The 576716-nt window shown below is 34.9% G+C and overlaps 13 protein-coding genes across 27 annotated transcripts; 6 read left to right on the forward strand and 7 right to left on the reverse strand.

Moving 5' to 3' along the window:
- Nucleotides 1-358: 358 nt before the first annotated feature.
- On the reverse strand, nucleotides 359-71969 carry LOC128999326 (nuclear factor of activated T-cells 5-like). 4 transcript variants are annotated; one of them, XM_054425757.1, is made up of 13 exons: nucleotides 71731-71969; nucleotides 42083-42184; nucleotides 32127-32254; nucleotides 26573-26694; nucleotides 25901-26096; nucleotides 24257-24447; nucleotides 23767-23948; nucleotides 23265-23449; nucleotides 22042-22192; nucleotides 15557-15604; nucleotides 7094-7195; nucleotides 2550-5456; nucleotides 359-1673 (listed from the first exon to the last, which is right to left on the reverse strand). In XM_054425757.1, exons 1-13 carry the CDS (start codon nucleotides 71801-71803, stop codon nucleotides 1669-1671), a joined length of 4392 nt encoding a protein of 1463 aa, XP_054281732.1. In that variant the 5' UTR covers nucleotides 71804-71969; the 3' UTR covers nucleotides 359-1668. The 4 variants fall into 4 exon arrangements, with proteins under 4 accessions (XP_054281732.1, XP_054281733.1, XP_054281734.1 ...); XM_054425758.1 differs by having other exon boundaries at nucleotides 7094-7191; nucleotides 15553-15604; XM_054425759.1 differs by lacking the exon at nucleotides 71731-71969 and adding an exon at nucleotides 61015-61113.
- A 2960-nt stretch (nucleotides 71970-74929) lies between these two features.
- Nucleotides 74930-87668, reverse strand: LOC129000042 (signal transducing adapter molecule 1-like). The gene is made up of 11 exons (XM_054426894.1): nucleotides 87457-87668; nucleotides 84856-85016; nucleotides 83381-83638; nucleotides 81469-81541; nucleotides 80243-80446; nucleotides 79494-79610; nucleotides 78673-78769; nucleotides 78214-78287; nucleotides 77178-77359; nucleotides 76117-76331; nucleotides 74930-75151 (listed from the first exon to the last, which is right to left on the reverse strand). Exons 1-11 carry the CDS (start codon nucleotides 87497-87499, stop codon nucleotides 75061-75063), a joined length of 1515 nt encoding a protein of 504 aa, XP_054282869.1. The 5' UTR covers nucleotides 87500-87668; the 3' UTR covers nucleotides 74930-75060.
- A 5252-nt stretch (nucleotides 87669-92920) lies between these two features.
- LOC129000044 (mediator of RNA polymerase II transcription subunit 15-like) lies at nucleotides 92921-108703 on the reverse strand. The gene is made up of 15 exons (XM_054426897.1): nucleotides 108466-108703; nucleotides 106712-106799; nucleotides 105670-105721; nucleotides 104300-104395; nucleotides 103957-104022; nucleotides 101924-101982; nucleotides 99918-100121; nucleotides 99213-99325; nucleotides 98476-98567; nucleotides 97709-97873; nucleotides 96353-96480; nucleotides 95606-95748; nucleotides 95161-95263; nucleotides 93627-93815; nucleotides 92921-93127 (listed from the first exon to the last, which is right to left on the reverse strand). The coding sequence occupies exons 1-15, from the start codon at nucleotides 108525-108527 to the stop codon at nucleotides 92981-92983; spliced, it is 1707 nt and encodes a 568-aa protein (XP_054282872.1). The 5' UTR covers nucleotides 108528-108703; the 3' UTR covers nucleotides 92921-92980.
- Nucleotides 108704-109526: 823 nt separating this feature from the next.
- Nucleotides 109527-117823, forward strand: LOC128999788 (proteasome subunit beta type-7-like). The gene is made up of 6 exons (XM_054426466.1): nucleotides 109527-109698; nucleotides 111250-111429; nucleotides 111598-111745; nucleotides 112282-112449; nucleotides 114568-114719; nucleotides 117619-117823. Exons 1-6 carry the CDS (start codon nucleotides 109637-109639, stop codon nucleotides 117737-117739), a joined length of 831 nt encoding a protein of 276 aa, XP_054282441.1. The 5' UTR covers nucleotides 109527-109636; the 3' UTR covers nucleotides 117740-117823.
- Nucleotides 117824-118512: 689 nt separating this feature from the next.
- On the reverse strand, nucleotides 118513-149608 carry LOC128999481 (solute carrier family 66 member 2-like). Of its 7 annotated transcripts, none has more exons than XM_054426029.1 (8): nucleotides 149117-149608; nucleotides 147985-148246; nucleotides 146117-146253; nucleotides 141321-141371; nucleotides 136407-136623; nucleotides 134552-134692; nucleotides 129779-129849; nucleotides 122708-122821 (listed from the first exon to the last, which is right to left on the reverse strand). In XM_054426029.1, the coding sequence occupies exons 2-7, from the start codon at nucleotides 148188-148190 to the stop codon at nucleotides 129783-129785; spliced, it is 819 nt and encodes a 272-aa protein (XP_054282004.1). In that variant the 5' UTR covers nucleotides 148191-148246; nucleotides 149117-149608; the 3' UTR covers nucleotides 122708-122821; nucleotides 129779-129782. The 7 variants fall into 7 exon arrangements, with proteins under 7 accessions (XP_054282003.1, XP_054282002.1, XP_054282008.1 ...); XM_054426031.1 differs by having other exon boundaries at nucleotides 122767-122821; nucleotides 129772-129849; XM_054426030.1 differs by lacking the exon at nucleotides 122708-122821 and adding an exon at nucleotides 122832-124749.
- A 1405-nt stretch (nucleotides 149609-151013) lies between these two features.
- LOC128999378 (UDP-glycosyltransferase UGT5-like) lies at nucleotides 151014-174885 on the forward strand. Of its 2 annotated transcripts, XM_054425852.1 has the most exons (7): nucleotides 151014-151061; nucleotides 153932-154176; nucleotides 154968-155560; nucleotides 158608-158827; nucleotides 163121-163340; nucleotides 163818-166028; nucleotides 167548-167786. In XM_054425852.1, the coding sequence occupies exons 2-6, from the start codon at nucleotides 153939-153941 to the stop codon at nucleotides 164128-164130; spliced, it is 1584 nt and encodes a 527-aa protein (XP_054281827.1). In that variant the 5' UTR covers nucleotides 151014-151061; nucleotides 153932-153938; the 3' UTR covers nucleotides 164131-166028; nucleotides 167548-167786. The 2 variants fall into 2 exon arrangements, with proteins under 2 accessions (XP_054281827.1, XP_054281828.1); XM_054425853.1 differs by lacking the exons at nucleotides 151014-151061; nucleotides 153932-154176; nucleotides 154968-155560; nucleotides 158608-158827; nucleotides 163121-163340 and adding exons at nucleotides 170508-171100; nucleotides 171986-172205; nucleotides 172949-173168; nucleotides 173623-174885 and having other exon boundaries at nucleotides 164145-166028; nucleotides 167548-167792.
- A 5753-nt stretch (nucleotides 174886-180638) lies between these two features.
- Nucleotides 180639-188378, forward strand: LOC128999379 (UDP-glycosyltransferase UGT5-like). Its single transcript, XM_054425854.1, has 5 exons — nucleotides 180639-180878; nucleotides 181212-181804; nucleotides 182698-182917; nucleotides 184820-185039; nucleotides 186577-188378. The coding sequence occupies exons 1-5, from the start codon at nucleotides 180641-180643 to the stop codon at nucleotides 186887-186889; spliced, it is 1584 nt and encodes a 527-aa protein (XP_054281829.1). The 5' UTR covers nucleotides 180639-180640; the 3' UTR covers nucleotides 186890-188378.
- A 2721-nt stretch (nucleotides 188379-191099) lies between these two features.
- LOC128999655 (UDP-glycosyltransferase UGT5-like) lies at nucleotides 191100-207761 on the reverse strand. Of its 2 annotated transcripts, none has more exons than XM_054426271.1 (6): nucleotides 207508-207761; nucleotides 198978-199225; nucleotides 196259-196851; nucleotides 194192-194411; nucleotides 192847-193066; nucleotides 191100-192347 (listed from the first exon to the last, which is right to left on the reverse strand). In XM_054426271.1, the coding sequence occupies exons 2-6, from the start codon at nucleotides 199213-199215 to the stop codon at nucleotides 192035-192037; spliced, it is 1584 nt and encodes a 527-aa protein (XP_054282246.1). In that variant the 5' UTR covers nucleotides 199216-199225; nucleotides 207508-207761; the 3' UTR covers nucleotides 191100-192034. The 2 variants fall into 2 exon arrangements, with proteins under 2 accessions (XP_054282246.1, XP_054282245.1); XM_054426270.1 differs by having other exon boundaries at nucleotides 198978-199222; nucleotides 207508-207758.
- Nucleotides 207762-208304: 543 nt separating this feature from the next.
- Nucleotides 208305-218248, reverse strand: LOC128999654 (UDP-glycosyltransferase UGT5-like). The gene is made up of 6 exons (XM_054426269.1): nucleotides 218175-218248; nucleotides 212391-212635; nucleotides 211024-211616; nucleotides 209981-210200; nucleotides 209304-209523; nucleotides 208305-208819 (listed from the first exon to the last, which is right to left on the reverse strand). The coding sequence occupies exons 2-6, from the start codon at nucleotides 212626-212628 to the stop codon at nucleotides 208507-208509; spliced, it is 1584 nt and encodes a 527-aa protein (XP_054282244.1). The 5' UTR covers nucleotides 212629-212635; nucleotides 218175-218248; the 3' UTR covers nucleotides 208305-208506.
- Nucleotides 218249-222091: 3843 nt separating this feature from the next.
- On the reverse strand, nucleotides 222092-390707 carry LOC129001661 (ryanodine receptor). Of its 2 annotated transcripts, XM_054429037.1 has the most exons (110): nucleotides 390540-390707; nucleotides 344491-344595; nucleotides 342821-342919; nucleotides 340936-340950; nucleotides 337894-337971; nucleotides 334945-335020; nucleotides 333901-334013; nucleotides 330529-330634; nucleotides 329653-329746; nucleotides 328512-328694; nucleotides 327822-327993; nucleotides 327232-327401; nucleotides 326834-326958; nucleotides 325407-325607; nucleotides 324632-324801; nucleotides 323864-324054; nucleotides 322798-322938; nucleotides 322439-322536; nucleotides 321982-322177; nucleotides 320908-321118; nucleotides 317277-317485; nucleotides 316780-316927; nucleotides 316418-316510; nucleotides 315284-315357; nucleotides 314677-314756; nucleotides 314069-314156; nucleotides 313663-313783; nucleotides 308544-308643; nucleotides 306286-306484; nucleotides 305339-305563; nucleotides 304290-304423; nucleotides 303540-303710; nucleotides 302468-302582; nucleotides 301161-301305; nucleotides 299655-299789; nucleotides 297318-297478; nucleotides 296683-296857; nucleotides 292410-292556; nucleotides 291809-292020; nucleotides 291045-291242; nucleotides 290795-290932; nucleotides 290249-290401; nucleotides 289561-289676; nucleotides 287970-288133; nucleotides 287298-287396; nucleotides 286532-286681; nucleotides 286021-286147; nucleotides 285531-285621; nucleotides 284883-285065; nucleotides 282733-282907; nucleotides 282040-282254; nucleotides 281556-281710; nucleotides 280693-280817; nucleotides 279799-279999; nucleotides 278734-278859; nucleotides 277114-277266; nucleotides 276428-276648; nucleotides 275695-275785; nucleotides 275075-275215; nucleotides 274405-274583; nucleotides 273660-273828; nucleotides 272709-272885; nucleotides 270285-270438; nucleotides 267447-267570; nucleotides 266867-267071; nucleotides 264920-265038; nucleotides 264662-264772; nucleotides 264192-264294; nucleotides 263749-263884; nucleotides 263158-263239; nucleotides 262390-262553; nucleotides 261331-261520; nucleotides 259960-260075; nucleotides 259279-259436; nucleotides 258775-258941; nucleotides 257299-257443; nucleotides 256616-256774; nucleotides 255876-256040; nucleotides 254653-254703; nucleotides 253767-253879; nucleotides 251167-251260; nucleotides 250438-250607; nucleotides 249799-249877; nucleotides 246138-246317; nucleotides 245873-245949; nucleotides 244233-244387; nucleotides 242810-242898; nucleotides 240551-240720; nucleotides 239456-239601; nucleotides 237637-237707; nucleotides 237230-237295; nucleotides 236703-236782; nucleotides 236275-236436; nucleotides 235772-235928; nucleotides 235075-235277; nucleotides 234575-234778; nucleotides 234050-234217; nucleotides 233032-233181; nucleotides 232658-232784; nucleotides 230799-230918; nucleotides 229883-230024; nucleotides 229429-229565; nucleotides 228842-228972; nucleotides 227869-228024; nucleotides 227057-227117; nucleotides 226335-226481; nucleotides 225120-225251; nucleotides 224137-224293; nucleotides 223278-223443; nucleotides 222098-222361 (listed from the first exon to the last, which is right to left on the reverse strand). In XM_054429037.1, the coding sequence occupies exons 1-110, from the start codon at nucleotides 390591-390593 to the stop codon at nucleotides 222208-222210; spliced, it is 15390 nt and encodes a 5129-aa protein (XP_054285012.1). In that variant the 5' UTR covers nucleotides 390594-390707; the 3' UTR covers nucleotides 222098-222207. The 2 variants fall into 2 exon arrangements, with proteins under 2 accessions (XP_054285011.1, XP_054285012.1); XM_054429036.1 differs by lacking the exons at nucleotides 308544-308643; nucleotides 323864-324054; nucleotides 324632-324801; ... (12 more) ...; nucleotides 344491-344595; nucleotides 390540-390707 and adding exons at nucleotides 311136-311235; nucleotides 323502-323632 and having other exon boundaries at nucleotides 222092-222361.
- Nucleotides 390708-408928: 18221 nt separating this feature from the next.
- On the forward strand, nucleotides 408929-438174 carry LOC129000027 (cuticle protein 8-like). Its single transcript, XM_054426875.1, has 4 exons — nucleotides 408929-408965; nucleotides 417468-417602; nucleotides 437238-437483; nucleotides 437771-438174. The coding sequence occupies exons 1-4, from the start codon at nucleotides 408951-408953 to the stop codon at nucleotides 438050-438052; spliced, it is 678 nt and encodes a 225-aa protein (XP_054282850.1). The 5' UTR covers nucleotides 408929-408950; the 3' UTR covers nucleotides 438053-438174.
- A 16322-nt stretch (nucleotides 438175-454496) lies between these two features.
- On the forward strand, nucleotides 454497-460669 carry LOC129000887 (uncharacterized). 3 transcript variants are annotated; one of them, XM_054427959.1, is made up of 5 exons: nucleotides 454497-454521; nucleotides 457054-457281; nucleotides 459046-459177; nucleotides 459600-460062; nucleotides 460126-460669. In XM_054427959.1, the coding sequence occupies exons 1-5, from the start codon at nucleotides 454516-454518 to the stop codon at nucleotides 460314-460316; spliced, it is 1020 nt and encodes a 339-aa protein (XP_054283934.1). In that variant the 5' UTR covers nucleotides 454497-454515; the 3' UTR covers nucleotides 460317-460669. The 3 variants fall into 3 exon arrangements, with proteins under 3 accessions (XP_054283934.1, XP_054283935.1, XP_054283933.1); XM_054427960.1 differs by having other exon boundaries at nucleotides 459600-460059; nucleotides 460123-460669; XM_054427958.1 differs by having other exon boundaries at nucleotides 459600-460669.
- Nucleotides 460670-549182: 88513 nt separating this feature from the next.
- LOC129001481 (uncharacterized) lies at nucleotides 549183-570148 on the forward strand. The gene is made up of 4 exons (XM_054428784.1): nucleotides 549183-549229; nucleotides 561254-561577; nucleotides 568667-568783; nucleotides 569417-570148. The coding sequence occupies exons 1-4, from the start codon at nucleotides 549218-549220 to the stop codon at nucleotides 569723-569725; spliced, it is 762 nt and encodes a 253-aa protein (XP_054284759.1). The 5' UTR covers nucleotides 549183-549217; the 3' UTR covers nucleotides 569726-570148.
- The last annotated feature ends 6568 nt before the right edge of the window (nucleotides 570149-576716 follow it).

Genomic DNA, 576716 nt, shown 5'->3' on the forward strand with positions numbered 1-576716 from the left:
AACGTGAAGTATAACAAATTGAGATATGCCGGTGATTATAACAACTTTGAATTTCCTGTTCACGTATACAAAAATTACTATAATTCACGTGTTTTTCTGCGGTCATACAAATATAGGCACAATTCTTAGTTTTCCTGGTTGACTGGACACCGGTGGCCACAAAAATTTTGCTTGATAACATTTCCTTTTGCCTTTATCAGGCTGTATCTGACCAGCAATGTTTGTTAAGCTAAAAAACCCCTAATGTAATAACATACTGATTCCCATACTTCAATTATTATGTTTTTATGTAGGTATTATAACATTTTATTGCTTTTTCCATGAGGGGACAAAGATAAAGGTAGAAGGCATACGCACATAAAATAAACACATTTATTACACATGTGCTACCACAACAAAGAAAGCATTATTGTCTTTAAACAATGCTTCATTAATCAAAATTATAAAACAAAACAACACTTAGATTAGCTTCCATTAACATAAATATTTTTCCTTTAATAACAACATTAGATAAACTATGAAGGCAATATGTACAAAATTAAGCTTATTTTCAGTCTACTTAAAAATAATAATAAAGTGCTCTAAAACGTTCTAGAAAAAAATACTTTCATTGTAATGAAACTTAACAAAACTCATGTATGATTGATTATCAATTATTTTCTGAAACTACAAATAAAACTTAGCTTAAAAAGAGTATGGAGATCTGTAATTGTACTATTAAAACAGGATATAGTGAACTTAAAATAGTGTTCAAAACTGAATTTTTTACTTTTAAAAACCAAAACAAAAGGGAAATTGAACAAAAAAAATTCAAAACCTACAAAGTTAACAGCATTACTATTCAAACGACAAATATTTTGGACCAAGATGACAATAAGACAACAAATTTAAGCACAGATTCAAAACTCAGCATACGTATACATCAGTCAATAGGTAATGTTAATAAGAAAATATAACTTTTAACACTTTATGGAACACTTTAATTTGATTTTCATTTAGCACTTGACGATTTGAGCACTGGCACTTTGAGGCACCCAGGGAAAAGCCTAACCACGATCACAGACTAGAATGTAAATGTTGATACAGATAACAGTGCAACATTAGAAGAGGAACACAGGTTTCAGATCAAACGTAGAACTCTTCAACAGTTCCACTTGAACCAGTCAAGTAGTAAGCAATTTACTTACACAAACGTATTCAGTTACAAATCTAAGCCAAGACTGAAAGTTTCATTCATTGTCTTATCAGGTCCACAATTTCTTAAAAATATATAAAAAATGTCAAATGTAACAATAGACAAAACGGATAAAAATATTTCAAAGTATACCGTGTACACTGACACTAGCTGGTGAAAGACAAAAATACGTTAAGCTTACGTTTAAACAACAAACAGGCTTGATCGATTAAATATGGCAGCGATTCGGTACCTGTATCTAGATAATGTTGATATAATACAATAGATATACAAGATTTAGATTTGATCTAAACCTACACTAGACTATCCTTACGACTAATTTGTAATGTACAAGCACCAACTACGTTGTGCACAGTCCTCACGGAGGCTAATTATCGTTCACACAATGTAAACATAGCACCAGTCTTGTGCAGTCTTGAATACTGGGCATCACGATGCACTGACAGCATCAAGCATTACGATGATCACCAGCATCACACTGCAAAACAACACATCAATTAGCAACACCATGTCAGATTACCACGAAAAACATTTTTAGTAAAAGGGGGAGACCGAATTTGAAGACTACATCCCACATTCACCCTTTGCAATGTAGGGTCACGATTTTCCAACTTAACTGCCAACAATAGTATATTTCATCACTAGGGCGTAAAAGTGACTCTTTTCGACCCAAGCACAAGTTCCACTTCCCATTGGTCGGAAAATAAGTGAGGATTGAAAAGACACTTTTTGCCAGTGATGAACTACACAACAAATCATTCATAATGCACAATTTTATTCATAAACTTAGTTACAAAACAAAAATACTTTTCATGTAAAGATTACCTCTCAAAAAGACTTTGAACATGTTTTCAATCCTGCTAATGCAAACAAGCACCTGTTTAGTATGTGATTCAATCATTTTGTTTATTACGATTGTGTTAGTGTATATACTATCAATATGTCAAAGTATGGATAAAATTGCAACAACAAGCAAATGAAAACAAAAACTGATGAAATCAATTGATACATGCAATTGTCTACAACTATAATTTAGAACTGAGTTAACAACAGCTGATGTTTACTCCCTAGGGACTAAAAGCACTTTTTACTCCCTATGGGGAAAAAGAGCTTTAGACCCGTAACGAATATATTAAAAACAGCTGTTTTGCAGCAGTATGAAGAAAAAGCTTTATAAGAGCAAACTAGAAAAGAAGAGAAAGAAGGATTTTTTCAACACACCTGCTAGGGTGTACAGTTACGCCCATTAGAAATAGCCATCTCATTGTTCTTAATCACCAATCGCATTTTAATATCTTAAAAAAGGCTATTTAATTTTGTTAAAAGGAATAGCAGTTACAGAGAGTTTAGTTACCTGTGTCAAAGCAGCTCGGGTTGATGTAGCTGATCAAGTCATGTTCAGACATCTGAGTGAGCTCCTGAGGAAAAGGCATCCCTTCCTCACACTTCTTGACTGGCTGTCCTGTTGTTTGTGGCTGATTGGCGACCTGTCCAGAAGGCATCATGAACATTCGAGAATCTTTCCTTTCTCCTTCCTTGTTTGCATTGACCATCTGATCACGCTGTTCATACTGTGTCATGGATGACATCTGCACCGGCAAACTCTGAGTGACTCCGTCAAATCTGCTCAAAGCGGTCGTCTGTATCGAGATGTTTTGGGAATCCTGCACCTGCATATTCCCCGAGGCCAACATAAGACTAGGCGGATTGTTCATCGGAAGCTCTGGGGTTAACATGGATTGGGTCGAGGTCAAAATCATGTTTTGAGCCCCTGCATCTATTATTTGAGATGTCGTCATGTTGACTGGGGACAAAGCCATTGTCGGTGTACTACTCATGGACATTCCGGGAGATGTGAGAGCTGAGGTTGGACTGTGATGAGAACTTTGTGGTGACAAAATGTTGGGGCTTCCAGAAGAGCCAGCATTTGAGACAGTGTTCATCAAAGGCACTGAATTCCTTAGGTCAATAATTTGGGAGTCATTTATGGATAGACCATTCCCAGACAACGATTCAACATGATTTGGACTTGAAGTTGTCACGCTCGATGAAATATGGTTGATGGAAGACTGGATTATTGGGTTGGACGATTCAGTGGACTGGATTGGGTTTGTGAGATTTTCCAAAGGAGTTGAGGACTGAGAAATGGCTGCTGAACCTACCAAGTTAGCGTTGAGCTGTTGGTTATAAGAGGTCTGCATATCGGAAAATACTTGAGACTGAGATACTGCAACATGATGCTGAGGAGAAGTCTGCAGAGAGTTGCTGAGAGACATGGATTGAGCAGTCATTGAGTTTAGATGCTGTTGGGGACTGACCTGTCCAAAATTTGTTTGAATGTTAGTCATGTTCTGAGCCTGGTTCATGGATTCAAGAGAGGCTTCTACAGAAGAGTTAACTCTGTTTGAAGTGTTGGAACTTGAGTCCAAATCAGTTGCACTTGACTCCAAGAGCTGTGATGAAAGATGTTGTTGCATTGAAGCTTGAAAATCAGATAGTACTTGAGCCTGATTTGCAGCGGCTTGCATTTGAGAAACAGTTACTGAATTGTTCATTGTTATGCTTCCACCAGTCATCTCAAGGTTATTTTGAACTGTGTTGACTCCTTGAGATGATAGATGTTCCAAGGAGGCTTGAATGTTGGAAAGCGACCCAACTGTGTTCGGGGAGGTGTGCGGGGATGACTGTAATGAACCGGAAAAATTGTTGATTCCAAGGTTGCTTGCCTGCATTGGCTCAGAATGAAGTATTCGACATGGTGCAGCTTGATTGGTCATTTGTTCCAAAGAGGCTTGAAGATTAGACATCACCTGAGCTTGATTTGGTGAATTACAGGTTGAGGACTGCATTAGATTTACCTGATTGTTCAAGTCACAGTGAGTCATCTGAGTGGTGTTCATGGTTTGGGATGACAACTGTTGTTCAAGAGAAGATTGGATGTTTGTTAGCTGTTGAGCCTGGGTGGTAGAAGCCTGTGAGGATTCCTGAATCAAGTTATTGAACTCTGTGTGGTTCATCTGAGATGAGCTGACTGTTATATGTGGCGATATCTGATGTTCCAAAGGTGTTTGAAATCCAGCCAAGGATTGGTTTGAGCAGCTCATAATGCTGTTCATTTCAGCAGCACTAATTTGGGATGTACTTAAACTTTGGGGTGACAAATGTTGGTCTGTCGGTGATTGCATCTTAGAATATTGTTGGAGCTGATTTGGAGAAACTTGTGTTGGAGAGTGCATCAAATTAGACATGTTTGACTGAATTCCATTTTGGTTGTTTATGTGTTGTTCAAGGTTATTTTGCATGTTCGATAAAGTTTGGATCGGACTGCTCGAGACTTGGCCAGAAGAACCCATTAGGGAACAAAGTGCGGTTCCATTCATGTTTGAAATCTCTTGTTGGGGACTCATTCGAGAGGCTGTTTGACTTTCTGAAGTGACATGACTGTCCTGCATATTGTTCATGTCATTAGTTCCATTCATAACCATTTCACTGACAACACTCATTCTAGAGGTTTCGTCAATTACAGAGCTTGCGATTGGAGATGTTGGTGTTGGGCTGATATGACTGTCTGCAGCAGAATTGACAAAGGCATCAAGTCTTTCTGTGGCTGAGGGAGTCCGTTTGACTGGGGACATTATAATATTCAAACCACTCATGTTTGGTGCAGACATTTCTTTGTGAGACTCGACTTCTTGACTGATGAGAGAATCTGGAGATTTCTTAGAGATTAACGCTGAATTTACAATGACACTCATACCATTCGGCAACGACTGGCTCATGGATGAACTTGCAGATGCTGAATTGGCTTCAAACGCCATTGCAGCATTTTGGTTGGTTAGAACTTGATCAGCAGTGGTCAGTAGGTTTGAGGATTCACCAGAAAACATCGGTTCTTTTAAAAGTGCCGGTGGTGGAATCATTATCTTGGGCACTTCACTGATAACGCTGTTGCTTTCCAGTTTAGACAGGTAATTTCCAACATGAATGGATGGCAGTGCGCCGTTGCTCACATATCGGTTGAAAGTTTCCATAGAGGATGTCTGAGTGTTAGGATGCTCTGAGACATCAGATAAGGGCTTCACCTCGACCACAGCTTCAGGGACTTCTCGTTTCAAATCTTCAGGAGCTAGTGGCTCCGGAACAATCATCTGCACTGAAGATCTCCTCATGTTGATGGGCAACAAGCCAGGGGGTGGAGGGGGCATCATCACTTCTGCAGTCTTGTTCCACATCATCATGGAGTGCACCTTTTCTTCTTTCCCTAAAAAAAATGGAAATGTTAAATACTGCTGGACCAGGAGTCTCATTGGTGGAGTCATTGCGAACTGTGCTATCAGTTCATTGTGGATGTAGCCTCCGGACTGCCAAATAATATTAAAAAGGTTTAAATACCTGCTATTAAGCAATCCATTTAATTGCAGTTGCAACTAGTTTCGACTCCTATGTGGAGTCATCATCAGGCGGTACAAGGACTTCTTCTTTCTTCATATGAAGAGCGTCATATTTAACAAGTAAAAATAAATAAACATTTACACAGGACAAAAAACACATTACGGACACGAAACATTTTCTGATCAGTTACGACAACAGACGACGCTAACCCTACGGAGTTTAAGTCCAGACTAACTAGTTGCAACTGCAATTAAATGGATTGCTTAATAGCAAGTATTTAAACCTTTTTAATGTGCTATCAGTGTTCCATTGTGTGAGCTTTTTACATTATACCTTTTATAGATTATAGTGTTTTTTGATTGGTTATTATTTGCATGTTGTATCATGACTTGACTGCTTACAGTGCATATTTTTTTGACTGCTACCCTCTGTAGTGTATTCCAACTTAGGTTGGGCGTTTGTGTATTGTTAGTTGTAATGTGTTAGTTAAGTTTTTTTCACCTGAGGACGGGGTCAGATTCTAGATCCCGAAACGTTGTGTATTGTTTTTTTTACATTCGTGATAAAAATGTCCACAATAAACATTTGAACAACAAGGTTTTTAAGTTTAAAAAGGTATATGGCCTCAGCTGTTCATCGGGAATTTTGTGCAATGCCATTTATTGATAAAAGACATAGTATTACACAAATAGGTTTATCAGTCGGAAGAATGGTGCAAAACAAACACCATGGTATGCTCAATGCTGAGCTGGGATGTCATGACTTGCCTAACCTCACGTTGCCTAGATGACTAAAGACCTTCTGGGAAAGTTCATTTGGGACATATATACTCTACAGTGGGGAGCGAGCTGGTGTAGTGGTTAGAGCGCGGGACTTCGGTCCCTGAGGTCCCGGGTTCAAATCCTTTCAAATCACCAATGGATTTTATCTAAGTGATAATGCTGCAACCCCTAGGTCTAGCCTGAAGTAATGTATAAAAACAATCCCGGGCTCGTGCTTAGCGTCCTTAGGAAAAAAAACTCTTTAGTACAGATTTAGTTCCCTATGACTACCATCTCTTCTTGCATGTGAAAAAGTAGCTGGAGTGTCAGCGGTTCTGAACAGAAAGATGCAGTCATCGACTGTCTCAAAGCACAGGCGGAAAAATTAACACCGAATCATCTAGCTTTTAAAAAGATACCATAAGTGCTTTAAGGTGTATGGTTATTAAGTTGAATTAAGTGAAGATTATTTTTTAAGATGTATATAATAATTCTTTACTTATAATTCTTTAATTATATAAGTCTTTACATAGTTGTTTTAAAAAAAAAAGAAAAAAAAACTAACCAGAGGTTACTTCACAAATGGCACTCAAAGATTGAGGATACTTTCAGAATGGTTCTCAAAATTTACGTTTCACTATTACAGCAATATTGTCAACTTATTATGCGGCTGTAATGATATTGTGACCATGGCTATTATATCAACACTACCATTACCAAATGAGTGTATTACTGTGTGGTTTACCTGTATAGTTATGGCCAGTCATGAAAGGTGCGGCAGACTCGGCAGCCATGATAAGGGGGGCAGCAACAGGGAGTGGGGAGGGGAACAATCCAGTTCTGCTACCTAAACAAAACATAACAATGACCACAGTGCAAAACGGTGTTACCAACCTTATACATTACCTGATAAGTTGGCTAAAACAAAACAGCATTTCATCCAGTCTCCTTGTTGAGTGCACACACAACAAACCCTCTCTTAACCTACACAAGATCAACTCTCTTTGCTCAGGCAAAAATAGAGATCGGCTTATCAACACTGAATTTCAAAACTGGTTGGTTCAACTATCATTTTCCAGGAATATGAGACTTTGTTCCCATCCTTATGGCTGTATTAAAATAAACATGTCCGTGAGAAGTTCCTTTTTTGAAGACTTTACAAAAACTTCAAGAATGGTTAAAACCAAGGTTTTCTATCTCTTCTCTATCCAAAAAGGTAGCCATTAGCCAATTTTACCAAACATTGATTATTGATTTTTCCTTTTTATCTTTTTAATGTGTAGACTTCAATAAATTTAACAAGCTACCATTTTGGATAGAGAAGCGATAGCGAACTTTGGTTTTCACCATTCTTTAAGTTTCTGTAAACACTTCAAAATGAGGAAGGGTGTTTACATTAAAAAATTTTGAGTTGCCCCCAAAATACCCCATTTAGGGGGGACACTCAATATTTTTAAAATAATAAAATAAAACTTCCTGCTAATATTGCACTACCACTAAAAGAATATCTCTCTATATTTTTGTTTAGAAAAATATTAGACAGAGGGGGTCCCCTTGTATGTAGGTGAGTTTATCATTCAATTTATATTGATAGTATTCATACACTTATTTCGTCAGTATTTTACATGTTAATATGATTGCTTGTTTTAACCAATCTTTTAGATTATCTGACTTCAGCTCGATCTTGTTTTGGTAGGTTAAGAGAGGGGGAGGGGGGTACTGTACATAAGAAAAAACAAGGCACAGTTCAGTAACTTTGATCATTCAAATTGCACAAGAAGTTAAGCATAAGTTTATCTGTGATGAATCTAAATGTACTAAAGTTTGAATTTTTAAAGGTAAATGAGAAAATAAATGGTAATTTCTAGTTTCTTATAAATCATATTCAGAAAGGTTTTGAAACACGGCAAATTTTTACTTATTTAAAACATGGTTTTAATGAAGAAAGAGACTAGTATAGAGGAACGTAGCCTTCAGAGCTCGTTGGGAGGAATCCATACGCTTCAAAGATCTGGAAGACAGTCTCTTTAGACATAAAACCACATTTTATTTGGAAAATATCACCAACACTAAGTTGTAAATGATTTAGGTAGATTTCACTGTGAAAAGGAGCTTGTATATTACCTGGTAATTTTATAGTCAAACAACCGTTTACCAAGACCAAATACCAAGATCTTTCCCCTCTATTTTACTGAATTTCGTTCTGTTTCAAAACCTTTGGAATGAATATTGTTTCTGATAATAATCTACCCATCACCACATTTAAAATATTTTAAAAACTTAGCCACTTCTAGTTATCTCGACAAATTTTAAGCTGAAGGCAAAGCACATGTCAGTTTAGAGCATCGAATATAGACACAGTATCTACAGTCAATGGTCCAAACCTTAAAGGGTGAATGATGATTTACAATTGTAAATTGAATAGAAAATATTTAAGTGGATAATTCAGTGAAAACTGGCTAGGAGGAGATACATAGATGTATCAGGCACATGAAAATTAATGAATGCAAACACACTTTTGAGTTTTGGTTAAACTAATTAACTAATAGTTATTAACTAACAGTTAGCTAAACACTATTGAAATTCATCATTCAACCCTAAACCAAGAGATAGTATCTCGCTAAAAATTACACACTACGTCAAACATCTAATCTCTAGTCTACTACATGCAACTAACACAAAATAACACTATATTAAAGGAAATACACTAGATACATACTTGGGAATAACGAATAGAAATTCTATCGAATAGCACTATTCATTAGTTTTTTTGGCTAACTTCTATTTTATTCGTTTGTTTTTAAATTAACTAACTAATAACTTCTATCAGTTACTTTTTACGGGACTAACTAATAACTTCTAACTAGTTAGAATTTTCAACTAACTTTCCCAATTATGCGGAAGCATCTCAAATACTGGTTATTTATTTCACGTGATCAGTGAGGGTTGCGTGCGGCCGTGAGAGGTCAGTGCCCTTGTAGACAAACAACGCGGGGGGTGGGGAAAGAGAAAGTCAAAGTCCAGTTGCTTTGGAATGCAGTGGGCCTGTGGAAGGGTAGTGACGGCCATTATCAATACCCCAAGCACTGATGGGTGGGAAGGGGAAATGTTTGTTTGGTGATTGAAGTGTCAAAACATTGTCTTTAGTTGATGTTCATTATCTGACAAGTTTTAGGTCATTTGTTTATGTTGTAGTAATGTAAAATGTGACAATTTTTGATTAAAACACAAGTACCAGGGGACCGATCTTGCTCGAGGTGTTTGATTTGTTCAAGAGGTAAAAAATAGAGCTTATAAGCCTACAAATATTTTCAGTCTTACTACGATTAATTAAGTAGTAAAGTCAATTCGTTTTTGTTAGACATCCACTTATCCTCAATTTAGTCTACAAAACTTTTTAATTTGGACGATCAATCTATAAAATGTCCACAATAAGCTTCAATCAATATAAAACTCATGATACATAACATCTGTTATCTGACGACCGTTATTGCATTAAGTCACTGGGATCGTGGAATGTTGCAACTATAATTACGGGATGGTGTAATAACGCATCAATTCGTGCGGTGCATCGTCGAAAAATACAAATCTCCTTAGCCTTTCCTTTAGATTTTTAGTTCAATGTCAGTGTATTAGCGAATTTCCCATATAGGGAATAAGCTATTACCGTAGTACTCATGGTAAGACCTGGACGCGGGACCGATTTTTTTTTTCGTTTTGAGGTCCCTAGAGGCCAAAAACACCATCCGTTCAAATTCATATATATATATATATTTATATATATATTTATATATATATTTATATATATATATATATGTGTGTCCGTTAGCACGATAACTCGAGCAAAAATGATCCGATTTTGATGAAATTTGGTACAAACGTGTAAACCTACGTTTATTCGAACGAGTTCGCGATCCAGCATGATCGGACCATGGGAACGGGGGTTTACGGGGGGTTTTATGGGGTAAAAATAGGTTTTTCCCATTTTTGACCAAAAAAACATAAAATTTAACAATTTATTTCCAAACCATTTTGTAGAGCTTAAAAAAACAAATAATTTAGTATATTGAAGCGTTATTATGCGCCTAATGGTTACGGAGAAAATTCAAAAAAATTGTAAATTTAAAATTTCCATGTTATTCTTATGGAGAATAAGTAAACTGTTGAAGTTTGCTTGTTTATGAACATATTTTGATCAAATTTGGAAAACGTTTTTATTTCTTACTAACTATTAACATTTTACAAAAAAACAGTTTTACCCTCCCTGATGCAGCAAACCTAAGTACTTGTTAAACTAATTCTATTTAAATCGGGAATAAATGTGAAATAAAAGTAGACATTTCAGTGTAAATCAAATCAGTCAAATGGAAATTCGCTTAGTCTGCAGGTTTGCTGCGGCGGGGGTATATTGTTTTGCAGTAAAACACTTAATGTTTTTGAACAGTCGTAATTATCCCTCTGGTTAGTAAGACATCATACAATGCAAATGTATTATACAGGGTGGCGCAGATGGATCGGGTGGTTTTAAAATATTTGTCAAACTGCCAATTTTAAAGGTATTGGATTGAAATAAAGTGTAAAACGTGTAGTTACAATGGAAGTTTATTGAAAAAAAATTAGTTAAGTTTTTAAAAATTATATCCATCAAATGCCTTCCTTCTCGAGCGACGCATTCTTGGAGTCGGACCTAGAGGTTCCGCATTGCTCGCTCAAGCACATCACCAGGAATTGATGTGATTTCGTTGTGAATTGCAGCCTTCAACTCCTGAAGCAAGGGTCTACATGAACAAACCCCGGACCATTCAGGAGTTGAAGGCTGCAATTTACAACGAAATCACATCAATTCCTGGTGATGTGCTTGAGCGAGAAATGCGGAACCTCGAAGACCGACTCCAAGAATGCGTCGCTCGAGAAGGAAGGCATTTAATTGATATAATTTTTAAAAATTAACTTAACTAATTTTTTGTCAATAAACTTCCATTGTAACTACACGTTTTACACTTTATTTCAATCCAATACCTTTAAAATTGACAGTTTGACAAGTATTTTAAAACCACCCAATCCATCTGCGCCACCCTGTACAAGCAATTTTCAATAGCATTGAAATTGGAGGAAATCGTAGGAGCCATTTTTAAAATCATATCTTGCGCAATCTTTACTCATATTATAGTATATATTAGTAACCAAGATGAGACATTAAAAAATACTTTAAAACAACTGCCCAACAAACAACTAATTTCTACTAAAACTAACTTTATTTTCTATCAGTTAGTTTTTCAACTAACTAATAACTTCTATCAGTTACTTTTTAAACTAACTAACTTATAACTTCTATCAGTTACTTTTTACGGGACTAACTTATAACTTCTAACTAGTTAGAATTTTTGACTAACTTTCCCAACTATGACTAGATACTAGTCAAATTATTTAGAGCCACTATCAATATGGATTTCCCATATTTCAACATGCTCTTTTGGTGTGTGTTTAATACAAGTTACAAACCTATATCTTAACATGACACTTATTTCCTCCTACAGTAGACGCTCGCTGTTTTAGCAAATTCAGGACTTTTTTGGTGCCGGATTATTGAAAATGCTGGATTATTGAACGTGCGACAAGCGAAAAGCTAATAGTTTTAGAGCATAAAATGGAAATCCATTATTCCATGTCTTATTGTACTTTCTATAGCTGAAAGGAAATTGTTGGCCGGCAGGCCATTATTCTGTGTCTTATTGTACTTTCTTTAACTTAATTAGTGGTATAAAATGCTAAAAAAATTTAATAAAATGCTCTTGCTTTTAACTGAGTGCTACCAATGTCTGTTATTTGCTCCCGACATTGGCTATCACATACACTAATATGTTAAATTAAAACAGTATTCAAAAAGTTTTTTTAGACTGATACCGGATCATTAAAAGTGTCGGATCATCGGATGCCGGATTAGCGGGCTTTTACTGTAATTTCTCTTTCATACATGTACATGGTTTTAAATTGATTTCAAGCAAATTTCAGGATAAACAAAAAGGTCAAACTTTAGGTCTACTAACCATTTCAAAAAATGACCATTCAAAGGCTTTGAGTTTTGGAGCTGAGATGATTGAATTATTGGGGCAAATATAATTATGCCCAAAACAATAGCAATTGATCACAATGAGGTGAGTCTGAAGTTTAAGCAATGAATACACAAACTATAAAGAAGAACAGGTCCTATGGACAATATTCTAACAGTATTTTCAAATTTGGCGCGCGAAATATCTGTAGTTCTGCACTGAACCACCACTCAGCGCTGTAGTCAAGTTTAGCACGCGGTGAAGTGCGAGAGAGAGCGACATACACTGTTTTCGTCCCCTGTGGGCCAGGCCACGAGAGAAAGAGAGAGGGGGCGAAAACAGTGTATGTCGCTCTCTCTCGCACTTCACCGCGTGCTAAACTTGACTACAGCGCTGAGTGGTGGTTCAGTGCAGAACTACAGATATTTTGGGTGCCAAATTTGAAAATACTGTTAGAATATTGTCCATAGGACCTGTTCTTCTTTATAGTTTGTGTATTCATTGGTTTAAGGAAGAACACTGCTATTGAAAAAGTTGCTGATCTGTGATTCAAAATAACAACATCGCTACAGTAGATGAATGTGAACATTTGAATCACTAATTTGTTCAATTTCTCTAAAGCAACAAAAACTACTTTGAGAACACACATAAATAGCCAGTAAACATGGGCTAATCTTTATTAAAACTTGAGTTGATATAGTTGATATAAAGAGTTAACGAATATAAATTTCTATAATTTTTCTATAATTTTTCTACAGTTAGTGATTGCAGATTTTAACTAGATAACCCTCATCTCTATTATAAAACTCTTTAAAGCTTTTTTGACCCATTGACTAACTGAAAATCTTATATTTTAAAAGGTAAAGAAATAATTTTAATTAGTAGTTTAATAACAGATTTAAAAATCTCGTCACCATTTCTATATCTCCTCCTGGTGAGCAAAGGACTTCTATAAGCACCAGTCGCTTTCAGGAACTTTGCTGCAAGAAAAACAGGATAGGAAAATATTAAGAGGTTCCACACACGAGGGTCCCGTTGTTACTTGGCAAGTACAGTTCTTTGACAAAAAAATAGAAGAATCGTCAAAAACATAATTATTCTACAATTGTTTGTAATTGTTGCTGGATATTAAGAATAATTGAGGAATAAAAGACCAAACAGCAACCTATTTGGCATGTCTTCAACCTTCGTGTGTGGAATTACAAGAAGCGAATAAAACTAGAAGATATGAGCACAAAGCAAAATTCAATCCAGCCTGTGTAGTTTCTGGCAAGATGGGCTGAGCAGATATACTACTACACTTACATTTTTTGTCTCGTCTATGAAACAATTGATAAAATACACTAAATTAAATAAATGTAATGATACCTCTATTGCATTAATAAACCTGAACTGTCCACGTATATTATTCTTCGATCAAGCACAGAGAAGTCAGAAACGGAGGATACATTCAACAGCACACTTGGTGGTGTCTAGCACCAGTCGCTGGTGTCTAGGCAAATTCCTTCTGCTCTCCTTTACCCCCTCGCCATCATGTACCACAGCGCTCACGCGGTAAGAAGACCCTGTGTGGTACAACTGCTGTACAAATATGCTATGAGGCTATCGCCATTCGGGCTCTTGCTTGCTTGAAACTAGTACATTTCCGCCCCAACATACCAGAGCTATGGGCGCACGGTTGTCCCATAAGCTTGTATCCTCTGTATCTTACTTCTCTGTGGATCGAGTAAATCTTAGCAAATCTTAGTTTACCTGGTTTCATTGTGTCTACTTTAGGTCTTTTAATAAATAAAAATGCACGGAGTAAATTTTCCAGGAATACTTCTAGACTGTTAAAAATATTCTTTAAAGATTACAGAAAGGTTTTACAAAAATACCAAGTAAATTAAGGTTTACTAAAAAATATCTACTTTCTTTCTTCTTTTCTCATCAGATTCCTTAAGTAGATATAGTAAACACAAAAATGGTTTGTTTTAAAGAGACCTAAACCAAGAATAGTAGGCCTGATAAATCTATATTTTTCTCAAAAGCCCTTGATCGAGATTTTGATGCCTTTAAGAAAACATTTATTCATTATTGTGCCTTGGGTTTGGAAACTGGTGTCATAATTACTGTCCATATTATTTTTTATGAGAATTTAGGGATAATATGTAAGAATTACAGTTCATTCTCACAAACTCTGTATAATGCAGACTGGAGGTATGCTGAGTTTGAGAAACGCTAAGTCATCGGGAATAAGGGCCAAGAATTTGTAACTTTTTTTATTTCTCACTTGAAGATACAGTGTTTATATTACCATAACATTAAAGTATTTTAATTCAGCTTGCAGAAAGCAAAATGACTCTTAGTTGTGACTGTCAGATTAGACTGAAGTCTAGCGCTTCATTTGTCGAGTATGCCTGACTCAGGTGTCCTGGTCTTAATCATAATGTTCACATGTTTCACTACATCCAACAGGGGCGGTGTAACTATTGAAACAAAAAGGTGTTTTAGTTCACCATTAAAGTTGTCAGTAACACCTGTGTAAATGTGAAAAATGCATCATCGCGGTTTCAACAAAACATCCATACACAGGTTGTCGACTGTCGAGTTTGCGAGAATTTACTGTATAATGTTTTCTTTTACTTTTCCCATAAAGGCGAGTCATTGCACAGAAGATAAAATAGTAATGCTTGCAGATGATAAGATTTGGATTGGTAATGTTAAGGCTATGTTTGTTAACAAAAAACATTAAAAGCCTCTTTTTATCTTGGGTTAGGTTTGGTAAGGGAAGTGTGTTGGCAAAACCCTGGCTCACCTCAAATGGAAAAGTAGGAGCTGTAAAATAAAAATCTTACCAACTTTTATAGACCATAATTACCAAGCTCTACTGAGTCTTTTCTACCTTACCTACACATACACTTACTAATAACTAGCCTACACTATAGCATATATTTTACTGTCAGCCCACCACGAGCCCTCAAAGAATTGTTTATTACGTAGTAAAACACAACTACAATAAAAACATCAAAAAGGATTTTGCTAAACTGCATCATAAAGCTAAAATTAAATTCTACTCTGTGCTCTATACAAAAAATACTCTTAGTGGAAAATACCTACGCATGCAACAATGTCAAGTGAAGGAAAACTACAAAAGAAATGAAAATCTCGTTACATACCTTGAGCGGAAACAGAACTGTCGAGAATGTTTCCTTCCTGGGTCAAAACTGCAGCAAAACAAACTGGATTAGTATAAAATGTAGATCAAGCATTCATAAAGTTTGAAGACTGGAGGTCCTGAAAGAAAAAGGAAGAGAAGCCACCAAGCCAGTAAACAATTCAAAAAGTACAAAACAGTTTTTGCGTTTACTTTTTTCAAATAATTTTACAGTGGAAAATTTATTTTACTCTGGATTTAAAATATCTCACTAAGATAAAATTACAAAATCAAGAAATTAACAGTAAATACTGGCTGTAGTGGCACGACCGCAAAAGGTAAAGCCACATTTTCACACACAACATACAACCAAGTCTCACGCTGTGTGAAGAAACTGATCTGTTGGAGGGGACGCAATCATGCGGGTCACAACACATCACACCAACACAGGGATGGGATGGCAAGTAAACAGGAGAAATATTACTTAGAAACATTATACTTTGATTTGGTACCATAGATTACAAAAAGGTGGCAAAGAATGGTAGGGTTATCTATAAATTACCTAACCTAGGTGACACATTTAATTCCCTCATTACTGTTCTACTGTAGTTAGTTCTCACCCCTATGCAATGTCTTGTCATAGAAAACGGTAATGATATGAGCGAATATCAGTTTTCCGCCAATTAGGAATCACACTCTGTAATAAGTTTTCTGTGATCCAAGGGCTCAACTACTAACAGAGTCTAAAGTTTTTGTAAATTGTGTTTTATAAATAAATTATAATGATCCTGACAATGAAAAGTTACTTTGATGGCAATTTAGGATTTCAGGTAAAATTTAATGATTTTCAGCAATAAGTGTGATAAAGTCATTAGTCTTTAGTAATAATTACAAACAACAGAGACAATAGATTTTATGATTACAACTTTTTGAGGTTTTATCAATAACAAAACTACTATTTTATTTGGGACTGTTTATGCACAATATGTGAATTAGGTATACACTCATTCATGGAGGAAAATATGAGTGGAAAAGAAGGACAGCAGGTCTAAATAAAATTAATTCTTCATCTTCAGAAACCAATCACACTAATTCTTAGGTAGGTGTAAATATTATATTGGGGGGATAAAATAATTAAGAATAAACCATAAAATATGTAAGTTAAAACCAATTGAATGATTTGATTGGATTAAAATTGAAATTTAACACCAAAAGTAGGTCTTTATGAACTTTAAATACGGTATTACTGATTACTGTACTGTTCAAACTCCCTTTATATACATCCCACAAATAAAAATATTTTCAATTAAATATCTATACAACGTAAGCGTAATAATTGTAACTTTGTTAAAAACAATTCATAAACAAAATGGATGAGATATCAACACAAATTTCCCCCAAAATGAAGAGAATTTCAAAACTCAAGACTTACGATGATATTATTTATTCTTCGTTGTTTTGCCAAATGATTGAATCATTAATGGTTTACCTGTCCCATTCATCTTCAATCCTTTAACTCATAAGGTTACTATGATTTCCACAAATTTAAGTTATAACCACACCCAGCTGAAAGTATTCACATAGAAATCAATTCATAGGTCATTATGTTACTTTTTTAAAAGCTCAACATGTAAACATACTAGGTTTTATACTTGATTACGGAAGACACAGATAGACTAGTATTTCACCAGCCAGAGCACTAGAAATGCAAATAAATGTTTTGTGAGTAAAAATGTGTCTCGTGTCTTATGTGTAACTTTCACAAGGTTAAAATAGACTAATTTGTATTGAAATATTCTCGGTTGAATGAGATGTGTTGAAGCTATGGTAACCACATGAGATAATGGGATTCAAGACAAACGATACATGTTAACCACTCAAAACTCGCATAGAATACCCCTTCATTACAATGAATATCATTACAAACCTTGATAACAAGTCTTATGTCATCATCCCCATGTGAGACTTGTTATCAAGGTTCTGTGTAATTGCTAACCAATGAAAATCAAACTTGACTGCAAAATAGTTTCCTGCCAATCAGGTAGGTGGACAGTCAGTTTCCAAACACCCTTTCACTCACACACTTGCACACACGCACACTGCCATTGCCCCCTGCGGTCTAAAAGGGTATGATTATCCGCTCGCCTTCACGCTGTAAAGTAAAATATTACTTCAGTCCTCTTCTTCTGCTACTGCTCCCCTGCAACAGAATCGTACAAAATTTTTCTCTCAAATTTCTTTAAATATAAAAAATTATCAAGAAAAAATTTTACGGCTTTAAAGTGAACTTTCATACTCAGTTAGAATGAATGAGACTTACTTGGTCAATTATATTTTAGTGTCATACAGAACAATACCAGAGCAAACACAAAATGCTGTCGTTTATGAAAATTTATTCGTGTTCACACGCATCATTTGACTGTCAAAACTAAACAAAGTTACTTTTAAAAAAAATGTAACATAAAGTTTAACAACAAATCATTTTTTTATAGTTTTTCAAAACCAAAGCATTTTTTATACCACTCACATTCCAAAAAATACCAAATTGTGTGAATCAAAATGGAGTTTTTGTTTTAACACCACAGCTTGTATTGATTGAGTTTAATTCATTTCCGATTGGATGAGTTTCTATCATGAATGAATGTATGACACAGATTCATACTTACTTGGTACCGTGAAGCGGTAGTTTTGGACGCTGCTATTACTAACTATGAATGTTAACGCACACTGTCATACATTGCCATAACAATCTCACTCACCGCTTTTTTCATCAACTGCGCTAAAAATAACACGCTATATAATACGTCCCACTGTCAAATTGCATGAACAAGAAGTTTTTAATCACCAATCAGAAGGAAAATTAATATCCTTGACAAATAATTCTTGTTTCCAAATCGAAATCGGAGAAAAAATTTTGTTTTTATTATAAAAAGATTAAGCTACTGTAATTCATTGGTACTCATTTTATAAAATTTGTAAACTTTAAAGAAATTACAAATTGGTAACTAGCACTTTAATGAACCAGAGAGAATAATATTAACTACTTATTTATACTATATCTAAACTACAGTAAAACGGTTAACCTAAAAAAAGGATGTTTGGATCAAAATATAATTTAAATAATTGAACAAAAATCAGGAACATATTTTAATATAAAACATTCTCACATTATTTTATTATCTTCTAAATAACAGGTATTAGACATGAAAAATAATTAATATAAAAAGGAAACTAAAGGTTTTGATGACTTAGGAGATAATAAATCATTTAAATTATCTATAGGGGTTTGTTAATTTTCAGCATGTCTAGAAAGTACCTAGTAAGGTGAGAAAATCAAATGTACTCAATAAAAATTGACACTTTGTGTATTTAAAGTAAACTAGGACGTATATTTGTTGAAGTAAACCTAAATTGTAACTTACAAACTATAGTTAAACCAATTCAACCACTTAAGGATACTAGAAGATTGACTTTTAACCAAACTTTCACTTAGTGCACAAGTAAGTAAGTTAAACTTGTAGCCGGTGTTGATACTGTTAAGGCCTACAGACAGTGTGCCATGAGTGATATGAACTCTACTGTTTAGTCACCGAGAGATGACAACCTTGAAGGGGTTTTGCGACGTTTCCCCCTCCACGTCCACGCTGGCTGCCGCACCGATCACCTGTCTACCTGAAATTCTGCTGCTGAAAACAACGGTGCAAGCAAACACAAATCACCAATACGAAAACAACACAAGGTAACAGGAGATGTTTATTTATGGATTCAACCCCATTAAAGCTGCAAAAAATGTTAAATTTGAAATCTCTTCCTGTTACCAGAAATATTTTAAATAATGCCACATCCGCCTTAGATTAAAAATTTCCCCCCAAAATAATTTTGTTGATTCATAATGAAAATGTGGCATTGTAGCAGATGGCAAATAACACACCAAACATAATCACTCGACCGCTTTCATTCTCAGTCATCAATTCACGCTACTCAATCATACCAGTGTCAATCTGCCATTGAAATTAAAACAACCCTCATACAAATGTGTTGTTAAAACCGAGGAAAATTTGTATGAAAGTTGCTACTTAGATTAACATGAAATTGTGTCACAGTAAAATCAATATCAGTATTGTTGATTTTTTACATTGAGTTTTATTATTATACTTAAAAATTTAAACTGACTGAATTTGTTAAAATATTCTTTGCCATTAGTTACACTTACAGTGACACAATATCATAGAATGTCTTAAGCTAAATATCATGCAACTCTCAAGCCGCCATTCATTCGACCTTTCTCTCTGTACATGTATCGGCGAATCACGGCTTTCATTGGACAAAAGGTAACGCGATTCTCTTACCCAGCCACCGATCATGCTTGTCAAGCCGTGATTGGCCGATGTCTGAGTCAGAGCTCTCCTTCCGCTAAGCTGACTTTGCCAACTAATTATTCAACTTCACTAGTTCAAAGCTGATCCATCCAATAAAACTGAGATGAAATTATCTTACAGTGTAGGTGGAAACAGTGAAGACCAGAAAGTTGATTTTAATTCACATAAACAAACCAATAGTTGAGTTAAATCAGTTATTGTTTATTATTAGAAAAGTCACTTAGTACGGCAAACCCTCATCAAACTGTACCGTATAGATTTGGTTAATGTCAATAACTACGTGGAATGCACCACTGTTAACTACGTAGTTTTTTGCAAAATTTACAGTTCTTCAGTAGAATGGTGTGTCAAGTACTGGTACTGTTGTGTCAAGCCAGTAAAAATCTTTTCATTAAAGGTGTATCCAAAGGCACAGAATAGGGGCTGTCTCTCTTTTTATAAAATGTATATATAATTCTTATTTTCAACAATACAGAAGGTTATGATCCCCAATTAGCCCTGAATGATGAGGGTTTACTGAAAAAACATATACAGCAATAAATCTTCTGACAAAGTAAATTTATAATCAATTCTGCTAGTGTTCACCATTTCACACTTTTAAATTTTTTTCTTAAACATAAACACAAAATTATCATCTAAGATGCACTAGTACTTTATAGATTTTAGTGATTTTTTTTTATAAAACTTATAAAATACATTTAACATTTTTGTTTAGGTGAAACAAAAAAGTTAATATGAGAAAACAAGTTTCTGAGGAGGACAGCATAAAATAAACAAATTAGCAAACAAACTAGTGCATTTCAGATACTAAAGTAAAGTAAGGCTATAATGCTAGCAAATTAATTCACAATTTTGTATCTTATTACTTACATAATTCTCAAATTTCTACCAGTGATTGTCAAAACATTCAATTTTTTTATAAAAATAACGGTCCAGGTGTCAACATTTTACAAATTTAAACATAACTACTAAACGAACACCCATTGAATTTTTGAAACTATTTATATTAAATATCAGCAACCAGAAACAAAAGCAGATGCACCACTGTTTCATATGTGCACATAAAACTAGAGAAAGTGTGCTATTAAGAAAAATCTTTAAAATGCCACTATCTCTAGTTAAAATTAATTTAATTTTTTATGTCCCAAGCTATTTTGCCACAGAATTCACCTTTAGATCTCAAATTTTATAAATATGGCTGGACCTTTTTAAGGGTTATGACAATCACTGTTAAATACTTTTCAAATTATTTCAATTCTCAAATTCTTTAGTTATGTTGCAAAATTATTCAATGCTGTTTGCAATTTTGTTTCAATTTGATTTTCTGATCAAAAGATCATATTGAGAAAGTAACTAGCCAAATCATCCAGTTAGGTGTCTCTAATATAAAGACAGTAAAACCAAATTTAAACTGTACAGAGAACTCAAAATATCAAACAAACCATAACAAATGAATTTGTGATTATATAAATAAATCACCAGTTAGCAATAATACACATCATATATCACATTTAATTTGAGAATGATTTAATTTTTTATCTGACAATATCTATACAAATGAATCACAATTCCAATGTTTACATTGTACTTAACAAAATCATGTCTTATTTAACTGAGTTCAAATTTAAAATAATTTCTTGGTTGAAAACCAATAATTCAGAATTGTATTTTTTTTCAAAACGTTTTCTTGACACCAATTATAATTGTTAGTAAAATTAATCACTTTATAATTTACTCACACCTTACTCTAAATGAGATGGATAAAAATGTATCACCTGAGCTTATCTATTTAATTTTTTAATCAAAATCTGAATTTTATTATTTTTGAACCACAATAATCAGTTGGCAAAGGTGGGTTTTAATAAAGAATATCAAAATTACTGTAAAACGAAAAGGTAAATTTACTTATTACATATTGTTTTATCAACATTTTAAATAATTTGTCCAAAGATTTAAAAAGAAATAAAGTCACCAATAAAATCCTTTTAAATAAATTGTTAGAATGTATTTAAATCAATTACTATTCCAATACTTGTACAAATTGTAACGAGTGTGACAGGTAGGATATTAGAGGAAGGAGAGCCCTGAGTGGTGTGTGGTTGTTGGTGCGCCTGAAGGCTTCATGTACCTGTACTTGCGCCTGGCCGCATGTCCTCTGGAAGATACAGGAAGGGGTGCGCCTCACTAGCTTTGCCACTAGACTCTACCACAAGCTTCACTGTCACTGGTTCTGAGATGTCCACTGTGTGATATGGCGGCACCACACACACCAGGTGGGACTAAAGGCAAACAATTCACAACTCTTAAAAAACTGCCAACTGTGTCTTGGAAGTTGATCATTTTAAAGGGAAATTATATCCATTTTACATTTTAAGGTATGATACAATAGGTTTTCTAACAGGAGCTGAGTTTTCTGTGGAACTCAAATTTGTTTAGATCACACACAACTTTTTTTGTTGTTGTAGAACATGTGCATCTCTTTGTGTTTTAACTATGAGCCAATCAAAATATTTCAAATTTTAAACAGACCTTATGATGTTTTGCTAACTATTACAATTGTTTTTTGTCAAGAAAGTCATCCTAAAGCTCCCTTTTTGATTTAAATTTATTAACTAAGTGGTTTAAATTACCTTATTACTGTTGAAACAATCCTTTGTAGTTGGTTAGGACTACAGCTGTTTCCTGCTTTGGATGGAACAAATCATCAGGTCAAAAGAATGTCAAGTATTGTACATTGAATATTCCTCATAGTTGAGTTTGTCAAAAGTTTGATAATAAATAAGTAACAAAACACATAACACACAGAAACACGAAACATTTAGCACTTGTGTCGACCAGACGGTAACAGCACACATGATACGGCGCCGGATGAGGGTGATTCGTCTGTTAGACCAGTGCTAAATGTCTCGCGTTTCCCTGTGTTATGTGTTTTGTTACTTATTTATTATTTAACTTTTGACGAGCTCTACGAGGAATATTCAATGAGTATGTGACATTCTTTTGACCCTGACGATGTGTTCCATCCGAAGCATGAAACAGCTGTAGTCCTAACCAACTACAAAGGATTTTTTCGACAGTAACAAGGTAATTTAACCACTATACAGCTAATTCGGACGACCCAGAGGCCATTCCACTATTAAATTTATTAATGTTAATAAAATGCCAATGGAGAGTTGAAGATATCAATTTGTGGATGAAACTTGTCGCAAAAGTTATAGCAGACTACTGGAGGGTTCAACATTTAATATATTGATATTCCAGAAAGAGGAAATGCATTATAGATTTTTTACTTTATTGCAACTCCATGTGTTTTAGACCATGTGCATATTAATTTCTTGTCTCCCATCTTACCTGTTGTAGAAACTCCTTATCCGGTTGTACTGCCTGGACCCACCCAGGACTGCCAGATTCTTCCTGGAAAACCACCCGAGTGTCCTTCAGGAAGTTCTTGCCCAGGATGAACAATTCCTGACCTCCACGGGCGCCACACGACGACAGCGACTTTTTACAGATCTCTGGCACTCCGGGCGGTTGAGCTACAACATACCAAAAAGATATTCACTAGCTGTCCTAAACCAATCTGATTTAAAATGTACCGTTTGGTTGGGTTTTCTGATAAGTAATTTAAATGAAATTTTCAAAAAAAGTTACACTTAAAAATGCACACAATCTGCCCTCTTAAGTTTCACCAATAACCTTTATACATACCAAAGTAGACCTTCTATCTATTTGGAAGAGCTGTAGCCAATATTTTGTTCAAGCCAGAGTGCATGATTCGCCATAGTTCCACTGATACACCTTACACTTTTTTATATCCTATTACCTAAGTATCAACAAACTGGTATCTACTCACTGCAGACTATAGGCTGGGAGGTGACCTGTAGTGTCTCCGATGTTCCATCAGGGTGTGTAATGGTTGTCCGGAACACCATCCGACACCTCGTGGACTTCTTCTTGCTGCGTCCAGATCCTTCCTCAGGGAACCTGTGTTCCACGTCCACATTGCGCTCCTTCAGGATACCCACACAGTCACACCTTGGAGGCAGAAACATGGATTGCAAAATTGTGTCTAAAAAATTAGCAATTTTCCGTTTTTTACGAGTGGACTGTCCAAACCATGGTTTTGTTATTAGGTTCATGAAGAGCTTTTCAACTAAGTATTGAAGAATACTGGAGTTTTTCTCGATAATCTTCTTTCGATAATGGGTACTTTTGAGTTTAGTAAGTTACATGTTTACTTAAAATAATCCACATTGAACCAGTAGAGCTGGATAAATAGGAAAGAAATGTCTAGTCGAGGTTTATAAAAAATAAAGTACCAACATGAAAAGTGGATTACTCACGTGACAACCATATCTTTGGAAGGCTCAATGTCCACTTCTATGACAATAGTTCCGTCAATCTTCTTCTCCACACAAGGAGTGGAGTTTTTCCCTGAGACTCTACACGCCTGGTAGAACATGTGGGGAGCCACTTTACCCTGGTCTGTGCCTATAAACACCTGGAGAGTGGACGGTCGGTCGTAGCCTACCAACTGGAAAACATCATAATGTGTTGCCAATTAAAATATGTAAGGTCCGTAGGTATAGAAATGTGCAAGTCACATAGTTTATTTCATCACAAGGGCGTATAGTGACTCTATTTGACCCAACAGAACAAAAATACTTTTTATGTAAATATAATCACTCAAAAATACTTCAAATTTTCTAATATAAACAAGCAGTTTTTAAGTAAATTATTTTTCCTACAGTCACCCAACAAAGTTGGCTTCCTTGTACTGTTTATAGTACAGAAAGCTGCTAATTGCTGCATATTTATACTTTGTCGTACGGTTCATCCTTTGTCGGTTTATACTTTGGCGCACATCAGGATTCCAACGAAAAAACACAAAACAGTGCACGTAATCCGTGTACGCTTGGAAATAGGTTGGCAACACTTAAAGATAATAATACTATGAGCAGCTGATTGACTATTATAACTACGATTTAACCTGTCATTTCGTGTGTATAGTTTATGTTCTCTTCTCGGTATTTCTGAACTTTCTGGACTTTTCTTTTAAACGTTTTTAAAACATTCCTACGATCTTAATAAACAAGAAAATACCTTAAAGCACATTTTTAGGACGGGAACCACTGCAAATTACAAAAATATACGGAACTATTTTCTCAAGTCGAAGGAAAAAATAGCCTAGTGATACGGACTGGGGACTACTCTCTCTAGGGCACCTATTTGTGTTGCCAGCTGAACTAAAAACGTGTTGTGTAGTTTTTGAAAGACTAATTATTTATATGCTTTATAGTGACTGTAGGAAAAATATAATGTGTAACATGAGTGTAAAAGGCCATTGCTGCACTCGAGATCATTCCGCACGAGCTGCAGGCGAGTGCGTAAACGTTGCTCTCGTGTGCAGCAAAGTGCCACTTTGCTCACTAGTTACACAAATAACTATCACGGACAATTGTGTGGGTGTATCGATATGCTAACCTATTGACAAGAAACAATAAGCTGCAAATGATATAAAAAAATCAATACGTACTTTCGATGCGTGCGATTACTTACAATCAAAGTAACTGAGTTTTACTCTCAAGCGAGAAAAAGAGACCCACAATAGACAATAGACAATAGACAATTTTCTTTATTTGTGATTTCTTTAAGAAATACAATGGCGTCAGAAAGATTCAGAATGTTTAACATTTGGTTAAACAAATGGTTAAAAACGGCTGTTTTTGAGGCACTATGACGAAAAAGGCATTTGGGTCCTTAGTGATGAACTGTTTTTGTACTCTTTGAGCTAATTACTGAGAAAACTATCATGCTTGTAATTGTTCACCGTAAATAATTTTCTATCTAGTTTTGCTGATAAATGCAAAAAGCTATAACCATTACTAGGTGAAACCCACCAAGAAGTTCCACTGTATAGGACCATATCTTACATGCTACTCTCACACCCAGATTCCAAACATCGTAGGCTTGTACTTTGAACCTACCTTAACCACCGGGAAACCGTTGCCAGTGCGGTCCTTGACAGCGCCACGGCTGCCCTCAGTCTGGTACCTGGCGCGGTGCTGCTGCTCCGGCTGACATATGATCAGCAGCTGCACCATCCCATTGTGAGAGGTACTCAGCAGCTGAGAGCTGAGTGTGAGAGGAGCAGCAGGACGACCCAGTCTGCGCACTGGCACACTGGACATAGACAGTAGACATCATGATCATGGAGAACAAAACTAGCGTTGGTTATTATTCATATTGTATCAAGTATCTCAAGTAATGTTTGGTTAAACGTAACTCAACCTAAAAGGCTCTAGCAATCAGAATCATCCCTGGAGACGAAATTTGCTATAAAACTGCAACGAGCCAAAAACATAGAGTAAAAATAGCAAAATAAGTGACAGATAACAGAGATTGACGAGAGAATCCATCAATAGCCGGACTTCTTTATTTAAGATATGCTATCTTACCAGCCTTAACAAAACTTTGACTATAGTAAAGATATGTTATTTAAAGATGAACGGTTTGAAGAGTGGTTAATTAAGATTACACTGTGAAGATTTCTTATAAAACTTTTATAACTTTTTCAGTTTTGTTCAAAGTACATAGGAAAATATGTAGCAAAATGTCTATTATACATATTTTTCAAGTGTAAAAGGTGTTCAACTGACCAGATGGTCTGCTGCCGCACCGCCTCCTGGAAGGTGAAGTTGTCGTTGGCGTCATCTGATTCCAGCTTGATCTCCAGCCTTCGTCTTTTCACTTCTGGCGGCTCTTCTCCCGGCCAGCTTGTCTGTAACAGAAACAACAACAATGACAACAAATCATCTTTGAGGGGAAGGTTCAGGTAGATCAGTGTGTGTAGAAGAATTTGCACATATTTAACATTACAGTTAACTCTTGTGTCTTGACACTTGTAGAGAAGGAAGAGTGTCGGAGACAGCAATGCCACCTAGGTATGTATTTTGAATTTTGTTCTGAATTTGAGTGAAAGATGAGGTTACAATGGAGTGAGATCTGTTTATTAACAGACCAACGATCAAATAAAAATTGACTTCTTTTCAAAACATCAAAAAGCTACTGGCTTCTCTTCAGGTTATAGCCGAACCAAATTTAAACATTTAAGCTAAGACAAATCATCTCATTAAGCCTTGTTATAATCTCCTCATCTATTGAGCATTCAAATTAATCAGTTTAAACATTATTTTGCAAAACTGAATATTTTTGTTGTATAATTTGTCAAATAGGTGTGAATGTTGTTCAATTTTCTAAATGTGCTTGGCATAACTGTGTTACATAAAGGTCAGGCTCATAATTCCAATTCACCAATAACTTAATGCCCATTTCATTATTATTCTACACAATAATCACTACAAAATAGCTGGAGTTGATATAGCCCTATGATCAATGCAATTAATAGTAGGACAACTTGTTATAAGGCACAACTACTAAATTTCAACATTTCGGTTATGTTTTTTTTTTCTGCTAAAGTTGTGTTGGCTTACTTAACCTCCATTTAATTGATATGACATCTCAACATTATTTGACTCATATGTCCCGTTCTAGGTCATTGCCGACAAGTATTTTCACATTTTTCTCTAATTACTACTTATCTGTTGTTGAAAAATGTTGTTAGGGGCATTACATCATCATGTAAAACTGAGCAATCATGTAAAATGAGGAATCTTAAAAGTAAACCGACCAGTAAAACCAACCATCTTATCTTTGGTGCAGGAAACTACTTTGTCACCCACTTGTCTCTTTCGGACTTTTTAGTTTAGTCCTAACTCAATTTTCCTACAGTATGAGGAACAAAAATAGCTTTGAAATGAGTATTCAAAAAAACGTTACTAACCACAATAACTGTTTAAATTATCTGTTAGTTTTAAATCCAACTACTTCCATGAAAATTAAAAAAAACATTTATTTAGGGATTTAAAAATTGTGCAAGCTAAATATTAAAGCAGCTAAGAGTTTGATTAGTATCAGTTTGATTACAGTGTAAATTTATTTATCTGTCACCCAATACACTTTCATTACGATAAGTAGACAAAATTTGTATACAATCATAAATTTTATTATTATTATTGTAAAATGTTTTTGGATCATACAAAATCACACCTTCTCCTATTGAGTGTGGCCTTTATTTATAAAATTATCTACGAGTATTATAACTGACTTATAGATGTATACTCGATGTGTACGCACAGTTATCTGTGGTTGCATCAGTAAACCTGTATTTATTTACAGTTTGATAATTGTCAATGTTGTTACAATTGAATGCCTTAGTATCACAATACTTTCACAATGGCAACAGAAATATTCATGTGTTAAATTTGTTTCAGCAAATAAATATATAAAATATTGCAGCAATAGTAAATTTTTTCGGAAAATGTTGTACTGTGGAGAATTAAACGTTTTTACTTTCTACTAAGTATTTTTGATTTACATTTGGTAGGCCTTAGTTCTTGAAATGTTTGATGCAATATATGTATATCAGTCAGTATGACAAAGTCAAGCGTTTGTTCTTAAATACTTATTTACACCAACACCGTTATCTACATTTTCCCATAAGTTATGGGTTTACGTCATCGTCCTTGTATTTTCAAGAAACTAAGGCCAACAAATAGTAAGTATATATACTTTTAAGTTCCTGAAGCTCCACTACTATTCTTAATATGTAACTGCAAATATTTGTTGAACGTTTTACAAGTAAACCACCCAAGCCTACAATACTGGAATGAGGAAGCCCAGAAAGATATGTTTCCAAAAGTTAAATGCAAGCATAACTAAGAGTAACAAGCAAACTGGTACTGCGATCTTTGTTGACAATAATCAGGTACTTCAATTAGCAACAATTACAAAAACCTTACCTCTCCATTACTACGTGACAGTATGAGTAATATATCAGCAAATTCACTCCCAACAGTTCTCCACCGAGTTATCACTTTTCAAACACTACTTCCACGTTACAATTCACTTTCCAAAAACAAACTCGCCTAATCACAACAACTGATCCACTCGGAAGGTTAAGGTCGGCAACATTGACTTGTGAGCCGTCCGCCATTCACTAACAGCTGTAGTGCTATTTCCAACTACTACATGTTTGGCCTAGGTTAGTTCAGGCGACCTTGAATACAAGACCCACTTCCTCGCATGCAGTGAGCAACTGCATAGAACATATGTTCATGTTCATGTTCCACATATGACAATGGATGAGTGTTCCAAGGTCGTCACATAACATGAAATGTGGAAACTAGAAACCTGTTGAGTATTACATGAAGAATTGGTTTTGTTGTTGCTGCTTGGGTAGTAATTTGACATATTTTATCCATTTTAAGAATTGTTTAAAGAATCTATTCAAAAACAAAACCGACTTTCAAATAAACAAATTGTTTATCCTTCACTGCATTGTTAAGATTTGTAAATAAAAATTTGAAAACATAAGTTTTTAATTCCAGTTTCCAAACATTAAAAAAACACACTGTATACTGTAAATAAAATAAGTGAGGATTCTACAAATTATTGTAACTAACATAATATACAAACACCCCCACCACAGAAACAAAAATATTTGCACAAACAAGTAATACTTATTCTTCTTAAAAAAATATTAGTTTTATCGAGTATGGTAATTAGTTTTGCTGATAGGGAAAAGGTAAAAAGTTTTTGGCCAAATGGTAATAGTATAGCAAAAAATAAATAAATTTTGCCAAATTTGCTCAACATACATCGGTTAACAAGCAAACTACAACAATTTTCTTTTTGTCATAAGAATAACATAGGAATTTTAAATGTACAGTTTTTGGAATTTTCACCATAACCTTTAATTGTACAACAACCTTTCAATATACAAATTTATTTGAGTTTTTTAGCTCTACACGATGGTCATAATTAAAATTTGGCATTTCTATGTTTCAGGGGTGGCAAATTAGAAAAAAAACATTTTTAACATTTCAAAACCCTAAAAACCCAAAACCATATGACCTTGATAGATCACAAAACTCATTTAAGTTTATCCCGCCCTTTACCATCAAGACAATCAATTCAGACCAAAATTACTCGAGTTATCATATTATCGGACACATATCTACATATAAATTTTAACAAATACTGTTTTTGGCCTCTTGGGACATCGAAATGAAAAGGAAATCGGTCCTGGGTCTAGGTCTTACCGTGCCACCTACAGTTATAGCTATTTCCCTGTAGGGAAATTCGATAAAACGTATGTATAATAATTTTAATTGGCCCTGCTTTAATTGGAGTTTAGTATAATACAACCTGATAGTAGGAATAACTATGACTCACTGTAGACCATTATAAAAACTTAAGTTCATTAGATACGTGATAACCCAGTCAACTGCTGTTGCATTTCATTTTAACACAAGCTCATCTAAGTTCTACTAGCTTAGTTATAACCGATTACTTGTTTTTAGAAAAAGCAATTGATAACTAAACTGTATTACAAATAAGAGGTCATTAACATGGAAACAGTAGGGCCTACTAAGTGTACAAAATTTTGTTTAAGTTAAGTCGGGTGAGTTGTTAGCCCGGTGGTGAGTGGACGGATTCAATTCCCAGTAAATCGGTTGGACTGCTTTCCTTTAAAAGTGTTAACACCAAAACTAAATTTGACTCAATTAAAAATTCCCCTGGCGTGAGAAAAAAGACACAATTCAAGCCACAAGTTATTACTGTATGTATAAAGTATTTAGACTATCTCATCTCGAAGGTGTTTTTACTGAGATAGCATTTGATAAATAAAATTGCTTTTCAGATGCTGACTCCATTTTTTTATTGGTTTTTTGGGAATATTTTATGCTAAACAATCAACAGAAGTGATTAAATTGTCACATTTTTTAAATCTGCTCTTTAACCTCGACACATATCTAAAACAATATTCAAACCATTGTAACATCAATCAAATCACTTATATTGACAGGTATCAAAAATGGATGACTAAGCAAATAGACACATTGATCTCATTACTGAAAAGATATTTCAAATGAAGTAATTAATATGAACCACGATTGACTTATCAGCTAAGAACCTCTTCCGTGTTTGTAGTGAGTTATGCCACTAAACACAATTCTCATAGAGTTTAAATTTTAAATTAATAGATTTAATTATAATTTATGTGGTACAACTTGATCTTTGAGATTTAGAGATCCCTGTCCCACAATGATTATTCTCTTAAGTATCCTTACCCCGTTGCGAGGCAAGGGTAGATCAATTAGAACTATTTAAAAATTATAATTTTACTGAAAAAATTGTGTTCAAACAAAAACAAGCTAAAAATACGTCGGTTATAAGAATGAACCAATGAAAAATAAAAAATCTATGAAACTCAAAGGGTTAAGGCTTTGACCCAAAAACACCCTCTGAGTTCCAAATCTTTAAAAAATTAAATAAAATTATACAAAATTGCAGTGGCAGCAAATTGTAATCTCCACTAGATGATATTTTTTTATGAAATGACAACAAATCTGTTAGTTCCCAATAAAGGGATTACACAATCATAGCTCCAAAGCTTCATTCTATTCTGGTGATGGACTGATGTGGAATGATGGAGCGTAAATCAGCTGTAACCCACTTGGCTGGATTTCTTGTTTTCATTCGTGAGTGAACAAACTCTTTGATATTTTTACAAAACAGTAAATTACGAAACAACACAGACCTGACAAGAGTTTTGAAATTCCAACCTTTATGTGTATATTGTTTTATAGAATTGTTAAACAGTTCACCTACGACCGTTTTCTTAAGTAGCCATTTCAGTCCAGTTCTTAGAATTGAAAAGTTTCACACAACAGCATTCTGTATTTTCATTAAAGCATAGTTTAAACAACACGGGTAACGAACGGACCAATGAGGTTCAAGGATTGAGAGAGAAAAAGTAAAATTGTAATGATTCAAACTTAAAAATAATCAGCTGTTCAGGCCAATTTAATTGTAGAGTGGTGCAATTAGTGTTTGGTACAATGTTTTGTTGCATCACTGTCAGTGGCAATGAGAGGTCATAAACGAAAACATAACCGCAAAATTTAACCGCGAGTGTTGGTCTCGACAATACCATGGTCGTCACTCACAGAAGCGGCAACACCCGCAAATAAATGTTGCAATCTCGGTTATAATGTGATCGTCATTCGCAATCGTGGCAACGTAAGTAAATGTTGCTGTCTGGGTAATAACTTAAAATAAGGTGTTGGTAGTGAACTACAGGCTCACCTCTATCCCTGAATGGGAGACCAGTGAAGATTGGTGGGGGTAGTCTAGGTGGTGGTCGAATCCAAGACCAGAGTCGTTAGAATTCTCACAAGGATCCACAGGAATCCGCTCTCGCTTCACGGGGGCAGCTGCGAACAATATTAAAAATTTTATGAAGAAACTAGTACTGTATTTCAAAGATTATTTATCTTTGAAATATTCCAAGTAAACTAACAAAACAATTATTTTGAAGGTCGATGACCAGGGTTTTATCCTGAAAATAGGCAATAACTTTTTGATTGTTGAAAACTGGACCCAGCTGTCCTTGATCATTGAGATGTAAATTAATGATCTAGGCTAAATAAACAGCTGGTCCTATTCTACCCAGATCATCCACTCCATACCTTGCTCTATAGGACAGCCGGGTACCTTGCTATCATTTTCTGCTTAAATTGCTGTCTAGGTTAAGTTGTAAAAGTGATACTATATTTTCCCATGGAGCGAGCAAGAATAACGTAATTTCTTTGTAAGCAAATATACTGATCTGCAAGTTATTATACACTTAAGACCTTCTTATGGTATCATTTTTACATCACTGTCTCAACACAGTTCATCTATGGGTGCTGGGAATCTTAAAATTGTTGTCCTTTATTATTCATTAGACATTTTACTGATTTCTCAAACACATTCTCGTTTATAGAAAAGTCACTAATTATATAATCCTAAAAAAACAGAACAAACGCTCTACCTGTAACCCTCCATAGAACTACCATGCTTCCTTACAAAACAGGCTAATTAATGTCACTAGACATCAATATTTTTTAATAGAAATTGAGGGAAATATTTCATCTTTTCTTAAACTGCAGTGAAATATTTACATAAAATTGAAATATTTATTCTCATCATCTAAGTCATAACCAGGTATTGCCAAAATACTGACCCTTAACTTACACTAAACAATAAATTACAAAAACCGGTTAATTTCATAACTATTGAAATTAACTAGGCATTCTCCTCAACAGATATAACCCTTGAACACTCAAATTTCAAGCAGCAAAAGATATCGAGAAGATTTAATGGGATTGACCGAGAAACAACTTAAAACTAAAGAGACCGGCCTTCCCAATATCATGGCCTAGTTGCCAGTCAATGCTCCTGTGCCACCGCCACCAGCTGTTCTGCTCTATTACTACGCCAAGGACACCAAACCAACACATAGTGACAATTACCACTTCATTAGACGACTACTGAACGTCCCAGAGTGTTAGCAACTCAACATACCACTTCATGTAACACCAGATTGTGGATGGAGAAACAAAATCTATATTCTATGGCAAGAAAACTGAGTAAACATGGAATATTTAAAAGCCTCGTAAATCTCAAGTTAATATCTACGCCTGCTGAATTACTTCGAGGATGAATAACAAACCACTATCGCTTAACGGAGGAAGTGGTCAAAATCACTCTAATTTTTTAGATATGCCAGGGATCGAACCTGTGGTCACATTAAGGTCTCACCAGACATTAACCATAAGGCTAGATTGGAAGGATGTCCATCACAAAAAACACAAATTTTACACTACCTATGTTAAAAAATTAGGTAAGGTCCAATGACAACTTTCTGGAAGACCTTTCTGAGTTTAATTTGGTCAGTGATCAGGGAAGTTAAATATTCTTAATTTTTCTGTATAATGTAAGGTTTTGCATCTTGAGTCATTGACTCTTTCTCAATCAGACAAATCTTCTTATTCCAACAGAGATTTTCAAAAACTAGGTACTTGTGTTGTAAGTTGCATCAGGTTTAATCTATTTCGTTTCGTGGATTCTCTAGGTAGGTTTCATAAATGTAAAATCTGAGAACCTGTATTAATACAAATTTCATAACCTGATACTGAGTAGAATGTTAATAATTGTTAGAAATTAATAAAATTATTCAATACATTATTAACAAAAAACTAATTTCAGTAGCTGAAAATCTAAAACCATTAATTTCACGCAACACGGTTACTATGCAGGAATATGTTACTTTTGTTGAAATTTAACTCACTACCACCCACAAACACTTAGTTTTTCAGTTCCTTGAAACAGGATTGACCTCAGTGGCAACCTTATAACACTTGGGCCTATTTTGGTTTTTATAGCTGGTTGCTTCACCTCACTAGGTTTAGTTCTGTTTCGATATCAAATAGCTAAAGCAGATCTAACACGAACAGTCTTGGAAACTAGTAAACCTTGACACACAGATTTTACGCTTTTATCCAAAATGTTTGTCAATCTGTTGATGTATCTAGAAATACATCATGTAAACCTGTGCTGTTCATTTATCTGATATAAAATCTTTTTGTTTTACAGTATACATTTTCTTCATTTTATTAACCACTGATAAATTGAATAGCTTAGTTTATATTATAGCCTAAAAAATATATCTAATTTTAGTTTCAAATAATAGTGAACACTTGGAAAGTTTACTAACCACTGAATGCTATTTGCGAATAGCAAAACCTAGATGGATGTGCTATTAGAGAATTAAAAAAAAAATTAATTTACATTCACTAACACAATCATTAACTGCCAAATTTATAAAATACCCTTTGTCAGTCAGTTGTGACTAGTTCTCAAGACTATTTTCCAATTTTATGTTTAAATTTATAGAATATTTATTTATTCAAATTATGGCCAAAAACTTTAAAACTGTTTACAGTTTGCTCATTATAAGTTTAACCATCTAAAGACTAAACTATTGTGTACAAATAGGATACAACAGTTAATTGTCTTGAGGCCTGTTCAGTGAGTTGATGAGTTGTTTTTAAGTAGCATGTAGAGAAAGTTAGAAAGAACATTACAGTTTATAGTAACTCAAGTACAGTACAAGGTGTTTGTCCTGTAGCTTTCACCTTGTTGTTGCTGGCTGACCTTATCATATCTGATACAAGATACATAAAGGCTCATCTGATTAATATAGCACATCCGGTTCAAACAGAAAATAATACAGCTCATACAGTTAAAACAAAAAATAATTTGAATGATTTGAATGGAACTAATCTGGTGTAAAAAGGGAGATTATTTGAAACAAGTCATCATGTTCAAAAGGAATGTGACTACAGCTTATTCAGTGCAAAAGAAAAATCATTTGAATTCAGCTCATGTGGTTGGAAAAAGAATATTTATTTGTGTAACTAGTGTGCGAAGTGGCACTTTGCTGCACATACAAGAAATGTTTACGCACGAGCCCCAGGCGAGTGTGGAAAGTTTCGTGTGTGCAGCAAAGGCACTTTGCACTCACGTTACACATTATATTTTTCGTACAATTACTAATATAATTTAAAAATAAGTGGTCTTTCAAACACCAAGAAATCAAGCATTGAAAAAAATCTGAAAAACTACACCAGCTGATTGTAGTCGTAGTATCTTTAAGTGTTGCCAACTTATTGTCAACCGTACACGTAGTACGTGCTTAATAAAAGCACACTTTTTTGTGTTGTTTGGTTGGAATACTGGTGTGAAAAAAAATTAGTGGCGCAAAATAAAGTAAATACAGCAATTAGCTACTTTGTATGCTATAATCAGTACAAGAAAGTCCGCTTTGTCAAGTAATTGTAGGAAAAATATTTTTAATAAATTTCATCTGGTTCAAAATGAAAAAAGTAGAAGTTAGATAGAGAACAATGTGATGAAAATTAGATTATTATGATGAAAATAAGCACTTATTATAAGTAAATGATTTAATCTAATTTAATCTATAGCTTGCTTACTACTAAAGGTAATTAAATTAAACCTACTTGATTTATGATTTATTTATGTTAATCAAGTAAACAAACACCAACCCAGCTGACTAAATATAACAGCAGTCTCATTGCTGAATTGTACACACTGTAGATTGACCTCAAGGTCAAGTTAGTGATAACAGACTCATGATTTATCTTGCTGATATCTTATCACCAACTGCAAATGCACCAACTGGCTAGTCATCATTGCAGAGGCTTGGTTGGCAAACTGTAACTGTCTCACACACTTATAGTGCAAAAACCAACCATTTCAACTCTAAGGATTGTTTAGAGCTTAATTTTGCTTATTTCAATGTTTTCTTATCTTATAAACACAATTTCTTTCAACCAGTTTTCAGTAGACATACACATACAGGTTTAGCAAAAAGTGGCATAATGCACAATTTTTGTGTGAAACTTAATAGGAATTAAATTGTTTTTTAAAGAAGTTAAATGCAACAAAAATGGTAATATGATTTATATACTTGTGGATATAAAACTCTAGCAAATTGCAATTACTATGGTCAATGCAAACATGACGCTGCCTACATAAGCCGATGCAGTGGATGGTGAGAAGGTGTTGGTGTTACTCAACATAGTGTTCAAGTAGATTGCTAATCTCTAATTATGATTAGATAACCAGAATACACAATGCAGCAGAAGTTAAAGAGTAATTATCCTGCTTAGATGCATTCTGTTTTTTGTTGTTGGAAACCTAATCAATATTTGTTCTTTACACATATATGCTTTGCAATAATATTTACATGTTTGCTTTGGGTTGTTGTATAAGAAAGTTCTAAACATAGACCTTACTTGCCTTAGAGAAGTAAACTATACTTCAACATGGTTGTAGCATTATTTCGAACAATTTAAGAAGGGTTTTATTAGATCACAAGATTATTTTAAAATATGACATAATCTTTTGGCACTGACTTTGGGACCCTAGGGATTGGGTACCCAATCCATATGAACCACCTATAACCAATTGTTCATGATATTGGAATAATAGTTCAAGAATAGCTCATAGCATCAAAATCCTATTGTCTCTCTTAGTTATTGACACTTTGTTAAATAATGTGGCATTAGACATGCTATACTTTACAGTTTTCCTTTGAGTCTAACATGTTTGAATTATGAAACTTTGAATTAGTTTCTTCCAAACCACAGAAAAATATTTATCACTTATAGAATTACACACAAACTAAACATACCTACCAAAAGTGACAAAACACGCTATTGGCTGCCACCAGATACAAATCTTAAGATGGTTTCATCTATCTTTGAACTAAATAAACAATTTGGTGGTGGTGATTATACTTCCAACCATATAACCTCCAGCACTCACCACCTAGGCTCCAGTGTGAGTGGGAATGATATCAAATAAAACAGAATTTTTATATATCAGTAGAATACTTTACACTAGGGATGAGCATCGATACCCAATGTTTTTGAAAAACCAATGTTTTTCTATCGATATTCAATGTTTTTACATTGATTTTTTTGCCCAAGTATTGATATATTGATGTTTTCCATAGCTAAAATATATTTTTCCTACAGTTACCTAACAATGTACATGTTCTCTCACTGATTTGAGAAAGCAAAGTGGCCAATTCGCTCATCAGTGAGACAATGTTAACATTGTCTCACTCTAATTACTTTGTCTCACTCCAGATTTGCAACGTGAAGGCACGAAATAGTGAGCGCGTAACATGCAGGCAACGTCGTATGCTCGCGAAATACGTTGGCAGCACTGGCTGTAAATCAGCTGGTCAGCTGTTGTACTGTTGTATTTGTCACTTCACATTAAATGTTATATTAAAAGTTCACTTCTGTGTAAAAATAGGTTAGGTTTCTTCACCAATTTATTTGTTTTATGGTAACTGTAGGAAAAGTATAATGTGCAACTCGAGTTCAAAGTACAATTGCCTCACTCGAGAAACCATTCCTCGATAAGGATTTCTCTCGAGTGAGTCAATTGCTCACTTTTCTCACTAGTTGCACAAATAACTATAGTTTTGATGAAAATTTAAATTGAATTTTTGTATTTATTCTAATAAAAGGTTGATGAAATATTGAATCCAAAAATATCGTGAACTGGACTAGACTTGAATAATAGTGTAGAATAAGTGAGATAATTATCTACATTTTTTGTGAGGTGCTTGTTCTAAATGCTTCAAAAAAATCAATTTATATTTCTAATGAATTTCAGTGGCAGCCGGAAGCACTCCTGTTCTCCAGCATAATACCGATATTTGGTCTTGCAAATATGAAAGAGGAACTGCCAACGTATAGCTAGCAGCATAGACTAACCAATGCAAGGGAGTGTGTTTAATCAATGCTAGTAGAGTATGCCAAAAGGTAATAACTGAGTCAGTGAAAGTACAGGGAGCAGAAAAAAACTGAAAGAAAAACATCGAATAACATTGACGTTTTAGCGCCAAATACATCAATGTTTTCGCAACTATGTTATCGGCACATCAATGGTTGACATCGATGGTTAACCTATCGATGTTCATCCTTACATTGCACCAGAGTAGGTGATATTTTATTTGTTCTATTTGTTTCTTAATTACTTCACTAAGACATAAACACATTTGCAGAAGATGGATGCAGTGTTAGTATAAAATGGAGTGGATGATCTCAAAGATCAGTTGTTTCTCCAAACATGCATTAAAAGCTGAAAGATATCTAGGACAACTGGGCCAATTTTCTGCATTCACTTGATTCAAGTACCACAGCTACGACATTACAGTAATGGTACTTTAAATTTACTTAATTAACCATTAATTCAGACTAAATCAGATCCTTAAAACACATCTAAGTCATTTCTAACATTAAAATAAATGAGTTGCAGCTTTTTGACAGAATCCAATTCTGTTAATCTTGTAGATATACAACATCACATCATTTTGATTATACGAATCATGCAGATATTACAGCCAAAAGGGCTACAACAAATGTTAAGTTATGCTATCTAGTATATTTTCAACCCAAGGATGTTGGGGTTAAAAACAAAAGTTGGCTAGAGTTTTTACCCATCTCAAAAATGAATATCATATATATATATTTTGTTTTTGTCCTAGGCCCGAGTCTGGGATTGTTTTTCACATTTACTTCAGGCTAGACCTAGGGGTTGCAGCACTATCACTTAGATAAAACCCATTGGGGGTTTGAACCCGGACCAAAGTCCCTCAACCACTAGACAAGCTCGGCCCCCAACTATGATATGAGTTTGGTTGTTGTTTAAAGCTTACTAGAGATAGGCTTAGTCTCATGTTATTGAAATATCTTAAAACCATCTCGGGCTTTCATCACGTGTTTATTAATGATAAGATCTTTTCACCACACTATGATGTTTTTGGCTGTATTACATACGTTAATTGGTGGCTGAAAGTTACGTTATGCTGGCCATGCCAGCTGTCATCATAATTTGGGGACCGAGCAGGTTTTTACATCCCGGGGCCGCAAAATCAGCTGTCCGCTTGCATATTAATTACACAAACAGTATCCATAGCATTGAAATAGAATTGTTTTATTTTCACCGTTGCCTAGCCACTGTTTATTATTATTTTTGCTGATTCCTGAAATTACTTCTTCACATAACCTTAAAGTTGCGTTGACTATCAGTTTTCATTATTATTATTGTGAATAGTAGTAGTGTGGTGAAAAATAGTGTTCGTACCATGGACCGGAAATGGTTTTCGGCCCTAGGTACGAGATATACTATTGTAGAACTTCTTTACCACCAAACTTTTTATATCATACTGTAAAAAGCATAGTTTAAAAGTATGAATGAAATGGAAATAGGTATAGTTACAAAGTAAAATAAATCAAAAAGAGTGGTTAGCTGTTTCCAGCTGTTTACCTAACAATCAATGTCGCCAGGTTGATCCTAAAAAAGTTAGAAGCTATTTAAAATACTGTAGATGCAAACTGGATCAGCTGTCAACTGTACATTGTGGTTTTTTTGGTTTTTTTCATAGATGGTTTAAAAAGATTGAAAGTATTATTGGATGTAAATTTATATCCATCAAAACTGTGTGTGTAACCCAAACAGAAGAATTATGACTTATGGATCAAGCTTGTTGGTTTTATTTCCTATCTTCCAACAAGACAATGTTTTGTATTTGTTTGAATAGACTTTGGTCTGAAAACAACCTATCATCCAAACAAATAAATTTCCTTTTATTTGTAGCATTTATCTTAACACTGCTTCCCTTTTGTTTGCATGGTTTAATATTACAAATAGGCCAAAAGGTCACTTTAATGTTAATTAGTGAGAAATCGTGAAGCTACATGGAGTAAGCTTGTGGTGTTAAATGAATACCTTGACTGCTATTCTACACTTTGTTTTTGTACCATTTCCTAAGTAGTAAAGCACTGAAAAGAGACCAAGGACAAAGTCCTGGGTAAACATACAAGGAAGGTTCAATGAGCTGAGTGAAATGTTTGACAGCTGGACATCAATGCATGCTTAACTGACTCATAGACTACTGTACTGTTAATCCCATCATAAATTCAAGTTACAAAATACTGAACTATCAACGAATAACAGTGCAATTAAAGTCAATTAGTCAAAAGGTCATTAGGATTCCCAGTAAATTAGACAAGTTATCATCAAATTAGTAATTACAAATCCATACCAGATAGGTTTCTCAAAAAGCTATATCGTATGAGTAAATCGCTAATACAGTAGGTGTAATTCTATCATCAGAGGAATATAATTTTACGCTGTAGACACCTAAAATTTTAATAGTGGTAAGAGCGCGGGACTTCGGTTCCAGAGGTCCCGGGTTAAAATCCCACCAAATCACCAATGGATTTTATCTAAGTGATAATGCCGCAACCCCTTGGTCTAGTCTGAAGTACTGTAATGTGAAAAACAATCCTGAGCTCGTGCCTAGCGTAAAAAAATACTAATAATATTTTTGAAATAAATAATTTCTGCCCTCTATCACATAGTAAAAGTTTGTTTGAGTTACACTCTTTTACTATTTATAAATAGGTGGGCTACTTTATAGTTGAAATAATTGAACTTAAGTAAGATTTTTTGTGATTTTCAAACTATGGCGATAGTGAAGTTTATCTTATTCCAAAAATTATTCAAAACCGTAAAATGTTGCCTGAATTTTATTGTAGTTAAGTGTATGTATTCAATCCATGGATAGTCAACCTTTGTGTAACTTTAGCCTTTCGCCAACTTTATATTGCACCTTTGTCATTCAACCACTGCAAGGATGTTAGAAATGGTAAAAATCACAAAACCACCTCTTCTACCTGCTGAGAAGGAACTGTTATTTACATTACGGATTGACCAAGACGATTTGAAGATAAATTTAAGTCGGCAGCATCTGTAGACTTTCAAAACATTGGGTTTTCCTATGAAGATGTATGAACCCATGAATAAATCTAGCATTTGTTTTCCACACGCGCCGACAGGTAATGTATTCAGAAGTCAACAGTGGCCAGTGTCAAATTATTAACTGCCTCAAGGCCCAGGAGTTAATTGCCACGGCTTCTTAATTGACAACTTCTGGATAAGAAAACTAGAAAATGTTTAAGTGATCAAATCGCCTTTTTTAATGCTTACATTGGGCATATTATAAGTTTGAGTTTAAAACAAGTAGGCAGTCAATGTTAAAGAATGTTATTTTTGGTGAAGAATATTAAAATTATGTATCGGAATTTAATCAACAAAAAAGTAGTTTTTTTAATTACCTAAGTAGGTTTGGACATTTTTTTCTTTAAACTTTCATTTTTTAATAATTTAAACTAATTTTTCCCAGATTTAAACTCAAGTAAAGAAGTTTTATGGAATGTGTGTTGCTAGTCTAGTGATTGGCGTTCCGGACTTCGGTGAGGGAGAGACGGGTTCAATTTCCGCCACATCCACAAAACATTTACTCAATTTTTCACAGCTGAAGAGGACCTGGTCCTACAACAGCCCCAGTTCGGGGGGTTTTGGCCCTCTGAACTGAAATATCACGATATTTAAGTTTTATGGAATAGTATTGTCCTTAGAATTAAAAGTGATTTATTTTACATTTAGTTAAACCTCGTAGGTTAATATTCTACTATAAAATTATCAATTTATAATAAGCAGCTACATGACAAAGCAATTGCTCCCCTGCACTATCTGGGTAGCAAGTTGATATGGAGCCCTCCTAACAATCAGTTCTAGTAGTCGTGTATTATTACTTTGTGTGAACTCACCAGCTGTCCTGTGTAAAGCTCCCGGCCTCTTGTTGGCAACTTTGACCACTCTACGATGAATCTTGCCAGGCATGAGTGCAGAGCCTAGTCTGACCATTCCACCTGCAGCAACAAGAAATATCTCAGGAACATTATATGACACAAGGTGCATTTATTGTAATGTTACTTGAGCTGATCTTGTGGCTTTGGTCTCTGAGGTCCCGTATTCAAATACCACCAGTCACCAATGTTTTGACCATATGATAATGTTGACCTACATTAATTCTATTCTGAATTAATTAAATGTAACCCTTTTATAATTTTCAAAATTGAGGGTTGTGTTTTTCAATATTTTTTATGCCCATGGTGCACGTTTATTGTAAGAAAACTGCACGTCACTGAAATAATTATTCTTATATTAAAATTTTCCAGAACTTTTAAATGTACTAAAACTTTAAACATTGTAAGATTGTAATATGTAAAATATGTAACAATGACAATCGATTTTGATTATTCACACATCAAGCTCAATCGAATAAAAGAAAAGTGTGGTCTTGATAACAAAATAGTTCTCACTCATGTTTGAGTTGACACCAAGGACTATTGATTTTAAACCCCATATTCAAGGTGTACCTAGTTGTAGAATAAAAGAATAGAAGGAATAGTAGAATAGAATAGAAGCGTAGCTGAATTGAGATTTAACGTATTGATGTAAAGTACTAATTTCTGTCAAATATGACAACTTTTTAACAAGTCCAAATTAAACAGAACAACTCATTGAAAACTGTAACATATGTTATGGCACAATAACTATCATAGTGTAAAAATTAATAGATCAGAGTTAAACAGAATTTCTGATCATTCAAATAACTGTGTAAAAAATTTTCCTACATTCTACTTCATTACCCTTAAGTGAATGTTTAATCCTCATCTCATAATAGTATGTAGTACAAGTCCACCAAATGAGGCGCTTGTTTTACCAACTATTTGGTAGAGGGAGTAAAAATATGTAAACCGTCAAGTGTTTTATGATAATACAAACTGTAACATGCCATGACAGAGTCACCGAGGCGACATAAACTGTTATGACACGGTCAACATTGGTTGGCCTCGACAAAACAAATGCTTCGCAGAGTTTATCATTCACCTACAGTAACTGATGTGAAGTATGTTTTTAATTATCAACTTAATCTCTCAGAATTTTTGCTATTTACTATATTAACTCTGGATTTTGTAAAACTATTAAGATTTGTTTGACGCCGTCGATTAGTTAATGATGTCGACACACCAGTGTGTGTAATTGACTGCAAGAATAGTAATACATAAGTAGTAAATTCAGCTGTGGTGTTGGTTTTTGCAATATTTAGTTTAGTCTTTAGCCATAATCATTGACTAGAGTTGGTCCAGTTTCAAATCCAAAAACAGGTTAGAAACATAGCCCATAGCACAAAGATTTAGAATTTTTGCACCATAAGGCTCTGATTTACTAAATACAGCCTAGAAAATATTCTATGTGCATAGGCAAATCAACCAAAATAAGGTTGTCAAACAATATTTCAGGTATAAGAAAGGCCTGGACTTCAGAGGTTCTTTTAAAAAGATATGGTCAAGACAGCATTGGAGTTAGCCAGCTTGAAGTAAATCTTGATTGCCGCTCTGTTGTAGCCTCTTTTAGGATCTCAATAGTTCTATCCAAACCAATAAACCGGGCTGCCTTGTAAATGTATAGATACCATAACTGAATACTCGTAGTTTTATTGCTCGTCTACGAATCATAATGTTGTCGGTTTGATTTTTAGACAAGTCAGTAGCTTTATGATGGTTCAAAAATGTCCAGTACTAGAAACACCTTTACACATTTTTTAATTATATTACTAGAAACACCTAGGTTTTTCTAGTACTGGACATTTTTGAACCATCATAAAGCTACTGACTTGTCTAAAATCAAACCGACAACATTATGATTCGTAGACGAGCAATAAAACTACGAGTATCCAGTTATGGTATCTATATATTTACAAGGCAGCCCAGTTTATTGGTTTGGATAGAACTTTAGTATTTAATCTTTAGTCTTTAGTTGGACTAGACACCTAGGCCTATCTCAAGACTACACAATGTAGTATTCACTTTTGTGGGTGTGCTGTGTGTTACCTACTGTCTCATTGGACCGATTTAACCATCATGGCTATTTGAGTGGTCTAATTTAGGTAATGTTTACATTATTCATGTTGCAAAAAGGATAGTTCTCATAAAAAAGTAAATCTTAATATTCAATCTAGATTTTAAATTCAGATAAACATATAACCTATTTTGTTTATCTGTTTATTAAATTAAAATTGATGCTGACAAATTAAATTAAATTTAGCCGACTGATGGCTTGTGGCCCTGACGATATTGTGTGGGCGAGAGATCTGCTACACAACAAACAGTGGCATCAAGGTATAAATAACAATGACAGCTCAATCAATATCCCATGTCACCAGTCCACCGTCAGAGTGCACTAGGAAAAGAACAGCACACACATATAAAACTGTTGGTTAACTGTCTTTAAATTATTGTTATAAAAATTGTTCAAATTGCATACAGTAGGCAGTTTGTAATTTGTGTGGACAATTGCATTGAGATAACTCTTTAATCAGAATTATTTAGTCAAACTAGTGATATTTTTGAACAAGTTCTGTCTCAAGAACTGTCAGAAACTTTAGGAATAAAGACTACAAGTTTCATCATAGGACTATTAAATAATAATCTCGAGAAGGCTTAACTTATCTTAGCTGTCTGATCATTTTGCTTCTGACTCTCAATAATTGTAATAAGTATATTATCTGAGAAATGTAGGTTGTCTCTTGTATCAGCTAATGACAGTAGTATAGGCCTAGTAGCTTAGTAGATTTCTTGGTAGCTCAATCGTCTTAAAGGATTTCCAATGACCAAAAACTTCAGAAATACCTTAGGGAATCATATTAAAGAAGATTATTTTTATTGACTGTAAGTGTTTTTTACATCCCAGTCCCACTGGCACATCCTATGATGCTAGGTTCTGGCAAGGAAAAGGTTTACAAACTCGTAGTACAGGCTAGGCCTAGTATTACCACATTTAATCAGGTATGCTCACGGTATCACATGGATAAAATCAATTCGTGATTGGCGGGATGTGAACCGGGAACCTTGGGGACTGAAGTTTTACACTCTACCGAAAGTCCAGCTAACTTCCCCCACCTGTCATTGGCTGGTCAAAATATAAGTTACTAGGTTACAATAGAATGAAGAGAAGATACACTTAAAACAAGGCCGGATGTGTTTCAGACTAAATGTAAACACAAATATAATATAGATAAAAGATAACCGGCCTATGGTAACAAACAATGCCTTAAGCATAACTCGGCTTACTGGTACAATGCTGGTAACAGCCGATTGTACTTTGTATAGAGTTGTCGAGTTGTCACAGCCGGATGTTTTGTTGATCGCCGTCATCGCGGTAGTTAATACTTTAAATGGCGACCGTACAAAGTACCATTAAGCCAAGTATGAATGGAGAAGAGTGTAGGATGAGTGGCGCGATCTTGTAGTCTTGTTAGTGACTGAGGCTGACATTCCTTAGGCACAGCTGTTAATTAATAGCCCATGCAGCTAATGGTAACTAAGGGACCTACAGTTTATAGTGGTATCCGAACCAAATTTTTTACTTGGTATATACGAATTAGTCTTATTTTCAGGATAGTACTGCGGATAGTCGTAGTACTCACTAGTGCGGACGTTAATCCACACCAGGGAGTATCGCATTCACAGTGAATGCCTATAAATATCCACAATTCGTGACCTCCTAGTTGCTGGATAATAGTAGACGCGTCCGAGGTACTGTGTGTCTAGTCTCTACTGCTACTAAAAGTAACATATTGTACTTTGTATAGAGTTGTCACAGCCGGATGTTTTGTTGGTCGCCGTCATCACGGTCATTAGTCTTGTCCTAGGTCCTGTGTATACGTTTTGCTTTGTCCTTTAGCTGCGTGTGATCATCCACGTGAGACACTTTCCTCCTTTCACATTCCGCTGTCTCGTGATCGACGAGGTTCTAGCCACGCAAATCACTGCAAATTACTACAAACCATCCTCAAACGATCAGAATATACCTAGAAAATAATTTAAACACAACCAGCTTCATCAATTACCGTCGACAGTGTCAATAGTAAGGCTTCAGTACGTATTTATATCGAAGTCCGTCTCCTGAAATGAGTGCAGGCAAACAAACCCAATTTAATACATAATTTCTTAGTCTACATTCTTTGATTTAAAAGTTTTAAAGTATAACATTTTGGTTATTTCTGCCCTTTATTTCATAATATCACCGACCCTGTAATCCATGTTACCGTTTGTCAAAACTAGGCCATCGGCGATAGTACCGACCCACTCCACACACGCTTTGTATGCGAAACACAATCCATCTTGGGAGTAAAAACAATTCAACCCTCGCCAACATCAAGATTATACTGTCTTTTTTTGTTTTAGAAGCCTACCTTCTAGCCTGTGAAATTTTGACCTACTGATCACAGTTTTGGGACGGTTACCGAACATATCAAACAACTAGCGATAAATCATAAAATAATAATTAAAATAGTTTCTGGCTAAACAATACACCACCCAAAGTGTTGGGTTGCGGCTGCCGAGAGTGTAAGTATTTTCGGCCCCAACGTCACTGGACGTCCAGCCAGTTCCGCCAGTCGTCACCCAAATGTTGGCACTCCGCCTCCCTCATCTGGCCAACGATCGGAACGGTAAACAATACGTTAAAATCATGCCAGTGCATTCACTCAACACGCCAACACGGGTATTTCACTGAGCATCGTCTATTGAACAATGAATTAAGATTTGCCATTAGAAGTCTCCCAACCCAGGAGGAAACGCACCGTTTGAAGTCTGTAAGGATGATTTGTTTAGTATCGTTTCGTGGTTGAACCCCTTCAGAAATTTCGCGTTCAGTAGAATGTACTTTCGTTATTTATTTGTAATCAAATCTAAAATGAACTATGTAAACAAGATCTCCTATTTACAAACACTAAATCCAACGCGCTTTCGCATTGAAGTCCAGTTTGAGCTTTGCTCATAGTATGAAGACAGAGCTTTGCACCAGAAAATGACATCAAAGTGCATCCATTGAGCAAGTAATTCATGGTCGACACTCTTCGCTACTACTTAATCACGAGTCCCTATTTCAACCTTTGGTAAATATATCTACCCACCTCAGTTGTTTTAATCTTGGAAAGATTCTAAGGAAAACCTATTTAAGATATTGGTGTGGTATAACAACTTTTTGACAAGTAAAACTCGACTACAACTAAATATTGACAAGTATGTTTGCCAACGCTGTCAAAGACTTGTACCACAACAGTAATAAGTAGGCCTACAGGCCTCTAAAGCAATCGTTAAATACCTTTCTAACTTAAAGTGTTGTCTGTTAAAACTCCTTAGTTATTTTAACCCTTATATTCTTTTGTTGATCTATTACATTCCACCAAAGGTCAGATGTTTTATAGAATGTAGGTTTAGTTCTTTCTTAGGAGGCCCCTTGCGGACCACCAAGTTCCTTCTGCTGGAAAAGATTCGTCCCAGCCATCAGCATGTCAACGACCTCTGCTACCTATCAGGCGTTACGTCCAATAATTAATTGATTTGATATCCGACAACATTAAATGTCCGATCTCTTCTAAAAGGGCTTTTCTGAAAGACGTTTGTTAAGTAAACCTTAAACAAGGTTAAAGATGCTAAAATTATAAGGTGTCGTTATGTAATCAACAATTCGAATTGGTTCTGATGTTTGAAATTATTGCATAATTGATATAATTCAATTGAGGCACAGAATTTAATCTAAAAACACTTTAATTGATTAACATTATGACAAAAATCATAATTGAAGGTAGGTACAAAAACAACATTTTTTCCACGCCAGCTATTCATATTATTTTGCAACAGATATTTTGCGTCAAGTACATTCTGTTTGAAACACAACTAAACTATTGTTCGGACCCAATATATATGGCAAGAAAATTTAGTAAAAATCGCATGACAGCACGAAAACAATGGGAAGAGTCAATAAGCGCAGATGATAACCCTAGTTATCAACTAATCTTTGACTCTTGTAAAGAAGTTTTACCGTGAAACAAATTTTAAAAAGGTTAACCTCAGCTACAACCAATTCGGGGCGAAAGCACAAACAAACAGATTGGTCATTTAGATAATTTACATCCGGATCACAGTTTGATGGATCTTCATTTAATATCTGGGATGCCATTGTGTATTGTATAGCAGCGTCGTTGACAACCACACCAACATACAACCACAAAACCACACAACCACACCAACACACAACCACGAGGTCCTCATTCATTTCCCAATCATAGACCGGTTCGATTCCGGTCACGGGCCCACCTTTCTAATTTGATAGTTTTGAATAAATTCACAGGTTGATGTATGCTATTAAAACCTGTCGACAAAAACAAGATCCTCTTGAGTTATAATGAAAACCACGTCGTTCACGAATCATGTTTAAGATTTACTTTGAATAAAATGTATCGTTCCTTATTCAAAATATCGCTAAATTTTCTTTCACCGTACCATTCATGCACCGTACATCTATTGAGAATCTTTCACTCTCATTATATTATCTCAAGTGACCTAACGAAATACATGTATACTGACCATTCTGAATCGTTCAAGAGAATAAAACAGCGAAGAGGGCCTTAAAATACGAGGGATTGTGTTTTCATCCCTATTATCAAGAAGGCTAAAAAGTAATTAGCTGTAATGACGACGTAATGGTGTTTACCCCAGGCACTTTCCAACTGCTGACTGGCAAAACATACCTTTCATTTTGCACGCATTATAATAGTCACCAAGATCGCACGTACACCACGCTGAATTAAAAGTACATCTGTAACCAGAGTTGTCAGTTACTGTTAGTGATGTATAGAAAAACAAGGCAATACGACTCATTCTCTTCATCTTTCTCCACAACTCTTGCCTACTATAACAGCGCCCCTCTCCGTATTACAACCTACTACTAGGTATCAGCACAGAAAACGTACTACTATAACCCAGAATGCCAACCGCATGGTAAAAAGCATTAAGCGGTTTGAGAGAGCTTTGCCTGTCAATCCGTAGGCAGCGCCACCAGCGTTGCTATGCTATTGCATGGCAACGCTGGTGGCGCTGCCTACGGATTGACAGGCAAAGCTCTCTCAAACCGCTTTAATGCTTTTTACCATGCGGTTGGCATTCTGGGTATAGTAGTACGTTTTCTGTGGTATCAGACAAACTTTCTAAAAAATCCTGTATATTTGACAGGATCGTTGCACCACGGATGGCAGGCCTGGAAACTAGGCATAAAACTAATTGACCACATATCAGTGAACAATGCTGGCTAAGGGGGCGAAGACGAACCGACCACTATAAACGTACACAAATTGTACTTGCAACCGCTAAAATGTGTTGTCATCGATTACGACGAAATGTGATTCAATTGGTTTTTAACCAACAATTACTGGTTGATTAAAAGCTAATTGAACGATCGTATAGAGTTTTTCATTTTAAATCTAGGACTGTAAAACATTTTTAACGAGATTTTATAGTCTTTTAAACTGTAAAATACACAAAGTACTAAACAATTTCGACTCATTAATTTCTTCTCAACTCAATCCAAGACTTGATACAGAGTAATAAAAACTATACAAGCTCCGACCAAACTAGACACAAATGCTGCAATCATAAATTAGACCCAGTGGTTGCTACGTATACGGCCAGCAAATTAATTACAGGAGGTAGGCCTAATTAGTCGTAGCTTAGCAACTGACTGTAGGAGAGAGGGGGGGGGGTTGTAACACACTACATTGTACAACAAAAAATTACACTGACACTACAGAACAAAATACTACGATATGACTAACAACATACAGTACTGTGTATCCAGTGCGTTATACCACTCCTATTGTGCTCGCGCTATCAACAGATGATTCTCCCTAACTCAAGTTTGAGGTTGAAACTGAGTTGGTAACTAGATTGTTTGGGCAAAAAAATGAGCCGTTTCTTGATCAAAATATTAAAAAATAACTTTTCTGCAAACACAAATAGAAGATACACCCCCATACTATAGTATATTTCATAACAAGAGTAGGAAGTGAGTCATTACATATTTTAGAACATGTTTAAAGTGCGAGATTTATCAAGCACTTTAAATATGGTCGATAATATGTATAGACCCACTTTCAATCCTGTTCTAACGTTACTTTTCGATACACTTTAATTTTTTTTTTTTATTAATTAAAACTTACATTGGATATTTCTTATTACAAATAAGGAACATTACAAAACTCATAGGTTTTTTTAGGTTAGTTGTAAATTTTAACAGTTGACTAAACATTAACAAATCTTTGTTTGTTTACATCGGCAAAACCCAAAAAGGGTAGTAAACACTACTTTCGCATAGTAAACATTCTTTTTTGTAGTAAACAATGTAGGCCTAATGATAAATTTTCGCAGCTGATAAACATATAACGAAAACGTGTCATTTCACAGTAGTGTTGAGAAATAGTATATTTTCATCACTAGGGCCTAAATTGACTTTTTTACGAGAGGTCAAGTTACTATCGAGGCGAAGCCGAGGTCCGAAAATGAGCGAGGGTTAAAAAGTCACTTTTTGCCCGTGTGATGAACTATATTTTTCGTCATATTGCATCATTAATTAACAAAAACAAAGCTAGAGAACGAAATAATTTTATGTAAAGATAACCTCTCGAAACGACTTCCAGCTTGTTTTCAATTCTGCTAATGCAAATACCAGCTGTTAGTGATTCAATTATTTCGTCTATTACGATTGTGTTGTTATACCATCGAATTGCCGAGCAATCGACAACAATAAGCTAAAACCTCACCTAATAAATCAATCGATAAACAATTTCGATCGATACGATTGCCACAATCGAAATTTACAACTGTTTACAACAGCTGATTTTTACTCCCTAGAGACTAAAAAGAATGTTAACTCCTTGAAGTAAAAATGCTACCTTAGACCCACAACGCATGCATTAAAAACTGCTGTTTTTCCTGCAGTATGACGAAAAGATAAATTACATCATGATACAGTATAACAAGATGCATTATACCACGATTTATTGTCTAACGATATAGTACGTCACGGCTAAATAAAATCATGTTATTTCAACAATTAATTTGAGTTTGAGTTTACAGTATTTTATTAAAATTTTCATATTTAACATTTAACACACATTACAAATTATTCATCACAACCTCTACAACTGTTCGATTCAATTCTAATAAGAATCCAGCACTGTTTTGAAGATTCGTCATAATACGTGTAAATATATTTTCTTAGTTTAATACTACTTAACCACTAAAAATAGTTAAAAATTAAGATCGTTATGAAAAAATCTGAGTTTATCCTTTAAATGTTGTCAAACTTGAATAGTTCAAGACGGACGAGCGTAGTTTAGACTCGTAAACAATCGACAAACTCGACATAACTTGTATTTTATTGGTTTCCCACTCGTCACTCGTCGTCCAGGTCTGGCTAATCTTTTGTAAATAACCCTAATGTGGTCTAACAACTCAAAATTGCCTAATCAAACGTGACTGATAAATAATTGCAATGACGTAGTTGTATAATGGCTTTTGGATTTCACACGAAGTTTTATCTTGTGTTTAATGTGTGTTTTTGTGTAGTGCACCAACTGAATTGAGGAAATTCATGTTTAAAGTGACTACATGCGTTATAGGTGTAGGTGTTATTTGATTAGTTTCTTACGATGTGTTTCTACTTCGAAAATGAATTAACATAATTTTTATTGATAAACTATTAAGCATTTTTACTAGATTCCACTTGTTGATTACCAATTCAATTACATAATGCGTGTTGGACGGCAGCCAAGGCTATGTAAAGTATTTGTAAACAATGGTGAACTTTCTAGGGTAAAGAACATCGTTAAATGACAATAATAAACTTTCAAAGATATTTTTTTATTTACGCCACCTTAATCTGTAGCGACATATCACGTGTTGATTGACATATTGCTATTGTAGCGTGATCAATGTCCCGTAACTGTTCTACTGATAATCCCAAAGTAGCTGCAAGGGATGAAATCACAGCCTTGCTTACCCCACATTCCGCTTGGCTAGGTTTAGGCCTACTATGAGACTAAGTTTAGAATCGTTCTATTTATAACAACATACTGTGTTGACCTAGGTTATGGACAAACAAACACAACTCAGTTCAAATAACGGTCCCATTGACAAATACCTTTCCTGAAACAATGTCAATGTAAATACCTCCAAAATACAATTATTATTGGCGGTATAAAACCCGAAATGATCTTTAAACCCCTTTAAAATGTGCACTACTAATTAATTTATCCCTACAATCATAATCTCCCTAGAAACTTCAGGAACTTAGTAAATGTCAAGTTATGGCCTTACCCCTGCAGGCGCCCATGTAAAATGGAATAAATAATACAACATAATATTTCCAATTAAATAAAAAGGTTAAAATACCTGATTTTCGCCTAGTGGTCCAAGATGTCCAACTTGATTATACGCCTCCATATCCTGTCTGTGCACTCGACGCAAAAAAGAAAATGTTAAATAACGGACGACTAGTGTATGTGTTTTTGTGTTGTGTACTTTCTACGCACCTCTTCAGGCAAAACAAGTTATTTGTTCATACTGGGATTATGGCGTTGGTGCCTAGATGCGCATTATCCAGTACACAAGGTGACAATCGGGTGTTATAACCTTTTTCTCAATTAGTTGGTCTTGAAACACCACTAAGTAAAATTTACCCTCGACAGAAACGGGAGAAACATATATTCGCAGCACACTCAGACGTAGCCGGATTCCACAAACACTTTTCAAAGTCTGCTATATTACACTGTACACCACTACCTTGACAGTAATCCCTGTTGGATATCACTTTCTACAGTACTGCATGTGTTGCACGTGAGAGGGTGAGGGTCTACAGTGCGTCACGTACTCTCTACCCCAGAGGGCTGTTTTTGTAAACATGCTAACTGTCTCTACTGATACATTGTATATTACACTGTACACCACTACCTTGACAGTTATCCCTGTTGGATATCACTTTCTACAGTACTGCATGTGTTGCACGTGAGAGGGTGAGGGTCTACAGTGCGTCACGTACTCTCTACCCCAGAGGGCTGTTTTTGTAAACATGCTAAACTGTCTCTACTGATACGTTGGTCTCCGAAGCGCCACAAACGGTATAAACAAGTTCGGAATCGTGTTCAGAACCATGGAATCCTTGTTGACGAAGCAGTTAACCTATGTTTAGCCTTCAAATGGTGTTAATCAGTTGAAATTCAGTGTTTTGATCTTCGAATGGTAAAAACTGTAAATCTCCAGGAAGCTTTTAATTTGTACTTAATGTCTGCGTTCAGAGCTTTGATTTGTCATAATAGAGATTTGATTGTTGTAATAGAGAAACTGTACTAAACTCATTTACTGTACTACTAATTTATATAGGTTTGTGTCATGTTAAAAAAGAGCAATGATTTCCCAAAACAAAATTTACATGTGGTCATAATTTTTACTGGTGGCATTTTAAAAACTGTCCAATGAGTCCAAACTTGGCCCACGAACAATCGTATAGCTCGTTTTTTGTAAGTAGGGTACATATTCTTGAGATTTCAATACAAAAAATTGACATAATTTGAAAATTGCATGCAATCCTAAATCTAACATGAGTGACAGCCACGTCCCTAACTCATTAAGTCAGTTGGGTGAAATTTTGGACAATTCGAAACAAAATTAAAAATATTACTTGTCCACATTTCTGTGTGGATTAACAACAGTATAAAACTTGAAAGTTTTTTAAAGTCACCAATCGCGTTATTAACTCTGGCCCCACATACCAAGGCCTGATTAGTACCAAGTGACAGCGGACTAGATCTCACCTAGGAATTTAAATACTAGCTCGGCCGCTATCCCAAAACCTGACTAGTTCTACTCCATGTATCAAACAGATTTCATCACAGGAGCTAGACCGGTCCAAAATGACCTTGCCGGCCCCGTTGGTCGACGAAGCTCGTGCTCGGCGGAGAAAACTATCATTGAATAAAATACTAGATAACAAGAAACTATGAAAACCTCTACTTCAAAAAGATAAAACATCAATCCAAGAAAGAATAAATGTGTTTATTTGAGTTATAAAACTATTACTTACTACCTAAAAAGGAATCACTGCCTTGTAAGTAGAGAAAACTATCATTGAATAAAATACTAGATAACAAGAAACTATGAAAACCCCTACTTCAAAAAGATAAAACATCAATCCAAGGAAGAATAAATGTGTTTATTTGAGTTATAAAACTATTACTGACTCCTCATATAACTGGCGTAACTTTGAAATTCACACAATATTGAATTTCATTTCATTTCATTTCATTTTTTTTTTTTTATTCATTTCATTGGATGGATTACAAACAGAAAGATTCATTTTTCTCGATGTGGAACATTACTTGACTTGCAATAGAAATAGTAACTTATCCTGGAACTGTGTTATTGTACAAGAAAATCCATTGTTTGCTACTTCTTGAATAGCATCGAATGTGTACGCTAACACAGGAATAGAATGAAAGACGTTAGGTACCTGTACAAAAATATATCACGAGAAATGATCATCCTCGCTACTCGCCTTATTTATATAATATCAGTTACAACTTGACGTACGATTATACGAGTCGGTTCTTACAGGATGTTTTGGAACTTGCGGATTTTCTTAACGACCATTTAAGATGTAGATTGACCTTGAAATCGACTAATGTATTGATAGCTTACGTCACGCCCAGTCAGGACTGATACTTTTGTTCCACTAGAACCCACAAACCAGTGACTTTGGATTGTATGTTTATACTATCCTTTAGTAACATTTTGAGCATTTTCAATCTGCGTTTCCCGTTGGGTTTCAAGTTGAAGTGCACTTGCATGTCGATCATGTTACTCTCAAATTTAGGATCAATTTTACTACTCTTCTACTGTTTTTTAGTCTTCCTTTGGTCATAATATGTGTAACTAACTAAGCAAGTAATGCTTACTATTGTTTTATTTTATTGAAAAGTACTGAATTACAATTTTGCTAGACATCATCAGAAACAGATAGTAAACAGCAAGACGACATTTACATACCAGTGGAAACTGGCTTTGAAATTCTCCAGCTGATCAATAGGATGATCAATGTAGGCCTTTAGGGCGTTTTTTTACGCAACCCCATTTTCTAGTGCGCCTGAGTGATATCGTATATACTTATGATTCTTTCAACGACCAAAACAGGCCTAAAAATTGAATACATAGGTCTTTACCGGTCTTAACACCAGATTAAAACCATTTCTAAAACGCTAAATTGTGAAGAAAACAAAATGATTTTGTGTTGAATTAGCAAAGGATGGTGCAGTATGACGAGAAATATAGTTCTTCACACGGGTCAAAAGTGTATTTTCGATCAACGCAGATTTTTCATAATCGGTTATTGAACTTGAGCTCGTGGTCATTGTGATTAAACATACACCATTAAAAGTTACGGACTTTAAAAGATAAATGTGTGTAAGTGGATTATTTACACCCTTATGCTACAGATTAACAAACAAAAGCAACATTGTGTCACCAAAGAATGTTTCAAATTACCAAACAAGTCGGATTACGCTGTAGCCTACACTTTGACCTTGAAATCTATGACTCATGAGATAGCTAACAAATCTCATGCAATCCTACCAACATTAGAATTGCCATACCCGTAACGTTACCTCTAGGATCCCAATCCCTACTGTGTTTAAAAATAACCTAAATGGTCAACAAAAATAGAAAACTAGACTGTTCTAATGATATTTTCTAGTTGTTATTTCCCTTTCTGGTTCAAAAATAAAAGTAACCTTGAGGTTGGAATGGTCATTACAGGTTACTTACATTACTTACAGATATTACACACTCGTACGAGTACTTAGCTATAGTTTGAACTCCAATTTAAGAGACGTAACAGTATACTATTTATAGATCTCTAAAAACATTTCTCGAACTAAATAAGATGCAATTTATTCATATTTCATGATCACTCCCGTTTGTAATGCATACTTATTTGAGAGGTAATCTTATTGATATATGTTCTTGTCTATCTCGATCAGAACTTGTCAACAAGACAACGATGGGCACATGCAGATGTCTCCAGTTAAGCTTAATCAATCAAAGGTTACCCATCAATATATCTGAGTAGCACAATTTGCTTATCTAGTATCACACAGGATCTATAATAAGAAGATCTCTGAGTGGTAGAACATTATGGCTATGGTAGATGTGTTACACTATAGCTACTGTAAATCAAAAGAACTAAAATTTCTCAAACCGTGTCCTCTCACACTGCAAAACGGACATAAAAAAAATGGCTGTAAAAGCAAGAGTATAAACTGCTATACACATATTATACTTATACACCAACCCCGTACGAAGGACGGGTACTCTGCTAGTATCTATCAATCTATATATTAATAGGTAAGCTTGTTTCTTTAAACCCTTTTTTCTCAGCTCCTTTGCATCGCAGAGAAAACCTACGCGTACTGCTAGAAAGATATTTTCTTGTATATGAACAGAATCTATTTAAAAATTAAAATAGGCTCAAAAATAAGCACCAAAACGGACTTAAAATTTTAAAAAATCAACATGAGCCTTATGGGTTGCCATGCTGGTGACGAAATAACAACGAAATATAAACAGAAAAACAAAACAAATGGAAGAATTTTCATCACATGTTTTATTTACAGTGAAAATAAAATATAAAAGTTTGCACAATTTGTAGAGTTTTCGACCACGAGGCGACCACTAGTTCATATTTAAAATGAACTAAAGAATTTTGCCAGCTATATCAAGTACACAAATTGTTCTATGATATTCAATGGCATTAAAAAGTTATAGGGTTTACCAACAGAATGCAGCACTATTATCTTTTAGCGAATTTCCCACATAGGGAATAAGCTATTACCGTAGTACTCATGGTAAGACCTGGACGCGGGACCGATTTTTTTTCGTTTTGAAGTCCCTAGAGGCCAAAAACACCATCCGTTCAAATTCATATATATATATATATATATATGTACGTTAGCACGATAACTCGAGCAAAAATGATCCGATTTTGATGAAATTTGGTACAAACGTGTAAACCTACGTTTATTCGAACGAGTTCGCGATCCAGCATGATCGGGCCATGGGAACGGGGGTTTACGGGGGGTTTTATGGGGTAAAAATAGAGTTTTCCCACTTTTGACCAAAAAAACATAAAATTTAGCAATTTCTTTCCAAACCATTTTGTAGAGCTTAAAAAAACAAATAATTTATTATATTGAAGAGTTATTATGCGCCTAATGGTTACGGAGAAAATTCAAAAAAATTGTAAATTTAAAATCCCCATGATATTCTTATGGAGAATAAGTAAACTGTTGTAGTTTGCTTGTTTATGAACATATTTTGATCAAATTTGGAAAACGTTTTTATTTCTTACTAACTATTAACATTTTACAAAAAAAAAACCAGTTTTACCCTCCCTGATGCAGCAAACCTAAGTACTTGTTAAACTAATTCTATTTAAATCGGGAATAAATGTTATATTTTTAAGTAGACATTTCAGTGTAAATCAAATCAGTCAAATGGAAATTCGCTGAGTCTGCAGGTTTGCTGCAGCGGGGGTATTTGGCATTTATGACAAAAGCAAATTCGAACCAAGCAGCAACAAAAAGCTGTGATACACAATGGAAACTGTCAAAGTAGGATTGTTTAAAGTTATGTTTATGTCTTTTATTTATATATAATTTGGGATATTGTGCGAATATTTGGTAATTTACTTTTTTACATTGTTTAGGCGCAGAGTAGAACATTATATGTGTTATACGATAGCATACCATAAATTAAAAGAACCAAATTTTCTCAAACCGTGTCCTCTCCCACTGCAAACGCAAAGCACGAGTGTAAACTGCAATAAGCATTTTAAACTTAAACGCCGACCCCGTACGAAGGACGGGTACTCTGCTAATAAATAAATAATTGAATATTTCGGAGAAAGTAAGTTGGTTAGGAAAAATATCATTTGGCCTGAGTGCCATGCAAGTCGTACATACAGTGAGGTAAAGATTCAATTTTATGTTTTCTTTCACTTGCATTAATCCTTAGCTTAAACCAACCATTATATCATAAACACTTTAACATTATAGTAAACTAATCAAACTCTATCAACTGTTTTGTTCCGAACTACTAAACATGTATTTGCCTCAGGCTCACAGTTTTAGCATTAAACTTATTTTAATTCATTCATTCAATTGTATGCATTTTATAATGTACAAAATGGAGATTTAATTGTAAATAAATGAATATCAAAAGACACGTTGACGTAATGCATTCCCCCCGCATCGCAAAACAATGAGCTACATTGGTTCGGGGAAATCTCTATGAGCAACTCATGCTATACCTACATTATTTTCTCTAATTATATCACTTCCTAGCTTGGCTTGTACAAACCAGTATTATGTCTGATGAACCTATAAAACTAGTCTTGAATGCCAAAATGTGATTTTTATGTCTCCATCCTGTACTTGTAATATTTCAGAGACATACTTTAGCATGTATTTATTTATGTATTGGCATTTAACATTGGATTACTAATTATATGTTACAGACTTTAATCAATTGATTTACTATCCATTTTCATTTAATTTTATTATACATATGATTGGTGAAAAAATATTGATTTTACGGTAAGTAAGTACTCTTAAGAGTTGAGTACGATTCATTCTATACGAAATCTCCATGAGTAACTTCATATTTCGCGTAGTTACATTGTTTATAATACCACGCAAATACACATGTTGATTATTGATACTGTTAGCTTGGTTTTCCTTTTTTACCACTATGTTAACGTTAGTTACTTAAAACTGATATCTTAAGCACGTATTTATTTATACTACAGGTCGTTCAGTGGTTGAAAACTCGACCAAAAATATGTAGACTTTTCTATATTCACTCCACGCTGTATGTGATTGGTATTTATTCAATTTGTTTTGATTTTCTGTTTAAATTTTGTTATTTCGTCACCAGCATGCCAACCCATAAGGTCCATTTCAATTTTGTATTTTAAATTTGTTGTGTTTATTCTTTTAGCCTACTTTAATTTATTAAGGGATTCTGCTAATCTACAGGAAAATGTCTTTCTAACTGTATGCGTAGATTTTCCCTGCGATGCACACGAGGTGACAAAAAAGGTTTTCAAGAAACATGCTTGCCTATTAATAGATTTATCTTTTGTAATAAATGCGCGATTTGATAGTGCAGTCACACATAAATACCTATATTTAAAACAGTGGCATCCATTGCGAAATAATGAGATTCAATCCCGTGAGATCTCTAAGTAACCTTATAGCAATGTGAAACACCTAGACCTGGTGGAATGGTAGGAGGAGGGGGGGGGCAAATTGGGAGAGAAACGAGTCAACTCTTTCACCAGTTTTTTTCTCGCCGCCTCTGACGCACTCGGGAAGCCCGGGTAATTAACTCGTCGGCTTCTGGTTCAGGCTGCAGGTTGTGTCGTGATATCAGCAGTCAGCACTCGACACGCAGCGATCACGTGAAACTGCGTGTGTACGCAACTGGCAACTTAGATAAGGAATTGAAAAACAAAACAACAACGATAATCTACGAGTGGCGACGCAGACGAGTGGCTTCGAGAGGGGTCACCAGGACACGGATATCTGGAACAGCTGATCCACGTGTAGACTACTATAGCACAGTTGTGTATGGATATTGGCCATACACACACATGCATAGTCGATGACTGTAGGTGAAAAACTGACAATAAACACAAACTATAGATTTGGAAGAGTTTACAGGGATGAAAAAATACGAGAAGATGAGTCACCACGTCTGATCCATGTGGAGCGCGCTTTGAGGTTGTATGTTAAAAAGCTGCGAGTGCCGTTATTGAATACCAAATTGCATTATAATTCATGTATATGAGAGAAGATGGGTCAACGGGACACAAATAACGGAAATAATGTCGCCACATAGCCTATGGTAAGCCTATGGTGACATGTGTGTATGAAATACTGCGTGTTGCTGTATTATTGAGCACAAAAATGTACGGTATGTGAAATTACGGATCACCAGGACACTACTATCAGGAACAGCTGATTCACGTGAAGGGAAGTTCGAGGTTGTATGTTAAAAACTGCGTGTCGTAATTTTTTAACACACAATTGTACATAAGAAAAGATTAAAAGACGAGTCGCCGAAACAAGAATGTACGGAATAACTGAACAACGTGTACTTGGAGGTCACGCTACAAACAATGTGCATGTCGTTATTCTTAAGCACAAAATTACGTAAAGATAAGAAATAAAGCTGAAAATGAATACGACTGATCTGTTCCAAACAGGTGTTGATCCAAGGCGGGTAAGGATTAGAGTATGCATGTAAAAAGCTATGTTTGCCACTAATTTAATACGTCCATGAGTAAAAAAAGTACCGATTGCTTTAATTTGGAGATCAAACTGAGTTTTTAATGACATTAAACATCATTAAACCAATATAAAAAATAACGAGTTTAGATATAACGCTGAAAGGGAAACAAAGCAAGCGATCCTTCATGATTCCAAATTACATAACCATCGACGGTGCAATCTACAATGGACACATTTTCAGATGCTGCGGGGATTTGTTTCTGTTCTTTCAAATATCAATATCAAGGACCTGTGTGACCATTAAACCCCTTCAAAAAGTCAGTAGTCCAATATTTTTCCAAAACATTTCACATTACCATGTGACAATGTGTAAAAACCTAAGAATTAGAATAGTAATCAGATTTTAATTCCGTAAATTACAACTATGATCTATCCAAACATCAACATTACCTGTTCACCATCCATAACGCTATTTACACACTTGATACTACACTAAACACCGGGTTATCACTGATAGGAACTAAGGAACGAAGTCGCGTTGAACGCTCGGTACACCGGAATCGCAACAACTGGACTGAAGGTCTCCTACCGAAGGAACGATCTGCGTCAGTCGTGAGTCATGCTCAGGATTTGCCCGACCAGACACCACAATTGCTTCTGGAATTGTTGGAAATTTACAAAACACATCAAATCTTGGATGATAAAAGAAGGAGATGTAACTTGACTAAACTGGCGACAGATTTCACGACTAGTAATTATTTTACTATTTTACTGGCGATGTACAACTACAGTAGTTAGTAAAGAACTTTGCTATTTCACAATATTATTTTCGTTGTAACTCGTTTTTCATTAGACCGTCAATGAACTCATGACATATACCATCAGAACTCATTGAGAAAGTTAATTCAATGGTTACGTGTTCAGCACAAGCTTGGTAAAAAATGTGTTTACCTTATCAGATTCACGCATGTTACTGTCGCTGTAGAAATTGTCTATGTCAATTCTTTCTTATTTTCAAAAAGATAGTAGGCCTACGATATACCAGTTCCCTTCGTGTTCTTTTTGCTACAACACACAAGCAACATTTGCAAATGCAATCCATGTTTAGTGCATCCGCTTAGTAAAGAAGGTTGATACAACTTAGAATGGTTTAAATACCTTCGGTAATCCAGTACCAACACGGAACACGGGTATGAATTAATACACATGTACCGATCGGTATTTACGAAACAAAAACGAATACGTGAGTTCACCGGCCGCAACGGGCGACTCTCCACATGCTCCAATGCGAAATGGTCAGTCCAATGGATGTCTACAGTGCGTTCAAACAGCCGTGGCACCTGAGGGATCAGGAAACTCCAAGGGTTTCCATGGGGTCTCCTAATCCGTCAGGTGTCACGGTCTATAGTCTATAGTGTCGTGGTCTAAATAGTTAGCTTAAACTAAATAAACTACATCGAATGGACTGAACATTTCGCACTGGAGACCGATGATAGCACAACAAAGTTCTGAAACCGTGGTCGCAGAAAATCGACATAAACTGGATAACTGAATGTATAGAAAATCACTATTTGTTCCTAGCCAGTTCAGGCATATTTCCACATCTCATGATGTCAAAAATATGAAAAATCACTTAAATGTAAATTTAAATTTCGCAGTAACAAAATTAGAATAAATCTAAATGCTTCACGACATAGCTCAGTAGCTTACTCTCAACTCAATGAGCAAAAACAGTTAAGTTTTTGTTTGAGTGCAAACATGACTCACACACTACAATAGAGGCCAAACAAACACACAACCACGTCACGTGATAACACTAGTATATACTGTAGTTGGTGTTGGTGTTGGTGCGATGTTGCCAATCCTCTGAGGAATGTAAGGCCAAGTATAAACGCTGGCTGTGTACTGTATATCAGAGTACTCTCTGATAGCGTGCGATAACTCCAACTAGTGACCCCTCGTCTGTAGACACTCTGACTTTACATAAAGTCAAAAACTAGTAGCCTCGAAAAAGTTCGACGAAAGAAAATAAAAGATGAAAAGTCAGTTGCGATGCTAATCTAGAGGGTTCTCGTAATTTTTCAGTTGGTAGCACGAAAAAGCGTACAGCGAAATATCCGTACAAGGGGAAACAGTGGTATTGGACGAGGGTAAGTGGTAAATAGTATAAACGAAAAATGCGTAAAAATCACCACCCCAGCCATCCACCCTTAAACTATTTGGAAATAAAATAGCTTAATGCATCCTAACTAGCGAAATAAGAATCACATATTCCCCCAAAAACGCAAATACCAAACCATTTGTAGGCTCTTGCCTACATGCAAAAAATTTATTAGCATAGACTAAGTTAGACCAAATTAATCAAATATGGTCAATTGCAAATACAGAGTATTGTCATAGACAAAAAGGTATAATTAAAATAACTTAAAAAATTAATCTAAAATAAACAACTGTGTACCCCAGCCTAATTCCGAAGTGAAAGATGAGTATTGTAACGTTGTGCCCGCATGTTTGAGACAACGTCCTTGGTTAGGCCAACCGACACAACAACAAGAATCATGTTGTTGAATCATACATGTGTGTGTAGGTGTGTTAGTGTGCGTGTGTTGACGCAGGATTCTGTGAACGCGCTCGCGGCGACGTCTGCGCTGAGGAGTTGGGCCGGGCCCCATAATGCAATTTGGCTGCGCGGTTTTTATCATCCAGCCTCCAGTGAAGTCGTCCTTGTGTTGTGTACAGGCGTAAAACTTTACAAAATAACTAGGCTATATAGCCTATGCCATACATATGTATAGCATAGCAAAATTCTCTCCCGATTATGTCGAACCCAAATATTGCATATTTGTAAACTAGTTTTGTTTCTAGTTTCAACGAAAGTGAAATATTATTCAATGCGCATGTACGCAATAAATATAGTAAAACCGATATATAAATGTAGATCAGATCTTAAACAAAACGTACACGGCTTCCATTGTTTTAAGGTTCAAATTTAATTTTGGCGTTAATTAACATACAAAAAACAATCTTTTTAATAAAAAAAACAACGATTTAATTAAAACCCCACTTGAAAATAGCCGAATCACACCTCATCAGGTCGTTATTGTGGTACTTATGTAATGGCTTTCTGTTCACACAATCTTTGTATGCGTGTTATCGTTTGGCTTTGGAGTTCAACAGCTTTGCTTCGTCATGAACCTTAACTTATTTGGACCTAAACGATCTGGGAAGTACTACAGTATTAGGCTTATAACCATTGATACAAGCTCCTTGTCACATTACTAATAAATTCTAGTCGCTCTCTTCGTGCTTCGCAACAGGGCGAGTTTTTAATATTACATCTTGATGTTGGTTTTTATTCAACCAAATAAATAAACAGATTGCAAATAAACAAAAGAGAAATTTGTCCTAATAAGCAGTACAATACGTGCCACTATGATCAATGGTGGGTCGTGTCACTTTACAGTCGATGCAAAACCAGACCATTCTCTTCTTCATCCTTGCCCTGTTGCGAATCACGGGCAAACAGCACCTAGTAAGTTAAATCATAGTAAAAAACAAAAGTAAAAGCTGATGCATATTCAGTAATTAAAAAACAACCCTCGAATTAAGGTTAGCACCCTTAGGAGAGGGTTTATGGAAAATGAATATATTCCCTACGAATGTCTAATCAAACTTGTTTATTCAAGTATGCGGTTCATCGGCATTTATGAATGGCACGGTTTCCGCAAAAGTTCGTGTCCCTTGTGAACGTTAACATTTATATCCTTAATCTTGGTACGAATAAAATTAAATAATTATGTAGTAGGGCCTACGTGTTCAGGATGAACTGGTGTGCATATTTAAAGTACCATTTAATGCATTCCATGTTCTCTCGAAATTAATAAAGATGCATTTGTTGAGGTTGTGTGTACGGCATTATAGAGTTAGAACACAGTTACACACCCGCCATTGTTATACTCAGTTAAACCAAGTTCTTTACATTATTTTAATCAGTCAGACATAATTCAAAGTCTAAAGCTAAAAGTAAACAAAATAAAAGAATGTAGCCTACAGAAGTGGAAATGTAAACATGTTGTTTCGGACCAGTTTGTTCAATAGTTGTGTGCTACACGAAACAGACGAACGTACACAGATGCCATTTCTGTTATGTGGTAAAATTATGTACACAAAATAACAGTGTCCATCTGTTGTTCGATATGCTTTCAATAATGGTCTTGGCTAAGGAAAATGCAGATCTAACAATAAAAACCTATACGGATTGGCTCGCTCTATTCTACACTCATTTTACAATTTGTTCTGATTCTGTGTGGAATTGTTATAGGCCCCTAGTGTAGGAGGAATCTGAGTCAGAGGTGGGAAAGCGGTCCAACCCCATGTTTTGGGGGTGCGCCGGGAATCGACCCTGCCTCTCTCGCATTACTATTCTAAGGTGACGTTGCTGTTGTAAAAGCAATGGCAATAATATGATGACAGAGAACTCAAGTGCTGCTGTAGACCTGATAACGTTTATCGTAGACGTTAATGCAAGTTAACAGGTTGCAAGTTGCAAGTTGCAGCGTTGCAACGGTTGCAGGAAGTGTTATGTTTACAGGGCTACAACCGGTCTTGGTCAGTCCCAAGTCGGCAATCGGCATTCCACCGTACACTCAGACTCACACTGTAGCCGCTCACTACTCGCGATCCACACTCACAACAACAAACCAGTGACAACTGCCAAAACAGGCCTCAAAGAGAGAGATCTATGGTACAAATTGCGGGAACGTCTCGCAATGCATCAGTCAGTGCTACCGCTACCCCCCGTTGCATTGGGGAGCGAGCTGGCGTAGTGGTTAGAGCGCGGGACTTCAGTCCGGGTTCGATCCCCGCCAAGTCACCAATGGATCTTATCTAATTGATAATGCCGCAACCCCTAGGTCTAGCCTGAAGTAATGTGAAAAACAATACCAGGCTCGTGCCTAGCGTCCTAGGACAAAAAACTAGTTGCATCTCTAGCTCTAGCTCAGAGATCCACGGGGACATACAAACACGTAACAGACGATTAGTTCATTTTACTTAGTTAAACAGGGTTATGACGGAAATGACAAGAAACGAATTGTAACCAAAACACGAACCCTGCCGTGCACCGGACGGAACTAAGCACTAAAATTGTGTTCAGTTGATTCACAAGGATGAAACATGTACTAAGTGAGTAGGCCTATGCGTTATGTATTATACAACAGTGGGTTATTGGCACTCGAAAAGATCACCTATTTACAAACAATATATTCAAGAACGAAACAGACGCTCCAATGGGATGCTGAACATTTCATTTGTCAATAAACGCGCTAAAACAAACCCTGATCTCAACGATTCTAAACTCATTTCTCGCAGTTCTCTAAACAAAAGCTACGGGACATCAACGATCTTAACACGTGTTACTGGTGGAATTTACATAAATAGAAGCAGAGCAAGACACTTGCATAAATCAGGAAGTCACGCCGGAGTACATTTCATCACTAGAATTATTCAAACGACACTTTCGACAGCGTAGTTAAAACATGGTCGTTTAGAGTCTGAAAAGTCAAGATAATAACGAGTTTGATTGAAAGAAATTAAGTCGATATAGCGGCAGCCAGTCACTCGCAGTTACACGTGACTTGCCTAGTCTCTACTGCTACTCTACTGAGGAGTTGATCTAACATAGTTAGTGTCTCACTTGCTCAGTTATTAGCGAATTTCCCATAGGGAATAAGCTATTACCGTAGTACTCATGGTAAGACCCGGACGCGGGACCGATTTTTGTTCGTGTTGAGGTCCCTAGAGGCCAAAAACACCACCCGTTCAAATTCATATTTAAATATATGTCCGTTAGCACGATAACTCGAGCAAAAATGATCTGATTTTGATGAAATTTGGTACAAACTAAACCTACGTTTATTCTAACGAGTTCGCGATCCAGCATGATCGGACCATGGGAACTGGGGTTTACGGGGGGTTTTATGGGGTAAAAATAGGTTTTTCCCATTTTTGACCCAAAAAACATAAAATTTAGCAATTTCTTTCCAAACCATTTTGTAGAGCTTAAAAAAACAAATAATTTAGTATATTGACGCGTTATTATGCGCCTAATAGTTACGAAGAAAATTCCAAAATATTTTTAATTTAAAATTCCCAACTGTTGTAGTTTGCTTGTTTATGAACATATTTTGATCAAATTTGGAAAATGTTTTATTTCTTACTAACTATTAACATTTTACAAAAAAAAAAAAACAGTTTTACCCTCCCTGATGCAGCAAACCTAAGTACTTGTTAAACTAATTCTATTTAAATCGGGAATAATGTTATATTTTTAAGTAGACATTTCAGTGTAAATCCAATCAGTCAAATGGGTATTCGCTTAGTCTGCAGGTTTGCTGCGGCGGGAGTATTTTTAAGGTTTATTGTATTCCAGCTTGCGGTCCTTTCCGAAGAAATTCTGTTGAAAGATCCAATGTTTTATAAAACCCCCATTAGTGTCATAGTCTCCTTATTGGCTTTACATAACTAAGGGAGTACCGTACTGTATGTTTTAGCATTGACTATAGTATAAACAGACTCTTGTACAGTCAATGGTTTTATGGATGGCACACCTGTAGGCTTGTGCTGGAAGTAAATTTTAGATTTGAGAATACTGTAGTAAGGGACCGCTGGAGGAAACTGAGTGTGTTAAACCTATGACACCACCGATGAATTCAAAAATTTAGTCTTGCAAAAGGATGAAATATGTCAAAAACCCAATTGAATCTTCTATTTAAAGAAATATTGGCTTATCTTTTCCAAGTAGAGTTGGCTCTTCTACCAGACCGATTTTCATAATTTTTGTCTTAAATTAAAGTTATGCACACATAGATTTGCCAAGTATTGACATACATTTATCTGCCGTATATTTACAGTTATGCACAAAAGCAACTGGTACTTACGTATTAAACGGAGGCCACATTTTGTCAGCGCGCTGCGGCGGTTATGTTAGGTTGGGTTATCATAATAGAAAGTATAACTCGTCTGGTATCGTTCGATTCATAACGAAGCGAGGAAAGTCCTACACACATAATATTTACGATAACCCAACCTAACATAACCGCCGCAGCGCGCTGTCAAAATGTGGCCTCCGTTTAATACGTAAGTACCAAGCAACTTCATCCATATACATTATCATGGGAGTTAAATTTGGTTTTTCTTTTCCAAGTTCGTTCTGCTCTTCTACCCGACCAATTTTCATAATCTTGGTCTTAAACTAAAGGTAAAGATTTTTAATTTGATGTGATGTGCACATGTAATACCCTTCCTAGATAAATAATACCATAGAATTCCATAGTAATGATTATCTATCTATATATTAATAGGCAAGCATGTTTCTTTAAAACCTTTTTTCTAAGCTCGTGTGCATAGCAAGGAAAGTCTATGCATACTGTTAAAAAGATATTTACCTGTAGATGTACAGAATCCCTTTATACATTAAAATAGGCTCAAAAATAAGCACAAAAAACAAATTTTAAATTTTAAAAAGTTAACATGGGTCTTATAGGTTGCTATGTTGGTGACAAAATAACAAAATATAAACAGAAAATCAAAACAAATGTAAGAAATTACAATCACACGTTTTATTTACAGTGTGGGGTGAAAATAGAGAAGCCTGTACATTGGATATTTTTTGGTCGAGTATCGACCACTGGACGACCACTAGTATAAAATTATTGAGACAAGAGGACCCTGTGCTGCTCCTTAGCATTGAAATCTGTTTTTTGACTAAGTAATATTTACCGAACTTATTCAAAGGATCAATATTTCAAATGAAAGCCTTTATTTCTTTTCTAGGAGTATTTTAAGACCAAGACATAGGAAAATAACTAAAATAAAAATGGAGTTATGTATCATTGATTGCAGAAGTCCTGAAATAATTATAATTATTGGTGATTCGTAATTCAGCAGCAAGCTATGTGCGATTTTAATAATCTACAGCTCAAACGAAAGCAGGTATTTCACTTAAGTTTCTTAGACCAAAACATATAGGATAATGTAATTAGAACTGGCGAGAACTGGCGAAATACATATTTAATTGAAGTAGGCCTAAATATTTTGTATTTTGGTACATTTAAATTAATGATGATGCATGATTAATGAAATGCATGTATTTTCACTAAGGCCAGAGCAAATGCTATAATATTGTATTATTAAATATTTTTTCCATCTTGTTTTGTAGTAAGAATGTAAAAATGGAGTTTGTCCGTTGGTATGCAAAATAAAATGGCAAACCTGTGTGTGCATGTAGGCCTATTAGCAGAATACAATACCACAAAACTCAACTCAAACGGACAACTGAGTAAAAAATTGGAGCTTACTTCAAAATTGCAATTTTAAGAAATATAATTTGGTATCTTTGAACAGCTGTAATTTTTGACTAGCCTAAATAGTCTGTTTAATTTCAGGTTTTTGTGTATTGTATTCCGCCAAAAAACAGTTTTTACTTGACCAAATGATTTTCTTTTAACTTCTAGCGGGCGTCCCAAGATTACAAATTGAACAAATCTTTAAACAGCTGACATTATTTGCTCGGTTGTTCATTGAGTCTGGGTTTGCAGCAAGTTGTGTTTTACTAACAATGACCTTCAATTAGGTGCATATCAATCTATGCTACTTGCGTTAATATAATTGTCTTCTGACTCCAAGCAAGCCGTCCCCTTGAGCAGGTAGTGTATATTCACTGAATAATGTTTTAAAATGTATTTTATGTCCAGTGACTTTTTCTAAGAATTCTAGCTTCATTTATTTTAGGCAGAGGATACGTGTCCAGCAGTTACTGTCATTTCTAACCTAACTAACCAAACCTGCTGATAATGAGAAAATCTAATGAAGGTTAAATTTTGCTCGTAAAATAAAGTTATACAGTAAATGCCTCAAATTATAATAGAAGAAATAGCATTTTAAGCAAAATCTTCGACAAAAAGTTAAGTGTCACCGATGAAATTCGATCTTAATTCCTCTTGTACACTACTGTAGCCGAGTACTCTCTCCACTACACCATGAACACGGATAGCTGCATAACGTATCGTTGTGGTAATGGTGTTCCGGGCCCCCACAACCTGGTGACGTCACTGCCGGACGCCTAATGTATGTTCAGTTGAAACCAGACACGTACAGTACCCTCTGCACTGCACTTTTAAAAAAATACAGTATTTAGCTTTCCCACGACTTTTAAAGTGTTAAAAAGTTCAAAAGTGTCCATTTTTAACTTATTGAAACTCTGTAACCACCAGTATTCACTTAAACAAGACTATGAAGAGAAACTATTAGGGTGAGGTGGGGTAAGTGCACTACGTAAAATCGAAAGTTTAACTTTGACCAGGTCTGAGCACATAATTTGTAATGGTAGAAAATTCATATTTTTACCATGCATTTTCAAGAATGTTCTCTATTAGTCTTGAAATTTTCATAAAAATAAAACCCTTAGGTATAATTTTTTGTTTTTTTTTTTATTTTTTCTACCCAGTGAATGCACTTGCCCCAAATAGTGGGGCAAGTGCATTTTCTGTCTCTAGGCCTATATACCATGGTAAGTGTATTAGGAAAACAGTGGGGTTAGAGCATATAGAACTTTTTGAGAGCTTTCTAACACTTTTTACAGAACTGAATTATCTCTTACAGTTTTTGAGATACGAACTTTTTTCAAAGGCAAGAAATCTTGTTTTTAAAAATGCATAAGAACGTAATTTTGATTTCACTTACCAAATTGGGTTAATTCATCTCCTGGTAGTGGGAATAAATGGGTTTGATAAAAATGGGTAGGTATCCTTAAGTGTCCTTATAACTTTCCAAACATGAAAACTGTTTTTTTACGTTAATAATAAAGTTATAAAAAACACTCACTCACTCTAAAAGTCACTTATTTTTCATATTTACACATGTGTGTTGCACATGGTGTGTGCACTTGCCCCACACAACAAAAATAGGGGGCAAGTGCACAACGCCCATTAACTTTTAAACTATAAGAGATGTAAACTAAATCCAAACATGACTGAAAAGTAGGCTACACTGAAAACTGTACAAAATAAACCAATAATAATAATAATACAATTTTTTACTTTTTTGTTAGGCTATGTTTAAAAAAAAAACCTATACGATCTTTCCCTCGGAGGAAAAATTACATGATCTTTGAAAAGTTTATTCCACATTTTTAAATTATTCCATGGAAATATAGCTTTATAATGTACATGAAGTATGATAAAAAAGGAAGCTTTTACTGCAAATCCTGGTACTGTACTGTAGGGCAAAACGTAAGCGATTGAGATACCTCGTATGCTCTTGCCCCATTTAGGCTCTTACCCAACCTCACCCTAACTTAAGTTTTTTGTCTGAAATTTGTCACAGATAAGTTTTGTATTAACTTAGGTAACTTAACTTAAGTTACCGTAGCGCATTTTGTGCTTAACAACATGGTTTAAGTTACAAAATGTTTAATAACCCGAAGTAACTTAAAACTTAAATCAATATTTTTAACTATTGGCTAAGTACCTACCAATTATAAAATAAAACTGTTATAAGTAGAATTATTGTTGAAAAATGTTTGGTTTTAGAGTATAATATTAACAAACGTTAAAAATAAAAACTTAACCTAACCTAACAAAACTTGCTGATTATAAAAAAAATCAAATGAACATTTACTTAATCAAATTGTTATTAGGGTCGCCCAGTTAAGAAACTGTACCCAGATCTAAGTTAGCTCCAATACATAACTTAGGCCTAAAAACAAAGTTTTATACCAAGCCCAAACCTTTTCAAGCATTTGTTTACAAAGGAATCTAGGCTATGTTTTGGTCATTTTTAAATATGCACAAACTAGGCCTAGGTCTAATAAAGAACACCCCTAACCCAAGGACAAACTATTCCCTGTGGGATTGATTTATTTTGTTAGGTTAAGTTGACCAGATTTGAACAAAATGTTCAAGCTTACTTCTAAAATAGGCCAATTAGGCCTAGGCTACTGATATTTTAGTCCAAACCGAAAAAATTGCCAGACATGCTTCAGTGACCTGGTCTAGGTACCCTCTTCCATGAAGGATCGTCAATGATACAAAATTGTTATATAACAAAGTATATATTGCCTAAAGTAAATAAAAGTTGGCCTTAGGTTAAAAACAAACAAAATCTTACCGGCTGTTCTTTGGGGCTTCCCAATACCCGTCGTCTTTATTCTCTTCTGAGCTTGAGAATACTTTAACAACATATTGGAGTCTAAAGTTCACTTTAACTGTTTTTAAATTAAACTTAAAACTACTACCACTGTATTGTCCCGATAGCACATCTAATACTTTAACGAACCACTGGCATAACAAATGCTCAGCCATTACCTCAATAAACTAAAAGATTAAAAGCCTACTGCTAGAAAAGCAAAAGACAAACCCCCACTTTTTATCAGCTGAGTGAGTAGTGGGTCAGTGTAAACACCTAAGCAGCGTTCCCATTGGTTGCTACCAAATACGTCATTTAAAGTTATCCCGTGAAGCCCACAGGTGTCGCTAACAGTATCATAACGAGAACGACATATACTGTTTTTTTATTTGGGAGATGTAGAATAGATTACAATAATCAATGGTTTTGAGAACCAACAAATCATAAAAAGCTCAGAAACCAGATATAATACCGTACATCCTAATCATACAATAAACTCAATAAGTTAAACATAAAGTTTTAAAAGTTATTATTTTACATTTGCAAGTTACATGAAGGATGGGCTTAGACAACATGCTATGCAGCTTTACATATTTCAATTCAAAGATTTATTCAATGGAGTACAACCAATTATATGTATGTATATATTTATAACTCAATAACGAATTTATTTAAACACAGTTATTCAAGTCCGCCTTCAACTTCTACATATCCAAGTCAAAATCTTGAGATCAACAAAGCATTCTTATAGCTAAAAAAAAACTCTACTATGAAGACGGAAAAGGAAGTACGATATTACAACTGCATATAGTATTTATGAATAAAGTACGTTGAATAAAGTATCATTTTTTTAAATTTCACGATATAAAAAAACAGGAATTTTACTTGAGCCAGTGGTTTTAGCATTTCAGTTTCAGTACCGTAAGGGAAATGTTCTATTATTGTAATCAAAAAGCTGAAAGGGCACGGTCTTTCCATAAGCGTGTATCCTCTCTACTTTACTTCTCTGTAGCCCGAGAAAGTTACGTTTCTACATAGTGTTTAAAAGTATTTTAGCCATGTTGTATTTTTTTAGTGACAGCTTAACAACCCTTGAGTTGCGATCTTCCTTCATTACTACTTGGGCGTTTCCCGTGTTCCCGACGACGCGGAACACACGTTTTAATAAAGCGCGACAAGTGTTTCCAGGATTATGTGTCCGAAGAGTGGGAGCTGGTTTTTAAGTGGGTGATTGAGTTGGACCATGAGTTGGACACGACGGACACTACAAGATAGCCACCTGTGTGCATAACTACAATAACTACATTTTCCTGCCTCTCCCTAAAAAAAATCAAAAATGTCTTGAGAACACAATGAACACCTAGATAGTGTGTGACACCAGTCATATAGGAGATTCTTTATGTTTCCGTTTTATAGGCTGAATTTTTTTTGTGTTTCGCTTTGAAACCCTTGGCACTCATTACTCAATTTCATTTTATCCGTTCTGGCTATGTCTATAACTACTAAGCAATGGTATTTATTATTTCTACATCAGCTGTCTTTGCCAATGCCAGACTCCTATTCTATCTATCAGTTTGCCAGCCACCACAACATCTTTATTTCTTCAACTGAGAACTTTTCTGGTTTTAACACTGCTCGCTAAGAATCGCCATCAAGCAGATATCAAAACAAACAACATTTTTGAATAAAGATAATATATGGTTCATCGCCAGAGATAAAGGTTTAAGGGAAAGGTTCCTCCAGAACACTAGGTCTTATTAAGGGTCGACAAGTGAAAGACTCGGTATCTTACACTTCCGTTTATCCAGTGTTCTACTTATCCTAACACGTAGGTTTCTATGTGCAATTTTATATGCAGTCTGATCCTGGGTCCGTAGTCCTTTACCAGGCAGTGTCTCCGGGCTCTTGTTCAGGTTTTGGCAGGAGGTTGGATCAGTCCTTTGCTTACTTCCTTACTGGCCCGGTGGTCTACGACACTCCTACAAGATATCCGTGTAGGTCCGCGATCTAGGTCTAGATCCTTGGTACCTTCACCCCGGAATCCTCAGTCCCCTAGCTGCTGCTTTCCAATGGAAAAGGTTCTGGGGTCACTTGTTTAGAAGTTAGCACTCTCTAGGCAGTCTCCTCGGTCTGCAGTCTGACTCAAACTCCGGCAATACTCATAGTATACCTATATATACGCTTTTAAGGTGGTGGGGGGCTACAAAGTCCTCCCCTCCACCTATACCCCAGGTGACTACGAACCTGCGTGCTCAACACGCCCATGCGGGGTCGGCCCAACTCACTTCCTGGTGCCATACACACCCTGGTTTTATACCCGCCGAATGGTACCCAAGTGGTGGGGGTGAGTACCTTACCTCGGCTATCGAGCATCTTTCCCCTCCTTTGGAATCATTCTTGTGTCTCCGATTACTTTTGTAGCTTTAACCTCAAAACTATCTTGAGGGTCAAAAACACTTCTTTACAGGAGTCTCAAATACTCCATTGTTTTCATACTGGACATCTGAGCTGTAAGCACATTTTTTTATTGCTGAATCGTCAATTGTTGATAAAATTAAATTAAGCCTTAAAGAAGGGCTTTCCCTGGAAAAAGGAGGAATTTTAAAATTTAAATGCAAAATAATTAGTTTGAATGCTTTCCCTTTTTTACATTTACACATGGTTTTTTACATTTGCTTATGATTAAATTTCTTTATAATTTTGAAATATCCACCAAAATGTTGGGTAAGCCCGTGCCTACCTGGTCTGCCCCCTGGAGCCGCAACTGCAATAAACTGATAAATATTCTAAAAGTATTGTAAAAGATAAAGTTATGAACTGGATGGAAATCTGACAAGATGCACATAACTTACAGTATATATTTGTTGCAAATCTCTTCATATGCACCGTTTTTGACAAAAGCTTATACTTAAGGGAAAAAGCAGGTTACAATACACCAAACAAAATTTAATACATAATTTATTTATATTATATTAAGTTTTACTAAACTATACCTTTAAAATAACAGTATACAAAATCACAATCGCTTTTATAATAAAACAATGATCAATTTCATAATGGTTGCTGTACAATTCTACAAACAGTGAACAAAAGCAAAGCACAGACCTGTCCCGTCTAACATGTCAATTCAAAATGCACCGATGATAACATAAATATACAGGAAAAATTTATGTTTGGAGAAATAAGGTAACAATATTTTTTTACTGATCCAGAATAATACAAAACATTTTTGGTTCTACATTGAAATGTTGATATGAAATGCTAGGCTGTACATGAGTGCTGCTGTAGTAATATTTACACTTGGTTTAGGATTCATAATGGTTGGCTGTTGGGTGGTGGGGGGAATGGACCACCGGGTGGGGGACCCATGACGGGGCCACTACCTGGAAACGGGGCTCCATAGCTATAACAAACAAAGTGCTCACATTGTAAATTTGAATTTTTTAGCACTTACACTAATAAAATTATGTTTTTATTTTCCCTACTAAACACACCAAGAAACCATAAGAAAAATTATAAAATAATACAAATTAATAAACTTATTAACTTGAAAAGGATATCTACAAATTTAGTCACTGAGATGCCATTAATGTGTATATCCCTTAGACACAAACTCTTGACGTGATACTACTGTAATTGATCACAGCAAACATGTCTTGAGTGAAACTATTTTAATACTTATATGACTATATTACAACTTGCACACAAAGCATTTTGTGCCCCTGTACGCTTATTAAAACATTTGTAGCGTTTTTAAGGAAAGCCAAATGGCTAGTTAAGCTAAACTGTTTTGAAACGGGATGTTTTGGATATAGGCATCTTCAGAGAGTAGATTACAGAGAAATGAAGTAAAAATCCAAAACTGGAGAAGTCTTTAGTGTTGCTAACTGTGGCCTTCACAATAACGTTCTAGATACTGATTTTATAATACAAATAGAATAGATATATAACATTGTAAGTTTACTCTGTATCAACTTACGCTTCTACTGAACATTTTCCAGGTTCTGGCTGATTGACAAGGTTTGGGGAGATTATCTAAAATTGAGATTAGGAATCCGTAAAGTACTAGTAGGCTAATTCTTACCTTCTCAGTAGGGAACAGTTTCACTACACTATTTTTTAGGGATGGACTTTATGGTGAAGCCGTGGTGGTGAAACAAAATTCAAAATCTTAGTTAATATTTCTCAGCTTGCACTCAATGTTAACTTTTGTGATCTTTTATTAGTTTATCTATTAACCTTTGCGCCCTATTTTTCTCATGTAAGCTAGTTAAACTATATCCTTTTTAAAATAATTCCTTATTCAACATTTATAAGCTTTTCAATAGTCTGAAGTGCAATATCCCTCATGTAATCAATCCAACCTACCAATTTGGATACGGCATTGACTGTGGGGGCAGAGATGGAGGTCCTTGTAATTCCTCCGGACGAGATCCTGGGGGGCCTTGTAAAGAGTAAGGCCCCGAAGGCGGGGGACCTGGGGGCCCCATCGGGGGCATGTGGTGTAGGGGCCCCATGACATACTCGGGTCCAGGGGGCATCGAATAGACTGGCCCTGGAGGACCACTCATACGACCGTACATCTGTTGTGTCAACATAGGTTAGTTAGTGAGGTTTGGATGACGCATTCTGAACATTTTACCACAGCATAAAATTATTCTTAATTTAGTCACGGACCCAAGGGTTAGGCCTGTGATCCGAGCCCAAGCTACTGTTCACTCTGATTGGTTACTGCTTTTCACTTAAAAACAAAACTCTAAAAGCTGATTAGTTGAACGGTTTAGTAAAAGAACTGAAACCAGATTGGTTCAGACTGCTTATATTTAGCCCACAGTAATTCCACCATGGGTAGTTAAACTTTGTTACAGATAGGAGGTTACATAAAGCAATTTTATCGAATAGCATGAAATATTTTCTAATTTTGCAATATAAATAATCATAAACTTTGGTTATTGAGTTAGTTGAGTAATTTTGTTCTGACTTACTAACTACATTCATCTACCCGTATCATCAACAATTAAAGCCCTCCAAAAAAGATTTGGACATATTAATACATAAAAAAAACACAATGCAGTTGTTATAACTTGGACTACCCCAGAAATCAAAAATTTTATTTCTACCTACACCAGAAGAGCTACCGACTACAATCTTTCGGTCTACTATAGAATTTGGAAAAAAACGTCCTACGTTGGACAAAAAATCATATGTATACAAAATACATAAAGATTTACACACTGACAAAAAACCTGAAGCAACAACTTCGGACCTAGCTGGTAGTACAACACGTTTACTAGATGAAAGAGTTGTTTGACCCATAATAATAAATTTTACCCCTGAAAAGAACTACCAATATTTTTTGTGACACTATCGTATTTCTTTGAAATCGCAAATAAAGAGAATTATCAATCTAATACTAATGTCTGACTCACCGGGTGTTGAGGGAATGGTTGGACAGGTTTGGGAGTGAACTGCGACTGTGGCTCCCTCATCAACATGTGGTACAGATTGAGGGCCTCCACCAGTCCGGAACTGACTTGTGTGAGTTGCGCATGCTTACGGTCCACTCGCTCCAACTCAGAGTCTATCAGGGGACCCATAGCGTTCACTTGCTCTGCGGAACAAAAGAAAATTTACTTGACCTGTAGTGATATAAAATATGCTATAGCTTACAATTAGAATTTTTGTGAGGTTAGCAGACTCATCTGAATGGGAAAGAGTCCAAACTGGCACAATAGACACAACACTTTACACTATATAGTAGGCCTATATACACAAAACATTAGAATAACACTGTCACTGACAGAATTTTCAACTAAGGAGAGAGAATTTTTACCAAATTCTCTTTCTCCATTAAACTCTCATAATCTTTCTCTTCCTCAGTTGAAAATGCTGCCAGTGACAGTGAAATATTCTATTGTTTTGTGTATAGAGAGCAAAGTGCTGTGTCTATTGTGCCAGTTGTGACTCTTTCCCATGCCTGTTATCCTCACAACCTGGGCCCCTGTGCTCTATGTAACATTCTTAACCCATAGGTTACAATACGTTTTTTTAGTATTTTACAGTAATTAGCACTTGACATTAGCACTCTCTGTTGGTCGCCCAGTTTATATTTATTTACGGTATCATAAAACTTGCCACAGCTTAAACGTGGAACCCATCTAGAACCAAACTCTGCCTGTGCGTCTACTGGGCTGCTATAGTATTGAGTAATGACCTAAATTTGTTTACCATTCCATCCTCTAATAGAAGATCGATTTGTTTACGAAGGTTTATTTATTATTTTTTCCCAGTTTATATTCGTATTTCAGCCTTTAATGCATACTCCCGGCAGGATTCTGTGTGCACGATAAGTGTGGATTCCGTCTTACACAAGGCTGCCTTGGTGGTCATAGTGATTTGTTATTTACTTTGCTTTATCAAAACAATACTAAGTCCATAATATTAATAAACTTGGATTTTACTAACCTTCTAACTGAAGCAACTCTTCTGGATCGTTTTCCAAATCAGTCGGATCAGCTTCATGCAGCATATGTAGCAGCCTACAACAGAAACAAGTACAATACAAGGGATGTACGGTGGTAAAAGCACAACCTTACAGTAAAAAAACAACATTTTGTTTCACCTCAGAGTAGTATCTGAACTAAAAGTCAATGATGAGCCTGCTACTTTAGACAAAATTCTATTTAAAAGAAGGGAATTCTATTTTAAAATAGTTCTTGCAAAAATTAATTCAACTACTTTTGAAAAACATGGTTAATATTTACCTGCTAATAAAATAAAATTGTTGGTTTTGAGTGTGTACAAAAACATTTAAAAATTGCTTTCAAAAACATTTTGTAATTCATTCAAGGGTGTAGCGGCATCGCTAAATTGTTTAAATGACAATGATCAGAATATTGTAATGAACCTATAGTTGCAACTCACTTGTCAATTTTATCCTCTTCAATCTCAACCTGTTCAACGGGTTTGAGGGTTTTCACCTGGACGACCTCACTGAACTGAACACCTTTCTTGGGTTCCTCTGTAAAGATATAAATAATACTATCCAGTGTAAACTCACCAACATATTACACTTTACAATTATGAAAGTTAACTAACATCAAGGGAAATGTCAGATCCAGAAAAGTATATTATGTTGTGAACGAAGCAATTCTCGATGCTGGAAATTTAGTTCTCAATAAAAATACCCCACCCCTTACTAGCTAATACAACCAAAGAAAAAATATCTAAAATTCTTTTGATTTACTTGTAAAAGCCTATAGAGAGACTCACCTACAATAAAATGATAGGCAGCTTGGGTGGAAGTTGACAGGAAGGGTGTAATACCAAGGCAAACATGTGGTTCCGATTCCACTAAACTGTAGGTCCCTTAGTTGCCATTAGCTGTATGGTCTATTAATTAACAACTGTGTCTAAGGAATATGTCGGCCTTATTCACTAACAAGAACAAGACTACAAGATTGCGCCACTCATTCTACACTCATATTTGGGTTAAAATACGCACATAGTGGCGTCCCCATCCTCAATAATCTATAAATTCTTTGAGAAACATAAAATTAGTCATTTCACTACTTTGTGCTTATCCTTGCTATGTATTTGGCCATTAACATTTTTTTACAAAATAATTAAAATGTTTGTGTTGAAAATGAAAAAATATGCACTATTCAATCACTGACTAGTCTAAGGGGTTAAAAGTGCTTTGCCTATAAAAAGACACATGAACCACTTAAACAGAACTAGCTTACTGAATTTTTCAGGCTCCACAGTCAGATCCGAAGTTACAAAGTTAGCAGGAAACAGTCCTTCCCCTCTCTGATTGTAGCCCTTCCACCAATTGGGGTCGGAGTCATCGAGTAGATGGACTGTAAAACAACAAATTATGATGCAAATATTTGAGAAATAGAACAAAATTATTACTGAAATCTTAATATGCAAGGAAGGTTATTGATGGATTGTGAGAACCTAATGCTGTAAATGAGTTTAAAATGGAATTTCTGTTTGAGGATTGTTATCATTTATTTAGTATTTGATCAGTTATCCATCCATGTTATATTACAGGATATTATACAAAAGCAGTAATAAAGAATAATCTATAATATTTAAAGAAGAAATTTTATCTGTGTTTGCTCTAAGAGAGTATGAATAGACACTAAGTACTAAACTGACAAGGTTAACATTTAACGTCTATGAACTTTGCCTACATTTAGGCCTAATCATGACAAAACTATAAATTTTATCAACTGGATTCCTGCATGCCATAATAGACTTCCTTACCTCCCTCTAAAGTCTAAATTTTTGTCAAACAAAATGGTACTGACTAGTTTTGTTGCAAGCCCAAAATTGTCCAAGCTTGCGAACTTCAACAAATTAAAATAAATAATTACATTAAATACAAACGAAATTAGCATTATCATGACCAAACAATCTCGATGGCAGCAGTAGACTGTTGGTCTCACTACTTTGTCACGAACAGTCAACATCAGATATAACTTACTGATTTCACCGGCAAGGAATGTGAGTTCGTTGTCTTCAACAGCTTCAAAATCGTAAAGCGCCCGGACTTTACGTGGCTCGGCAGTTGTGGTAGACCCAAGGGTAGTTGACGGGTAAAGACTTCCCCCACCACCACTACCCCCTCCTGATGCACTGCTTCCTTGGTATTTAGGTGACTGGCTCTCCTTCAAGCTGAGTTCTATCGCTAAAATCAGACAGATTTCTATTGTGAAAGTTACGTAGAAAGAGACAAACAATTAGGGGTCTGCGGTGCACCGAAAAAGTCGGTAAGGTATGGTTCTGGCCTAATTACCGCCATCAGTTCGGTACAGCATTTTGCTCGGTAAAATTGCGATCGGTACAGCATATAATAATTAATTAGTTTCAATTCACTATCAATGTCAAAAAGTAGTTTTTCTCAAGTCAAGCAGTAAAACTAAAGGGACAAGCTAGATTGCAGATTGATTTACTTAGTTGTCAAAGGACGTGAGCAGACTGCAAGCAGGCGAAGAGTTGTTTTAATAGGTTATATAAGGAATATTATAATATGAATACATTTACAGAATTATAATTAATTGTGTATGTTGTTTTCCTTGTTCCTTTCTTGTTAGTTATTTAATCTTATATGTAAATTAAAATATCAAACAAAAAATGACAACTGATAAATACAATAAGAAACAAGAAGACATGATCAATTTGCAGGTTTCACAATACACAATACAAAAATATCTTTCATTCAACTTCAGAATCATAAAATTTCTTAAGTGCTTGACTAAGAAACTTTGGGCATAAACCCTTCATAGTTTAATAAAAGATTAAGTTACTTTGACGTATAAAGAAAATATCAATCTAATAGAGATGCAACTGAATGTTTTACTATGTTAATGTCCAACTCTGTTGTATGTTGAGGCTTATGTAGCTTAGTGTTATAATGCTCTTTTGTCATTGTGTTGTATTGAATAAATAAATTGAATTACTCCTTACTCCCCACTGTGAGGATGAAAAAAAACACCCTTTCTTATATAATAAGCTTACACAAATTTTAAAATTCTATTTTCTATTCTATTTGTCGCATATAGCCTACTTATGAAAATACATAGGCCAAAAAGTTCATCAAATGTTTTCATTGAACATATTACACAATAGCCTAGGCCTATATATTATGGGTAAACATGCCAAGCCAACACAGAAAATGATTAAAACTGGTAAACTGTGAAACATATCTACCTTTGGCTATGTCATCGACTTCTTGTTGACTAGACACTGCATTTGGATCCTTCGGAAGTGAACTGCGGGCAGCCTGTGCACAAGAGTGGGATTCAACATGAGAATTAAAAATTATGGACACAAAAAGTGGTTGAAATAAGCTGTGCTGTCTATGGTTGTTTTACTAATTAATTGTAAAAAATACATTTTTAGGCTACAACAAATCTATTAAACAAATAATATAACCAAATATTTTCATGAGCTATCAAATTAAGGGAAAAATTATTAATAACAAAAATAATAGTTTCATAAATGAACTTTTTGGGAGGGATGGCGTCTCGAGAGACCTCATGGGCTGGCCGTCCTATTTCCAAATAGGCCTATCTATTTCAAAAATGTTAATTAATTTACAAAAAGGTAACATTTTTAACTGAGGATGGGAGGAAAAAGATTGGAACAGTAGTAATTCTGATCTAGAACATACGGTATCTGTTTTTCAAATAAAGTTATTGACATCACAAAACTTAGTTTTATAGCATGTTCTCTCGTTCTCTGAAGAATAAGACTTTCTAGCTAGTTTTATTTGAATACTAGCTGTACCCGCGGGCTTTGCCCCGCTTAACTTCATAAGTATTCGCATGGCTCAATCACGTCCTGGTTGAAGTTCGTTCGCTACGCTCACTCACCTTCAGCACAGAAAACGTACTACTATAACCCAGAATCCCAACCGCATGGTAAAAAGCTAAACCGCTTAATGCTTTTTACCATGCGGTTGGCATTCTGGGTTATAGTAGTACGTTTTCTGTGCCTTCAGGATGGAAAACGTTCGCTGCGCTCACCTGTTTTCAGGTTAGCTCGTTCGCTACGCTTACTCGCCTCCAGGTTGATGTTCGTTCGCTACGCTCACTCACCTTTTGGTTGCAAATTAGCTGTTGTCATAAATTTAAAAAAGTCATCCCTTTTATTGTTTATAATACTTTGATAAAGGTTTTTTATGTTTTAATACTTTACATTGGAGAATTTAAACGTGTGCACAGGTGTGCTGCGATTGGGGTTTAATACATTTGGACTTATTAAAATGTAAAATAGTTTTCTGTGCTGCACTCTGTAGAAACACTGTGGCACTATTTCAAATCATGACTAATGCTAATACAGAATGTTGTAATTACTCAAACCTACAAAACATGAATAAAGTTATTGAACATCTGAAGGTTATTGAACAGGTGAAAGTAAACATCTGCTTTTAGATTATATTTATTTGTAAACATTGTAGATCAAAAAGTCTGACATTGGCCCACTTAAAACCCTCTAGGGCAGAGCCCTTTTGACGGATCTGCACCAAACTTCACTCGAACCATCCTTGGAAGATGCTTAACAATGCCTGAAAGTTTCATTACAATCTGTCTAGCGGTTTCGGAGTCCATAACGTATATACACACACACATACATACATACATACATAGTTCCTCTTTTATAGATATAGATATAGATATAGGATTCAAATCTTTTTAATCAAGTATAGGTAATTAACACCACAATATTGTTAGGTACAATTTTGCCCATTAAAGTTAGCCTAACTGGCTATTGTCAAAATAATGATTTGTCTTGTTTAACTCTACTTTTCCTGTGTTGGACAAAGACATTGCCAACTCATAGTCATGTGATTAGATAGTCTCGCTACACACTGATATAAAGTTGAGCTTTACTGCAATAGTTTGAATTCCCAAGTGTGTTAATTATTACACTGTTTTCCACTCCCACAATTACAATTCACACCTCTCTAAATATTTATTAATCTATATTCTCGTAAAGCATTAAAAGTTAACCATTTTGTAAAATTTAGGGCGAATAGATTACTGTAATCTCTATTTCCACCGAGGCTGATACATTTCTGGGTTGGTTTACAAAAGGGTCTAGAGTAGCATCTCAGTACCTTAGGGGACGGATCTGAAGAAGACGAGAAGTCATGTCCTTCCTGCTTGAGCTTGTTGTATAAATGAGGTATGAGGCTCAGTTGAGCGTCCGTCTTGAACTCTCCCTCCGCCCACTTCTTGAGCAACTGGCGAAGTTTATCAGCCACCTCCTTAGTCTGACTCTTGGTCAGCAGCTTGCGAAGCTCGGTCTCAAAATCTCTTGACGACACCTCCAAGTGAAAAACCTTGCCACAATTGTTCACACAAGCATCCAGCAGCTGCAAAACAAACTCATCTGTAAATTAATATACCCAAGGAGCAGCAAACCTGCTGACTAAGCTCAGGAACACTCCTTCAGATGCATTCCCCCAATAGACCACACGGGCTTAACACTAGTATCTTGTGAGAGTCCAAAAAACCAAGACAAGATAGGGCAATAAGCCATCATCAAACTAACAGGACAAGACGTCAGGAAATAACCGGAAAATTTTGTTGCAATCAGAAATAGTCATAGTTTTGATGTCATCCTGAAAGAAATTTATAGTTTTGCTGCTGCGGTATCAAGGGATCAATGTCAGATTCATTACTGTATTATCTATCGCCATAATCAAGGCAGCATTTTAAACTTGTGTAAGAAGCCGGGTAAAAAACCAACCCCAAGGGAAAACTTATAGTCTATTTTAAATTTTTTTCAAACACAGGATGGACCAAAACCTGAGGTTCACTAGTTCAAATCTCACACATAGGCCTATCTCGTTATATAAATAATTTTTAAGCTCTTGTCAATACATACCTTTTGATGAAATCAGAATTAGTTTAGTTTAAAAATGGCTGCTCTTTATCTTTAAAGATTTGGGACTATTTTGAATGGCTACCCAGTATTTTTCTTGAAAATGCAGATTTCTCTACTCTGATTTTCCTCATGAACTAAGTTCTAAACTAGGCTAATATGCATATTACTACAGTATCACAAAAAAACAAACACAAAGAAAATCATTTTTAGAAGTAGTTACCGGTACATCGTTAAAACTCAACAATTTCAAATATACACAAAGAAAATCATTTTTAGAAGTAGTTACCGGTACATCGTTAAAACTCAACAATTTCAAATATAGTAGACTGGCAATTATGTCAAAGGTATTACAATTCCAAGCAACTTTAAAATTTAAACTTAACCGTATCTTTACAGTAAGTAGACCCAATCATATAATTTAAGCCCAATGAGTAGTATTGTATACATATTTCTATATCTGCTTATACAGATTGGCTCTTTCATATGAATAGTCATTCATGAAAGTTAGAAAACCCTTTACTGATAAGATATCAGTGTTGTTTGTGTGACTCATGTAGCCTACAGAGGTGGTTGAAAAGTCTTGTTTTAGAAAAAGACTGAATACTGAATAGATTCCTCAGGATAAAAAATGGATTGGAATTAATTATTCATGTAAAAAACTTAAAATAAAAAGAGAAATTTAACTCCATAATCATAACTTACCGTAATTGCTTGCATTACTATGTGTGGATCTGGGTTATTTAATCTTTTGACAATCGACCGAAGACAATCTTTAGCATTTTGTGACGAATTGCCAATCTTATCACAAATTTCCATTATAACACTCCATTCTTCTGTAGTATTTTTCTCGTCTGTAGCCTTCTCTGAAAAGTAAAACACTCAAATTTAATTTGAACTGATTTCTTCATCTCTTTCAAACCTATAGGTAGGCCTATAGATAAGTAGAATTTGATCATGCTAGAGATATCCTATTTTTGTGTGTCACTTTTGACTTACTTTGAGATGAAACTTTTGATTATCTTGTGATGCAACTAGCCTAACTTTTGTTGTTGAAATCTCTCCAAAAACAATGGTGTAGGTAATTTACTAATTGCGGTGTGCCGCCGCAGTCCCGAGCCCGTTCAGCCATGCACACGGTGATAGTTTTATTAAATGTTTTCGTCTTCGTCAGCGTCGTGTTTTTGTGTTTTATGTTTACGTGGTCAGACTATGTTCTTCAATGTAGAAGATTTGACCAAAAGATTTGCTGCACTAACAATGCAACTAAGTATGGAATAACCTAGTGCAACAGCGGAGCAGAAGGAAGATGACCTAAAGGTTGAAACGTGCGTCCTCCATAAATATTACTGGATTGATTGACGTAAGTTGTAATTATTAATTGAAACATCAATCCGTTTGCTACAAATCAATCATTTACGAATTAGTTATTTGAAAACTGAAACTGTTCTTTATTGAATGGTGAAATGAATATTTTTTGGTATATGAGTAAATTTGTTTGCCTTATTTATCCACACAGGGGTATGAAATGGGTTATTTATTCATCCATTCTCTGGTGAATTATCTATTCATGCTCAGCACAACAGTAACTTTAATGCATTGGGCAGATAACTTAGGTATTATTGATTACTTATGTACCGGTAGGTAGTTTAAATTATGACGACTTTATTAATTTGTACAAACAGCCTTGATACCTTTTAGGCAAAAAAATATTATGAGTAACAAATATTTAACTTATCTTACCGAGTGGTCATAATTTAGACACATCCAAAGATTAATAAGATACGGTAACTTAACCAAGCAACTTAGAAAAATGGGAATTGTCTCCTTAATTAAATAGGCCTAGCGAATAACAAACCTTAAGAAAACCTGAATTATTTAAGTTATTTAAAATAGGTAATTTTAAACAAATAAAAAATAAATAAATATAGGCTATTAAATAAATTACAAAATTGGCAACAGGGATGTAATTTTCTTACAGTACGTGTAAGTTCTTTAATATGCAAAAAATATGTTTATCTGTTTAAATTCATGCATGGGTAAATCCACCGAAACATGGCACTGGGTAGGAACGCCAAATGCCACAATACCAAAACCATCTATCTGATCAGGCGCGCGAACTGGTGGTTTACCCATTCATTCCATAATTGGGTAACTTATTTTTGTCTCCGGAAGCAGCACAGATGCTCCCCAACCCACTACACTAAAAACCATCGGATGAATTATCCATCTGAAGACTATTGGATGAAAGAAAACTATCGGATGAAAGCAAAACCATCAGATGGTTGAAATCAGTTGTTTATCCCATCACTAGTTTATAAGGGAACGCAATAAGTTATACCTAAGGAGAATACTTTGATTAAACTTATGCCTTTATTAAAAAATGTTCTCTAAAGAAAATACAGTGATGCCACACAATCTCAAAAATAACCCTTAAGTTAGGCTATATTAATAACTACACAGAGGATACGCGTCCGGTAACTGGTCGTGGATTAGGCGCCCGGCAGTTACTGTCATAACATAACCTAACAACCAAACTTGCTGATGATGAAAAAATCAAATGAAGGTTAAATTCTGTTCATAACATAAAATTATAAGGGCCAAAAATTCTAACAAAAGATGTACAGTTAAGAATAAATTGCATTCAAAGCAAAATCTTTGACAAAAAATTTAAGTTGCCGTTGGGATTCGTGCCAGGGACATCTTGAACATCAGCTGAGAACCCTGTCCACTACACCACGAACACCGATGGCAGTAGGCCTACATTGTATCGTTGTGGTAGTGGTGTTTCGGGCCCCCACAACCTGGTGACATCACAGCTGGGCGCCTAATCCACGTCCAGTTACCGGACGCGTTCCTCTATGTAATAACTAAGATAGCTTAGTTTGAAAAAAAATAACTTGAAAAGGTCCTAAGTAGGCCTAACCTATTCGATTTGCAGAATAGGCTACTCCTACGAAATTATTTATGACAAGTTAAAAGCATATGCATATGCAAAATAAAATTTTCCCTGGAGGTAATTCTTTGAAGTTTAAAGAAAGGTGAGATTTCACGATGTCTTAAAAATGTCCAGGTGACTAACTTACTTAAACAAACTATGACATTGCATAATCACAAGACAGCTAAACTTAACAACCCCTGTAAGTTGCCTAGGCTAGGTTGAGAAGAGTATGAAAAAAAAATGCAGCTGGTTTATTAACAAAGTAACTTTAAAGCAGCAACAATATTCCTGTAAAATATATATTACATTAAAATGACCATCAGTAGGCTAAGTTCATAGAAAGAAAAAACTGTTTTATCACTTACCTACGTCTGCATCGAAGGGCGATGTTGTTGAAAACAAACCCATGTTTGAGTGCACAATATTGGTTGATATTTTATGTACACATTTAATTTTTCAGAAGAAACAAACTGTTTCACAGCATTAACCATAAATTTTATGTTGACAAAATCTACAATGAAGCCATTTACACTAAAAAATTAGCACAGAGATTCAGAGATTGACAATGACAACCAGGACCATATAACCAGTTGAAGGAAAGCTATTCTTTCTCTCTCTTTCTTAAATGCAGCTGTCAAATTAGATTTAGCCGTCGCCTACGTAATTGTATATCCGCATTCGTTTCTAGTAAGCCACAGTAATACAGCACTATAACAAAAATAGTAGTTTATATTTACTCTAACTTATAATTCAGTTTTTTTTAGATTATGTTACCATTGAATTCCAAGTATGTGTCCCAAAATAAAATTGTAAAGCTTTTCTGTTGATGTATTTATAAATTATGCCACGGCCGCGGCCTGGTAGAATTGGCAACGTCGAAAGTGGTGTTGTTTAGTGACATACGTCCCATAAGATAACATGGCAGACAGGTGACATCAGCTCATTAATTCGCACTTTATTGATTTAAATTTATGAACATAAATCTATTAAAATATTGAACATAAAACATACAGAATTGAAAACCGAAACAATATGAATTAAAAATCTATATCTGCACATTTTAAGCGGAGTCAATGTGGCGTCGTCCTGTAATCCAGGTACTAGGGGTACTAGGAGGTCACGAATTGTGGATATTTATAGGGATGCACTGTGGATGCGATGCTCCCTGCTGTGGATTAACGTCCGCACTAGTGAGTACTACGACTATCCGCAGTACTATCCTGATAATTAGACCAATTCGTAAATTACAAGGAAAAATGTGGTTCGGATTCCACTATAAACTACTGTAGGTCCCTTAGTTGCCATTAGCTGTATGGGCTATTAATTAACAGCTGTTTCTAAGGAACATGTCGGCCTTAGTCACTAACAAGACTACAAGATCGCGCCACTCATCCTACACTCATATTTGGGTTAAAATACGCACATAGTGGCGTCCCCATCTTAAATAATTGATAATTGGTAATTGTCATAGTCCAGTAACCAATCTTTCGTAAATACAGAAATACCATTAATTAGCTGCTTCCAAACAAAACAGCTGTTACAACACCACTTGTCACTTCGAAGGCCGCGGCCTGGAATTGTGACAGGTAGCCGAATGAAACAACGAAAATGCACTACGAATAATAATTTATTTACTTAATTTATGATAAAAACAATAGTGAAGTGTTTAGCTTCCGACTTGCTGTATAATCCCATAAATTTAGTGTACAACACAAATAAGTTATTGGGGGACATAGCCTCCCGAGGAGGCTATGGGGAAAGGCGACGCGACGCGGAATTTACATGACCGATTGAATTGGATTTAGAATTTAGACTAACTGAACTGAGTGCGCTCTGCCCGTAGCCCAGAGTTGGGCGTGGAGGGGAACCAGCCAATCGCGTTGCGGCTATGCCGCGTGACGTCAGTGCAAGCCCCAGACAGTGCTGCTGCCTAACGATTCATCAGGGCATTAGGCAAACTATAGCTGCGCATTAACTGATTTCATCGAGTGACTTGCTGAGCTGTATCAGCAAATTCCAGCCATGCGCGTTACACTTTCCGAGAACGTTGGCCCGACCCAGCGCTGAGCCACGCTGACGGAATATTCCATGGTGAGGCAACTGGTTGACGCAAAAAGCTGGGAGGTTAACAGTCCAATATTACATACCCTCTTTTTATATTTGAAATAAAGCAAAGCTTCTGTGACGGTAAAGACAGGGTTTCCTGAGGGTGTAACAAAAACCTCCCCAACTGATATGTAATGGGTCTGGGAATTTTTGGGGCCGTCACATCCCCCTCCTCCTCAGACCTTGCTGACCCCAGCAAGAGGTACAGCAGGAAGCAGTGAGCGAGCCTTGCACCTGAGGACTCTCAAATCTCCATAATATGATTCTCAGCCACAGAAATTCGGCCAGCGAAGCCCAACGCCACGCCAGGGCCAATTTAAACGCCTCGTAAAATGTAACTTGATGAATTTAAATTTTCCAAACAAAAAAAACCCATTAAAAGAAAATCATATAATTGAACCCTCTAACGTCATCGCCTTTCCCTGTTAATGCCATAAATTTAACTAATTACATCCATAACTCTGGATTCCAAAAACACTAACATTCAACCTACAATCCTTACATTATATATAAAGTTATTCAATTTAAACAGCAAGTCGAAGCAAAAGAACAAAAAAACAATAAACCACAACAAACTACAATAGATAAAATCCTTCATAACTGGACCTAAAACTAACAGTAATAAACCATTTTAGTAACGATACATTAATTTTAAATTTCAAGAATAAAAATCAAACAAACAGATTCAAAGCTATCCTCATCAAGTAAAATTTAAACGATCATTGCTACTGCATTAATACAGTAATAAATCAATAGCTTAAACATCATGTATATTTTATAATGTATTTTATAATGTAGAATTTGACGTTTTCCAATGACTTGATATTGTAAGTTTTACAGGAAATAAATCGATCTTATGTCTTATGTCTTATGTTAGATGTGCGTAAAAGGTCAGGTGAGTTTATAAATTAACTAACTGGCTTAAATATTTTTAATTTGTTTTAAAAAATATTTAATTGGAAAGCTTACCAAGGCTAAAGTTTGTCTTAAATAGTTAAATAATTGTTGTGTAATCAAAGGGTGAAATAATTGAAGTTGCTGGCTTAAGTAGGATAGGCCTAACGTTGTTCCTGTGATTACTGTCTGAGCTTAAGTTAACAGTTGACTAGGCTAACTTTTTTTTGATGGTTTAATCTAGTAGCATATTCCTATAAAGTTTAGGCCGTGCCTTGGTGAAGTTTAACTTATTGGGGGAAGGCGGAATAATTAGATTTAATTGGAAAAATTAATTGGAGATAAACTAAGTTAAGTTTTGGTAACTCGTATAAAGTTAGGCTATGAATATTTCAATTAAGTGTTCAGAGAAGCTGAGGCAATAATTTTGACTTAAGGAATTGTTTTCTATTATAATGACCGACCGTGAACTTAAATTATTTTGATTAATGCCTACCGGTACAGCTAAAATTATAATAAATTAATGTTGGAATATAGCCTTAGCCTAAGGTAAGAGTAAGTTAAAGGAAAGTAGGGAACATTTTAACTAATTATCGTGGAATATGTAATTTTGAAGCTTACTTAAGAACTTTTGAAGTGTATGGTTACTCGTAAAACTAAATTTATTTTAGCTGCGTTCCAATGATGGCCGTCATGTAGGCCTATGCCTACTGTGGCAGGACATATTCAGAGCTCTATGTGGTTAGCTTGTTCATTTTAATCTGTTTAAGGTAACATTTGTTATTCGGGACAGCTCATTGGGTCGTTCAGTAAACGCCAGTGACTGTTAAATGTCCTTTGGAAGTGGTCAATAAATAGAAATATTATGAAACAGAATATAATTACTGTTGTCTTTGAATGATTAGCAGTGTAGTCCATGGGAATTATTGATTTAAAAAATTATTAGTTTAAATGATGTCAGCATTACTGGCCTACTGACGGGCTTGAAGGTTGGGAAATGCCTTGTCACAGAATTAAAGCACAGAAAACATACTATGGTCCGGACACCCCTAAGGTGCTTTTTATACCATTATAGCATGGAATGGATAAAACATTATAGGTATAATTAAAGCCATTGGATTTTTTGGTCTAAGCGGTCCAAACCTTTTTGGAACACTTCAATGTGGTTGTGACCGCCAAAAAAATCGACATAAACCTGAAAGGGCACCATTGTTAACTGTATAACTACCAGTATAGTCAGTATATATTGCATGTTTATTAATTGTCTGTATTATATTGCGTGTTTTTATTGCCTGTTATTGCTTTCCGTATGTATAGATTGTATTTATAGCCTGTTATTCATTGCCTTTTATTGATTGTTTTTTTTGTCTGCATTACCGGTTATTATTGTCTGTTAGTTTTCCTTGAATAGCATGCTTACTTAAAGTTTTTTCAAGTTTAATTTTGTTGTATTAGGTATTTAAGTGCATCAGGAATGTAAATGCATTGTAAAAGCTTATGCTTAACTACTATTGTATAAATGGTGTTACGTGTATAAATAAATAAACCAAGATTTATGTAGATTTTTTCTCTTTGATACGTTTACGATGTGCGTATTTTAACCCAAATATAATTGAAGGGTGAATGGCGCAAGCTTGTAGTCTAAGTGACTTAAGCCATCAATTAAAATACTGATTTTGGTAATTTGAGACTCCAGTGAGGAAAGCTATTTGTTATATTCTATACAGTACGAATACAGTGGGTAATATTTTTGACTTCTATAAATTAAAATTATGATTTTTTTCTTATTTAAGACTCCAGTGAACAAAGCTGTTTGTTCCCCCCTTCACAAATTAAAGGAATGTAAAATCTCTTTAGGTACTTTCTCACTTGAGATATGATTTCAGATCCTGAAACGTGTAACCTTATTTTTACAGAAAATATCCAAAGTTCCTCAAATAACTTATGCATTGTATACCTCCAAATTAAAAATACCCCCGCCGCAGCAAACCTGCAGACTAAGCGAATTTCCATTTGATTTACACTGAAATGTCTACTTAAAAATATAACTTTTATTCCCGATTTAAATAGAATTAGTTTAACAAGTACTTAGGTTTGCTGCATCAGGGAGGTAAAACTGTTTTTTTTTATGTTAATAGTTAGTAAGAAATAAAAACATTTTTCAAATTTGATCAAAATATGTTCATAAACAAGCAAACTACAACAGTTTACTTATTCTCCATAAGAATAACATGAGAATTTTAAATTTACAATTTTTTGGAATTTTCTCCGTAACCATTAGGCGCATAATAACGCTTCAATATACTAAATTATTTGTTTTTTTAAGCTCTACAAAATGGTTTGGAAATAAATTGCTAAATTTTATGTTTTTTGGGTCAAAAATGCGAAAAACCTATTTTACCCCATAAAACCCCCGTTCCCATGGTCCAATCATGCTGGATTGCGAACTCGTTCGAATAAACGTAGGTTTACACGTTTGTACCGAATTTCATCAAAATCGGATCATTTTTGCTCGAGTTATCGTGCTAACGGACACATATATATATATATATATATAAATGTATAAATATATAAATATATATATATATATATATATATATATGAATTTGAACGGATGGTGTTTTTGGTCTCTAGGGACCTCGAAACGAAAAAAAAAATCGGTCCTGCGTCCAGGTCTTATCATGAGTACGAGTACTACGGTAATAGCTTATTCCCTATATGGGAAATTCGCTAAAAAAATATAAAACATAAGACACAAAGACTTACCACCGAAATTAACTTCAAAGAGCTTTCTAACTGATGAAGGTGTGCAAGGATGAAAATATACTGTTAAGTTGTTAAAATAATACTTTAATGATATAAACATTGTGTAATGTGTGAAGGCGCAGTTCACAACCCCATGAGTAATGCAGGTGCAGCAGGGGTGGGAGACTGTGTAGGCGCACAAGCCTGTCTTACACTCATCTCCCAGGTGTCTAGTAGTTGAGACACGGAGAAGCGGCCGGGTAACTTGCGAACCCTGGACTCCAGAGCGGCCTGCAACAGTTCATCTGGTTATTTTCCTTGTTGAAAATGAGGTTTACATCTATGAATGTCTAAGATCTGTCAGCAGCTTTTTAATTGTTAGAAACTGCATTCCAATAGCATTTGAATAAAGGCATTTATTTATCTAAGTACGTGATGATCCCAGATTTGTATGCATTTCAGTTTAATTTAGATATTGATGTATTCTAATGACATACAATGACTTTGTACACACTACTTGATGTATATGCTTATGTTCTGAATTTTTAAAGGCAATAAATATAAAGCCCAATCGAGACTGACCTGTGGTAGAGTGGCGTTGGGAGACAACAACTCTAATGGCATTGGAATAATGCTAGACAAGAAATTACAAAACTTATACCTCCAAATTAAAAAAAAAAATTATAAAACATTAGACACAAAGAAATATTTAGCATAGTAGCATTTAGTATTTAAATATTTAAAGCAAAATTAGAAGAATCTTATAACATAATTTGTTTAACAACGATACCTGCACAGCTGAGAGGAACTTGGTGGCGCTGTACTCGTGGGGTGCGAGGTGACAGAGGGGGGGCGAGTGGGGGTAATCCTCAGGTACAGAGAGACTCACAGGAGGCACACAGGGGAGGTGACGGTCGTCTAGCACACACAACAGCTGTACACAGCGAGAACCTGTCTGTTGTGTCGGGTCTAGACTGACCTGTGGATCAATGTACTTTAGGTAAAAACTAGTTATGGGCCGATTCCAGAATTGGTCGATTCCTATTGCTATTGATTAAGGTTACATAGATTAGTTTTTCAGGGTGGACACAAAACCCTTGGAAAAATTTCATCCATTTCTCCTAGTTTTCCCTGCAACAAAGGTGTAAACCCGAATTAGTATTACTGGTCGCAAAGTACCCCTTTTTACTAGGGGTATGCGAGTACCCAATATTTTTGGGTCATGGCGGGCCAACAGTTTACCCGATGGGTCAGTTTAGGCCAAAACTCATTATTGGGCAAAGCTCAGGGCAAGTCGAGCCAAACTGAAGTATTTTTCTGTGATCTTGGTAAGCGTTTGTGAAGATGCACAATCCAAAATGTTGCAATGGTAGAGGTTGCACACGGTTTTTGGCTTGATCCAAGGAGATGATGATGTCACTATTACAGCAGAAAATGTTTTGCCCTTATCACAGATGAAGTTCACGATTTTGCCATGACGACAGAAGATGTTCTCAATTTTTTCGTGACCATGTAAGGTGTTTACAATTTTGCCAAAATTGTGGAATATGTTCAAAATTTGGCCGTAAGCTTGAAAGTTGTTAGCGATTTTGATGTGAACGCAAATGATGTTCTTGATTTTGCAGTGATTTCACAACTTAACCAAGACTGTGGAAAATGTTCTGGATTTTATCAGGACTGGGTTTCTGATTAAACACACGACAGTGTTTGGATTTTGCCGTATCTGCAGATAATGTTTAAGATGTTATAACATTCGGTTTTTTTCATGCGTTTTGTGAGTGCTTATATAAGCAAATACAGTATGTTTCTATGTCTTAAACCCTTCACCATTTGTCTTAAATTCAAAATACATCAAACAAAATGGCACTAAAATCATGTTTTAGTGGACCAGTTATATTTCAAAATTCACGCATGGTCCGCGATTTTTCATGGGACACAACAAATTCACACAATTCTCGATTCCTCAGAAACCTTAGTCTTTTTGTCTTTGATTAAAATGTGGGGAGATTTAAGGAAAATTATTGACAACTAAATTAAGACTGTAAGTTGTGACAGCCTAGACAAATTTATAAACTTGTTGTACAATAGTTTATCTAAAAAAACTAAAATGAGGGCAGTCAATAGCTTCCTATAAGCATACAATTAGGCTTATCGAGTAGAATTGTATAAACAGTGCCAACCGATACTCCAATAAAAATTATTGGATAATACTTTCAGTGATATCCATCTACTTAGCCTATCTCAAGAAATCTTAAATCAATTTGGCCAGGTTTTACAAAAAGTTTATAGTAAACGCTTTTGTGTTGTAGAAACAACAACTTTACCTTGAACCTTTGATCAAGCCGTGCAATTTCTCCTTGCAAAACTTCAGGTATATCATCAACTGGCTCTTCCAACTTCTTTTTCTTCAGTGGAGGAGGAAGCATCCTAGAAATATTAAACGGTTACATACATGCTTAGCAACTGTTTTTTATGCTTTGACTTGGAAGTTGTGGTTATATCTGTACAAGCAAACATTGCTCATATAAGAGTGTAGGATAGTGAAAATTAAACAAATGTAGTTGTAGATTGTTTATTCTCAATTGTGAAAAGCATTGAGGGGCAAAAGCAATTTTTATGGGGAAATTAAGCCTGCCAGAAGGGCCAGAGGACATTGAAATGTTTAAAATACTTTGCATTGTAATTTACACTGTTTATAATGGAAATAATGTTAGGCAAAGTTGTAAACTATTAAGGAATATGTTTTTGTATGCAAAAATATTTACTAACTTGATATCGGAGCCAAACAACGCCTCCAGGCAGGGTCCAAAGGTGCGTTGAAGTGTGTGATTCAACACTGGACTCTGTAGATGGGTCTGTAATGCTTCCAACAGAGGGTGTTGTTCTCTCAGCGTGGGACCCGATCCATCACCCTGGAGCAAGTCAGTAGGAGTAGCTAGATTAGGCCCAACTCTATGGATTATTCAATGATTTAATGCCATCAGTTACTATGTTTTCCCCAATCTTATAAACATACAAATACGAATAGTTTTCAAACACGTTTTAGAAACAAGCTAGTTTTTTATAGGATAGCCTAAAAATTGCAATTATTGTTTGATTGAGGTGCAAGTAAAAAATAATCCATCCTTCAACTTCAACCTGAGCCGTCCATTGTTTAGTTTAGGTGGACCTATACACCAAACTTGGTCACTCGCTAGTCTAGATTCAAATGCTCAATTCACTGATGTCTCCTGGTCGGGGAAACAACACCTTAGCTCAGCCAATAGTCTACTGCACTAACAGCCCTGGTCAATGCACAAGCGCAATGGCTCCCACAACACACAAGAAGCAGTTTTTGTTGACCGCTCGCATAAATAATTGGAAATGAAAATTTTGTTGGGATTCTCACGACGATGGCCGTAATATCAACTTTCAGGCCCAAAGATCAAATTCAACACTGAATTATTGCAAAGCGAATTCAACGTATTAACTTATTTACTACACATAAATTGATATCTGCATTCCAAGAACACTAACCCTTTTCAGATCCAGCTTTTCCAAAACAACTTCACATTTTAGAAGAGTTTCCAGAGGCACTCTTTTCCCTGGCGTTGACAGAATTTCTAACAGTTTCTTCATTTTACTAACTTTCTCCATCTGACCATCTGTAAAAAATTACAATTTAAAACAATATGTCAATACCATCAAGTTGCACTCGCTATCATTGATCTATATCTATTGAGCTATCTTGAGAGCAGTAAACCACAATATGGTGGCTCTGTAGCTCTCGGTTATTCTACAAATATGGCAAACTGCAACTAGGGTGAAACGCCAGCTAAAGTTGTCCATAATATGATTTGGTTTTACCCAAAAGCCCACTTTACTGAATCTATATAGGATGACAAGTAAGCCTTAGGACTTATAACTTTAAAACAAAAAGAGATATCAGAAACAAATTTGGCACGTCATTACTGGTAATAGTAAGCTACTTTTCTGTGTACATGGTGATCAGATGTCACGTATAGGGGACGGCGACGGCCCACAGGGAGTAAGTTGAAAAACTTAAAGGTAAGCATTGTTGATATGTGTGTCAAATTAAAGGTCTTGTTGAACTAAAAACAATGCCACAAACCAGACCTCAAATAGACAACCGAGTCAAAAATGGCAGCTGTTCAAAGATTTCTTTAATCTGCCATTTTGAATCTTTAACGGCTGCCAATTTTTACTAAGTTGTTCTTTTGAGCTCACATTTAAGGCATTGGACTCTACAAACAAAGACCTTTAATTTGATATGCATATCGCCCTATGCTTACGTTTATGATTTTCTTGTGTCTTGTGGCAGGCGCCTCCTGAAGAGGTAGCATATAATACCATTGCAAATTCAATGAACCTTTGTCAAGCTGTCATTTTTGGCTCGATTGTCCATTTGAGGTCCAGTTTGCTGCATTGTTTTTAGTTTAACAGGACCTTATATTTTATGTACATATCAACCTATGCTTACCTTAAAAATTGTCAACTTACTTCCTGTAGGCCGTCCTCTATAAGTGACATCCCATCACCTTGTACGCAAAAGGTAGCTTACTACTACCAGTAATGTTATGCCAAATTTGGTTGTGATATCTCTTTTTGTTTTAAAAGTTATAAAGTCGTCCTAAGACTTAATTGTCACCCTGTATGTACCAAAACAAACAGTTTTAAAACTGCTTATAACCTTACAATTTGCACTGAAGAAGTTATGATTTTATTTCTATTGTGATAAAATTATATAGGCTACTTCATAATTATTTATGACCTGGAGTGACTCTTTTAATCACAAGCTAAACAATTAACAGCAACTTTATGATTTGAATTGAATTTCTAGTCCGACCCATAGTCTAAGCTAGAAGTACCAACCCTCATTTCCCACACGGGCGATGACACGTCGTAGAGGCTCTATGTATTTGCTCAGTTGGCGCACCTTGGCTTGGTAGGCCTGTTCCTCTGTCTGACTGTGAGGACTAGGGGTCGGGACCGGCTGTCCCGGGGTGTTAAGTGAACTGCTTGGGGATGGAGCCATTCCTGCAGACAACACTAGCAATTAGTGATCACTTTACGTCAGATTAGATTGGACACATGGTGAAGATGAGTAAGAAACAAGATCAACTGTATCTTCGGCTAGGACCATTTATTTAGAGCCTAATGATAAAGGACAAATTCAGAGCGGGTTAGATTTTTCCTTAGACCCTGGGTGTTTGCAGTCTGCTTTTCATACTGTCGTTAGGTAATATTTTATGTAAAGGTCTTTGATTTTATTCTAATTTATTATGAAGGTAAATTTTGCCAACTATAAATTTAAAGTTTGAAGGATTATTTGTATATTATACACTTACAGAAATATGTTTACTCCTTAACACCTACAATCGGTTTCTTCAGTGGGTCTCTCCAGTTATTCAAGAAACAACTGTGTATAGAGCAGAAGGTTAAGACAGCTGGATTCTTAAACCCTCAAAAAGCAATTGATATTTTAAAGGATCAATTCAGTAAACTTATGATTACTAGTCTAAAACTATATTCACTTAGCTACCTACCCAGTTGAGTTAATTGTTAAATGTCAATTTTTTTGTCGTAAGTGTTTCTTTCTTCAATCTACAGTCAAATGTCTTACCGAGTACAGAACTTACCAACAGAGCGTAGAGAACTTCCCATTCCTCCCGATGTCATTCCCGGATTCCCTGGAGAAGGGACCAAAGCAGGAGAGGCGACCATTTGATTTCTAGGAAAAGTACAATTAATTTAGTAAAACATTAGTTAGATCATTGGTTAAAAATTATTAACACCAAAATTACTTCTGTAATAAAAAAAACCAACAACAACATACATTTATAAAAAAACTCCTTTCTCTACCAGTTATGTAGGAGGCCTTTAGTAATCTGTCAAAACAGTTGAGCAAAAAATATACATTTCAGTTTGATTGAATAGTTTATACAAAAGTGTTTGTATGAACTATCTAATAAAATATAAATGTTAGTATCCAAACTAGGGGTTGGAATGTTCCATAAAAAAACAGTGTAAAAATGCCAAAGGATGATATATGCACACATTATGTTAGAATTTTAAGAAAATATCTTTTCATGTTTTTTTTTTTTTAAGTTTGGTTTTCATCAGTTCATCAGTTGAAGACCTTATCCAACCACTTCAAGTCTGATATCAATAAGGATTGATAACGTTATCAATTTTGTTTTGATACTAAAACATTAACATTGATGTTTTGTTAAATAGCATTGGTAATGACAAATAGCACATGGGCCCAGGTGATCACTGTAACCACTCGGCTACCCAGACAACCAAAAACACTCAGACTTGAGGTAAAACCCAAAGATTAATTAACAATAATTAACGAGGTAGGTTTAAAACTTACGAGGTAGGCATTCCAGCAGGTGACTGGGTAGGAGGGGTGGGGCTCTGCTGCAGAAACTGATTTGGAGCGACGTTGCGAGGTCCGCCGTAGTTCTGGCCAATCATCTCAGCTCCCTAACAGACATGTGGTAAATTCAAAAAGTCTCATAATACAGAATAAAATTGAATATCTATGCTGAAATATACAAGTTGAATTTTACTGACAAATCTTAGTACAGGTAACTAAAATGTTAATTTTAACTGATAAAACTAAAATATGTTTCAAGTTTTTTTATTCACCTAATATTCCTTAAAGATGATTAATTAAGTCAGGAAAAACTATAAACTCTTTACATTGGTGTCATCGGTGTCGATAATAAAAATTGGCAATTAACTGTGATTCAGTTGCATATGGGTAAGCCTTAAAACACACATATTCTACCTCAAATCACATCCTAGAATCAAATTGCTTAAGTTAAACAGTTGAACCTTTAGTTGGGACTGCGAAGGAGAGTATTTGGGAATGGTGCATAGTATAGGGAATGGTTAAAAATGTTACAACGGAGGTGAAGGGGTGATAATAATCGTTACCAAAATTTTAGGCATCATCTTTTATACAAAAACGGTGTAATCCAGAATAGTGTTGGTAGCCTAGACCAACGCTGCCTGCATGCATACATAACTAAAAAGCAGTAATTGCTGTTATAATCCCCTAGAATATATTTACCTTTCTCTGTTGCATATGAGAGATCTGGCCAGATATAGGACTACCCATTTGTCCAGCCATGGGTCCCATTGGTCCCATCTGACCCCCCATAGGACCCATGGGACCCCCCATAGGACCTCCCATGGACATTTGCGACTGCATTGGTCCACCCATTGGTCCTCCCATTGATCCCATTTGATTGCCCATTTGGCCGATAACATTGCCCTGAAATAACCAAAACATGTTTTACAATATGCAACACAAAAAGACTTAGTGAAATGTAACTTATAGAAATATAATATGCATTTGGGCATAACTAATAGGTTTTATTTATATCTAATATTAAATAATCGTAAGATTATAGAAGAACTCAACTTAACAGTAATCAAGAATACCCCCGCCGCAGCAAACCTGCAGACTTAGCGAATTTCCATTTGCCTGATTGGATTTAAACTAAAATGTCTCCTTAAAAATATCACATTTATTCCCTATTTAAACAGAATTAGTTTAATGAGTACTTAGGTTTGCTGCAACAGGGAGGGTAAAAAAGTTTTTTTATGTAAAATATTAAAAGGTACTGCGGTTTAGTAAGAAATTAATGTATTTTCCAAATTTGATCAAAATATGTCCATAAACAAGCAAACTACAGCAGTTTACTTATTCTCCATAAGAATAACATGGGAATTTTAAAATTACAATTTTTTTGAATTTTCTCCGTAACAATTAGGCGCATAATAACGCTTCAATATACTAAATTATTTGTTTTTTTAAGCTCTACAAAATGGTTTGAAAAGAAATTGTGAAATTTTGTGTTTTTAGGGTCAAAAATGGGAAAAACCTATTTTTACCCCATAAAACCCCCCATAAACCCCCGTTCCCATAGTCCGATCATGCTGGTTCGCGAACTCATTCAAGTTTATCCCGCCTTACACCTTCAAACCAAATTTTATCAAAATCGGACAAAAATTACTCAAGTTGTCGTGCGGATGGACACATATATATATATATATATATCTCTATATATAGATATATAAAAATTTGAACGAATGGTGTTTTTGGCCTCTGGGGACATCAAAATGAAAAAGTAAATCGGTCCCGGGCTTAGGTCTTACCATGAGACCTACGGTAATAGCTACTTCCCTATAGGGAAATTCGCTAAAAAGGAATAATGAAATAAAACTCTTTCTTCTTTATAGTACCTTTAATAAATCATAGATTTACTGACCTGAATTTTAATTCCAATTCAATGGTTAAGGTGTTGTCAGGTTTAGAATAAACAAAAACATACATCGGTTGAGCTACTAAGAAAATGTTGCCTATTAAGTGATGTTTAATGCCATATTTTATGTGAAACATTTTACTACTGATATAGCCCTAACTAAACATTACATCTCCATGTTTTAGCTGTACTCAGTTTTAGAATCTTGGTTGAATTGAGTGTGCTAATGGAAATTACTGTAGGCCAACTTTTAAACAAGTCAAGCTGATAAAACTTTGTCCATTTGACGAATTTTAAATGGGCACAATTTTAAAATGGTCCAAGTTGAATGATTTTTTTCACAAATAGTTCTCTTCTACCTAAATATACATACCAAGTTTCATAACACTCGGTTAAAAAAGGGTAGGCAAAAAAGATTTGGTTAAAAATTAAAAAAAATGGCAGACAAGTGGTGAACAAAGTGTTATTGGAAATGCAGGACACTCTCGATTATCCGAGCACCCAGGTTATGCGAGGTCTTTTTAGGCCTACAATAAACGGGCCAGCGTACAAATAAATTGTCGGAATAAATTTCAAATCATTCTAGCGGTTTTAAAAATAATATGCAACTGAACGTTTTTTAAGCAAATAAATGAAGATTTTGAAGCTATAAGCCCAATGATAAAGGCCAGTTTTCTCAGGATAAAACAATCAGTGATTAGTAAACAAGCTTAACATTAACTTAAGTTATCTAGTGAGACAGGGTTTTACCCCCAGAACCACGATACTCTAAAAACCATAACTGACACAGAACATTTAATGTGATTACCTGAACAGGTGACTGCATTCTTTGTTGGTTGTTGGGTCGCTGATTGAGAGTCTGAAGCACTGTAAGGTTAGAACGTTGGTGTTAGAAACTCAAGAGTCAAGATAAATAACTATAGATCATTAGATTGTTAGGTTGGTCAAACAATATTCTGCACTTATTCACACCATTCAGTATTCAGCCTATGTGATTATTCATTGACAAAATGTGTATGTTACCTTTGATGTTTTCTAATAAATCCGTTGTAGTAAAATTCAACACTGTTCTGCGGGAAATAGGAGACATTTACTCAGTGATAGTAATGTTTTTTTTACTTTTTGTTTGTCGGTCAATTTATCAATTAAATTAGGGCTGTATCTATTTGAAACGGCAATATTTTTTTATTACGGCTATATCTCATAATCACCGGCTTTTAGGGGTAGGTACTGTGAGCATTCTACAAATAAAACTTTTGTACTCTGCTATCTTGTGTTGGGTGTCAGTTTGTGAACTTTCTACCTCCTTCAGACAAGAGTAGTTCTCATATGGATCTGACGAAGGTGTTCATGCCAAGATGCGCATAATCCAGAGGGATAAATTTGTACTCTAAGGCGACAACAGGTAAATTCAACATTTTTATTTACTAATTAAAAAGTATACAACCGATTATACACTTAGTGATACTTTAAGTGAGTCTAAGAATTGTAATTCATTAAAGATTGGGTGGTAGTTTGTAGAAATATCAGATCATAGGCAAATAAAAAAAAACTTACCAACCATTACTGCACAATAATAATTATTACATTAAATTACCAAAATGTTGCTATAAGAAAAATAATAATGTAATTGTAAAACAATTAACGTTTCCTTACAACATGCATTAAAAATTGTTAGAAAATATGACTACAAAAAGAAATATCCTCACAAAATTACATTACACCGCAATATTTGAATTAGAATTAGACATTCCTGTACAAATGGGCAGGGTAAAAAAATCAACAGTTTTAAAATGCAATATTTTTATTTCACACTGTAAAAACTAACACATTGGTCTAACAACTTTACTGGCTGGAAATATGAGAGTGGAGGCCTCACAGAAGCAAGAATAAGCAAATGTTGGGTAGAAAATCACAAACATTGTTTACTCTGCTGAATCCTCAATCTTCAGATGCGTAAGAAAGTTTTGAACTGAAAATTGAAGTTTCTATTTCACCAAAACAGTCAAGTTCTCAGAATAGATTACATGTTTACGGTAACAACCCACAAGGAAAGGAGGTGTGTTTCAAGACTAAAACAAGTGAAAGGTGGATATCAATTATATGACTGCTTTGTTACTGACTTATAGATCAAAAGAGATTGATACCAATTTTTTTGTGGAAGATATTGAACTATCATCGGTGTTAGAAATCGCAATGAACCAGCTAATGCATATTATTAGGTGAAAATGAATGGGAGATGATTGTAGAATGAAATGAGATAAATATGTGTAGATTTGTTACTGATTAAGACAGAATAGCATGTCCAAACAGATAGAAAACTATATTAGGTAGTAGAAGATATATAAAATTTCATTGTTATTACTCTGAAACAGCAAAGGTGTATTTCAAACTGAATATGAATTAAAAGAGTGAAGTTCTAGATAAGATGTAGGTTGAAATGAGATGATCTGTGTAAATCATCATCCAAGAAGTAGGCCTATGGAGGCTTGATGTGACCTTGATTTCTCCACAACAGAAAGTAAAACCATTACCTATTAGCTATTGCCATTGTAGAATTCCATCATTCATAAGCTTAGTAGGTCACGATCTAATCACAGAATAACGTCTTTTAAGAAATGATGAATCAAGTACTCTACAATACTTCCTAGCCTGCAGGAGTCTGCCTTCTCAACAACTCAGTTGAGACTCTCGCAGTGTATGGTAGACTTTACATTTATTTGTAAAATGAATCCATGTTTCCCAAATACATCGTGGGTAAGCTAAATGAATTTCAGTCCAAACATGCATGGTGAATTAGAAAACAAACAAGTACAAATGTTAAAGTAACTTTACACTTACGATTGGTGGCAGTGACAGGAGCCGGTCCTTGTGGCGGAACTAATCCCATCATTTGATTGCCAGATCCTGAAACAAAGATTTCATTAGATTTGTACAAAACAGACACACCTTGGTGAAGATGACTGCAGGACGAGTGTTGAAGGAATGGGACAATAGTATTGTTGTTGACTAAAATCAGCTGTTCCTTTAGCAAGGACCATTGTACAATGTACAATTATTTGTTACAGACTTACTTTGTAATACGTTCACACAACATCGTACCAGCTATCACACATTAGGTTGGTTCTCAACTCTCAACCAAATATATTCCTCAATGTGCTAACAAGAGACAAACTTGCCGTACCTTGTCTAGCTAATGTCTGAAGAGCATCAATCGGGTTCTGCATGTTCTGACCTGCTCCTCCAGCGGGTCCACCTAGAGCTGGATTCTTCTTTGAATCTAAAAAAAATTACCTCAGGTTACTTAGATCCAAGTTTTTCATATTACTTTCATAAGAAGTTTCAATAAATAGCCTACTACTCATACCTAGAAATTGTTTAACATTGCAGAAATTGTTCAAGGGATGAAACTTAGTTTGATGTGCCAGATAAGAGAGATAAATACTGCAATGCACTATCCACAATAAAAAATTTATTAAAAGTAGAGTAACTATAATTATGACAATAACACAGTATGTGAGAGGCTAGTTAAACTACAGTAGACTCCCTCTCATCCGAACTCCTCGGGACCAAGGCCAGTCCAGATAACCGTGTTTCCGCTAAAAACCTACATCCCCTATAACTCGTTATTTAGGATAGTCTATACATGATACAGGGTGAAAAAAGTGGTTTTTTTTGTAACCAACACACCCATTAATCTAAAAATGTTATAATATCTAATAATATTCGTTTGATAAGACTGGTTAACAAGTTACCTTATGAAACCTGTGCCTATTTCCCCCCCAATTACATGTTTAGATTAATGGATGAAAATAACAACAAAATGTATATAATACATAAGAATCATAACTGCTGCTTACATAATCAAAACCAACTTCGATATCATAATTTTAACAGATTACAGATAGGTCTAGGCTACAAAAAATTTGGTAAAAAAAAGAAAAATACTATTCTTATAGGAGGCCTATTTTACCTGACTTTACCCGAGCAGAGCTGCTGGGTTTCCAGGTAGTTACAAGTTAAAATACAAAACTATATTTTAATAATGACAGACACAAGTAGGGGTTTTTTGTGAATCATTAAACTCTTTGTTTATGCTCTGTGTATGAGGATATGGCTAGCAAAAAGAAAAAAAAAGCAGCATTAGGGGGTCCCAAAAATATACTGATTTTTGAGTGTATAGCAAATGGTCTGGTTGCGAGAGTGTCTCCAAGCGGAAGCTGAATTAAACAACCAAAATAAAAAGAGAAGAAGAAGGGGAGTTCTGTTCCCTAGGAATCATCTTATTGCAGGCCTACACCCCTTAAAATTATTTAGTAATATTTACAAAAAAATATAGACTAAAAAAAGAAAATCACTAGGCTATAGAATAATAATTTAATAAATAGACGATTGACCACATCCATTGATTTTTTTACCTCTGTAGATATTTATTTATTATATTATTACTATTGTATTATATACTATATAGGCTACTATTATATTTATTAGTTACTTACCTAAAAGAAAATAACTTAAAGTTATAGATAAAGAAACAATTCAAGACATACTTACTCATTTCTCGGACGTGTAAAATAAGCCGGGCAACGAATCCCAAATATTCCTCCTACAAATAAAAATAAAAATTACATTTTCATCAGTTTATTTTAATAAAAGGTAAGAAAGTTGATTGATATCGTCTATTATTAATGTACTCATTAGGTACTCATAAAGAGTATAAGATATGAAAACGAATTATCTTAATGAATGTACATAATCCAGTTTGATCAAATTATTATAGCAAATAAAAGAGATTTTTGCTTTTGCTTGAAAAAAAAAACCCAGAACTTACTTATTATATCATTCTATAACACCTTTTTATACAATAAGTATTGAATGATATACCACACAATAGTATTCCTCAAAAAAAGCTCTTTCATGTTGAACCAATTACTTTTACGGAGTTGAAAGTTTTGAAAATAATTTAATCCAACTTATCTTGTAGCCTAATATATTTAGTAACATTGTAATATTAGCCTATATTACGTTACTAGTCCTGAAAATAGGTGTTTACAGGACGAGTGTAATCGTTCCTGTGCGAGACAAAGTGACGTACAATATTTTACGCCATAAAGGTAACTTAACAATACAAATCTGTACAAATCCTTATAATTTACCACTGACTATTTTTTAATTTTTTTCCTAGAAGTCTAGGCACGAGCCTGGGATTGTTTTTCACATTACTTCAGGCTAGACCTAGGGATTGCGACAGTATCACTTAGATAAAATCCATTGTTGATTTGGCGGGATTTGAACCCGGGTCCTCAGGCACCGAAGTCTCACGCTCTAACCACTAGACCAGCTCGCTCCCCCAAAATGACCACTGACTATAGGACCAACAATCATTACTCATAATCTAGGTTATGTTTTTGTTAATAACAACTCATCAGCTGGTTGGTGTCCTGTAAAAACTCATTACAGTAAGTTTGTGTTTTAATGAAACCCCATTTGATTAAGCTGGCGGCAAACAGCTGTTTTCTGGACTAAATCCTTACGCAGGAAGTTTGTTAAAACGGTGTAGTGTGGCGTAAAAATTATTAATATAGGTTCTACTTACTTTAGTTTTGGCCTTCTGAAACACGTGGTTTTCCATTTCCATGCTGTTTTTAGTAGTTGGCATTCCCGAGCTTCGTATTGCTTCCTCGCTAAAATAAATACAAATCAAATACTTTTCAGAATTGAATTTAGGTTTTGTCCTTTAGACTAAAATAATAATAGCCTACATGGACATTGTGGTCTAGGGCTACACAGTAGTAGCAAACATGTAAGCATGGTTTTCAAACAGAGCACTTTTAGGCTACGTACACATGGGAGCGTTGCAACGCGCGTTGTAACACGCTTCAGATAAGCCTTTGCGTACACATGACAGCGTTGCAACGCGTGTTTAAGCAATTGTCTCATGGCCCATCCCGGCATAGCCATAAAAGTCGAAAAGGTAGTTTTTGTTTGGGATTTGTACCATATATATACAGAACGATAACAAAATAAAAATACCCCCATTGCAGCTTAATTTAATATTTCAATTATAAAATATTATGAATTTTTGGACTTTTAGAACGTCAAAATGAAAAAGCAAAGCGGTCCCAGGTAACCGTGCCGGGGAAAATCCCCTAAGAACACTTGTGACATCCAATTTTACAAGAACGTTTAGTTTGTATGTTTGTTTTACTTTGTAACCTATTCAAGGATATGAACTAGGGCCTAAGCTTTTTACTAAAACATGCTAACTGCTTCATTTAACGAAAGTTAAAGTCTGTCTAGCACCTTGTGAGAGCATTGTTAGGGATTGGATTTCAACAGAAGAGATAATCGTAATTACCATAAGGTATCTATATATATAAAAGGCAAAGCCCTCACTGACTGACTGACTCATTCACTCACTCATCACTAACTTAATTCTCCCACTTCCCATTTACCTAGGAGGCTGAAATTTGGTACACTGATTCTTTAGGCATTAAATAGGAAAACTAAGTGGTTTTTATTCTGATCGGACTCTCGGGCTCCGCCCCAGTGGCTCTGGAGTTTCCCATGTTTAACCTTATGAGTACTTATATTTAAATGGAATTAATGAATCTTAACAGCCGTTTCAATTAAACAAGTTGGTTCTGTTCTTGTTAACCAAAAGGTGAGTGAGCGTAGCGAACGAACTTCAATCCGGAGGCGAGTTAGCGTAGCGAACGAGCTAACCTGAAGGCAAGTGAGCGCAGCGAATGAGCTCCAACCTAAAGGTGAGTGAGCGTTGCGAACAAACTTCAATCAGGACGTGTGAGCGCAGCGAACGAGCTCCAGCCTAAAGGTGAGTGAGCGTAGCGAACGAACTTCAATCAGGACGTGATTGAGCCATGCGAACAAGCTCACTTATGAAGTTAAACGGGGCAAAGCCCGCGGGTATAGCTAGTTGTATATAAAAGTACTCAGTAAACATACATAAAACCTAAGCTTCCTCTACTCTCACATGTGTATGGTCCCATTGGAACCTTCGTAACTCGAAGCGCCCTGCTAGTGCGTGTTGCACGATGAACCTCTGAGGCGCGCATTGCAACGCGCGTTGGCCAAAGCACTGGCGCTGCATGTGTACGCACTCATTTGATTGCTGTGTTTCTAGGACGCGCGTTGCAACGCGCGACACGTGACACGTAACGCGTGTTGGGTCTTAAGCTTAGGCATGCCAATATATGGTCTTAATAATCATCGTAACCTTACTGACAAAAAGAGCCGTTAAATATTAAGATCTTTAGTATGCTTAGTTAATTTGGTTATTTCATATAGGCTAAGAACGAAAATTATGAATGAAAGAGTAAGTTGACTTACATTTTAGCAACAACACTTTGTCTAAAGTTTGGCGTCCGCCAAGAAGTTTCTTCTGCCGACATGGTTGATGATTGTTCTTCAACAAATTAGCCTATATGAACGAAGTTAAAACGATGTGATGTGAAATCAAATAATAAGTACAAAGGAATAATTTATGTGGAAAACATTATCAGTATTGTGAGTGACAGTCGCTTATGTCGTTGGTCGCTGCTGACGCTGACGACAAGGACGAGATGGAGATGACAGACGAGACGACAGGACAGGATGACACTACTCACTACTCACACTCACTCAGTCACTAGTCACACTAGAAACACCAGTCTACTCCACGGGTCTGACTTAGGGGAGGTACAAATGAGGCATTTAGTTCAAAATTCCTCCGTGAACAGCGCTGTAGTAGAGAGCACTTTGGCAATAAAGGTTTACTAATCGCAAAAATAGTTCTGTTCATAAAATAAAATTATAAATGCCTCAAATTCAATTTTACTATTTTTAATTATAAAATTAAACTATCATAACCTAACCGAACTAACCAAACTGGCTGATAAAGAAATAATATAACAAAAGTTTAGTAATCGGAAAAATAATTCTGTTTATTAAATAAAACTAGAAATTGCTCAATTAAAATTTGATAATGACTTAATAATAAAATTAAACTGTAATAACCAAACCAAACCAACCAAACTTGCTGATAATAAAAACAATCTTGGACAAAAAGTTAATGCTACTAGCGGGATTCGAACCCGGGACCTACAGTATACCAGCCCGGCACGCTAACCATTGGACCACCGAGGCCGATGGTTACCGAACGTTTTGTTACGGTAATGGCGTTCCCTCAGCTAATAAGAAGCCCTCAGCTGTCATCGTAGCCTCTTCTATACCTCCCCTGAGTAAATACCCTACTCCACTCCACCATTGGTTCAGACAGTGGTTCAGACGGAATTATTCAGATTCAGAGATCAGAGGACTTGGACTGAGTTGAGTTGGACTTAAGTGGGCTTTATACCGGTTAGTCAAATAAATAGTCAGTCTTGTTGTCTTTGTCTTGTTTGTTTGTTCTTGTTCTCTTCTCTATCAGAATCAGAGTGTGAGAGTAGTTAGTTGAATCATTAGAAACTAATAAAATAATTTAGTTTTCTTACCTTAGTATTTGGGATAGCTGTGAATAAACATGTCTTCAGTACTTCTTCCAAATGATCAAACTCCTGGATTCTCCTTTGACAACTGCAGAAGGTAGGCCTACCTACCAACAATCATTACCTACAACCAAATTAAGGTTATGTTATTGTGCTTAGTCATTTAGATTCTGTGTAGCGTAATAGGGGCAACTAACAGCAAAACACTAGTAAAGAATAGGCCCTAATTCCCCATTTAATCAATTTGACCAGTTCATGAGCTTAAAATCGTATAATAGTTTATTTGTTGCAGAGGATACGCGTCCGGTTGGATTAGGGTCTGGCAGTTACTGTCATAACCAACCAACCAAACTTGCTGATAATGAAAAAATCGAATGAAGGTTAAATTCTGTTCATAAAATTATAAATGCCAAAAAATCTAACAAAAGATGTACAGTTCAAGAAGAAATGGCATTCAAAGCCAAATCTTTGACAAAAAGTTAAAGTTGTGTACCGATTGGATTTGAACCAGGAAACTCTTGCATATCAGCCGAGCACTCAATCCACTACACCACGAACACCGATGGCTGTACATTGTATCGTTGTGGTAGCCTAATGGCGTTCTGGGCCCCCACAACCCGGTGACGTCACTGCTGGACGCCTAATCCATGTCTGGTTACCGGACGCATATCCTCTGTGTTGTTTTATAGTCATGGGCCCAGTAGTAAACCATGTGGGATCCCAGAAGATGGAAAGAATCAATCTTGATGGGCCAATTTTAACAATTATCTTAAAATGCGACTTTATTTAGGCCTATTTATTTATTTGTTTACGGTTAACTTACACCAATTTTACAGGGTTGATATGCTGATATGGGTACAATATTGAAGGATTGAGATTAGATTAACGAAAAGTGATAAACAAATGCAAGTGAAACGTGAAAGGAACATAATAACTTTAGCCTAATTAAATTTGCTTCCCACTTCTGCCTTTTCTCATGCTTTTTTACTTTTTTTTGTTATTTTGCAGAATTTATTGAAAGGCAGATGGGATTAACATCACATGCTAATAGAAAAGACTTGTTTGAATAGCAAGCATAACTTAACAATAGATAGAAATTTGGTACAGTAACAATAACAATTGATAATTGCAGATAACTTAGTTGGGCAAACAAGACAATAACTTAAGTTAGAGGGTCAACTTGTACTTTTAGTACTTTTGTTGTACTGTTAGTAAACTTAGGCTATTATTAGCCTAATTGATACTTTAAACATCTATCCTAATACAACTCAGAACTTATGGTTGAAATTAAAGATATAAGCAACCATTTTGTTAGAGAAAGGATGTTTATAATTGCCTGTGACATCCTGTAACTTAGAGTTTATTTTTCCCATAGCCGAGCGTAGGAGCGGAAATGCCGAGATTCCTAGAAAGCGGCGATTAAACCGAACTGCTCTCAAAATAAGGCCGGTTAAAACAAACTGTAAAATTTTACGAGCAAGGGCGGACAATCCAATTATCAGTAAATGTGAGGTTGGTTGAGAGGTCTAGGCCTACTGTACTTTGATTTGATTCAGTTATAACTTATTTTGTTTGTTTACCTATTGATTTATTTACTGGTAAGTTAGTTGTTTTAAATAAGAAGTATGTAATCATGGTTTTTTTTCAGAAATGCAACATTGATGGAAAAAGGTTTTCCGGCCCCTAAAGCCATCAAAACGGGAACTACAATAGCTGGAATAGTGTACAAGGATGGTGTCATTCTTGGTGCAGACACCAGGGCTACTGAGGGAAACATCGTGGCTGACAAGAACTGTAGCAAAATCCACTACCTCGCCAAGAACATTTAGTAAGTAGACAAGTAGACCCTACCAATAAAATCAAGAATTGTAGCTAGTGTTTTTATCTGAAAACAAGCAAGTTCTGGTGTAGTGTACTGTATAGTAGTTATGAGATCGATGGTTACTTTGGAGTAAGTACCACACCAAATCGTAATTTGCTGTTTATATTGTAACAGCTGTTGTGGTGCCGGAACTGCTGCAGACACAGAACAGACAACAAGCCTGATTGCTTCTCAGCTGGAATTGCATCGTCTGCACAGCGGACGACAGGTTAGAGTGTGTACTGCCGAGACGCTGCTGAAGCAGATGTTGTTCCGTTATCAGGTCAGTTAATAGTGTTATTGGCTTGAATTCTTTTGAGATTTAATTTGTCTTTACTTGATAGTGTTGAAACAGGTTTTGTATGGTATTTTTAAAGAATATAAAGTAATCTGCATGATGGTAAATTTATGTTATTTAAGGAATTATTGCCCAGCCATTTTCCGTCACGATGAAAAAAAATTTTTCACGACTTTTGTGGTGTAGAATCTGACCCCATCCTCGGGTGAGAAAGTACCTAAAACTGTACAATATTAGAACACAAACCCTGCCATACATTAACACCACCAGAGCATAGAGTACAATAGTCAAAACCAGAACAAAAAATTGTCAGTCACGCTTGAGCCACTATGTTGTGCAGATGTGTCATAGAATCTTTCTTTAGGTATGGTCCAATTTTGTGGGCCCAAGCTTCCAGTACGAAATCTATATACAGATATAAAAAGTATGCCAAGGCCATTTTAAAATATATGGTTAACAGAATTGTACATATTAGAATTGTTAATGTTAGCATGGCTAATGTAGCTTGTGTGTTTGTTAAGGGTCACATCGGCGCTGCCCTGATTGTGGGAGGGATGGATATAGACGGGCCTCACGTCTACTGCATCTACCCTCACGGTTCTTCTGAGTCACTTCCTTACACAACCATGGGCTCCGGCTCTAGAGCTGCTATGGCTGTGTTTGAAGCTCGTTGGAAACCAAACATGACTGTGAGTTTGAGCATTTTTCTATTTGGTTGTGTTATTTCCTTTTCTAGGTTTAACCTTTGATGGCTGGACATTCACTGAGAAGGCGAACACATCCGTACGTGGGTTTACAATTGGCTACCTTGTGGCGGCAGACGGAATTGTTCCTTAATTTCTGAATATCCCTTATATGTCCAGGGAAAGTTTATCACATAGGAGATGCTGTGCTTGCGAAACAAATAACCATCATTACCGTAGCTGAAAAAATGCCTGAGATAGGCATAACTAGCCTATGAAATATCCAGATATACAGGGTGATTGATATAAGTGTGCCAGCCGTTTTATTCGAAAACTATAAGAGATATCAAAAAAAGTTAAATGGTAAGTGCCTTGGATTTTTTATTTAAAAAATTATAGTCAAGTCAAAAAAATTATTTTAGCCGCCATTTTTCCAATATGGCCGCCAACTTTGATTTTTCTTATGAAACACCCTGTATTTTATGATGTATTCTGGTAGAAAAAGTAATTTTAAGACAATTTTATTCTTGTGATTTTTTTCATAAACCTAACCGTTTCAAAGATAATAATGGTTTAAGTTGTGAAATTTTGAATGGTTTTCGAACAAAACAGCTGGCATGCTTGCTTAGGCCTTTATCGAAACTCTTTCTCATGCAGAAATTTCAAAACTTTAACCATTATTATCTTTGAAACGGTTAGGTTTATGAGAAAATCACAAGAATAAAATCGTCGAATTACTTTTTCTACCAGAATACATCATAAAATACAGGGTGTTCCGTAAGAAAAATCAAAGTTGGCGGCCATATTGGAAAAATGGCGGCTAAAATATTTTTTACATACATGATATATGATACATGATACATGATCTCTCCGTCCGTAGTCCTTTGCCTTAAGGAATTGGACAGGTCAGGGTTAATACAAAGAATAACCAGCTTAATACTAATTTTTGTCACGGTCTAGGTAACTGTCTATGTCCTCTAAACTTAACTCTACTAGATATTTTTTTAATTCTGATTTGAATTTTGTTAAGCTCTGAATTTCAAGTAATTTTTTCGGTAGGGCCTGGTACAATTTCATTCCCATGTAATCTGGTTTGTGTTCAAATGTTGTGAGTTTATGTTGGACTGCATGTGTGCCCTTTGTTCGTGTGTTGTAAGTGTGATTTGTAAAAGTTGGTTTAATGTTCTGTGATTTTATATAGCAAACTGATTCATAGATATAAAGTGAAGGGACTGTGAGAAAGCCAAGTTCTTTATAAACATTTTTGCAGCTGGTCCGAGGCGGCATGCCCAAGATTGCTCTTACTGCCATATTCTGCCAAACAAAGATCTGGTCAATATTCTTCTTAACAGCTCCCCATAGAATGATTGAATACAAAATGTGCTGTTCTATTAGGCCAAAATACACAAGTTTAGAGAGAGCCAGGTTTCCGAAGGTTCTTATTCTTCGAAGTACAAAGACCCCTCGAGCCATAGACCCCTCCAGTTTTTTTATTTGTGCATCCCAGCTCAAACTACAACTATTTTTGACTTGACTACAATTTTTTAAATAAAAAATCCAAGGCACTTACCATTTAACTTTTTTTGATATCTCTTATAGTTTTCAAATAAATCGGCTGGCACACTTATATCAATCACCCTGTATATATAGCCCAAAGTACCTATGAACTTTTGAGAAAACTACAAGTCACACCCCCATAAACCATATAGGCCTACTTAAAATGTTCGTCATGACGTTAAATCTTGTGCAAAACTATCCATTATTTCATAAATTGCCCTTTATGGTCGTAATTTACTTTCTAAAGGAACTTTCCATATACCTAATGTTAAAAATATCTCAGCTGTACTTATTTGTATGTTATTCTTTCAATTTATTACCTTATCAGGTGTGATTATTTGTTTGTATTACCACTGTATTCTGTTTTATTTATTTCAGCTTAACTTAACCAATAGTCAATAACTTAACCAACTTAATCAATAGTTGTATTAATACTTTATGAAGTCAAACGGGGTGAAGCCCGTGGGTAACAGCTAGTTACCAATAATTCACAAGAAGTGCTACTGTCATAGATTTAAATGAAATCTCAATAGTTTGTTGGTGGCTCAACTAGCTTCTCTGTTGTAGGAAGAGGAAGGCAAACTGCTGATGAGAGATGCTATTGCTGGAGGTATCTTCAATGACTTGGGTTCTGGCAGCAACGTAGACGTCTGTGTTATCAGGAAGGACTCAGTCGATTACTTACGTCCGTACGAGCTAACTGTCTCCAAGGGACAAAGGTGAGTTGTCAAATAATCACTTACAACACCCTTTGAATCTGTCACAGGTAGTCTGCAGTAAATGCTTTCTGTGCAATCGCTACTTTTAACTAATTTGCGTATAGCGGGGAACGGGGGAATATTATCGCGGGATGGGGCACCTGGAGACAGGGGACTGCTCTGAGCATACAGTCTGATCATAATACATCCCACACCACACCACCGTCCAGACTGTACAATGCACTCAGCACTTGGCACGTTAGCAATACTTCAAGGTCCCAAATTATTATTATTATAATGGATTATTCCCTAATTATTTTTTCTGTAATGCGTATATGCGAAACTGTATACCTATATCAGTACCTAGCCCATACATCAGGAACTATGTGTACCCAAAACCCTGTATAGTGAGTGAGCAGGAATATCACATTGCTTTTTTCCCATTTTCCCTTAGAATACAAGTTTTAGTTTAAGAATACCTGGTTTTGAGTGAGTAGTGCTGCTCTGGATTAGTTGGTACCTCAAACAGTTTTGATGCCTCGTCGTCTTCTAGGAGTCTTTAATATCCCCAGCTGAAAGGGTTGCTAAAACGCTATTTTAAAGGTTAAAATATCTTCTAAAACTACATTGTAAAAAATATTTTTGGAAATGTAGCGTTTCAACATTTGAAGTTTCAGCCTATATACCACCAGGTCTGTACAAAACTTCGTGTTTAACTGCCTCATTAAATCCAAACCCTTTTTATACTAATTTAGGCTATGCGGATTCAGTGGCCATTGTAGCAACCAAAACACCATACAGTAGAACTCCAATTATCCGAACTCCAATTAACCGAATCTCCAATTATCCGAATCGCTTATTTCAACAATTTTAAAAACGTAAAGCTACAGTAATAAGTTTTGCAAAATATCAAAGAATTGTTATTAAACACATTTAGCCAATTTTGGACTTTGATGGAACACTATTCACTTAATAACATGTATAGAACACTTGTACTATGAGCATTGTAAACTGTAAAAATTATTAGGCCTATTAATTAAAAGTTCACTTAGTACCGAAAATGAGGATTTTTTTTAAAAATTCCCGGAATTCCGGTAAAACTCCGATTATCCAAATTTTTGATTATCCGAATGGGGTCTGGTCCCTATTGATTCGGATAATCGGAGTTCTACTGTATTAAAATAACAAACTAGCCTAAATAACAAAAAAAGTTTCCAAGTTGATGACTGGGAAACTTTTTTTATACTCAAGTAAATAAAATAAAAATACAACATAGTTAAATGAGCATCTCACAGAGTGAGCTAAATTGAATTTCTTAGCCTTTTTATTCTACCTTTATGACACAACATATCATATAGTTTACAATCTTTTTTATTTTGAGTTAGGCTTGGTTAAAAAGTTGGTATAATTCAACAGAAATTAGTAATTTACTCCAGCGCAATATGTCGGTGGCCCGATTCAACAAAGTTAATTTACATTCTAAGATGTACAACTTTAACAAGGGAATACAATGTTTCTATCAGATATGCCTAGTCAAAGACAATTAGTGATGTAAAATACCCAGGTATTTAAAACTCGGGGTAAATACCCTGGGTATTTACCCGGGTAAATACCCAAAATCCATAAATACCCGGGTATTTTGGGTATTTATGAAATCAATTGAAATTCGTTTATATTTACCCCTAGATATGTTATTATCATTACATGATAAATTAGGATAGTCTATAACACCTTTTACAGTAACTTGAAGCTTTGCTCGTTTAATGATTTAGCACTTTTTTTTTTAATACACAAAGTTTCTAAATAAGCATGGGGTTTTGTTTCCTAAATTGAGTAACATCAGTTAAATTTAACTTATGAAAAAATAGTATATTAAAAAAGGCTGTGGCTATTTCAATTTTTATCATTTTATAAATTTATAACCAATTAAATAACATAAACAAAATTATTTTAATCTATAAACAAATATCCAGGAATGGTTGGGTATTTATGATGCAAAATTTTTATTGTACCTATAAATGGTTTGGAAGGCTAGACAGACCTTAGTCCCGATTGACATAGGCAGAAAGGCAGAATACTAAAAGTAATTCAACTTTTCTGTGTTACCGCTTAGTTGGAAACAATAATATATTTGGATAAACCTACTAAAAAATGTATCTCCTGTTTTTTGGTCTAACTTAACATAATTTTGAAAGATTTATTGTGCTATAGATTCAAATGTTTTGTATCACAAGTTTATGAAATTAGTTTTTTTTTATACCATTGATACCAACAAAAGATCTAGAACAAAAATATTATTAAATCCTGGCATCCTACAGATAGAATTTTAAAATTATTTTCTTAAGTTGTTTACACATAGACCACTACTAGGTTAAATTTTCCGTTCTTTCTAAATAATAATAATTACTTTGCAAATTATTTTTTTTCACTTTGAATCAAATAAATTCATCTATGAAGTCCTATCTATCATAGAAATTAAAAAATCATAAGTAGTCAGGACCAGTGCAACCATGCGACCAGGGTATTTATGCCGATTATGCTTCATGCTCAGACCTGGATATTTATGGCGATTATACCCAGAAGTAAAATGCCAGTAGTGACCATATGAAATTTTGTTTAACACATTTTATCATCATTTTACTATCCTTACAAGGTAATAATTGCAAAAAAAAACATCTAAATCTTCTCTAACTTTAATAAAAATTATAAATACCCAGTTTTTGGGTATTTACCCGGGCCTGGGGTAAATACCCAGGTAAAAACCCAATTTATATTTACCTACCCACTGGGTATTTACCCGGCCCACATCACTAAAGACAATACATCATGTACTAAGTGTTAGTTTGTTGTGTAATAATTCAGTAAAAACCACTGGAGGTGGTTATCAATATTATCAATGATCAAAGTGTGTTATTTACAGACAAGGGACATACACTTACGCGCGAGGAACCACTGCAGTCTTGTCCACAAAAATCATTCCTCTGCAGATTGTGGATCAAAGTGTTCAGAGAATTGAACCCGAGTCTATGGAAGTTGCTTGAAGAATTATTGTATTGCCTTTAAATCACATCTTGCTAATGGTTTCATATTTAATTGGTAAATAAAAATTAACCTTTTCCCATGTACTTTTCAATTGCAATCATTGTCCTTTGTCATCCTTTTAACAGGCCTATTAGGCACATTAATGTTCAATTATTAAACTGGATATATTGTTGTTTCAAATTAAAAATAAGCCCATTCTTCTCATACATAACAAACTGGTAGGAAACAACACTTGATTATTTTGCCTGCTTTCTAAATAAAAATATATTCTCACAGATATATTTCAAATTTTCCTTAAACATTCATTAGTACAATAATAGTACAATGTTTCGGCTTAGTATGACATTAGGGAAATATGCTCAGTATTAACATTACAGTATATTCTCTATATAAAAGGGGGAGGCTCACAAACTCCAATAGCCTAAATTTTAAGTCCCAAAGTACAGTCCGGGCCAGAAGTTGCTGCAGGGTTTGCCACGGTCAGATTGCAGGCACCGCACGTTCTTGCGTTGTTAGCCATGTGCTATGAATCAACATTGTGCCTGCGTTAATGTATTGTAAAGAATGTAGTATTGATAAGACATAAGACATTTATTGATCTTTAGGCAAAATTACATGCAATCGATCTTGTCATGGATGCTTGGAATGCACAAGACAGTCATAAGTACAATAGTAAAACATGCTGACTAAAGCAAACATAAAAATAAGTGTTCATTCTACTCTTCAGAACCAATATTGATTAAGGTAAAACAGGTCCAAATAAACATTACGATTGCTGATTTTATTTTTTATTTAGGTACTTAAAAATAAGCTGATGGCAATATAACAGTGTAGGAAACCCCATGTTTTATCACATGTGCAGAATAAACGCAGTCAACAAATCGGCACATCTGTAGCCCTAAAATTGAGTTAATAAACTTCTTAGTTCTTAACTATTTTATAAAAACAACAAACTAGATGAAACACTGGAAAGGACTCCCAGATAAGTTGTAAATACAATCTTTAAAAGTTTAGGAAAGTATAGTAAATATGCTGAAGAGAAATTGTTAATTTCTTGTTAAATAAAGGTATGCATTGTTGTGAGTAGCTCCACGGTACAAATACAATATTATTGTATGTAAAGGCATGATAACAATATTGGTGTTAAGTGGTCAAGTGGTCAATGCCATTGTAGCTTACAAAACGTTTCACACTAGTACTATTTATTTCTCATAATTTTGCGAAATTAAAATATAGTTTAAAACAAACAAAAGAAAACAAGACTAGGTATATAGGTTTTGCATCTAGCTAATATCAAAGATGGCGGCAACTAGATTAATGGTATTCATTGCTTTTTCTAGAGTTTCATTTAGTTGGTTTGTTTATCTAAAGTAGGAAGGATATGTATTATATTATAAAAATATGTAAATATTGTGTATCTTTGCAAATAACATGTATAAAGTGGAAAAACATTGGTGGTTGTATTATGCCCAAAATCAAGAATAAAACGTTTAAATTGGCGAATAATACAGTTTAGGCAACTTCAAATCTTAGGTTCTCAATTGCGTAAGTGTAATTTCATTTTATCTAAATGAAATAAGCAATAATTAAAAAGGGGTTGAATTTTTCATGCGTATATAGGATGTATATTTGCAGCAATAGGGTTGCTCAGTTGGTTTGAATTTTGTTTAAAATCACAAACAATTCTTCAATTGCAATTCATGCGGAAATGTTGTAAGACGTTAAAATTAATTATAACACAATTTTCTTAGAAGGAAAAATTTACCATCAAGATAAAGTTGTACAATTAACAAATTAACTATGATATAAAATTGTATTTTACCAAGGAATAAATAATCATCAAAACTAAAATTTATCTCACAGCCTAAAAATTATGTTTACAAAACCCTAAAAAGTTAGATTTGTCATGTTTTTTGTCATACTGCACCAATTTTTGAGATAACTGATTCAGGGCTCATGTTTATAGGTCATCTTACACAGTTGTATAAAGAAATATCATGTATATACCGAGACATTTTTTTGCTACACCGTTGGAATTTTTGACGTTTTTTGTAAGGGAATGGTCTTGTTCCTATCTATTTCAGCGTTTTGTTGGATATGATATGTAATTGATGGACCAATAACAAATGACATCTGGATCCAGAAACGATCTTGCTTGAAATCAAACTGGCGACTTCCAGATTGTAACGGCAATAATATACAAGGGGTTGCATTTTTTTTATGTATATAGGATGTATATTTGCAGTGATAGGGTTGCTAAGTAAGCAATAGCAATCCAGCAAATGACAATTAATAATATAAAAATATTAACTACTGTACTTTCCATTTAAAAATACCCCCGCCGCAGCAAACCTGCAGACAAAGCCTGATTGCCTGAATTTCCATTTGCCTGATTGGATTTACACTAAAATGTCTCCTTTAAAATATCCCATTCATTCCTTATTTAAACATAATTACTTTAACGAGAACTAAGGTTTGTCACAACAGGGAGGGTGAAAGTATTTTTTTTGTTTTTGTAAAATGTGAATAGTTTATAAAGAAATAAATGTATTTTCCAAATTTGATCAAAATATGTTCATAAACAAGGCAAACTACAACAGTTTACTTATTCTCCATAAGAATAACATGGGAATTTTAAATTAAATTTTTTTGGGGAATTTTCTCCATAACCATTAGGCACATAACGCTTCAATATACTAAATTAATTGTTTTCTTAAGCTCTACATAATGTTTTGGAAAGAAATTGCTTATCTTTATGTTTTATGGGTCAAAAATGGGGAAAACCAGTTTTTACCCCATAAACCCCTGTTCCCATAGTCCGAACATGCTAGTACGCAAACTCATTTGAATAAATGTTGGTTTACACGTTTATACCAAATTTCATCAAAATCATTTTTGCTCAAGCTATTGTGCAAACGAACGGACACACACATTGAACGGATGGTGTTTTTGGCCTCTAGGGACCTCAAAACGTAAAATTAAATCGGTTCCGGGTCCAGGAATAACCACAAGTAGACTACTACGGTAATAGCTTATTCCCTATATGGGAAATTTGCTAACAAAGTTTTCGAGCAAGAATAAGGGACAGCTGATATATTCCCTCAACCCCAGCTTATTCAAACAACAATACACTTTAATGCTTTTATACCCTATGTATAAACAAATTACTTAATTATGCGATGCATTTACTGAAAACAGCCGTTGAAGGCGCAGTATGACAAAATTACATTTTAAACGGAACAAATTTATTTGTACAATTAATGTTATCATCATAAAAACGATCCATTTAGTCAAACGCATATCAGTTTTAAGTTCTCGTTTACTCAAGGATACGATGTGATATTGTTTAAAAAGCTACCTCAAGAACTTCACTATAATATGGAATAAAATCAACTAATAACAGTAAAAATTTAAAATTAAAATTATTTTCAGTTACTAAAACAAACAAATATAAAATACTGAGTGTTTAATCTAGCTTGCTAAATCAGACATTCATATGTATAAGACAATATACTTTACCCCAAAATCTCCCATACAGGTAAAATGAATGTATTATTATAGTTTTACAAGTAAAATAAGTGTGCAATCACGTTAGTTTGACAGTCTTGTATGTGCAGAGATGATGGACGGCAAGTGACACTTCCAATAGATACATTTCATTGAAACATTTTCCAGATTCAATACTTGGCTAACTGGGCTGATAGTCTAAAGGTGTTTATATCAGGAGTAAGTGTAAAAAATAACAAAATACTAAAATAGCAATGCTTAAATCAATCCAAAATTATAACTTGAGAACCAAATTAGAGGTTTATAGTAGGCCCATCTTTTTATTATATACTTTTACAAAGTAATATCTTTGAGGGGCTATAAATATGTTCGGTAGTAGATATTAAAAAATTATATGCTAATTTAGGCCCACTTGTATCATAAGAATATATCATAGTTAGAAAAAATGTGAAGTTGATATTTAGGTAAATATTAAACCTGGCAATCACCACATTAGTGAAGCCCAGGGCATACTCTTGCCTTAAAATGATGTTTCATAAACACTAGTTCTAAGCCCTAATGCTCAATTCAGATATACAATTATTGTGTTTGTTTTTTTTCAAGTTATTATGCAAAGTTGTTAAAATTTGTATACTCTTTTTTTATATCAGCCATTCAAACTAAAGTTTACAGTGTAGGAAATGTAATGAAGCAATATATGGAAGTAATTTGAGTTAAGCTAAATATCTTATAACAAAATATAATTTATAATATCTATATGCAATTTACATATGTACAAAGCTAATAGATAATATTGAGTGCCCAAATCAGTGTTAGTAAATTTGAGTAACTATGTATGCATCAGAAGCTTCAAGGAGGGTGTTATGACATTGAAGTTACAAATACAAGAACAAAAACACAAATTGCCTATTTTTCCAAAATACATTTTTAAAATAATCGTATACAAAAGCAAACATTTGATAAGATTTAATCAACAACTCAGGTTAAAATATGCCCATAAATAGCTTCAAGCTATTGTTTTCAGTCTTAGGTAACTAGGTTAGTGATATATACAAATAAATACACATTGATCAAAATATACAGCAGTAATAAAATCATTCAGAAAATATTCAAACATCTTTGAGAAAATATCAGTCTCAGGAATTTTAAGTACTGGGTCAATTCCTGAGCTTAAACCAATCTAGTAACATAACTGCATGTAAACTTACAAGCATATTGGTCAAAACTTAACATACAAACATCAATAAATTGGAAAACAGTATTTTTAAAGAAGAAACACATTTCAACGCGGGACAAATACAACATCAGTTTCAACTGCCGAAACTAAACATTGTTTCTCAACTTGCCATCAAACATAACAATACTTGCAACGACATACATATAAACTTTGATAACAGTAGATATATAATTTCTTCCCTATACTAATACCTTAATACTAGTTTGTGCTAAGAAATTAGTGCATCAACAGTAGTTTTTGACCTAGGAGTTAGATTTTGACATTTTTATTCTTCAGCTTACGCAATCTGTGAACTGCTTTGTCCACTAACAAAGGAAGGATGAAGAAGGATTCTCGACTGAAATAAAATCAGATTATAGATCAATTTTAGTAACAAAATGATACAATTTTCAATTTAAAAGATAAAAAAATAAGATTCAATAAATTAAGTTAAAATATTCTAGGTGTATTAAAGTATTAAAGCATGAATCATAAAACTTAAGCCATGCAGTAACAGGCAAATATATGTATATAAATATAATTCTGTAGTAAAATTTAAGTTATATAAGCACCATTGATCAAGTATGGCTTACACTGACTCTATTGTACTTTATTTTCTCCAACAAGTTATTTCTTGCCCTTACAAACATATTGAAATATTCTCACAATTGACAAAAAAATAGTCATAAGTGGAATTGTTAGTGAATTCTTAAGTTACTAAGCTCTACAAAAAGTGTTACTTAGACAGGCACTACCAAACGGTAAAAAATTAAAATACAAAATATGAAACTCTAAAAGCGTAAACGCTCAGATCTATGTAATATTATCACTTAGATCATGAAATAGGATAGACATTTTACAAGGAAAGATGAGGAAGATACTTAAAGCTACTAAGTGTTATTGCAAAGCCATTGGGCTCTAAAATAATTGGCAATCGGTGATATATTTTAACAGTGTAGAATATAAGGCCAGAATGCCTATTTTGTGTAATACTAATAATTGGAACCAAGGTTTTACTGAACAACAAATGGAGCAGTGCTTCAATGAGATCTAGTAAAATGTATTGATTGTTTTAGACTCCATGTTTTGCTTCATCTTGATCAAGCCATATACACAAGTTCACTTGTTAAAACACCTGCTCACATGGTGGAGGCGACAGCAGAGTTAGTAGTTTACACATGGCAGATTTCATTCAGACTAGGATGACATTCTATGAAACTGTATTTAGATAATTAAATAAAGTACAGCATTTATCTCACAGTAAAATTAGTCAAATAGATGGTGATATTTAATTTTATACCCGTAGAGTACTTACAATTAATTGGCAAATTGTGATTACCTATATCAAGCATTTTTGAGATTAAAGCGTTAGACATTTCATCCCAAATAAATTACGCAAACATAAAAAGCAAGAACACTGAGAGACATTTAACACATACAAACAAAAGTTAACACAAATACTATGGAAAAGTTTAGTTGAAAACACAAGTGCAGTTAGGATTTAAACAAAGAAAATATAACATAGTTAAGCTTAACTCTAACAGCTGCATGTATTCTTCTAACGGTTGTTTTCAATTGAGAATTTCTTATCTCAATTTTAAAAATTCTATAACTCTCAAGGCAGATTTCAATAATCAGTAATTTCAGTTAACAAATAAACAACAAAACTTATTTGGAGGAACTGAGGATCTATCAATTTTAAATTACTCTAATTACAAATTAATTTTAAATTATAAACCTTAAAATTTTTTAATATTTATTTGAAGGATAAAGAAGTATACAGTATATGAACTTTTATAAACATTTGTAACTGATATTTTTATTGCCATGTTATGTAGTAATTTTAGAAGTATCACCTACAAACAAACTAACCCCACTGTCTTGTCCAAACACAGATTTATAAGGAGTCTCAAGATTCTTTTGATTTTATTGCATCACAAAATTAACTGTCTACAAATAGGATTACATAAATGAAAAAATCTACAAAAGCAGATAACAAAATATAACTATATTTTATAAGCACATAAATAAGTACTGAATAAAACCTTGATTCGTACAACTTCTAAGGCACAACAACAGTGGTAACTCGACTACCGTGTTACTAAAGCGACATTTATACGTCGCACTTCGGCAATTAAGGATTCAAAGACTAATATAAAAATAGACGAGTCGCAAGATTAGTTTGCTGGTCAGGAGTAGCAGGTACGTGGTGAGAGAGGGTGATTCAGCCGTCGTCAGCACATCAGAATACTTCGACTGAAAAACTCTAACTGCCGGAATAAATACCTACAATCAGAACAACGCCTCGTGTTAATCTACGCCAACTTAAGCATTATCTGTTATCTATAGGATTGATTGTCAAAACCAGAAATTCAAAATCTCTAAATCAAAACTTAAAAATTATATTGTGAAACTCCTATTTATTTACTTGTCTGGTTATAGTTTTGGAATTGAACTACACTTTCTCTCTAGACAAGCCTCTTCCTACAGATTCTCATGATAAAGTTGTACCAAGTTAAAAATGTACGTTTGAATTGAGCTGCGAAAAAAGTGTACTGATTGAAATTACTGATTTCCGTTTTTTAGTTTGTTTCTATGTAAAGTCTTGATTGACGGATACTATAAATATTTAATATAAAACAAATAATAATGTCATATTTAAAATGCTCCTAGTGAGCATAACCAAGCCATGACAAAGGGTTAGACATTAACAGCTTGTTTAGATGAACCGCTGTAATTTCTTTTAAAACACAAAAAAAAAAAAATGGTAGAACATTTGTCTATTAAATTGCCAATTAAAATTTAGTTTTTGGTTGGAGTTTTGGTTTTGCCACAGCCCTAAATTAAAAAATTGTAACTGCAATTTCCAAATATATATACAATAGAGTTTCGATTACTAAACCTAAATCGCCAACGACAAGATCGATCAACTGAGATGTTTAAATGAAAAGTAAAACAGTTACCTAAATACTATGAAACATTGAATTTGACGTGAGTAAATCAATATTATAAACTTTGTTTTGTTTTAAGAAACTTTACAATTAAAATATTAACATCGTGAAAACTGCAAAACTGCTCCAATAAAATATGAGAGTTGTTAATGACTAATTTCATATATATGTATGTCCATTGATTAATATTTTCTATTTCTGCTGTATGGTTTATTTGTGAAAATTAATTATCACATGTTTTTAAAGACTACTGATATGTTGAACTGAAATTGACTACTGTATTTTCATTTGACTAGAACATTTGACAATTTAATAGATGCGTAAGGATGAAGAGTTGTACAATACTAGGAGTCGTACGAAAGTTCAGGGGTTTGAAACCTAGTAGCCAGTCTCGTTGTAAAGTACAGTACAAGCAGGGTCAGATAACTAATAGTCTAATAATCCAGAATCTAATGTATATCATTTTCTGTTACTATTTAGCCACTTCTCAGTTTATTATTCCTAACAGTGTGGGCTAAAATTTTCTGTTTTCTTATATTTCAAAACAAAATTCAAAAGCACTAAACATCTAATTTGTAGTTTGTCTATGGAATTAATAAAAAATCTTTGTGCCAATTTAATAAAAAACATAAAATATGATGTTAGAAGGTACTTTTTTTCCTTAATCTTATCTTTTGGATACATGACCAAAATTGTTAACCTCTGGTTTATTAAAGTCCGTTGACATTTTGCTGTTAGTCAAAACACACAACTAGCCTACATAAAGTAGGCTACACTTGCACGATTGGGCTAGGTCATGTTACCACTATATAGAAACAAGTCAGCAAACTTAGAACGGTTTTGATTATAATTTTGACAGTTTTGTGTCTGAAGCTACACTAACAACTCCTAAAAACAATAAAAAATATGTCTAAATCTTTTTGTGAACATACTAAAGATGGTTTTTGAATCTCAGAAGTCGCCTAGAGTTTGAAAATAATATATGAATAAACAAACTAAAATGATTTTAATAGGTCCCTTCTTTTAAAAGCTGTAGAATAGAATTATTGACCATATACAATGACAAAACTTAGAAACTATTTATAGCAAATGCCAGTGTAAATGTTTGAAGGTAATCAATTCCATTTCAACTTAAACCAAATATTTTGCATTTATTCTAACGGCATGCTTTTAACTGATTGTGGCACCCAAATATAGAATATCTCTGTAATTTTTTATATAATCCCAACCTAAAGCAAATTTGAATTCCTGTTACCATGAAAATTTCTATTTAAACCACCATGCAAATGAAATAAATAAGATATTGACATGCCCACTCCCATTTTTACCATAAAACACTAAGATCATGATATAATATTTTAAATAAGCAATGCATAAATTCAATTTCATATGGAAGAAGATGTCTTGATTATAATAAACACACTCTTCAAAATTCTTAAGAACCACTTTTTATGAACATTTTTTTCTAAATAAATAAATCTTTTCTTAAACATAAATTAAGAGTCTTCATCACCCCTCTAAAAAAGGGCAAAACATGTATTTTTATTTAACTACTTCCGATACTATTTGTCGAGGCTGAATTTGGAAATACAGTACATGTTTTCTAGTAGTCAAAGCAAAAGCATATACAGGGTGTCCCGGAACTCTCTACCAATATTTTAGGTCATTGATCCTGGGTAAGAAACGTACCTAAATATCATATTTAAATTGTCCGGAAGTCCTTAGTTACTCACACAGCCGCCATTTTGGTTTTTTCAGTTATTATTTTTTTTCTAAAGAATGGTTAAACATACGAAATGGAAACTTGGCACAAACATTTATGCCAACTAGACAAAGCTACAAAAAAATTTTGAAGATTTTTCAAATTCATAAAACAAAATGGCGGCCATTTAAAATTTTCTTTCTTAAATAACTCAAAAGCCATTGATTTTACAAAAATGTTAAAAGGCCGCCATTTTGTTTTATGAATTTGAAAAGCCTTGACAATTTTTTGGTAGCTTTGTCTAGTTGTCATACATGTTTGTGCAAAGTTTCCATTTCGTATGTTTAACCATTCTTTAGAAAAAAATTAATAACCGAAAAAAACAAAATGGCGGCTGTGTGAGTAACTAAGGACTTCCGGACAGTTTAAATATGATATTTAGTTATGTTTCTTACCCAGGAGCAATGCCCTAAAATATTGGTAGAGAGTTCCGGGACACCCTGTATAAAAAAACTAGGGTAGCTCAAATATACATATTTTTTATCATAAGTATTATTTTTGAGGGCCGAAAATTGAAATTTTTACTAACAATTTGGAAATAATTTTAATTAACTTAAGATAATGTTGCAGTTTACTCTTTTATTGCATGATAAAAAATAGAACAAAAGGATTTGGTTAATAACGTCGACCTAAACAACCAAATACACAATCGTGTGTTTGCGATGTTTTCAGAGTGGTGCGCCACCCTGTGCTACCAACGTGTCATCACAAACCCCCCCCCATAGACCACACCCCCAAAACATAACTACCCTCGGGAGGAATGAAGTACTTTGTGTTTTTATACTGCCCTGTTCCACTTTTGCTTTTAAAATAATAAGCGCACGCAGACCCGAGACAAATGCAATGTTAGAGAAAGCCGCAAAAAGGAGTATTTCTTATACTGTTAAACTGTGTTTTAGAAAAATACCTATTTTCGTAAAGTGTATAAATCTGTGTTAACGTTAACATATTTTTTTAGTAACGTCCTAAAACATCTGTATGAAGATGAAGCAAAAGGAGAGTAGTCCAGCAAACTAGTCTTACACAATTCCAGACTTACGAATTAGACAAATTTTGAATTAGAATGTCAATGCTCATTTTGGTATACTCGAAGTCAACTACAAAGTGAAATACAAACAAGATTAATCATTAAAATACAAACTCGTTAAAATTCAAGTTACAACTGTTGTTTTGCTTTTAAAAAACTATTGGCTTCAAATGACAGCCTTGTATTAGTCTAGATAGCTGAAATTCATAGTGAAAGAGAGTAAGAAGAAGACAAATTAAGTACAAATGTAACAATAAACCAACAGCAACACACTACTTACAAATCCATTACTCAAATAGGTTTGTTAGTAAAGATTCTGAAACCACATTAAGTTTTAACAGCATGCAACCCACTTGGAGATTAAACAATGAGAAGGAAGAAAACGAAAAACAATAAGAGAAATATTCATATTTTGCTTGATTCAATTTGAAATAATCATTTATATAATCAACAGATATCAATTATTTCACTGTAGCCTAAACATATTCAGTTTCAGCAAAGAAGCAATTAAAACGGAAAACCACACAGTAACAGTACATTCTGATTAATAGCATTTAAATTAAAACTGAAGATTATTAGACAGTTTAGAAACTGCATGGATTCCAGAATTTATTTTGATTCGCCTTTTTTTTTTGGATTTTCATTCTAATTTAAGTTATTCAGTTTTCACTTCTCAAGTTCATGCTACTTTCAAATTAAGTATGTTGAAGTTTTATAAAGATTAGGAATATTAAAAGACTAAATCAATTAAAAATGAAACAAAAATAAAAGTTCAAAAATCTATTAAGTCCAACTATATTATTATATGATCCTAAATTGAATTGGCCCTTGAAATCCATCATGATATTTCTCTTGATTTAAAAGCTGGTTTACCTACTTCTAATATCTGTATTATGATGGGTTGTTATATTTGAACACCTTCATGTCCCTAAGAATCACATGTTAATGGGTTAAGTGGGGCACCCGAAGGTCTTTTTATGAGAAGACAGGAAAAGTATAGTGTAAAATACTAGAGGAATGTATACTGTCTGACTATAATAATGTGTAGCTTTTTGATGGTTTGAAACTGGACCCAGCTGTTCCTTAACATTGGGCATTCAATAAATGGTCCTGACTAATGAAACAGTTGGTCTTAGTCAGTAACAAAGTTACACAAGACATCACACACCATTCTTCACTCATATTTGGGCTAAAATACGCACCTAGATGGCGTCCCCACATATAGGCACAGTGACCCCTGAGGCGTTTGTTTCATGACTTTGAGTTGAAAGTTCAGAATTTTTTCTACTTTTTACAGGACAATCATTCTATTCTCTACTATAAGAGCTCATGTATCAATTTAGCCAGTTAGAGGGGTTCTACTATAGTAGTTTTTCAGTTACATAAAGTTAGAAACTCGTTCAACTTGACACAGGTTGCTAGCTTAGCACAAAAATATGACAGTTGAACACAATGTTTTGACATTTAGAGAACCATACACAATTGACGAGCGTAAATAACAAACGTGGTTGACAACACAGCTGCGTGACGTTAGTCTTTGTAAAGCGACACAAAAGAGAAAAACTTACGGCCTACCATGTTAGTTAATGTGAGTGTACCAAATGTTCTCCACCACAACCGTGGTTTTCTCCACACCTCCATTGTACCTAAACACAATCAAATCTCATCCTCGAAAATTCTCCGAATTCCTTAAATTCGACTGAACCGAGTGCTGAGTGGTTCAGGCTAACATCTCAGGACTCTAAAATATGCATCTTTTGACAAAAAACATATTTTAGATGCACCCGTTCTTACTTACTATTAATGTAGGCTTCATTAAAAAGTTATAATTTTTTTATTGTGGAAAGCAAAAGAATTTTATATGTTTCTTTAAAAAAATATGTGTCATTGTTAAAAATCAATTTTAGTTGGGGATTGAATTAAAACAGGGAAATGCTCAAAATATACTTTTATTTTAAGATCGAGATATGTATAAACAATCTATACCTACATTGGTTCATTTTCAATAAGGTTTAGCGATAAATATTTTCAAATAATTATTCCTATAACTACATACACTTAATTTAATTGCAATATGCACTATAATTAAAGTGAGATATGCAAAACCTCAGAAAGATGTCTTTTAAAATATATTTTTTTGCGTATTTTGAATGTGTTTTTTTGGGTGTGTATTTATAAATGACGTAATGAAATGGGTTACTTTACATTGGTGGTTTAAATGGCTTAAAAGCCTGTGCATTTAATGCTACCTAAATCTATGAGATAACGATACGACAAAGATTATCCAGTGGTTTCAACTTCATACTACTATTAAAAAAGTGTCTATAAGCAATAATACTGTTTCCAAACAAATTTACGAAATTACCACAAACAATTAATAACCTCACCGATTTGTTGAAACAAGTTACGTTAATCAGTCATCTATAGAGGACCAATAATATGTATAGCTTTTGAGGTTTATAATAACTAATATTTATAATAACTAATAAAAGACTACAACCGAGTAAATGTTTGTTCAACCAAGTTGTTTGTTGTTCAAAGTGGGACAAGATTATTTTGACAAAAAAAGTTCTACGAATGCTTGATGGAGCTCCTACCTTTGACTTATACAACTAACATTTTGAGGAACAATATTTGTTGGCAATAAAAGTTTAATTTTATATAAAGTTGTCATGCTGAGTTCAACTCCCTTCATTGAAGAAGATTTCAAGTTTTCTGTGTCTACTACCAACTGATTGACCTTTAGAATTAGCTTAACTAGAGCAAATTTAAAAAACTTCATTTTTAATAGTCAACGTAATGAATTGTTCCTCCAATTTAGAAATTAAAACACCCACAAAAAAAAGATTGAAACCACTGGAATATACTGGATATCACAATACCTAGGGTAAAATACTATTCACATGGTATGCCAGTTAAATATTAATGTTGGTATAATACTACGTGACTAGACCCCTTCTCTGGTGTTTATATTTTGTATTTCAGGGACATTTGTTTTCAATTCTAACAAGAGTAACGCAAAACAAATGGACGGATGTATAGTCATGTATTTACACATTACAACTAACAAAACACACCAGATATGTTGTTAAAACAAACTGTTTCTTCTTAACAACATAATAATGGATTTTGCTTATAAGAGTGTTAAGAAATATCAGTAAATGATTAATATTTTCCTTGACGGATAAAACAATAATAAAAATGGGAAAAATGAGTTGTCTAACAGACATGACTTTTAAAACATAAAAATAGACTAGTAGACTAGTAAAATATTCGACTATTTCAGTTTGTTTAGTAAAAGATTCAGTAGCAGTAAACTATTTAATTTTTTATCAATATAGAAAAATAGATTAAGTTTGCAGTACTTAGAAAACATTTTTTCTTCATTAATACCAGTGGCTTAAGTATTATATATTACCTACTAAAAAATTATAAAACTACAACTACTTATTCCCAAAATTATAAATTTATAATACTTCATTCTAAAATCCAACCGTTGCTTAAAAATGTTGCTGATTGAAATTATAAAACAGGTATTTACGGTAATTTTCCTTAGAAATTTTATAAGAGTTTGAGATCAATAATCACAAAAACCAGGTTATAAAAGTAACAAAGAAAGAAAACTACGGTCTGACTAGATAAAAAAAGTAGGCCTACTGGGAAAAGAGAAAGCAGAAGACAAGGAAAATAAAACATCTTCCCATTAAGATGACTTAAGTGGTCAATGAAATGAAAACAAAAATATTTCTAAAACAGTTGTTTTGGGCAAAACATAAAAATTTGTTAGAGGAGGCATGATTGTCTTTTCCTCATTCCTTCCTATAAATGCTGTTTAAAACATTTTACATTTTACACAATTCTAGTTTATTTAGATGAACAAAAAAAAAACAATGAATTTTGCAAAAGTAAAATATTAATTTTTCAGGGCAGTAGAAACAATGTGGGACGTATGAACTCACAATTATAACTGTCCAAACTTGTTTAAATTCAGCTAAGTTGAAAGTTAACCCACAAGGAAACTCATTCTCATTCTCTCGTATAATTCAAATAAATTACTGATGTTTATTCTGACAGTTCAAAAGAAGTGTAATTTATTAATTGGTAAAAGTATTGTGCAATTAACTGCTTCTTCTGAAAATTTACCATTTGAGGCGTTTTTACATAGTATTAAAAAAATAATGATTTTCGGCTATTAAATGTTAAGTCATATTAGTAGTTGCATTGAGAAACTATATAAAAACTTGATATTTTAGAAAAGTCAAAGTTTTATCAAATCATCTTTTAAAATGTTTATATTTAAAGTTCAATAAATCTTCAAACTATAATCTAGCTGATTTTGTTGACCTACTTTGGAATTTAAAAAAAGTTTTTTTACAACTGTTAAAAAAAAAGAAAATGGCAACAGAAACAAGAGATACATTCAAAACCAGTCACAATAACTTGTATCCAGTTGTCGAGTAGGATGTTAAAAGTCTGCCCAACACCCTGTGTACACCACAAAGTCTTTGTAGCTAACCAAATTCGTAGATCACTCTTTTCTGTAATTGTTTGCAAGTCCTTCAGCTCCAATATTTCTTCTCGTTTAAGTTACGCTCGGTAATTCATTAAACCGTTGTGCTCGGTGCATTATTAATGTGAAATCATGGTTCTCAGAGCAAAAAAAAAATGGCTATTTAACTGTACAGTTCCATTACAAATCTGATAATGTAATGAGCGAGTGGCAATCCATAAATCAAAATGTCGTGTATCGGTAAGTAACTAATGATACCTTCGTGTATAAACTCATTGTTTTATCAAGCAGAGTTGTAAGGATATGTCACTAACTAGTCAATAAGAGGTGTTGGACATTGGTATGGATTGAATAAGCATACCGGACATGTTTGGCAGAGTTTGCAAGCCTCGGTCAAGGGTAGACAAACGCAAAATGGCTTTTTGACTGTCTATAGTAGAAATGTGCTAGTAACAGCTATTTTCAGACAATGCTGCGTAATGTGGCATTTTAGATGATGATGACATTGCAAAAGTCCCAATTGTGTCCAACCAAGAGTCAGCTGTACTCAGATTACAGATTGTAGGCCTATAGTACCGTAGCCTAATATTTATAAAAAAAAGAGCCTGAAATCAACAATTTCTGCCTATACAAATTCCAAGTTTGTATACCACAACTCAACCCTGTAGCCTAACCCTTTATCCTAATAATTCCTCATCATGTTATCTACATTAAAAACGTTAATTAAATTTATTGGAGCTGAGGCACCTGAACCATGTATGTTTTACCTTTGCCTATTGATACAAGTAGACATCCGATTCTCACGTTAAACATGTAGCCTATTTAAAAATAAAAAAACAGTTGAATTGACCTACCCAAGGGGTATACTATGTCAATTACTGATTCATGTTAAATAAAACCACTACTAAACTCAGCCAAACTGAAAGTACTTATTGTAAAATTTGGCAATCTCCTATTTCAAATCAACTATTATAGAGGCAAAAATTTAGGGAGGAAACAGGAATTATTTTAGGAAAGAGATTAGCTATTTTAACTAAGAAAATTAAGAATCCAGGGGCTAATAGATACACAGTGTAAAGTCACAAAACATGACATTGATATTTATTTATATTATAAGACTTCTACAAAGTGTAATTTGCATAGAAACTTGAGAACAAATTATTGAAGAAGACTTCTCTTGTAGAACTCTCCGTACCAGTCCTACATTAAGTCAGGACTACACGAGCGAATTAAACGCCGCCGATAGTGCGCCAAAAAATGTTTAGGACTACATGAAGCCGACAATCAGCAGCGGATTGAACGCGAGAGCATTGACTACACGAGCGTATAGAACGCCACCAACTGTCCTCGCCCAATGTAACTACCCAACATTATCTAGTCGTTTAGAAACAGAGCAGTTTCAAGAAATGTTTAATACCTATAAAAATGTACCCAGAAAATTTTGTTCAGCAAAACAAATACAAATATATGTTTGTGACTTTTTACTGTGCATCTTTTGCTCCTGTAGGCCTACTAAAATTTTCTCAGGTAAGCCTAAACTCTAATTCTTTTAAAAAAATTCTTAATTTGTGACTTCCTTTAAAATATAGGTGATAGCATACATTTGATGTAGCACTGTGAATAGCGCATTCTACTATTGGCTACACATGGGATGTCTACTTGTATCCAAGAGTCAATGGTTTTGCCTGGATACCCTTTAGCAATAAGTCTCACAAGTGCTTTCAAAGGTATAGACGCTCACAGAGACAGCGAGGGAAGAGTTAGTGTCCGAGTTAGTCTCACTATCTGCCTCGGGTCAGTCAGCTCTACTAATGTGCAAACTAATGTTATTGCGGTACCAGTAGACTTGTCCTAGGATGAAGATGTCGATGACGATCTGCAGCGAGCCGCAGAGCCAGAACTGCGCAGGAGCGTCACGCAGAATGAAGTATGTTGTCTTGAAACAGTCTCCAAACAGCCACATGACCACCATTAGGACGCTGAAACAACCACGCGCTGGTCAATTAAACTCACAACTATTTGATGTTGGAAATTATAAGATTGTTTGTGATATTATAACTTGTAGTTTCTTTTACCCACAAATATAAACTGGTGGTTGTAGTGCTTGCCCAATAAAAGGATGCCAGTTCAATCCTAGGAAAAGAAATATTTTGATGTTCAAAATTGGACCGAACTCTCCTTGAGCATTGGAATATAAATATACGATTCTGGTCAATGGATCGTAGTCAGGTCTTGATCAGTAACAAAAGTACACAAGGCATCACACTCCATTCTATTTGAATTTTTTACTCATATTTAGGTTGGATTACACCCAGTTGTGACCCTATGTCAATAAAAAGCAAAAACAATCCAGCGAAACATGATTCAAACTTTAACAGCCTAAGATCGACCACTTAATTTGTCCAGACCTAGATCTGACCGATGGATTTGAGGTGCAAACAACAGTTTCTTCTCTTGAACACCATAAGAGTAACACAATCAAACTTCCACTTACAACTATACAAATGACTGTACGGCATGTGCTACAGCCTGGGGGTAAAGTTTATAACTACTATACTATGTTTGAGCTTTTGGTTGAGCAGTCTAGGTGTAATGGCTTGTAGGCAACAGGTCTGTGGTAGAGCTTGATGGGATGAGTGACTAATCAGGCATTTAGCTAATTTCAACCCATCCCAACTGTGTATCCCACCAAAAACCTGCTTTAAATATTGTTTGAAGATGATAGGAAAAACTATAAAAATACTTCAATTAAATTAGAAAAATTCAAAATATATGATGAAGTAAATTAAAAAATTACTTCAATCAATTCAATCCAGGGGGTTTAAAGGGATAATACAATTTAAAAATACCCCCGCCGCAGCAAACCTGCCGTCTAAGCGAATTTCCATTTGGCTGAATTGATTTTCAATCGATCTATTTAAATAACATTAGGTTTAACGAGTACCTAGGTTTGCTGCCACAAGGAAACTAAAAAAGTGTGTGTTTTAAGTAAAATAATTATTGCTTAGTAGAAAATGAATATATTTGCCAAGTTTGATAAAAAGATATCCATAAACAAGCAAACTACAACATTTTACAATATTCTCCATAAGAATAACATGGGAATTTTAAATTTACAATTTTTTTAGTTTTCTCCGTAACCAATAACCGTACAAAAACACTTTGATATACTGAATTGTTTGTTTTTTTAAGCTCTTTAAGAAGGTTTAGGTAAAAATTGGGAAATTTTGTGTTTTGAGGGTCAAAAGTGAGAAAAACCTATTTTTACCCCATAAAACCCTGTTCCCATGGTCCGATCATGCTGGATCGCGAACTCATTCAAGTTTATCCCGCCTTACACCTTCAAACCAAATTTCATCAAAATCGGATAAAAATTACTCAAGTTATCGTGTTCACGGACACATATATATATTTATAAATCTATATATATATATATATATATATATATACATATATAAAAATTTGAACGAATGGTGTTTTTGGCCTCTGGGGACATCAAAATGAAAAAGTAAATCGGTCCCGGGCCTAAGTCTTACCATGAGACCTACGGTAATAGCTACTTCCCTATAGGGAAATTCGCTAAAATTAAATATTGATTCAAGGTAGGATTGTATTATATTTTTAAGTGTTTTATCTAGTTTTGCTAGAGTAACGTGTTTTATTTTTGAAAATAAAGTGACTTGATTGAGTTACCTCATGCCTTCAGTGGACTTGTTGCGGAAGTTCTGCACCAATTGCGGCACAGCGAGCATGGCCTCCGTGAACAGAGCGGCAAAACCGAGCGCCTCGATGTAAAACTTTGAATCCCGTAAGACGAATGTTGTCAGTGAAAACATGAGTGTTACACTGAGTACACACTCCACGTACGACCAGAAATCTGTCCACTGCCAGAAATACCTCCATTCAAAATCTGTTAAAAAAGGCGAGAGATTAGTGTAAGAGGAAAAATGAAAATAAACACAGTTACAAAGAGATAGTAACTGTAGCTTCCACAGTCACTAACACTAGAAACTTGGTCTTTAGGGTTCAATCTTCTCACAGAGCAAGACTTATAACTAAAATCTATAATTCAGCGTGTAAAGATTGAATCGAAAGGCATTATTGCCTGAGAATTAAGGAGACAAAGGATAAGCAGGCTTAACTTTAGAAATGTGGGCATCCCACTTCACTAAAGTAACACAGAAGAAAACAAAACAAAAACACTGAATATTTTGAGGTCACTGGCCCCTTTCTCAACATTCTGGAATGGAAGTATCTAAAGTGACTCTCATGTTGTGTCTAATGTATGTGATGATCTAATGTTGAGAAAGGGGCCAGTGACCTCGAAATATTTAGTGTTTTTTTTTCTTCTGTATTACTGTAGTGAAGTGGGATGCCTACATTTCTAAAGATAAGCCTGCCTATCCTATCCTTTGTCTCAGTGTTTAGCGCTAATGTTCTATATTATTGTACAGAGTTATTCTTAATGATGGACCCATTCTTAATGCTTTATAATTTTCATACTATTAAACTTACCGCTATAAAATACACATCAAACGAAAAAGCAACTAAAAGAGTTTATGCCTTCCAAAGACACATCATTTAACAATATCGATCCAACAGAACTGTACAATTGCACACAAGTTAAAAAGTAATCTCCAACTTTTTTACCACTAGAAATTTGGAGGTTACTTGACGTTTTTGCAAAAAACTTTTAAATGGTGAGGAAATCTACCAAAGTGGAAGGTAATATTCCGACAGATAATAAAATTTCCTACAATCTACTATTACGCATATCTTGAAAATAGGCCTACTCAATAAATGTAGCCTAAATTTGGCTTAAAATAAAAAAGTGCGAAATTTAATGTTTGCTATGTTTATTGTCTACAATTGAAGACGGGGATTTTCAATTTTTTTTTTTCATTTTGAGGCAATTTTTGGTACCTTTCTTGAGTATTTTCAAAAAATGCATAACAGTAGATTGTAGGAAATTTTATTCTCTTTCGGAATAATACCTTCCACTTTGGTTGATTTCCTCACCATTTAAAAGTTATTTTCAAAAATGTTATTTGCAAAAACGTCAAGTAACCTCCAAATTTCTAGTGGTAAAAAAGTTGGAGATTACTTTTTAACTTGTGTGCAATTGTACAGTTCTGTTGGATCGATATTGTTAAATGATGTGTCTTTGGAAGGCATAAACTCTTTGAGTTGCTTTTTCGTTTGATGTGTATTTTATAGCAGTAAGTGTAATAGTATAAAAATTATAAAGCATTAAAAATGGGTCCATCATTTAGAATAACCCTGTACAGTGTAGGAGCGCAACGCAAGACACATTTTCCAGTTAACTGCTTCGAAGATGGCTATATGTAACGAGACCGAAGCTTTTATTTATAAGTTTTGTTGTGTGACAAGGTTGGACCCTGAAGATTAAGTCTGTAAGTGTTAGCATAAAAGGGATTATTGGAAAATAAACTGTGCTTAAAACTCTGAATCCTGAATCAGTTTGCAAAATCACAAAATAATAATAATAATGTACAATGTATTTGGTTACAAAATGTTATGATTTTGCTTACTGTAATATTCTTTGATCTGGAATGGGTCTGGCCCAAATCAATTTGAACAATCAGAACTCCAATGTATGATAAAAAAAATTGTTCGTCTAATTTAAAGGCTATTGAAACTGTTGAGGAATTTCACAGATGTTTATCAACTGAGTAAACAGACGGTAGTTTTGATGTTATGACGTAATCTGAAACTAATTTTTGTATCTGAGATGAGGTTTTTTATCTTTTGTAAAGGTGAATTGTGACAAGACCTTTAAGGAATGACAACCTCGCTAGACTACACCTCCTCAATGGGCACTACTTTTTAACAAAAAATAACTACAATTTTTTCTACTCTTAACCCCCCCCCCTTTTCAAATTCCACACAAAAAATTGAGTAACTTTTTTTTACCATACATTACAGAGGCTATATTGAACAGTTTGGAGTGACAAGTTAGCTTTCACTGTGGATGATGAATTTAAGCAGTTTTTTTATTTTTTTTTTATTGTATCTTACTCATGGTAGCTGCTAATTTAGACATTCTTTGTGTAGTTTAGTTTGCCAAAGAGCGCACACGTGACAATGGTGTGACCTAGTCTGATAAGACTCAAGGTTAATGATAACAGGTGGAAGCAAAAATGAATTTATCAGTTATCACTTTTCTTGCTGAATTTAAAAGTACACAAGGACAATTTCATTGGAACTGCTAAATTTGGTTCTTTTTTCTTTCCACTTAAAATATGTGTTTGTGAAGAGTTAATATACTGCAGTGCACTTGGAACATATTATAAAACAGAAACACCCAAATAATGCAGCTGATTACATGAGTTATGGGATAAGGTTCAACGAGATATCAATACCTGAATGAAGTACTGAAAAATCAACCCAAAAGTTTTAAGTTAGCTCATATTAGGTCTACTTGAGCGCTTATTTCAAGTGAGTCACAAATAATCTTGTCCTCATTCTAATGTCTTGTTGGCTAAGGACAATTACCGATAAAAGCTCAACCAATCTGATAATTTCTTCTAATTGTTAAACTGAAGTGTAACTCGCAAAAATTTAAGAAAAATTATACCTTCAATTTACTTCAAACATTGTACATATATGAAGACAAATAGGACATATCTGCACACAAAGCATCAGCTTTCTACTGTTTATTGATTCAAAATGACAGTCATTTTAAATTTGTATCTAAAAACCAGTAATTTTACAATAATAGGCTATATTATTTTGTATACAGGGTGAGTTTTAATTGTCCCCCCCCCCCTTTATCTAGCACTATTTTGAGATTATGGTCTTAGTTTGTAAATGCATAATGTTAAAATGGGCTAAAAATAAAGTTTTAAAAAGCCCTCACAACTTTAGAATGAATCAAGATTTTTAAAAACGGTTTGTGGCATTGTAATCAGGGTAAAAATTTAGTTCGAAATGATGGGTCACAACCCCACCTTTACATTTGAAAAAAAAATTGTGCATCCAATATGGCGGATCCAAGATGGCGGCCGGAAATGACTACCTTGTCAAAATGAAGTACTTACTACCCAACAATGTTTGGAAGTGGTCTGGGATTGATATTTGAAAAAATGTAGAAAAAAGTTGGGGGGGGGGACAATTAAAACTCACCCTGTATATTTTTTCCAAAAAATCTTTGACGAATTCAACGGTGCCCAGATTGTTAATAAAAAGTGATAATCAACTAAGATATTTCAGTTATTGTGCAACCGTGCATCACTCAGATCTAGTGCCTCACGCAACAATGGGAACAAATTATATTATCAAAAAAGGGCTAAGAGTCACCACCAAATTTTTAATTAGTATATACATAAATTTAGCATTTCGGCCTCAAAGGGTTAATGTGCACAGTATTACAAAAATAATAATAACAATATGAAATGTCTTCATACTCTCACTAATAAAAAAATGTAGTATGTAAATTACAAACAGTTTTTCTTCTACTATTTAAGCTACAATAATAAAATGAGAACTACAATAAATTTATAAGTGTATAACTAACAGAATCAAATAAAAGCAAAGATTGCCAAAAGTGTATGTGAGTGAACAGGTGTAATTTATTTAGTAGCAATTCTCTTAAACAATTTCCATAATTGCCATGCAACGTTTACAATGGCGTGAGTTTTCTACAGTAACGACTATGAAATTATGCACGATGACGAGTAAGGCTCAAAGACTTGACATACCAAGGTCTAGTGCTAAAATTACACGTACGGCATAAGCTATTGTTCTTATTACTCTATTCTAGTGACTGAAAATTGACAAAACTAACTCAGCGATTGTTTAGAACAGTGTTGATTCTTGCATCTATTGCATATACTGTACATGTGTACTGTGTACATTCGATATAAACATTATAAATCTGTAAAAAGTTGAGGAGCAGAAAAATAAATAAATTCAATAATGTTCCTAAAAATAGCTACAGAAGTGGCAGATAAAAAAATTATGATAGTAGGACAAAATGGTTTTTCTACTAGCAGGACGGACATTTTCAAACATAAAGTAATAGGAATGTTTTTTTATGAGTAAATATACTTTTAAGGGATTGTAACCTTTATTGACAAATACCAGGGATAAGACATTGTTACAATCCAAACCAAGTTTATTTATATTTAATTTATAAATGTGACAGGTGTGTTTTAATGTTATTAGTTTGGTTAGTTCATTAAGGCTTGTCAGTAACATCAACCTCACAAAATGACACACCAGAACCACAAAAATCAAGTGCTTCTAATAAAACCATATCGAGCTAATAACAATTTTGTAAGAATACCATTTCCTGACTTGTTACACACACAATCTTTACTTTAAGTTTAACAATTTAAATCAAACCCTACAGTTTAATATTTTTACATTTGTGGTGGTTAATGACAATTACTCATTTAAAATTACTAACCGTTACCATTAAGTTTGTTAAATCAATAGCCTATTCAGCCAAAAGGGACACCAAAGATTAATCCCAATTAGATTCAGTGATCTCTATTTGTGATGAATATCTACAATGCTTTCTAGTGACTAGCAACCGCAACCATTTACCATTTACGTTACAACCCGATAATTACTCTCACATACCCATTAATGACCTACGAACTGCCGGTCTCACCACTTGAACGCTTGGGGCACCTGTTGTAAATGTTCGTTAGAAATAAATACAATGATAAAAAGTCAATAAATATTACTATTTCACAGTTAAGATAAGAGTCCAGATGTTTAATTTTACCTTCTACATAATCAAAATAATTATATGTATAATTAATCTAATGAGTAAAAAATCATTTCTTTTTTATAAAATCTCCTTAAATGTCAAATGATAATAACACTATATCTGTACCCTTATGTTTTATTCTATTCTTGTACCTTATTTGTCATAAGGTAATGTTTTGCAAAAAATAAGCAACATGTTCTAAATTTTATAAAGGCTATTTAACTAGTAACTACCTGTAAAACCAAATAACATGAACTGTTTAGTAAATCATAAGCACAATTATTGTTTTATATAAAAAAAAGATAAATGATTATATAAGAAATTGTTTTTAAATGAGTATCCAGGTTTTTTTTATGTAGCAAAAGGAAGTGGCCAACAATTATTTCATTAACAAAACCAACATCTTTTCTAGACATTGACTGTTTAGAAAAGTTTACAGTATAAGTGTAAATAAATTGAGTAGTTAGAAGACTTATTCTTATAATATGTGAAGGCGATTTCTACAAAACACTATTCCTCCGTTAATATTGGACGGATTTTTACAAACGATGTGTCAAAATTAAGTAGTTTTTTGTAGAAACCCCCCTTCACCAATTCCTGTAATAAAAGTCCTCGGGCTTTGCCCCACAGGCCATAAAAATCTCAATTTATTTCTTATGAAGAAAAGATTTTGTTTACTTAAACAGACGAATAATTTGTATTAATTACAGCTCTTCATAGTAAACATATGATGCACACAAGAGCGTTTGTTTTCAGAGTGAGGTCATTTTCAGTTTCGATAACTGGAGTGGAGTGACATTATCTTTGAGTCGGCTCTTTTAAGTCATCGGAAATTATGACTGTTATTCGTTTTAAAATAACGCAGCTGTAATACATAGCAATTGCTCGAATTTGAGCAACAGGTGCACTAGTCCTTATACAATATTTGAAGGCGATTTCTACGAAACACTACTCCTCCGTTAATAATGAACAGATTTTTACAAACAACTTGTCAAAATTAAGTAATTTTTGTGTAGACCATTCACCAATTCCTGTAATAAAAGTCCTCGCTGTGTAAGTGTAACTTTGTCCCACAGGCCACCGAATTCCCAATAATAGATTTCTTATGAAGACGCCTAGACAATAGACAATTAATCTTTATTTACACAAGAAATTTACTAACCCAGCGGTTATGCTTTCTTCTGCTATTTGAAATTTGTTTACATGAATATTTGTTTCTTGGTGCCATATGGTCAATGAATTAGACTTTTGCATATATTTTAAATGCAATACATTATATAAGTATTGGTAATACATTAAGAAATCTGCATTTAAATAATCAATAAGTAGGATTGAGCTTTGCCTATATGTTTCCTGGTAAGTGTGTAGTAACTGCTTCTTATAGTAGATTTTAAAAACCGAATTATTCACTTCTGTATTCTCACCCCGTAGCGAACCACGGGCAGAGAATAAAATCCATGTTACTGTGTAAAAAATGAATGCTTGGAAGAGGAAGTAGTTCAATCTAATGTTACATAATTAGTTATCTAGTGATGACACAAAACTTGAAAGACTCTTATCAGTAAGCAAACGAGATTAACAAATTGAACTAACAAAAAGATAATTACCCAACAGAAAAACAGAACTTCTTTCTTTTAATGTTTCCAAACGATTAAATTCATATTGTAATGTAAGCCTACTCAAACTATTTTAATATCGGGGGTGTCATGGTGCCGGATTGCACCGGAACGCCATTCCAGCGCTGGTTTTGCACAAAAGAAAAAAGTTTAATAAAAGCTGTCATAACAAAATTAATTGTGAATAAAGTAGTATCTGTCCGTACTTACAAAACAATAATGTACAAAAAAATAAAACTAATTTTAGGTGTGTAATAAAAATGTTACCGTAGGCCTAAGAATGAATATACAACATGACCGCCATAATCTGGCAAAGTACGCCACTTTGACATGGTCACCATTCGTTGTTTAAAGACATAGCATATATAGCAGATAGCACATGAGCACTTCAAATAATGGAATGGTTAACCAGCTAAGGACCAAACCCAAACAATATGAAGAAGAAAGAATCTGTTTCATTTATTTAGAATGCCGTTTCATGAACTATAATATAAAATAAGGCCTTCTTATTTACGAAAATACTTGTAAAAAGTGGTTTTTATTTGTTTAACAACATTATCAAGTGTTTGACATATTTATATTTGGATAATATCAAATCCTTGCCTAAAATACACTATAATGCAAACAATATTTGTTGGTAAAAATAATATTCTGGTGAGTATGTCTGAATTATTTCTGTAGTATTTCAAGATATTAAATATGTAAGTTTCGACACGTTAGCAGACAGCATAAAATAACCTCAGAAAGTTTGTCAAAAATTAAAAACGCTAATTTGGGCAATTTCACATCTCAATTAACATAAACAAGTCTGCTCGTGTAGTTTGGGGCTGGGGGCCCTATACTATTCTGGGCCAGGTGCACAGTTCACTGCAAAAACTGCTATAACACCACTGTTTGTGTTATTTTAAAACTTGTAGGTCTACACTATATGTTATAGTGAAGTAATTGGTAGGCTAATTAATTAGCCTATGTTTCAATTTATTAGAGTAAACCAAAGACAAATTCAAAGAACTATAAATTTAAACCCATAGGCCTATGTGTCATATATTTAAATAAACAGTGTTTGCCTACGGAAAATATATTCAATCAGTGTATAGGCTTATGGGCAGTATATTTTTGACACCCATCCAACACTGGACATAAATACTTCTCACTTCAACTGAACACAAATTTATAAAAAAAACTTGTAACGTACTAAAAAAACGAGCCATTTTACATAGGACTAAAATTTCATAACCCCCAAATAACATCTTTTATTAAGTAAATAGCAGTAGAAATAAACTAAAAAATATGGAAAGATTTAAGATTCATGGAAGAGTACTTTTCTACCTCGCTGACAATTTAATTTTGTATCATTACAGTCAATCCTACTTTGGTGCCATTCAGTACAAAAAATATATAAAAAATACCGTACCACAAGAACTAAAAAATGTCATTTGATTTCTGTAGTGTGGAGCTGGTATTATCAATGGTAAACATATATCCATGAGAATTTAATTCATCCCCCACCCGCAGACAACCTGCAGACTAAGCAAATTTCCATTTGCCTGTCAAGATTTCACTAAAATATTTTGTTAAATTAGTCTTGTTATTGTTATCGAAGTAGACTTCTTATCGAGGTTTGCAATAACATTTGATTAGGGGGTAAAATACAAGGTCATGGGTATTGAAAAATTACACTTGTTATCAAGATCACTTGCTAATGAGGGTGGCTCTGCTTTGTTTTAATACTTCTATAGAATCATTTATCCACTAAAACTACAATACAATTAATGGTGTGCAAGAAACAACAAAAATATATTTTATTATTTTCTTGATTAAAAAAAAAACACTTTATTCAAGAATTTCTCCAAAGGTCAAATACCTGATCAATAGAGTGATAAGATCAGAATTGGGCCTGTGGGTAATCACATGCTATAAAATGAATGAAAGGCCGACCTCATTGAACAACAATCAACCACTCAAGCAGTGACCCCTAGCCTCGTACAATTATCACACTATTACACCATGAGTCACAACTTGTCACAATTAGACGAGAAATGGCATCACAGTGATTAATAATTAATCATGATGAGGTCTCAGAGAAGAGACAAAACTTTTGTTTCTAATTAAGAGGTTTCTTGTAAGATTTTACTTTAACATTCTTTGGAACTTATTTAATTGTCAAGCTAATCATGTTTAAACAATATAAATAGCATATTTATTAATTCTCTGTAGGTAAATATTACACAAAAACTCACTTTCAAAATACTGTATTACAAATTAATTTTGATAAATAACGTTTAAATACTACTTTGAACAAATTGGCTCTGCCTAAGTGTCTGGTGTTAGAGGGTAAGTGTGGAAAAAATACAAAAATGGTTTAGAGAAACTTAGGTTCTATCAGCACAAAGCTCGATGTAGTTTTCTAATACAAGTAAGACTACTTCATCTGAATGTAAGGTTATAATAGGTGATAGTTTATACGTTTATATTTTTTACCTATAACATAAGTCCCTAAAAAGCTCAATAATGTAAAACAAATTATTCCAATATTTACCCAAACTCAGAAATATATTATCTATGTGTCTGAATATACATCTGAGTAAGCTTTGGTACTTGTATAGGTCATCATGTGCGTGACAGGCCTTTCTCTTGTTTTATATGTTTTTCGTGTTTCGTGTGTGTGTAAAGTTTGACGACGCCAAATCTGGTGGATATATACATCTGAGGATGGCATTATAATGCAAAAACGGCTGTAATAAACGGAAACTTCAGGGCTGTGACGAAGTAATTGTAATTATGTTATAGTCATCAATTCAGCTCAGGGGCCAAATCATCTCTATTGATTAATCAATAAATTCATTAGGATTTCCACCTGCTAAGAGGTGCTGTCAATGATGATATTTATAACTTGTCAAAAAACTATCTTAAAACCAAAGATGTTTTAAACTCAATAAACTAAAAACAGAACTAGATATGCCAATTGATTGAGGAAATCCCACACATTTTGACTTCTGAATTTAACTTAACAGTTTAGTAAAACTTAGTAATCAAATTATAAATACCTGTAAAAAGTCTGTCAGGACCCCGGATAATCTGGCTCTTGTTTTTCACCGAAACACAAACATGAATCATAAAAAACATGGCAACTGTCATGATCATGCTTTGAATCAGAAGAGGAGTCTCAAACTTCTTACCGCACCTGGAAATGCAAAGTGTTGTCACATACATTTTGTGGGCCAACTATCAATATTTTGGAGTTTTCAAGAGGTTTGATGTATCACGAGAAAAGGAAACAATTTGAATTACAAAGAATTCATTTTTGAAATTTACAGTTTTTGGGAGTTTTCTCCCGTAACTATCTAGCCTATCTATATATTAATATGCAAGCATAGACAATAGACAAATTCTTTATTGAGATATTCCTAGAGAACATTCATGTGCCATCATTTGCAATTACAATTAGCATTTTTTTTATATAGTAGCTTATTGTTTAGGAATTCATCCTCTGAGTAGAACGGAATGTTTCTTTAATACCATTTTCTCAGCTCGTGTGCATCACCGGGAAACTCTACACATACTGTTATAAAGATATTTGCCTGTAGATGTGCAGAATAGGTACCTTAAATTAAAATAGGCTCAAATATAAAAAAAATTCATTTAAAATAAAAATAAAATATTAACAGGGGCATTATGGGTTGCCATGCTGGTTACGAAATAACAGACGCAATACAAAAAGAAAATCAAAACAAATGGAAGAAATTCCAATCACATGTTTGTTTACAGCGTGGGATGAAAATAAACTTAAGAGTGTAACTTAAAATAAGTGTAAGGGCCACATGGCCCTAACTTTGCCTGGTAAAATAAAGAATTTATCATTTATTTATCAAAATAGAGAATTCTGTAGGTACATTATTTTTGGTAGTTTTCAACCACTGGGCCTCTAAATAAGTTAGATGTAAAACTTATACAAATTTATATGCAAACTAAATTATTCTTAGCATTTCAATCTCAACAAAATGGTTTGATTTTTTATATTTTTGGGGCCAAAAATTGATAAAACCCTTTTTTTACCCATAAAACCCGTCCTTACGGTGTAATCATGTTGATTCGCAAACTCATTCAATAAAACTAAGGTTTAGGGGCCTACAAGTTTATACAGAAGATTTTTAATTACAATATTTATATGTATATGTTAGGCTATATGAATTTGAATTGATAAATTTTTTGGCCTCTGGAGACATCAGAACGAACAAGTAAATCGGTGACAGGTCTGCCTTACCATTAATGCTACGGTAATATCTTTGGTAATATATGCATTTTATGGTTTGCACCCAGATTTTTAAATTTTTTCCATTCTAGCCTAGTCAAAATTCAATGCTGATTCTGAAAATGAAATTATTTATTGCAGAAAAAGGACGATTAGTAATTAGATGGATAAAAGGGTACCTAACCTAGGTACCCTTAATGTGAAGTGGTACACCTCTAACCTAATCTCGTTGTACATTTTTGTGATTAGGCTATCTCTTGGTAGCTTATTTGACGTCAGGTAAAAAATATTACATATTCGTGATTTGCTAGTTATTCCGGTTACATACAGATGTACCTACAGACATCCCACTTATTTGATAAAAAAATATTGTATTTTTTTCAGGAGTTTTTGTTTTTAGCCTACTACAGAAAAAGGAAAGAACGTCTTTTCGGAATCAGTGTGGAATTTCAAATAGGCCTAGAATGAAACAAAATTTCAAAAACCGGGCGCAGACCCTAAAATGCATATTAACCATATCTTCTTAACTACGGTACAGAGGAAATTCATTACATTTGCCAATGCAGAGTCAACATCTTAGAAAACTTTGTAAAGACTAAAATGTCTTAAGCATAAACATTCAACCAAACTCTATAATGCGCTGAAGTGCTGAGAGCAACTCACCAAAACAATATCCTTAAAATATTAGAAATTAGAAGAACAAGGCACACGTAAAGAGAAAAGCCTTCTGCATCTCCTTTCCGTTTGATTTCTCGATATTGAGGGATGAATGGAACAACGCCACCGAATATCATCACCGTTGCGGAAGCCCATGCTATCACATGGGAGAGGTTGAACTCTTTCAAACTGGTTGTAATGTAGTCTTCCATTATGAATCTCTGTGTGCAGGCAAGAATCTAGAATACTGGGATCTTCGATTTCCATGCTGAAACAGTTCAAATATAAGTTCGACAACTGCACGACTGAAAAAAAAATTATTATTCTGAATGGAGGGCATATCTTCAAATTTGGGAATTCAAGTTCAGTTCTAAAAATTTGAAATCCCATGTTATCCTACCAAGTTAGGCTGTACTTTAGTTTACGTCCTGCACTCATTCAAACTAAAAATATCGATATATCGATTATTTCATTCGGTTAGATAGGTAATAAGGTTAACCTGATTATATCGAATGAAGTAATCGATATCAACGATATATTCATTCGAATGAGTGTGGGACGTAAACTAAAGTGCAGCCCCAAGTTTACTTAAGCTACTCCACAATTTCGGGGTTTTTAATATCAAAGTATAATAACTTACCTACTTTAGTTTTCACCATATAGGTAGGGGTCTCAATCACGGTCGATTTTTGACACCCGTACCTAGAAATCTCGGGATTGGCGTCTTTAAATAAAGTGCTTTATGGTCTCGGCCTGCTTCTGATAGATAAGATGTGTAATATAGGACTTAGGCCAGACAATTGAGGGTAGGCCTAACTTGCTGAGCGTAGATTGTAGGCTGCATAAGTTATTTGACACTAAACTTACCTATATAAAAAAATATTAACATCTAACTTAAGTCGGCTAGACTAGGCCTATTTGTCTTTAGGCTCATGGGTACAATATTGAATGGTTAGTATAACTTATAGGTATCTGGTACCTTAAGTATTCAAAATATTACAACTCCCTTTATGAATTCCATCTTGATTGAGAACCAAGATTAGGCTTTATGCTGGCAAGTAGGGGCTACAGTAGATTAATTAGTTGGCATACAAATTAAAATCTAAAAAGCTAAGTTAAATTAGTAAAAGATACATACCTCCTGATTTAGACCATTATATTGGTTTCACATGTAAAGCCTTCGCTGATATCCATCCAACCAAAAACTAGATTAGTTCCATAAAATTGTTTAAAGAAATAAGAACTTTAGATAGATTTACTAACAACAATACCAAACAGCATTCTTGACAATGCGAACTAGGCCTATTCAATAGAATCAGATCAGACTCTTGCAAATGCAACAATAACTTACATGAAACTAGGCCTAAACAAAGGGAATAGGCCAACACGATGACATTTTCATTCAATCAAACGTCACAATTCACAATAGTTGAATAATTATTGACAATATTTGTATACGTGAGCTGTTGGGAAGAACTTTTTGTTTGGTTCTCATCCAATTCTATTCGACACCAAAGGAGTAACAAACTAACCAATTAGTTTGTACTTTCTCAAGACTTGCACTCTTGCACTGTTACACTTGACTTAGTTTTTAGTTCGCTTTCAGTTGTTCAGTTCGTCAAAAGCAACACTACACTGGTCAGCAAGCACGAAAGAAACAGCTTGACGCTTGACTGACAGTGACAGTGACAGACAGGTTGACATTTCCTTTTCATTCCATTCGACGAATCATCTGATCTGGATCTGATTCAGGACTGGACTGGACTAGGACCATAGGACTAGTGGATGGATGAACGGGGATGAATTGGGTTTGAAGTGGGTTGAAAGCGTTGAGAGTCGAAAGGAAATAAAAGCATTGATTAATTTTTATTTTAGCACTCGGCTAAACACAACAGAATGAAATTTGTTTGGATTTAAATTAAAACTTTGAACCTGTATTGCATTGAACCTGTAAATGTTTTTAAATTTAATGAATACTAACCCCTTCTCAAAAACTTAAAACAAATTAATGGGTTTGAAAAAAAAGTAGACACCTCGATGTCCATTTTCAGAGGCCTCCATTAATTTAATGTTAAGCTAAATCATCCGGAGTGCTATGTCAATAGAATTCAACAGATATAGTTTCATAGTCCAAATGTCCACGTTGAGATGATGGTTTCGCTTCACACGCATCACACAATAATTACGAAGATTTTTCTGCTGGCTGGGGAGCAGTATACCTTTTTTTATTATTTCTACACGCATGCACGCCACATGAAACACCTTTGTGACACATCCGGCAACCTAAAGAGGGATCTTTTTTGCCAGCTGCTGGAAACGCACATCTTCCACATGTCGACATTTTTGTAATTACAGAAGAACCAAAGCCGAATTCAACAATACTACTATTTATCTAGCGGAGGACGGAGGGCAAACTTCCGCTCGCAACAGCAGCCAGACAACTGAATAAGAATAATAAGAACTGTAACTGTATATAAAGGGCTTTATTTCTATACTTGAATTTAAATTTAAAAAAATAACATGGACCTTTGTGGGTTTATTGGTCGCTTATGACATTTTTTGCAAGATAACAATATAGATAACTTTAGAGATCCAATTTACAAGAAACAGATAAAGCATTGACTTTGGATACTGTGAGGAGACATCTCATTTATCTCATGGTGGAACCTTCCACAATGATTTATCTGAACTAGATTTTGCATTGAATTATGAGAGTGCGGCCAGTATGCCTCCCATATATTACGTTAACCAAATTTAGGATTGCCTTTGGAAAAGTATTGGATTAATATGTTAGTTCCTCTTAATATTTCAAGCAAACGACTGCATTGTACACCTAGTAAACGTTTGAATGACAGTATGTAAGCAATGGCGTTGCTTTCGCACAAAGGAAGTGTTTATAAAGGACCACGCGTTGCCTACACCACGTAGCGGGCAGCGGCAGCGGGGGTAGCGGCCGCCCTCAGTTGTGACGTAGCACCTGAAGGGGGGGGGCAGCACGGACTTGGACGCTTGGACTTGGAGATATCAGTGTTGACCACTGACCGGTTGACCGTGAACGTGAGAGATAGCAGGCTTTCGGGCTGGTATGTTTATATTGAGTTTTAAGTTAACTTAAAGTAATTAAAAATGAATTGCTTCAGTGGAAAATTAATATTTTCATGAGCATTTTTGCAAACTATGTGATTATTATACGTTAAATTTAATTTTTTAAGGTAAAAATAGGGTTTGTATGATAACAAAACACTGTTTGGCCTCATGCATCGCTTCTCGTAAATCTTTAGGATTCTTAGAAAGCCTCGGTATTCTTGGAAATCGGTATTTAATTGAATTCATACGTACTTCTCATGTCTCTCTGATGCACATCAATCGGTGTTTCTGATACGCCTACTGGAGTGTCACGCTAGTACACCACTAGGTTTACACAATAGTGAATTAATGTTCATTGTTCAAGTCAAGCATACCACTGTTAATGGCGTAGTTTTAGATGTTGGCAGATTTTATTGCACAGAACAAATTTGTAGTTTTCGTCTGCTTACACCTACCTTTAAATGTATGATTTATTGATTTGAAAAAATTGAAAAGAACCGTACAAAGGTCATTGAACACAAAATGCTTTGTTGGAGCTGTTCGCTACGCTAACTTGCCTCCAGGTTGAAATTCGTTCGCTACGCTCACTCACCTTTTGTTTGCAAAGCTGTTGTCATAAATTTAAAAAAATAATAGTGCTGCACCCTGTTGGTAAACCTATTAACTTTTTTGTTTAGTTGAACCAGCTGTTAAGATTCTTTAATTCCATTTTAATGTTTTCCATAAGGTTAACATGGGAAACTCCAGAGCAACTGGGGCGGAGCCCTTTTGACGGATCTGCACCAAACTTCACACAAACCATCCTTGAATAACGCTTAATAATGCCTGAAAGTTTCATTACAATCTGTCAACAGTTTAGGAGTCCATAAAGGACAAACAAAGAAACAAACATACATTGGATTTTATATATATAGATAGATAAGTGTGTGTGTCAATTATTAGGCTACAATAACTCAAGTAAAATAATTCAGTTTTGATGGAATTTAGTACAAACGCCTAAAGTTTATTTACGAGTTTGCAAATTAGAACGACAAAATTCGACAAGGAAAAGAGTAGGGATCCCTTTTATCTCACTTCGCCCTTTATCTTAAGTACTTTGCAGAAAACCATTTAATGCATAAATTACTTAAATTTATTTTATTTTTATATTGGGGTTATTCAAACAACGCACTAACTCTGTAATCTGCCAGGTAACATATGTCACCATGACTTCCCAGACAGCACACTTTCTCCTCAGGACATCCCACGGATATTGCGACAGGATATGCAAGATATCCCATAGTGGTCCTATGGTCAACTTGGGATATCACAGGATATCCACAGGAATGCGTAATGTCCCCGCCCGGGGATGTCCTACGGATAAGCTCACACGCATATCCGTGGGACATCCGAGGTCATCCCAGGGTAGTCCTCAGGACATTCTCAGGACATATGGGACTACTATGGGATGTCCCTGGGATAAAGTGTGGTCTGGGCCTGAACATAAAAAACACAAAATAATATAGATTTAGTATGAAAAGCTTAATTATAAGTTTAGTAAATTGATTAAATAGTTAATAAACACCAATTTTAAAGAAAAAAAAACGAGAAAAAAGTTTTTGGCCCAGACGGGTTTCGAACCTGTTACCTTCGCCTTGTGAGCCTCTTACCTTACCTCCTGACCTATCTGCGCTTGATGATTATGGGTGTTTTCAAGTGGTTAAAGAGTAGCCGACAGTTGCAATGGTCGCAATACTTAAAATATTTTTGATACTACAGTATAGGTATTTATTTTTATAAATAAATTCTTTTCTCTTCTCTATACTGTATATGATTCTGTTAATCTGTTTAGGCCTCAAGTAGTTGAATTGTTTTTCTGGTAGTTGGAGAGGATACTGGTATTTGAATATAGATTATTTAATCACCATTAGATTAGCACTGTAATAATTGATTGTTATATGATTAAAATTAGTTTTTTGTTGTTTTATTAATTTAAAGTTAGAATTAAATTCACATTTCACACAACTATGATAGAACTCTAGTTTTCCTGAACTCAGTGGTAGTAATATGTCAGTAAAAAAGTAAAGTCAACCCTTGCTAGCCATAGTATTAACAAGACATATTTTCAATCTGGGAAACCTTAAACTTTTAAAATAAATTATAAAACCTCAACATCTTAATGCGTGGGAATCTTATTTTTAGAAAAAAAAAAACAGACCAAAATTATTTGTTAAATAATGAAGACGGCCCAATTATAAATTCGGAATTACTGAAAATAATTACATTAAGAACAACACTGTAACATATCCAAAATTCAAAAGATTAATTTTTCTAATATTATTTTTTATTTTTCCAATATCCTTTAAATCATCTGTTTTAACTTTGTTTAAAATTAATTTATTAAGTAAATATTTACTTTCTGTACTAGTGTAAACACAGCCTGAAGATGGAAACCAAGTTTCTGAAAGCACTAGTGAAAAAAAACAAATTATTATATATTGGCCTTGTTGAACATTTAAATTTAGATATACTGTACATTTCATCAGTGGTAGTATTTTTTTCTTCAGTTTGTTACCGGGACATTACAGGATATCCAGTGGATTTTTTACATGTCCCGGGATGTCATGGGACATTCTGGGATATCCTATGGCATTCGTACATATCCCGGGACTTTACAGGATATCCTGAGGTTAACTTACAAATCCCGGGACATTACGGTATATTGTAGGATATCCTGTGGATTTCGTACTCGTCCCGGGATTTTGCGGGATATCCTGAGGATAGCGCACATATCCCGAGACATTCTCAGGACATATGGGACTACTATGGGATGTCCCTGGGATAAAGTGTGCTGTCTGGGTTAGTCTTTAGTCACATATGTCTGTAGATCTACCATGAACATCATCTTAATGCTGCTCCTGATGTCTTACGGAAGTCCTGCCATGTCAGCCAGGATCCTTGCTGTCCTGCCAATCCCTGCCAAGAGTCATCACATCCTGTTTAACGCCGTGCTGAGGACACTGGCGCAGGCAGGACATCAGGTCGTCAGCTACAGCGGTCTACCAGCCGACCAGGAGGTGGCAAACCTAACTGTCATTCACATGGACAACATGCAACCAGTTGATAAATCAAGTGGGTATTTCAAATAACAAAACCATCAGTAACAATATTTGGTTTGTAATGTTAACTTAATTTGAAGAATACTTATTTGAACCCCCCTTGAAAATATTCTTGCTATATCTAAACGCCTTCGCCACATCACGTTGACGAGATATCAGATAAAGAAGGTAAAAAGGAAACAAGTCTATGAGACAACCATCACTTTCAGCTCTAGTATGTTGAGTCAGAAATATACTTGTGCAATGAAGAGCCTAAGCTGCAAGCACTGTGTGGAAATTCCTATTGCACAGGATATAGGGTCTTCCAGCTCCACCATAAGTGTTGTAGCAGGGCTACAAGAGGGCGAATGGGGTGGTGTTAGACTTTTCTCTGGACACCAGCGACTATTTCAAACACCCCTTACTTAGGAGTACAATTAAGAGTTTCTTCTGTACCTTCCTTTTCTCTGTGACGAGACAAATGCAATAGATTCACCTTAAATAGATATTAGCAACCAATATGAAAAAGATGGTTTGACTTCTGGTTATAACCTAAGAGGAGTTTATAAAATTTAGAAATCCACATAAATAACAGAGAAAAGATTAGTTTACATCCGTGCACTGCTCATATGTTAGACTACCTACCAACTTGAAACACACAATTTCAACAGGATAAACATTTAACCATAATCTCTTCTTTCACACTATCCAAAATCTAAAATCTATTCATATCAATTTGAAACGTCTATTTAGGTTAATAGCTACTGTTAATATTATTTTCTGCTGTATGTTTTGTTGTCATAAATCTACCCTGTTATGTTGCAGTGACCAAAGAAATGCTGGAGATGATGTTAAACATGAGTCCAGTGGGATCCACCCCAATTTTTTGGAAGAATTGGTTTTTGATAATGAAAAATATAAAAAATAACAAAGACTTTCAGCAGCTTCTTAAATCAAATGAAAAGTTTGATTTGATATTTTTGGAGGCGTTTTTTGCTCAAGAATCACTTTTTGCCCTTGGTCACAAGTTCAAAGCTCCCATAATCAATCTTCAACCATTTGGAGCTATCAGTCTTATAAACCGAGCTAGCGGGAATTCTCTCAACCTTGCGTACATTCCTGATTTCTCGTTTCCGTTCTCAAATCACATGTCCTTCTATGAAAGGACACTCAGTGCTTACTCCATTTTGAGTACGCTGTTCAAATACTACTACTATTTGATTCCCTCGCAAGATCAGTATATGAGGGAGTTGTTTAACGACTCTTCGCTACCTCCACTGTCAGAATTGATGCAGAACTGGTTGGCCTCGACTTTTTCAAATGAGCATCCTCACGTTCACTATGTGCAGCCGTACACCCCCAACATCATTCCGATCGGTGGAATACATCTGGCCAAGGAGCAGAACCCACTTCCTGAGGCGAGTATTCAGAGCTCACTGCTGATGTTGTAGGAATATGTGGTGTAACGGTGTATTTGTCATGCAATTCACCGGGACGATGCAATAATTAAATTACAACTACAATCTGTTTTAACCCGAGAAAAATATGTTGAAATACTTTGAACTGTTCAAATGTTTACTAACTTAGCAAATAACTAATTGATCAGAACAGATGGACACGTCTAGCCATACGTGGATCTCAGCTCAAACTGAAGCATTGTCTCGCTCTAGTAGGGGAGGGGGCTAATCTCTGAAGGATCGTCTCGCTCTAGTAGGGGTTAGGGTATTATCTCTGAAGCATTGTCTCGCTCTAGTAGGGGAGGGGGCTTATCTCTGAAGCATTGTCTCACTCTAGTAGAGGAGGGGGCTTATCTCTGAAGCATTGTCTCGCTCTAGTAGGGGAGGGGGCTAATCTCTGAAGGATCGTCTCGCTCTAGTAGGGGTTAGGGTATTATCTCTGAAGGATCGTCTCGCTCTAGTAGGGGAGGGGGCTTATCTCTGAAGCATTGTCTCGCTCTAGTAGAGGAGGGGGCTTATCTCTGAAGCATCGTCTCGCTCTAGTAGGGGAGGGGGCTTATCTCTGAAGCATCATCTTGCTCTAGTAGGGGTTAGGGTATTATCTCTGAAGCATCGTCTCGCTCTAGTAGGGGAGGGTGTTATCACTGAAGCATCGTCTCGCTCTAGTAGGGGAGGGGCTTATCTCTGAAGCATCATCTCGCTCTAGTAGGGGTTAGGGTATTATCTCTGAAGCATTGTCTCGCTCTAGTAGGGGAGGGTATTATCACTGAAGCATCGTCTTGCTCTAGTAGGGGAGGGAACTTATCTCTGAAGCATCATCTCGCTCTAGTAGGGGTTAGGGTATTATCTCTGAAGTATCGTCTCACTCTAGTAGGGGAGGGGGCTTATCTATGAAGTATTGTCTCGCTGTAGTAGGGGAGGGGGCTTATCTCTGAAGCATCGTCTCGCTCTAGTAGGGGTTAGGGTATTACCTCTGAAGCATCGTCTCACTCTAGTAGGGGAGGGGGCTTATCTCTGAAGTATCGTCTCGCTCTAGTAGGGGAGGGTATTATCTCTGAAGCATCATCTCACTCTAGTAGGGGAGGGGGCTTATCTCTGAAGTATCGTCTCACTCTAGTAGGGGAGGGGTTTATCTCTGAAGCATCGTCTCACTCTAGTAGGGGAGGGGGCTAATCTCTGAAGGATCGTCTCGCTCTAGTAGGGGTTAGGGGCTTATCTCTGAAGCATCGTCTCACTCTAGTAGGGGAGGGGGCTTATCTCTGAAGCATCGTCTCACTCTAGTAGGGGAGGGGGATTATCTCTGAAGCATCGTCTCACTCTAGTAGGGGAGGGGGCTTATCTCTGAAGTATCGTCTCACTCTAGTAGGGGAGGGTATTATCTCTGAAGTATCGTCTCACTCTAGTAGGGGAGGGTATTATCTCTGAAGTATCGTCTCACTCTAGTAGGGGAGGGGGCTTATCTCTGAAGCATCGTCTCACTCTAGTAGGGGAGGGGGCTTATCTCTGAAGCATCGTCTCGCTCTAGTAGAGGTTAGGGTATTACCTCTGAAGCATCGTCTCACTCTAGTAGGGGAGGGGGCTTATCTCTGAAGTATCGTCTCACTCTAGTAGGGGAGGGTATTATCTCTGAAGTATCGTCTCACTCTAGTAGGGGAGGGTATTATCTCTGAAGTATCGTCTCGCTCTAGTAGGGGAGGGTATTATCTCTGAAGCATCGTCTCACTCTAGTAGGGGAGGGGGCTTATCTCTGAAGCATCGTCTCACTCTAGTAGGGGAGGGGTTTATCTCTGAAGCATCGTCTCACTCTAGTAGGGGAGGGGGCTTATCTCTGAAGTATCGTCTCACTCTAGTAGGGTAGGGGTTTATCTCTGAAGCATCGTCTCACTCTAGTAGGGGAGGGGGCTTATCTCTGAAGTATCGTCTCACTCTAGTAGGGGAGGGGGCTTATCTCTGAAGCATCGTCTCACTCTAGTAGGGGAGGGGGCTTATCTCTGAAGTATCGTCTCACTCTAGTAGGGGAGGGGTTTATCTCTGAAGCATTGTCTCACTCTAGTAGGGGAGGGGTTTATCTCTGAAGCATCGTCTCACTCTAGTAGGGGAGGGGGCTTATCTCTGAAGTATCGTCTCACTCTAGTAGGGGAGGGGGCTTATCTCTGAAGCATCCTCTTGCTCTAGTAGGGGAGGGGGCTTATCTCTGAACCCAAGTTCCAAAGTTCACTAAATGTCCTTTCAACTCTAACATTGTCCAAATATTAACTTAAATAATCTCTTCTTATTTATAACAGATACACTATTACAATGAAATTATTCAAGTATACAGTAGAAGTTTCTCGTCAGATAAATCCAGTGCAGTTTAATTTTTATTTTGATGATAACAGCTTCGTATGAAATAACTTTGGCTAATCTTAATCACAATATGTCCATAAACTACAATTATAAAGAGTTATTTATTCTCCATAAGAGTAACATGGGAATTTTAAATTTACAGATTTGAATTTTCTTTCTAACCATAAGACGCACAACAGCATTTCAACATACTAAAATACGAGTATGTGTTTTTCTAGCCATTCTTAATGTAAAAAAAAAAAATTTAAGGGGTAACAAATTGGAATCCAATTTTACTCCATAAAACCCACTGTTAAACATTCCCATACTATTCGATCAAGCTGGTTTGCAAGCTCATTAGAATAAAAGTAACGTTACATGTTTGTAACAAAATTCCTAAAAATTGGATGATTTTTACTCAAGTATAATTGTGCTTACAGCCTCATACCAAGAGAACTAGGGCAATAGCTTTGAATTTCTTATATGGAAAATTAGGGTTAGCGGTTAGGAGTAACTTTGATATAGGAAGATAACTCTGTATTGCTCAGAAATATAAAACCATTCCCTTACATACAATAATTAACAATGTTTTTTTAAATAAGAAATGGAAGGTTTACCACCTAACTTTGTAGATACAAGAGTGAACAATTATTGTGTTGATGATTCCTAATAATATTTTCTAGGAAATGAAAAGGTTCCTGGATAAGGCATCTGAAGGCGTTGTATACTTCAGCGTTGGATCAAAAGTCCCGGACCACCTGCTTGATGAAGAATACTTCAACAACTTTCTTACAGCGTTTAGTCGTCTGCCACAAAAAGTATTGTGGAAAACAAAACGCAACCTTCAAAATCTGCCAAAAAATATAATGACATCGGAGTGGGTGCCCCAACAAGATGTTCTGGGTTAGTTTATAATTAATAGGATTTTAACATAATGCAACTTGGAGTTTCTAGTTTTATCCACGAAAAGGCTACAGAATCTTGGACTTTGAGAGGTGACCTCTTCTTATTGAAAAAAATGCTGCTGACCTTTTTATGTGTAACCCCAATCCATCTTAAGAGCACGCTAAATGCAACTGAAGAATCATCCAATCCTCATTTGAATGTTAATCCCTATCAAACACAGATTGTTGCAGCCAAAGACATGTGTTATCAGTATTTATGTCTGAGCTACAACGAAAGTGAGATGTTGACCAGTTGTTAGCAGCCACCTCCATAAGACCAAATAAAGCAATCTACCTTCTATAGTTTAGACATAGGTTATCTATTCTTCAATCAATAATCTACTACTCGTATTATATTTTCTTATAGTCACTCGTGTGGAGTCAGTGAGGTCTGTTAAGGATATCCTTGAACCTTATATATAATACGTGAAGGTGATTTTTACGAAACACTACTCCTCCAATGGACGGATTTTTACAAACGATGTGTCAAAATTAAGTATTTTTTGTGTAGACACCCCCTTTCACCAATTACTGTGATAAAAGTCTTTGGTGTTTTGCCCCACAGGTCATCAAAATTCCAATGTATTTCTTGTGAAGAAAATATTTTGTTTACTTAAACCATTCTTAAGCAGACGAATAATTTGGATTAATTACAGCTGTTCATAGTAAACACACATGATACTCACAAGAGCATTCGTTTTCAGAGTGAGTCGTTTTCAGTTTTGATAACTCAAGTGGAGTGAGCGTTCATTCTCAAAGTGAAATCGTTTCCAGTTTCAATAACTGGAGTGGGAATGATTGATAAAATTATCTTCGAGTTAACTCTTTTAAATGATCGGAAATTGTGACCGTTATTTTGTTTTGAAATATAACGCCTGTATAATACTTTGAAATTCGAGCAGCAGGCACACTAGTTTTGTTCTATTGAGTGGATCTGCAAATGTAATAATTATGACTAGTGTACATGTTGCTCGAAATCGAGCAATTTCAAATAAGTACATGAGTTGAGGAGTTACAAATAAACAAATGACTTGTTTAAACTAATAACAGTCATAATTCCCGATGATTTTAAAAGAGTCAAATAAAAGATTATTAACTGATAAAAATACTCACAATTTACATAACAGACCTATTCCAGTTTAAAGGGTTAATGTTTAACTATCAAACTGTCCATGGACGGGAAAAGGTAAGCTTACAATTTAAGTCAAAGTAAAAAGGCTGTCGGCTTTTATAATGTACCGTAGGCCTACCTAAGTTATTTAGCCAATTTGTAGGTGAGGGTGTAGGCTACTTTAAACTCTACAGAACAGAGTTAGGCAAAAACTGGCAGAACTCTGAAATGAAGTTATTTATCATAGACATACTCATATGCCAAATCCTTAAAATAAAAATTCAATAATTAATAACTTATATCATTAAACACAAACCAACATCCAAAACTATAGTACACATTTTTAATACAACATAGATAATTTACACATTGACTGTTTACAATTAACAACATGTGTTCTTCTTCAGGAATTTGACAGTTCTGGTTGTTCACATTTAAATGTAATATTTAATTTCTGACAACAGCTGGAGTTTCAAAACAATGTTTGTTTCCCATGTTAATCTTATGGAGAAACACGGAACTTTAAAGGGCCCCAGGGACTCAACTCTCTGATTATTTACCTAAAAAGAATGTTTCCTGCACAACTTCACGTTACGCTCTTTCCAATGACACCAAAAACATGTCAATCGGTTCAGTAGTTTCGGAGGAGTAATTGTCACAAAAATCCTGCTTGCGTATTAAATAAGTATGTATTATAATGTTATATTCACATATTATCATATGTTAAATGTATCATATGTTAGTTGGAGGTAAACAATATCAGTCATGTTTATGTTTCAGTCTTGAGTGGAATGGTAAATAAACTTCTGAGCTTTAAATGTTAAAGCTTCTAATTTTATTTATATTTTCTAACTAAAACATGGTGTCAGGTGTATTTTGAAACCTAGAAGAAATAATGGAAGTATCTGGATTGTTTAGGTTGCCTGAACCTATGAGTTTTGAAGGAAATGTGAGTGAAAATTGGAAAAGATTTCGTCAGAAGTTTGAACTGTACTTAATAGCAACTGGTCATGGTAAGAAACTTAAAGATGAAGTTAAGATTGCGCAGCTGCTTAATCTGTTAGGCGATGATGGCCTAGATGTTTATAATACTTTTAAATTTGAAGATAATGATAAAGATAGTTTTGATTGCGTACTTGATAAGTTTGAATCTTACTGTTGTCCTCTGAAAAATATCATATTTGAGCGGTTTAAATTCTATAGAATGAAGCAGGAAGAAGGTCAAGACTTCAGTAAGTTTGTTATGCAGTTAAAAATAGCAGCTAAATCATGCGAGTTTCTTGAACCTGACAATATGATTAGAGATAGAATTGTCTTAGGTATAAGAGATAAAAGTACTCAAGAGCGTCTATTAAGAGATACAAAACTTGACTTGAAAAAAGCTATTGATTTCTGTATGATTGTAGAGAGTAGCAAGGATCAATGTAGGACTATTGTAGAGCACAATGAAACCAAGCTTACGGGGACTGAGTCGGATCCATACAGTGTATGTGTTGTTAATAATGTGCCATATCAAGAACTTTCGCGGAGTGCTGCAAAAGAAAAACAGAATGATCTATGTAGCTTTTGCGGCTACAAACATGTACGGGGTAAATGTCCTGCATATGGCAAAACATGCTCGAAATGTGATGGTAAAAATCATTTTGCAAAGGTTTGTAGGAGCAAAACTATAAAATCTCATGCTGTTACAAACGAGGAACAACACGATGAAGACTCTTGTGTGAGCGATGTTAGTTTAGGCTCGGTAAGCTTAAACATTAGTGGAGTGAAAGGTCAAATAAGTGAAAAATCGTGGACGGAAAACTTGACTGTTGGTGGTACACAAGTTAAATTTAAACTAGATACAGGTGCAGAGATCAGTGTTTTACCTGCTAGTTATGTACGGAAAATGAATATTACACACGTAAAAAGTAGTTCTTATGTACTCTCAGCCTGGGGAGATGAAAAATTCAAAATCAAACCTCTAGGTCTTGTAATATTACAATGTAAAACAATTACAGGTGTAACTGCGGATGTGAATTTTGCTGTAGTGAATGTTGTTTGTGTGTGTTGTGCTGTATGTGAACATGAACTGCCGATTTTAGGACTGAAAGATTGTGTCAATTTAGGACTCATTAAGAGAGTGTCATCGATATGTTTGAATTTTAAGGATAAGGACGATGTTTTAACCGGCTACAAGCCAGCTTTTGAAGGATTGGGACAGTTTCCAAGCACTCATCATATTCAGCTTAAGGAGGGTGCTATCCCACAACGCAGGTGTAAAACAACGATCCCGGTCACTGAGGAACTGCTGAAACCAATGCTGAATGATGGAGTACAAGACAGATTAGATACAAGACAACACCTGCAGAAAAAATATTATGATCGGTCAGCCAAAGACTTAAGGGTGGTAAGAAATAACGAAAGAGTTGTCTTCAGAAATGAAGGAAGGTGGGAGCAGGGAAAGATTGTTAATCAAGGACCAACTCCAAGAAGTTACTGGTTAGAAGGTGACAACGGGGCTACATTAAGAAGAAATCGCCGCCATCTGAAACCATCACTCACTCAACAAAACAATTCCCAGTCAGTTCCAAGGCAAGACGAGCCAGTACAACTAAGACCTCGTAGAGAAATCAAGCTACCATCAAGATTTCAGAATACAATATAATGGTCTCAAAAGAAGGGAGAAGTTTGGTTGGTTATTGTTTTTAGTTAATTCTTTCAAATTTGTTTGCTGTTTTTTAAAGGGGAAAGATGTATTATAATGTTATATTCACATATTATCATATGTTAAATGTATCATATGTTAGTTGGAGGTAAACAATATCAGTCATGTTTATGTTTCAGTCTTGAGTGGAATGGTAAATAAACTTCTGAGCTTTAAATGTTAAAGCTTCTAATTTTATTTATATTTTCTAACTAAAACAAAGTATAGATAAGAACACGCTTAATTATAAAATTGGATTGAAATAAAATGTCAATTACCAATCAATATACATGATCTGTTTTATTGATGCAGTGAGTTTACAGACTATAAATGTCTAAGGTTTGGATTGATTAGGAGCTCTTTTTACCTCTTTGATTATGCATGAAAAGTTCATTTGTGATGGTGAACTTTTGGCGTTGAACAACTTTTTTTGTTGAAAGATCATTTGTCTGCAGCTCATCCTAACATGAAAGTGTTCATGACTCACGGAGGGATATTAAGTCAACATGAAGTGATAAGAGCTGGAGTTCCAGTAATCTGCACTCCTTATTTCGCAGATCAACACATGAATGCCAAGTTCTACGAGGAGAAAGGAATTGGGGTCGTTCTACCTTTCAAATCCTTATCAGAAGAAACAATCTTGTCAGCACTAAAAAACGTTCTTCATGATCCCAAGTAAGTGTTTTTTCTCTAAATAATTTTTTTTCTGTAAATGGTACCAGTAGGGGAAATATGTATTTAACACAGGATCCACTATAGGCTCATATGGGGCTAATTTTGGATATGGGTAAGAGCCTACCCCTACTCCACCATCCCGTCAAACCCCACAACTCCAATGGGCATGGCCAGGGGTTTGGGCTTCAAAGAGAGTGGTGGGGGGAGACATGATGAGGAATGGAGGTACTTCTCATACCCAACCCTAAAGTCAGCCTTCTAAGACCCCACATTGGCTCCTGTGACAGGACATGCCAATTGTTTCTATTATCCTATACCAGCAATGTTTTGTTTCTATTTAGTAATACCAGTAATGTTTGTGAAATTAATCTTGAAATTCAATACAGTAGAAGGATTTTGCTGTAACTTTAAAATGAGGGGTATTTTCATAATATTTTATTTGCTGGTAATTTAAGTGATGCTACTGTGTGTATCCAGGTACAAGGACAACATGTTGAAGATGTCAATGATCTACCAGGACCGCCCTGTCAGTCCCAAAGACACACTCCTATACTGGGTAGACTATGTCATGCGCCATGCTGGGGCTAAGCATCTTACACCAGCTGCAGCTGCAATGCCCTTCTATCAAGTTTATCTACTGGATGTAATTGGACTTGTTTCTATAGTACTTGTCACAACCTTAACATGCATTTATGTTATCATCAAACGGATTTTAGGAGTGTTTACCAATAATGGACAGTTGAGTAGTCAAAGCAGATTGAAAGGTGAAAGAAGTAAGAAACTGAACTAAAAGTTACACTTTTACAATCCAAGTAGATTGTTTCCTTTTGGTCTTCAGAAGATGATTGTGTTGTTGTTAAACTGGAAATGAGTTGCATCAAACCATATCAAGCTACATTGCATTGCAACATCAGTTTGTTTAAATTCAGTTGAATACAGCTTAGTTGAACAATAGATTGATTAGTCGTAGTTGATGTGAACCACCGACAGATTGTACTGATCTAAATTACCGGTATTAATTTCTGTATGAATACAGGAATGTTAATGTTTTTTCCAATTCAAACTTAATTGATGGAACGACTTATTTGGAGCTATAGCAACTGTTATGATCCTTAAACTAAGTCAGGGACAAACAACCAGGTAGGATATAGAATTTTTGACACTAGCGCATTCTCTGACTGTCTCACACAACTAAGTTCTTTTTAGTAAAAATGTTTCGACAGCTGGTCCATATAGATGGAATGTCTAGTTCTACTTCAGAATCCAAGTTTGGAATAATTCATGCCAAATATTCAACTGAATTTTTATTAAATTTTGTCACAAAGATTTGTTAAAAATGTTTGTATTAAAAAAGGTTAGCAAGACAATTTTACAAACAGGACTTTATTTGCTTGCATTTGCAGCTGCCTCCTGTTTCATTTTAATGCAAATTTTCATTTGAAGTTGTGCATTTTTGTGGAGGCTTTTAACCTAAAATTAGGTACCCATGCACAATTTAGGCTTTTTATTAGATGTAAATGTTTAATTGCAGACAAAACTTATAATGGATTACCGTTTTATTTTTTTTAAGACTATGTTGATTTTAGACGGTTATTAGATCTACAACTAAGAGCGATTTACCTATTTCATTCAGGTTAAAACTATTATTTTAGCCTATGAATTGCTTTGTATATCATTGCTACTGTAAGGGCTTACCTTTGTAATCCTATTGTTGATCCGATATTAATTTTTTACCCAAAGATTCATCTTCCGTCTTGAGTCTAGGTGACCAAACTTCTATAGTATAATCCACTCGATGGGTTTCGTAGTAAATTTAATAACAAAAAACACAGTTGACACGAAAATGGCACAAAAACTTGCGATAAAAACCATGGTTTTTTAAATGTGGGGTAACCTCACTTTAGTTTGGGAACACGTTGCCGTCAAAAATAACGAAAAAAATAACAAGCAATAGGAATTTCTGACAAAAGGCGGTTTTGCGTTAAGTTTGTATGTATGGTCTTTATAATTGTGTAACCTATTACAACCTAAAATGAGTGTAACCTATTGGAAAAATTAAGGTTCAAAACTTTAAGTAACTTTATGTTATTTTCCATAAAAACCCATAAGCAACCGAAGATCAGAAAAAAAAACACAGTTTTGGTTATAATTAGTATTTTATGGTCCTTATAATTCCAAACAAAATAGTTCAACCCTCCATTGCTGTAAAAATTACGGGTCAAAAGTTATTCCGACTTTTGTGATTTTCCCTATAAAATATCATAGTTATACTCCCACGCTTACCCATAATGCTAATGGGAGGAAGTCTATGTCAGGTTGCTTATACTGTTTGACATACCTTGAGAATTTAATCAAGCTTTTTGAAATGTCTTGACATCTTTGAGAATGAAAAATATTATTATGTGCGGTAATAAAATATACGTATTTAGGCTACTTGTCTTATCTTTAGAGATAACTTACAAATGTTTTGCACTTGAAATATAGATTGTATGAAGTAGTTTGATTGTAGTTTTGATGTTGGACCTAACAATATTTTGAGACGTACCTAATGGAAATGTTACACCTTTAAATTTTTTTTTTAAATTTAACCCCTTTACTACCACGTTATAGCAAAAGGCCCACTTGACAGTGTTACATGAAGTGCTATTAATGTAGTTCCTGTGTCGGTCTAGTTTGGATATTTTACTGGTGAGTTGCTTCTAAATTACTTGTTATTTTTAGCAATAATATTGGACTACTTTGTATTTATTATATTTCTTTTTATACTTTTAAAACTGGTTTTACCCATCACAAGTGATTTAAAGGAGCGGTTGTGTTTTTTGAGTCATGCAATCCATCCTAAAACTGAATTTCCAGACAGGGAAAAATCTTAAAAGATCACAAAATTCATTAAAAATATGAATTTCGCTTTTTCAAGTGGCGGCTAGCTTCAAAATTTCTTACTCAACTCTCTGTGTATTTTATGATCTTTTTAGAATTTAGATTTAAGGAATAACTCATTCCTTGCGTTTCATCTCCAAATTTGCTGGATTGAGATCTACAGGGTGTAGAATGTACACAGCAACTCAATTTTTCCAGATTTAGCTTAGAAGAAAAAAAATTGAAAACGGCTGCCATTTATAAAAACAGAATTCATATTTTTTTATTTAATAAGAAAATAGTTTGCAATGCTCTCTGAGATACTGGTACAGTTAAGTTGATCCTATTTTATAGTGGCGTATCCAGAGACCAACTTCCCTGTAGGAAATTTGCTGAAAGGTTTTGACAAAATAGGTCCAAGGACATTTACTGATTAGTTTATAGTTCACACACTAAACAAACTTACTAAACCCATACAAGGTTATTGTTTTTGACAATTCTCTATAATCATAAACCACAAATTATAGAAATCACTTTTAAAAGTGGGTCAAAACAGATGTAAATAACTTATGTAAAAAACGAGTAGGCTAATTAATGGGGGTTTTATAATGATGACAGAAATAACTTGCATGATTGCTAACCAAAATTACCTATTTAAAAAAACAATTTCTACTTTGATAATTTATACGTGGGAAGAGCCCAGGTTTTGGTGCCGGAGGTCCCGGGTTCAAATTCTGCCGATCACCAATGGATTTTATCCATTTGATAATGCCACAACCCACTAGGACTAGCCTGAGGTAATGTGTAAAACAGTTCCGGGACAGAACTAGTGTCCTAGGATGTGAAAGTGGGACATAAAACAACAACAAAAAACCTGGTTATAACACATTTTTACAAGTTACTTTCCAACTACATTTTTTTAACATTTATGGTATATAATCATCAGCAAACTAAAACAGACACACTCAATTAACCCATTCAATATTATTTTTTCCAAGCAATACCTAACTGATAAAGTTTTTAATATTATTTCATAAAAGTTTGCCCTAAGGTAAAAGGAATTTTTAATTGTGCATAAAAAAAAGTCTCAAAACTAACAATTATTGTTTTGTAGTTAGGTAGTTTATCTCACGTCATAATTTGTTTGTAAACTTTGACGTAAAAACCCTTATTTACATAGTGGGGATCCCTTTTATCTTCCCTGTACTACTGTGCTGAAACCACTTATAACATTTCTCAAATTGATTTTATTTTAATGGATTATTCAAATAACACTAACACTGTAATCTGCCAGGTAACATATGTTACCATGACTTAGTCCTTGATAGTCACATAATTATGTCTGTAGATCTACCATGAACATCGTGTTACTGCTGCTCCTGATGTCTTACGGAGGTCCTGCCATGTCAGCCAGGATCCTTGCTGTCCTGCCAATCCCTGCCAAGAGTCATCACATCCTGTTTAACGCTGTGTTGAGGACACTGGCCCAGGCAGGACATCAGGTCGTCAGCTACAGTGGTCTACCAGCCGACCAGGAGGTGGCAAACTTAACTGTCATTCACATGGACAACATCCAACCAGTAGATAAATCAAGTGCGTATTTAAAATAGCAGAAATATCAGTTAATATTTGGTATGTATATATATTTATATATGTGTCCGTTAGCAACTCTAGTAAAAATGATCAGATTTTGATAAAATTTGGTACAAACATGTAAGCTCACGTTTATTTGAACGAGTTCAACCAGCATGATCGGACTATGGGAACAGGGGTTTTATGGGGTGAAAATTGGTTTTACTCATTTTGACCCTAAAACATAAAATTTAGCAAACTTCTTTGCAAACCATTTTGTAGAGCTTAAAAAAAAAATTATTTAGTACTAGCTGTAACCCGCGGGCTTTGCCCCGTTTAACTTCTTAATTTTCAAGATTATCTCGTTCGCATGGATCAATCACGTCCTGGTTGAAGTTTGTTCGCTACGCTCACTCACCTTTAGGTTGGAGCTCGTTCGCTACGCTCACTCACCTTTAGTTTGGAGCTCGTTCGCTGCGCTCACTTGCCTTCAGGTTAGCTCGTTCGCTACACTAACTCGCCTCCAGGTTGAAGTTCGTTCGCTACGCTCACTCACCTTTTGGTTGCAAATTAGCTGTTGTCATAAATGTAAAAGAAATAATAGTGCTGCACCCTGTTGGTAATCCTTGTAACTTTAATGCTATTGAACATCATAGAACAGAACCAACTTGTTTAATTGAAACAGCTGTTAAGATTCAATAATTCCATTTCTCATAAGGTTAACATGGGAAACTCCAGAGCCACTGGGGCGGAGCCCGAAAGGATTTTTGAAATAAGAATATGCCTATATGTTAATCGGGAATGTGAGCTATCATCATGCCAAATTTCAGCCCAATCCGACCAGTATTTTTCGCGTTCACTTGTCACAAACATACATCCAAACTATCTCATTTATAATATTAGTAGGATATTGAATCGTTATTATGCGCCTAATGAATAGGAAGAAAATAAAAAAAAATTTTTATTTAAAATCATTATGTTATTTTTATGGTGAAAATTGTAAACTGTTGTAGTTTGCTTGTTTATGTGCATATTTTGATAAAATTTGGAAAATGCGCTAATTTCATACTAAACTATTAAAATAAAAAAACACCTTTTTATAACACATTTTCCTTGTTGCAGCAAACGTAAGTACTCGTTAAACTAATGCTATTTAAATAGGGAATAAATCTATATCTATAAAAGAGGAACTATGTATGTATGTATGTGTGTGTGTATGTGTGTATATACGTTATGGACTCCGAAACCGCTAGACAGATTGTAATGAAAATTTCAGGCATTGTTAAGCATCTTTCAAGGATGGTTCGAGTGAAGTTTGATGCAGATCCGTCAAAAGGGCTCTGCCCTAGAGGGTTTTAAGTGGGCCATTGTCAGACTTTTTGATCCACAATGTTTACAAATTAATATAATTTAGAAGCAGATGTTTACTTTCACCAACTGTTTTGTAGGTTTGAATAATCACAACATTCTGTATTAGCATTAGTCATGATTTGAAATAGTGCCACAGTGTTTCTACAGAGTGCAGCACAGAAAACTATTTTACTTTTTAATAAGTCCAATTGTATTAAACCCCAATCGCAGCACACCTGTGCACTCAACAACGTTTAAATTCTCCAATGTTAAATATTAAAACATAAAAATCTTTATCAAAGTATTATGAACAACAAAAGAGATGATTTTTTTTAAATTTATGACAACAGTTAATTTGCAACCAAATGGTGAGTGAGCGTAGCGAACGAACATCAACCTGGAGGTGAGTAAGCGTAGCGAACAAGCTAACCTGAAAACAAGTGAGCGCAGCGAACGATTTCCAACCTGAAGGTGAGTGAGCGTAGCGAACGAACTTCAACCAGGACGTGATTGAGCCATGCGAATACTTATGAAGTTAAGCGGGGCAAAGCCCGCGGGTACAGCTAGTATGATATATTTTAGTGTAAATCCAATCAGGCAAATGAAAATTCGCTAAGTCTGCAGGTTTGCTGCGGTGGGGGTATTTTGTTATGCCTTTTCTTTTGTTGTAACTATATTTTCATAATATATCATCAGACAATAGTTATTTGTGCAACTAGTGAGAAAAGTGAGCAATTGACTCACTCGAGAGAAATCCTTACTCACGAGCCGTAGGCGAGTGAGGAATGGTTTCTCGAGTGAGGCAATTGTACTTTGAACTCGAGTTGCACATTATACTTTTCCTACAGTTACCATAAAACAAATAAATTGGTGAAGAAACATAACCTATTTTTACACAGAAGTGAACTTTTAATATAACATTTAATGTGAAGTGACAAATACAACAGTACAACAGCTGACCAGCTGATTTACAGCCAGTGCTGCCAACGTATTTCACGCGCATACGACGTTGCCTGCATGTTACGCGCTCACTATTTCGTGCCTTCTCGTTGCAAATCTGGTGTCTCACTGATGAGCGAATTGGCCACTTTGCTTTCTCAAATCAGTGAGAGAACATGTACATTGTTAGGTAACTGTAGGAAAATTCCTTTGTGAAGAGAAGTTCATAAAATGTATCATAAATCTATGTAAAAAACAGGGAAACAATTGGTAGACATCAGTGCACTCAAAGATAATGAAAAACAGATTTCAACAGGTTCCAAATTCAACAAATCTAATTTCAATATTCAAAAATTGTTGATATATTCTTATCAATTTAAATAGCTACTGTTATTATCATTTAATGCTGTCTGTTTTGTTGTCTTAATCTACCCTTTTACGTTGCAGTGACCAAAGAAATGCTGGAGATGTAGTTAAACATGAGTCCAGTTGGATCTACCTCAACTTTTGCCATCAAATGGAATTTGTTTACAAAAAATATGAAAAATAACAAGGATTTTCAGCAGCTTCTTAAATCCAATGAAAAGTTTGATTTGATATTTTTGGAGGCGTTTTATGCTCAAGAATCACTTTTTGCCCTTGGTCACAAGTTCAAAGCTCCCATAATCAATCTTCAACCATTCGGAGCTTTCAGTCTTGTAAACAGAGCTAGTGGGAATTCTCTCAACCTTGCTTACATTCCTGATTTCGCTTTTCCATTCTCAAATCACATGACCTTCTATGAGAGGACACTCAATGCTTACTCAATTTTGAGTACGCTTTTCAAATATTACTTCTATATGTTTCCCTCGCAAGATCAGTATATGAGGGAGTTGTTTAACGACTCTTCGCTACCTCCCTTGTCAGAATTGATGCAGACCTGGTTGGCCTTGACTTTTTCAAACGAGCATCCTCATGTTCACTATGCGCAGCCGTACACCCCCAACATCATTCCGATCGGTGGAATACATCTGGCCAAGGAGCAGAACCCACTTCCTGAGGTAAGTATGCAGAATTCATTGCTGAGGTTGTATGAATATATAATTAATTATGGTTATTTTAATTAAATCATTCTACTGTGAACTAGAGGTTTCTTGTCAAATCAACCAAATGTAACTGATTTTCTTTTACATCCGGGTTTTCCTTAAATCCTTAAAACCCATTATATATTATGGGTTAAAAGGTTTATCCATCCATAACTTACTATTTCTTTAAGTTCCTAAAAAAGTTCTTTAATCCCAAATCATGTTTCATACTTATCTCATCTGTAATAGTAACTACCTACAATATATAATCTAATATTTATGGTATAGACTCGACTGGATCACTGATTTTTACAATAAAAGGTTAAAATTACCTGTTTCCGTCAAGTGATCCTAGATTGTAGTTGGTTGACTACAGTTGTTTTGTGTTAACAAACAAATTTTCAGGTCAAATGTTGCATTGATTTATTTCATTGGTCGTTAAGAGGTTAAAAGTTCAAAAATAACACTTACACGTAGACGAAACATTAAACATTAATTGGCCAAAACACAAATACATCAAAACGAGACAAGATCTACCTTCTACTGGTGCCGCATGTGTCCAAATGTCTTGTTTTTTTATGTATTTGTATTTGGGCCAATTAATTTTTAATGTTTCGTCTACGTGTAAGTGTTATTTATAAACTTTTAACCTCTTGACGACCTTGACTTGAGTCAATGTGTTAAGGGCTATATAAATGTATATGAATTTCAATGGATGCCGTTTTTGGCCCATGGAGGTATTAAAATGAAAAAAAGTAAATTGGTCCTGGGCCTAGGTGTTCTTATGTTCTATATGGTTTAACTTTTAACGTTGTAGGTTCATGAGTGAAAAATTATTGTGATCTTAATAATATTTTCTAGGAAATGAAAAGGTTCCTGGATAAGGCATCTGAAGGAGTTGTATACTTCAGCGTTGGGTCAATAGTCCCGGACCATCTGCTTGATGAAGAATACTTCAACAACTTTCTTGCAGCATTCAGTTGTTTGCCACAAAAAGTATTGTGGAAAACAAAACGCAACCTTCAAAATCTGCCAAAAAATATAATGACATCGGAGTGGGTGCCCCAACAAGATGTTCTGGGTAAGTTTATAATTAATAGGATTTTAACATAATGCAACTTGGAGTTTCTAGTTTTATCCACGAAAAGGCTACAACATTTTGGACTTTAAGAGATGACCTTGTGTTATTGAATTGGCAAAAATGCTGCTGACGTTTTTGATGTTTAACCCCAATTCATCTTAAGAGCAAACCAAATGCAACTGAAGAACATACAATTTTCTTCAATCTTTTTGAATGGCCTGTCATACAATTTTCATTTGAATGTTAAGTAATACCAAATAGAGATTGTTGCAGCCAAAGACAAAACAGTAACTTACTTACAGAACTATTACTCAGTATTACCGTCTGAGCTACAATCAATGAAAGTGAGATGTTGACTTGTTAAGCAGCCACCTCCTTTAAGACCAAATATTGCAATCTGCCATCAAGTCAATGCATAGTTTTTTTTATTCTTCAATCAATTAGGCTATTATCTACTACTTGTATGTTTTTTAAGTCCATAGTGTAGGGTCAGTGAGGTCGTGGGATATGGATATTTTGTTATATGGAGTGGATCTGCAAATGCAATCATTACAAGTACATTTCATGATCATATAAGTTCAATTAATATCAATTGTCAATTACCAATATACATGATCTGTTTAGTGGATGCGATGACTTACATACAATAAATGTTTTGTACAAGAAAAGAATTGAATTGATGTAATTTGAAAGAGCTCTTTTACACTTTACAAATTGTACTTGGAAAGTTCATTTGTCTGCAGCTCATCCTAACGTGAAAGTGTTCATGACTCACGGAGGGATGTTTAGTCAACATGAGGTGATCAGAGCTGGAGTCCCAGTAATCTGCACTCCTTACTTCGGCGATCAACCCATGAATGCCAAGTTCTACGAGGAGAAAGGAATTGGAGTCATTCTGCCTTTCAAATCCTTATCAGAAGAAACAATCTTGTCAGCACTAAAAAAAGTGCTTAATGATAAAAAGTAAGTGTTTGGTTTTACTTAAGGTTTTTTCTATAAATTTTATCAGTAGAGGAAATATGTATTGCACTTAAGGGGGTAAAGTTTGGAAGGACAGGAGCATGCCCTTACCCTCTCCACCACTACGCTGATCCCCACAACTCCACTGGGCGAGGCCAGAGGGCACGGCTTCAAGCAGAGTGGTGGTGGGAGCCAGGAGAGCCCAGATTGACTCCTGTGCCAGGACATAGCAATTTTTTCTATAACCCAATTCTACATCCATTTTTTCTATACAGTAACATCCTATTCTATAATCCAATATCAAAAATGTTTGTGAAATTAATCTTGAAGTTATTTACTTGAAGTTAATCTTGAGAAGGATTTTTTGTGAGTTTGAAATTAGGGTTTTTAAAATGTATTAATTATTGCTTTAATCATCAACAATGGTCATTCGAGTGATGCTACTGTGTATATCCAGGTACAAGGACAACATGTTGAAGATGTCTATGATCTACCAGGACCGCCCTGTCAGTCCCACAGACACACTCCTATACTGGGTAGACTATGTCATGTGCCATGCTGGGGCTAAGCATCTTACACCAGCTGCAGCTGCAATGCCCTTCTATCAAGTTTATCTACTGGATGTAATTGGACTTGTTTCTATAGTACTTGTCACAACCTTAACATGCATTTATGTTATCATCAAACGGATTTTAGGAGTGTTTACCAATAATGGACAGTTGAGTAGTCAAAGCAGATTGAAAGGTGAAAGAAGTAAGAAACTGAACTAAAAGTCACACTTTTACAGTCCAAGTAGACCGTTGCCTTTTGGTCTTCGGAAGATGATTGTTGTTGAACTGGAGATGAGTTGCATCAAATCCATATTCAGGTCAAGCTACATTGCAACTTCAGTTTGTTTAAATTTAGTTGAATACAACTTAGTTGAACAGTAGATTGTCTTTATAACGGATTGCTGCAACTTATTCAAACTTATTACTGTCAGTTCAACATAATGTTCTTTTCCCAAATGTAAATATTCAACCAAATGTTCATTACATTTTCGTAATGAGGATTAGATAAAAATGTGTATATTAAAAAGTTAGCAATACAAGAGTCAACAAAGTGGACTCTATTTGCTTGCATTTGCAGTTGTTTTCAATTTTTTTAAAGTCCCCCAGGGGACGAAATATAGTGTGTTTATTGTCTCTTCTATATTTTCTATGGCATACCTGTACTTCTTCGAGGTAAGCTAACTGATGTCCTCTTTATTCTACAATTCAAAATCCTGGCCTAGAGCCTTTCCTTGAACTAACCTGACCAATAAGTTATTTTCTGGTACCATTGAAAAAAATGTTTCAAAGTTTAGAATTTCCCAAAATCATGGCTCAAGATTAAATCTAGACTATTTAGAGGTCCGCTTTAATTCATTATACCGTTTTTATAAATAACTCCATCTACTTCAAAAGATCAATTATTTTCCTATTATACTTCTGGAATGTTCAGTTGTTTTTATGTAAAAAGACAAATAAATGTCTCTTAGTAGTTTTAAATCTTCCTATTTAACCATTAACAATGTATCCTATCATTTATATGATGTGCTGTGCTGACATGTAATTCAATAAATAAACATCATTATGGGAAAGATACATGTAATCTTTAGGGATTGTAGAGTTTTAAAATTGAGATAGTTATGACTGTTAATGTTAGGATAACACCAACAAATAAAGACTTGTTTATTTAATCTGCTTCTTGAGATTTTATTTACTGTTTGGATAAAGTTGCTTCAAAAATATTTAGATCTACGATAAATGTTTTGAATCTACATTAATATTTACAAAAATCTATTGTAAAACAATATTGTACAATTTTGTAATCTACTGTTACAAAAAATATTGTATGTTCTGTCTTTACTTTGCCATTACTTATTTTGACATGTATAAATGGAAGTAGTAGTATCTGTTAAACATCTAAACTCAAATACAGAGAATGTTTGCGTATTTTTATGTTATTTTTATGTTGAACACGCATTTTAGAGTTCAAATGTCTTATTTTCTGCAAATAACAAAATAGACATTATAAGTTTAGAATAGTAAAAAAGAGTTTGTCATATGTTAGCAATATTTTATATCCCTATATTTTAACAGAACATCAACTAAAAAGGTGTGTTTTATAATAGTGAGTGCATGGGCTGCGTCGGCTTCTGCAAGTCGGGAGTGGGGGAGCATAACCGAAAACAGCGCCCACAGTGCCACTGAGAGCACAATCCAGTAGTTCTTTACATCTAACTAAGCGACTATGGTATTAGAAAAGTATAAAGCATGGTTATTTGCATTAGTTTTCCATGTGCTCACTATAGAAGTGTTGTGGAATAGTCAGTGTAAATGTTGACAACAGGAATGACGTGGATTACAAGCCATAGATAAGTGACAAGATATAACCCACTTGACAGAGTTACATATGAAGTGCTATTGATTCAGTTTGTTTTATATTCTACTGGTGAGTTGCTTCTAAATTACTTGTTTTTTTTTTAGCACAGGACTACCTTGTGTTTATATTTCTTTTTATACTTTTAAAATTGGTTTTACCCATGAATACTTGAACAGAACTGGTATGGATCATAAACAAACAAATGAGTTTCCAGCAACGTCATTTGTTTATGTTTATGATCCATACCGGTTTTGTTCAAGAATTAGTGGTTTTACCAATCACAAGTGATTTAAAGGAGTGATGGATGCATGGATGTTTTTTGATTCATGCAATCCATCTTATAACTATACTCATTATTAATTGACCTGTAGGTTTTAATTAACTCTGAAGTCAACCCTTGTGGAAATATCGGTGAACTCATAACTCATAACTCATAACTCATTTATTGAACCAAAATAACAGATACAAAATTTGCATTGGTCATGTCAAATAATAGAACTAAAATTAAAATAAACAATAGACAATGTTGCTTCAATAAAACAATATCAATTACTTCTTACAACAACAAAAAAACTAACTAACTAAACCCATCAGCGACACAATCTCGAACACTGTAGTAACCCTTGGCCAAGAGTATTTTTTTGATTTGCTTTTTAAAGCTGTTCAAGTCCGACTCTAGCTGAAGGGAGGGAGGGAGGAGATTAAAAAGTTTAATGCCATTGTAATGAAAGTGTCTCTTGAAAAATGTAGTTGAATGAGATGGTAATTTAAGATGAGAATTGTTACGTAGTGAATAGGAATGTGTAAGTGAAGATTGGTATTGGTGTAAGTTTTTTTTAATGAGAATCAAAGTTTCCAAAATGTATATTGAGGGAAATGTTAAAATTTGTGATGAAATAAAGTATTGCCTGCAAGATGTTCTTCTTTTCAAACCAAAGACTGCCCTAACTGCCCTCTTCTGGAGTCGGAAAAGGAAAGACGTTTTCCCACACTCACACCCCCACACCGGCACTGCGTATATCAGGTGCGGGAAAATCACTCCATAATATGCTGTAATTAGAACATCACATTTTGCAAACTTAGAAAGTTGGCGGAGAAGAAAGATTCCCGAAGAAATCCTTCTACACATAGTGTCAATATGGGAATGAAAGCGCAGGTTTCTATCGAGCACCAATCCCAAGAACTTAACCTGATCAGTTGCCTCGAGCACAACATCATTCAAAAGGAAATTGTTTTTGTTTTTCCCAGCTGAACTTATAGAAAAATTTACAAATTTAGTTTCTCTGGCATTTAGACTCAATGAGTTGCCCTCGAACCACTGATCTTCGAACCACTGATGAAGATCTTCACTGATATCAGTTGACATCAGCTGATTTTTATAAGGGAATATAGTAAACAAAGAACAACTGGTAGACAACTAAGAAATTCATAAATGAAATAAGACATAAATAGTACAATATTACCACATTCTCCCCACCCTTAAATGAGACTTAATCTTTAAGATAGTATTTTGTGTTTATGTTGTAAATTAAATGGGTTTCGGAAGGTATAGCTTGAGTCTTCGTGAGAACCGTTTGTATGTTCAACCAGTTCATCTGTGTCATTACATGTCCCACTAATAGTATATTTCATAACAAGAGTAGAAAGTGAGTCATAACGTATTTGAGACCATGTTTGAAGTGCAAGATTTATCGAGCAATTTAAATTGTCGAGAATATGTATTGACCCACTTTCACTCGTGTTTTGAATGTTACTTTTTGCTACACTACAAAGAATAATTATTTTACTCATCAAATTTGTTAGTTTTGCCTTCAATTTAAAGTTAATATTTACTTTAATTGTTGAAAATTGAAACAGTTGATAAAACAATAACAAATATTTGAAATAGTTGACAGTGGAAAATTTTCGGTTGTAACCAATGTTACTTTTGTTGAAAATGCCTGCCTTTTCTATTTATTATTGTAATAGTCATACAGATGATATGAATGTTGTTCTTACCATCAGCTGTCCGTTTATGTTTGTCCAAATTTGTTCATTATAAAGATTAATGAGAAATACTTTTGCTTATTTTTATAGTTTAAATTTGTTTTTCGTCATAAACAGCTGTCTATTGTTTACTACTGAAAGTCAGTAGTAAACAATAGACAGCTGTTGAAAATATGATGTTTGCAGGTTGTAAACACAAGGAAAACAGCTCAACTCAGTAATGTAGTGAAAAATAATTTTTCCTACAGTCACCCGACAAAGTTGGCTTCCTTGTACTGTTTATAGTACAGAACTAGCTGCTAATTGCTGCATATTTATACTTTGCCGTACGGTTTATACTTTGCCGTACGGTTTATACTTTGCCGCACATCAGGATTCCAACGAAACAACACAAAACAGCGTGGTTCTATTATGCACGTAATCCGTGTACGCTTGGAAATAGGTTGGCAACACTTAAAGATAATAATACTATGAGCAGCTGATTGACTATTATAACTACGATTTAACCTGTCATTTCGTGTTTATAGTTTCGGTATTTCTGAACTTTCTGGACTTTTCTTTTAAACGTTTTTAAAACATTCCTACAATCTTAATAAACAAGAAAATACATTTAAAGCGTTTTTTTAGGCGCGGAAACTACTTCAAATTACAAAAACATACGGAACTATATTATATTCTTAAAACGCGGAGCACATTTCTTGCCGAGGAAAAATAGCGGAGTGATACGGACCGCGCGTACTACTTTCTCTGGGGCACCTATTTGTGTTGCCAGCTAACCTAAAAACGTGTTGTATAGTGTTTGAAAGACTAATTATTTATATACTTTATAGTGACTGTAGGAAAAATATAATGTGTAACACGAGTGAAAAAGGCCTTTGCTGCACTCGAGATCATTCCGCACTCGCCTGCGGCTCGTGCGTAAACATTGCTCTCGTGTGCAGCAAAGTGCCACTTTCACCACTAGTTACACAAATAACTATTTCCATAGCTCTTGATGACACTAAAACTCCGGTTCTTGAATGGTTAATTTCCCCTCTCTTGGATTATTGTGAATTATGATTAGTCTATCAGGGTTTGTTAGTCTATTTCTGAGGATGATGGTACAGGTCTCTTATAGACACTGTCTTTTCCTGTCTATTTGGAAGTTTTACATGAACATAACCTGGATTTACTTGGATAAGTTTGAGATCTTCTACAAGTGAGTCATACTTGCTGTACCGGTTGTGCTTTCGCAACAGCACTGGGTTGAAACAGACAGCTCGGAACTGAAACTCCATAATAAGATCTCATGTGGTGAAACATCAGTTCATGTATTGGTTGATGTACAAAATAAAGATCTTATTGAGTGGAGAAATTTATCAGGAAGATCTGTATCCTATACGAGTGAAAATTTAAAAACGTACGTTTTCAGGAAAAGCACTTTTAACATTTTTTGTTCTGTTTTTTGAAACTTTTTTTATTTTTTTTTTATTTCATTGACATTTGAAGTTTCATAAAATGTCCATGGTAACGCAATATCTTTGGTGATTTTTTATTAATAGAGCATCTTTGATGGAAAAACACGAAATTTTGTCACGACCATCACGGACATAAAACTTAATATTAAAAATAGGCTAGTTAATATTATTTTTATAACTATGTTTTGCTATAAATTAATTTACTTTTATTGCCATTATACAATAAACAGCTCACTAAGCTTTTGGTATATTTGGTCTTTCTAGAAAAAAATAAAAAAAAAATTGGAAAAAGCCAATAACATTTTTTAAGTTTGTATTTCTCCGAAAAAAATTACCTGAGACCCGAAAAATTGTTATGTTTTTATAGAGGTGTGCTTCTTTTGTGAATTAAAACATTGAAATATGACGATATTTTAATTTTTGAAATTTTTATGATAGAAATCATAAACGTGATGGTCAGGGACAAGCGGTATGGTCGTGAATTGTCTGGAATAATCTAAATCTTTCTAAACAATCCTTCAATTATACTGTTAGTTATGATAAAAATATGTGTTTCAATTGGACTAAACTGTTCAATTTACAATGATACTTGAGTTATTGTCACGACCAAACACAGTATAAATCCATAAGGCTGGATTGGTCGTGAAAAAGCCCGCGGTCAACACTACTTTGGTCGTGACATTACGAGTTATTTGGCTCTGTTCTGGCGGTAGCCCTGCACCTCATGTTCGAGGATACAAAGTGGACTTCTAGGTTAATGTAGTAATTAAAATATCATATCAACAAAAATTAACACCACGTCTACTTCCATCAAATGACTACGTACGGTCATGAACACCAAAATTACAAAAAACACAAACTTTACCTTTATTAATCTTGTAACTACATCTTTCAACACAAAACGAGCGGCACAACAAACTTGACGTACACCCCGAACTAGTCTCTAAAACGAACTGACGATAATTTTTCCCAAATGGTCGTGACGCCAAATCGATGGACAGATTTATTTTGTCATGGTATTTAGTTTGCAATGACAATAAAATTATAATATGCTCCTTTTTTGTAATTTTAATAACTATTGATGACATAAAAATATGTATATTTATATATTTCGGCATAATTAATTAGTCTAAAAACAGCGTGAAAGTTGGAAAATGTACCCTAGGGACACGTCATGGTCGTGAATTTTGAGACTTTAAAAATACAAAAAAAGTAGTTAGAACCTATTTAAAACCAAATTAATTTTTTTACAATTTGTTTTTCATATACCATATGTTTCAACATGTTTATCTATACCATCCGTTTTGAAATGATTCTTTTCCTTTATTTTTTATCAAGATTATTGTTTTATATATGTTTTACATCAAGCTGATTTGTAAAACAGATAACTTCTCAAGTGTTTGTGTTTGGGTACCGGTACTCTAATTTTGATTGCTTCTCCTTGAGTTTCACTACAGCTTATGTTTGTTAATCTATTTGTGCTACAATTAGAACATAGCTTTTGAGTGCAATATATGTCAACTAAACATTTCCCTGTTATTTACATAGATTTATAGATTTTATTAACTTCTCCTAATTGGTTATTATAACCATGTCTGCAGATCTTACTTGATACTTGGATCTACCATGAACATTGTGTTACTGCTGCTCCTGATGTCTTACGGAGGTCCTGCCATGTCAGCCAGGATCCTTGCTGTCCTGCCAATCCCTGCCAAGAGTCATCACATCCTGTTTAACGCCGTGCTGAGGACACTGGCACAGGCAGGACATCAGGTCGTCAGCTACAGTGGTCTACCAGCCGACCAGGAGGTGGCAAACTTAACTGTTATTCACATGGACAAACTCCTACCAGCTGATAAAACAAGTGCGTATTTTAAATAACGGAATTCAGTAACAACGGGCCTATTTTGGTGCGTAATGTGAACTTAATTCAAATAATAGGTACTTTTTGAATACCATTGAAAAAATTCTTGCTTTATACCTTAGCCACATCACAATGACTAGGATGAGACCATAGAGGAGAAATTTAAAGAGGAAACAATTGCTTGTCCTCTGGTTTTAACCAAAGATAAGTTCATAAAATTTAGAGATTTTACAAATCTACTTACATTGTTCAAAGTCTCTAATATTATTCTTCTCAATTTGAAACTTCTAATTAATAGCTACTGTTAATATCATGTATTATTCTACATTGCAGTGACCAAAGAAACGCTGGAGATGATGTTAAACACGAGTCCAGTGGGATCTACCTCACTTTTGTGGTCAAGATCTAGCGCGTTCATGAAGAATCTAAAAGATAACAAAGACTTTCAGCAGCTTCTTAAATCAAATGAAAAGTTTGATTTGATATTTTTGGAGGCATTATTTGCTCAAGAATCACTTTTTGCCCTCGGTCACAAGTTCAAAGCTCCCATAATCAATCTTCAACCATTCGGAGCTTTCAGTCTTGTAAACAGAGCTAGTGGGAATTCTCTCAACCTTGCTTACATCCCAGATGTCGCTTTTCCATCCTCAAATCACATGTCCTTCTATGAAAGGACACTCAATGCTTACTCAATTTTGAGTACGCTGTTCAAATACTACTTCTATTTTATTCCCTCGCAAGATCAGTATATGAGGGAGTTGTTTAACGACTCTTCGCTACCTCCCTTGTCAGAATTGATGCAGAACTGGTTGGCCTTGACTTTTTCAAATGCACATCCTCATGTTCACTATGCGCAGCCGTACACCCCTAATATCATTCCGATCGGTGGAATACATCTGGCCAAGGAGCAGAACCCACTTCCTGAGGCAAGTATTCAGAGCTCACTGCTGATGTAGGAATATGTGGTGTAATGGTATATTGCCCTGTATGGTTATTTCAATAAATTTATTCTAGTGTGAAATAGATCTTGTCAAATTAATCCATTGTAATTGGTTTTCTAAAATAACCAGATATTCCTTAAATATTCGGATACATTATTTTATGGGTTGCTAAAAGGTATATATCCATTTGTAACATACTATTTGTTTAAATGGCTAAAAAGTACTGTACATCCCAAATTAAGTAATCTGTAAAAGTAACTACTACCTACAGTACTCATAAGTTTCCATTCAGCTGTATCAGGCTATGAGGTCAGTGTGTAGTTGACTGGTGTTGTTGGTTGGACCAGTGTGGTCTCACAGCTGGTCCAAATGTCAAAGTGTGGGACTTCTGTCTAAGAGGATGGGTTCAAATCTCACCAATCAATCACAAGACTTTCAGACATGTGAAAAGGCAATGGCATATTTGTGTGAAGCCCACGTAGATGGCACACACATATGAGTATCTTTGTTGTAAGAGAACTTTTAATGTACTGGTCAGAAGTGTAAAATCCCTCTACCATAGCCTCCTATAATACATAGTGAGCGTTGGTGTTTGGCATCGTTGCATCGGCCGGCCTATAGCCATGGTAGTAACTGGGAATAACAAATGAGTAAAAATAAAAATTTTCCAGAAACTCCATTATGAATTAATACAACAGCTGTTTATGTAGGTCTGAAATGCGGCATTGCCACTTTTGTCTCGCTGCAGCCTTGTATTAGAGAAGGCAATGCTTGAACCATGCGATAATTAACAATGATTATTTAACTAACAAAATGTAAGGTACTAACTAACTTATTACATTAGTGAAACATTATAGAGTTCCAAAAATATTTTCTAGGCAATGAAAAGATTCCTGGATAAGGCATCTGAAGGAGTTGTATACTTCAGCGTTGGGTCTGTAGTCCCAGACCACCTGCTTGATGAAGAATACTTCAACAACTTTCTTGCAGCGTTCAGCCGTCTGCCACAAAATGTTTTGTGGAAAACCAATCGCAACCTTCAAAATCTGCCAAAAAATGTAATGACATTGGAGTGGGTGCCCCAACAAGATGTTCTGGGTAAGTTTCAAATAACTGTGATCTGAACATTCTGAACAGTATTCGGCTTCTAGTTTGAAACACAAGGCTTTTGAGTTTTGGTCTTCATGAGGAGACTGTGTCATTGAACTGGTAAATACTGGTCGATGTTTTTTAAATGTGACTTCAATTCATTAATAAACAAATGCAACTGAAGAATCGTACAACTTTCAGTTGAATGTTAATTCCAAAGATGGCTGGTTGCAGTTAATGATAAACGTATTACTCCGTTGTCTGTGCTTCAACATGTGACAAACGTCAGCCAGTATTTTTTTTAGTTTAGCAATAATTTCCTTAAGGCCAAGTTTGGCAATCCTTAAGCCAACCTTCTAGTTAACCCATTGATTATCTATTCTTTGATCAAGATTACTACCTACTACCGATACCTACTCATGTGTTTTTTATAGTCAATAGTGTAGGATAATTGTGGCCGAGATACATATATATTTTTTCCAAAGGAGTGAATCCGCACGTATAATTATGATAAGTACCAGTACATGTTTCATCATAAAACTCAATTAACCTATTGGGGAAGTAATTAATGCGCTGCCTGCAGCACCTTCTGTCGGCAATTAATTTTACCAGATTTGTAGACTTTTACTCTAATTGTTATAGAAAGAAAACCAAAGGTAATAAATTAATAATTGTTTTGCCATTTTGTTCACAGTAAAATTGTCTATAAATATTGGTAATTTCTTAATTTAAGTGTAAAATAAAATAAAAATTAATTATGAAGATTACCTATAGCCTAAAATAAAAATGTTGAAAACAATTTTTAATAGTAAACTTGATTTGCAAATTCCAAGGTGAATCCAGACACCAAATGACACTACTATTTTAAAGTTCAATTGATTCCCTACTCAGAAAAATCACAAGTTGTTTACTTTTAGGGAATTTCCCATATAGGGAATAAGCTATTACCGTAGGTCTCATGGTAAGACCTGGACCCGGGACCGATTTACTTTTTCGTTTTGATGTCTCTAGAGGCCAAAAACACCATCCGTTCAAATTCATATTTATATATATATATGTGTGTGTGTCCGTTAGCACGATAACAAAATTGATTGTGTCCGAGCAAAATTGATCTGATTTTGATGAAATTTGCTACAAACGTGTAAACCCTGTAAACGTGTAAAAAACTCAAATGGTTTGAATCCTATATTCAAAATAGATACCAGTTTGTTGAAGTGGATGACATCATAGAGCATAATAATATAAATTACATTGAAAAAGTTCAATCTCAGCACCGGACACTGAGATATGGAGTGCCCCAGGGATCGATCCTGAGCCCTCTACCATTTCTTTGTTATATTAGAGGCTTGCCTGGGACTATTCTTGGGAGTGGCGGATCCATTTGTCTGTATGCTGATGACTCTAACATCCTCCTTATTGGAAATTCTAATTCTGAAATCAAAACATCCTCTTCAAAAAATCTTCCAGTAACTCATGAATTTTTAAATGAAAAATCTCATAAATTCAAATAAATCAAACTTTATATATTTTTCCACAAAACAATTTAAAAAAAATTTGAAGCAGACATTTTTATTAAAAAAGGACAAAATCCAACACAAACAAATTTTTACAAATTTTTATAAGTAGAACAAACTTAATTTCTTGGATTAATAATCGATGAAAATCTTACTTGGAATCATGTTAAACATGTTGTAAGAAAATTGTGTTCTGTTCTATATTGAAACCAATGTTAAAAATTATTCTTAAAGATTCAATGATTATAACCGTACCAATACTATGGTATTACATTTAGTACATGTAAAGACAATAAATAAAAGTCCAAGGTTTGTACGAGAAAATTATTGCATGGATCAAATTTGGAAGAGCTCTTTTACCTCATCAATTGTACATGAAGAGTTCATTTGTCTGCAGCTCATCCTAACGTGAAAGTGTTCATGACTCACGGAGGGATGTTTAGTCAACATGAAGTGATTAGAGCTGGAGTCCCAGTAATCTGCACTCCTTACTTCGGCGATCAACCCATGAATGCCAAGTTCTACGAGGAGAAAGGAATTGGAGTCGTTCTGCCTTTCAAATCCTTATCAGAAGAAACAATCTTATCAGCACTAACAACAGTTCTTAATGATAAAAAGTAAGTGTTTTGAATTTTTCCTCTTAATATTTTTTTCTGTCAACTGTAGCCTACTACAGGGTGGGGCAGAGTGGACTCCCTGATTTGATCGGTTAACTGTATAAAAACCATACAAGATTATTACAAAAGCTTTTTATTTCTGAAATCTAAATACAATGCCATTTATTTTTCATTAAGTTTTAAAAATGATATCGTCCAGGTGAATACCTTGACGAGCAATGCACATATTCAGCCGTTCAATGAAGTTTTCAAAAACTCTACGCAGCATATCTGGCATTATTCCAGTGATAACATCAACAATTGCTTCCTTAAGGGCTTCCAAGGTCCTTGGTCGAACTTTGTAAACCTCAGTTGCAGATTCGGTCACCCGTACACTTGTAATCCATTTCCTTAAGATTTTAGCATCGGGAACACTATCATGACAATTCAAACCAAACCTTCTACGAAATGCACGCTGGGTCGCCACCACAATATCCTTATTTTTAAAGAACGTTTTGACTACAAAACCACGATGCTCGCCAGTTTATGGCATGGTGACTACTAACAATGGCGTCTTTCCCCCCACCACATGAAACCTCTCCCACTCCGCTAACTCGCGCGCACGCTCTTCAGTGACTGATTGAAACTAGGGAGTCCTCTCTGCCCCACCCTGTATAAGTAAGGAAAATATGTATTTCCGAGCACAGGACTCACTATGCATGGTCGTCCATACAACATTTCCATAGGGGGACCAAGGAGTCTGGGAGGTACGGAATAACCCTCATTAAAGAAGAATCTGGAATTGTTAAAATTTGAGTACATTTGCGACTATCCGAGCCCTGATAATCCAAGCCCCGGTTATCCAAACCCTTTTCTTATCCAACCAACGTCAACATCCTCCTGAGATTAACCTGAGATCAACCCCTCGGGACCCCCCTTGCCCATATTTATGGACGCCCATGTCACTATGGCCTCGGTGCTAACATTGGGAATGAGCAGGAGCCTACCCCCACTCCGTCCTCCACAACCCCACCAGGCAAGGCCAGGTTGGCGGGTCTTCAAGAAGAGTAGGGGGGGTCCAGGGTGGAGGAGAAGGGTTAGGCTCCTGCTCATTCCAACAGTTTCTACAAAATTTATCTAAAACTTCAACGGAACGATTTTGCTGTCAGTTTTTATCAGTTTTCACATAGGGAATATGCTGTCTGTCTCACACTAAATCCTAGCCATGGGACTGGTTTGCTTTATTTGTGATTTGAGCAGAGGCCAAAAACAACCAGTCAAATTTATTTATAAATTTGCATATGTATCCTTTAGCACGATAACTCAAGTATGATCCAATTTTGATGAAATTTACTAACGATGTGCAAACCTAGGTGTATACAAACAAGTTTACAAACCAGCTTGATCAAACTATGGGAATTAATGGGTTTTTAAGGAGGGGTTCCCCAATTTTTACTCTCAATTTTTCTGAGCCATTATTTAGAGGTTAAAAACAAATTATTAATATGTTTTAATCATCAACAATGGTCATTCAAGTGATGCTACTGTGTATATCCAGGTACAAGGACAACATGTTGAAGATGTCTATGATCTACCAGGATCGCCCTGTCAGTCCCACAGACACACTCCTATACTGGGTAGACTATGTCATGCGCCATGCTGGGGCTAAGCATCTTACACCAGCTGCAGCTGCAATGCCCTTCTATCAAGTTTATCTACTGGATGTAATTGGACTTGTTTCTATAGTACTTGTCACAACCTTAACATGCATTTATGTTATCATCAAACGGATTTTAGGAGTGTTTACTAATAATGGACAGTTGAGTAGTCAAAGCAGATTGAAAGGTGAAAGAAGTAAGAAACTGGACTAAGTTACACTTTTACAGTCCAAGTAGCGACCGTTGCCTTTTGGTCTTCAGAAGATGATTGTGTCGTTGTTGAAATGGAGATGAGTTGCATCAAATCCATATTCAGGTCAAGCTACATTGCAACCTTAGTTTGGTTGAATTCAGTTGATTACAACTTAGTTGAACAGTAGATTGTCTTCATAATGGACTGCTACAACTCATACAAAGCATGAGCCAGTATTACTGCCAGTCCAACAAAGTGTTCTTCTCCCAAATAAGGCCAATATTTGACTAAATATTTAATTAAACTTTGTCACAAGGAATGGTTAAAAAATGTGAATAAGTTATTCAAAAGTTAGCAATACAAGTTAACAAACGGAAGGGCTTCTAATGCATTCGCCTTGGGTTTCAATTTTAGTCCAAATTATTTTGAAACTATGCATTATTTTTATCCAGGCTTTTAAACTTTAATTTAAGATTCTATTTTAATTGCAACTTTATACTGGTTAGTCTTATTTTTATTTCCCTTAATAGGCTAGCATACATCAAATTTTATCATAAAAACAATTTTTTACTAAAAATTACAATAAAAAAAGTAATACTTCTACACCATTGTTGGTAAAAAAAAACTTTATTTGATGAGATTATGTCAAATGAATAATGTTTAAGAGGCTGTTTGGATTTTTATATGATTTTTAGCAAAGGGAAAAATATATTACTACCAAAAAGGTATCATGGTAAAACCTAGACCTGGGACCGAAATTATATTTTGTTTTTTGTGTCCCCCAGAGGCCAAAAACACCATTAGTTTAATATAGCCTACAGGGTTGAAGTACAAGAAGACTCTTGTAGTATTAGCATAGATAAAATGAAGATACAGATAGATAAAGTGAGATAGATAAAGATAGATAAGATAAAAGTGTAAAAGGTGTAAAAGTGTAAAAAGTGTAAAAGGTAGATAAAAGTGTCTACTCCTTTTTTCTATGGTATTAGTTACTCCCTCCCACACACAGAAGTTTTAATTTTCTTTTTGGTGTGGATATTTCTTCACAAGATAAAGCAAACTGTTTTTTATTAGTTAACTAGCAATAATTTTTGATTACATTTTAAGTTATAAATAATTTGTTTCATAAATCGTTGTAATTTTATTGTATTACTTGTGAAGAAATAAAGATTTATTATTATTATTATTTATTATATTAAAGATGCCACTCAAGCTGGCGAAAAGCATAGTATGACACAAACTGTACCTACTCAAGAACTACACAGGCAACAACAACTATGGTAATCCTTTCCAATCCGAAGTTAGACTCTTAGGTACAGAGCATACATATTTTTAGGGATTTCCACTGGGGGACAGTAGACTTACCGGGGGTTGTGCAAAAAGGGGGTCCGAGGGTTCCCTCTTGTTGTGATATTTAATGTTTAAAGCCTGTTTCTTAATCATATGTTTAATTTTGTATGTTAGTGTTTTCAAGTTTTTGTAAACAACAACATTATGTCTGATTTTTATAATGAACTAGCTGTAACCCGCGGGCTTTGCCCCGTTTAACTTCTTAATTTTCAAGATTATCTCGTTCGCATGGCTCAATCACGTCCTGGTTGAAGTTTGTTCGCTACGCTCACTCACCTTTAGGTTGGAGCTCGTTCGCTGCGCTCACTTGCCTCCAGGTTAGCTCGTTCGCTACGCTAACTCGCCTCCAGGTTGAAGTTCGTTCGCTACGCTCACTCACCTTTTGGTTGCAAAGTAGCTGTTGTCATAAATGTAAAAGAAATAATAGTGCTGCACCCTGTTGGTAATCCATTGAACATCATAGAACAGAAAACAGAACCAACTTGTTTAATTGAAACAGCTGTTAAGATTCAATAATTCCATTTCTCATAAGGTTAACATGTGAAACGCCAGAGCCACTGGGGCGGAGCCCGAAAGGATTTTTGAAATAAGAATATGCCTATATGTTAATCGGGAAGGTGAGCTATCATCATGCCAAATTTCAGCCCAATCCGACCAGTATTTTTCGCGTTCACTTGTCACAAACATACATCCATACATACATCCAAACTTTCTCATTTATAATATTAGTAGGATAAAAGCCATATTTTGGTTACTCTTGTCTTTATTTACAACAGACATTTTTGGATAAATTTAAGTGAAATCACATATTGCTACGTAGCTTTTAATGAATTTTTTGATTAAATTGCTTGTAAATATAGTTAAATAGTCCATATAATCTCACTTAATTATGTACTCTAGAGCGTTGTAACAAGTCAAGGCTCCCATCACAACCTCTTGGGCCACAATCATAGCTCATTACTTTAAAATATTTACATACCGTATTTTTTTTTAATTCCGATACATTTAAAATGTGAATCATTAAAAAAAATATGCTGGCACCACCAATAGTTACTGGGCGACACAAGTGCCCTGCTGATTTTATGCCCTGCTTAGGTAGGATTGCCTCAAGACTCAAACTTGGACCTTTGCTGTTGTTCATTTCATTTCATTTTGTTCATTGATCATGTAAAATACCTTATAGTTGTGAGTTTTTATTATCAATTTAAAAATTAATATCATGTTTTTTTGGCCCTATGTTATTTCTCTATAAATAACATAAAAAAAGGTAACTTACCTCTTTTGTCCAGTTCTATTCAAATTTGATATTTTTTCATGTCTAATTTAATTATAAGTATTGACAGCTTATATCATTTTACAATAATAATGAAAATGTCAATTACAATACTGTATCACGGTCAATGATTCAACAATAGCCCTTCACTCGTACTTTTACTAGTTTTACAGGCTCTGAGCTTGATATCAGTGAAGATCTTCACGACTATTTCCACAAGGGTTGACTTCAGAGTTAATTAAAACCTACCTTTAGGTCAATTAATAATGAGTATAGTTATAAGATGGATTGCATGAATCAAAAAACATTCATGCATTCATCACTCCTTTAAATCACTTATGATTGGTAAAACCATGAATACTTGAACAGAACCGGAAATCATAAACATAAAAATATGACGTTGCTGGCCCAAATCCTATACTAATAGAATCAACATAATGGTTTAGACAGTTCCAACACTTTAGCAATGTTAAATATAATGTTTACTTTCGGGCCAGAAACCATTTGTTTATGATCCATACCAGTTCTGTTTATAAGTATTTGTGGGTGAAACCAACTTCAAAAGTATAAAAAGAAATATGAATACCTACAAGGTAGTCCTATGCTAAAAAACAAGTAGGTACATGATTTAGAAGCAACTCACAGTAGAATAGAAAACGCACTATAAATCAATTTAGCACTTAATATGCAACTCTGTCAAGTGGGTTATATCTGGTCACTTACCGTATCTATAGCTTGTAATCCACGTCATTCCTGTTGTAAACATTGACACTGACTATATTCCACAACACTTCTATGGTGAGCTCATGGAAAACTAATGCAAATTACCATAGTTGCTTAGTTACTTGAGCTATGTAATCAACTACTACTTGATTGGTTTTGTTCACAGAGCATAGAATAAATATAGAGGCGACACTTGCCGTCTGGAGTGAAGCAGGCTTCTCGCACCAAGATGGCGGCCGGCCCGGTCTGCATTTACATTTAAACCATTATATTGTTACCATTTAAACCACCTATCAATATTTACTTTTAAAACTCTCACCTCAGAACTTTGAAAGGCTGCAGGGCAGAGTCCTAGGTCAATATCGAGGGGGGGATAGTTCTATATGTATCCTCGGAGCGGTAGCTTCATCAAATTCATAAAGTAGCATCGAATAACACAGTGGTAATGACACCGTGTTTTCCAATTTCCGAGCCCTACTCTCTTACCAAGATGGCGGAAATCGGCTTCACTACTGGTATGACTGTAGGTATAGGAGCGGGGACTCTATATTTATTCTATGTTCTGTGGTTTTATTACTATCAACATTAAATTATGAATTAGTTGTCGTTGGGGTGTGGAAGGGCGTATTGCGTGTATGTGTGAGTGAATTATAATATTTTTACCATGTTTTAAAAAGGTTTCTACCAATTTTGTAATAATGTCTATAAAATTGTTTTATTCTACAGTTTAAAGTTTATAGGTAAAAACTATAGTGGTTATTCAAACAGTAGTAGTTTAAATACAATAGATGTTTAGAAAATATTAATTTAGATTAAAAACATTTATCCTAGATCTGAATATTTATGAAGAAACTAAAACAGTAAATAAAATCTCAAGAAGCAGATTAAATAAACAAGTCTTTATTTGTTGATGTTATCGTAACATTAACAGTCTTAACTATCTCCATTTTAAAACTCTACAATCCCTAAAGATTACAATATGTAACTTTCTCATGATGATGTTTATTTATTGAATTACATGTCAGCACAGCACATCATATAAATGATAGGATACATTGTTCACCTAATGGTAATGGTAATGGTTAAATATAAGACTTAAAACTAATAAGAGACATTGGTCTTTTTACAAACACAACTGAACATTCCAGAAGTATAATAGGAAAATAATTTATCTATTTGGGGTGAATGGACTCCAGCAGCCCTTTAAATAGTCTAAATTTAGTTTTGAGCCTGTTTTTGGTAAAGTCTAAACTTTGAAACATTTTCTAGGGTACCTACCATGAACTATTGGTCAGTTTTGTTAAGGAAGGGCTCTAGGCCAGGATTTTTAATTGTAGAATAAGTAGGATATCAGCTAGCTTACGGTACCTCAACGAAGTACAGGTATGCCATAGAAAATATAGAAGAGGCAATAAACACACTATATTTCGTCCCCGGGGGACTTAAAAAATTGAAAACAACTGCAAATGCAAGCAAATAGAGTCCACTTTGTGGACTCTTGTATTGCTAACTTTTTAATATACACATTTTTATCTAGTCCTCATTACAAAAATGTAATGCAAATTTGGTTGAATTTGGGAAAAGAAAATTATGTTGAACTGGCAGTAATACTGGCTGACATTTGAATAAGCTGCAGCAATCCATTTTTAAGACAATCTACTGTTCAACTAAGTTGTATTCAACTGAATTCAACCAAACTGATGTTGCAATGTAGCTTGACCTGTATAATGGATTTGATGCAACTCATCTCCAATTCAACAACACAATCATCTTCTGAAGACCAAAAGGCAACGGTCTACTTGGACTGTAAAAGTGTAACTTAGTTCAGTTTCTTACTTCTTTCACCTTTCAATCTGCTTTGACTACTCAACTGTCCATTATTGGTAAACACTCCTAAAATCCGTTTGATGATAACATAAATGCATGTTAAGGTTGTGACAAGTACTATAGAAACAAGTCCAATTACATCCAGTAGATAAACTTGATAGAAGGGCATTGCAGCTGCAGCTGGTGTAAGATGCTTAGCCCCAGCATGGCGCATGACATAGTCTACCCAGTACAGGAGTGTGTCTTTGGGACTGAGAGGGCGGTCCTGGTAGATCATAGACATCTTCAACATGTTGTCCTTGTACCTGGATACACACAGTAGCATCACTTAAATTACCATTGTTGATGATTAAAGCAAATTAATACATTTTAAAAACCCTCATTTTGAACTCAAAACAAAATCCTTCTCAAGATTAACTTCAAGCAAATAACTTCAAGATTAATTTTGCAATCATTGCTTGTATTGGATTATAGAATAGGATGTTAGTAGAAAAATTGCTATAGACATACCAGAAACAAAAGAACCCTGGGCCATTTCAAGACGCGCAGGTTTGAAGGGTACGCTACACCTACCGGCGCAAACCACGTAATCTTTTCGTTTCTGCGCAGGTTGTTTTGTTCTTGGGATGTCTATATTTCCTGGCACAGGGGTCAATCTGGGCTCTCCTGGCTCCCACCACCACTCTGGCCTCGCCCAGTGGAGTTGTGGGGATCAGGGGAGTGGTGGAGAGGGGGCAGGCTCCTGTCCTTCCTCATTAGCCCCATAAGTGCCCAATACATATTTCCCCTAAACAAAATACTTACTTGGGATCATCAAGAACTTTTTTTAGTGCTGACAAGATTGTTTCTTCTGATAAGGATTTGAAAGGCAGAACGACTCCAATTCCTTTCTCCTCGTAGAACTTGGCATTCATGGGTTGATCGCCGAAGTAAGGAGTGCAGATTACTGGGACTCCAGCTCTGATCACCTCATGTTGACTAAACATCCCTCCGTGAGTCATGAACACTTTCACGTTAGGATGAGCTGCAGACAAATGAACTCTTCATGTACAATTGATGAGGTAAAAGAGCTCTTTCAAACTACATCAATTCTATATTTTTCTTGTATTATCCTTAGCCATTTATTGTCTGTAAGGTAACTTAATTGCATCCACTAAACGGATCACGTATATTGGTACCACCACCGGCTAAATACTATAATTATTGGCCAATTGGTAGCTAAAAATAATAAAAAACACAGTCAAGAACAACTAACTTTAATACATACTAAAAAAAAAAAAAAACACACAAATAACTTGAACTTGAACTTTGAAATAACTTGAATCTGTTAATTTCACATCATAATTTAACTTGTCAAATATTTCATTAATTAGAGGCTGGGAAAAAGGTAACAACGCAATGAGATGTTCACGATTTTGCTGTGGTCGCTAGCGTTGAAGATGATGTCCCCGTGATTGTCACGGGATATGATTATGATTTCACCGCAGTCGCGAGTGTGGATGATGTCCCTTTGTTCCAGCCCGCGGGGTATGTTCATGATTTTGTTGCCATCACGGATACCTATGATGGCTTTGAGTTGATTTATGAGAGATATCCACAATTTCATCAACGATCACAGGTGTCGATGATGATGTCCCCTTGATGCATTGGAGATATTAACGATTACTTCTGCGATCGCAAGGAATTTCCACTACAGGGGGAGGGGCCGCTCAAGTAATTTGGCCTAGGGCCGCAAGTACCCTAAATGCGGCACTGATGGCCCTTCGTTGGCAATTGGTGGTGTGACCCAACGGAGGCAAGTTGGCCAATACACATCGTTGGCCAACCATGGGAGACAGTTGTAGGGCCAACCAATCCGCAACAATTTTTGTTGATAGGTACCGAGTAATACTTCTGTAAGTACTGTTTTGTCTTTGGCTGCAACAAATCTGTCTTTGGTATTAATTATCATTCAAATGAGGGTTTAATGATTCTTCAGTTGCATTTAGCGTGCTCTTAAGATGGATTAGGGTTACGCATCAGAAAAGTCAGCAGCATTTTTACAAATTCAATAACAAAGAGGTCATTTCTTAAAATCCAAGATTTTGTAGCCTTTTTTTTTAAGTAGCCAAGTTGCAATTTGTTGAAATCCTATTTATTAGAAACTTACCCAGAACATCTTGTTGGGGCACCCACTCCGATGTCATTATATTTTTTGGCAGATTTTTAAGGTTGCGTTTGGTTTTCCACAACACTTTTTGTGGCAGACGACTGAAAGCTGCAAGAAAGTTGTTGAAGTATTCTTCATCAAGCAGGTGGTCCGGGACTATTGACCCAACGCTGAAGTATACAACTCCTTCAGATGCCTTATCCAGGAACCTTTTCATTTCCTAGAAAATATATTTAGGAACACAATTTTTCACTCATGTAGTAGGCTACCGACAAATTTAGGTGGTAAACCTTCAATTTCTTTGTTCAAAAGACCATTATTAATTACGGTATGGGTTTAAATGGAGGGTTTTATATTTCTGACAAATACATGAGTTTTTCAATTATGACTCCTAACCCTTTTAGGATATTTGCCATATAAGAATACATAGGCCCAGGATCAATTTACTTTTTCATTTTAATGCCCACAGTGGCCAAAAACAGCATCCATTGAAATTCATATTCATGTATAAGCCTGTTAGGCACAATGACTCAAGTAAAAATCATCCAACTCTCATGAAATTTGGTAAAATATGTAAACCTACCATTGTTCAAACGTGCTTGCAAACCAGCTTGATTGGACAAAAGTAATGGGGATAAAAATTGGTTTATTGGTTTATCCCATTTTTGACTCCCAAAACATGAAATTTTTCCATTTTTTCAAACCATTTTAAAGCTTAATAAAACAAATAAAATAAATAAATTTAAGTGTTGTTGTACGTCAAATGGTTATAAAGAAACATTTAAAAAACTTGAAATTCAAAATTCCCATGTTATTCTTATGGAGAATAAATAACTCCGCAGTTTGCTTCTTTATGGATGAATTACATATTTTGATCATAGTCAGCCAAAATATTTTTTGTTATAGGCTTTATCACATTGTCTTTATTATGTGATAGTTGGGATTTGATCTAATAATCCTCTTAGACAGAAGTACCATACTTTGGGACATTTGGACCAGCTGTGATACCTTAGGCCTACTGGTCCAACCACAAACACCAGTCAACTACATACTGTGCTCAGAGCCTGATACAGCTAAATGTAGTAAACTTATGATTACAGTAGGTAGTTACTTTTACAGATACGTGTGACACATGATTTGGGATTATAGAACTTTTTAGGAACTAAAAAAATAGTAAGTTATAAATGGATAAACCTTTTAGCAACCCATAATGTAATTGGATGTACAATAAGGTAGAAGGTACAATTGGTTTTTTAAATAAGGGCCGTTTTGTTGTATATAATTACAAAGTCGGTTGTACGACACAATGAGGCTACTCGCCACTTAATATTTGTATAAAGAATTAGGTACGCAATTTGCAGCTCTGTAGCTGGCTTGTATTCATCGCTGTGTGTTTTAAAAAATTTTTGGATTATCGAACCTCACTAAGGCTATGTCCCTAATGCAATGAGTGAGGGTAAAGTGTGGAGGGTTATAGAGTCGGAAAGTGAAAATGGCCGTGAAAACCTTTTACTTTCTGGTCTTCTGTGAGATGTCTAACCCACCAGAAACACAATTCGCTTCTGAAATTAACATTTTCACGGTAATTTTTTAACTCCCAAGTCTGTTACTGTACTTTCCCAGCTATCATTGCATTAGGGTCAAAAACTTAAGTCATCTGACGACGAATTTCAGCATCGGATATTGTTCTTGTGGTCAAAAACGTATCACTGACTCACACTCGGTCGGAGATTCGATAATCCAAACATTTTTTTAATATAGCAAAGCACGTGTAAGCTAGCGTACACATTAGCTACAGAGCTCTAAATACCTCATTCCGTTCACGAATGATGCCAGTAAGTGGCAAGGAGCCTCATTGCAGAGTACAAGGGAACTACGGATTCATACGTCAAAACAACCCTTACACAAAAACCGCTCTCGTATAAGAAAAATTTAATCAGATTTATTTTTCATGAAGCCTCTAGATTTCACACTTGAATAATTTTACTGAAATGACCAAAATTACAGGGCGGTGCACCATTATGCATAACATTCCTACAACCTCTACAGTAAGTTGTGAATACTTGCCTCAGGAAGTGGGTTCTGCTCCTTGGCCAGATGTATTCCACCGATCGGAATGATGTTGGGGGTGTAAGGCTGCACATAGTGAACATAAGGATGTGCATTTGAAAAAGTCAAGGCCAACCAGTTCTGCATCAATTCTGACAAGGGAGGTAGCGAATAGTCGTTAAACAACTCCCTCATATACTGATCTTGCGAGGGAATAAAATAGAAGTAGTATTTGAACAGCGTACTCAAAATTGAGTAAGCATTAAGTGTTCTCTCGTAGAAGGACATGTGATTTGAGGATGGAAAAGCGAAATCAGGAATGTAAGCAAGGTTGAGAGAATTCCCACTAGCTCTGTTTACAAGACTGAAAGCTCCGAATGGTTGAAGATTAATTATGGGAGCTTTGAACTTGTGACCGAGGGCAAAAAGTGATTCTTGAGAAAAAAACGCCTCCAAAATTATCAAATCAAACTTTTCATTGGATTTAAGAAGCTGTTGAAAATGATTTTTATTTTTCATATTTTCGATAAATGAGCGAGATTTCATCCACAAAAGTGAGGTAGATCCCACTGGACTCAAGTTTAACATCATCTCCAGCATTTCTTTGGTCACTGCAATGTAACAAGGTAGATTAATACATGAAAACACACAGCATGACATGAACAAGAATGACTGTATACAGCATGTATATATATGAAGTAATTTTATATTGTAGACAAAATTTTGCAGACTTACCTCTATTAGGTGAATGCCACTCCTACAATACAAGAAATAGGGGTACTATTGCAGCACCTGCCCATAGACTAAGTCTATATGAAAAGAAAACTACCTATGCTGGAGGTAAATTCTATAACAAACTTCCTGATCACATTAAGAAAGAAAATATTTTTTTTTTCAAATTTATTAAACATTTGAAGTACCACTTGTTGTCACTACCTCTATACTCTTTAGAAGAATATATGTTAAACTAGCTGTACCCGCGGGCTTCGCCCCGTTTAGCTTCATAAGTATTCGCATAGCTCATTCACGTCCTGGTTGAAGTTCGTTCGCTACGCTCACCTTTAGGTTGGAGCTCGTTCGCTGCGCTCACTTGCCTTCAGGTTAGCTCGTTCGCTACGCTAACTCGCCTCCAGGTTGAAGTTCGTTCGCTACGCTCACTCACCTTTTGGTTGGAAATTAGCTGTTGTCATAAATTAAAAAAAAAAATTAATAGTGCTGCACCCTGTTGGTAATCCTTGTAACTTTTATGCTATATTGAACATCATAGAACAGAACCAACTTGTTTAATTGAAACAGCTGTTAAGATTCATTAATTCCTTTTAAATTTGAAAAATCATAAGATTAATATGGGGAACTACAGAGCCACTGGGGCGGAGCCCGAAAGGGTTTTTGAGATAAGAATATGCTTTTATGTTAATCGAGAATGTGAGCTATCATCATGCCAAATTTCAGCCCAATCCGTCCAGTAGTTTATGCGTGATTGAGCAACACACACACAAACACACACACAAACACACACACAAACATACACACAAACTCACAAACTTTCAGATTTATAATATTAGTAAGATTAGTGTTTTTTTTAAATTTCTATTAGACTTGATTTCTTTATGTTAAGTTTTAGATATAGTTTTTGATGCCATTCCATGTACTGTATGTACAATATGAAATAAAGACTATTTGATTTGATTTGATGAAGGTTAATAATTAGAAGTTACAAATTGAAAAGAATAATACCAAATATTTTAAACAATGGGAGTGATTTGTAAATTTTTAGTCTGTTTTAAGGTTTGTTTCATAACGCCAACTTTTGAGTGTCCACTTATATCTGTTATTTATGTAGATTTATAAATTTTATGAATTCATCTTAGGTCATAACCAGAAGGCAAGCAATTGTTTTCAAATAGTTTTGCTATATTTAGTTACAATTGTTATTAAATACCAGTGACTTTTGTATAGTCAAGTATGACCCCATGTAAATCAACCAACTTAAGCCACTTAAAAATAGAAAATTTGAATATATCTTTCAATACATTTATTCCACATATAGTAAATTACGTACATAAGTATAGTATAGTTTATAGGCATCATGTAAGCTGTATATGTCTGCACACATAAGAGAAATTACGAGAGTTCAACAAAGAAGACAAAAGATTTGACAATTAAGAAATCTAAGCCTAGACACTATAGTGATTGGTAAAACTACGAGGATTGTCAAGGGTTAAAGGTAATTTTAACCCTTATTTAGTCTCAATTTTCAATCTAGGAGGCAAATAATATCAATAAAAGAGTTGATTGAGGGAATGAGCCATTTCCAACACTTGATGATTATTTATATGACATGAAACATAGTACAGCATATAGTTTCAAATTCTACATAATTCAGAACTAACACCAGAAAGATCTGTATGGGGCTCAATTCAGCGATGCTAATTTTCATTTTGGAAGCAATGGAATGTCTGTAGTTGTAGAAAATCCTGAACAAAGGAAACTATAAATGTCCAAATTAGCCCAGCCGTATCTTTTATGTTTGTCTCATCTAGTCATTGTGATATGGCGAAGGTGTTAAGTACATACTTGGCTTAAAATACCTACTTTGTATGGTCGCCATTTCTATAAAAAGTATTAAAGTACAGCAAGAATATTTTCAAGGGTACCTATTCAAAAAGTATTCAAATTAAGCTCAGAATACAAACCAAATATTGTAACTGATATTTTTGTTCTTTGAAATACGCACTTGATTTATCAACTGGTTGGATATTGTCCATGTGAATGACAGTTAGGTTTGCCACCTCCTGGTCGGCTGGTAGACCGCTGTAGCAGACGACCTGATGTCCTGCCTGTGCCAGTGTCCTCAGCACGGAGTTAAACAGAATGTGATGACTCTTGGCAGGGATTGGCAAGACAGCAAGGATCCTGGCTGACATGGCAGGACCTCCGTAAGACATCAGGAGCAGCAATAACACGATGTTCATGGTAGATCTACTGACGTGATCAATGTAAGTCAAGTGACATATTTGAATTACTAGTGTACCGGTTGCTCAAAATCGAGCTATTGCTAAGTTATTTGATAACGTAGTGCATTCAAAATAAATAACTCTCACAATAATTTTAAAATAATCCTTAAGATTTGACTTAAATACTAAGTATCTTATGTTACTCTCTCTGTTAGTAAAATCTCTAAAGCTCTTTCTAAACAATATTTATAGGTGTATATTTTTTTATATTGTATATTTTTTGTAACTTTTTGGGAGTTGGCGTTTTGTTTATTGGTGTTTTACAAAAATCTTTTTCCTACAGTCACCTGACAAAGCCGGCTTCCTTGCACATATTATAGTACAGAAAGCCTTACTCTTGGAGCAAAAGCCCCCCACACACTACCAGACCAGACCGTCTGGCTGCAACCAGACTGTCTTGGACGGCTCTACACACTCCCAGACCAGACGGTCTAACATTCGTAATCGAGAGACCGTGGTGAGAACTCCAACAAATGGATGAAGACTGTCACGATGGTCGGCCGTCTGCGTCTGACAGACAGCGCTACACACTCACAGACCAGACAAAAATAGTGGTGGGGGAACCTCAGACCGTCTGTGGTCTGAGGGTTCAACCATCAGACACGCAGACCGTCTGGTCCGAGAAAATCGGTCTGCAGATAGCCCCACACACGATAAGACAAGTGCCAGACTCCAGACCAGACGGTCTGGTCTGTAGGTCTGGTCTGGTAGTGTGTGGGGGGCTAAAGTTTTGACTTTGACGCACACCAGTATTCCAACCAAACAACACAAAATAGCGTACTTTTATTATGCACATAATTCTGTACACTTGAAAATAAGTTGGCAACTGTTGAAGCAATATAAAAATATATAAAAATATAATACACTAACTCAATTATTATTCTATGTTTAACTAAAGACTGTTTCATATGTTTATAAAAGTTGTTGTTATGTTGGCATAGCAACTTCCTAGTTGGAGAAAACAATTTATGTGCTTATGAGTTGTACAAGTTTGTAAGTGTTCTGTTTTAAAGTTATAAAATAAAGTATTGTTTATTTGAAGAGTCAAGTATTATAATTTAAATAAGGTCCACAGATTTAACCTCAACAGGTTATGGGCCCAGACACTGATTGGTAAGCAATATTTTAATTTAAATTGATGAAAATGTCAGGTCATGTACTGTAGGACTAACAGCCTACTAAGTATATTGAAATGAAGGTTTGTGGTTGTGAAATATAGAGAAATGCATGTTGCATGTTTGATTTCTTGCTAAACCAACGTTTATGCTTGATTAAATGTCAGTAATGGAGGCTACTCCTAATTGTGTTAAATTGTCCAACGACAATTGGAACATTTGGAAGTTTCAAACCACAGTAACCTTGAAAGCAAAAGGCTTGTACAATGTAGTAGTAAATGATGAGAAAATGCCTGAAGAAGGTGATGATAAGTATGATAAACTCCTTGCTGAGTATAATAGTAAAGATTGTAGAGCCCAAGACATAATAGTTTCTAGACTTGGTGAAAATGCCATATCCCATGTGTTAATGTGTAAAAACTCTTCTGAAATCTGGTCTAAACTTTTAACAGTATATGAAAGGAAAAGTGAGTTGAGTCTGCACCTTCTTCAACAGAAGTTTTTTAGTTTAAAATTTAATAGTAATGAAACTGTATCTCAGTACTTATCGAGAGTTGAAGAGATTGTCAATCAGATTAAACAGTTAGGTGAAGTTATTTCAGAAAATATGGTAATAACGAAAGTAATTATGTCCCTTCCTACGAATTATGCACATTTTGTAAGCGCTTGGGAATCTGTCCCAACTGAGAGTAAAACTTTAAGTAACTTAACTGCTAGACTACTTGTAGAGGAAGAACGAATTGAATCCAAAACTAGTGACTTGGATAATGAAGCTAGTTCTGCATTTGCTGCAGGTAGTTTGAAGAGTGGGCAATTTTTAAATAAAAGTAGGTCTACACCTAAATGTTTTGAATGTGGTAAGATAGGTCATGTTAAATCTCAGTGTTTTAAATTGAAGTCTGCAGGAAGAGATATGTCAGAAATAAAATGTCATTTTTGTAACAAGACTGGACATATTAAGAAAAACTGCTATAGGTTCAAGGCTGAGCAAAATCAAAGGAGCAAAAGTGGTAAAAGTGATTCATCTAGAAAATCTGAAGCTTTTACAGTATTAGGCTTAAGTTCAACAGATTTTACTGATTTAGATTACAACACTTTTGAAGATTGGTTTCTTGATACAGGAGCATCAGAACACCTATGTTGTAATAAGGAATTGTTTGAAACTTTTAAATTACTCAAAGAAGACCGTTTTGTAATTTTTGGTGATGGAAAAATGTCCAAAGCTGAAGGTATTGGTGATATTAAGTTGAAGTCAGTAATAAGTAATGAAGATAAAATTTCTGTAACTCTAAAAGATGTGTTATATGTACCGGAAATGAAAGTTAATCTCTTCTCTGTGAGCTCAACACTAGATAAGGGATATTTTATGAGCACAAATAAAAATGAAGCTAAAATCATGAACAAAGACAATGAAGTTTCTGCTGTGGCTAAACGTTATGGAAAACTGTATAAGATGCAATTTTCATTTGACAATAAGTCTGTACCTGCTTATGTACAATTAAGTGAAGATAACAGTCTAAAGTTATGGCATGAAAAAATGGCTCATCAAAATTGTCGTCAAGTAAAAGAAATACTGGAGGCAAGTAACGTTAAGGTTATAAATAAACCTAATGAAGAATTCTTTTGTGAACCGTGTGTCCTTGCTAAACAGAAACGCTCAAGTTTTAAGACTAGTCCAAACAAGTCAACAGAAATTGGACAGATAATTCATGCAGATCTTTGCGGACCAATGGAAGAAAATTCTATTGGTGGTTCCAAGTATTTTTTGTTGCTAAAAGATGATTTTTCACACTATCGATTTGTTTACTTTCTAAAGACAAAAGATGAGGTATTTGGCAAATTAAAAGAGTTAATTCGTCATGTTGAAAATCAAATAGGAAAAACATTCAAAGTGCTACGAACGGATTGTGGAACTGAGTTTGTAAATAGAGAAGTTGAAGATATGTTGTCAAGTTTAGGTATCAAGCATGAGAAGTCAGCTCCCTATTGTCCTGAACAAAATGGTTCTATTGAAAGAGAAATGCAAACCATAGTTAATTCTGCTAGGGCTATGATGTCAGCAAAAGGACTAAATAAGAAGTTTTGGGCAGAGGCAATCAACACAGCTGTATACGTCCTAAACCGAGTTGGGAAGAGTAGTGTAAAGGACAGTACACCATATCAGTTGTGGATGGGCAGAGACTTTGACATCAAATCACTGAAGGTTTTTGGATGTGATGCATATATTCATGTGCCAAAACAAAAACGTAAGAAATGGGATCAAAAATCTAAGAAAGGTTTGTTTGTTGGATACTGTGAAACTACTAAAGGCTACCGTATATACATTCCTGAAGAAAACAAGGTTGAAATCAGCTGCAATGTTATATTCCATGAGCCTGTTGAAAATACAATGAAGACTAAAACTGACGCTGTATCGTCCCTGAAAGAAACAGAAGATACAGATTATCGACTTGATGTATTACATAATGATGAAGTAGACCAAAGTGAAAATGAATGTGAAGAAGACCTAGGTCCTGTAGAAGACAATCAAGAGCTTGAAGAAAATGTAAATATAGAAGAAAATACAACTAATATGAAACTAAGAAACCGAAACCAACTAAGAAGACCTGTAAAATTAGATAACTATGAAGTTAATTTTATGACTTCCGTAGAAGGAGATGAACCTGATTCATATGAAAGTGCAATGAATCGTGAAGATGCAGATAAATGGAAAGAAGCAATTAAGCAAGAGATTAATAATCTAAAAGAGCACAATACGTGGACTGAAGTTGAAGATCCTGGAAATATTTCAACCATAGATGCTAAATGGGTGTTTAAGTTAAAGAAAAATGATGATGGTCAACCAGTACAATATAAAGCAAGACTTGTTGCTCGTGGATTTCAACAACAAGGATCTTTCGATACAACTGAAACCTATGCTCCAGTCGCTAAGATGACAACATTGCGAGTATTAATGGCTGTAGCTAATCAACAGAGTTTACCAGTACACCAAATGGATGTGACAGGTGCATTTTTACACGGTGACATGACAGAAGATGTATATTTATCTGTACCTCCTGGAATTGAACATATTGAAAGTAAAACTACTGTTTTAAAACTAAACAAGACAATCTACGGTTTGAAGAAATCTCCCAAAAATTGGAATGAAAAGTTCACTGAAATAATGACAAAAGAAGGTTTCTCAAGGTCTAATAGTGACTATTGTCTGTACACAAGACTGACTTATGAAAATAAACTGTATGTATTACTGTATGTGGATGATCTAATAATAGTGGGATCCTGTGAAAATGAAATTTTGAAATTCAAATCAAAACTGAGTCATTATTTCAAAATGAAGGATATGGGTCAAGTTTCAACTTACCTGGGAATAAAGATTGATCATGATTTGACAACCGGAGTAACAACGTTGAATCAAACAGCTTATTTAAAACAAGTGCTACAAAAATTTGGTATGCAGGATTGCAAACCAGTCTCTACTCCAATGGATCCTAATCTTAAAATAAATTTGAACAATTCAGTGTGTGACAAAGAACTAGAACACAAGTGCCGTAAACTAATAGGTTGTTTGATGTTTGCAATGATTGGGACAAGACCTGATCTTTGCTATCCGATTTCGTTTCTAAGTCGCTTCCAAAGTAATGCAAGCGAAGAATTGTGGACTGCTTTAAAACGAGTTTTACGATATGTCAAAGGTACAATTGACAAGAGTTTAACCTTCTATAAGAATAAAAGTGGAAACATTATATTGGAAGGTTTTGCGGATGCTGATTGGGCAGGCGATTTAACTGATCGTAAATCTACATCTGGCTATTTGTTTCTACTATCTGACTGTGTTGTATCCTGGACATCAAAGAAGCAAGTTTCAGTGGCGTTATCCTCAACCGAAGCAGAATATATTGCACTTAGTTTGGCAATAACAGAATCCCAATGTCTCAAACATCTGCTAGAAGATCTAAATGTATCAACCAGTGAAGCTGTGACCATCCATGAAGATAATCAATCAGCAATAGCTGTTGCAGGAAGTCTAGAAAACAAAAGACTTAAACACATTGATGTCAAATATCATTTTTTAAGGGAAGTTGTCAAAAAGGGAAGTGTTGTTTTAAAGTACATTAATTCTGAAAACCAATTGGCGGATATATTAACAAAAGCTCTGTGTAAACCAAAGTTCCAGACATTCAGAAATAAGATGAGTGTTGTTTAAAACTGTTTGTAAGAAGACAATATATTTTTATATTGAGGGAGGGTGTTGAAGCAATATAAAAATATATAAAAATATAATACACTAACTCAATTATTATTCTATGTTTAACTAAAGACTGTTTCATATGTTTATAAAAGTTGTTGTTATGTTGGCATAGCAACTTCCTAGTTGGAGAAAACAATTTATGTGCTTATGAGTTGTACAAGTTTGTAAGTGTTCTGTTTTAAAGTTATAAAATAAAGTATTGTTTATTTGAAGAGTCAAGTATTATAATTTAAATAAGGTCCACAGATTTAACCTCAACAGCAACACTTAAAGATATTACAACTATGATCAGCTGGTGCAACGTTTCCCATTTTGTTCAATGTTTGGATTTAACCTAACCTAATAACGAGTTGTGTTTGAAAGACTAATTAGTTATATGATTTATAGTAACTGAAGGAAAAATATAATGTGTAACACAAGTGCAAACTGCCTTTGCTGCACTCCAGAAACTTTCCACACTCGACTATGGCTTGTGCGCAAACATTTCTCTAGTGTGCAGCAAAGTATTAGCCTACTAGCTATACAAATAACTATTTACGTATACAGTAAATAGAAAACCAGTGAGTTTAGGACTTATGCTTATAGAACATTTTTTATAGTTTTAATCCATTTCCTAAAATGTGTCAGGGTTCCCATGAAACACCCTGTATACAGGGTGACAGCTGAACTGTGCCACCATTAAAATTAACTAAACTATCTAAACTAACTAAAAAATCTTGTCCATGAAACAAAGCTAAAAGCATCAAATTGGTTTAATGCGAATGGTTTTTTGCTTAATGAAGAAAAAACCCAAAACATGATTTTTACACTAAAACAAATCCCCACTATGAGTGATCTAAATAATAGCACAGCTGTAAAATTTTTGGGCCTTCAAATTGATAATCAACTCACATGGAATGCTCACATAGATTATTTATCTTCAAGATTGTCTCGTGTGGTGCATCTTTTAGATCGTCTTGTAAATCAGGTTCCTAAGAAATATGTAAGGACAGCCTATTTTGCGTACTTCCAGTCAATCATGAGATACGGATTGGTGCTTTGGGGTGGTAGTGGTAGAATAAAAGAAATTTTGATTCTCCAAAAAAGGGCTTTAAGAGCTATGACTGGGATGCACCCTGATCATTGCAAACCTCTTTTTATAGATCTGCAAATTCAAACTGCAGTTAATTTGTTCATTTATGATCTGATTGTTTATATATTAAAAAACCCTGAATATCTTCAATTTAATAATCACAGTCACAACACTCGTTTTAAAAATACTGCGCTGTTAGAATCCCATCGTCTTAGTAAAACTAGTAATTGCCACATAATTTTATCAATTAAAGTATATAATTCAGTAAAAAATAATCTAAATTTTCATTCAATTAACAAATTTAAGGCTATGTTTTATAATTATCTACTTCAGAACCCTTTTTATAGTCTGGATGATTATTTTAAACTGGGAGAAATTGTCCTTTAGTTTGGTTTTAATTTCAGTTAAGAATGTGAATGGAGTTGAATGTTAATTGTAATATTCAATAGTATGTTTATTTTAAGACTTGGTTTGAAAACTGCAAATAGACTTTGTCAATGATATGTAAATGTATCCTTATGGCAAATAAAGATTGATTGATTGATTGATTAATATCTTAGAAACCATTGAGAACTATAACTATTATCTTATGACATAAAAAATATGAATTACACTTGTTTTATTGGACACCATGTTTATTCTTATAATTTCTTTCTAGTGCTTCAGTGTGTTACAATCTGGAAAAAGTGACTTGCTGTGAACATTCTACACATCTAGTAGAAACGAGCAAGCTCCTAAACGAGCAAGCTTGGAGTGGAAATGCAAGGAGTAAGTTAGTCTTAAAATTGCATCTTAATTCTAAAAAAGTTCATAAATACAGGGAGTTGAGAAAGAAATTTCAAAGCTAGCCGCCACTTAAAAGTGGAATCCATATTTTTAATGAATTTTATGATCTTTTAGATTCTTCCCTGTCTGGGCATTCAGTTCTAGGATGGATTGCATGACACTCAAAAAACCCAATGACTCTTTTAAATCACTTGGGATGGGGAAAAACCACCTTTAAAAGTATAAATACCCCTGCAAACCTGCAGACTAAGCGAATTTCCATTTGACTGATTGGATTTACACTGAAATGTCTACTTAAAAATATAACATTTATTCTTGATTTAAATAGAATTAGTTTAACAAGTACTTAGGTTTGCTGCATCAGGGAGGGTAAAACTGTTTTTTTTTTTTTTGTAAAATGTGAATAGTTAGTAAGAAATAAAAACAATTTCCAAATTTGATCAAAATATGTTCACAAACAAGCAAACTACAACAGTTTACTTATTCTCCATAAGAATAACATGGAAATTTTAAATTTACAATTTTTTGTAATTTTCTCCGTAACCATTAGGCGCATAATAACACTTCAATATACTAAATTATTTTTTTTTAAGCTCTACAAAATGGTTTGGAAAGAAATTGCTAAATTTTATGTTTTTTGGGTCAAAAATGGGAAAAACCTTTTTTTACCCCATAAAACCCCCCATAAACCCCCGTTCCCATGGTCTGATCATGCTGTTTTGCAAACTCGTTCGAATAAACGTATGTTTACACGTTTGTACCAAATTTCATCAAAATCGGATCATTTTTGCTCGAGTTATCGTGCTGACGGACACATATATATATATATATATATATAAATTTGAACGGATGGTGTTTTTGGCCTCTAGGGACCTCAAAACGAAAAAAAAATCGGTCCCGCGTCCAGGTCTTACCATGAGTACTACGGTAATAGCTTATTCCCTATATGGGAAATTCTCTAAAAGAAATATAAATACAAAGTAGTCCTATGATTACTAAATATAACAAGTAATTTAGAAGCAACTCACCAGTAAAATATCCAAACTAGACGGCCACACAGGAACTACATTAATAGCACTTCATATGTAACTCTGTCAAGTGGGTTATATCATGCCACTTATCTATAGCTCAACAAAATCATCAAGTCATTCCTGTTGTCAACATTTTCACTGACTATACTCCACAGTTAGCACATAGAAAACTAATGCAAATAACCTTAGTCGCTTAGTTATTTGAGTGGTTTTGAACTACTATTGGGTACTATTTGCAGTATTGGGTATATGTGAGTGAATGATAATAATTATCATGTTTTAAAAAGATTTCTACCAATTTTATAATGTCTGTAATTTTTTCTACAGTTTAAAGTCTATAGGTAAAAACTAGTGATTATTCAAACTGTAGTAGTTATAACAATAGTTTTTTCTGTAAATATGTTAATATAAATTCAAAACATTTATCGTAGATCTGAAAATTTATGAAATAACTTTATCCAAACAGTAAATAAAATCTCAAGAAGCAGATAAAATAAATAGTCTTTATTTTTTTATTTTATCCTAACAGCCATCTTTCTTAATTTTAAAACTCTACGATCCCTAAAGATGGCATATGTATCTTTCCCAATGATGTTTATTTATTGAATTACATAATACTTGATAATTATTTATCAGCACAGCACATCATATAAATGAAAGGATACATTATTATGTATACATAATACATAGTTAAATCTGACTTAAAACTAATAAGAGAAAATAATACATTTGTCTTTTTACATTAAGAACAACTGATCATAAAAAAAAACAAGTATAAGGAAAAGATTTATCTATTTAGAGTAAGTGGATTTATTTATAGCTATAATTCCAGCAGCCCTCTAAACAGTCTAGATTTGATTGAGATTGAAACTGAAGTTTCAATGTAGCTTGAACATAATATGGATTTGATGCAACTCATCTCCAGTTCAACAACGACACAATCATCTTCCGAAGACCAAAAGGAAACAATCTACTTGGACTGTAAAAGTGTAACTTTTAGTTCAGTTTCTTACTTCTTTCACCTTTCAATCTGCTTTGACTACTCAACTGTCCATTATTAGTAAACACTCCTAAAATCCGTTTAATGATAACATAAATACATGTTAAGGTTGTGACAAGTACTATAGAAACAAGTCCAATTACATCCAGTAGATAAACTTGATAGAAGGGCATTGCAGCTGCAGCTGGTGTAAGATGCTTAGCCCCAGCATGGCGCATGACATAGTCTACCCAGTATAGGACTGTGTCTGTGGGACTGACAGGGCGGTCCTGGTAGATCATAGACATCTTCAACATGTTGTCCTTGTACCTGGATACACAGTAAGCAAATTAATAAATTATAAAAACCCTCATTTTAAACTCTCAGCAAAATCCTTCTGTTGAATTCCAAGATTAATTTCACAAACATTGCTGGAATTATTAAGAATAGTTTTACAAACAAATTGGCATGTCCTGGCACAGGAGCCCATGTGGGCTCTTAGAGGGCTGACCTTAGGGTCGGGTATGAGCGGTACCTCCATTCCTCTTTTATTCATTCATTCATATCAACGGATACACCATTTACAAAATGGTACTCTTCATGACTCCCCCCCCCCCACTCTCTTTGAAGCCCAAACCCCTGGCCACGCCCATTGGTGTTGTGAGGATTGAGGGGATGGTGGAGTGGAGGAAGGCTCCTACCCATACCCAAAGTTAGCCCCATGAGAGCCCATAGTGGGTCCCTGTGTTGAATACATATTTCCCCTAGTGGTACCATTTACAGAAAAAAAAAATTTAGAGAAAAAAACACTTACTTGGGATCATCAAGAACTTTTTTTAGTGCTGACAAGATTGTTTCTTCTGATAAGGATTTGAAAGGCAGAATGACTCCAATTCCTTTCTCCTCGTAGAACTTGGCATTCATGGGTTGATCGCCGAGGAAAGGAGTGCAGATTACTGGGACTCCAGCTCGAATTACCTCATGTTGACTTAATATCCCTCCGTGAGTCATGAACACTTTCATGTTAGGATGAGCTGTACACAAATGAACTTTCAACAAAAAAAGGTGTTTAACGGCAAAAGTTCACCATCACAAATGAACTTTTCATGTATAATCAAAGAGGTAAAAGAACTATAATTAACCCAATAACTTTCTTGTACAAACCTTAGACATTTATTGTCTGTAAACGTAAACTCATTGCATTCACTAAACGGATCATATATATTGGTTTGTAATTGACAATTTATTTTAATTGAATTTTACAATGAAGAGTGTTCTTTTCATAGTTACATTCGCAGATCCACTCCATACAACAAAATGTCCTAATCCGTCTTATGGCTGCATGCTTAACTGGCCAACATCTTACATGATGCAATTTTACCAATTCAAAACGTGGTCATCTCTTCAAGTCCAAGGTTGAATGGCCTTTTCGTGGTTAAACTAGAAACTCCAAATTGCATTATGTTGGAATCCTATTAATTATAAACTAACCCAGAACATCTTGTTGGGGCACCCACTCTGATGTCATTATATTTTTTGGCAGATTTTGAAGGTTGCGTTTTGTTTTCCACAATACTTTTTGTGGCAGACGACTGAACGCTGCAAGAAAGTTTTTGAAGTATTCTTCATCAAGCAGGTGGTCTGGGACTTTTGACCCAACGCTGAAGTATACAACTCCTTCAGATGCCTTATCCAGGAACCTTTTCATTTCCTAGAAAATATTATAAGGAATTAACCCAAAAAATTTTCACTCTTGTATCTACAAAGTTAGGTGATAAACCTTCCATTTCTTAGTTGAAAAGACCATTATTAATTATTGTATGTAAGGGTAGGGTTTTATATTTCTGAGCAATACAGAGTAAGTTCCACAGTCTACATCAAAGTTACTCCTAACTTTCATTTCCCATATAAGAAATTTAAAGCTATGGTAGGTCTCATGGTATGTGTCTGTAAGCACAATTCTTTAATTCTTTATTGTAAAAAACATCCAATTTTTAGGAAATTTGTTACAAACATGTAACCTTACTTTTATTCTAAAGAGCTCGCAAACCAGCTTGATCAAACTCTGGGAATAAGGTTTAACAGTGGGTTTTATGGGGTGAAATAAATTAAACACTTTTTTCAAACCAGTTACAAGGGTCTTGTTTACTTAGTACTTTACATTTATATTCACTTAGTATGTTGAAATGCTGTTGTCCGTCTAATGGTTACATAAAAAATTCAAACCTGTCAATTTAAAATTCCCACCTTATTCATAGGAATAATGAATAAAATAAACTCTTGTAGTTTGCTTCTTTATGGACATATTGTGAAAGTATTTATTTCATACTAATAAGCTGTTATCATCTGAATAAAAATTTTACTGCACTGGATTAATTTGACCAGAAAACTATTGTATTTCATTCTTGAATAATTTCATTGTAATAACCCGTATCGTAATTATAATTTGATTTTATCGTCCCGGTGTATTGCATGACAATACAGCATTACCAATGATATTGCTACAACCTCAGCAGTAAGTTCTGAATACTCACCTCAGGAAGTGGGTTCTGCTCCTTGGCCAGATGTATTCCACCGATCGGAATGATGTTGGGGGTGTACGGCTGCACATAGTGAACATGAGGATGCTCATTTGAAAAAGTCAAGGCCAGCCAGTTCTGCATCAATTCTGACAGTGGAGGTAGCGAAGAGTCGTTAAACAACTCCCTCGTAAACTGATCTTGCGAGGGAAACAAATAGTAGTAGTATTGAAACAGCGTACTCAAAATTGAGTAAGCATTGAGTGTCCTCTCATAGAAGGACATGTGATTTGAGAATGGAAAAGGCCAATCAGGAATGTACGCAAGGTTGAGAGAATTCCCACTAGCTCTGTTTACAAGACTGAAAGCTCCGAATGGTTGAAGATTGATTATGGGAGCTTTGAACTTGTGACCAAGGGCAAAAAGTGATTCTTGGGCATAAAACGCTTCCAAAAATATCAAATCAAACTTTTCATCTGATTTAAGAAGCTGCTGAAAATCTTTGTTATTTTTAATATTTTTCATAATCAAAAACCATTTCTTCCAAAAAAATGGGGTACATCCTACTGGATTCGTGTTTAACCATGTCTCCAGCGTTTCTTTGGTCACTGCAACAAAACAGGGTAGATTAAGACAATAAAACATACTGCATAAAATGACATTAACAAGTAGCTAGAGGTTTCAAATTGATAAGAATATATTGAAAATTTTGAATAAAGTGAAAGTAGTTTGGTCAAGTTTTAATCCTGTTGAAATGTGTGTTTCAAGTTGGTAGTCTAACATATGAGTGCACGGATGTAAACTAATCTTTTCTCTGTTATTTATGTGGATTTCTAAATTTTATAAACTTCTCTTAGGTTATAACCAGAAGTCAAACAATCTTTTTCATATTGGTTGCTAATATCTATGTAAGGTGAATCTATTGTATTTGTCTCGTCACAGAGAAAAGGAAGGTACAGAAGAAACACTTAATTGTACTCCTAAGTAAGGGGTGTCTGAAATAGTCGCTGGTGTCCAGGGAAAAGTCTAACACCACCTCATTCGCCCTCTTGTAGCCCTGCTACAACACTTATGGTGGAGGAAGAACCTATATCCTGTGCAATAGGAATTTCTGCACAGAATTCTTGCAGCTTAGGCTCTTCATTGCACAAGTATATTTCTGACACAACATACTAGAGCTGAAAGTGATGGTTGTCTCATAGACTTGTTTCCTTTTTACCTTCCTTCTCTGATGTCTTGTCTAGCCAACGTGATGTGGCAAAGGCGTTAGATATAGCAAGAATATTTTAAATGGGGGATCGATAAGTATTCTTCGAATTAAGTTTACATTACATACCAAATATTGTTACTGATGGTTTTGTTACCGTATTTGAAATACGCACTTGATTTATCAACTGGTTGCATGTTGTCCATGTGAATGACAGTTAGGTTATCCACCTCCTGGTCGGCTGGTAGACCACTGTATTTGACGACCTGATGTCCTGCCTGCGCCAGTGTCCTCAGCACGGCGTTAAACAGGATGTGATGACTCCTGACAGGGATTGGCAGGACAGCAAGGATCCTGGCTGACATGGCAGGACCTCCGTAAGACATCAGGAGCAGCATTAAGATGATGTTCATGGTAGATCTACAGACATATGTGACTAAAGACTAAGTCATGGTGACATGTGTGACATGGCAGAGTAAGAATAAGAAGAATAAGAACAGTTTATTGCCATTGACCACGTACAAAATGAATAGGCATTGTCAAGTTACATTAGAATAGAAACAAGTATAAATATATAATACATAAAGCTAAGAGTCATTAAGTTCTAAAGAGTTCTAAAGTATAAATAAAAAATAAAACTAGTTTGAATTAGCCGTTCAATCAACTTCTATTTCGTTTTCTAGATTCTTTAATTCTATAAAACTGATTTGCCAAGAGCCAATTAAACATTTTTGATTTGAAAGTGGAAAGAGAAAGGCTGGCTGCCTTGAGAAGCTCAGGCAGCTTGTTTTAAAATATTTTACACAATTTAATTTTAAGGAATTACTTGTGTCTATGATGTTATATGTCCAGCTGTTTTTCCTTCTTGTAAAGTGTGAATCAGAGCATATTTTAAGGGATTTACACTGGACGACAGTGGCGCCGGACTTACTGGGGAGTCCGGGGGTATGGAATATCCCCATGAAAATGGGGGGTCTGGGGAAATTTGTACATAAATTAAAGTGAAAATCTCACATTTCTACGTATCTTTTAATGAATTTTTCGATTATGTTTGCTTTTAAATACTTCTTATAATCTCTTAATTAAGTATTCTAGAACGTTGTAACAGGCCAAGAATCCCTTCACAACCTCTTGGGCCAAAATTATAGCTCAATACTCTAAAATATTTACAAAATGTTTTTTTTTAATACTTTGTAAATGCCAATAGATTTAAAATGAGAATCAATAGGCCTAAACAAAATATGCCGGCACCACCCATAGCCACTGGGCGACAAAATCTCAGCATTGGGCGACACTTGTGTCACCCAGTTAACATGCTATTTTATGCCCTGGTGTGAATGGTAGTCCTGCCTGGTGGAAAACTCATTTAAATTAGCTTTCGTGTATGTAAGAACAGTGTAGATGTATAAATTGACGATTGTGCAGATGTGGTCTGATAAAAAGAGTACAGTGTTAATGTTGTTTGAATAATCACAATTTAAAAATAAAAACAAATTTAAGTAATGCATTAAATGGTTTTCAGCGCAGTACAGTAAATATAAAAGGGATCCCTACTGTTCTCTTTGTCCGATCACGTCATTCTGGTTTGCGATCTCGTTTGAATAAATGTAGGCTTAAACATTTGTACAAAATTTCATCAAAAAGGAATGCATTTTACTTGGGTTATTGTAATAACTGATACACATACTTATCTATATATGAAAGTCAAAATACCACTCATACTGACTCACTGTATCTCAAAAACTACTAACCAAAAATTCCCATGTTATTCTTAAGGAGAATTTTGTAAAATAGTTTCCTTGTTTATGGATATATTTTTTATCAAACTTGGCAAATTTATTTTTTTTATACTAATCTATTAATATTTTACTAAAAACACACTTAACTCCCTTGTAGCAGTAAACCTAGGTACTCGATTAACCTAAATCTATGAGTGAAAATTTAAAAACGTACGTTTTCATGTCCCTGGCCTTTTACTTCGTAGATACTGGAGTTATAGTTTATTATTATGTGTTTTAATATTTTTTGGGACGGGGGCAACATGTTACACACATTTATTTGGTTTTAAATAGGATCTAGGTATTTTTTTCGTATTTTTAAAGTCTCGAAATTCACGACCATGACGTGTCCCTAGGGTACATTTTCCAACTTTCACGCTGTTTTTAGACTAATAATTCATGCCGAAATATATAAAGCCACATGTTTATGTCATCAATGGTTATTAAACTTACAAAAAAGGAGCATATTATAATTTTATTGTCATTGCAGACTGACTACCATGACAAAATAAGTCTGTCCCTCGATTTGGCGTCACGACCATTTGGGAAAAATTTTCAACTTTGGAGCACGACAGTGGCAAGCCTGGCGTCGATGGAGTCAGTTGGTTTTATAGACTAGTTCGGGGTGTACGTCAGGATTGTAGTGCCGGTCGTTTTGAGTTGAAAGGAGGAATTACAAGATTAATAAAGGAAAGATTGTGTTTTTTGTAATTTTGGTGTGTCCATGACCGTACGTAGTCATTCGATGAAGTAGACATGGTGTTAATTTTTGTTTATAAGACATTTCAATTGCTAGATTAACCTAGAAGTCCACTTTGTATCCTCGAACATGAGGTGCAGGGCTACCGCCAGAACAGAGCCAAATAACACGTAATTTCACGACCAAAGTTTCACGACCATCGCGGTTTTTTTCACGACCAATCCAGCCTTATGGATTATAGTGTGTTTGGTCGTGACAATAACTTTAATATAATTGTAAATTGAACAGTTAAGTTCAATTGAAACACATAGTTTTATTATAACTAACAGTCTAATTGAAGGATTGTTTAGAAAGATTTTGATTATTCCAGAGAATTCACGACCGTACCGCTTGTCCCTGACCATCACGTTTATGATTTCTATCATAAAAATTTCAAAAATTAAAATATCGTCATATTTCAATGTTTTATACACAAAAGAAGCACACCTCTATACAAACATAACGATTTTTTGGGTCTCAGGTAAGTTTTTTCGGAGTTATACAAACTTAAAAAGATTTATTGGCTTTTTTCTATTTTTTTTAGTTTTTTTAATTTTTTTCTAGAAAGACCAAATATACCAAAAGCTCAGTGACCTTTTTATTGTATAATGGTCATAAAAGTAAATTAGTTTATAGCAAAACATAGTTATAAAAATAATATTAACTATTTTTAATATTCATTTAAACGTCCGTTATGGTCGTGACAGGATTTTGTGTTTTTTTACGAAAGATGCTCTTTAAAAAGAAAACTACCAAAGATATTGCGTTACCATGGACATTTTATGAAACTTCAAATGTTAATGAAATAAAAAAAATAATAAAATTTTTGAAAAAAGGGGAAAAAAATTTGCAAAGTGCTTTTCCTGAAAACGTACGTTTTTAAATTTTCACTCCTATACCTATCATTAAAAGGCTTTTTTGATTTTTGTGCAGCAAATAAACCCTTAAATATTTATTTTTACTGTATAGGCATATTGGGTATCAACTTAAAACTCTTATCCTTTAGATGTGCCTTTTGCGATGATATCCCGTAAAAGCTCCAGGCTTTTAAATTTTATAGTTTGTACTGAATTCTGTTGGCAATCATCTGAACTTTGCAAGTTTACATTTGTTTACATCAAAACAGATGGCCATGATACAACTTTGTTTACATCCATACGGAAATGGGGTTATCAGTTGTATTTGGTGATGTTTCGGTGAATTCAATAAACTATTGTACCGTAATGTTATTTGTGTAAAATGTAAAGAGGAAAATACCTTATATTAGATTTTGCGTCTTCATTGTATGTTTCATTAGTATTTGTAATTTTTTCAATATCGCGTGCTTTTTCAGCCAGACCAAGCGACATGTCAATTGACCTTGACCTTGGCTACTTGCCCAACAGTGTGTCTCGCTTCCAAAATGTCTCGTAATTCTTGTATTCGGGAAGTAAAATATGGGGAGGGGATCAATCCTAGGCCCTCTTATATTCATCTTTTATTTGAGAAATTTCCTGCAACTCAGTGATTTTATGCAAACTTTGTCTATATGCTGATGATGGAATTTTAAAAATAGCCGCAGAACCGTAAGCTGAACTTGAAGTCAAGGCCAATTCTGATATATTATTACTTAACAGTTTTTTTATTCGAAAAATTTGCGTTTGAACACAGATAACACTAATTTTATGTATTTCCAACCAGGAAAAAACAAACTGCAAAATCTGCCAAAAATTGTAGTTATGGATTAGGCCTACCTACAACCATAGACTAGCCAACACAAGTAGACTTCTCATCCCATTGTAAATTTTGAAGCACGTTTTTCGTGTCTAGTTCATGTACGTGACATATGGGTGGTAGTGTCGACGAAACTTTGTTTCTATTATTTTAGGGTTAGTTTCATGATTTGTGCTTTACTGTTTGGTTATATAACTAGGGGACAGGTTATTGTTTATGATTAGATCGTATTATTTGGTTAAACGAGGTTTTAAATGGCTGTAATAACGGGAAACAAATTGTAAACAAAACACGACCTCTACAGAAAACCGTACAGAACTAACAATAAAATTGTCTTCAGCTGTTCCATAAGGATGAGAAATCTACTAAGGGAGTATGTTTTATCTATGCTACAACAAAATTCAATTTTGATGCTCTGTTGTCTAACAACACAATTCAAAATAAAGACCAAATCAAATTCTTAGGATTACAAATTGATGGACATTTGATGTGGAATCATCATATTGATCAGTTACTTTCTAAAATTTCATCTGGTCATAGCGCTAACAAGATTAAAGCCCATATGTGAAAATGAACCTTTAAAAATTATATATTTTTCACACATACATTCAATCATATAATTTGGAGTTACACTTTATGGTGTAGCAAAAAAAGAAAAAATTAAAATCAATTCTAAAAAATCTAAAGAAAGCTATTGGAATTTTATGCAATTGAAAACACAGAACTTCATTTCAGTCAAGGAACATTTTAAAACTGAGAATATTATGACTGTTTATGGAATGTATGTCTATAAAACAGTTAAAAGACAAATTTAATGAATTACAACTTATTGGAGACTATCACAATTACTTTACTAGAAATCGAGGCTCATGCATACTCTGCAACTTTAAGACACCTAAATATGCCGGTTCCAAATTTTATAATAAACTTCCTAAAGAAATCAAATTAGAAAAAACGTCCAAAAATAAATTTAAACCAAAATTGAAAAGGTTTTTTATCTATGTAATATTATGTATGTATGTAAGCTATGTACTCCTTTGAAGATTTTTAGTTCTATAAGTTATTAATTGTTTTATTTCATTAAAATTGAAGCTTTTGGTTTAAAATAATTTTATCTATTATTTTAATTTTGATATTTTCATGTATAAACTTTCATATTGCACTGCTTGTTTTACTTTATTGAAGCTGAAAAGCTATTAATATTGATAGTATGTTGTTACGCCATGCATGATAATGATGAGTATTTTAGTTAAGTTAGTTTTATTAAATTACTCTTGACGCCATTCCTGTATTTATGTATTGTACCTACTTAAATTATTAAAGTTATATGAAATGAAAATGCCTATAGAACCTTTATTTTTTATTATTTCTATATACATATAGAGAAAAGCCCTATAGTCCGATTTGTACAATTTCAGATTTATACTTTCCCATAATTGGTTACTATGACTGTGCTAAATTTCATGACGATCACTTCAGTTGTTCAGGAGGAGTATGGGGAAAACAAAAGCAGGAAAGTAGTATATTTAAGAGCTTCGCTTGCTCTGTTCAACAAGTCCAAAAAATAAAAATTTTCAAACTCAGTAAAATAGATCCATTGACCATTGGTGGATACTATCATTCCATGACCATTGATCAATAGTCAAAGATAGGAAGAGGAATAGAACAGAATACAATAGAATGGAAAGCACTTTAGAATATGAAAGAGCTAACTCTAGTATCCACTTACCAGGAGAAGCGAAGAACTATGACTGAAGGAAGATGCTCGATGCTCTTATCCGGAGGATCCGGCTCATACAGTTCTTATTCTTCTTATTCAGTTCTTATCTGGCTGCCGATGCGAGCTGACATTTGCCCTCTGACCTCCGCTAGATAGTAGTCCATCATCCGTATACCCCCTCCGTCAAGTTAGTTAAAGCGTATATTTCTGACTTTCGAGGTTTCATTCATATTTTGGTGTTGAATTCGGCTTTGGTTCTTTTTTCTTATTACAAAAATGTCGACATGTGGAAGATGTGCTTTGGTGGCAGCTGGTAAAAAAGAACTTTTTTTTTGATTGCCGAAAGTGTCACAAGGTGTTTCCATGTGGTGTGCATGAGTGTAGAAACAATCAAAAACGGTAAACTGCTCACCAGCCAGCAGAAATCATAATAAATAATTGTGTGACGCGTGTGTAGGGAAACTAATTATGTCAACGTGGACATTTGGACTATGAGTATGAGACTATTAATCACATCAATCCGGAGCGTAGAGAAGAACCTCAGCAGTCAGCGGCCAGATCGGACACGTCAACTTGAACATTGAGGATGTGAAAGGGCAGTTAGCATGTTAAAAGCACAACCACATCAATGCAAAACGACTCTAAATACTCCGGTGTCTGAAAATGAAGCCATGAAATGGAATATTAATAAAATAATATTCTGGAAGAAAATACTAATTTTAAATACTCCTGCCGCAGCAAACCTGCAGACTAAGCGAATTTTTAACTTGTCTGATTACATTTTTACTAAAATATTTCCGTAAAAAAGACATACCCATTCCCAATTTAAATAACACTAGTGGAACCCCGTCAAAATCGACGGTTAATCTTGAGGTTTTATGTAAATTCAGCTAACTACGATGGATAGAGTGAAGTCATTAAAATCTTAGTTAAACGAAGGGAGGATAAGCATTAATAAGTATGACGATTGTGTTCCCTAAAAAACGTGATTGATGAATTCGTTTAACACAATATTTCCTACCTTTTTATCGGCTTTAGGTTGCCCTAAGGGTTTTTTACGAGTCTTATAATTGTTTGTTCATGAGTTTGTTTCATACCAAAGCCACTTTTACTATATGGGAGAATGAGTTCATATAATTAGTCTATTATGTTACGGAAAGAGTCAATTTTATTACTAACCACTAATTCCATCTGCTTTAGGAAAATCATTCAGATTGTATCCTGATTTATAAGTAATCTTCATCTTTGGTCATACAAATACAGAATTCTATCAGCATATTAAATCAGTTTTTTGTTTGATAAAAATATCTGGTTCTCTAGAAAGCAGTAAGATTCTTACTTCGATCTCAGCAATTTTAATTCCTTCTCTTGCCACATCGACCCATGTATTTAATCATCCTGTTCTTACTTGATAATTCATTAACTTGTGGGGTAGTTTTGCCTTGGCCATATAAATCACATAAAGCTGTGCATGTATTTCGTGGATTGGAATTAACCATAATTGTAGGAAATTTTATCACAAATCTTGAACATTTGCGGAACCAAATCCTAAATCCATAACCTAGTCCAGCCTTGGTAACAAATTATGCAAATGCGATGAGATGTGATGACACTGTTGTGTTTCCGAATGTTTTCTATGTAGTGAGGTTTAGATGCGTTGTTCGACCTAGCTACATGTGTACATCAAAGTAAAAACTGTGTACAAATTTTTTTAATACCTGAATTGACATTAGTTCACCTACTTACCAAAACCATAGATGAAACATACTCCGTAGTTAGTCTATTCCAAAACTTGAACACAGCTCTCATCCTCAACGTACTCGTCTATGACACAATTTTCAACCCGATTACCAAAAACTTTTATACCAATAAATGAATCTCAGGTGTTCTTTCTTGAATTTAAAAATAAATGATGATTGAAAGTAGGAAAAAAAGGCAAGTGCCAACCTTGTATATAAGCTAACCCGATAAGGAATAGTTATATGTTCCTTTGAAATTGATATGTCACACTTATTTCATAATTTAAAATTTTCTAAGAACAATAAAGCATAGATTTTTGAACAAAACATTTCAAACGTATCATAAATTCATCATTTTGTTGAAACTATAAAAAAACTTGCCATGCAGTGGAGACTCCATTTAAAATCATAAATAATAATGTAAACATTTAATTTTGACAGTTTCATTTGAATACAATTTTAATATTAACAGCTGGTTCATTAAAAGTAGTGTAAAATTATCCATATGGTTGAAATGTAAACAACATTGCAGAGTGAACTTTAAAGGCCTCTGGGGCAGAGCCCCAAGGAAATTTACCTCGTTTATCTTTTGAGGGCTCACCTACTGACCAATACCTTTCTTTAGACACCCCTACCATGTTTCTACGCCCAGCCGTTCTCTCAAATTAGCTGTGACAAAACCCTCGTTTTCCTCCATAAGAATAACATGGGATGGGAATTTAAAGGCCACTGGGGCAGAGCCCCGAGGGAATTCTCCATGTTTCTCTTTTGATGGCTCATCTACAGACCGGGACCTTTCTTTAGACACCTCTACCTAGTTTCTACGCCCAGCCGTTCTCTCAAAATAGCTGTCACAAAGAAAAACAGTTTCAAATTAATATATAGATTAGATTTAAAGAGTGCTTGGAATTGCTCCTACAGTGAAGGTAAAACGTGTTTTTGACCATACGTCAATAGTATAGGATGAAATAAATAAATTTCCCAAATTTTATTAATATATATCCATAAACAAGTAAACTACAACAGTTTTCATTTTCTCTATAAGAATAACATGGGAATTTCAAATTACAATTTTTTGGAACCATAGCTGTATGAGGAGCTAAATTTATGATTGATTTTACTTTTTTAGTAATACATATCGTTTCTTTACCATTTAAAAATACTATTCATAAGGCACAACCATATTTCTAAAGCTTATAATAACAGCTCATGTTAGTGTTGCTAATGATTTATTGCGAGTGAAAATGGAAGGATTTGTGATTCAATTTTTAAAAGATTGACCTAAAAATGTTTCATTTAAGTTTAATACATAGCGGTTTTGAACATTTATAGATTGAAATATAAAATGTAAAAAATAAAAAAGATATTTAAATAAGGGGGATGAAGGTATATCATGTAAAATGTTATTCGGAAATTTGGTAAGTTTTTCTTATATCAGCCTACACAAGATTTAAACTTAATCAAAACCATATTGACAGGTTTTACTGCTTGGCAGATTTAAAAGCTACAAACGTTTCTATAAAGTCCAATTGTTGAATTTTGATTCCGAAAGCGATGGCGGACGTGTAACGATTTCATACAACAGATGTGAAGATCAAAATGGTTCTATTTCGCGTCCTCTTCCCGTCGCAAAGCACAGGTACAACTATAAAATATAAACTATAAAATATGAGATGAACTATTATAACATCAATTATTAGCATTGGATCAGCTTTAAAAAACGACAATACTATATTTGTAGCGGTGCCAAACTATATTTCACTAGAAAAATGTACAAAAACCTAGGTAAATTGAAATATAAACAACAAACAATAATCATAACATGTGTTAACAAGTTAAATACAATTAATAAACCAGCTGTAACTACCAACACCTTTTTCTACATTTATTCATTTATTTTCTCTGTTCACATGTTATTTCCCAAGTTGTCTGACATTATATAATACTAGGAAACCCGTGCGGCTCAATGAGCCTCATAGTAAGAACAACAACGTTGAGTAATTCATCCAAGCATCTTGTCTCTATCATCATGTCACATCCACAATCAATGATTCGACAATCGCCCTTCACTCGTACTTTCATTAGTTTGACAGGCTCTGAGCTTGAAAATGAGCAGCACAAAAGGTCACATGGGGCTTGACACGCCCAAGGACTGATTCAAATCAGTCGGTAATAAAACTCAGCACATAAAGTTTTAGAAAACAGTTTAATATAAATTCGTTCAATTTACAAATAGAAGGTAGGCTTTTTACAAGGGCTCAGCGAGAGTAGGACCGACAGAGGGTGAAGAGAAGAAGAAATGCTTAGCCGCCACCCAGCTCGTCCTCATACTGTTTGCGGAAGCAGTCTCCGACCGGGAAGAAGTCCCAGCAACGTTGTTGATACATGTTCCATACATAAGTCTCTTGACCAGTGTATTCAGTGTCTGGCTTATTGATCAAGTGCATAAGGAAGAACCTGTCACAAACAAAACATTATTGTTATTCTATGTAATGATGCATTGTAAAACATTTGTAATAATTCTTTGATCAGATATGTATTCAACAGTTTGATCAGTAACTGTATCAAGTTTACAATGGTTTTTTAAACAGTACAACTCCAATTAATTCAAACGCCAATCTTGATCAGCAATTACTCGGAACACCTCAAAGAGAAAAAAATATATAAAATTGACCGGAAAAAATTAAGTTTATTGCAGTGTTTTGTAATCTGTTACACATTTTAATGTGTGCCAATTGCATCTATCATGCAGAGAGTCTGTAGTGTGGTATCTATCGATAGGTTTTGAGTCAACTGACTAATCACTGTCTTGCCTGTCAGTGATTGCCCTTAAAAGATATTAGTTTGTTTTTACTGCTGTGTTCAATGTGCTTGCATGGTCTGTATACAATGAAATTTGATTATAAACTAATTTTTAAAATATTTAAAGACCTTTGTCTTAAAACCCCTATTATCCAGTTGGGGTCTGAATGGTCTGATCCTGATAGTTGGGTTACTACTGCACAGGTTTTGGTTCAACTTATTTACTTGAATGCCCACAACAAAGCGGTCGTGGGGATTAAGCAAATCCAAAATAAACCATGTTGAATGTTGGGAACCTGCAAACCTGGTCTGTGAAAAACATACATCAGCGTTTGTGCAAACTAAAAATACAAACAGCTAGATGTTCACTTTTGCCCACACCACATTGTGGGTATCTCTGACGAACTTTGGGACTTTAGCATTTATTCTGGGCAATTCACTTTGACCAATGTCCAAATAAAATGCCCACTACGGTATGTGAGTATTTCACTCCGTCAATATCGCGAAGTGGGTAAAAATTTCAAACACTGTCCTAATTTGGAGTTTGAGTGTAACATATAAACCAACTCACATGTAGTTAGCCAGATTGTGCTCCTGTTGCACGTGAGTGTCAAACCCGTGAGGAACTTTGTCAAAGTAGTCCTTCCCGATGCCACAGATGAAACAGTTGGACTCCATGTCTTCCTTGACACTCTCAAGCTGGTCTCTCAACTCTCCAAAGGCGTCAATGATCAAACCTGAAACAGAACCAATCACAGGGTTAGTGCTATGGGAAACAAATATAAAACCTGTCATTTAGCGTTGTTTAATAACTGACTGTAAAGGGTGAGGGGGGTAGGAGGGAGGAGGATTAGTCCGGGGTGTGGCATGCACAAGCATCTAGCCTGCAAAATTTTAGGATTCGTAGGGTAACTCTAAACCCTATGATGTGTGTTGATTGACAATTTTAACTAATCGTTGATGAACAGTTTAATATCCAACTGCAATTTTAATTATATTCAATTGGGTGAATGAATTCATGATCTGAGAATAGGCACTTTGATGTTTTATGGGTTAAACGCTTAATTTTCATAATGTAATATTCAAACCATTGGACTGTCAGAATTGTACATAGGTTATTGTACAAAGTCTTCAGGTCAAAATGTCAACTATTTACAAATCCGTCATGGTGGAAAATTTTGAAGTAAGAGTTTTGAAATAGCTTACATTCATAACTTAGGATTCGCCCAATTTGCTGCAGCATGAAACGGATTACACATTACATAGATAAAGTGTATAACAAAAAATTGTTCCGACCGTTAATTTAGGAAACAGAAACCTTTAATTGTTAAAAGTTTGATGAAAATATGATAAATTAACCAATATACATATTGGTGGCAGTAACTAACTTCTTAGCTATTGAGCTATTTTTTACATAAATATCAACATACCCTGAATGATAGCTAGCAGAATGACAATGACAAAGAAGAAGAAGGTGATGTCGAACATGATGCGGTAAACTTCATAGTCGTCTCCGTCTGGAGGTTCGATCTCGTCACCAATACCACCTCCAGCTCTCACACCCTTGTACAAGTGGAACACAAAACACTGAAACAGAAACAATTCCAGATAATCCTAAATTCATAACACAACATTATAGTAAAACCCCGTTCATCTGATGTACAACAGTCCGAGTCACATTCAATAGTTGACGGGCGCATTTGGCAAGTTATCAGGCAATAAGCTCTAATCGGGTGAGTTGAGCAAGCTCGTAAAAATTTTCTTTTGAATATCAAAGTAGAATTTCACCTTTCCCATTAGAAGAGGAAATTTTAACAAAGTACTCAGTGCTTTGGCATTTTTGGTAATCAAGCAAAACTGATATCTACTGTGAGATACAGTAAACACTTTAATCCAAACTGATTGGGTTGTAAATTGACTGATTGATGAAAGTCCTGGTGGTATGACGAAAGACTGGTCATTTGGTGGTTGTTCCATTATCTTGTATATATTAAAACACATAAAAAAACATAGGAATACATAATTTAAAAATAAAACAATAATCGTCAAGCCCTAAAACAATTGGTGTTTTAGATTTTAAATGTCTGTTTTGCATTTAAACTTTATTTAGTAGTTGAATAATATATTAATTTAATATTAATATTATAGCCAGTGCCATTACACTCACACAACTTTTACACAATTGGCTACATTGGCGGAACTGGTGTCAAATGGCTGTCCAGATCAAGCAAAGTCTGTGTTATGGGGGTGACTAAGTGTCAATGAATCATCAAACATATTTTATACTACTGTATGCATAAACAGAAAACATAAGAACAAAATTACACAGGCTTCAACACGGAGGCATACGTTTGCAATAGAATTTACCAGGCCAGCAGGTACCAAGTAACAAGTAAGGGATCTTTAAACTCACCGTTAACATATCATGACATTTTTTATCCACTGATTCGTCTTCTTCTTGGATGTAGAATTTGCGGAAGAAGTTGAAGGCAATGACGGTGTATATGTATACAATGATGGTAAGTAGCATTACTGTCAACACCAACTAAAACAAACAGCTCAGTAAGGAATCACTCAGTTTTTAGCACAGATAAAAATAATTCTTTTTGATACTCAATTTTATCGGTATTTCTGCTATAATTGAAATAAATTAATGGAAATATAGCAAAACTCTTATTGACAGGACTTGGAAATTGAGGATTTGTGGTAATTTGGCAAAGTTAAAGTCCAGATCACGGAAAGTCTTCAGTATATTTTTTATGACACAAATGAACAAAACTAAACATTGACAGTGAACAAAATGCTGTTCTAACAGTAGATTTTAAATAATTATCTTGTAGAAATTGCCAAGATAAGTAATTTAGTTATATTCTGTTTCAACCTTTTTTTCATCAAATTTAAATAAAAATGTTTGTATAAAAATGAGACTTAAAACGTTAAAATAGTAATGGTTTTAAAAAAAAAAAATCTTTCGCTAAAACATACTGCGCAACTACAAAAGTCAAATCTATTGATCGTAAATAAAGTTTGCAGAATGCTTTGTAATATTTCTTTGTATATTGCTTTGTGTGACGCTTGCGTCACAGCGGCGACGCATCAGACGGTAAAGATCAGCTGACTGCTGGAGAACGGGGGAGGGGGTAGGAAGCGCAGAGACAGAGGACAGTCGTGTTCCGTAGTCAAGAGGGTGTAGGCGCCATGGTCAAGGCTGAACTCCATCGCCGAATGGATAAGTCTTCCTTAGTTTATTAAGCAATTTTATAATATGTTCTAATTTTTCAGGAAGGGGGGATTAAGGGGTTAGGGAACTATTAATTATTTCAGCTTAGTATGTAAATTATACTTTAGAGCACACTCGTACCCTTTAGGTAGGAGTGGAAGTTTTCAGTGTTCTTTTCCTTATTAATTAATAATTAGATGCATTAGAAATATTAGATCATCAAAATGGCTGTGATATGGATGTGGTTTGGCTCAGTAATTAATTTAAGATCTTTATTATTCAACTCAGAATATCGCTTGCAACACTGGATTGATTATATTGAGCCTTAACGATCCAATGAGTCCAGTACCGTTACTATAAACTATAGTAACACACTTCATTTGTATAATCTTCTTTTGGTTTTCTCACCTGTTTTCCGTTGTGAGTTACAGACTGCAAGATCGTACGCAGAGTTTTGAAACCAACGGCAACATCAAGCAAATGGGCAGCAAAGAAGAAGTTATTGAAGTTCCCGAAGACAGAGAACACAAAATACCACAAGCTGTAGAGGAAGGCCTGAAAATATTCAATAAGATAATTTAGAATCTGAGGCACAAACTCACGTATACACCAGAGTGCTGAGAGGGAATGTTACTGTGTTGTAAAGCTACAGTATGTGTAGCTGACTGCGAAACTGGGAATAATTATACTTAAATTTTGATTACTGGGAAAAGTCAGTGAATCGTAGAATTGTACACTCAAAGGTCAAGAATGATCAGGGCTGGATTTAGAATTTTAGTGTCCCTAGGCCCAATAATCTTTTCGCCCCTGAAGTTAGTTATGTTAAAGTTACTTTCCTAAAAGTTGTTAATATAAAAAAAACTATATCAGGATCAGGCATAATTTCTTGAACACCACTCCGCGACGCAATTTTATCATTGTGCAAGTTTTTCAAAGAGTTTAATTGCTTCTGGCCTTACTTTACCACACAAGTGCGGTAAAGTAAGTAAACAATGCGGTTAAGAGAATTTTTCAATTCTAAGAATTAAATTTAAATGGCTAGTTTAAAAAACGGTCGTAGGTAAAACCTTTCTCATACACAGTTGGTTTTCTTTGGTATAAAATAACAGCAAGCCAAATTATTTACTTACATTATCTGTGATGGTAACTCCTGCTTTCCATACTTGGTATCTCCAGTCTATGTTGAGGATACTGAAACAAGAGGAAATCATTATCGTTTAAGTGTGTCAACTTATAAAACAACATTTATGGGCTAGCATACTTGTCTTTACAAAAGCATGATTTGTAAAAATCTTCAATACTTCAGATAAATATTAACTCTCATACAAACTCCTGAAATACAAATTAACTGATGTAAACATAAAGGATGAGTGTACAATGATGTCAAGTTTATTTAAGTTTGTTACGTACTTAGAACAGCTGTTTCTTAAGCCGCAATCATTATTAATAGCAATAGCCCAATGATAAATTCCAGTCTCAAAACATTGAAAAGTTATTGATTGACTTTAATCGAACCTGCAACTATCTGATTACCAGGCGAGCACTGTAAACAGTCTGTCAAGACACCACAACTTTACACTTTACACACAAATTATAAGATAACCCAGTCACTAGCAGGGAGGTTTGAGTTGGAAAGAGAGAGTCTTCAGGAACAATAGTGTTCAGGAAGTCCAACTGAAATCGACAAACATTTCTTTTCAATTCAAACCTTACAGAAAAATATTTTAACTTTTGTCTATAGTGTATTGTGATTGTGTGTATTGTGTATTTGTCTAGAGTGTAATGTCATGTGTTTATTGTGCCGGAATTCTCTTTCCTCCATCCTTGTTGGCCTCATTAGCCTTTAACCCAAAGGCCTTAAACCTTAAAGCATTATTATCAATCTTTGCAAGTGAATGGCCATTTTTAACCACTTTTACCTCATAAGCCACGAGTTACTCACAAGCTAATAAGGCCAGTGCTCTCTTCAGTTTCCATGCTGAATGATGTCTTCTCCATTCCAAGCAAGTTACTGATTGAGTCAAAGTCATAAGATTCACTGTACTTTTGCCGCACCTTCTTCTTAACAAATTTGTCCCAGTAGTTGACCGGAAATGATCTGCATTAAGAAAAAATGTACAGTTTATTATGAATCAATCAGGTACAATAATAGTTTTAGCCTATAGTATGAATGCGAGGCAAGGTAAGATTTGTAAAATAATTTGTAACTTGAACACATTTTTTCTCAGAAAAACCAATTAGGTTATCAAAAATTCTTAAAAGGAAAGGACTAAATTCTTAATTCTACCCTTGGCTTTTTTACATTAGTGTAGACTTCCCATTGCAAATAACTGCTGCAAAATCGTAAATTTTAAATTGCAGATTTTTGGCAAAACTTTCTACGATGGTGAAAATAACAGTCGACCGTGAATGGATCACACAGGCCAACTGTTGGCCCGAATCAAACCAAAAATATCAGGGACTTGCAGAACCGTACTTTTGACTCATCATAAAAAAAAGAAAATATCAGCACAGTAAAAAATCAACTAAAATACAATAACATAAAGTTAGAGTGGTACATGTCCACAAAACCACAGGTTTACAGAGGTTTCTGGTCACAATAAGACTTGGAGTAACAAAAAGGTATGAAAAGTTAAAAAATTGTGGTATTTTAAATCTATAGTAGGATGCAAAATAGGTACATAAACATACATGGTACCTAAATGAAATAAGGCTTCAAAAGCTCAACGCAAATCTTCCGATCACTGTACAACTATGGTGGCCGAAGGGATTGTCTTGTTACGGTGTACTTTGTACAGTCACATCACATGGAAACAGTACACAATATCATGGTACTTGATCGTCCACATAAGTCGAATGATTGGATGATTGAGGGTCAGATTTAGACTATTGTACTTAGAAAATATTGAACTTACTTGGCAGATATGACCAGTTTGTCCCAATGAGCCTTGATATCATCATCTTCTGGTTGTTCCACGACGTACAAGCCATCAAATTCCAGCCGTCTTGCAATCTCCTTCTCACGTTTGAAAATAGCCAGCGGAACCTGACAGGAACAGCGACACAAGTTGTAGAGAGAAAATATAAATACAACAACCTTCTAGAACAAATTGGTACTCAAAATAAACTATCTTCACTTCTGTCTCATTGTCTGGCAAATGTTAAGTGAATGGTTTTTGTCTGTTTATTTACATTTTAGTCTTTATTTGTGACGACTGTTCACTAACACCATAGACGAGGAGGATTTTTAAACATGGTATCCTGCTTGAAAATGAACTTTTGGATAGGAAACCGTGGTCGCTTAACTCAAAACAGTATCTTGACATTACTACAGGTATTTTCAAACTTTTACTTGTTAAAACATGATGTGGAAGGCTCAGAACGTTTGGAATTATTTTGTCTCTTCTGATTCACAAATTAAAAAGCCGTCTTCTGTTGCAAAATTTTATGAGTGAAAACTGCCAATGTGATTTATAGTGAAAAGAGACATTAAAATGATCACCTTGAGATGGTAGTAAGCAATCAACATGGCCAGAGACACCAAAGAGTGAAGGCATGCCATCAACCTCATCACATGTGCCATGTAGTAGAAGTCTTCATCTACATGCACAAGTTCTATGGGGTCTTCTTCATCACCTCCTGGAAACCACAAACAAGTCAAGACTGATGAAAAGTCAGAGAGCATGTTTAAGAGCCCAACGTAAATATTTTATAATAGCTTTTATTTGGTAACAGCTTATACCCTATATGGGAAATTCGCTAAAATCAGCTATTTCAAAACATATTTTACAGGATTCAGCAGTTTTTCCATAAATTGGGCAAAAAAGAGTCTGTTGGAGTAAAAGAAATTAACAGTACATTTTTCCCTTTAGAAATTGATTTTGTTTGGCAAAACAGTTTTTCTGATATAAAAGTTATTCAAATTTCTTAGTGATTATCATTGTGTTACATTGTACCTTCTTCACCACTGCCTAAGCCATCCCCGCCGTCGTCCTCAGCACCAGCTCCACTGCCACTACCTTGGATCAGCTCTTCCATCAACTCCTCTACAGACCCTGGCTCTGCGGCTCCGTCATCATCCTCTCCCAACGTCGTTACCTACACAAGCACAACACCACCCAGGATTTGAGAGGAGATCTTAGTAAAAATCCAATACAGCACACCATGACATTGATATTTAATAAGTAATTGCTTTTTACTAAGTATTGCTTTAAATGCTCAGTGATCACAGACTTTTGTCACGGTTTTTAATAGTTTATGACAGGGGAGCGAGCTGGTCTAGTGGTAGAACAGGGGACTTCGGCCCCTGAGGTCCCACGTTCAAATCCCGCCAATCGATTTTATCTTAAGTGATAATGCCACAATCCCTAGGTATAGCTTGAAGTAATGTGAAAAAAAATCTGACAAATTTAAGTTTATGATAAGAATAAAAAGAACAGGTTAAATCTACCAATTGCAATTGTTAAGGTGAAAAAAACTCTATCTTATTCTAATTTGAATTTGCTAAATATGAAGTTGCTATGAATTCCTAAAAACTAAACTGTGTTGTAAAGCCTGGAACCAACTGGATAAAAAATATTCAGTTTATGAGCACCTCTGGCTTTTCTAGTACCTATACAAATTGAAAATTTCCTTACAATTCTACAAGAAAATGTAGTTAAATTTTCAATTTTCTAACTTGAAAATGTGTGACATTGGCTTGCTGTACTTTTGTTTGATGTGTGCTAATTTGGTTATTGTGATTTTATTTGCTGTGGAGTTAGCATGTAAATATTCTGTAATAATGACAATTCCCATTGTATGCATATTCTTAAAGGCCGAAAAGGAGTTAGAATTTAAATTACACACATTCTCTACATTTACAATTTTTACCTTGTAGAAGAGCAAGATGAAGTTGATACAGAAGGCCAAAACCAAGGCGACATACTTGAGATTGTAGAAGTTCCTAGCAAGGTAACTCACAATACGCTGAGTGTAGCTGTTGAAATCAATCTGGAAAATACATCCAAACTATAGTACCATGTTTGTGAAACTACCACTTATTATAAGCTTTAATATCTTTTGATACACATAAAATATCAAAGTGTCTAAAATAAGAGTGAAAAAGAGTGTTATTTTACAACAGCACATCTAGTGAGTGGCAGGCTGATTCATCTACATACTAGGGATGGACGGGATTGAATTTTCAGTTCGGGACGGGACGGGACGGGATTTTTATTTCCTTCCCGATTTTCGGGACGGGACGGGACGGGATTTTTTTTCTGTGCATAAAAAGAAAGTACTGTATTGCAGTTACCAAAAAAGACATACGAAATCAATTTTTACCATTTGTGGCACTGATCTATAAAATCAAAAAATGGGTAACAATTTACAGGTACCTATAGAAACTTGTGACTCCCGGTCACGGGGTGATCGCCTGTATGACTCACGGTCACGGCGCAATCGTCGTCATGACTCGCGGTCACAGCGCGATCGTCGGTATGACTCGCAGTCACGGCGCGATCGTCGGAATGACTCCGCGGTCACGGGGTTATCGTCGGTATGACTCGCGGTCACGGCGCGATCGTCGGTATGACTCGCGGTCACGGCGCGATCGCCGGTATGACTCCGCGGTCACGGGGTTATCGTCGGTATGACTCGCGATCACGGCATGATCGTCGGTATGACTCGCGATCACGGCTCGATCGTCAGCATGACTCCGCGGTCACGGCGCGATCGTCGGTAGGACTCTACGGTCACGTCGTGATCGTCGGTAGGACTCCACGGTCACGTCGTGATCGTCGGTATGATTCGCCATCACGGCATGATTGTCAGTATGACTCCGCGGTAACGGCGCGATCGTCGGTAGGACTCCGCGGTCACGGCGCGATCGTCGGTATGACTCGCGGTCACGGCGCGATCGTCGGTATGACTCGCGGTCACGGCGCGATCGTCGGTATGACTCGCGGTCACGGCGCGATCGTCGGTATGACTCGCGGTCACGGCGCGATCGTCGGTATGACTCGCGGTCATGGCGTGATCGTTGGTATGACTCGTGGTCACAGCGCGATCGTCGGTAGGACTTCGCGGTCACGGCGCGATCGTCGGTTGGACTCCACGCAAGACTCCACGGTCACGGCGCGATCGTCGGTAGGACTCCGCGGTCACGGCGCGATCGTCGGTATGACTCGCGGTCATGGCGTGATCGTCGGTATGACTCGTGGTCACAGCGCGATCGTCGGTAGGACTTCGCGGTCACGGCGCGATCGTCGTTATGACTCCGCGGTCACGGCGTGACTGTCGGTATGACTCCGCGGTCACAGCCCGATCGTCGTTATGACTCGCGGTCACGGTGCGATCGTCGGTCCAATAATCGCGGCCACGGCACGATCGTCGTTATGACTCCGCGGTCACGGCGTAATCGTCGAAATGACTTCGTCTCCTGCGTTCGCGGACCTATCGCTCGCAATAACGGCGTTATCGGCACTCGCGAAGCGGAAAAATCGCCGACGATCGGACCAAATCCCGTCCCGAAAAATTCCCGAGTCAATTGTAATCCCGTCCCGATAATCGGGAATATTTTTTTCCCGAAAAATTCCCGAAATTTCGGGACCCGTCCATCCCTACTACATACGTACACTTTAAAATCTGCTACAGCTGGTTCTAGTGGGTCTATTTTAAGTATATAAAATTGAATGATAGTGTTAAAAGAGTGTGTTTATATAATTTCAAGCTCGTGGGAGTTCTGGTACCTGAGATATGGCTGAAGGCTCGGTGGACACTTCTTGCTTGGTCTCGGCCTCCACTGCAGCCATGACAGCTTGTTGTTGTGCAGCGACCTCGGCCACAGCTGCGGCTTCTCTACGCGCAGCTTCTCCTCTGCACAAAGTACAACCACATACAGGCAATGGTCAGGACACCAGATAAGCTTCCTACCACCAGGGATGAATGGGATTGTTGACGAGGAACAAATCTCTATACTGTATGATTTTAATCTAAGTGGAAAATTGTTTACAGCTCCTAATAGATGGGATGTCTACAACAGACAAGTCAATAACTAATACTTTGTTAGATCTCAATAGAAAGTTATAATATAAGTTATTGTTATAAACTCAAAGCAACTCACCCAAGCAGGTCAGCCAGTGTGATGTGCGGAGTTCCTTCGCCACCTTCTCCTTCAGCCTTGTGCTCTTCCCCTCCTTCACCTTCAGGCAGTGGTTCTCCTCCCTCTCCTTCACCACCAGGTGATGGTGGGGAGCCTTCGTGAGCTCTAGTCCTGTTTAACATGAAAAACTAATCAAAAAGATACAATACAACAGTATGACACCCTGTTGGACTGCTCAAATAAAATGTAAGATTTACTTTGGAATCAATTTATTTACTATCTTCAGAGTAACAATTGAACTAAATGTAATGAATGTTTTATTGATTTTCTTCAAGATGCCTCATGACTTTTGGCCAAAGTTAACCATTGACCAATTTACCTAATTCCTAGTCTTGCGTCAATGACACTTGCAAACAATAGTTGCTCATTTTTGTAAAAAAAGTTGTATGGATTTTATTTGACATGGCGCTTGAATGAAATTGAAACTACTTGGTCAGATGATCTTATAATATTCAAACAAATTATATTTGTGTACGATGAATTTTCTAAATAACTCTAATACGTGACCTTGGAGCATACTTCTAGCCTAAGTTATAGTCAAGTGTTCCTTAAAAGTGAATTGCAGAATTTACTGGCAAAAAAATCAAATGAGTTAATTATTATTCTTAGAATAAATCAATAAATTAATTGATGTTTCAGAGTCTCAAATCTTAAAACCACAAGAACTTTGGAAAAGTTTCAGTTTTGAGATTCCATTGGCGAGTTCAAACTTAAAAGCGTGATTTAAATCTAAGTATTGATTCAATGATGTATTGATCTCATATTCCGTTTTATGTAGGTCTGAATATTTTTTTTTTATAACGTTTTTGGTTTAAATTGTACAGCCATGTCATTATTTATAACTATATATTTTTATTAACTTACGTACAGTTAGTCAAGTTTAGTTCATGGTTAAATGACAAGTAATTTTTCTAGTGTCTTATCTATTTTCTTTGACTCATTTAGTTAAACATACAAAACAATACTTAATGTTACTCACTGTCCTGTGTCGTCCTTGCCTCCATCGCCTTGAGCGTTGCCTTCGTCCGAGGGAGGTAACGCTGGTAACACTCGCAAAGGTCCGATCCTCCCCTCTTCTACCACCTCCACTACGGGCTCCTCAACCACTGGTCCTCTCATCAGAGACATGATCAGACCACCGATGTATCTGTCAAATCGCAAAATAATGTGATTCTTTTGTTAGTTATACTTAATAAAAACTACTGACTTAAATAACTACTGACTATGAATAATAGCATTTACGTAAAATTAGTAAAATTTAGTGAGAATTGGCAAGTTAGATTAGTTAAATAATTTAAAATAAACATGTTCTATCCATGATTACCTACATACGACTAAGTGTTGTGCAAAATATTGTCTTCTGAGGAGGAGCCCAGTTGGGAAACACTTAAATACCTCAAACTAACCTAGCCTGCACTTTTAAAGGGGTGGTCTTCATACAGCAGTAAAGTAGTGTTATACATAGGAAATTATTATGATTACAAAACTTTAAAAAAATACTTACTTGAGTACAACAGAAACACTGTAACCAGCGTAGTAGAACATGTAGAAAAAGATTTTGAAAAACCCGAGCAAGAGTTCTACTGGTGTCATTTGCTGCATTTCCCCGATCTTGGCCTTTATGTTGGAGGGAGAGAACATACCCAGCAAAAAGTATAGTCCGTCCTTCACAGCTGTCAAACTCCTTCTGATTGGGTCCTTAGCGTTCCTGAAACCAAAATATTTGCATGAAAAAATTTCAGATAAATATTAGAGGACCACTAAAACGGTAAGTTTTTCCCTGTATGTGTCGGATTACTGAGAGTTTGATGTATACATATGATTTTAAACCCTGATAGATAAAAAGTTCTGAAAATAACACTTTATTATTTGAAGGAATATATTTGAAAATATAGTTGTAGATTTTAAGGTTACATTAAAAATAATGTAAAAAAAAACTGTAGATTTCTATGAACCAAGATAGATAGGTTTTACTGTATGCTGGTGTATGAGTGGCCTACTCACTTCTCATCTTCATCTTCAGCCATGTAGGCATACGCTGCCTTCCTCGCCTTGCCACCACCACCGCCTCCGTCATCCACTGCCATCAGTCCACTGGCGTGCTGCATCTCAAAGATGGCGTCCTCGCAGAAGTTAACGAACGCCTCCAGCTTCTCCTTGTCTCCACCCTCTGTTACGATAGAGTAAAAGAACGCCCTCTTTGACTCCTGGGAACAGAGACACGAGGTGAAAGGACTACAGCTCGGTGGGGAATATCTTATACTATAAATAGCACAAATACTAAGTAAAATTGATGTAAAAACCGTCAACATCGATGGTATTTTTAAAGTCTTATTGTCATCAAACAGCATCAAGATTACATCAATTTGATTTCAACCTGTAATGAAAAAATTCATTCAATATTTGAGAAACATTTGAAAAATAACAACACATGTCATAAATCAATAATTTTACGTGGTGTAAAACAAACAATATGTTGAGTAAAATAAATAATAATGTTAACTTTAAGTAAAATGTACATGAAATTGATATGACAAATGAAAGAAAATGCACAAAAGTATGAATGTTTTAATTTTTACCAACATTACTGATAACCCGTTACTTGGTTCTCAAACTTAACACCCTTCCAGCTCACTTCCTCAGAGTTTGTGGGACTCTACTTTACTCTGTACGATCATGTGTGAATTTATATCCACTCTACCTTAATTTGAGGCTTCTCCCATTGTTCAATGTTGGATTCCTTAATCTCAAAGTAGACTCGTTCAATGCGCTTACTGCCACCCATGATCTCAATCCTGCCCAGGAATGGTTCAAAGTAGTTCAAAACACTTCCTGCTGTCTCCAAAAACCTTGCCAGCCTGCACAAGAGATTCACATCATAATCTGTTACACTATAAGGAATATTCACATACAATTTTACAACTACATCTACTTTCACAACAATGATTTTGATTTTAAAATTTACAGAAAATAATGAAATAAATAAAAGTAAACACAATATTACAAGCCTTATCGTTGTTATGTTGCGGAATCGTGTGTAAAATTGCTAAATGCCCATTTTTATTTGAGCCTTCATATCAAAGAGGGTGGAGGGGGTGCAACTACCTCTCGGGCTCATATAGCACGTCGCATGCAAACCGCAAACCTGCTCAGATATATGAATTAAAGCTATTAAAGAGTATGTGTACAATGATAATTAATTACCTAGGTTCATTTGGCATGTGCTCGGAAAGATTTGTCAAGAGCACAGCCAAGTTGAAGCCAATTTCTTTTGAGGGCTCGTGGAATCGATCCGTGAATGTAACATAATCGATCTTGCCGTCGTGGTTTGTTTCACAACAAGATAACATGAACTCAATCTCTTCTCTGGAAAACAAAACTTATAAATAATAAGAATATAAAAAATATAAATCAGTTAAATGGTTCAATGATGACTAATTAGAAATCGTAATATATAACTAATAAATGAATGAATATTTATTGTTTTCTTTACATAATATTACAGAATAAGATGAATACAATAAAAAAGGGACCAATAATATATCCAAAAAGAACTTTTTCCACACATATTTTTAAAATATGTTAGAAACAACAAAGAATATTTTAGTAAACATTAAAATAGCCGTACTTACGGAGTATAGCTTTTTTGCTGTTCCATCTTTTCTTTGAAGTCCTTGGGGAAAACCCATCCTTCGTTGTTCACATCAATTTCCTGTAATTTAATTAGTATCGTAATAAGTCATAAACAAAAAGGATGTTAGAGCTGATCAAAAACAACATTCCGTCACAGTCTTTTATTGACATTATCTGTGAAACCTTTCCAACATATCTTTATTTAAAGAAATACATAACATGCTTTTTATAAAAATTTCCAATGCATGATGACTTTTTGACAGCTTTTCTCCAATCAATGGTTAGGTTCTACATAGCTTAGTGTCTTGTTTAACTTAAAACATAACTAGCATACATTATTTTTGTGAGTTGTTGTGTCTCTCTAAGTTCATAGGATTCAAGAATAAATAAGACGAATTACACTAGTTTGAGTTAAATAAATTTGTCCATAATATGAACAGTACAATAGACTAATATAGTGATTGTGCATTCGTTGGTTTGGTTATATCTATATCTCTAAGTAAGTTTATGTTGAAAAATAACTTACAAGGAAACTGGGTGAACTGGTCAGGTCTTTCAGCTTCAAGAACATGTCAAAATACTTCAGGATCAACTGCAAAAAAAACATTGATGATATTAGCTCTAGATTATTTATTAAATTTAAGTTTAAATGGCTCAATCTGTCAAGACCCAAGATGACAACGTAGATTTAGTCAAACAAAGCAATTGACACATCTATTAAAAATAAAACACTAAACTAGAATCTTACAAGCTGATTATAAGGCTAAAACCAAGAATAAATAATCTGAACAGTCACAAACAATCCAAGAAGTTCATTTTGCTTTGAAAAATGTACATTTATTTGGTTTATTGACTTAGTCAACTGACATAGTTCTGTAGAGAGACCTTCTAGCATCAAAATCTATTTTAAAAACTATTTTTTGTAATAATCACCTCAACATTAGACGCAGATTCTACGAGCGTGTCCACCATCTGTTTTCCAATAGTACCGTTCACGACATTACCTACACAACAAAACAAAAATGTTTAATAGCAATGAACAACAAACCAACAATGAACAATTATTAATTGTAAGGCTACAAAATGGCTGTCAAGTAAAAAATATAAGCAGTAGAGTAGCATTTTAGATTCAAATTAGTATTACCATTTGTTATATATGACTCATGCTGTACAGTCTAACCTTGATATAACGAACCTCAATACAACGAATTCCTTGATATAGCGAATTTTTTTAAATCCCCTAGAACTCTCCATAAGACACAATGTATATTTTACCTCTACATAACGAACAAACAATAACAACGACCTTGATTTAACGAATTTTTCGTGATTTCGGCTGAAATAAGACACCTCAATATAGCGAATTTATCATTGTCAGATCCTCTACATTGCGAATTTAACCTCTGCATAACAAATTGTCTACGTCTTTCCCTCGATATAACAAATCCCCCACCCCATTATTGTTTTTGAAAAATCTGTTTCTTTATCAAATGAAATGGAAAGGTGACGTCATCGCTTGCGCTAACATTCGTCTGCTCTGTTTTACGTGGTTTTACACATCTCTGTCTGCTTTCGCTGCGCGCGCTATGTTGCAACTGAGAACTGAACTGATTTCATTCACTGAGGACTGATGACGACGTAATGTTTAGTAAGCTGTGAAACTATGGTGAATTGTACAATTTTTGGATGAAGAGAAACCTAAGAAAGAATATAAAAACAAAACCAAAGAGAAAGAATAGCAACATCGTTATTTTAACATTCCTTTTTCGAGTGTTTTTATTATCTTTATGTTGGCTATGATTATACACTTTTATAATGTCTTATCTAATAATTTACTGTATTGTTTTCAATACGATTTGTTTCAACTAGCAACACCAATGCTATAGTTAATGATTATTATTGACATTCCTCTGTTGTGATAAATCAGTACTGTACATACTGTAAGTAGCCTACTGGCCTATCACGAGCCGTAGCTTACAAAACTTTCTACTACTGTTTTGTTTTGTTCTTTACATGGTTTATGACTACGCAATACAGTGTTTGGCTAGGTTTTAGGAGGGTTAAAACAAGCTGTGATTTTAAACTTACATCTTTTAACCCGTACAAAGGTCAATGCCATTGTCATGATTGCGCAATATTCAAGATCCCTCCCCTTTATTATGCCGGATAATTTAGGTTCTACTGTACAATGTCAACACTGTACTGCAAAGTATTGTAGCCTATGCTACTTTAATTGTGTTTTCCTGATGTCTAACCCTATATTGACCGACGCCGGTTCTGAACCTCGACTTAGCGAAATTCCTGCAAACATAACCTCTATATAACGAACCTCGTTTTAACGAAACCCTTGATATAACGAATATTCAGTTCGGTCCCTTCAGATTCGTTATACTGAGGTTGGACTGTATAATGTTTGTTATCTTTCTACAAGTCATTTGAGGTATTATATTAAAATAACTGATAATAGTGGTAATAAAATAACCTCTTTCATGTCAGCCACCAGCCACTAGCTAAACAATCACTATTACTTAAGTAGTTTTTTGGAATATAAAGGCAATGGTGACAATGCTTTTGGGTTGTATTTAGATTTTTAAAAATCAGAAAGATTTTGAAACTAGAGAAACCATAACAAAATACAAAATAATGAACTTATTTGCCATTGTGTTTTGAATGATTTGTAAGGTTAGAAACATCTTTACTCTTCATCGTTGTTACATGTAGAAACATGTTATGTATGAGAAAGCACTGTTACCTTCAAGCATGGACAGCATCATTGTGATCATGTCCTTCTGAAGGTTGAGGAGCTCCTTCAGCAGATCCACCTGGCTGGAATGTCTGGACAGTTTGTCCTGCATGTGAGAGAACAGGAAGAGAAAACCTCCAACAGCGTCCCACAACCTCAACAATACAACAAACAGTCAATTAGTCAACAGAAGCAGCACCTATACATGTGTATCACTAAAGCTTTAAGTGATTTAGCTCAAGCTAACCCTAACCACACCATTAAAATAAGGTTTTACCACTTTTTTCAACGTGAAATTTTAACAAAACTAAGCAGGGTGGGAAATTTTTTAAGTACAAACAGTAAAATTATTTAATTATCTTTTACCTACTAACTTTCGCACAGACAAAACTTCTTAAACCACCAAACAAAATGTTAGTCATCTTTTTCATGTCACATTTTTAGTTTTTCTCCATAAACACTATCAATGATATATTCTGTAAACCAAACAGAAAAACTTTTGTATCCTATTGCTATGAAGGATTTATCCCCAAGCAAAGTACCAAATTCAAAATTTTATCTCGATTGTAAGGGTGTCACAATGCAGTACATTTATAAAGTCTGAACTACTAATTTCTGCAGAGTCTGAGGAATTGCATCCAGCGTTTGTCGTACAAAGATGGTGATTTGGCCACAATATGTGTATTGATTGTTAGGATGGTATGTCTCTTCTAGTGTTATATTCTGTGTTCGCTGGTTAATCCCTACTGATTTAATCTTAAATCTATGTTTCAACCAGGGCCGCGTTAAGGGTCAATGGAGCCCTTGGCAAACTCAAAAGCAGCGCCCCCCTTTTTTTAGTGCGGGCGGTAGATGGACGTGCATTGCCTGCCAGGCACCTTCCAACCACCGGCGCCCCTGGGCATATGCCCAGTCTGCCTGTTTATAAAAGCGGGCCTGATTCCAACAGATTGCTACTAAAATAAATCAGGTTTTTCTGGGGAAGTTTTGAAATCATAATTCTCCGGTACAACACATTCACGCATGATTCCTGGTAATCCCGAAATTCCTATCCTGTGGTCACCCTGCAGGAATAACTCTTTAAATAACATTTGGTAAGTGTACCTGGAATGTGCCAGTGCTTGCTGGTTCTGTGTGCAAGGACCTTGAATGACTTCAGACAACGTGTTGAACACCTGACTGGCCACACCAATGGCCTTGAAGAAGTTGGCTTTACCAGCAGGATCTATCAACTCCTTGCTGGAGTAGTGCCAGTAGAAGTCCATTATAGACTCCTGCAACCAGAATAATCTGCTGTCAAAATGGAAGTATACTGTTTCGGTTAAGATGAGGGAAAATTCTTTAAATTGATACTGGTTTCTATTAACTCTGAGTTCTGAGATCTCCGCAAGAGTAACACAATCAAACTTACTTTGAGTAAATTGTCAATAGTTATTTTGTCTTCGACTAAATAGAGTTTATTTATACTGTATAAAAGCACAAAAATGTTATTCAGTTTTTTAAATTATTATGGTTGTCATGAACAATGAACAACTAAAGAATTTAATTTTTGTAATCAAATTGGATTTTTGTTTTATTGTAAAGAGGTTAAAAGTAGCATAGTAGTTTGGCTGCAGATTTGTCGGGACTTCCATGATGTTTGTGATAATGGACTGGAGAGATAAGGAGGACACAAACACTGACTGATGGAAGTGATAAGAGTTTGGACTTGATTTCCCTTTAGTTTAATGAGCTGCAGACAAGCCATGTCAGGCTTTTGCAGCATGGTGTATAATGATCTGTAAAAATGTGTGTTCAATTTGTTTCAAATAAATAAATACTTACTTACTATCCATGTAAGTGTAACTAGACAAAAACAGCTGAAAGCTATACATAAACTGCAACCTAGGAGTCTAGTTTAGAAATATTAGGCTTGGTCTATTAGCTCATCAGTGTTGTTTGGTAGACCAATAGGTCTGTCTATGGCCGAGCAGTCTAAGGCACCCTGTCATGGTCAGGTATAACCCCCAACAGGCAAGAGCATGTGTTAAAGAGTCTCAGAGGCGTAAGCAAACCTCCTAGAAGACACATATTTCTAAGTTAAAATCGATGTTCCATTCTCTACGCGCAACGTTTACCGTTCCAGCGTGTAACTTGAAATTGGAGTGTTTATCCATAGAATTTTTCATCAACCCACAATTTCTCTAATAACCTCCAACAAGACTCATGTATCCATGGTAAAATATAAGTTCCATTCTCTCCGTGTAACATCTGCAACCCTCCAGAAGTGTCATGCCCATGGTAGAATCAATGTTGTCTCTCTTTAACAAGCCATTGAAGAATTTCCGTATCATAGTACATTTTGGTAAGTATGTTGCATCCGAGTAAACTGTATTATTCAGGTCTGGTGTGCATGAGGGCTTGGGGCAAGTGGCCCACCTAAAATTAACTCTCGGGTCAGGGTTGAAACTTTTGGTTAAGGAAAATCGGGAAGGGTGGCCTCTCTCAGGATAAACACGGATAAAAGGGTCCAAACTCTGGACTGTCCCGACAAAATAAAGATGGGTGGAAACCCTGGTTCCAGTAGGAAGCAAAGGAATGGGTCAATTCTTTGAGTTGCATCTCAAATCAGACATTATACTGCTTCTTAAGAGTCCTTGGAGGCTAGCGGCCATCTTGGATTTGCCCCCCATAAGAGCAATGTTAATTTTGTTAATTTCAAACATCAGCCGCTGACAGTTATTTACCATCTCAAAATATTTGTTCATACTCCAGAGTGATTGTAATTGAAATATATAGTATACTGTGAGATTAGAAATTTTCTTTGTAGTTCTTTAATTGTTTTACGAGTAAGAATGTCTAGGCTCGAAGGACTCTTAATATCTAGATTTAAGTGTGTCAACCGAAGATTTGTTTTCAAATAATTTGGTTTCACATATTCTTAATGACAAAGGTAGATTTTGATAAAACTAGTCAACATAAAATAACTGGATAATCCATTAAGTTTAAAGGATTAAAGGTTTGATTTCCAACAGTTGAGTGAGTTTTAGTGGAGATACCACTACAATCAGCATTACTAATGTTGTCTAAGCATAGCCTTGGTAAAATGTTTGGTGAATGGAAAATTACGGTATAGTATGGAGTTTAATCTTCCAACTGGGGAGCAATTAATTTTTACCTCATTTGAAATAATTCATTAGTCTGGAAATAATACAGCCCTAGTAAAATATTGATTGTTATTTTGTAGGTTTTTTCCATATTGCAATTGGAAGAAAACTAACGTAATAGGTACTTATTGACATTAAAAGTAGTAATCACCAATCAGTAATGGTAAAAGGTAAACAAAATTTATATAACATATAGCCTACTAAACACGATTTTTACCTGTAGTCTCAGCAAATAATCTACTGTGCAGATGACCACATTTACAGTTGTCGTGTTACCAGCCTGGGTTCTTAAATAATTCTGCCACTCTGAAAAAATAAACTATGTTTACATCCCCAAAGCAGAAGTACGGGCGATATTGTTGCAGAAAGACGGCAAGGGCTGCAGAAAACCCAGCCTCCTCAAAAAAATAAAGCACTGTTGTGAAAAATTACTTATTTTTACTGGCAAAGTTAGGGCCACACAGTCCTTCCTTACACTTACACCGTAAGTTGAGTTTCTAAAGAATACTACATAATAAGTTAATAAAGTTATCTGAGATTAAAAGATAGGGCATTTGCCAGGAATTGTTAAGGAAATTGACGGGAAAGCCGGCTTACCTGTCAATTTCTTTGATAAAGTTAGTAAAATTGTTTTTTTTTCAGAAAATATTTCTGTAGAAAGTCTACAACTTTCTGCAGAAAAGTTCTCCGTTCTGCAAACAGTAACGCTACAATACGTCATGCATTACATGAACAAAAGCTGCGACATCAATATTCAGTGCATCGAGCGTGAGTAAGAACGCATAAAATAACCAAATTACCAAAGCGATTCAATGTAATAACAGTAGGCCTATTTGAACGGATAAGAGCCTTTGAAAAATTATTTATTTCCAAATATTCATTAAAACTATGACAAACACGGTTAATTGACTTACAACTTGGACCGTGTAAGCCCGCAGAAAATGTTTGGATATTTCCAAGTCCGTTGCAGAAAGTTTAAAAGCGTCTTTGGGTGTTTACATCAAACTAAAGTGACTCTTTTGGTTACTCAGTCAAGAACTTGCATGCGGTTGCAATGTTTACCTAGTTAGTTGTTGGAAATAGTGATAATCAGAAGGTTTTCTGTTTGATCCTAGAAAAAGCAATAAACTTCCTAATGGATCTAGCTGTTTTTAATGGGCATTTAAAATTTAACAAACTGAATAACTAGCTTTAGCTGATCTAAGTCAATAACAAAGCTATCATCTCATTCATTTAACACTCATCTTCGCCTTTAGACACACTCTAGTGTTGTCGGCGTCAAATAGACTCATATTATGTAGGCTACCACCTTTCTTTGACTTGGTCTATTGTCTGTCGTGGTTAATGAAAAACAAATTATGTTTTATTTAGTGTTGATGATGCCAGTGAAATGTTTAAAGATAGAATCATAAATGCTTTAAAGTGAAATGGTTCCAAACCACTCAAGTTTTTGATTGAATACGCCAGGAATCATACCATCCCTCTAACATTAAAGTCTGAGATGCTAACCACTAGGCTGGAAATACACCTAACTTAAGTAATACTTAATTTAGTTTAAGCATTAAATCAATTATTTATAAGTTGTTTGAGGAATTGAAGGATTTGATTGGTAAATAAAGTAATATTTGCTAAGCGCTCACCCAAGTTGTGGCCTTCACAAGTGAGTTGTATGAAGCGGAAGAGAGTGCAGGTAAACTCAGCATCGTGCATGTTCTTCTCTCCAGCCGCTCCCTCCGATCCTACACCCAGACCTTCAGCCTTGGTGTTGCGCTCAAACGCATCCAGATCCAACACACTACAGCAAAACAGTCAGATCAGACCAACATTGGTGTTGCGCTCAAACGCATCCAGATCCAACACACTACAGCAAAACAGTCTGATCAGACCAACATTGGTGTTGTGCTCAAACGCATCCAGATCCAACACACTACAGCAAAACAGTCAGATCAGACCAACATTGGTGTTGCGCTCAAACGCATCCAGATCCAACACACTACAGCAAAACAGTCTGATCAGACCAACATTGGTGTTGCGCTCAAACGCATCCAGATCCAACACACTACAGCAAAACAGTCAGATCAGACCAACATTGTTGTTGTGCTCAAACGCATCCAGATCCAACACACTACAGCAAAACAGTCAGATCAGACCAACATTGGTGTTGCGCTCAAACGCATCCAGATCCAACACACTACAGGCAAAACAGTCCGATCAGACCAACATTGATGTTGCGCTCAAATGCATCCAGATCCAACACACTACAGACACAACAGTCCGATCAGACCAACATTGTTGTTGTGCTCAAACGCATCCAGATCCAACACACTACGGGCAAAACAGTCAGATCAGACCAACATTGGTGTTGCGCTCAAATGCATCCAGATCCAACACACTACAGGCAAAACAGTCCGATCAGACCAACATTGGTGTTGCGCTCAAATGCATCCAGATCCAACACACTACAGACACAACAGTCCGATCAGACCAACATTGGTGTTGCGCTCAAACGCATCCAGATCCAACACACTACGGGCAAAACAGTCAGATCAGACCAACATTGGTGTTGCGCTCAAACGCATCCAGATCCAACACACTACGGGCAAAACAGTCAGATCAGACCAACATTGGTGTTGCGCTCAAACGCATCCAGATCCAACACACTACAGGCAAAACAGTCCGATCAGACCAAAATTGGTGTTGCGCTCAAACGCATCCAGATCCAACACACTACAGGCAAAACAGTCCAATCAGATCAACATTGGTGTTGCGCTCAAACGCATCCCGATCCAACACACTACAGGCAAAACAGTCCGATCAGACCAACATTGGTGTCGCGCTCAAACGCATCCAGATCCAACACACTACAGGCAAAACAGTCCGATCAGACCAACATTGATGTTGCGCTCAAACGCATCCAGATCCAACACACTACAGGCAAAACAGTCTGATCAGACCAACATTGGTATTGCGCTCAAACACATCCAGATCCAACACACTACGGGCAAAACAGTCCGATCAGTATTGCGCTCAAACACATCCAGACGATTGTAGTTGAAACACTGGTTGTAAACAAATCTCAATGTACTAACCATTATTATTTTAACAATATCAGTACATAAATTGACCAGGAACTAATTGTTTACAAAATCTGGCATTTCATTGAAGTACTACTTCAACAAAAAATATTTTTAAGTATCGTAGCAAACTAAATTTTCAAAAAGTGTATACAAGTATAACAGTTGATAAGCACCTGAAAACAAATCAAATTTATCTTACGAACCTGCATGAGTTCATGAGGCCAGCAATTGAGGTGAAGAAGCCAACGTCTTTCTTTTCTTTGAGATGATTCAACATACCCTGTAAAATGGGAATATAATGAGTTGAGTGAAACAGTTCTGTAAATGTGTCTCCTTTACATACAAAAGTACAGTGTTAGCAGAGATTAAATACTTATCTATTAAAACTATTGTAATTGTCAAAGTTAGAAGTATTTGGCATTATGATCTGGGAAGATAATACAGCCATTATTATAAGTTACCACTTACCATCTGAATGTCAATGTTGCCTCCGCGTAGGATTGATATTCCCAGCTGCAGAGTCTTCATAACCATCTCGCTGGGGACTCCCTTGCATGCGGAGATGTGCAATAGTACCATCTCCGCCACTCCACGGTTGGCTAGCCTGGCTTGGTGGAACAGCAACTTCTGCTTTTCCATCTCTTGCTCCTGTACATTGCAAATAGTCAATAGTCAATTTTTTTCACTTAAACATTTAATCAAATTAGTCTGGGTAGAGTTCAGAAAATTTAAGTTCACCGATTTTTTTTCTCATAGAAAGATGTGTTCAATGAGAGTGTGAGCCAGGTTGAGAGAAAAGAACTAAACTTTGTTAACGACTCTCTAAAATGAGTACCTCTCTTGTTCACAAAGCACAAAATGGTACAACCTCCCATTGCTGTAAAAATTACAGTTCAAAAGCAATTTTACTTTTTCAATTTTCTACATAAAATATCATAGTTAGCCTACTTCCACCGCTAACCCATCTTAAAGATTGTTGACAAGCTAATGGAAGAAACTATGTATCAGACATTCGCCAATTGGTTCTGATGATAATTGGAGTGTCCAATCAAAATCGATCACCACTTACCATTTTTTATGTATATTTACCGTCCTGTGAGAAACAGTAAAAGCGTAAATATATGTTTTAAATGTTATAAGACGTTTCTTTTATTTAAATAGGGGAAAAAATATTAATTTGTTATGGAAATATTAATATTTTAACAAATCCAATCAGAAAAATGGAAATTTTCTTAGTCTGCAGGTTTGCTATGGCAGGGGTATTTACAAATTTGATTACTCACCATCAATATTTCCATAGCCGTCCTCTTCCGTTTAAGTGAGACATGTTCACAAAATATACCATCAGGAATTTTAGTTGGAAAGTATATAAAAACATCAATCATCTTATAAGGTGCACATACATCGGTTTATCTTTATGTTTGTTTGGCAACAGTTGACAAATAATAATTTCCAATCAAAATGAAAACTTACGATGAACATTAACGATGTATTTCTACCCACGAACCAGTAAAAGTGAAAAAAAACTTTCACCTTAGATGTTATCAGGGGTGCCCAGAGGGGGGGACTGTGGCGCGTTTGCGCCACAGGAATTTTTGGGGGGGGACTTTTTTTGGGGGCTTTTGGGGGGGACATTTTTTTGCTAGCTATCATAATGAATGTATAATTTTGTATAAGCAGCCTGAAAAGTGTTTCTAAGTAGTTCACTATCAACACCAACAACAGTTTGCCATTCGTAATTAATATTGCTTCTAAGAATGGTGAAAACAAAAAAAAAACACACCTTGTCAGGTAATCCTTAATATTCTAGTGTCGAATTTTACTTGATACATATGTTTTGGTGGTTCTTAAACTCCATTATCGTCAGGCTTACATAAAGATCCACTTCTGGAGGTGTCGTAAGAATACGTTACAAACATTTAATACAAAACACGAAACGATTACAGATATGCCTATCAATTCACGCGTGTACATTGCCGTCGGCAGGACTGGAAGTAAACTGAATCAGATTCAGGTTATGACGGAGACGGACTGACGTGGTCTCTAGATTGTCGTCTGCGTTTTCAACAGCTGATATTGCACTATTGTAATGACTGAGAAGAGTGTTGAAAATATAATGGAATTCATAGTTAATCAAGTGTTTTCACTCAAAAATTGTGTGCTGTCCCTAGTTTTATGTATTTATAAATTTCAAACTCTTCAAAAGTATTTAATAAATTTCCTTTCGCGCAGTACTGTAGAATTTCGAGACCATCATTTATATCCAGCATATAAATTGAATAATTTATCAATAATTTTGAATGGAAAACTCAATTATGAATTCCATTATATTTTCAACACTCATCTCCTTCGTTACTACAATTAGTCCAATATCAGCTTTTGATAACGCAGACGACAATCCAGAGACCACGTCTTTCCGTCATAACCTGATTCAGTTTACTTCCAGTCCTGCCCGCGGCAATATACACGCGTGAATTGATAGGCCTATCTGTTATCGTTTCTTGTTTCGTGTTTACTGTTTGTAACATATTCTGACGACACCTCCAGAAGTGGATCCTTTTGTAAGCCTCCGATGGTGGAGTTAAAGAACCGCCAGAACATATGTAGCAAGTAAAATTCGACTCTACCTTACAGATATTATTAATGATTGTCTGACAAGTTGCGTTTCTACCATTATTAGTCGTAAGAGGCAATCCTGGGGCTATCAAAATGAATTTATTATAAGATTACTTCATCACAAAAACCTTTTATGCTGGTGGCAATTAAGGAATTCTGGGTATTTTGTCCGGCGATTTTTGTAGAAGGAAGCCTAAGAGTGGCGAGCAACAAAAGTCTGTCCTATTTCGTGACTCTGCCTATAATTTGAAATAAGATAGCCTACTTTTTGCCAAAGTATTATTAATGCACTTACAGCTGTTTGATTTCTTAAGCCCCGTAAAATTAACGCCACCTAATTTATTGTACAGTTACAGTACTGTGTTGGAGTAGAGTAATTCGCCGAGTATATTGTTGTACGTTTTGAAGACATTTTCTATTGCAATACTGAGTAACTGTTGGCTGATAATACAGATTCTGAATTTAAAATTGAAAAACTTCTAATTCGTCCATTAGTTAGATATAATGACATATTGATGACGTTTACTATTAAACATTTAATTTTGATTATCAGAAAGTTTGTTTTTCTTTACCTCAACTTTTACTAAATACTTTATATGCTCGTTTTATGAGGTAAAGGGGAAATTTACAGATAAATTGGCGGGGGGGAGGGTAGGTTTAAATATACGGCAGTATAAATGGGGGGGCTACTCCTTTGGCTTGGGGGGGGGGGATTGCGCCTCTGGGTTTGGGGGGGATGGGCACCTCTGGATGTTATTACTAACTAAACATTTAAGCTATATTACAAAACTACATTACCCTCTGCTGAGCTTGTACAGTGAACACTTATTAATCTGAACTCGATTATACGGACTTTACTTTATCGGGACAGCCAGTTAAAAGCAGTTAATAAAAATTCCTACAGCTAAGTCATGAGTGCATCACTGTATACTTGGCCGTTTTTTCATGTAGCATGCTGTTAAGTATCGGGCAGTTGTAGTGACAACTGTAGCTACATGGTAAACGCCAGACACTTTCATATATAACTTGTAGTGATGTGATAACATTGTCATGGCCGAATTCCTTGTATCACACCAAAGAGTTTTCGGTTCTGTAATATTTTGGTTGTTTTTTAGCTCTGAACAGTAATCAGTACATGGTTATTGTGACTGACTAGGCTATTTGGCTAGTGCTCTGGTCATCATGCAGGACTTACATCATCTGAAATTGATGTACGAAAATAGAAGTAGACCCAAATGGCAAGGGCAATGCAAAATTACTGAGTTCTATAATTTGCCTCCAGAGTTGCTTACAGGGTCGTATCGTAAATAACTACATCAAAGAGTTCTGTGAATTTACATATAAACTGTTTAGGAACTTATTAAGAAATCCGGACAAGTTTTTGGGTGCCGAGTTTGCAGAACCTTGTTGTACTCAGACCTGGTTGTATTTGAATCTGAATGAATTGAAACTAAAATTAGTCTGAATTAGTGGGGGTTTACTGCACCACAACAATCATGTATATGACACTTACATGGATGGAGGCTCCACCTTCCTCTCCTTCTCCACCCTCTTCTTCGTCTCCGCCTTCTTCTTCCTCTTCACCACAAGACCTTTGAATCAGAATTGTAAAGATGTTAGTAAAATTCAAAAAGATAGTGGTAAGAGAACATTACTTCAGGCTAGGCCTAGAGGTTCACTGGTATAATGGTGATAATACCATGATAATATCATGATGTTATTGTTTGTTTAAACTGATAAACAAAAACACTGTAAAATATCATAGTTTATAATAATTGCAGCAAAAAAACCATTTATAACAATTATGCGAGTTTGTAAATTCACATTTTTTAAAAATAAATATGTAAATTAATTAATTAATAAAGGCATTTGCGATTGGCAGTATTAGAACCTGGGATGTTGGATACTGAAGTACTGTGGTCTAGCACTAGTGCGGCTTTCTCCCAAAGTAAGGGAATAGAAAAAAAAATCCAACTTTTCATAAATGTAAACTATATAATTAAAAAAAAATTATAAATTTTCAGTGAAATTTAAATCAATCTTCAAATCATATCCAATCGATCAAGGGGAATTAAATGTTGAGATGACTGTGGTTGGGCATCCCCTTTGCTACTCTAATTGACACAATCCATAAATTATTATTTCATCTTACTTGGCCACGATGTGTGCGTAACTCATGTACAGAGGGTCCTCCTGTAGCGCTCCGCTGCGCTCTGTCATGGCTCCTCGGCAGAATGTTGTCACCAGCTGAGTCAGAGGATCAGGCTTGCCTTCGTCTTCCTCCTTGTCTCCCTTCTTCAGCTCCGAGTCTTCAAACGATTGCTGAAAAAAACACATCAATAAACATTTGTCTACTTTTTCCCAATAAACAAAATCACCAAAGAGGAATTGAAAGGAAGATTGATTATAATATAATTGTTTTTAAGGTTTCAAATAGGAATTTTCATACAAGCAACATGAAGATGACACTCTTGGCTTCCTTGTATGCAACTCATTCCTCCACTTTAGTTCCATTATTGACCTCAATTACGATTACAAAATAACACAATTTATTTGATTTAAACATTTAAACTTGAGTAAGTAACTGAGTATTTGCCCTTTCTTGAACACTAAGATGACTTGAGGTAACTTATGTGTTTGATGTAAAGCTACAAGTTTTAGTTAAAAACTTTTGATTTAGTTCAAGTTTACAAAGGAAATCTCATATAGACTATTTCATACAGCAATATTTTTTTTTATCAAACACAGATTTATAATAAAACGATTATGAAACTTAACTTGTTTGTCTGAATTTGAAATTATAAAAATATTTCGAGCTAAAGTAAACAATCTCCACCACTAAACTTCAATAAATAAATAATGTAAACTTAATGAAACTCACAGTTAAATCTTCTATCATTACTTCTTGTCCTATATTTTCCTCTTGCAGCCAAAGTTCAAAGTAGGTCTTCGCAAAGATGTTTATTGCACGATGCCTGGAATGATAAAAAGATCTTGTCAATTTTCTGACAACAAATCCTCCTAAGTCATATGTTCATAGCCAAACTCATACAATCTCTTAAAATAGGGTTTGAATGCAAAGGATCCGTCAATTAAATTTATGAAATTGAAAACAAAATAGTTTGATACAAAAGTTGAAGTGGTGTTCCCATCTCATACTAATGATATACTTTTTTAAACTTCATTTTTGGTGGAGTTTAAGTTTCGAGACGTTATTACAACTTTTTCATCTATCGGTAAAAAAAATAGTTTTCATAAATTTTTGGAACGTGGATTCAAATCCTGTCCTCAGGTGACAAAGTACCTAAAACATATCAAGATTAGTGCCCAAAACGCAACCAAATAACAATATTAACACCACATAGAGAGCTGTACACTACTCTTTGTGTGGGTTTCCAGGTTTAGATGAGTGTGTCTACTAATGTTATTGTTTTAGGCAGTTTCTCACTTAGGTACATGATCCGATCATAGATCATGAAACATTGAAACCTATGTTTCTTATTATTTTTTATGAAAAATATTCACAATAATCTTTTAACTAACATGAACTTACCATTACCAAAAATGAACCTTTTATATTTGGCCTATAAGACCTATGGTAGTAATAAATAAAAGTTATATGGTGATAAATTCTCAGATCTTTTCGAACAAATGTAGATTTTAGATTTGAAGAAACACATGAGGTGAGGTTAGACACATGACTACTGTAGTCGTAACATTCACCTGGGCAGAGTATAGAGAGGTTGGGTCCGTAAACACGCGACGGCAGCTCTCTTACGAGCGGCAGACAACACTTTCCTCCAGCCTGAGGGATGTGGTGGTGGCTTGTAGGCATGCTGTTAGCACACAACACACACTAGTGGTTAGTTAGTCACTCACTACAAGCCACTTCATTGTTAAAAGGTGTTAAAGCAACAACAGTAAACTATATCTCCAACTAAGAAATTTGAATACAATGTTTTGTCTAATATCATTATGTTAGCAGCAACTTTACACGTTTTGTTTCAACTATGGCACTTTCAGGTGGTAATACAATTTATATATCCAAAAAGAGGTGGTCGTCAGTTACTTTGAAAACACAACACAAAACATTGGACACACTGTGATAAATGTTGGAAACACAGTTTGACAGCTGATGATATACTCTGTGATATCTTTTCCCACTCCCACTAACCGGACTTAGATCTGTCTGTCAGTAACAGCAAAGTGCTCAGGACACAAATATTGATTTCTAATATAATTTTACATCTAAAGTTTTGAAGTAGAGTAGGACATTTTGGACTTTGGAAACTCAAGCATTTTTCCACAAATAAGTGTAAATTTTTACAGTTTAAAAACTGTTTCTGTTTTATTGTTCTGTATAACTCAACTGCTCTAGATCAGCTGGGTATCTTACACAAATCATCTTGTTAGGTAATGTAGGTAGGATTGTTTAGGTACGTTCTACAGGCAAAAGACACACAATAAACACAATACAAACTCTAAAACAATTTCAACCAAAGAGCAGCTATTGCAAAAGATAGCTTTGAGAACAACTACTGAGAAATATTTTATAAAAGAGAGGGTTAAAATTATAGCATAGGTTCATTTTGTCATCCATTACCTCTAATACTAGTTTTGTAGCATTATTCCTCCATTTTCAAACCTTATAAATGTGTAAAAAGTACATATCTTCATAAGAAACATGTAAATCAATAAATAAATAAATATAGGATGGAGAGGACACAGCTAACTCACCTGATGAAAGGTTGCAGATGAGTCAAAGAACACATAAAATCACACACATAATATACTTAATATTTCGCCTCTTTCAGAGGCTTCTTCAGAAGTAGGCCTAGATGGTAGTTACAAAACAACAGTTTAAATAGGATGACACAGTTTGAATTCAAAATGTCTGACAGGTTGTCCAACTGACACTGCACAAAGCACTAAGCTAGTGCTTTGTGCAGTGTCATTTTGAATTCAAACTGTGTCATCCTATTTAAACTGTTGTTTTGTAACTACCATCTAGGCCTACTTCTGAAGAAGCCTCTGAAAGAGGCGAAATATTAAGTATATTATGTGTGTGATTTTATGTGTTCTTTGACTCATCTGCAACCTTTCATCAGGTGAGTTAGCTGTGTCCTCTCCATCCTATATTTATTTATTTAATCCAAGCTTAATGCTTTTTCCTAAAAACATAACATGTAAATCAATAAGTAATTCAATACTAAATCCTTTAATTGCCCTTGCCTTAAAATACGCAGCTGGTGTCGCAAAATATTATTCTAATTTAATGTGACAATTGTTACGATATTATGATATTTGCAAATGGATAATACCCCAAAACTAGTCTTCTAGACAGTGGAGAGACAACAACAAATAAAAACACATAGGTAGCCTATATTATAGTTATTGTATCAACCCTGGAAAAATAAAACTTTAAAATAGCTAATGTAAACACAAATGGTAAGCAAACAAGAAAATAAACTATGTCCAGACCTGGGCAAAGCGTGAAGAGAAAGCTGTCTGAAACAAGCAATGACTGCACGTTTTCTCTGCGTAGAAACAACGGAGCGGTAACAGGTCTTGCTTTGGAGTTGGGGGTGGTCGATCTAATACAACAGTGCAACGTGCGACTAGAATAACTCATAAACTGAACCGTAAACAACTGATAGTAAAGGTATTGTATCTGTACAGCATGCTTGAGGGCTTCAGCCAAAAATTAAAATATAACCTGATGAGTTTTTATTGAATTGAAATGTTAAAGGGAAATTTTGATATACTTATAGTCAACAGAACTAAACAAAGTTAAAAAAATATAAATAAATTTGTGTAAAGCCGTCTCTTGTGTTTTGGTGTATTAGACTCTTACTCTTATTACAATATGTAGCCTATGTACATTAAACATAAAAAGTCAAATGTAACAAGTATAAAAATAAATTATATAAAACCTATTCCCATAACATTTATTGATGTTTACTTGTGAAAAATAATGCCAATTAAAACTTTCAATCTGTTGTACCGAATCATAAGATCTGTACATTTGAGATTATAAAGTACTAATTCTTTAACAAAGTGTAAACATAGATAAATATAATTTAAATATTTTAAACCAATAAAAAAAAATTAACCTACAAACAAAATAAAACTGATAAACTACTTTAATACATTCAACAGAGAATAGTAGGCCTACTACTATAGTAGTTGGAAAAATACAAACAAAAACTAAGGTTATAAAAGTTAAAAAGATTTTAAGTCTAGCTTGAAATGAATAAAATTACCCAAGCCATTTAGGTTTTAGAGAATAAATTACTTAAATTGGTTAAGAACCACTAGTGCACTTAGAAGTAAATTGTACAATAAATTTACTGAGTAAGAATCTTACCATGTGAAGCCCGAATAAGACTTTTGCCATAGCTACAATTCTATCCACCACCTGAAAAACATAAATATATTAGTTACTATTTTATAAAATTTATTTAAACTAAAACATATTAAAATATTTGACTCAAGAAAACCAATAATTTATCACATCTTTTGCATGAGAATGTGTGGGAAAATAAATGACACTCAATAATCCAAAACTTGTTAGTCCGAAACTCTCGATAATCCTAGACTGCGCTGAATGAAACACCGGGCAATGTAGGTAGAGTGCAGTTATTTGATTTGTGTTGTGATACGAGTCTTGAATCTTTCCGGTCACTGTTTACAGTCCAGTTTCAACCTTGCCAAACCAATTGCCTGTCCACATAGACCTCGGGCCTGTGTTTCGAGTTTATGTAAGGGGTGAACTAACTGGTGCAGTACAAGGATAAATTGGACTGATAAAATTTAGTGACAGGAATTAGGACAGAAATCCCTGACATTGCTGCCGACCCACACAAACCTACCTTTGTCCAATGGTTCTGCTAGAACAGGTACTTGACTATTTATCTGTTAACTAATGAGTTTGAATGTTGCAAGTATGTCATCCTCTGAAGTCTGTTTTGATATTTTGTTTACAAGTTGGTTACGTTTGAGTGCACAACAGGTTACACATGGTACATTAAAAAATCGTGCCATTTGCCGTATTTGGGTACACAAATAATGTTTTAGAATTACTTTGTTGACTATGACGGTCATAGCTTTTTGTGCACACAAAATGATACTAAATTTTATTGTTTGAGTAGCGGTAGTGTTGTACATTTTGGGAACATAGATAAATATAAGAAATAAGAGTTTACGTAAAAATGTAAAAACATTACCTTAGCTCCCACAAGATATAAAGATCACTCAAAACAGTTTCTTGTCATGATCCATGGGAATTGTGCCTTTGAGCTTGAAAATAAGAAGTTTTCATCACCAACGCATAGCTGATAAAATTTATATGACTAAAGTGAAGGTGATAAAATCAAAATGTCAATGTTTATGACAATAAGGTGTTAAAGTAACTATCCATTTGACACAAGGGACTCAAAACAGTGATGTCCTTTACATGAAGGTTTTCAAATTACTTTCAAATAGACAAACAAGTCAAAGATATAAGATCTAAAACAATACTTTCCAATACTATGGTATAGGGAGAGAAAGTAAGATGAATGTGAATAAAGACATAACCAATTTACTAACCTCGTCTAACTGCTGAGGCTTGGCACCGTTGACCACATTGTCCTTCTTGCTGCCCAACTTAGAGTACAGGTAATGCTGCCAGGACATCTCGTCCCCAGGATCTATCTTGTCTGGCAGAGTCAACTGAGTCTTGGCAAACTCCACAATGTCGTATTCTGGCATTTTCTGTAACATTAAAATGACAAGATGATATAACTTCACCAGGAGTGTCTCTTTTTGTTATGAGCTTAAGTTTAACTGCCTACTAGTACTGTCGACCCATGCAGTACACTACATATTTCTTCAGCACAAAATTCAAATTCTGTGTATTTACCTATATTAGCTAGCAATCAAAATTGCTTTAATATTGCTCTATTGTTGGACAGCTAATACTGAGTTGACTGAGGTTTCAACAGTTTCAACTACAGCAGAACTACAACTATTTGGATCAGTTGGGACTGGGAAACTGAATCGTTAAGATTTTAATTTAAAAGATTTTTAATACGGATAGTAGTGGCAATAGGCAGATGACGTATTGCTCCAGATTGATACAACATAGTAGACTCGCTGCATGATTGTCACAATTGGCCCATATTAAAGATTGACTTATTGCAAACTGCAATAAACCTTATTTTACTGGAAAATTTAATTTAATTGTTTTTCCTCGATGTATTCTGGATGGTTGGATCTGGACGGTTGGTGTTCTGCTGTATTTGGCTTGTTTTGACAGATTGCTATCCTGCAGATCTTGAAAGTCCCACCTTAAGGTATCTGTCCTTGCAATGCTGCACCAGCTCCTGTTCTCTGCCAGCGAACAGGTTCAGTCCAACGGGCAACAGCCTCTTCAGACAAGCCACCATCAGACTGGCCTGCAACTCTTTGTCCTTGTCTCTCTTCTTGTCTCTGTGCTTCTTCTTCTTCTGCAAACACAAACATGCAAATGGTAATTTGTACATGGATAATACTTCACTTCCAAGTTGTAGAGTTTAAACATAGATAAAACATACTCCCTTCGTAGATTTGTCATCCTTATGGAACAGCTGAAGCCAATTTTATTGTTAGTTCTGTAAGTCCAACTGTAGAGGTCATGTTTTGTTTACAATTTGTTTCTTGTTATTTAAGTAATTTAAAACCTCATTTAACCAAATAAAACTATATAATCATGAACAATAACTGGTCCCGTAGTTATATGACCAAATAGTTAAGCACAAATCATGAAAATAACACTAAAATAATAGAAACAAAATTTCGTCTACCCCAGCAATCAGTGTGGACGTACATGAACTAGACACGAAAAACAAGCTTTAAAACCATTGTTTGACTTATAAAACACAAAAAAAGTCCTGAAATACTTTAAAAATTTTGAAAGTGTAATTGTCGTTTTCAGACGGTTTAGTGTGGTAGGACCAGTAGTTAAATGAAATAGTTTAGTAAACAAACTAACCTTGCTGCCCCCACCGCCGGCCGGGGCTCCCTCACTGACAACAGCGCTACGCCGAGTGGCTGTGGGCATGATCAGAACCATGTTGTCTATTTCATTGGCCGATATGAAGTTCTGCTCTTCACGTAGGAAGTATTGTGATTTCGACCTGTAAAAGCCGAAATGAGGGACAGTGATACTGGTATGTATAATGATTCAATGATAGCTCTAGGAAAGATGTTTGTTGATCAAAAAGCATCCATGCTGCACTCAAACTTTATTTTGTTACCATAAAAATAAAATATTTACTGAATGGTTAAAATGTGGGGGATTATCAGTAATCCAACATGGTTGCTGCAGCTAGTTTTGATTTACATTCACTAAACCATCTTTAGGAGTCAACAGAATGAAATATATTGCACAATAAGTCATATTGTCAGTATTGTCACATGCAGACTTAAACATGAACACTTATTAGACATGACCAGAATTGAGGTTGAAACATCGAAAACACCAAGCAGACCTTTGGGTCTAAACTGAAGAAAGTTCCACGAATGTAAACTTAAACTAACCATATTGAACTATCAACATTACACAATTTAATCAACTTCATAGTTTACAGTAAATCTCAATTATCACTCAATTCCTTTTTTTGGAAAAAAATATTCAAGTTTCAAAAAAGAATTGTTCGCATTATGAAATTTTCGCGGCCACAAGTCTCATGCAAGCCAATCTTTAAACAGTTAGGATTATTGAGGCTTCCCTCTCTCTATATATATTCATGCTTACTGTTCATTCAGAAGAATTTTGATCTTCTTTGTGGACAGCAGCATTTACATGCATACAACACAAGGTGCAAAGACAATTTTCAATACCGAATACATAACTTAAAAATCTATGAAAAGGGCCCTAGTTACATGGGTATGAAGTTCTTTAATAATCCACCAACAAAAAATTAAAAGCCAAATCCGTTTAAAGAGTTTTAAGAATACTCTAAAAAGTTATCTTTTAAACCAAGTATTTTACTCTGTAAGTGACTTTTTACAAAATTAAGCAGCATTGTTATATGTAATTGTTGTTTTAGAGTCAGACAAAAATGTTCTGTAACTTAATTGTATTTTTAGGTTTATATTGAATTGACAATGTCACCAGTTTAATAGCTTTGCTATGTATAAATGTTTTTATGCGACAATAAAGTGAATTTGGAATTTGGAATTTTTTTAAAGTAAAATGTTTTTATGAGGTCTTTGCAAAGTGCGTCTTGAATGCAATAAGGTTTGTTTTTGTTGAACATTGGTTCACCCAGAATAGTAGTCTGTCTCGAAGATGGTTGATGCTATTCATCTGAAACATCGGCCACTATAATTTGTCAATTTAACAATGGGTTCAAATCCCGAGGAGCAAGATTTGACAGTCCAATTTCATCCATGGAAGCTTATTATCAAAAGTCTTTCTTGGCGCACTAGTTACACAAATATTTGTCAACAATAGTCGCTTTACCAGATGTTGAATATCTCCGCCACATGGTTGTACAGGTCCTCAGCCTCCGGGATGTTGTTCCTGAGCCAATGGTTTCTCTGGAGGTCCACATACTTTATCAGCAGAGGGTAGAAGGAGTAGATGTCTCGGACCAGCAGATGCCAGTCTTCTTGAATCTGAGACTCCACCTACCAAACATACACGGGGACGTAATTAAATGAATAGCAAAAAATGTAATGGGAATACTAAACGTCTCACTGACGATTCTGCTGTTTGTCGCTATTCCACAGCTTCAAGGCCGGGAGGTAAATGTTTAGAATACAATGGATTTCACCTTCCCGAGTGAGTCACATTATATGATCCTTTTTGCCTGACTCAGACGTGTCAGTCAGCTGCTTGCAACACCAAATATGTGCATATTTTAAACTGAATATGGATGTATAGGATAGAACAAGACAAACTCTGAAGCTTTGTTACTGACTAGGAACAGTTAGTTGTTTAGCTAGGATCTGTTATGCCATTGACCTGTGACGTGTCATCGGTAGAAGACTTTAGGAAGCCTCTCAGTGACTCCTCCTTGTGGAACAGAGTGTCTGTTCTCTTCTTCACTCTCTCAGCCAATGGCAGGAACGGATCTTTCAGCAGCTCTTCTGACGAGTTGATGATGATCTGTTGAGTGTAAGCTGAAAGAGTATGGAAATTTCAATGAGCAAGCAAAAAAGTGTTATTCAAAAAATTGCTCCTCCAACTTTTGGCACTTAAGGCCTGTAGATAATAACAATAATATGTTTTCTCAATGGTCTTTATCTGTATCTAGGTAAGACTTTTTTGTGAGGAAAATGAAGTGACTTAAATATAAATTTTGAGTCTAGAGATCATTTAAAACAAACTACGCTGATAATTAAAAAAAACATTCCCTACTCAACCAATTTTTCACCCAAATTAAACTCCCAGATTTAAAAATGTTTGTTTCACTTGTTTACCTTAACAGGTAGTAGGCCTATCAAGAGTTAAAAGAACATATTCTGCATGAAACCGGGGTACAAATAAGTTCTGAAGAGGAATTCTAAACAAAGAGGCAAAATTTGCAAAAAACCTTATAGCCTACTTTCATACTGTAAAAATGTATAATCTTATGCTGTAAAAATTAAGACAAAATCATTTAGGCCGATCAAAAATGCTTCAAATACAGCAGAAATCACTTACCAGCAATTCGAGTCATCCAAGGAGCGTTCTCATTGCCAATGTTCTTTTTAATCATCTTCAGGACATTTTTCAGAAGCTGGTTCATATGTTCACTGGTAACCATTGTGACATAGTTTCTGAAAATAAAAAATATACAAATCAAATAAAATTTTTACACATGAATGTTAGTTTTTTAAATAAAATTTCCTTGATTTAACTAAGCCTATTCATACAATTTGTTTTCATTTTATGAACATAAAAGTCTGATTTCCAGGTTTTGATAGACACACACAGTGGGGATGATTAAAAGTACGAAACTACCTAATCAGAGACTCAAAAATAATAAACTCAAACCATTCCATCCGCCGTTTATTTATGTGGGCCTCCTCAAACAGATAGATGAACTAGGTACTCTTATTTCTGACCAAGTTTCTACTGTTAATCTACATTGCTATCTCCTGGCTGGGAGATAATTCCTTAGACAATTTGGCCATTGATTAGACCTAGTATCCTGCTCCTCTAGTGAAGCAGTTCTAAGCTTGTCTCAGGCTGCAACACGACATGTCAATTATTGTTTAGTTAATCTTTGACTGTATAGAGCATAGTAGTAGACATATGATTCCCACGTAAGTTGTAGTCAGTTTGATAACTAAGATAAACAGTAAACACTAATAATAGTTCTGTTGCTGCAGTCAATTAGGTAGGCCTACTGATTTCTGTCATATACAGCAAGACAAGCTGCTTTTTAACCAAACCAAACAGAAAGGATAAGTAAGCAAACTGACTACCCTATTCATACGTCAATGATAGGCCTTCTCTGATAGATACATTAAGTGAAAATTTAGTTAGGTTAATAAACTATCAGTAATGAAATGTATAACTAAATTTAAATGTTCAACAAGGCCAATACATAATAATTTGTTTTATTCACAAGCACTTTCGGAACCTAGGTTGCCATCGTCAGACTGTGTTTAAACTGGTACAAAAAGTAAATATTTACTTAATAATAAATTAATTTTAAATAAAGTAAAAACGGATAATGTAAAGGATATTGGAAAAATATATAAAAAATAATATTAGAAAAAATAATCTTTTGAATATTGGATATATTACAGTGTTGTTCTTGATGTCGTATTCACTTTAAGTAATTCCGAGTTAATCATTGGGCCGTCTTCAATTTTTAACAAATAATTTTGGTTTGTTTTTTCTATAAAATAAGATTCCTACGCATTAAGATGTTGATGTTTTATAATTTGTTTCAAAAGTTTAAGGTTTCCCAAATTGATTTTTTTGTTTGATTAGTAGTTTCTGTTTAAATTTGCTTACATACATGGTTTGTAGCTTAAGGTTTTGTCAAATTATTTTTAATGACCATTCATCAGCTGTTCATACCCGGCAGTGAGACTGACGTTGTCCGGTCCCTGGTTCCACCACACTGGCAGGTAGGAGCACAGCATGGGCATGATGACGTCGATGATGTGAGGAGCGTCTGCGTAAGTCTTCTCTGACTCCACAAACTGGTCTACTTCCTGCAGGATGCTGTCCAGGGTGGGCATCATGCTCTCCATGCGGGTCAGGATATCTGAATAGGACCACATTTTAGTTCAATTTCTTGGCTTGTAATCGTAAACAATGGCTTTAGGTTTGAAAGAGATAGAGTTTAGCTGTACTAGTTGATCAAATTATTATTTCATGTCCAAAGAAACTTATAACAAAGTCTACCAAACATTGATTCTTGCTTCTAAAAGAGTTGAATTCTAGTTTATTAAAAAAACACACTTATAAACTCATAATGAGAATGACTTATGATGTTGATATGTTGAACTACGGTAAGCTAAGCAACACAAGATGCACAATAAGCTTCGGTTGACGTGCTTGGACCATGAGTCCCTCTTACAATCAAGCAACACAAGTAGACTCCTCATCCCATTGTAAATTTTGAAGCTTGTTTTTCGTGTCTAGTTCATGTACGTCCACGTTGATTGCTGGGGTAGACAAAATTTTGTTTCTATTATTTTAGGGTTATTTTCATGATTTGCGCTTTACTATTTGGTTATACGACTAAGAGACCAGTTAGTTATTGTCTATGATTATATTTTTTTATTCAGTTAAATGAGGTTTAAATGACTGAAATAACAAGAATCAAATTGTAAACAAAACACAACCTCTACAGTTGGACGTACAGAACTAACAATAAAATTAGCTTCAGCTGTTCCATGAGGATGACAAAGGTGGTCCCCAACGTTGCTGTGATAGGAATTTAATGCTCACAGATTTGCTTGCAATCACAAGAGATGATCATAACATCCTGCAACTCTAATTCAGTTTGAAAAATCCATTAAAATTTTAATAATTGATTCCAAATAAACTATAAAGTACAAAGCAGATTCTCTATTGCAATTTGAATTAATATATGCGACTGTCTGCACTTTGATTCAAGATTAGACTCACCTTGGGCTTCTAGTGAGTGATCAGCAATGCGGTTGACCAGAGAGAACTGGTTATGCTTGTTGAGGTGAGGCTCCAAGTAAGCTACAGGGAATGTAGACGAGTAAGCGCCTAGACATGTGCCTAGCTGTGGCCTGTGTCGCTCTATCTCTGTCTTCAGATACTTCCTACAACATGACAGTTGACATTGAATTGTATACTAATGTAGCCATCTGTTACATCATCTGATCATTATTTTATGGCAAGTCTTTGTGTTTTGATTTCCAGTTCTATTTACAGTATTTAAACGTTTTATTATAGTCATAGTTATTATAGGTCACAAAATTTAGGCAGTTTGAGAGGAAGTTTCCCAACCACTTTTTCTGCTTAATATATGTAGCAGCTGATAGACGTTTTGACAAATCTCAGCTGTTGAGCTATGTTTTAATGGTAGGATCAAGACTTGGAGGGGATAGATTTCTTCCCCTAAAACCACCTAAATTTGTGTGCTATGAAGTACAGTTGTGATACCTTGAAGGAGAGATATGAACCCTAATTAAGTATTTACATTGTTATGAACGCAGCAACAGCAAAAATTATATAGACTAGAAATTGACAGTTTGAAATTTAAAAGAACGTAACGTAGTTGTTTCTATTTGTGCCACTTGCAGAATGTGCTAAAAGATTGAGTAGCCTAACAAATTGTCACTTAAATTGGTTATCCTTTCTTTCTAGATAAAAGTAATAAAAGCTACATTTAATAACAGTTCAAAACATGAGGTATACATTCACCTGTCATGAGTAAGAGTTGAGTCAATCCCCAAAGTGTACAGGCTTCCCAGCATCTTATAAGATGCTACTTGAATCTCATCCACTGAAAATAGAAACATACATTTTATTCACACTTTTTATTTATTTTTTACAATACAAATACTGCCAAATGCTATGAAAAAGATGATTGGTAACTGGTAAAAGTGAAAATGCCTATAGCAGTTTAAAAGAACGGTTAACAAAATCAAGGACAAACATTAATATTGACTAAAAATAGTAAGTTTACTAAATCCTCGTAGGTTTACACATTTTGTGCATTTTCACATCTGGCCAAATAATGAAAATGGTTTAAATACTTATAAATGCATTTTGTGCAGTCTAGACATAAATTCCCTCTCTGGCCCTGTCATAAAACTCTAGACATGCAAGTTGTGTCAATCCTGTCATTGTAACACCTGATGACTACAAGGTGAGATGAAACTATTTGTCACAGCAACTAACGGATTACCAATAAAACAGATATTTAAAGCCCTTATAGTATATCTTGGTAATCCGGAGCCAGCCCATCTTAAAAAGAGGTTATTACATGCAGCAAAACTTTTCAAAGCTCACATAATAGATCACTGCCATATTCACAGCCAGCGAGATGGTCAAACATTGCTGTCAGGACAGGCAGGACAACATCGTTGATGTAGAAGAGAGATGTGGACGTCTTCAGGTGAGCTCCTCGTAGATGGCTCTGGCGGCCCTGAAAACATAAGTGATTTTGTGATTAATCATTACTCATAAAGTCTTGAGACTGACTTTATTCAGGATCAAACCGGCAACCTTTTAATTTGCAGGTGAGCCTATGATTACTCAAATATCCTGCTATGTGTATACATATTCTCATAGTACTTAAAACTAAAATTGAACTGAATCCTGTTGATGTGCGTTCATAAGGATTTTACTTATACAGGGTGTTGAAATGGCCGAGCTAAAACAAACACAACAAAGCTGCAACAATAATGTTGTTTACGTAACATTTGCCTGTTTGTTTTCAAGTGAATACTTACATCTCTCAAGTTCAAGATAGTGCCATTCAAATCCTCAGCGGTGTTGTTGAAGAATGTAAGCATAGAAGTTCTGATGAACTCTGGACAGTTCTTGACCAGTGATCTAGAATTACATATCACTTCAGTATCTCAAAAGAAAAACACAGAGATTTAGTTGAAAATAACTCGTTTGAGACAAACTTAACATGTCCTTGCCCTTTATTGCATATAACACCTAAATATAAAATCAGATTTAAAACAAAAAAAATCATCAAATAACTTAAGGTAATAAATGAAGAAAAAAATACACAAACATTGGTTACAAGCAGAAGACTTACAATCAGAATTCATGTCCAACATTTAGCAGGAAAACATTTTAAAGATGTCACAGATTTTAGTATAAAAAATCATATACGTTAAATACCTTATTTGACAGTTATTCAGAAGCCCCTAGCTGATAATAATAACTTAAGAATATTTCCTACACTTACTTTGCATCAATAGCCTTGACCAGAACTTGTAGGCAACGGACAGTGATACGAACATCTGCTCCAAATGCTGCCAATCGTGAGCGTAACAGGTTAGCAAGTTTGCAGAACAAACTGTAAAAGATTAGATTTGAATACTTTATAGTTTTAGAATATATTAATTTTCAATAAAACTAAAGCTGTTAAATTCTGTAAAACGAACATATTACCAAAATCAGATTGAATTAATTAAAAATAACTAGGGCCTATTTAAGAACATACCTGGCAACCATTTCTTTTTCCTTGAGAGATGCTGCTCCTACATTGTTGGAAGCTGTTGCTACTGCAATGAAGTAGTTTCTGTGAGTGCTGAAGTATTTCTCTACAAGGGGAAGCACAACCTAGAATAGTAAGTTATATAGGTCAAAAACAAATCTCTCGAAACAATCTTAATGTCATATGACGTTATTGTATTAGAATATACAAACGCAAAAGAAAAACGGGCTCTGCTCTACTAGATGTAAAGCATTTATACAATGTTATAGTAATGTCATATTATGAGTTTGGGATAAAAAAACACGTAAAATTTAGAATGAATATATAATAATTATTAAATCCCTTAAATATTAAATCATTACTTTTACTTTTCAAAACTGATCTGTTAGTACTTTTTTCCATCCTTTATTTTTAAAACAATCTTTTTTAAATATTTATAACCTAATTAGGTCTGGAACTATAACTTTGGAGTTAATATTCAAAGTAGTTGTGAAATGTCATTTATTATAATTCCACTATTAAATAGTTTTAAAGTCCATGCTCCTAGAGAGGTGCAGTTCTCCAATCTTTTATGGTCAATAGTCATCATCATCATCACCACCATCACCATCACAATCATCATAACCATCATCACCATCACCACCACCCCCACCATCATCATCATCATCATCATCATCATCTCACCACCATCACCATCATCAACACCATCACAATCGTTATCATCATCATTACCACCATCATCATCATCACCACCACCATCATCATCATCATCACCACCACCACCATCATCATCATCTTTATTTCATAAAATGTACAGATTGGTAGGGCCTACATGAAATAGTGTCAACAGAGTGTTCTTAACTAAATTTCCAACTCATCGAATGCAAATTAAAGTATCAGAAAACAAACATAGAACAATCAATGGAGATAATGTTTTTGTCTTAAAGCGATTTTCAAATAAAAAAATTCTTGGATGAAGTAAAAGGCTGATTCAATCAAAAATCGTTTAATGATTTTTAAAACTTATTTGGATTCTTTTCTGATTTTAAAGTTTCTGGAAGGTGGTGTAAAAATTTGTTTTCTAAGTTGGGGTTTATTAAATCCTAAATCAGTCAATCCTTTATTTTCATGTAGCATAAAATTCAGCAAAGCTGATGTAACAGGTGAAATTGTCATGTGTAGTACTAACAACAACACACACACTTTACAAAACAACTTAACAATACAACACTTAAAACTTAACTTGACTTAAACTAAATATTCTTGGTGACCGATCTGAACTTGTTTAACAACCCTCCAGCTTAAGAGTCTTGTTCACCCCTGCGAAAACAATAAAAACATGTCTTGGTCGTCCCTCCCGATAGAATGTGTAAAGATATATGTTAAAACTTTTTCCCTTACAGATTAATGTTGGTTCTAGGGCATTCATACATGATATATCCAAGAAAATCTATAGTGTAAGTACAACAAATCTTAAAGTAATGCAAATTGAGTCACTTTAAACACTGATAAAACTAATTATTTTTCATTTTCAATTTTTTGAGGTATAAGAGCTCTAATAAAACTATTCTACTACATTGATACCAAATTTCAAGAAAATCGGTTGAAAAACGGCATCCGAAACGGGAGACGAAATTAACATGTTTTATCGGAGGCTACTGCGCTACTAGCCTTTTACAAAACTTGGCTCAGGTGGCAGATGAATCACCGACGTGTCGATTTAGTAGGTAGTCTTGTGTTTACGATGTTTTCAGAATGGCACACATAATGACCCTGTGCTACCCGCCCGTCCTCAACACTTTTCCCCCCAAGGCCTTATCCCCAAATCGCAACTACACCGGGGGTGATGAAGACTCTTAACACATTTCCAGCATAAATAAAAACTTACTTGTTAGACAGCTCTTGTTACTCAGCCACAAAGTTGTAACATTGTACCACAACTGCCCCACTTACTTTGGAGAAGAACTTGATGTCCCTAGTACAAGTCTTGAAGCTCGACCTCCTGCTGAACGTCGTGGAAGGCTTGAGAAGCTTCATGTTGATGGAAGCTCTGTCCATGTATTGTATCAGCTTCTCCAGTAGACTGTAGGCAAACCTCAACTCACCAGTAGACTGCTGGGCCATCTGCTCTTGCTCACTGGGACCTCCACGGCTGGGCCTGAAAAATGTTAACGATTAAACTCTCAGATTATGTAAATTTGTTATTAGGAGTAGGAAAATATTATATTTACAGGTATAAGAAAAGTCTTTGGGAAATGGACCCATGGAGTCAATGGTGATTGAAGTTGTAGGTAGATGTGGTAAAGAAATGAGGGAAGAGAGGAGTAAGATAGAGGAGTAAGGGGTAGAGTAAGAGAAACAGCAAGGGATGGACACAGATGAAAATGTCTACTTAATGGTTACACCCAGAACTTTTTTTCCTTTTGTGCCAACAAGTTTAGATTTAAAAGTAATGTAAGACCAAATCAATATCTGATTTGATGGATTTGAAAAAAAAAAAAAACATAACACTAATGTACACATTTCTACTCACTTGTGGAGTTTATAGCCTTGATACTGAAGATATTTGAGGAACTCTTGGGACCTCTCACGATCCTTCTTCTTTTCCTTGTCGGTCAACAGGTCGTAAGGAACTAACTGTGGATGGATCCCTCCACCTAACAAAGCATGCATAGGTTTGAGAAATATTAACTGCAATAGATAAATGTTACAAGCAAAAATCTGTCACTTAATTCTTGCAAAACAAAAATTGAAAATATTTTGAACAGGTTTCGTAGGAAATTTTGATTGTAAAGATTGTATAATCACTCTAAACTCTAGTATGGTCTGACTAAATCGACAATAGCAATACAAAGTCAAGAAATAACGGCTAGTTTAGCTTAGAAAAAGTCCAGGTAGACAATCCACGAATTGTGGATATTTATAGGCATGCACTGTGAATGCGATACTCCCCAGTGTGGATTAACGTCCGCACGGGTGAGTACTACGACTATCCGCAGTACTATCCTGATAATTAGACCAATTCGTAATTACCAAGGCAAAAATGTAGTTCGGATTCCACTATAAACTGTACGTCCCTTAGTTGACATTAGCTGTATGGGCTATTAATTAACAGCTGTGACTAAGGAATGTCGACCTTAGTCACTAACAAGACTACAAGATCGCGCCACTCATCCTACACTCATCTCCATTCATACTTGGCTTAAAATACCTACTTTGTATCTAGTCACCATTTCATAGAACAGTATCTATAATATTAAAACGAAACAGTGTTTTTTTTATTTCACGATTCTGAATCAACCACTCGACGGATTTTCATGATTTTTGTGTTGAAAGAAAGATAATTTTGAGAACTAGGGAATTGGAAGCCATAATTTTAGTTTAGGGTCCCAGTTTTTTAGAAATTAAGTTTTAATTTTAAAAAAGTCTAGCAGCCGACGCTAAGATTCTAAACTAGCTTTTTGCATAAAATAATTTGCTTAACATAACAGCTGTAAAGGTTCAGCTTTTGTGTCACAAATTCAGCGTTTGGATAAAAATGTAAAGACATACTTAGGGTTGACGTATTTATACTATGTGTAATGCTAATCATTGATACGTTCAATTCTTCTGTAAGAGGATGACAGATTAATTTAATATACATAGTAAAATACTAGGATGTTCAAGTTATTTTTTAAAGCAATCTTTGTAATCTTCGATTTGTTTTAGAGCAATATAATTTGTTTTAACTAACAGCTGGTTAGTTATAAAAATGCCCTATAGAACTACGAGGTTAATTACTCTGATTTTGTCATTGATTATAGGAAATAAGTAAGATTAGTAGACCACCGAGATAAGTAACACCATCGATGTGTACAAGTCGAGGCTCTGTACACGAGTTAAATAAAAAAGATATGCAAATTATTTTACTGCTCAACTTTTTTGGAAAGGGTAGGAAAATCACAAATTTTACATGTTTTAATTCATCTTGGCAGCTTTTTGTTTACAATCAATGTTTTTGAATGCTTGAACTTTGTTTGGATTAGGCCCGGAAATATTGATGTCATAAAGATGGAGATCAAGAATCCTCAGGAATACGATTTTAAATTACCACCACAACCTCAGACGGGTGTTATCCAAAGATATACAGATGAATGACATAGATTGAACACAACGTCATCATTGACCTAGGATACTGCAATTAGACTGACTAACCATCCTTTTATGAAATCTAAAAAAGTTGTTTGGCGTGTGTTTAGTTGTGGTTACGTTTGGAGGCGCTGAATATTTTATAGTTTAAATAAATGAATATGGGGAATTACGATGTACATTGATTCAATGAGGGTGGTTTAGTTATCAAGGATATTGGAACTGATAACGGAATGGATAATAAATATAGACAATTAATTACGTCACTAGCTTTACTAGCGTTTTTACTTTATTCCTTCAACATGTGACCAGTTCTTTAGTTCAAATGAATATTATTTTAGACTCAGCTGTTTACAAAACAAACTAATATTGTTGTTGTATTTACTTTTCTTTGTTTACACTTATTTATTTAGCAATTAATGCTGTGAAATTGACATAAAGATGTGTGTGAACGATTCATTTAATTATGTCAGGACACCAACATTATAATTATGTGTACTGTGAATTTTATTGGATGTTTTCGTTTTATTTTAGGGAGTTTCAATTCAGACCTACTGGAAATTGTGTATAGTATATGAGTAATTGTATTGTAGTGATATTGATTAAGGAAGAGGTAGGTATGCGATGGAAGGTGATATCATTGACTAGGCCTATACACTTCTCAATTGATAATTACTTTTTCTACTGTAGGCTGCAATAAAATTTGTCTTTATACGTGTAAACTAGCTGTTCTGAATTATAGGCCTACACCGTTTTAACTGACTACTCCCGTACGTAGGACGGGCTAACACCTCGTATCTAGTCACCATTTCATAGAACAGTATAATAGTTAATACCAAAGATAAAAATAACACAACATAATTTATCCCCCCAGGAAGTATCTTTTGTTTGTACTTGGTCTACCTTGACTTATAAGATTTCCTAGCTGCTATTAATTTATCCTAAAAATCACACACCTGTCTTAGAGCCTTCCCTTCTATCATTTCTGTAACCATATACCAATGCTGAGTTTGCAAGCTACAACTCAATGGATTTTCCCAGAAGAAGGATTGCTACAATGTATTTGACATCTTTTTCAGTATTTTTACCCTTTGAACGACTTGGTCTTCTCTCGAAGGCCAAGTTTCAGTAGCCTACTTTGATCGTGGAAACCTAACTTTTTGATTTTCCTTTGTATTTTTTTAAACAACCTGTTTTCCACATGTTTTACACATTCATTTCTTTTCTCAACATAGTATCATACCACAAGTGATGAGTTCCTCCTTCTTCTTCTTGGCCCAGATGTCATGTGAGTTCTCAGCCAATCTCTCGGCCATGTTCTGCATTTCTCTGCTCAGAGTCAGGTTTGCCATGTCTATGGGGTTGGGATGGTAGTTGAACGGAGAAGCGTCAGCTCCCTGGACACACAACGTTTGGTTTCATAACTGTATGGCCGAGCAAATATTCTATAATTTAGGATGAAAAAATTCATAATATGTGAAGAGCAATCATTGCCTACATAAGACAACTTTTTATTTGGCTCTCTTACACAATAGTGGATAGCCAAATATAAACCCATAAGATGCTGAGTGGGGGGGTTTAGCAATTTGCACAGGAAGATTAAGAAAAAAACAGTAATAAGTAATGGGTCTAGCTAGCAAACTGGATATTCAGATGAATGCTAAACGCTTTAAATATATAGAGAAATATATTAAAAATATTGCTCAGTAAAAACCTGTAACCACAAATTTTAATTACCGTAAATTATTGACCAATCAGTAGTCTTAAAAAAAATTAAAAATATTCAATAATGAAAGTTACCAATAAAAAACTTCATAGTATGTATAAAACTACAGATCAATGGCAGGAAATAATCTAAATAGTAAAGAATGTATGCATAGAGATCCTTAGGATTATACTTTGTTATCATGATGCAGAAGAGTCCATTAACTAACTAACTTTGCGATCATACTTAAATAAGCAAAAATTCTGAAGTAAAAATATAGACACTCTATTAAGCAATAAATTTTGAGAAAATAAGTTATTGGTATAAATAACTATTTTCTATGACTAAGACTGATTAACAACCAACACCTAAATAACTGTTTCATTTTGTCAGCACTTGATTAATACTACTTCTAGCTAGAAAAACATATTAACTACATGTTTTAAAATTATTATGTATATTTTAACAATGTATATTTTCAGATTATCAAGACAGATGTCTAAGAAAAATTACAAATTACAATCATTAACTTTTAGATATCAGGGTAGAGATCCCATCACTCTGTACTACGATTGTTTATGTATGGTAATATGAACAATGCACAGATTACAATAATTCAATTTAGCTTAGTTAAAATTGGTGTACACAACAACAATATGGCAGCAGAACTGTCTGTCAGGATCAATTCAACTGATTTAATTGTTTACTTTCAAACTGGTTACAACTTGAACAAGGAAATATAATGGCTATAGTTGTATTTGCAGTCAAAGATAAATTGGAAGATATATTTACAAAAGAATGGCATTTTAGTGAAATGTAGTCCAATACACACAGTGATAATGTACATATTAATATTCATAAACAGAACTAAGAACTCTTAATCAAGGAGTTATTATTGCAACTGAACAGTATATAAAGCCATACGTACACATTTCAAAATGTGAAAAATGGGAAGAATGTTTCTGGGTTCTTAGCCCAGACTATTATAAAAAATTTAAAGGCATACATAGACACACATGACTTCACTTTATTTCTTATATCTACAATTAATGGTAGCATTGTAGGAGTTAGCTTTACAAGTGTTTACAGTTAAATGTTATAGCTATAGGTATATTTAGTGTATTAACATTATCATACAAATATTTTTTAATGACAGAATAAGAAGACGGTAAATTGGATTAGTAATTTTTTTATTATTTACATTGATATTTCAATTTTGATTAAGTTTTACTTAAGATAACAGATCAATTCCACTTTTAAGGATTTCAAGGTTAACATAAAAACAAATTTTCACAATTTAATTTTAATGATTGAATTCAGACTTATGTTTCAAAATCACCTAAATGCAAGTTTTCATAAACCACAGAGAATTTGTTACTCTCTAAATTAAATCAACTTAACCTAATTTGGTAGTATACAATAAATTCAAAGATGAAGAATTATTTTATTGCATAATTTATTATCATCTATCTGGTATTTATAACTACATAAAGAAACAATTACTTACTTTTTATAATTTTAGAATCATTGATAAGACATTATAAGAGAAATGTAGAGTTGTTATTTTAATTTTTGTAAAATTATGAAATCTTTATTTTCAGTAACTAAAAGTTTCATCTTATTTTTTTACCTGAAATGTATTATAGTATATTCTATTAATTTATATAGTCTTTAATCATTTTACAAATAAATTATGCTAATGATTAAAAAAAATGCAATTGAAACTTATCTGATTTTATGTTTTGAAATAAAATTATATAGGTAGACCTAGCTATAACAAATACAAAATATCCAATTTATTCAGCACTTATGAATCTACTACTAAATTACTCGATCCTTACATTATCGATACCTGTAGTTGTTAATGTCGACCAACACATGCCCTGTCCAATGTGGCACGGTGGCCGACGCGTCAAATCATGCCGCATACCGAGCAACCCTCGGCCTATTTGAATTACTTACTAGCAAAGCCAATGACGTAAAACCCGCAGCTAAACTTACAACGTTAGGCTTGGATGGACGGCGAATGGAACCGCGGTTGTTGGAAGGCACGTCGATCTCGGAGTGTTCGACGGTCCAGCCGATAGCCAGTAGCGCCTTGAGAGACTCTCGAACTGGTTCTTTGTATCTCTCCTTCTCCTATAACATGAAAGAATAAAAGAATATATGGATGTGTTGCTAGCCAATGGATGTGTTGTTAGCGTCAGTGTGGGAGGGGCAAGCTCAATTCCCGGCACATCCAAAAAGCTTTAATGCGTTTAGACCACTTTCCCTTAAAAGAAAAGCATTTAGTCTAACTTTGAATTACTAAATTAAAATGCCACTGGTGTAAAAAAATGTATACCTTATTGTCTTCAACCTATTACCTCTGGATTGTAAAGTCATGGCTGAGGAAAAACTGAATCGTAAACTGTTTTGGGAAAGAATAGTAGTTGATTAAGGGGTTTTCGTTGAAAAGGAATTTTTTTTCCTCATTTAGCCAAGCGCAGGGCTACAAGGGTAAACTGTACTGATACAGGTACCAGAACATGAATGCATAATATGCTGCCATAGTCTTCTAGTCCCTACTGCTACCAACTGAGCCTGAGTCGTCAAGTTGCCTAGCTTACATGAGAAATTTAATCAAAAATTAAGTTAAGTTAAAATATTGTTGTAAAGACAAATAAGAAGAAAAACAATTGTATTTGTAATAGATAAGTTACCAACGTGATCTTATTACTCCATAAAAACAAATATTTTGAGCCTTCATTATTTATTTTTTGAGTGTCATTTTGTTTGTGTCAGAGGGAAATGAAATCAGTATATTGTAGGCCTAAGCCTTTTTGAAAAAGAGTTCTGATTTTTAGACAGTCCAAACATATATATGTTTGTGGAGTGGAGTGGGACTTATCACATGTGAGGTGGAAAACTCACATAGTCATTCAGCATGTGGTAAGGCTTGAGACGAGGATGTGTCCTCTGAGAATCGGACCAAGAGTCTCCGTAGTTCCAGCCATTCTCAAATTTCCTGCTCGCCCAGGCATCGTGGTAATGCTCCGAAAACTTCTGAACAATCTGGTTTAGATCGTTGTTTAACACCACACTGAAACATAACAGATGTTATACTACAAATAACTTGTACTCAATGTTTTTTCCTTGGGACTGAGATAAAATCAAACCTTCTGGTTGTCCAATATAAAATTTAGGACAATCTTTATAACTAATTAGTTATTAAGATTTCTTGATTTCTCATATTTTTTTTATTTTTCGTAATTTGTTGTAGACTTTTTTTATGAAGCAAAAAAGAGTTTTTTATTATTTTTTTTGCTGGTTTTGAATCTTGATTTTTGAATTATTTTAGGTTTATTGAGGAAGGGGATTAAATAGAAAAAATATAAAATAATTTTCTTTCCTTCTTTTGGTCGATTAAGTTTTTGCTTTAGAATAATTATGAAACAAACCTCCACCCTTAACTTTAATCAAGAGAGATTCTAATATACTACTCAACATAAGTTAAATTTTTGAAACGTTTTCACCCATACCAGGGTACGCCTATTCCTACCAGGATGCTTAGTTTAAGGCAAAGTATATCAGCCAGTTCCTTAGCCAGGACCATTTATTTAAAAGCCCAGTGAGCAAGTACGCTGAGTTTGATGATTATTAGGCAAGCTAGACTTACACAGTAGTATCAATGGGCTCTGGGTTGTAAGGTCCGTCAGTAGACTCCGCGGCAGTAGTCTTGGCCCCACCGTAATACTCCTCGTCATAGTTCTTAGACAACGAGTAGTCGGGCGGCAGAGCACAACCAATGGCAGTCAGGCAGGGCAGAGCTTTGCCGAACAACTCGGGGTCATAGTCCTGTAAAAAGCAACATCGGGAGGTCAATTTTGTCTAAGTTTTTTACAATATTTTTTTGTTTTGTCACTATTATGACATAATCACTTTGGTTTATTTATGAATAGGGCTGATCTAGGTTATCTCCACTAGTAACATATTGCACATTTACTCTTTCCTTTTAAAACCAATATAACTGTTAATGTCTGAAATAGAGGTTTCACAGGGAAACTAATTGAATTTTCTTTATGTGTCAGTGATCTTGAATTATACAAATGAACTATCATAAGCATTATTAGATCCTGAGTTAAATATGCAGCATTTTGAAACATTTTGTCACAATTCTTTGGGAATTAAAACAAAGAAAATCAACTGAACATTGTTTTACCCAACCATAACTATAAAACTAAGCAAGTAAATATAAGGTTTCCTAATTTAAGTTTTGGGTTTGGTTTTAAAATTGAAAATTGTCTTTACCATCTCTAATTTGTTACAATTTGTATGATAATACTTACCATTTTAGACAAAGAGTCAAAGATGTTGCTGAAGAGCATCATAGTGAGCCGCTTCTCCTCGTCACTGGAAGCTCCGTAGAGACCTTGGCCTCCCGTAGAGCCGTAGTACTTGGCACACCGGTCATAGTGGAGGGTCAGCAACTAGGAGTACAGTGGGATTTGGATTATTCAACCGACAAATAACTCGGACCATCAAAAAATTCAAATCAGACATATTTACTAATAAAGGCCTCGAACTGAAGTAGATTCTACTACCATTCTACAACTTCCTTCTGAATAAGCTTCCTTGTAAGGTCAAAATATCAAATTAATTGATTTTGTATTGTGGGCTTGTTGTGTGTTTCAATATAAAACATAGACGGAAGACCCAAATCTGGAAAACATGGCAAAACACCCAAACAGCTTTTCTTCCAACTAATCACCTGATTGACAGAAGTGTAACAAGATGAATTGCTACAGAGGTGTAGTTTAGTTTACTGTGTTACCAAGCTAAATGGGTAATTTCCAGCTAAGTATCCAAGGATTCCAATAGGGACATGTATGGAGGTTTCTGTTTAAAATTACGTATAATATTGCTAGTCATCAAAGTTTTACATAAATTAGGTAACAGTTTTAATTACCCTGAGAGCGACGGTTGTGTATTCTGACAACTTGGACACATCTACAGTCAGCTTCCTCAACAGCTTCAACAACATGCTAGGCTGCATTTGGCTGAAAAAGACAGTTTCCTATCATAAATATCATTTAACTCTTCTAATATTTTTTTAGAAGTTTTTTTTTTTTTTTAAAAGAGGTTGGCGGCCTCTTTTAACCTTGCATTTGCCCGTCCACATAGACTAAGCGCCCGTGCGTGGATCGTTTACAGCAAAGCAAGGAGTGAGCCGGTACAGTACAAAGGTGAACTGTACTGATAAAATGTTATCGGCAGTGACCAGGATCCGAACCGCTACCGACTGAGCCACCGACTCACTAAAGTAACCAATAAGTAGCCAATAAGGGTTCAGAAACACAACAACTTAACATTATACGCAAAAGATAGATTGCTTCAATGTGACTGACAGAATTTCTAATTAAGAAAGGTTTGAGTTGGCTTCTGTATGTTATATTTGGCCTACCAACACTTTTTTAAGGTAAGCTAACTGCTATCTTCCTTTTTATACAATTCAATATTCAAACTATTTGTTATCCAATTCGACCGTGAATATCTAAACCAATGAAATTGAATACCGTGACTTGGTATCTAGTCCATCTAACATTGTCAAGATTGATTTAGGTCAGATATTGAATACTCTACTTTAAAAATAATAACTAACAATTGTCTAGATATCAAACTATACAGAAAGGTTGGCGTACCTAGTCAGTGCCACCAGAAAGTCAGACACCGCCTCTCGCTGACCCTTGGTAAGCATGCGGTTCTTGGACAGCCTGTACACGGTGTGTAGAGTGGCGTCCAACAGGTTGGCGTAGTTGTCTGCCTCGTTGTAGAACTTGGAGTGAGAGATGAGCAAAGGCAGTACAGAGTTTCCGATGTATCTGTTCATGGACAAGGCCATGTCTGACTCTAGCCCGTCATTCTGTAACATCGGTTGAAGCAGTTACCTAGGACGCTATGCTCTAGCCAACACTTCAGCAAGGTCCAGAGGTTTGCGGAATCATCTCTTAGTACTCTTAGTAATGCTTTTAAAGATTGAGGCGCTTTGAACTCAAGACCTAGAGAACCAAAGACCCAGGCTCTGTTAGACCAGCTCATTTTGTGCATTAGTTACTACAACCTTCTAGTGGTGAAGATAAAATCTAATCAAATAATTACAAATTTAAAAAATGAATGCTCAAAAATCAAGTCTTGAATCTTGAATCCAGGGTATTGACGATGAATTCTAATCTTTTCACTAAATTCAAAATTTGGCTTTAATATATCACTACTTAATAGTAAAACTAGGTGGACCTCTCTGATACTCCCTCCCAAGGAATTATCTATGTTTCAGCCATACCATTGCTAAATATTGGGAAAAGTAAAGATATTTCAGAGGAATACTTACTCGGTCAAGCATGGTAGCAGCACGGAGATCTGGCAAGAAAGCTTCCTCTAGAATTTTGAAGAACAATTCTTGAGTTTCGATGCCATAAACCCGTTCCAAAAACAGCACGATGCTTTGCTTATGACCAGGCACCAGGCCTGAAGGCATGTCACTCTGCAAATATGATAATGTTATAAGACTGAACATTTTTAGGGATTTAAAAAAGAATTGAACTGAAACTGTTATTTATTAACACACATATTCAAACTTAACTAACACAACAAAAGTAAAAGGTAACAGCCAGTTGACGTTTCAGTAGACTCTCGCTCATCCGGATCTTCCTTGTCCGGACTCCCGCTAGTCCGAATCGGCAATCGTGATTTTTTTTTTGCAGCACAGTACAGTAGAAGTCTGATTATTCGAACGGGCTGAGACTACCACGGATGGTAAAAAACTCGGATAACACGGTGGTAAAAATTATAGGTTATAATTAGACAAAAATTGTATTGAAACTGGAGAATATGGTTTATTATTACAGTACATAATAAGTGATTTATGATTAAATAAAAAGATATTTCTCTACCAACTCATACCAACAATTGATTTATTACCGGTGGAACTGAATTTGTCTGGCTATCAATACTGTGGACGTGGAACAAAATTGAAAAAAAAAACCGGCTATATCCAGTACTGGATTTGCCTCGGTCAACCCAGCAATTCAGATCGGAACTCAGATAGTCACATTTTGCGTCTTCAGGCGTTCTTTACAAAATCTGTAGCAATAATCATACAGTACAGTCGCTGATTGTAATTTATTACAATGAGTTTTAACTTGTTTTAGACTCTCCTGATTGTATTAACCCGTGTTTTGACAAAACCGCTTGCTGTAACGGCAAAATTGACGAATATTTGCTCGAATTTTGATACTCTGGATATTTTGTAAACCGCACCGGACGTCCACCACATTAGTCCAGACGAGGGAGAGTTTACTGTAATAGGTACCTAAAAATTCTAAAGAATACAAGAGGGACAATCTATGTCTATCTTAAATTAATTATTCTATCTTGATCTTTGTATAAATTTTGTATGATGAAATAAAGTTAATCCAGTATTCTATTTAACATTGAAATGATCAAGCAGGGCCATAACAGCTTTGGCAGGCCCGAGGCCCTGGTAAAGATATTATGCCGGCCCCCCCTCCCCTTCAATTATTTTTTTGCCGGGCCACGGTAAAATTGTCCGGAAAAACCAGTCTCAGTACGGCCCTGTGATCGAGAGTAGTCTGAGAGCCTCAGTATATAAATTGAAGAAAAATGAATTTATTTTGTTTTAGAACTTAATAAAATAAAACAGTATCCAAGCATGACCCATAGTTTTGTTATGACATTGTGTCAGCTTACAACCCCCTTACAGCCCCTTGGCAAAGTAAAGGCCAAAACTAAAATATAAAGTATAAAGGTTATATATAGTATATATAGTATAAAGGTTTTGAAAAAAATATTAGTATGATTTTCCATTGGGGTGGGCCAAGCCGAGAATTAGGATAATAATTTAGAAGTTTAATTTATTTAACCACCTAATATAATAACAGTATTGCATGAAAATAATTAACATCTCCTGTAATCAATATTTACTAGATACCTTTGGTCTCTCTTCCCCGGCTGCAGGATTCTGCAGAGTGAACCTGAGGCTCAAAACTCCTTGCAGATCTTCCAAAGGCACCAGAGATCTCAGAATGGCACGTGCTCTGAGAGACTCATTCTTACCCTGGGAAAAAACATATTTTGTAAAATAAAGTTAAAACAAAAAGCACAAACATATTTTTGAAGAGGTTAACAGTCTGTCTACAAGAGCACTTAAATTTTGTAATCGTGACGTATTAAGCAATGCAAGGGCTGAACTTTACTTTACGTCCTACACTCATTCCAATGAAAATATCGATCGATATATTGATTATTTGATAAGTTATATCGTTTGGTTGGTTAGGTAAGGTTAACCTAGCCTAACCAACCAAACGATATATCAAATGAAACAATCGAATAATCATTATTTTCATTCGAATGAGTGTAGGACGTAAAGTAAAGTGCAGCCAACATAATTTTAAGTGGCGGCACCAGGATGCAAACCCACGACTACCTTAGATTCAAAGCTCGTCTCTTCATGGTTTTTCTTTTGTTATTTTCCACCTACAGTAGAACCTCTTTAATCCGAACCCCCCTGTAATCCGAACATCCACTAATCCGAACCCCTCATTGCTGTACTCTCTATATACAGTACTGCAGTTCTTTATTGTATACTGTATTTAATTTACAGTACTGTTTATTCACCATGTTTACTACTGTATTAAATAAACACTGTATTTTACTTTATAAAACATTTTTTCACTTTCCCAAAATAATGTTGATCAATTTTAGCCATGTTTTAGCTATTGTTATGTAAAAACAACAATATGTTCTGTAATCCGAACTATTCAATAGTCCGAACTACCCCTGGTCCCAATTAGTTCGGATTAAAGAGGTTCTGCTGTATTGCCGATTTTATATATGGTACAAATCTTGTTATGCTTTAAGTACTGTCTTACTTAAGGAGGAGATCAGAATCCGGAACCGACATCAAAATGTTATATTTTAACTTTATTAATTGTAATGTAAAATGTCTTACTATAATTGAATACATTTCATAACCTATGAGAGTTGTTAGTATCACCTGAGCAATGACGGAGGAATCGGGAGCGCACCGGCCCAGCAAGTCGACCAGAGTACAGTAGAAAGCCAGAATGGCAGCTCCTGTGTCTATGTAGTCTTCATCATCATCAGACTCAGGCAGTGGGTGTTCAAACTGCAGCGGCATTGCTGAACCTTCCGCCTCGTCCTTCAACTTGCGTCGGTCAGCGATACGCTCAGACATCTACCATCAACATGAGTTTCAGTTTAGTAACTGTGATCAGTATGATCTGCACAATAAGCTTTGGTTGACGCTGAGTCTATGATCTGTACACCTTTTATTTTATTGTTTAAGACGTATGTAGGGGCCTATATTAAATCGTAACAGTTTAAAAAAATCAAAAAAAAATTTTTTTTAATTTGATTTATTTTCAGTGCTTAGGGATGTTTGTTGTTACCAATTAGTAATCCTAAGTCATGATAGCATTTTGCCTTAATAAACCTAAAAGTAGGACACGAACAATATTTTAACGTAATGAGTAGTAATGAGAGTTCATATGCCATATATTCCAAATAGCAGTGAGCAAATGGCAGTCTCAGTGACACTAGTAAAGTAATCATAAAAACATCAGAACCTGCAAAAGGCTCATTAACTTTTACTTTTTCCCATATTTATTTTGCTTTATTTTCTCCTACACATCATATTCTTCTATAGAAGTACAGTAGCAGATAGCACGACATGAAGAGAAAGAACGTGAACAAGTGGTAAAAAAAGAGGTTTCAAAAAGGTCAAAAACCAAATAAACAGAGGAAGTGGAAGGAAATAAAAAGGTTTGGGTTTTAAAAAAATTATAAATTTAGACTAAATGTATGCTTAGTGAAATTGAGCAGGTTTCAAATGCAATGGGGTACCATGTAGTTGGAATATTAATATTACCTTGTTGGCATCCATGATAGCCCTGAGTAAGCCTTCACCCTCTCCCCGTAGAGCTGGTCCTAGACACTCGGGTCGTCGGATCAACAGACGAATCACAAGGTTGGCGTTTTCCTCTACACTCTCACCTACCACAGAAATAAACATAGCAATTAAATAACATCATCTTAACACCAAATCAGTTGGTTAGACTCCTGTTATAAATACAATTTGTAATCTGTTGTAAATGGTGTCTGACGTACTGTGACTCCAGCGGTCTTGTTAGCATTTATGTATTTTTTTAATTGCAAAGCCTGGTTTTTAAAATAAATTATGTAGAATGTTTGGTAATTTTGTTAAATTCATGGGGATTTTATACAGTCCCAAAATACTTAATTTGATAGTCTTTAATATTTCATTAGAGGGGAGCAAGATGGTCTAATGTTAGAGAGTGGGACTTTGTGCCCTGAAGTCATGGGTTCAAATCCTATCATTTATGAATTTTATCTAAATGATAAAGCCACAACCTCAAGGACTAGTCTGAAGTGATGTAAAGAACAATCCCGGACTGGATCCTAATAAAAAATATGTTTCTTTAATAAACAACGGCCACATTTAATTAAATTTAAATGCATTTGCAAAAATCAATCTTGATAATCCGACACCCTCCTAGCCTGTTGGGTTATCAAAGGAACAACTGCATGTTCTACAGCTCAGAATTTTTCCTTAAATGGCGGCTCACTCCACAATCTAACTCCATACTCAAGATAAAAATGAAACAAAGGCTTAGAAAAATAAGCAGTTTTACAATTTAAAGGGTTAAATTTGACTTAAACACAATTGATCCACCGTCAAAAATTTAATGGACAAAAATCTTGCATGTTTACCGTTAACCCAGACGCAGAAGCGCAGGAAGTCCAAGTATCTCTCTCCTTCTACCGGGTCCCAACCCAAGTCTGGGTAGCCCTTCTCCACCAACTCCGTGTTAGACTGGAGTCCACAACGAGACAGGTAGATGGCGATCTTCTCCAAGTAATGCTCCCTGAAATACACCATCGTAAACTTTCTCTGCCGTAGTTTTTGTAAGGATAGCTTTAAAAAAATACAGGTTACAAAGTTAATAGTTAGAATAAGTTAACCTTTAAATTTGGCACAAACATAAAGTTGGCATATTTGACATAAACCACACATACTGTTGGTGGCTCGATTAAACTATAATAGTTTTATTCTTAGACTTTAACGTGGGAATGGGATGTCTAGTCAAAGCCATGAAATTATACTGCGACTTAAAAGGGAGACCTGAAGTATTAAATTAGTAAAGTAATTCTGGAGGAGACTTAAAACTTGAAAGTAGGAAGACATATGCATTACCTGAGAGCCAGAGCGAGTTCCGTGTTTTCCATGACAGACGAGTAAGCCACATCCAGAGGAGTACTGCCCCTCAGTGATGGTCTGGCTAACAGGATGTTACTGTTCTCCAACAGGAAGGCCAGGTGGTCAAACATTGCCTTCTGGTTCTGACGAGATGTGCGGCAGAAGTAGCAGAGGAAACGACAACACGCCACTACCATCTCGTGAGAGGTATCCTACACGAACAACACATAAATTCTTGTTTGGTAATATTGTGACAGAGGAATTCCTTCAAGCAACTCTAAAAGTGGAAGATTTGAAAAAAATCTAATATCAAAACTATTTAAAATCTGGAAAAGTTTTGGCTTTAAGGTTTTATTGGCAAGCTTTAATAATTAAAACTTAAAAGTTTCAATATTTTTCCTATGGTTATCGTTGTTTGTGTAAAAATCTCAATAGTGTATCTTGTAAAAATGTGAAGATTTTATGGATTTTCTCTTTTGTTTTCTATATTGTTTTTCTCTCTAAATCATTCAAGTTAAAGGATGTTTAGCTGATGTAGTCAAGTTTATTCTTTTTACCTCGAGGAGAATAAAAAAACTGATGTAGCCCCATTGCATGTATTGAAAACAGTCGTATTTGCTGTTGTATGACAGAAAAATTCTTTTTAACTTGCCCACACTATCAAATGTCAGAGTAATTTCTGCACAGTACCTTCTCCTTGACAGGTGCCTCCCCTTCCTGTCCAGTCCCAGCTTGGGGAGTATCTGACTGAGCCTGAGCTCTGCGACCCAAGGTATTCATCATCACTGCCATCACGTTCTCATGGACACGCAACACTCTAATCAGGTCAGGGTGCTGGAAGAATGTGTGGTTGTTCACTAGTTTCCTGTAAAATGACCAATTGAATTTAACTCATTGGTACATATTGTGACGCTTAATGCCACTATTTTATATAGTGCCACACAACAAAATCGCTGGCCTTTCTGATCAGCTTGCTTTTTTTCTGAGAATCGAGATTTCCTCCGTCTTGTCTCTCGCCGCCTGTCGTTGGATTAGCTGCCAATCTCCATTTTCTCATCCCACCATGCCCTTGTTAAATCAGGATAAGTCCTTAAATATTAAGTAGTGTAAAGATTAAGATGACAGGCTAGATTAACAATTTAAGGGGAGCCGGCAGGCTTTTGCCCCATTCGCAGAAATGTAAATTTCAATAATTATGATTACCTCGCTTAACGAGGTAATCATTCCTAGACATGCAATAGTCACCACGTTGAAAATTTAAGTATTAAATCATTCAGGAATCGCCTTAGGAATCCAAATTTGTTCAATAAGGAGTTAGGGAACGCAATAGACCTATTTTATCATCATCTAAATGTTTACAATATTTAGCAGTTTAGTTTGGAAGGTTAGCTATAGTTCTGTTTTCTAGTTAAATTATAAGTAATCAAAGCTGGCTTGGCCTGCTTCTGGTCTCGGTAAAGATTTCCGCCCTCTGGTTCCCCAACCACGTTTCCTATTAAATTGTCATTTTAATATGGTAGTAGAGGATAGCACGTTCTTAATTGCAACATGCTAGGGTCCTCCAGGCCCTAGCACCACAGACAGGCAATTTCCTACATATTTCACTCAATTACAATTAATACATCACATCACCACAGAATGCATCACCTAGTTCCCGCCCCAGTTGCCACCAAAAGGCTACATATGGTAGCAGAGCGTGGTTACGAGCCACGGACCTCTGGGTTAAAGGCCCAGCACGCTTCCAAAAGGCTACAATATGCAGTTGCGTGGCTAGTCTTATGGTCAGATAGATCTACTACCTAACAAATACCAATAACATAGCTAATAACTTTCAGGTAATATGACAATCCTGTGTCAAGAAGGTTAGGAGCCCATATTCAATGGCAAACAAAGATTTCTATTCTATTCTATTCTTTCTATTCTATTCCATTCTATTCTATTAGATCACGAATTTGAGCTTGTTGAAAAAGCTATGTTATCATGCCTTGCGTTGGGTAAAATAATAAACATCGACAATATCAAACAGCCTTTACCAGACATCTTGCACAAAATGATATAGATTATGCTCCTTGTCAGTTGTTGCTCTCTTCAACAATCAGGCCATTTGCAGTAAATAGATTAGCATATTTTAAATAACAACTAAACTTTATTGAATCAATTTGTGGGATCAGAATATTCTCCAAGTATAAAAGAATGAAATATATTTCTGTTTAAAGTAAAGTAAAAACAGCAAATGATTTGTTAAGACTAATAAAGTACTTTATGTAATAATAACAAGTATCATTTTAATTAAAGAATTTTCCGCAATAACCTAGAAAGTAAAATTACAATCACAGTTGGCCGCTAACCGTTGACAAGCTAGACTAGCCATCTGTAGAGCGAAAACAATACTAGGGGCATTACCAGCTTGCTTCGCTTTTTGTAAGTCATCGTCATTATGATGTTTTGATGTAGATATAATTGTGCCAAGTTATAACTCAGGTCAAACTCAAACAAAAATAATTTCATGCATTTTAATATAGAAAGATCAACTTTATTGTTTTTTTTTCTATTGTAGTGTGTTGGTTTAGCATAATTTTGATATTACTGTATTGAAAATCATATTTCATATTAAAGTTTTTCAAGAAGATTGAAGATGTGTTGAGCATGTTTTATTCTTCTTTAATAACACTTCTCATACCGATGTTTGCATGGAAATTCTATTTGATAGTTTTTCATTTGTTATGAATTGTTAAAGCATATATTTTACAAATATTTGACTTCCTAATGTAGTAGTACTGTAGCCCTAAGCGACCCCCTTGTTATCCGAGATGCTAGGTCCGGATCAGGAGTGTACTCACCACAGTCGTTCCCTCATCAGTCCCTGCTCTTCCTCACTCATCTGTACGGGCAGCAGAGCTCGTATCTGACTGAGACCGACCCACATGAGCGCTGCGTCCGCACGAGTCTTGGTGTTGATTACGTAAGTCTTCTCCAACGCACGCACTAGCTCACCCACACAATCGTACTGTCTCACCAACAAACTGTGTACAACCAAGAGACAGTTGGTTAACTGTAACTGTCTTAGGATTCTCACTTCTAGGGTAAGATTAAAAATTATTTGAGAAAGCGACAAATTTTGGGAAAAGTTAATCAACAGTCCATAGTAAAAAAGTGTTTAATCTAAATTGGACACGTTGCAGGTATGCTATAAAACTTTAGACTGATGTATTATAATACTGTCACAAACAGATTTTCAGCGTTACTGACTTTTGCTTCCAAGATATTAGTCGTATGACTTATAGCTAACAAATTAAGAAACAAATTTCATAATTTGAAGATAACAGATCATTGAATTTAAAAATTCTCTCTAAAAAAAAATAAAATAAAAAAATAAAAAAAAAATAAAAAAAAAATAAAATAAAATAAAATAAATAGCTAAGTGAACAAATTTTTAGGTATCTTTACCATTGACCCTACAATATACACAAATGGTTTTTAACACTGACCTAAACATCTCTCTCACAAGCTTTGAAGTCTCAATTTGAGATTCTTCAGCCCACTTCACAATTGTTGAAATCAGAATCTTCCTGAATACCTCTGTAGAACAAAAATAACTGATTAGTGGTTAGTAATGAGTAATGAGTATTATATGTAGAAAGATAAAATGTTAATAGTGGAAAATATCTTTAATAACTAAAGTAGCTTAAAATACTGCAGGGAATCTACAGAAATTGAAAAGAATAAAATAGTCGTTATACTCGTAAGTGAGATCTTTAAAAATTGGAACGTATATTACAATTTTTAGTAATCCATTTGGACTCTTCCATCCATGCTGACTTGATCCCATGAATATTGTACAGCAATGTTAAATAGTTATAGCTAAAATAGTAATTGCTCATGTTATGGTAAACTCATTTAGAATAGTACTAAAATTTTTACATTTATGATGTTTTCAATAACTCAAAGGCATCAAAATTAGCAAAAAAAAAAAATTACCTTCTGGAGTCTTTTTCTCTGGTTCTTCCTCTTCTTTGGGAGGCTGCTCGAGTTCCTTGACAGCATTTATAAAGTTATACAAACGTGTCAGAGGCCCAGGCTTAGCAGTATCGTCAGCTGAAGTTTCCTGCAAAATATGAGGTTACTAGTGTTACAAAAAATTTGCTTTCTTTTACGACCAAAAACAGCTATATGAGAAAACATAATCAATTAGTTTCAATACAGTACAATTGGATGATAATCAGAAAGTCATTATTTCCCATTATGTAGGTATCTTTATGTATGGTATATGGTATATCTTTAGGAATAATGATACATTTAAATTTTCAAAATCATCCCGTGAAAAGATTTATCTACTTTGTTTTCATTCATTGTGTATCCCGATTTATTTTGTTTGTTGCGAGACTGGTGTAGTAATTTCAGAATCAGAATCAATCAGTTTTGGATAAGGCTAACATTGTTAAGTACTTCTGTTCAACGACCAAACAACAACAACATAACAGCTGAATACCTCAGCAGGTGGTTCTTGCAGAGCCACCAGAGACACATGTTTCATAAGTCTCTCGTGGAATCCATTGAGACTCTCTCTCAGCTCATTGCCACAAGGGCAGTTCTCAGTGTCGTCCTCCTCCAGGTTCTTGAACCCGAGGATCGCGTTCATCTGTTAACAAGAACAAGTACTGTACTGTAAAACGTAATATGCCAAAAAACTACCTTTCTATGGGATAAATTCCATAAACACAATCGAGCCCCAAATGTCTCATAGGATACCGCATGGACAAAAGGGAGGGCGCTGAACTTTCCCTTGGATAAATAAATGAATGAATGGGATCATAAGTCCAATAATTAGGATTTCATTGACTATAGAATGTTGTCCTGACAAATAAGTGCTATATTAAATGCTACTTCCTACCTAATTTTGTAGAATTTTCTGGTGTAACTAATACAAATTTGATGGAGGGAGACCAAACCCAAATCTCGTTAAGTAAAACTCTAAAGACCAAATTTTTAATTTCCCACAAAAAAAAAAAAAAAACACACAACACCACAGAGCTTAACCTAAAGACACCCAGTGTCACCAGTGTTCAGCCAGCCCTCCAATGGTGGCCTCAACCTGCTACTTTGTGCAGAGCCTGCTGACCACAAATCAACAACTCAGCTGCATATCCTACCCTTCATTAGAGTGCCCTTTATGTTTATGAGTTGTTTATGTAATTAAGGTCATTATGAATAACTAACGGTAATTTTAGAGAAAATATATGTTTAAATTTGTATACCTGCTCTCTTGGAGGACATCGGAATTCCCTTGTCTTCTTAGCAGCAATGGCTGATGGTAGGTCTGACTGCTTGATGTCAACATATCTTCTCAACTGATCCTGTATCAAGAATAGGCCTTGTTGGTAATCCAGATTCTGATAAATACAATTAAAAACTATGGGAAAATGTGTTAATAATACTGCTAGCTAGATAATTGGTGGAGCAAGAATGATTGTTAATAAGATCATGCTAAAAAAAAAGAATCTTCCACTTTTTTAAACAAATCCAAAGAGTTAAATTTTTTAGTTTTCAACACAAAAATTTAGCTTGTTTCCTGTAAATTGGTAGATTTCACGCGACTCAAAATAGAAGATGTTTTAAAAATAGTATGACCACAAAACAATTATTGTATAGAGCTTTATTCAATTTCAGATTTTTTTCAAAGATTTGGTATGACAGAACAGTGATATTAGTATGCCATGGCTATTTTTATCAATTGTATCCTACAGTTTTTTTCCTGGAAAATGCACTTCAAGTAAAATTGTACAGAAAAATTGATTAAGAAGCTCCTTCATGTGATAACAAGTATTTGTATTACTACATGAGACATGAATTATATTGTCAATATTGTCATGTTACAAATTTATTGTGAAACCTCAGTCGTTGTATTATGATATTCTGTGATGACTCACCGCTTGTAGGTCTCCTACAAAGTCGTAGCTGAAGGCAATGATAGACTCCACCCTGTGTCTGAGCTGAGTGTCACACAGATGGTGCAGCAAGTAGCACATCTGCAGCTTGGCTCCCTCGGCCATCTTCATGTAGAACAGACCCTTGCGATGCTCGTCCTTGCCCTCTGTCAAACAATACAGACATGTCACTAAATATCTCTCTGAAGGCAATGATAGACTCCACCCTGTGTCTGAGCTGAGTGTCACACAGATGGTGCAGCAAGTAGCACATCTGCAGCTTGGCTCCCTCGGCCATCTTCATGTAGAACAGACCCTTGCGGTGCTCGTCCTTACCCTCTGTCAAACGATACAGACATGTCACTAAATATCTCTCTGAAGGCAATGATGGACTCCACCCTGTGTCCGAGCTGAGTGTCACACAGATGGTGCAGCAAGTAACACATCTGCAGCTTGGCTCCCTCGGCCATCTTCATGTAGAACAGACCCTTGCGATGCTCGTCCTTACCCTCTGTCAAACAATACAGCCATGTCACTAAATATCTCTCTGAAGGCAATGATAGACTCCACCCTGTGTCTGAGCTGAGTGTCACACAGATGGTGCAGCAAGTAACACATCTGCAGCTTGGCTCCCTCGGCCATCTTCATGTAGAACAGACCCTTGGGATGCTCGTCCTTACCCTCTGCCGAACGATACAGACATGTCACTAAATATCTCTCTGAAGGCAATGATAGACTCCACCCTGTGTCTGAGCTGAGTGTCACACAGATGGTGCAGCAAGTAACACATCTGCAGCTTGGCTCCCTCGGCCATCTTCATGTAGAACAGACCCTTGCGATGCTCGTCCTTACCCTCTGTCAAACAATACAGACATGTCACTAAATATCTCTCTGAAGGCAATGATGGACTCCACCCTGTGTCTGAGCTGAGTGTCACACAGATGGTGCAGCAAGTAACACATCTGCAGCTTGGCTCCCGCGGCCATCTTCATGTAGAACAGACCCTTGCGATGCTCGTCCTTACCCTCTGTCAAACAATACAGACATGTCACTAAATATCTCTCTGAAGGCAATGATAGACTCCACCCTGTGTCTGAGCTGAGTGTCACACAGATGGTGCAGCAAGTAACACATCTGCAGCTTGGCTCCCTCGGCCATCTTCATGTAGAACAGACCCTTGCGGTGCTCGTCCTTACCCTCTGTCAAACGATACAGCCGTGTCAATATCTCATTGAAGGTAAAATCATGCATTGCGAACAAAATCCTCTGACGTCAATTGTGTTTGAAAGACCTGTTTTAGAACTAATGGACTCTTCATTTAAGTTACTACTAGGATAAGAAGTTTATTTGTTTGTTACAAATTCGAAGCATCCTTCTGAATTCACATTTCCATACCAATCCCCAGTGATAGCAAAAACTAAAAAAAATCCAACTTTGAACTTTGTTGTCATACTTCCACCACCACAAGCAAGGAAATTACCACCTTCCTCTAACACTTTAATTCGTGCTCGTGAGCCTGTTCTGTATTACTATTTGTCGTTATTTTATTTTCACACAACAAGACTTTATAAGAATATCTTCAAAATATATTTACCTTTTTCAAAAGTAGGATCCCAAGTTTCAGGGTCAAACATGATCAACAGTTTGATGACGTCATCGTCTGTCAGAATACCAACCAAGAGAAGTCTGTCCACAAGTTTGAGAAGAGGCCTGAAAAGTGTAAAAAAAAATTGAAGTGAATGCAATCCAGACATTTTGTCTTTGATCTACGGACTATAAGAGGCAAATGGAAGTAGTTCAAGGTCAACTTTCTCACTCTAGAACCAAGACAAGAAGGAATTAACAAAATCATACACATTTAACTTTAACCTTTAATAAATGATCACAAACTTATACCAATGGCCGCTTTTCTCTTAATATAAGCTCAACAGATTTCTTCCTCCCAGCATAGATTTTTTTACTTTGAAATTTGCACACTACCTATCGCCATTCAACACAATCAAAACAAAAACAATCAACACAAAATGTAAAAACCAGTATTTTGGCTGGTGTCCTGACTTCCTTGCAAGCAATTTGTTTGTTGAGTATTCTAACAGGCAGGGACAACCCGTTTGAAATTTATCCAAACTAAAAACTGCAGAAAGTCTAGCTGGCTACAAAACTGATTAAGACATCCCATCATAATAAGTTATATTTTAAATCAAAGGGTTTGCTCATATTTGAAAGAGAACCGTCAGAGGCTCAACTCATCTCACAACTTAACATCACTATTGTATACTTACAAGAAGAGGTTCTCGTTGGAGCCTCCAACAGGGTCTCTGTTGTGGACCTGGTTGATCTGTACAGCCTGGTCCAACGCGGCCATTACAAAGTCTCTCACCACACCTAGGGGGAAGTGGGGACTGTAGAGGCTACGAATGTTGTCAACCGACTCTCTGCAACAACCAGACACTGTTCACATACTAGGATGCTAGGCTATTACAAACTACTTCAAGATAGGTCTAGAGGTTGCGCCATTATCACATTCACAGGCATTACCCATTGGCGATTCAAGCCCTGTTCTCTACCATAAAAGACCATCTCGTTCCCCACAGTCACAAAGGTAACATATCTACATAGGACTTTTACAAACCACAGTCATATTATACAATGAGCTGGCCTTTCAGTCTGGCTTTGAAAATATGGGATGCGATAGAAGAAATCAGTGATTTAAAATTAGCGTACTCTGTCAGTGGCTTACTTTAACTTGATAATTTTGTTATAAAAAACTGGCTATAACTTTGAGGATGGAATTTTCAGCTCTATTTATAGTCAAAGATAATACTAACGCAATGTCTGTCATCTTCATTTGAGGCTGGACGGACTCTGTTTTCAAAGATCTCAAACTGTGACCCATCTCTGGATCTGAATAAAGCTCCTTGATCTCTGGTCCAATTGGTATAATGTACTCATTCTTACAAGTCTCCCTGAAATAAGAAAGTTCATTTAGAATTTAAAAAAATTCAAAAGAGACTAGAGCTAGATTAAACTCTTATCCAGCTTTATCTTATAAATCTTTACCGCCAGTTCCAAACTCACATGGTAGTTGCGTGTGACTCCAGATGCAGTGAGATTAGAAGGTCGTAGAAGCCCCGTCTGAGTGGTCCGGACATGTACTCTGATTGGATGGCGTACAACAGCTGTTTCTGGTCTACATGGTGACAGAGAGCATGGGCCGCACGGTAGTTGCTCTGGTAGCAAAGGGCGGAGTAAAGCGTCAGTGTGTGTGCGTGGAACCTACCAACAAAAAGGTTAACAAGATTCATTGAGGGTTATTTCTATCTCAATGTTTATCAGTTCCCTCATTTCTTTTAATGACTTTTTGTTATGAAGAATTTTTTGCATATATGTGCAATTTATCTTTTGAAAATTAAAAAATTAGATTTCAGGAACCACGATTTGATTGTAAAGAGTATGTTATGAAAGTAAGTGCATTCACAAAACTCAATTTAACATTGTTTTGACCAACAGGAACATAATAATACTCGATTTAAAGTGGAATTTTAAAAGAATCCACCCGTTCCACCATCATTTAAACAACAGTCCACCTTTTATTTGGGATGAGCCCCAACCAAGTTTTGTCACAGGGATGACCTTCTTGTGAGTTGTACTCCAGTTATCCCCAAAAAAGGACTAGAACCCTCAATCTCCAATACAGTACATCTTAGAGCAATTCTTAAGGCGCACAGGCAGATACCAAACAATTTTACCTAGTTCCCAAAAATAAATGTTGTCAAAACAAAAGATAACATAACAATAATTTAAACAAAAGATTAATAAACAAATTTTAGAGTGACACTTACGACAGTAGCTTCTCCATCTCGATCAACTCCAGGATGTCAATGCATCTGTCCTCCTCGGGAACATGCAAGGCCAGCATTGATACAGGATCCTCACACAACATGGACCAGCCACGGATGTCTGACAACTTGAGAGCATGCACCTGCAGGGAGACATTGGGCACTCTAGCCCACTGGTGTGGCTTGAGACACTGCACCTTCAGTCTAGGTGGGAACTGTAGACAGAGGTAACTTAGTACACTGTTACTTACAACTACTAGCGTGGTTTGTTTAGAAATGAAGAATTAGAAAAATAATTTCCAATTACATCGCAAATCTCTAAATAATAAAATTGAAAAGGTTATTTTATTACTCAATCACTTCACTAAGGCAGAGGTGGCTTTGTGCACATATTTCAAGCTGAATTCAGGGTGAGAGTAGAATGAAAAGTGATTATCTGTTTGGATATGTAACTAACTAAGATCAAAATATACTGATTAACATACACTGATAACTTAGCACAGTCAGTTAACTAAAAGTTAAAATATTATCATGAATCTTTGTTGCCCTTTACTCCGGTTTACAGTATAAAAGTTGTAAAGTGTACTGAATCGGAATCACTCACCTGCGGAATGACGTGCCTGTCAGAGTTCTGCAGGACTGCAGCAGACAATGGCAGAGTTGTGGATGTCCTGCCGAGCTCTATCTGCAGGATCTCCTTACTGGTGGCCTCAACAAACACCGCAGGGAACAGCTTGGAGTCTGGCTCCAGCTGAAAAAATCACAGTCAATTGGATTGGCTGGGAGATAAAGATGGCTTTAGCTAGGAATCGAATCCTAGAAAGTTGAGTCCCAAATATTTAGATTAGATTAAATTTATATGACACTAAAATACAAAGGTAAATATTTTGAGGTGGAGGATGAGTGTCTAATGAATGATGACAGTTTTTTTACAAACTACGATGCTGGTTCTTTAGTTAGTTAAAAATCCTTCCTGTTTATTTAAAAAGCCAAGTAAGGACAGGTAGGTCCAGTTTCATTCCATTAAAAAGTTCCTCATTTTCTTAGGACCAGACCTTTAGATAACCAAGCGAGCACTATCCAGTTTTGAATGCAAATTCAGATTTTGCAAAACAGGCTGAAATATAGTTTTTTGTTAAAATTGATTTCAATACTATCTACGTTGTTTTGTGTAGTATGTAGTACAAATTGATACAACTTGAATAAATTTTCTAAACTGTATACACCAGAATCCAAGCAACATCATGATCACCTTCTGCAATATCTAACACAACCATGAGTAGTATTTGTGATTAATTGAGACTGCTTATTTGCACAATATTCCACTAATACCGTCCCAAAATAATCCCTACCTGTTTAAACCACGCCAGAAAAAACAGAATTATAAATTTTTGAAGCGTCCACACCAAAGTGGAAGAGGACAAGCTTTGATTGTGAAGATACTAAGATGGAAGAGGATAATTAGCTTCTGTGAGTCTGGAGCTGCCAAATTTATGTTATTGTTGATGATAATGATAATGGTTATGTTGTTGTTGTTGATGATGATGATGAATATTACCATTGACTATAAATCCTTAAAAGACAATGCATCTAGTACTAAAAAGCGTACCCAGCAAAATATCCTAGCGGAGATTAGCAGAACTAGTTCAGTACCTCTATGCGGTGGCGTTCCTAGCGGCAATGGCTGGAAACTCGTGTTGTAAGTGCTGCGCGCGCACGCGTGCATCCCCGCTCCGCTGCCGACACTCCAGCCAGGTCGCGGTCCTCTTTGATCTCCCTACCGTCCGACTCACCGGCGCCGCCGCATGGTCACAGAATATATGGCATGGTTCGCCTCCATAGGCCCTGCGCGGTGATCGATCCCTTCACAATATTCTCTAGGCAAACGCGTGGTCGTTTTTATATATCATATTAATTATATATAAATTAATGTATTTATTATATGCATTATTATTATCACGTACACAGATTTATGCTATATTCGAACCTTCGTAAAAATAGATCCAGCTGTCATTACTGCTATAAATATGGCCGTTACAAATGCTGGTAGATTGGTCATGTACAGCAACAAAAAGCTGTAATAAACATTGAGAACTGTCAAAGTAGGATTGTTTTGAGTTATGTTTATGTTTTAATAAGAAATATGTGATTTTGTGCATGTAGAAATTTGTGTAGAAATGTATGGGGTAGAAATTGGTTTTTCCCATTTTGACTAAAAAAACATATGATTTAGCAATTTGTTTCCAAACCATTTTGTAGAGCTTAAAAACCCAAATAATTTTGTCTATTGAAGTGTTATTATTCATCTAATGGTTACGGAGAAATAGTTATTTGTGCAACTAGTGAGCAAAGGGAGCAATTGACTCACTCGAGGAAATACTTAGGCCTAATGAGGAATGGTTTCCCGAGTGAGGCAATTTCACTTTGCACTCGAGTTGTAGGCCTACATTACATTTTTCCTACAGTTACCATAAAACAAATACATTGGTAAAGAAACGTGACATATTTTAACACAGAAGTGAACTTTTAATATGACATTTAAAAACATAAACTTGGAAGATAAAACCACAACATTATACAACAGATTATACAACAATACAACAGCTGTTTATGAACATTAATTAAATTGATAAAATACATACACTTACATTTCTTACTTAACTGCAGTATTTAAACTTTACAATAAAAAAAAACTTTTTTACCCTCCCTGTTGCAGCAGACCTAAGTTATCGTTAAACTAATTATATTTGAATAGGTAATAAATATGTTATATTTGTAAGGTGACATTTTAGTGTAAATCCAATCAGTCAATTGGAAATTCGTTTAGTCTGCAGGTTTGCTGCTTTGGGGGTGTTTCTATGGTTTAAACGCAAAGAACTAGTAACTGCAATACGCATTTGATACGTATACGCCTATCCCGTACGAAGGACCTTTGCAATACCTCTATATATTTTAATATCTTTATATATTTTAACAGTGCAGTGACTAAAAAGGTGCGTTTTATAATATATATCGTTTGGGCGTTGACTGTATATAGTTGACAAGTTAACGGTATGGGCAACGTCGGCTTCTGCCAACAGTGGGGCCAGTGGGGGTTGGGTTGGGGGAAGCTAGACCAAGGACACTTCGCCCGCCCCGCAGTGCCACTGACTGTGAGCGCAATCCAGTACTCCAGTAGTTCTTTAGTTCTTTGTTCTTTACATCACTTCGGTTTGTTTGCTGAGTTGAGACTGTCGAAAGTTAGTTGATTGTTGCTTTGTTCGTTTATGGTTAGCTGCAGAAGTGAGTGGCGCCAGGTGAAATTTTCTTTGTAAGAGACAGTGCATTGTATTTTTGAAATAATAATAATAATAATTTTGAAAAATAAATACATTTGATTTTTAGCAGCAAACGTCTTGATTATGTCAGAAAATGGAACATTTGCCGCTCTTACATATTTAGCACAAATTGTGAACTACTTTATGATTAACACTCGACGAGTTATTTTGAATAAATAGTCATACCAGACGACAACCAATTGTTGTGTTCTGTAAGGGCTGATTTGTTTTATGGTTACTAACAGCCAACAAGAGCACCATTGTTAATAAAAATTTAAACCCGAATAAAGTGTGCAGTAGTGAGGTTGAGGAAGTGTTTTAACTACTTTTAACCAGTGTGAAAAGTAACTTTAAATTACAGGCCTACCTTAGGGCTATGCCTCATAGATCTATACTGTAAAGCAATTCCTTTCATCGTTTGATATAAAATATGGACTAACACGATCGGGTGATATTTAATTGCGAAGCATTCGTTTTGGCTTTGAAACTGTCAGATATTGTTTTTGAGAAGGTTTATAGGTATTCCTAAACAGTTATAGTTTTGCCATCATATCTGGAAAAATGCACACTAAATATGCAAACCAAACTCCTGTTCTGAATATAAGGGGTCTTTTATAGTATTCGTGGGTTTTAACTTACTACTAGATTCCCGTACGTAGAACGGGCAAACAGCTAGTGTTGACCTGAAAAAGTTAAGATGATTGACAACTGATTGATGATTGATAGATGATTAATAAACTCTGAAATGTTAAAAGCCTATTGGACGAAGGGCTTTCACGGGTTATCATCTAAACCCACAAAAGGCACATCTAAATAATTGGAGCTTTAAAATTGATACCCAAAATGCCTAGGAAAATAAATATTTAGGGGTCAATGTGCTGAATACAAACATCCAACAAATTCTTTTAATAATATAAATTGCAATGGTATAATATATTTGGGAATTTACCGCTAAGCTAAAATCCATTCTGTAAAAAATAATTTTAACTATATTTCAATTTTTTTATATCCCTGGATGCAGATTGAAAATTAAAGTAGTTCTGGGTAAATGGGTAGTAGGGGTATGGTGTTGGTATATGTGTGTGTAAGTGTGAAAAAATGTGTGTGTAGGTATGACAAATTTAATTAAACCATAGGAATTGTGTAGGTAACAATGCTCGGTTGCGGTCATAATATAATCGCATCGTTGGGGTACGATGCAGTATCAGTGGAACTGGAAGTACGGTGAGAGGACAGAGAGTGAAGGGACTGTGTGGTGTACGTGTAGGTACGTGCGCGTGTGCGCTGTAGCGATTAGCGAACCGGCAGCACGGCGTACTCTGTCTAGTGTCTGTACTGCGAGTGCGCCGAGTGCGGGCCGGGCCGCCGGGCGCCGGGCGCCGGGCGGGAGTGCGCTGCCAGCACTCTCTGGCAGAGAAGGAATAAAACAATTGACGCACGCGCTGTCTTTCGGAGGTGCAGACCAACTAACTGAACCCACGGACCTGGCTCAGCTCCGGCCATTACAATGGGCCCGTATGTATGCGTTGTCTTTTAAGGATTTATAGTCAATGATATTACCTTGTACTTGTGGCTTGTCTCTTTCCCCTCACAGGTGAAGGTGATGAAGCCAGTGGCCGCATCTACGAAGCAGCCGACAAACATTCCCTGTGACGCACCCTTGCCTGTCGCATCTTGCGTCACCTCGTTGTACAACTCATCAGCCCTCACCATGTAGCAACTCTGTCGGTTCACACTGTTGACAGATCATAATTAGTTACATTATCATTATGATTCTTTAGTTTGAGACAATAATGACCTATGTGTATTGCTGAAAATGAATGCAGGATGTGAGTAGAATGGAGTAAAATGATCTGTGTAAGACTAATGATTGGAAACCAATTAGAAAGTAACACTGTGCACAGCTTTAAGCTATTAAGGTTGAGGGGACACAATGTAGCAAATGTTAACCCGTAAAAAGTGAAAGGTGGGTGTAAAAAAATAGTGATATACCTTTAGTTGATTACTGACTAAGAAGAGTGGTTTCCTTAGCTAGGACCATTTATACAATAAAATTGAGCAGGGTTTAGTTTCAAACCAATGCAGCCCCTCCTCCTTCAAGGTACATAATTCCTATACATTTTCCTGCAAATCTCATTGTCATTTATATTCCATGTGTCTAATACCCTAACCTTGTTACAACTCAAGATTCTCACCTATCCACAACTCTGCCGTAGTCGTCCATGATGTGTACCGTAGACTTGCGTACCCTGCTCTGGTTAAAGTCCTTGCTATGAAGGTGATACTGCGTAGTGACCCAGCCTACATACACGTGTGTCGGGTCCTGACCAGGGAATATGCGCACTCCGTAGAAATACTGGCCAAAAACAATCATTCATTATTAAATAAGTAAATAAAAAAACATTAATATGAAATACCCTCGGTACAGCAAAACCTGCAGACTAAGCGAATATCCACTTTCCTGATTGGATTATCACTAAGGTATTTTCCTTAACGTGCTAGATTTTCTCCCTATTTGAATAGCATTAGGTTGAATGAGTAATTAGGTTTGCTGATAACCAGGAAGGTAAAAAAAGTGTGTTTTTTAGTGAAATTTTAATAGCTGATTGTGAAATTAACACATTTGTCTAATTTGATCAAAACATATTCATAATCAAGCAAAATACAAAATTTTAAATTTGATGGGAATTTGAAATATATCAGGGTTGCCACCATAGTGGGATGACAAAATTCATGCAGAATTCATGGTTTTCATTGGCAGTTTGAAAAAATTCATAGTCAATGCGCTCACACAGGTTGTGGAAAAAAAACCAATCTATTTTATGTAGCGCACTGTTCAGCAAAATCGTCTGAGAGTGGTGGGGTTAGGCTAGTTGAAAAGCCTACACCATAGATGAAGTGATGCCATTATCTGTGGTCATGCAGTGGTCACCTGAGCGTCGTGCGTTTGTTATCACAGTCAAATTTAAAAAGTTACTATTCAGTCATTGCAACTCAGCGGCAGTTCGGTGCATTTTTTAAATTGGGGCGACGTTGATTCCGTCAAGTAGCACAATCATGTGGTGGACAACCAACTTTAGAACAATGGCATCTGCGTTTAAAAAGAAGCTGACAAGCCGTCCAAAGTCAGATCGGATGTCAGACAACTAACATTCGATAGAATACGTGCTGATGTGGTAAACAGTCCTCGTATGCCCGCTTGAAAACAAACATCTACTTTAAACATGTCTGACCGCTCGGTTACACTAATTTTGAGGTTCGATCTTAATTCTTATCCCTACAGATTAATGTCTATTAATCTGTTCAATTTTGTTGATTAACCATACAGACAATCTCACCGGAACCTCTTCATGTCGACCTAATTCAAAGAATGCATGGAAATGCCGCCGAGTTGAAATGACTGAATAATTACTTTTTAAAACGGCTCGATAACAAACACGTGTTGCTCAGGTGACCACTGCTTTATGAATACATATAATGGCAACGTATAGCTTTCTAACGAGCCTACCCCCACCACCCTCAGACGACCTGTCGACGAACAATGTGCTGCGAAAAATAGATTTCTTTTGTCGCATTCTGTATAATTTTAACACAGTTGAGTTTTGCTGATTTTATTGTTTTATTATGTGGCCAGTTTCAATTCCGTGTATGGTCTAAAACTTCTGTTTTTGTGGTTTAAGTCCCCATACCCCTTTAAACATACACGGGGGTAGCCCACCTAATGATTTTTTCAAACCATATACAGTCCTCGGGAAGGGTCAGCTGACATCAGCATCTAACCTACAAGAATTTGAATGAACTAAGCAATTGTTTCTGAACGTGGAAAATTCCCAGATGGTATTCTCTCTTGGTGTTCGTTTTTCTGAACTGTTTTTAAATATGAAATATTTTATATTTGGCAAATTTTATGGTACTGGTAGAATAATTTTTCCTGATTTTGAAAATTCATGGTCCAATAGAGGAATTCATGCATAATCCATGCCTTTTTTAATAGTCACAAGAATTCATGCATAATTCAAGCTTTTCAAGGTTTTCATGGCTGGTGGCAACCCTGTATATATATTTATATATTTTAATCTTCTCCATAACCTTTAAGCATACAAAAACACATCAATGAACTTCATTATCTTAAGCTCTAAAAAATGGTCTGGAGACAAATGTTTAAATGTTATGTTTTGAGGGGCGGGAATTTGAAAAACCTCAATTACCGTACTCCGTACACCATAAAGCCCTGTTTTCATGGTCCAATCATGCTGGTTCGGGAGCTCATGTAGGTTTACAGTTTACATGCTTGTACCGATTTCATCAAAATAACGGACACATGTATAAACAAAAACATTTTCCTTCTCTCCCTCCCAACAAAATAAAAACTATATTATATTCAAAGTACTTGTCACAGCAAATGAATCTATGTAGATTGCCAGTAGGATAAGAGTGCCATAATAAGATGAAGAATGCTTTGTAAATTTTGCCAAATACCTTTATTTAATGGCTTGGTATCAGTAAACCACTCAACAATAATATTACTTTACCTCATTTATCAGCTTGAGACACTCGGCATCGTAAATCTCGTTGCCCACAGTTTCCACACCTGCAGGTGGCGCCACAGACATGGTCTTGGGAGCGTTCCTGTCTGGGATCTGGGGAGGCACTATCTTCAGATCAGACTGCAAATGTGAATAAATATACAATCAATCGACAATCACTACACTGTTGTAATTTGTGTTAAAGGTAAGAAAATATGTTATGAATATGTGTATGAATAAAAAAGTTTGGAAAATAAATAATTTACAAAAAATGTATTTCACTGTCCAAAATAAAATTAGTTGTTTAATAGATAAACATTTGAATTGTCTCTAAAAAATATGCTAGGTATAAAAAGTAAATGCATTATGTTTACCTTTTATTAGTTACTAGAGATATCTCAGAAGACTTTAAACCGGTGCATCTGCTAGTTAAAAATCAAACAAATAAAAAACTAACACGTGGATAAAAAAACAAAATCCCAATACCTGGACACATGCATGAAAAATCATTTAGAGAAAGTCAAATACCACTAACAAACAGTTCATAACAATTACAATGATGTTACAATATTATTTCTAGTACACAGATCATACTAAAATTCACCATTGTATTCCAAACTGTCACTGAAATTCTTCTTAAACACGCAACATTCTGGACTGACATTAACACCACGAACAACGCTCTACAGATCCCAATAAATAACACGACAGTTCTGAGTTACCTTAAGCCTCAATTGAGAATTAAGACAGGAGCTTGCGATGAAATATCATGGCAGACTTCTAGCATAAAACCTATGCTTTGACACTTAAAGTTAGTATGGCTTGGCTAACAAAGAAGTGCTGGATGGAAAAATCACCAAACAATAATGATAATTAGTTATGTAGTCATTAGTCAATTACTCAGAAAACTCACAACAACTCATTCTCTAGTCTTTTCTATTAACTTAGAGGAATCTGTGGTAGTTTAAACGAAATTTCAAGGAATGAATGAGACTGTAAATATTGTATATATAATTTCCACCCCCAATGGTATAGTAAACTCCCTTCATTTCAGATATATTTAGTTTGGACTTCAGATGGTTCAAATAACTAAATCCTATAGTTTAGAACAATTGAACATATAGTAATTAACTCGCCTTTGGCTCGCTGGGGGCTCAGCCCCAAGGCCCCCTGCCCCCCCCCCCACCCCCACCAAAAACATCACCACTCTTTCATTTGTTTATCTCAGCAAAAGCCGTGATCGCGGCCAAATCCAAAAGATCTCGTGGACGTTTTTCATCGCCCGCCCCCACCCACGGTCCTAGGCATTCATCATCGTTTTCCGTGGTCGTGGCAACATCTTGTACATCATCCGCGGTCTTGGAAAATGGCACCTTGGTCTGACCAAGAGGGAGTCAACAGTACTTCAATTGAAAGGGACTAGAACCTTTACAGAAAAAGCCTTAACATATAGAACATCTTCACAGAATATGAGACAACAATAGATTAGTGACAGCAGGCGAATGCACTTACTGAAGACACTTTTATCTGTGGATTATTTCTCACAGAGAGGTTGGTGGGTCGGGTGAGTCCGGGTGATCTGTCCCTGGGTGGTTCGGGTGTTCGACCCTTCTTTAGTCTCTCATCGGCACTGGCGTCTCGCTTGCGAGAGAAGAACCTATTTAAGAAAATGTTTTTAGATTTTTTAGACAGATGTCCACTTTGACTGAATTTGTTGACTTTATGGGTTGAATTACTGCTATTCTGATGATTGTTTTGGTTTTGGTAAAATCTAAGATCTCGAATATTGAATTCGAATTCTAGAACATTTAAGTCTAGAAGCTTGAATCTAAGTAAAGTTTGTATAAAATAAATACAGAATATAAGTGACATTCGATTCTCAAAAATAATTACTTTGAGTGTATCCTAAAACCTATAATTATTTGGCGAAGAAACAAAGTGTAGTGATTAGAGGTGTAAGAGGCTGAGATTTTTTTAGCCAATTTTTTCGAACTGAGCATTTACTATATAATGAAATTGACGTAACGCTCTATAGTAAATTACTCAGTCAAACATCTTTTGAAATTATAGGCTAATTAGGTCCTGTTCTGGGTTTCTCTGATCAAATTTTAAATTTCAATCTCTTGTTGAGGTTACTTGGTTTTGGCTCGACACCTCACTAATCTGTCTTTAAAGAGTGCATGCTATTGATTGAATTTTCTGTTATCTTCAGCAGACAAATTATTTCAAGAACTGGTTTGTGTAGATAATAGTTGTAAATGGACATCTGGTTATTTTACTCTTATGTGTGTTTTACTGTTTATGTTTGTATGTTATCAGCCTTTGGAGATTAAAGGGTTAAATTAAATATAGACTGACAAAGGAAGGATCCCCGATGTGCCGCTAGAGCGTGCTCAGTGTTTGTCGATTCACAGTCTGCAAATGACATGCTAACAACGTACCAGACCCACTTTTCAAAATGAGTTAAGTGTAAAATTCTGAAATCCCATAATTTAATGGAAAAGCCCATTTTTTCTAAAATCGCCAGAAATTTTTAAAACACGGAAAAATAATGGAACAAACTCCTACCCCCCTGGATACTGGGGAATTCTCCAGAAGTTGGCAACCCTGGCTCCGACAACCAACCTGTCATGGCATCGCTCGCCAGCGATTGACGCTGCAGCGGTGTGTGCCAAGACTACACGGCACTCCTAGCGGTGGGGTAAAGACCAGAATATATGCTAACAGTCTATATTTAATTATCTTGTCTATGATACAGCTTAATAGTTGTTTTCAATGATAAATATGATATAAATACTTATTGTAATCCTCCAACAAACCTGAATGGTGACCGGCCTCGCTTTTTCTTGTCGTCTTTATCCTGACCGTTCAACAGTTGACCTTCAGCGTTGTAGCGGTTCAGATCCAGCTCACTTGTGGATCTATTCATTTTTCCTGCAAGAAAAAAAAATAGTTTTCTATTCAGTAGGGATGGACGAGATTGGATTTTTAGTTTGAGACGAGATTTTTTATTTCTCATAAAATTTCGAGACGAGATCGAGACGGGATTTCCCTTCTCATACACAACGGGAAATGCACGTTCAAAATTTTTACCTGATTTTGTAACATTGTTAGATGACTGTTTAAATACAAAAATAATTATAATAGGCAAGAATATTTACAATCTTTTATTAAAAAACATCAGCATAACATTTTTTTATTAATCACGCCTAACTTATTAAAAATGCCTACGATTAGGAAACATAGTGATATCAGTTAGGATAGAGTTCAACTTATCCTAAAATAAAATAAATCATAAAATGAAGCAATATTAATTTTTATAAAATATTTACTTGTTTTGACTTTTTATAGTAATAAAACATTCCTCACACTGCTTACACTTAACAAAACTTCTCTAATGTTATTAAAGTAATATTTACATTAAAAGAATTAATTAAATAAGAACGCCTTCGCAAAGGAAACGCAACTACAACACGCTCCTGTATTGCGGGTATTGCATTGACTTTCTGCAGGCGTTTTTAATTTTTTTTTAATTTTTTTTTTATTCTCGTCTCGATTAAAATCTCGGTCAAAAAGAAATCTCGTCTCGTGTAACGAGATTTAAAATTTCCCGAAAATTTCCCGAAATTTCGAGACTTGACCATCCCTACTATTCAGTTATAAAGGTATGTTAACTGCCCACATTACACAAACAGCATTGAAGCAATCACCGATCCCTCATAAATACATTTCCTGTAGCTTAGTTAGCTTAGAAAAACAAGAATAAAATAATATTGTAAAACTTAACCAGAACCCCTTTTCTCAAGAAAGTATCATTAGCCTTTCCCCAAATGATTAAGGAAGTAAGGACTCTTGTGAGTTATGAGAATACAGTTATGAGTTACATCTTACCATGCTCAAGAGTGCCGTTCATCGGAGGCATGTCCTCATTGCGAGACAAGGATCCCTTTCTCGGAGGTCTGTTTGGTTGTTTCTCTCGCTTGCGTCTTGTCGAGGGAGTCGCATCCCTCATCATCATCTCATCTGCTTCTACTGCGTCTTCAGAGTAGTCTCTGTGCAAGCCTGGGTAAACAGGACAAAAGAGGGTCAACAGAATCTATGGAGGATCAATAAATTCTCTTGGAAGATCAACATACGATCAAGGGGTAATATATAATCTTAGATGATAAACAATAATGATGGAGGAGTAGCTGATAAGATAGATGAGCTATATATGATAGAGAAGAATTAATAGTTAATCCTAGAAGATATGACCATACAGGATCACTGCAGTATGTCTGCAGTTATAGAAATTACCTCCTCCTATTACATTGTTCTATAAGGTAGGCTTCTAGGTATCATTCAAAAATTGTGAATTGAAAATCGTCCAAGAATATGAGACTAGTGAGAAAAAACTAGATTTTTCTTGAAATAAATTATGACTTTGAGTTCATAATTTAAATTAAAGTACTATAACGTTTTGATTGAAATTACGATAAACAAATTAAATGAAATTGATTTAAATGTCTTGATACCTCAGTTGAAGTAAGATATGACAACTTTACCATTGCGTCACCTTTACTGATGTAAATTTGGACTAAACTCTAAGTAAAATGGCTATTAGAGTTTTATTTGAGTTAGTGGTAAGTGGTGGTATTTTACCTTTGATATCACTCATGGAGAAGCCAGACTTGATGATCTGATCAATGTGAGCTGGGGTGGACTGATCAGCCTCCACCAACAGTCTGTGCTGTCTTATCTTGATCTCCTGCCATCTCCGTACCTTCTCACTCTCCCTGTAGAAAAACCACAGAGCTGACATTTTTTTTAGAAAAATTAGTTTCATGGGCATTTAGGTTGACTTGCTGATTCCCGACTTCTGAGGTAATTCACAAGACTGCATTGATAAATTTTTGCACGATAAGGACATTATTTAATTATTTTTTAAGGTTCAATACTTTACAAAATATAAAAAAAAAACTGTGCATAGAATGTCTTACCTCTTGGGAAATACAAAAGGAATCCAAATCATAAAATAGCTTACAAGTTCAATAAAAAACAAATATAGCTTTTGTGAAGAGATTTCTCCAATACAGTGATAGTATCCTCGTCTGAGAGACCTATATTTTACTTAACAGTTGGACCAACAGTTTAATATGAGTTATGAACCAAAGTGTCATGTCTAGAATCGTGGTCTTCTGGTAACGACCGTGTCAAATTCAACGAATCCCTACTCTCACTCCCTGGCGACCTCAATATAAAGCACCATCTTCAGAGCATCTTGACTCTGTACGGATGACAAATCAAGTCGTCATCTCACAAGTCAACAAATCACTTTATTAGCCATCTGTGTGGAGTCAAGTCACCCTGAAGATGGTGCTCTATATTGAGGCCGTCGGAGAGTGAGATTAGTGATTTGTTGAATTTGACACGGTCGTTACCAGAAGACCATGATTCTAGAATAAGTGACTGTGGAAGCCTATACAGGAATGTCAAGACATTATTGCTATTGCTGATTGCCAAGGTTAGAACACAAAACTCTAGGGCAGTAGTACCATACGTAAACCTTTAGGTTACTAAATAAGTATGGGAAATATAATACTTCAACAATAACTAATAATCATTAAACTAACTTTACACATAAAAATATTTTCTAACCAGAACACAACAGCACAAAGTGTAACAAGTTAGATTCCTCAAACCAGACTCACTCAATGAAAGACGAATGGCAGATGACCGGCAGACAGAGCCGTAGGAACTCCCAGTTGGCTTTCTCCATTGTCTCGAAGGTGTTATGGCTGATCTTGAGACAAGGGGGAGTATCCGAGCCGGCTGGGATCCGAGTGACATCTATCCGAGTATCCACGTAGTCATCCGTGTTCTCGAATATAGGCTGGTCCTTGGTATACCAGTAAGTGACAGGACGGTTCATGTTGCTGGAAACAAACATATATTTTTATTTAAGAGGTTGGCAGATATAACCTTTTGATTCACCCGACTATCTAGATTTTAATACCTAAACCAAATTTATCAAGAAAGGGGTGAGCTGGTACAGTACAAGATGAACTATAGCGGTGATTTTAAATCCGTACACGCTTCTTATACAACCAATTGATTACAATTGAAGTTTACAAAAGCATAATTTACTTCTTAAGCAATATAAAAGATTTTTACTTCCTAGGGAGAAAATGAGCTACTTTAGACCCGCAATGCATGTATTGAAAATAGCTGTTTTTGCTGCAGTATGACGAAAAAGATATTAAATTAACTTAACTCAAACTTAATCAACTTAACTTAATCAAATTAAATTAACTCTTCAACACAGCTGACTGAAGTACTGTATACTCAAGAGAATTTGATAAAGTTAGCTTTAAGTTACACAGATAAGTTTTACTTGTAATGTTAGGTGCATATCTTTTTTTAATATGGTAGCTTTAACGTACCACCTTATTCTTTTGCATCTTCTCCCCATTGTAAAGCATCGTTATAGCGACAATTTAGTAGTTTTTGATTACAATGTTTACTTAATAATTTTTTTTCATGTAGATTGTAGATAATATTTAGCCAACCATTTTTACCAACAATGGCAATAATATATAAAAATACGGTAGGGCCTATGTTATGAGAACAAAATGTGAAAAAATTGTTTTCAACTTACACACAAAATGGTTCATAACCTTCTTGGAGACCACACGTGGTAAAGTATTTGAGTGTGTTGACATCTTGGCCAAAAGTCAATTTGGCCTTTTGTCCCACTCCAAGGGTAAAAGCAGGAACGAACCCATCGCCCTGAACATCCGCAAAGGTAGTCTCGCCTCCGAGAGCATCCATAAGAAGTTCACCATTCAGTGAAAAGCCTGTGAGTAGTTAGAAAACAAATCAACATTATTAGTACGGTCGAAATGTTTTAACATAGAAGTAGAATTTATTTCAATGTTAGGCAGTTGCGGGAATTCCCGTCATCAACACTCAACATGGCCTAAGCAAACACAATGCATGTTTAATATTTAAATAAATAGAAATATTAATGTTAAAATATAATAACCTACAATCACAATTTGATTTTCATGTATTCAAGAATACTGTGGATTAGAAGAAGCAATGTTCAAATGTTATCGTATACCTTCCAAATCAGCCATGTGATTACTTTTCACACAGAAGGATTACACCATTTTACATGATTGTAAAAAAAAAATTGCCAAACTTATAATTTAGGCACATAATAAACATTACTGAATTTTAAAGAATTTGTAAGTAAAACAAAATTAGCAAAGTATATTATTCAAAATAGGACTCAACTCTTAAAATGTGTGTGAATGGATAAAAAAAATTAAATTGTTACTGCTCAGTACAACTTTGAATTCTTCAGCTGGAAAATAATCCAACTAATCTACTAGAAAACATCTTTAAAATGTTTAGTATTATTATGAAGGTCCTTGCTTAAAAAAAATGGAAAGAATAGAGACTGACTATTGAAGAATATTATAACAAATTCAAATAAAAAATAAAAAGCTTGTCAAGAAGTCTAATTAAAAGGCAAAAAACCACACTGGAAGATATTCACAAATATGTACTGTACATTAATATTAGGACAGTGATAGTAAGGCTAAGAATTAAGAAATACAAAAGTCATACATTTCAGTCATACATATGAGCTTACTTATGTAGAAATATTGCCTTCAGCAAGCTTTTCAGCCTGTTGTGAAAACTGAATGATTTGGGGCCGTAAATATATAGTTAATATTAAAATTGACTCTACATATTCCGTAGGTACATAGGTACCTTAAAATTGTCTTCAGCTGATTTTTAAGAACAACAAATCTTTAATGAAGTATGCTTAAAAGATGGTTGGACCATAGAAAGTGTAATCATGTGTGAAAAAAATGTATACGTTTTAATAAAACTGTATAAAATTTCATATTTTGGGACATAACAACTAAATACAACCTCTAGTAAGCGTTGTTATTGTGAAAAATACTAGTTTAATGGTGCAAGATGGCTTAAAATCAATAACATTTTAAGAGCTAATTTAGGACCCAAAAAGCAAGCAAACAAATATTAGTAAAGTTCAACATACTGTACTTGCATTAAATTATCCAGATCATGAGGAGCATGTTGTTAGGCCTCTACCAATATAATTTGCTGGGAATTCTCTTAGAGCTAATACAAATTAAATAATATTACAGTATAAAAATTATACCCCTATTAATTACAAGTACTAATTTATAAAAAGTTTGATTATCAATAAAACTAATTTTAATTCCATAATATCTTGAGTTTAAGAAAAAACAGATTTCAGATTATAATGTAGCCTTGTTAATCTTTACTGATATGAAAATCTCTAAAAAAAAAATCACACAGTATTTTTATGTATACTTGAAACAATGGCATATGTATTATCATTCCCAAAATTTAATCTTCCGTTTAATCCAGCAAATTAAATGCCTGCATTGTACATAAATTTAATTGAATACCTCACTGAAGTTCACAGAGTGAAGTTCTTGGACGTAAAAAATATTGTTTATCATTATTACATTGTTGCAACTTTGTTTCTGAAATTTATTTCCCGGTTTCACCCATGCTATCAAGATCAACCTTTAAATTGACATTTTAAATCAACAGCGTTGACCTGTTTTGAGGAAAACTTGAAGCTAAGAAATAGTCTGTAATCAAATTAAATTCTCCTGCAACTTGCGAGGCTATATGTTGAGTTTTTTATAAGTTTCAGTTTCAACTAAATTTTTCAAAATGTAGAAAATGAGCGTATAGCATGATTCCGTCCGGACTACATATGCATACCCTTTTTTGCAACACCTCATTTACCCTCTTCACCATTTCAAACAGACGTCAAAATGGTTTATTCCGGAAACAAAGCAGCAACATGTCAGACCCAAAGTGTTATTGTTAGTGACTCACTGATAGTATGATCCATCATGTCTAGGAACACCCCCACCACATCTCCTACAATCCACTGGCGGCCAAACGACTCAGCTGTTCCGAGATAACACTTCTCTTCCTTGTAAACCAAAGAACCACTGACAAACCATCACAAACACATGCACCTTTGGAAACTGGAGAGCTAAAAGGACGGAGGGTAAAATTGTACACCACCTGGACATTCCAAAGTGTTCTGTAAATGTATGTCTGTGGTCTAAGGAATGTATCAATGTACCCCTATTAAAGTCTATCGCCAGTTGACAAAATTGAATGAAAAAAAAGTATGAACATGGTAGATGGGGGAGTTTGGTTCACGGTTCACGGTTACAATGGTTCATCGGTTTCATTTGAGGCGATGGCAGCTGGCTGATCACGGATTGAATGAACGAAAGATTGCCAAAATGATAGAGGACAGTGGCGTAAATAACACCCCTGTACACTCTGCAGTGCGGGGGGCGCTAGCTAAGGTCACGCTCACCGCAATCGCGGAAAAAGATGATGTTGTTTCCGTGACCGCGGGAGATGATGATGTCTTCAAGATCGTGGAAGATGTACAAGATTTTGTCAGGATCGCGAAAAATAGTTTTCATGACCGCAGGAGATAATGATGATGTCCAAACAATCCCTGAATGTGTTTAAGATTTTGCGGCGAGCATGGAAAACGATGACCATGTTTCCATGACCGGGAGAGAGGAAAAATAAAGGACCGCAAGAGAGTTGGATTTTGGCTTTTTTAACAACGATTTTTATTACTATGGGATTTTAATGTTTTTTTATTTCTGTAAGAGATTTGGGTAATCGGTGATTCGGATAATTGGAGTTCTACTGTACTGAACTTTTACTCTTAAACCTGATTCACTTATTACACTTATATTTTAAAGGGTCTGATTGGTTCTGTTTTGTTAGCCTACAGACAAGTTTTCAAGCTCAAACTTATTAAAACATATTTGAGGAATGCAATGACAAACTCAGGCTGAGCTCTCTAGCCCTACTAAGCATTGAAAGAGAATGGGATCGTGCTCTGGACTTAGGCAAGGTAGCAACTAACTTTTTCCAACAGAAGAAAAGAAGATTATTTAAATTACCATAACTCGTTTTATAACACTGAATTTTATATTACTGAAAAAAATCAAAATCCTGAAATATGTAGTTTTTTAGACTATTACAATGAGATAAACTATAAAGAACAGATGTGGTGATTTTGTGGTGGGGGGGGGGGGGGGGGGGGTTGCCACTCAATGTACTTACACCACTCAAATTCAAATTCTAAATAATCTTTATTTGTTAGTAGTATACAATACATACATAAATAGTGTCAAATATACAGGTATTGAAAAATGAAAAACAAATGTATCTTAGAATTGACATTACCTCCTACAACTCATCGAAAGAATATATAGCTTTGCTGATGAGGTACTGCTTTAATTTAATTTTTAATTTTTTGGTTGACACCTCATCTGTTATGCTTTTTGGAATTTTGTTATCAAAGTGTAGAATTTTGTAGAATTTTGTTATCACTCGTAGTGGACTTACATAAAACTACTAAGGATAAATGGTATGGTACTTGATACATACTGCAGTAAACAAACTGGTCGGCAAGCAAAGTTTTCTCAATTTCATTCATTATCTCGAAGGGAACATATCTATGTGTAAGGTCATCTGCGCACCTTCTAAGTCCTAAGCCTTTTGCCCCTTTTATTTTACAAGTATACACTTTTTCCATACACATCTGTCAACTGGTAACAGATTTTAAAATGGGTTGTCTCCCTTCCCACAGAAAAAAAAACACAGGAAGCTAAACAAAGTGGTTTACACATTCATTGACATTCTTAAAATTAGAAACACACAAGGAAACTTGTTTGAAGACGGTTGATATCCAGGCAGATGTACAGTATCAGAATATCTAAGTGATCTAGGAATGATATTGAGGATAGGTAAATGAATTAAAGCGAATTTACCAACTATTTAACATATTTATGATTATTCTTATAATTTAGTTCTACTTTACAATATAATAAACAACCTACACAACAACCTTTAGTTGTACAATATAATAAACTACCTATAGCAACATCACTGAGGAAAATAAAGTTTCATATTTACAAAATGAGTAAACAATAGAAAACCAGTAAATATTACTACTATAACCAATACTTCTTATCTCGGGGACTAAATTTTATTTACAGGTATTTGTGTACAGGTCTACAAAACCTTTTTACTGTACAACTGTTGTAGGCCTATGCTATTTACTGTACAACTGTATGACTAACTATATCACAAAAGGAAAACTAATGTTTTATATACAGTGGTTGCCATCTACTGTTGTCTGTGTTTGATGTCCTTTTGTGTGCCAACATTTCATATTTTGAATTATTTTAAATGTGTGATAAAATTTACAAAAACTTAAATTTATTTAAAAAAAGTTGTAGAAATGTTCACTGTCTAAAAATTTGTGTCTTGTGAATTTACCACACCACAGTCGGATCCGCAATGCATTCAGTCACAATGCATCAAAAACAAAACACAAAAAACCAGGGGCACAACAACGTGGCATGCTGGTACTGTACTCACTGATTGTTTTATCAAACAAGTCTAGAAAACAGCCGACAATATCCCCTACTTTGTATCTCGTACCGAATGACTCGTGACCTCCGAAATGGATTTTCAAAGCCTAACCAACAAGTCATCACATCCACTACTATCTTGTTAAAACAATCACATTGTACCATATTTCCTATAGTACATATTGGAAAAAATGAAAATGAAATAAAAATACATTATATTGAATGAAAATTGAAGTGGCTGGTTAAGGAGTTATTTTTGGAAAGGAATAGACTTCAAATATAGCTTACCCAGGTTACAGTCAAGGGGCTGATCACAATTCAGTAATAAGAGGGCAAACGATAGGACAAAATATCCATGTTGTGTTGTATGAATTTTTACTGTGGGTCTTTTAGCCCCAATACTCTAACTTTCTCAAGTAAGCTAGCTGAGCACTATCCCTTACAAAACCCATTGTAGGATGTTAGTAGCTGGAAATGTAGTGTTTAGTAGTATATAAAAGACAATTTTTAATAATAAGTAAGAGTTTTGGATATACACATTTACGCTTAAATCTACCATATATAATAGGTTACGTACCTTGGTCCGTCTTCAGTCTTATTTTAGTCAATGGATGACTAGTTTCGGGTACGAAGACCCATTGTCAAATCCTTTTTGAGATGATGTTTTGAAAAAGGATTTGACAATGGGTCTTTGTACCCGAAACTAGTCATCCATTGACTAAATAAGACTGAAGACGGACCAAGGTACGTAACCTATTATATATTCGAATATCAGTCTTGGTGGCAAAGATGTTTAAATCTACCACCTAAAATTTGTTTGACTTTTTGACTACCTACGGTTACATAAATTTATATTTTGGAAATTTTGAGAATGAATTTTTATAAAGAGTGTGGGTAGTTTCAATTTCTTCAAACCTAAAAATGGAGGAAAGTTGTCCTCTTATGGAGGCTGGCATGAAAATTGCACTTAATGGAGGGGAGTCTCCAATACCATTATTTGAAAATATGTTTTTATAAACTAATGAGCTTTTCGAATGAGAGTTTTTTTTATTATTGGCAAAACTGACACCAACAAAATGATTTATCTGTAAAAGTTAAAAGTAAAAAATAAAATTATTATACAACATGAAAACTAGCAATTGATTTGGTACAGCTGTAGTTTTTTAAAGTTTTTAACCCTTTTTTTATTATATACAGAAAAAATAATCATATTACCGATGACAGGATTGTTATTTAAAATTAATTTTCCTTTTAAACACATTTTAATTAAATTTATTGATCTTAGATTGGATAGTTTTGTATATTTACATGGCTAAATTAGTCAATAGTCAGTCCATCTTTGTAATTAGATAAGTATGACGTCAACTTTACAAGTAATCTGTCTGGTCTATTGTTGAAATAAATCTTTGAATCTTTAAACTTATAGATAATAAATAATCAAAAATAAAATTGAATTTCCTTATTCACAACTGTAAAGTTTTTTTTCAATGAATCACATCACACCTAATATATATGGCCTAAAACAGTATAAACATATCCAATTTCGATTTATGTATTAAATTAATACAAATTAGGATGAAAAAAAGTCACCAAATGGTTACAAAATCACATAATGGTTATGAAACTAGTTTGTCCAAAAGGTTAAAAAGTGTAAAAATAAATTTAAATATGTATCAAAATTTACTAAAAATGTTAAGTAACAAATAAAAAAATTAAAACTTTAAAATAATACGTATAATGATAGGCACAACACTTAAACAATTGGGGAGGTTTGTACAATTAAATATAGAATATCACACCTATGTTTGTATCACTTAAACAACAAATTACCAACGTATAATCAATGACAGTTTCACCATGGGTAGCATACAGAGACAGACGCAACAATTTTGACAAGGCAGTAAAATTACACAATAAATAAAATTTCAAACTGACATTTAAACAGATATTTTACTGATACGTTAAAAAAATGATGAAATACTAAGAACTAAAGGAATGTTGCATTCTTCTGGTGGATATAGATTATCAACATGCACATTTGACTTTATTTACAAAACAAGATGTAGGCAGCTATTTAACGTTGAATTAGCTCGTTCGCACGGACCTCAAAAGATTGTGCCTTGAACAAATAAAGCAAAGCGAGGAGGGGTGAGCTGTTACAGTGCAAGAATGGACTGCACTGGTGGCAACGGGAAGTGAACCCAAGTGGACCCTGCTGAGCCACCAGCTCACAAAAAAACTACTTATTTTACACTGGAAAGAATCAACGCTAATAACGCTAATGATATGTTCATTATAGGGATTATTTCAAGATTGTTGTACTACTTGTTGAATTTTAAATTTCGTAGTATGTTTGATTTTGTGATTTGTTTGGAATATGCAATACTCGACAATATATTTCTCATAAATTTGAAAAAAAAATTAGATGAAAAACCAAAATTTCTTTAAAATTCCACCTGATGTGAATACAGCTCTAAGCCTATAATAATAAACATATTTTTAACAATTAGGTGAAAAGATTTTGAAATACTTACATTGAAGCCGTCAAAAGCCCATGAGTACTCATCACTACCTATCTGATTGCCGGGAGGACAGTCGGCCCTGGCCCAGCCTACTTTCATTGGGCCTGCTGTAAGAATCTCAAACTCAAAGTACCTGCAAACAGTTAACAAGTGACACACTATACAATAATAGTGATCAAACAAAGATCAAGAGTGCCTTCAGCAAATCCAGCATCCAACATGTTGCAATAGCAGTTTTTATGTGTGCATCATCAATCATATACTTTTACCTGGTATTCAATAACACCTTGTATGTAACTTATATTAAGTTAAAAACTAAACAAAAACAATTAGCCTACACTACCAAGCTATCAAACAAATCTAGCCAAACCTAATGCAAGATTGATTAGCTTATAAATTGCTATAGAAGATCACATACCACTTTCCGTTGGTAACTGCGTAGTTTTTCTCCACTCGATACGTTCGAAAACTCTGCTGACGTAATCTCTGCCCTTCAGCCAACATGGCTGAAAAATATTTATGATATTGTTAAAGTTGTTTTTATTGAATCATAAACTAAACACAGTTATAAATAAATCAGAATAAAAATAACTTGCAAAAAAACCTGCAGTCCAAGCAAATGTCCATTTGCCCCAACTGATTTTTATATTTTATATTTTTATAACAAAACTATTTTTGGTCGCAAATTAAAAATTCTATTCTGTCCATCCCTAAAAAAAAAAAAAAACGTCATGAGATGCCATGGATTAGTACCCACATACCAAATTTGGTCAAATTCAAACCACTCATGTAGTCTGTAGCTTTGTACACATATCCACACACACACTGTGGTAGAGCTTAGTGCAAGAGGTCCTCGTGGACAGACTCAGGTTAAAGTTGATTCTTTGTGACTTTCACCTCAAATCAGGCATTTAGTTTGTTGAACCAATTTGGATGTTTACGTCCATCAAATGAAAGAAGAACACAGTTAAAATAGGCATAACTAAGCCACTGAATGATGGATAAAGTTGAAATGACCTAGGTTACCTTCATGTTGTTCTCCTGTAGGAGGATCCAGGTTGTATCCATAGACTAGGAGTGTCCTCACCGTCTCACTGGCCGTGTCCCTACCATCACAGTTGCATGGTTAATCATACTTCAACCAAATCAAAATAATGTACAATCAAACTCAAACTGTTGACTGTTCACATTTTTTGGGTAGGTGTTTGTCATTTATCTCCATATATTTCATATTTCTAATATAGATATGTAGGAATAATACATTCTAAAATTAACATGTCGTAAACATGTCTATGTTATTATAAAGAGAGGTTTCCTACTAATAATTTAGGTTCTTAAATTAACAATTAACCTGAACTGAACAAGTTACAACTAATTTATAAAGGTTATGATAATTAACTTGGTTCAAGAATAATTGTTAGAACACACTGTCATATTGACTTACATTATTGTTATAAGTAAGTGAAGTTAAATCATTCAGAATGGTTGCCGTTACAAGGGTTACGCAAATGCTTTAACTGTTTGTTTGTGAGAAAGATGTATTAGACAAAATGGGTATAATTTTGAAACTTATAGACAAGTCTGCATAATGTGGGATATGACATTTTTGGAAAACAATTTATCAGCATCTTACCTGTTGGCTTTTTTAATCGCTTCATCTACTTTGCTATAAGGCACCAAATGGGGACTTCTCAGCATATCTGGGTCCTACAACAAAATAAAACAAAGTTTAAAAAATAAACATCAGTTTCAAACCTTCTGTACCTATACAACAAAATAACAGTTTATGAAAGAATTATTTTGTTGACAGGAAGGCAGCTAGGAATGGCCAATTCCAAGAGATTTGAATGTCAAATTTTGATTCTGAATATCTAGAAAACATTTTGTAAAATAAAATGTAAAATCAATTATTACTCCTGTTTGACCTTATTTTGAAAAAAATCCTAATCCAAATTTAACCTTATGTTTGTAAAAGATGGAGAGTTTTTGTATCTTTGTCAGTTTTTAGCAGAAGTGTTTATGTTAGAATCATTAGGCTCTAAAGAGTAATGTTTAGTCAGAAAATATCCCAATGATCAGTGGGATGTCTATTTGCAGTATCTAAAGTCAATGGTGCATAGGCTTTAATTGGTTTTTCATTTTGTTTTTGTAGTATATTATGCTCAACATTATTAATCCGATAGTTCTTTCCTTTTGTTCTGTATCTGGAATGTGCTTGTACACATTACTTGTAAAAGACGTAATGTTACAACTTTTTTGTTACCTTTTTTTTTGGCAAAAACTGTCATGGCGACCAAAAAACCTTTAAGTCCCATGTTAAATATCTAAAAGTTTAAATTCACGCAGGTAAAAGCCCTGTAGTCCAATTTGTACCATTTAAGGTTTAAACCTTTCCATGGTTGGTTACTATGAATAGTGCTAAATTTCGTACAGATTGCTTCAGCCTTTCAGGAGGAGTATTTGGAAAACATAAGCAGGGTAAGAACTTTTCTTGCTCTGCTAAAAAAATTGCAATTTTGTTAAAATTTACAGATTTTTAGGTCCTTAACATCTTTATTCATCCTCCATTTAATTTACAACACAGATTGAATGAACACACAAGTTACAAGTTGTAATGTGGTGCAAGCAAAGAGATGTTGCTGGATATGAGATGACATATAATCTGTTCCAGCTTCTAGATATAGGCTAAATAACACAATTTTAAGACAAAATAACTAGTTATTGTCATTGTGTATCCAAGCAAAACTATAATCATAGCTTAAATTACCTCATTAAGGCCATATGTCCAGTTTTGCTGAATCCTTTCTTTTGCCCAAAGATTGTGAGTATTCTCTGCTAGCTGGTCTACTAGCTCCTCCATCTGGACAAAAACACTTCATCATTATCATTTAACACATTTGCAAGGTATTAATTAATTAACAGTTACATCAAAACTCAACTGAGCAACATTAACAAGAATAAGAATTATTCGAGAAGTAAGTCTTCATTTACTTAAAAAGTCTTTTCAGAATGTCGACACAGTTTTCCGAAAAGAGTCACTTTGGGCTTAGTGATGCAATATCGTAGTAATCTATAAACATCACATGGCTGGTTGGCTAAACTACACCCGTAGCAATGACTAGGCAATACCTTAGGGCTCAGGTTAATCGCGGACAGGTCTAGTGGGGCTGGTTTGTAGCCGTTGCTCTGCAAGAAGGGTTCATTGGGCAGTCTGATGTTCTTGATCCTGGAAGGTGGTTTGTCCATGGATATGTGGTATCCAAGAGCAAGAATGGTCCTAAAACATAGAAACTTATTATCACGGTGTACTCTGATACCCAATGTGTGTAAAATGTACAGGGGCTAGATGTGAGCTTAGAATTTGCACATAACAGTTGATAGTAAAATAAAATTAGATAACAGAAAAAATCTCAACTAAGTTTTAAATCGAATCTGAAAATTTGAACAAAAAAAGCTTTACAAAGATAGGCAAACAAAATTTCCTGATCCACAAAATTTATATCCCAGGTAAAAATTAAGATATTTACAAGTAACACAAATTGGAGAGAAAATAAAATGTAATGGTTTTTCAAGAACATCAGGGACCCCAACTGAAATATTATTTGATTTAGGCTAATTTGACTAACTTCAATGTCTGCACAGCCAGCTGAGTGTCGTATCGTTTCTCCGCAGGTGGCAGACGCTCAAACTGTATCAGACAAGGGTGTATATGGCGTATGTCGTCCCTGCGCTCCCCGTACATCCAGCCGGCTTCTATCTTGTTCATTGCCCACATCTCATGAATGTTCTCTGCCAGCCGGTCTCGAATGTTCTCTATGTACACTGGTAGATTGATCTGCAATCAGGGTTAGTACAGTTTAGAAGACAAAAGAAGTAACATGTGGAAGAGCAACAATTTCAACCATTTCCAGGGGCAAGTAAAATTTATTATGAGTATTTTTACCTTTTTTGGTAGCCTAAGGTGTCCAAAATCCTTATCTCCTGCGAGACGCGTTTCGCATTAATTACAATGCATCTTCAGTCGCTGTCATTGTCAGGTTTCAACATTGCCCACAGAAGTGGTTGTCACGATTTACAAAACATATAACACAGTTCACGAAACACATATTTATATACAGTTTTACAACCATGGTCACACACGTACTGTACATCAAGCGAGCGGGAGACGACACGCGATACCGCACAAGGTTGTAGGCCTACTGGTCATTCCTCCCTTATCTTGTCTTAATCAGCTGTTGTGTTATCCGTGGTAACCTCTTCCCCCTCTAGTCTACTGTACAGACGATAGGTAACTTTATCAGAAAAGTCTTCTTTAACATTTAACAAGCTATGTTTACCCATTGAAGTGACCTTTTTGAAAATAAAATACTCCTCCCATATTTTCGACCTTTGAGCGTTATCACAGGCTTTTAGCACATTTAGCGATTTATCAAAACTTATATTGTGGGAAGGATGTTCTTTCAGGTGTTGGGCAACTTTGGACGTGGGATTTTTTTGGTTTCGGGCGTTATGCTCCTTAAAACGTTGTTTGAAAGATCTATTAGTTTGTCCAATATATTCTTTATCTTTTAGGCTACCAAAAAAGGTAAAAATACTCATAAGAAATAGGTGTCTAGGCTAATACAGGGTGTCTAGTTTATTTCCATTATAAAATTCAAGACTAATTCCAGACTTTTCAAGACTAATTCCAGATTTTTCAAGACTAGTTTTTTCAACAATTAGTGGGCGTTGATACCAAAATGTATCGATTCTCGATTCTTGATACTGATACCAATTTTTATAGCTTAACCAAATTTTCTGAATAATACTACACCAACCCCTGTCTTTGTCATAAAGTAGTATTATGATAATGTGGTGTTTTCAAGTAAAGAAATAATGCAGCAATAAAAAATTCTAACTAGCAAATTTGTTTTTTTTTTCATGAAATCTTCCATGTATCGTACGTTTAGACATCATCATTGACTGCAGCGGTTACAAAAACGTGATCGTCGTCGTCCGCGATCACGGCAAAATCATGAACATTTCCCGCGACCTTGTAGACATCAATGACATCATCGTCGTCTCCCGCTGTCTCAGAAACGTCATCGTCATCGTCCGCGATCGCGGCAAAATCATGAACATTTCCCGCGGCCGTGTAGACATCATCGTCGTCTCCCGCGGTCATGGAAACGTCATCGTCGTCTCCCGCGGTCACGGAAACGTCATCGTCATCTCCCGCGGTCACGGAAACGTCATCGTCGTCGTCCGCGATCGCGACAAACTCATGAACATTTCCCGCGGCCGAGCATATATCATAGTCGTCTCCCGCGGTCACGGAATCGTCATCGTCGTCTCCCGCGGTCACGGAAACGTCATCGTTATCTCCCGCGGTCACGGAAATGTCATCGTCATCTCCCGCGATCGCTACAAAATCATGAACATTTCCCGCGGCCGAGCAGATATCATCGTCGTCTACCGCGGTCACGGAATCGTCTTCGTCGTCTCCCGCGGTCACGGAAACGTCATCGTCGTCTCCCGCGGTCACGGAAACGTCATCGTTATCTCCCGCGGTCACGGAAACGTCATTGTCATCTCCCGCGGTCACGGAAACGTCATCGTCGTCGTCCGCGATCGCGACAAACTCATGAACATTTCCCGCGGCCGAGCAGATATCATCGTCGTCTCCAGCGGTCACGGAAACGTCATCGTCGTCTCCCGCGGTCACAGAAACGTCATCGTTATCTCCCCCGGTCACGGAAACGTCATTGTCATCTCCCGCGGTCACGGAAACGTCATCGTCGTCGTCCGCGATCGCGACAAACTCATGAACATTTCTCGCGGCCGTGTAGACATCATCGTCGTCTCCCGCGGTCACGGAAACGTCATCGTTATCTCCCGCGGTCACAGAAACGTCATCGTCGTCGTCCGCGATCGTGACAAAATCATAAACATTTCCCGCGGCTGTTTAGACATCACCGTCATCTCCAGCGGTCACGGAAATGTTATCGTCATCGTCCGCGATCACGGCAAAATCATGAACATTTCCCGCGGCCGAGCAGATATCATCGTCGTCTTCCGCGGTCACGGAAACGTCATCGTTGTCGTCCGCGATCGCGGCAAAATCATGAACATTTCCCGAGGCCGTGTAGACATTATCGTCGTCTCCCGCGGTCACGGAAACGTCATCGTCGTCGTCCGCGATCGTGACAAAATCATGAACATTTCCCGCGGCCGAGCAGAAATCATCGTCGTCTCCAGCGGTCACGGAAACGTCATCGTCGTCTCCCGCGGTCACGGAAACATCATCGTCATCTCCCGCGGTCACGGAAACGTCATCGTCATCTCCCGCGGTCACGGAAACGTCATCGTCGTCGTCAACTATTGCGGCAAAATCGTGAACATTTCCCGAGGCCGTGTAGACATCATCATTGGCTTTTGCAGTCACGTAAACGCAAGACGACGATCGCGGCAAAATCACGAAAATTCCCGACTTTGAAATCAAATTTAAGACTAAATCCCGACTTTCAAGACCATTTTGAAATTCAAGACTAATTCCCGACTTTCCCGATTTTCCCGACTACTAGACACCCTGCTAATATCTACAAATAAAATTTATTGTTAGACCCTTCAAAAATGATACAGGATAACTCTTAAGTGTCCAAACTGTAACCATCCACATCACTAATTATTTGGATAAAAAACAAATAAACGACCAGTAAGTTAGGTTTAATGCAGTTCGATATAATTGTTCGGAGTCAAATGACGGGATGTGAGTAATTTTATGCCTAGTGTTACTATCCACCAGTAAAAAACTATTGTCTTGAGTTATCACGATCAGGGCCGTCCCTAGGGTTGGCGGCGCCCGGACAAACGTGGTCGTGGCGCCCCCTCCCCCACAGCAGTAATTAAGCATATTAATACAACATTTAATACATTAAATGCATTTGCATGGTTGCATTCGCATATTTTAATACTATGTTAATTGTTAATACAAATAGTCGCTGCGCGGCGCCCCCTCAGCCACAGCGCCCCCTCAGCCACGGCACCCGGGGCAGCTTGCCCAGCTTCCCCCCCCCCCTTCGGACGGCCCTGGTCATGATACAGTTAAGGTCTGGTCACATTGATCCTGATAGTTACTAGTTCTAATGTAAGCACACATCATCAATCACAGAGTTCATTTGCAAAAAAAATAATCAACACTAATGACAATTGACAGTAAAAAAATAATTTTTGTTTATATTTTAAAATACTTTTTGGAGTTAAAATATTTTAACTGACCATGGAAGTGTCGACAGGTGTAGGCACAAAAGCCGTGTCATCTTCTACATGCCAAGGGCCGGCCAGCACCACCTTGCTGAGGTTGCCGAAGTAGAAGCAAGGGTCGATGGAGAGTACTTGCTGAGGCAGCAAACACTCAACCAGAGGTGAGAACTCATCAGGAGGGACGTACTTGAGTCTGCCATGGTCACCTCCCAGGAGGAAGCGGCAGCTGAGGCAAATAAACAACATGAATTAAGCTACATGAATGAATGAACATGAATGAAGCTTTGACATGAATTATTGAAAATAGTTTCTTAAAAAAAATTACAGTAAACGCTTGCAAACCTGTCAAATTTAGGACTTCAGCAGTCTGGATTACCGAGCACATTTTTTGCCTTTACTGAAGTAGACATCCCCTCTGTAAGGTCAGGCTTATGCTGTAGCCGTTTGTTTATTAAAAACTAACAGAGCCAAATGAACCACTCCCACAGTGTGCTAAATTGAATTTTTTTTATAATAATAATAATGTATTTTCTTTATTGCTTTAGGATAGTGTTACAATAGCAAACACCAGTCAAATATAAAAGATACAAAATAAAACATACAATAAGCACTAAGAAATTTAGCTTTGGTTAACTAAGATAGCAGATGTGACATCTACAAGAATCAATGACTTCTGTAACTTCCTAGTAAAATCAATACCATCAATGACTTCAGTGATTCCCTAAAAGAAACCATAACTCTTTAGTGACCTGTGTAACTCAAAAGTAATATCAGTTTGACTTGGTTAAAAGTTGGTGTGTTTGACAGTGTCTGTTTTAATAAGTTTTTGGGGACGTTGTTTTAACCGGAAAAACCACTATCCGGACTAGCCTCGGTCCTGAGGAGTCCGGATAAGAGGGAGTCTACTGTAACACCATCTAGTGAGCACAGGGCATCACTTTACATCCAGTGTGCTTTGAGGTCGTATTACATATGACTGCTGCTAGTTGGATTGACAGTCCAACAGGCAAAATAGTGAAACCTTATGTTTGGAAATATGGCCTAATCAGACAACAGAACAGTTAAGTTAATATTACGGATTTAACCTACCTGAGTTTGGAAGAGCAACTGATACAAGGAAAGAACATCCCATCCAGATTAAAATCCCGGAAGCAACCTTTGATGGGGACTCCGTTGAACGTAAAAGTTACTATAGGAACTGTCAAATCTAACGCCACTCCGATCACATCAGACTTCTTTATGAACGGCTCCACTGCGTTTGGAACAACCATCGTCTTACGTCCACCTGAAAACCACCGGTAATGTGTTAATCCCAAAGTGTTGGAGATTAAGCTACGATTTGAGGTGCACCCTCGTAATGACCTAAGTTGTTTTGTAAACCAACTCAGTAACCTTGATTAACCGTCACTCTCTGTTATCTGCCACCTAACTACAATACTTACCCATGTCTAAGAGCAAATTTAATAATTTAATGTATAAAACGGTTTGAAACACTGTCACTGCTGACAAATTAACAATCATCACAAATTTAAATAAATATGCTCACCTGACCACAAATTCGCTCCATCAAAACCAAAGGAATACAGATCGTCTCCAACTCCATTTCCACCCCACTTTTCACCACCTCCCGGATACGGAATGTACCTAAAATAATGTCAATAAAAAACTAGTTAGTTATTTCTTACTCGGAGGAGGCAAAAAGAGGAAATTAAACCAACAAAAAGATGACCTATATTTTGAATATCTCACACAAATAGATCATTTTTATTACAAAAGCAAATTTAGTCTTTTGAATTTAAAAAAAATATTGACATCATAAAACAGCTAAAATTAAAGATCAGTCAGTTCCAGTAATAAAGTTAATTTCACAATCTAACTTACAAACTGTAAAAGCAAATAACTTACCCGGCAGTATTAGCCCAGCCTATGCGCAAGTGAGGCATCATGTGTGTGGTTTGTTCTATGTGGTCCAAGGTCACTTCAAAATACCACTTCTGGTACATCGCCGACCCTTCCACCCGGCCTACGAAGATGTTCGGTCTCACACTAAAACATACAGATCAAATAATCTTTGACATGAATATTAAATTGATAAATAAATATAGTTTTGATTAAATACAGTGTGTGAAAAACTACAGCACTTTCCATTTTTGCAGTTAACTTTTAACTATGAAAATCTCACTTTATTTTACACTAACCACCACCACCTTCAACTCCAGGCCGTGGCGTTTGAAGTGGCAACACTGTCAGTAGTGCTGTTAAACAATGAATGAAACACAATTAAATGAGAGAGCGCCACCTGTCTGCCATGTGAGCATATGGCCCATATGGGACATCTGGCGCTAAACAACACTAGTTGCGACATTGCCAATTCTACCAAGCCGCGGCCTGGAGTTAAAGGTGGCCGTACACTAGCATGTTATTCATATTCAGCTTAAAATTCCTTGGTGTCTTAAAGTAATGATAATAGCTCAGTGTGTTAGTGTCTTTGAGACAGTTTTGAGATCAACCGCATGCACTGTCTAATCACTTCAGTCACCCCAGTGCCTTGTCCATGAATCATATACTGTAATGTTACTTCACTGTACATAGGCAGTAGAGATGTTTACCTGGCTACATGGTCCACTAGCTGAGTCTGCAGCAGGAGGTTCTTGCCTGGCAACAGGAAGTCACAGATGTTGTTCTGAGAGCTCCTCACTGCCACTCCGTTACCAACACACAGTGAGCACAACACATCTAGTACCTTGGGGTCCCTACCATGCTTCTCTAGCAGTGAGATAATCAGTTTACCTGGCTACATGGTCCACTAGCTGAGTCTGCAGCAGGAGGTTCTTGCCTGGCAACAGGAAGTCACAGATGTTGTTCTGAGAGCTCCTCACTGCCACTCCGTTACCAACACACAGTGAGCACAACACATCTAGTACCTTGGGGTCTCTACCATGCTTCTCTAGCAGTGAGATAATCAGTTTACCTGGCTACATGGTCCACTAGCTGAGTCTGCAGCAGGAGGTTCTTGCCTGGCAACAGGAAGTCACAGATGTTGTTCTGAGAGCTTCTCACTGCCACTCCGTTACCAACACACAGTGAGCACAACACATCTAGTACCTTGGGGTCCCTACCATGCTTCTCTAGCAGGGAGATGATCACCTTGATATGCTCATCCTACGGCAGATAAATACATTCACTAGTTTCTTTACATGGTGTTCACACTGTGTAGAGAGCGCAGAATATAATAATGTGTTTGTTTGAATATAATGTAGAAAACAGTTACACACGTGTTCACTTTTATGGTCCCTTAGTGGTTTTACTCTCTTGCGTTTGCGAACTTGCGTTCAACAAGCTTTGTTAGCTGGATGAGATTGACTACTTAAATGAAGTAAATGAGTGTAAATATAAAATTTCTTCCAAGTAGCTTCAGTACTTTTTGTCTCCACCCGGGACAAACAAACACACTGAGAAACGTATAAAAACAAAATATTCTTTACAATAAAGTTGGGTGCAACATATGCATGGGTAAGTTTGTACGGATTTTAAAGGTGTACTTTCAAAAGGTCACTAGTATTAAATAAACAATAACTGTTGTTTGAAACTTACAGCTTAACAGAAATTGTCCATACAATGACAATTGTAAACAGTATGATCTTCTCAAAGACAGTTTTTATAGAACATTAACCTCCATTATGTTATGTACAGTGGATGTAGTTTCTCAGACTAACAGTTGGGTTTCTCTTGAACTCACCCTCATCATATTCAAGGCCTCAGGAGAGTCTATGAGGACACAGTGAAGTACGTCCAGCATACCAGTACCTTCACTGGACGCTTGGGACCCGAGACGACTGAACAACCAGTTCAATCTGTTGGAATTGGCAAACTGAGCACAGTTGGTGTGGTTACCCTTGATAATAGCAGCTGGAAAAATAACATTTAAATTAGTTCACTGTGGTTACATTCGAGGGTCATATCGTTTAAGTAACTTTTACCACCAAGAGTATTCAAACACATTTCTTTTGGGAAAACGATTAAGTTAGCTCATCCAACAGGTTTCAAAAGGTAAGGATACAAAACTCTTGTAAAAAAAGTAAAGTCAAACCTAGTACAAACAGAGGGTAGGCGAGCACATTGCAGAAGCCTACACGAGATGGTGCCTAATGCGAGACAAAGCCAACAAGACTTTTTTTTCTTAATTTGTTGTTTTGAGAATGTAATTTATGTATGTAATTTACTATTGCTGTTGAACATACCGACTTTTTAACCAGGCCAAACTGCAAGGACAACATATACAACATAAAGCATTTTTCCATTTTTGTCAAGAGCAATCGAGAGGCTGGTCCAACATTAGTATACAGTTCTCTGTGAGGTTTTTATTTTTGGTATTTTTGAACTCTAGGCAAACCCAGGCAGCGTACTAATCTTAGCATTTTTGTAGGTAGCTCACTTTTGGGATCAGATTTCAGATCCTGAAACGCCAAGAATACTTGTTTCTGACTAACCATTTGATTTGAGGTACAACTCACCCAGCAGCTGGTAGAGGTAGCCAGAGATGACTTCCCAGCTCTGTCCAGACTCATCTCCTGCCAGTGCTACCAAGAAGCCTTGTGAGGTGATCACGTTGATCTTGTCAATGGCCTCCAGGATAAGGTTCAGAATACCCTCCTCTTGGAACAGGTCCTGTCGGTTGCGCAGAGCACGCAGTCGGTTCTGCTTCTCTTCGTGTTCTGTAAGTATAGAGAAAAGTTTGCAAAAATGTCTGTAACTAGCAATATGTAACAGAAATATTAACTAGCTGTCTATTAAACCGAAGAGTTGTGACCCCAGATAACAATGGTAGGAAATAATCGCCAAGGTAGAAAATCACTGCAAAGTGCTAGATTATGATGGAGTGATCGATTTGCTCAAAGAGCTGACAGTTTTAAATGTAATCCCGAATAAGAAACAATTTCAAGGCCAATAATCTAATGACAGTTTTTAGTTTAGTTAAATTTTACAAAAACTCCAGATCCAAGCCACAGTACGTCTGTCTCAATGTAGGCCTATCTTGAAGATATAAAATTTCCATAATGAATAACAAAATTGTTAAAGGCTTGCTTCACAAAGAAGATAGCAGTAAGTTTAAACGTGTTATTTTCATAGTTGGTTGTATGGTAAAGTAACATATTGAATGAATGAATGAATGAATGAATGAATGAATGAATGAATGAAACAATGCTTTATTTACATGATCTAAGTACAAGTTTTACAATATTTCCATAGTATAACCAGTTCATGATTCACACAGCAGACTCGCATTTTTCCAACTTGGTCTTATAAGACCGTCAGCCGGGTTGGCAAACACATTGTAAATGCAAAATGCAAAAATGCTTATATACATTCAATATACATGATTTTTTTTTGTTTTTTTTTTTTTAATTCTATACATTTATACATATATTTGTAACTTATAAATTTCTTAAAACAAGAGAGTGCTCAGAGCTTGAAAAAGGTTAATAATTAAATTCTTGAATAATTTCCCACCTGTACCGCCAAGCTTGCTGTAGGAATCGGGCAAGCCGCACCCAATCAGCACCGTTCAACAAGGATAAGAATGTATCCCGGGACAAAACCTCTAAACCGAACCAAAAAATTCTAAAATGACGCAGTATCGGGCACTTGGCAACGAAGTGGTAAACATCCTCTACCTCCCCCAAATTGCATAACGAACAGTTATGATTTTGATTTTGTATCCATGGTTTATAATTTAAATATAATAATTCACCTCTACACTTGAAAATCCATTTAATTGTATTAAAATCTAACTTTGAAAAAATGTAACCATTATCTTTCAAATCCAAACTAAGTGATTTATAAATAGCATGATATAAATCACTTAGTTTATTAATTAAAGTAACATATTTTACCAACCATTTACTGTGTTTTTTGATACTGTACTGGCAAAGTTACATACCCATATCATCAGCAGGCTGGGCGAAATAGTTGATCAAATCTTCCAAACACATAACCATTTCATTGAGATTCACAGTTGCGCAGAATAGTGAATGTCTTCTGTTCATTTGGAGAGTTTCGAGGCCTCTAGAATTGTAAACAAACAGCAATTATAGTTAGTTATAGACATAAATAAGTTTACAAATGCAATACTAGAACTGAGCATAAGTAATTAAAACCTCACTTTTTGGTGGGGGAATAGCAAGATTAATCAATTTTCATTGGTAAAAGTACATATCGTTCTATATAACATACTGACTGATGTTAATGAACAAACAGTTTTAAAACCTGAGGTGAACGTACTAATTAATTAGCTACTTATGACTGTTTGTATGAACACACTGGCACTTTGGAAATTACCTAATAAACTTTGTAAAGAGAGAAGAACATTTCCTAATAACTCTAGCAGTTCTGGACTCTTCTTCTTGACTGCGGCTAAAGTCCAAACCGTCGTCCATTTTCCCTTCCTCATGTAGTACTGCCTGTTTCTCTTCCACCTTACCAACTCCTTTCTTTTTTGTTTCATATGACTGAAAAAAGAGGAACTTTGTTATAAATCATTCAAAATTTGATCGAAAACCTTATAAGATTAAATATTCTGAACATTTAGGACTTTTTTTACTCTTTGAGCATTTGTGCATGCATTAGTATAGTTTACACCAGCTAAGAGGTTGTTACTAGACACACTAAAAGGTGTATTAATATCAAAATGTGTAAAGAATGAGTGTTTAATGATTTCAAAGATAGCTTTGTTACTGACTAAGATCAGCTGGTATATATCCACGATTTATCAAAAGCCTAATGATCAAAGACACCTGTGTAAATGTTTAGAACCATCAACAAGCTACCAAACTTTCTCAGGATTGAGCGGGACACTTTTTGACTGCAAGGTGAAAGACACCCCCTGGTGTGTCGGTATCTAATCTAATTTATACGTCCACCCAACATACCTTGTACGTAAGCCAAAGACCAGTCTCAGAATGCTGCACCAACACTGTACTGTCACCATACTTGATGATGGGGGCTCCTATCACCTCCAGGTCCTTGTCTTCTAGCACCACCTTCTGGTCGTCCTTCTCCTGACGCAGGCAGAACGTAGACAGCGCCGTCGTCGCCTCATCTCTGAACACACACAACGTCATGACTTTGGTAACTGTGAGTAGACTTTTTAGTGTAAATTATTGACCTGATTTGAGTTTTTTCATGTTGTCTTAATGTCTCTTATTTCAGGGTAAATTTTGAAAAGACCTTTACTCCTCGGAATCAACCTACCCAAATTAAATAACCAGCACAACTCGCAAAAAGTGATTTTAAACAAATTATGGACGTTATTTTTTGCAATTTAAAGAAATTACATAACTCGTGCTTTCATCATTCTATACATTGTCTATTGAACTGTATTGTTCTTGATGACAGTAAAATGTAGTGACTCTAGAAGTGTGTATGTCAACTTGAGCAGTTTAATTTTTTTTTTTTTTTTTTAACAATACTTTTACTTGTCTTCTCAATAATATTGACATATTATGTCTTTGAACACTTTTCGATAAATCTACACTTATATCATGAAAATTTCACACAAGTTTGGAGATCCAATCAAGAATTATTTTACCACCTTCCACTGTTGTGTATTTAACACCTACCGTGTTACTAGTGTCAGTTCGTTGCTCTCGTTGACGCCCAAGTATCGGCCCGTGGTCAGATGTCGTATCCTCATGGGATGGTACCAGTTGATGAAGCCACCGGCCCACTTGGTCCTAGCCAGCTCCAGCCTCCACAGTGAGCGAGCTTGGCTCATCACACTGCCTCCCTCGTACACCACGATGCTGTGACGGAGAAACAAAAATAAGCAAAATTGTATGTGTTAAACACACACTACCCTGAATAGTTGTTGGGTTTTTAATAAATTGTTTTGACTAACGAAACATCAAATAAGCACCTCGGTAGCACAGCTGTTTCAAGTGTAAAAATAATAACGTTCATGAAAGACTGGAATGATTATTCTTATTTGAGGTATTGAGATATTTGAGCCTAGGTGTGTGTTCATTGGTTCCATAGCAAGTGAGCAGCTAGCAGCTGGTCTTACTCAGTAACAAAGCTTTCTGATATATAACTCTATCTATAGTCTATGTACTCATTTTACATTCATATTTGACTTATACCACTCCATGTGGTGTATCAATCTATATATATAAAAGGCAAAGCCCTCACTGACTCACTGACTCACTCATCACTAATTCTCCCACTTGCCATTTACCTAGGAAGCTGAAATTTGGTACACTGATTCTTTAGGCATTAAATAGGAAAACTAAGCTATTTTTATTCTGATCGGACTCTCGGGCTCCGCCCCAGTGGCTCTGGAGTTTCCCATGTTAACCTTATGAGTACTCATATTTAAATGGAATTAATGAATCTTAACAGCTGTTTCAATTAAACAAGTTGGTTCTGTTCTATGATGTGCAATTAGCATTTAAGTTACAAGGTTACCAACAGGGTGCAGCGCACTATTATTTTTTTAAATTTATGACTACAGACATCTAATTTGCAACCAAAAGGTGAGTGAGCGTAGCGAACGAACTTCAACCTGGAGGCGAGTTAGCGTAGCAAACGAGCTAACCTGAAGACAAGTGAGAGTAGCGAACGAGCTCCAACCTAAAGGTGAGTGAGCGTAGCGAACGAACTTCAACCAGGACGTGATTGAGCCATGCGAATGAGCTCACTTATGAAGTAAAACGGGGCAAAGCCCGCGGGTACAGCTAGTATTTTATAAATTACAAATCTTACTTTTGTCCAGCTGCCTCATTCCACGTAGAAGGTATTGTTAAACACTCGTCTCCTCCATGGAAGAATCTCAGGACGTCTCCACCAAACACATAACCTAAAACAAGCAGTCAGTAAAGCTTTCAATGAGTTTGAGGCCAAGCAAACATTGCAATGAAGGAACAAGATCTTCAAAAAATAACATATTACGAAAGAAAATTATGGTTGGGAGACTTGTAAAAAAAATCCATCCTAAATGGTGTTTACCTAATCCGTCCATTAATAAAGCAGTATGATGAAAACTGAAAACAGTCAGCTATTTGGTAAAGTATGTGAACCAAACAATGTGTTTTGACTGTTTTGAGTTTCGATAAATAGCAAATGGTTACCAAATTAGACTGCAGAACTAGACCTGAAAAGATTGGGAGCAGCTACCCTCTTGAGAGTGAAATGAACAATTTTAAACACTTATTTACAATTGAACTGGCAAAACTACTGGCTGCCATTGAAGAAAATTTGTTTCAGAAATTAATATTTGGTACAGTATGAGTTACAATCAAACTCATTAGAACAACTCAGTAGGAAGTGTAGTTTGCTCTGATGGTGGATTCCTGCAATGAAAACCTCGGCCAGTAGTTTTGGCAGTTCAACAACGACATAATCTTTTGAAGACCTAAACTAACCTATCTAGTTAACAATGTATTTGACACATCGTTGAACTTGGCTCAATACTAACAGAGGAGGGTTGTAAAAAATCTAGTTCACACCATGAATGTGACAGTAGGTACCAACACCAGCTGGTACTCATTAGTACTCGTCTTATGGCAATATATATCATCGCTTAAGTTGTTCACAACCATTACATCTAAAGTATTAAATCTAATCAATGAAATAACTCACCTACATACTTCATCCTGCTAATTCCAGTTCCGTAAGGCTGGACTGACCAGTGAGTTACATGGAAAGAAGCATTTACCACTGATAAGTCATTTTCCTTGGTTGTGTGCTGAAAAACAAATGCATCATTTCAGTTACTCAATAATAGCATTACCTCTCAATAATTGCCAACTCCAAATAATGTAATTGCGATAAACTTTTAATACTTTTCAATGAAATGGCGACCATACAAAGTAGGTATTTTAAGCCAAGTATGAATGGAGATGAGTGTAGGATGAGTGGCGAGATCTTGTTGACTTGTTTTGTTAGTGACTAAGGCCGACTTATTTCTTAGACACAGCTGTTAATTTAATAGCCCATACAGGTAATGGCAACTAAGGGACCTACAGTTTATAGTGGAATCTGAACCACATTTTTGCCTTGGTATATACGAATTGTTCTAACTTTCAGGATAGTATTGCGGATAGTCACCGTAGTACCCACTCGTGCGGACGTTAATCCACACCAGGGAGTATAGCATCCACAGTGCATGCCAATAAATATCCACAACTCGTAACCTCCTGGGGCCCATTTCATAATAAAGTACAAACTAATATTATTAGTAAATCAGCTGATCGCCCAATGCAAATCTAATGGAAATTACAAGTTACAAGTTGTAACTTGTAACTTGTAGTTTATTATGAAATGGGCCCCTGGTAGCAAGATTACAGGACGACGCCAGCCGTACCAGTTATAAGATATAAGATGAGTATAAATATGTATAACAACACAGAAAATAGTTGAGGAGAGAAATGTAAGAAAAGTGCATCTGTTAAAATTAAGTTTTCCCTCTTAGTTTTGATACTTATGTGATGTGTGACTAAAAAAGTTTTCATAATTTAAGCATTGGAGAAAACAGCTATTCATATGATTTATCCCTTCTTACCTAATGCTCAGAAATTTGGAGGGTAAAACATCATTTAAATTGTTGCATGTGTCTCAATACCTACTCCAATCCCAAAACCTTAGTTTCCACAATTCTTACAATATTGAAGTCCACTAAAATCTAGCAATATGTAGCTTAAACGTTTGGTTACAAATCATAAACACTTTTTCATCTATTAGTTGTTGTTTTTTTCTCCTACAAACACATTAAAGTAATTTGTGTAAGAGGACATGGGTTAATGTGACGATTACACATTTTACACTACACCTACCTATACAAAAATTACAAAATTGAAAAAAAGATACCAATTATTTATTATCTAGCGTGTTTGCTAAGTAAGGTTCAATTTAATGACACCTTTTGTAGATTACCTGTGAAATTTTTTAATGGCCATATTATTTAGCTTAGTATAATGAAATGTGCAAAGATCAGTGATTCAGTTTTGTTCAGTAAAACCATAGACAAAAAGAATTAAATATAGACTGTCAGCCATGCAGTGGTTACCATAGATTCTAGCGCACACAGCTGGGAGCGCCGTGTAGTTACGTAGCCCGTAGGCCGTAACTACATGGCGCCCACAGCGGTGTGCGCCAAAACCTATGGTAACCGCAGCACAGCTGACGGTCTATATTTCTTTTTGTCTATGGTAAAACACATTCCTTGGCAGAAATTCGTTGACAGATATTAACTTTTAAAGTTATATCTGGGGAACTAACAGGTGCACCACTACAACTTCAGAATCTAAAACTGGATGAAATTTTTAGACAAAGTATAGCCTAGATGATTATGGAATTGATCATGAAATAAATTGGGAATGAGAATAAAGATGGTAAAACTTGGATATAAGAACTGTTATAGCTTAATCTTTGTTGTATACTTCTCTAATTACCTGAGCATTCCTTTCAAATAATCCTTGTAGTAATAGTAGGCTATCATATAATTATGATATATGTTAGTGGTTAGAACTTGAAAGTAAATGTTGATGCTATGACTATGACTATGAACTGCTTTTTTTAGTTCATAATAAAAATACAATATTTAGAAATGGATGTTTTAAAGCTTCTCTAACTTTACAAACAATTCTAAAAAAAACTAAACAAACTAATTTTAAAACCACATTTACTCTAAACTGGTATGGTAGTTCTGTATTAATAATTAAGTTTAATTGGACCAAATTTTACATTTAGTTATTTATTTATATTTTTTTTCCTTTTGTAAGGAAGTGTTTTGCACCATGAAGGTACAAGTGTAAACTTATTATAGTAGAATAAGTCTTCAATATTAATGAAAATGAATAGACCTATAGCGATGTTTAATCTGTATGAATTAATTTCACCACTATATGAACGAATATTTGATAAGGTTTATTTACAAACGAAAACGAATGATGAAGTGTGTTGTATCATAACATAGTCAAAACAAAATGTTTAACAAAACAAAACTAGCAACAGCTGTTACATAATAAATATTAAATAAGTATAGACCAAAGGCATCACAGATGTGGCTAAGTTGACGCCACAGACCTCTTTGTATCAATTGCCAATGATCCACTACCAGTACTACCATAGGCTACAATATTTAGTTACAAACACTCTAATTTTAAATCTAAAATTCTATTTTCACAAGTTGTGTGAAATTACAAAAATCCTCACCTCTACCTCAAGTTGGCTTTTGGCTTTACCAATCACCTAAAAATTATTCATGTTAAAATTTAAACATTGAAAATTCTCAACTAATATTATTGTTTTATCTAAGTTACCTGTATTATTTAATTCACCTTCTAGAATATGTTAGCATTTTGTGTTCTATAAAAAAAATCATAGATGTATGGTACTAAAACATCCAAAATTAATATTTATAAAAGAGATTACACATGATATTTGATGGGTCTCACTGAAAAAGAATATTTAGGCCTAATTAATTTTATAAATAACTATTTCAAGTCTTTAAAAAAATGTTAAAGCGTACAGGAAACTTCTTATAATTTATTATTAATTTTTTTAAGTGTTACTTACCACAAGATTTAGATTTTATTTTTATAGGCTACTGAGCGATTTTCCTGAGCATATAATTTTTGTGATGATTAGTAGGGTTTGTACGCACAATCCTTTTTTTAATATTTCACTGTTTATAGCCTACTAGGCCTAATCAAAACTAATGTGATAATCATAATGTTCTTAACCGAACATTAAACCTTGTAAGATAGCATCGGTGTTACATGGAGTAGAGCAAAAGAAATAAGAATAATGTATGAAGGAATGTACGAAAGAATAATGTAAGGCCTATGTTATGTCTCAAGGTTCCCTTTTACGGTTAAAAAGGTGTTTCCTAAAGTCAGGCTCTTCCGTTCCACCAAATGCCGAGTTTTAAAGTTTTTACTGAGTAGGCCTACTGAAATTAAGTAGCCTAAATAAGATCATCATGCTAGACAGAAGCTGGTATTTTCTTACTAGATATCTCTCAGTTGCCACGGAGACCAAGATAAGTTCATCACCAGTTCGGACCTTCTCACCCTCGGACCTCTGTTTGGACGCAGGATGTACAGTCCACCAGCAAGCTTCACCTGAACATATCATTGTAATTTATGAACCTCTGAAGATACCGGAGTTACTTATAGGCCTAGCGAGGTAATGTAAAAGTACACTTAAGTTACAGTAGCTGCAAGAACACTGATAACGTTAAACAGGATATTTTATATTACCCTTTTCTAGCCAAGGTTTTGCAATATGTTTTTCCTATTCTATGCTCTAAGGTGCTGAGAAATTACTATTTTTTAAATTTTTATAAGTAATACACTCTTGGCTTGAGAGGATTCACAACATAACTTACTAAAAGAGAAAACAATAACCTAAGTCGGAGACTTGATATTTTAGTCATCCAAGGAGACTTCTTGGAAGGCCAATATAACACTTCAGTCAAATAAGTTAAAACGTTTTGTCTTAGTAAGACGGATTTAGATTAGTTTAGATTAGATACAATTTTAGTTAAGTTATATTAACTTGCGTTTAGATAAGTACAATATTTTACTCAAGTATTAACATGATAGAACCTATTCAGCAAAGATCACAAAAACCTAACTTGCTTCCATGAATCTGCATAAGTGACAGTAATTTTAGGCTAGTTAATGTGATGATAGTTATGCTAGCAGTAGGTACACTATCGCTGAACATATAGGCGAGCACGATAGTGTACCCGATCTGCTAGTGTAGGCGCTCAGGATAGTTCGCCTCGCCATGATTCGTGTTCGCCTGTGCTCCATGCTTTGTCAGTTTTTGGGACAAGTCAAAGGAGACGAGCAAAGTCAAGTGCCAGAAGTTAAAATATGTCAAATCACCAGCAAGCATGTTCAGCGAAAAAGGGCGAGTGCATACTGGGTGAGCTCGTGGTTCACGTTCGGCAGCATTCATCGTTGCAACTCGAGTCAAAAATTCGGCAAGACCTTCGGCTGAACATTTGCTGATAGTGTAGGCTACTGCTAGCATTAAAAACCTTACCTTGAGAATGTTCTTGTAGACCAACATCAAAGGACAACTTATCATTGGATGAACTTGTGGACAGACAAGCCAAGTACTGGAATCATACAAAAAAATTGATTAGCCAATTATCAATGACACAACAATCTCCAGGCAGTGTCAAGTTGCTACAATCATTACTAATGAATTGAAAACGTATTCTAAGTTTATCCAGGCTCGTAGTAAGTTAAGCAAGTGATGCACCCTGGACATAAATTAAAACACCAATAACTTAAGTTAACTTATCTCAGACCTCTACAATTCCTAACCACGAATCATACTTCTACGAGCCTACATAATAAGGCTATGTATACTTAGTTAACACTTACTGGTAAATATGCATATCAACCTAAGTTAGTTAATTATATCATAATAGTTCATAAGTTACATACAAGTGACCAGCTTTTAGTACAAGGCAGGATTACTAGGGTTAATTGTGTAGTTACACAATTAATTAACTCAAGTTAGTGTGTAAAATTACACTTTGCTGCTGCTTTTGTTGTACTGGTTGTACCGTTGTACTATGAATCGTGAATCGTTGTATTCAAAACGTAGCGGTAACCGTAACGTAAACATAAACATAAACAAACAAACAGAAACAAGAAAGAACGAGAAATAAGTGGAAAACTAAAAACAGCTGATCTTCAAACTTCAAATAATCAGCCAGTGTTGCCAATGTTTTCCTTATTTCAAACTTATATTTCAGCTAGGCTTAACTAGTTGTCATGTAGCTTACACACATAAATTTCTTTTGTACAGCAAAACGAATTTAAGAAATAGTTATTGAAATAGTTTCAAATAACAAGAGTGTATTAAACGCGTTAAAAGCAAATAAATATTACAAATTACACGTTATAGGCTACCTATTATTAATACACTTCCATCATAATCTTTATCTATAGATAATTTTGATATCCTTTCTATGTCGATGGTGACATTGACAGACAATACAGTATCGTGGGTACTGTAGAGACACGGCCGCATTTAACTACAGGCCGCGGCCTTCGAAGTGGCACCATCGAAAGTAGGGTTGTAACAGCTGTTTTGTTTGGAGGTGGCTAATGGTAATTTGTGTATTTTTTAATAATACAAAAGTTTGTTTACTGGGCTATGAAAATATTGGCTCCTATTTAATATACAAAAATAAATATACCCCCGCCGCAGCAAACCTGCAGACTAAGCGAATTTCCATTTGACTGACTGGATTTACACTGAAATGTCTACTTAAAAATATAACATTTATTCCCTATTTAAATAGAATTAGTTTAACAAGTAGGCCTACTTAGGTTTGCTGCATCAGGGAGGGTAAAACTGTAATTTTTTGTAAAATGTTAATAGTTAGTAAGAAATAAAAACATTTTCCAAATTTGATCAAAATATGTTTATAAACAAGCAAACTACAACAGTTTACTTATTCTCCATAAGAATAACATGGGAATTTTAAATTTACAATTTTTTGGAATTTTCTCCGTAACCATTAGGCGCATAATAACGCTTCAATATACTAAATTATTTGTTTTTTTAAGCTCTACAAAATGGTTTGGAAAGAAATTGCTAAATTTGATGTTTTTTGGGTCAAAAATGGGAAAAACCTATTTTTACCCCATAAAACCCCCCGTAAACCCCCGTTCCCATGGTCCGATCATGCTGGATCGCGAACTCGTTCGAATAAACGTAGGTTTACACGTTTGTACCAAATTTCATCAAAATCGGATCATTTTTGCTCGAGTTATCGCGCTAACGGACACATTTAAATATATATAAATATATATATATATATATATATATATATATATATATATATGAATTTGAACGGATGGTGTTTTTGGCCTCCAGGGACCTCAAAACGAAAAAAAAAAATCGGTCCCGCGTCCAGGTCTTACCATGAGTACTACGGTAATAGCTTATTCCCTATATGGGAAATTCGCTAATAGACTTTCAATTTAAACATTATTTTGGTTACAAATCGTATATATTACAAATGAACATTGTAATACGATTGTATTACAAATTGTAATTCCTATATATTTAATATTCAATCTTTTAATAAATTTATGTTCATGAATTTAATTTTAAATGAATAATACGCGAATTAATGAGCTGGTGTCACCTGTCTGCCATGTTATCTTATGAGACGTCTAGCGCTAGACAACTGGCCTGGAGTTAAAAGGCGGCCGTGGTACTGTAGAGACTGTTAAAATATATATGAAACTGGCCTCTCTGCTCATGGCGGTAGGGCAAGATATCTTTGAGTTATGCACGTCGTAAATATCATTCGAATTTTATTTAACTGAGCGAATGTATTAATTAATGAAACATTTAAGATTAAGACATTAACTTCAGAGAAATATATAGCACAAACAATTATAAAATGGTTTTATATATCATATTAGATAATTTGAAGACAGCTTCGAGTAACACCCGTATCAGGTAGCCCTACATTGGTTTTATAAGACCTCCACTTTACTTAAGTTTATTTGCAGTTGCACCAACCTTATACTTTTTTGCAGATCTCCATTTTGCTGCGTCCTTTGATAAAATGACATAGACACAAATCAAGGTTGTAATTTCCAAAAATATAATATTCACTAACAAAGCGAATTGGTGGTCATCAAATGTATATTGTTCCCATGTTATTAACTTTGAATGGTACTGTACAGCTATAAAGGACTTTTGAAAACGAGATCCTAAAAACAAATATAAGGTGGGCATTTAACCGTTCTGGTTGTTTATTTCTTCATAATTAAGTTAGTAAAACAATATTTAGGCATATCAGGTTAAAATTAAAATGTATCCAGTTACCTAATACATTCACCATCTGTAACGTACAGTCTTACCTATATTGTGAAATTTAACAGTGATATCACTCAAAATCCAAGATAAAAGTAAACAATAATTTCATTTGAATTAAAATTATACTTGTTTTCTTACCATATCACTGTTTTGATGCCTCAGAAGAATAGCGTTGCCATAAAGCAGAGTTCTATGTCCAGAACCTGTTCCTTTACCCTGTAAAATATCTGATATTACCTCAACAGTAGTAAAACATTTTCTATGAATTTAAGGGTTAACGCAGGCGGAGGTGTCATAGTTTGACACATTTTACCAATTGTAACAGTCATTAAATTGATTTGAACCAACCAACCAATTATTTTTTCTTTTTGCACCAAATGAACTAAACAAACACATTTGCTATTTTTGATTTCCAAAATTTTAAGCTCAGTTTTCGTATACAATTAAATCCTACCTGAGTATTTTTTAGAGCACAAAGATACCGACTAATAACGAAAAAATTACAAATATTTTATTTGGGAGTAATAAGTGTCAATTAACCCTTAGAAAATCTTTAGGGCCTACATGGGTTTTATTCTTTTGTTAGGAGCTATGGGAGGGACGCACATAAAAAATAGCCTAGTTTATTGTTAACTACACTAGCTTTAACTAATCTATAATCAGAACCACTTAGAGAAAAAAACACATTTCAAAAATTCAACGGGACACATTTTAGTGTTTATTCTGGTGGCCACACAGATCTAGTGCCTGTTTTTCAAGGTTTACCTTTCAAAATGTTTAGGTTCTTATAAAAGGGAAGTATTTTTTGTAAAGAGGAAGAAATAACAAATAAAATAAATATAATATGTTAAAGTTAGACAAACGTTAACATCAATATCTGTCAGTTTCATATTAACAAAGAACCACATGTCACAAATATGTTTTCAAACAATAAGCATACACACGGATTATACAAGTCATAAACAGTAGCATAAGAAATAATGCAAAACAAACAAGACTTATAGGCAAAGATAGAACAGAAAGTACAAGGGCTTAAATTGCTGGAAATATCACGTAAATGTTTTGAAACAGAATGCAGGTTATTGGCTTACCCCTGCTCCCTGAAAATAAAAATTCACCTTAATAAAACATTTCACCAATCGTATAGAATATAGGGAGGTAATGATTGGATGATGCAGCAAAGCATGGATTTGTGTCTAGAAGTGTGGTGTGCAATAGTTTTGGGAGGGTTGGTAACAGAGTAAGATTGAATAAATGGAAATAGGGAAATAAGTGTTACCTTAACCGCTTTATGATCTGAAGAAGCTTTGGTACCCGAATACGGGGTCTGCATAAAACATACACATGTAATTCTGTATCAGCTAATACTACAATTGATTGATACTACAACAGCTAATACAAATTGAGAGTTTACTTAAAGTTTATTTTCACGATACACAAAACAGTTAGGGGCATATTTAGACATGTCAGTCAAATCGTAGCTATTCCAGAGATACCCGCATCGTTGAACTTGTGAAAGTAGCCGAATGAATTAACTAATTAACTTGCCTTGAAGATGAATAATTGATACAACACATTTGGAATGGCCAGTATATTCTCAGTTTAGAGACTTGTCCTGATGTCATGAACAACTTCAACAGCTGTGGCTATACTACACCATGAAAACATGTGCAAATGTTAATGGCCACCTATGAACTCCATCCGCCGTTTTCGTACATTGTGTTCAACCTACAACTTAAGCGATGTACTTCAATAGTGGGACCACAGAAATCTAACCAGAGAAATCTCGGCAGGATTAGCAGGAACGTAAACTTGATTCCCCTAAATGGGTCGAATACTTTGACAAGATTAACTGTTCGATAAGGGTGGTCTCAAAATTTCAATTATCTCGAACAGTTGCTACTTTTGAGCTCAATAAAAACCTTCATTTTAAAGACAGTTCCTCTGCAAACAAATTTGGATAACTCATTAGAATGATTGGGTTTTCAATTAATTGTTCAAAATCCCTTTTCCCTTTTTACTATCAACTAGTTGAGCGAAGCTCTTATACTACTCTTCTGTTTTTTCCACATTTTACAAAGACATAGTAACCAACTATGGAAAGGTATAAATCGGAAATGGTACAAATCGGACTAAAGGGATTTTCTCTACGTGGATTTAATTTTTTAGAAATTTAACACGGGCCTTATGGGTTTATTGGTCGCCATGACATTATTTGCAAGATAAAAATACAAAGGTAAGCGAAAGAGTCGTAACATGTTAGTCAACAAATAATCTAAACCAGCAGAACAAAATGGAAGAACAATAGGATTTATATAGTTGAGTTAATTTACTACAAAATGAGAAATCAATAAAGGTTGCCGGAATTAGGCGAATGCACCATTGACTTTAGATACTCCAAATATCCATTCCGTTTATGTGAACCAAAGATACCATTGACTTTGGATGCTGCAACCATCATTCGATGTATAATAGCTCCCGAGTTATTAAACATCGATGACTGCAACTAGACATTCCATTCATGTTAACCAAATATACCATTGGTTTGGATACTGTAAGTAGATTTCTCATTTATGTGAACCAGAGATGTATCACTGACTTTAGATAGATTACTTTAGATAGACTTTAAGTATAGATCTCGATAAACAGATGAAGCATTGACTTTGGGTACTGAAAGTAGACATCCAATTTATGTGAACCAGATGTCCAATTGACTTTGGATACTGTAATGACACATCTCATTTTAGTGAACTAGATTTAGCATTGAGTCAATACAATAGGGCCTATATTCCATTTACGTTAACCAGACGTAGCATTGACTTTGTAAAAGTATTGGATTAATATGCTAGCTCCGCTCAATATATTGCAAGCAGAAAACTACATTGTACACCTAGTGTCTAAAAAAACATTCCGAATTATCGTTAAAGTAAAAAAATGTTATAAACTGTAAACACATGTTCATTAATCACACCATTCTATTGCTCTTTCCTGGTGAGTATATTATTGATAATTTATTGACAATGTTAACATTAACTGTTTTAAGTGACACAAATAACATGGGTTAAGTCACCAGACATTGCGCAAGCGATGTTGATGTAAAAGCAGAAGCATAATGATAGCAAAGTTAAGTTTACGTAAAGATGACATCTGATAATGATAACCATCGCTGAATCTACTTACTAAAGAGTCCCCTCCCTGAAAAAGAAAATTACATCAACAAAAATCTTGAGTTTTGAATTAAAATTTGTTTGTTTGATACGATCCTAATGAAGAGAAGTCAAAAATCCGGATGATCTGGAAAATCTGAATAGTTATAGATATTTGCTTATCACATGAAGTATTACTCTACGGTTAAATAAGTTATCCTCCAGACGGCATTAGTCTTCCAATCGGAAAATAGATAATTTTATGATTATTGTAATCCCTAAAATTGCAAATTAGCATCTAGGCTAGCAGCGAATTGTAGCCATTTCCACCAATATATCTGTATACTCCGCGTAAGACAGTCACATTAAAAACTACAAAAAGGGACATTAGTGTGCTTTTGCACACAAACATAAGAAAACAACATAGACAAGGGATTTGTTGTGACGGAAAAACAACAGTTAAACAACAACAATAGGTAATTTACCTAGAACTTTTCATAAGCTGAAAGGTATTTATGTGATGTGTGTGCACAGAAATGTGACATATGCTTACCCATAGTTAGGAAAACCGTACAAAAAAAACTGTAAGTTATAAAGAAATAAATTTTTATAAAAAAATCTTAAGATTTTAGCTAGTTTAAATTTATTTACAATGATAAGATCTGCTGTTGATTACACAAATCAACCTTTAATAATTCATGTGAAGAAAGAAATACTGGCTAACGTAGTCCCATTATATTATTAGAGACATAGAGATAGGTTGAAGATGACACTGGTGATATTCATATTAGTTAATATTCTGCATAAATGAATACTAAGATTGAAGTAAGATTATTAGACTAGGTTTAAATCAAGTTTGAAATGAGTTTAGAAAGGGTTGTAAACTATTGAGTAAAACAAGAAAAAATTCTTAGATGAGGCAAAGAAAGTTTTTAGAATCATAAAACATATAAAATGATAAAATGAGATTATTGACATAGTGGTTACAAAAATATACATGAGGTTTCTCAAAACCCAAAACTACACGCCATGCCTTTCAAAAACCACTTTGTATAAAAATTCAACACATATCTCTATTATTTGATTAGGTATTAGATATTATTGAATTATTTACAAATATTGAACAATTTATTGTAGAATAAATTTGTATTTACACAAAAAAATCAATTCTGAGTATCAAATGGCTTGGTAAGTTCATTACTGTACTATTCCTATCACCATTAAATTTACTCACTCTTTCAGACAACTGTATATTGTATAATTTAATATACACGGATGAATTAAACTCCTTACCCTTAACCAAATCCGATCGTGGTAAATTCATTGTTGAACAAAGAACCCCCCCCCCTTTCCCCCCCAAAAATACAGATGTCTTTAGAAAGGCATGCTAGGTCTGAAAAAACACAATTAAGTTGAAAAGCAATAACCATCGTCACAAGTGTTATTTATCACAGAAATATTCTTTTTACGTTATTTATAATCACCAATTGCTCAGTTATTTGGAGGTACACTAACAGTAGAACCTTAAGTTTCAATTTTTATCAAACTGATTATTTTATTGAAAAACACTTATTCAAAGATTAAAATTTTAATATTGCTTAACCTAAAAATAAATTTCAAACTACAATAAATTACAATTACTTGCATCAAATTACAGTGGACGTCAATAATATGTTTCAAGTAGCCATATAACCACTTCATAACCAATACAAATTTTGTTTAATTAGTTGCATTGAGACTATTTGGACTGCAAGTAAGAACGAATACCTAGCCATCTTTACTAGAGAATTAATATATACAAAATTATCAAGAATCACCAAAGAATCCTTAGAACAGTTAAGAGAAGTCATAAAAACATACACTCTTAGATGTAAAAGTTTACAATTTTTTAGTACAGAGTGTTGTAAAGTAATATTTACCTCTTCAGATCCTGCTGCAGTAACCAACTCTTGTAGAGCCCTCACTGACAAAGCCTGTTCTATCACGAACACACATGTCGACAAATCTGGGGGAATGTTCTGAAAATGTTAAAATTGTTATCAAAACACAATTTTATCCTCATATTGTATCATGACCTATACACTATTATGTGTTCAACATACTGCTGGAAGTAAAAATGACTTTCAATACATGAGTTAGGGCCTAAAGTAGTTATTTTTATCTCTAGGTCAAAAGAGAATCAGCTGGAGGTGAGAACAGCTTTTCTTTTACTGAAAAATTCATCCGCTGGTTTTGCCAGAGGAAATGGACTCGGTTCAAAACAAATTATTATTATATCATTATTATAATCTTTTGCGTTGATCATTAAATGACACTTTAGGTATATTTCGTTAAAATAAAAACTTTTTATCAACACTAAGACGTATAAAAATGTAAACTTGTAAACTATTTCAGAAATTTGTGAATGCATTCATTTTCAGAAGAATAATACCTAGTGCATCAAGGTAACTATCATAGCTGTTCGTAATGCAAAACTATATGGACAAAATTTTGGGAGATAATTTTTTAAGGTAAAAAATGTAAAATTTGGTTTTTAAGTTTACAATCTTAATAATATGATGAAACCCAAAGTTCATTACATGGACCACAATGTCTTTTCGACACTCGAAAATTTCCCTACGCTAAAGCTTTTGACGAAAAGAGTAACTTTATACTCTAGTAGTGAAATATAATATTGTTTGAATATGTTGTTAATTTATTTTATTTTTAAATATTTTTCATTCACGAACATTCAAAACGTAAGGAGATTTTACACTTGGTTATACAAAGAGTGTTAAAATTAAATTAGGGGGAAAAATGGTTAACAAAACTTGGTCCATGTTTGAAATAGAAGAAAGGTAATACTTTAGAAAAATTATAATTTTTGTACTTATTAAAGTAAAGTAAACTCCGACATTATTTTTAATAATACTCATCATACTACTGAAATTTTAAGTAATATGGTTAAAAATTGTTTTAATAGATACAGTTGGCAGAAATACCATGAATATAAGTCTTTTGAAAAATGTGTTTTTTATTTTATTATTTTAGTTGATTTGATAATATAAAATGCTGTAGGCAATTAAATTAACCTATCATTTTCCATTATAGTAGTTGATAATATTAATTAAATTTTTCATTATCCTGTAAATCACATATGGACTCATAGCACGTAAATAAAAGTTGATTTGATATACAAAATCTATATAAATGAAAGAAGCAGTAAAAGTACAGAAAATTGAACTAGAGTACAAAGTTGGATAGCCTATATATAGTTGGTCACATAACCAAAACAAATAAATACATAAACGTAATATTTTCAGTTTTTTTCTCTAAAAAGCTTGTTTTCTTTTGCCAAATCAATTTAATTACATATACACACAGACGCAGTCATTGGGTATATCTGCTGATTATTTCCCAAAACAAAATCAGAACTATTATTGAAATAAAAATTAACTACTACCGTAGTATGTTGAAGCAGGTTTCAGCATGTTTTCGGGATAAGTTATTGTTTGTTCTTTTTATGAAATATGTAATTCATTACCATTTACATTTCCATACATATGTAACCAACGGAGTAATATATTTAGGTTGGTACACCTGATGTTACCTTATCGGCGATGTTCTCAAGGAAGCAGTGACGATTACCAAACCCCTCAGCCGCAAGGCACACTCTCTCCCCAGTCGCGGTGCACGAGAGACAGACCATGTCTTCCTGTGAACAGAAACACATTCGTATAAAACTAATATAATTATATGCTAAGTTAAATAGAAGGCTATAGGAATCATTACGGTTTCTGAAACATGTAACTGAACACTGAACAGCGTTGTTGATGGTGGAAGAGTCTAGAAAGAACCAAACTATGGTGGATCGTCTTATTCCTGAAGGAACTTACTGCAGACGAGTAGTAAACTAACTAACTTCCTTCTCCTGCAGTCTCTAAACCGCAGTAAGCTCCTACTCTCCTTATGTATTTTTGATCCCAAAGCACTTGTCAGTTTGAAATAAAGAAAATGGGTAACCATGCAATTGTTTTTCCATTGCTAAGGAAAAACTAAAGTATGATGCAATAAACTGGTGAACAATGCATCGTTCAATGATTGGTAGATGAATTATCAACATAAATAACAATGCCAAAAGGCAACCATCAGGGACTACTAACGTGTAGATGAGGATTACACTGGGACATTGAAGTAGCATTGGTGCTGTTGTTGAACAATGCATCGTTCAATGGTTGGTAGATGAATTATCAACATAAATAAGATTTTTTTTATATACATAAAGAATCTAAAATTTAAACTATGTTATTATTCCTTAATCCATAAACAAATACTGTACATGCAAATTAAAAATTATTATAAATCTTATATGTGACTGATTTAGTTGTTCATCTAATGTATATTAAATGTTTTTGGTTATACATTTAGTGTTACAGTAAGTCTAGGAAACAGATAATTACTACACGACGGAGTCACTGGGAAGTTTATTTTGCTTAATTAACCAAAGTTTCCACCCAAGTTTGTCGCACGAACGTAGACAACTTGCATACCCAAGCAGAAAGCTTCCGAAGAATACTACGAAGTTAATTAAAAAAAATATCAGTTCCCACATTGTTATTTTGTAAATTAAATATTATCATTATATATAAATAAATGGAAACAAATAAATATGGAGAAATAATATTTTTGGTCGTAAGACAAGACGCTAGGCACGAGCCCGGACATTACTTTAAGCTAGACCTAGGGACCGCGGCATTATCACATGAATAAAATCCATTGGTTCTTTGGCGGGATTTGAACCCGGGACCTATAATCACTAGACCAGCTTGCTCCCCCATGGAGGAATAGTACGGAAGAGTAATTCACAGAATCAATGGTGATAAAGTAATAATTTGTCGTGATATTTTTTATCTTTTACTAAATAGTTTTATTTCAGATTTAGTTTATACGTGTTTTGCCTATCTGTTGTTGAGGATGGTGTTGCTTTGTTTGTGATGAAACAGCCAACTCATTCCCTCACTACGTGTACTCAGTGTTTGACGCAATGCAGTTTAGTCCCAAGAGCCTAGACCAAAAGGACCCGTATAACCTGGTCACTTACCACAGAATCAGAGTGGTATTGACTTTGAATACAATTCTCACCAACTATCAAATCTGACCTTCATGTTGGTGACGTTAGAGTGCTGGTGTTGATCAAATGTTTTTGTTTTGTCAATGTTAGGCTGTTGATTTGTGCTTTGCTCTTTGGCTGTAACACCACATGGACTTTCAACTGTGACATAAATTAAAACATCAATAATTTGTTTAAAGACAAAAGAAAACTTGTAAAAAACTGTAGGTATCTGCATGGGAAAATGGTATGAAAAAAGAAGAAAAAACTTAATCAAATGTTGAACGTTTAAAATAAGACAGTCGATAGATAGCGACCTTAAGTAGAACTGAGATATCTAGTAAGCCAACTTTGTAACTTTGCAATTAGAAACTTAAGGCTTATCTCTGAGTGTAACTTCCTTTGTAAGTTCCGCTCACTGTTACCGAAGGCCAAAAATAGTACGTGTTTTTTCGTAATAGTGGATGTTTTGGGTATGGTCCATACTTTATAATAAACTTAAGTTTTTCTTAAGTTTTCTGTTATTAATAAGAAAAGTACGTATGTATTCCATCGATCTCTTTTACGATAATGTAAAATAGCTAACATAATTTAGCTGTGTTATATTTTTATTTTAAGTCTTCCTTGTCAGGTCTAAGGATTGTTGTTTAAGTAAAACTATTTTCTAAGACGAAATTTTATTCATGCATACATATCGCAGAGATGTCGAAGACGTATTTCGTTTGTTATATTCAGAAACTACAAAATAGGAATATATAAATAAATATTAACAAATAGCAAAAAGTTACATAACTGAAAATAGCTCTAGTTTAAATATTTATTATGTGATAATTATAACAAGTTCAGACAAATAAAAATAGAAATAGTTAATATAATTTGTATAGCTACTTTTTCAAGTTTCTTACAAACACAACCTATCAGTGTGTTAAACCTGAACATATTTGAAATGAAACTGACAATTATCGACTTTGGGGATGATTAACGAGTCGTTAGGGATGGGAACAGCTGGCAGGGTGGTTGTGATAAACAATGATTTATGACATCAACGATTTTATATTTTAGTATCCGACCTTGATAATAGATAGAGTATTGGATTAATGCAAATCATAATCATTCGCTTATCTCAATCGTTATAAGTTTCATTGGGTTAACTCATAAAATCATCATTAAGCTACGAAATTGTTGTGTTTTACACACACTGTTATTCAGTAAGCACTGTGTGTATGTAATAAGGTAAACATTAATTCTAGATTATTAATTAATTGAGTGCGGTGATCTTTTTAGCTATGTTGTCGACTGTCCACCTATTCTTTGGTCAGGACCCTTTAAATACTCAATAGTAAAGGCCAATTATCGGGTCCGGCAACATTTTGATTACTACGCGAGCACTGCAAGTTCTTATATTAGCTACTTAGATATTTTTTCACAGCTTTTTTAAACCAATAAAATATTAAATTGTTTTCTTTTTACTTTATATTAATTAATTTAATGCTAGGGTTTTGCTAAGTAGTTTTAAGGTTAACCGCAATGATTTTGTTTTCTGGAGATTTTATACCATTTTTAACATCTAATTAATGCTAAACTCATTTATGTGTTTTACAACATGCTATAACATTCAACAATCTTGCATTCAGTGTGACCACAGCGCCAACCACGGCAACACAGCACCAAGGAACTGAAGCACCACAGCACGATGTCACCACGGCAACACAGCACCAAGGAACTGAAGCACCACAGCACCATGTCACCACGGCAACACAGCACCAAGGAACTACAGCACCACAACACCACAGCACCATAGCCCCACAGCACCATGTCGTCTCTTGCGGTATACCCATGGATTCCTATTGTTCTAGATTCTATGGTATAACTAACTAAACTATAAAGATATTTACGCCACACTACATTATTTTGACGAACTTACCACGCAAGGATTTAGTCCAGAAAACAGCTGTTTGCCGCCAGCTTATTCAAATGGGGTTTCATTGCGTACTACTGTGCTGCAATGAGTTTTACCGGACACCAATCAGCTGATTATACTGTATTTAGGTGGCAATGAGTGGTTATAAACAAAAACATAACCTCTCTTAGAGGCTATGACTAGTGATTTTTACTCCTTTAGTTGGTGGAAATATATAAGGATTTGTATGGATTTAGTAGTATGGCGTAAACTATCGTACGTAACTCGTCCAAAATGTGTGTACCGGACTCGTATGGCAATCCCGTACTCGACTTCGTCTCGCACGGGAACGACCACACTCGTCCGGTAAACACTTATTTTCAGGACTAGTAACGTAATATACTATTTATTATCTACCTCATCATCTCTTTCTCTCGTATGTTCTTTACCTATGTGGGAATTAGATGAAAAACCTTTACTATAAGTCTAAAAAGGATTAATTAATAAGGGTGATTGTTAATATCTATAACGTTAAACAAACATTTTTATTACTATTGATAGAATAACAGAACACAACATTTTTAAGCTTAAAATAGGGATTACGATTTTGATAAAAGTTACATGTAACATGGTGAAAACCTTTCCAAAACACTTTCATCTTTAGTTATCCATCATGATTTGTCATCGTTGTGAAACGTAACGTCATCATTTTTCCAGAACCAAATTAACGAATTTTAGCAAAAAAATTCATAACTATTGTTATAATATAAACAAATAATTGTTACTGAATTAGTTTAAAACATTTCCACACAATGAAAAGGCAATATGATACAAATAAAACTTGTTGCAATAGTATGTACACATTTTTTAACATTAAGTACAGGATATTTTTATATCAGTAAAATATATGTTGTGATAAAAAGTGCATTTTATAGATTTAACCGATTTTATTTTAGTTTCGTTGCTGTACTGGGGAAAAAGTACACGAGTTGCGATTGTGTCTATGCAATCTAACACTGAATGATTCCGTATATTGTAACGATTGATGAGGAGCTAGCTGTATTAATATTGATGACCTACACCGGAGTTTGGTTGGATGGCTCCCTTGTGGATTAAACCAGGGTGAAAACACCACTCTGTGTTGTGATGGAAAATCCACCTTAAAAATACTCAACCGCATGAACTACCTACATCGCCCTGTATACATGTAATATTTAAAAATAGCTACTACTCAAATAACTACAAATATTAGTAGACAGTTCAAAGGTAATGTTATAGCTGAATACGATTATCAATGAATATTAATGGTTTTCAAATGGGAAACATGCCACCTTTATTAATTGATTATAACGTAAGAAAAACAATTTAGTTTGGTGTTATGGTTGTGTATTAAAAGCGGTTTAGACAATACGATATGTGCTTAAAACACGTTTTCTCTATGTCATTACACTCAAATAATACATTCATTCGATCTGAAAAAACAAAAAAGATATACGTCTAATAGCACTTGTAATATTACATGTTCATTTAAACTGTTGATTCACAAAACGGTAAATACATATGAAAGTTGGCAAGTGGTGATAGATTTATATTGGACACTCCAATCATCACGACACGTACGATGCTGATCAAGAAGTTATTCCTTCGATGTCACATAATATAATCACAAAACAAACGTACATGATGACTGTAGTAGAATGGCGAATCCACTTTTGAAGCAATTAATACAAACAATTACATTTAAGGTAAAATATATATTTTTAGTATTTTCTATTACAGTTTTCTGGATAGGAAACTGATAAAAAAATACATTTAAGTGACTTTTAGTTCGCCAATCCTTTTAGTTTTTCCAACGAGTACAGAAAAACAAGATTGAGAGGTAGAATCACGTTGACAAGCTCAACTGAGAGGCTTTGGAAATAATTGGAAAACTACAAGAATCAATGGGGGTAAGAGATATCACTTACCATATTTAATTTGTAGCCATGTGCACATCTCAAATATTTTAGGAAATGTATAAAAAGGGTTGCTAGAATGGTGAATTAACTGAAGTATTTTAGCTGGAGCCTTTTATCTAAGTCGAGTTGCCGAGAGATTTTGCAGTGTAAGATCACTTTCGACGCTTTGACGTAATTGCTCACCAGAGAGCTGCTTCTGCAATGTGAATACCCTTTCGGTAAAACTTAGATAAAGCCAATGTTTTATAAATACATATCGTGACGTGCACACAAAGGTTATTTTTAAAACATTTATTTGTGAAAGTAAAACCTTGTAACAATTCAATATTTCCACTTATATTTTTCATAGATAATTTAATTTTCACCATATGTTTTTCATTTTATCTAAATGTCAATCCCTTTTCAAACCATATACAGGGTGTTGAAAATGTCTGGAACCAACATTATATCTGGTGAGTGGTTAAAGAAAAACAAATGATATTTTGTGTACGGATATACTATGGTTTTACCTATCTTTTGGTGCCTTATGAAAATTTTTACCACTTATAGGGAACGTCCTGTGGAGGATGCAGTAATAAGTTTAAATGGAAGCCTATGGTAAATGATACATCATTTTAAAGGCCATTTTTTTCTGATTAAGGAGTCACAAGTTTCATCTCAAAAGGACCACCCTAGCAAAAATGGCGACTGTTTGAAATTTAAATAACCACTTATAGGGAACGTCCTGTGGAGGATGCAGTAAAAAGTTTTCATTGAAGCCTATGGTAAATGATACATCATTTTAAAGGCCATTTTTTTCTGAGTAAGGAGCCACAAGTTTCATCTCAAAAGGACCACCCTAGCGAAAATGGCGACTGTTTGAAATTAAAAAAACCACTTATAGGGAACGGAATTTTTAAATTTCAAACAGACGCCATTTTTGCTAGGGTGGTCCTTTTGAGATGAAACTTGTGGCTCCTTACTCAGAAAAAATGGCCTTTAAAATGATGTATCATTTACCACAGGCTTCCATTAAAACTTTTTACTGCATCCTCCACAGGACGTTCCCTATAAGTGGTAAAAATTTTCATAAGGCACTAAAAGATAGGTAAAACCATAGTATATCCGTACACAAAATATCAGTTGTTTTTCTTTTACCACTCACGAGATATAATGTTGGTTCCAGACATTTTCAACACCCTGTATAGTAATTAATTATCCATGCAAACCAATCATTATAATACAATCAATTTAATACAATATAATATAGAAAATTTTCAAATAACCTAATTTCATGTAAATATATAATAGCCTATAATTTTTGTAACAAAATTGCTTCAAATTCAATATAATTTTATTTAAATAACTTTTCAAAATTCAAATTTAGCTCTATAGCAAATGTAATTTTTTTATAATATTTATGTGTGAACAGTGGCCTACAATTCTCTGTGATTAAGTCAGCATTGACATATGTGAGTGCAACAATGCATCAAACTTGCATTACTTCCAAGAGAGCTGAGATAGTATGAAGATGTAAATTGGATACTACATATTTTAATATCAAAATTTATAAAAAAGTGCCTATATTTGAACCTAAATTTGTGAAATTCGATTGAAGAAGAACCGTATTTGTTAAGAACATTAATAATTATTACATCAAGAAATTTACCGTGAAGAAGACATCAATTTTTGGTGAGATCACTCCAATAGACATTTTCTATCCTTGGAAGCCATTAAAACATTTTAGGCCTAACTTTTGAACATTTGTACCAGAATTTAAAAGTCAAGAAACACTAATCAAGTCATTAAATCAACCAATCAGAGAATAATTCGAACCTATTTTATATTTCAAACAAAATTTTAATTAGGCTATATAAAATCACAAGATTAAATTCAAATGCCGCTCGATCACCCCACCTGAGATAAAGATCCGTGCAATAAATTATAACACCTGAACCTTGAGAACTATTGTAATAGGCTTAGCCTAAAGCTTTCATTATTAAATTCATACCCCACTCATTGTAAACTTTATTGTGAACCCCTTATTTTCTTTTACCATCAATTTTGTGGTTTTAATTAAATAAATTTAAGTTTCGATACTGTACATGGAGTTTCCATTGTATTCTTAACTTTAAGGTTGATTACAACCTTCAGTTTTGAAAAATATCTTCTCGGGATTGGATCGGAATAGTCAAGTTGGAGTTTTAAGGCAAGCACAATTTTAGTAGGATATTATGGTGTTAAAAAGGGGTCTGGCTGGTCTAAGGGTTATAGATTTGGGATTCTGTCAGGACATGCTCAAAACTTGACAATAGCCAATAGATTTTAGCTAAGTATGACATGACCAGAATTATCAGAGCATTATATTATTTTTAGGTTTAATAAATGGTTCAGCCTACATACTGACTAAAAAAAAAATACCAAGTCGTTAAATAAAAAAATGAATATTTACATTGAAGTAGAGCATTAAAGTTCAGTAAAATAACAGTAACATGCAACATGGTGAAAACCTTTCCACAACTCTTTTAACTGAAGTTATCCATCATGATTTGTCATGGTTGTGAAATGTAACGTCATCATTTTTCCAGCACCCAATTCACAAATTTTAACAAAAAATAATTATTATTGTTATAATAAAAGCAAATTATTCACCTTCTTGGTTACATTTATATTCATCCTACATACTGACTTTAAAAGTGTCAAGTCATCAAATAAGAAACTGAATATTTACATTTAAGTAGAGCATTAAAGTTGAGTAAAATAACAGTAACATTTTATACTAGTTTTAAATTTTCTTTGAGTACAGTACATACTAATTACAGGAGATGTTTTAATCGTGCAAAATCTATTACCTATATAGATTAGTAATATATTAATATAATATAAGATTAATATTAATATAAGATTAATGGCTTGAGCATCAATCTTGATGGCAGGAGTCTGGCAGTCTGTGACAAAGCCAAAACTCTTGGCGTCATTATTGACAGAAATTTGAATTTTAAAGATCACATCACGCATGTCTCCCAACGAGCAATAGGGAGACTGAGAGGTCTGTACAGGTTCAGAGGTATGCTGCCTGAGGCTGCAAAGCTTCAACTCATGCAGTCACTGATATTGTCAGTAGTCTACTACTGCTTCCCTGTATATGGCAATAGTATCACTAAGGAAGACATGTGCAGAATACAGCGAATTCAAAGCTCAGCAATCAGATTTGTATTCTGCCTTAAAAAATTTGATCATGTTTCCCCTTTCCGTGAAGCAGCCGGGATGTTGCCCATGGAAGCCATGTGCAGGTTTTCGACGTGCTGCATGACTCACAGGGTACTGACTCTCCGTGAGCCCGACTATCTTTGCGAGAGGCTTTCTGTCCGGGATGAGATCACACAACGTAGGACACGTCATGGCGGGAGGCTTCACTTTCCAAGGGTCACCTTGGAATTGGGAAAGAAAAGTTTCTCATATTTCGGACCCACATTGTACAACGGACTACCCGAGAGCCTAAAAACCGTTGCATCAACAATACTTTTAAGATTAAGTTTAAAAAGTGTTTAAAAGATATGAATATTTAGTTGTAAGTGCAATAGGATAATGACAAAAGTTGTTCTGAAAAACTGACACGTATCAGAGAAACACTGGCTAATAAAGACGTTTTTATTTATTTATTTAGATAATCATAATAATACGTATTTTTATTGGAACAATCGTTTTGTTTTATATGTCTTATAATTATGTTCGAATGCACATGTCTATCCATAAAGCTGACAATAATGTATCCTCGCATTATAAATGGTGCATGGGCTTCCTATGACAATACCTTTCGATTGGACATAGAGAAAACGAAATATATCCAACACCTGACATAGCAATGGCGATGGTGTGGATTAGAGTTCCCTGACTAATTTTATTAATATTTAATACTTGAAAGATTATTCTTTCTTACAGTTTGATCAAATTAGTAAATTACGAATGATAATGATTTTAGTTTTTTTTATTGATATCAATATAAAAATATACTAAACATTTATATATTATCAAAAATGCTTACTAGCTTGAAGTCAAAGAAAACCAATTTTAAATAAGATAAGACAAAAAGATTGAGAGAAAAAGAAATTGAGTTGTTGTGCTGATTCATTCTGTAAACAAATGAAAACAACTTTAACCAACGAATGAGTTAATTTGTAAGTTATTTGCACTTTTCAACCTTTGTTTGCTTAGAAATGAAAAAAAAAACCTTCCAAATATTACATTTTTGTGAAAACCAACTCACCGATTGGCTAACGATGTTAACATAGCCTTGTTTGTGTTGACATTGCAGATGTGATTGCAATAATGACTATTTGATCGGTTAGCTGTGAAAAACGTTATATCATTTACATGCTTAATCGAGGATGCGTGAATAAACTAAAACATGATTTACACAATATAAATATCAAAAATTGAGAAGAATGAAAATTATATTTTTTTTATCGTTTCAACCTCGACTTCCTAACACCATAGAATTCTGATCTGTGCGGTGATGGTGATGTAAGTTTGCTGTATGAGTGACATGTGGTAAAGCCAGCGATAAGTTGGTCATTGAACCAGCAACATCTGTCTGTAGCCCAAGACACTACCACTAAGATACACCGTGGTAACTTATATCATTCAACTAATAAAACTCCTTTCGAAATATCTGTTTTAATATACAACTCTAATGTAATGTTACAACTTTTATTATTTTCAAGTATACTAAAAGTAATAAAACTACTAGAAATGCTATTAAAAATGCTAATTATAACGACCTACTTTTTGATTGAAAAACATTGTTGTTATAAAAATTGATTATTATAATTAAAATTAAATAACAAAAATCCCAAAGTCCAAACAGCTAAGGTAGTTTGTATCCTGAAATTACACAGTTATAACATTAAACATGAATTTTCCCTTAACTTTTGACACCTAAAAACCCTTAATTTTCCGACACTATAGATACCAGTTTGGTGGTGAAGTACCGTTATGGTATTAGATATATGAACAAACCAGTGGTAGCTACAGTTATATGTCTAAACCAGCATGTCTCGACAGGTGTATGTAAATCTTAAAGTATAATATTTTTAATCTACTTTATTAAAAATTGAATCGTAACGCAGAAAATCCCAAACAAATACTGAATTTTTGAACATGTTCAGTGATTCGATAGCTTAGTTTAATTAACTCATACAAAATATTGAAATACGAAAGAATATAATTGATTTCTGCTTGCATTTGCAATTCAGATATCGTAGTACCCTAACTCCCATGAGGGTTAAGCTCCCGGTCTGGCGTTGTTCTATAAATAATTTATACTTGGCTAGAGGTGTTCGACTATTTTCATTTTTTATCCGAGCAATAAAATATATTTACTAAATATATTAAGAGCAATAAATATATCAAGAGACTGAAAGCACCTTCACAATAGGATCAGGGTGTTTGTTTTACAGGATCATTTTAATCAGGTTAACTGTGTTTTAAAATTATAAGTACCCATTACTTTCCTACACTTATCATGCAAATTAAATACAAGTTGGTAAATCAAAATAAATAAACTTTATAGTCCTAATACGAAATTGGTTCATGTATCAAATACACGTTTTATGACCAAGAAATATCAATGAATGTGTCATAATTCATACCTGATTTTAAATTTATAGTTTGAATATTTGAAAAATATTGTTAATAGACATTTTTGAATTCCTTACTATTCGCCAAACCATAATATACTACGTCAAATACTATATCCATTTTGGGAGGAATTTATTAAACTATTATTTTGTTGTGTTTTAGAGCTAAATAGTATCAAATATCAATATCATTACCTGTATAATCTGGTAAACTTTGGACAATGTATAAACAAAATAGATAACTCTTAGCCTAATTCTAAATATGTAAACTAGTCAGGATAACCTTCAATGGCACTAAAGAGTTGTAAAAAGATTGTTTGAAATTACTCTCTATGAAAATAAAATGCTCTGGTACTGTGGGTATAAACCAAGTATATTTATTATTTTGCAGCTAGCAGAATGTAAATGGTCAAACTATAAACTTCGTCATAAATGGGACAATAAAATGACAATATTAGTCAATAGGAGTTTTAGAACCAAACGTTGGCGAAGTTTTCTACGAACCAGTCTATCAAATGGTTTATAGTAGAATCAAACTATGTGATATTAGCAAATCAGTTATCATTGAATTTAGCTATTGCATATGTTTTTATACTTGACTTGTAAGTAATATTTTTTACATGTTCCAAGATTACACACAACTATTTGGTGGATTATTTTGTGCTATGCTACTAGAATCAGGTAGAATACGAAGATGCTTCTCCATATACATTGATTGACAATCAGTCACAGAATACCAGTTCCATAGTGTTTAGCCTTATTTTACACTCTGCAGACAGTAAATTATTTACAGTTCTGTCAAACATAGGCTACAATTTAGATTAAAATTTAATGTTTTGTGTATTTTAAATTTTTGTTATTTTAGATTAAGAGTATAGTTAATATCAATTTACACCTATAGTTATACAGTAGTTTTATTGTGGATTAGCTTAAATTACCTGAGTAGCCCTAGTGCCAGTTCAGTTCTGAGCAACATCGTTTTGTGATTGTTCAAAACTGGAAGTAGCCGTTATTAATTTTGGGCTTCTGATCCCGTCTAAAGCAATAACCTACCTTAGTGTGAACCAAAACTACACAAGACCATTCACTTTATTCCAAACTCATCTCAAATCAAGTTTAGTTTGTGTTAATATTAGTTAAGTCCCTACCTAAGAAGTTAAAAAGAAGAGTTTTGCTAAACAGTTCACTAAAACATTTCACCCAATTATTGACAAAAGAAACATCAAAACGTAATTTTGTTATTTTAAATTTAAATAAATTTGCGTGGATTGCCAACGTAGATTACACATTTTCTCATCGTCAGTGTAATGTTTTCCTAATGAACGGTCGGAGGCAATTATTTAGTTAAACGCAAATCAGACTCATTAACACAACAGTACTTTACCATGAGTTAGTGCACCTTTATTAGCAATCGTTGCAAACTCTATTTTCATCAAATTTATTTATTTATTTTCATAATATTGATTTATACTTTATTTGTATTTTATTTCAAAGATATCTATCTAAAAAAGATTATTTTGCATTGCGAAATGTGTTGGTTTGTTATAACTCAAAAATACCTGGGAAGAAAATAATGGTTTTTGTAAAAAATAATGAATAGCTGTAAACATCGAAAATAGGCAAACGAAAATTGTCATACTCGTACTAATGTACCACACTTTCTAGCGAATGGTACATTGACACCATGGAACTTTGGGAGATTTATAAAATCTGCCAAAAATGAATAATGTGTTTTTAATTTATTTCCATACGAATAAATATTACCACCTTGGTTAGGAAACCTTTCAGAAACCTAAACTTTTTTTAGTTATCTAAATCATGTTCCACATTGTTTTAAATTCACTTACATGAATTTATGTATAGTAATAAAACTAACACAACTCAGTAAGTTGGACTGTTTTAATTGTTAATTGATGGTAATCGGTTTTTAGAATTGTTTTTTGTCAATTTAAAGGCTGCATGATTCAGAGCTTCTAATTGTGTCTGATTTATTTATTATTCAATCAATGTGAGTTTTCTGTTGCGTGGGATAGCCATATGATACAAATAACGCATTCAAAGTTCCCACTTGGTTTGCATGTAAATGCTTTGATTTGCTATTATTTATTTACAATGCATAATTACATACAATCGGTATCTGACGCCACGTAAGCATACGAGTGTAATGATACATTATCCAATAACTAATTAAATGTGTTGATTAATTCATAAAAATTACTATTTTTAATGCTAAATGCATCTAACGTTTTGTTTTTGTATTTGCGAGGAAACGGTCCGAGCTCTTGTCCTTTTTTTACTCAAACTCAACCATTTTGTTCGGTGGCATAAAGGGAATTGATAGCTCTATAACAAATTAACTCATGGGTCGGATTGACTTTTAAATATATGTCAAAGAGGCCTACACATTAGATATTTTTTCATGACAGCTAAGTTTAACATGTTTCCATGTATGGTGCAGTACAGGTCTTTGGCAAAAATATTTTGTTTACCGCAATGCACAATTGAAACACTCAAGAGCCAAATTCCTCTAGTCTAAGATTCCTCTGGGAGTTAGTCAAGAATCCTATTATATCTCTTTCGAACATTTTCACAACAGATACAATTTTGGACTTACTCCTCTACAATTTGATAGCTATATATAACAAAATGAAACTTTAGTTGATAACTATATTGCAACTTTAGTTAAAGCCACGTTGGGTCTAGTTTAAGAGTGAAAGACTATATTATTTTTATACATTACACCAAAACAATAGCACCTCTAAAATCTATCTTTTTAAAAAGTAATTTTGAAACACCCTGTATTTTAACGGTTGCCAGGCACGGGCGAACTGTCGATAGACTAACACTATTTATACCACAACAGCTGTGAGGTCTGATAAACTTAGCACTATAAAGGCGGGACGCGGGCTAGCTGGATCATTGCCTTGTTTGTTACAACTTTTATTTACGAGGTTATTTTTACGTTTTTTGGTGGATCAACAATAGAATTGATTCGTTGTATAATTTTTGTGGGATATACACTTGAATTACTCATGTAGAATATTTTAATGAGTAGCCTGATGTGTGATTTTGACAATATTTGTATATTCACATTGCATTCAATATTCCGAAATTATTATAATCCTTAAAACTTAAACATCCAAATAATATAATCCAGTATCAATGAAAACATAGTATGCGGTGGCAACACCTTTTATAAGAATACTAGCTGCCGTACCCGTGCTACGCAACGGGAAGAAGTACTATACCGCCCAACCCAAACAATTGTCAAGTAGATCGAATTTATAAACAAAATGCCACAAGATTTTTACAAAAAAGTATCACCTTCATTGTAATTGTCCTACTGTTTACATTAACACATACATAAAAAGTAAATATTAAATTATTAAATTATTAAATTATTAAATATTAAATTAGGAGTTGTTACATTACAGTTACATTACATTACAGTTGTTTGTGTAAAATATTTTATTTTATTTGTTTGGTTCAGCTGTCTGAAATTGTGAAATAAGCAGTTCTGATTATTGTGAATTTCCTCATACTTCCATGGAGACCAATTAATATTTACTTTTGAAAATATCACCTCAAAACTTTGGACATCCAAGAGGAGTAGCCCGAAAGGAACTTAGGGAAGTGAATATTCCTATGACATTCCTAGGTATGTGGAAAATCTTTGTGCTTAATTTTGGCTGTGTCAGTTTATTATTTTAGTCTTGAAAGCTGGACAGACAGACACCAACTCAGTTTTATAATAGTATAGATAGATAGGTAGATAGCACACTTAACTCACAGCGTGGATCACAAAACAGTATTGTATTTTCAGTAAGTATGTCCACAGTAGGGTGTAGTAAGCACAAGGGTAGTGTAATATAAACAGGCCGTGAGCTAACAAGAGCTAATGGCACTTAACAGTCTTCTGACACGAACCCGAGGAAATTAACGATCAAAATACGTTCCTGTATCTTAAAAGTACCATACACTATAAAGGATTAGCCAAAAATGTTTGGGCAGAATGGATACGACACTTATACCATTAACACTATAGTGTTACAGTGTTATATATTCAATGTTACTACCCACCTCTATAAGTGAATACAAATGTTGCCCAAAAAAGCAAGAATGCAAGACAAACGTTTCAGCTGAACATATCAAACGCCTTTGTCGTCAAAAACCAACGTCATTCCTTCTTAACGGATCTTTCTCGGCTATTTTATTCAGTTCTCAATATGAGTAACTATAACCTTAATCTTAAAAACAAAAATCCTACCAGTTAAAATTCGTTTTTAAAGACTAAGTTTTTCAGTAAGTATATGCTGCTTTGGGAAATTTTTTGAAGAACCTCTAACGCTTTAAAGTTAAAGGGAAAGACAACCAAAACCCAAAAAATATTTATTGACATGATTGTTTGTGACAGGGTTAAAATCCGTTCATTTGCACAATAACCTATTGGCTAACGACACACAAAACATTGTAAATTATTGTTTAATTTATTGCAAGATCGCGCCACTCATCCTACACTCATCTCCATTCATACTTGGCTTAAAATACCTACTTGGTCGCCATTACATTGAAAAGTATTAAACTATTAAAATAAATAATTGTACGTTATTGCCTTTGTTTAAATAAAAATAGTTTTGCTGTGAAAATAAATATTTTTGAAGATAGTAAGAAATGCCGGGATAAGAGCAGTAAGTGGGGATGAAGCAGCCTGGAAACAATCTGGGATTTCCCATTGGGATCTGGGAATAAATGGTTCTCTTACACCTAACATCTCGACTGGAGTTTTCTTAACAAATCGTAAAACATATCTGGTTTTTAGGGGGAAAACATAGGTATTGAAATTAAAAGTAGTAGCGGTATAACACACATTAAACGTGTTTCCATGTTAGATGAAAACTCAAAGCATATTTTGAAAGTAGCCTGACATACGTTTTGTAAAGGTTATTGGCTTCCTTTAAATTTTCTTTTCCCGTCCTCGTGAGCCCCTGGTCTATGCGAGGAACGTATTTAACAATAACCCTTTCCCCCGAACATTATACAGTTGGCCTACAAGAATGAACATTAAAATAAAAGGATGTGTGTCAGACAAAATTTCCTTCTAAAAATGATTTTAGAAATTCTGTTGAAATAAAATAAATGTATTTTATTCAATGAAATTATAATGAGGAAGTGTAATTTAAACATTTTACTGAACCATGATGACATAAGGGCAATAAAGAACAATAATTTTGAATTTCAAAGAGTTCAGTACATAGAAACACCCATAAATTTAGTATTAATTATTTTAAATTTAAAAAAAATGCACAAGCATAATAAACACCTGAAATGGGTTACACACAAATTGCTACACATTTGTTCGCTCTCATATTTTTTTTAAGAGGCCAGACCTGTTAAATGAATTTTGTAGGTAACTACTTAACGGCAATTTGGTCCCTAATTAAGTCTTAATTACATGGTGGCATGTGCATGCATGTGATTAGTTATATTATTGCAAAAGTGATTAGTTTCATCCCTTCCTTACACGATAAGCTTATCGCTTAAACACTGCTGTCCGTAGATATGTTATGTAGGCTAATTTTTTAATTGTTTTGACGTGGCCACTAAATTATTAGTTTGCATTTGATGCACAAAGTTTTAAAAACTAAGTAAAATATATTAGGATATAAATGTCTCAATGGAAATACAAAAATAACATTTATAACTATAAACATGTATAAGGGTTTACATAACAACTAAAATTTTAGAAACCAATATACCACTATTTTTCCATTTATTAAAATATATGGACCTAACCTTAAGCGTACTTAAACACAAATAGGAATGGAAGACTAGGGTGAAATGAATTCATTATGTAGATCTGTTTCTGCCTACTAAAATAACCGTTTACCTTAGCCAGGACCACACATTTCAAGAGTAATGATCAAAAGGGAATTGGGTCGAGTATTGAACCATAAAAACTACTATTTCATCCAGGATTGAACCGGAATCCTCTAGATTGAAGGCGAGCACATTGAACTACCCGGCTACTGCTTAGGTAAATGGTTCTGGCGGAATTAAACGTTTCTCCCAATCTAATATTAAAATTAAATACCTTAGAAAATGCTAACTCATACATTTGAGTAAGCCTTAAAACTATTTTAACATGAAAAAACAATCATTTTAACGTCAATGAAAATCATATATTTATGTGTAAATATACTACTAAATCACATTTCATTTACAAGGATTTTATTAATTTATAAACTAATACCACGAGCAGTAGTATCTATTGGAAAATAAAATTTTATGCTCTAACTGTTAACGCAAGTTTTAACGTCCCATAAAACTTGGGGTGAAATGTGGATCGATCCCTGGGTAGTTCTATGGATGGGATCGTAACAAGGGACATTTCCAATGTAATCAGCTATTGTGTTCAAATAGAGACAGAACTCTTATTTGTCAAGGAGTTTTAATACTTATTTACAAACATTAAAATTTACTAATAAAATACAACCGACCAAACAACACATCGTGGAAAGTAACCACTAAATGTTCAAGCTTCGACAACAATAAAAATGATAAAGTATTTAAAAATGGAAATAAGCGTAATGAGTTTTCTTTGTATTCAAACAATTTAAATTATCACTCTGCCGTGAAAGTACATCTAAGCTCAGGATTGGGAAGAACGTCTCGTCAATCTCTTCTTTTATGTAACAAAAATGGTCTAAATGCCAAAACACTGTGAAATTTAAGTAAATAAAATCTAATTAGTAATGCCAGCCTTTTTTGTATTTTATACAAATGTAAACATTTCTTGTATGTATTCATTTTATCTGACATTAGGTAGGTTTTCTTTACCACTGTGACAACATGTTTAGTATATTCCTCATGTTTTAGCGAATTTCCCTATAGGGAAGTAGCTATTACCGTAGGTCTCATGGTAAGACCTAAGCCCGGGACCGATTTACTTTTTCATTTTGATGTCCCCAGAGGCCAAAAACACCATTCGTTCAAATTTTTATATATCTATATATATATATATATATATATATATATATATATATATGTGTGTGTCCATCCGCACGATAACTTGAGTAATTTTTGTCCGATTTTGATAAAATTTGGTTTGAAGGTGTAAGGCAGGATAAACTTGAATGAGTTCGCGAACCAGCCTGATCGGACTATGGGAACGGGGGTTTATGGGGGGTTTTATGGGGTAAAAATCGGGTTTTCCCATTTTTGACCCTAAAAACACAAAATTTCACAATTTCTCTTTAAACCATTTTGTAGAGCTTAAAAAAACAAATAATTTAGTATATTGAAGCGTTATTATGCGCCTAATTGTTACGGAGAAAATTCAAAAAAATTTAAATTTAAAAATTCCTATGTTATTCTTATGGAGAATAAGTCAACTGTTGTAGTTTGCTTGTTTATGAACATATTTTGATAAAATTTGGAAAATACATTAACTTCTTACTAAACCACAGTACCTTGTAACATTTTACATGAAAAAAAACTTTTTTACCCTCCCTGTTGCAGCAAACCTAAATACTCATTAAACTAATTCTGTTTAAATAGGGAATAAATGTGATATTTTTAAGGAGACATTTTAGTTAATTCCAATCAGACAAATGGAAATTCGCTAAGTCTGCAGGTTTGCTGCGGCGGGGGTATTTTTATTATAAAATAAGTTGCACATCAGAACTGGTAAATTATTATTATTATTAATTATTCATCTCTCCAAGTTATTGTGTATCTGGATTCCTTACTGTTAGACCAGGCCTCTCTTCTACTCTTCTCATACGTATAAGATTTCCTCTTACTCTCCTCCTGTTTTCAATATTTCTTCTTTAAACTCAAGAAATGTTCTGTTCTTCCAACACAACTGATTAACTGTTAGGATTGGTCTATAACCTCCTGAATATTACAAACATTAATATTTACTCCCAAGAAGCTGGTGAGTTTCTTTTTATATCCAGCTGTTTTTGTTTTGTTTTAAAATTTGTTCAATGCAATTCTTATGGTGAAAACCCGACCAGAAATTGAAGAACTTTTAAATTCTAAAACCTTAATGCAAAACTACGAATTGGGCCGACTTTTTTTGACACCTTAAACGTTGAAATTGGTCCACAAATAAGGGAGGAGTAGTGTTCACAAAAAACAGCCCTCACGTATATATTATAAGAGAAGAAGATGATGAATTCTAACAAAATAAAGCTCGTTAAGTAGATAGAGTTAGAGACAAGAGAATCGTTTAAGCAACAGGTGTGACATTTTCTGGAGTAAGTTTAACTATTTGATTTATTTTTATACCTTCAGAACTATTTGATTTCCTTTTCTAATATTACGAAAACGTTGGGAACTATAATATCGTAAACATTACTTTATTTCGATGAGCTTAAATCGATTACGGAAAAAAGTATTTCAATTAAAGTCATGAAAATTGCAACGGCATTTTGTGTTGTAGAATAAGAAAATATTTAGCAAATCAAATAAAACAACCATTAAATCTTTAAAAGGAAACCTTACATAATCTGCTTGTAGTAGCTTGTGAGGTTTCTAAAGACTTAACGTGTAGAACATCGTTTAGTTTACCACATCACCAGTGTTAGCTCATGGTCATTAATGTTTTATTAACACACTCAAGTCTATGTAGGCCTAATTTAAAAATATAAATGTTTGTTAATCATTTACGATTGGAAATTTGAATTTTTTGTGTAGTCAAATTGAAAGAGTACCCTATTTGATAAAATATTCCTTGTAACCAGTTCAGTGTTAATCATATACTCTGCATTATCGCTACGATATTCATAACTATTCAAATTTTTCTATGCTTTGGGATGTATTTTGATATAAGATAAAGTACGGTTGCATACTCACTTTTAGGTAACTTATATCTTTAAAAATATTCGTTGTGACCAGTTTAGTAATTATCATCCAACTGCAGTTAAACAGTTTTATAGTTTCATTAAGCAGTGTGTTATTGATATAATAATATTACATGTTAATGCTATTAATTGAAAAGTGGCAAGATTATTCACTTTTTTAACATGATTACTCAAACATCATAGGGACTTTTGACTATCTAAATTTTTATTGCTAAAATGATGTTGAAGTCATATTCGGGATATATATATATATATTTTTAATAATATTTAAATTTAAGATATCCAAATAAATAAAACGCTAAAAATAATGCGAAGGCTGTAACGATAAAAACAATAAATAACTCTTGAAGAGTCTTAAGTTTGCTACAAGTTTGTTTAAAACTTGAAATAAATAAACTGTTTACCAAGAGCTTGGATATTTCTCTTAAGAAACATTAGTGTAATTTTTGTTACAGCCTAATCATATTATCGTGCAAAAATTTGGCATTTTAGATTTCAATGGACTCAACATCATAATATAAACCTTGAAACACCTAAGAATTGCTATTTTAAGTATGTTGGCTTTGAGGTTGTAGGAAAAAATGCCAAAGAATATTTATAAATAGTATTTTTAGTGGTCTGCATCGCCAGAAAAAAACTGTGTTATCGGCAAATTTGGACATCAATGTTGAACGTTGCAAAGTTGACAATAACAGAGAGATGCCAAGAAAGCCTTGTTCAATCGGGTAGAAATAATTTGCAACTCATCCTTTGGCGAAGCAAGGTTTAAGCTACTTTAGAAAACTTAAGAGATTTAAAGAATTAGTAAATTGTGTTTTACCAGAAACAAAGGAAACGTGATCAACCTAAGTGATAGTTGTTATTCTAACTATACAGCATACTGATTTTAGAATATTTATATTAATGTCATAAGCTAATTGAAATGTTTCTGTTAAAATGTAAAATGCTATTATCAAAAAGATAATACATAAAGTGCAAAATAGAATAAAACTCATGGGTTCGTCTCGTGGAAGATGTTATACTATTACATCAGTATTACTTTAATTTAATTTAAATTTGTTTCAAGAGCATTTTAACCATGTAAGTACGTATATCACTTTTTAATTCGTTTTTACTAGAAAATACGTTTAGACTGATTTTCAAAAGTCATTAGAAAGTTTGACATAAAAAAAGTTAAAATATATTCATATTCTTTGTTGGATATATAACTACTTGAACACTTCAAACCTATTCCTCTTTTAATATACATTTGTAAATTTAAAAAACACCACCTTGACTCCAAACATAATACTTACAAAAATTTAAATTAATATTTACTCCAATTTTTTATATAATCTTTAAACTTATCTTTATCTTTACACGTTCCCATAGCACATAGTACATTTTTATTTAATTTTAAACTTTTTCTTCAATTGCAAATTAGCTCAAAAAATATATATAATTTTTAACAACTCGAGTCTACGCACAGACCACTGAGGTCTATGTAGACTCATTTCCATTATCTATTACATTAGTTATTATTCAAGCCGGAGCAATCATTCAACTAGTATTTAAGTTTTTACTATTATAACTTTATAAATTTAATTTTACTAGAATTAATTTACGTAAAAAATTTACTGTATAATGCTTCAAGACTATATATATTTGTATTTTTTTTATTGTAAATTTTTTTTATATTGTGGAAATAAAACTGATTTGATTTGATTTACACGTTATTCAAACGGATGTAAATTATACTAATTTGTTGTCATGGATATTATTAGTTAATTAGCCAGGTTCAAAGTCCACTGTGACTGTGAGATATTAATATTCTCCCGTATTCTAGAGAGGATTATTCAGAAGCCTGTAACAATGCGGTGGCCAAGTCCGCAGTGGTAAAACAAATCTCTGTCACCCTTGGAAGCCTTCCCCACACAAGATATTCTTAAATATCTGTAGAAAGAAAAATCATAGTAGGCTAACTTTTTTAACATTTTAAAAATAACAGAAAATTTTTTTGGTACCTAAATAAAAATAGTAAAGGGCATTATGACGTTTTCATTCTACAGATAGGCCTATTAATTACAATAGCCATAAAATATTAAAGTTACACAAAATTCTTAAATATATATTTTCCTTAATTAAAATTTACATTAAAACTCACATTCAGCTTATGTGCACAAGGTAAGTCATTATCTTTTTTAAGTAAACACATATTTATTAAGAGAATAACTATTTACCAAGAGATGAGCAGATTTGCTTAAATGTTTTACTTATTTGGAAGTATATTTCGTGTTTGATTGTATTTACAATGCGTCCGTGCGTTTGAATAGATTAGGAACCACTATTTATTATAAAAGGTACCCTTTTCCCGTTCAAACAAAAATAAACATTGTTAACTGAAAAGGCGTGTTTTGTCCTGGGACGCTAGTCATGAGCCCGGTATTGTTTGTTACATTAATTACTTCAGGCCTAGGGGTTGCGGTATTATCGCTAAGATAAAATCCATTGGTGACTTGGCGGGATTTGAACCTGGGACCCCAGAGACCGAAGTCCCGCGCTCTAACCGCTACACCAGCTCGCTCCCCAAAATTTAAAGTGTATTATGCTTATAAAGTACCATACAACCCCTAGGTTAGCACTCCTTGGGGCTTACATAGTAAATTGTGTCGATAATGTCCAAGCTATTACCGAGATTGCAAGGTATATTGACTGTAGAAGATTACGTGTCAATGAGTTTACAAAGTAACGACTGGGGACTAATATTATCAATCAAATCTGGCTCCTCACAACACTATTGTCGCTATTATATCACCTACATAAAAATGTTGAACTATAATATTGATCATAAAGAAGTTATGCATTTTCTTATTAACTATTGGGTAAAATACAGAAAAATAATTCCAAATTATACCTATTTATTCATTAAATTTAAACACTATTTTAACAATAGTATGATTACAAATTATATCTAAAAGGAAACATTTATAAATAAATATTAAATACCAAGCAAGTAGAACGACTACGTAATTTATCAAAAGTAGTTAGACATACCCTTTATGGTCTGTTTATGTCTCTAAACGCACCATTGGGTAGGTTGTAGTGTTAGTCAATGGTTATAGTTGTGTCCAAACTAATGAATCGATATTACTAATCATGATAATACAAAAAATGGACCTTAGTGAATCGGAATTAACACCATTATCATTATAGTACTTTTGAGACAGTTGTTGCCCATTTTAAGCTGAAAATATGCAAGATAAGTGTACAATCATTGTTGGAGACAGTCAAAGGTACAATGGAGTAATATGATCTGTGTATCCTTGCTCCTGATTGGATCAGTTGTATCTGAAGCTGGAATCGAAACAAGGATGAGGTCTACTTTCAAACTATAAGAAGCTACTGACTTTTCTCAGGATCGAACCGGTGACCTTTTTACCATCACTAAACCACTCAGCTACCCACCCAGTGTACGACTGATTAACCTATAATTATAATTTAGAACCTAATTAGGTATTCGAAAACAATTGAACAAAGTTCAAAACAACGTTATATCGTTGAGTATGAATTTAACAGACAAGCAACGTCTGGTCGGTTCTGGCCGTCAATAGAGCAGTGCTATTTGTATCACACGATGCCAAGCTTACAAATTTAGCACCTCCAGCTCGTCCAAACATTTCGTGGATCGACATTTGCTTAGGATATTCCTCTTCCCGACGTGTATTGTTCCTTAATATTCTAAATATTTATAAGGTGGTTGGTAAAATACAATTTTACACAAAATTAGATGCAGGAAAAATAATTAATGCTTTAAAGGAAAGAAATACACAATGTCATTAATGACTCTGTTAATTCTCTACCTATACTTAGTAAATTAACAGAAAATATGTATATTTATTATTCTGGAAATTGAGAGGTTTGTGAATACATTTGTCTATTTATTTACTTAACTTTTCCCAATTATAGTACAAACAAGCCTTTCATGTAAATTGTGAAGGTGAAAATAGCAGACTTTTGAATTAAATGATCATAAAAAGAGATCTATTTCTCATTTTATGGCCAACAAGCTTATATAACATGAAACCTAGAGATTAGTTCCAAAAATGGACGTAAATGGAAATCTGTAGGTCTGAATAATGCTGGTATTAAAAATTAAATTCCCCATCACACTTACTTGAAGAATTATTTAAACATGCAAATAAATAGCCTACTGTTAGTTTTAGACATTTACTTGATAGTATTGAAACTGCTTATGGTTGCAATAACCACTTTGTAATAAGCCAATTCATGATATAAATGTTTAATCAAGTAAAACTTATCCTACTTCAATTTAATCAGTCGAATCAGGTCAAGTAATTTAGCTTAGCCTTATTTAGTTTCAATCCAATCAGGTAATTGAGACCAATTTAATTTTCTTAAAATTTGTATAGGATTATTAAAATAGAATCTGTATGCTAGTACAATATCTCGATCTTCTTGGAAATAAACTGAAAGATTAAACTTTTAAAATTATTCTTATAACAATTACACTATTTCCTGATTCACAATTTAAAATTATTAACCAAATATATTTAAAAACCTACCAAGAGTACAGAGTTTCTAAAGTAACGAAGGCAAATGACTGCAAGTTACAGTGATAAGAATCAGTGTTTTATGACTACAGTATTAATGTCAATCTTTACAAGCAGTAATCACGCACAACGTAAGGTTGAAGTGGAGCAATACTCACTAAGTTTTGAAGTGACATTTATTTTACGTATTCAAAATAAAAAAGAAATATCTATTAAAATAATAGTTTTTTCCAAAATATACTACCAAGTAAGTGTTATGATCAATACTCCCAATGATTTATTCCTCAATGATAGAGGTTTCACCGGTAGATGGAACAATAGTGGCCACACAGTAACAATAAGGCTAACTAACTTTGCACAACTTGAATGAAGCTATTGCACTCCAAACTTTGCTGTAAGTTGAACCTTAATGAAAGCTTTACTTTACTGTATCATCACATTTCATTTAAGACAAATACTGCACGATTACACATATGATATAATAGTTAGAATCCTAACTACTTTGCCCGATTTGAATAAAGTGATTGCACTATGAGTTGAATGGAAATTCATGAACGTTAGATCTCAACTTTACATACTGAACAAAAATTTGACCCAGAATCAAAGAGGTTAACTAGTTTTGTTCAGCTTGAATGAAACTATTACATTTAAAGTCGGTATCGGTTGGATGGCCTTCATAAAAGTCAGACTTGACCAAGGCAATTGCATTTATCGTTTGGCTTTTAGTAGTAGGGAATTGAATCAAATTTAGTATCAATTCAAAGATACATGAGATTCTTATTAGTTTAGATCATGTTAACTCGCAGGTCCCAAACCTACAATTAACCTACTCATTCACGGGAATATCGAATAGCTAAATTATATAGGCGATAGTTGGGATTTGAACTTCGGACCGTACTGTTCTCACTATACTATTATTCTAGTAACACTTTGCTATAATGATCTGCAACAAACCTACAGAGACCATTTTGATTGATATATGTACCTTAAGTGCAAAAATAGTGATAACATAAAACGGAAATAATCTTCCAAGTTATGGTAAAATGACAATGTTAGTATGTCCACCTGAGCCAATATTGACAATGCTATGCCTCTGGGTTCTTATATAAACAGAGGAATCCTCGATTTGTGGTGTTAACATCTAAGAGCTGAGTCATTATCACTTAATCAGTTTATGTCTTTCACCAATATTATTTCAAAGGTTTTATGAGACTAAGATGTAAATTGGTAACGACTAAGATGTAAATTGGTAACACAGTTTGAAATTTTTGTGTAGTGGACAAACTAATAACCATTTTTTACTGCGAATTAATTGTTAGAATCAGAATCAATTGTTCACACGAAAAATCCAAAACTGCTGGTTGGTTTTTAATTTCCATTTCGTATTCAATTTTCAATTTGTTAAAACTTAAGTTGTTTGTTGTATACATACAAACAATAGACAGTGTTAAAAAAATTACCAGCCTTCCATGAGCGTGGAAAGTATCAAACAAAACAATCGGTTAGGCGGTATGGCCAATTAATGAACTGTATAGGCCTACTAAAATATTTAAGTAGTGGTATCAGAAAACAGACCCAATATATCCCTGTTTCGGTTTCACCATCGATGGGTTTCACTGTCAATCATGTCATATATTGACTCAGAGAGACTAAGGCTAGTAATAAACTGACAGCAATAACTGAATTTATTTATTTATTTTTATTTTTTTCATAGACATAGGGAATATAAAGGACGAGTTTATATTTAATGAGAATATGTCAAAAGCAATATTGCCAAAGTGACCACCCATGTATAAATAGCCTATCTCTAGCTTGGCATTTAATTAAATTAGCTTAGACGGTTAACCACTAAGCATATTTTCAACAGTATTACAATTACATGTAAGATTGATGTAGATCCAAATCGAACTATCTTATAAAATGTATTTAATTATAAGAGAGTCATTCACTACTGTTTGAAATATAGGCAACACCTTCTCCTGTTCACTAGTGTATTCAACTCATCCAGTCTTGATAAAGTACGTTTAATAGATACAAAGAAAAGTTGTTGACTTGAATAGCTAATTACTCTCACTTAAAATACCGCACTGCGTCCAGACTAAAGTTTGGAAGTTATTATTTCAAGATGATTTTCGTGACTTACAACCTGACAATATGTTAAGTTACTCACTGTTTATTCGATTAAGTTACTCCTTTACAGCGTAGTCGATCGGTTTGTTCGGGACCTTATTGTCCAAGTTCTAAAACGTAATTGCGAATTATTTAACTTTCTATAACTAAGCTCATGTGTCTGTTTGATTACAAAAATTCACACTTATTGATCCCAGTTTTTTAATGTGAGTTTATATTTTTTATTATATTATTCAATTGAGTTTACAGCAGTCATTTTCATTATTTTATTTTTCTTTTCTTTACATTTTAATAGATTAGGTGTTTTACCTTGAGTTTATATCAGGACCAAACTTGAGCACTAGCTTTATTACAACATATCCACCTTCATTTATTGTCGATGCAATACACGCAGTAAGCGCGTGCCTCCATATTGCAGACAGCGCCGTTGCACTTATTTTCACTGCACTACATGATTTATAAAGACGATCAACTATTCAAGAATAAATAACAGAAACAAATACATTACTGTTTACGTTCACTCATTAATAATTAATTAGAGCTAATTTAAAAACTAATACATTTGGGCGATTAACTTTTGTTTTGTTTCAATTTTAATTTATTTTTCTATACTTGTATTTACATATGAATGCACATTTTAAAGTATAAATACATTTAATATCAACACGTGACCATTTTTGACTAGCAGTATACATAGAAAACAAAAACACTGTTACAAAATTCTCATTATATTATCAATAAATAGTTATATACCTATCAGCAAATTTAGTAACGTTACAATATGAAGGTTGTGTTTGAACTGTTATTTGGAACTGATATTAGTGAATGTATGCCAGTAACAGCCTGTGGTGGTACCATCATGATACAACAATGGATGGCTAGTGCTAGAATTGTAATAAGGCTAACTTTGCTATTGTCTCGGCCAAGTTCTATGGCCTCTAGCTTTAAGTGTGAATTACACTGAGGAAGACAAGTTTTATAATTTGAACATTTTGATGTGGAAAAACAAAAAAATAACAAGTTGTTTTTAAAGTAACCTCTTAACTATATAAAAAACAATGTAAATATTTTTTGCATTTGGTTTTGTACAATTTTGCGATTTAAACTCTGTTCTTCTAAACCGATTTATACGATTGAGGTGTCATTTTAAAACCTCTGATCCAGTGTAGTGATTATAAAGGCAATTGCGATTGCTAATTAACTTTCTTTATCAGTGAATTAATTGTATAGTTTAACAGCTGGTTACCTTCAGCTGTTTGTTTGACAAGAGTCAGATTATAAATTTTATGAAAGTGAGTATTACTTACTTTTATTGATAAATGAAAAATGATTGAGGTTCTTAAACTATACTCTTTATGGTATAGATTTACAACAGACACATTTAAAATATAGATTAGTAGGCCCTAATGTTATTTAGATTATTCAGACAAAGACACTATTATAAGATGTAGAATTTTAATGTAGCGATCATAACACAAAAATTTGTAGTTTATAGTTTTTATTTTATTTTTTTAAACAACTAAATTAAAAAATTTTCGCAGAGTTAGAGCAAGAGTGTATTTTATTTCTGGTTAAACTTTCCATATCGACCATCCAATATGAGCGATATAACCATCCAACAATTATAATGTTAACACCAAAAACATGCACACATACATTTAATATCCATGCTCATTATGCACTTTGTGTACACCGATGTAAACTCTAGATATATACTGTGACAGTCATATAAACGACTGACATTCACTAAAAGCACATTAATTTGAATTATAAGATAATTTAAATTACCTCAATATCGGCAGTATTAAATTTCAATATCAAACTGCAAAGCATACGTAGAATTATTCTAGGCAGTACGTTCGATTAAAGATACATAACACAACATAACATTATTTTACTTAGTCGTATACAAAAACAAGTCAACATTTCAACACCATTGTATACATATTTGTATATAAAAGACGGATTGTTCAAATGGTTGGTTTTTCCAAGCAAAAAAGGAACCTACCATTCACTCATTGAAGTTTCGCTATGTCATGGAAGATAAATGGAAGATACAGCCATCGTATCTATCACCTTGAATTAAAATCCACAATTATCCTAAATTCAATTACCCATCAATTGGAAGCTCCACACCTGGAGCTATTAAACAATATATTTATTCATAAACTGCGTAAATCCTCTCTGAATTATGCAACAAGTTTGTTGATTAAACTTTGCCAATAAAGCCCAGGTAACTAATTTTGACAGAGCACCCAACTTGTAGCAGTTACCTCGTTATGTGTCTAGTTATCGTGTTATACCATCAACCAAAGTATCTGGGTTTGCTGTAATCCTAAATTGAATTTACCTTTAGGTCTATCGGTTTGCATTAGTTCTCACATGCAGTATGGTTCAAACCATCAGCAATTCATAGAGAATCTTTTAATTGGTTTGTAATCGTTAACAGACATATTTAATGTTGTCGGATCTTTGCAGCTTAATGCACTTACGTTATTCAATGGTAATGGTGTCATAGATTTAAATTCATGCATGGCCAAGATGTGGAATAATCTACTACAACACACACTACTTCAATACGGGATTGAACTTCAAACAAACAAACAAAGAAACAAACAAAAAACACACAAAACTTTCACATTTATAATATTAGTAAGATTATTTGTGTATGTACGACATGAATAAAGAGATTTTGATTTGTTTTGCTTCATTTTAAAGATTTTTAGTGCGGATAGCAAGTTTACTTATATGGGAAATAGTGCAAATAACATAGAACTTTACACTATGCTGTATACTATAACTACTACAGTTTCTTCCCCATAGCTTTACAAATGACGGTTCAAAGGTTATTGCAAATTTGGTGACTTTCACCATAAAATACCATGGTTACTCCACGGCTTTCCCATGATAAGTAGCCCTTACTTATCATGGGAAAGCCGTGGAGTAACCATGGTTGTTGACAAGCTAATGGGAGACATCAAGTGTCAGATTGGTGATACCTTTTATTTATTATTTTTTTATGATGGTGATAAAACAGGTAGGTATAAGAAATATGTAAACTTTATAAATACATGTTTTTTTTTTCTCTAATGAAACTGTTCATTCATACAAAGACATTCACCTATTCTTCCTGGGAATAGAAATATAATATTTGTATGTAATTAAATAAATGCAATTATAAAAAAAGAGGATGATTAGTTATTCTTTAATTCAAAATATGTTCATTTTGATAATTGAATAAATATCAAAGGCGTATAAAAACCCTATAAAAGCCTCATTAATAGTTCAAAGGTTAAAGGAGAGTTCAAAAGGAATTGCAAATGAAGTACGCTGTATGGAATTTGGTCGAAAGAAAAGAATTATTGTTCACAAAGGAATGTTATTGTAGTCTAAAATGAGTAAATATTAATTTCTTTGTTGACGTAGCTGATATTTTTTTCCATTAAGCAAAGTAAATGTCAGCTCGATTAGTTTCCATGAGAGCTGATTGTACCAAAATAAGTATAAAATAGTTTTTACCAAGTAGAATTTCTTTGACAAAGGTTTGAGAGAACCCACTGGTTATGGAATACAGAATAACGGTTCTTCCAATAATCTGCAGCACAAAATGCTTTGTGAATATAAAACGATTGAGGACAGTTTTACACATAGGTTGTCCGTAACAAAAGTAGGCTATTGGTCGATTATGGTTGATCTAACTCTTGTTTACAAATAATGGGTGTGTTTTATAGGTGCTTTGGGTTTCAAATGATTGCATAATTTGAGATTACTTGAGATGAATTAACTTAAACGTAAGCCACCTGCACAAGTTACGTACGTCCTTGGTAAAAAGTATGATTTTGTTGTAAATACTAACAAGATTATTTTTAATTTACATCAAGAGACGCTTATTATTGTCCCAATATTTCCTATTGTGTTGCAAATTAATTTAAAAACTTAGCAAACCTTTTGCAGACACAATGGTAACGGAAATGAGTTTCGTTCCCATCGGTGTAAATCAAAGCCCAATTTGATAAGCCTGGCTGAACTAGGCCCGGCTTAACTGTTTGCAGTGTTGCACATAATTAGCAGAATTAAACATAATGGTTTTTAGTTCTGCTGAACAAACACTTATTATTTTTGCAAATTTACCTAGAAGAAGCTATTTGTATGTGGCACTGACCAACCTAGACTCGGGACCGCTTTAATTTTTCATTTTGATGTACATTGAAGCATTGTTGTATCCTTCAACTTGTGTTTATGGTCCGAAAAAAGGGGAAAACTGTACAAGCAAATACAGGAGAAAATATTGTAGATTGTTTGTTCTTGGAAATAGTTTTAACGAATTCGGCTACACTATAAACATTTGCTCAAAACAATGGAGACTTTTTTACCTTACCTGTTAGCTGCAAGCCTATTCGCTCTAATGTTATTTGAATGTGGAATAATTATGATTTGTTTATGGAAATAGATCTACAGGTTTCCTGTGGCAGTATTTACTATCATCATTAAGACTAGACATGTACATAATGCTGCGTATTTCAACCTGAATATGACAGTAGGTAGAATGGAGTGGGACGCTTTGTGCAGCTTGTTACTAACAAAGATCAGCTGTTTATTTTGCCAAGATGATTTATTAAAAACTAAATGTTCAAGAACAGCTGATTATTTTGATTTATATGGTGTCTACACGCTCCTAGTTTTCTGTTACTCGTTGCAGAGAAAGAAATGCATTCTCTATCTTATTATTTGGATAATAATTTCACTGCCATCATTTAATAACCACTCCTTTATAAAACCAACTTATAGTAATCAAGATATTTTAGGTTAAAATTCAACAAACAAGCCACCCTGAAAAATTAAAAATAATGTAATTTTATTGATTTAATAAACACTTCAGGAAAGGAACTACTCTGGTAAAAGAACGGATTTTTCTGATTCATAGTCAGAGACAAAATATATGCAACGAGAAGATTCTTTTACAATTACAGATTTTGTATCGTATTTTCAGACACAAATTCATTTTAATTCAATTAAACACATCGCACAAAGCGATGAGATACATTTTAATTCATTAAATATATTTTAAGGTGAATTAATAGTGGTTTATATAAAGCTATAAATATAAAACACAATACGATGAAACTAATACTACATCAGCTGATTCTTATTGAAACTAATACCACATCAGCTGATACCTCTTGAAACAAATGGGAATAAATGGTTTCTCTAAAACAAGGCTACTTACTAAAAGTCACGGTCTTTTCTATTATTTGTGCTAAAAGTTAAAGGATTTATGATCGAATTCGCCCATTTTAAGCTAATACTTTAACCAATCATCTTGAGTTTATCCAAACACAAAACCTCTTCAGACATTTTCCGTCGAGTCTAAGATATAAATAGTAAGAAGAGAGTCTTTGCAACTCTTAAGTAGATTACAAAGTACAAAGGAAGGAAACAAGTTTAACATCTATTAGCTTACTTTGCTTTTTAGACCAGCCAGTCTTTATAGCCTGAAAATATTTAGGTTTTAGAGTTCAAAGTTGTTAGTGAATATTTTTATTATGATTCATCATGTTGTTATAAAGTATGTATACTTAAAAGTGGTGCTAAAAAATTAGTTTTTATGTCAAATTACGTAGTTCTGGAACGTGTTTATGATTTACAAAAATATAGGACTACTATACTTTAACTTGATGACAGAGTAGTAGAATTATTTGGTTAAAACATGTCCTGAATTTTATAAAGACTACTGAGTGTGTTTCAGGTCCAGTTTTAATTTGTTCTATCAAAAATGTATGGTAGTATTAAGTTTCCAACAACAAATTATACCTTTAATTAGCAAATAAAATATATCCCTATCTATTGCTTTGCATTATGAAATATCTGCATAAATTGTACATTTTCTTCAGGATAGTCAAAAAATCCATTTTAACCTGTGCTTTACCTAAACACCATTTTTTTCGTGTGTTTTTACTTAACACAAGGATGATATACTAACAGTATTTGGTGGTACTATTTTTTTAATGAACAACTGTCACAGATCCGCATACAACAACCATATGACAATATATCCCCAGTAATACAAGGGCTTGCAGCCTTTTATTACGTACAAACCAATCAAAACTCAATTTCTGTCAGTTGAATCATAATTGGTTTGAACGATACCACTGTTTATTGAAACCACAATGACTAATAATGTATGCGTCTCTGCTTGGGATTGAATCAGCAACCTTTAGATTTGAAGGCGAGCACAATCAGCACTCGGTTACCTTGACAACATTGCACCTATTGCCATTTAGCAGTCAGTGTGTCCCTGGTGCAGTAAGCTACGAGCATTAGCGCAGCAGACTATTCTCAGTAGTAGACGCGTGCCAACATTCTGGACTAGTCCATCTCCACAATTCCCCAACTCTCCTTCAACGTCATATAACACCTGACCTCACTACACTAATCTTCTATCAAACAGGGCTGGGAATCGAGCAACTTGTGGCTTTAATCTCGACCAATATGACTTAAAATAATAGCCATTGTAGAATGATGTTGTGATCGGAATTAGATGGTGATTCTACGTATTTCTAGCACACAATTATTGCTTGTCCGTTTAAAAATATTTTAGATTGCATTGACTAGGAATGAAAATCTAAGTATGGGGTAAATGGTTACTAATGATTATGGGCAGATGAGGTGGAAAATTGTGCGATAGATATTTACATTACAAGAGTAGTAAGAGCGTTTTTACATCACGCAGGTGAATGTTGTGCAACGAGCGGAAGCGTCAAGCGCTCAGCTGATTTCTAGCGTTGAATGTCGTTGGCTCCATAGAGGTATATTTTTTAAGTTAAGCACTCAATGTTATTTAAATGGGTTTCATTACCTCACGAGTGAGTTTTTTCGACTTTACATCGCTCGTGAAGTAAAGAAGTAGTATACATCACGATTGGGATAGGGAAGTTTAACATGGCGGGTTGGGTAAATTGTGTTTTGCAGTCGCACGTGTTTCTTAACGTCGAATACTTATTTTTAAGACTAAAAAGCAACACTTAGTTTTTATTAAAACCCACTATGTACAAATAATATTAAAAATAATTTCTCAAATGCAAGTAAATTGTTTTCTGGTCTATTTCCCTAGTTGGTTAATCCGCGTAATGTGGAAGCGCATTTATGGAAACGATATCTTGAATTATTTATAAATTAGCAGAGAAATGCTCTTGAATTATTCATAAAATGAGCTTTCCGTCCTACCTCAAATGAATGTAATCTTCCTTGCATAAAACACCCAGGTAATACCTAAGTGAGTACTAGTAGTTAACCCTTCAGTTGACTTCATAGATTTGCTACTAGGAAATAACAATCACACACTAATGGTCCAAGTAGAGGTCCAATCATACTTAACTCCTTGTATGTATGTAAGGATTATGCAAATCTTGACTAGATGCTTTCTTGTTTTAGGTATATTTTACAATTTTTATTTCCTTTGGTTATAGACAACATTAGACAACTAGTGATTGCTTAAAGATCGTATTTTTATTTTTCTAAACAGGCATATTAACAAATGTTTGTAAATATATAATATGAAAAAATACAAATTTATGTACTTATCTTAAAGAGTTTATTACATAACAAGAAATACGAAGGAGATAACAAAATTCCTTTACGTAAAAGTAAGGGAACTAACCTTAAAACTGTACTTAGATTACTCATAAAGAAGAGAAAATCTATGAGGGTGATTATATTTAATTTGTTACATATATTTATGAGTTGGTGCGGTTCTATTGTTATAGATGGTTAAATATTGAATACATTAAACATATGTGCAATGTGTTGAATGAGGTACAATAAAGAGTTCTAGAAATATTGCTTTCTTTATGCAGAAACATCGCGAGTAAAATGCAGAGTTGTAGGTAGATTTATTTTATTGCTTTGCCTTGCCGTGCATACAGCACAGTGTAATAATGCAACACTAAGTTTCTCTTATTTAGGTCCATACAGGTGTTCACACTGCACGGATAACAGAATGTTATAAAGTAAGGCCACCTAATTAACTTTCAGCTTGTATTTTTTGGTGAATATATTACCTATTAAAATTAACATAGTGAGGAACTTGTTAGTTCATTTTTGAATAGACTAGATTCATTTAACCTATAAATAAGAGGTTAATTATAATTGATTTCGTCTATTATTTCTTATAAATCCTATAAGGTCCACCCTTAAACCTAGCTAAGGAAACTATTCAACCTCTCACACATATATTGAACGGAAATTATTATTAGCTGTCTCACCATTTCAAAATAGTGACATGGTGATGCCCTATATCACATGTCCCCCTTCTATATTACAGTGTGTTTTACCTAAGTTACACAAAGGAATATAAACGCAAAATCTTATACCTAATCATGACGATGCAAAAGTAATGAATACAGGAAACCAAGTAAGAAAATTATATAAGCAACCATTTTGGTACTTCGGTATATAAATATATATTTTAAGAACGTGAAATTTTACAGTGTTAATGCGTAAAGATAGAGTTAAAAAGTGTCAACAAACAAATAAACCGAGAAGTGTTTGGCCATCAACTGTGAGTGCTTGTGGTGATAAGGGGCGAATAAAACAAACAACAGAGAGTAAATGAGACAAACAAATTATTCAATTGTTAAACTTGATTCGAAGTTATGAAAATGCCCCTATATTGTTTAGTTTTTCATATATTTACAGGATCTTTTAAATAGCTGTAGGGGCAATCTTAATATAACACTGTGGGTTATGTCATTCCACTAATGTTATGCGTAAAACTAAATTGGCAAAAACAAAATTCCTTAAACCGTACCTCCTAAAAGTATGAATACTGAGTCTTTCATAAACAGTATGAATACTGTGGACATTTATTTGATCGGAAACGTCATTAATGCACAAGACAAATTACAATCAGGTTTAGGGGGTTTAGAAGAACCATGTGGTAGATCTGTAAGAAGAAAAAATAAATAATATATTAAACGGATTTGGCAGAATTTACCACCCACTTACGAGTTAAAAATGATTTTTAAATGGATACGAAACATTTATTTACTGCAAATAACAAATTTGTGACGTTTAAGTGGGCCTACTGTTGTTTTTGTGAGGTCCAGAGCTTTACATGTAGCCTACAACAACTATGGAAATAGTCATTCTAATAAATTGTTGTCAAGATATGAGTAATTAGGTAAATCTACGTGCTAAGGAAAAATTGATACATTCAAACGTTGTTTTGTTGTCAAATCTATAAAATCCTAAACGTTAAATTTTTAAGAGAACAGCTTTAGCCACCTTTAAAATTTAAGATGTATCACTAAAATTAGTGTTTCAAATACATAAATAGAATTTATTTGTACTTAGAAATCAGCATTATAACATGTAACTTAAAAAATGGTGGAAAAATGACTTTATAAAAAACTATACTGCTTCTCTCTCAGCAACAGGAATAATATTCTTGTTTAATGACCAAAGCTAAACGAGTATGACGATAGCTAAATAGTCATAAAGTTGAATTACATTTTTGTAACAAAAAGGAAAGATTTATGTGTTTCTGATCTGCTTCCTTATTTGCATTGCGGAGTATGGAAGAAAGTCATTAGTGTGATCTGCAGAGCTGTGAAAATGATTGGTGGTTGTGGAGGGGGTGGGAAGGGGGTGGAGGGGGGTTCAATTGTCCAGAAACTATTTGAAACTCTTCCTAAGCAGGCACATCAATATTCCTACTTCCCCACAGTTGAATGTGTCCTCATATATTTGTTTACTTATACAGGGTGATTGATATAAGTGTGCCAGCTGTTTTATTCGAAAACTATACCAGATATAAAAAAAAGTTAAATGGTAAGTGCCTTGGATTTTTTATTAAAAAAATGTAGTCAAGTCGAAAAAAATATTTTAGCCGCCATTTTTCCAATATGGCCGCCAACTTTGATTTTTCTTACGGAACACCCCGTATTTTATGATGTATTCCGGTAGAAAATGTAATTTTAAGACGATTTTACTCTTGTGTTTTTTTCATAAATCTAACCGTTTCAAAGATAATAATGGTTAAAGTTATAAAATTTCGACATAAAAAGAGTTTTGATAAAGGCCTAAGCAAGCATGCGAGCTGTTTTATTCGACAACTATTCGAAATTTCACAACTTTAACCATTATTATCTTTGAAACGGTTAGGTTTATGAAAAAAACACAAGAGTAAAATCGTCTTAAAATTACATTTTCTACCGGAATACATCATAAAATACAGGGTGTTCCGTAAGAAAAATCAAAGTTGGCGGCCATATTGGAAAAATGGCGGCTAAAATATTTTTTTCGACTTGACTACATTTTTTTAAATAAAAAATCCAAGGCACTTACCATTTAACTTATTTTGATATCTCCTACAGTTTTCGAATAAAACAGAGGTCACACTTATATCAATCACCCTGTATAGTGTATACATTCAAGCTAAAGCACCTTACAATTTGAACAATTAAATTAGTCAAGTGAGTTTTTCAATGTGTAACTAATATTGTAAAAGCTTCACAGTAAATTTAAAATGTATTGTAAATTAAAGTTTAACGTTATATAGTCAATGGTGTAACGTCTCTGACTATTGTACAATACAGATATTCCAAACGAGTGAGAATATAATGTGAATAATTGTCTGGGTAGCTGAGTGGTTACAGCGCTCGCCTTCAATTCTGACGGCTTCTGGTTCAATTCCAAGAGGACACAAATTTCAGAATTGTCATTATAATATTGATGCTATTTAACAATAAGGTCCTTGTTTATTAGTAACAATATCACAAATTAAAAGGTCCACTCACAAAAGTGAACACAGTTAAAAAATTAAATATATTGTTGGCTACCTTATATTAGTTCAATATAATAGATTTTGATTTGTTACCACAACCGTACTACTTTCATCAGGAGATTTTGTTTATTGATCACAATTATTGTAGCTAACAATTAAAAAATGATTGAATCCACAATGAAGAATAATAATGCGAATTCTAACTAGGGTATGAACTATGATTGACAAGTGGAGTCTGAAATTTCTAGAACAAAGTATTACATACAAACATATTCCAAAAAATGTGCTTCGAGTTTAGGTAAACAATAATATAATATATAACACAGCTTGATATAGTATAACATCATATCCTAAGAAAAAGTAAAGTACTATAGTTCGGCCGCTTAGAAAACGACCTGCGCGCTAATGCTAAACCAATGTTGGAGGAGGTCGCTTTCTAAGCGGCCGAACTATAATCTTTTAATCGATATCGAAAACCGAATTGTTTAAGTTTTTACCGTAGTACTCATGGTAAGACCTGGACGCGGGACCGATTTTTTTTTCGTTTTGAGGTCCCTAGAAGCCAAAAACACCATCCGTTCAAATTCATATATATATATATATATATATATATTTATATATTTATATATATATATATATTAAAATTAAAACATATATAACAAAGTACCCTTTTAGTAATTATTTTATTTTTCATGACGACATGTTTCGGAACTAAGTCCATTGTCAAGTCATTTTTACCATAACCTCATTCTTTAAACTAACAAAATTAAAAAAGACATATAATGAACACAGACCACAGTTATAAAAACATGAAAGACAATCTAACTATTTTAGAATTTGAAAAAGAACGTGAGAAACTTAATGTGAAAGAAGAGCTAAATATTTATATACACAACAAAAAGGACCCCAACAACATACTCAACACAATGATTCCAAAATTAAACCAACCTATCTACGATAAAATTGAAAAACTAAGGAAAGAAAGAAAAACATTCATATAGTATAATGAAAAAAATTAATACCAAAATGTATTAAGATTTAGTTAACATATTTTATTATTTTTACATATGATTATATTTTTAATTTTGTTAGTTTAAAGAATGAGGTTATGGTAAAAATGACTTGACAATGGACTTAGTTCCGAAACATGTCGTCATGAAAAATAAAATAATTACTAAAAGGGTACTTTGTTATATATGTTTTAATTTTATTATATTAGTAGCCCTAAAAATGCAAGAAAATAATAATGAAATGGCTAACAACCAAAAGATAATTCATACCATTAAATACCTCAAACTCAAATCTGAAAAATTGAAAGAAGACATCACATTTAACAAAATTTGTATTTCCGAAAATATAATTCCAAATTACGTTCAGTTGAAAACCAAATCAAACACTCAAGCTGCAAGAAAAACATTGGAAACAGCAAGAAAAATATGGGTTAAGGAAGAGATTAATTACTTATATTCAAAACTTCATCAAGTTAATGAATCAATTAAATCATCTTACGAAGAAGCTAAGAATTTGTTCCATGAAGAAAGCATTGATGAAATGAATCACTACATAACAGAATGGATCAAACCATTAATAGATAGTAAAAAAGAAATACAGAAGAAAAAGATCAATAAACTTATTGAACTTCAAAAAGGTAAATTTAAAAAAATCAACCTTATTCATGATAACCAATTCAACAATGCAGTTCAAAACCTTACTAACATTCAATTTACACAAGAAGAAACTAATTTATTAGGTAAGTCTTTAAAATGTAATCTTTCTTTAGATCATAAGAACAGAAGCATAGAAAATGATCTAATTGATATGGAGGTAGCCATAAGAAAAACAGATACGCAAATCAGAGATCCAATCAGATTTAGTTTTACACACGAACTAAACAAAACTAAAAAGAATATATCTAACCCAAATACACTAAAAGAAACCAATAAAGACTTACATCTTATCAAATCTATTTCTAAGAAATTAAAAGATGATAATTTCAATGATAACAAAAGCGGATAAAAGTAATGCTGTTGTAATAATCAACAGAAATGATTATGAAACAAAAGTAGACACTTTTTTGAAAGATAACAAATTTAAAGTCCTAACCAAAGATCCAACCATTGAATATTCAAAAACAATTAATAGTAAAATAATGAAATGTAAAAGTCTAACGAAACTAGAACAAAACATGCTAAAATCAAATAACTCAAAAGCCCCAATACTAAGAGGACAACCAAAAACGCACAAAACTAATATACCTATCCGACCTGTAGTAAATTTTCAAAATGCTCCTTCCTATAAACTATCAAAATTTTTGGACAACAAAATAAAAAATAGTATCAATATGGATAATGGGTATAATGTTAAAAATACTTATGATTTCATTGAAAGAATAAAAGATATAGACATTCCAGAGAACTCTTTACTGATCTCATTTGATGTTTGTAACATGTACACAAATATCCCAACAAAGGAAACATTAAATATTCTAAGAAAAGAACTAATTGGGAAAAATATATTAAACAAAAAAGAAATTGAAGATATTATTCAGCTTACACAATTGACACTGAAACAAAACTATTTCAGCTACAATTCCTCTTTCTATTTGCAAGAAGATGGTGTACCAATGGGTTCCCCTCTATCTGGAATAATAGCAGATATATTCATGAAAGAAATGGAAACTACCAAAATAATGAATGATTGTAACCCATTTAAAGATAAAATCCAATACTGGTACAGATATGTAGACGATATAATTTGTTTATTCAAAGGAAATGAAAATGAAGCTAATAATCTACTAAAATATATTAATAGCCTATCTCCAAAAATACAATTTACAGGAGAGGTTCAAAAAGAACAAATAAATTTTCTAGATATTACAATCTCAAAAAATAACAACAGACATACATTTAACATATTTAGAAAACCTACGACCACAGACATCATTATTCCATACTATTCTAATCATCCTTGGAGTCATAAAATCGCTACTTTCCATTCACTTATCCACAGACTTATTAATATTCCCTTGAATAAAGAAAATTTCAAAAAAGAGAAAAATACCATTAAATACTTAGCAGAGAAAAATGGCTACAGGGCAAAAATGATAGACAATATGATAAAGAAGAAATTGAAAAACAAATTACAAAAGCAAAATAAAACAACGGAAAATGAAGAGAAAAAGAAATATATATGTATACCTTATAACAAATATATGACTAAAGCAGTAAGAAATACGTTTAAAAATTCGGATATAAGGGTAAGTTACAGAACTAAGAACAATATTTTCCAATTAATCAATAAAAAAATCAAACACACAGAAGATAATGAAGACGAAAAGTACAACAAATCAGGAATCTATAAGATAAACTGTAGTGACTGTAGCAATTATTATATAGGTCAAACATCTCGAACTTTTAAAACAAGATTCAAGGAACATCTACAAGCATTGAAATCAAAAAATCAGACATCAATGAAGTCGAACTTCGCCGACCATATAATGAACACAGACCACAGTTATAAAAACATGAAAGACAATCTAACTATTTTAGAATTTGAAAAAGAACGTGAGAAACTTAATGTGAAAGAAGAGCTAAATATTTATATACACAACAAAAAGGACCCCAACAACATACTCAACACAATGATTCCAAAATTAAACCAACCTATCTACGATAAAATTGAAAAACTAAGGAAAGAAAGAAAAACATTCATATAGTATAATGAAAAAAATTAATACCAAAATGTATTAAGATTTAGTTAACATATTTTATTATTTTTACATATGATTATATTTTTAATTTTGTTAGTTTAAAGAATGAGGTTATGGTAAAAATGACTTGACAATGGACTTAGTTCCGAAACATGTCGTCATGAAAAATAAAATAATTACTAAAAGGGTACTTTGTTATATATGTTTTAATTTTATTATATTAGTAGCCCTAAAAATGCAAGAAAATAATATATATATATATATATATATATGTGTCCGTCAGCACGATAACTCAAGCAAAAATGATCCGATTTTGATGAAATTTGGCACAAACGTGTAAACCTACGTTTATTCGAACGAGTTCGCGATCCAGCATGATCGGACTATGGTAACGGGTGTTTACGGGGGGGTTTTATGGGGTAAAAATAGGTTTTGCCCATTTTTGACCCAAAAAACTTAAAATTTTGCAATTTATTTCCAAACCATTTTGTAGAGCTTAAAAAAACAAATAATTTAGTATATTGAAGCGTTATTATGCGCCTAACGGTTACGGAGAAAATTCCAAAAAATTGTAAATTTAAAATTCCCATGTTATTCTTATGGAGAATAAGTAAACTGTTGTAGTTTGCTTGTTTATGAACATATTTTGATCAAATTTGGAAAATGTTTTTATTTCTTACTAACTATTAACATTTTACAAAAAAAAAAAACAATTTTACCCTCCTTGATGCAGCAAACCTAAGTACTTGTTAAACTAATTCTATTTAAATCGGGAATAAATGTTATATTTTTAAGTAGACATTTCAGTGTAAATCCAATCAGTCAAATGGAAATTCGCTTAGTCTGCAGGTTTGCTGCGGCGGGGGTATTTAAATAACTTCTTGATCAGCATTGTACGTGTTATTAAATTTACGGAAAGTAAATAAAGATACGTCTTATAACACTTAAAACATATATTTACGCTTATACTGTTACTCACAAGACGGTAAATATACAAAAGATGGTAAGTGGTGATCGATTTCGATTGGACACTCCAATCATCATCAGACCCAATAGGCGTATTCTTTGTTGAAGTAGATATCTGCAATATTCATGGAAATCTTGATTCTTGTATCCCTATATTTTGATGCTAACTTTGCTTGACTAGCTTCACTAAATAACTTCTTGATCAGCATTGTACGTGTTATTAAATTAGATTCGCCAAATTGGGTCTGATGATGATTGGAGTGTCCAATCGAAATCGATCACTACTTACCATCTTTTGTATATTTACCGTCTTGTGAGTAACAGTATAAGCGTAAATCTATGTTTTAAGTGTTATAAGATGTATCTTTATTTACTTTCCGTAAGTTTTTAACAAACAATAGCTTAGTTGGATACAAATACTAGACTTGAGCTGCCCAAGGCCTGCACAAATCGAGGGCAAACAGTTAAAAATGTAGTGGCAGAGACCATCGAGACAAAACAAATAATCTCTAACAACAGTTTACCACTGACCCTAGTGTAAGTTAGCTGTTGTTGTTTGTATAACCATTGATATCAGAATAAATTAAAATGTATTCATAGTATGACAGTGACTTGGTCATTACAGGAAACGTATCGGTGAGGTTTAATTAACACTCAGAAATATATGAATACAATCTTACAGTTTAACCTTCTAAAATAATAAATACATAAAACCATATTTGAAGATTTAAGGGTATTAAAATGGTACTACAGTCGTTTAATTTGGACGGTTATTTAAAAATTATGGACGGAGAGTATTTCTGTCAATGGAAAAAACATACAACAGATACACAGCTTTACTCTTTCTCTTATTAAATAATTGAATTGCATTTATAATATTCGTATTGTTAATTTTGTTTACTTTTATATTCGACTAGAGACAAACAACGTTATTTAGGTTTGTTGTATCATTACTAAGATTTCAATATAAAACTATTTTATATCTTACAATAGTTTATGGTGAATAATTAAGAGGTATTTCTGTAAACATTTTAAGGTAAGGTGAGTTTAGAATGGCGTGGGATGATTTAGGTATGTAAATTTGCTAACCCTTTTTTGGGATGTGATAATAAAAATCACAATAGCAGAGCACGATTCTACAATTGTTTTCATTAATTGTGGAAAGTCGTCAAAATTGAATAGTGCAAGTAATCTTGTTATTCTCGTAAAATATGGTTAGTTTTTGTGCGTTTCATGTTGGTGACACTTGAGTGCACTGGTGTAGTATAACGATTTCTCATTATTTACAGTGTGGTTTCCCAATTTGAGGGAGGAAACCCCATAAATAATATAAAATAAAATGGTACAAACCAAAACAATAATACCGGTATACGAGATACACCGGACTGAAGAGACATTACAATAAGTCGATCCATTACGACAATAATTTGTATAACAGAGTATGTTTAACCAATCTTATTATTAAATACTAATATCTATATAACCATGTGGGTATCCGAGTTGTCCTACGATCGCTTGTACTCGCATTTAAAGCGAGATCTATTTTGATTTTGGACCCAATGATGTTTATTGGGCTACGATTTATGATGCTTCTGATCAATAGGTCAACAATATATATTAAGAGCAATTGGGTTTGAACGGTTAAAGAAAAATGTTTCGCACAGGAAATCACAAAATACCAGTAGATGACGTGTGCACTGCTACGGCACTGGGATCACAAAGTAGATCAGGAAAACAGCGTAGAGAAAAGTAGTTTTACCGAGTCGCACAATATTTTTCTAGAATTACTCCAGATATTTCTCACAATTACAACGCTACCTCTCTCATTTTCTCCCGCAAGTCGGGTTGGTCCATTTGCAGTTATTTATTCAGTAGAGCTGTATTTGTACTCTCGTCCGCACACAACACACACAGTTCTTGCAGTATTTCATGTTATATGTCCCTGTGGATGAACAATATTTACTGGACAAGATCCTACTTTGTCGTTTACCTTACAATCGTGCAATATATTTTTTAACATGCTTCATAGAGAAAAAGGTCCAATGTGAGAGGTATAGAAATTTAATAATATGATGATAAAACGAATTGCAGGTAGAAAATCAATTTTTTAATTCCTAGTATAATTGTGTTCAACGTTTTACTATTATGCGTACATTATCGGTTAAATACCCAACTAGAATGATAAGTGGTTTGTTTTGAAACACACCAAAATCTGTAGAATTAAATACATAAATGTTCAAGGTTAGAGAAACGCTTAAGTAAAGGTGTTAATGATATTTACTTGTAGTTACATTACGATCCAATGAGACGTACTGAAAATACTGGGTTTGTTTACTATAAAGTTATTCAATGAGATTTACCGGCTTGGACATTTTACGTGTCCTATGCTAAATCAACAATAATAGAACAACTTTATAGAACAATAATAGAAACTTTCTTCGGTGTATTTTAATTTACAAATTTATCTTCAAATCTAGCAGATGCATTCTAAAGTTAATTAATTGTGAAATGCATGTACTAAATCGTACATGTAGTAATTGTTTTGTCAACTGGTTTTTATCATAAATAAATACTTTGAATAGAATTGAATTGTGATCTCATAAACATCAATTAAGCTTTCATGCATAAATACAATTTGTGAGGTTTCAAATACATTACAATTATTTTGACTGAGAAGAAAAGATCATACAACTTTTATAAAACTATAAAACAACTATAAAATTTAACTGCTCATTGTGTAAAGTAAAAGTATAAAACAAGTTGGGTGAGGAAGTCTCACTGGTACATTTTATGAAGCAAAGGTTGCATAGATAATGGACTAAACTGCACTGCTGCACAATGCTGCATACTGCATAGTGTTGGTAAAGTCACGTTCTTCATTCTATATATTTCAACAGCATTGCCAACATAAAATGGAAAAACAATCTTACATTGATTGGTTTATGGTGAAAGAAGCTAAATAACAATGAAATGATAACGAAAAAAAATAATTGTAACGACAAAGAATAAAGCAAGTAAATTATTAGTGATATAACCACAGAAAACTGAATGTACATAAAATTAACCATTGAAAAAACAATACCAATATAATAACAAAATAACAACAACAAAGCAATGTTTCCTCAACCTAGAAAAACCTTGTTTGTTTCTTGATATTTTATAAGGCCTTTTAACGATGACCTCCCAAGAATCATATGTTAGTTTAGTGCTACTGTAAAATTTTTGTTATTTGTAAATTCGAGATTTTATATTCTAATTTATTTTGTTATTGTGTGTTTATTTTATTTCCTAAACAATATTCAGTATAATTGTAAAATTAACGTAGAAAGTATTCTCCGCAAATATAATTTCCCTGTTTGAGAAAATGCCCTTCAGCATAGTTACAAGATGTTTTTTTGTCTGTGTTAACATACAAGCATTAATTAACTAAGAAATTAAAAGCACACAACTATCGTAGAAGAACTGAAGGTTCTAGTGTACTTTTACTACTTCAGCGCGCAGCCAGAACGAGACGAAACTTGAGAAGACTCTACAATTAACAATCAGACATAAAATAAGAGTTCGCTGCCCCGGACAACACTTACCGATCCTATACCTTACACAGTAAACTTTAAACGTGATGTGTACTCGTACAAGTCCTTATTACCTGGGAAAACTAGTGTGCAAAGTAAATTTGTTGATAGGGTAGTTGATTTAAAAATGAGATCTCTAAGCTTGTAAAAACCACATACTTTGTATAACTGTACTTAATAAGATCGCTCTACCCCCTAAGCGTCCAAAACTAATAATAAATTAATCATAATTGAAAAGAAGGTAAAAATAACATAGGCAATAATTGTTCAAAGATTTACTCCATTATGATAAAGTACTTATTACATAATTAATTAAGTATAACAGGGGCTTAAATTGATTTCAAACTGTTAAAAGAATAGTACGAATGATTTATTTTTTGAAGTTTCAAATTTTAGAATAACACAAAACCCAATGAAACAGGTAAACTAATATAAAATATAAAAAAATCTAGAATTCAAAAACGTATGAAAAAAAAAATAAAAAAAAAAAACTTACCGTTCGTAAGAATGAGACATCATCCTGCTCCGATCCTCCTTCGCTGTCCGCCATGGTTCCTCACAATAAACAAATAAATCCACAAAACTATCACTCCGGCCTAGCCGCACATCATGGACTCCTCGAGATATCGTAAGTCGACGGAGATGCGACGTCGGACGCCGCTACTCCAAGACTGACTAGGAAGCGTCGCGTCGCCGCCGCGGGTAGCGCTAGTGTCGCGACGGTGATTATGTAACGGTGGGCACATGGGTTAGGTATGTGAAACCATAGACATAGGCAATGTGTTGGGGTATGAGTTATCAAAATGTTGAAGGTTGTTATGTATTGTGGAAAGAACAGCTGATTTTATACAGTAAAGTATCTTTTACAGTAACACTCTTAACATTAAACAGAACTAGTTGGTATCGTCCCCAACGAGCTTCACTTCGTTTTAATTCATAAGTATTAATAAAACTATTTATTGGTTAAGATAAACTGAAACAAACAAAATATAATACAGTAATACAAACAAAATAATCACACCTGATTTTAATAAGGTAAACAATTGAAGAGAATAACAAACAAATAATTATAGCTGAGGTATTTTTAACATTAGGTATATGGAAAGTTCACTTTAGAAAGGAATTAAGACCTTAAAGGATAATTTATAAGATAATGGATAGTTTTGCGCAGGGTTTCTCGTCAAGTAAATGGTTTATGAGGGTGTGTGACGCGTAGTTCATGAGTACTTTGGGATTTATATGTGGATTGCAAAAAAATGTAATAGTGCTTAACCTTGTTGGTAAACCTTATACATTTTTAATGCTATTGAATATCATGGAACCAACTTGTTTGGTCAAATCAGTTGACAAAATTATTTAATTCCTTTTGTGAAAGCCTATAAGGTTAACATGGGACACTCCAGAGCCACTGGGGCGGAGCCTGAAAGGAGTTTTGAGATAACATTCCTATATGTTAATCGAGAATGTGAGCTATCATCACCCCAAATTTCAGCCCAATCCGACCAGTAATTTTCGCGCTTACTTGTCACAAACATCCATCCAATCTTTATAATATTAGTAGGGTAAAGTTTGTATCAATTTAATGGAGGAATGTTTACCTGCTAACGCCTCTAAATCGTGTTCTTCATCCTAGGAATATTAATCGATTCTATAACAGCATCAAAACATGTTATTTAAATACGTCAGACCATTTATTTAAATCCTTCTGGTAGACCGATGCAACTGTTTATTGTACCTATAATAACACCATGGAAAACCCAGTTTCTTCAAACGATAGAACATATTTGTTGTAGTGTATTTCATATAAACTACGGACATTCCATTTGTAACGGGTAATAAAGTGATATTAAGAATGACACATACCTTAGACGGCACTGTGTACTTAGGCACATAGTTTAGTGTGATCGTGTGCGGTTCACAGTTTAGTATACAGAGTAAGCGGATTGTAGTCAGCCCAGAGATGATTTACTAATCTAATAACGTGACCTAGCTACAGAGAGGGGGGTACAGTGGGAGGAGGGGGGTACCGTAGGGGGGTTAATCCTATCGGGGACGTTTGTTTACATTTACACTCAGCCCTCATCTCTGCATTACACGGTTGCGCGCTCTGCCGTTCTCTCTGTGTACTTGTATTACAAAGTATGCCTCAATAAGAGGAGCTTGTAATGTACAGTGTGTAATAGTCTGCTCAAGGTATTTATTTACATGACGTTGAGACACACGCAATGAGAAACAAAAATAACGTTGAGACACACGCAATGAAAAAAAAAATGACGTTGAGACACACGCAATGAAAAACAAAAGTGACGTTGAGACACACGCAATGAAAAACAAAAATGACGTTGAGACACACGCAATGAAAAACAAAAATTACACTTTCTATTTTGTTGTGATAGATATAGTGGTAGAGAGGATGCAGTGCTCGCCTAGTGTTTAGGAAATGCCTGTTTGACACTGAAAACACCCAGTAACTTCAGCAAGTAAAAGTTTAAACTGGACCCAGTCGTCATTGATCTTTCAACAAATGGTTCTGGCTAAAGAACCAGGTTTGTTATTATGAAGAAGGTAAAGAACCATAACGAATCATAATATATAACATAAAAGAACCAGGCAAAGAACCGTTATTATATCTTGACAATATTAGTCAAGATATAATCATATCCATTCAAAACCCATCATTTACCCATCTTCAACCTGAAACCCATCCTTCTGGCTCTACGGCTTCGTACACACAAGATGACTCAAGATTTGCTACATCTCATCCAAGGGTATTAAATCGACGACGCAGTGTGTTTATATAATAGCATGACGCTGTTAGTTGCGTTATTGTCTTTAATTCATATTTGTGTCCTTGTTTCAAAGTGATACTGATAATAACCAGGACAATAAAGACCAACGTTTCCAAAATGTTTTTGTATTTTGTATACCTAAGAGGAGACTTTCTATGTACAATTTGTAAGCCAACCTTCATCTAGACTAGTCCCATAAATTATACAAAACGCCCTTGGTAATGCGCGGTTTTAACTTTGACTCATTCCCTGCGTTTGCCAAAATATCAGCTAGACACTTAAAATATCATCAATGACCTGTTCCAATTGAGTGTAGGATTCGGTTCCGTACAATTTAACCGCGAGTTGATTTAGCATCTCACTTTGTACTGCAAGTTAAATATCCGCTGTAACTTAATGACTCGTACAAGTGCCCAGTACTTCATTTTTGCCACGAACCAAAGTGTACGGTAAATAAACAAACAAATCAAAACCTAAAACACCATTTGGAAGAAGTGTTATGGTACTGAATAGCGTGCAAGTGTAAGTTTAAATTAACAACCAATTTCTCTAAAATAGTTTGTATTGAAAATGAATACTCAAAACACATCAAGTTAGTAATTTCTGGGAGGAGGGATGTTAAACTAAAAATGGAAATTGTTTTTATTTCGTCAATCGACATTGTTGGTGTTCATCCAAAGTTGGACTAGGCAAACAGGCATCAATTTAAATGTAAGGCTATTTTTGAAATCCCACTTAATCAGGAGTTATTAGGTAAAGCTATTTTGATTTTCTTACACTTTCTTAAAGGTTAATGACTTTCTTACAGTGTATACTGACTTTTCTACAGTGTATACTGACTTTTCCTACAGAGTATACTGACTTTCTTACTGTGTATACTGACTTTCTTACAGTGTTTACTGACTTTCTTAAAGATTAATGCCTGTCTTACAGTGTATAGTGACTTCCCTGCAGTGAATACTGACTTTCCTACAGTGTATACTGACTTGCTTACAGTGTATAATGACTTTCTTAAAGATTAATGAGTTTATTAAAGTGTATACTGATTTTCTAACAGTGTATACTGACTTTCTGACAGTGTATACTGACTTTCCTACAGTGTATACTGACTTTCTTACGGTGTATACTGACTTTCTTACAGTGTATACAGACTTTTTTTACTGCGTATACTGACTTTCTTTATGTGTATACTGACTTTCTTACAGTGTACACTAACTTTCTTACAGTGTATACTGACTTTCTTACAGTGTATACTGACTTTCTTATATGAGCTTGGAATTAAATTTTTCTTTAAGCCAAGCGTAATGTATACCGATGAAATTTCATGGACTATTTATGAAAAAGACGATGGACCATATTTCCCCCTTGGATGAATTAGTGAGCGTGAAGAATAGTGCAGCCTGGCGAAATATATAGTTAAACACAATCACACGGCCTTCAAGTGTCTTCTATCCAAAAATTTACCGATTTTCCTAATAGGGATTAAGCTTAAATTATTTTTGCACAGTTTATTAATTTACAAAGTTAATTTATTATTAGTTTTACACTCATAATTAGTTTCTCCTAATGTATTCAAAGAATAATGTCTTTGTAAATAGTTTATCCTAGAATTGTAATTTAATACCATTCAGTTTACCTTATTTTATTCCACATTTTTGGCTATATTTTTTAAGGAATATTCACCTAGCGATAAGTTTTTCCTGGGATGCTGGATCCACGGTACGGAGCAAGAGACCAGCTCTGTGGTCCAGACTAGAAGCTGTCCCAAAATAACCGCAGATCCCCGGGGAGCGACAATCGCTTTACAACAATCACCACATTCCGCGGAGATGTCTCACATTGTGTCTCACATTTAAAATTATTATTCGCAAAATTCCGTTACGTAAATTAGTTAGACATCTGGGAAAAGTTGTTTTATAACATTGAAATCTGTGAATGTAAACACGTTTATAACGTACAAAACAACAAGTGTTTGGAAGGATAATTATTCTTATTTTTACCCACTTTTATTGTTTTGTTACGGTAAAAGTTAATAAAAATTATTTTCCAAAATACTTAACGCCTAAATATAATCTCATTCTTAAAAGTCGATTGATAACAGAGCCCGTGGAAAGATTTAATTTAAAATAAAATCTTAGGGTGGATATTATTGATTGTATTTGTCAAAATAATTGTGTGCAAACAGTTTCCTTAAATCTCGTATATGAATTTTAAGGATGGTGTTTTTGGCCTGTGGGGACATAAAAAAAGTTTATCGGTCGTGGGTCAAGGTCTCACCATGAAAACTAAGGCAACAGCTTACTCCCTATGTGGGAAATTCTTTATAAGACAACTTTTGATTGGAAAAGCAAGTATAAATTACAAACGTGTGCGATAATGTGCTACGGTCAGGTCCGCCTGAAATAACAGGCTTGTGTCGAGACATACGTGCCTGGAGTGAACATTGCAGCTTTTATCTTACAGGCGTTTGGAATTAAATCTTTCTCTCTAACCTATGCGCCATTTATACTATAACCTAATACTATAATACTTTACTACTACAAAAAATATGGAACATTAAATAAATCTACAAATTAATTTATTTTCAATAATCATTGACTATACACAGAATAGACTTCCCATGTGACAATATTCTGTGAAAGTGATAAATCAATCATACTCTGGTGAGATGGTCCTGAACTTCATCTATTTTCTCGGCTTCAAAATTGTATTTAATTTTATTGATTGTAGTCATCATTTACAGAGATAATTGTACAAAAACAATATACACGAACTTTGGAAAATACAAACATAGATAAGGCAAAGACCCAATTATTCTATATCAGTACTGTCTGCACAATTTACACATAAGATGTATCTATTCAAGGAGATGCTTGCTAGTTTTGCGAAGTAAATTGATTGGATCAGTAACAACTGATTGTAATATATTTGCATTCATGTTTTGAACAACGTTGGTTGGACCGTTAACCACGTATTACACAGACAAGAAGTTTGGGAAGGTTTATTTTTGTTTAACAACGTTGTCGATGCGTGATGGGAGTATACGACGGTCACCGTAGTAGAGACGTGAGGTGACTGGTCTAAATCGAACACCATTGTAACATACAGGGTGATTGATATAAGTGTGCCAGCAGTTTTATTCGCAAACTATAAGAGATATCAAAAAAAGTTAAATGATAAGTGCCTTGGATTTTTTATTTAAAAAATTGTAGTCAAGTCAAAAAACTTATTTCAGCCGCCATTTTTCCAATATGGCCGCCAACTTTGATTTTTCTTATGGAACACCCTGTATTTTATTATGTATTCTGGTAGAAAATGTGATTTTAAGACGATTTTATTCTTGTGATTTTTTCCATAAGCCTAAGCGTTTCAAAGATAATAATGGTTAAAGTTTTGAAATTTTTGCATGAGAAATAGTTTCGATACAGGCCTAAGCAAGCATGCCAGCTGTTTTATTCGAAAACCATTCAAAATTTCACAACTTAAACCATTATTATCTTTGAAACGGTTAGGTTTATGAAAAAAATCACAAGAATAAAATCGTCTTAAAATTACATTTTCTACCAGAATACATCATAAAATACAGGGTGTTCCATAAGAAAAATCAAAGTTGGCGGCCATATTGGAAAAATGGCGGCTAAAATAATTTTTTCGACTTTACTACAATTTTTTAAATAAAAAGTCCAAGGCACTTACCATTTAACTTTTTTTGATATCTCTTATGGTTTTCGAATAAAACGGCTGGCACACTTATATCAATCACCCTGTATGTTTTACTTATTGTGTTACAATACTGATTGTTTTATATATGGCCGTTCTGTGAAAGTTTACAGTATAAGTGTTAATCCCTAATACTAGAACAGAAACTGTATGAATCGTAAACATTAGTTGACATTACGGTACTTATGGAAATGTGTAAGCTGTTAATGTTATTAGTATAGGATTCTCACCAGTTACGTCATTTGTTTATGTTTATGATCCATACAGCTTTCTGTTCTAATATTCGTGAGTGCTATTAAACCAAATCGAGATGGAAGACGTATTTTATTGAATAAAGTGATTGGTAGAGTTGTTATATAATGTATAGGCCTATGTGATATTTATGTTGGATCAAAATCGATCACAATTGTAATATTTTGATCTTATGAAGGTGTAAACTGCGGGTGCCAAAGTATAGAATCCAGTCGGAGAAAAATCTTATTGTGTATAAAATCTTTCTTAAAACAAGGCAAATTAAAATAGCTATTTAGACGATGATAATCAGAATTGGACTACAGAATATCAAACATAATGTGGCTACGTCTTAGTATAAATTGTATGCTATATAAGTAAGTTACTTTAACCACAATTCAATGTTGTTGGTTCAAGTATTGTGTGGGGACAAAAGATATTGTGGAAGAGAAGAGTTATTGAAGGAATGTAATATTGAGAATTTCCTGAGAAAGGCGCCACAACAGTTGTATTCACTTGGTCGGTAAACAAGAAAAATATCGTGAGAGGTTTTATTAGTTTCTTAGTGTTATGTTATTTTTATTTTACATATTTCTTTTCTTTTTCTTTTATTTTTTTTTGAGTGGGAAAAAGGGGAATCGAATGTTAAAAATAAAACTGCCTCGTTGTATTACTATGTAATATTCTCAGATGGTTTGCTGCGTTATTTTTTCAGTATTTAATATTTATAAATTATAATTCTTAAAACAAGTTTTTTTTATTAAGAAGAGTAACCAACTTGAAGCTTCTACTGTATTTGATTATTTCCAATTTTCTCTATTCTGCAAAAGGAAACAAGACATTTTGAAACTAATGAAGAAAACTTTATAAAACACATTTTCTTTTTTTTTGAACACATAGTCGTGTAACACTTCGTTTTTGTGTAACTTTTTTGCTCAAAATGGTCTTGTAGTTTATATTAAATGGTTCGATTTGTGAGTATGACAGTTATGGTAAAGAGTCATCACCGTCGAGAGAAATTAAATGGTAATGTATGCAAAAAAAAAACCTTTGTTAGTTTAAAACTCGTCAGCAACAAGTCTTAAACATAGTTACGGTAAGTCTAACGAACCCAATACTCTATTTTACCTCAAATGTTTTATTTATACAAACATAAACAAGAATTTCCGCAAAGAAACTTGCGTGAAACATGCAATTGTTCTGTCAGTCTAAGATTGAACCAACTTCATCACCTTTTAGATTGTAAGAAAACACTGAGAAGAAATAAAAATACCCCCGGCACAGCAATCCTGGTGACTAAGCGATTTTCCATTGGCCCGATTGGATTTACATTAAAATGTTTCCTTAAAAATATCACATCTATTCCCTATTTAAATATAATTAGTTTAACACATACTTAGGTTTGCTGCAACATCGAGGGTAAGTGTTTTTTTTTTTTTTTTTGTAAAATATTAATAGTTTAGAAATAAATAAATGCATTTTCCAAATGTTCATAAACAAGCAAACTACAACATTTTACTTAGTTCCGAACCATCAAAAGACACTATAGTTTTGACGCGGCATCCTTCTTTCTCTTATTACCCCTCGACTACTCACATAAAGTAACTTACTAGGTTAGTGGTTAGTTATCTTAGACGGGAGCACAGCCGATGCATATTAACCCAATAATGGTTTTAGGGTTGTGTTATTTTGAATGGCCTTAGTACTAAGACCAACTGATTCCTTAACAAGGTCCATCCTAAAAGCTCTACCTATGGAAAACTCGGTAAAATTATAAATGGTCGAGTCGTGTTAGCTGTCTTGGTCTTATAACGATAGTTTTGTAGGGTAAAGAGACATTGCATTAATCGAATGAACATAAAACCTTACATTTCAAGTACATTTGTTTTTCCAAAGGTGATTTCACCTCACTTGTACAAACAAAGTCGTAAATCTTCTGTCTTCTTGGAATAAAGATTGCTTTACTTGAAAAGAAAGTAAACTAAAGTTGATCATATAAGTAACTGACTGTTTTACCCGCGCTTCGAAACGAGGTAAGGGATAGGAAGCATTATTAGGCTCTTTAAGCAATTCCCATTAAAAATGGAGATGGGGACGCCACTTAGGTGCGTATTTTAGTTCAAATATCAGTCACGGATTGGTGTAGAATGGAGTGAGATGCTTTGTGTAGCTTGTTAGTGTAATCAGCTGTTAATGTGTTGTGTGGCTTAATAGATCAGCTGTTTCATTAGCCGAGACCTTTTATTAAAATCCCAATGATCACAGCTGGGTTTAGTTTTGAATAATAAAAAAGCTACACACTTTTCTCAGGATCGAACTAGCGATTACCAGATTAGCTTTATAACCACATTAATTAAGCATAATCCAAAAATTTTAAACTAATAGTTGTTAGTATATTTGACAACATTTTGCAAATGTTTTTTATTTTATTTTTTACCATAAATACCAATCGATATTTTACCTCCAAAAATTACAATTACAAATCTTTGACATCCTCTGATGAAGATTTAGTGGATCTTAAGAAGTACATCTAGTTTTCCGGGTCTAAAATCTATTTATCTATATACAACTTTTCACTGGTTTCAGTAACCATCAGGAACAACCACTGAGGTAAAGACCCCCTCTTTATAATACAAGACAGAAAAATACACACCTATAACCGACGAAACTAAATTTTTGTATGCCAAGCGTTTAAACTAATTATTTCCCAAACCTACTTTCAGAGAAAAGATTGTCTGCACTTGCTAACTTCAGTTGTATCGTAAAAGTGTCGGGGAAACGTTTGGATTTGTTTACTCTAACAATACTCCATAAATACTGAGTTCACACCTCTCAAGCATCCGTGATGTTTCCTAACCTAATGGACAACAGATGAAGAAGCATTGGGAAAGATTGTAACAGCTGATAGTCAGAACAGATAGACATTAGGCAGGTATACACGGCTTGGTGGTTGTCCGTGGCCTGGGCTGATAGTGTATATGGTGTATACAACTGCTATTGTGAAAAAATTGTTGTTCTTACATCATTACCATTACCAATTGAGATGGGGACGCCATCCAGGGGAGTATTTTAACCCAAATATGGGCGAGGGATGAGTGTAGAATGAAGTATGATGATGTGTGGCTTTCTGAACTAAGATCAGCTGTTTCATTAGCTAGGATAATTTATCCAAGGAACAGCAGGGTCCACTTACGAGGCTTCAAAAAGCTACTGATTTTTTTAAGGATCGAAGTGATGACCTTTCGATTGTTAAGGCGAGCCCTTTACCTTTCAGCTACCCAGCAAGTCATGTTAACGGCAAATTTCGTGACTTAAATTGTCTCATACAACATAAAAGGTTTATATATTTAAATTAGGATCTATATGATGGTGTTCGAATCGTCAGAATTTACTAAGGCTTATTTTACTTGTGTTGCTGGCTGAATTCTTCGTTGTAAATCAGATGCAGATTTTTCATGTTGCATAAAATTGAGCAAGTAATACATTTTTCACCACACTATGATGTTTTTGGCTGTATTACATACGTTAATTGGTGGCTGAAAGCTACGTTTTGCTGGCCATGCCAGCTGCCATCGTAATTTGGGGACCGAGCAGGTTTTTACAGGACGGGGCCGCAAAATCATCTGTCCGCTTACTTACTTAAAACATGAATGCATTTTAAATACACAATCAAAATCCATAGCATTGCAATAGAATTGTGTTATTGTCACCTTTTCCTAGCAACTATTTATTTTTATTTTTGCTGATTCTTCAAATTTTTTCTTCACATAACCTTAAAGTTGTAGTTGTGTTGACTATCAGTGTGCATTATTATAGTGGTGAATAGTGGTAATAGGGTATAGTGTGGTAAAAAATAGCGTTCGTACCACGGACCGAAATGGTTTTGCAGCTCTCGATCGATTTAAGTTCTCGACTTCGTCTCGAACTTAAAAACTATCTCGAGCCGGCAAAACCTCATTTTCGGCCCTAGGTACGAAATATACTATGGAATATTTAGATCTGCTTTCTGATTTCATTATTATATGGGTATGTCCTTGGGATACTAGCATAGATAAAGCAATACAATTATATAACTTCATCCATAGTACTAGCTTAAACCTTGCCGACCACCAAATGGTTTTCAATATGATATACGTTATTGCCAAAACATGGTGGTTCCAAAGACGCATTAGACTGTAGCTTTATCCTATCTAGAAAACAAAAATGATTTATCCCTCAGTCTAGTTCCTGTATTGGATGATTTCCCTTCACTAAAAACCTTGTGATAGTTTGAATCCAAAGATAAATATGCAGGACAAAACCAGGAGCAGTGGTTGAGTTGTGGTTTAAGGCTAAAGTGGTAATATTGATATGGAGTGGAGGAGGGGCGGGACAACGTTATGGTGGCGTGATTGTAAGGAGTTTGTTAGAGTCTTGGAGACATTAACTTCAGAAACTAACGCGTATCCAAGTTAGCATGACAAACACAAAAATATGTAAGTTAATTTGAAAGTAATTACAAATATTTTCCAGGTATATTCGTTGCTTAATTACACCCTTTCATTTCATCTACCCAATGGGTTGAAAGTGGTTCAAAAATAAATACTTCCAACATCATAATTTTAGAACCAACACATCATAGATATCTTTCCGAAACAGGGAAAAAACTAAATTAATTATGCGAAGCATAAACTATCCGCAATCTTACAACGTATCACAGTGAAATTATCAAGACCAACCAGCTTCCCCGGAGAGAGGACAAAGTGTTTGGTAATTACAATTAATTGAAAGTTCGGCTATCTGTCATCTTCGTAGGAAGTAATCTGTGAGTTGGCCAATAGAAGGGCATCCACAACTAGAATTAGGAGGCTCTACGGGTCAGAATACTGGAGTAGTGAGTGAGGCAACGTAGGAAGTACCTAGTGTACAGAACTGTGAAGTCGTTAGGTCGCCAGCGTGTGAACCAGACTACAGCCACTACAGCGTACTTCATACCTCATACCTCATACCTCATACCTCATTCCTCATACCTCATACGTCATACCTAGCGTACAGAACTGTGAAGTTGTTAGGTCGCCAGCGTGTGAACCAGACTACAGCCACTACAGCGTACCTCATACCTCATACCTCATACCTCATACCTCATACCTCATACGTCATAACTAGTGTACAGAACTGTGAAGTTGTTAGGTCGCCAGCGTGTGAACCAGACTACAGCCACTACAGCGTACCTCATACCTCATACCTCATACCTCATTCCTCATACCTCATACGTCATACCTAGCGTACAGAACTGTGAAGTCGTTAGGTCGCCAGCGTGTGAACCAGACTACAGCCACTACAGCGTACCTCATACCTCATACCTCATACCTCATACCTCATACCTCATACGTCATAACTAGTGTACAGAACTGTGAAGTCGTTAGGTCGCCAGCGTGTGAACCAGACTACAGCCACTACAGTGTACCTCATACCTCATACCTCATACCTCATACTTCATACCTCATATACTTCATACCTCATACTCCATACCTCATACCTCATATCTCATACCTCATACCTCATACCTCATACCTCATACCTCATACGTCATACGTCATAACTAGTGTACAGAACTGTGAAGTCGTTAGGTCGCCAGCGTGTGAACCAGACTACAGCCACTACAGCATACCTCATACCTCATACCTCATACCTCATACCTCATACCTCATACGTCATAACTAGTGTACAGAACTGTGAAGTCGTTAGGTCGCCAGCGTGTGAACCAGACTACAGCCACTACAGCATACCTCATACCTCATACCTCATACCTCATACCTCATACCTCATACGTCATACCTAGCGTACAGAACTGTGAAGTCGTTAGGTCGCCAGCGTGTGAACCAGACTACAGCCACTACAGCATACCTCATACTCCATACCTCATACCTCATACCTCATACCTCATACGTCATAACTAGTGTACAGAACTGTGAAGTCGTTAGGTCGCCAGCGTGTGAACCAGACTACAGCCACTACAGTGTACCTCATACCTCATACCTCATACCTCATACTTCATACCTCATATACTTCATACCTCATATACTTCATACCTCATACTCCATACCTCATACCTCATATCTCATACCTCATACCTCATACCCCATACCCCATACCTCATACCTCATACCTCATACCTCATACCTCATACCTCATACCTCATACCTCATACTTCATACCTCATACCTCATACCTCATACTTCATACCTCATACCTCATACCTCATACTTCATACCTCATACCTCATACTTCATACCTCATACTTCATACCTCATACCTCATACCTCATACTTCATACCTCATACCTCATACTTCATACCTCATACCTCATACCTCATACCTCATACCTCATACCTCATACCTCATACCTCATACCTCATACCTCATACCTCATACCTCATACCTCATACCTCATACCTCATACCTCATACCTCATACCTCATACCTCATACTTCATACCTCATACCTCATACCTCATACTTCATACCTCATACCTCATACCTCATACCTCATACTTCATACCCCATACCTCATACCTCATACCTCATACCTCATACTCCATACCTCATACCCCATACCCCATACCTCATACCTCATACCTCATACCTCATACCTCATACCTCATACCTCATACCTCATACCTCATACCTCATACCTCATACCTCATACCTCATACCTCATACTTCATACCTCATACCTCATACCTCATACTTCATACCTCATACCTCATACCTCATACTTCATACCTCATATACTTCATACCTCATACTCCATACCTCATACCTCATATCTCATACCTCATACCTCATACCTCATACCTCATACCTCATACGTCATACGTCATAACTAGTGTACAGAACTGTGAAGTCGTTAGGTCGCCAGCGTGTGAACCAGACTACAGCCACTACAGCATACCTCATACCTCATACCTCATACCTCATACCTCATACCTCATACGTCATAACTAGTGTACAGAACTGTGAAGTCGTTAGGTCGCCAGCGTGTGAACCAGACTACAGCCACTACAGCATACCTCATACCTCATACCTCATACCTCATACCTCATACCTCATACGTCATACCTAGCGTACAGAACTGTGAAGTCGTTAGGTCGCCAGCGTGTGAACCAGACTACAGCCACTACAGCATACCTCATACTCCATACCTCATACCTCATACCTCATACCTCATACGTCATAACTAGTGTACAGAACTGTGAAGTCGTTAGGTCGCCAGCGTGTGAACCAGACTACAGCCACTACAGTGTACCTCATACCTCATACCTCATACCTCATACTTCATACCTCATATACTTCATACCTCATATACTTCATACCTCATACTCCATACCTCATACCTCATATCTCATACCTCATACCTCATACCCCATACCCCATACCTCATACCTCATACCTCATACCTCATACCTCATACCTCATACCTCATACCTCATACTTCATACCTCATACCTCATACCTCATACTTCATACCTCATACCTCATACCTCATACTTCATACCTCATACCTCATACTTCATACCTCATACCTCATACCTCATACCTCATACCTCATACCTCATACCTCATACCTCATACCTCATACCTCATACTTCATACCTCATACCTCATACTTCATACCTCATACCTCATACCTCATACCTCATACCTCATACCTCATACCTCATACCTCATACCTCATACCTCATACCTCATACCTCATACCTCATACCTCATACCTCATACCTCATACCTCATACCTCATACCTCATACCTCATACTTCATACCTCATACCTCATACCTCATACTTCATACCTCATACCTCATACCTCATACCTCATACTTCATACCCCATACCTCATACCTCATACCTCATACCTCATACTCCATACCTCATACCCCATACCCCATACCTCATACCTCATACCTCATACCTCATACCTCATACCTCATACCTCATACCTCATACCTCATACCTCATACCTCATACCTCATACCTCATACCTCATACTTCATACCTCATACCTCATACCTCATACTTCATACCTCATACCCCATACCTCATACCTCATACCTCATACCTCATACTCCATACCTCATACCCCATACCCCATACCTCATACCTCATACCTCATACCTCATACTTCATACCTCATACCTCATACCTCATACCTCATACACCATACCTCATACCTCATACCTAATACCTCATACCTCAAACGTCATACTTCATACCTCATACCTCATACCTCATACCTCATACTTCATACCTCATACCTCATACCTCATATCTCATACCTCATATCTCATACCTCATATCTCATACCTGGACAGTGGGCAGTCTTCGTAACTAAGGAGAGTATTGTTTGTGGTACAAAAAGTATATACAGATGTACTTGGTCAAAGGCCACAATACCTATTCCATTCATATGTTAAGTCGTAGACGTATTTTCCAAGTAGTTTTAGTGAACAACCTCGGCTGTTCTATAAGAAAACTATAATTAACGCCATTTTCACAACTTTTATTTTGATTGAAATAGAATCTTTCTAACGTGGGTCTGTTTTACCTTAACATACATACAAAGCTTCATAATGATCGGTTGAAATAATTCAAAGATAAATATGTTTTGTAAAACTAAGAAAATGGCAGATATCTGGTTAACGAAGCGATTTGACAACAAATTTTATTCTTGATTTTCTCTTTATTTTGACCCATAAAATCATTTCCCGGAGTTTGCCTGTTTACTTACGGGACACCCTGTATATCGCTGAAAGACTTGTTAAAGCATAATAAGACTAAAATATTTCCGTGCTATACATTTGATTTGCAGATTTTTAAGCTTATTTCCACACACGCTCTAGTAGTATTTCTGAACATTCTGATATAAAATTCAATTAAGGTAGGTTTGTCGACAAGAAAGGTCAATTTGAGAGAATGTAAGGGAGAATTGGCTTGATTGCTGAAAAGACCAACGAGGATGCAATTTGTGATTGGACCTTCGTGATCCCCCCTCCCCTCCCACACCTCCACTCTTCTAAGTGTTACCTTACTAACAAGTGTAATAAGTGTATCCCGGTACTTAAGAAATCATAAACGTAACAATACGTTTAAAAACCTACAGAAATTTAACTCTAGGTTTTACTAGTTTCGTGATTTTTATAATAATAAAATGTACCAGCCACCTAGTCTAAACCCAAAACTGGTTCAAGCAACGCTTCAAGTGCTAACAATCGAGCTCATGAAAATTATAGATTGAATACACTAATTTTGTAGAAGATTTGTCATTTCTATGGATCAGATTAGGGAAATTTTGTGTATGTTTATGTCCAGTTAGAGTGAACTCTGTTCGTTGCTGTAAATTGTTTGTAAATAAATCTGCTTTCAAACAAATAAAATACTCTTATATTAATGGTTGACCAATGTATTATTACTATAGAATATTTTGTATACCTGACATGATTGGTCTACACAATCCCCATAGATCACTCCAGTTATATTATGTAGCTGTAAACGGTCGACTACTAGAGTGGAAAATTGGAAGGATGAGTAGATTATTTTAAAGTTACACCACAAATAGGAATTTCCCTACTCTTAACTCGTCCTTGACAGGTGTGGAATCACTAATATCCTGCTTAAGAAGAATTTTGAGTTTAATGTACATAAATGGGGGAAAATACAGAAAAATAAGCGTAATTAAATAGCTAATCTAATTCAAACCTGAGAACCATCAGTATGAATACATAACACTGTAAAGGAATTGTATTGTGAGTGGTCAAGAAATATGATTTTTATCACATGGAGTATAAACTAGCGTACAAGGGTTGAAGTGAGCGTTCTCAGTTGTGCAGGACACGCTAGAGGGTTAGTTTCCGACGTAGCCACCGCACACCGCAGCGCTAGTGTAGGGTCATAAATATGCCACTTTCATTACCAAGCCATACCCAACCTAAGATAACTTGTGGCGTCAAATTTATCTTATCAATACCATTAAATGGCTATCGTTAGGAATATACAGAGAGATACGAAATGAACAGATTTGAGGTTGTTTTTGCGTTTTGAATTAATCATAAAGGTTTATCAGTAGTAAAATAAAATAAAATGTTATATTTTATTTTGGGTTTGGAATTTTCTTTTACAAAAACGTCGAAAATTTGGTATGTTGAAACTGAAACAATATAAAATAACATAATAATCGACAATGAACCGTTTGGGATTCAATACTGCAGAATTAAGTAGGACTGTAGGGATACATTTGGTGCTTTAGACACAGGCATTCATTACTATTTAAAGATATTGCACTTGAACCACTTTTTTTTAACAACTATTGAAGTGAGCTATTTTACAGCAATGCTTATTCATTTTTATATACAATTTCTGACTGACAACTACATAATAAACAATCTGTCATCCAAGTCACCATTAAATTTGAAATTGAGTAAACAGGTTGTTTACGTTTAACGTAACGCTATATTTGAGTAGGTATAGTAGTGGTATATAGTATTGCCGTCATATTAAACAGCTGTGCAAGGTTTTAAGATAATATTTATTATTCATGTAATAGAATTGAGACATCGACAGAGTGATCTGCCGCCTATAACTGAATGTATTAAGTAGGAAAAATATCAAATGAAGTCAGAAGCCTACTCAACGATGACTACTTGTCCAACCATGTTCTATTGAATGGCAGATTGAATCTACACACTGGTATACAAAATTCACTGATATTTTACTTGCTTTAGGACCTAGGTTTAAGTAGTTTTCTAGGAATTCCTGTATGCAAATGATTCAACTTTAATTCATTTCTAGGTTACAGTGAGTCAACAATCATACCTATTTGTCAACTTTAAGAAATTAATGTGTGTGTGTACACTTCAATAGCCTTTACTTAACGCGGTTTATTATATGCCTATACTTTATTTATTTTTAGTTGTGATATGTTGATATAATTTTATTTTCTACTGGGTTTTCCTTTTGAGTTTACAACTAAGTGGGTCAGATTACAAATCCCAATACCGATTGGCTTTTCTAAGAAAATTACCATAATCAAAAAACACATTTTATCTATACTTGTTTAATACGCAAGTAGGATTTTTGTGACAATTACTCCTCCGAAACTACTGAACCGATTGACATGTTTTGGTCTCATTGGAAAGAGCGTAACGTGAAGTTGTGCAGGAAACTTTCCTTTTAGGGAAATAATTAGAGAGTGAGGCCCTGGGGCCCTTTAAAGTTTCGTATTTCTCCATAAGACTAACATGGGAAACAAAAATTGTTATGAAACTCCAGCTGTTGTCAGAAATTAAAAGTGAGAAGAAGAACATATGTTGTAAACCGTCAATAAGTTAGCTAATTTAAATTTTGCTACAAACATTTACTGACATGGTTGAAATGAAATGTTTGCTATTTTTGAATTTGGGTTGGCATAAATATTACAATAGAAACAAGTGAGATAGCCTAGATAAATTGAAATCTTAAAAAGAAAACGGAATTAACACTGTGCTGCATTTCTTATTAATCATTGAAAGAGCCGATTTGCAAACTATGGAAACACAGGAAAGTCATAGAACACCACCAAGGAGAAGAAATAGAAATGTTTTTTTTTAGAATTTATAATGTTATATGGGTAACCTAATGCGGCTATTTGTAGAAAACACTAAAAAACAAGATCAGCTTTAAAAAAATGATAAGATATTTACAATAAATTGTGATTATATCGATCTGTTATGTACCTACATCATGAGTATTTCCAAAATCTTTGAGTTGAATCTTTTAAAGTAATCAAAAATTATGACTGTTATTCGTTTTAAAATAACGCCTTTAATACTTAGTAATTGCTCAAATTCGAACAACAGGGACACTAGTATAAATTTAAACCCCAGAACTGTTTTGTTTACACATAGGGCCTACCAAATTTTACACACGTATGTATATAAATACAACCGTGTGTCTATCTCTACGAGTACCCCTACCACATCATCATTGTTTTTGCGTTTATTTGACTGTTTATTCCTAACAGTCCCTAGGTCAACGATGACTCTGGTCACCCGTCTGTTGCGGGCGGCTGCACACTTATGTCACCGACGTCATATAAGCCACAACCGCCCACGCTGCCGCCCAGTCTCCACAGGATCCGCCGCCCACCTACTACACCATGGACCTACTACAGGTAGGCACTCAAAACTCTACACTCACAGCAAACACGTTGTCATTCATATAGTGTACTTTCAACAATGATTTTGGTATGGTCGCAATCAAGTAATTTAACCTGGTTATTTTAACATTTCAATTAAACAACTCTTTATTAGCCTGTCACAGCAAACAAAATTACTTGTTAACCTCATAACGAAAACATAAATAGGGAATTAATCAGAAATATTTATAATTTTTTTTTCGTAAAAGTACTAAACAAATTGAATAGTTATCCGTTAATTCTGTGGGGGTTGCTGTCGCGAGGGAATTTACTTTTTCCTTGACTTCTCTACAGATTATTGAATTACTATTTAGGGTTAGTGAAATTCATTTAGAGGACCCAATTAATTGTTCAAAGTCAGAATATTTATTTCATGTTCTATATAGTAATTTATAACGAATAAAATATTTGACTACAAAATTATCTTCCTCAGTTTATTACAATTATAATACCTTAGTTGGGTTTGTATCTTAAAACTTGTGAGAGGATTGAAAAAAATAAACCATATTAGTAACCATAATGAGTATTTTTTAGTTGGATTATTAGTTTATGGGTCGGCCTTTTTGGTCTGAAGTTCGCACAACTCGTCTAATTTAGTTTAATATTCGGTTTTAAATTCTACTTTTTAAGCTAATACCAAAGAATAAAGAGAAGAACTGGCCTCTACTATTTTATATAAAAATTGTAGAGAACAATATTCAATAGTTTTAGAAAAAAAAAACATTAATTTAGTAATATACATATGTGAAGTTATATAACATAGAAATTGGCCTTCGCGTTTTCATCGACTATAGTTCTAAACGTTGAATGTAAGTGGAATGTAGAAAGGCCATAAATTGACCGCTGCACTCTCCTGATCAAACGATCTGACTACGGAATATCCACTCTAACCTTAGAGCGGGTTGAAAGTATTTGGGGTTTAAATATACAAAATACTTCAGTTAAATAAAAATGTAAAGACTTTTTGCATTTTGAGAATTTGTTGAAGTACTATAGGCCTACTGTATAATATACAATGCAGGTATTTTAATTTCGATGTTAACAATTATTTAGAATTTAATTATCAACTTTTGAATTTAATACGAATATTATCAATGCATATTTTCTAATTGTCTAAAAGCTTATGTTTTCTAAAATGGAAACGTATGGAATTCATAACACGTGTATTAATCCACATTTCGATGGAAAATATAACACATTTAAGAATGTCTTATATCTTAAAACTAATGGTTTATAAGAAAATATCCTAGCTTGGAAGTAAACAAACGAGCCAAGGCTTGACAATGGAAGCACAACCATGTCCACAAATTCTATACCTTTGTTCATGTTATAAAAAAAAGATAAGCTAAATTTAGCCACTCACCGTTCATTAATGGGGTTTTTTATATATAAACTTTTTATATAAGTTACTAAATGTGCAACTTTTATTACAATCTATAAAGTCTTTTATGTCCTTACAAATTCTCTTAGATTAAAAAAACTAAAAGGAAACACATTTTGTAATTCAAATGAAGGGGGACCCTATGAGAGGTTTGTTCAACATTATTCGATTTGAAACTACTGTAATGTCTCAACATACCCGTGAAATCAATGGTGTTTTCTTAAAATCAACTCATGTTTTTACAAGAAAAAAAATGTATAGATAGTCTATAAGAAAACGGCTACATTAAAACTTTAGAAAAGTATAACTCGCATAACTCTATAACATAGTAAATAATAAAATCACAAGAAGTAATTAATACAAATAATCTAATAATTGATTATTACAACGTCATTAAAAATAATAAACATAAAGATCATACATAAAATATTCGATGAAGGGCAATTAACTTTACGAGAACTGTTTTGTATACACATGATGAGGGAAAATATTCTAAATAGTACACAAACCGATATCACTGGCTAATATAATTTTATATATTTTTTATTTATATATTTTTATTTATATAATATTTTTATATTAGATAAAAAAATTAAATAAAAATTATACAATAATAAATACTATACATATAAAAAAACAATATAACATACTAGTGTATACATAATAAATATCACGTTTATTAAATACACTTCACAGTAAATAATATAAAGCAGGAAAAAGTGTTTTGGAAGATAAAAGAGATATACAATAAGTTTAGAAAAAATCAAATGGTAACCAGTGTATAATAGAGAAACAAAAGTTGTACAAAATGAAATCACTGGTGAGGAAGTGAAGTTGGTTTCAACGTTTCAACAATTGATCTCTTGTAACAATTCGGAGATGAACTTTGCAGCCAAGAAGTAGAAACCTGTTGCTTCTGATTGTGAAGTCCAAGAGATATTTGTGTTGTTCATTCAATGTGTATCTTGTGGAATTAAACTAATTTTCTAGAAAGTGAGATTCAATATTTTGGTGATATATATTTTGAGGTGATTTATAGAACAAACATTACGATTGTTAATTTAAAACATCATTTATGTGTACGTCACTGCTGAATTAGAAATTTATCATAAATACTACAGTGGTTGAGTAGCGATTCAGTTCCAAGAAAATATATAGTGAGAATACATTTTTATAAATTGTCTTAAACTCTGGCGTTTATTGTTAACATTTTTTAAATAATTAATAGTTGGTGTCTCATTTTACATTATTTGGACTTTAATTATTGTAGCAGTAATACAAATATTGCGTTTACTGTATTCTGGCCGTTTCTTCAAATTGCAACAATAGCTCTAAGCCTCTCCAAAAACCTAACAGTTAAACTATAAGTTTTTTATCAGATACCAAAAAACTTAACCCAACAGTCAAATATACAGTGAAGGGGGGAGGTATCCCCGGACACACACACAACTACAACTAGGTACAGTTGAAGCCAAGTAATATTTTTGCCCAGTGTTTACCTGCACCTGCACCACACCACATGTAACTTGGCGTCGTCTACCACTTCATTACAGCTCCGACAAGGTCAAACCTACTGAAATAACATATTCTAAAGCCTGTTTATTGATCTATAAATCTAGTCAAGTGATTTTACGAGGAATTTTGGTAAAATTGTTTAAAATATGAGAAATGTTTTTCATAGGTTTCCCCCTTAAACATCCTCTTATACAGGGTTAGTAAAAAGTGTGGAGACCCCCTGTTATTTTTTTAACGGCCCATACTAGAAAAACAAAACTCGGCACACCTTTATGAAATGTTATGAAGTACTTTTTGGGCATAACCGTCACTTGGTGTACACCCCCAAAACGGGGGATTTTGGGGAAAACTCCAAAATTTCAAATACAAAGACCCATCGATCGACCCCTCATTTTGAAGGTCCTGGTAAAAGAAAACCAACAACGCAAACTAGAGGTCTTTAACTCAATCCAGTAAAAAATGGCAGCCAATTGAAATTCTCAGAAGTTCAATTTAACTTACAGCTTTCCAAGTCTGGAGACCTGCTGTAAATTTTGTAGCGGCTCACACTAGGAAAACTAAACTCTACACACCTTTTTGGCATGTTATGAAGTACTTTTTAAGCCTAATAGCCACTTGCTTACCAAACCCAAAATGGGGGATTTTGGGGGAAACTCAAAAGTTTTAAATGATAAGCCCCATCGAGTGACCCCTCATTTTGAAGATCCTGGTAAACGTAAACTAACAACGCAAACTAGAGGTTTCTATCTCAATCCAATAAAAAATGGAAGCTTATTGAAATCTTTAGAAATTGGAAATAACTTGCAATTTTATATTCAATTAGCTGCCATATTTTACTGTGTTAAGATAGAGACCTATAGTTTGCGTTGTTACTTATCTTTTATTATGACCTTCAAAATGAGGGGTCACTCGATTGGGCTTATCATTTAAAATTTTTGAGTTTCCCCAAAATCCCCCATTTTGGGTTTGGGAAGTTATGAGAATTTCAATTGGCTGCCACTTTTTATTGAACTGAGATAGAGACCTCTAGTTTGCGTTGTTGGTTTTCTTTTACCAGGACCTTCAAAATGAGGGGTCACTCGATGGGTCTTTGCATTTGAAAGTTTTGAGTTTCCCCCTAAATCCCCCGTTTTGGGGATGTACAGCAAGTGACGGTTATGCCCAAAAAGTACTTCATAACATGCCATAATGGTGTGCCGAGTTTAGTTTTTCTAGTATGGGCCGTTAAAAAAATAACAGGGGGTCTACACACTTTTTACTAACCCTGTATTACGATCCTTATGGATCCGGTGGAGACTTTTATGTTTGTTTACATCAATTTGTGTTGAAGGTACTCTGTCGTGCTCATGTCATACAACCAACTTTAAAACTAGTTTTACCAATAATGATCTACGTGTAAACTATTGCTTTTACTTGTACTTTTGAAACAGAAATAATAAAGAATTAAATTGTAACTCAACCTGAAATAATACAGATTTGGTTGAAACAGAGCACTCCACGTTACCAACATGAAACACGTATCAAGGCAGTCGTCATTTACAATATAATGACAAGTTTGGAAATACTTGGAGTGAGTTGGTGCTTTCAGATAATATCCTACATCTCTGATTAGTTGGATATTCGAGGTGTTATTAGTGCTAGCATATTGTAGGTTGCCTCAATTTAAAATGTAGATGCTATTTGCCATTTGGCTGCTAAGCAACAACACCATTTAACAAAACCATTGTTTCAACCGCATGGTTACAAACACATTTAAAAATTCCAAAGGCAGTAGAATAGAAAAACTAAACATTATTGGGGTAGTCACTTTATTTATGCCAACCTGTCCACGTACATAGATAGACCCAAAGTACTTGCCATAGCGTACATAAATATATTTTGGGCCCATAAGTCATTGTTATTGGGCTATTAGTTAATGATGCTATCTATGAAATGTTTAATGTAAGAAAATTATACAACAAGGGCTGGACCTGTCCCTCACAGGAAGATAATTTCCAAAACATTTAAAGATCTTTTAGTGCAGACCTGTATAGGAAAGAAAAAAATATTCAAACAAATAAGAGTATGTGTGATGAAGTAATTACATAACCTATATGATTCAATGTGTCCGGAATCAGAGCATTGTCTGGTTTCAAGCTGATGGCTATTATAACTCACTGGCTGCTGGCCAGGACCTCGAGGTCGAGTACTGCTAGCAGCTCCAACTGCTGTATAGCAGACACACTCATAAGGGGTAAATTAAGGGTAAACGAGATTAGTTGTAGACAAGACTGTTTTAAATTTTTTTGTGTCATATTGGCATTTGAAGTATTTACGTGAGGGAACGACCCAAGGCCTGGCCTTGACTTGATACTATTACGATTATTTTGTTGAATACCATTGATTGATAACCCAACGGGTTATTAATTGATAACGATCATTGATTGATCGTTTACAGGTAACATCATAAGAACGGGTACCGTTACTATTATTTTATTTTATTTATTTTAATCACCTATATAACATATCTTTACGCACTTTTAAGGTAAATATCCAAACGCTGGGCTGTTATTATTTAACGTTCACCTTTAGATAGATAATTATTGATTGTCCAATGACAGTCTCCTTCAGTTTTAAAGGTGGGAAAATCCACTTTTGGGACCCAGACAATTTACCGGCTTTATGGAATTTCCCTAAAGGGAAATAGCTATTACCATAGGCTTGGTAAGACCTAGGACCAGGACCGATTTACTTTTTCATTTTGATGTCCCAAGGGCCAAAACACAATTCGTTAAAATTTTCATGTATGTATATATATTATGTTTGTCCGTGGACGTGATAACTTGAGTATTTTTTGTCCGATTTTTATTAATTTCTGCTTGAAGGTGTCGGGCGAAATAAACTTGAATGAGTTCGCGAACCAGCATGATCGGGCTATGGGATCAGGGTTTTATAGGGGATTTTATAGGGTAAAAATTAGTTTTTCCTATTTTGACCCTCAAAACACAACATTTTCAAATTTCTCTCTAGATCTTTTTGAAAAACTTAAAAAAATAATTTATCGTATCAAAGTGTGTTTGTACAGTTATCGGTAATAGAAAAAAATTAAAATTCACATGTTATTCTGATGAAGAATATTGTAAAATGTTGTCGTTTGCTTGTTTATGGATGTATTTTGATAAATCTTAACATCGGTCGTACCATAATACCTACGGTAATAGTTTACTTCCATCATGGGAAATTCGCTGAAAGTACGTGTAAAAGTCCTCCATTTTTTAAATTTATGTAGTAGAAATTTGACTACAAAAAAATTAGTTTTGAATAGATTTTTTAAACAGGCGATTATCTGTTTTAACATTTAGCATCAAAAATAGTCAACATACACATGTAAAAGAATAGCATACATTTAGTAGAAATGCGTATAATAATGTTTTCAATATTAAAAAAAATTATTTCTCTTGCAATGGAGTAGCCAAGAATGGTTCTCAATACGAGGGAGGGGTAATAGTTTACTTGTTAGCATGAATATTCAAAAGTTCAGAGTTTGAAAACAATGTGCTCCGTTATCGCACATTACTTTTAATGGCACCCCACATTTCAATTGACCTCCGCCACCACTTGATTTTATCAACAACCCCATAATTAACGGAGATTATACGGATAACCAGTATCAGCACACTTCCTTTGCATATTTTTTGCCAACCCAACACATTGTGATTGTTACTCCAATAATCAGAATGAGTGGGAAAACTCGAAATATGGTGAAGTGGAGAATGTGAATGATTATTACGGTATTCTCATTTGAAAAAGTTGAAGAAACAAAAATTATCTTGCTTTGTTCATTCACAAAGATAAATAGTTAAATGTGTTATACCTCACGGAATGGGCTCAAATATTTCTCTATTTATTGAAGCTTTGGTTAAAAATATCATTTGATTAATTTATTGGCTCAGAACATAAAATAGCATTTTCTGTAGTTCTGTCCTAGCACAATACTGGACAATGCATCCAACGGCATTAATAATAGAGGTAACTCGAAATCAGTTATAAGGTATGGAAGTGTTGTATAACGTTCGCGGACCAGGATGATGTTGTCACGATTATGGCTATGAAAACGGGATGTTATGGGGTGAATTTTTTTTTTAAAAAGGTTTTTTAGCCATAAAAATATAGAGATGCCCAATATCCTTACAGTCATCGTGTAAAGCAGTTTCCTTTTTATTTCTCGAGATACTCAGAGGCCAAAACACCATACAGGGGAAATCCATATTTGATTTTAGACAAATTCTTTATCCCACAATTATGATATTAAATATTTCCCTATTATATCAACAATAAGAAATAAATTTATAATATTTCTTAATTATTAACTTATTGTTAGTTTATTCTTCGAATACAGGATTTACTTCAACCAGAAGTTCACTAGTTCTAATTTCACAATTGTCAAATACAAACATTTGTCAGAATCATTTTACATGTTGGTGAATCAGAATCTGACTATTTTTTTACGAAATTGAGGCTCTATATGCATTGATTTGGTTGATTGAAGCATAAAACACACACGGTTCTTATATTAGAATTAAATCTAGTTCCGATTTGTAGATAAACTTGTAAAATTCTAACACTTACACCTGTTTTTATAGGCTATTCTTGACTACTCTACTAAAAATGTATTTTGTGTGGAAACAAATATAAAACCGAAGTTTGTGTAGGACGACGAGATTTCATTTTAATAAGTCTGTCGAACAACGAGGCGCCTTCCCCGCGTTGTGGTAAATTAATCAGTTATGCTGGAGTCTCGCAATCCACAGATTCTGTAATTCTACCGTCCAAAATGTACTTAAACTTTTATGTTTTGATTATTTTTAGCCAAATTATTTTGAATAAACATACAATAACGACGACATCATATCGTCTTAATACACAGCGATATACTATGATTTGATTGTCAAGTTTAACAATTAGATTCTGTATCTTGTAAGCAATTTGAACATTTGAGAGGCATGTTTTGATTGATTCGCTTTTTAAGTTTTGCGGTATCAATTAACCTTTCGGTCGCCCATTCACATGGTTCTCAGGTCTGTGCATGGAGAAAGTCAAGTGCAAGGGGTGGGCTGTTATAGCACGGAAATAAACTGCAATAATTAACTTTTGACTGAACTATCAACTTGCTAAATGTTAGAAGTAACTAACTAAATAATCTTGGTGTATGAAAAAATGTAGATTAATTTAAATACAAAAAGAAAAATCGTGTGTATGTCTGTATGACCCTTATTGGTCCATAATCTCCATAGAATCCTAATGAAACTTTAAGAAATTAATTGTTATAATATGCCAATGAAAGGTTTGTCTTATTATGAACTTCAACATTCTTAGGCTGTTCATTAGCTGTTGCTAATTGAGGTGGAAACGCAACCGAACAACTACTGTTAGTGGCAAGAAAAACGACGGAGCATTAGTAAATTGTTCATTAGTAAATTAACCAATCTACATATATTTTTGCACAAGTGATGCACTAGACAGTCGATGTATAAATAGATTATTGTATTCAAATCATATTTAAAACAATCGACATGGTGACACTTAACAAACTAATGTTTCAGACAACAACAGTCCTGATGCTGTGTCTGGCAGTGCGAGGTGATTACTCAGCACCCTCCACTAGCTACGGAGTTCCCACACCCTCAACATCGTACGGGGCGCCCTCCTACGACAGCCACAGCGAGAACCACGGCCCGGTAAAGCGGCACGTAGGCTGCAGTAGAGGTGGATGGTACAATGGTGGCAGTGGTAGTGTACAGCCGGGGCACAGTAGTTCTACACCTTGTAGTCAAAACTCACCTGCACCTCTTCCTGCAAGTCCCTGTGGTCAAAATTGTGGCCAACCCCAGAAAGCATACACTCCTCAGCAGACCCAACATTATCCTCAGCCACAAAGTTCTTCTACTCATCCTTCTCCGTCCTACTCTCAACAAACTCTACAAAGTCCTCAAAATACTTGTAGTAATTGTAACCAGCAGCAACAATTAGGGAATGCTCTGCAACCTCAAAGTTATCCACAGCTACAAAATCCTTCTTATTCTCAATCACCCCCTCAAACCTCTTGTGGACAGAGTTGTACTCAGACTTCTCAACCTCCTCAAAGTTATCCACAACCACAAAATCCTCCTTATTCTCCTCCGTCATACCATCAATCACCTCCTATTTCACATTCTCAACCTCCCCTTCCCCTTCCTTCTCCATCCCACAACCAAGCTACCATGGTATATTCCTCACCGGTTTCCTCGAATCTACCACCTCCTGTGATGACCTACCCCAACCAACCCCTTTCACATCCCCAACCACAACCTGCTTACCCTGCATCTCCCTCACCCCGTATTACTCAGCCACCACCATATCCTCTTCCCACGGGACCCCCACAAGGATCGGTAGCCTCAGGGTCTCGCCCCGACTACTTGCCCCACTACCCCGCGACCAACGGTGGATACGGACTATCGGTAAGTTCTCTTATCTCTATTGTTACAACGATCTACGGCTTTCCGCAGAGATTGCTTCGAGGCTAATGCCTGTGACAGACCCTGTTATTAATTATCAATTGTTTCCTAGAGGTATGAGGAGGATAATGGGTTACCAAGGTCGTCGTTATCTAAACGCTGTTGCAATGGTAGACGTACAGTAAGACTGTGATTAGGGAGACCGTTCATACCAGGTGAAGAAGTTGGTGCCAAGTTTATTTAACCAAGTGTTTAATTTATTTCAATCACTTTTAACTGAAAGCACCTTAAGTCATTTTTAAAATAAATAATACTTAGTTTGATTGAGCCACATAATGGTGAACTGTTGTTAATTCCGTTTTTCTTTTTTACACAAACGCTTAAAGTCATGCCAAACTGAAAGTTGAATTAATTGTACACTAAAGCATCTTTCACAGTTCCACGAACTGCCAAAGGGTGGAAACTTAAAGCGGGTACAGCTATAAATGTAGCACTCTATAACATATTCACATATCATTTTTTTCAATATGATCAGTCATGTTATAAAAGAAATGAACCATTAAACGAAACTAAAGAAATATAAGTCTCATCCGGCTTTAACTGATAGATTTTTCAAGCCTTGTTCAAATTAATATTTGCCCTGCGTGAAATACCACCTTCCTAGCCACCTCATGGAATTTAGTTGAAACTGCGGGAGTTGAATTCTTTGAGGGTTAGGAATTTGCGCAAGCCAAGTAAAACCCCGAACTATTCTCTATTTGAGTGGAAGAGACTGCAGCTTTTCCATGGGGATGTCTACTGCAGTACCAAGTCAAATGTAAAACCTACTAGGGAAGAAGGAACGGACAATATAAATTGAAGAAGAATTGCGATCTTTCGCCTAGACAATGAAGTCATTCATTTGGTGGGCAGAGAGCGGTGAGTGGTGGGTAATAAGCAGACAGCAGATCGACGCAGTGAGTCTAGCCTAGTGACCGTGGAGGGGGAAAGTAAGACCATTACGCATGCACAATCACACCTCCAGAAATACAACCAGAGATGCTTCCGAGATAATTAAGAGGCGCCTCGTTAGCATTTCCTCCTCCACTTCGGTCCAAGGGGTCAATTTCACTTTTTGACTAATTTTCTAATATACCTCTTTTCCCTGAACGTTTGATTTGGTTGGTGATACAAATGCCTTGTTATATTGTTCCTAGAATGAGTTCATGTGTCAGGACTACAGTTGAGCCTTTTATCCCTTTCACTTTGGTCAGAAGACTGAATAATTTCACTCTTAGATACATTTTTTAGTATACCATTTCTTTGTACTGTCGGTTTGGTTGTTTCAAGAAAGAGTTCTTCCTTCAGTATTACAGTTTGTGTTAGCCCACTTCTAATATGAGAAAAATAAAATACGAGATAGAAAAACAAGAGGATCATTTAGTAATTTTCCTAAATAGTTTCACGTTGCGATCAAATGAAATCGCCAATAAAGGTTTTGCAGTAGCCAAGTTCATAACAATATTATTTGACAAATAATTAAATGGATTTTTTTATTCAACACATTACTTGATAGAAGTATCGAGTAAATTTTATAATGATAAAAAACAATAAAACAATTTTATAACGAAACTAGCTGACCCGGCGAACTTCGTATCGCCTATGTTATAGGTTTCCCCTAAGACAGACCGATGGAAAGAAAGTACCGTTACGTTTAATTTTCAAGATGATCTCGTTCGCATCGCTCAATCACGTCCTGGTTGAAGTTCGTTCGCTACGCTCACTCACCTTTGGGTTGGAGCTCGTTCGCTACGCTCACTCACCTTTAGGTTGGAGCTCGTTCGCTGCGCTAACTTGCCTTCAGGTTAGCTCGTTCGCTACGCTCACTCGCCTCTCTCGTTCGCATCGCTCAATCACGTCCTGGTTGAAGTTCGTTCGCTACGCTCACTCACCTTTGGGTTGGAGCTCGTTCGCTACGCTCATTCACCTTTAGGTTGGAGCTCGTTCGCTGCGCTCACTTGCCTTCAGGTTAGCTCGTTCGCTACGCTAACTCGCCTCCAGGTTGAAGTTCGTTCGCTACGCTAACTCGCCTCCAGGTTGAAGTTCGTTCGCTACGCTCACTCACCTTTTGGTTGCAAATTAGCTGTTGTCATAAATGTAAAGGAAATAATAGTGCTGCACCCTGTTGGTAATCCTTGTAACTTTAATGCTATTGAACATCATAGAACAGAACCAACTTGTTTAATTGAAACAGCTGTTAAGATTCATTAATTCCATTTCTCATAAGGTTAACATGGGAAACTCCAGAGCCACTGGGGCGGAGCCCTTTTAAGAATTTCGAAACGGGAAATAGTTTACGTCCGATTCGCATACCTACAGAATTTACACACCAAATTTCATAACGATCGGTGAAGTCGTTCCGGAGGAGTTTGCAGACAAACACTGTGACACGAGAATCTATCTATCTATATCTATCTATATATATAATACGTGAAGCCGTTTTTTGTTAACGCAACTCCTCCCTTATTTGTGAACCGATTTCAACGTTTAAGGTGTCAAAAGATTCGTCTCAATATGTAGTTTTGCAATAAGGTTTTAGAATTTTAAAATTCCTACTCTTAAGGGTGTGAGGCCCTCTCAAAGGTTGGATTTTCCCCATAAGAAATGCATAGAACAAATTCAAAAACAAAAAACATCTGTTTATAAAAACTCTATTTTCAAACTAAAACTAATGTTTACAAAAACATCTGACAACAAACATATTTAAACACATGATAAAAGAACAGACTTAATACAACATCCCGCTTCAAGATGTCCACATCTTTATGAATCCCAGTACCGCCTCGGTTTCTTAATGGACCTTCCGTAACGGGTTACTGTGCCAGCTCCTGGACGATCACGTGAGTTGCATGGACGATTAAGGACCATGGATGAACAGTTTGAAAGAATTCCATCTCCTCCGTAGTACGGTGCAGGAACTAAGAACTTCCTGTTTCGGCGAATAGTTCTCTTGTCAGTTTCCACAAGGTAGGAACGTGGTTCGTTCAATTTCCTGACTACCTTACCGTGTCGACGTAGATCTGTGATCCATACCATGCTTCCAACTTCTAATTCACTTAAACCACTCGCTCCATGTCGTTTATCAAATTGTATCTTGTACTTATTCTGGTACTTATTCTCCCTCTCAAGAAAATTCTTATTTTCCACAGGATTTCCAACCAAAGTAGATGGAAGATTGTCTCTTAATTTCCTTCCAAACATAAGTTCAGATGGGGAAAAGCCGGTTTCAAGAGGTGAGGTCCGGTAAGAAAGTAGGGCAAGTTCAAATTTATCCTTGTTTTTCTTCATTAGCCCTTTTGCTACTTTCACAGCTGCTCCAGCTGCCCCATTTCCCTGATGGTGGTGGGGACTACTTCTGAATGTGGAGAACCCCCACTCCTTTGCAAACAATTTAAATTCACTTGAGTCAATATGGTGAAATTGTGTCCCACTATCTGAATAAACACGTTGAGGAATTCCAAAACGTGAAAATGTGGTTTTGCAAACCCGAATCACATCTGAAGCCCTCATTCGATGCATTTCCTCGACTTCAAAGTATCTTGAGTAGTGATCCACGATAACCATATACCACTTGTCTTCGTGTTTGAACAAGTCAACAGACACATTTTGCCACGGGTAATCCGGGACAGTTCTCGGAATCAATGGTTCACTGTGATTAGTTGAGTTCTGAATACACACTGGACACGATTTGATTTTCCTTTCTATTTCTTGAGAAATTCCAGGCCACCACATGGTTCCCAAAGCACGTTTCCTTGTTTTTGTGATTCCCAAGTGTCCACTGTGAAGCCTCTCGAGCATTTCCGCTCGTAGTTCTTGAGGTATTATCATCCGAGTTCCTCGAAGCAATAGCCCATCAATACAACTTAACTCGTCTTTCACATTAAAGTACTCTTGAATCTCATTAGGTAAACTTGATTTTACAGGCCATTCGTCTAAAATTTGTAACTTAAGTTGTGCACAGATTGGATCTCTCATTTGTGAGTGAAGTACCTTTGTCACATTTTCATCTGTAGTGTTTAGACTATACTAATCAGACTGATTTCGTGGACGAAGGCTTCCACTTCTTCGGTCAATTCGCCATCTTCGTCAGCCGGAATAGGACTTCTTGATAGTAGATCTGCTATGGCAAGGTCTTTTCCTGGGGTCCAGGTCATGCGATAATCGTATCTCATCATACGCATTCGGATCCGCTGTAGCCTCGGTGAGAGCTCGTCCAAATTTTGTGTTTTGAAAATTGAGACAAGCGGTTTGTGGTCGGTCTCAATTGTGTACATTTTACCCATCAGGAAACATTTCAAACGGTCACTTGCCCATGTGCACGCAAGCGCTTCTCTCTCAATGTTACTATAGTTTTCTTCAGCAGGCGTTAGAGTCCGAGATATATATGCCACAGGTTTCTTGTTTTCTCCTTCAACTTGAAGTAAAACCGCTCCAAGACCTTTTTTTGAAGCATCACAAGAAAGAATCGAGGGTTTTTGCGGATCGTAAACAGTCAAACATGGCTCTGATGATAAAATCTGTTTTACTGTGACAAAAGCGTTTTCTTGAGCTGGTCCCCAAAGGAAATCGTTTTTAGTCTTTAACAAGCTCGTAATTGGCTCCAAAATCTCACTGCGGTTCGGAATAAATTTTGCCAGAAAAGTGATCATGCCCATGAATCTTTGTACTTCATTAGCGTTTCTTGGAGCTGGTAAGTCTACAATCGCTTGTACCTTGCTTGGATCAGGCTTGATTCCGTCCTTAGACAGCACAAACCCCAGAAACGTCACAGTCTTCTTGCAGAACTCCGACTTCTGCTTATTCAAGGTGATTCCATTAGCTTGCACTCTCTCTAGAACGGCCCTAAGACACTCGTCGTGTTCTTCTTTCGTTCTTCCCCATATCAGACAGTCGTCAATGTGCACTAAACAGTTCTTTGCCCCTTCTAAAGCTTTTGACATGCGGCGCTGAAACTCTTCAGGAGCGGACGTAATTCCAAAAGGTAACTTACGGAATTTATACCTCCCAAAAGGGGTGATAAATGTTGTGTAATCTTGTGACTCCTCTGCAAGGTTCAGTTGCCAGAACCCGGAATTCGCATCGATCTTGCTGAAGTACTTGGCTCCCGCGATCTCGGCCAATGAAAGTTCGATCTTTGGGATAGGATAAAACCGACGTTTCACACTGTTGTTGAGTTTGGATAGGTCTACGCAGATCCTAACCCCACCTCCCTTTTTTGCGCAAACTACCATTGGTGCGCACCAATCAGTCGAGTGTTCAACTGGAACAATCACTCCTTTCTCAAGCAAAACCACGCATGATGTCAAGTAAGGGCAGAAAAAAACGAAATACTCGTAGGCAAAGGTATGAGGACAATGAGGAGGATGCCCAAAGTGAATTCAACTACATGTCAGAAAGGGATTCTAGAAAGACTGAAGGTGAGTCACTAGGTTTTGCATTGGGACAGACAAACCGAGAAAATAATGCAGTAATGTGTACTCCTACTCCTATGATAAATCTGACGTTACCAACTCCAGATACCTTCTCTTTTACTCCGAATGAGTGGCATTCCTGGAGGAATCGCTTTCAAAGGTACAGACGGGGGTGCGGTCTAGATAGCACTTCCGACGCTCGGCAAATCGATGTACTTTTGTTTACAATGGGTAGTAGGAGTGAAGATATTTTCGATTCGTTTTCACCAAAACCGAATACTTATGACGAGGCTCTTCGAGCCTTTGATGCATACTTTGTGCCAAGACGAAATATCATTTATGAGAGAACAAAATTTCTGAGACACAAGCAAGGGAGTGATCCATCTGAAAAATTCATAACAGATTTGCATGGTCTTGCAAAAACGTGTGCATGGGGTGAACTGAACGATGAGATGGTGCTTCTGGTCCTCATTATTGGTATGAAAGATGAGGCTCTAAGTGATAGACTCCAGCTGGACTCTCAATTGACTCTGGAGAAGGCGATTAATACCTTGCGCCAACACGAGGAGCTAGAACGCCAAAAACGTGAGCTCGCCAATACTAATGTTTTTATGGTGAATCAAACGTCAATACAAGTCGGTAAAACAAATCTGTCTGAAAGAGCTGGTGAACAGAAATTCACCGAGGATGCTATGAGAAAAAAGTGCAGGAAATGTGGTTATAACTGGCACGGATCACTGGCCGAATGCCCTGCTAGGAAAGCCAAATGTGACAAATGTTCCGAGATTGGACATTTTTTTCGATGTTGTCCCTCCCGCGAAAAGTGGATGAGAAAAAACAAAAACGTTGTTAAGGAAATCGAACAGCAAGATTCAGACAGTGGTTATCAACAGGTTCCTGAGATTTTCATAGGGAATATAGACAGCAGTGACAAAGCCTGGGTCCAGGAGGTAAAAGCAAGCTGTGGAAACCAAGATTTAGGTCTTATAAAATTTAAACTTGACACAGCAGCTGATGTAACCATGATTCCAGTAGGAGTTCTTGGTGATTTTATTAAGACTCTGCCTCTAGGAAAGTGCAAATCCCCTGTGTTTAGCGCAAAGAAGAAAGAACGAATCAATATTTTGGGGACTTTAAGGCTAAAGCTTGAACATAAGGGTGTATCAGTTTATGATCTTGCGTATATTTCTGAGGAGATCACTGTTCCACTTCTTAGCAGACGTTCCTGTGAAGAGCTGAACCTGGTGAGGAGAATTTTTTCTGTAGATTCACATGATATTGACTGGGCTACTAAGTATCCTAATTTATTTCAAGGGCTGGGAAATATGAAAGGAGAGTACAAGATTGAAATGAAGGAGAATGCAGTTCCTTACGCTATATCCACCCCCAGGGTTGTACCAATACCTTTAAAAATCAAGGTGAAAGAGCAGTTAGACGATATGCTTGAGAAAGGAGTGATTGTTCCAGTTGAACACTCGACTGATTGGTGCGCACCAATGGTAGTTTGCGCAAAAAAGGGAGGTGGGGTTAGGATCTGCGTAGACCTATCCAAACTCAACAACAGTGTGAAACGTCGGTTTTATCCTATCCCAAAGATCGAACTTTCATTGGCCGAGATCGCGGGAGCCAAGTACTTCAGCAAGATCGATGCGAATTCCGGGTTCTGGCAACTGAACCTTGCAGAGGAGTCACAAGATTACACAACATTTATCACCCCTTTTGGGAGGTATAAATTCCGTAAGTTACCTTTTGGAATTACGTCCGCTCCTGAAGAGTTTCAGCGCCGCATGTCAAAAGCTTTAGAAGGGGCAAAGAACTGTTTAGTGCACATTGACGACTGTCTGATATGGGGAAGAACGAAAGAAGAACACGACGAGTGTCTTAGGGCCGTTCTAGAGAGAGTGCAAGCTAATGGAATCACCTTGAATAAGCAGAAGTCGGAGTTCTGCAAGAAGACTGTGACGTTTCTGGGGTTTGTGCTGTCTAAGGACGGAATCAAGCCTGATCCAAGCAAGGTACAAGCGATTGTAGACTTACCAGCTCCAAGAAACGCTAATGAAGTACAAAGATTCATGGGCATGATCACTTTTCTGGCAAAATTTATTCCGAACCGCAGTGAGATTTTGGAGCCAATTACGAGCTTGTTAAAGACTAAAAACGATTTCCTTTGGGGACCAGCTCAAGAAAACGCTTTTGTCACAGTAAAACAGATTTTATCATCAGAGCCATGTTTGACTGTTTACGATCCGCAAAAACCCTCGATTCTTTCTTGTGATGCTTCAAAAAAAGGTCTTGGAGCGGTTTTACTTCAAGTTGAAGGAGAAAACAAGAAACCTGTGGCATATATATCTCGGACTCTAACGCCTGCTGAAGAAAACTATAGTAACATTGAGAGAGAAGCGCTTGCGTGCACATGGGCAAGTGACCGTTTGAAATGTTTCCTGATGGGTAAAATGTACACAATTGAGACCGACCACAAACCGCTTGTCTCAATTTTCAAAACACAAAATTTGGACGAGCTCTCACCGAGGCTACAGCGGATCCGAATGCGTATGATGAGATACGATTATCGCATGACCTGGACCCCAGGAAAAGACCTTGCCATAGCAGATCTACTATCAAGAAGTCCTATTCCGGCTGACGAAGATGGCGAATTGACCGAAGAAGTGGAAGCCTTCGTCCACGAAATCAGTCTGATTAGTATAAACACTACAGATGAAAATGTGACAAAGGTACTTCACTCACAAATGAGAGATCCAATCTGTGCACAACTTAAGTTACAAATTTTAGACGAATGGCCTGTAAAATCAAGTTTACCTAATGAGATTCAAGAGTACTTTAATGTGAAAGACGAGTTAAGTTGTATTGATGGGCTATTGCTTCGAGGAACTCGGATGATAATACCTCAAGAACTACGAGCGGAAATGCTCGAGAGGCTTCACAGTGGACACTTGGGAATCACAAAAACAAGGAAACGTGCTTTGGGAACCATGTGGTGGCCTGGAATTTCTCAAGAAATAGAAAGGAAAATCAAATCGTGTCCAGTGTGTATTCAGAACTCAACTAATCACAGTGAACCATTGATTCCGAGAACTGTCCCGGATTACCCGTGGCAAAATGTGTCTGTTGACTTGTTCAAACACGAAGACAAGTGGTATATGGTTATCGTGGATCACTACTCAAGATACTTTGAAGTCGAGGAAATGCATCGAATGAGGGCTTCAGATGTGATTCGGGTTTGCAAAACCACATTTTCACGTTTTGGAATTCCTCAACGTGTTTATTCAGATAGTGGGACACAATTTCACCATATTGACTCAAGTGAATTTAAATTGTTTGCAAAGGAGTGGGGGTTCTCCACATTCAGAAGTAGTCCCCACCACCATCAGGGAAATGGGGCAGCTGGAGCAGCTGTGAAAGTAGCAAAAGGGCTAATGAAGAAAAACAAGGATAAATTTGAACTTGCCCTACTTTCTTACCGGACCTCACCTCTTGAAACCGGCTTTTCCCCATCTGAACTTATGTTTGGAAGGAAATTAAGAGACAATCTTCCATCTACTTTGGTTGGAAATCCTGTGGAAAATAAGAATTTTCTTGAGAGGGAGAATAAGTACCAGAATAAGTACAAGATACAATTTGATAAACGACATGGAGCGAGTGGTTTAAGTGAATTAGAAGTTGGAAGCATGGTATGGATCACAGATCTACGTCGACACGGTAAGGTAGTCAGGAAATTGAACGAACCACGTTCCTACCTTGTGGAAACTGACAAGAGAACTATTCGCCGAAACAGGAAGTTCTTAGTTCCTGCACCGTACTACGGAGGAGATGGAATTCTTTCAAACTGTTCATCCATGGTCCTTAATCGTCCATGCAACTCACGTGATCGTCCAGGAGCTGGCACAGTAACCCGTTACGGAAGGTCCATTAAGAAACCGAGGCGGTACTGGGATTCATAAAGATGTGGACATCTTGAAGCGGGATGTTGTATTAAGTCTGTTCTTTTATCATGTGTTTAAATATGTTTGTTGTCAGATGTTTTTGTAAACATTAGTTTTAGTTTGAAAATAGAGTTTGTTCAAGCAAGATGTGTGAATAATATTCTTGTATAAGAAATAGAACAGAAACTCATTAGCTTTTTGAGAGTAAATATTAATGTTTGTAATATTCAGTAGGTTAAGACCAAGTTGAAACAGTTAATCGGTTTTGTTGGAAGAACAGAAATGCCTCAAGTTCAAAGAAGAAATATTGAAAACGGGAGGATGAGACAATTAATAATAAGATATCTTATGCGTATGAGGAGAGTAGAAAAAGAGAGGCCTGGTCTAACAGATACCCACCCAGATACACATTCACTTAGTGGGATGGATAATATTGGCCAGCTCTGCTATGCAACTTACTTTGGAAGTGATAAAATATACGAAGCACATAGTGTTGTCACGGTAGTAAAGTAAACTTGCCTAATGTCAGATGAAATGAATGCATGGAAGAAATTTTTACTTCTGACACTGACAGATTGAGATATTTCAAAACATTTATTAGAAACTCTAATAATGCCTGGACTATGATAAGTTCAAGTACCGGTAGTATGATTATACCAAATCTTGGCGGACCTTATGTTTTTATTGTTAACTTTTGTATTACTCGCTCTACTTCAATTGAGAAAAACGCAAATGGATTGTTTACTTCTAGGTTATATTGCCAGTTTCTCGGAAAAACTTACACACAGTTTTTTGACTGAATTCACCAACACAATCCAGACATTTCAAGTCTAAAATAAGAAGTTTCAAAAACTCATTTGCTATTGAAAGTTTTAGTGGCAATATTAGACCAAACATAAGTGAAGGACTTATTGTTTATGTATTCAACGATTCAAGAGGGGCAAATATATACACTGTTCAAAAATGGGGCACATGAAATGGTTGATACTGTATCACCCCACTTTTCAGGATTCTCTACGCAGAAAATTTGTTTTATTAGAGGGATGTCTCAAATCAAAGAAATACAATGACCCAACTTAAATTACTTAACACATGTTATTAGTAAGGCAACAGTTTTCTTCAATTCTCAATGCTGGAAAAACTTTGTTGCATCATGTTAACTCGAATCGAAACAGATCGTTTAGCATTAATTAGAAGTTAATTATCAGTTAAAAATGAGAGCAGATATAATGTAGGTGAACCTTGACAACGCAAATACAGATATTTAAAATTTGTTTCTAACAAGTGTTTAAACAACTCTAAGTTGTAACTAGAATTACTCGAATTTAAGCATAACGTTTTTCTAGGAATTATGTTTCAGCACGGGTTCTCTAGTTTTATATATTAGATAAATCGTGCCAGTTTTCTTTAGACATTTAAAAGCATCAAAATAAATCAATTATAATGTACAAAATATAAACATAAACAGAACTGCAGTTCAATTCATTAACTATAAAATAATTATAAAAAAACTTATAGTATAGTTTTGTTGGAAAAAATTACTGAAGATTTTTTTCTAGAACGATATTTTTTACAAGACAAAATTTTTTGCCAACCACCTTCACTTTGGTCAGAGGGGTCAAAATTTTCTCATTTTAATCATCTAAATTCACCATCACCATCAAACATCATCTACACCATCAAATTCATAGTATTCGTGACCCTGAAGCAGGGGTCAGTAAATGTAACAGACATGCTCAAGTGTTATTTATCTTGTAACGCACGATGAGTTATGCGTTATGTACCACGACCCGCGCAACTCGCTCACGCACCGGAACCAGCTGATTGGAATTTCCCGGCATTCAGTCTTTGTTGCCATTTCCGGAACATTGTCTTAATATTTTCCGTCACAGCCTTATTGTTCTCTTATTGTTAAACGGTATAATCGTCGGTTGATATCTCATAAATTTGACAGTGCGTCAGCTGTCCGTCAGCGCTGCTGTTGCGTTAGACATTGCATTTCTTTAGTCAATGTTTCATGTAGCCTCAACTGACTGTTTATAGACCACTATGTGCAGTGATACCTTCCAAATGGCATTTATATAGGGTGATTACTGGGAAACGCATGTTTTTTATTTGCGTAGTATACGAGGAATATAGTTCGGCGACGGCCGAAAGTTGTTGCGCTGTGGAGGGGGAAGTGTGCAGTTTCAAATTTTGCCGAGATGTAGGACCTTAAGCATCGTACGTTTGTCATGCGACGATATTACGCAAATTGTGAATTAGTCACTCAGACTCAGCGAGACTTTCGTGCACATTATAACATTGCACGGCATGGCGCTATCCCTGATCGTAACACGGTATTGCGTTGGATACATAATGTTAACTCAATTGGATCTCTGCTTAAGAAGAAACCTCCTAGACTGGCAAGGACAGTTAGTACCCCTGAGACAGTTGAAAGAGTGCGCCTTGCAACACTTCAGAGTCCTAGCCGCGACGGCAGAGCAGTGACAGTGAATCCACAACGGTACCTAGAAATGTTGGAAGAATATTTCTTGCCGGAACTGCGCCATCAACATGTCGAGATACGTAATGACGTATGGTTCAAACAAGATGTGGCAACATTCCATACAGCTCGCTTTAGAATTGAATTCCTTCGGCGAACATTCCCTAAAAGAGTTATCTCACGTTTTGGTGGTGTTACTTGGGCGAACGCTCACCAGGTCTTAAAATTCCAGATTTCTTTCTATGGGGATTTTTGAAATCTAGAGTTTACATAAACAAACCAAAAACAATACAGGAACTTAAAGAAGCAATTCGCCAGGAAATCAATGCCATTCCTAGAGATATGATAGCAAAACCTGAAGCAAATTTTTAGGAACGCCTTTAACACTGTATCCAAGCAGAAGGCGACAGGTTAAATTATCATCAATGTTCTCTAACCACACCCTTAGAGATGTAATTTTTAAATGCTAAATTGCAAGTAATTTTATTCTGAAATTGCATATTGTGTACACTGTTTTTCCACTCATAAATACATTTTTTGCTCTGAATTACCTGAGTACTCGTTATTCGAAAAACATGCGTTTCTCGGTAATCACCCTGTATGTATATTTATTTATATTAATTTATATAATCATCGCATCAGTTAATAATCGATACGATGGTAATTGTGTTTACCACTTTGATTTTAGATATAATTTTGTATTAGTTTATATATTCTATTTACTAGGTATATACGATTTAATATATAGCTAGGGGATCCTTAAATGGGTTCAATATATGTAGTAAAATTGATTAAAGAAGTCAAATCTCATTGAAATTCTCCTTAGCTAAGACCAAATCACAATTTTTTATGATTGTTCATGAAAAAATACAATTTTTCGTGTGATGATCTACAATACCTATTTACTCTTTATACAAAGTGTAGTAACTTTTCTTTATTAAGCTTAGAATAATAGCCTAAGTCTGGTCAGTCTTGATTATTTGAATATTTTTATCCTAATTTGGAAATTCGAATGTATTTTATAGTTGTCAAGGTTCTTAAGCAATGATTAAGTATGCGTTTAAATGTGTTATTTGTCCATAAATGAAGATTTGAGGCAATCGATAGTTAATAATTTACCACTAAAAAAGCTAACACAGTGATGAATAAAATAAATTCATAAATACTAGTTTTTAAGTACAGTTTTAAGTAATGTGTTATCACAGTAATTTGGGATGCAATGTATTAGCAACATTTTAACAGTAAGTGGGTGAAATTTTTTCAGTGTTGGATTGGAAAATAATCCTTGTCACCCTACAGTAAGAGCAGTTTTTACATGTTGCAAAGTCGCTCCTAGTATGTTAACATTTGCGAAACGATGTCAATGTAATGAAGAGTTTTGGCAGCAATATGGCAAGTTACATTTCCCTAGGGTGCAACCACTTCCCTGTTATAGTTATAGCATACCTCACTGGTGTTACAGCTGCTGCTTTATATTGTTATTTTTGCTAAATTAATTTATACTAGTGTACCTGTTGCTCGAATTCGAGCAATTGCGAAGTATTACAGGCGACTCAAAGCTTATGGAAATACTCACGATCTACACAACAGTTAGATATAATCAAAATCTTTTGTAAATATCTTATCTTTTTTCAAAAAGCTTATCTTGTTTTTTTAGTGTTTTCTACAAATTTTTCCCTCTCATAGCCGCATTAGGTTGTCTATGACAACGATTATAAATGAAAAATAAATTATTTCTATTTCTTCTAATTGGTTGTGTTCGATGACTTTTTATATGATTCCATTGTTTGCAAATCGATTATTTCAATGATTGCTCAAGAAATGTATAACAGTGTTAATTCAGTTTTATTTTTAGCCCATATCAAATTGTCCAGGATTTCTCGCTCTTTTCCATTGTAACAATTACACCAACCCAAGTTTCGTCTACAGATGCAATACGCCAACGAATATCACCTACGTACAATCTCCAAGAAGTGGTAAAAAAGGCAGAAACCAACCCATACAATAGATATAAGTTAACTCCAAAAGAAATAATTTTAAGAGTTACTGTGATATTAGGATTTTCCACTGATTTGGTAATAGAACATTATATTGCAAAACATGACACGATGCAGAAGAAAATCCAATTTATCAATCAGAAAAACCCATTGCAAATACTGTACTTCATTTTGACAAATTCAATAAATCACAATTTAAATATTATCAGCTGTTTCATTAAAAAGTAATAATGCATATGGTCGTAATGTAAACAAATCTGAAGAGGCAACTTTAAAGGCTTCTGGGGCAGAGCTCCAAGGGAATTTACCTCGTTCCTCTTTTGATGGCTCATCTACAGACCAAGACCTTCCTTTAGAGACCCCTACCAAGTTTCTACGCCCAGCCGTTCTCTCAAATTAGCTGTGACAAAAACCCCGTTTTCCTCCATAAGAATAACATGGGATGGGAATTTAAAGGCCACTGGGGCAGAGCCCCAAGGGAATTCACCATTTTTCTCTTTTGATGGCTCATCTACAGACCAAGACCTTTCTTTAGACACCTCTACCGAGTTTCTACACCCAGCCGTTCTCTCAAAATAGCTATGACAAAGAAAAACAGTTTCAAATTAATATATAGATTCTCTTTTGATGGCTCATCTACAGACCAAGACCTTTCTTTAGACACCTCTACCGAGTTTCTACACCCAGCCGTTCTCTCAAAATAGCTATGACAAAGAAAAACAGTTTCAAATTAATATATAGATTCTCTTTTGATGGCTCATCTACAGACCAAGACCTTTCTTTAGACACCTCTACCGAGTTTCTACACCCAGCCGTTCTCTCAAAATAGCTATGACAAAGAAAAACAGTTTCAAATTAATATATAGATTGTCCGATGTGTTCTAAGCTCTAGACAAAAATAACAACATCCTTTATAATATGTAGAGAGTAATAAAAAATACACTACAGCCTCGATACCTTTTGGAGTTTTATAGAAATAGCTTTATACAGAATTATAATAATGCAAGATCTTACTGCCTAAAATGGCTGGTTGCTCTGTTATCTGTTTTACTTCCTCATTAAATTATCAAGCACTAATATAAAATATAATGTTGATCGGTTGATGTAGACAAACCCCTCCCCCCAAAAAAAATCCTTATTAAGAGGCATCGGGTCTGATCATAGTCCATGCAAGCAAGCTACAAAAGACATTCTACAGTATTTGTTCAGTATCATCCTTTGAAAAATGCGAAGATGTGATTCGCTGATATATAAATATTTATGTATCGAGTCAATATTGACACTTGAAACAGTGTAAGTAAAGTCTTTAAGTGAAGTTAAACTTATTAAGCCAAAGTAATTTTTGTAAAAACGATCAGAGATTGTATAGACGATGTATGAACAATAATTATACATATCATATCTATAGCAATATTTCGTGGTTTGTAGGTTATTTGCTTACCCTCACACATCTCCGTGGGTTAGGTCGCTGATGTCGTCATTTTGTCGTGGGCGACTCACCCATCATCACATCGTATCGTCACGACACTCTCTGTAGCCTACAAAGCTGCACCTGACACAAACATTGTATAACTCAACAGCAACAATGGTACAAAACAGCTGCACTGTACTGTAATAGGTTATGACATCGTTATTTTTTACTATTAATAAACATTAAACAAAGCATGTCTCAGAGCATGTTTAAATCGTGCATAGTAATAGTAGTTTACGCAACGATTGCGTAAAGATAGTGTTAACGACACGAGTAGAAAATTTAAGGTACGAGCCTTGGCGAGTGCCTTAAAAACTTCTACGAGTGTCGTTAACACTATTTACGCGAGTTGCGTACACTACTTTACCTACGACGGTGTTTTAATTACTAAACATCACTACTCATAACTTCTAAGAGAGGTTATGTTTTTGTTTCTAACCTCTCATTGCCACTGACAGTGATGCAAGGAACCAAACACTAATTCACTAATTGCACCAATCAACAATTAAATTGGTCTAAACAGCTGATTAGTTGAATTTCGAATCGTTACAATTTTGCTTCTCCTTTCTCAATCCTTGAACCTCATTGGTCCGTTACCCGTGTTGTTATGAGTAAAACTATGCTGTTATGAAAGTAAACAATGCTATTATGAGATACTTTTCAATTCTAAGTACTGTACTGAAACGACTACTTTAAAAAAACGGTCGTAGGTAAAGGTTTCTTACGACCGCATTTTCTAAAGACTATCTTATCAGCAGCTAGTTTCATAATAAAGTACAAACTAATATTATTAGTAAATCAGCTGATCGCCCAATGCAAATCTAATAACTTGTAACTTGTAGTTTATTATGAAATGGGCCCCAGGTCTCTATAAAAGAATTGAATTACCTAGATCAAAAATCTTCAATTGGTTTCACAACAGATAATGGTTCCTTAGTCTATGGTTTCACATAACCAGATTTGTGTTATGTTTTAGGCTCGTTATCGTAAAATGACAATACAGTAAATATATTGGTAAATCCCACATCCTTGTGATGTACAGTGGAATTATAAATAGCGATTCGCCATTTTCACTGCGGTCTAACCACAAACCTTCTGGAATAAAACTAAAATGTCTTGTAACTGAGCCTTTTCACTAGCCAAGGCTGTTTAATCGAAAGATTGCAATGGAAGTTATAAGTGAGACATGTACTTTAGAAATAGTAGTTAACTTATACATAAAAAAATAGTCAACCATATTACGTCTTACTGGGCTAAATTAAATATCTTTTTTTAGATTATGGAATAATGCTACATATGGGATTTTCATAAGTAAGTCTGTGGGTTGTTATAGAGTCGCAGGTACGGTAATGGACTTGAATAGTGTGTGAACACTTCTCATCTATTGTGAATTCTGAAGTTGTTTTGATGTGTAATGTTGGCCACGTTTGTTTTAGTGGATTTAGATTGAAAATGTGTTTAACCTAAAAATTAGCCAGTTAGGCCTATGTAATGAGTAGTTTGCATATAGTAAGAGCATGATGTAGTTATTTGTAAGTAGTTTAGCTGTAGTAGTATTTGTTTGAACGTAGCATTTAATTATGCATGAATAGGTGTGGATGGTGTAGGATTTTTTTTTTAACACAACTCAATATTCTTATTCTTTCCTAGTAGAATTTTTTTTCTTAATTAATTGCTGATTAGGAAAATTCCAATTCGAATGAGAATTTATAGGGGGGTTGTAAATAACTCTAAACCTTGTTACATGATGCTAGAATTTCGAAAGTCATCTCCTCATTATTACTTTACTCTAACTAACCTGTACAGTACGATTTGCATCCTAAAAGCCATTTTACTTGTTCTTTTATAGTGTAATACAACATTTATTCTAGCTCAAGCATAAAGGATATTATTTTTAAAATATTTCTTACAACTCTACTTCCGTCATAACTTCAAGAGCTTTTATCGATTCTTTCTTCCAACGCCACATATTTATTCTTCCTTTTTATGTCTTTCATAGGTGATGATCCAGTCTTGTCCACCTTTAATTTGATATCTAAGCCTCTGACTTCAAGCACTGTAAATTCATATTTGATTTTAAGTATGTGGCCGCTAATTGGAGAAATACTATTCGGGCACCCCGTGAAATTCATTTTGCAATCGTGAAACGTCTGGAACAAAATCGACTACATTACCCTGGACTGCGAAATTTACTGATCGCAAGTTGGATACAACCGAATTAACTCTCATAAACCCTGGGGGTTCCTTCTCGTACTGGCCAAATTCTGAGCTTGGGCAGTCATGTTCTTCAAGTAATTGCTGGATCTTTTAAGCAAGTCTGTGAAACGGTTCTCAGGGCATGTAACCAGGCACATGGAATACAGTCTCAGATACAGTATGAATAGTCCCCCTTGAACTCTGTTACTTTCTAGTCTATTCAAATGTAGCTATTTATGAGCTTCAATGCACAGTCTTGGGGAGAATGGTGAATCCCCCAAGCTCCGGTTTGCCAGTATCTAAGTATATAGGATGTTGCCACTGTTGGTAAGTATATAGGATGTTGTTCAATAGGATGTTGCCACAGAGGATGACATCAGAATGAGAATGGTATCAAGTGTTAAGCCCTGGTTTTCTTCCAGTACTCTTTGGTTCTTGCTACTTTCTGATCCTGGACTCCCAGAGGTTCTTTTATTGAGGTTGGTTGATACTTAAAAGGTACTTAAGGGTTTTATTGAGGTTGGACTCGTGATAGGAATAAACATAATTAACACCCATCTTGCGGCATCGTACATCGCTCCGCCATTCTGTTGGTTTTACTTTTCCAGGGACCGGAAGCCATTTCTGTTGTCTCCGTGTTTCCGATTGGTCAGCCATGTTGGTTCAGTTTCATTGGTGGAGTCATAGCGTACAGTGTTGTTAGTGTTCCATTGTGTGAGTTTTTTGTACGTAAACCTTTTATAGATTATAGTGTTTTGTGATTTGTTATTAATTGCATGTTGTATCATGACTTGACTGCTATACAGGGCATATTTTTTGACTACTACCCTCGGTAGTGTATTCCAACTTAGGTTGGGCGTTTGTGTATTGTTAGTTGTAATGTGTTAGTTAAGTTTTTTCACCTGAAGACGGGATCAGATTCCAGATCCCGAAACGTTGTGTATTGTTTTTTACTTTCGTGATGGAAAATGTCCGCAATAAACCTTTGAACAACATAAAAGGTGTCTGGTTTGCAAGTACCATCCATCACATTACCAGATAATGAGGATTTACTTTTCGATCTCCGCATCCCCTCCTGTGTAAACAATATTCATTTTCAGATACCAGTTCTGCAACTGCAACTAAAATCGCCTCAACATCCCTTACAAAATGCAATTTCTGGCCTTTCCTTATCCATGCACTTGGTCTAAAATGAAGACAAACATATTCAGCAAACACCTGCCTCTAGCGGTGTAGATAGACTTTATCCCTCCTAAATACATTATTTCAGTGAGAGAATCAGTCAACACTTGGGGATCAAACCTAGGCCTATCTATTAAACCTAACAATGTTGTGACAGTCAAGACCCTACAACTTCGGCTACTCAGTCCGCGACTTCCACACCGGCGCGGACTTCAAGCAGCAGGAGACGTCGGATGGTAACACAGTGAAGGGTCAGTACAGAGTTCAGCTGCCGGACGGACGGACCCAGATTGTGACCTACACAGCGGACTGGCAGACCGGGTTCCATGCCGATGTACAGTACGAGGGCGAGGCCTCCTACCCCGCGGTGTACGGCACGGGTGGCAGCTACCCTCCAAGCTCGGTAAGTCGTAGTTTGTAGCTCAAATCATGCATTTGAAAATGCCAGTCAACTAGCTTGTCGACAATGTAGTTTGTCAGACAACTGTGAAATAGTTTCATACAGATTACTTGAGCTGCCGTTTAACCTCGTCACCGACGACCATCTTTTAGCGAAGAGCGGATCTGAAACGAGGCCAAAACGTCTGTTAAACTAATCAGTGGGGTTTATAAGACACAGTTTTTCTCCGGACTATGATTTTGCATGATATTCTGTGTGTATGTATATTCTTAATCACATTCATCTTCCAGGTCAGTACTAGCTACGGCGTTCCATCTCAACCGAGTTCCAGTTATGGAGTTCCATCTCAGCCTAGTTCCAGTTATGGGGTTCCATCCCAGCCTAGTTCCAGTTACGGAGTTCCATCTCACTCCAGTACGAGCTACTCCTCACCTCAAGCTAGCACAGGGTACTCGCCCTCTACCCATGGGTCGTCGTATCAGTCCAGGGTAGGAGTCGGAGGAGTTGGCAACCAATACCAGAACATTGGGTACCCCAGTAGTGGTACCTCACATGGTCATGCGGGGTACTAACAACATACACTGAACCAAAGATTTTACTTTCCTCTATAGATCTCTCTACCGAAGTGAGTGATGTACTTTCCAGCAAGTGTGAGACTATTTTGTATTTTGATAATAAATAAGTTTTAAGTGTTTGGTGCTGAGCTTTTATTTCGTTCCTTGAACCAAAATTATCTCCTTGCAGATATTTTAGTGTAATTCGGTAGGCCTAGTGATTTTTAAAATTTAAAATGTGTATTTATTTAAAAGTTTAAAACGTTTTGCTACGTAATGTAAGATTTATTTATTTATAGTAAAGTTTCCAATCCCTTACTTGATTAAAAGAAGAACTATTTTTTGAAGATTACACTAAAATGACTAACTTAACTAAAGATCAAACACATTACATGAAAATATCACTAGCTGTTGAAACATCTGTATGACTAGAGTTATTATCATCAATTGAGAGGGGACTCCACCTATGTGCGCATACTCAAATGTAAATAGAGGATGAGTGTAGAATGGGTTGCGATTCCTTGTGTAGCTTTGCCACTGACTAAAATTAGCTGATTTATTAGTCAGGACTATTTATTAAAAGCACAATGACGAAGGAGAACTGAGTCCAGTTTCGAACAATTTTAATATTACACCATTTTCTCAGGATCGAAACTGTGTCCTTTTGATTCCCAGGCGAGCACTATAACCACTGAACAACCCTGCTAATTATGATTTATGATGATTATGATTGTGTAATAGGCCTGATATTTATATTGTTGAAAGCATAAGTGCAAAAAGTAGGCCAGGCTACAAAAAATCTCATTTAAATCTGATATTAAGAAACAAATTTCTTACCTCGACAAAGACTATGGGTCTTCAATGAAAGCCACTGTCAACATACCATACTAAAGTACCAACAGATCCCTGAACAGCAACAATCTGTAGATCAACTAACCCCATTAGATTCTTTTACAAAACGTTTGAACTTCATCGCACAACAATATTACCCTAAAATCCATTTTCACTAATCGAAACCCTATTATTACTTCTCCATGACTATGTATAAAAAAATAAGCTTTACATTATAGCTATTTACATTTCATAATATTTTTTTTTTAAACTATATTTCATTGTACAGCTGATTTAATTAAATAATAGACAACTTTATAAAATGAAGCAATACAGCTGAGCTCTGTTAATATAAAAAATAGGGAATGTCTAACTTTTTTCTACAGTAGTTTAGAGAAGCACATTGTTTCCTTCAGTTGCTCATTCCGTTGCGAACCATGTTGAAAGTAACTTATTCTTACAACACTAGGACGAAGTTATAGTCGAGACCATGACTTAACCGGTCCATAACAAAATTTTAATAATAAATTTGAGGTGTGTTAATTTTGGGAACACATAACTAAACATTATGAGAAATTGTCTAAAATCTAAAATCGATCAGTTTAGTAAAAGTGCTATGTCTGCTGTTAGGCTATTTGCAATGTAAACTAAATCCCGCATTGACCCCTGCACCCTCCCCCTCCCTTTCCCCCCCAGAGTACATGACAACGCTTATCTCAGGGCCACACACGGCATGCAAGACACGCTTCCCCTTTCCAACCCCCTCAAATAAAACCCTAACATCATTACTTTCATGGGGTAAACAACATGCAAAGACATTTTTATATAAAAATAATACAAATATAATATGTTCTCTTTCCTGCAAATTATGGTGAAGCTCAGTATAATTACCTAAAATTATTATTTTTTTTTAACATGAATGAAATTTAAACCTATATCAATTTGATAGCTTGTGCATGAATAGTTGTAGATCCCTTAAAGGGATATAAACTTCAATCAAAAGTTTCCATGGATGGTTTTTAATGCTACAAAAAACCATCCAAGATCATCAAAAACCATCTAAGATGTCATCGTATTTCCGTATTTTAAGAGTATTTCTTATTGAGTTATTCAATTTATCAATTGCAAACAAAACAAGGTAAATGAATGATATTTGGGGTTTATTTTATCAGCTATAAAGACTAACCAATGACGTGTGCCAAATTATGTATGATTGAAACCATAATAATTTTAATTCAGTACAAATAATTAATCTGGGGCCTGTTTCATAATAAACTACAAACTAATATTATTGGTAAATCAGCTGATTGCCCAATTCAAATGTAATGGAAATCACAAATTACAAGTTACAGCTTGTAGCTTGTAGTTTATTATGAAACGGACCCCTGATGGTTATTTATGTAACAAGCCACTATGGCACGAGAGCAATAAGAACAGCATTGAAAAAAGAAAAATCTAAGATAAAGGAAATTAAGTAAATGCTTTCTTTTTACGGGTACAGGCATGCACAGTTAGCAGTTTACACATACGAGTTTTACTTTATCAATTAATCATAATGTACTACAACTGTATACACAAGGCCCCACCAAGTTTTTTCTAGTGGGGCCTTGTGTATACCGCCTGTTCACTGCCAAAAGCACTGCTTTATGCTTAAGAAGTACACGTTGCTTAAAGCGAGGAGATTTTTAGGAACATGAGTATACCTGATTATTGAAATTATTCAATAGTAACTTTGACTTTTGATAGACCAGTATCCAAAAGCCATTGCTATTTTAAAGTGATTGTTAAAACATTAGGTGACTATACAGTGTACTGGTAAACGAAACCTTAGTTACCAGCCAACCGCCGGGTTGGCAATGTGTCACTTGCAGCCGTGCCAACTTTTAGGTTTGCCAATACATTTTTGACATATGTTAACATATTTGTATTTCACTTGTATATATTTAATCTCAGAACAGATCGTGTATAATCAATGAGGTCTTTAAAGAGTTATTTGAACACGATTCTGCGAGAAGGGTTAATTTTCAGCGGGAAAAGTGGGAAGGAAGGAGAACGCAGATGCAGCGATTTGTGGAGGCAGTGTGTTGGGGAGGCCAAGTAGGGTAGTACTAGTGGCCACTGCAGTAAGTAAGTAAAAGGCAACCTAATTTAGTAATGCATTTTCGTGACATGAACACCCTGTGGTCTGATCGTCCTATGTCACTTTTCTTGTTTGTTTATAAGAGAGTAAAGGTCGTAGAATAGGCGTATTGGGTTTAGTTCATCGGTTAGCCTATTATGAATTTCTATAAAAAGATTATAAGCGTAATGTTACAAAAGTCAAGTACAACTAGAAATAATTTAATCCTGGCTAAACAAACACTGTGGCTTTTCAGATCAGTATTAGATAAACTTAAATTACACTTTACATCATGAACATGCACTCACACAACATCTGTAAGGCAAGAACCAAACTGTTTACTTCATGGAAAAGGAGCAAAGGAAAAGAACAAGCAAAGACAGATACTCATGGGTTTAGTTGTATAACCAAGCCACTCTTTAAATTTGAAGAAGGCAACTCAACATAATTATTCTTATTCGGGGATAAATCTTCTAACACGAACTCTAACAAGAAAGACTAGAACCAAAACTATCAAGAAAACTTGTGTCTTTTCACAACAAGATTGTTGTGGACTTTTCGGTAAATGTGGCTTTGCTAGTCATTGTCAGTCTTGCCACACTTACTACCTTGTTTGATCTTAGTTTTCATTCTAGAAGTCTCTTCTTCAACCTCCATCAGGTTCACCTTGATGCCGAGGAATGCTTGAGTGACTTGTTTGCAGAACCCAGACAGATCACCAAGCCATTTGGATGAATCTTCGCACTGCTGCAGTCTCAGAAACATGCAAGACGTCTTGGAGCTACTACAGATTTCCGTCGAAGACAATCTTCTGACACCAACCTTTCCACTGTGATTCTGATTGTACAGTTTGACAGTCCCATTTAGAAACCCATCCAGAGAAGAATTGTCCCGTTTACACATGGTGAAAGATTGCATCAGATAATACAAGAAGTCGTCACATGTCTTGGAGGTCACGATCACGTCTTGGTCTACTATAGTTTCTTCAGGCAAACACTCCAATAGGTCTCTACATTTCACTAATACATTGGTAGAAGTGACGATTCCTCCGTACTTGTAAGATGTCAAAACCATTACTAAAAAGATGAAGTCTTCATCCGTCTTTGGATGGTTCTGGAGGGGCGTGTGTTTGAAATAGTTTGCTCTATTGGCTGGGAGAAGCTGAAGTCTATCTTTATACAGGTAGAGCAGAAGTCCTAAGTAGTTCTGATTGGCGCAGCATTTCTCGTAACTTTTATTTTCCCGCATGTTAAAGTCGATGAGATAAATAGTTTTGTCTGGGAATAACCTCAAAATTGACTCTATTCCGCAAGCTTGTTCGTTGGTGAGATTACTTTCACCTTTTATAATGTAAATGTTGCTAGGGCCATCAGGAGAGTTTGTTCTGTTGGACATCTTTCTACAAAGCTGGGCATTCGCTGCTTGCAAATCCGACATGTTGCTGGGCAATCCTAGCTTAAGAAAGTCATGATCCATATCATCATTTGAACCTTTTCGTTTGAAAGTCCTGAGGATGTCATACACTATCAACACAGATACAGCTATAAGCAGGGCACAAAGAAGACACCATAGGCAGGTTCTTAACTTGACGGGCCAAAATACGTTTCCTAATCGTCCGTGGTATAAACGACGACCTCCCAGCAATCTTTCGTCTTCGTTAGCCATGGAACTTTGTTTACGAAGCCTAAGTCACAATAATAGTCTTATGTGTTCGAAATGTAGTATTCATCGAGCGAAAAATTCTAGGCAATCGATGAATACATTTTAACACAATACATGAGGAAAATTAATTCAATTGCAAATATAAATTGTTTCCAAGTAAATATAAGTACAAAAACAGGTTAGGTAAATATTTTCACTATACCATATGATTTGATTCAATATGTTTCCGTTTACAATCATCTTAAAACTGGAACTCTAGTGGATTTAATCTACAATCGTTGTCAATAATACTATACAAATATTGCCCTGTAACCAAATTTCCTGACAAAATCGACTGATTTATTTGATTGAATAAGCTATTTATAAACTGCCAGTAATCAATTATATTTGTAATACAATAATAAATAAAAACCATTCATATTATTTTAGTTTATTCCAGGAAGAAAAACAGCTATAACGTTATTAATGTTGCTTTTTCGTCGTCTTTGCGTTTATTAATGTATAGGAAAACGTGCCCCCCTTTGTAAGCATATACTGTACAATTAATTTTAAAACTCTAAAAATATTATTCAACTCTGGTAGCCTACATGTAACACAACCTAGCGACTAAGCAAGTAAACAGTTTCTACACGCAGTTCTAAGGATGGCCGATAGAGCTCAGCATGTAACTGCTGTAAAATGCTTAGTGAAAGGCAATTGGTTGAAGCCAGAACTCCAAATAACTAATTAATTATTAAACGTTTTATTTACATGAAAACATTATTATCCTAAATTCCTCCCACGCTAATTTGATAAATTTACAAATTTCCATGGGGTGTTTTTTTTTATTCCAACCCAAATAATTACAACTATCGTGAGACACCTTTTACGACAAAACTGGTTTGGTATCCCTTTTTTCTTTACTTAATTTCTGATCCGATCAGCTAATAAACAAACATATTAGAGATTACATCTAAGAGGTTTGCTATTTATAATTTACGAGGTGTTAGCCCGTCCTACGTACGGGAATTCAGTAGTCAGTTAAAACCGTGTACAAATCAGATCAGCTATAGTTTACACAAATAAAGGCAAAGTTTCTTGCAGTTTTAATGTGAAAAATCATCTTGTAAACAAATGTTGTGTGACCAAATATGTTTTTATTTCATCATAGGCCTATACGATATGCATTTTAAATCCGATAATTTTACAATAAAACAGCGATTCTGCAATTTTTACGATGTGAAAAGCGTTGAAGTGAGATTCGCAGCCGATTCGCACAGACGCACACTGATTATAAGTAGCCTACAGTAGAGAGAGTAATAGTCAATTGAGAAGTGTATAGACTTAGTCAACGATACCACCTTCCATAGCATACCTGCCTCTTCCATAATTACTAGGGTTGCTTTCAGAGAGGTGAAAGCCAGTTGAGCGGAACAAACGTGATTTGATATTTGTATAAGTAACTAAATGTAAAAAAGTCAATAGATGTATTAATGCTTGTTTTATTGATTATAATTGTAATAATTCAAATTTGTTTTTACTACATCTTGTTATTCAGACACCTCTTCCAGAAGTGCATTGGTAGTTTTGACCAGGAAAATATTACAGTACTTGGAATCTGATATTAACATCCAAAAAGGGCATTAAAGTATAAAAAAGAGAAAGGAAATTTAACATTCAAATTCAACTTTAAGGCTAAAGTCCCTATCCCTATAATTGTAAGGATGAAAAATGAACACCAATGTTTTTGTTGTAGGCACAACAAAAACATTGGTGTTCATTTTTCATCCTTACAATCGGTTTAAAGTATTTAAGTATAAAAAACAGTAACTATTTAAAAAAAACACGTGAGTATTAAAGTATAACATCAGGAGGGAAAATTTGACATTTAAATTCAACTGTGCAACATAAACATTGGTCTTCATTTCAACCCTTGCAATCGGTTAAAATCAGCTTTCTTTGCTGAAAATAATTTATGATTGTTAATACCAAGTATTCTTGATATGATTGTAATGTAACTGGAATGTAGGTCTTCCACCATTATTGGGACGATTTAGAGACGGCATTTTAATACTGGCCTTAATAAAACCATTGACCATTGGATACAGAAGATTTTGATGAAAAAGCTGGCTATAAATTTAAAATGGGGTTGGAATGTCTAGTTGTATTGATAGTCAAAGATAACCGTGGTTAAAAGTGTACTTCTATAAGTCCAGGTAATTAATTATTTACTTATTACGGTTATAACTGGACGTATGTATAGTCCGTGGCTTGGCAATCAAATAACAGTATTTATATAGGATAGGCTACTGTTATCAACATTTGAAATTACTGAATTGTTACCAAATTACTTTTTCATAAAATGCAGATTCCATTTCAGCCGAGCCATTAAAATGAGGATTTGCCGAACAATTATTAATATTACAGAATAGTATTTAATGATGTACAACTTTTCACATTTCATAAATTATATGTTAGTTTTGCAATGGGCAAAGGTCCAAATCCAAATGTTCTTTTCTTTTGGTTTTTATGTAGTAATTTGCTACAATCATTGACTTTATATAAAGTCAATGCTAGAATACAGTAGATGGTTTGTTAAGACCATATGCAAACATTTTTGAAATCGTTTCCCCATTTAACCAACTATTCCAAAAGATAAAAATTATATGGTGCAACACAAATAAACAACTCGATCACCTACCTATAACCTACACTTTACCTTCCTAATCTAACCTTACTTCAAAACATTTAATGTAGTCACGAGTACTCATAAACCCCGACCTACCTTCCCCACATGCCTAAATTAGATCAGTGTTCAATCTGCGTTTTATTAATAAGTGTAATAACTTACTGCACCGTCGATGTAATTCAACATAATATAATCTGTGATGTATTATCGGATTAAATATCGATTTCGATGTGGTTCGATATATCGCTTATTAAATCCTGATTTCTAACATTGGCTGTTTCTAATCAGCTGGCAACACAAATAGGTTCCCATCCCAAGAAAGTAGTCACTGGTCCGTATCCCTCCGCTCCTTGTTTATGCTCCGCGCATTGAGAAAGTAGTTCCGTATATTTTCTCGATTTTCAGTGAATTCCGCGCCTTAAAAAAATGTTGTAACGGCATTTTCTTGTTTATTAAAATCATAGGAATGGTTTAAAAACGTTTAAAAGAAAAGTATAGAAAGTTCAGAAATACCTTATGATTCTCTTGTTTACATTTTTCTTGTAAACAAAAAAACTGTCATAGCTACTTTAGTCCCATAAGCCTAATGTTAAAAATTTAAAAATTTAAGTTCGTTTTAAATTGCATTAGCATTATCTAATTGAAATTTGTTTGTTTACAAACCATCTCATTATTAGTCTAAGTAGTCTTGTTAAGTTTGGCTGAAATGTGTTCAGCCGTTATTGAGTGATGGTGTTATATTGTTTGCATTGAAGTTGATCCCAAAGAGCTTCGCTCGCTTCGCTCGCTCCGCTCAATTATTACCACAATACAACTACTATACACAATTTCCAGTAGGTCTGAATAGAAACGACCTAAAATAAAACGATAATATCCAATAAAATTCACAGTACACATAAATCGTCACACCTATCCTTTATATCAATTTCACTGCAGTAATTGCTAAATAAATAATTGTAAACAAAGAAAAGTAAAAACAATAACAGTTTGTTTTGAAACAGATGTTTGGTTCAAATCTATATATTAATTTGAAACTGTTTTTCTTTGTCATAGCTATTTTGAGAGAACGGCTGGGCGTGGAAACTCGGTAGAGGTGTCTAAAGAAAGGTCCTGGTCTGTAGATGAGCCATCAAAAGAGAAACATGGAGAATTCCCTCGGGGCTCTGCCCCAGTGGCCTTTAAATTCCCATCCCATGTTATTCTTATGGAGGAAAACGAGGTTTTTGTCACAGCTAATTTGAAAGAACGGCTGGGCGTAGAAACTTGGTAGGGGTCTCTAAAGAAAGGTATTGGTCTGTAGGTGAGCCCTCAAAAGAGAAACGATGTAAATTTCCTTGGGGCTCTGCCCCAGTGGTCTTTAAAGTTCACTCTGCAATTTTGTTTACATTTCAACCATATGGATGATTTTACACTACTTTTAATGATCCAGCTGTTAATATTAAAATTGTACAAACTACAAAGGTCTACTGAAACTGTCAAAACTAAATGTTTACATTATTATTTATGTTTTTAAATGGATTCTCCACTGCATGGCAAGTTTTTTATAGTTTCAACAAAATGATGAATTTATGATACGTTTGAAATGTTTTGTAAAAAAATCTATGCTTTATTGCTCTTAGAACATTTTAAATTATAAAATAAGTGTGACTTATCAATTTCAAAGGAACATATAACTATTCCTTATTGGGTTAGCTTATACATATTGTAAGGTTGGCACTTGCCATTTTTCCTACTTTCAACCACTATTTATTTTTAAATTCAAGAAAGAACACCTGAGATTCATTTATTGGTATAACAGTTTTTGATAATCGGGTTGAAAATTGTGTCATAGATGAGTACGTTGAGGATGAGAGCTGTGTCCAAGTTTTGGAATAGACTAACTACGGAGTCTATGGTTTTGGTAAAGTAGGTGAACTAATCTCAATTCAGGTATAAAAAAAAATGTGTACACAGTTTTTACTTTGATGTACACATGTAGCTAGGTTGAACAACGTATCTAAACCTCACTACATACAAAACATTCGGAAACACAACAGTGTCATCACATCTCATCGCATTTGCATAGTTTGTTACCAATGCTGGACTAGGTTATGGATTTGGTTCCGCAAATGTTCAAGATTTGTGATGAAATTTCCTACAATTATGGTTCATTCCAATCCACGAAATACATGCACAGCTTTATGTGATCTATATGGCCAAGGCAAAACTACTCCATAAGTTAATGAATTATCAAGTAAGAACAGGATGATTAAATACATGGGTCGATGTGGCAAGAGAAGGATTTAAAATTGCTGAGATCGAAGTAAGAATGGTTTTGCTTTCTGGAGAATCAGATATTTTTATAAACAAAAAGATGAAGATTTACTTATAAATCCGGATACAATCTGAATGATTTTCCTAAAGCAGATGAAATTAGTGGTTAGTAATAAATATTGACTCTTTCCGTAATATGATAGATTAATTATATGAACTCATTCTCCTATAATATAGTGAAAGTGGCTTTGGTATGAAACAAACTCATGAACAAACAATTATAAGACTCCTAAAAAACCTTTTGGGCAACCTAAAGCCGATAAAAAGAAAGGTAGGAAATATTGTGTTAAACGAATTCATCAATCACGTTTTTAGAGAACATAATCGTCATACTTATTATTGCTTATCCCCCCTTCATATAACTAAGATTTTAATTACTTCACTCTATCTATCGCAGTTAGCTGAATTTACATAAAACCTCAAGATTAACCGTCGATTTCGACGGGGTTCTACTAGTAACATTCATTTGAAAATAAAAACTCACGATTACTAAAAGAACTGGTCACATGTACAGTAGCAGGAATATAAAAAGTAAACACGCTAGTAAAGCTAATCACGTAATTGTCAATGTTTATTATCCATACCGTTATCAGTTCTATCCTTAATAATTACCCACCCTCATTGAATAAGTGTACATCGTAATTTCCCATATTAGTTAACTTAAACTACAATATATTCATAGTTGAAATAAAAGTGATATTTTCACGTTTGGGGGCGCTGATAGGCACCCCCAAACGTAACCACACTGAACACGATTTCATAAAAGGATGGTTTGTCTAATTGCAGTATCCTAGGTCAATGTTGACGTTGTGTTCAATCTTTGTATAAAACTCGGCTGAGGTTGTGGTGGTAATTTATAATCGTGATTCCTGATTATTCTTGATCTTCTTTTTATGACATCAATATTTCCGGGCCTAATCCAAACAAAGTTAAAGCAGACAAACATTAATTGTAAACAAAAAGCTACCATGAAGAATTAAAACATGTAAACATATTGTTATTTTTCTATTCTTTCCTCGAAAAAATAGTAAAATAATTTGCATTTATCCTTTTTTATTAAGACTCGTGTACAGAGCCTCGATTTGTACTGTGGTTTAATTAATTTTGGTCTAAACTATTTTAAACTGTGGTCTAATTATCTCTATTAAACTTACTTATTTCCTATAATCAATGACAAAATAAGTAAAAAAAATAACCTCATAGTTCCATAGTTTATATTTAACCAGCTGTTAGTTAAAACAAATTATATTGCTGTTAAACAAATCGAAGATTACAAAGATTGCTTTAAAAAAATCATTTGAACATCCTAGTAATGTTTTACTAATTAATAAAATTTTTAATATTTTTAATAATTAATATAATATAATTAATTAAATTATACATAGTAAAAACTATGTATAATTTAATTAATCTGTCATCCTCTTACAGAAGAATTGAACTATCAATGATTAGCATTACACATAGTATAAATAAGTCAACCCCAAGTATGTCTTTACATTTTTATCCAAATGCTGAATTTGTGACACAAAAGCTGAATGTTTACAGCTGTTGTGTTAAGCAAACTATTTTATGCCAAAAGCCAGTATAGAATCTTGGCGTCGGCTGCTAGACTTTTTAAAAATTAAAACTTAATTTCTAAAAAACTGGGACCCTAAACTAAAATTATGGCTTCGACATTCCCTAGTTCTCAAAATTATCTTTCTTTCAACACAAAAATCATGAAAATCCGTCGAGTGGTTGATTCAGAATCGTGAAATAAAAAAACACTGTTTCGTTTTAATATTATAGATTGTAAATAAGACACGACTAGGCTTTTTTTCAAGCTCACAAAATAGAGCATCTGTTTTAGGGCTAAGTTTTTTCCCACAGATCAGTTTCCTTGAATTTGGGCATTTCTATTAATATTTTATACTTAGGTACTAGAAACGTAATTTTAAACCTTTCTTTGCATAAAACCAATGATTTAAACTGTTATTGTAAAATTGATACTCTTTGAGCTGGTGAAAACACCTTGTGTCTTAATTCACAATAATTCCCAATAACACTAAAAACTCATTGATGATAACTTTGCAATAATGTGTATCAGCTGACCGGTAATGGAGTAAAGAAAACAGGGATACCAACATGTGAGCTTGTTTTGTCGTTAAAAAGTGTCTTGTGGTACTTTTAATTTGGGTCGCGTAAAAAAAAACACCTTGAATAAAATTATAAAGTAATATCATGCCATAAGCCTTAAAAATTACCTCTTTGATTGCTATAACCATATAACGCAAACACACTATTATTGGCTTAGAGCGAATTAGCTTAAAATCGTAGAATTTAGTTAATAAACTTTATGGTTCTTCTTACACGTTTAACACTCTTTGTACGGTTCTTGAAAATTTGTGCATTTGATATAAGGTATTATTCGTTGTATGATTAGGTATAATAGCTAATGTATATCTATAATAAATCAAATGCATGTCTATATGGTAATCATCCATATAAACCATCCACCATCTTGTTTCTTTGAGTGATTGTTCTTTATGTCTATAAAGGTTCTTATCTTACACGATCTTAAAATATCTGTAAAATCTGACATCAGATTTTTTATTTGTCATGTAAGCATTAGTATAATTTAAATTATTTTCCATAAGGGAAATAAAAATCTTTTCGTCATAATGGATTCTTTAACATTTTTAGGGCTCAGGTGTTTAATTGTGTCCTGTTAGTTTAAACCAAATAAGAGGAAAGATTGACTAAGATGCACACAAAAGTGTAGCGTAGTGTGGATGGTTTATAGAATAACGAAGAACTCTGCAAAATGGATGAGTAAAAACTTTAATTACACTTTTATTCCTACAGTACTAAAATAATATTTTACCACAGCCAGTGATATTTTCAGAATCCCATCAAGAAGAATACCTAGAATACCAAAAGGCGTCAATTAAATGTGAATCAATTTAAGTGACTTGGGGAAGTTATTCCAACAGGTGTCGAGCAGTGCGCTGGTTTGAGTGATTCATGAACATTCCGCCAGGAGCGTTGCAGGAAGAGACGCGATCACGATTTGAACCCATTATTGCTCAGCTGATTTAAATAATCGAAAGTAAGTCTCGGTGTATCAGCTGATTTAATGGTAAACAAGGGAAGTTGGAATGCAACATGCAACAACTTGTAAACTGAACTTAACGAGCTTTGCTTATTGATAGTAGACATACCATTAACAAGTAAACTGATGTCAGGAGAAAGGTAGTCAACAAACTCGAATGTATTGGAATTGATAAATTATACATGTTTTAGGTCACATTAACTTAATCTTTCTATCAAACTTAATGATAAACACAGCTTATTCATATTGTAGCAGTAGTACACTATGTGAGAGGCTCATTGGATGTTCTGTTTTGGTATAATAATCTTGGCCACAGCCAGTATGAGGTACAGTATCCTAAAAACGAATCCTTTTTTAGGATTCGTTAGGAAGGCTTTAACGGTATCCTAAAAAGTTCTAGCTTAAATCAATGAATACAAAACCTTATAAGAAGCAACACATACGATTGATGTTAAATTTTATTTTACTTCTGGATCATTTACACGAATCAACGGTTAAAATACCCGAAGAGATGTATGTACTTGTAAACCAACATTTTTACAAGTAATACTAAAAGAATACTTGCTAAAACTATCAACGGCATTGCTATTGGATGAATATTAAACCCATGGATGTCGGTTAGCTGTTACAACTTGCGTTGAGATTTCGTAATAATGGTATATGCCTACTATAAAATATCATTGTATATGTTCCCTTCGCTTACAACCTGTAACGCTTTAAGATGCATGTTGCATGGTAGTTATACAACCTATGTGAATGTAAGGTAAAGCAGGGGTTCACAGTTTGAGGGGGGGGGGGGGTTGAGGAAGATCGTGATGTTCATGTGTACGTGTGAATGTTGCAGTTACAATCTGCGTGAGTTTCTACGCTTGATGAAACAGCTGGGACATTCCAGTCTAAACTCTACTTTTACATCATCTTACCAACTAGCTGAACGATGGATGCATCAACGAACTTTTAAAATGCAGTATATCGATTTCCAAACTACCTTCAGAATTTAACTAAAACCTCTTGTTTAATTCTTAGCCTGGCTTATAAATAAACATCCGATTACAGCATCGAAAAACTAGTTAATTATCTAATGTAACAGATGTTTCGGGCTGATGCAGCAACCGTCTTCAAGACAAAAACTAGTTCAACTAGAACTTGTTTTGACCGGATGGTGAGTTGCTGTACGTTCCCAAAATGTCGGTTAAGGTAAATTAATATCTCAGACGCTGTCAAGGTAATTAAATATTAAACCAGACAGAGCTTAGTAGAATGTTGAATGTGATTTGATTTGTATGTATACGTCAAGTGATTGGGTTTTTAATATGCTTAAATATTTAGTGGCTGGAGTTATTTCTACATTTCAAAACCGAGTTGCGTTTCATACAAGTTTGTTTTTGCCGGTATCCATGAAACATGAATATTTTAATAGAAGACATGAAGTCATACTTGTTTTACCTGTGATGAACATGAACAGCTCGAATCAGTATACGGTGTCGGGGTGAGCACAAAATGTTCACACGATGATGAACACGCCAATTTTGAAAATATTTATTCATCATACATGTATCAAAACTTTTTGTTATCCAACTCAATCTGCAACTAGTGCGATAGCATGGTCAAATAAAAAAAATATTACGTCATGTACCGTGAACAGTTTCCCTGAACGACTTTTCCCAGCTACCGAAGCTCGGCATGAGTGCGAGGAGCATCGTCATACATTATACATGTACACAGCATCGCTACATGACCTGTTACCACACTATCAAGCCACCAGAGCTCGGTGATATAATTGGCAGTGAATGCGAACAGCTGATCTGGAGCAGACGACAGAACAGCGAGTCAGCTGGTATCTTCTTCACGTGGTCGGTCTCAAGGCTGTACATTCTATTGTTACACAGCAGAGTTGTACTTCTGCCTGGATGCCTTTCTAGCCTTGATGGTTAATGTATTCATTGACTTTGGATACGTCAAATGGAATTTTGATTACATAATATCCAAAACATTGATTAAACATATACCTGATACATATATCATCCTTATAATATCATTGAAAACAGTAAGTTCTGTCTGGTATGGGAGTTAGAAGGACTCTTGTTGTTTGCTATTTGTTTATTGTTATTTAATAAACGTTAAAACTAGTACTTATGGTCACGTAGCAAATTGTAACCTAGGCAACCAAAAATATTTGTTCTCAAATTGACCTAACATTTAGAACCCGTAGTAAATTGCATCTGCAATGTCAAATGAGATTGTCTTGGCTAAGTGTATGACCATCAAAAGAGTCTTCTTACTTATGTTATAATCAATCATCAACGAAAGCGGAAGAATGTAAGAACTTCTAGGAAACTCAAAGATGGTCCTCCGCAAGGGATGGTGGTCGTTTCACCGTTGCTCGAAGTTTATACAGCTGTTATACCTTATAATATTCTTTTTTGTAAATCTTTAATAGTTTATGCTCTTAATATCGCATATTTTGGTTAATCTGATCAAGATGAGGAGGTACAAAAATGGTCTTCTTACCCTCAATTATTGTCCCACATTGTATATGTAATCCATAAAACTGGAACTCTTTTTTTCCAGCTAAAAAAAAATTACTAGCAACTCTTGAACTGAGGGCCAAACTTCGTGGTATCGAGCCTAAGCACTATCTTTGACCATCCATGGTATCTGAGAGAAACGAATGGTAAATTTCACACGTTTGAGAGCGAATTGTAAAATGCGGTAGCTAAGGGGATAACATTTCCACCCTGAGCTCTGTCACTGAAAATCGCAATTCCATATGTTTGATATTATTCATGTATAATAGATGGACTTCCAGCTAAATGAAGCCATGGGAGCTGTTAGTGGCACTATTTTGGCTACGCACATCCCCTTGGTTCCAGGTTTTGTAGAATTGTTCGACTCTATATAAGACGCAAAGAAGCTTTAATTGAACTAATCCCTAATATTCTTATTCGTAAATCTAAAGAGATTGTTTAGTCGCACATTAGACAGACACTTCAATGGCTAGCTCCTAGAATTCACTTATTTAGAGATGAGGGTACAGAGGGGTACACACGTAGTTATAAAGATGCAGTTAGCAGGTAATAGTTGCCTTTTCACATTACATTGTGTACAAGTATGCCTGTAAAAAGCTCCTTAGTTGTTCACTACCATTAATTAATTGTGTTTGTTGTTTTATTTTGTGAATTTGTAATACTGCACTCGTGTCTTCACGGTGGGAAACTTGTTCATTTTAACCTCAATTTCAATTCATGACCTTCATACCATATATGTGGTATGGATTTTAAGTATGTGGTATGGATATAAAGTATGGACCACCTATATACCCCTATACCCATTTATATTTCGTTATACAGTATACATCTTCCCAGTTTTAGCATAATTATTGGTATGACAGATTTTCTGAACCTTTTGACGCACGTTTTTATTTAAGTATAGCTAATGGCATTTGTATTTTGCTGTACATCACGCAGATATAATATTTAGTAGTAAAAAACAGAGAATAGATACAAATCACTACACCTCAAATTATATTTGTCTAAAACAAGTCCGCAACCAATTCGTTGTGTGAACAATGGGGAACTTCACAGATCACCAACAAGATGCAGACAAATATCACAGGCCCAAGAGCAGAGCCCTGAGGTACGCCGTGAGTTCACCCTGTGCATCCTGATCCAGAAATGTTCCTGATCTGTCCTCGATCTCCTCTCACACATCCGCAAGTCACGACGACAATATATAGTGTATAAAAGCATGGGAGGCGCTGAACACAGTAGTTGATCCTCTGTAGTCGTCTGTGCAGGATGAAGGTAAAGTTTAAGGATAAGATACTTGCATACAGGTTATATAGTTCTTCAGCAATGGCAATCGCTTTCGGTGTTGCATCTCTCAGAAAACTCTTTGGCGGAGGAGTAAGCGTTATTCCTTTGGCGTGTCTTTAGATTCCTTCTGAATTTATTTATTTTGGCGTGGTTTCGATCGAACTTCTCATATAGGGAATAAGTTACCGTAGGTCTCATGGTAATACTTGGACAGGGGAACGATTTACTTTTTTCATTTTGATGTCCCTAGAAGCAAAATAAAAACTATCCGTTCAAATTCATATTTATATATATATATGTGTGTGTCGGTTAGCGCGATAACTCGAGCAAAAATCATCCGATTTCAATGAAGTTTGGTACAAACGTGTAAACCTACATTAATTCAAACGAGTTGGCGAACCAGCATGGTCGGACCATGGGAATGGGGGTTTTTGCGGGATTTATGGGGTTTAAAATTGGGTTTTCTCTTTTTTTACCCTCAATATCCTAAATTTGTTCTAGACCATATTGGTTACTTATGGCTAAACCCCCGTTCCCATGGTCCGACCATGCTGGTTCACCAACTCGTTTGAATTAATGTAGGTTTACACGTTTGTAACAGTGGAGTTTTTTATTTAAATTAAAAATTTCAATGTTATTCTTATAGAGAATAAGTAGACTGTTGTAGTTTGCTTGTAAGCTATTACAATTTTACTAAAAAACACACTTTATTAGCCCTGTAGGCAGCAAACCTAGGTACTCGTTAAACCTTATGTTATTTGAATACATGTAATTAAAAATCAAATCCGGCAAATGGAAATTCGCTTAGTCTGCAGATTTGCTGTGGCGGGGGTATTTAAATTCTCAAGATAATTTATTGTTTGATTTACAAGCCGATGACAGCGGGCTTGTTAGAGCTAATTCTATAATCTAGGTTTTTATAATATTTATAACGTTTTGGAACTACTATAGTACACTGAGGCCAGGGTTGAGTTTGTAGTGTATTAAATGGTTGTTTACAAAGTGCTCAATATAGTTCACATATTAGTCTAATGATTAATCTTAAAAAAAAAAATTCAAACATATTAAGGGTAACAATGCCATTTGAAGAAATAATTGTATATTTCATCACTAGGGCGTAAAGTGACTCTTTTTCACCCGAGCTTAAGTTTCACGTACATTTTAAGTCCACTAAAACTTGTATTTTTAGATGTTACAATTAGTCGTATGGCAAACTTTCTTCACAGATATAAAATCATCAACAATTGCAAGATCCACACAGGCTTACCTACATGATACATGGTTAAGATAGCACGGGTGGTTTGTCAGCGACTGAATGCATTGCTAGTGACACAGAGCAAGGAAGATCGTGGGAAAAGATCTTGCTCTGTGTCGACTGGAATAGTCGGTTCCTGTTTGGTTAGATTGTAGGTGGATAAACCAATACAAGTGTACTTACTGAACCATTCACATAAAGCAACAGCATAGGATGTTAAGATCTATATGAATCAGATCAGATTCTAGGCTGTAGTCGCTGTGTTGTGTTGACAGTGGGAGGGTATTCCTGCGATGGGGAGAAGGAATAAGTTTTGCTGATCCACATATGAAAATACTGCAACTATTTGTTACAGTATTAAATTAGCCTATTTTAAAGTCAGCTGTTAGTAGCCATAAAAACACATCGTTGAACTCACACTTTGTGCTACTATTTGGCATTCTTATATAGCTCTTAGTTTTTGTTAGATGTAAAAACTTCTGTTTATAATGTAGGCGTATTAATTCTGCATGGATCAGTATATTTTACACGTGCATACTCCGTTGGTGACTTAATTAAAATCTAGTACGTTCATTTTGGTTCTAAAACTGAAAAAAATCTGGATCATTCGATATGGAAAGTTACCAGTTTCATAGTTTAAGGCATTTCATTTACAAACTACTGATCAAAGAAACAAGAAGCGGTTGTTTTTTTAACACAAAAGTAAACTGCTTATAACTTAGATTTTAAATACTCTCTTTGGTTTAACTCATGCAACTGTGCACAAAGTAAACAAACTAAATTTATCAAAATGTAACAAGTTAGGGTCTACTACAAATTTAATTAAATAAAAAAAGTAAATATTTCGCAAATATTATGAGGGCACTCAAACGTTTAGTAATGTATTTTAGTAGTTGCAGTGTTTAATGTCATAATTTAAGAAGAAAATACAAGGTTTAAAACCATCAGTATTTGTGGTGTATTCTAAAAAAATTTAAATCCTAACTAAAGGCGTATGTAGAATTTGTAAAAATATACATTAAGCTCTTTGTTTGGAAATGTACAAAACACGTAAAAGGTGAGATTTTTACTTTAGCACCCAAAAGGCAATGGTAGTAGACGAAACAAATATTTTTAAAGGAATATAATTTTAAAATTTAATATTTCAAAGATAACCCTAACGCTGACTTAAAAAGTTTTAGGAAAATTTTAATCAAACTTTGCAAACTGGCTTACTGCAATTTCTTAAGCGCCTTCAATTCTAACTATACTCTTGATTTACACAGATCCACTGCGGGCTGCTGACGTTGTGTCTGCTGGCGCTACAGTCCCATGGCGAGCCACCAGCTCCATCGTACGGTCCCCCAGGGTACACGCCCGGGGGCGGCGGTGGGGGCGGCGGTGGAGGCGGCTACGGTGACGGCAGACCTCCCGGCGGCGGTGGGTTTGGTGATGGCGGAAATGCAGGTGGAGGTGGAGGCGGTGGATACGGAGGCGGCGATGGAGATGCTAAGGTAAGATTGGTTTTTATTTTCCAATTTAATATACATTTTGTATTCATAATGTAGAACAGATATTTACTAAGGATTGTGTAAATAAACCAGAAGAGTTCCCCTGCATAAGGTATGTGGTCACACCTAGCTACCTCAATCAGATTACAAATATGAAATAAAGTGGCATATTTAAATTCCCTTTTCAAAAAAGGTCTTTTCTCTTGTTTACAGTGTGTCTGTAGTTGAAAATTCAACTGAAGTTAACGAGCTGTTAAATTGCAATTCTCGTTTAAGAATGTTATAAAGCAAACAATGAGACCCATAATCAAAATAGCGTTCTTTAACTCTTGTTTGCAGGGACAAATTCAATAAACTTTTACCTTTTAAATATTATGTTTGTTTCAGTTAGGTATTAGGCAAATAAAAATATTTAGATAAAGTAAAGTAATACAGAATCTAAAGATCCTACACAATGAAACCTCAATTGTAAAAATTGGTTAGGAAGGGCAAAAAAGAGATATAACAGAGAAATTATTTATTGCATGGAATGCACATTGCACAGACTTGAATAATTATACAGGGTGATTGATATAAGTGTGCCAGCCGTTTTATTCGAAAACGATAAGAGGTATCAAAAAAAGTTAAATGGTAAGTGCCTTGGATTTTTTATTTAAAAAAATTGTAGTCAAGTAAAAAAAAAATTTTAGCCGCCATTTTTCCAATATGGCCGCCAACTTTGATTTTTCTTATGGAACATCCTGTGTTTTATAATGTATTCTTGTAGAAAATGTAATTTTAGGACGATTTTATTCATATAATTTTTTTTATAAATCTAACCGTTTCAAAGATAATAATGGTTAAAGTTTTGAAATTTCTGCATGAAAAAGAGTTTCGATAAAGGCCTAAGCAAGCATGCCAGCTGTTTTATTCGAAAACCATTCCAAATTTCACAACTTAAACCATTATTATCTTTGAAACGGTTAGGTTTATGAAAAAAATTACAAGAATAAAATCGTCTTAAAATTACAGTTTCTACCAGAATATATCATAAAATACAGGGTGTTCCATAAGAAAAATCAAAGTTGGCGGCCATATTGGAAAAATGGCGGCTAAAATCATTTTTTGACTTTACTAAAATTTTTTAAATAAAAATTCCAAGGTACTTACCATTTAGCTTTTTTTGATATCTCTTATGGTTTTCGAATAAAACGGCTGGCACACTTATATCAATCACCCTGTATAGGCTAGTAGGTCCCTGGGGCCATAATATGAAAAGGTAAATTGGTCCCAGCACTATGCCACCTACGGTAATAGCTTCTTTCCTATAGAGGAAATTCACAAAAATATTGTGCTTACAACTAAAGACCAATATTATTTTACTAAAATTAACAAATCACATTTTCCTTAGTAAATATGTTTCGGTGTAATATAGCAGTATTGACTTTTGCCATACCTAATCTCAACCTCAACATACCTTTACCTGTACATCCAAAACAAGCTACTGTACAGTATAAAAATTTCATCTGCTGCATATAAGAAACATTTTACATGTTCATACTATAGGAAATGCAAATTCAGACTATAATCCTGTAATAGTTAATTATCGTTGTTGTTGGAAGGTATTTTACCTGTGAACCTTTTTCGAATACTGAAACTAAACGTATTTGATTTTTAAAATATTGTATTTAACGCTGTCTTTCAATCTTAGCTGAACATTATTTTTAAGATCCATCTTACTAACCCTGTTATTTAACTATTCACACCCTCTCTATGTGCACTGTCCAGCCGGAGCCGTTCAGCTTCTCCTACGAGGTGAACGACCCCCAGAGTGGTACAGAGTTCAGCCACCGCGCGGAGAGTGACGGACAGAGGGTGACTGGCGAGTACAAGGTCTTGCTGCCCGACGGGAGACGACAGGTGGGTAGATGATAGGGACTGGGGAAGTAGAAGAAGCAATGGTAGAACTTGGTAGGAGCAGGTGTAGAGTCCTTGGTTGGAACTTAGGGGGTGGGAGTAGAAAAACTGAACTCTCGAGTTGAGAGAAGTTTTTTATGTTTCTATTTAACAAGTATTGCAGATCTTATTTTCTAGCGGTTGGATTTTAAATGGTGTAACTTATTAAATGATTAACAGTATCAGCTATAGTTCTAGTCACAGCATATACTATTTTTGTTTAGAGCCCTCTTACTCTCAAGACTTTACACATAAACGAGAAAAAAACGTACTACAGTATATCCAATAAGAAGAAAGTTTGAATTTAATTTGTAATACATGAAACATATCTTACACTCCATAGAGTTTCAACATTGACCTACTCATATTCGTTTCACTTTTTTCAGGTGGTATCCTACACAGCAGACGACGCCAGTGGATACAACGCCGACGTTAAGTACGAAGGAGAAGCCAACCAAGGTGGTGCCGGAGGCGGATATCCATCTGGTCCTTCCGGAGGATCTGGATTTGGAGGCGGCAGCGGTGGAGGTGGTGGAGGAGGATATCCATCAGGAGGTCCATCCGGTGGATCTGGATTCGGAGGCGGTAGTGGTGGAAGCGGCGGATATCCATCTGGAGGTCCTTCCGGTGGATCTGGATTTGGAGGTGGCAACGGTGGAGGTGGTGGAGGAGGATATCCATCAGGAGGTCCATCCAGTGGATCAGGATTCGGAGGCGGGAATGGTGGAAGCGGCGGATATCCATCTGGAGGTCCTTCCGGTGGATCTGGATTTGGAGGTGGCAACGGTGGAGGTGGTGGAGGAGGATATCCATCAGGAGGTCCATCCGGTGGATCTGGATTTGGAGGTGGTAGTGGTGGTAGCGGTGGATATCCATCTGGAGGTCCTTCCGGAGGATCTGGATTTGGAGGAGGTAATGGCAGAGGTGGTAGTGGCGGAGGCGGAGGTTATCCATCCGGACCATCAGGAGGTGGCAACAGAGGAAATGGAGGTGGTGGTTTTGGAGGCGGCAGTGGAGGCGGCAGCGGCGGATTCAACGGCTACCCATCCAATGGCCCATCTGGAGGAAGTCCTACCAACTCATACCTACCTCCTGGTAAATGATGCTGCAGCTGGTGATACAACGAGTTACCTTGTAAATGTAAATAGTTCCAATAGTCAAGGCTATAGTGGTAGAGGCCATCATTTCAAGTAAATTCTTAGATCACGATCACGAAATAGTTGATGAAACTCAGTATGCTTAAAGTAGCTTTAGTTATAGACTCAAGCCAAATAGCAGTAGATATACTTACTTATGGAATGTGGTAAGATTATTACCCATTATATTTTTAGTATGGTAAATGATCATTGGAGGGTAGAAACCATTAGATTTATTGTTCATGAGCTTTGTATTTATTGCAGTTCTGTAGAGTTTAGTTTAAATATTATAAACCATAATAAAAAGTAATAACCTAATTGTTTCAATAGTTTGATTTTTCCAAATGTTTGAACCGGAGTGTGAGGTTAATAAACGTTAATTAGCCTATATAACGTATTAAAATAATAAATATTATATGTTATTGTCTGTTAAGGTAAATGCTAAGTTTTTGTCACATTACATGATTGCAAACATACAAACCAGTTAAGCATCTGAAAACGCTAATTTTAATATCCAATTCGGGTTATCAAGAAATTAGCATAGTTATCGTTCAACGTTCGGACGAAATTACAGGCATTGAAAGCTGTGGGATAATTTAGTCATCGAGGTTAATGGGGCTCCTTATAATTTTTATTGTATAAGACGAAGGCTGGGAACGAGACTCGTGACAAACTCAAAAAGGAAGTCTCTTAAGTATAGTATAGCCTCCAATTCCAAATAACGATCCCTTTAAGATAGCCTGCAACTGTAACTGATAGTTTTTTGGTAACTAGTAACATGCAAATATGGTGGACACAGATTTAAATTTTGATGATAAATTATATCATGTTGCTTGCTATAGCTAGGAAATCCCAAGTGTTGAAGTTCAAAGAATGAAAGTTGTTGAACGTTTAGTAGACTTAAACCTAGTATAGTAGCAGTAGTAATACTCCTTACCTGTATGTAACGAAAATAATTTTTTCATATATAAAAACAAGTACATCACAGTTTCAAGTTCGTACAGTATTTACAGTCTATAATATAAAATCTAGCGTTTATTTTTATACGATAGTAGGCCTATACTGCAACTTAAGTTGCTGGCACTTGAGCAGACACTAATGTCAATGACTTATAATGTAAACTCACAATGTTGCTGACTCTGGCACTTGTTAGCGTATTTATAGTGGTTATGTTTACGCTGATCACACTAATGATTTTAAAACGAGCTGACGATGATAACACTCATACCTGCAAATAATTTTGATACTTTGTTATTGAAATGTATTTATGTAGCAGCTAACAGCTGGAAGATCAAAAGTGTGATGATCAAGCCACCGGAAATCTTTAATAGACCCAGGGACTCCTTAGAGCACAAAGACCTTTTTGCTTCACACGTACATTAACAAGTTCAGTGGTAGATAGCGCATCCTCGTTCTAATGGACCTGATACTTGTTGTGGACAGTACAATACATTTGTATCAACACAACGTTAAATGACCTATAAAATGTCGCATTCCAAGTGATTGTTTAGTCAGAGCCCACAGTGGCCGTGTTAATATGAGATGAAGCTCACAACACTGTTACACCATAGTCACGGCCTTACTCATGAACATTCTCCGAGAAATGCCACATGAATAACAATTAGCACCTTTCATTGTAAACCTTGAACTCCTAGTCCTACACTCCGTGCTATCTGCTACTTTGGTACGTCATTTGCACGACAGGTTATTTGGCGTTGCATACAGATAAAAGGATTTCCCATTAAATTTTTGTATTGCAGAAGGTGATCTCACCTTTTTGGTTGCATCTCACGTTTCAAATGAGGACCAGTTATAGTGACAAGATGCATTCAACGGATTATACTCGTATAAAGTATTCGTTTACACTTCATGTGTTATTTAGTGCCTACAAAGCAAGTAATCTTCTCTTCACACAAATATGGTTTTACCATGGTTCTTTAAATTAAATCAATCTTTAATGTATACAGGCTGGAGAGATAGCTGTAGACATTTTCAATGACCTTGCTGTGCTATATTCTACAGTGACTACATCCATGTATATGGCACTATAGAATGTCCTTATACATTTTTATCATCACTACTCTCGCAACATAATCATTTCTTTATTTCAGTTGCTAAATAAACGTGAATATTTCGTATTGTAGGCTGGTTTAAAATGATAGTTTCACTCTCCTTGGTGTTCAATTGTTTAACGCTGTCCCTCTGAACTTTGACACCCGGCTTTAAACCAATTTTGAACCAAGTTAACGTCATGGCTCATTGAATCCACTTCCAACTCGTTGCCTAAGTTACGCTACAGAAAACAATTTGTGAATGTTTGGGCCGTAGAGATATGAATTACCTAATTGGTCCATTATCACTATCTGCCAGACAGAAACATATCATACCTCAGCCCCCCTTGGATCTAACGTGAAAGCCATTACCTATCCCAACCAGTTGAAGACCCCGGTCGGAAGATGGGATAACAATGATATCCGGACTCTCCTTACTGAACAGCTGCCGCAGAGAGAAAGCAGTTGGCGAGCACCAAATCTTAAGTGGTTTATAAAAAGAAGTTCAAGTCCAGAGTGTCCGGACCACTAGGCGCTAAGTGAGCGGAACTGCAACGCCGAATAAAGCGCTCACATTGGCGCAATTCTGCACTGAGGTGCGCAGTTGATGATGCGGGATGAAGTGAATCAGTAACAAGTTTTTATAGCAAAATATGTCTACATGGAATCAAAGTTCTGACTAGTTTATGCTTAGTTTGATGTTCCTTTGAAGCAAGTTTGTATAGTAAGTTTTGGTACAGTTTTGGACAGTAGCTTTTTGATGGTTCGAAACTGGACCCAGCTATTTATAATCATTGGGCTTTAAATATATGATCCTGGATAATATAACAGCTTATCCTATAAAAAAAGATACACAGATCATCTCACTCCATTCTCCACTCATCCTTCGTTTGTGTTAAAATACGCATCTTGCTGGCGTCCCTATCTCTATGATTGATAAGGGTATAGTGAGTTAATACTATAAAACATAATGTACAATGTATGAAAATAAAGATAACTGATTGTAAACGTAAATTACACTGTGCTGTGCTTGAGAAGACATCAGAGGGTTGCCGATAAGTCCTGAGAAACATTCTAAAAATGGGATCAACTCTCCTCGATCACAAAGTTTTTGATGCATTTTCCTTGCAATATAATAATCTGATCCTAGGCAGTAAAAAAAGCTGCACGGATCATCTTGATTCGTTTTACTTTAGCCTGACCTAATATTGAGGTCATAATAAACACCTATGTGTTCATCGCAGTCGAAAACTAATGATAGTAACGAAAATAATAATTGCTAATTATGAAAAACACTATTATGCGGACGAAACTTATTTTGTACTTATTTTAGACACTCACTCTATCATAAAATCAAATCCGTACCTTCAGCGACAATGTACACACAATTTGTTAATCGGTAGGTTTATTTCGACCTCGACCTTTATCGATATGTCGATTATCGTATCTTCGACTTGCCACACCGGTTGTTCCGTGACACGTCCATGTCGACATGTTCCCATCCATCATTCAATTTGGCCGTCAATGCTGTTATTACAGAAGATGTTTGTACAAGATGTGTGTACTCTTGCCCACTTGTCTGTATCTTTGTTGTGTTGTGACGGGGGCCACACAACGTTTGCGTTTGTACATTTATTGTATTGCTCGATAATATCAGTTTATATACTATTTTATAGCGTCAAAACAAATATGTTTCAATAGACTTTCTGTTGAAGACTAGAGTTAGGATTGGAATAATAAATCTCAACCAGTTTTTTCCATGTTTGAAACCAGATCCAGCTATCATTGAATATTGATCTTTTGAATTATGTCTGTTAAAGAATCAGAACCAGTATTATGGCCATTTACGAATTAAAAGGTGTTAAAAACTTATATTTCTCTTGTTATCGGTTCTTAATGCACTTAATAGTCTTTAATCTAATCCAGCGACAATATCTAACTTACAATATACATCATTGATAGTAAATATTTGTTTAAGACTGGTTGCTATTGCTATGAAATTATATCAAACACAAATAGTTTTACCAACCCAAGGTATAAATAGAAAAAAATAAATATGCAACAAGCAATAAACAATACAAATAGCAAAATGAAGCGAGGTAAAATTTAAAACACATGATAGTGGTAAAACCAGGAGATTAACAACAGTACAAGGACGGAAGAATGTATAAAATTGTGTGGAATAAATTGTAAACAATAACATTTAAATAAAACTATTTACATTACACATTGACCAATAGTATCTTAAATTCAAAATTTTGTTTAGTAACTGAATAAATAAATTTAAAAATAGTTCAAAAACAAATAAACCTATGTACCTCCTACCCAGAGAAAAAAAAAACTGCAAGCACATACCAATCAAGAACCAATAACATAATGAATTCGTGCGACAACCCAACAATCTGCCTAACAATGGAGTCAGAAGAAAGGAATTTAATCAGAACCTGTGGTTAACCGGACTGTGAGTGCGTGTGTGTGCGTGTGTGCGTCTGTACGTGTGACCTTGTGGTTGATATTTCGCCCCAGTGAAAGGATGACACTCAAGGACGTTGGCGCCCACAGTCCATTGTTCTTCTGATTATCAATTCTAATTCCGATACCTTTCTTTACTCCGACCCGACTCTACCTTGGCCTTGGGTTGCTAAACCGTCTTCAGTGGGCCATTCGCCCGCGCGTTCCTGGCAAGGTGAGAGGTAGCGGCGGAATCTTCAATTCTTGAAATTCCACTCTCGAAGCCTAATGAAAATAAATCTCTGAATTCTTTGAATGATTCATCTGAATGTGGATTCTGAAAACGCTGAGGCAACTCTAGCTGAACGATAGCTTGGTAAAAGAACTTACTATCAAGTAACAAATGTCAACTCTAAAATTTACAATATTTTTGGCCATTCTTGGTGATCATGAAAAAATGTTCATTTAACAAAAATAGTAGTTTAGACCACTGTAGTAAAAAAAGTTAATATGGATAGCTACTGGGGCTACCTACTGTATAAAATTTTCGCTTTTCAAATCCGGGGTTGGATCAATATCGTTGGGTGGGATCGATTCCAGAGCTATATGCATTAATGTTGCTGTATAACGATATGTCACTTTAGATACACATATACACAACGTGAATGCAATTCAAAATATCCAATTATACCACATAAATCGGTAAAATTATACTCGTTAGGTATTTAATTTTTTACCCGAAAACATTGAGAGCTTCTGGAAATCGACTGAACAAGATGCGTGGAATAGAAACAATTCTGAACAGCAATCGCCAATTCTCGACAGCTGACTGATTTGAAGGTTATGTTCGATGGATGTTCGAGTGATGAGGAAGTTTGATTTGACCAATCATCGAAAGGCCAGCCCGAGTAGTCTGAGGTGTCCAAAGGCCAGTAGCCGAAGAGTTACGCAAGCCTAGAAGATGACAGACGGTGAAGCGTTGGTCAGCTTTGCAGACAATGGCTCTATGGCTCATCTGTGATTGTGTGTTGCGTCATGGCCTCTCTGGACCAGGTAATGTTGTTCACCTGCCAACTGCCGTTCTGGACCATTTGTAATTTGTGCCACCGTTGCTGTAAACAACTGTTGGCAACCTCGGTGGAAAATGTGTCAGCAGATGCTTTCAACTAATTAGTGTAAAATTGTATTATACATCAATTTAACAATGATCAAGAGATGTACAAGCGGTCAGGTGAAATTCAATGAAAGCAGAACAAAGTTTGTTTAACAACCGAGTTAAACACGATATATTAGCATATAAAGGATTTTACCCCTTGCAATAAATGTTCGGTGATATTCTTCAAAAAATCAAAACATTTCACAAAATCAACATCATCAACATAAAACAATTAAATCAAGATTCAATTGGGTCCAAGTGTGGATTCAGCTCAATAGTGTCTTAGAGTTTTAAAAATGATATATTTTACTCTTGTGTATTAACATAAAAAATATTCTTTAGCAGTGGAGACGGCTGTACCTTACCGAAGTTGGGCACTCAAATATAGCTAACAAGACTGAAAGACGTTCCTCTAGTTCAATATTTCATTTATTATCATTATCAATATCAATTGAGATGGGGATGCCATCGAGGCACGCACTTAAGCCAAATATGAGTGTAGAATAGTACTAGAAAAAATGATGCTCGATTACCACCTCATGTCACTTGATCTAGAATTTTATGTTAATAATTGAAGATTTACTCAACATTCTTCCTCAGGCACAGCGTTTCCAATGCTATTTTCTGTAATCTGAGCCACGCTGGCGGTGACACCCACTTACACAACCGTCTATCGTCTAGCCGCACACGCGATGGAGGACCTGCAACAGGAGACAAGGACGCATGTGATCGATTTTGGGGGAAAGTGATGACATAAGTGACCATCTTCTGGAGCGTGAAATCCTGATACGCTTCTTTCCACAAAATTATAATTTTTCTTATTGTTAGACACAATGCTGAACGTCAGTGACACTGACACTTAGGTACCTTTATATTATAGAGTATATATATTTCATTCGTTGCATACAAAGTTGCAAGATAGATTTATAACGTGCATTGTGACATTCTTTGGAACATGTTCTAGCCATAATCTTCAACCAGGGCTATCGCACGATGCTCCAGGCCCCACATGCAAAGAGATTGTCTCCTGCCTTTAGTGTTGTGAACGTAACTTCTTCTGTGACATTTCACGTGAGGTTCTTGCAGATGTCTTCATTCCGAAGGGTGATCCTGTTAAACACAAGGAAAAATCTTGTTTGCAGGAACTGAGGAGAATACCTTCAACTGCCCACGAAGCATCTTTTATTGTGCAAGGAAAATGTCTAGTTTGTTGATCTTTTTAATGACTTGGATCTAAGTTTATAGCTGTTTTCTGCCGTCATAGGTTCTGTTCATACACTGGTCCTTTTCACTGGTCCTGGGGTGGATAAATGGGAGTTTCAGTTTCTTCTAGATCAAAGCTAGTTCTCAAAAACATATTAAACAGTTCATTAAGCATTTCAATTTATATTTGATGCCTGTTTATTCTGTAGACCAATCACAAGGTTCTCAAATTTTGTGGGATTTTCGGTTCACTTTGAATTACGGCTTGGGTGCCCATCAGTTCCATATAACAGTTTTAGGCCATAACAGGTAACGGTTCTATTCTTAGATGGGTTACAAGAGAGTACAGACGGATGTATTATTACAACATTTTAATTACATTCTGAATAATCCAAAACCTGCCCAACATTTCAACAATTAGTGCATTGATTCACTTATTGTCACGTGGGCCATACACGTTTTAGATATCCACAACAGTTTGGGAACATCTCAATCCATCCACGGATCTCATTTGGTAATTGCCGAAAATGTTGTCATTCTCAAATCAATTGCATCGTACATTCACGTCCTAATTTTTGAAAGCGGTACGTTACATTCTACAAACAAAACACACTCGTCATGCCAGACAGTTTAACTGCCCCATATACACCTCAGTGACTTTCTTACCCTGTGGCGGCTCACGAGAAGTCCCGGAAGAGATGAATTTGGAATTATTCTCTCATAGTAAATTCGCGGTAACGTCATCATTTAACTTTTCGACTCTTTTGTAACCTATCGGCGTTCGAGTTTGGCAACAGAACGAGTTTAACAATTAGCTCGGTAATGAATGATTTGACCGGCTCCAGTGTGAAAGTCGCACTCGGTCCCACGGTTTATGGTTCACTAAGCCACTCTCCGGCCTTGGCCTTTCCTCCTGCTTCCCTTCCTCTGGTGACGTCATACGTAACTGGAACAATCGGGGCTGTGACGTCACTGCAGATGAGCAAAACTGAACTCGACCACATATTATTGCTATTGAAGCCATGATTCTGGGTAGAAAACATCTTCGCATGAGAGCACTTGTGCAAAGAACACTGACAAGTCCAGATGGTAGAGTTTCCAGCTAAACCTCTTATAACACAATCTGAATCTATTGGGTTAGTAACAAAATCGGACAGTCAACAATTCGGATAGATCGAACGCTTAGGAATGGGCAGTGGAGTGGTTGTGGTATTCTCCTGGTAACCAGACGTTCGCTGGTGATCCTTAGAGGTGGGGCAGCTGAGGTGTATATGGAGTGATTTGGAGCAGTTAGAGTGCAGCGAAAGTAAAAGAGTGCGGCAAAAGTAAGTAAATGCAGCAATTAGCAACTTTCTGTGCTATAATCAGTGCAAGGAAGGCTACTTTGTCAGGTGACTGTAGGAAAAATATTGGATGGCCAGTAACGAGTTCTGAGTTCAAAACGATGTAAGTATCTTTGCTGATGCACAAAATCTCGCATAAAAGTGATATGTTTGAACTCCCAATAGGCAAAGCTCGATTGTTGACCAGAAACAACCAATTACCCACACACACATAATTTACTCACACTGACGCACGGACGCGCACACGCCAGAGTTAATGGATGATCCGCACTGTTATTATGGTTTGGGAGGTAACATGACGACATCCTATAGTTATAGAATTCCTAGACAAGGCCAACGTCCTGATAGTAAAATCACAAACTACACGTGTGCAGACTACAAGAGACACAGTGCATCTAAATTAAAATATACAAACAAAGTGTTGTAAAAATAAAACAAATTATGATGGTAACAATTTATTAGAAAACAAATAGACACAAACAGAAAGATACATTTACATAATTGGTAAGGTAAAACAATGTCAGTCTTGTTGGTGTATGTTTTGTTCAAATTCTATTTTATGTTCCCACCCAACATTTTTTTAATAATCTTTTCTACGGTACATAAATGAAAGTAAGAGACCAACGGCAAGATAAAAAAGTTGAACACTAAAAACCCAAATTAATATCGTATGCTTATCCAGGAAATCATTAACTTCGTGTTTATTTTGTCAAGTTGTCGAATCACCAAACAGCAACTTAAAAATTTAACTTACCTGAATATTCTACAGCATCTATTATACAGGGTGGCTGAAAAGTAACTTGCACCCTCCCTTAACTTTTAAACCTTTTGAGATTTTTTAAATCGGTTTGCGGAAACCTTCTTAGAAATGAGGGGCTAAAATGATTTTGGTTGATTTTTAAAATCTTGCCCTAGGGGGTAGCTCAAAGTTTTCAAATGGCAAGAATGGTCGAGTTTGGTATCATTTTACCGGTTTTGACAAACCTAAGCAATTGACACGAAGAAAGCTTAAATTGGACCACTAATAACAAAATGGCGCCCTAAAACGTATCAAATCCAAATAACCAGGAGGGTGGCTGAAAGTTAACTTGTACCCCTCTTGACTTTTTAACCATTTGAGATTTTTTAAATCGGTTTGCGAAACCTTCTTAGAAATGAGGGGCTACAATATTTTGGTTAATTTTGAAAATTTTGCCCTAGGGGCTAGCGCGGTAGGGGGTAGATCACAGTTTTCAAATGGCAAGTATAATAGAGTTTGGTATCATTTTACTGGTTGTGACAAACCTAAACAATTGAAATAAAGGAAACCTAAATCGGACCACTAATAACAAAATGCCCCACAGAGTGATTTTCAAAAGGCTACGTCTTACATTTCTTTCGAAGTCAAAATCTATTTTTTAACTAATTAAATGAAACGGCTGGTCAATGCAATTATCTGTTTATTTAGGCTACCTACTTGGTTTTTTTTATGATGTTTTATTTGCATTGTTGTAATCTAGTAGGTTAGGTTGAATTAAAGAAAGGTTGTAAACAACAGTAGAATTTTTCTCGTAGTTTTCTGTATACACAACGAGCTAGAGGTAATGAGGCTCAACTAAAAGCGAAAAACATTTTTTTATGAAATATCAATATTAAGAAATTAATTTTATTTTTGACTTAAAAACAACATTATTCTCATTCGGGTCCTTAAGCATGCCTATAGCAGTACCGATAAATTGCCCCATTAAATGAATTTGTTAAAATTGATAAAACTTAAATAATTTAAATGGTCTAAACACTTAACAGATCCTCTGCATATTGGTTCACTACTCGACTTTGGCACGTTTATATTAAAAGATTATACACGAAATCCGCAAATACGATTATTTTAGTCTAGTGCAATTAGGTTATGACCCGGACAAAATTGATAACAGGCTGAAAATTGGTGGAAATGTTCAAAACAATGTCCTGAGTGGCCCACACAAAGTCCCAAGAAATCCCAGGTGGGGAACGGCCGCCATTTTGAAAAAACGGCCGCCATCTTGGAAATTTAGATTTTTTGCTGTATCTTTTGAAGTAATTGCCCGAAAGACCTTATTTATGTCTCAAATTAAACGTTTTGGGCTCATGTATTAGGGCAATATATAATTAAAGAGTTTATTATGTTCTAAGCATAAATATTATTTATATTAACCTCAAAAATATCTATAATAATGATATAGATACGGTTATGTCCCCCCTTTTATACGAATTGTGGATATTTATAGGCATGCAAGGTGGATGCGATGCTCCCTGGTGTGGATTAACGTCCGCACTAGTGAGTACCTATGACTATCCGCAGTACTATCCTGATAATTAGACCAATTCGTTAATTAAAAGAAAAAAAAATTTGGTTCGGATTCCACTATAAACGGTAGGTCCCTTAGTTGCCATTAGCTGTATGGGCTATTAATTAACATCTGTGTCTAAGGAACATGTAGGCCTTAGTCACTAACAAGACTACAAGATCGCGCCACTCATCCTAAACTCATCCTTCACTCATATTTGGTTAAAATACGCACATAGTGGCATTGTATAAATATACAAAATATTTACAAAATAAGCTTTTTCTCTTTTTTCTTAATGGACTTGTTTAAGCCATTAACCCTATTGAAATTCCTTGCACCCCACAATGCTTAGTCTTTGGAATTGGTTAAATATAAATATAATATCTATTTAACTATGATAAAGCTTTAAAGAGGAGACAACTAATATAGCTCATGCAATTATTGCTGCAGCTCGACCACGATCTTTCATATCGCCCCTGCTGCTCAACCTTCACAGACGGTATGGCTCAAAGTTGCCGTTAGACATTCTATCGTAGCTCGGAGTTTGCTCGACATACAAGAAGGTCGTCAATTATGAGACTTCGATAGCTGATAATGTATCACCTTCAATAGATGACGGAGCTTACCTTCATTATGTTTTCGACAACGCGGATTACAACGTTAAAACACTTGATGGACATTGAACTCTTCACGCCATGGGTGGCATTGAGTGCATAACACCAGCCGAAATGTGTCAATGCAAGTGCTCCTGTACCACGATCTACAATCCCAAAAGCAAAAAGTGTCCTTCTATCCCATGGCTTTCAGCCAGTGACACCTTACCAACGTCTGCCTAAGCCTGGGAGATCTTTAGTAGTGTTGGGAGATGTCAGTACAGCCTTTTCCGAACCAAAAATAGTTGTAGATGCTTGTCTTGCTGACACCCTATGGCTCATTAACCACCAACTGAGTGACAAACCAAGTCCACGTTGAAATGGATACATGGATACAGTACAACGCCCTTATGGTCTTAATTGTATCACGATGCATGGATACTGCACTGGAAATTGATACGCCAACCACGCTAGTTACAACAATTAATATTACATCGCCGACAATATTATTTAACAGCGAGTAGTTACATTATAAGTTTATATGCAATATTAAAATATAATGGTAATCAATTATAGCAACTATATCTAGATGACTCTATTTTTCGGATCGGAACGAACAAAATTATTAATTGTTTTTTCATAATTTATTTTGTACTTCATTGTTAAATTGATGCTTTCCTAGTCAAGATTATATTTCCTGTTACCGATGTTGCTCTGCTCCTGCCATGGATTTAAGTTAGTTAAGTGTTCTGTTAAAATGCATGTTCACTTAGGCTTCTTGAATCCACATTGTAAATTGGTGATCTTGCCGTTGGAATAAATAAATAAATAACAAATTAGAGCATTTAGGTGAATAAAATGTCAGTACCCTCCTTCTCTAATATTTTCTAAGTGAATATACAGTGTTATCCTTTTTGGCGGTCGTCCAATCTTAGCAGGGAGTTTCATTTTATGATTTTGAAATTTTTAAATGTTCTCCAAAAAGGGGGGATTTTGGGACAACTCAAAAATTTTAAACGTAAACCCCCTTCAAGTGAAATCTTATGTGTTTACAAAGACTTTATGAATGGTGAAAACCAGAGTTTGCTATTTCATCTTTATCAAAAATGGTAGCCCGTCAAACGTTATGGAAAATCAATGGTAATATTGGTTCGTAATTGTAATATTGGCTACCATTTTGGACAGAGGAGAATACTCAAAGATTTTAAAATCATAAAATGAAACTTCCTGCTAAGGTTGCATCACCACCAAAAGGATTACTCTGTAATATTTACTTAGGAACAAATTAGAAGGGGGGGATTACTTTTTATTACACAAGAAAATTAATGTAACAGTATCAAACTTTTGAGGGGCTACCATTTTGGACAGAGAAGATATAGCGAACTCTGGTTTTCACCATTCTTTAAGTTTTTGTAAACACTTCAGGATAAGGTGTCACTTGAATGGGGCTTACTTTAAAATTTTTGAGTTGCCCCCAAAACCCCCCTTTTTGGGGGACACTCAAAAATTTCAAAATCATCAAATGAAACTTCCTACTAAGATTGCAAGACCACCAAAAGGATATTTCTGTATATTTACTTAGAATAATATTAGAGGGGGGGGTCTTGACTTTTTATTCACCCCGTATTTAACCAATTCCAAAGACTAAACATAGTGAATTGCAAGAAATATCAAAAGGGTTAATGGCTTTAACAAGTCCATTAAGAACAAAAGAGAAAAAACTTCATTTTGTAAATATTTAATAAATTTATATCATTATTATAGATATATTTTTAGATTAATATAAATAATATTTATGCTTAGAACGTATTAAACTCTTTAATTATATACTACCCTCATACATGAGTTTAAAACGCTTAATTTGAGACATAAATAATGCCTTTCGGACTATTACCTCAAAAGATACAGCAAAAAATCTAAATTTCCAAGATGGCGGCAGTTTTTTCAAGATGGCGGCCATTCCCCAACTGGGATTTCTTGGGACTTTGTGTGGGCCACTCAGGACATTGTTCTGAACGTTTCCACCAATTTTCAGCCTGTTATCAATTTTGTCCGGGTCAAGGTCATTTTTTGTCTAATTGCACTGGACTATTTAGTAATGTTTAGTTTAAAACTATTTTCTTGACTACTAAAAAACAAGACTTGTAAACACAAACAGGTTTTAAACATTCAAAACGTAATCTAATAGTCTAAGAACTTTCATGACTTACAGGTTAAAAACCACAAAATTTGGAAACACGATATTGTACATACATATTTAACCAGCATTTTAACAAAATTACACTAATCATACGGACTTGAGTAAACCATCAGGTTTCTTCAGCCCCCCCTCCCCCCCCCCCAACCCAATGACGACAGGTCCAGGAACCCATTGTCAGCGGTTTGACATTTACTGGTTTACATTATGTCGAAGTGTTTGTGAGTTGCAAACACTTCAATGGTTTTACGATTGGTTAGAAGCTTCTGTAGTAATGGGCGCTGACACTTCTCTTTGAATGGTTTACAGTTAGAGTGGTTCACGTTGAACTGAACATGTTTTAAGACATTGGTAGTTCAAAGTGGTATTGCTGCTAAAGGCAGGACTTTTTGGTATTTGGCAGAAAACTATCTCATTTTCTTGAGGGTTTTTACTAGCTGAAATTTGATGGTGATATAATCTACAGTAAAAAAAGTATATTAAATTTACACTTTTTTAATTCTTTTTTGCTAACATCGTATTGTTGCTATCGTGATTTTTGATAGTTGAAATTTGTTAGTTTTTAGCGAATTTTCCTAGGAAAGTATAAAGTAGTCCTAAACTATTCCTCAATATGGTAGCTATATCTTTGTTAAATTTAAGCCCAGTCAGTCCAAGTTTTTACGTGACCGAGTGACAAATACATACACAGGAATTAGACTTTTAAATTAGTATACAATAGATGTAAAAACATCACATTGGTCTTATGTGATCGTTAATAAAAGGTAATATTCGCCCATTCAAGGCATAACTCAATCCAAACACTGAAGTATATACAGCCTTGTGAACTTCCCTTATGTTTCCGCTCCAATTCCAAAGACCACCGAGTGACCGTGGGATGAAAGTGAACTATTCTTCTGTACAGAGTGAGCCATAATTCACATGTTCGGCTCGTCTGGACCTCATTACTTTTAACTCTCTGGTCGTTCTTATTAACTCTCCTTATAAGATGTTGAGGATATTGGAGCGATTTTGGCAAATCACGTCCTTGTGCTGCCAGGTCGTCTTCCGGTCGCTTTTAGTGTCTTTCCATAATTTCTGCGAGCTTTGGACCTATCACGACTTAAAGAACTTCTAAATTGGAGATTGGGAATTGGTGTCTATATGCAGGCATGATAGAGGAATTACTTTCACTGAGACTCGTTTTTTTTACGCCAGTGGCATTTTGTAAAAAAGAAAACATCTAACTCTTTTAAGAAACAAAGGTAAAACAGTCTCTGATTGCATTTGCTCATGATTATATTAATCGATAAAAAACATTATACATACAAGATAGATAGTGAGTTTTTTTTCTTTGAGGCATTACTCGTTTGTCAATTAAACTTGTTGTTGTGTACAACAGTTTCAGCTAAATATGAAGTAATATAATTAGAAAATTTTAATACAAACAGTACATTTATAGAAAAAGGATTAAAAATTACAAAATAAGGTAAAGATGACATAAAGGGACATTCTTAGTAAAAGAATATATTAAGTACTAAGCGACAGTATATAAAGTAAATTTAAGTTGTATCCACGCAAAGAGGTAATCAACAAAATTGTACTAATAAGAAAGCTTAACACTCGCTTTCAAGGCTTAAGATTTTGTATTTACGTAAAAAAAAACAAAAAAACAGATAAAACTTAAAACCGTATGACCGTACCGTCATACTTAAAACTTTAACGTACCGTAACTTAAAACCGTGTGAGAGGCATACTCTGGCTTAGCGTGTTTGAAAAAAAAATATAAAAATTGACATTATGTGGGATGGTTACTAAAGTTGCCCAAGGGAATTTAAAGAGTAAAATTTTTTTCCAGATACAAGGTGTCTAGTAAACTTAAACTTCACATGTAACATAAATCTAATTTTCTGTAACAATAGTTTTCTCTGAACTGAATATTGAGTTGTCAATAGTTATCCTCTTTAAAAGAAGTGTATATCTCAGCACATGTTGTGTATAACTAGCGCACCATGTTGTTCGAAATCGAGCAATTGCAAAGTATTACAGGAGTTATAAATTAATAAATTTATTTCTGATGAGTTTAAAAGAGTCAAAGATTCGGTGACTAATGGAAATAACAAAAACAGTTCGATATGATCAACATTTCTTGTAAATATTTTATCCAATGGCCACCCATTGTCGCCAGTACCGGTACGTTACAAATTTCGGTTATTTTTTATACCGTTAACATTTGTTCACATTACTTTCATGGAAAAAATCTAGGATGAATGTAGTTTAGAACAAAGAAGTTTAGGAATCGCCACCAAACAACGAGTAGAACCCGCGTATTCCCCGTCAGCAGCACCATGACTTGTGCGATTCTCTAGCCTGAGTCAAGCACCAATTCAGCAAACAATCGGAATCCACTCAAACTGTAAACTGAAAAAACGTTGCATCAGCGATTTTCCCCGCTTTTGCAACATCATTAGGGTTTTCTGAAAGGATATTTTGTGCAGTTATATAAATAGAAATATCTGTGCAAACTTGACAAGCGTCATCCTCTGATTTTAACATCTTTCCTGAGACATAAACTATTCAGGTAAAACGAATTATTAATGGTATATGCTAAAAGCTTTCTACATGTATTCAGCAAAAAGGTATTAACAAAACATCTAAGGATATCTAAACATCTGTGATTGTAAAATATTTTATACTACGTCATCGTAATATCAATGACGGCATTATACAGGGTGGGGCAGCATAACTTCCTTTTTTTAAATGTGCGCCATTTTGTTTGTTCATGTCATAGCGAAGAGTTAGCAGTCTCGTTCGAGAGGCGAGGCTATAAAGTTTTGCCCTAGCACAGTTTAGTCGCCATTATGGGTTGGAACAGTGAGGAGCGTGCGTTAGCTGTTGACGCCTACTTTTCGAGTGGATGTTCAGTGATCGCAGCCCAGCGCGTCTTTTTGAAATCGGTTTAATTTAGCCCCGTTGGGCCCTGTTCCGGACCGGAAATCAATTGTTATGTGGTTCAATACGTTTAGACAAACTGCAAATGCAACAACAAAAACTGGAGTCCCATGGCCCATTAGATCACCTGAGAACATTGAGGCAGTGAGAGCATGACATTGAGGCAATGTTGCGATCACCAAGGCGCCCAGCGCTCAAACATTCGTCTGCCCTTTGGATGTTCCAAAGGCACCTACTTGGACATTCCAACCGTTCTGTAACGAGAAATGTCTATGATGACCTACATTTCCATCCATACAAGATGGCAATTGTGCAGGATCTGTCAAAACGCTTTATTTCAATCAGGGGCGATTTGCAATGGCCGGATCAATCTCCCGATTTGTCCCCTTGCGGTTTTTTCTATGGGTTTTTTTGAAGTCCCGCGTTTATGTGAACCGTCCAAGGACCCTTCAAGATAAAAAGAAAACAAGATCCAGGAAGAAATTGCCAACATAACGCCTGCTATGCTTGAAAAGGTAATTAAAAACACCAGAAATCGGTATACTCAATATATCTAGTATGGGGGACGTCACCTGCATGATTTATTCTTCAAATCTACGTAAAACAAAACTTTAGGAATGTACTTACACTATAAAAACCAAATAAAGTTTGTCTGACTCATACAGTGCGTTTTATTAAGCTTTGAAAAAAGGAAGTTATGCTGCCCCACCCTGTACAGTAGTGATGTCTTCAATGAGTGAACATTACAGTACAGCAGACATATTTCTTTCCTTAAATTTGCTTAGAACAAGCATTTAGTCTTTAAACCTCCAAATCCCTCTCGGGAACAAAAACTGGCGTACGCACCACTCCACACTGATTGTCGCAGTTCTAGGAAAACGCATACGCCGAAAACACACATATAATAATAGTGTGATTTAAATCCCTGCAATCGAATACGACAGTGTTTTTCAGCAGCTGGAAAATCGGGCAGACTTGTGTGATACCGACGCATAGATAAACAGAAAAGTAGACAAACATTTACAATTTAGGGGTTTTCTGTTTCCCGGTAAGTGAAAGGGAAAATCTTAAGCTATTCATAAATCCAAATACATCATTGATCTATTTGAAAACAGTTATAAAGGTTTCGTGCATTATTTGCTTTTAGGCATGCTTTTGCGTATTTAAACTTAGGGAAGCCAATACAAGTCTATTTTGACTAATTTTAGCCTGTGTCTGTAAATAGTGTAAGAGTTTAATACATTTGCTTTCATAACATAGTATGAATTATCCATTTTATTTTCACCGAAACCTATGTCAAACAACTTTAGGATATCTACAAGTTTTGCTAGCTTAAAATATAAAAATGTTGGGATTTATCTTATAGTTGTTTAATTTTTGAAAATCCTTTGAAAACATATCCCTTGGTTTTGTACGAAATCAACACAAATCTGCAAGTCATTTAACCTCCAGAAGCTACTTAGAACTTACTTTCTCCAAGGGACAATTATCTTATAAATAACTAAAATTAATCACTAACACGCCGGAGGTAACCATAAAGAATGTCCACCCCCGGGAAATCATCAAAACAATAATACTCAATAATAGATTAGGCACAAGTGTCCCGACAAGGCAAAACAAAGTTGGTTTGTGATTAAAATAAAATAACAGGATAAAGATTGGCTAAGACGAGATATAAATAAATAAACACCTTGGAGCAACAATTAATTGCGTGACTATATTGATGGAACATGTGCCTGATGATCCTGGTTTAAGGATCTTCTCTAATCTTCCCTTGAGCATTTGGAATTCCCAATCCGTAAATATCGTGATGGACCTTAATGCTATCCGCGATCGTGCCGTTCAAAATGACCTTGGGTTTGAGTATTTCGTGCGCGAAACAAATTTATATGGAAAACACATTGTCTTTTGCGACCGAAAGAGTTACGAAATCGCTGAATAAATTTTATTGTGTTAAATTCAATTGTAAAGGTATAATTTGATTTGTTTTGGATGTATTACGTTCCTATATGACTGTTTCAATTAATTTTAGCAGTTTTTATCCTTTAAAATTAACTTGTGAAATCATTTTTCTTTATAAATATAATTAGGCTTGTTTAGTAATTTAATTTACATGAATGATTTTCTTAATGAAATATGAAGATAAATTATTCAAGGGCTTTTCCTCAGTAGGTTTTTTTATAATTCTCCTCGAAGCAGTCGTCACGTAGCCTATGCACATTGCCTATTATTGTAAATTTTACTGTTATTTGTAGTGTACTTGGAGATTGTATTGCAATTTATAAAACAATAATTAAAAAGTCCTTCCTAATTTATATACTTAGTTAATTAAAAGAAACTTATGTTCTTTATTGTTTAAGTAACTATTTTACTTACTTTGCAAATTATTTCTCAAACTGAGTCACACTCAATTAGTCCTTGCCATTATTCTCGGACTGGACAAATTGTGAAACTTCCGTGTTAGTTGTACTGTTAGTAGTACTTACTGATGTACATTTAAAAATAATTATAAAAGATGGTGAACACCCATACAAGGCGTTGTCACTACAAACAGTTTGTGTTAACAATTCCCTTAACTAGTCTTGTTTGTTATTATTTGAGAATGTACCAACTACTGTTGTTATGGATAGTGACAAACTATAAAGCGACTCACTTCTACCATTAGTCATAGAACAAAAGAACTCAGTTATGTTAAAAACACAACTACCTGTTAAAACTTACCTTGGGTTGTGATGTGGGTGAAGTAATAAAGTAACCTAATTGAATGATGGGAGTTATTACGAACGTTTATTTATTGCTTAATTCCTCTACTATGCTACAAAATCGGTAAAATATAACGAATGTAATAACAAATTCTTAGAAAATCGTTACGGGTAACAGTTTCTGATGTAACTTATTTACACTTTCAACATTTACAAGAAGGTAAATATGTATATACAATATGTTAAAATAGCCATATATTTTGACTCAGCAATATATTAGTCAATCTGGTCATAATTTAGACCAACCGTAGATAGTCTTCGAGGGAGCATGAAAAGTGTTGTGGCTCACACACCACTTTTTAATGTAAAAGGGCAGCTTATTGAAACATTATCTATAGCTTTCATGTCCATGTCAACTATCGACATATAATAACATATATAATAATACTAAACAAAACTTCAATTTACTAAATAAAATTATTACTCTATAAAGACATTCAACAATGTTGTTGCTAATTTAGAAACGGGCTGCCTGGCCAAAAGAAATTTGATGACTACTTAAGTATACAGAGTGTTTGATTTAATAAAATTTATTTATATCCTTGCTTCGTAAGAGTAAGGTCACATCTAAGGTCAATATGTAGTTACATACATTTAAAGCTAATCTGTTAACCTGGAAGAGGCTAAAGGTCAGCTGTTATATTTTACATCTATCAATCAGTCAGTAAGGTAATTGAGTTAATAAATATCAGCTGATTACTCGTCAGCTGTCATCAAAATGGCGCGAAACTGACGTAAATGGCGCACGAATACCACCTTCCCGTCTGTCTTCCGGTATTAACTGTTTTACTAAAATATATATTTCATATAATTTTGTAACTTGTTAAAGAATCTTATATTGTCTTTTTAATAGTTATTTTGAAGATATCTTAAAACATTTTAACATATCTAAACACACAACATTAACTATAATTATCCTTGACATATTAAATACTTAGATAGTGAAATTAATATGAGCGAAAATTTGAGACTAAAATATTTTATTCCAACAATATCGTTATTTTAGAACAACTTATTATGAGTAAACATAACAGGGTAAATAACAACTTAAATATAATTGATTTTACAAGTCTACTCTCCTTTAATTGTGTACTACTCATCAAGCTAGTCATATTAACTAACTAAACTAGTCCTATTATTATTATTAATGCTGGTGATTCCAATTTTCAGATATGAATATATTCAAGCAATTAGTCGTAAGCAATCTCATGCAGATTGTATATTTACTCATCTACACTAATGATGTGTCATGAAAACCAATATATTGTCTACTTAAAAATTAATTAAAGAATGTTTCACTATTAAAAAAAAAATCAATAGTTTACGCTAAAGAACTAAGCAAAAGAAAGATACATCGTTTGCTAGTAATTTTTACGTAAATTAATTGTATAATTCGACCTATATCGTATGTTTCATTTGAAAGATATTACAGTATTGACATTAAACATAATCATTGTAATTCAGTTAGTAACATTGATTAGACATTTATAACGTCTTCCACTAAAAACAAAAAACAAAGGAGAAATCACTTGAATAAGGAAGCAATGAAAGGTGATGTATAATGTTCATCTCAGCGCAGATAAAGCCTTATTATGGAGGCAGTGTAAAGTCATCGTCACTTCTCATAAGGAAGTAAAGCTTCATTGTCACATTATTGTCAGCCTACTTCAGCCTCTGGCCGTCAGATGTTGGCGAGTTACATTACTTCTACATCTTTCTTCTGAGAGCTCAAATTGCGAATTCGGAATATTTAAACTCATGCTTTAGATGATCAAGTGATATAATATTATTCTAGGCTAGGATGGTTAAGGATTTAGGAGAAAATGTCATGACATATGATTTTTTTTGATTTGATGAGTTTTAAGGTTATTCTAGAGGAAGTATTTTGAATTCCCATTTCAGATTATGAGATATATATTTTAATTGAATGTATACAGGGTGATTTGTACTCAGTGTGACAAAATTGTTTTGATGTAAGTACAAAGTAAATGAAGTGTGATGATGCATATGAAATGTTCCAAGTCTCAAAATTAGCGTCCCAAAAAATTATTTTATGTTTTTCAAAAATAACCATGCTTTGAAACTTAATACAGCAATTTCTCAATTACCTGTATATGGATTTGAGTAGATAATGTAATTTTTGTGTTCTACATTAAATTTTGAACAAGAATAATGGAAAATGACGGAGGATCAGTTGTAAAAACTCCATTGTAAATAGATTCAAAGATAAAAATTAAGATATTTGATAAAATTTTAAAAACAATGGTCTATTACATTTTTCACACCCTGTATACAAGAAAGTGTCGGAATATGTTAAAAACTGCGCCATTTTATAAGCTTTCCAACCATATGCTACACTATTGAGGTTTAGATATTTTTTTTGTTTGTTTTAGTGGTTTGAATACCAGAAAACAGGGAACTTTTTTACCGTTTTTACTGTTCAAGCTGAAACAAAAATACAACTTTTTCTTAATACATGTCGACTTTCTGTGTTTTAAATGTTAAAGACACCATGCTTTGTAGTATTCAAACCATTAAAGCGTACATAAGCAGACATAAACCTCAATAGTGTAGCATATCGTTGGAAAGCTTATGAAATGGCGCAGTTTTTAACATATTCTGAAACTTTCTTGTATACAGGGTGTGAAAAATGCAATAGACCAATGTTTTTTTAAATTTGTATTAAACATCTTAATTTTTATCTTAGAATCTATTTACAATGGAGTTTTTACAACTGATCCTCCGTCATTTTCTATTATTCTTGTTCAAAATTTAATGTAGAACACGAAAATTACATTATCTACTCAAATCCATATACAGGTAATTGAGAAATCGCTGTATTAAGTTTAAAAACATGGTTATTTTTGAAAAACATAAAATAATTTTTTGGGAAGCTAATTTTTAGACTTGGAACATTTGATATGCATCATCACACTTCATTTACTTTGTACTTACACTAAAAAAATTTTGTCACACTGAGTACAAATCACCCTGTATGTTAATATTTTAAATTATATCATAGTGTTAGTGTTAGACGAACGGTTAAATAGTCTCAAACGAATGCAATGTTATAAGATAGTCAATAGATAACATTCTGCATCTCACAACCACCAAGTCTAGCATAAAATAAACCTTTAATTACTTTATCTGTATATAAAAGGCAGACATGTTTCTTTAAAACCTTTTTATCAGCTCGTGTGCATCGCAGGGAAAATCTACGCATACTGTATGAAAGATATTTGCCTGCAGATGTGCAATGTTATAAATTAATGTGTTATAAATTAAAATAGGCTCAAAAAGACCACAACAAATCAATTTAATTTAATTAACATTGGCCTTATGAGTTGCCATGCTGGTAACGAAATAACGACGAAATGTTAACAGAAAAACAAAATAAGTGGAAGAAATTCCAATCACAAGATTTATTTACAGCGTGGGGTAAAAATAGGGAAGTTTGAACAATACTTATTTTTGGTAAAGTTTTCGACCACAAGACGAACACTAGTAAACATTAAACAATACTAGTATTTGAAAAAAACATTACCTAAAGTCATGTAAACATTCCAATGTTTACGAAACACAAAACAATGTTCGCTGAGCTCACGCTATGGTAAACTCGTTAGTTTACAAACTGTGAGGAAGTAGACCGTACTAAACTGACAGCACTTCCATTTGCCCGCCTAATCGCCGACGTCGAGGTCGCGGGTGTCGCGGGTGTACCTCTGAAGGCCGAGGAGATGCTCTCATTGAGGACACCCTGATAACAGTGATAACCTCCGAGCTGCTGGTGTTGGAATGTAAACATCCGTGGCGAACAAACCTACAAGGACGAACCAGAACCGTCCTCGAGGACAAGGGAGAAGTTGCAGATGCAATATTGGGTCCTCTGTTTGAGATTACCAAACTACTTTAAATAGTATTGCGATATCTATATATTTGCCTTTTGTGCGAAGTTCCCATTTAGGGAATATGTTATTACCATAGTACTCATAGTAAGACTTGGACCCGGAACCAATTTACTTTTTCGTTTTGAGGTCCCTAAAAGGTCAAAAACACCATCCGTTCAAATTCATATAAGTGTGTCCATTAGCACGATAAATAGAGCAAAAATGATGGGATTTTGATGAAATTTGGTATAATGATGGAAACCTACATTTATTCGAACGAGCTCGTGAATGAGCATAAAATTTACAGCTAACTAAGTACTCGAACTAATGCTATTTAAATAGGGAATAAATGTGATATTTTAAAGGACACATTTCAGTGTAAACTCAATAAAAGAGTTTTTGATAGAAAGAAGTGGAATGTCGAGGAAATGGTAGATACGAAGTGTATTGCTAATTGGGGTTTATATCAGATGAGAAAAAGGAAGTATTTTTGTTGTGGAAAGACAGAGTTACGAGGATGTAAATAGATGGGAAAGTTGAAATTTTGAATGCTCTGAAATAATCTCATGATTTTTGTTTGGGAATAGAAAACACAATTTGGATTGCCCTCCTCTGAAGTCCAAACAAGAACCTAGTCCTTTCGCTTTCGCATCCTCAATAAGGAACCTTATAAGAATTTATAAGGTCCAGCTTACATATTGAGCCAAGAAAACCGATCAGTGCAAATCTCTTAGTTAAACGGGTTTGACAAACATAGCCTACGATGTAGTTTGATATTCCCACTCAGAAGGAATGTCCTGTTCTACTCCAGAGTTAACCTGGCGTTCCCGTGACAAAACATTCAGACACACCACATAATTAGCTGAAGTCCACCAAAGTTGCGCCAGCTGTTTATCTCTTATCAGTCAGACAATGGGTTAATGGGGTGTTTAGTAACGCGGGAGTAACTTACTCTGGCGGTGGGAAGGTGAACCCACACCAGGAACAGGGTTGCCACATGCCGAGGCACGAAATTAATTGCGATCCCTAACCTAACACAATGCTACCAACCTTCCGGATAGCGAAGTGGTATATTTGGAAACAGTTAAATGGTAGTTGGAAAATATGATTTTCAAAAATTATATCAATGATGAATCTCGATTACTCAATATATTTTTTTTGCCGTAGTTTGTCAATTAAACTGAGAAACATTACGTCATTTAATAATTCTATGTTTTTCGTTAGTAATAACAATAGTTTCATTGAAGATTTTATTTGGTAACGACGGATCAAAAGACACAAGAAAACTCAAAAGCTCTACGAAGTCAAATTATTAGGACCTAAAAATGGTAGGAGACAAGTGTTCTATATAACCAAATGACGAAAACCCAATTGAGGAGATAAGAAGCCCAATCAATTACTTTTAATGTGCTAAATGAAAGGTCTTGGAGGAAATCATACTGAAATAGAAGAACAGTGACCTTTTAACTGGCCTAGGTTAGATATGGGCCTATAACAATGAGGCAAATCGTTATCCTACCAAATACAGTAAGAATGGGAATCCAATAAGAAAATAATGCATAGTTTTACACAAACAAGCATATCTACCTTATATTTGTGACGAACAGTTCACTTACATATCGTACATTTTCATCTTTCAAAGGTATCAAACCCGTGAACCCAGTGCTGTGGTGGCTTAACTAACACTCAGGTGCCACACTATGACACACCACATATGTGTCAAGGACGACTCAGTCAACTGAACATCTCACACGATGATTGTATTATAAATCCGCACATACGTGTCAATTATATGACATTAAACTCAGATGTTTCCCTCGCTATTCAAGTCGGCAATGTCACATATCACGGTAATATACCTAATTATAGAGGAATTTATGATTTCCTTTATTTCAACCTTGTGAGTTTCTTAGATGCGTTGAAATAAGGTGATGACCTTTATTGCAAGTATTTCTTTTTATCAGAAAGTGAGGAAGACATCAGTAATACTCTCATGATACATGGGTTGACTGTTTGGGAATGTAGTAATCCCTGATAAATCCGTGTAGTTATCCCGATAATTCAATGTCCGGATTATTTAAGTAAACAGAATATCATAAAAGACATACCACTTTCGAGATGGTTGTGTTACCACCTCTAGATGGTGAAACATATTTTTCATCACTCTGTATTTGAAAATAGCTCATTCCCATACAGCTGAGATCTTCGAAAATCGTCAATTTCCATATACCAAAAACAATTAGTGATCAGCTGACTTTTCCTGACTTAAAAATTACTTTCGCTACACAAACAATACTTTTCCTGACATCAACAAAATTACAACTGAGCTAGTCTTCGACTCGCAAGCAAACACTATCTCGCCCCGAAAAGGGTCACTTTCGTGACTAGTAGTGAAATATTCTATTTTAAAAAATTAAAAAAAAAACTTAACAGGTTGTTTATTCTATAACAAAAAAAAAAACTGTGAAATAATTAATTTTACAGTGGCTTACAGTATATGAATTCCATTTTAACAAATCGCTGTCATATAACCATCTGTATCAATGTGTACAACACAATAAAACGTACTGTCCAGTTTTTTGCGTGCAAACTACACTCAACAACTTGAAGCCTTAAAATGTTTAAACGTAAATTGTTCTCAGGGAAACTACTTGAGGTAAAAAGGTGAGATTTCCTAGCTGTGTAATTAAAATCAGCTGTTTTGTAAATGTAGGCCTACTCGTGGTTGTCGATTCCACAGGGTTATTAACCAAACAAAACATTGTGCAATGTCGTGGGTTATAAAAATTAAGCAATTTGCATCAGTCACGGAACGGTGGTCTCATTCAGGTATTTTGTAACATTTGGAGACACTGGTTCGTCTTCTCTAGTGTTGAATATTGTAATGATGCGATTTTGTTATATTTATTTCAATCTACATCTTACAACTATACAAATCAAATCAGTACAACTCAGGATGGCTTATATCGACACATTCAACGAGAAGAAAAAGAAAATAGATTCCATCACGCATAGTAAAAGAGATTACTTCTTTGGTTGTCTTGGCACGTTTTACTAATATGATTTTCACCGATCCCCAAGAAACTCCTAATTCATTTGATGAGATCAACAATATCAGAAGAACAGCATATTACTTGGGCCTAAAGTGACTCTTTTTGACCGAGAAAAGTTTCACGACTCGTAATAAATTCGTAAAAGATTTAATTTTTTTTTTAAATCGTAAATAAATTTAATTATGTAAGATGAGACTGATTAGACTGGCGGAATAGGAGTGTGAAAAGTGTGAGTAACATAAAAAACAAGCTTTACAAATTCGTGTATTTACCTTTGGCAACACAAAAAATAAGCGTTTTAATATTTTGTAAAATATAAAACAATAAACCATTGCATATTTAGCTCAGTATGAAAACAATTAAGTATGTTACATTATTTCTCCATTTTATTTATACTCTCACATCATTGGATTCTGTGTAGAGTATAATTATTTTTGTGCTATAAATAAAACCAGTCGATTTTTTCAACTAGATTTTGTTGTTGTTTTCTCAATTGATTATATTAATGTTTGTAAAACAACGTTTGTAATTGGGACCCAACCTAGTACAACCCACCTAAAAAGTTCAAAGAGTCCAATATTATTTATTATTTTATAAGTAGGCTATTGAGTGGCTATTGTGCTTGCCTTAAAATGAAACCGACGCCAATTTAAACCTAAGTAAAGTAAACTTGTTGATGATTCAAATTAGACGAAGCTTTGATAGTTAGGTTTTTGATAATTGGTTCTTGCTAAAGAAGCCGTGATCTTATAGTTTCCCCCCCTTAACATTTCCATTCACTATGAAATCATTTAAAATAAATTCTTATTAACTAAAGATAAATACACCTGTATTATTTAACTACTATTAACTCACTATCCTGACTTCCTTACAGCCACCTTAACGAGGTTAAACTGCCGTTAATAGTTGGTTAATAGATTACAAAGAGTTTCCCAACGATGACGTCACGGCAATTTACAATTAGCAAGTGAGAATATTCCAGCGTAGCTCGTGATGGCCAACTTACATCTCAATTACAACATTGTTGCCGGCAATCGGCGATTATTACTGTGGGACGCAGCTATGCAGCTTCTGAAGAGAACGCGCCTCCAGTCGCAACAATTAAACAGCTGATTGATGGCGTTGTCATGGCTACCAACTTTACGCGATGAATAGTCCCTTGTAAAATATGCTTGTCGATTTAAGTGCGAAATGTATATGCCCTTATAGATAATTTTTATTTCCTTAATACGAGAATTATATTTAGCAAATTCATTATGTCTATACCACTTAAAATATACTATAAAAAAAAACTCTGACAGCTCACAAAAACTGAAAAGTAACCAGAAAAGTGTTTACCGAAAGCCCGAGGATTGTAGAACATATTGATCGGATAGCAAGACTGATGAAAGTAGAACCTTTGAGGTATGAAGCGGTGTCGTTAAATACCAGGGATTGTTTGCGTCATCCAGATACAATGCAGCATTCCCCGATTATCGCCACAACAAGGAAAACACATTTGATTTATTTAAACAGTTGATCCGTATGAAGATTATCTATGAGAAGGAGTGTCCAAATTTAACGCAGTGTGAAAAGAAAAAAAAAAATACCTAAACTGGGGAAAGCAGTCTAGGATCCATCTAGTGCGAGTATAAGTTGTATTAATTCTTCGTTTGAAATTCATTGTTGGTGATGGTGAGTTAATATTGTTCAAAGGTTTATTGCGGACCTTTTCCATCACGATGGTAAATACAGTGCATATTTTTTGACTGCTACCCTCTGTAGTGTATTCTAACTTAGGCTGGGCGTTTGTGTATTGTTAGTTGTAATGTGTTAGTTAAGTTTTTTCACCTGAGGACGGGATCAGATTCCAGATCCCGAAACGTTGTGTATTGTTTTTTACCATCGTGATGGAAAATGTCCGCAATAACCCTTTGAACAACAGTTTTATTAATTCCATAAAAACACTAGTTTAAATTCAATGAATATGAGTTACTAATTTACCTTCTTGGGCTGCTGATGTTGTTTGACACGTACCTTAAAACTAATTTTACCTTTTTACCTATTATTTCAACTCGTTAATAGTGAGACCTCCGGAAAACAATCCTAGGTGTTTTTTTCGCCTCTTCATCGTCATTGTTCTCGTTCGTTTGTGCTTTTACTGCAAGGATATTCAGAAATAGTATCATAAGTTCAGATAGATTTTATATTATTTATGTAATGATTATTATCTGCAGTTTGATAAGGATAATAGGAGTATCTTTACCAAACATGAATACTTTCAGAGGAACGAATTGGTTAGAAACTATCTTGTTTAAGCTTAACACATATTATTTGTATTAAATATGTGATATTAAACTATTCCTACAATTAGGTAACAGATGCAGAGTGTGGATTGTTCCTGCAAAACCACGGGCTCACGGATCCTGCGCTCCAGTAATTTATGTTCTGTGAATCGCACGCAGCCTAAACTCCTGATAGCTCATGCCGATAATAATGCCAAGGTCTTATAATTGTATACAACCATTCTCTAAAAGTTGTTTAATCGCCTCTAGCATCGACATTAAAAATGTCCTGTGAATGTATCTTAATCTTAAAGGATAAGTTCAAGACAATTAATAATAAGGTACCTGTACAATACTTGTGACCGGGGCTTTTAATAAAATATATATTTCTTGCTATATTACCAGCTTCGAAACGATTTTAACCAAGTATAGTTGATCCTGAGATAACTCATCACTTTTCAAAAACTCAAGACTAACAATGTTGATGATTTGAAACTGAATCCAAGTGCCCCTCGTCCCTAATCATTGGGCTTTAAATAAAACATCATGACTGATGAAACAGCTGATCGTAGTCAGTAATAAAGCTATACAGGTCATATCACACCATTCTACAGTCATCCTTCACTCATTTGGGCTGGTTGCCTTCCAGTTTGGTAATTTTGTTTGAGTTTCTTGGTTTTAAACCACTTTACGATATCAGGTTAGTTCTTGTTTTCTTATCATTTTACGTCCACTTTTTGTTAGATATAACCATAGATAATAGCTAGATAACAAATGGTAAATTGGTCCTTAGTCGATCCCGCTTAGTATGGAACCAGGAGCCATCAGACTTGAAGGCGAGTGCTACAACCTCTCAGCCTGTCAAAGCTCAACTAACTGTCAATTATTTTTTTGTGCAAATCTAGTAATTTATCCAAGGAGTAAAAAAAATAAAAAAAAACATGGTAAAACGTACACTAGAATACGATAGACAAATTCAGCCTATATTAATGCACCCAAACTTAACCACAAGTAAAAAATGCGACCCATACTTTCTTCAAATGTTTCTCCACAAACGATAATTATTACCTTTCTCAGAGAGCTGAAACTTCAATCCTCGAAATGCCTCTGTTACATACCACGATAGGGAGCCATAATGTTATTTGCAACTGTTTCCTTGTACACTTCAACGGTAGTGCGATAATCGATTTGTCCATTCGCAATGACAATTATCTTTGCTCATACAATGCGACGACCACCTTGTAGTGATTACTTACATAACGCAACATTTGCAGCTCATGTACCGGGGAATAACTTCCGTTAGCAATACATTGTGGTGAAATGTCACCTCTTGAAAACTATGAAAGTGTTTGTTGAATTTTGGATACTGGAGTAGAGATTTTATGTGTGGACCAGCTAGCACTCTGTTAACTTGTATATTCAAATTTTACTAGGTTGATTGGCTTTAAGTACTACAGTCAACATGTGACTTTCTATCTTAGTTTTTCCATCCTATAACATTTAAGACATATAAGATGCTATTGCATATAGTTTACAAATCAGGGGAGCGAACTGGTCTAGTGGTTAGAGCACGGGACTCCGGTTCCTGGGGTCCCGGGTTCAAATCCCGCAAAATCACCAATGGATTTTATCTAAGTGATAATGCCGTAAACCCTAGGTCTAGCCTGAAGTAATGTGAAAAACAATTCCAGGCTCGTGCCTAGCGTCCTAGGACAAAAAAAGTATAGTTTACAAATGTTACTGTAAAACAGAATTCACATAAACGGGATTTCTACTACTACAACAGGCTTAACGTTGATCATTAATCACATTAGTTATCAATTTAAAAATGTGTTATCTTCATTTAGCATTGTTTTGTAGTAACTTCAGTTACCGAAAGATCAAAATATAGGGCACATATCGGGGTTTTACCAACGGGCGTTTATACGGTCCACTGGTTATAGACAAAACAACTATTACATACATCCAGCAAAACTGTCAACGTAAAAACAAATCTCGCTCCCTCAATTTTTGCCCGCATTAAGGCTAGCAGGATGTGTGGACGGTAAATATTAGTGTAGTTGCTCCATGCGCCGAGACCGCAACAATATGAGATTGCGCACCGAAGCATCTTCGGCGCAACCGTGGCGCAACCCCTCGGAAACCAACATCTTGAGGTTTCAGGTAGAATCGATTGCGCCTACAGAGATGTTTGTCATTCTGCAATTCATTCTGGAGGACTGAAAGTGTTGTATTTGAGCGATTGTTCCGACCTGTAAATATTTATGGGTTTGACTGGTGCATTAGGTTTTCCTTCTCTTCTACTTTTTATTTTTTTCACCACTTGGCTTGTGACATTCCGTACCAAAAGTATCTACTCTTACTGGAAAAAAATTTATGAGCAATAGCTGTGTCATAAAAGAGTATATAATTACCATAATTACTATCCTCTTGACCGTTGACCATTTCTGGATAGGTCGCGTCAGTAATGATACAAACATCATAAAACTTACAAATAAAAAGATACTTCAACATATAATTATTATTAATTAATTAGCTTGAGTGTCAGGCGGCATAAAAAATATTGAAAATTAACTGGGCATCAAAGTAATTGTCCAAGGAATAAAAGCTCTGTTGGCAACACCACGACTTAAAATTCTTTTTGAACAGTTTCGGCTCCAGGTTCTTAATGTTCTCAGGCAGTCTATTAAACATCTTACAAGCCAGTAGTGGGAAACTGTCCTTCACTTTAGAAGTGCGGCATCTGGGAAAAGCGATCAGGTTGTTGTTTCTCAGATTGTGACCGTGAAGCTGCCCTCTTATTTGAAAATCAGCTAAATTCTCTTTTACGTAGAGGAGGTATAAATTCTCTTATACATATGAATGACTTTACTTTTAATATTAACAACTGTGATGGGGATGCAACTGGGCTCATCTTATTACAGAAACGAATTGACGACGATTGGAGGATGAGGCGAGCAAGTGTTTATGATTATCTCACTCGCCTACCGCAAAAGATACATTTATAAAACTACTAGCAGAGTACCCGTCCTTCGTACGGGGTTGGCATATAAGTATAAAATGCTAATTGCAGTTATACTCTAACTTAGCATTTGCAATGGGGGAGGATCCAGTTTGATAACATTTGCTTCTTTAAATTTGCGGTATACAATAGTAAATTACACATCTACCATGGCCATAATGTTCTACCCCATCACCTAAACAATAGAGAAAATAAATTATTACAAATTCGCAAAAACTCACAAATAATTCATGAAATTAAAAACATAAACAGAACTGTAAACAATCCTACTTTGACAGTTCTCATTGCCTATCACAGTTTTTTGTTGCTGCTTAGTTCAAATTAGCTGAATTCATAAATGCAAAAATAATAGTGCTGCACCCTGTTTGTAAATCTTATAACTTTTTAATACTTTTGCATATCATAGAACCAACTTTTTAATTTGAACCAGCTGACTAAATTCTTTAATTTCCTTTAAATATGAATACTCATAAGGTTAACATGGGGAACTACAGAGCCACTGGGGTGGAGCCCGAAAGGACTTTTGAGATAAGAATATGCCTATATGTTAATCGGGAATATGAGCTATTATTATGCCAAATTTCAGCCCAATCCGTCCAGTAGTTAATGCGTGATTGAACTTCAAACAAACAAACAAACAAACAAACAAATACACAAACTTTCACATTTATAATATTAGTATAAGATATAAGATATATGAACATCGTTCACCAAAGACTTGTTTATCTTTTTTAAGTGTTTATGATTTTCCTCTCATACAGTCAGGTAGCATCTGCAATATTAAGGTTAACAGGCGAAGAGATGAGAAGGTACAAGGCCTTCCTCTCCATTTGGACTCCAATAACTTATCCAACCTCATTACACCTGGTGAAGAACATCTCTAATTATAAGCTATTAAACGCCAATTAAATATAACTTATGTGACATCAGGGTCGGCCAGCGGAGACTGGTTTTGTTACTTGGGAATCAAACGTCTTTATACCAGAACTGGCTTAAAAGGTTGTCACATTCTGTATTATGAACGAGTGTATAATCAAACTGAAGTCCAATATAAAATAATAATGTTGAATATTTAATGTCTGTAAGATGAAAGTGTAGAGTAGCTTTAGTGGAAAAATGGTTTAAAAATGTGGTGTTATAAATGGTGTTAAGTTTATTTTTTCCATTTATTTTAATTTTTGTGAGCTTTATGGCAGTCTACTGTAAAACAATAGAACTATGTCGACAATGGAACGGACTAGTAATGCACAAGAGACGTACATATTTGTAACAGTATGGTTTTATTTGAAACTTCTTGGATGTCACAAACTACCAAGATAACAAATCTGAAATTATCTTCTGTTTGCTAATATTGCATACTGTAAATAAACATTTGGTAAGAGTAAACACATTAAAGTGTTGAAACATTAGCCTACACGTGTCATAGGGTACTTTCGATTGACCTTGGGAGGAAATTACAATTTAGGGAACAATCTTCACCCGAGGCACAGCACAGCACTCGGCGTGACGAGAAGAAACACTGGGACGGGTGGCGTTGTCCTGTAATACAGCGACTAGGAGGTTACGAATTGTGGATATTTATAGGCACGCACTGTGGATGCGATACTCCCTGGTGCGGATTAACGTCCGCACGAGTGAGTACTACGACTATCCGCAGTACTATCCTGAAAATTAGACCGATTCGTATATACCAAGGCAAAAATGTGGTTCGGATTCCACTATAAACTGTAGGTCCCTTAGTTGCCATAAGCTGTATGGGCTATTAAATAACAGTATAAGAAATAAGTCGGCCTTAGTCACTAACAAGACTACAAGATCGCTCACTCATCCTACACTCATCTCCATTCATACTTGGCTTAAAATACCTACTTTGTATGGTCGCCATTTCATTGAAAAGTATTAAAGTATACACTGGGGTTAGGAACAACACGAAGTGGAGATCAGTTTACTATGTCTTATGTTTAAAAAAATGGGGCTATAGTAGGACATTTCCGTAGACCTATTCGTCCAGTAAATTACCTATTGTTCAGAATTATGTCTACAAAATGTTCTAACGTTCTAAAAAAAAGTCTGAACCACCATCAATTGGAGTTAAATCTCCTGTAAACCAGCATCAGGCAATTCAGTCCATACAAGCAAGTCAGTAGTACATTAAAAAATCCTGTATTGATTTTAGGGATTTCATCAATATGTAGAAATTGCTGGACGCCTTCAAGGGAGTTAGAAAATAGTCAATCTTCCACCATATTTGTTATTCAAACTTATTATTTTCAAGACGCTAACATAAATGGCAAGTTTCTCAATTCTGTAGGGATGTGGAGTGAATTATCTGCGAGGACTGAAAAAAAATTAACAACCCGTTTATCTGAGTGAATAATTCTTCTTTGGAACTTACCAATCGCTATTTTAATTATCGTTGGACTTTCTTAGAGGAAAATATCTAGTAAAAGTACGGTTGTTTTTCCAAAAAATACCGGGTTTTTTTTTATTAATATAAAAATATAAAACTTAAAATAGACGTAGAACCCCCCTAAAGAAGGATTATCTCATAGCTAAAAATCATTATTCGTGGCCTGGATAGCGATAAATAAATCCTTCCGAAAGATCCACCTTAGAAAGTCCAAGGAGCGTAGCAACTGATTTTAAGGACATCGGTAGGCCCATTCATTTTCTAAGCTCATTTCTTTCCTTTGGGTAGAATTTCAGCCAGGAAGTAAAGTGGTTTTCTTATCACCCGGAACAGATATAATTTTTTTCAAACAGAAGAAATCACTGTTATATTGTAACAGATGAAGACAGTTGAATAGTACGTAATTTTAAAATCAACCAACTCTAATTCATGAATGATATTAGAAATATGTTCAATCTAATACATTAGTAGCACATTTTACACGAATAAAGGTCGTAAATAATTCAAATATTTGTTCACAGTCTTAAATGGGTTCTAAATTCAAGATCATCTATGTAAGCTTAAAATTCCATCCTTATCCATTTGTTTGGGTTAATTTCCACTACACTCAATCAAATTACACATTAGTCAAATCTGGTAGTGGTTGTGATATGTTGTTACAAAAGCTTAAAACAGTTTTCGTGTCGCGTTTGCTTCATTTGGTGCCGCTGCAAGGTCACAATAACCAGAAATCACTGTTCCAATCGTACTCGTTCCAGTTGCAGGATCATCACTGCTTATAAAGAGAACGGCTCCTTCCTTGAACCGTTGACCTTCTCAAGCTACGCACCATTTATGATTATCGGATGTTGTTATGCTAATAGCACATCATTACTGCTACTCTGAGACTATAGAAATCATAGAGATGAGATGAGTGAACGCGACGTAACGAATCTAGTGGAATCTAAAAGTTGTAAGGTGTTATCAAAACTAAGTGTTCTACGACAAGCGATTAAGGTTTAAACAATTCCTTAATTCATTTAATGAAAGTTCACTAAATCCTTTCAAGAACGTTATGAGTGTAACTTCATTCTATATTTACGTAACGTTCAACGCTTTTCAGCATTGTTTACTTTAACCACATTGTTTTACCTAACAGCACGAGTATCGGACCAATGAGGTTCAAGGACTGAGAGAAAAGAAGTAAAATTGTAATGTTCAACTAATTTGCTGTTGAGACCAATTTAATTGCTAATGATTGGTGCAGTTAGTGTTTAGTAAATTATTCCTTGCGTCACTCTCAGTGGCAATCAGAATTGTTAAATGAAAACATAAACTCTCTTAGAAGTTATGATTAGTGATTGAAAACCTGCCGTAGATAAAATATAGTAGTCTTGAAGCGATCGTTGCATAAACTATTATACGATTATCTCATAGTTCGCCTCTGCGTGTCCAACCCGTTTTATATGACTGTTAAAGCTACAAATAGCATTAATCTATTTACAATCTATTACGTTATGAAAGTTATTAATCAATCCTCAAGACGCTGGACTCAACAGTCAGCACTGAGTACATTATTGATAAGTAAGTGAAAAGAGCAATCATCAATCACTTTGAGGTTATGTTAAGTGAGGTTAGGTGAGCGCAGGTGCCAGCGATGACGTCACTCGCCCACTGACCTGATGCGCAGTACATCACAACAAACGTGCGCAGTGCTAAGGCAGGAAAACTGTTCATCAACCTACTCCATACGTATTTGAAATTTAAATGCATTTAGTGAGTTACCTTCAGTAGTTAAACTAACAAACCTTTCTGCGGTTTTCATTCATTCCTTCAAGGATTCAGACCCTGATTCTGTTACAAGCGAATACCTGTTTTAGAAAACATCACTTTGATGATGCATTGGAAAGACAGTGTAGGAAAATAATTATTGATCCTCGAAGGATCGTAATAGTAAAAAAAATACTTTTATTTAATTTTCAGCGAGTTTCACTTCTAGAGATTTGACTAAGAAATAAGTTTAAATATGAACTAAGTTTACACTTTAACTTGTTACTAAATTCATCACAAAGACAAAATTAATAAAATACATTGGATATTAACATGAGAAAGGTCTTTAATAAATCCTTTTCAGATTCAAGTATTGCTGGTCACCAACATTACGTTTACTAAAACTTGATTCATAAAATCATTCGGAACGTGTAAACTATCCGTCTAACTGTAAATTGTTGCAGATGCACACTTTAGTTTACACAGTTTTCCTTAGCATTAACAGATCATTTTCAAAGTTATTAATGCTTACAGTTAATGTCTATGATCATTTAAGATTAGATTAGATGACATTTCTATGACGCTAACGCCAACTGGTGCAGATAGTGAAGGATGCGTGTAAAATATGATAAGAAGTCCTCTTTGGCATTCCACTTACTAAGATCAATTGGTTATTTTCAGGAACATTTTTAAAACTACATAGAAATGCCTGGAAAAAGTTAAAGTTTTCTCACGATTGAAAGGTGATCTTGATTCACCATAATAGCTGGACACCTCAGCAACCTTAGCTACCCAAAACCATGAACAGAGCGGTTTAATGATCATTGGGTTTTAAATTCCCTGCACAGAACTCTTCGCTCAGTAAAGTCCAATACTTTATGTATCGGTTCATCCCCGTCCTGAAAGTCGCACATGGGTTGGTCACATATGGTACTTCGATCAGCTGTGATGTAACCGTAAAGAGTGTTCATTTCCTGATGAGGTAGGAGGCGGGCGCCTCACGATATGCTCGATATACGATCATCACATTTCTGCAGTATGTAAATAGCCACATTAGAGATGTGATGGCGAGATAGCCAGCTGCAGGATGTGATATGGAGAGATGGTCACATCCCGGCTCACACTCAACGGGTAAAGGTTACGTTTAAAAGTGCTGTGGTTTCTTTTGGAATGGAATTTTAAAACACCATCCTTATTTCCTTGATCTTACAACCTAACACAGGCTCTTTAAAATCGGAAAAGGCATGCTATTTGAACCAGCTGCACCAATTTGCATTCAAATAATAGTTTGAGCCTCTGATAAGTGTGAACTAGTGTCAATATTCTTTTCTCTCATATGTTGATACTTTGATTATTAGTGTATACATCAAACATCTACAGTTTTATGTAAGTATTCTTTCAGTTTAGCCTAGTTAAGAGGTTGGTAACTAGTTTATGGATTGATTTAAATGAGTAATTGACAGTAACCTTATTTCAGTGGCTCAATTTTATCCAACTGCGTCTACGAGTATTTTCAAAATAAATTGGCAACATCTTTTACATGTGAATGGGATGTAGAAGTCACTCAATAGTCAAAGATTTTACAATATAAAAAGAAAAACATTTATAGAGAGATCAGAAGAGTAATTTTCATTACCGTTGATCTGGGTGGATGATTGGTCATAGTTCCCGTCTTGAAATCGAAATAGCTTAGGTTTTGAGTTAAAAGATGTTTAAAGTCTTTTGTTGTTCGAAATTGGGTTTAGCGTCTAGCTATCCTGATACCCTGATTCTGATTCCAACTTATTATTTGAAATAATAGGGAACTGATGTATTTGTTTTTAGGACGGATGTGTTTGTTTTAGAGTCAATTGTATGTAAAGTCTTATAATGTTGTTTAGTCCAACTCACTTACCTTCATCAAACGTTTACTTAGTGAATTCAACCATGAAATGTAAAATGAACCCGTCAACACCTGGTACAAAAGAATTACCGTGCTGAAGGCTAAGCACATCTTCAGGCAGATGTTTATCTCAGTGATGGGCCCTAACTTTGCTCACATTCTGCCCTGGGTAGCAAAGATGAGTGACTACTTGATGCCCACGGCAAGGTGTTCTGCCCAATCACAATCTCCTGTGATTGGTTCAGCTACCTGTCAAGGTCGCACTCTAACCTTTGCACCCTCAATTAAATTTCATGTTCATGTCTTTAATTGGGAGGAGGTTCAAGGTAGCAGAAATTGAATTCGATCAGAGGATATGTAAAATTATTAATGTTTGGGAGGAATCAGTGTGGCAAGGATTCGTGTAAACCTTGGGAAATGATTTTGAAACTTTATATAAATTGATTTACCAAATTAATGTGTTAGAAATTCTAGTTTGGTAAGTTCTATGACGCAATACGTCATACATTTTTTGTTTTATATATCTTGTGATGGTTGCAAATAAGTGCTCTGAAAGTTTACATTTACCTATAACTGTTTTATTTATATCTATAGAAGACAAAATTCACTCGAAATAAGCTAAATCAAACAAGGGTAATTTTCATCAAGTGGCTGAGTAGTGATGTTATTAATTAGAAGCTCACTAGTTCAATCCTGAGAAAACTCAAAAGCTTTTTATGATTTGAAACTACACCTACCCGTCCTTGGTCATTGATTTGCTAAGAGTTCAGTTAAGAACAAGCTGATCTTAGTTAGTAACAAAGCTGTTAACTCATTTATCCAAAACTCACCCTTTTACCTTAAAAATACACTTAGCTTTGCAGACGATGAATAAATCAAATCAAATCCAATATACCTTTTATTTGACGGGCCATTTTGTGAATGGCCCCCCAAAATAACTTAGAAAGGGGATTTAACGTAAAATTAAGATAATTTTGTTCCATTTTACTTTGGATCATAGAATTAATTGAAACCTCTTATACCCCTCACCACACACAGTATCTGCATATTCAGCCTAACCTCGGTGACTCCTGATGGCCAAGGATGTACCATATCCTTCAGGACATGTTAGCAAGTTTAAGGATGTGGAGCCTGGTTATACATTCATATATTCCCACTCACCAATATTTGGTGCTCTGTTGCAATTAAAGGTGACATCATTCCAACTAAGATGTGGGAAACTAATTATATATGTGTTGACAGCATTCGGTACTGTATAAACTTTACATACGTTATGATGGTCTGGAAATAGTAATATACTTTACATTATCAGTAAAGTGTAAGTTTAAGGTTTATACTCACAGAAAGTTTTAGTCTCCATACCTAGTACTGTATTTACAAATCTTGCTAATTCCAAAATAAAATTATATAATATAAAAATCAGCGAAGAGATGTCAGTCTTTAAAAATATACCAAACTAAATTATTTAATTTAATTTAGTTACGAAATATTAAATTTGGCGTATAGTTTTGTTTTGTATCTTTTTTGGTCGTGTGAAAACTACTAAATTAATTTTATGATATTATATTACATGATTGGGACAGGTGGCGTCGTCCTGTAATCCAGCTACTAAGAGGTCACGAATTGTGGATAGTTATAGGCATGCACTGTGGATGTGTCTCCCTGGTGTGGATTAACGTCCGCGAGTGAGTAATACGACTATCCGCAGTACTATCCTGATAATTAGACCAATTCGTATATACCAAGGCAAAAAAGTGGTTCGGATTGCACTATAAACTGTAGGTCCCTTAGTTGCCATTAGCTGTATGGGCTATTAATAACAGCTGTGTCTAAGGATTATGTCGGCCTTAGTCACTAACAAGACTACAAGATCACGCCACTTATCCTACACTCATCTCCATTCATACTTGGCTTAAAATACCTTAATTTGTATGGTCACCATTTCTAAGAAAAGTATGAAAGTATATTTTGTTTTGCAAAAATATGTGCAATTAATTTCAACACTTCAAATCAAACTTATTGTTGTCCTAAATCCCAGAATGTTAGAAGTGACGCCTGATTAATAAGCAGTGCTTCTCAAATGGTTATCTAAATTGTTTAGTTAAAAGTCAATTTTCGAATTCCAGGAGCACTCTTGTTATCTAGTTAAGTTAATGGGACTGGACCGAGCTGCGTCCCGGGACCCTCACTCTTCATATGTCCACTGTAAACCTCAAGGCTGTGGTTTTATTAGCCTCCGAAGCGCGGTAAATTGTCAGTGAGTTTATTGCCTTATAAACCTTCGCCTTGCGTCACTCCTGGCCACATAAACTCCGACATGCGTGGATGAGCGAACGTGTCAGACGTGTCAGAGATGCGTGCTCAATCACATAGGAAACTTCCACATCATGTTGTGAAATATATTGGTGTAACAATAAGTTAAAGTTTATGAATATTAAATAAAGTACGTGTTACATTTGATGATTCATCTCCACTTATATTGTTAACATTTATAACAGGTAATACAACTAAAGTATGTTACTATAAAGATCGATTGCGAATCCTCCAATCAGGCCTGATGATGACTGGCGAGCCTGGAAAAAAATCTATTTCCTTTATCATCTTCATTTCTTGTAGTATTGGTATTTACATATTAGAAAGTATTGACAGGCCTATTTTATAAATTTCGTATAGTAGCGTCATTACATTATTTTAACAATGAAGTAGTTAAAATATGGTAGAACGTCTGCTAAGTATTGCAGTACAATAAATCAAAAGTGTATAACATATCTATAGCTATAGCTATTTTAAATATATTTAACGCCCCAGGCCATTTTTGGAAACAGGTTTTTAAATGTATATGGTATATTTTAATATTTTATTTATACAAAATGACAGTACCTATATAAATTAAATAACTCAGTTCATCAACCCCCCCCCCATCTTTAAACTAAACCATCACATCGCATCTATTGATCTATAAAGAAATACCAAACATCTTTCATTTGATAACTAATTGTGAGGATCTACCAATCATTGAGCCCTACCGTCGTTTTGAATACTGCTAACTGTGAGTCCCCATGAATTCAGAAATCCCATAGAATGTCCCACCAGAATTTTAGAGACATACTACTAGTAAATAGATCTGGCTGTTAAGTAATAATTTAAGTTGAATCGTCGCTTCAAAACCAATTATAACCGCTGTAAAACCAATAATTACAAACGTTAATTCCAGACTGACGAAATAAGTCCATGTTTGGTAAGGCACTAAAAATAAACACCCAAAACCGGTTTTGTATACGAAGTGTTTCAGATGAACTTAATTAGGGGATTAAAATCGTGAGGAATGTTCAAGGAAGGATCATGCAGCTCGTTCCTCCAGCACTGTAATCGTGCAACCGAGGTGATATTGCACGGTTGTGCATGCATGATGTGCATGATGGGCGTGAAGTGGTTATTGGACCACTGAACACTAAAGGAGCCGCTCTTATATTGGTTATTAGGTCGGGAGATTTCGTCATGGCATGGATAACACTGCAGAAGACATGATTGATTCCAAATTAATATATAGTTTTACACAGTGATTTTATATAAAATATTTAAATATGTAACTAGTTTATGAAAAGTACCAAGAAGGTTATCCTAAGAGTATCCTTGTCTTGCTGGGGCGGTGATGCTTGTGTAAGCCCTCGAGAACTTTGCAGGGAACTATGCTCAATTACTGTGAGGTCCTCCCTTGCTGGACGCATCCCCCTGAGGAAGATAACAGACAATAGGGTATGCCATGATCTCTTCGGTTGGGAGATCATGTCCCTTAAAATATACGTGTCACGTTACACTAACAAAGTTCCTTGATACAGGATCACATTTCTAGTTACAACAGAAAAAAAATAAGTATCGGAGGGATTGCAGATAGTAGCTAGTGAGGACAAGTACACTGTTTTAGGCACAAATATTCTTGAGAGTAAAATAGTAATAACACATCAACATTTTGAATTAATTTTTTGCATAAATGGGTACCACAAGTGGGATTTCTCGTAAGAAAATTCTTCCAAACTGTTTGAAATAATCAAAACAACTTATTAAATTATTCTTATATGGGACAAATAACAATAAAGACGGGGGAACAAACAATATTAAACTTAAAAAAATATTGAGCCCGAAAACACACCATAAGTTTTAAATGTATGCATAATATATTTTATGTTACTTAAAAAATGAGTTTCCAAAAATCATATACCACCACTGATAAGTGGTTCAAAACGCGTTGGTAGTTTTATATTGTTTTTATTTTAAAGTATTGCTTTGAATAAAATCGCTTCTCATACCCTGATTCACTGACTGCGAAACGCCACCAACACGGAATGTATTCCACAGCGACTACAAGACGCTCAGACGTGATAGAAGTAGAACCCAATGACAGAGTCTGCTGTAATGACGGTCACGATTTTATCATCTGCCGTGAACCGACGACAATTGGCATTGTATAACGTCAACATTAGTCAACGCTGCGTAATATACGTTGCAGCATCTGAATGCATCTACACGACGTCAGGAGCTGCTGGACAATGCTGGGGAAAGCAGGTGGAAAAGTGGCAGAGTAGAGCTGTACAGCCCTGTATAGTACTGCACTATACACCATACAGTATAGTACTGACGTCCGGAGCTGCTGGACAATGCTGGGGAAAGCAGGTGGAAAAGTAGAGGGCGAAGTAGAGCTGTACAGCCCTGTGTAGTACTGTGCTGTACACTATACAGTATAGTACTGACGTCAGGAGCTGCTGGACAATGCTGGGGAAAGCGGGTGGAAAAGTAGAGGGCGGAGTAGAGCTGTACAGCCCTGTGTAGTACTGTGCTGTACACTATACAGTATAGTACTGACGTCAGGAGCTGCTGGACAATGCTGGGGAAAGCGGGTGGAAAAGTAGAGGGCGAATAGAGCTGTACAGCCCTGTGTAGTACTGTGCTGTACACTATACAGTATAGTACTGACGTCAGGAGCTGCTGGACAATGCTGGGGAAAGCAGGTGGAAAAGTGGCAGAGTAGAGCTGTACAGCCCTGTATAGTACTGTACTATACACTATACTGTATAGTACTGACGTCAGGAGCTGCTGGACAATGCTGGGGAAAGCAGGTGGAAAAGTGGCAGAGTAGAGCTGTACAGCCCTGTATAGTACTGCACTATACACTATACAGTATAGTACTGACGTCAGGAGCTGCTGGACAATGCTGGGGAAAGCAGGTGGAAAAGTAGAGGGCGGAGTAGAGCTGTACAGCCCTGTGTAGTACTGTGCTGTACACTATACAGTATAGTACTGACGTCAGGAGCTGCTGGACAATGCTGGGGAAAGCGGGTGGAAAAGTAGAGGGCGAAGTAGAGCTGTACAGCCCTGTGTAGTACTGTGCTGTACACTATACAGTATAGTACTGACGTCAGGAGCTGCTGGACAATGCTGGGGAAAGCAGGTGGAAAAGTGGCAGAGTAGAGCTGTACAGCCCTGTATAGTACTGTACTATACACTATACTGTATAGTACTGACGTCAGGAGCTGCTGGACAATGCTGGGGAAAGCAGGTGGAAAAGTGGCAGAGTAGAGCTGTACAGCCCTGTATAGTACTGCACTATACACTATACAGTATAGTACTGACGTCAGGAGCTGCTGGACAATGCTGGGGAAAGCAGGTGGAAAAGTGGCAGAGTAGAGCTGTACAGCCCTGTATAGTACTGCACTATACACCATACAGTATAGTACTGACGTCCGGAGCTGCTGGACAATGCTGGGGAAAGCAGGTGGAGAAGTAGAGGGCGAAGTAGAGCTGTAGAGCCCTGTATAGTACTATACACTATACTGTATAGTACTGGAAAGGTGGTGAAGTTAAATGACTGATTTTTAGTAGTGCTTGGGGGAAGAGTGAAGTTAGATGATCTCTCTAATCTTGAAAAATCTATATACCCATCAAATAATAGTATATTTCATTATTTTCTACAACAACACACTGATACATTTCCAAGTAACTCCGGTCAAATCGATTCAAGATCTCACAACGTCTTACAATTATAGGTGAAAACAATTGAACTTGAGTGTTTAGGAAATGTAGGAGGTCCTATCCTTTTTCAAAATTCGAAACAGTAGTCTCTTAACCATCAAGATATGGCATTTGAATTAATTTACTCTTTGTGTTAGGTGCGATTTGTACCCGGTAACAGAAACCACGCGCTCTAACTAATAGACCAGTCGATAATTTAATGCCGTGAGTTAGTAACTGAGAGAGTCTGAAAGGATTTCTTCTGGACTTGGAGATCTATGGTTTTTATTTCCCTCTATATCTGAGGCTTTACTCTGATCTATGAATCAGTACCATTCATTTTTAGGAAACCAATGGTAAAAAAAACTGAATGTTTCAACTTCTAATATTTTTTTTTAAGAATGTTTCTGAATTTTCTCAGGTCAAATAACAGGTAGAATTTAACTCAAACAAGGATCCATTTCACTGGGTCCCAGCATTATCATGATCTAGATATTATTAGGCCTATATATTCTTAAACTGATAGATATGGAAGCCCTACCATTGCAATGTTACCCAGCACTGTATGGTTTAGTGATGCGAATTATGTAAGCATCTGTAGACACCGCGATGTCCAGCCATTGACCACAGGACTTTCTGCATTCCTCAGTAGGATTACTATGATTAGGACGGGCGGGACTGATTTTTGTTTTGTTTATCACACTTTCCCTCCACCTGTCACCATTTCAACCATTGCACCAATCTAGGAAGCGGGAAAACTCGCAACGCGACCCACAAAGAAATTAGCATCTCGTAAATTGGTGAGTGCCTTAAAATACTTAAGAGGAATGTATTGATTGGGGTTTTAGGTTTCTGTGAAGTTCACGTAGAATTTGTATTTTTAATGCAGGAAACACATCAGTTGTAAAAATCCATAAGGGACGCAGATGAAATAATTTTTGTAAAATATGTTCCTCAACGTAGATACAAAACTTTTTTATTTGCACTACTTTTTTCCTGTTATGATGTGAAAGAATATAGTTTCTTTTTTATTATTTTATAATCTAGTGTTTATTTTATAGTGTTAGAAAAAATGCGATTACACCTCAAATATTGTTTTTCATGCTTTAGATCACAATTTGGTCCACACACCAAATTGTTATCTAAAGCATGAAAAATAATTTTTGACTCTCGCGCAAAGTTAATTATTTTAAGAGTCTGGTTTATCTTTACATCTTGGTTGTTGGTTAAAAATCTAAACTTTACAAATACCTTACATTTAGTAGCTTTTAAAAAGAGAATCCACAATAATTGTATTCTGTATGTAATGGTTTGTCCGTTAATAAATAAATAAATAAGTTAAATAAAAACCCTATAATGCGTTCCTGCTTCGGTAAATACTATAATGTTCTACGTTTTGTCTTGATTAAAATATGATTACAACGATTTAAAAATGCTTCGATCCTTTACGTGAGTTGAAGAACAATTTATAATTATCAACAAAATTGAAACAAAATCTTTTGCATTGTAACCTTCAGGTTTTAATTTAAACGTGTCTTATTAAACTGAAAAAAAAACTGTTCTCTGTTTAAAAATGCAATGAAATTCCATAGTCTGTAAAATGAGTAAATATTCCCATTGGTTATGTGGGAATGCTATAAGTGCATGATAGTAATCGATTTCTTGATTTATCAACATGGAATACCAACTAGGTAAACATTATTTAATAACAGGAGATTGTCGCATCCTACAGCAGAAGACCTTCAATTATATGTACAATGCAGTCGGCATTGCCATTGGCTCACTTACGCATGATAGCTACTACGTCTTCGTGTTGATTGAGCAGTAGAATTTGTGTCAACTAATCATTGTAATTACTTTTTCATTTCCGACATTGTCATGTTTTTGTGATACACAACTTGCAAATAACTAGCCATTATCTTAGACCATAGAAAATATACCCCCGCCGCAGCAAACCTGCAGACTAAGCGAATTTCCATTTGATTTACACTGAAATGTCTACTTAAAAATATAACATTTATTCCCGATTTAAATAGAATTAGTTTAACAAGTACTTAGGTTTGCTGCATCAGGGAGGTAAAACTGCTTTTTTCATGTTAATAGTTAGTAAGAAATAAAAACATTTTTCAAATTTGATCAAAATATGTTCATAAACAAGCAAACTACAACAGTTTACTTATTCTCCATAAGAATAACATGGGAATTTTAAATTTACAATTTTTCTGAATTTTCTCCGTAACCATTAGGCGCATAATAACGCTTCAATATACTAAATTATTTGTTTTTTTAAGCTCTACAAAATGGTTTGGAAAGAAATTGCTAAATTTTATGTTTTTTGGGTCAAAAATGCGAAAAAACTATTTTTACCCCATAAAACCCCCCGTAAACCCCCGTATGGGAAATTCGCTAAAAGGAGTAGACGATAATAATAGATTTTAGATAACAATAGATTTTTCCTTATAAGAAAATGCATCTAGTTAATATTTAGTCGGGTAATTTACTAACTACACTATTAATTATCAACAATCTTAAGATTTTTGAAAAAATAGATGTATAATGTATATTTTGTGAAACATAATTTTGTTATAACTTTTTTATTACTTAAGATACAAATTTGTACCTAATAACTTTTCTATTGGCCATATTTTTTTGATTAAAACGACGTTTTGATCGATGTCCCATCCCGTACCGTTCTCGAGATAGAGTCGTTTCAATGAATAGCACGTTCCGCCATCTTTGCCCCCCTCCCCCCAAGTTCTCGTCAACCTGAAAAGTAGGCGACATGTGTATTTTTTATCACTACAGTCCGTATTAACACTATAAACAAAGACATTTGATATTACTTCTTTGCGACACTCACATATTAATTCTACTTTCGGGGAAAAAACTATACGAAAAGTCCATTTTTACATATTTTATACAACAACTTGTTTATTATTATAGATACGAACTTGGACCTAATATTCATTATTGTCCATATTTTTAGGATTACAACGATGTTTTAACCGATTTTATATCTTTTACAGTTTTCGAAATATCAGCGTTTTAATGCATAGCGCCCCCGCCATGTTTGCCCCCTCCCCTACACCTTATCGACCACTTCTGAAATAGGCGACATAAGTAATTTTGATCACCACAGTCCATATTACAATAATCAGCTATAACATTGCGTACTACTTTCATGCATGCTCAAACCCCCTCAGCTCCTGGACTAAAAGCACTGAGCTTTAGAACTACTCGTACAATACTCATTCTAGCAACCACAGAATGTGCTATGATAAAAAGTCGTCATTCATATATAGGCATAGATATATTTTGTTTATGCAAAAAAAAAAGAGGAACTTATCATAAAATATGGAATAATGCATTCCCCATCAACAAAAGCATGAAAGTATTAATAGTGTAGTAAAAATTGCGATTGTGGCACACTTTATGAAGAACTAATTCAATTATTATATCTTTCTCTATGTGGGGATTCTACTTTGTTGTCTAAAATCAATGGTACAGTATGGTGAATATAAAACTTAATAAGCCAATTTACTACCGTGAGTATGGAAATTATTGCTGTCTGATAATATAGCCTCTTCTATGTAAAGATACAATGTATGCACATTAATCCTCTTTGGTTTGGAAAGGTTTGGAGGAGAACCTATGTATGGATTCCTATACCACATTTCATATTTTTGTTCACGATTGTAAGACTTTCGTGCATAATTGATATTTTTTGGAAATTTGTGATCGAGCAGAAACAAAACATTCTATTCAAAGACAATAATAATACGAAACAAACCCCACATTGGTAGGAAAGCATACTTAAGAGCTTATTCACACCCAAAAAGGAGATTTTAATGAAGATACGAAGAAATATGAGATGAGGTTGTAAACTGGCTATAAAACAAGCAGAGGGGCAATAAAATTAGCATATTACATCAGTCAAGAGAGGCATGCAGTCATAATATGTTAGTTCGGGTCATTTGGGCGGTCATACCTAATAGAATCTGTGCCAAGGGAAGTATGATCAACTTAGTACATTTACATCTTTTACACGTCCCAGTTCTGCTTATTTCGTTAAATAAGTCAGTATGTGAGTAATGAATCACAATTCAGAATATTTTTAGGTATAGCTGTCTCAGCAAATTGGCAATTTCGTTAATTTTAAATAGGGTTACATTTGTACAAGCCATTATTGCCTGTAAATGAATCAGTACTCAAATAATGAATTGCAATCCATAAATATTTGGTTATATTTGTCCTCATTAATAAGAGATCATGGTAGATTTTACCCGTCAAATGCTATACAATTAATAATAATTGAATTGTGCATCTGGAAATAATACGACAAGGAGACTTGTTTGACATTTATAACAAGAACTATGTTTTACACACCACAGTTAGAGAAATCACACAAGATTAATTGACACTTAAATAATGAGTAATTTAAATATTGCGGTTTATATCTGAGTCGATGAAAAGACAATATATTAGTTATAAATAAAACATAAAAGATTATTCCTAAAATTGCGTACAAGGTAAGTTATAATCCACATTTTGCTATCGTTGCAGTATGGCTGCGTCACGAAAGATAGCTGGTTGCCACAATCTTGGTACTATATTGCAATATAGATTTTAATCTAACTTATACGAGAAAGAGACCTTGTAACAGCCACACGAGTTGGTGTGCGTGCTAAAATAAGTTGGCAACATTTGATGTAAATACTAGATACGTTTAGACTAGCTGTTGCTCTTTTATTGGTTCATTTGAATGCGTAATCTTTTAGCATTTAAAGTACTATTCAATAGAATAATAAATATCCTATTCTTTGCTCCACAGGTTCTGCTGATCTTCAGCTTCGTATCCACAGCTCTAGTTTAACCAAATCTAGAGGCTCTCATGACCGTTTCTTATATCGTTCCATCTCAGTTGCATACTCATTTGTTCAGTTTCCTATCCTTTGCTCCACAGGTTCTGCTGATCTTCAGTTTCGTATCCACAGCTCTAGTTTAGCCAAATCTAGAGGCTCTCATGACCGTTTCTTATATCGTTCCATCTCAGTTGCATACTCATTTGTTCAGTTTCCTATCCTTTGCTCCACAGGTTCTGCTGATCTTCAGTTTCGTATCCACAGCTCTAGTTTAGCCAAATCTAGAGGCTCTCATGACCGTTTCTTATATCGTTCCATCTCAGTTGCATACTCATTTGTTCAGTTTCCTATCCTTTGCTCCACAGGTTTTGCTGATCTTCAGTTTCGTATCCACAGCTCTAGTTTAACCAAATCTAGAGGCTCTCATGACCGTTTCTTATATCGTTCCATCTCAGTTGCATACTCATTTGTTCAGTTTCCTATCCTTTGCTCCCCAGGTTCTGCTGATCTTCAGCTTCGTATCCACAGCTCTTGTTTAACCAAATCTAGAGGCTCTCATGACCGTTTCTTATATCGATCCATCTCAGTTGCATACTCATTTGTTCAGTTTCCTATCCTTTGCTCCACAGGTTCTGCTGATCTTCAGCTTCGTATCCACAGCTCTAGTTTAACCAAATCTAGAGGCTCTCATGACCGTTTCTTATATCGTTCCATCTCAGTTGCATACTCATTTGTTCAGTTTCCTATCCTTTGCTCCACAGGTTCTGCTGATCTTCAGCTTCGTATCCACAGCTCTAGTTTAACCAAATATAGAGGCTCTCATGACCGTTTCTTATATCGTTCCATCTCAGTTGCATACTCATTTGTTCAGTTTCCTATCCTTTGCTCCCCAGGTTCTGCTGATCTTCAGCTTCGTATCCACAGCTCTTGTTTAACCAAATCTAGAGGCTCTCATGACCGTTTCTTATATCGATCCATCTCAGTTGCATACTCATTTGTTCAGTTTCCTATCCTTTGCTCCACAGGTTCTGCTGATCTTCAGCTTCGTATCCACAGCTCTAGTTTAACCAAACCTAGAGGCTCTCATGACCGTTTCTTATATCGTTCCATCTCAGTTGCATACTCATTTGTTCAGTTTCCTATCCTTTGCTCCCCAGGTTCTGCTAATCTTCAGTTTCGTATCCACAGCTCTAGTTTAACCAAATCTAGAGGCTCTCATGACCGTTTCTTATATCGATCCATCTCCTTTGCATACTCATTTGTTCAGTGTCCTATCCTTTGCTCCCCAGATTCTGCTAATCTTCAGTTTCGCATCCACAGCTCTAGTGTTACCAAGCAAGATCTGGAGGTTTCGCACATTCCGTCTACTCTCACGACCGGGTCAAGGACGCTTGACTAACAGACAAGGTCTATCACACGGCTGAGAAACTTCCGATTTCAAATAGTTTCAAAACTGTTAAATAGTCCTTTAAGTAATTTTGCTTTATTTTTTTATTAATGGGTAATAGTCAGATAATGAGCGAGGGTTGGAAAAATACTTTCACTATTGGGACAGACTTCAATTTTACTTATACACAAATTTGTGAGCACCATTTAAACATACAACCTAAATTTTAAGTCTTTGACAAATGTAGCAAAATCCACTTTAATGAGATCATATAATTACTGTGCACCTATGTTCGACTTACGGACATTTATGTCGTTTTCTCCTACGTAGATAAGCATTTCAAAATCGATCTTTTAAACTATTTAAACAGTTATAGTCAAGATTGGTGTTACACAGGAGACTGATTGACAGCAAATCTCCTGCAGAAACAGTGTTCACTTACGCAATTCAAATACTTATTTTAAATGTTATAGTATATTTCTATAGTAATTATTAGCGACAAGAATATGTTCCCATTGTGACACATCAATAACAAAATTGTATAGCCGGAGTACTACCGAAAGGCGCTAGTAGTATCGGAAACGTTTGTCTCAGTTATATAAGTTTTGCTTCCGGCAGTAGTCGCTGATGGTCTCAATGCGACTTGACCTAGCAATCATAAGACCATTGTCTGGACCTTTCACAAGAAGATCTGCACACCAAGGGGAGTATGACTGGCTCTTATTTTGTAAAGTGTTTTGTTCGAGTACATACCTTGACGACCAATCAAATCTGTAGTAGACTCTAGAAAGCGACCGCCATTGAGATGGACGTCATACATTGATCTTTGAGTACAGTATGTTCACATACTGCTGGGATATAGCGCTTGTGGTTTTATGTGGAATAATGTAGTTTTATGAAACATAGATGGCGGCACAGACACCCTTGTGCACGATGGTGGACTTAACGGTCAAAGTAGATCTTGCTGTTTGAGATACGATGACTGCATCGTTGGACCGATGAAAGCACTATTCGACGTTTCATGTGTGCACACTTGTGGAAGTGGGGCGTATGGATGTATGAGACTGGGACGGGTCGTCCTGTAATCCAACTATTAGGAGGTCACGAATTGTGGATATTTATAGGGATGCACTGTGGATGCGATGCTCCCTGGTGTGGATTAACGTCCGCACTAGTGAGTACTACGACTATCCGCAGTTCAGTACTATCCTGATAATTAGACCAATTCGTAAATTACATGGAAAAAATGTGGTTCAAATTCCACTACAAACTGTAGGTCCCTTAGTTGCCATTAGCTGTATGGGCTATTAATTAACAGCTGTGTCTAAGGAACATGTCGGCCTTAGTCACTAACAAGACTACAAGATCGTGCCACTCATCCTACACTCATCCTTCACTCATATTTGGGTTAAAATACGCACATATTGGTGTCCCCATCTTAAATAATTGATAATTGAGATGAGATGTATGGAGTAAACCTTTGGAGTAAATGTTATGAAGTGATACTCCATACATGTTGGGTGTGGGGTGCGTCAGTCTGAGAACAGAGGGTTCTATCTCCGGCTTTATCCACAACAATTTCCCGAACTGATTTCCCTTAAGAAACAACAAAGCCTAATTCAAATCCCAATCGTGGACACTAAATGAACCACCCACAAAGTACCATAACTTTGACATCAGTATTTATTTATCAGTTATAGCCTGTTTTTCTTTTTTTTTCAACTAAATTGCTACTTTAACTTATAATCTAAGAAAGCCGGATAGCTTAGTAAGCATTGCACTCGCCTGGCAATCAGAAAATCGCCGTTTCAATCCTGAGAAAAAGTAAGATATTATTTTGTCAATGGTTCGAAGCTTGACCAAGTCGTAATTTATTGTAGGGCGTTTAATAAATAGTTCTGACAACACCAGTATGCATACAAAATATATTAACAGCTTCTCTAAGTGGCTGATGCGTGTTTGATATTTTAAATTCTACAAGTAATGTCGTAAGTCATTTAATGAAAAGCTCTCTACCTTAAATACTTCCTCTCTTTAGCGCTCTGCCTAGCAACAAGAATATGACTTAATCCTCTGATGACACAACTGGTCATAATTCACATGCTCGGTTATAGCTATGCCTTTGTCGTATCATACCTGACTGTCTCGTCTTGCCTTTATAAATCATCCAAATGTCTTCTGAAGTTGGAGCTTAACAAGCGCAGATGAAGACAGATCGTCGCATCTTCCTACAAGCTGATTACGTGGTTCTCATATTGTGATCGAATAGGGAAGCGTTGCATTGAATAAATCGCTGAAGCCCCTTTCACTAGAACTATTCACTTTGGGATATTGCAGTAGTCATCTTGTCTATATAGATATTAAAGTAAAATGAAAATCTCTGTTTGGCATGTAAAACAAAAGTACCCATGTGTGTTGAACGTAAAGATTCCCGAAATTATAAGTAAAATTACAATACAGCACTGATTTGATTTTGATTAATCAATGAAACAACTTAAGGGAAGGTAGTAACAATGGTTAAGAGTATACTCGAGAAAAGTTTAAAGAACAGCCATTTCAGATCAATGAAATCCTCAAATCTGTATAATGTGTTCCAACTATTATTTAATCTTCATGAGGGTAATTGAACTGCCATTTCGGTCAACTGTAGAGTCTTGGTACTATGATCTCATGAAGACATCACATGGACGCTGAGACGGTGTTGCGCTCCTACATTCCCACGAAGAATAAAGGAACTGAAGATCCTGAAAGAGTAACCAGAGAGAGGGGAGGGAGGTATTGTAAATACGTGCTTGCCCTGTCTGTCTGTAGTGTACAGTGTATACGACAAACCACGATTACTAGAAAATCTAGTAATCGTGCGACAAACTAACACTTGCAACACCATATCTAAAATGGCATTTGCTGAACAGACCAAATAGCTTACAATGCCAGTGTATATTGCAGTAAGCAGTGTTGTTGTACAGTAGCAATCAGGCGTCCTTCTGCCGGTGTTATCATACAATATTAATCTAAACGTACTATCTATTAACTAAACCCTAAGAATATTCACAAAAAAACATAATTCTAATTCGTTATCGAACGGGAGTATTTCATAAAGCCAAGCAAAGTTTAAATTTTAAGCTTTCCAACTTATGTTTTGTTCCCAATCACCATGGTTAACTAAACCAACACTCTTTACGACTAGACCGCTTCTTGTCACTATCATCATTTTTTCAGTTCATACCTTGCCAAGAATAAAATACCAAGGCAAAAATTTTCTTCGGATTCCACCATAAACTGTAGGTCCCTTAGTCGTCGTTAGCTGTATCGGCTATCAATTAACAGCTGTGTCCACACAACAATAGCTGTAACAGCTGGAATAAGTCGGCCTTCACTAACAAGACTACAATATCGCGCCACTCATCCTACACTCATCTCCATTCATACTTGGCTTAAAATACCTACTTTGTATAGTCACCATTTCATTGAATAGTATTAAATATTTTGTTTAGTAAACAAGTATTACCCTTTTTAACACACCAAAAGCACTAAAATCCGTTGTGTAATCTTCATCTAGCCTTCTATCAAGCATTTCAAGACTGAAATATTATGGTGAGTTGAAGCAAAGCTGTGATAACCGGTCTGTGGCGATGATTAGAGAAGTAGATGCGATTTATGAAGCGCCTCTCCAGACAACATCGCCCAATTTACTGGTAATAAATCTGCTGCATCCGAAATAGAGGCTCACAAAATAGCCAAATTCTTGGGAACAGTGGTACCCCACTGTTAACAGTGGTACCCCACTGTTCAGGAATTTTATAGATATTGGTTATAGCTCGTTAGTGTGAACTATCTTGGAATTATAAAATCTCCTATTGATAAAGTATATATTGAACAGTTTCTGAATCTTGATTGCAGACTTTTCATTATAGCCAACAATACAATTTTATCCTTTTTAAACATAGTTTGAACCGTGCATTGGATACTTTCTGAATCAAATATTGAGTTAAACCTTGACTTTGAAAATATTACAGTTATTTAGCCTTTAAAAATAATTATAATGTAACAGTCAGTTGTAATTATGTCGTACGTAGGAAAGTACTTATACACTGAAAGTGTTAACATAACTATGTAAACCTATGTCACCTGACAGAAAAGATATAAACTATTTGCTCCATCTCGACAAACACTTAGCCTTGGAAGTGTGGCCTTAACATTAGTTAACAAAGTATATTGTGTGAACAAAGCATTAGTTTAAAACATTGTTCTGAGGGAATTTGAAACTAAGAGAATCCCATTTAGAATATAGCCTCGTGTAGTGTTCAAACCAACTACTAAGAGATTATAATGTGTATATCTGTGCATCTGTCGTTGGTTCAAAAATTAAGCTTACTTTCCACCAAAACCCCTAGATCCAAACTAGAAATTTAAAATGTTCAGAGTTTTCCGCAGAAAATGTTCATGGAGAATACTATTGCCCTTTCTTTATCGCTAAGCCAAGTAATATTACCAACTTAGGTTAAGATGGTTCAAATACAGTATGTATTTTGAAAGAAATTTCGGAATTGAAGAAAATTTGCAATTCTAACACATCCTTACCTACCCATACCTGCATTTAAGAGATTTTAGGCCAGCTAACGGATTCTGGTCAAGATTTATTTGAGGTTTATTTTATCAACCCAACGGTTTATGATATTAAATGCAGAGAGGCTTTGTTAAATTATTTGAGTACCTTCATACAGCCATTTTAATCACATGTCAGAGAATGGTAAAGACCAGTAGAGCAATGACCATTCTCTAATGCATCATTTTGAAGATTGATTAACCCGTCAACATCTCCCAAGGTCATTTAAGCGTCAGGTTACAACACACAGCCCAGGAGGCCTCAAACATGTAATTTTCTCAAGATGCATCTAATTCTTCACATACTGGTTCGTACTGGGTAATTATAGGGTCGCATCTCTTTATTGCCTTTTGTAAAGTCAAGCAGTTCGGGCTCCACGTGGCTTAATGGGGTTTCTTATTTCTGTGGGACACTTTGGTTTTTGAAAAGAATTTTATTGGGTGTTTTAATAACGGGTAAGAAATCTGTCACAAATCCAGAGAATTTGTGTTGCTGGAATGCCAATTTATTGTTACTAGTGTACAAGAATAGGCTCTTGACAAAAGATTACCTACGAAGGTGCATGTTTAACGAGTTGAACAAGAGCTAGGACAAAGAACACAACATGATAAACTCATTGTTATTTCATTTTTGTCCTTTCTTGTTCAAATAAACTAATCAGTTAATCATTTGGTTTGTAAGATTTTGTGACTTTTGCCAAGGGGGCTAGCCTAGCTAAAAACGCACGTTTATAGAAAACATTTTGCTGTGAATACACCTTTTGACCTAGGATTTTGAATTTTTCAGGGCATTTTAATCACGAATCTGGGTATATAATCATGTAAAATATTTTGTAAAATGTTGATGAGTTCGGGAGTTATGATAAAAAAATTAAATTTTATATTTGTAAAACCCTAGGTAACCATTTTACACATTGTGCTTTTTTGTATTTAATTTACACAAATAAATTTGGTATGGTTCTTTTCCTTATGCCTAGGGCTATAGCCTGAACTAAAAATATGTTAATATAATTGAAATTGGTTAGTTGGCTTAACATTTTAGATTATAAAAAAAATATTTTGTTTTAATTTTTGATAAATTTATATATTTTGTTACTTAAACCATACCTACTGCTATAATTCTAGTTCAGGTCATAGGTACTGATGGTATAAACATCCTGTAAAAATTTTGTGATGATATCTCAACTGGCTTAGAAGATATCAGGTAAATAGTAAGAAAAAAACACTAGTTTCGGAAAATCGACGGACACTTGCCCCAAGTATCGGATAACTAACAATGAAAAGGCATGTGCACTGATAAATGTTTTTTGTCATATCTCAACTAAAAAAATAGATATCTTTATAATTCTGGTACCAAACTGTTCAGAAAGAACTCACAAAAAAAATATTAAAAAAAATTGAAAAATTTTAAACTTTTTTCTAGGCTAGCCCCCAAGCTATGGATAATAAATAATCGGATCTCTGTTAAAGCATATTTTTTCATAACTGGCTTTCTTTGGGATGGGGGTTATCTCCCACAATCTTCAGCCAAATAAACCACAATTTGCATATACAGAACCCAAAACCCATACCCGTAAACAAAACAATTCCATTGTAATAGTCATGTTTTCAAACAATCTAATAGCTATGAAGATTTGAATTTCTTTGGCCTTTTGGTACACTAGAACCATACCTTTAGAGGGAGGCATTCAAAAAGAACTAAATAATTTTTATTTTATTTAGACTATTCTATAATGATTGTTGGTTACAAACCGCATGGGTTTTTCTTTTCTAAAAATTCTATAAAAATAAAAATTAATAATTTTATTGACTTTTTTTATTAAACCTGACGCTCAACTTTTTAGCAATATGAGAAAAATACTGAACAATTTAAACACGTATCGTTGGATTATAAGGTATATAAATGCTCTATACTAAAAGAGTGATGCACATAATTGCCGTTCATAGTTTAAAATTCTAAAGAGCTAGAACTCTTTGTTGCAAGCCATCCTGTAAGCCCAGAGTTGTCATATAGACACTCCTTCGCCCTTTCACTGGCCACAATACAATACATAGCGTAGCTTAATTACTTTCTCTATAATGTGTGTTGTGAGTTATGTTATTGGCTCAGCAAGTTACTGTGCAAGCAGGAGCTGGTGTCTAAAAAGAAAGTTCCATTTCAGCAGTGTTATAGAGTACGATGGTTATAGTACGTTTTAACTATAACTTTTAACAATTGAAGTTACATTGTTATAATGGATATAAATTGTACAATTAAACAAAACAGCTCTTGTACTCATTATCAAAGAGGTTGTGTATACATAATTTAATTTAAGTAGAATACTATTTAATACTACAATTATAGGAACTTAAAGAATAAATGAAATGAGATATATGTCAACAGAATATTTAGACCCATAGAGGAAATAAAAACATTTTCTCGTAATTTTAAAAGTATTAGTTTTATCTGCCAGGTGTATACTGATTCTTGTATTGTTTGTTTAAAAAAAATCCAGCAAATTTAGTTATAGTATGTAAGAAGCATAATTGATTTATTTTAATTGTTTGTAGTGGTAACATTGTTTCTTTTTTCATTTCCCTCGCAAAGTTAGATTTCATTCGTAATTCTGTATCTCATGGCAGGCAAATCTCGTAGACATTGTAAGTACAAAATATTATTATCCATTATAATCTAGGAAAGTTAAATCTGAAATTAAAATTTGTATTAAAAATACTATTTAACAAGGATATGGGAAAATAATATTCACTGTTGGTTAACCTCAAATACTAAAATGTGAGTAATTAGGTTACAAGTATGTTAACATGCATAAAGCACATTGTACGAAAGAAAATGGTAATTGAAATTTATATTTAGAATAGTAATATTTATGCATTTGTATATTTTTTACAGATGGGTTCCTGTATTAAAATAGAGCTCTACGGAAGGTTATCATAAAGTAAGATTGTTTCAATTAAATAATTATTTAGGACTGAGATACAGAGGTATAATTTAACTAAATTAAAAGTATATATTTGTTATGATTTCATTTATTTTATTAATAAAATGTCAGTAATGTACACGGAAATGAAATGGCTTCTTTTTAACTTAGGCAAAATCCTATTGAAGTTATATAGTTCTGTAGTATAAATTATTACATTTATACTTGTTTATTGGACCTTACGAGTATAGGTGTATATTTAAAAAAAGAAGTCATCTATGTATGTATGCCTGTGTGTTGGTCACAGGAGAACAAAGAAACTAGTAAACAGACTGGGTTGATATTTTATTCAACGTGTTATAACCTATCACATGTAAGATGTCTATGGTTTGGAGACGGATCTTTTGGAAGTAAATATTAACCGGTCTATGTGGCAATACACAAAGGAAAAAACACTTTAAATTTTCACTATTTTAATCGCACTGTTTTGATCTGGTTTATTGTTCTCTGTCATTTACAGCTGGTTGAATCAAACCCCAAAGCGATTTCTTTTACAACTAGCTGTACAATTTAGTTTTGTTGCTATAAGCAATTGTTGTGTATTAACAATAGTAAAATAGTAATACAGAACAAAGATACCTCTTCGTTCGTATTTTCGTAGCATCTATTTTGTACATATCTCTAAATAGAATGCGAACTAATCAGTAAAATCTTTTCACTGACAAATTTTCACCGTTGTTTAGGAAATCATAAATGTCTCCATAACTGCGACCCATGATATACAGGCTTTATGGTGTTTGGGTCAGAAGTCAATGGTAGTAAATGTATTATCACTGTCATGAATCAAAGCAGCCGCAACCAACAATTGTAAGTGTTTTATATGGTTCAAGATTCTTTATTTTTATGGTACGAATAAGCTTTTTATTACCAAGAGATAAATAATAAGCTGTCCTACACAAACAACCTACGGAGTAACTTTCACATATTTAACGGTTAAATTAAAAGGATTTCGAAACTAAAACAACTATCAATTACCCGTCAAATTTGGTATAATTGCTATGAAACGTAAAAAATTTATTGATCGGTAAAGTTTCCACCAATACTAGGAGCAAAAAGTTATTCATAAAAACAATGTCATGATAAATTTATGCATTAGTTTGATTTGCACGAATGTCCTGTCCGAATCAGATTACGACACTTTTGAATGGTGAACATAGCATAATATATGTTAAAAAATCGTAGTTGTTAATTTTGCATCCATTAAAAAAACTAAAAATAACATTACAATACTTGACGTCCACAGAAATTAGATTTTTCGTGGGTCACCGCAGGATTCAAGCCCGGTGCCTAAGGGCACAGGTTCGTTTGATCTAACTACTTGACACTACTTGACCAGCTGTTCAGTTTAGTAGTTACACAATATATCAGTCAATATTAGCAGTTGCCTAGAGGACCGATGACGACGGCTGACTCAGAAAATCTGTAAGGACGAAACAAGTCGAGCGTTAGAAATAAACTGAACGATTAAAAACAAGATCAAGGCTTATTGAGGCTGAGGCGAATCTTGCACAATGTCCGAAGAGTTTAAATGGCTCAATCTAATAGAGGAGTTAAGAAGATCCACCGTGGAATGTGGATAAGTTAGCCTGATTTTTGTCGTACAGGTTTTCAAGCAGGTGAAATGTTCTGTTAAACATATATATGGCGATATGGTTATCTTCAAAAATTAGTTTTTCCTCTTCATATGGATTGCACAGACATTTTTGTCAGCAGTAATGCCGAACAATTAGTAAATTATAAACCAAAGATTACACGTTCACTCACTACTCTACAAACTTTGTCTTCAGGGTTCGACCGTGTTACAGACATTACTTTTTCATACAGAACCTCCTGCAGTCTTGCACTAAAAGCCTTCCGACAGTTGATATTATTACAAGCAAATCTGTCAGCTGCATTTTATCATGCGAAATCTCCTTCGGCTTGTAAAGCTGGCGTGTGTTTATTACGTGCATACCCAAATTGGTTAATTTGTTTAATAATGTTAGCATTTCTTCATGAGGTTTTTCAAGCCTTATTTAGAAATTGTTAAATGAATATTCCTTGAATGGAATAATCCCTGACCAAACTACCAACTAAAAAGACATATAACACGTTATCTTCTTGTTATTTTCTATAACTTCAAATATAAAATTTATTCTGCAGTAAATTAAGTCCGTCCACTTGCAGTATGATAGGACTACAGTGTTGCAAAGTAGATTACATTGATTAACACGATAATTGAATTTGATTACAGCTTTGAATAAATTACCCTTCATAGATCCAGACATCGATCACGCAGTAAAGAACCTTGAGGTAGGATCGCCGTTGGTTACTCTGACTAGTCAGTGGTCTTACAACTGTAATTATTATGCACAACGAAGTTAACACTTCTTCTACACTCCTAGTGTGACTTCTCAATGAGAAGACCTAACTTTTGAGGGGTGTATGAATTTGAGCATCTTTTTTTATTTCTTTTTCCAAGCCATATCAATCATTTACTTTTTTTCTTGTGAGGGAACATTCCATACAGTTGTATTTCTACTATATACCATTGACCAATTAATAACTTGATTAATTGATAGTCCGATCAGAAATTGCATGTTAGTAAAATTAAACCTTTTTGGGTTCGAACTTGCGAACTTCTGATTTAAAGGTGAACACCAGAACTACTCGGCTACCCTAATAATCAGTCTTAAAGAGTTTCTTGGCGGTTAACAATAATAATTGATTTAATCTATATTGATGGTGATGTAGATATTACTAGTAGTACAAGTATTGGTAGAGCAGTTTCCAATCAAAAATATAAGCCATCATTAGTGTCTTTATGGGCTTGTAAATTGTCATTTTCAAATTGGGTTTTCCAGGGCTCTTTTTCAATACATATACACTGACACCATATTTCTTTGAATTTTTACACCGAAGATTCAGTTATTATTGTCATCAATAATATTATATATTAAGTCATCTTAAAAGGTGTTTTCCAAATAGTTTTTTTAAACAAAATTTACATACAATTTTTTTCCAATACCAACAAAATACGGACACAAACATCAAAATCCGACAGATACTCATTATTAAGGCTCTGGAGAAGGGATGGTGCAATAGCCGACGGAGGAGGAAAATAGTAGGGGATACTATTTTCCTCCTCCGTCGGCTATTGCACCATCCCTTCTCTAGAGCCTTAATATTTATTTTCAATTACTCCTTCTCATATCACTCCATACAGGACAATCCTTTCAGAAAATAATATTAAACTCCAACCAACAGATAACCTTGCCATATGACCTCAGTGTTAAAAAGGAATTGACCCATTTCAATCGTAAGGTTTGTTATAAATGTTTACAATGCCAAGAGAGGAAGCACCCAGAAAGTACTTCCAGCAGCTGACGACAAGGCTACATTTATAATCCTAATTGCGGGTAAATGTGGCCAAATGTTGAAAGCTACGAGGTACGCCCTTCACCCTTGCCTTGCTGAGGCATCCCGCAAGGTTCTAGCCTGGGGCCCGTACTCTTCCTCGTTACAAGCAGCGTCTACGGAACGCCACCGTTTACAAAGATGGTGTAATTTGCCTCCTCAAATTACATAGACTGACGGCCACAGCTGACAGCCGCTGATTATCTTTTACGTGACAAAATTTAAGGATACAAAATCGTATGTACCTTGGAAGTACCTTGTGCGTTTTCTTTGTGTTTGTAAACGTTGATGTCACCGATTGCTGATTTAAAGCCGTCCTTCAAATGTACAAAAGATTTTATATGCATACTTATTTTAGAATACAGCATCATGAAAGACTCAAATTTATTTTGCTTCTGTTTATTTATCAACAAAGTATCGAAACATTTTGTATTACAATAGTAATTTATCAATCTATTCATTAAGTAAGCTTTTCAATATACCTAATCAAATAAATATAAAAAATTACGCTAATAAAGAAGCTACACATATACACCCTATTAAGTATGTGCTATTTCATACAGAACTACTGAACACCGCAAAGCATTGGGCAGTAGTTCACTGTCACTTTCTAGTTCGACAGATCTGTTGGTGCCCGTACTACACGTGGCTTGTCTTAGTTTATTGTTCTAGCCAACTTATGACCGTACATTCAGATCACAATCTGCATTCGTTTTGTGAGTCACTCTAAGCTTTCTTTCTGTTTACTTTCCCGTTTCGTTACGTAATGTTCGAAGAGTATGTTTTTTCTTTACATGTTTGTAAATTTAAATACTAGTTCATAGGATATCTATGAAAATGAGGGTATAACAAATAAAAATGTTTTTACATACTTAGTTCTTTAAAACAATAATACTTAAGTCAATGAATTACGCTCAACCTACCTTGGTACTATTTACTTCACTAACAGATTCAGAACAGTCGTAAATCACAAATACTCCTAATGAGAACTATTTAATAACATTTTGCTCGGCATTGGATGGACGGTGTAGTATTTTTGTGATTTCATGATACACATTAATTTTATTATATGAACGGATAATGGTTGAACATGTTCGGTGACAAAATGGACGTAAACACTCGATACATTGTCATACGAAGACATTGATTAACATTCCCACAGAAACAATGGTATCATCTGAGCAATTCTGGTCCATTGACAACCATCTCAGCCTACAACCTACATGAGATGTGCAATGCTTCACTATGGGTACAAGGTTGAACGGACAATAGATCAAATGTGCCTGGCCTCCTGCACCTCAGTGACTTAACTAAGGCCAGACCCGGACCAAGCCCTGTGTGACGACATTAGGCTCTGAATGCGCACATTATCATAATCAAAATATGATTGGGATGAGCTTATAAGTACAAACTAGGCCATTCAGTACTCGTAACCATCATAGTGTTTTGACAGCTTTCGAAGGTTTAAGGGATGGTCAGGAGAGGGTGTACCCCGAGCATGAACTGCACCAATCTTGTAATTTTAAAGACAGTTTATCAATTATTCTATCAATATTGATGCACAAACAATTGGAAAATTTTCTAAAATCTGAGGAAGGGGTAAACAATTATCAACTTAAATAAACGGTATCCACAATCTGTTACGTACTTTCTCCCATTAGCTTGTCAACAACCTTTATCATGCATAGGCGGTGGGACTAAATACAATATTTTATAAGGACACTCACAAAAGATGCAATAACCTTCTCCAAGTACATACTGGACTGGTTTTGTACAATTTTTAGGATGGTTCAGAAAAACTAATCCCAGTTACAAAAATGATACGTTTCGCAATTTTGTGGAAGAATTTTAAAATGGACGAACTTATCCTGCATATAATGTTGATAAATTTTGAAATTTTATTGGATGGTCTAATCCCCGTATACTTACTAAACATACAATATTAAACTTGAGTTGCCAAGACAGTGCCTATAAGCACAGACCATATAAGTCTAACCTAGCATAAAATTAGCTTCTCATGAATTTCTTTGAGACCATTAATTTAGTCATAGAAAAACCATACAATAAAATTAATTATGGAGCAAATTCCTGCTAGTTACTTAGGACAGAGTGTTGTTACATCTTCATCTCCCTCCGACCTCTGTGATATATTAACAATGGCAAGGCTACTTGGTACAACGGATGTCCTAGCATTGTTGTTTGAAAATAATATTTCTAGATTTTCCAGATTTAAGCTTAGGCTTATGACCGTCAACTGAAGAACAAACTGCGTAACTTATTTACATAAATATGTTTACAATACCGAAAGACCTCTTAAGTAAATAGTAGTGTTGAAAGGAATAACCTTTAGTTGCAGATAACTGGCTTCTCAAATTATCATAACCTAGTTACAAAATTTAAATACATCTAAAACGGGAAATATTTTTCACAGGATAAATAATAAAAATAAATCAAATAAATCACTATTAATATAAGTTTAATATCCATCCAACACATTCAAGAAAATGTTGATTATCAACCTCTTTCAGTCAAAATACACAATGAATGTATTCATTCTAAAATATCCTTGTTTAAAAGAACTGTAATGTTTTGCTTTCAAACATTGGTCGATAATTTATGACATCATACATTTTTTACGATTAAATCTGTATTAGTATGCCTACATGTTATGGAAATTAATTGTATGTAAAGTATGGATTTAAGTAGGTGGATATTCTTAATACTTTGCGAATTAGTTCTCCTTGTATCATTTAAATTACCTGATCACATGAATGTTCGGCATGGATGATTATGAAACATGAAGGTGTGGGCATGATGCCGTTGTGGGATAGGTCGTGTGAGGTGGCCTAGCCTAGTACAGTAAACTAGGACATCTAACGTACATTGTGTGACTCATAGGTTTAAATGTGAACAACTCTGACAGCATTTACTATTTAATACTTTGTCGTTATAAATGTTATACTCCTTAGTAAGTAATACATTTTAGACTCCTTAGTAAGTAGGCCTAGTAGTGGCATTTGTTAAAGGAGGTATTCTACAACAAAAACGCTTTTAGGGCGTGCGTTTAAGGCTTTGTCGATGTGCCGGGAATCGAACCCGCTCTTCTCACACCGAAGGGCGAGAATGTAACCACTTGGCTAACAACGCATTACATCTCGATTCAAACAAATCTACTAATTTATTTGTAACATACACGATGAGTCACAACCAGCTAAACAAATCAGCCAGTCTTCTAAAAAAGGTCTTACCACTCCTTTGATTTATTACGTTAAATTTCAGGGTTTCAAAACACAGAGCATAACTCAGACGAATCGGTTTCGTACTCTGTGTGCATTGGAAATAGTAATTAAGATGCAGACTTGAGGGCCGCAGCGTCGGCCTTGAAACGAAAGTCGTAAATCAAGATGATGATAGCGCCACGTGAGTGCGAGTTGTTTATGTGTGAGTAGATTCGTGTGCGTGTGAGTAAAATCAGTGTGTGTGAGGTTTGTGGTCGCCGACGATTATTATGCTAATCATAATAGTCGCTTTAGCTGCCGTAAAACTGCTGGGTTAATTGAGGCAAACTAACCGTCCTGAAATAGCTTGAATTCTTATGGTTGTTTTGTCTGAGTATGAGTTTATAAAGTGGGACTTATCATATCTAGAAATGGGTTTTTTATTAGTAAATCCAGAGGTACATCTGATTTTTTTACCAAGACACCGAGAGAAAAACTGCTTTCGAACCCTCTACGCATGTATTTCACTCGGCCATTTCAGCGGTAGTATGAAAGAAAAGAAATTCATATACTAAACTGTAAGAATAAACAATCAATGCCTCCATAAAGTCTCGGATTTCAGTGTGTCCGGACCAGTTGTATTTCTGGCATCACAAAAGTGCAATCTGTGTGAACCACTTTCTATATAAAGATCTTCTCGAGATACTTAGGCATTTTTAGATTGATTTAAGACATGTTTAGACATTATAAATAGCCATTTCTCGAGAAGTAGCAGACTCCAATGTGCGATATATGCTTCTGGACGCCAGCCAGCCCCTGAAGATTCCCAGCAAGGAATGCAAGGACGTTGAAGCTACATAAATGCACTTACTGGCTGTTACATTATACAACGGTCTAGGATGTCTAGGATAAGCTTAGTTAACGGCACTTTGGAAAATGGTAAATAACATACACGATTGTCATCTTTCAACCAAAACCACCTGTCGCCGTCAACTACTGGTATGAGCAGTGCTCCTCAGCATTATAAGAAATCGCAAAGAGATATTATGTTTTAAGACAGTGAAAATAATCACGCTAAATCTTTATGGACAACCCAATGGTAAAGTGGTACTAGAATAGTAAATTGGTAAAAAATATGGAAAACATATCAACAATACTGCTTATTATTAATATTAGTTGCTTTAGCATAATTTTTACGGAACTTCCTTTATCAATGATGCTAAATACTCGTAATTAATTTATATTTAAATTTGATCTGTACTAATGCTCAGTTAAGAATTTTACACTGTTCACTTTGAGCGGATTTTGATTGTGCTTCAATATTGTTGGGTCATGCATTATATATTTAACAAATTTTCATTGTTACCCTCATTTATATAAACCAACACGCGAAATATTTTACAATGAGAGATAATAGTTGGTTTTGGTAGATTGTTTTTTTCTGTTGAAGCTCAATTTTATCTTCAAGTTATTAAATTACACATAAGTTTATAGGGATATAGCTATAAAACAAGCTACACCAACTAAAATTAAGCTGTTCCACTTTGTAACTATTATCAAAGCTCAAGTAAGAGATCGAGAAAGAAAACGACATTTTTTAGCACATGTTGACGGTGGGTTAAGTCCTTTCTAATCGCAAAACTAGCTGCAACTGTAAGATAGGAATTGGCACATAAAAATCCTAAAGTGTACAAGTAGCTCTTTCAACTTTACAAAAAAAAAAAAAAAAAAAAAAAAAGTGGTGGACTTGTAAAGAAACCCGTATTTTACAACATGACACTATGTTCCAAGCTAAGATCTCAATTCTTTACATAACTGGCTCAAACTTTTACATCGGAAAGGAGTGTCTTCTTCAAGATGGTATACCTAGTAGTATATATCTCTTAGTACAACCGAATGCAATTAAAGTACCTTAGAGTCAACTGTGATTGAAAGTTTTATACCGAACTAATGCTTCGACTCGTTATTTGTTTTTACGACCCAGACCCTCTATCATTAGCCTAGTTTGGCTTAATTACAAGAAGTCCTGGACGCAATAGTCCAATAGATGTACACACCGGTGGTGCAATAGTTTTATCTCTGATGTTAGAGATTTTGGCCATCAGTGATCTACTCTCGCAACTTTGGCTGGGGTTTTGCAACTTAATTGGGCCATTGAAGGATCACAATGGATGACGCAATCACTGACTCATTGAGAACGTCTCATCTGTTGGGGTTTTATTTATTGGGCGATACTTGGGGCGAACAAAAAAATAAAGTTTTGTTTTGATGATAAGTGTTTAAATAATATATTGGGTTAATTTTATTTCAGTTATATTGTATTGAAATACCTGCATTTAAATTATATATTTTTCTATAATGTTAAAACATGACTATTTATTTTTTCTGGTTACTAAGTAAAAATATTAAATTACATGTTGATATAAGTAAACTGGAGCTATATAGAAACGATTTAAAAGTTGGCCAGGTTCTTTTGACCCTTTGCGTTTATAATATATGTTTCCTCCGTTATTTGTGAACAGATTTTATAAAATTTCGAAATTTTCAATATGACATTTTATTTTGTATTTGGTCCAGAAATGTTACTTAAATAGTTTGGTAGGTTGGGGGACTCCCTGTATACCTCTATACATAATTTTTACTGAATTTCCTTTATCAATACTGTACTACTAAATACTCGTAATTAATTTATATTTAGATTTGACCCGTGCTAATGCTCAGTTAAGAATTTTACACTGTTCACACTTTAAGCGGATTTTGACCATGCTTCAATATTGTTGGGTTATGAATTATATATGAATTATATGAATTTTTTAGTATTATATATCTCTCCATCAGATCCGAAGGTTGCATGTGACATGACTGTAGTGGGTGATGCTTATAAGAGATGTTCTAGGACTTTGTCCTCTTCCTGGTTGGATCCCGAGCTGGTCTATTCACGACACAGAAACATATATTTTTTGTTAGGCTATTGGTTATTGATGCTCAAGTTGATATAAACCAACTGTAATAGTTGGACAGCAACAAGACCAAGGTTCGGACAGTTCCCTTATAAAGAGAGACGAATACAATGGCGTCAAAGTCAACACAACAAAAAACCCATCTACAATACCATAACATAATGAATCGTCCAACAACAATATTTATAGCAGCTGAATTCGTGCAGTACCGATTATTACTTTGGACCAATATCCATTCTAGGCCCACTCTCAGATAAGGTCGCAGATACCATTATGCCAACAGCGTGTGGGTTCGCTCGTGACTCGTTTGACATCTTTAAGCTGCTGCTAACAAAATGTTCGAGGATAACGAGCTAGCAGATCGATCTTTCTGTTACTTATGCTGAGGTCAACCAGATCACAGTCCTTTGAAGCCACATGAATGCAGAGTGCTGAAGATCTTTGATGAATAACATCAAGTGCTTTCAATCAAATCAATTCTTTAAACAGAACCACGCTCTTGTATTTTAAGTTTGAAATGAATGCAGGATGTAGAATGAAGTGAGATTAGTATAGTTACTGAATAGAATTAGCTGTTCCTTTAGAGAGAACCATTTATAAAATCACAAATATAACGGATTTTTGGGTCCAGTTCTAAACTATAATAAAGCTACTGAATTTTCTTGGAATAACTTTTAAACCGATACCTTTATCATCGGGTTGTCACTATATCCACCCTACTATTTAAACCATTATGCAATCCTTTTTTAGCTGGAAGGACAATTATTGAAGGACGCCTACCATCGTACCCATGAGCCTATGGATTGCTCAGTCTTCATAGTGCAAGTAACTTCATTGTTGGTTTTCCTCCTTGGATTCTGCCCAGGCTCGAAACAGCAGTGTATAGTACCTGACCCATCAGCCCAAAATACCACACTGTCCCATCGTGTAGCTTAATTTTCCGTATGCGTTAATTCTTACCAATAATATTATTTATTTTCTTTGAAAAATAAAACATTAGAAGAAATTAACTAAGCATTGTTCAATGCAAGCACTCAGCACAGCATCTTCAGTAGGTACTGTACTGTTGTAAGCTGCTAATTAAAGGTCTTGTCTAAAGACACAGCTGATCATAGTAAGTAAAATAATTACACAACGTAGCTTACCCCTTCCTACACTCACATTTAGTGCAATAGACATACAAAATGCAGTAAATACGGCTGCAGTATTTATCAATTAAAACCATACAAGGTATTACCTCGAGATAATCTAACTGAGGGTAATTTCGTCCACAAAGAAGGTTGGAAAACAGCCTAAGACTCGCTGATTAACCCATTGAGGAAATCAAAACAAGCTAGATGCGATAAGAGACTACGGCTAGACCATAGAGCTATCTATGGCCATAAATCTATGGCTAGACGTAGCAAGCAACTCGCCAAGACGGAACTCAGTTAATATTCCTCAAGCGCGCCAGCATCGCTGAGTCTTCCTTCAGCTTTGAATAAGCTATCACGTACAGTAAACTGTCTTCCAACAAGTGTCGACAAGAAAACGTCCATGCAATTACTACAGAACGGAATGGGTTTTCAACCGTTTTGGTCACATAGGTCAATTTGAACTGCTCCAGTAGTTATCAAACAAAACAATTAATTGACAGTTTGATTAAAACATTTTATTTCAATTTTTGTATTACTTTTATTTATTATATTTTATTTGTTTGCATATTTTAGATTTAGTAATATTGTGACTGTGACCATGACATTATAGTCAAAATTCAATAAAAATTATTTAAACAAACGAATACTATGGTTTATTTTTCTCAATCAATGTGAATAACTTTATAAATCTTAAAGCTAGGCTGGTTTAGTGGTTACAGCGCAAGACATTGTGATCCAGTTGTTCGGAGCCAACACTTGGCTGTAAGTCCACATATTAGTAATTTTAACCTAACATTTTGGTTGAAAATCATATTTATGGTCATAATATCATTGTATTCTATTAATAAACAACCTTACGTATGCTTGGCAGAACTTAAAAACCAGCCCCACGAAAGCCAAAGAAATTCCTTACTCCTAAAGATCCTTTGGAAGACTCGACATGATATGAGACGTTAACGAGACCTTGGAGGTGTTGGTACATGATGTTGAGAAAGGAGATGAATGTGAATGGTAATTGACGTACTATGTTGTACGTAAGTGGCAGTCAACGTTATGCGCACGGAGTGGGAGCACCCGTGGCGCACCCCCGCACAACCTGCATACCATTGACTTTGGATGCTCAAGTAGACACCTTATCATGGAACAGCTGCATATTCTTCTTACTCAAGTAGAATGTAGTCAATTGAGCACTTCACAGAGTATGGTGTTGAAGTTAATTTTCCTTTGAATTCTTCATACAATCGTGTTTGAAAAAAAATATAGTGGTTTCAAAAATCTACCCTTTCGGCGTGGTTGTGTAACCAGTTTGTGTACGCAATAGGAATCAGTAGTACACACTCAATCGGTGGTTGAATCAAGATAATTTTCTTTTCAAAGCTGGCTATAAGCATTGGTTTTGTTTAATGATAGCTACAACTTCAACATGGGAATGAAATGCCTACTTATATCAATGCCCAAAGCATCAATACATTGTTAATTATACTCATTATTATTCATTAACTGTATTTTGAGCCTCTTTAAGCGAACACTCTGATATTTATGAAGGAGATGAGGGCTTGAATACATGTCACAAATTTTTTTACAGACTCAAAGCTTGTGTTTCGTCCTATTATCTTTGTATTTACTTATTTACTTGATAAACATTCTACGTGATGTAAACATTTGTAAGTTTAGAAATTAGATGTAAATTTATACACAAAAATAAATCTTTACACAAAATATGTAAAGTCAGTGAGATATAAAGAGCAATGAAATTATCTATACTATTATATAAAAATCTAATGGTGTCTGTCTGTATGTGTATTACTAATAGGTGCAAAAACTACTGAACCAACTGGGCTTAAATTTTACAAAAATATAGTTACCATACCAAGGACCATTATAGGACTATTCACACTTCCATACTGACCATGGGCTTTGCCCCTTTGGCTTTAAAGGTTCTGAGGTGAGGATTTTAAAAGTAAATATTGATTGGTATCCATGGCTGCAATGAGAATACTCACAATGTTTACATTTGCTTTGACATTTCAATGTAAACAAGAAGAACTGCCAAATTGCATATTTAACATTTTAAGACAGCTGATCCAATGAAATTTAATATAATATTTCATACAATTATGTGGTTGGTTTATTTAATCTAAAAATTTATCAAAGATCATTTATTCAAAAACTATGTCAATGATTATAGAAATAACAAAATATTCTAAACGCATTGCTGCATCACCTCAGGCTCTACTTTTGATTTTAAGGTGTCTTAAGTGTTATGAAAATAATGTTATTGATATTTTTCATGGAAACAATAAGAAAATAACAATGTATAGATGTTTTATATGAATTTGGAGTCTACTTTAAGTAAATTCGAACTGCTTAACATGTGTAAGATTAACTTAACATAACTTTCACATCACATTGTTTTTTTATATGTATATTTAGGTAAATTTAGTTATTGTGTTTTACTACTATACCAATGCTTAAATTAAACTAAAGAATATCATCAATAACTAAATTGTATATCGTTGATTTAAATACTATTATTTTATCTTAACATAGTTTTCAGTTCACATTTACTTTATTTGATAAATTTATTATTTGTGTTTTGTCACATCACTGATTAAATTAAATGAAAGGAAAATATTATAAAACTAAGCAGTACACAGTGTTCTTTTGTTTCTAAAATCAATGAAATATCTGTTACCATGTTTACTCAATGGTAAGTGTGAAAATGTAAAGGCAATAGACGATGGAACTGATTAAAAGAACTGGTATGATATTAAGTTGTTTGTTGATATTTTTGTAGAGTAGAATCAGAGATGCAATGAAACATATACCGTATTTGCTATTACATTTTTTTTATCCTTGGTCCTTGATGCTTTGATAATCATATTAGTTTTGTCTGCTGTCGTTAATACTAAAACTATTTGTTTAAAATTTTTTTTAGTACAGATATAGTTTTTTTAATATTTCAAAAGACTATTGATAAGGCACAATAATATTTCTAAAGATTATAACAGCTGACTTAGTTTTGCTAATGATTTATTGTGAGTGAAGAAACTGAAGATGGAAGGATTTGTGATTTAATATGAAAAAGAGTGAAATTTAAAAAATGTTCATTTAAATTAAAAAATTAGTATTTTTGCAACTTCAAAATAGAAATTTAAAATTTCAAAAATAAAGAAAAAAGGTATGCAACAAAGGGAGATGAAGGTAAATCATGTATGTGAAAGTTTTATTCGAAGATATGGTAAGTTTTTATCATATCAGCCTACACAAGATTTAAAATTAATCAAACCCAAAATGGTGGTATCCACTACTTACCAGATTTAAAAATGATAACTTAAACGTTTCTTTTAAGGCCATAAAAGTTGAATTTTGTTTCTAAAAGCATTGGTGGATGTGTAACTTTATTATATGCAACAGATGTAAAGATAAAAATGTTTCTTTTTTGTGTCCTCTTCCCGTTGCAAAGCACGGGTACAACAGCTAGTATTAGATATAATTGAATCCAGCTTACAAAACTCTATGGACAGATTACATAGTGGAAATGTTGTACCACCAGGTAAATATTCAATTTACAATTAAATAAACGATAAAATAAGATATTCTTCCAGGAGCTAGATGTGTAGTCAAGCACATCACATTACGTCTAATATTCTTTTACAATCCACTCCCAAATTTATTTCGTTGCGGCAAAGTATAATCTACTAATGCAATTATTGATGAATCCATCACTTCATAATGCTTTTAACTCAGGATTCAACACAGGCCAGTTGTTAATTATGATTAAAGCCAGGAACTCCCGAGAGCATTGGTCCAGCAGGTTATGAATATTCAATGAGTTACGTGGTCAGTTGTGGGTTGTAGGTAGAGGACGGCACTCACCTGTTATACTGTTTCCTTTACAAGCACCATCCCATTTGAATGTTGCACAGCACAACCACCCAGGTAGAACGGCATTTTCCAATTACTGAGTGTTCTTGTGAAGAGGTGTGTAACTTTTTTACTCTTCTCTAGACGTTCGTATTAGGTAATCTGAGAGCAAAACAACGTTCGCTAAGGAAAAATGTTGTTGTGGAAGACACTTGTATCTATGTAGTGTTATTGTGTGAAAAGTGTGTTTTAAGTGTCTTTTGTTTATGCAAGTTGTTATGATTCTAAATTTATACAAAAAACTTAAACGCAGCCAACCCAGATATTATCAAACCAAGACGAAACACACTCCCTCGTAAATTTATAATCCTTATAGAAGAGCATTTAAAAGTATGTTTCTTTATACGATTTCAAGCTATTTCACTACTTTCTAAGCAATAGTAACTGTGTAAAATTATTATAGTTATTATCGCTTGACTATGGTATTCGACTCTATATACAAAGCGAAACATTCCGAATTTAATTTATAAAAAGGGATTCATTTTGTTGACATAATCTAACGTTACCAACATTGAAAACACTTAAAAATTGACTGTATATTTTGTAGTCTTTAACGTAAATTTTAGATGTATTTGTATAAATAAGAAATATACGGACCTCGAGATAACCACTGTAAATTTTATGGCTTTCCCGGGATCAAAAAACTTCCCATTTTCATCGAACTTTGAGACTCTAATCAATCACCTTAGCAAAACAACAAAAGCTAAAAGATAACCAGATTATAATAGGCAATTAAAATCAAACAACTTGAGCACAAAAGAGATATTTTCCTCAATTTCCTGGTGCAGCTTCTCTCTCATTTAAAGCGCAGTTAGCCCAAGTACCGTAGAGATGCGCAGCGCGAACAGTACTCACTGCGCATGCTTGGTAACCGCGACTGCGCTGCACATCGCGTGCAGTCTGCGCCGTAATACCCGCTGTCGCACACAAATCTTCATTTCCGCCAGCTTGATTGCCATGCACACCACGAACTTCACTATCTCATTTTATAAGTAAGAGTAATGTTATAACATTATTCACCTGCATAAATTAGTTTTCACATTATGGTTTCGGTTCTTTTCTGGTTACCGGAATGGGGAATGGTTTCATAATACACCAACTCACTAGCTAAACGATTAAATATCAATCAATTCATCTGAATTGACAAAATACAAAGTCACTACTTTGTGTCAAAATCAATATATACATATCATCGTTAAACATAGTAAGGAACCCATGAAAACAACAAAAAGTATAACTGAATTAAATTTCAATTTGTCGAAAATCAAAAGGAAGCAAGTATGTTTAATCTATGAACTTACATTAATATACACATTGTAAGGTCAAAGGTCAGGTGAGGTGGTCACTGCCGATCGTTCGTCCTTGTGTACAGTCCGGTCAGATGATAGTAGACACCCACAACCACTTTCTCTTCCGAGATCCCTATGACACATCCAATGACGGTGTCCATTCAATCATTCCCACTTAAAAATACCATCGTTCATATCTACGTCCGTAACACAAGGTCTTGTGGGTGTTTTATGTTAGTAACACTAAAGATTAAAATTTTCATTAAATACTTATATTCCCAGAAAAATTATATGCTCATATTCCTTATTATTTTCTTGTACTATAAAATTGATGAGGAATAAATCTCTAGGAGCAAAGTCAAATAACAGTCTAAAAATAGTTCAAATTATGCCATTCTGCTAAGTTGGAAGTACAGAATTCTCCTTTAATTGGATGGACACTTTTATTTCACGTATCTTTTCCGCGTCGTACGGATCTAATCTAATATATTTTTAAAGAATATGTCACATACGATTCTTACTTACCGTACAATTAATATTCCTAAACGCCCCACACAAAGTCGGTTACAGAATCCCTCACTTCTTTATGTCTTACACACCTCCAGCTGTAAAATACCACACATTTTAACTCTTTCAATCGACGTACAAATATTGATTCTTATAATGCCAAGGCCTAATCTGTTTGTGGTACCGAATGTGAGGGTGATCTTCGTCTATAAAGTGGCTTTTATGTTGGGTTCGTGCTTGTCTGAGCGTTCATGGCTGTGTGAATGTGAGGATTTGATGCAGTACGTATCTGCTTTACAAGATAAGTATAGGTGTCAAATACACAGTAAGGTTAGGCTAAACTCACAAACAGTTTTTGTGAAAGGTTAAAACACCCAATCATTTCACTTAGACATCGATGTTCTTTGTTTATGTATTTGCAAGATGAGATTAGAATGGAGAGGAGTGATCTATGTTATTTCACTTTATTACTATCAATTATATCATAAAGTACAATTTTTTCTACTTGCAAAAAAAACACTTAACAATTTTACATTGATAGGAACTTATTTGTGGGAGGAAATAATTTACGGTGATGTGAATGGAGGATGAATTTAGAATTGTGTGATGACATTTTTATGTTGCTTTTTTTGTGACAAATATCAGCTGGGTTTTATCGATGACCCTTTATTGAAAGCCCTTGGTTGGACCATCAAAAAGCTCTTGGCTTTTACAGAGATTAAACCAGTGTTATTTTTATTGTTAGGTGAGCAGAACATCCATTCTGCTACTAAGATCATTACAAAAGGCAAAGAGTGAACTCTTAACTCTTGATTAATAATGTTGTAAGATAGTTAAATTTCAAACTAAGAATACTATGTTGAGACAACAAGAGAAGTTTACGTCTGACCAGCTGGTTCTAGAGTCCGAACCATTATAAGTCCAACAGTTTAAAATATCTACATTATTGAACCGTCAAAAAGCTACTACCTATTATATTTAGGGATCCAACCAGAGACCGTTTGATTGTCGTACTTTAATAATTCGCCCATGCTACTGTAAGCTATTTGGTGTGCAATCCAGTGATCCTAGTATATTTTAGAATCCAAAGGGTTATTTGCCAACAGAATACTACAACTGAATTATTTTCATCACTGGGATTGTAAACATTCGTCATAGATACACACACATACACAGACACGAAAACATTAAATTTGTCAAGTTCAGATTTTGTAAATTAATCCCCGAAAAAAAAAATAAAAATGTTGTGTTTGCCAACCTTCCACAACACAATAGTGATTTTGTTTACCGTCCATCAACGAAACGTTAAGATATACCGCGTGTGATGTCTGCAATGCTATTCTACTTTAATTTGATTCGTGTTGATCGCTATCTCAGGCTATGTAGTCAGAGAAAGGTCTTCTCAGCGCTAGGATCAGCTGTTAGACCAGTTGCAAAAGACGATTGTGTCGACTTTGCTTTTGACTAATAGCGATTTAACCTGATTAGTTACCAATACTATAGATTATCAGATCCTTGAGGATCAGCTTAAACGGTTTTAAGGTCATGTTGATGGTTTGTTGTTTACTTCTCGTTGCTACGGTAAAACTGTAAACCCATTTCAACTCAATATCACGAGATCGAGCATGTCTAGTGTTAAAGAGCGGTACTTCGGTCCCGAGGTCCCGGGTTCAAATCCCACCAATTTCAAAATAGATTTAACTTGACTGATTTTTCCGCAACCTCTATGCTTAGCCTGCAGTAAAGTGTAAAACGGATACAGACTAGAGAGGCATAGAATGTGAAGATTAGAGATACAAAGTTAACTTATCATCATATTGGATTTGTAAAAAACACTTGTCCTTTAATCAAAAGATAATCCATAAATCATAAAAAATTACCCTGAATTAGACAGGCGCATTTATTAGTATTAGTGCTCTCAAAATCAAAATGGGCTTCATATTATAATTTATAAACACAAATATATGTATAGGAAACATGGAAATGGGAATGCTGCAAAAGGAAAATGGTACATGTATAAGTGTACATTCGCTGAGTCAGTCAATGCCAATACTTAAGAGAGTAATGCATTTCGTAAAGATTAAATTAGCACTCCAATTATAGGAAAACCTTAAGAAAAATTGTTAAATAGTTTTTTTGTGCTAGCCAAGTGGGACTTAAATAAAATTTTGCTGGTTATTCCCTAAGCAAGATGCCCGCGAACCCTCCCGGACAAGAATGCGCTTAAACTTTGCCAAGAGGCCTCGTATATTCTTCAGCGTTAAAAGACCTTCTAGGTCAATGCCGTAATATCAAATGAGCCGGATCAGCAGGGTTTTCTCTAAATAGAAATGTCTGTTGAAGATTGCATCACATGTTACAAATCGGTTGGGTACCACTACATGGTGCATGAGTAGGGTTCAGAGTGTGGTTCATTGGTTGGGTACCACTACACGCATGAGTAGGGTTCAGAGTGTGGTTCGCATGTGCAAATAACTTACGTGCAATTCCAGGAAATACTTCGACACGTATTTAACATATATTACAGCCGATAGTAGTTGCATTATCTATTTCCACTTGGTTTCAATTTTATGTGAATGTAAAGGGTAGTTTACATAATTTCTTGCAAAACTACTTTGGTCAAAGTTGAAAATGTGTTACTTCCTAATACGATAAAGTTAGCCGTTCAAAAAGACATCCCAGAAGAAAGTCAAACTAGCACTTAAGGTTTTAAAATAGTAGTTACAGTTTAAACTCATGGATCACCCTGTTCTTTCATGGTGGTCTCCTGAGCTGTTAGAATGATGCGATATTTGATTAGGCCTACCTTAGTAATTAATTTGTCAATGGATAATGCCACTCATAAAACTATTTTTTTCGATACCAAGACATCATTGTCAGCAGAAACTTGACTTGTAAGTTCCCTACATTTTACATGTTAACTATCTCAAATATTTCGACAGATCTGTAACTACTTAGTGTAGATTTCGCAATCCATGGTATAAATTTATCAAATACGTGCACTGAAGGACTTAAACAAGTACAAAGTTTACTGATTTTTAGCTGTAACCTTACGGTTATATAATTACGTAAATTTAAACAGATAGGCAGTTCTAACCTAGTTTGACAGTTCTATGCCACACGATTTATTAATTAACGACCTAAACCTTGATTCTACTAATATAGCTGTGGATGAATAATTAATTATTGATTTCCACCCAAAGTTGACGTTCCAAATAGATTTAAATGTTAGAACGCCAAACCCGACCTGACAAATGGCTTTTCAAAGCCCTTCACAAGTCAGACCTATTCAGATCTAGGATAAGCTCAGCTTTCGTCGCGTAGCTAATTTGTCTAGCGAACCTCATCAGCTTTCAGCGTTCCAGATATTATATAATTGAGGAGACAGTTTTTTGGTCGTTTGTTACGTAACAATAACAAAACTATACCGGAAGTGGCTGTTTTATCGAAATGACACCGGAATGTGGACCGACCAGCCAATCCGATATCGCATTTCCACTCTGATTTACCTCATAAAATCGGCAACTTCTTTCCACTCTTTTGATTGGCTCTGGCTAATTTTACAACACGTGGAGTAAATAATTTGTCGTATGTTTTTATTTGTTTCATCCAGCTGGTTGCATTCAAGGAAATAGTGTGATTATTTTGCAAATAACATTTTACTTCGACGGTTATTTTCATGGTTTACGTTGGTTCATCTAACTGCGATAAATATAGTGATACTATTAACATTTTGAGCATTTATGTGTCTTTATTTAGTAATAAATAAGAGTAAAACAATAATTACTATTGCGTAGGTTATGCAGTCATCTTCACTTCTCCTTAAGCTTCGACCTCTCCCGAAGCCATGGCTTGTGGGAGAACTCTGCTAGTCGCTCCATAACTGATTAAATATTTAAATAACAAACTTGAATTTGCAGCTTGCGACTATATCTAAAGTTAAAAATAATTTAACTTTCACTACGACTGAATATTTATGCTGTGGTTTAAAGAAATGTAAATTTTCCTCAACAAAATTGATCTTGTAGATTTTTTATTATGAGTGGTTGGAAAATGTATTCAATTTAGAAACTCTACCCAGTCTGTTATGTGAATTTAGACGAAAAAAATGATCCAGGTATGTCATTTAGATTGTGTGTACAAAGTTTGCCAAGATAAAAAAATCCTTGAAAACTTTTAAGATTTACCAACAATTGTAAGATTACTTGTAGAACCATTCAGTCAAAATCTGGAATCTCAGGAAATATATACTTTTTCAAACAAAGACTTAATTTCATCACGCCAAATACAGCTAAATCAGCCAATACTTCACATAGCATTGGACCGAATTCCCAAGGGAATTTTACAAGTTCCCGATGGTTAGAACTTAAACATGTCAATAATTGACCAGATTGCAATCTCCAGAGTGAATGGCGAATATTCGCAGCTGATTAGCAACTAGTTGTGCGTCAAGTTGCGTGCCCGTTGCCGCCAAATCTCCCATCATAACAATAGTAATTGCGTGCTCGAGTTGCACAACAAGTTAACACCAGAGGTTGGGTATCTTAAGATCTTGTATGGCTCCTGGCTGGTGACGTCATAGGGACAGAATCCGGCGCGAACAGCAGGACTGTAAATGGAATATGCTGCAGGCAACGATTATAAGTCGAACGGTTATTGGTTACGTGAACAAAGTGAGATTCAGAGCTGTTTGGTGTTAATCAGGAATCTGTGCGAGTTGTAAATGACAATATGTTGTAGTCAAAACCTAAAAATTTATTAAAAAAACACCAGGGCTTAGGGAAATATAGCGGTAAAACAAAAACTCACCTTTGGTCCGCTATGGTTGCTGTTGTTGGTGAATGACTCGAAATAGGTGTACAATAATATCTGGGCTTGAAGTACCAATGGATGAATTGTAGAGTTGGGGAAAATATTAGTTAAAGAAAGTAAAGTTATTTAAGAGAAAAGGGAATATAATGAGAAAAGGTAATGATAAATAGTTCGAAGGACCAGTGGGATATAATGTTGAGAAAGATAAATATTGAGATTAAAGAATATATGAAAGAGAAAAAATGAACACAATAATAATATAATGGAAGTAAGAGAACAAGACACTGATTTATTTACGTTTACCAAAATATAATTGTAACACATTTTACTGGGAAAAGAGTTAGTTGAGAGTAAAATATAAATAAGTGTTTAATGAATTTTCAAAGTTTGCTGAACAGTTGGATCGTTTATCATTTAATTTTTTTTAGTGTTCATTTGGAGAATAATAACAAACTTTCAGAACTTGAAAAACTCCGGGAAATGAACTGTAAGAGATTATAGATTGGGAACATGTTTAACCTTATTTTCTCCAGGTTTCAAGAAAATTTGCTGTTGGATTTAAAAATGACATACACACATTTTTAATTTATTTTATATAACCAACAACACCGAAACACACATTAGACAAAATTACTTTTAACTATTCAAACATAACAATGATATTTGTTACTTTTTCTACTACGAAAAATTAAAATTTCGTGAGGAATGAGTAATGGCAAGCTGGTAAATGAAAGTAAACTTTGGCGAAGACACGTCGGTGAGGTTCCTTGGCCCTAATGTACCCAAAGCCAATAAGAGATGACAAGAAAGATGATCCCACCCGATAGCTGAACAAGCATGCGATTTACCAATTGACAGGTAATACAATTAACCTCGATTACACTTACACATTTACTTACACTACTAAAAAGATTTTAATTGGTCTGAATTTTTAAATGGTTGTTTCTTTTCAAATTAAATTCAAAACATACTTTGGAGATTTAATTTCATACATCAGATCTAAAAAACCGCATTATTCTCTTTCTCGTTCTCTTCCCATTGCGAAGAACGGGTATACCAGCTAGTTAGCTTGTTAGAAAGACACGGATTCTCTAGTTAATCGTTCGTAAAATTCCTCTAATTAAATAAATTATCGTATTTCCCTTAAAGAAAGCATAAACAAAACACAATGATAAAGCTTGCCTACCGCAGTGCATCAAACATCCGACCTTGACAATGTATCTTCGACCTTCAGACGTATCACTATCCATCTAAGGTCAATGCCTCTTGCCTAACCTTTGGTGTATTTATAGCCAGTCTTCAGCCAGTTTGACAGTTTATAACTTCTATATCGCTAGATTCACTGAGTTAAACTGCCGATCCCTTTAAAGGGTATCTAAATAATAGGCACCACGTGGTTCCAGCATTCTTATGCAGATAGTTTTACTGCTTTCCTAAAATAGGTCAAAGCTCGTAAAAGTTTAGAAACATAGGTGTGTCTATCTTAGTTTAGTGGAGGCGGATAGCAACGAATGTTTGGAAATTCAAGGCTTATTTATTTTCACATAGAAATCATATATAATTGCAATGACTATATTTTTTGTACTCTTTAGTACATTATCTGGTCCAAAAACCAAAAGGTTCTGTGTATTTTTAGGTAAAAGTAATTCGTTACCTATTGTTTAAGTATTCTTATGCTAACCCCATTAACATAAGAATACACCTAAGTATGTCCTTCGACCCGTCTACGGTTAAGGCCTGTCGTGGTCGTCGAAATATTTGAGTTGGCATCGTAGCAAATATTCATGGTCTCCATAGCAACATCTTCTGTTCGAATTATAACAAAAAGCCCATCAAAGAGATAGGTTATCCTCTTCGGTGTATCATTGTATATAGGCATACTCCCCGGGAGTAATACACATTTTATGGTAATCCTAATCTATTACAACCAAAAGAAACCCACCAATGTTTATTTATACCAGTGGTCAAAAACTCGACTAAAAATATGTAATGTACAGACTTCTCGATTTTCACCCCACATTGTAAATAAAACATGTGATTGGAATTTCTTCAATTTTTTTTATTTTATGTTTATATTTCGTCACCGGCATGGCATTCTATAAGGCCCATGTCAATTTTGTATTTAATATTCATTTTTGTTCCTTTTTTTCCATCAACATGTTACTCCATAAGAGTTGAATTTCCATTTTTGACCCAATTAACATAAATACTCTCACAATACAATTAAAACCTGTAAATATAGGGCCAATAACCTTTCTTTTGGTACAACCCGCGTGTAATTCGGTCCAGTATGGTCAGGCTAACTGTCATAAGTTTTGTAAAAGGTTTTTAATATACAAGACCATTTATATAGTTTACAGTATTGATTATTTCTATTCTGCCATACAGCTGATTGAATTAAATCAATGGGAATTGTATGGAACCAATTAATACCTAGGTAAATGAGTCAGTTTATTTATATAATCAAAGGTACGTGTTTTATTGTATACCATAGAAGGCTTAAAGAACTACATTCTCGTTTATGTCCACGCAAAAAATTGAATTATGCACAAATATTCCAGTATAATGCTAATAATAACATTGATCTTATAGTTGTTAATTTATCTGTTCGACAGTGATAATGGATAGTGATAGTTTATGCAAGGTTAGAGCCATCAACAATCTAGCCAGCTGATGACAGTATCACTGGGTGTGTGTGTGTGTTTTGTGACCCGCGGGACTCAGGAAGTATGTTATCACGACAGCTGATTGTGTAACACACTGCTGATGGTTAAATTACTTCTCACTTGCTTATCAGTCAATCGGCGCTACATTTCTGGAGCCCCGAATTAATACAGTTAGGGCGTTTTCCGCCTCAAGCCGTTAGCCGCAGTTCGGGCGCCATGTAGGCCTACGGTAAGCAGCCGCCACCTGGTTAGTTATACAACTGGGGCGAATGGTTAACATGACCGTCACGATACGTGTTTTGGGCAAGGACCTTGTAATTTTGGAACTTAATTCATACTTGGTATAGTTTTTAACTTTCACTGTTTGACAACTACTTATTAAACTATACTTTTGCGGGTTTGGAGTAAGTTGAATTTAATAGGTTTGTAATCTCACTTCCAGAACGATAAGCTTTTATCCCAAAGGGACTACCTTACCATCCAGTTGCTAAGCATGCCATTAACGATGATAAACTACGTCCTATTCTTTAGACCAAGGTATTAGGAAGTTTATGTATCCAAACGTGAGCCAATTTAGAGCGAGAGGATGATTAACAGGTTTAAACGAAAGAAATACTGTGTATACATCTATAAGTTTGAATCCTTATGTAAAGCACAGGCCATCCATCCCCACAACTAGTCAACTTTAAAACAGCCTTTATAGAAACTGTTACAGAGGGTTATTTGGATTGGCGAGGAATTTGACCATAAGAGTCAGGAGGAATAGAATTGTAATAACAAATGTTTCACTTAAACTATGTATGCAATGTTTAAATTAAAGAGTGAAACAGTTTAAAATGTTATAAGCAAGATGACATTTAATAAACGTTTAACTTCCTTAAACTTGATTCAAAAATTTTAGTTTATTTATATTATGCTTAATAGATGTTGTTGAATTTCACATTTCAGTGCACATGACGGGTTTTAAACATTGAAACGAAATAATTAAAAATGAAAATTCGCTCTCGTTAAATTTGTTTGAACATAATATCAGATACTGCAAAGAAGCCACATTATTCGTGTACCATAGGATAAAAATATTCAAACTCATTAAAAGCATGTCTAATATTCGTTTTTTGTTAAGTCATTTCTATAACCTGTGAAAGCTAATTATGGAAAATTTACGTGTAAGGGTAATAACATCATTTAATCTGTAATATTGACAGTTTGTTATTGACGTTTATGTTTACTACCAAACATATTGTAGTGTTTAGCTATTTCCATTTGGATAGGCATTTTAGCAATTACCAAACCATCATTGTTATTTACAAACACGACTAAGTCATCTATTAGTGGCAGAAAAACTTGTTTTGACAATATAAAAAAAAGAGATTCAAGTATTTTGTCTAGATTATTTCATACTCATGCTTATACTCACGCTAGATGAAAGAAGGTGATCATAGATATTCTATAAAAGTATTGAATAGCACTAATTAATACAGATCAAGACCGAAGCTGATTGGAAACTTATTTTTCGATCCTTTGAAAAAATGGGATATATTATTTCATAGCTGTCGTAAAATTCGCAGAAAAAAAGAAAAAATTGGGCAAATGAACAAATAGTGCGTATATTTTAGTGACTACCATCAGAATTTGTTTTCACATATTAAAGGTGGGCAAATTATTTGTGTTCACAACATTAACAGCTTAAAAGAAGAAAGCTGTAAATAAATCATGAAAATAAGTCAGGAGAGAGGAATTTATTCAATATAGAGTACTAATATACAGCTCTTAAAAACCTCTTAGTTACATTCCAGCAAGTCTAAATCCTAGTAAGTAAGCCGTCCGACAATAGCTTATCCCAAAAGCGACAGTTTGTTTGTTTTCACAAATTGCCTAAATAAGATTCCTAACATTCCGTAAGTTCCGACACTTAGTTGTGTCAGACTGCGCAAGCCTGAGGAGAACTAATTTATTTTAGGGATGCAGACAGGTAACCCTATCTCTTGCGCGATCTGGAAATTTCAAGGTTGAAAACATCCAGAGGGAGTTATTAGGCTCACCTTAAAGGCGCGTTTGTTTTTTTTTTAAACAACTCTTTACATATCCTCTTTACGTTTGAGCTTTAATTTTGTACCCAGCGACAAATATTTATATGCCATGCACAGATACAGTACAAGTAAAATAAGGTTAGTTTTAGTATAATAGGGTTTTATTCCGTCTAGGGCTGAAAGTAACGACTTGACAAACTATTAAACTAACTAAACTAAACTATTAAACCAATTAAACTATTAAACTATTTGAGTTATTTTAAACAAACCTATGAAATACAATTATAGGTATGAGAGTCATTGGAGCCTAGACGTTTTAAAACATAAAACAATTTAAGAACTACAAATAAAATTTCTAATCCCACAGTATACTGGATATTTAAATAACAATCAATCTGGTGTTTGAAAAAATATTTTTGGGTGGTAAACAACTCTTCAGTGGCTGTTCGAAATTACGAAATTAACATTGCTCTCATGGTGGGCAAATCCAAGATGGCCGTTAGCTTCCATGGACTCCCTTGAAGAACAATTCAAAAGTACAAAGAACATTTCTAATCTCACAGTATACTAGATATTCAAAACTATAATCACTTTTGTTTTTGAAAAAATATTTTTGGACGATAAATAACTCTTCAGCAGCTGTTTGAAATTAGCAAAGATGGTCGCTAGCCTCCAAGGACTTAAGTGTGGACTAAATCAATAAATAGGGTTACCTTCGTCAATCAGCTCATAGTAGTTGTAACATTGTTACGGCCGTTTCAGCATATCCATGCCATCATCAGACGTTCAGCCTTAGTGGCGTCGTCAATATACAAAAACACAAACTGTCACACGCGACGTACACATACATAAACATAAACGGGAGTTTTTGACTAAACAGGCCTGTTGATTACACATATCCGCACAAGAGCAATATGACTTGATTGATATATTGATTTAGTCACAAGATCAGCTCAGGGGCTAAACCATATGGATTTTAATTAAGTGTGGAATACGTTTTTATGTCTTTATATAAATTTACAGTTAAATATTTTACATTCAGTCGTGAGTTTCTAATATTCTAATTCATTCAACATTTATACTTTAATCGCCTTTGTCCTAAGGAACCATGGTTGTAAAAAAAGTTTTCAAATAATTAAACACTGTTTTGATATGTATTATTTTAATTACAGTCTACAACAAAGTGCATAACGACATTTTATTAAAGGCTAATGCATAAGGAGATACCGGTATGTTTCAATTTAATCCACTACGTTGTTCATATGAAGGAATGCTCGGCAATCATATTCAAACCAGGAATTTTGAAACTATTAGTTTCGAAATGATAAGTAGAACTGGAGGTCGTCCTGATATCAACTGCTGAGACTTCTTCCGGATCAGCCTTAAATCCTGTTACAATATCAGTAACAGCACTGATATCTAATACTGGTGGATTAGAGTCCTCTGTTGGTTTCTGATTATAATTAATTAGCATAGAAACATTGTTGTGAAATATAAAACCATGTTCTTTTGGATTAGGAAATAATATTTTGTTAGCTTGGTGATTACAATACTTGTTTTACTTTCGATCCTGGTAAATGTCAGTAGCTTTTTGATGATTTGATTAGATCTTTTATTGAACATTTGTTATTTAGATTATCTAATGAAGCATCTGGTCCCAGTCAGTATTACTGATACACCAATGATGTCATCCTAGTATAATTTTACTTTCATGTTCTTTATGCTGAAACCTATGTACCTGGTTTACGTGCTGCCTTCAAAGTACAAATAGTTTTATAATTATCTGTTTGGTTTTATTTTCTTGTTATTATTCTTTTTGAAGATAAGCTGACTTAAGCTAAACCATATGTTTATGATTCATATGATAATATGATAACGAATAAAAACAAGCCCAGTAAATGATGTGTTAAACTATATAACTTCTTTTAATAATTTGTCTACAACATATATCTATATTATTAATAAGCTACATGAAACTTTGTGAACAATTAGGCTTTTTTTAAAACAATACGTCTACGACATCCTTGATTATTGACTCACATGCAAGTTGTGTTAAGTATTTTACTAGCATTAATACTACCCAATGTGCTACTATATTGCGTCGTAAATTTACGATCGGTGATCATCTTTACGACTGGAGGTTATAATATATGAAGTAATTATATTTGTAAGTGTGGTAGCCTTGACCAAGAGTTTGACTTTTATCTGTCTATTTTCCCGATGGGTCACGGGTACTCTAGGCAATACCTGTATAGGAGGGTCAACTTGGTGTTGATTCTGCCTGCAAAAGGACAGTGATGTTTATCACACCTTCGATATTATCGGTACTTTCAAGCTGATCGAGCTTCTTTGAGTCGGGCTATCAGTGCAGAAACTGTCTGGGATGAACTACGACAGCAGGAGCGTTTATACTTAATTAAATGCTAGACGAGATATGCCCGAACCCTTAACTGTTGTAAAATATAATTTCCACACCCGCTAAATTGTTATAAACTATAAGTTCCATAATAAAACCATCGATGAACTAACTCAAGTAGACCTCCCATGGCATTGTAAAATCCAAAACTTGTTTTTTTCTGGTTCATGTTGGTGACACGTACTATCACTGGTTACCACTTCATCGACAACATTTTGTTTCCTTTATTTTGGGGTTAATTGTATGGAATGTCCTTTGTGGTTTTAAAATCAGAGGAGGAGCTATTGTTTCTAATTGGATAGCTTTATTTTATTAATCTAGTATTAAAATAACTTGAATAACAGGAAACAAATGTAAACAAAAAGAAGGCACCTCTCGAGGCACCGGACGGAGCTGACATTAAAATTGTCTTCAGCTGATCGTAAATTTGATGAAAAAATATTTAGAAGGTATATTAAATCGTTAAATCTATAATAAAACTGTAATCAAGGACTGTCCGATTGATAACGTAGTAATAGTATAAAGGTTGCAGCTAGATTCCCCTCAGGGGTTAAAAGGTTTATGCATTATGCACCCTTTGTAAAGAGCAAGTCATCCTTGCCCATCCTGCCACTGACTCAACAGACTCAAAAATTTTTCCTTATTTATTATATATATATTTACCAAAACCAAGATATGTACAGGATGATTCTAAATTATTGTTACACTTTTGAAACTTTACAAATGAATAACCATACAATCTATCATCAGGGTGAGGATCAATTGGAAAAGCATATTGAAAAGTTTTGTTTGATACCTCTTTGGTAAACATAGTTTCAAAATTAGCCTATACAGACATGTTTAGATTTTAACTACGATTTTAAATTAATTACACACTTCTACCTATCTGAATCTCAAAAGGTCATACTTTATGTTCAGCTGCCAACAGTTTTAATTATACCACTACGGGTCAATTAGCTCTTTAATTTACCGCTCAGTTATTGTTGTTCACCATTATTGTAAGCTGCGAGGAACATTTCATCAAAAGAGCAAAAATTGTTCTGAGTTTTAAAATTTCGTTGATTATAAACTGTGTAATTAATTTAAAATCGTAGTTAAAATCTAAAAAATGTCTGTTGAGGCTAATTTTTCAACTATGTTTACCAAAGTGGTGTCAAAAAAACTTTAGAATCTCCTCTTTCAATTGATTCTCAACCCGTGATGATAGGTTGTATAGTTTTTCATTTATAGAGTTTAAAAAGTGTAGATAGAAATAATATACAATCTCCCTGTATTATATAAACAGTCTCATAAACATTTATACGTAATGTAAATCATTGAGATGATGATCTTTTAATTGCTTCTTATCTCTCTTTGTAACTAGATATCAAGTGATTTTATTTAGACATCATATTTCCTATTTTAACTATGGATTAATATACAACCGTTCGGTTTATCTAAAGGCTGTGGACAGTTGGGAGAGAGTGTGTTAAGCTTCACTTTAACTACATGACTTTAACCACATTAAACACTGTATCATCTTGAGCTAATATGCCAGACGTTACTAGTTCGAGTCCAGCCGCAAGCAGTCTATTGTCACTGTTTGTGACTGCTTGTAGTGCTTGTCAATGGCTTGTCAGTGGCTTGTCAGTGGCTTGTCCGACGACTTGTCGATACAACTAAGCGGCCTCACTTTCATTACAACAGTCTATTGCAGTTCAAATTTGTAACTTGCAATGTTTTCACATTAAACTTTTATGCGACATAATTAACGGCGATTCTCTTACCAGATAAAAAAATATAAAACGCTAATTAGTAAACAAAGGTAAACGATTTTTAAACTAAAAAATATATTCCTAATATACTGCAATGGAATTATATAATAAAAGTAGTCAGTCAAAGATAATATGCAAAGAAGCACAATTCAATCACCATATAAAAATGTATACACTGTAGATTATCGTATAGGCGAGTAGCAACAAATACACATATCACTTTATCCAAACAATAAAAAGTATACACACACAATTTTTCTTCCAGAGAAAAGATTTGAAAAGAATATGATCACATTGTTGTCCCATGGCACGAATTTTTTTTACAAGTTTCACATAGCTGCATATCATTGTCTTGGCCGACATCCTCATTTTATTTCTGTGTCCTTTCACATTTGTATAAGATTTCTTCTTTCCACAAACACTAAAAGCCACAATTCGCGTATTTTATTCACTTTTTACACACATATACAATTAATAAATTAAAACACTCAATATAGTTATATTGAAACACTTGTGCATAGTCATCTCACATTTCAGAGGTTTTCACTAAGGTAACTAGCTAAACGTCTCTTTATAATTATTCCGAAACAAATTATACTTACAAGCATGACTAAACAATTGTATAAAATTATAAAATCAACTGTAAACTTTTGTAATATTTTGTGGAACGTGTGTATGAAGAATATAGCAAATATTTACGTAGACAAATATAACCAAAATAATTCAATACGTTTAATAATAAAAAAATATAAATATCTTTTGATTAAATTGAAAGCGACGATGGTTATTCTTACAAAAGTTTTATATTGTAGACAATGGAATGCCGTACTAAATTAATATAATAATTTTACAAATAATAATAGGCAATAACATAGAATTCATATTTTATTTGAATCTCTCTTTACATAAAAACCCAAACTATTTTAAAAGGTTTAATTTCACGAGCTTTTCAGTGGTTTCAAAGTTTTTAGGATTAAAATCGTTTATCAATGTATTTTTATAAATAGATAAGTACAATTCTATATCAATAGGTCATACCATGCAAATTCTTTTTCCGTGGCAATGTTAATAAAATTTCTTTTGTGTTTAAGTTTTAGGCAGTTATTTTTCAAACACTTTAAAGTATTATTTTCTTTAAGTACTATTACGAAATAGTATTTATATCTTTAAGGTCTATTACTTTGATTACTATTAATATAAAATCCAAAATTATAAGGTAAAGTACTCGATATATTATAGAGTTTTACGGTTAAAATAAAATACTTCTTTAAACACCACTTGTGATATTTATTAAGTCATGTACTTAGTAATGGCTTTGAAATTAATTGTCAGTGTCTAGAAAAATTTTTTGAGTGTGTTCCAATATTAGCACTGAAACGATAAATTGTTATAACAAATCATGTAAACCACCAAATTATAAAAGGTAAACAAAAATACGTTTAATCCACCCTGAGATTACAGTCCGGCCCCGAATCACTTGGTCAGGTGTCAACACCTCCCCCGTCGGCACTACTGTGACATCTGTCGTCTGCTGGGCGCAGAATGGTACTTGGTGTGCAGGGTAGGTGGGGGTGCGGACCCAGCAGAGTATATAAGCCAGAGGCGCGCTCCTACCCGCAGTAGTGTTGTGTGCACCTTCGTTGGGAACGGACTAAAGCCATGTTGTCTCAGGTATGGTGCGCGATCTTCATTTAAGTTAATGGAAAGTGAAATAATTATTAAGTTAAAAAAGTGGAGTAGTGTTTTAGGTTTTCGGTGCAAATGAAACATTTTTGATAATTTTTATTAAGCTTGTTTATAATTTTTTAAGGGGTGTAATGTTTCGTTGTAGTTTTAGGTATAGTGTGGGGTTTTATTTTCTACCATTGTACATTTACTATTTTAACTATGGATGAAGAGTTATAATTTAGATGCTTCGGTATAAATGTTTAGGGGTGTAAATTTGTTTCGGGTACATTGCCTGAGTTTATTTTATATTAGCATACAAAATGTTATCATAATTTAATTAGAGAAGTGAAATAGTTTTTGGAAATTTTATCATAAATTAAACTAACTACGACAAATGTTTTGGAGTTTTAATGTAATATTTAAATGACTTAACTATTCATTCATGTAAATAAAAATACATTCATATATGGGTAGAATGGATGAAATAATAATTTCAAAATTTAAAAACCTTTGAATTTTAAATAAATGTAATCGTCTATAATTTTAATTTCGATTCACAGAATCAGATAGAAATTTCTACGAGTTTATTGTAAAGTTGATCTATTGTAGTAAGCTACATGAACTTATTGATTTTAAAATTGTAACTTGTTAATTAATGACTGGAAAATTTATCGGTATTATTTAAAACTAGATAATTCAATTAAATAAATGTTATGTGTTTGGTTCTACCAATAAACGTTTAGTTAACATTAGATTTTTTTAAATCTTCATAACCAGTTTTTCATTTGCAAAAAAAAAAGAAACAATAAGTCGTAATACCCATGAAATTTATCAGTTTGCATTAAACATGTTTTAAACACATTAAGTATTTACATGGAAGCACCCTAAAATGCAATTAGCTTTAAAACACCCATATTAAACACTATTCTGCATTTAACCACAAAATATAACTCATCATGTTAATATTCTTATAACGTTGTAAGGATTCGAGGAAAAAAATTGAAAAAAAGTATTGGGTAACTAATTTTCAAATTAATATGATTCCAAGGAAAATTATTGTAATAACATGTCATGTAAATAACAATTACACAGCTCAGTATAACTGACATTACAATGACAAATAAACTGAAGTCCTCGAGCTGTCGACGTCTGGTTAATGTCACACGAATATCATTGTATGCTGATTAAATGTTTTCTTAGGTTTTCTTCTTTGTTTAAAAACATTCAGCGTAAAATTTATATTAGTTTATCAAGAGTAAGTAAATCCTGACAAGAAAATTTTTACAAAAATCAATAGCATCTGATAAGTAATTAAACATAAAAATTTTCCTATAGGATTTGTCTAAAAGAATACAAGTAATGCATCGTTTACTTTGTGTTCAGTGTTGTTAACCCCAGAAAACTTACAGGGAACCTTATAATTATTGGAGACATCGATAAGTGGTATTACTGAAGTCGTATAAGTATGACCCGGCAACAATTGCATTTTTCGGTGTTTCATCGATTATTTAAAGTGCGATAATACTATTATTATACATACTCGGTCATAATTCCAAATAATACTAATAGTTTACATCCATTTTTTATTTATATAGATTTTTTACTTCTTATAAATACTGTGAACTGACATTCGATTTCGTCACCTTCCTGAGTGGAGAAATATGATGTTCACTTTTACTAGACTTTCATAAAACATTTTGGTGCATAAAACATTAATCTCAACAGTTTTGTTAACAATTCTTCATTATATACTGTACTTATCAAACACTAACTAGTAAGTTTTCTAAAATGAGCTCGTGTCATACAACATAATATTCCACAAATATGATAAAATACCAGCCAATCGCTTGCCATAATAAGTAGTGTATATTAATGATATAGTTTGTAGGACATGTTATATTATTTGATACCTATTTTATTTTTACACTTTTATAATAACGAAAAATAACTACATTGCTACAATACAAATTTAAGTAGCTGTTTAGAGTCCCGATTAAATCGTACTTTTCGAAAACCTCACGACCGATAAAATGAGAACCTTGTCTCATTTATAAATTTCACACAATATTTTTTACCAAATAAACCGTTTTACTGTGGTTGTAGTAAAAAAAGCAAAAGCACTTCAGGATCAGGCGTTAAGAATATGTAATTTTTATTTAAAAAATGGTTCATTTATATGGATTTATATGGAAGGTACTCATCAATATTGACAATTTAATGCCTCATTTCGTACTAAACCAGTAACTAACTAAATCATTGGCTATCAGTTTATACTCTCAAACAAATGTTCGACATTAGTTACAAGACCAGGGCTTATACACTTTCCTTACTGAAACAAACAATGTAAATGTCACTTGAAATTGTTACAAATTTAATAGAATCCTATAATTCAGTTGATCAGCCTAAGTAAACAAGGTGTTCGGTAGTCACTGGCCGGTCTGGCCAGTCACTGACCGGTGATGTAACTGTAGCACATGGCCAGCGAAAGTGGTGGGTCGCGGGTCCAATGTCGCCCCAAGGCCGTCAAACTGGGCCACCGGGGCATCCGACCTGCGGCGTCCTCTCACTACCTCTCCTTCCTACAGGATTTGCTATGCATTTTTCATCCATTGTTTGAGTAGGTTTTCCTATCTGTATACTACAGTATTGGTATTGTTATTAGATACCTCAGCTAGATAAGAATGACACGTAATACAACTCATAACTGCCTTGTTGCATTAGAGACTTTAACGCATGGAATTGCTGAAGTGCATAGGTCCCTATTTACCCTTCCCAAAGACGTCGTTGAGAAATTTCTTTATCCATTGTCCTAATCGGTGTTTTTATACCAGGATTTCGTATTTGCATACTTCTTGGGAAAATTAAATAGATCGTTACACATATCTTATTTTGACCTGTTATATTGTACTTAGAGACTTCAACACATGATATTTCTGAAGTCACTATGACGGTAATGAGCAATTTATTTTTTGTTTCCGCGTGATATAATATAAGTATATTGCTTGAGGATTTTAGATAAATTTTAAATTCGATTCTTACCTGCCTGCTTATACTGGAGACTTCAATGACTGGTATTACTGAGGTCGTGTAGGCCCGCACCTTTCTGTCCTAGAGATGCTGTTGAGCAGTTTCTTTATCAATTGTTTTCCTCGTGAAAATGTAATGCATATATAAGTTCTTTTGCATAAATTGTTCTTTTTTTCCATTAGTCAATAAAAAACTTATTATTACTTATATTGTTCACCGGAGTAAAACATTGTACATTCCGTGATTAGATATTCATTACGTGTAGTTAGTTACTAAATGGTAATTGTTTAGATCCTTCCATAAACTGTACATTCACTTGAACACTGTAGATGTATTTTCAACTTGTTATCAATCGGTATTTATGAACCTAATTCTCATTTTTTGTATGCTTTACTACGACTTTTAGATTGTTTAAAGGAACTGTCTTAAATGTAACCTATTCAAAAATTAATATTTTAACCTTTGATTAGATATCATAATTATTAATAGTTTGTAACAAATTGCATCTAAGTTTTTAAATAACCCAGCAGGCACATAAATAACACTTGGAGGTGATATTTATAACACCTTAGCTACATTACAGGAAAGCCGTTGAGATCTTGGATAATTCATAACCACATCAACCACATTCCATAAAACATTTTGTAATAAACTTTGCAGCATATTTTATCTAATAAAATCAGTTGCATTACCCGATGCTGCCATTTTCCTTAACTTTTAATTAGCTCGTACGTTACAGTTATTTTTCAAAGGGTAAAACTACTAACCACTTAACCTATATTCTGTTACTAAATTAATATCGTAAATTAGGCTGTCCGAAATTTCCTCATCGTCCGCTCATTAATTTTTGGTAATTACAAACGGTCCCTTCACCAGACCTCAAGATGGGCTAGTCTTTGGTATAAACTACAGCGCTCCTTACGGCTTAGGTGATCTTTGAAGCGACTCATGATTTAAATAAAGCGTTTATACTCTCTTCCGCGTCCTTGTACTGCCAATTAGTACTATCAGTGGAACGCTCGTAAGTCGTTCATTTAGTTACGAATCCAAACCATAAAATGTACCTCGCTGTTTTAGTGCCTCTTTACTTTCTCCAAACTGTTGTCTTTGTTTCTGAACAAATGGAGTTGTGCTATGCATACTAAAAGTATACGTTGCAAGTATGTTTTAAACCAAGATTTCAAACTAGCATTAACCTTTACCTAAATCAATCTAAATTTGGTTCATTATTCTAAAACAGTAAAAAATAAATTTTAAAAAACTAATTTAAGAAAACGGTTGGTATTTTCTAAAAATTAAGACCAACTTCGAAAGAGTCATTAACTAAGTAATGCTAAATAATCCACTCAAGTTATTTCTTCTTTAGAAATATTACATAACCCAACTTCCCACGCGTTAAAAATGTCTTAGCCATAATGATCGTAATAGTCATGATTAGTGTACAAATTTTAAATTTTGATAGATAAAAGTATATTCTTGATCGGTTTACCTGTTTCCAACATAACGACAGGAAAACATGGAAAGACAATGCATCGTTATATCTTTGATGTAAGTGTAATGAAGAAACATAGGATCCATAGTTCTTGCTTACATTATGGAGAAACATAGGATCCATAGTTCTTGCATTTCGGGAAACATAAACCAGTGCTTTCAATTCAACTTTGCCGATTGTTACACGTCCCTTTCCCTTCACATTAGCACATAAATTATATAACTGATTGTCCAAACGTAACACCATTGTAGACTTATCTCATTGTCTCTCATCTCTGTCTTCCTCTACGCGCCTCTTTCCTCTAGTCGTTCATATTGTCGTTTTTCCAAGTGAATAACCCAGATCCTGGTTGCAAAAGTAGCATCCGCTGAAGTGTTGGGCATGGGTGAGAGATTATGTATGTTACTGTCTTTTTGTTACTGTAGTGACTATTCATTTAAGGGGTTTGTATTAATAGTTTAAACTCTGTCCACCACCAACCTTGAAAGGAGCCTAAAATATTATTAGTGAACAGTAAAATTTTTATTATTTGCATTTAAGGCAAACATAACTGATTGAGAGGACCTGATTGGCGATTACTAAACTATTACATTTGTTTCAATTTATAGCCTAAATTGTTAAACATTAAAATCAGATTAATTAACAATGGCAAAAAAGTTGGAGGGGGTTTTTTACTGATCTTTTTTACAATTTTAACGTATTTATAAGGATTGGAAATGTTATAAATTTATTTATAATTACTTGTGAGAATATTTTTATGAGATGACATTACAAAAGTTATTAATGGAGTAACTTTTAAAATGTTTACCAGTATATGGGATACATTATTTAACATCTATGCAAGTAATATTTCAACACACTATACAACAACTATTTTCCAGGGAAACTAGGAAACCTTCTTTATTCTATGTTTAATTGTAAATACATACCTCGAAGTATGTATCTAGTAATTTGTCTTGCATCCCAGAGGTTAACTATGTCAGGGGTAAGGATGAGGATGGGAACGTTTACTAATTACCTGACAATCTTACAGCTGTTCCGGAAGCGGACGTACCCATTTGTAAGGTTTAGCGCTGGAGTTGGTCAATTAAATCTAAAACCGATTACCACTTCCTACTATAACGTAATGGGTTTAATTTATGTTGCTTAGTCACGGTTTTAATTAGATTGGATTTAATCGCCTTCTGAATACTGCAGTACGAACAAATGAATGAATCAGGTGTTCGAAATGTCTTCTTCTAGATGTTTATCAGTTGCTCTAGTAGGTATTATTTTTTCGACATCCTGTATTGTTTTGTCATGGTTATATATAGAAATATAATTATTCCTAAGCCGGATTAGTGTTGATAAAAGACGAGTTATGAATATATAATTCTTATTAATATGGTAAACAATCGGATTGTATATTTAAAAAATATCCGTGTTCTTAGTTTCACTTCAGTTTACTATTTTGAATTCCACAACGTTTTGAAACACAAATGGTGCAAATTGAAGTCAAGCCACGGGTTTAAATCAATTAAATTATAAACAATGGTAACCATGCAAGAAGTCAGATACTTAAAAAAAATTAAATAGTGACATGTAGCCCGGAGTCTAAAAAAATAATTTCAACGTCAGTTAATATTTGCAAGACTACTCACAAATTAATGTGCCAACATTATTGCCTTAAATATTGCCTTAAGTATTGCCTTAAACGGATACAAATTCCTTTGCCTTGCACATATCTGCTCCCTTTTTGTTTTATGTAGTGCAATCTTTTATTATCACAATGAGAACTCTTTGAAACAGCCCAACGATTCATTGCTTTACAACGCTGAACCTTTACACACAATCAATGTCAACAGTTTGAATTAGACCAATTACTGAACGTTGTGTAACGATTGATTCAGTAGCCTTGTTGGTTTTCACTAAACTTTCTCTGGCCCATCGATTGCCAAAACGCGCAAGTGAAACCGTTCTATAAGATCGACGGTTAGCATGCGGGGCTACAAATAAGATTATATAACCATAATAGGAACCCTGATCTTTCCCCTTGTACATATACTATATTGTAAATAAGTGCTTTCTGTGTGTGTCTAACCTTGTGTTCGTTTTAGGCCAATGCTAAGATAACTTTACTAAGACAGCAGATTCAATTGGATGCGTATTATAAACTGAACGTTATTGGAGTATTATTGTAGAACTAAGTGGACGATCTGTGCAGCCTTGCTACTGACCTGCACTATGCTCAATGATAGTTGAGTCCAACACTAAAAATACTTTTCATATGATCGAATCGGGATTCCTGATTCTTAGGACTCCTGCTAAAAGGACTGACTTAAATTTAACCAATCGGTAGAGATCATGGACAATAAACTTATTGATATCCTTAAAACATACTTAAGGATATTGAATGTTTTGAGGTAACGCTTTTGAAAGTAAATATTTATTACAATTCATAGAATTAAAAAATCACAATGTCTATGCCTACATTTACACTGTATACATGAACTTATTCTACGTTCTTGTAAAGCTATTAATTTTGCCTCACAACTTTACTAGGTAGTAACTTAATATATTGTTAAATGCAATACTATTAAGAAAAAATAGTTTCTTCTGCGTCCTTTACTCTTTATGAAGTACAATTATGACTACTATTTGAATGTGTTTGTTCACCTCAAGTGTAACAGAGGAACTAAATCACATTGCAATATTCAAATACTAAAGTCTAAATTTTGATACGATTGAGTGTTTTTTGTTTGTCTGCTTCCTCACGCCATTATTAATACTATCAGTTCATCTAATATTCACCTAAGCCTTATTAATGACCCCAATCTTAATATTCGGCATATATTCAGGTTTATCAAATGATGTTAAAATCCAACTCCTAATAATACATATGATTTTTTAAAAACAACATTTCAGTATGGAATCGTTAGGAACTTCTTGTACCAGTAAAGAAAAACATTGGAACAGTTAAATTATAAGAATGAAGCCTTAATTTTCAAAGTAGATTGGATATTTCAGTTTGCAAAAAATAATAATTTATAACACATTGCTTCAATTGTGTAAATAATATGTCTCCTTGTAATCACCGCAATACCTACAATTTATGGACTTATTGAAATTAAACCATCTTTTCAGATGTGTCAAATTCATAACCTTTTAATATCATATAAAATGAAAAAAAAAACTAGTAAGAAGTAATTTATTATATTCAAACTAATCATAAGTCTAAACTTAAAAAAATCTCTCTTTTAGTTGACAAACATTTTATATCCGTATAATATTATTTAAACTAACTAAGACACTTAAATGGACAGTATTTCAGCATACCATTTCCTAAAGTAACACAATTTTTGGTAATTTAATCACCTTTAACAACCCATTCGACGTTAATAAAATTAATAGTTGGTAATTTTATTGGTACGCACCAATATTTGTAAAACTTAAGTTGAGCGCGGAGCTTCGGACCCGAGGTCCCGGTTTCAAATTCCACCGATCGCTAATGAACATAATCAATGTACGGGTAACAATGCCGTAACCCTCTATGCCTAGCGTAAACTCATTTGTAAAACGGTCCCGGGCTAGAACTTAGCGTAATTGGATGCGATGGCGGGCCAACAACTTTGATGTATATTGTATATGTAGCTTAGCAAAGATACGAACAAACCAAGAACTGTTAGAAAAAGATCAACCCCCCATTGCTAACTCCCTTAATGTCCCGTAGAGGTCAATGTCCATACTGGAGACGCAGGTTGCTGACGTGGGGGGCGTTACATGAGTGACAAGGACGACCCGTCTTACTAGCTAGTCATTATGTAATAAAACACATCATCATACAGCTTATTACACACCGTATAGGAATTAGTCAGCGTCAGACGTCATTTGACTAGACATATCACCTTGGCGCTGGAGGATAGGCGGTTTGGTAAACTCAAGCGGTTAAAACAGTAATTGATTATAGTATAGGTACATAGGGTATAGATACATCATAGGTTGTGCCACTCATAAGGCCATTTGCCTATTTTTTTGGAATATAAATCATTGATTCTTTATGTTTTTAAAATGTTTATAATTAATTTTCTTTACAATTATTGATTGTAAGAATTTCTTATGAAATATGTTAATTCCAAATAAATTATTATAATTAATTTTTGATTATAGTGATTTGTGTTACCCCAAAACACAGTACATTCCATAGACCTCAGCTTTAGGTGAAGCCTCTAAGACGTCTCTATATAAAATTTAAATTATATTGTTCATTATACTATAAACACTATAATGAAGTTAGTTCATTATAATGTGCGCCATTATGAAGCCAACGAATACTAAATACCATGGTACACCCCTCATCTATAATGTCCCAGCTATCTCTAATTTTCCCATAAATATGACATAGTTTAAACACCCCCGTTCGGAATAAGCTACTTTAAATTAAAATTTCTCTTGATTTGTAATACCGGTCGGGTTGTGCTCGGTTTGTATGTATGATAGTTGATCTGAAATCAAACAGTGCCATAATAGTTTACGATATTTTCATATTTAAGTTTGGTTAGATAAAGCAGCTCAGTTTACTGAGGTTTTCAACTATGTTCATTTCTACTCTAAAAAGGTTTAAAATTTGAACACGGGTCTGGAATGTTAAGTTGTTTCCATGATCATAGTGAAACCTAATCTAACAAATACAATAAGCTAAATGCTTCATTGACTCTGCATCATTGTCTAGAATCTGGAAATACAAATGAGCATGAGGTGAGCTTTTACAGCCACTAATCCATGCAAAGCTGTTAATACGAGTTGTTCAAAGATGAACACCGGTCCCGATAACCTTAAGATAAGACAGGTTCCCTCAATTAATACAAGCTAGCGGCCTCTCCTCGGCCTTCCCCCCCTTCCCCCCCCCCCCCCCCCGACTAAGGCCCCACAATTGGTATAATGCGTCTTCATTATGGCAAATTGAAGCTACCTTTAGCTCACTCGTGACTGTTAAAGGTCTGAACTTAGCTTCTTCTGATCTTCGTTACTGACCGTGAATCAGTGAAAAATGTCGATAACTGAGATCAGGTTGTGAAGAGGCTTGTTCAAATCAAGCCTTTGTATCGTGAGGTTAGTAGTAATAGTAGATTTTTTGCTCAACAACAAGGTAATTGGGAGTAGGAAAGTAGCCACGTGCTGACAGATTTGTAATGGATTGATTTCAAACCGTTGTGTTTTAAAACTTTGAGGGCAGTAAATACAACTTGATATTCAGAAACCTCGTTCCTTTTGTAGTCTAAAATACATTTCAATTATTAATCAGCTCAAATAAAATCATAGGTTGTTATTTCTCCTAATAAAGCTTGAAACCAATTAACTATAATGTTACATTCTACTAATCCTTATTATCAAAGATTTTTAACAATTTCTATCATATTATTTCAAATTTCAAAAAAGGAGAATATAATTAGTTAGCTTAAAAATAAATAATAAATGTGAGACCTGTCTTTAATAATGATAACTAAACCGATCATACATCCAATCAAGGAAATATTGTGAACGTCACAACCGAATTAACATGAAATAGAATGTATCACTTATATGATAGGGTGCACAGCTCTGTATCCAAATGAATAGACAAGATGAGCGTGGGTTAAGTGAAATGCCTTATATAGCTCTGTTGCTGACTAAGACCTCATTATTCATTAGTAAAGATCATTTATTGAAAAACATTGATCAAGGACATCTCGGCCAATTTTCAAAGTATGAAAAGCTACTGACTTTCCTTATGATTCGTCGACCTTAATGGTTTGGCAAGCACTATAAGCTCTCAACCACTCAGATACACCTTACCTTTCAATATATGGACAGATCAAGCTTAGATATTTAACTCTATAAGAGAAAATGACCACTTGATAGCAAAGCCAAGAAACCCTAAGTAGCCAGTTGTGATAAGATAACCTCAACGCTTCAATAACTATATTTCTTCACTAATCGAACGCCCAACTACCGCAGTTGATATCAGTGATGCAGATACGGTAACCAGAACCCACTCCTGGGTCAGCATTGCAATACTTTCATGTTTCTACATTCCTAGACGATGGCCGGGCAATTGCAGAAACTAGCTTTAATGAGAGCTTGCGCAAGCGGGGGATCATCGTGTGTTAATGCGTGTTGTGCTGTTATGGCGGCGATCATCATGATGAGCACAGTTATTGGCCAATCTGTTAATCGAGGACGAAATATTCTGTTTGACATGCTTTAGGAGGTAGTTCATCGGTAAACTTAGTGGACTAAAATTGAAATAGTAAATTAAAGACGAAATTTAAAGGTTCTGGTCTTTAATGGGTCGCATTCCAGCATGAGTGATGAATTAAGATTAATGTTAATAATTGCTGAATGATAAGACATAGCTTAGTAGTTAGCACGGGAATTTCATCATCAAGACTTGTGTTTGAATCACCATAATAATGTACGCTATAACAATCCAATAAACAATGTTTAAAAAAATGTTTAAAAAAATCAATAATAAATTTGTAATACTAATTCTTACTGTTTTCACAATAATTTATGAGAAAAGTGTATTTACTTTAAATTAATGATATAATTTAGTTTGTCTATTTTTGATACATTGTATTGAAAAGAAATGTGACCCCTATAGCTACGTAAAGGAAAGACTATACTATACTGTGTTCTCCATAATATAACATCCAAGCGATAAAACATAGCTCTCGTTCGTGAAAAGTAAAATCAATATTCAATGAGATCCTATATTGCGCATAAACATGAGTTTCAGAACATGAGCAATTGAGTTCGTGAGTTTGGACGAGTTGTGTAACAAAAATTGCGGTCAATCGTTTACCAAATCCCAATCGTGGTCAAACACTGAACTGCGTAAGGTCCTACTCCATATTCACGCATTACAATGCATACAATGAACAATACTAAAGGTTGTTCAATACTTGATCCTAATAAACTATATATTTCATAATCGTACTTATCATTTAGGGCTATTGTTGAAAACGGTGATATGTTGATATAAATGAATGAATATTTAATTTATTTTAATTAGGTAATATGTGCGTGTTGAAAGTGACATTTTATAGAACCACGATATATTTCAGATGGTTCAGTTCTATTTTCCTTCTTTCCAATCTAAGAAATATTATTGATCTGTATTAGGACATTTATTTTACCAAAACAATACCTTTCTCTAAACATAATAATTTATCCTATTTACTGTATTACAACAAAAGTAGTTCATAACCATCTATTCTTTCTAATATTTATATACAATACCATTTTTATTTTGGTAGCTAGTTATATTTTACCTTTTGCCTTCATAGTATAAAATCGAATAAACTAAAACCACTGACAAGCATCTGTTGTCCATGATAGAAGTTTTAACCACGAAATTAAGTTAGCCTATTTTCATATTTAAGGTGTATAGAGTTTTTATTTTAACAAATTATTACAACTGGTTCAGACTGGGTTTAATGCTCTCCAGCCTCGCATGTTTTAGTTTCCTCACAGTTTTTTTCTTGTTCCAGAGTATATCCTTGGTGTTGTGCCTGGCAGCGGCATGTACAGCGCAAGGACCTTCAAACCAGTACCTACCCCCAGACAAGGGCTACAACTACCCATCTCCTCAGGTTCCATTCCCATCAGGCCCCGGGCCCGTGTCTCGGCCCCCACCTAGCGGGCCTCCACCGTCAATCAGCAGCCCCCAGCCGTCGCCGCCTCCCAGCTCCTACGGCCCCCCAGTATCTACTCCCGTAGGACCTCCCTCCCCATCTCTGCCCCCGCCAAGTCCTGGGGGACCATACCCTCCCTCAGGGGGAACCTCTGGAGCTCCTGTTGGCCAGTACGGTCCGGTGAGTATTGTAACAGAGTACTTGATTACTTAACATCTTTTGAACTATTCCCTTTTCTTCATACTGCTTCAAAACGGCTGGTTCCAATTGTATTTGAAGTGCTAAAGTAGTCTTTTCGTCCCTACGATTGAAATATAGGACAGCTGTACATTTTTCTGGCCCATTGATTTCTGCTGATTTTGTTTATAAGTTTGTCCCGATCAAAAATACAATTACAGTATCAAATTGTACATTTTGTTACAATGAGATCATCCAATCACCAATATCGAAATTTAGATGACACGTTAAACTGTTACAGTTATGATATTTTAAACATTCTTTTTAGTCGGCAGGGCCATGTTTTCAAGTAACTTGTTTAGCCAATTACGAGTTTTTCTGAAATAGTGGCTTTAAGCAAACGATGTTTTCATCCAGAAAACCCCTTATCAATTATATATTTCTAAAAAACTAACTTTTTCGTTGGAATTTGTTTGGAATGTAAAACAGAACCAGTATTGCAATCATACATTGTTTAAGATATTGAATGGGATGCAAAATTAATCCTAAGGGTCTGTCTAAAAAAATATATTACATTTTCAATAAACCAAGCAAGCATCTCTTACACATTCCAGTGTAGGTCAAGATTCACTTTTACTACCCAATAGAGTGGAATTCTCATCAATGCAGTTCGGGATCGTGTCGTGGACCTTCGTGTAGGAAAGTCGACCACGTGAAGGAGTTAAGTGTGAAGGCCGGTGAAATATCAAAACTGAGATATTCAGCATCACAAAGAGCACGAATGGCGATCACGACCGTTGCGACACTCCCCCGCATGCTGCAACCCTGTGTACTCATTACTCATTACCTCAGCTACCAATTAACACCATGTTTACCACGACGATCCTATACCCTGAGACTGCCCTGTGCCACTTAAATAAACCGGAGACTTTTTTTTAAACCCGGACCAACTCTGATGGTCATCCAAGGAGGGAAAACATTAGATGTGTTGAAAACAAAAAGATATCGCAGATTTCCAATAAGGATAAAGTCTTTGAGCCTTTTTTGTAAGGCATCTCGCCCTTTATCAAATATTTAGCCCATATCACATGTGTTATCCAGAATGAGCTCAAATATAATATGGGGAAGCTTAGGTTAGGGATTGTCATTTTGTTTTAAATATTATAGTATTGGATTCTAAATATATGAGTTAACATAAAATAAATGTTACACAGTGTTGCAAACACAAAGCTCGTGATGGATACCGAACTGTTTCAGAAAGTTTTACCTTTAGAATAAAGTAAATTTTAACAATGAGTGCCAGTATTTTACAGCTGACCAGAATGAAAAGTGGTATAACGAGCTTCTAGTAAAAATGCAATTTACAAATAAATACAAAAATAGTTATATTTTTTACATACGATCAGTTTACTGTATGTGGCCTGGCTGTTGGAGGTTAGCTACCTTCACCATGCCACAGTTGCATCTCCTACTCGAGGCCTTATAAGTACAAGGTCACTGTACACAATACTGTGATAACCTATTGTCTTACTACTCGTAACACCGTATAAACACCACTATAACACTACTTACCACGAGACTTTATACAATCACAATACGTAGGTCAAACCACTGACTTAAGATGCCACAAGAATGTTTTTAGACTATTCCGCAATCAAAAACTTTCTTCTCGAAATTAACACTTTTAAACTCAAAATCAGATAGTAACATCATTCTTATAATCGCAATTGATTTTGGTATTATTTTCCTCGACCTATTATTTTACGATCCTGACCTATCAAATTGAGATAGGAACACTTAACCATTTCTACCTTGAACCACTCAAGGTCAAAACATGCACCAGCTTCTGAACCTCCCCTAGTTAAGATGGACACGGCCGCCCCCTAGATGGGGAAGGAATGTGCCAGGGGGGTGAGGATGAGGCACATCTTCACGACAGGATGCAACACATTACCCGCATGTAAAGCCACATAAAGCTGCTAGCTAATGTCAAGTACGATCGTGACTGCTAGACGCGACCTTTCACTCCACACTTTCGACACCGCCTCACGGTCAGCCCCTGGACGGTCTACCCCTGTCTGTCACCAGACTTGCACCACCTATTGTCATCTAGAGGGACTACTATCTCATCAAATACCTATAACTACCACTATACGACTCAACTACCACCTTACAGTTCACAACTACTTTGACATGGTTTCATGATCATTGAAAGTTTTACCCTCTGTCTCTCAACTTTACCACCTACAAACTATTACCTAATATATAACTACCACCTAACGCCTCATACATACTACTCAGAAAAACCTCACGATAAGATTCCTGTATGTTCTATTTTACAAAACACGAACTACTGCCACCTACAATAACCTCTGAAGACCGCCTGACACCGTTAACCAACACTTAATATTTCACACGAACTTTTACGACATTATCTCACGTTTAACCTCTAGACTTTTTACCCTATTGTCACAAATCCGGCACCCCAAACTGCCACTAGGGATACATACTTCCACTTGAAAACCCGACATACCACCCAACATCCTCAAGTTCCATCCCTTGCACCACATACAGTAATAAACGTACATATCAATGCGTCATATAAAGTTACACACCTTGTTAGTTGCTATATTCACCTTGGGCTGAGTAGTTCTATGTGAAAATGTTCCCAGCAATATTCCCATGCAATCACCATAGCTGAATATCCATCCCAAACAAGCATGTTCTGCAACTATTGGTAAACTTAAACATCTTTATTCCTGAGCATTCACATCGCCCTCAACAATAGATCGTTTACATTTTAACGATCAGATCAGTTACCCTCAAGTCATGGCATTTCACAGAAAAATGGAACACGACAACTATAATGTTATTGTAAGCAGCTTAATTCATTGTTGAAGCCACTGAGCAGAACCCCTAATAGATGGTGTTCCCAATTCCTAAAGTCATTGCAGTTCATTGAAAATCTAAATTACTCGAAGTCAAATTAGTTCAGCTTGAACTTAAAACCCATCAGTTTATCATGGATTCATATTATTTTATTATTTTTTTTTACAGTGAGTAGGTGACAGTTAATAAAGTATTGGAATGACATATAACATTGGAATGGACTATGAAGTTAGGTTACGTGCCCGTGTATCTACTACTACAACCCTCTTTCTACAACGTACTTATATCTAAGTACTATTAGGTTAAGTCATTCATAGCATTGTACAATCCATAACTTTTTCAAAACACACTTGACTAGGTAACATGAAAATCGTTCGATGAAACATGAATCAGGGACGCTGGTTGGTCGTGGTACTGTCTAGTAACCAACAGGTTGTTGGCTCGACCATGAAACATTTCAATAGGTATTTGGTGGTTTGGTAACTGATCTATTGATCCTAAACTATCTTGGCTGAATGAAAACTCACATTTTAGTCATAACAAAACTATCCAGGCCATCTTATACAATCATAACCTCATATTCTGATTTAAATACTCTCTCAAGTTTTCTCCCATCTAGAATTATTTATTAATCCAGTGATTTATCTTTAACACGGCTCTGGTCTATACATCGGCAGGCTTGTTCTCCCTAGGTTGCATGGTAGGCCGGTAGATAGCGAACATCCTCGAACTATTCAATGTCCAAGGACGGGGACATTTCTCTTGGAGACGGATGGTGGTGCGGCAACGTACTACTAGACAGTACTTGCGCAATAGACGCTCACAACATCAGTCACGGTAAAGAATGGACCTAATGACATCTAGGTCGGAGTCTTGGTTCAGTGTCAAAGACGTTCAGAGGGACTAACAAACGAACGATTTTCCTCTCGTCGATGGAAAAGACTTCTTATAGGGGTTGTAGCACCTTGTTTTAATGGTTTTGGATTTAATACAGCTGAATTTAAATAATTAGGTTCATACAAAATGGAATGACTAAAAAAAATTAAGAAAAACCTGCATATACTACATTCTATCTTATCATCCAGTCAAAGTTTTAATTACTTCAGAGACTGCAATAGTTGCTCAATGGAATTCTACCAACAATTGAGAGCTTTAAAATATTCAAAAAGATTTTTGACATAGTTGTAGGAATGAAAAAATATAACTGCAAGAGGGTAAGTAGCATCAAACTATTCAGGAAACATTTTGGCGGAACCCCCATTCGCAATCCCTACTGCCAATACTTAGCCACGAATATATTCCAAAACTTCCTTTCCAAAATTAACACCCGCTGTACTAATCCACCAGTAAACTCAGTGACGCACCCTGGGTGCGTATTTTTTATGGATGAAAGATGAGTGAAATTAGCCTTCAGGTTTTTCATCGAGTGATAACAGTTCAATTTCTTTGACTAGATCATGTATTTGAAGCTCAATTATTAAGAACAGCTGAAGTTAGGTTTCAAACGAAAAAGCTACTGACTTTTCTCAGGATTAAATCGTCAACCTACTGTTATAACTAGACATGCATAACAACATATCCATCCAGCTATATTATTTACAAACAATGAAAGACCGTAATAATCTTTACTACCAGTAGATGGCAGGATGCAGGTTGTTGTTTAGGGTTACTGCCGGTAACACTAATTGTGAGGCTCGCACCATTACGTCATCTGTTTGTGGTGAATATTATAAAGACACGCTCAACATGGGAAGTAGGCTGGGGTATTCTCACAGCACGACATTGACGCATGTGGGGATCTGCAAGTTTCATGTGTCACAAGTTTTTTGCGCAATAATTTGGGGAGTTCCGGGTAATTATGTGAGGTTTTGCAACATTGCTTCATCTAAGTAATGTGTTGAAATAATTAATTTCTTAACACCTCGTCTGTATTAGGTTTATGTTGACAATGTTTGGACGCCCCTCTACTTATCCTCAAGCTAAGTCGAACTTTTTTAATGTAAATAAATGTAAATGAAAAATGTTTATTGTATCTGATTAATTTACAAATAAAAGGTTAAATGCCTGTGGTGTTCAGTGACCCGGGCTTAGGTCAGCGACCCAGGTTTTGAACCTAAAGGTTCATTTTCAAGCTGTCGCCAGTTAACAAATAGTCCAAATCCTTTTCATAACTGAAGAGTCGTCAAATACACAAAAACATAAATTGGCCAATTATAATACTGATACGGTAGCGTGCGTGGTGTAGCAGCAAAATATGAGTCATAAATAATTTAAATAGAATAATATAGGAAAAAAGTAGATCAGCCTTTTGTTATTTTACCAGCTTGTAAACTCGTTTAGACAAAATTAAATTATCTGGTATTAAATTATTTGAACTTATTGCTTCATACTCTGGCATTATAGAACATCACGCTAAAACACAGATTAAATCAGAACGAAACAATTTAGTCTATATTAAAACACTAAAATGTCCCCATCAAGAAACACATGAACATGCCCCAGATTCAACAGGATAAAATGTTGTACACTATTCAAATCCAATACTATCGTGTTGTAAAAGCACATAGGCTGGATGTGATACTAATTGGGAACTAGATTCAATTTTGCTCCTAATACAAATCCAGAATCAAAATCAGCACACGTCCTTGTGTCCTGGTTACAAATGTCAGCGGAATCCCAGCATCCCACATTACCAAGTCCACGGTAGTCAGTGAAAGTGCCACGATCAGTGATCGTCGATCATTGGCCATTAGGTCTCCGCCCACTGCCGCTGGCCGAGAGCAAATCACTAATAGCAATCGGAGTCTGGTATGGGACTGGAATGTGATCGCTTGCAATTGCACTTTCCTTCCGTATGTGCTATTTAGATTATGGTTGTTGAATGGTTTGCTTTTAACACCGACACACCAGTGAACGCACCTTCAAGGGGGTGTGAGTGAAGGATGAGTTTTTTATGAGTGAAATGAGGGTCTTCTTGCTGCCTATGATAAGCCTCTTCTTTAGCCATGACTGTTTATTTCAATTTCAAACGTCTAAAAAGCTACTTTTTCAGGATTGAATTATATTCATGTTCGGCTATCTAGATTAAGCTATGAGACTATCCTAAAATATTACTAGCAGGTTCATGGTTCAATGTTTGCAGAATTTATATTGTTTACTGTGGGATGGTGTGATTGTGAGCCTACCAAGAAACATAGTGAGAATAATGTTTAGGTAGAGGAAAAATAGATGCATCTCTTTTTACCGACTATACATTTTTATTTTGAACAAATGCAACTTTTGAGCCGAATCTTAGATACTTGGCTAAGAAGATTCGTACACTTAAATTCTGACAAAAAGTGTTGTCCTTCTCAACATAAACCCACTAAAACAATATCCGAGTAGCTATCCTAAGCTATTAGGCTTTCTTTAAGAAAAATCTTTATTTTTGGTAAAGCTTAATAATTGTTTCTTTACTACTACAGTGTATGCCAAAAATGTCCAATAAGTGTTTAAAGAAGCCCAGCAAAATAAATAAATCACCAAGCAGTCCTTTAAATATCCAAAATATAGCAAATTAAAAAAAAAATAGTGGCACACTAACTTCCTGATTTAACTTACAAGGCTTTCAACCTAATACAGATGTAACTCAGTGAAGTAATGAAAACCTGTGTGTGTTCCGCACGAGTTCTCTTTATAGGTAAAGTGCATTTTAAGTGGAGAAAGAAGTCGGAAGACTGTCCGCTTGTGCCAATTAGGTGGAAGAGTGTGGCTAATGAGCAAATATATGACAACAAAACCAGGTCTTGCGTAACATATGTAAATATTGGCTGAGGAAATTGTCCCACACTTCAACTCTCCATTGTGTTATGCCACAAACTGTCATAGTTGTTTTCATTTCTATTTGTTGCTGCTCCATAGTAATTTGTGTTTATTTTTTGAAAGGGAACAGTCCAAACCCTGGTTTTGTAAAGACCTTCATCTTTGCCTCGAAAATAATATCCATGTTAGGTTTCAAAAGTGATATTTATCATTTTGTGCAATATGAATAATATGCATAATTTTACTTTTATATGAATCTAAGTATTAATTTAACGAAGGATAGCATTCTTTTCCCACACTTTAGCACAACATTTGTTTAAATAGCTGGGAAGCTATGGTGCTTCACAGTTAACCATACATCTGAAAAACAGAATTTACTTACAACTTATTCTTCTTTTCCAGGACTCGCATTTGAACATGCCTCATGTTCCCGGCATGCCGTTCGAGTTCGACTATGCCGTCAACGACCCAATCCACATGGCCTACTACTCGCATAACGCTGCCAGCGACGGTGATCAGGTAAACTTACGTACTGGTTATCCTTTATTACCGTTAAAACATTGTTCTGGTTACCCAATCCAAAATGACTATATATTTTCTTTTCTTTATTTGCACACTAAAATTTCTTAAAAACTGATTAAACAAAAAAATTCTCTTTACATCTCCTGGGTGTGCTTATTCTTTGATACTTACAGGTATCTAACCCCACTCTCGTATTTTAATCTTCAATTTTTGTACAAAATAATTTGTTCTCAGCCTATTTAGCGCAGAATTATTTCTATTGCTGTTAAATGATCTTTCCAAAAACTCAATGTACGTCTCACTCTTTTTGCAATATTTTATGCCTATTGTGGTATTTAATATTTGGACAGAAGCTTAAATTATAAACGCTCTGGTATTGTATATGAAAGGAAATGCAAAGGTAGATATAGATCGTTGTTTAGTAATTGGATTGTTGAAAAACGCCAAAAGTAATGAGACTATTGATTTAAATTATTCAGAATGGAGCACTCGTCACAGATTTTGTTGCATCCCCTAATTTGGCTCTTTTGTATGGAACTAGTTGAGGTGGAAACCATTCTTTTTTGTACTTTTGTACCAAGTCGTAGTATATTTTACCGTTTCACACTATAACTCTTACTGAATGTCTAGGTGAAGGGAGAATACAGAGTCAACTTGCCGGACGGCCGAACACAGATTGTGACGTACGTCGCTGACTGGGCGACCGGCTTCCACGCGGACGTCAAGTACGAGGGTGAAGCAACGTACCCAGCGCCCGCCCCAGCGCCGTACCCAGCCCCCGGCCCAGCTCCTGGACCAGCCCCCGGCAGCTTCCCCAGCCCGCCATCACCCGGTGGGTACCCTAGCGCTCCCGGACCCTCCGTGACCGGCGGCGGCGGTGACTTCCAGGGATACCCCGCGGCAGGAGCTCCCGAGGGAGTGACAGGAGGAGGATACTAGACTGTGTTACCCATAATCCTCAGTGGCCGGCGTTCAACCATACACTGGACTTACCGAAATTCCGTAATTCAGTTACCTTACAATAAAACCCCTAAGGTTTGATTCGCCCCACTGCCATCCCTCATACCGGTGACGGAACCTCGGCCGGCCACAGACTACCCTAGGAGTTGTGTATATGTTATTTATCGTTTTGTACCTACGTTTAAGTTTGTAAGTAAGCTAGATAATTTTGTACGTGTATCATACAAACTCAGCCACTAGTGCTTTTCCAGTCTTGCCAAATTATGACTACGTTTTGTATTATTTATTTAGTGAATCTAGCAACTGTGGTTAAGAAAGTAAGAGCACCCGTGGAGGAGCGTAGAATAAGTTTGTGATCTTAACTGTGAAATATTTTTGCAATAAAATAACTTGTCAAGCATATTGATGTGATTTATTACCAACTGTTAGACTGTGGTAGACTATAAGTGCTTGTTTCATTTCCTAGGGGCACTGCTACCTAACAAGAACACGGTACTTAAATAAAGGTACCTTAGCAGTCATGATGCTTGCCTGATGATCGAAAAATGAAAAATAGTTGGTATCCAACCTACACTTTTCAGCTTAAAATTTGCACATGTGTGTCGTGGTCTTCGTAAATTAGTAATGTAAATTTCACTTTGAAAAGTGGACAAAAACCTTAACATTTCATCAAAAGAAGTGTCAGAAAATAATCTACAAGGTAAACCATCATTGCAGCTTCCTAGACTACAAGTGACCAATAGATGAAAGGCACGGGGATTTATAATGTAATGAGTTATGAGTTGCAGAACTGGGACGGATAGAACACTAAAACATTTCAAAATAAGTTAACGAATACACTTTCCTTGATCAAAATCGTGTGTTTATAAACAGAAACTCCAAGCTTAATAATTGCATACTGAAAGTGAGGTTATAAAAATAATAACAAATGTCTGACAAACATTAAACAGCTGACGAATAATTTATAAACTGTGTATTATATTCTTCAATAAGAATTGTATTGACTCGACCTTTAAAGGGCTGTAGGTCGTAGCCCTTAGAAAAAACGTAAATTCTAAGGAAGTTCGGCAAATCTACACACTATCCCCTTTAATTTGAGACATAAATCTTGTAGATCGGTCCAGTAATTACTGAGAAAACAGTGTTACAACTGTGTATTAAATATATAGATTTACAACAATTTTTTAAATAACTATGTTACTTAACAAACTCTGCCCTCCACCCATCTTTACATGTGATACCTTTGAACTTAACCGAATATAGGGAAGAAAATAGATCCTACACCTTTAGAATAATTTATAAGGGCTACAACATTTGATAGAATACATCAATATTCAAATCCGTCATTGAAACCAAGGAACTTTTACTAAATCAAATTATACGCATGATCAATATAAGATTGACTCAGATTTATTTATTTGAGGTCACATCAGGGTATGTACTAGAATTGTAATACCAACATAAGTAAGGGATGGGTGTTGAATTAATGAAATGGTGAATGTTTACTGACTAAGATCAGCTGGTTGCCTTAAACCAAATCAGTTTATTGATGGATAGCCCGATGATCTAGAACAGCTGGGCCCAGTATCTAGTCATTGTTGTAATAAAAAGGTGTCGTATAGTGTACGTAGTGATTGACAAAGTTTTCCAAATAAACTAGACATTAAAATCAATAACTTATTTAGCTGACATATTAAAAGCTGTCGCTCTAAGTTAGCTCTAGTAATATTTGGTCATGAATAGATTTAATAGTTATTTGTGCAACTAGTGAGCAAAGGGAGCAATTGACTCACTCGAGAGAAATAATTACTCACGAGCCGTAGGCGAGTGAGGAATGGTTTCTCGAGTGAGGCAATTGCACTTTGCACTCGAGTTGCACATTATATTTTTCCTACAGTTACCATAAAACAAATAAATTGGTAAAGAAACGTAACATATTTTTACACAGAAGTGAACTTTTAATATGACATTTAATGTGAAGTAACAAATACAACAATACAACAGCTGACCAGCTGATTTACAGCCAGTGCTGCCAACGTATTTCGCGCGCATACGACCTTGTCTGCATGTTACGCGCTCACTATTTCGTGCCTTCACGTTGCAAATCTGGAGTGAGACAAAGTAATTAGAGTGAGACAATGTTAACATTGTCTCACTGATGAGTGAATTGGCCACTTTGCTTTCTTAAATCAGTGAGAGAACATGTACATTGTTAGGTAACTGTAGGAAAAGATCGTTTAGGTTAGGATCCCGTTCGGGAGCTACATACAGTCTGACGCTTTGAGAATTGGGTAAGATTCAAGGTTTTCTTAATTAGGTGTTCAAAGTGCATTTAAAATGGACTTATTCAAATTCATTATTTGCACATGTGCTACCCTGATCTCTCGACTTAATTTGTTCTTTGTTAGTTTTTAAATTGGAAGAATTTGATTTTTGTAAGAGTGATAAGTCTCCAAAGTAAGGGGTGAACATTAGGAAAGCCTTGAGGGTTTTCCTACGTAGGCTGCATTGTGTAAAAGCTGAACTGGTTTACTGTTAACCATTTTAAATGTACATCTTTTTTAAATAGTTAGTTGATATATGATTGAGGTTAAAAACAAAGTTTCAAAATTTATATATGGAATTGGAAGATCAATTAACTTCTGGAAATACAAACCCAATCATCCTCCTGAACCTGAATACAAATAATGAAGGGAGATTAAGTTCAGCAACTCTCGTACGGATTTATGGAGGCGTTTCATGTCCAAGGTGTGAAGAGACTTAATGTATTAAGTCTATATAGGTCTATATAGGTTTATAAGTCTTATATAGGTTATAACCTTATACGTTATAACCTATAAGGTTATATTTTTATTACTCAACACCATTTAAAGTCAAATACATTTTTGACTCTACGTCACGAAATGATCAAATAAAAAAATCAATTACACCCTTTTTTTAAACAACATTTATTTCTTTGTATGTGTGGAAGATTTTAAGTGAAGAATATTATTACCTAAACATAATTAATAAGCGCTGTAATAGTTTTCTGTAAGCAATGTTGTTTAGCCAAAATCCTCAACAGATAATCCTTGGACGAACAATGATTTCAGAGGCTTTAACCACCACACTTGCTATCTCTTGGCTTGGTCAGCAGCTCAAAAGATTTTATATTTCATCCTTTACATTTGCGAAACTAAAAAAATAATACACCTATATCTCATCCGTATATGGTAAAATTAATTATGTTAATTATGTTTGGTCTGTATAGACGATTAAACAATAATTGGACGATTCTAGTTTGTAGAAAGACTTTTAAGTAGTGCTTTTTGTTAATTTGCACCAATAGTTCCTAACCTCATTTTTTTAAGGGTTTTTAAGTTCAGTAAATACACTATTTACAATTAATTGTTTATAAGTCCAATTTTACAGTAATTACATTGATGATTTGACTTTTAAGATTAAATCACATTGGGACAGAAACGCCAATTGTATTTATATCCAAAATGTATATTTATATAAGAAGACTTTTACATTTTGTACCATTTTTCCGGTTTACAAGTATTGCACATGCGCACTTAGGATTACGAGTATACAAAGTATTTCTTTATTGAAACACAATAAGGATGATTCTTACAGACAATGGTTTCGTTACCAATGCTGAATGAAGATATTATGTTAGACGTAAGAAATGTAGATTTTCGCTTAAATTTGACTTGCCTTTTCCAAACTAACATTTTTTGCAAACATGTGACTAAACCCTATACATGTAAACAGTTCCGGGATACTGGAAGAGCAATTTCAATTATTGCCAAAGCCTATAATTTTCAAAATATTTTAACTACATCCTAAAACTAACCTACACTGTACTTTTAAACACTAACCATACAAGGCACACCATTTCCAAACAAACTGCGAAATTCTAATCGAGAATATTTAAGTATTTGGCTAATTATTATCATTAACTAAACGGGTATTTACAAGAGGCACCTTGTTTGCGAGATAATAAATAGCTTTGCCACTGTTTCCCAATATTCCGTGCGTTTCGCAGTCGTGTTGTATAACAAAGTATTTATGATGCTAACGAGAATATTAATAGATGAGGGCATTGCAGGTGATTGAGCAACTGTCTTCTTTCACCACCAAACCTAAACATTCCTTCCTTCATTGAAACTGCCTAATGTGGGAATCAACGCGGTGTTTTCAAAGGGAAGAAATACAAAGAAAGACGTTAAAATATCTGCAATGGGTTGCAGGTTTTGTTTCTTATTAATTTAAATTCCCAGACGAAAATTGTTGGATATAGCGAATGTCAATTCTTGCATGGGCAACAAACATTAAACTAGCTGGTGCTAATACAGAGACATCCTAAAATAGTTCTTTGAACACTATTTGGTTTAATTTAAATTAAAATCTAATAAATTTCTGAACATCCACATACTACTCCTAAACTTAAATAGGTCGGCGATAGGCCCAGATGATGACTGTCGTGTGTCGATATCTATTCTAATGCTGTTTTTAAACTATTTACACCATCGTAAAAACCTACAGTACACATGTAAATGATTATTGTGTTTTCAACACTTAAGGAATTAAGGAATCATCATTTTCAAATAAATATTGAGGCAATAAAGTTTATGTTTAGATATAGGCTACTTGATAGATTTATTTGAACTCATAAAGAAACGCATTTTCCTCTTACTTATTTTATGGTTTGATTCTGGGAAAAAATACATCCTTTAGCAGCAATTAATTGGTATGTGGAATCTTTGCCTTCATTCAAGGCTGTTTATAATTTTAATTTAATGGCAACAAGTTATTACATAATAAGTTTATCCCGGGGTTCATCGTAATCCCTTATACGTCCAGAGTTAAATTCCTTTTGGCATAGACATTTAGTTTTAAAACAGACTACACATCAACAAAAATATTAAAAAAAGTGTGCTTTTGTAACATAAAATATACTTAATTTTGACCTCGTAAATACACCACGAATGATAGGCCTACCTAATTATTAAATTATTAAAAACATATATAATCTTTTTTTGACAGATCTTAGAAACCACTGTAACTAAAAACATCTTCGGTTCATGCTTCTTACTATTTGTTTACAGTTAATCAAATTCATTATATTCAACAGTTAACTTTTCATCCAGTTTTTAGCTTGAGTGACGTATATGTAATTGTAAAAGTTGTATAACTGTAACTGTCGAGTGAATAAACTAACTGTATATTAACTGTTTGCTAATTGCATATCACTGGTGAATCAACCATAATTATTTATTTATTTATTTCCCAACGGTTTACACCAGTCTACAAAAATGGAAAAAATGTTAATAAGATGGCAAAATTCATGCAACAGTAAAAGTGGTAACAGCAAGAACATAATATAATGAATAGCAATTATCAAGTAATAAGTAAATAGATACTATATCAATACTGCAATGAAAATCTTGAATAACAATAACAAGAACAATGATACTTTAGATACTAGTTCTGAAGACATGCATGAACCAAGATAAGTAATACAATATTTTTCGAGCAAATCAAGCAAACTCATGCAGATAACTTTTGGCAATTGCAACAATCTGTACTCACTAATTCTGATCATGTAACGGATGGTGGTCCTTAGTAGGATAATCACTGTGGATTCCCCGCAGACCTTGACATTTGCAACAATTACACAATCATTGATCGTCAAGGTGTTCGACAACAGCTGATGCATTCTTACAACTCGTCTCGAGTTCTACATGAGTTGCGATTGTTCAATTAAAATCGTCCGTAGTTTGTTTAAAGATTAGATTAACTAGTGTTTTATCTCAGTTTCAACCATTTGATAGAATCATTCATATTTCAACTTAAAACTTCCGGATGAAATTATATGGTTAGGAAACTTTAGCTTTTATATCACTTAAATGAAAACAGGATTACTGTTTTTAAATTATCTGGTCAAGGTTTCAAGTATATTAAACAAAGATAACATACATATTTTTGCAATAATGGAACATAGAAAATTTGTCTTGTGGACTATTAACCAATAAAGATGTTCCTAATATCATCGTCTAAGTATCAATGCAACAGATAGCTACACAAGGTATTTTTGAGACAAATAAATTAACATAAAAATAAAATAAGCGTTTTATTACGTTTATATTTTACAATCATAGATTTACTTCTGCAACAAAATGAGAAAGAAAACACGAAATGTAATATTCTTGTTACATTGTCTCAACGCAAGGCATTTTGTAGCAGGAATAGTATCAAAAAATCATATTTAAGGAATGTGGAATATATTAACTTTTACTTAAAATTTGCTCAAAAATTATCTACAAAAAATTCTATAAAGATTTTCTTTCGTTACATCATCGTCTAAATCATATATCAAAGTTGGTGTGTGGCAGGGGTGTTGTATTACATAATCTCCCCATGTAATATACTGCTATACACTTCTACATCTACAATACAATCATGTGTGTGTGTGTGTGATCGTGAACTTGACAAGACGTCGTACAGTACTTGACTTCCGCAGCTGTGAGTCATAACTTTCACCGCCCTCTCGATATAACAGATCGGTCATGAAATCATCGCCAATATTGTATGACGTAAACTACACAATATTATTCTTGAGTGCAGTCGAGAGATTCTTAAGGAATGGATATTTGAAGATGGCAATGTGTTAAAAGTTTTGAACAGAAAGTCTCATATGATGAAATAGAATCAACTTAATAGTATGATGGATAAATCAAAGACTGGATTATTAAGCTACATTCAGGCTATATTGATAGATATTCGTAATTTGATCTACTTTGGAAAAAACCCCTATACCAAAAATAAAAAATAAAATTCATCGACGCCATAAGAGTTTTTCATGCCTTAAAAGAGACCAATTTCGACTTAAAATAACATGACAAACTGTCTTAAATGTAGACGTTCTACGGGTGTTCCGTATTAATATGATTTGCAAGAACTCACAACAAATATTCAAATTTAA

The sequence above is a fragment of the Macrosteles quadrilineatus genome, unplaced genomic scaffold (genome assembly GCF_028750875.1).
Source record: "Macrosteles quadrilineatus isolate MER2022 unplaced genomic scaffold, UCM_ALF_1.0 Scaffold_8__2_contigs__length_117827958, whole genome shotgun sequence".
NCBI lineage: Eukaryota > Metazoa > Arthropoda > Insecta > Hemiptera > Cicadellidae > Macrosteles > Macrosteles quadrilineatus.

What these genes read in the sequence shown, in the direction of transcription:
- LOC128999481 (XM_054426028.1), bottom strand. Translation starts at nt 148,190, where the DNA reads ATGGAAGACTACATTACAACCAGTTTGAAAGAGTTCAACCTCTCCCAT. An exon ending in AGTTCGTAGGTCATTAATGG is followed by an intron (nt 136,624 to 141,320) that starts GTATGTGAGAGT and finishes CTTTTTTAACAG; the next exon opens with ATTTTGAATGGAGGTATTTC. An exon ending in ATCCTAGGACAAGTCTACTG is followed by an intron (nt 122,822 to 134,551) that starts GTACCGCAATAA and finishes ATTTTATTTCAG; the next exon opens with TCGAGAATCCTTCTTCATCC.
- LOC128999654 (XM_054426269.1), bottom strand. Translation starts at nt 212,628, where the DNA reads ATGAACATCATCTTAATGCTGCTCCTGATGTCTTACGGAGGTCCTGCC. An exon ending in GCCCCAACAAGATGTTCTGG is followed by an intron (nt 209,524 to 209,980) that starts GTTAGTTTATAA and finishes ATTTGTGTACAG; the next exon opens with CTCATCCTAACATGAAAGTG. An exon ending in AAAGTTCTTGATGATCCCAA is followed by an intron (nt 208,820 to 209,303) that starts GTAAGTGTTTTT and finishes CTGTGTATCCAG; the next exon opens with GTACAAGGACAACATGTTGA.
- LOC129000042 (XM_054426894.1), bottom strand. Translation starts at nt 87,499, where the DNA reads ATGGGTTTGTTTTCAACAACATCGCCCTTCGATGCAGACGTAG. An exon ending in AACCATTCCCTCAACACCCG is followed by an intron (nt 76,332 to 77,177) that starts GTGAGTCAGACA and finishes TTGACACAACAG; the next exon opens with ATGTACGGTCGTATGAGTGG. An exon ending in TCAATGCCGTATCCAAATTG is followed by an intron (nt 75,152 to 76,116) that starts GTAGGTTGGATT and finishes TGTTTGTTATAG; the next exon opens with CTATGGAGCCCCGTTTCCAG.
- LOC128999378 (XM_054425852.1), top strand. Translation starts at nt 153,939, where the DNA reads ATGAACATCATCTTAATGCTGCTCCTGATGTCTTACGGAAGTCCTGCC. An exon ending in GCAACCAGTTGATAAATCAA is followed by an intron (nt 154,177 to 154,967) that starts GTGGGTATTTCA and finishes GTTATGTTGCAG; the next exon opens with TGACCAAAGAAATGCTGGAG. An exon ending in GCCCCAACAAGATGTTCTGG is followed by an intron (nt 158,828 to 163,120) that starts GTTAGTTTATAA and finishes ATTTGTCTGCAG; the next exon opens with CTCATCCTAACATGAAAGTG.
- LOC129000027 (XM_054426875.1), top strand. An exon ending in ACAGCGAGAACCACGGCCCG is followed by an intron (nt 417,603 to 437,237) that starts GTAAAGCGGCAC and finishes ATGTTGTGACAG; the next exon opens with TCAAGACCCTACAACTTCGG. An exon ending in GCAGCTACCCTCCAAGCTCG is followed by an intron (nt 437,484 to 437,770) that starts GTAAGTCGTAGT and finishes TTCATCTTCCAG; the next exon opens with GTCAGTACTAGCTACGGCGT.
- LOC128999655 (XM_054426271.1), bottom strand. Translation starts at nt 199,215, where the DNA reads ATGAACATCGTGTTATTGCTGCTCCTGATGTCTTACGGAGGTCCTGCC. An exon ending in CCAACCAGTTGATAAATCAA is followed by an intron (nt 196,852 to 198,977) that starts GTGCGTATTTCA and finishes GTTACATTGCAG; the next exon opens with TGACCAAAGAAATGCTGGAG. An exon ending in AAAGTTCTTGATGATCCCAA is followed by an intron (nt 192,348 to 192,846) that starts GTAAGTATTTTG and finishes GTGTGTATCCAG; the next exon opens with GTACAAGGACAACATGTTGA.
- LOC129001661 (XM_054429037.1), bottom strand. Translation starts at nt 390,593, where the DNA reads ATGGCGGACAGCGAAGGAGGATCGGAGCAGGATGATGTCTCATTCTTA. An exon ending in CTCCATGAGTGATATCAAAG is followed by an intron (nt 303,711 to 304,289) that starts GTAAAATACCAC and finishes CTGTTTACCCAG; the next exon opens with GCTTGCACAGAGACTACTCT. An exon ending in TCATCTTGCTCTTCTACAAG is followed by an intron (nt 230,025 to 230,798) that starts GTAAAAATTGTA and finishes GTGCTTGTGTAG; the next exon opens with GTAACGACGTTGGGAGAGGA.
- LOC128999788 (XM_054426466.1), top strand. Translation starts at nt 109,637, where the DNA reads ATGTCTTCAGTACTTCTTCCAAATGATCAAACTCCTGGATTCTCCTTT. An exon ending in AGATGTTGTTCCGTTATCAG is followed by an intron (nt 111,746 to 112,281) that starts GTCAGTTAATAG and finishes GTGTTTGTTAAG; the next exon opens with GGTCACATCGGCGCTGCCCT. An exon ending in GTTGGAAACCAAACATGACT is followed by an intron (nt 112,450 to 114,567) that starts GTGAGTTTGAGC and finishes TCTCTGTTGTAG; the next exon opens with GAAGAGGAAGGCAAACTGCT.
- LOC128999379 (XM_054425854.1), top strand. Translation starts at nt 180,641, where the DNA reads ATGAACATTGTGTTACTGCTGCTCCTGATGTCTTACGGAGGTCCTGCC. An exon ending in AGCAGAACCCACTTCCTGAG is followed by an intron (nt 181,805 to 182,697) that starts GCAAGTATTCAG and finishes AATATTTTCTAG; the next exon opens with GCAATGAAAAGATTCCTGGA. An exon ending in GCCCCAACAAGATGTTCTGG is followed by an intron (nt 182,918 to 184,819) that starts GTAAGTTTCAAA and finishes ATTTGTCTGCAG; the next exon opens with CTCATCCTAACGTGAAAGTG.
- LOC129001481 (XM_054428784.1), top strand. An exon ending in CTGTTGGCCAGTACGGTCCG is followed by an intron (nt 561,578 to 568,666) that starts GTGAGTATTGTA and finishes CTTCTTTTCCAG; the next exon opens with GACTCGCATTTGAACATGCC. An exon ending in CTGCCAGCGACGGTGATCAG is followed by an intron (nt 568,784 to 569,416) that starts GTAAACTTACGT and finishes CTGAATGTCTAG; the next exon opens with GTGAAGGGAGAATACAGAGT.
- LOC129000044 (XM_054426897.1), bottom strand. Translation starts at nt 108,527, where the DNA reads ATGTCGGCAGAAGAAACTTCTTGGCGGACGCCAAACTTTAGACAAAGT. An exon ending in TTTACACGTCCGAGAAATGA is followed by an intron (nt 104,396 to 105,669) that starts GTAAGTATGTCT and finishes AATTTTTTTTAG; the next exon opens with ATTCAAAGAAGAATCCAGCT. An exon ending in CGCCCGTGTGGGAAATGAGG is followed by an intron (nt 96,481 to 97,708) that starts GTTGGTACTTCT and finishes AATTTTTTACAG; the next exon opens with ATGGTCAGATGGAGAAAGTT.
- LOC128999326 (XM_054425757.1), bottom strand. Translation starts at nt 71,803, where the DNA reads ATGTTGTTAAAGTATTCTCAAGCTCAGAAGAGAATAAAGACGACGGGT. An exon ending in AGCTTTACACAGGACAGCTG is followed by an intron (nt 32,255 to 42,082) that starts GTGAGTTCACAC and finishes TATTGTTCGCAG; the next exon opens with CTGCCCCCGTGAAGCGAGAG. An exon ending in ATAAGGAGTTTCTACAACAG is followed by an intron (nt 22,193 to 23,264) that starts GTAAGATGGGAG and finishes GTTTGCCTTTAG; the next exon opens with TCCCACCTGGTGTGTGTGGT.
- LOC129000887 (XM_054427958.1), top strand. An exon ending in GCGGCGATGGAGATGCTAAG is followed by an intron (nt 457,282 to 459,045) that starts GTAAGATTGGTT and finishes TGCACTGTCCAG; the next exon opens with CCGGAGCCGTTCAGCTTCTC. An exon ending in TGCCCGACGGGAGACGACAG is followed by an intron (nt 459,178 to 459,599) that starts GTGGGTAGATGA and finishes CACTTTTTTCAG; the next exon opens with GTGGTATCCTACACAGCAGA.